A 576716-nucleotide genomic window follows, 5' to 3' on the forward strand; every position below is an offset into this window, starting at 1 on the left:
TGTATATTAAAACAAATGTGCTTTTAAAAATTGAACCCATCTGCATTAAAGGTGATTTTTTCATTATGTATAAGAAACTATGATTAATCACTTTGGCACCTGCACCATTTGAATTGTCCTGAAAATATGTAAAAATATCAATAACACTTCCATTGGCCCACAATTGTGTGCCTGGGGAAAGAAATGCAGGGTATGTAATCATGCCCAGTGATAAATCCACAAATTATAATACTTACTTTGCTTGAATTGTATTTGAGGTAAGCAAAATTAAAGATGGGTTTAACGAATCAGCATTCCTTAGCACGATTCCAATCACAGGTGCACTCAGATAGTACACGTAGGAATTATAAACTTCCAGCAAGAATAAAAAGTCGAGATTTGTACACTGGGTACAGAATGGGATTTTCAGTACATCCTGGAGGGAGAAACTACACGTGGAAAGATCTGACCTCCTCTCTTCCCCTACTATTCAGAGTATAGCTTGCCCACAGAGAGATCCAGTTGCAAGTTGTAATTGTGTGCATTTCTAATATGCCTGTGTTAAGACTGCCAGTCATTGGTATTGAGAATGGATCAGACAGTAACAGGCAAAAGGCACATGCTTTCTGTAAATACAGTAATCGGCACATCAAGGCATCACAGTTAAGAGTTCACAATCGCGAGGCAATACAATGATTAAAACAGATGAGCAGCGGATTCTTCAACATTTGTCCACACCAAGGTCAATGTCGTGTAACCCACTTGACTTCCCTGTGCTATGGAGTTTATCTCGGATGATGGTATTCAAGGTGATGAATACACCAATGACAACAAATGGTTTCAGTCCAACAACTTGACCGTTTATGTACATTTAGTACATACACATACAACCTGAAATGCCACAGTAATTAGATATATTTAAAAATCATTGGTTTACAAAACTAAGCAGTTAGTAACTGAAATTAAGCATTTTATCCACCTTTCACCATCATACTCAGAACTGCATTGCTCTCTCCCCTCCACAAGTAACCCATTCTTCAAAACGATTATGTAGTACTGGAAGTGTTCTCGACAGAGTGTTATATTCATAGTGCAGCGGACCATGAATCACATTTACCTCCCTTTATCATTCAGAGGACCAATGCAATAATGACACCCTTAATTTAGAACAAAATGCAATGAAACACGAACAATTAAAGACCCTCTCATTAATGTACAGCATTAAATAGAAGACTCGATGCCAACAAATACAATGTCATCAATGTTTGTCCCTTGACACACTACACCGGAGCTACTTGTAACGTCAAATCAAGCACTTTCCCACTATGTTCCAATCCTACACCATACACATTCTTGCAACAGACTACATTTTCTTCTTCAAAATGCACAGAAACACATCAGGGCTCTACAACTACATTGAGCAGGTAATTATTACCACTACTTAACAGCCATACTAAACAGGTGCATTACTGCAATATGCTTGTCTCTGTCATTAAGGCAAACGTTTTTCATTAGAATATAAAATTTCTTCAAGAGCGATTTAGAAATCCCACTTTAAAGGTAACTTCCAAAAAATGCTATGTAAGCAATTACGTTCAGATTATTCTAATATAATTAAAACTTCAAGGGTTGGTGTCTTAAGGTCTAATGTTCACCCATAACCAGCCCACTAAAGTCCCGTACAACCACGTCTTCATATAAATCTTCCTTCCAGTTTCTGTCATGAGCATGGGGACTGTCAGACCACAGAGGAAGAGCAGGGATGGCAGAGTCCTCAGAAGGCTCAGCTGTGACTTGCGTCCTTCTCCAGGAAATCTGTACCTCTTCTGTTCCTGATCTGCCTCGTAGAACTCTGAAAGCAACCTGTCAAAGAGGGGATGAAACAGGACAACAGTGGAAGCTTCAAGTCAAATGAGAATGATCAGCAACATCCCCCAAAAGCCCAACAGCTTCCCTACCTCACATTCCTTAATTTGAAACTTGCATGAAGTAGGAATTCAAACGTGGCTCTGATAAAGGAGTTAACAATGTACTGATCGCAAAACAGGCTCAGGAAATGTCACGTCGCAACATTTTTACACAATCAGCAAAGTAACCTCCTTGGTAAATATTAGGACTGGGACTGTCCTGGGACCTTGGTTAGTCTGAGAGCAAAATGCATTTATCGTAAGGTTGGGAGCAGGATTACCATTCAGGGGTAGGTGGTCATGATTTTTTTCTGCAGAGCATAATTTTAAAGAAAGTAAATAGAACTGATCAAAAGTTCCCTTGGCCCTCTATCTGCTTGGGCGTTTGCTCTTCTTTCAATTAACATCTTCAAGGTTAGATCACGGTTCGAGCCCTTGTAATACAACAAGGATTACTTTCTAATTTGGTGTACTGCTTGCTGTATGTTCCAGCAATTGCTTCTTTAATGGCATTCCTACATTGTGTGTTCTGTCCCACCCCAGAAATCTGACCCAGTGCGGGTGCTGCACTGTCAGAGATCCCATCACTTGATGAGATATTAAACCAAGGCCTGTGTCTGCCATTTCACATTAATGTAAAGCCATGGTGTGGCTTGTGGATGGGCAGAGCTATCCCGGTGTCCTGGGAAATGTTTGTCCATCACACAACTGATAACAATGGTGCGTTGCAATAGAGCATACAGGGAAAAAATTAAATATACATGCAAATTCTTAATAATTCAAATAGAAATAAATAAGGATGGATCAACAGCTCATGCAAAATGATCAGGAGTGCTGCCAGTGCACAAGGTTGTGATATGATCTTTACCCACTGTTCTTTAATGCTTCCTAGGGGGAGGATATTCTTCTGCACTCCAACTGAAGCATGCACATTGCAGAAAGTGACAAGGTGCCATGGTATTAAACATAAAAAGCACTTTGAACATTTCTGTGCCGAGTACACAGCGACCAGACAGGAACTGTAACATGGGTCCAGAAGGTGCACGTCCTGATGGCTTCATCACCCAGACTTTTAACAATAAACTATTGAAGCTTATTCTGAGCTTTCATTACATCAAACGAAGATGCACGTGTATGAGGGGAAGGCAATGAACAGAGGCACTTTTAGGGCAGTTTGCAAACTAAGATAAATACACAGCATCCCCCCCCACCCCCCAAAAAAAACCTCAGACTGTCCTGAAAGGAAATAAATATTCTCAGTGGTGTCAGAGGCAAACACTTTGGGTTTACAGAAACAAGCCTTTCAGTTCAAATGGTCTATGATGGTATTTACCTTTTCTAATCCTTACGTCCTTATCCAGCTTCCCCTTACATTGCCTATTAGTATTTAATAGGCTGCTCTGGGTTACAATAACGTAGGATGAAACCAATGCAGATTTCAGTTTAAATATGTACATTTCAGCAAGAATCATTGTAGGTTTGAGCTTAGATCATAAATAGTATAACAGGCTCAGAAACACTACCGCTGGTTAAATGTGGAGCACCCAATACACAGAGAGGGCATTGAGAAATTTCTTGGAGTTTGTCAGGAAGTTAAAATAATGGGGATGGTACAAATAGTGCTCACATAATATAAATGCAGTGCTTACTTTCCCAGTATTTAGGACCAGGCATTCACACAATAGGTTATTGAGGGTTTCCTTCACATCTCTTCCAATGCTAAGCTGGGAATGTGGGGTTATGGCCAGGTAAGTGTGCACACAAGACAGCCAAGGGGACAGGCAGAGCACTGTGAGGGTGACAGCAGAGTGGTGCAGCCAGCAGAGCCACTGCCTCACAACTCCAGGGGCCCCAGTTCGGTCTTGGTCTCTGGTACTGCGTGGAGTCTGCACGTTCTCCCTGTGCCAGTGTGGGTTTCCTCCAGGGACTCCGGTTTCCTCCCACAGCCCAGAGATGTGTACATTGTCCCATGTAGGGGAGGGTTGTGTAAAGGGGCGAGGGGAGAGCCCGCGTAAAGGGGCGAGGGGAAGGCCAGTGTGGACCGGCTGGGCCGTCTCTCTCCATGACTCGAGCAAAACAAAGTTAAGAGAGCTGGCATAGAAGGGTGGGGTGTGCTCATGGACAGGAGTGGGAGCCAGGGAGGGGGCTGAAGACAAGTGGTTCAGAGTGGGATCAAATAATTTCTCTCCCACCCCCCCCTACTCCCCCATCAAATATATTTAAACTTAACTATGTCAAACAGCCTTTTGATATGTTTAAGTTGTGGAAAGCATTTGCTAATACCATTCAAAGCTAATTTATTGCAAGACATCTTCAAATTATTATTCACAGATAAGGAACACAAGCAACTTTTTGGGAGTTATTCGTATTTCAGATGAATACTTCACAACTTTTGAAATGAAATCGCACTGCACCATTTTCATTGTGATATATTTAAACACAATTGCATTTTCATTTCAGCTCTTTAAAAAAATGAGGCAACACGCTGTCTTTGGAATTTCCTGAACTGCTCATTTAAGTCTAGTGCAGCACCTGCACTTGCGTATAATTATTGGAAGAGTACGGTAGGTCAAAAATGCCGTTACTGACTTGTCTTTAACTTCGAAGCGTTCATGTAACCATCTCTTCAGGAAAATCGTTTCCTCTGGAATTTCTTTCAGATCTACACGCTCGAAGAAAATATGAATCTTTGGGCACTCCCTGCACAAGAATTCTGTGAATCAAAAAAAAACCTTTCGATCAAGATGAAGAAAAGCTGTGAATTTTGCTAGTACATTTACATAGAACAATACAGCACAGTACAGGCCCTTCGGCCGACAATGTTGTGCTGACATTTTATCCTGCTCTAACATCTATCTAACAGTTCCCTCCCACATAGCCCCCCATTTCTCTACCATTCATGTGCCTATCTAAGAGTCTCTTAAATATCCCTAATGTATCTGCCCCCACAACCTCTGCAGGCAGTGCGTTCCACGCACCCACCACTCTGTGTAAAAAAAAACTTACCCCTGACATCCCCCCTTATACCTTCCTCCAATCACCTTAAAATTATGCCCCCTCATGTCAGCCATTTTCGCCCTGGGAAAAAGTCTCTGACTGTCCACTCAATCTATGCCTCTTATCATCTACACCTCTATCAATTCACCTCTCATTCTCCTCTGCTCCAAAGAGAAAAGCCCTAGCTTGCTCAACCTATTCCATAAGACATGCTCTCCAATCCAGGCGGCATCCTGGTAAATCTCCTCTGCACCCTCTCTAAAGCTTCCGCATCCTTCCTATAATGAGGCGACCAGAACTGAACACAATACTCCAAGTGTAAACCAACCAGTTTTATAGAGCTGCAACATTACCTCACAGCTCTTGAACTCAATACCCCAACTAATGAAGGCCAACACTCCATACACGTTCTTAACAACCCTATCAACCTGCGTGGCAAACTTGAGGGATCTTACGGACGTGGTCCCCAAGATCCCTCTGTTCCTCCACACTGCTGCGTCCTGCCATTAACCTTGTATTCTGCCTTCAAATTTGATCTCCTGAAGTGTATCACTCCGCACTTTTCCAGGTTGAACTCCATCTGCCACTTCTCAGCCCAGCTCTGCATCCTATCGATGTCCTGTTGTAACCTACAGCAATACTTCTACACTATCCACAACACCACAAACCTTCATGACATCTGCAAATTTACTAACCCACCCCTCCACATCCTCATCCAAGTCATTTATAAAAATCACAAAGAGCAGGGGTCCCAGAACAGATCCCTGCAGAACACCACTGGTCACCGACCTCCAGGCAGAATACGCTCTGTCTACAACCACCCTCTGTTTTCTATGGGCGAGCCAATTCTGAATTCACACAGCCAAGTTTCCCTGGATCCCATCCCTCCTGACTTTCTGAATAAGCCTTCCATGAGGAACCGTATCAAACGTCTTACTAAGATCCATGTACACCACATCCACTGCTCTACCTTCATCAATGTGCTTTGTCACATCCTCAAGGAATTCAATCAGGCTCGTGAGGCACGACCTGCCCCTCACAAAGCCACATTGACTGTCCCTAATCAGCCTATACTTCTCTAAATACCCATAAACCCTGTCTCTCAGAATCTTCTCCAGTAATTTGCCCACCACTGAACTAAGACTCACTGGTCTGTAATTCCCAGGGTTATCCTTACTCCCCTTCTTGAACAAAGGAACAACATTTGCCACCCTCCAATCATCTGGCACTACTCCTGTGGCCAGTGAGGACGCAAAGATCATCGCCAAAGGCGCAGCAATCTCTTCCCTCACTTCCCGTAATAACCTTGGATATATCCCATCCGGCCCCGGTGACTTATCTATCCTAATGTTTTTCAAAAGTTCCAGCACATCCTCTTTCCTCACGTCGACATGCCCTGGCATATCAGCCTGTTGTACACCATCCTCACAAACGGCAAGGTCTCTGTCTCTGGTGAATACTGAAGCAAAGTATTCATTAAGGACCTCTTCCAACTCCAGGCACATGTTTCCTCTTTTATCCCTGATCAGCCCTACCCTCACTCTAGTCATCCTCCTATTCTTCACATGCATATAGAACGTCTTGGGGTTTTCCTTAATCCTACTGCTCATGCCCCCTTCTAGCTCTCCTAAGTCCATCTTTAAGCTCCCTCCTGGCTACCTCGTAACTCTCCAGAGCCCTGTCTGATCCATGCTTTCTAAACCTCAGGTAAGCTTCTTTCTTCCTCTTGACAAGACATTCTACATCTCATGTCAATCATGGTTCCTTCACTCTACCATCCTTACCCTGCCTCAATGGGACAAACCTATCCAGAACCCCGTGCAAGTACTCCCTAAACAACCTCCACATTTCCCCTGTGCACTTCCCCAAGAAAATCTGTTCCCAATTTATGTTCACAAGTTCCTGCCTGATAGCATCATAATTCCCCCTCCCCCAATTAAATACTTTCCCACATCGTCTGCTCCTAGCCCTCTCCAAGGCTATGGTGAAGGTCAAGGAGTTATGGTCACTATCTCCAGAATGCTCTCCCATCGAGAGATCTGAAACCTGATCAGGCACATTGCCTAGTACCAGGTCCAGTATAGCCTCTCTAGTTGGCCTGTCCACATACTGTGTCAGGAATCCTTCCTGTACACACCAAACTCCGTCCCATCTATCCCCTTTACACTAAGGAGGTGCCAATCAATATTAGGGAAGTTGAAATCACCCAGGACAACAACCCTGTTATTTTTGCACATTTCCAAAATCTGTCTTCTGGTCTGCTCCTCAGTGTCTCTGCTGCTATTGGGGTGGTCTAGAGAATACTCCCAATAGAGTGATCGCTCCCTTCCTGTATCTGACTTCCACCCACACTGACTCAGTAAACGATCCCTCCAGGACATCCTCCCTTTCTGCAGCTGTGACACTGTCCCTGATCAGCAAAGCCACTCCCCCACCGCTTTTACCTCCGTCCCTGTCCCTTTTGAAACATCTAAACCCTGGAATATCCAACAGTCATTCCTTCCCTTGTGACAGCCAAGTCTCTGTCATGGCCATGACATCGTAGTTCCAAATACTTACCCATGCTCTAGGTTCATCAGCCTTGTTCCTGATACTTCTCTCATTAAAGTAGACACACTTCAGCCCATCCAACTGACTGCAATTTTGCCCTTTCAACTGTCTCTCCTTCCTCACAGTCTTTCTACACTCTGCATCTACTTGTACACTAAATGCACCAACCTCTGACCTATCACTCTGGTTCCGATCCCCCTGCCAAACTAGTTTAAACCCTCACCAACAGCTCCAGCAAATCTGCCTGCAAGAATATTGGTCCCCCTCCAGTTCAGGTGTAACCCGTCCCTTTTGTACAGGTCGTACCTTCCCCAGAAGAGATCCCAATGATCAACAAATCTGAAACCCTGCCCCCTGCACCAACTCCTCAGCCACGCATTCATCTGCCAAATCATCCTATTCTTACCCTCACTGGTGCGTGGCACAGGCAGCAATCCAGAGATTACTACCCTTGAGGTCCTGCTTTTCAGCTTCCTACCTAGCTCCCTATATTCCCTCTTCAGGGCCTCATCTCTTTTCCTACCTATGTCATTAGCACCAATATGTACCACGACTTCTGGCTGTTTGCCCTCCCCCTTCAGAATGCTGTGGACCCAATCCAAGACGTCCTTGACCCTGGCACCAGGGAGGCAACATGCCACCCAGGAGTCTCTTTCATGTCCAGAGAATTTCCTGTCTGAATCCCCTATTATTACCGCTCTCCTCTTCTCCCCCCTTCCCTTCTGCCCCACACAACCAGGATCAGTGCCGGAGACCTGGTCACTGCAACTTTTCCCTGGTAGGTTGTTGTCCCCAACAGTATCCAAAGCGGTATATCTGTTATTGAGGGACACTGCCACAGGGGTGCTCTGTACTACCTGCCTATTCTCCATCCTTCTCCTGACAGTCACCCAGCTACTTGCCTCCTGCAGCTTCGGAGTGACTCCCTCCCTATAGTTCTTATCTACGTACTCCTCATTCTCCCGTAGGAGCCGAAGGTCATCGAGCTGCAGCTCCAGCTCCCTAACATGGTCTGTAAGGAGCTGCAGCTGGATGCATCTTGTGCAGATGTTGTTATCAGGGAGACTGGATGTTTCACAAGCTGAACACACAACAGGCCCTGGAGCCAGTCTGGAAAAATCAGTGAAAGAAAGATGGAAAGAAACTTACCAGAGACTTACCTTAGCCTCCACTTCCTCTCGCCGAAGCTTCTTGGACCAAAGCCCCAAGTGCTCCACTCCAACACTGGTCCACTCACACAATGGCCGCTCCGCTTATACCTACCTTCTATTTATTCGCTGCTGTTAATTAGCCAATCAACTAGTAACAATTTGCAAATGTGCCTCTTTTAGACTCTTGCAAGGTGAAACTCACAAGCACACGCACAGAAACTCACTTGTTTTCAAAGCTCTCGCTCCAACTCCCGACTCTGCAAGGTGAAACTCACAAGCACACGCACAGAAACTCACCTGTTTTCAAAGCTCCCGCTCCAAATCTCGCTCCAACTCCTGACTCTGCAAGGTGAAACTCACAGGCTAACAGTAGCTAGTTTTTTCCAAGCTACCAGTTTAAATAAAGTACAGGTGGCTCAGAACTATTGTGAAAGCAATGTTTTTGTCTATTTTTAACTCCATCACACTGATATGATTCTACATACATTTCCAATAAATAATAACACGTGAGGCAATGGCTTAAAATGCATATTTGCTATTTTCATTTAGTTAATTGCACTTATTGTAAATTACAGTGAAAAAAGAACATTTAATTAAATGTCTCATGATCCAAGCATTAAAAATGTCCAACACATTGATGTAATCATGAAGAAGGCACGCCAGCGGCTCTACTTCATTAGGAGTTTGAGGAGATTTGGTCTGTCACCAAAGACTCTTACAAATGTCTACAGACGCTGGTTGCATCACCAACTGATATGGAGGCTCCAAGGCACAGGATCACAAGAGGCTGCAGAGGGTTGTAGACTCAGCCAGCTCCATCACGGGCACAACCCTCCCCACCATTGAGGACATCTTCAAGAGGCGGTGCCTCAAGAAGGTGGCATCCATCACAAAGTCCCTCACCATCTGGGACATGCCCTCTTCTTGTTACTACCATCGGGAAGGAGGTTCAGGAACCTGAAGGCCCACGCTCTATGATTCAGGAATAGTTTCTTACCCTCTGCCGTCACATTTCTGAATGGTCCATGAACCCATGAACACTACCTTTTTATTCCTTTTTCCCCTGCACTGTTTATTTTTGTAACTTAAAATAATTTTATGTCTTTGCACTGTACTGCTGCCATAAAACAACAAGTTTCATGTCATATAGGTCAGTGATAATAAACCTGATTCTGATAATGAGATTTGGGAATGGGTGAGACAGGTAACTTTCTCTCCCAGAGTTTAATGCAAATCACCTGTCAATGAGCGGAATTACAATAACAACAGCTACGAAGACCTTAGCTACTGATTTGTCTGAGAACACTCAGATCAATCCAGTCAAAATCATCATGGTCAGAAAACAACTGCATCCAACATCCAGATTACTCATTCATAAGCACTACTTATTACGTTGACATCACACAGAATAGGCATAACAACAGTTACAACAAAATGTACTGCAAACACAACTCCCATTGCTCCCACAGGTTCATTTAGTTTCAAATCAATGATGCACTACCACTTAACCAAACATCTTCAAGTCTGATTCAATTTATATGCCTTCACTACAAGTATTTGTAATGAGTTCGATTAAGCTTGCCAACAAACCAGAAAAGTCTGATAAGTTCTTCATTTAAAGCCTGCACAATAAAATGCACTGCCTGTGGGCAGCAGCATAAAGGGAAGGTCTGTGTGGTAACAGGAGGCACGGAGCTTGTGATTTTCACAGATCAAAATGGAAAGATCAAGAACTGCATGTCTGGGCTGCATTCACTGAATGTTCGACAACAACAATCATACAACAATAAAAAACATCTAATGAAACAGCACGGTTGAAAGAAATACGTATGTAAATTTTGAAACTTAGTGGTACTTGTTAGGGAATTATCAGACATGGAACATCTTTCAGGGGTTAGAGAGCAGGTCACATGGTCACAGACATGTTTGCTCCATCAATAACTGGGATATTTGTGCACTCAGAGAGTCAGCCCTTACAACATTAATCTTGGGTGCCTGGTTCTCTGTCCTCAGAAGCTTTTAGACCATTTGTGTGAATTAGTTTGTCCCAACAAAGGTGTTTGAACCTTCAGAGATGTTTTGTCAGTTACAATGTGCTTCCACTGTGTGTGTGTGTGTGTGTGTGTGTGTGTGTGTGTGCGCGCACGCGCGCGTGTGCGTGGTGTGGTGGTGTGTGATGTGTGTGCGTGCATGGTGTGTGTGTGTGTGTGTGTGGTGTGGTGGTGTGTGATGTGTGTGCGTGCATGGTGTGTGTGTGTGTGTGTGGTGTGTGTGTGTGCGCGCGTGTGTGCGTGGTGTGTGTGTGTGGTGTGGTGGTGTGTGATGTGTGTGCGTGCATGGTGTGTGTGCGCACGCGCGTGCGTGGTGTGTGTGTGATGTGTGTGCGTGCATGGTGTGTGTGTGTGCGTGGTGTGTGTGTGTGCGTGCATGGTGTGTGCGCGTGGTGTGTGTGTGCGTGCATGGTGTGTGTGTGTGATGTGTGTGCGTGCATGGTGTGTGTGTGTGTGATGTGTGTGCGTGCATGGTGTGTGTGTGTGTGTGTGTGTGTGCGCGCGTGCGTTCCTCCTTCTTCCCCCCACCTCCACCAACCATCATGCATCTTCTCTCCTTCCCTTTCCGAGCCTCTTTTCTCCTCTCTCCTTCCCTGTGCCCCGTCCCCCGGTGGATCTACTCTCCCCTCCTCCCCCGCACCTGCCCATCACCATCTCTTACCTGCATCTACCTATCACCACCCCGTCTCTCCCCCCCTCCCCTCTTCTGTCCACCTATCACTGCTCTCCTTTTCCCCCTCTATATACTGGGCTTCCCCTTTTCCTACCTTCAGTCCTGAAGAAGGGTCCTGACCCGAAACATTGACCGCCTGCTTTTCTCCACGGATGTTCAGGTCTGGTCACCTCATTATAGGAAGGATGTGGATGCTTTAGAGAGGGTGCAGAGGAGATTTACCAGGATGCTGCCTGGATTGGAGAGCATGTCTTATGAGGATAGGTTGAGCGAGCTCGGGCTTTTCTCTTTGGAGAGATGGAGGATGAGAGGTGACTTGATAGAGGTGTACAAGATGATAAGAGGCATAGATTGAGTGGACAGTCAGACTTTCTCTCAGGGCGACAATGGCTAACACAAGGGGACATCATTTTAAGCTGATTGGAGGAAGGTATAAGGGGAATGTCAGAGGTAAGTTGTTTTACACAGAGAGTGGTGGGTGTGTGGAACGCACTGCCGGCAGAGGTTGTGGGGGCAGATACATTAGGGACATTTAAGAGACTCTTAGATAGGCACGTGAATGATAGAGAAATGGAGGGCTATGTGGGAGGGAAGGGTTAGATAGATCTTAGAGCAGGATAAAATGTCAGCACAACATTGTGGGCTAAAGGGCCTGCACTGTGCTGTAGTGTTCTATGTTCTATGCTGCCTGGCCTGCTGAGTTCCTTCAGCATCATCGTGTTTTTCATTTTAATTTTTATTACAAACTGCTGCCTTCACATATTCATCTGTCTGACGTGCAGTCACCAAGACACACTGAAACTGCAGGAACCTGTAACACATTTTGTTGCAGAAATTTGAAGTGGTGGAGAGAAATGAAGTGAAAGGAAGCAGAAAGCCCAACAAAACAATAAAATACATCATAGATTAATGAATTTAGGCTTGCAAATAATTGACCCGACAGGGCTCCTCTGGTTAGTGTTCATTTGTACGACTCTTTGGAAGATGTGTTTAATTCAGAAATAGGACAGCTCTCTTATTCTACATTTGTATGTGATTATTCCCAGTTATAGACCTTAAGAACATGTAGCACGACTCGTTCAAGCAACACATGGAATATCGGTAGTGGTCTGCAGCCATTAAAATAAAATGAGCATCAAAGACCCGTCTGTCAGCCCTGGTCAGAGTGAAGGAAAACAGATAAAACAAAACAACTGCCTAGTGCTATTTTCCTATCACTCAAGATGGACAGCATGATCCTTGAAACCAGAAAATTAAACAAAGGCAGACCAGACCCCAATAGAATTCTGGCCGACTGCAAGGACCTCGGTCCTGAAAATACGGGATCATCCTACCTTCCTTCATGTTTGGATCTTCCTGAAATCCTATTAGATAGAAAGATATAGGGATATACAAGATGCAAAAAATACTACTGAGGGACTCTGAGAATTATTTGAATATTATGATTGGCTGAATTTAGTGCTCATTCTTTCGTCAACAGTGTTTTCCTGAGGAGTCCTAATGACGAATCCAAAAACTTTTAGAGGAATGAAGGGCCAAGAATTCCTCCAGAATTGTTCCTTTGGCAAGTCTGACTGAGTGTATCTAATCAATTTAGTTAACTTGGAAATTACAAATTTTATCTCTTCAAAAGCTATGGCTCTGAACAAATAGCTGATCAAGTTGACAACTTTCTGTTAGTTCCATAGAAATTTAGACAGGTTCCAGTCATTTAGCTCTCAAAAAATGATCAGTCCTGCTTGGTTCAGGTCCTTAGCACTTCACTATGGCAACTGAATGTGCACACAAGGGCACCAAGATCACATCCATCTACACTTTACAAAGCTGTACTATTTGTAGTAAGACTCTTAACCTCATAATGCACTGAAAATGCATCACTGAAAATGCCTCCATGGACTCCATCTATACCTCTCGCTGCCTTGGTGAAGCAGCCAGCGTAATCATAGACCCACCCAGGTCATTCTCTCTTCTCCCCTCTCCCATCAGGCAGAAGATACAGAAGCCTGAAGGCACATACCACCAGGCTCAAGAACAGCTTCTATCCCACTGTTAAGATATCTTTATTAGTCACACGTACATCGAAACACACAGTGAAATGCATCTTTTTGCGTAGAGTGTTCTGGGGGCAGCCCGCAAGTGTCGCCACGCTCCCGGCGCCAACATAGCACGCCCACAACTTCCTAACCCGTACGTCTTTGGAATGTGGGGGGAACCCGGAGCACCTGGAGGAAACCCACGCAGACACGGGGAGAACGTACAAACTCCTTACAGACAGCGGCCGAAATTGAACCCGGATTACTGGCGCTGTAATAGCATTACGGTGGTTCCCTTATACGATCAGATAGACTCTTGACCTCACAATCTACCTCGTTATGACCTTGTACCTTATTGTCTGCCTGCACTGCACTTCCTCTGTAGCTGTAACACTTTATTCTGTTATTGTTTTTACCCTGTACTACCTCAATGCACTGTGTAATGAATTGACTTGTATGAACAGTATGCAAGACAAATATTTCACTGTACCTCGGTACAAGTGACAATAATAAACCAACACCAATACCTGACTTTTTTCCTGCATCGAGCTGCACCTTACTGCTTTTATTCCACATTTATAGGTATTTGGGTTTTGTGATGAACCACATCAGGAAATTCTACATTAGATTCTGATCAAATTGTCTTCACCAGGCTAGTGGATGGGCTTTGATTCGCTACAGACAGCTGCTTCCAAAATCTGTGTCCCATAATTTCATCTCTGAACTTATCTAACCTATCAACCAGAGGCTGAGGGGGAGACCTGATAGAAGTTTATACAATTATGAGAGGCATGGAAAGGGTAGGCGGTCAGAATCTTTATCCCTCCATGGTAGAAATGACAAATACTGGAGGATATTCAGTTAGAGCGAGAGGGGGTAAGATAAGATCTTTATTAGTCACGTGTACATCGAAACACACAGTGAAATACATCTTTTGTGTAGTGATTTTGGGGGGCAGCCCACAAGTGTCGCCACGCTTCCAGCACCAACATAGCATGCCCATAACTTCCTAACCTGTACGGCTTTGGAATGTGGGAGGAAACCGGAGCACCCGGAGGAAACCCGCGCAGACACAGGGAGAATGTACACTCTCCTTACAGACAGTGGCTGGACTTGAACCCGGGTCGCTGGCGCTGGAAAGCGTTATGCTAACCACTATGACAAGCTTTTTTTTTTAGAAACACAGAGTGGTGGGTGCCTGGAACGGGCTGCCAGGTCAGTGGTGGAAACATATACAATAGTGGCGTTTAAGAGGCTGTTACACAGACACATGAATACGCAGGGAATGGAGGGATGTGGATCATGTACAGGAAGAAGGGATTAAGTTGAATTCAGTATCGTGTTCGATGCAGACATCGTGGGTTGAAGGGCCTGTTCCCATGCTGTACTGTTCTGTGTTACCTGCCTTGCCCTACAGTACTGGGAAAGCCTCGAACAGTCATAAATGACAGGAAATGTGCACTGTATTTGAGGTATATCATCCTATCTGCAGCCTTGGCCATGGTTGACCAGAGAAGTCTTTGCCAACATTTGTTTTCAGCTGGGTAGGACATGATAAGGCTCCAATATTACTGAGCCAATTGTAAATAAAATCTCCTGCTGATGTTTTACTGTTCCTGCCCATTACCTCTGAAGTGCAGTAAATATCTAACCTCAGCACATTCCATTTCTCATCCATGTCCTATCCCACCTGAAAATATCTTTGTTCCACACTTCATCTTACCCTCAACTCCATCTTTCTCAGTCTCAATGCTTGTGAGGCATCCAGTTCTGGCTCAACAAAAGTGCCTCCAATTAAACAATGGAAGACCAAAACACAGGGTTAGATTGTTCAACTGCAAAGTATTTTGGGTCATTTTGGGTCGGGAGGTAGCTGGATTGACAAGTTTCTGCTGGAAAAATTGGAGTCCTTTGCCAAGCTTATGGAGATTTATTTACACGCCAGTGCTTCAGCAAGTGGCCTCTGTTTCCAGCGAGCCATGTAACACCAAGATTTTCCGGTGCACTGGATGGCAGAGTAGAGCCGTGAGCTGACAAAAGGGGACCCTGGCTCGGTCTGAGGCTTATGGTGGGGGGGAAGGGGGAGGGTGGGGGTAATCCAGACAGGAGGAGGGGGTGGGGTGAGGAGGAGGCTTCCTCCCAGGTGACCTTGGCGATATTTATCAGATATGTTCTTAACTAGGGTGGGGATGATATGAGACCCCTCCCCAGCCCAGGGGGACAACAGAGAAACTTCAACAACCACTTGAGAGGACCGAGTATGGCAAGTCATCCGTCATGTGGCCAATGAGTGGCAAGGACTTCAGCAGAGGCTCAACCTGCCAAACCTGGTCAGGAACTCGGTAGACACATCAGTAAACAGCAAGCATGGCAGCTACAAACCAAACTACAGGTGGACACCCAACCAGCCAATCCTGCCCATAGTTTTTGCTCTGGTGCCTCTGATTTCCCTATTCATTATCTTTTCTGAAGACTGGATCGGGTGAACCCAAGCTTTCAAGATCTTGGATTCCAATCTGAGATTCTGGTGCCATATCAGCTCCATTATAGCACTGTTCAATTCCACTTCTGGTATCACATGCCCACCCTGTTGCTCGAGACCACCTACTGAAATCCTAATCTATGTTATCGTTTCCTCCCGATCGTTCACTCCAATATTCTCCTCACATGCTGCAACTCTACCCTTTCCCACGACATAGAGGTTATAGAGAAGTCTGCTGCACCTACCCCGCCTTCACACTCGCTGACCAACACCAGTGACTTCAATGTTCAAACCCTTATCCTTACTTTCAAATCCTGCCGTGAACTCTGCTCCTTTTACTCAACCTTTCCCCAACTAACAACGCAGAGCTAAGCATTCCTTCCATTGTTGTCACCTGTTCATCCCACACTGTACCCCAACACTGGCAATGTGCCTTAGGTGTTCAAGGCAAAGTCAAGGATTTCCAAGCATAAATCTCACACTTTACTCACCCTGTCATTTCTTAAAGCCCAATTTGTTGATAAAGCTTTTGCTCACCCATCAAAACATCTCTTCCTTTGGCTTGTTAACTTTTATCTGATTACACTCAATGCCTCAGGTAACATGGAAGGTGTGGTTCCCAAATCTGGATTGGAACGAATCTGAAGTGGCAGAAAGCACTAATTACTCAGGCTATAAACAGACATGCTTGGCTTCTCTGAGCAAAATTACACATACTGTTGTTATAACACTAAACAAAATTCACATGTAAAGTTCAAGCAATACAGGCACATGAATGAACATGGTTATTTGAGTTAAAATCAAAGCCAGTTTTCCCTGCTGTACGTCATGGTGTTGCAGCAGCTGGGTTTAATGATAGAAATCACAAGGGAGAGCTGGCAGTCCCAAGAACTTCTCATTTCACATCATTTAAAATTACCCCAGGGCTTTCTAAATAGAATTCTGCTGCAATCTATGTAAACCCACAGTGACTTGGAAGGATTGCAGTTAATGCAGACTGCTTTGTGTTTCAAATCACTCTCTGGTTCCTACAATCTTCTAAATTCCAGAGCTAATGCATTTTTTGGAGCAGATAATTAAAAGAAACATGCACATGTATATCTGTGGATCTATTTTTAAATGCTGTCAGACATCAGATTTTACAGATGGAATCACAGCGAAAATGCTGGGTGGGTGACACACTATGGGCCAAAGGAGAATTGTGGAGATTTGTATTTCACTGAATGGATGCTTAAGGGTGAAGTTGATCAAGGTGAGAAAAGTAAATAGTGACAGCCTCTTTCTACAGATAACATGATAACAAGGCAGCAAAATTTAAAGACAAAAAAAAGGAATATTAGCAGGACATTTAGACATTGTGATTAGAATATTAGAATTTCCAGAGCTGGGAGATCAGGTGCTGCAATTTAGCTGCAGCATTGTTTTAAGATCAACCACGAATGCAGAATGAGAATTAAACCACAGGACTTTTGGCTTAGTACGCTGCCAAGCGATGCCCTTGCACATTGAACCATCAAGGTAATTAAGTTTGGAGCATTTCACTATATTTATCTAGCCCAATATATTATCTTGCTATAACAAAATTATTCACCATTAATTCTGAAGTTTAGAATTTATGAGGAACTACTGGGCAGAGCAGCACTGGCAGACTCATTTACAAGTAAAATATTTCCACTTTGCACGTACGTTCCGAAATCATTGTGATAACTGAGACAGTTCTTGCCATTTTTTCTGTAATTTAAGCCTGTCTGAAACTTGACATTGAATTAAATAGGAATCAAAAACATTGAAAATACCATAATCCATATGTTCTCAGGCCAAAGTTGGCAAAGGCAGAATATTACTCAGTTGTTAAGTGTTTGGTTTCTTTATTCTGGACTAAGATATGTTTCCCCCGATATGCCACTTCATTTTTCCCAGGCTATGAAAATTAGGGAAATAAAACTGGCAATACTCAAAATGATCAGTTGTTGGAATGAAGCCAACATGAGAAAAAAAATGGCTAATAAGATTTGCCAAAAAACTTTCAGCTGTGTCAGCAAAAGGAGCTTGCAAACATCAGGCACACCAAAAATTTCTTGTTGGACTCACAATGTCTTGTGTACTTTTGATGTAAATGCATTCATGCTGTTCGTAGACCATAAAAGGTACAAATCGCAGAAGCCCACCTACCACACTCCATGAGAATTTGTCTCTTCACAGCAAGTACCCGCCTGTTAAATGAATCCAGATTTTTGCCCCTATTCCTAATGCAGTAAAGTATACCAGGTATTAAAGAGGTGCACACTGGCACAAATTTTAAAGATGCATCTTTTCACAATCTGGATCTATATCTCCTTGTTTTTTAAAGCTAAAAGTTAACCCCTTTTAAGAATTGAGAGTGATCCTTTAGCCACAGCAGGATCAGGTTCTCCACTGAATGAATCATCAATGCCTCCTGTTGTTATTCTCCAATGCATTACTGCTCTCTTTCATAGAACAGTACAGCACAGAACAGGCCCTTCGGCCCACAATGTTGTGCCGATATACCTAATCCCTCCTACCTACAGGATACCCATATCCCTCTATTTTCCTCTCATTCATGTGCTCATCCAAGCCTCTCTTAAAAGCTCCCAATGATTTTGCCTCCACCACCCTATCAGGCAACATATTCCAGGCATCCACCACTCAGTAAAAAACGTACCCCTCACGTCTGTTCTGAACCTACCCCCTCTCACCTTAAATACATGCCCTCTGGTATTGGATCTCTCAAGAATGGGAAAAAGATATTGCTTGTCCACCCTATCTATGCCCCTCATAATTTTATACACTTCCAACAGATCACCCCTCAGCCTCCACTGCTCCAGAGAAAAGAGCCCAAATTTGTCCAGCCTCTCCTGATAGCACATGCCCTCTAATCCAGGCAGCATCCTGGTAAACCTCTCTAAAGTCTCAACATCCTTCCTATAGTGAGGTGACCAGAATTGCACGTAATACTCTAAATGCGGCCTAACTAGAGTTTTATACAGATGCAACATAACTTCCTGACTCCTATACTCAATACCCCAATTAATAAATGCAAGCATTCCATAAGCCTTCTTAACCACCATGTCTACCTGTGTAGCCACTTTAATGAGTCATGGACTTGCAACCCAAGGTCTCTCTGCTCTTCAACACTGTTAAGGGTCTTGCCCTTAAGAGTGTACTGCCTCTTGACATTAGTCCTACCAAGGTGCACACCTCACATTTATCCAGTTTAAACTCCATCTGCCATTTCTCTGCCCACATCTTCAGCTGATCTATATCACACTGTATCCATCGCCAATCTTCTATACTATTCACAACTCCACCAATCTTGGTATCGTCTACAAACTTACCCATCCATCAACATACTCATCCAGGTCATTTATGTACATCACAAACAGCAGAAGTCCCAGCACAGATCCCTGCGGAACACCACTACTCACAGGCCTCCAGCCCGAATACATCCCTTCAACCACCAGCCTCTGCCTTCTACAAGCAAGCCAGTTCTGGATCCACACAGCCAATTCTCCACTGACCCATGCATCGAAACTTTCTTGATTAACTGATTATGTGGGACCTTGTCAAATGCCTTACTGAAGTCCATATAGATGACATCCACAGCTCTACCTTCATCAATCTCTCTTGCCGTCCTGTCAAAAAACTCAACCAGGTTACTAAGACGTGACTTGCCCACACAAAGCCATGCTGGCTTTCCCTAATCAAACCATTGGATTCCAGATGCTCATATATCCTATCTGTAAGAATTTTCTCCAGCAATTTCCCTACAACTGACGTGAGACTCACTGGTCTACAGATCCCCAGATTTTCCCTTGTTCCTTTCTTAAATAGAGGAACAACATTAGCCATTCGACAGTCATCCGGGACCTCACCCGTGATCAAAGAGGACACAAAGATACTGGTCAAGGCCCCAGCAATTTCCTTTCTCGCCTCCCTCAGTAACCTGGGGTATACCCCATCTGGCCCCAGGAAGTTATCCACTTTAATACTGTTTAGGAGATCTAACACTACCTCCTCCTTGACCTTTAAATGCCCGAACATATTTCTGCCCTCAGTTCCAATTTCTGCGTCCTGCATGTCCCTTTCCTGGGTAAATACTGAAGAGAAATACTCATTCAGAACCTCATCCACATCCTCTGCATCCAAACATAGATTCCCTTCTTTATCCTTAAGTGATCCTACCCTTTCCCTCGTTATCCTCATATTCCTGACGTAGGTATAGAATGCCTTTGGATTCTCCTTAATCCTACTTGCTAAGGACTTTTCATGGCCCCTCCTGGTTTTCCTAATTCCTTTCTTGAGTTCATTTCTAGCTTCTCTATAGTCCTCACGTGCTCTGTCTGATCCTAACTTCCGAAGCTCAAAATACTTGTCCTTTTTCTTCTTGACTAAGTTCATCACTTCTCTGGACATCCAAGGTTCCCTTATTTTGCCATTCACGTCCTTCCTTCTAATCTGGACATACCTGTCCTGTACCCTATGTATTTGATCCTTAAACACCTTCCACATGTTCGACGTGGGCTTGCCAGCAAAAAAGTTTTCCCAGTTTACTCTACCTGGTTCATGCCTTATGCCTTCATAATTAGCGCTGCTCCAATTTAAAACCCTCCCGCTAGCCCCATACCTATCCTTATCTATAGCTGTCCTGAAAGTTAGCTGTGGTCACTGTTCCCCACTTGCTCACCCACTGATAGGTGAGTCACCTAGCCAGGCTCATTACCCAACACCAGGTCCAGAATAGCCTCTCCCCTTGTTGGACTGTCAACATATTGATTTAAGAACCCCTCCTGGATACACCTAACAAATTCTGCCCTATCTAATCCCCTTGCACTAAAAAGGTCCCAATTTAAGATAAGATATCTTTATTAGTCACATGTACATCGAAACACATGACCACAACCCTGCAATTTTTACACATTTCTCTAATCTGTTTGCATATCCGTTCCTCAATGTCCCGCTGGCTATTGGGAAGTCTATAGTACACCCCCAGGAGAGTGATTGCACCCTTCCTATTCCTGAGTTCTACCCATATTGACTCTGTATCCGAACCCTCCATTATGTCTCCCCCGGAGTGCAGCTGATATATTATCTCTAATTAGTATTGCAGCTCCTCCTCCTCTTTTACCCCCCTCTCTATTCTTCCTAAAAACTTTGAAACCCTGGTACATCGATCACCCACTCCTGTTCCCCCCCACCCCCCTCAACCAAGTCCCTGTAATGGCCACAACATCACAGTTCCATGTACTGATCCGTGCTCGAAGTTCATCACTCTTGCCCATAATACTCCGAGCATTAAAGTACAAACACTTCAAACCATTCATCCCATCATTCCTTTAATCTCTTCTGTCCTCCTGACTATCAAAAAAATTGTTATGGTCTCCCTTCTCCTTGCACCTTGAAACTTGTTTCAGGTAATCATTTCCCAGCTGTAATGAAAAGTCACTGATGCCGACATGTAGAGTAGTCCCTGCAATCTCTCTTGTTGGACTTCAGAGACATACGATATACAAAAGAGCCTAACAAAGTTAATTATTTTTTCAATTAATCACATGTTTAGTAAGAGCATTTCTGACAAGTAATTAGCCTTTGCATTAGATTGAGCACATAATGAATCCTATTTAGTTGCTTGCTGTTGACCTAAAATTTAAAATTATTTAGGGATCTGAATACAACCTATAAACGCACCTAATTAATTTGGATGTGGTTTCCATGATAGAGAACCATTCTGAAAGTGAAAAAGTTCTCTTCATTAAATTCCACTTGAGAATACTTCCAACAAAATGGTCACTAAACCTTTGAACATTACCCAGAATGAGCAGCACAGAAACAGGCCAGTTAATATCCACTGCTGAATGGAATTAGACTGAGCAGAAAATGGATTAAACATCAAGATTTTCAATGAAATCACTAAATGTTGTCAAAAAGATTTTTGTCTTAAATTAGTTTCAGTTGCTCCAATGTGTCTTTAGGAATCACTGATGCACAACGACTTACAGTAAATATTCTGCTCACGCAGAAGTGCTATTGACTTAATGACGACGAGTATAGAACTTGGTATTAAACAAGATCTGAACATTAAAGATCACCTGGAACTCACAGACTGCAATGTTCCAAAAGTGAACTCTTGAAAGTAGACATAGGAGACTGCAGATGCTAGAATCTGAAGCAAAAACAAAACCCTGGAGGAACTCAGCAGTCCTGATGAAGGGTCTCAACACGAAGCGGCAACTGTCCATCTCCCTCCACAGATGCTGCCTGACCCAGAGTTCCTCCAGCAATTTGTCTTGAAAGTATACTGACCAAAAAAAACAAAGCCCTCAGCAGCAAGTGACTTGGCCAGTCCAACCACTCTCCAATCCATGAGGACATAAGCAACTGGAACTCAAGTCAGCCAATTGGCCCTAAAAGACTACTTTCAATTAGATCATGGTTCAAGCTTAGCTTCAACACCACTTTGCTGTTCTCTTACCATACCTCTTGGCTCCCTTGTAATCTTAGCCTCTAAGTTCTGGTCAAGAAAAAGGAGGCATATGTAAGGTAGGCCTGATGCAAGGTTTCGACCTGAAATGAAGACACTTCCTTTCTCCCAGAGACGCTGCTTAACACGTTGAGTTCCTCCAACAGAAACTCTGTTGCTCTGCTTTCTATTAGTTAGCCACCCCACTTCCACATGTTAACACAATACTGCAGTCCTGTGTGCTCTTGTGTAGTGGCACCTGATGGATGCCTTCTGAAAATCTAAATACATGAAACCTACTGGTGTTACATCCTCAAAGCACTTCAGCAAATTTGTCAAGTGTGATTTCTCTTTCATAAAACTACATTGAATCCACTTGTTTGCCTTAAGATTTTCTTCATGGTTTATCTTCCCCAAGGCTGAGCGCGCGCACAGTTTAAAAAGAGCAGGGAAGTCTTTGGTGTTTCGATCGGGAGCAAGAGGCCAGCGCACGGAAGCAGCCGAGGAGTTCCGAGGAGATAAGTGTTTTTTTTTCTCTTTCTTCTAATGGTTTTGGGGATAGCGGGGAGTAAGTGCGCAGGCACGTGACGTTAGTCATTAGCGTGCGCACAGTTTAAAAAGAAGACTGCCATATCCAGCGGGCAGCAGAGTAGGAGGGAACAGAGTGATTTGGGTTTTGGCTCAAGGGGCTTAGGCGGTAAAGGGGTGAGGCAGGTGAGTAGCTGGTAAGTAAAGGTAAGGTTTACCTGTTATCTGTTAGAAATTTTTAAGTAGGGAAAAACTAGGTGGGGGGGGGGGGAAAAAGAATTAGTTCAGATGGAGGACACGGTGGTGTGCTGCAGCTGCTTGATGTGGGAGCTCGTGGACCTTGCTGTGGTCCACGATGGCCGCATCTGCAGTAAGTGCTTGAGGCTGGAGGAACTTCAGCTCAAAATTGATGAGCTGGAGTTGCAGCTTCAAACACTGCGGAGCATCAGGGAGGGAGAGAGTTATGTAGATACTGCACATCAGGAGACAGTCACCCCCCCTTAGAGCAGGCACTTCTGGAGTCCAGGAAGTAGATAGAAGGGTGACTGTCAGGAGAGGGAAAAGGAAAAAGAAAACGAACAGGCAGATAGAACAGAGGACCCCGGAGGCTGTTCCCCTCAATAACAGGTTTTCCACTTTGGAGGCTGTTGAGGGGGATGACCTGCAGGGGCCTAGCAGCAGTAGCCAGATCTCTGGCACTGGGACCAGTCCTGCTGCTCAGAAGGGAAGGGAGGAGAAGAGGAAGGCAGTAGTGATAGGGGCCTCGACAGTCAGGGAAACAGATAGGAGGTTCTGTGGCAGTGAGCATGAATCCCGGATGGTATGTTGCCTCCTAGGTGCCAGGGTCCGGGATGTCTCTGATTGGGTCCACGGGATTCTTGAGCAGGAGGTAGAACAGCCAGACGTTGTGGTTCATGTTGGTACCAACGACATAGGTAGGAAGAGGGATAAGGTCCTGAGCATTGAGTTTAGCGAGCTAGGCAGAAGGCTGAAGAACAGGACCTCAAGAGAAGCAGTCTTGGGATTGCTGCCAGTGCCATGCGATACTGAAGGTAGGAATAGGAGGAGATGGCAAATAAATGCGTGGCTGAGAAGTTGGTGCAGGAGGGAGGGTTTTAGATTTTTGGATCATTGGGATCTCTTCTGGGGAAGGTGGGACCTGTACAGAGAGGACGGGTTACACCCGAACCTGAGGGGGGCCAATATCCTTGCAGCCAGGTTTGCTAGGGTGGTTCGGGAGGGTTTAAACTAGTTTGCCAGGGGGATGGGAACCGGAGGAGTAGGTCTGAGGATGAACGGGATGGGGAAAAGTCGGATCTAACAGGTAGAGATGCTTTGAGGAAGGAGAAGCAGAGTACAGGCTATAGAAGTAGTAAGGCGGATGGGCTAAAGTGCATTTACTTAAATGCAAGAAGCATCAGGAATAAGGGAGATGAACTGAGAGCTTGGATAAGTATATGGGACAACGATATTGTGGCTATCACAGAGACATGGCTGACATCAGGGCAGGAATGAATATTGAATATTCCTGGTTTTTAGTGTTTTAAAAGGGATGGGGGGGGGAGAAGAGGAGGAGGGGTGGCGATACTGGTCAGGGACACTATTACAGCTGCAGAAAGGGTAGATAATGTAGAAAGATCCTCTCTAGAGTCAATATGGGTGGAAGTTAGGAATAAGAAAGGAGCAGTTACTCTACTGGGAGTATTCTATAGGTCTCCCGGTAGCAGTAGGGATACTGAGGAGCAGATTGGAAGGCAGATCTTGGAAAGATGTGAAAGTAACAGGGTTATTATAGTGGGAGACTTCAACTTCCCAAATATTGATTGGCACCTGCTTAGTGCCAAAGGTTTAGACAGGGCGGAGTTTGTTAAGTGTGTCCAGGACGGATTCCTGACACAGTATGTTGACAGGCCGACTAGAGGGGATGCCATATTAGATCTAGTTTTAGGTAATGAACCAGGTCAGGTGACAGATCTATCAGTGGGTGAGCATTTGGGGGACAGTGACCATTGCTCCATAACCTTTAGAATTGTCATGGACAGGGATAGGAGCAAAGAGGACGGGAAGATATTTAATTGGGGAAAGGCAAATTATGAGGCGAAAAGGTGAGAACTTGAGAGCGTGAATTGGGATGACATTTTTGAAGGGAAATGTACTGTGGAGATGTGGTCGATGTTCAGGGATCTGTCCCGGTGAGGTAGAGAAGGAATGGCAGGGTGAAGGAACCGTGGGTGATGAGAGAGGTGGAACAACTAGTTAGGAAGAAGGCGGCAGCATACATAAGGTGTAAGCAGCAAGGATCAGACAGGGCTCGTGAGGGAGTAGCAAGGAAGGAAGGAAGGAAGAAAGGACTGAGGAGAGTGAGAAAGGGACATGAAAAGGCTTTGGCGAGTAGGGTTAAGGAGAATCCCAAGGCTTTTTTCTCGTACGTGAAGAGCAGAAGGATGGCTAGAGTAAAGGTGGGTCCGATTAAAGACAAAGGTTGGAAGATGTGCCTGGAAGCTGTGGAAGTGGGTGAGGTTCTCAGTGAATACTTCTCTTCAGTATTCACCAAGGAGAGGGGTCTTGATGATGCTGAGGACAGTGTTGGTAAGGGTAATGTTCTAGAGTATGTAGGTATCAAGAGAGAGGATGTGTTGGAGCTGTTAGAAAATATTAGGACAGATAAGTCCCCGGGGCCTGATGGAATATTCCCCAGGCTGCTTCGTGAGGCGAGGGAGGAGATTGCTGAACCGTTGGCTAGGATCTTTGAGTCCTCGTTGTCCACGGGAATGGTACCGGAGGATTGGAGGGTGGCCAATGTTGGCCCCCTATTCAAAAAAGGTAGTAGGGATAGTCCAGGGAATTACAGACCAGTGAGCCTTACGTCTGTGGTGGGCAAACTGTTAGAAAGGATTCTTAGAGATAGGATCTATGAGCATTTAGAGAATCATGGACTGATTAGGGACAGCCAGCATGGCTTTGTGAAGGGAAGATCTTGCCTCAGTAGCCTGATAGGGTTCTTTGAGGAGGTGACCAGGAAGATTGATGAGGGTAGTTCAGTGGATGTGGTCTACATGGATTTTAATAAGGCGTTTGACAAGGTTCCGCATGGTAGGCTTCTTCAGAAGGTCAGAGGCCAAGGGATCCAGGGAGGCTTGGCCGTGTGGATTCAGAATTGGCTTGCCTGTAGAAAGCAGAGGGTTGTGGTGGACAGAGTGCATTCGGATTGGAGGGCTGTGACTAGTGGTGTCCCACAGGGATCGGTTCTGGGACCTCTACTTTTTATGATATTTATTAATGACTTAGATGAGGGGGTGGAAGGCTGGGTTAGCAAGTTTGCAGATGACACAAAGATTGGTGGTGTTGTGGATAGTGTGGAGGGCTGTCGAAGCTTACAGAGGGATATTGATAAGATGCAGAGCTGGGCTGACAGGTGGCAGATGGAGTTCAATCCAGAGAAGTGTGAGGTGGTACTCTTTGGAAGGACAAACTCCAAGGCGGAGTACAAGGTAAATGGCAGGATTCTGGGCAGTGTAGAGGAGCAGAGGGATCTGGGGGTTGATATCCACAGATCACTGAAAGTTGCCACACAGGTGGATAGGGTAGTTAAGAAAGCTTATGGGATGTTAGCTTTTATAAATCGTGGGATTGAGTTTAAGAGCTGCGAAGTAATGATGCAGCTTTACAAAATTCTGGTTTGACCACACTTAGAGTACTGTGTCCAGTTCTGGTCACCTCATTAGAGGAAGGATGTGGAGGCGTTGGAAAGGGTGCAGAGGAGATTTACCAGGATGCTGCCTGGATTAGAGAGTATGGATTAAGAGGAGAGACTAAAGGAGCTAGGGCTTTACTCATTGGAGAGAAGGAGAATGAGGGGAGACATGATAGAGGTATACAAAATATTAAGAGGAAGAGGTAGAGTGGACAGCCAGCGCCTCTTCCCCAGGGCACCAATGCTCAATACAAGAGGACATGGCTTTAAGGTAATGTGTGGGAAGTTCAAGGGAGACGTCAGAGGGAGGTTTTTCACTCAGAGAGTGGTTGGTGCATAGAATGCGCTGCCTGGGGTGGTGGTGGAGGCTGACACGTTGGTCAAGTTCAAGAGATTATTAGCTAACCATATGGAGGAATTTAAGATAGAGGGATATGTGGGAGGAAGGGGTTAGATAGCCTTTGGTGTGGTTTGAAGGCGGCACAACATGGTGGGCCGAAGGGCCTGTATTGTGCTGTATTCTATTGATAGTTTCCTACTTTCCTTTAATAGTGATGCTACATTTCCTATCTTCTGGCATCTCTCCAGAATGCAGCAAATTATAAAACAGGCATCTACTATCTCTGCAGCCACTTCCTTTAAAGCTCAATGATGCAAGCCATTAGATCCAGGGCCTTGTTGGTCTTTAAGCTCCGTTAGTTCAGCTCATGCTTTTCTGCAAGGCAAACACTGGTCACTGCAGTGAGTGCAGGTTGAAGAGTTGGAGGATCTTGCCCAACCATCTTATCCATCAGAACACAAATTTGTTTGCTTGAGTTAAGTTGCTTGAGCAGAATGATGAGCAATTTCTTGACAAATTGGTTCTCATCCTCCAGGAAGCCAAAGAGTACTTTTGATCTTGCAAGGTCTGGACATGAGCACAGTGTGGCAGGGTCTGTGTGCAATGTGACCGAATGCCAATCTTTCTCAAGGAACAGGGAAACCAGCGCATGCAAGTGTCATAAGTGAACACTGCACACTTTAAACAGCAAATTCAGACAGTGTAGACAAACTAAGTGTAAACAAACCAGTGACAGGACAATGCAAAAGCAAGAGTATCATTGTCAACAGGCACAAAGACAAGAAGAGAGACGTGGGAACCTGAGATGTTTTATATGAGAAAGAGAAAAAAAAGTCTGGGGAGATTGAGATAAGGGTCCATTTCCTTGTTAACACAACCAAATTTTTGACATTGCATTAACATCTATTACTGACAAGAAATAATATTCAGCTTAAATTCTGGCAATGAAGACAGCTGGTGAGTCCACTCCTTAACATTGGTTTGAAGCTTTATTTATGATTGGTCTGCTAATCAAATTGATTGCAACAAGGACACAACACCTAGTAAGAAAATGCTCTGTTATTTAATTGTACCTTGCAACTAGCTGTATCTACAGCATACTTTTGGCATCTTAAAAAATTTGTAGTTTTTTTCATCTATAAAACATTGGACTACACGCTGCACATAATGTAACTCTGGAAAACAATTACAGCAATTTTCTTCTGAAAGCAAAATATAGTGCAGAATTCTGTCAGAGTGTGCACCCACAGAGTACACTGCTAGTTCCTCTTTCAGGGTACCACAGAGAGTAAGCAGCACTTAAGTTTACACAAGACAAATTAGGCCTGGTCAACTGAAAGCTGAGAAAATGAATGGCTGAATCCTTGCCAGAAACGTCTTAAACCTCTTTCACCTTTTGCTGTAAACAGCTGCTGATTGAAGCCCTCTTTTATTGGCACCATTTGAGTGGGGGGAAAAAAAATTAAAATTTAAAATTGAACACCAGCAAAACATTCAGAATGTTTTCATCACAAAGCTTGGAAAATGATTTCACATTCAAACAAGAGAAAACCTGATGGCACACAACCTATGCATTTGAATGACTTTTTCTACAGGTCACCAAGACCCTGCTACTTCTACCTTGATATCGGCTACCTCTGTATATACACAGCTTGTTCAAAACTGCTGAAAATATGGTTAACATGATCTTCACCTTTTGGATGAATTGGTAGCACAAAAGATATTGTGCAAGAAGTGCTGGATCAGCTCCCACTGCAAGTACCTGAGCACAAACATACAGGCTGATGCTCCAAGTGCAGTACCGAGGGAGGACTGTACTCACAGAGATGCTATCTTTCCAATGACTTGTTACTCTTTCAAGTAGGTGCCAATTTGAATAAGGGCAAGGAAATTATTCTCTGTTGCCTTGCCAAATATTTATCCCACTTTCAACATCAAAACAACACTACGAGCCACTAACATATTTGTGTTTGTAGAACCTCAACACTATCCAGAACAAAGCAGCCCACTTGATTGGCACTCAATCCACCATGGTGGCTGCAATGTACCATCTACAAAATGCACTGCAGTCACTCACCCAGGCTACTGTGGCAGTACCTCACAAAATGGCGACCTTTACCACCGAGGAGAACAAGGGCAGCAGGAACGCGGGAACACCACATCCCCTTTCAATTTGCACCCCATCCCGATTTGGAAATATCACTGGCCATTCACTACTACTGGCTCTAAATCCTGGTATTCCTGACCCAACATCACTTGTGGGCACACCTTCACCACAATGTCTTGAGGGCAATTAGTGATAGGCAATATATGCTGGCTTGCCAGTGATGCCTATGAATAATTGATAAAGGTGGGTAGACACAGGCCAGCTGCTATATTTCTTGCATCTTAACAGCGACTATACTTTAAATGTTCTTTTTAGACTGTAAACTGCTCTGGACACATGAAAGCTCTACACAATTGCTTCTCTTTCTTAAAGATCTCAATTCCACCAAGAATTCTGCCAGCTGGCAGAAGTCTACTTCTTATACTCGCCCATGCATACCTACACTCTATCCTTATCAAGTAATAGAAGACAACATACTTGTTAAGTGTTCAGCCAAGTTCTAAGGAAGCCTTTGAGATGCAAGTGCATGAAGTCCCACTTAGGCATCATTCTGTAATGAAATATAGATCAGGGCAGCTATTTAACCAATTCCATTCAACCTGCACAGCCCCGTTGCAGTCAAGCCCCTGCACAAAAGAAAAATTGTGTCCCTGGCAAAGCAAAAGCATACATCAATGTTTTGCCTCACACAAACGTAGCCTTTCTCACTTCAAGATTTGCCTACCGACAAAATATGTCATTTGTCAGCAGTGCACTGAACACTTCAAGGCATCCAGTCCGACACAAGATTAATGCTGTAGTTGACATGCTTCTTTTCTATTCATTCAAAGGCTCTGGGTGTCAGTCTCTTAAATGATGAGGCTGGGGACTTAATAAGAGGAAATAATAGAATGACAGAGGTTCTAAATAATTATTTTAAATTGGTTTTCATATCAGAGGACATTAATAACATTAGATAATCATGGGGCTATACGAGTGAGGAAATTAAAATAATTGGAAAGAATGTATTAGGAAACCTAATGAAGGCCAACAGTAGCCTGTCTTGATCACTTGCATCTGGGAGTCTTAAGTGAAGAGTCTGAACAGAAAGTAGATGCATTGTAAACCATCAAAATTCCCTGGGATTTTAGAGAGTCCTGGAGATCTGGAAAACTACACATATAATACACCACAGAAAGTGTCCTATCTGGATACATCACAGCTTGGTACAGCAACTGCTCTGCCTAAGACCACAAGAAATTGCAAAGAGTTGTGAACATAGCCCAGTCAATCACTCAAACCAGCCTCCTCTCCGTTGACTCCGTCTACACTTCCTGCTGTCTCGGGGAAGCAGCCAACATAATCAAAGACCCCTCCCATCCTGGTCATTTTCGCTTCTCCCCCCTCCCATCCGGCAGAAGATACAAAAGCTCAAGAACACATACCACCACACTCAAGGACAGCTTCTATTTTATAGTTATCAGACTCTTGAACGGACCTCTCATATGCTAAAGATGAATTCTTGATCTCCCAATCTACCTTGTTGTGGCCCTTGCACTTTTATTTGTCTACCTGCACTGCATTTTCTCTGTAACACTATATTCTACATTCTGTTTTTCTTTTAACGTATGGCATGATCTGCCTGGATGGCACACAAACAAAAGCTTATCACTGTACCTGTGTGTACGTGACAATAATACCAATACTCAAGAAGGAGACGAAGCAGGAAACTGTAGACCAGATACTCCAACATCTATCATTGGGAACATGGAATCTTTCACTGAGGATATAACAGCGCACTTAGAAAACTTGAAGACAATCAAGCAAAGCATTGCCAAGTCCTATAGGCTGCAGACAAAGTGATGGTAAAGAGGATTAGTGTAGATGGATCCTCGATGGTGGACTGGAGGCCTGTTCCTGTGCTGTATGACTCTGACAGCAGTAATTTCAGTTTTACAAAAGACAAAAAAATCACATTTGACAAATAGAACATAGAACAGTACAGCACAGGAACAGGCCCTTCAGCCCACCATGTCGGTGCTGACCATGCTAATTTAATCCCATCTGCCTCCACATGATCCAGAGCCCTCCTTTCCCTTCATGTACATAGGCCTGTCTAAATGCCTCTTAAACACCACTATCGTATCTGCTTCCACCACCGCCCTGGCAGCCCGTTCCATTCTGTGTAAAGAATCTTTCTCCCTCTCACCTTAAAGCAATATCGTTTGGTAATTGACATTTCTGCCCTGGTGGTGGTAGAAGCTGGTGATGTTCTTTGAGGATGTAACAAGCAGGGTGCATAAAGGGGAACTGGTAAGTTGTGGTGTATTTGAATTCCCGCAAGGCGTCTGTTAAGGGGTCACATAAAAGGCTACTAAACGCAAGAGCACACAGGGTTTGGGGGGGGTAATGTATATGGGCCTGGATCTGGGATTGTGTTCTTTCTTGTAAAAATTATGTTTATATTTTTCTTGTAAATGTTGTCTCCAATGCTATATGCCTGGGAAACTGCTGCAAGTAAGTTTTTCATTGCATCTATGCATAAATGTTCTTGTGCATATGACAATAAACTCTACTTTGACTTTGATTTTGAAGTAACAGAAAAGATAGTCAGATAAATGGGTCATTTGGGCAATAAGGAACCAGTGAAGTGGCAAGAGGATAAGTGCTGGGGCTTCAGTTATTTGTGCCGAGGATTAAGGGACCGAGAGTACTTACTGATGATACAAAGATGGGTGGGTTAGCAAGTAGTGAGGAGGACACAAAGAGCCTGAAAACAAATACAGGTTGGTTAAGTGAGTGGGCATGTTGGCAGATGTAAAATAACATGAGAATGTGAAGATTTCTACTGCATCTGTAAACTGGACACCAGGGGGAGTAAAGAGACAAAACAAACTGGCCTCCTGAATCTTTCAGGAAGCCACAGCTTTCTGTGTTTCACCGTGCTGCAGACAAGTCCAAGACTTGCATCTATTTCAGCAGCTCAACAGCCTACAAAGTTCATTGTATGTCAATGTTAATCCCTTTCCCTCCTTCATACTCCTGTACCTCCACCTGTGGCAGATCAATCCTGGTGTGTCCCTTTTTCTTTAAAATCTTGGGATTTTGCAGACCCAAATTCAGAAAGTGGAATTCCCGTTCCACCTTCTTAATCTGCAAGCAAAACAGTTGACGCTAAATGTCTTGCGATTCAAAATACAAGTTAATGAACAAACACAGTATAACAAATGGGCACCAGGTACAAAATCTACATATCATGCAAAACAACTTAAGTTACTAACTCCCTGATATAGGAATTATCAACTTGCATTTCAGTTCCCTTATCTGAACAGCAAACAAGTAGTGAGAAAGTCATTCAGTATAAACAGCTATGCTGTTTATTAGCACAAGCCGCAGTTTTCACTTTAATGTGTGGCCTGCTATCACCCATATCGGTGCCTCATACCTCACAATTGTAAGCCTGCATACTGTTAATGAAGCTTCCACTTCCAGAAGTTAACCATGTATTGTGTACCATGTTACTCAATGGTCATGGAGTCATACAGCACGGAAACAGGCCCTTCGGACCAACTGATCCACGCCGACCAAGATGCTCCATTTGCCAGTGTTTGGCCCATAACCTTCTTAACCTTTCCAATCCACGTCCCTGTCCAACTGCCTTTTAAAAGTTGTTGTTGTACCTGCTTCAACCACTTCCTCTGGCAGCACTTTGCATATAGATACCATCCTTCGTGTAAAAAAAAAGTTGTTCCTTAAGTTCTTATTAAATCTCTCCCCTCTCACCCTAAACCTATGCCCTCTAGTTCTTGATTCCCCAACCCTGGGAAAAAGACTGAGTGCATTCACCCTATCTATGCCCCTCATGATTTATTCTCCTCTCAGTCTCCTACACTCCAAGGAAAAAAGTATTGGTGTTGGTTTACTATTGTCACTTGTGCTGGCCAACCTCTCCCTATAACTCAGTCCCTCAATTCCTGGCAACATCCTTGTAACATTTTCTGCACTCTTTGCAGTTTAATAACATCTTTCCCATAGCAGGGCGACCAGAACTGAACACAATACTCCAAGTGCGGCCTCACCAGTGTCCTGTACAACTGCATCGTGACCTCCCAACTCCTATACTCAACGTCCTGAAGGCCAGCGTGCCAAAAGCCTTCTTCACCACAAGTGTGCTGATGGTCATTGAGCACACTTCAGAAAATGTAGGAGCAATGTGTTGGTAACACAAAGTCCTTTAGTATAATATCCCACGAAAAAACAAATGTCAAAGTAATTTTACCAACAACTCAAAGGTTGCAGTACTTGTGAGGACACTATCAGTGGCAACATTATTGCACTCTCAGACACAACGCACTTGAGTAAAACATTTGGTTTTAATTAATTCCTACCAAGTCTAAACTAGCTTTTGTACAACACATGATGATTGATTAAAATCTGTGAACCCAAGAGAAAATGTTTCTATGGAGATGAATGAAAATTAACTACATTACATTCCTAGATACTCTGGGCTTCCACATTGCTAAGTGTACATCGTGGCTCAAATTTTTGACTCAGATCTAGATTGGCAGGAAAACAAGCTGCAGAGTTTAAATCCTGTAGTCAAGAACGATAATTAATTGCATTGTAACTAAAAGAATTACAAAAGGCAAACCTTTTTGTTTGAAAAGCAACATGCAATTCAAACAATGACAACATGTTAAACATGGATTGAATCATGGGATTCTGATCAGCACGTTCACAACAAATGAATATGCAGAACATATCACTGGAAGGATTTATTCAGAGATTTCTTATGCAGTCAAAGGACAATCTCATGCTGTCCCCAAGCAAGCTGCTGTTTCCGACTCAATTTAGACTGTTCTTCCCCCCCCCCCCCCCCCCCACCCCCCTATTTTCCACACATAGAGACAAGCCCATCCTTAACCCAATTCCACTTTTATTTATTCATTCAAGGGATGTGGCCTTCACAGGCTGGGCCAGCATTTAATTGCCCATCCCTAGCTGCCCTTGAGGTGGTGTTGGTAAGTGCCTTCTTGAATCGCTGAGTCCTTGAGGTGTAGGTACGTCAACAATGCTGTTAGGGACAGAGTTCCAAGATTTTGACCCAGTGGCAGTGAAGGAACGACAATATATTTCCAAGTCAGGCTGGCGTGTGGCTTGGAAGGCAACTTCCAGGTGGTGTTGCCTTGCTTTTTATCTTCAGATCTCTATTTTCTCCCTGTCCTCTGAACCATTCCCTATTGCTAGCCATCACTTTTTACCATCTGCAGCTGTGTTATACCGAACCTTGATCCTCTTTAATCTAAGTCTTCTGCTGGCTGCCATCTTCTAAAGCAATAAATTCAAGTTTCTTGTTTGTTAAGTAAATCACAAAAATGCAAAGTTGGTAGTCTAAAATAAAAATTCTGAACATGTTCATTAGGAGGTATCTGTAGTGAGAGGTTTTAGAGTTGTTGACTTAATTCTATTGTGTTTTACTGAAGAGGATTTCCATATCTCTGCAAGGTCAAATTACTTAGAGAAATGCAAGTCCTCTTCTTCTTCCTTACATTGTCCACTCTATGTCTGTTTCAAGTGAACGAGTGCATTCAGTCATCTTAGCCTTTTTGTTGCAATACTCACTCCCCCCAATCAAGAATAGCTCTTTCATGAATTCCTAATCATCAACTGATGCTTTTTGTCTATCGCTCTTATTGTAGACTTCAATATAGTCAAAAAATTCTGTACAAATTGCAATTATTCCCAACCACAGACAAACAAGAGACAATACTCTCCTGTTCTGACATTTTTTACATTGCTAAAATAACAAATGTTCAAGTTACTTCCTGTTAAACAGGAATTCTTCTCATGCTTTGTAATCGAATCTTCTGCAACTTTGAACTAATGGCACGCGAAAATTCTCCTCCTCATGAGGAACAACAGGATGTTCAGCAATTATCTACCATGAAATTGTGTCTTTGATTCAGGAAAAATAAATAAATGCATTTATAGTTGCTTTCCATAAGCCTTTAATTAAACAGGACTCCTATACCTCTGAGGAAAAAATACTTTAATCATCAAAACATGTAATAAGGGAAACCGTAATGGACGTAATTAGTAATGATGCAAGTCACTACACTGCATTCTTCATTCCTTTTCCATAGTAAATACACCTTAAGCCAGTACTCCCTGGTCCACTGTGGCCCTTAATCATCCGTTTAAATCTGTACAAAACTGCAACGATTTTCAGTAAAAACTAATCAACCAAAACATGAAAGTTCCTGGATTTGAGTCGCAGTGCAACAAGGGAAAATAATAAAAAGTCAGGACTCACACCTACTGTTAAGCAGTGCACATGCAGGCACTGCCAAGGGAGGGCTGTGATATCCCACTCCTGCACTCTGAATGGGCTTGAGGAACTCAGTCCAGGCTCACACTGTAAAAGAGGTCATCTAGATGAGTACAACGTAAACATACCCCAACATGAACTGACGCCTTAAGAAGAAAAGCGAGGTATTGGGTACCAGTGGGTCATGTGTAGACCTTGACTATCTATTCAGGCAGCACAGTGGTGCAGCTGGCTAAGCTGCTGCCTTGCACCTCCAGCAACCCAGGTTCAATCCTGACCTCCAGGGCTGCCTGAGTGGAGTTTGCAGGTTAGTTTGGACAGAATCATCTTACCTCACTTCTAAATCCTTTGCCATGAAACGCTGACAGGTAAACCCAAATGTCCAAAGACGTGCAAGTTGATAGGTCAGTTGGTCACTAAAGTTTTCTCTTAGTGTGTAGGTGAGTGGTGGATTCGTGGGGGGGAGTTGATGGGAACGTGGGGAGAATGGGTTAGAGGGAAACACTGTGGGGAATGGGACTGCTCTGTGTGCTAGTATGGGCTCAATGGGCCAAAGTGGCTTCCTTCTGTGTTGCAAGGAAATAAGGTAAATCCAATCCAGTTACAGCTTTAAATCCACTATAGACTGAAGATGTAAACATGCTCTGGGCACGAGCTTCAGATTACTTTAGGGAATCTTTATCCATTATCCAAATGGTGGCATTATGTGGTAAAATGAGAAAAAGACAACTGCGAGATAAATTAGAACATAGAACAGTACAGCACAGAACAGGCCCTTCGGCCCACAATGTTGTGCTGACATACCTAATCCCTCCTACCTACAGAATGCCTATATTCCTCCATTTTCCTCTCATTCATGTGCCCATCCAAGCCCCTCTTAAAAGCCCCCAATGAATTTCCCTCCACCACCCTATCAGGCAACGCATTCCAGGCATCCACCACTCTTTCAGTAAAAAACTTACCCCTCACATCTGTTCTGAACCTCCCCCCCCTCACCTTAAATACATGCCCTCTGGTATTGGATCTCTCAATAATGGGAAAAAGATATTGTTTGTCCACCCTATCTACACCTCTCATAATATTATACACTTCCAACAGATCACCCCTCAGCCTCCGCTGCTCCAGAGAAAAGAGCCCAAGTTTGTCCAACCTCTCCTGATAGCACATGCCCTCTAATCCAGGCAGCATCCTAGTAAATCTCCTCTGCACCCTCTCTAAAGCCTCGACATCCTTCCTATAGTGAGGTGACCAGAATTGCACACAATACTCTTAGTGCGGGCTAACCAGAGTTCTATACAAATACATAATAACTTCTTGACTCCTATAATGCAATACCTCGATTAATGAAAGCAAGCACTCCGTAAGCCTTCTCAACCACCCCATCTACCTGTGTAGCCACTTTCAATGAGCCATGGACTTGCAACCCAAGGTCTCTCTGCTCTTCAACACTCTTAAGGGTCTTGTCCTTAAGAGTGTACTGCCTCTTGACATTAGTCCTACCAGACTGCAACAGCTCACATTTATCTGGGTTAAACTCCATCTGCCATTTCTCTGCCAACATCTGCAACTGATCCATGTCACACTGTATCCGTCGCCAGTCTTCCACACTATTCACAACTCCACCAATCTTGGTATCGTCTGCAAACTTACTCATCCAGGTCATTTATGCACATCACAAACAGCAGAGGTCCCAGCACAGATCCCTGCGGAACACCACTACTCACAGGCCTCCAGCCCGAATAAATCCCTTCAACCACCACCCTCTGTCTTCTGTGGGCAAGCCAGTTCTGGATCCACACAGCCAATTCTCCACTGACACCATGCATCTGAACTTTCTTGATTAACCTATTATGTGGGACCTTGTCAAATGCCTTCCTGACAAACTACATCTGGGGTGGCAGGCAGTACTGATCTGATATTGTTACAAGAATACCATATTTCTGGTTGTACTCTGCAATGTTTGGTTTAGAGAATGAATCATAAATAGGAGAAAACACCCAATGAAACTCTTGAATGGAGAACACAGAACAGTACGGCACAGTACAGGCCCTTCAGCCCACGATGTTGTGCCGACCTATATAAACACCTACTCCATGATCAATCTAACCCTTCCCTCCTACACTGCCCATAACTCTCCATTTTCCTTACATCCATGTGCCTATCTAATACCCTTTTAAATGTCCCTATTGTATCAGCCTCTACCACCACACCCAGCAGTGCGTTGCAGGCACCCACACTCTGTGTAAAAAACCTACCTCTGGCATCTCCCCTAAGCTTTCCTCCTCTGACCTTAAACTCATGTCCTCCAGTATTGGCCATTGCCGCCCTGTGGAAAAGGTGCTGGCTGTCCACTTTATTTCTCTCATGATCTTATACGCCTCTATCAAGTCGTCTCTCATCCTGCGTCACTCCAAAGAGAAAAGCTCTAGCTCGCTCAACCTTTCCTCATAAAATGTGTTCTCTAATCCAGGCAGTATCCTGGTAAATCTCCTCTGCATCCTTTCCAATAAGGAGGTGACCAGAACTGAACACAATACTCTTAAGTGCGATCTCTAAGAGCATGTACAACAGTGGCTACAAAGAGCCTTTGGGGAAAAAAAGAAACATTGGTTTTCAACCCTACAGAATTGGTGAGAAGCATTTTATATGAAGAGTACATTTTGTTGCCTGACCCACTGAGTTCCTCCAGCATCTTTTGTGTGGCAGTCACATATGTACAGTTGCACTGAAGAGTCGACAGCCAGAAAGTCAGCCAAGCAAACAATTGTGGTTAACAAGAGGTTAAAAGGGATGCTTTACAAAATCTTAGGTGACTATTTGTTCACAAAACAAGGCACATCAAAAAATATCTAACGTCCATTGTGGACATTGCTTCAAAACCAAGTGACTGCACATCCACGCAGACCTTTGCAAACACGAGGAATGAAGAAATGAGTTAGACAAGCTTCTTAAAAGGCAAAGAATTAGGAGATCAATATTCAATATTCTTTCCACTAATTACAATAAAAAGCTTCAAAGTGCATCCTGACGTGAAAACAATTGCTGCTGATCACATTTTAGGTCTGTATTATCACTGGCACACATATAAAACACTTGCTAAATAACTAAACCAGACTGTAACTAGTTTTTCTCTCTTTCCTCACTTTTAAATTCTTTCCCACGAAATGCTGACCCAAGGGCAATCCAGCTGCCCAAACATGGTCACTGACTTCACTAGCTGAACTAAGCAATACATTAATTTTTCATTGTCAGTGTACACAACTAAATTAAATGACAGCAACATATCCCATTTCATACAAAAAACACTGGATTAAAATAAACATACAAGCTGCACTTCAGTTATATTTAAAAGTGGTGATACCACTATACATATCAGAGAAGGAAATGGAGTTTAATATTGTCAGTGGCTACACTGAAAGAAAAAAGTTTCAACAAAGAAAATATCAGAAACACACGGTGGGCCAGGCAGCATCTGTTGGAGAAAGAAAATGAGTCAATATTTTGGGTCAATGACCCCTCAAATTAACTAGAAAAGATTGAGAGAATAAGCACAAGTAGGAAAAGCAGGATGGTCAAAAGAACAAAGGGAACGTCCGTGGTAGAGTGGTGACAAAAGCTGTGCTGGTAACATTCGTTTTGGTGCCAGCAGGTAGAGAATCAAGATGTTTATACTGTGAGATGCAGAATAGAGCAGTTGCTGGACATCTGAAAAGATAGAGAATGTTGGAAATCTTTAGTGCATCTGGCAGCAAAGAGAAAAACCAAATTAATGGCCTTCGATCAGAGCTGTCCAGCTTCGATGAAAAGCTAGTTATCGGAAGTTGGTGAATTCAGTATTGAATCCCGAGAACTGCAACATGCTGAGCTGGGAAATCAGGTGTAATTGCTGCTCATGAGTGGGAGTTGGATGGAGAGTTAAAGTGACAGATGGACACAAGCTCAGGGTCGATCATACGGACTGAACAAAGGTATTCTGCAATGGAATGCCCCAACCTGCATTTGACTTCCCCAAATTAAGCACAGAATTAATTGAACTTTTCCAGCATCTGCAGTTTTTTGCTTCAATTTCTCTGGCATTTTATGTACAAACTGCTTCTGAAGAATGTGCCCAATAAAAGTTCCAGAAAATCCTTGTCATCACCACTGGACTCAAAGTCATTGAACAATAAACTCCTTAACCTTTCTCTTTTCTTCATCGAGGTCACGTTGATCAGCATCCCAACACCACCCACTTGTCCTGACTGTGTTTCACTAAGCTTGAAACCAGTTTTTTTCTCGTGCAAGAAATCTACTGTCTGGCCTATCAATCCCTTTCAAGATCCAAAAGCTTCAATCAGCTCAGTAAATTTGCCTTCAATTGCCAGATTTAACTTCAGCTAACAGTCCCACAAACGAAAAGGTAAAAGATGCTGGAAAACTGAAATAAAACCAGGATGTTGGAAATACTCAGGTCCAGCAGAACCTATGGGGAGAAAAAAAGAATTCAAGTTTCATTTCGGTGATCCCTAATTGGACCCTTTTTGAATGTCTGAAATATATATTTGAAAAGGATGCAGAAGAGGTTCACCAGGATGCTGCCTGGATTAGATGGTATGAGCTATAAGGAGAGGTTGGACAAATTTAGGTTGTTTTTCTGGAGTGTTGGAGGGTGACGGGAGACCTGATAGAAGTTTATAAGATTATGAGAGGCATAGATAGAGTGGACAGTCAGAATCTTTCTCTCAGGGTAGAAATGGTCGCGTACTAGAGGACATGCGTTTAAGGTGAGCGGGGGTAAGTTTAAAGTAGATGTGCAGGGCAGGTTTTTTGTTTACACAGAGAGTGGCGGGTGCCTGAAACAGGCTGTCTGGGGGTGGGGGGGGTGTGGTGTGAAGTGGTGGAAGCAGATATGATAGAGGCATTTAAAGAGGCTGCTAGATAGACACATGAATATGCAGGAAATGGAGGGATATGGATCACGTGCAGACAAAAGAGATTTAGTTTAATTCAGCATCATGTTCGGCACAAAGGGCCTGTTCCTGTGCCAAACTGTTCTGTGTTCTATTACATTCCTAGGCTTTCCAATACCAACTAACCTCAGTCCTTAGCACTAAAACTTTAAGTGTTCACTTTATACATCAGCTCTGATAACTCCCCTGCATCTAAATTTGGATTACTAGCTCTGTATTTTCCATGCATTGCTCTCATTCCTTTCTTAAATAATGCTTTATTTTCAATTTTCCTACCTGCAATGGTCAAATTCTGAATTGAAATCTTTGGAAAAATCATTATGTCAATTTCTTCACCTACTTCCTTTGGAAGTGAGGAGTGGAAAACATTTGGTGCTGCAGGTATGTCAGTCTTTCGTGTCATTATTTTCTCCAATACCATTCATTTGGTCGTTTAGTGAATTGTGATCTTTAATTATTAGTTTCCCTGGAATGTCACGTTTTCTTTTCTTCCTTAGCTATACAGACCAAGTCCGCATTTGCTTATTTTCATTGACAATATTATTCATGTTGGTGATGTCGACTTAACCAAGTCTGGCTCATTGTTATGAAATACACTACAAGCTGCTTTCTCACTGGTTCTGCAACACAAATGCTCTGGGAAAACTTCAATGCACTCCAGAAAATCATCAACTCTCTGGGCTGATGTACTCTCCTCCACCTAACCTACATCAAGTTTGCCATTAAAACTCTGCTTTCACTACAATCCTCCAATCTTAATTTTGTACATTTTACTTTTGGACCGAAGGGCCTGTATCCATGCTGTATGACTCTACAGTTTGCCACATCACTGCAGCGATTAGGTTAAATTAATCACTAATTCTTTACTATAGAATCAACACCAGTCGCTTTCTCTTAACTATACGTTCACTTCTCTCCTTGCATTGGACAGATGAGATACAGTAAACCACATTCTCCACCCTATACACCTTTCAACATATTGATATGCCAATAAAGTGCATTCCAAATTGAACATGCAATTCACTCTCTTGCTCATAGTTCAAACATTCCTCAGCAGCTTGCACAACTCAAGAGGCACGCACGTACTTCCCTTAACTGTGAAGAAGCATATCTGTCAAAAATTGACCAAGGGAAGCACAGGTCAAAATGTTATACAAAATAAACAACAGGGAGGAATTTTGTGGAAGGTCAAACAAGCAAAATAGTCAATGTATTGAATTACACAGCATGTTCAACACAATCCCTAAATATACCTAGGCTAACTACTTTGTATGACAGCTGTTAAGTTCACTTCAAATAACTTAGAAGAATGTTATTTACTTTTCAACAAGTTTTCTGCTCCTGTGTTCAAAACACACCCAAGGCTGCACATGATGGATAATTTTAAGCGTAATAAAAATATTACAGTACATGAACATCAGCTACAGGAACATTTCTCACTTCATCTACCATTCTTAGGTTGGGACATGGTGGAGGAAAAAAAGTTGAACGAAGTTCTTCAAAAATAATTTTGACTCAGAGATGATGAAAAGTAAAATGAGTCTTTATATCAGAAACGCACACTAGTTGGACTAGTCTCATGAAAGTAACTGCACTGTTCATACAACGCATTAGCCAGCCCAGCTACATAGCACTCCATTAGATGTAAAAGCATTTGTTGCATGGGAACCAAATACGAAGTGGCAGATGCTAGAAATCCAAAAGAAGGACTCAAAAGGTTGACTACATTCCTTCAGAAAGAATTATTACTTGGGGTCAAAAACCTTTCGTTAGAACTGAGGAATGTGAGAAAACAAATGTTTTAAGTTGTAGATAACGTGGGCAGTGGAGAGAATAAAGGGAATTTCTGTGATAATAACGAATTCCACCAGAGTCCAGTGGACATAGATGTTGCTTGCGCTATCTGATTCAGAATGAAAGCTCGTAAATCAAAGCCGATCTGTCTGGATGTGGTGTATGTAGGGAGAGGTGAGTGATTCACTTGTACTTACAATGCGGTCTTTTCCCTCCATTCACTCTGCAATAGTGACTATGAATATAGCAACATTTACGAGGCATTTAGACAGGCATGTGATTAGGCAGGGAATGGAAGGTTATAGACTACATGCAGGGAGATGGGAATAGTTTAAACCAGTATTCTGGTTGGAGCAGACATCTTGGGCCGAAGGGCCTGTTCCTGTGCTGTACTCTTCTAGGCTCTAAGTAATCCAGATAAATGATGCATTTTAGGAGTACTAATGAAGCAAGGACATGCATCGTGTATGGTAAGGTCCTTGGGAGTACTGAGGAACAAAGGGACCTTGGTGTTCAAGTCCAAAGATCCTTGAAGGTGGCAGTGCAGATGGATAAAGGGGTCATGAAGGCATATGGGATACTGGCCTCCATTAGTCAGGACACTGAATACAAGAGCAGGGAGGTTATGCTCCAACTTTATAAAACATCAGCTGGAGAACTGTGTGCAATTCTGGTCACCACATGAGAGGAAGGAGGTAACGGCATTGGATAGGATGCAGAGAAGATTCACCGGGATATTGCATGGAAGGAGAGACTGCCTTCTCTGGGGCAGAGGAGGTTAAGAGGGAACATGACTGAGGTATATATAGATTGGGTAGTCTGCAGGGAGCTTTTCCTCTCATCAGAAATGAATAAAACTGGAGGATATAGATTCTAGATAAGAGCTAAGAGATTTAGAGGGGAATTGAGGGAGACCTTTTTCCACCCAGAGAATGGCGAGCACCTGGAAGACACTGCTGGTGAGAGTGGTGGAAGCAGAGACACTAATAGCAGTTAAAAGATGTCTAGGTAAGCACTTGAATCACCTAGGCATTGAGGGCTCTGGGCTAAGATGGAATTAATACAGATGGGTGCCCACTGGTCAGCATGGACATACTGTACAACACCATGACTCTCAATAGAATGTTCATGTACCTTACTGAATAATGTGCAGTGATCAGGGATGCGAAGGATGTGAATAGAAGACTTAAGGACAGCTTCTACCCCACTGTGATAAGACTATTGAACAGTTCCCTTAGACAATGAGATGGACTATGACCTCACGATCTACCTTGTTGTGACCTTGCACCTTACTGCACTGCACTTTCTCTGTAGCTGTGACACTTTACTCTGTACTGTTATTGTTTTTACCTGTACTACATCAATGCACTCTGTACTAACTCAATGTAACTGCACCGTGTAATGAATTGACCTGTACGATCGGTTTGTAAGACAAGTTTTTCACTGTACCTTGGTACAAGTGACAATAATAAACCAATACCAATATTCATATGCATCATTTCAGACTATTATAAGGCTGTGAACTGACTGAGTAGCCTTCACTTGCACTGATTTTTACTACAAGTTCTACTTTCAATGCCATAACACAGCTTATCAAACTTTGCTCCAGCAAAATAAAAACAAAGGTCATTAAACATGGCTGGTGAATGTAAACGGTGATAACAATGTGACCTAGTTCTATTGCTCGAGGTCACCCTGGAATAGCCAAGCAATGTTCAAAAGCCAATGACAACTGACATTTCAGAGTATGATACTGACAAAGTGGACAGACCAGACACTGAAAATGCCCTCCTTTAATTGTTATCAACATGCTTGTCAACTAAAAAGCCCCAGGTACAGCACCCGCGCAAGAAAGTTTGGAAACAATGAAGAATTCTAGTGATGAAGGACTGTTCTCGAAATCAAGAGTAAATGTGTCGTTTAATTTGTCCCAGAGCTTGATAGTTACTGGATTTGAAATAGATGCTATAATCCTCCACAAAACAGCTTGAGCAGAATGGCATTGTATTAGATATTGTTCTCTCACTTCCAAAACTCAAGCCCAGCACCTAGATAGATTGATTGAACCTGTATAGATTGAATTCAAATTTCCAATCTGTGGGGTCTCTGCATAAAATTAACCCAAACCTGGCTACAGCAAAAAAAAGCATTGTGCCTAATGTGGCATTAACTGGAATTCTCAGAAGTTGTTGGTGGCAGCTCATTCTGCCCTCCTTTTAGGACAGGACAGTATACTGAAACAGGAATTATATTCTGCATGCAGGTGCACAGCATCTAACCTGGGAGCACTTGATACTGATAGCAAGCGCCCAAAAATGGAAAAGGAACCTTTCATTTCTCAGCACCAACATTCCTCGCCTCAATCCCATTCACAAAAGCACCATGATATACAGAACCCAAAGCACCTGAGAGCAGAGCATCAACCATAGGTGAGCTCTATCATACTTAAAATAATTGTGGCTGTCAGTTCCCCCTCTATTAAAATAAAGCAGTGAACTCGGTAAATTGTTTTTTTATTGTCACATGTACAATGTGAAAAGCTTGTCTTGCATAGGTTGATAGGTTGAATGAGTTAGGGCTTTTCTCTTTGGAGAGGAGGAGGATGAGAGGTGATTTGATAGAGGTGTACAAGATGATAAGAGGCATAGATCGAGTGGACAGTCAGAGACTTTTTCCCAGGGCGACAATGGCTAACACAAGGGGACATAATTTTAAGGTGATTGGGCCGAAGGGCCTGTATTGTGCTATACTATTCTATGGTCTTCTAAGGTCTATGATTAGAGGAAGGTATAAGGGGGGATGTCAGGAGTATTTTTTTTACACAGAGTGGTGGGTGTATGGAACGCACTGCCAGCAGAGGTTGTGGGGGCAGATACATTAGGGACATTTAAGATACTCTTAAGAGACATGAACGATAGAGAAATAGGGGGCTATGTGGGAGGGAAGGGTTAGATAGATCTTAGAGCAGGATAAAATGTCAGCACAACGCTGTGGGCTGAAGGGCCTGTACTGTGCTGTAATGTTCTATGTTCATACAGATCAATTCATTACACAGTGCGTGGATGTAGTACAGATAAAACAATAACAGAATGCAGAATAAAGTGTAACGGTTCTAGAGAAAATGCAGTGCAGGTAGACAATACGGTGCAAGGTTATAATGAGATAGATTGTGAGGTCAAGAGTCCATCTTATTGTGCTAGGGACCTGTTCAATAGTCTTATAACAGTGGGATAGAAGCTATCCTTGAGCCTGGTGGTATATGCTTTCAGGCTCTTGTATGCAGAATTTCTGAAAGAAATTGGTTTTAAGACAGTTATTATGCTGTCCCCAAAGCACTCAAACTTTCCTGCAGACCATATTTTCTAGTAGCTTACTGACTACTTCCTTTACTTGAGGGCCCAGCTCAACTTCAGGATTCTGATATTCTTCCAAAATAGAGATCACGCCAATTCCAACAAATATCTCCCTTTAACAAAATACCTAACCAGATACAGTTCTCTCACTTTGGAACACGAGAAAAGATTGCCTGTATACCAAAGCCATGCACTTAAACAATGAACGGTTATGTAGAAAATAATGGTAGATAGTTGAGGCCTAAAACCACATTCACAAACTTTCACTAAACATATTTCAAACTGATGAAAACTGGACTAAGAGTCCAGATTTAATTAGGGCATTTTAATTATTTATGTTCCTATCAGGTTGAACTGAAACTATAAGATGGAATGCTACTTCAAAGCAGTATGTTTCATCCACCACCTCAACCACTGGAGAGAAATAACATCCAAATCAACTAAGTCAGAGTGACATAAAACAGAGAAAGCAGGGAATACTCGGGTCAGGCACCCTCTGCCAAGACAGCAGGAGTTAATGTTTCAATTCTGTGACATGTTTTATGGAGAGATTATGGAGGGAAGGTATAGAAAAGATGGGGAGAGAGAACAAAGAGGTGAATTTTAGTATTCCCAACTTCTTGTTTTTATTTTATACTTGTAGCATCTGCAATATTTTACTTGGGGCCAAGTTGCAGTGATAAATCAACCTTTATGATTTTAGGTTCACTGTTTGCTAACTTGTCTTGTTTATATTATCAACATTTATTTCACTGGCTGGTTTACCACAATTTTTAAAATATATGCCCATGTTTCTTTTACAGTTAAATGTGCAATAGCTATTTTTCCTTACTCACTTAACATAACACATGAAGTGACACAAACTATCAGCAAGCTGAAAGTGTAAACACAAGGAGATTTATGAAAGCTAATGAAAACCTATGAAAAATGATGTAGTGTCAAACAAACAGAAGGAAAGCTAAAGACAGCTTGTACATATTAAATGTTTCTGTGCATTCACTGCCTAGGTCAGACACTGTTAATAACAATAACTCAACAATCTATATTCAGTGATCAGAATGAATTCAGAAGTACCGATGCTTGCAATAATTTCTAAGGACTCATTGCAGATGTTACTTTGTCCCATAAAAGTCTTTTATTGGCAGCTGCAAGCATGGGTCATTGCCATTAATATAACCATTCACAGGAATTTTATTGTTGGAATGATACCTCTAGAGACAAATATAAAGGGACATTACATGCAAAATGCAAAGAATGTAACCCAAGGTTTGTCACAATAAACAAGGACAAGCATATCAGACAAAAACAAAGTCTTGAAATAGAAGTCGATTGTACAGCTTTAACATCTTGTACAGTAACATCCACAGTGTGGGCACTGGCAGCTCTGTCAGGACTACCAAACCAAACTTAAACTTTTATCCTGTCATCCATTTCCTGCTCACTGTAAAATCTAGATCAAGTGCCATAAATCCCTGGGTCTTTGATTATTGAATATGATTTTCAACAAACTGAGGAAATCTTGAGTTCTTTCTAATTTCTAAATGAAAGCACTGGGGTAAATTTGGCAAGTAAACAAGTATTCTGTCTGTACAATGTTATCCTTCTGAAGAAGTTTTGCTCCATTTTTTATGATTTACTGTTGTGGAATGCATGGCCCCAAAATGTCCACTTTGTGCATTATGTGTGTGTATTTATTACACATTTGTCATAATTATGTAGAACAGCTAATAATTCCCCATTCTACTTTTACCCCAAATAACTCTATTCACCTTCCCACCTCTGCCACAGAGTTCAACTTTTACTGAAGAGTTTCAATTTAGTGCTTTGACATATCCTTTGCCACAATTCCCTCAAACAGCTGATCTATGAACCACAGTTTCTCTCCCAAAAGAAAACCCTCTTGAAGGTCTTCAGAGGAGGCTTCGTGGGTTTCGCTTCAGAAGACTTTGGAGCAAATAAGTTTTACTTTTTATCTATTTTTTAAAAGGGTTTTAATTATAAGGGTTAGTTTTTAATAGGGTTGTGATTATTAGGGTTAGATTTTTATAAGGTTCTTTTTTAAGTGTTTTATAAGTTTTAGTCAAGAAGAGTGGGGGCTGGACTGCGCAAGCGCGGACAGTTTAAAGAGCAAACCGCCATATCCAGTGGGCAGCGTCGGAGCGGGCAGTGGACTGATAGGGAGAAGAGTGGTCGGGCTTTGGCTTAAGGGACTTCGGCGTAAAAGGGGCAAGGCAGATGAGTAGCTGGTAGGTAGAAAAAGGTAAGGTTTCACCTGTTATCTGTGATAAATATTTAAGTAGGAAAAACTAGGGGGAGAAAAAAGGGAATTAGTTCAGAGGACATGGTGGTGTGCTGCAGCTGCTTGATGTGGGAACTCGTGGACCTTGCTGCAGTCCAAGATGGCCACATCTGCAGTAAGTGCTTGAGGCTGGAGGAACTTCGGCTCAAGATCGATGAGCTGGAGTTACAGCTTCAAACGCTGCGCAGCATCAGGGAGGGGGAAAGTTTTGTAGATACTGTATACAAGGAGACGGTCACCCCCCCCTTAGAGCAGGTAATTCTGGAGTCCAGGAAGTAGATAGAATGGTGACTGTCAGGGGAGGGAAAAGGAAAAAGAAAACGAACAGGCAGATAGGGGCAGCACGGTAGCGTAGCGGTTAGCGCGACGCTATTACAGCGCCAGCGATTGGGGTTCGATTCCCGTCACTGTCTGTACGGAGTTTGTACGTTCTCCCGTGTCTGCATGGGTTTCCTCCAGGTGCTCCGGTTTCCTCCCACATTCTAAAGACATATGGGTAGGTTAATATGGGTTTAAAATGGGCAGCGCGGACTCGTTGGGCCGGAAGGGCCTGTTACCACGCTGTAAATAAAAGTAAAAAAAAAGAGCAGAGGACCCCAGAGGCTGTTCCCTTCAGTAACACGTTTTCTACTTTGGAGGCTGTTGAGGGAGATGACCTGCTGGGGCCTAGCAGCAGTAGCCAGGTCTCTGGCACTGGGACCGGTCCTGCTGCTCAGAAGGGAAGGGAGAAGAAGAGGAAGGTAGTAGTGATAGGGGACTCGATAGTCAGGGAAACAGATAGGAGGTTCTGTGGCAGTGAGCATGAATCCCGGATGGTTTGTTGCCTCCCAGGTGCCAGGGTCCGGGATGTCACTGATCGGGTCCACAGAATTCTAGAGCGGGAGGGAGAACAGCCAGAAGTCATGGTTCATGTTGGTACCAATGACATAGGTAAGAAGAGGGATGAGGTCCTGAAAAGTGAGTTTAGGGAGCTAGGCAGAAGGCTGAAGGACAGGACCTCGAGGATAGCGATCTCGGGATTGCTGCCAGTGCCACGTGATAGTGAAGGTAGGAATAGGAGGTGATGGCAGATAAATGTGTGGCTGAGAAGTTGGTGCAGGAGGGAGGGTTTTAGATTTTTGGATCATTGGGATCTCTTCAGGAGAAGGTGGGACCTGTACAGAGAGGACAGGCTACAACAGAACCTGAGGGGGGCCAATATCCTTGCAGCCAGGTTTGCTAGGGTGGTTCAGGAGGGTTTAGACTAGATTGTGAGGGGGAAGGGAACTGGAGGAATAGGTCAGAGGAAGAAGGGGATGGGGAAAAGTCAGATCTGACAGGTAGAGAGGCTTTGAGGAAGGAGAAGCAGAGTACAGGCTATAAAAGTAGTAAGGTAGATGAGCTAAAGTGCATTTACTTAACAGCAAGAAGCATCAGGAATAAGGGAGATGAACTGAGAGCTTGGATAAGTACATGGGACTATGATATTGTGGCTATTACAGAGACACGGCTGACATCAGGGCAGGAATGGATATTGAATATTCCTGGTTTTCCGTGTTTTAAAAGGGATAGGGAGGTGGGGAGAAGAGGAGGAGGGGTGGCAATGCTGGTCAGGGACACGGTTACCATAGAACCATACAGCACAAAACAGGCCCTTCGGCCCACCATGTTGTACCGTCCATCAAACCACCCTCACACTATCTAACCCTTTCCTCCTGCATATCCCTCTATCTCACATTCATCCATGTGCCTATCCAACAAACTCTTGAACCTGTCCAATGTATCAGCCTCCACCACCACCCCAGGCAGTGCATTCCATGCACCAACCACTCTCTGGGTGAAAAACCTCCCCGTGACATCTCCCCTGAACCTCCCACCCATAACCTTAAAGCCATGCCCTCTTGTCCCTGGGAAGGAGGCGCTGACTGTCTACTCTATCTATTCCTCTCAATATTTTATATACCTCTATCATGTCTCCTCTCATCCTCCTCCTTTCCAATGAATAAAGCCCTAGCACCTTAAGCCTCTCCTCATATTCCATATGCTCTAATCCAGGCAGCATCCTGTTAAATTTCCTCTGCACCCTCTCCAACGCCTCCACATCCTTCCTATAATGCGGCGACCAGAACTGGAAACAGTACTCTAAGTGTGGTCTAACCAGAGTTTTGTAAAGCTGCATCATCACTTCGCGGCTCTTAAACTCAATCCCACGATTTATGAAAGCTAACATCCCATAGGCCTTCTTAACTGCTCTATCCACCTGTGAGGCAACTTTCAGTGAACTGTGAATATGAACTCCCAGATCCCTCTGCTCCTGTACACTGCCAAGTACCTTGCCATTTGCCTTGTACTCTGCCCTGCAGTTTGTCCTTCCAAAGTGTACCACCTTACACTTCTCCGGATTGAACTCCATCTGCCACTTGTCAGCCCAGCTCTGCATCCTATCAATATCCCTCTGTAAGCTCCGACAGCCCTCCACAGTATCCACAACACCACCGATCTTTGTGTCGTCCGCAAACTTACTAACCCAGCCTTCCACCCCCTCATCTAAGTCATCTATCGCAAAAAGTAGAGGTCCCAGAACCGATCCCTGCGGGACACCACTAGTCACTGCCCTCCAATCCGAGGGCACTCCCTCCACCACAACCCTGTGTTTTCTACAGGCAAGCCAATTCCTAATCCACACTGCCAAGCTTCCCTGGATCCCTTGGCCTCTGACCTTCTGAAGAAGCCTACCATGAGGAACCTTATCAAACACCTTACTAAAATCCATATAGACCACATCCACCACACTACCCTCATCAATCTTCCTGGTCACCTCCTCAAAGAACTCTATCAGGCTTGTGAGGCAAGATCTTCCCTTCACAAAGCCATGCTGGCTGTCCCTAATCAGTCCATGATTCTCCAGGTGTTCATAGATCCTATCCCTTAGAATCCTTTCTAACAGCTTACCCACCACAGGTGTGAGACTCACCGGTCTGTAATTCCCTGGACTATCCCTACTACTTTTTTTGAACAAGGGGACAACATTCGCCACCCTCCAATCCTCCGGCACCATCCCTGTGGACAACGAGGACTCAAAGATCCTTACCAGTGGTTCAACAATCTCCTCCCTCGCCTCTCGAAGCAGCCTGGAGAAAATCCCGTCAGGTCCCAGAGATTTATCTGTCTTGATATTATTTAACAACTGCAACACATCCTCTCTCTTGATATCTACAACCTCGAGAACATTACCCTTACCAGCACTCCCTTCCGCATCATCAAGACTCCTCTCCTTGGTGAATACCGAAGAGAAGTATTCATTGAGAACTTCTCCCACTTCCGCCGCCTCCAGGCACATTCTCCCACCTTTGTCTTTAATCGGACCTACCTTTACCCTAGCCATCCTCCTACCCTTCACGTACGTGAAAAAGGCCTTGGGATTTTCCTTAACCCTACTAGCCAACACCTTTTCATGTCCACTTCTAGCTCTCCTCTGCTCTTTCTTAAGTTCCTTCCTCGCTACTCTATATTCCTCACGGGCCCTGTCTGAACCTATCTGCTTATACCTTATGTATGCTACCTTCTTCTCCGTAACTAGTCGTTCCACCTCTCTCGTCACCCACGGTTCCTTCACCCTGCCATTCCTTCTCTGCCTCACCGGGACATATTTATCCCTAACATCCTGCATAAGATACCCGAACATCGACCACATCTCCATGGTACATTTCCCTTCAAAAAGGACATCCCAATTTACACTCTCAAGTTCTCTCCTTATAGCCTCATAGTTCGCCCTTCCCCAATTAAATATCTTCTTGTCCTCTCTGCACCTGTCCCTGTCCATGACAATTTGAAAGGTTATGGAGCAATGGTCACTGTCCCCCAAATGCTCACCCACCAATAGATCCTTCACCTGTCCCGGTTCATTTCCTAAAACTAGATCTAGCATGCCATTCCCTCCAGTCGGCCTGTCGACATAGTGCGTCAGGAATCCCTCCTGGACACACTTAACAAATTCCGTCCCATCTAAACCTTTGGCACTAAGCAGGTTCCAGTCTATATTTGGGAAGTTGAAGTCTCCCATTATAACAACCCTGTTATTTTTGCTTCTCTCCAAACACTGCCTGCCAATCTGCTCCTCTATATCTTTACCGCTACCGGGGGGCCTATAGAATACTCCTAGTAGAGTAACTGCTCCTTTCTTGTTCCTTACTTCCACCCATACGGACTCTAGAGATGATCCTTCTACAACATCCATCCTTTCCGCAGCCGTAACAGTGTCCCTGACCAGTATCGCCACCCCTCCTCCTCTTCTCCCCCCCCTCCCTATCCCTTTTAAAACACTGAAAACCAGGGATATTCAATATTCATTCCTGCCCTGATGTCAGCCATGTCTCTGTAATAGCCACAATATCATAGTCCCATGTACTTATCCAAGCTCTCAGTTCATCTCCCTTATTCCTGATGCTTCTTGCATTTAAGTAAATACACTTTAGCCCATCCACCTTACTACTTTTATAGCCTGTATTCTGCTTCTCCTTCCTCAAAGCCTCTCTACCTGTTTGATCTAACTTTTCCCCATTCCCTTCTTCCTCTGACCTACTCCTCCAGTTCCCTTCCCCCTCAGCTGCAGAAAGGGTAGATGATGTAGAAGGATCCCCTCTAGAGTCAATATGGGTGCAAGTTAGGAACAAGAAAGGGGCAGTTACCCTCCTGGGAGTATTCTATAGGCCCCCCGGTAGCAGTAGGGAGGCAGATTTCGGAAAGATGCAAAAATAACAGGGTTATTATAATGGGAGATTTCAACTATCCAAATATTGATTGGCACCTACTTAGTGCCAAAGGTTTAGATGGGGCGCAGTTTGTTAAGTGTGTCCAGGACGGATTCCTGACACAGTATGTTGACAGGCCGACTAGAGGGGATGCCATCTTAGATCTAGTTTTAGGTAATGAACCGGGTCAGGTGACAGATCTATCTGTGGGTGAGCATTTGGGGGACAGTGACCATTGCTCCATAACCTTTAGAATTGTCATGGACAGGGATAGGAGCAAAGGGGAAGGGAAGATATTTAATTAGGGAAAGGCGAATTATGAGGCTATGAGGTGAGAACTTGGGAGTGTAAATTGGGATGGCATTTTTGAAGGGAAATGTACTATGGAGATGTGGTCAACGTTCAGGGATTTCTTGCAGGATGTTAGGGATAAATTTGTCCCGGTGAGGCAGAGAAGGGATGGTAGGGTGAAGGAACTGTGGGTGACGAGGGAGGTGGAGCAACTAGTTAGGAAGAAGAAGGCAGCATACATAAGGCGTAAGCAGCAAGGATCAGACAGGGCTCGTGAGGAATATGGAGTAGCAAGGAAGGAGCTTAAGAAAGGGCTGAGGAGAGCGAGAAGGGGACATGAAAAGGCTTTGGCGAGTAGGGTTAAGGAGAATCCCAAGGCGTTTTTCTTGTACGTGAAGAGCAGAAGGATGGCTAGTGTAAAGGTAGGTCCGATTAAAGACAAAGGTGGGAGGATGTGCCTGGAAGCTGTGGAAGTGGGTGAGGTTCTCAATGAATACTTCTCTTCAGTATTCACCAAGGAGAGGGGTCTTGATGATGCTGAGAACAGTGTAGGTAAGGGTAACGTTCTAGAGTATGTGGATATTAAGAGAGAGGACGTGTTGAAGTCGTTAGAAAATATTAGGACAGATAAGTCCCCGGAGCCTGACGGAATATTCCCCAGGCTGCTTCGTGAGGGGAGGGAGGAGATTGCTGAACCGTTGGTTCGGATCTTTGAGTCCTCGTTGTCCATGGGGATGGTACCGGAGGATCGGAGGGTGGCGAATGTTGTCCCCTTATTCAAAAAAGGTAGTAGGGATAGTCCAGGGAATTACAGACCAGTGGGCCTTACATCTGTGGTGGGTAAGCTGTTGGAAAGGATTCTAAGAGATAGGATCTATGAGCATTTAGAGAATCATGGACTGATTAGGGACAGCCAGCATGGCTTTGTGAAGGGAAGATCTTGCCTCACAAGCCTGATAGGGTTCTTTGAGGAGGTGACCAGGAAGATTGATGAGGGTAGTGCAGTAGATGTGGTCTACATGGATTTTAGTAAGGCATTTGACAAGGTTCCGCATGGTAGGCTTCTTCAGAAGGTCAGAAGCCAAGGGATCCAGGGAGGCTTGGCAGTGTGGATTCAAAATTGGCTTGCCTGTAGAAAGCAGAGGCTTGTGGTGGAGGGAGTGCATTCGGATTGGAGGGCTGTGACTAGTGGTGTCCCACAGGGATCGGTTCAGGGACCTCTACTCTTTGTGATATTTATTAATGGCTTAGATGAGGGCGTGGAAGGCTGGGTTAGCAAGTTTGCAGATGACACAAAGATTGGTGGTGTTGTGGGTAGTGTGGAGGGCTGTCGAAGCTTGCAGAGGGATATTGATAGGATGCAGAGCTGGGCTGACAAATGGCAGATGGAGTTCAATCCAGAGAAGTGTGAGGTGGTACACTTTGGAAGGACAAACTCCAAGGCGGAGTACAAGGTAAATGGCAGGATTCTGGGCAGCGTGGAGGAGCAGAGGGATCTGGGGGTCCATATCCACAGATCACTGAGTCGCCTCACAGGTGGATAGGGTAGTTAAGAAAGCTTATGGGATGTTAGCTTTCATAAGTCGGGGGATCGAGTTTAAGAGCCGCGAAGTGATGATGCAGCTTTACAAAACTCTGGTTAGACCACACTTTGAGTACTGCGTCCGGTTCTGGTCGCCTCATTATGGGAAGGATGTGGAGGCATTGGAAATGGTGCAGAGGAGATTTACCAGGATCCTGCCCGGATTAGAGAGTATGGATTATGAGGAGAGACTAAAGGAGCTAGGGCTGTTCTCATTGGAGAGGAGGAGGATGAGGGGAGACATGATGGAGGTACACAAGATATTGAGAGGAATAGATAGAGTGGACAGCCAGCGCCTCTTTCCTAGGGTGCCAATGCTCAAAACAAGAGGACATGGCTTTAAGGTATTGGGTGGGAAGTTCAAGGGAGATGTCAGAGGGAGGTTTTTCACCCAGAGAGTGGTTGGTGCATGGGATGCGCTGCCTGGGGTGGTGGTGGAGGCTGATACATTGGACAAGTTTAAGAGATTGTTAGATAAGCATATGGAGGAATTTAAGTTAGAGGGATATGTGGGAGGAAGGGGTTAGATAGTCTTAGGAGTGGTTTGAAGGGTGGCACAACATGGTGGGCCGAAGGGCCTGTATTGTGCTGTATTGTTCTATGGTAATTTGTTTCCCTCACTGAAATATGGCAGCATGTAAACACTCACCATGCTGAATTAAGGGCAAATTACACACTTGCATTGTTTGCACAGGATTGCATAAAAACTACGTCAGCCCCTTAAGCCAAGTTGCTCAGTGCATTGCAGGAAATTAATTTTCAGCTTTATTGGCAAGGAAAATCTATGGTGCATGCCAAATTAACTGGAGGACAATTGGCTTCTGTGCTCTCAAATTGTGCAAGGGCAAAGAAATTAAACAGGGCTGCCACTCCCAACTCCTGCATCAGATGGCAAGAGGTGCTGCCAGAATGGAAAATTAAAGACAGAATCAAGCTACCATCAGCTGAACTGTCTGCCAATTTTTAGCAAAGGTCACTTGGGCGAGAAATGTGAAACTATATCCAGTGGAAGGAACAGGAGAAGTTGGAATCAATTAAAAAAATCAAACCAGGACTCTGCGCACAAGTATCCCCTGTTGAAAACAAAATCAGCAGAAAATTCCATTCCATCTCTGTGTTATCTAATCGCCGTACACTTATTCAAAAGAAATTTCCTGCTCAACAGTTTTGACATAAACTAATGGCTTCTTATTGCCCTTACCTTCATGTCTATTACTTAAACACTGGTCTCTGAAACTTATCCCACTACTCAAAGAGGGAAAGGGGAAAAAAAAAATCATCTTTCAAATGTTTTCACAAGAAAAATGCCAGAATTTTTTGTCGATTTGTTAAAACAATATCTTGTTTTAAAAATTACTGGAAAAAACTTAATTTGTTATTCACCCAAAATAAATAAGGCTTCATTTTCACATTTCGATGGGTAATTTTACTGCAAAGTTAAATTTCTGCTGGAAAATCATCCACAATAATGAAATATGAACTGAACTTTAAACAGTCAACACAGAATGAGCATTTATGAAGTAAAGAGCTTACGTCACAAATTTGGCATTACTAAACATTCTACTACCAATTACTTCTGTAAATAGTTTAAACATAGATGAAGTATTCTATCCTCCCGAGAATACTCCATTTTACATTACTAACAACAACTCAAAACAAATAGTGGATGGGCTGCATCTTGTTCGTCCAGAACCACCCTTGGTCTACCTGCAATCACAATAATTGGGCCAAGTGCAAGTCAACTCACTGTCCCTCTGTGTGTCTGAATGGTGACGTTGTCTCATGTAGTTCAATGAGGCAGGCCCAACCCCAAACTAAATTGGGTTATGACAATAATATCTGCATATTCAAACTGTTCACTGCTGTCCATGTCTGTTATTCTCGATGTTCTCCCCCATCCTCCCAAGATTTGCAAAGGACACCACTGACTAGCATATTCCATGATGTGTCCATATAATGGAATATGCCACACATAAACAAATGTGATGCACAATGTCAGTATTTTTAAGCAGTAAAATGTATGTATATCAAACTGATATACTTGGATGGCAAGAAATAACAACTGGGTTTCAGGAGTTTTCTTCAATTGTTTATTCAAGCCCACTACACACACATGCCAACGCCTTTCTGATTTTTCCTTGTAGACTTCAACTGCAGCTGGCTGCACCATCATATGATGGCTAAATTTAGAAGCCTGAACATCCATTTCAATAAACAATGCTGTCAAATCAAAACAAGTCACAACTCTGATGTATCACATTACATGAAGAATTACATAAAAATTACATAATCACATTAATAAAGATATTAACCAAATTATTTGCAGAATGTGTAGTGTTCTGAGTAAATATTGCTTTCAAATTGTTTTTTTTGCCAAGAATGTCCAAGGAAACTAATATTATTTTCATTATGCTTTCCAGGAAAGGTGACCTAATTGGTGAATAATATCCATTAATTTTGATTATTCATTTTTAAGGACGAGGGCATTGCTTGCCAGGCCAGTGTTTCACGCCCATTCCTAATTGCACTTGAGAAGGTGGTGGTGAACCACTGCAGCACTTCTGGTGAAAGCTCTCCCACAGTGCTGTTGAGAGGGGAGTTTCAGGAGACAGACCCAATGATGAAGGATTGGAGATATTTCAGGATGGCCTTCAGATTCCATGGAAGGGCATCTGTAGGTGGCATTCTTCCCTTGTGTCTGCTGCCCTTGCCCTCCATGGTGGAGCTAGTGGATTTGGAGAGGTGCTCCAGAAGTACCTTGGGTGAGTATCTGCAGTGCTTCCTGTCCATAGTATACACTGCAGATAATGTACGTCACTAGTGGATGGAAGAAACACACAGGGCAATTGATGGGATGCAAATCAAAAGGGGTACTTTCTGTCCTGGATGATGTTGAGCTACTTGAGTGTTGTTCGAGCTGCACTCATCCAGGCAGAGAGGGAGTATTCCGTGATAGAGAGAAGATATTGACTTTTCTAGTCCAGATGAGCTTTTGGTCAATGGTTAGATATTTATGGTGGGTTACTTCAGAATCAGATTTATTGTCCCTGACTAGTATGTTGTGAAATTTGTTGTTTTGTGGCAGTGGTAATGTCATTCAAGGGTAGGTGGCTGTAAGAATCTCCTTTACTGGAGACCCCCATTGCATGTGGCATCAATGTTACTTTGTCACTTATCAGCCTATGCGCGAATGTTTTTCTTGGTCTTGCTGCATGTAAGGCATGGAGTGCTTAATTTTCTGAGGTGTTACAAATAGAATTGAACATGATGCAATCAGTGAAATCCTCACTTCTAACATTGTGACAGAAGGATGGCCATTGATGAAGATGGATGGGCCTAAATCACAGCCCTGAAGAACTCCTGCAGTGATGTCCAGGACTGGGATAACTGACCTTTCACAACCACAACCATCAATCATTGAGTGGGATGACTCCAATTGCTGCAGTGTTTTCCCCTTTATGTGCATTGATTTCAGGTTCACTAGCACCTTGATGCTACATTCTGTCAAATGCTGCCTTGATCTAGGACAGTCACTCTCCCCTTACCTCTGCAAATTCAGTTCTCTAGTCATGTTTGAATGTGTTGGGATGTGGAGCAGTGATCCTGGGCCAGACCCAAACCAAACATCCATAAGTTGGTTATTGGTGGCTAAATGTTGTTTTAAAGCAGTGTCGATGACACCTTCCCTGTTGAGCAGACTAATTGCAAGGCACTAAACATTATGCCAACTCACTGGAAGAGATTAAAGTATGATCCCAAAGTCCATGGATTAGGACTCCCATACCTGCAGTACTTGAGCAGAACTGAAACCACATGCTTGGGTCCACTGAATGTGTTTTCAAGAGTGATGCTTTTCTCCATGCTTATGTTATCTATAAATAATTCACTAGCCGAGGGATAAGTGAATATGTCCAGAAGTTAACAACGGACTGCCATGATGTGCTAACCAAGAGACTGGAGCAACCAAACTAGAAATTAGCATTCCCATTATGATGCCTGCACAATTCAGTTACTCGCTCCCAATTTCAAATATATTAATACTGACACTTGATCTATGCTGTGGAAGATGGGCATCCATACAGTAAATCACAGAAAATGGGAATTGAAAAATCTTTGTATTTATCTCAGTCATGATGAATGTTACTGCTGTACAAAGACCATCTCTACCAGTATTTTAACCATATGTGGAGGCCACAGCAAAAACATCCATTGTTTCTGCATTCATGAGACTACTGAGTTTACCAAGGTAGCATATCCCATACTACAGTCCATGGTTTCCAGTACCAGATGGAGATGGAACTGAATTCTCTTCAGGATTGCAATTGGTAAAATAAAATGTCAGAACTACTGTATCTGGACCCTTATAAATACCAGTTCTGCTGCCAGCAGAGACCTGTCCCTCACACTTTTCACCCATGCTGACTCAGTGTTGCTGGAAACATTGCTTCAAGTTGTGGGAAACAGGAACTGCCCTTTGCTTTTGGAGTCTAATTTGGACAAGTTTTGTGCCAGAGAATGGTGTTCAATAACACTGTCCACTACTCAATTCAATTCTTAAAAATGATACAGGATATATGCTGAATAATCAAATACTTCATGATTGGGGAAGTTTTAATTTCTGATTAACAGTAATTTATAATTTTAGGCAGTGAAGATTACCTTTAGTTCTCAGCAGGTCCTGGAAGTATTATCGAATTTTCGTGTAGGATGCTTAACAGCACAGATTGCAAGTGTACTACTGAAACATATACATCCAGTAGGAGCAATCCAACATGTACTCTTGCTTCTCATTCCATTGAGTCCAACATAATTGTGCATAACTGCATCAGACCAACAAATTGGTCAAGGATTTCTGTTCTGTTGTACAGCATGGAAACAGGCCCTTTGGCTTAACTCATCTATGCCAGCCAAGATGCCCATCAAAGTTAGTCCCACTTGCCCATGTCTATCCCATATGCCTCCAGACCTTTACTACCCAGGTACCTGTTCAAATGTCTTTTAAATGTTGTTAACGTACCTGCCTCAACCACTTCTTCTGGCTGCTTGTTTCATATACTCACCCTCTATGTGGAGGAGTTGCCCCTCAGGTCCCTTTTAAACCTTTCTCTTCTCTTTAAACCAATGCCCTCTAGTTTTTGATTCCCTTTCCCTGGGAAAATAACTGTGTGCATTCACCCTACCTATGCCCCTCATAATTCTATAAAGGTCATCTACACTCCAAGGAATAAAATCTTAGCCTGCCCACCCTTTCCCTATAACTCAGGCCCTTGTCCTGACAACACTCTTGTAAATCTTCCTTGCACACTTTCCAGCTTAATGGCATCTTTCCTATAATAGGGTAACTAAAACTGTACACAATCATGTTACCAAGAGAACAACATTTTAACAATCAAAATACTGACCAGGCATGGATGGAGCTGTTGCCCGTTGCCCACTACTTTTTACAGTTCCTTCGTATGCTACTGTGATATCATACACTGCATCTAGGTGGCATCTCAAGGTGTTAACGGCTATCCGTGTTGCCTTCACGCGTGGAGACATTACATGTCTCAGCTCCGGCAGTCCTGAAAGTGAACAAGGATATACTTACAGTTGGAGGATGTTAAGGTTACAAGGTACGTCTGCAACACTGGCATACAGTAGATAAAAAATTGAAATTAAAATAATCCAACCATGGAATTAAATTTATACCTGATGTTAACTAATATTCCTCCTTTGTCACTTGAAAGTAGAACCAAGTGGATAAAGACAATTCTAAGTTCACTATCAAACACAGTTACTCTGGATGGCCAGCACAGTGGACAACAGTTCTCACTCTGGCCCCTTGTCAAAGACTTTCCAATGTTCCATTTTACTGGTTCAGCATGAGCTCGTTTAGCATTTTAATTAACAACATTTAACCTAAATATGACTGCAATAATGAAATACATACTCTCACTCAAGTCGAAGTAGCTGCAATCACCTATGATCAATACCATTTATTTTTCTCTCCATTTTATTTGAAAAAAAAATGCACATGATGGAAGTTGAATTTATTAATACCATACCACCTTCAATACCATAATTCCAGACAAACTCATCTCCAAACTCCTAGAACTAGGACTTAGCACTTCCCTCTGCAATGGGATCCTGACCAACAGATCGCATTCAGTAGGCAAAATAAATAGGCAGCAACACCTCTGCCATGATTATTCCCAACACTGGTGCACTGTTAGGCTGCGTCCCCAACCCCTACTTTACTCCCTATACACTCATGACTGCCTGGACAGGTTGTGCTGTAACTCTACCTGCAAGCTCACAAATGACACCAACGTAGTGGGCCAGATCTCAAACAACAAGACAGAGTACAGGAAGGAGATAGAGAACCTCTATGGTATCAAGACAACAACCTTTCCCTTAACGTCAGCAAAACAAAAGAGCTGGTCATTGACTTCAGGAAGTGGGGCGGAGTACACGCCCCTGTCTGTATCAATGATGCCGAGCTGGTGAGCTGGAGATGGGTTGAGAGCTTAGGATTCCAGGGTGTATCATATCACCAATAACTTGCCCTGATCCAGTCACGTAGAAACCATGGCTAAGAAAGCACACCAGTGCCTCTACTTCTAAGAAGGCTAAGGAAATTCATCATTCACCAATGACGGTCACCAATTTTTACATATGCACCAAAGAAAGCATCCTGTCCTGATGCATCACAGCTTGGTATGGCAACTGCTCTGCCCAAGACCGCAAGAAATTGGCCGTGGGCAGGCACGGTAGTGTAGCGGTTAGCGTAACGCTTTACAGTGCCAGCGACCCTGGTTCAATTCCCGCCGCTGTCTGTAAGGAGTTTGTACGTTCTCCCCGTGTCTGTGTGGGTTTCCTCTGGGTGCTCCGGTTTCCTCCCACATTCCAAAGACATACAGGTTAGGAAGTTGTGGGCATGCTATGTTGGCACCGGAAGCGTGGCGACACTTGCGGGCTGCCCCCAGAACACTCCGCAAAAAATGCATTTCACTGTGTGTTTCGATGTACATGTGACTAATAAAGATCTTATCTTAAATTGTAGAAAGTTGTGAACACAGCCCAGCCCATCACAAAACCAGCCCTCCACCTCCCCCCAACCCCCGACTCTGGCCACACTTCCCACTACCTCGGGAAAGCAGCCAACATAATCAAAGTCTCCTCTCCACACTCTTTTCCTCTGTCCCATCGGGCAGAAGATATGAAAGCTTAAGAACACATACCACCAGGCTCAAGGACAGCTTCTATCCCGCTGTTGTAAGACTCCTGAATGAACCTCTTATACAATAAAGAACTCCTGATCTCTCAATCTGCCTCATCATGGCCCTTGCACCTTATTTGACTACCTGCATTGCACTTTCTCTGAAACTGTAATACTATACTCTGTACAGTGTCTTTTGTCAAACCCAATTGCAAAAGCAGTCCCCATTCTCAATAATGTGAGCACATCATTATAGCCATTAATTGCTGAATCTCTGAGAGACATAATTCAAGTTGTTTCAACATTTCTAAGTTATCAAAACTAACTTCCTTTTCGACACAAAAGTATTACTTTGAAAATCACATTGGTTCAATCTGTATTTTGTTCATTTTAGCAGCTGAACAGTAATCTGGTGTTATTCAGGTAACTCATTACCCACAAAAGTACTGAAACTACCTGGACAGATAGCTAAGCCATTGTTCCAACTTCTCTGCCTATCAAAGCTGATAAGCTTCTGGGATGTTTTTCCAATGGTCCTAACATTCAGAAGCATTCAAAAATTAAAACAGAAATAAATCATAATAATGTAGCTTTGGACTAAAATCCTTGAAAGCAAGAACTAGTTAAAAAAAACTAAAAGCACAAATAATTAAAAATGCAACAGAGCCTCTTCCTACTTTTCTTCAGTGCAAATTTAAAATCTCCACTGAAATGCCTGGGCTTACGGAACCTCTAGCCCAGGAACAGGTTTGTTCTCCAAAGTCAAAGTCGAGTTTATTGCCATCTGCACAAGTACACGTATGCACAGATGCAATGAAAAACTTACTAGCAGCAGCATCACAAGCATGTAGCACCAGATAAGTAGCATTCATAAGAAAATCAATAAATTAAAAATGATTTTTACAAGAACACAATTAGAACAAAAAAAATGTCTATTATAGTGCAAAGTGATCAAATTGGCTCAGAGGTAGGAAGCAGAGCATGGTGGTTGGAGGTTGTTTCTCAGAATGGCAGCCAGTGACTAGTGGTGTGCCGCAGAGGTTGGTGTTGGGACCCTTGTTATTTATATAAATGATTTGGATGCGAGTGCACAAAGTTTGCAGATGACACAAAACTAGGAGGTGTTGTTGATAGCGAAGGAGGCTATCGTAGAGAACAGGGATCTTGATCAGTTAGGGAAGCGGGTCGAGGAGTGGCAAATGGATTTCAATACAGTTAAATGTGAGGTGATGCATTTTGGAAAGTCAAACCAGCATAGGATTTATTCCATGAATGGTAGGGCACCAGGAACTGTGATGGAAGAGAGGGACCTAGGGAATACAAGTGCATTGATTGTTGAAAGCAGCATCACAGGTAGACAGGGTGGTGAAAAGGGCATTTAGCAAGCTGTCCTTCATCAGTCAGGGCGTTGAGTATAGGATTTGGGACATTATGTTGCAGATGTACAAGGCGTTGGTGGGGCCACACTTGGAGCACTGTATAGAGTTTTGGCCGCCCTGTTATAAGAAGGATGTGGTTAAACTGGAAAGCGTGCAGAGAAGATTTACGAGGATGTTGCCAGGATAGGTATATGGAGGGACGGGGCTTAGAGGGATATGGGCTGAATGCAGGAAATTAGGACTAGCTGGATGGGCACCAGAGTCAGCATGGACTAGTTGGGCTGAAGGGCCTGTATCCATGCTGTCTTGCTCTGTGATTCCAAGTGGTGATCCTGTTGCTAAACTGTAGTGATTGGGGTTTTGCCGGTTGGTTCAAGAACCGAATGGTTGAAGGGAAGTTCTTGAACCTGATGGTGGGGGACTTCAGGCTTCTGTACCTCCTGCCCAATGGTAGCTGTGAGAAGATGGCATGGCCCAGATGGTGGGGATCTTTGATGATAGATGTTGCCCTCTTGAGGCAGTACCTCCTGTAGATACTACCAATGGTGGGGAAGGGATGTGCCCGTGATGTATTAGGCTGAGTCCACTACTCTGCAGCTTCTTACATTCCTGTGCATTCAAATTGCCATACCAGACCATGATGCAACCAGTCAGGATACTTTCAACAGTATATCTGTAGATGTTTGTTAGTGTGTTCGGTGACAAGCTGAACCTCCTTAACCTCCTAAGTAAAGACACTGGTGCACCTTCCTTATGATTGCATCTATGTGCTGGGCCCAGGACAAGTCATCCGATACGTTAATGCCCAGGAATTTAAAGCTGCTGACTCTCTCCATCACCGATCCCCCAATGCAGACTGGCGCATGTTCACCCTCCTTCTCCTTCCTGATGTCAACAGTCAGCTCTTTAGTTTTGCTGACGTCGAGTGAGAGGTTGTTGTTGCGGCACCGCTCAGCCAGGAGTCCTATCGCTCTCCGGTACGCTGACTCATCACCACCTGTGATTCATTCAACAAACAGTGGTGTTGCCAGCAAATTTGAAGTTGGCGTTGGAGCTGTGCTTAGCCACACAGTCGAGTGTGTATAGAGAGTAGAGCAGCCTTGAGGTGCACCTACATTGATGATCAGCGAGAAGTTACCAATCTTCATTCATTGAGGTCTGCCGATGAGAAGTGGAGTATCCAGTTGCAGAGGGAGGTACAGAGGCCCAGGTCTTGAAGCTTGAGGATGAGTTTGGATGGGATGATTGTGTCGAACGCCGAGCTGTAGTCGATGAACAGCAGCCTGATGTAAGAGTTCCTGTTGTCCAGATGGTCCAGACGAGAGCGAAGAGCCAGAGAAATCACATCTGCTGTTGACCTGTTGCGGTGGTCGGCAAATTGAAGCAGATCCAGGCCACATCCGAGGCAGGAGTTGATTTGCGTCATAACCAACTTCTTGAAGCACTTCATTACAGTTGATGTAAGCGCTACGGGGCAGTAGTCATTGACCATGCTCTTCTTGGGCACTGGTACAATAGATGCCTTTTTGAAGCAGGTGGGAACCTCAGACCTCAGAAGTCGGTAAATACTCCAGCCAGTTGGTCCTCACAAATCTTTAGTACTCAGCCAGGTACGCCGTCTGGACCAGACACCTTTTGTTGATTCACCCTCTTGAAGGAAGCCCAGATGTCGGCCTCAGAGACTGAGATTACAGGGTCATCTGGAGATATGGGGGCTCGTGTGGGTGTGTCATAGTTCTCCCTATCAAAACGTGCATAAAAGGCATTAAGCTCATCTGGGAGTGACATGCCGTTGCCACTTATGCTAACTGATCTTGTCTTGTAGGAAGTAATACTGTGCAAGCCCTGCCACAGCTGTCAAGCATCTGTCTGTGATTCCAGTTTAGCCCAAATTTGCCTCTTTGTGCTCACAGTGGCCTTCGGAGGCCGTACCTGGACTTCTTATACGACTCTGGGTCATCAGACCTAAATGCCACAGGTCTAGCCCTCAGCAGATTACAAATCTCCTGGTTCATCCGGGCTTCTGGTTGGGGAAGACTCAATGTTTTTGTGGGTACACACTTGTCCACGCATATCCTTACGAAATCGGTGACGACTGTGGCATATTCATTTAGGTCCGCTGATGAGTCCTTGAATGTGGTCCAGTCCTCTGCCTCGAAGCAATCCCGAATTTGCTCCTCCACCTTTGCCATCCAGCTCTTCGTAGTCCTCTTCACCAGTGCTGCACTCCTCAGTCTCTCTCTGTACGCAGGCAGCAGCACAGCTAGCCCCTGGCAGAGTCCAGCAGGGAAGCATGTTGACAGATTTGCCTACAGGAATATGTCAGCAAGTTTAGATTTTTACAAACCAAGTCCCAAACATGCATCCATTTATGAGGAGTTGGAGCTGCTCACCATGCAATTACTGTTTTTCATCAGCAAGATTTGGTCTATTATTTTTAAACACTAGCCCAACAGCTCACTGGTGCTACAAACAATTCATACCCAACTAAGATCTTCTGAAGTATAGTCACTGTTGTAAGAAATGTGGCAGCTGATTTTTGTGTGTACATGAAATGAAAGCAGCGCTTATCTGCTTTTAATAGGTTGCTTTATGAATAAATTTTGGCCAAGGCACCACAGTGAACCCTGCTCATCAAAAGTGCCCTTGAATTCTTTCCAATTCACTCAAGAGCAGCAGACAGAATTTACGATCTAAGAAGGATGACAAGTGCAGCACTTTCTCAGTACCAGCAGTGTGTCAGCCTGGACTATTAATTGGTCACAGTAATTATTTATTATTGTCACATGTACCAAGATATAATGAAAAGCTTTTGTTTGCGCACCATCCAGACGGATCAATCCATACACAATTAAACAGAAGTACGTCAAAAAAGGAAAAAGAAACAGGATGCAGTACACAGTGTTCCAGTTACAGAGAAAGTGCAGTGCAGGTAGACAAATAAAGGGCAAAGGCCGTGATGAGGTAGGTTGAGAGATCAGGAGTTCATCTATGGTCAATAAAGGCCATAAATATATTTAAAGAGACGGTACCAAGTGAAAGGACCAAAAAAAATTAATTTGCTTCTATTCCCTGTGCAGATGTTTTTTTTCTAAAAATTGCGATCAGCATTTTATGCAGCACCAATCTTCCTAACCCCTGGAGCTCTTGCACTACACCATTGACCTGCCTCCACTTCCCACAATGAGCTAACAAAACAATTTTGTGTATACACAACTTCTCAAAATCATTACTCTGACTTTGTTTATCATAAATAATCCAAGCGAAGCTCAAGTCATAAGGATTCCTCCAACAATAGCAACACCTTGGTAAAAGAAGATCCCACGACACGTAGTCATTGCGATTATAAGAAAAAGAAGTGGGGATTATATCCAGTAGATAGCCCAGTTTTCAACACTTTATTCATGAACTGATGGGTGATGTGGACAAGGCCTTTGCAACCACCGTTATATACCTGTAACACTCAAATGCTCAGAAGAACTTGTTTCTGTGGCTGGGTTAGTGGGCACCTATGAAAACCACCATGAAATAATCAACAATGAACGTGAGCTTTATCCCTTTTTGAAGAAGGGAATGCCATGTCTATTTGAGCCCCTGTAATAACAGAGCAGCCATTCAAATGCAACTTCTAATGAGATCCTGCTGATTCTTTGTCTTTAATTCCACACCCTTCCCCAAATACACTGCTCACGACAGGCTGAACAAAGCTCTTCTCAACCCAATGTCTCCTCAACTTGAGCTTCTGATTGCTACAAAAGTAGTTTATTGATGACTTCATAACCTCACCCATCTCTTCCCCTCCCTCAGTTTATTTTTTTTTACTGAACTCTTCATCCATATGTGTCTGCCCTCAGATGAACTATTCCCAAGCTCTCCTGGATGACCTGCCGCCATCACCCTAACATACCAGACATTACTTCACAGACTCCAAGATCTAAAATTCGAGGATGTCATCCTTGTTTAAATCCCATCAGTAACAGGCAAAAGTAAGAAAGTACACTGAATTATTATTTGGATCTTGTTCTTTTTGCAATTCCAGATAGCTGTAAAGAGCTGACATCAACTGTACTTTCACTGCCTTTCAAATTAATGAGCTCCATCTTCATGAGTGAATTTCTGGTTGGAATACTGTCAGCTGAGTGATGGTGAGAGCTCCTTGACATGCAATGATATGACGCACAATATTAATGCATGGGAACTAAGCTGTTCTTGATGACTGGCACTGTTTGAAAACCATTGCACAATCACCGTGAATAATGCAAGTTTTTGGAATATCTCGAAGTAGCAGCAATCCATACATTCAAGTAAAATATAAACTGGATTAAACATTAAACTTTTATACCCATGGCACAAAACCGATTTGACCAAGTTTACAAACATCAGAATATTGTGTAGTGAATTATGAATTTAAGTTCTTTAGCCAACAAAACAATAATGTTGCCTGTATTCATTCATCGTGGGAAGTACAGTGCCAAGATAATGATGAATAGAATGATGCAAAGCACCAACACAATTCAATTTCACACAGTAAACAGGAATTAATTGTCACACAAGTTACTTTGATCAGGATTTACTTATTGTAGTTTATTTGTGGGATCAACACAAAAATACACATCTCCAGAAAACAGGATTCACAAACAGACTGCTTTTATTGGACTGTTATAATCCAAAATTAATGAAAAGTTACACAAGAAGATGTTTAGATATTGTGAACATATTTGAAAGTACAAAAGGTATGTTGGTACTTAAACTGGAGTCTTGATCCACACACTCAAGAAGATTTATCCATTTCTGATTCAACTCGGAGTAATCTGAGCATGAAAAAACAAACCTCGTTTATATGAACGTGACCTTCTCCCGTGGCTCTATGGAAAACGTAGGCTACAGCAATTAATAAAAATAAAAAAGATAAGAGGTCAAAGGTGAGGATAGGAGATAAGTGTTTAATAGGGAACCTGCAGAACAAAAAAAAATGCAGCAATGCTGTTGTGGAAAGGATATCAGAAACACAAAATGGGTGAGTGAAAACACTCTGGAATGATGCTTTGAGATACAACTTTGTACTCAAAGTATACTTGGAGGACAAAGTTACATCTCAAAGCAAACCACAAAAAAATTCAACATTTTCATTGCAACAGAGGACGTGATGCAGGGAGATGGGGTGGTTACACTCAGAGGTTTTCTAAGAAGCACTTCTGAGGTGTAAATCTGTAATCCACTAACTCTAAACTGAACCACAGGACTGCAGATGCTGGAATCTGGAGGAACTCAGCAGGTTGTGCAGCATCTGTGGGAGGGAAGGAATGGGCATCTCAAGCTCCCAGCTTCAATTTCCCTTTTGTTTCCACACTGACCCATTCATTCTCAGCCTCCTCCACTGCCAGGGTGAGACCCAACACAAACTAGAGGAACAGCCCCTCATATCCCACCTGGATAGTCTGCAACCCAATGGTATGAACACTGAATTTTCCATTTTCAGGTCACCCATACCTGTGTCTTTCCCCGCCCCCTCCCAGCCAATCCTCCTCCGGTCCTCCCACCTTTGTTCCCTTTCCCATAACCCCCTTCCAGTCCCCCATCAACCATTTTCCATCCCCTCCTGGTTCCATCCACCTTCTATGCACACATTTGACCCATCAGATCCCACCTCCCCCACCTCGTTCTGGTTCCAACTGCCCTTCATCTCTCCCCCAATGGTTCCATTATCACTTTATCAGATTCCAAACCTGGTAGCCTTTGTGTCCCCACTTAATACCATCCAGCCTCTGCTCCACCTTCATTCCCCTCTCCTGGCTCCACCTGCCCTACTTTCCCATTGAACCAAAGAACACTGCAGCACAGAAAACAGGCCATTCGGCCCTTCTAGTCTGTGCTGAAACGTTATTCCGCTAGTCCCATTTACCTGCACCCAGTCCACAACCCTCCAGGCCTCTCCCATCCATGTATCTATCCAACTTATTCTTAAAACTTAGAGTGAGCCCACATATACTACATCAGATGGCAGCCCGTTCCACACTCCCACCACTCTGAGTGAAGAAGTTCCCCCTAAACCTTTCCCCTTTCACCCTAAAGCCATGTCCTCTCGTACTTATCTCTCCTAATCTAAGTGGAAAGAGCCTACTCGCATTAACTCTGTCTATACCCCTCATCATTTTGTAAACCTCTATCAAATCTCCCCTCATTCTTCTACACTCCAAGGAATAAAGTTCTAACCTGTTCAATCTTTCCCTGTAACTCAACTCATGAAGACCCGGCAACATTCTAGTAAATCTCCTCTGCACTCTTTCAATCTTACAAATATCCTTCCTATAGTTAGGTGACCAGAACTGCACACAATACTCCAAATTTGGCCTCACCAATGTCTTATACAACCTCACCATAACATCCCAACTCCGATACTCAATACTTTGATTTATGAATGCCAGGATGCCAAAAGCCTTTTTTACAACCCTGTCTACCTGTGACGCCACTTTCAGGGAATTATGTATCTGAACTCCCAGATCCCTTTGTTCCTCCGCACTCCTCAGTGCCCTACCATTTACTGTGTATGTCCTCCCTTGATTTGTCCTTCCAAAATGCAACACCTCACACTTGTCTGCATTAAATTCCATCTGCCATTTTCTAGCCCATTTTTCCAGTTGGTTCAGATCCCTCTGCAAGCTTTGAAAGCCTTCCTCGCTGTTCACTACGCCTCCAATCTTAGTGTCATCAGCAAACTTGCTGATCCAATTTACCACATTATCATCTAGATCATTGATATAAACAACAAACAACAATGGCCCCAGCACAGATCCCTGAGGCACACCACTAGCCACAGGCCTCCAGTCTGAGAAACAATCATCCACAACCACTCTCCGTCTTCTCCCACACAGCCAATTTCGAATCCAGTTTATAACCTCTCCATGGACACCTAGTGACTGAACCTTCTGAACTAACCTCCCATGTGGGACCTTGTCAAAGGCCTTACTAAAGTCCATGTAGACAACATCCACAGCCTTTCCTTCATCTACTTTCTTGGCAAACTCCTCGAAAAACTCTACAAGATTTGTTAAACACGAGCTACCACGCACAAAGCCATGCTGACTATCCTTAATCAGCCTTTGTCTATCCAAATACTTGTATATCCGATCTCTCAGAACACCTTCCAATAATTTACCTACTACTGATGTCAGGCTCACCAGCCTGTAATTACCTGGTTTACTTTTAGATCCCTTTTTAAACAATGGAACAACATGAGCTACCCTCCAGTCCTCTGGCACCGCACCTGTGGCTAAGGACATTTTAAATATATCTGCCAGGGCCCCTGCAATTTCTACACTGGTCTCTCTCAAGGTCCAAGGATATATCTTGTCAGGCCCGGGGAATTTATCTACCTTTATTCGCTGTAAGGCATCAAGCACCTCCTCCTCTTTAATCTCTATATGTTCCATGACCCTACTGCTTGTTTCCCTTCCTTCCATATCCACGATGCCAGTTTCCTGAGTAAATACTGATGCAAAAAAACTGTTTAAGATCTCCCCCATCTCCTGAGGCTCCACACCTAGACAACCACTCTAATCTTCTAGGGGACCAATTTTGTCCCTTACTATCCTTTTACTCTTCATATACTTGTAGAAACCCTTCAAGTTTACCTTCACATTATCTGCCAAAGCAACCTCATGTCTTTTTTTTGCCTTCCTGATTTCCTTACTTTTTCTATACTCTTCAAGTACCTCATTTGTTCCTAGTTGCCTATACCTGCTATACACCTCTCTCTTTCTCTTAACCAGATCGCCAATATCCCTTGAAAACCAAGGTTCCCTATGCTTGTTAACTGTGCCTTTAATCCTGGCAGGAACATGCAAACTCTGCACACTCAAAATTTCACCTTTGAAGACCTTCCACTTACGGAACATATCCTTGCCGGGAGACAACTTATCCCAATCCACTCTTCCTAGATCCTTTCTCATTTCCACAAAATTGGCCTTTCTCCAATTTAGAACCTCAACTCGAGGACCGGACCTATCCTTATCCATAATTAACTTGAAACTAATGACATTATGGTCACTGGACCCAAAATGTTCACCTACACATACTTCTGTCACCTGACCTGTCTGGTTCCCTAATAGGCGATCAAGTATTGCATTCTCTCTTGTTGGTACCCCTATATATTGATTTAGAAAACTTTCCTGAACACATTTGACAAATTCCAAGCCATCCAGCCCTTTCACAGTGAGGGAGTCCCAGTCAATATGAGGAAAGTTAAAATCCCCTACTATTACAACTTTCTGTTTCTTACATCTGTCTGCTATCTCACTATAGATTTGTTCCTCCAATTCTTTCTGACTACTGGGCAGGCTATAATACAACCGTATTAGTGTGGCCACACCTTTCCTGTTCCTCAGCTCCACCCATATGGCCTCTGTGGACGAGCCCTCTGGGCTGTCCTGTCTACGCACAGCTATGAGATTTTCCCTGACTAGTAATGCCACTCCTCCCCCTTCCATCCCTCCCCTCTCTCACGTCTGAAACAACGGAACCCCAGAACATTAAGCTGCCAGTCCTGCCCCTCCTGCATCCAAGTCTCAATAATAGCAATAATGTCATAATCCCACGTGCCAATCCACGCCCTAAACTCATCTGCTTTACCTACAATACTCCTTGCATTGAAATAGATGCACCTGAGAACATTTCTATCACGTACAAACCTTTGATTTCTGTCGATACCTGCAGTCCTCGCATGACCTTTGTCCTCCTCCACCTCACTATCTGCTCTAACACTCTGGTTCCCCTCCCCCTGCAAATCTAGTTTAAACCCCCCGGAGCAGCACTTGTCCACTTCCACCTATCACCTACCTGCCTCTGTCTCCCGACTCCACTCCACCTGGCTCCATCTGCCCACCATCCTTCTCAACTCCTTGGTCCCCTTATCACCTACTGGCCTGTCTCAGCAATTTGTTTTTTGCTCTATACTGAACCAGTTCACTACTGTGAAATATAGAACTTTTGTTTAAATGCAAGAAACAGTAAGTTACACTCGTCAGCACCACTTGTCCTTGGAAAGTTTTACTTTTGGCATTAACCAGCAGAAATTGGTTTCACTTCAAAGAAAAACTCAACGGTATCACCACCCAAATTATCAAGTGTTACCAAAGCAGAAACCCTAGCCTTAAAGCACAAAGGCAAACCAAAAAGATCAAAAAAGTTCTGTGGGAAAAGTTAATGACACTTACAATGTTTTGCAGGTCCTTCAATCATCAATGCATTGTCACTTGGGCAATAGTATAATGTATTAAAAACCTAACAGCAATCAACTGGAGACCTGTGCCAAATTCTGGTGACTCCTTCTTGGTTATTGTTGAAGTGCCTCTACTAATCCTAAAGCATGCCCTGTATTTTTAGTAATATAGACAAGGCTTGACTTCTTTATTCAGTGAGATCAATTTAAATTTATGCTTTGCTCCTTTTTCTTCCAGGATAAACAGATCACAGTTATGTTTAGTGAATCTGAGAAAAGCAATGCAGTAACTAACAACCTGCTGGAGGAGCCCAGCAGGTCAGCCAGCATCTGTGGGGGGGTGGGGGGGGGCGGGTGGGGATGGTATGGTCAACATTTTGGGTGCAGGGTTTCACCCAAAATATCAAACATTCCTTTCCCCCTCACAGATGCTGCTTTACCCACTGAGTTCCTCCAACAAGGTTGGTTGTTGCTCCAGATTCCAGAATCTGCAGTCTCTTCTATCTCCACAAGCAATGCAATTGCTGCTATGAGACTATGATTAAAATCTTAAGCCTAAGAACAAGTTATGATGCTGTTATTACTAACCATAGCATTGATATCTAATGAAACATGCCTCAAATACTGATGGTTTGTTTTCCACTGCTGAGCAGCAGAACTGAAGAAAATTATCACCGGAGTTTACTCAAACCCAACACTTAAGCTGCAGAAACTACTGCAAACTACAATGCTGTCCAACAACAAACACTGTAATATCACATCATAATACCAATTTATTTTTTTTTACATCAAAAGCACAAAGTAACTTATCTGGCTGGGAGGCTATGATAATTAAGTAACTTTTAAAACAATTAGCACATAAGGTGACGTGCAAAGGATTCTTTTGCCTTTTTTGGTACAAAAAAAACTGATATGCACTCTTCTACCTTATCAGTTCCTGAGCCTCTCCATGTGAGAATACCAAACACTTTCCTCTTGCAGCCAACAGAGACTGCAGTTTCTTCAACAGAGCAACACTTAAATTCAAGTTCAGGGCATAAGACCCACGTGCTGCATAAACGTTATTTAAATGTCAATGCATCTCACCTTCTTTACGAGCATAAGCCTGACTTGCTGCAATCACTTGTGGATTATCTGGGTTGTAACGGGTTCCTTCTGGGAAAATTACAAGGAAAGTCTGAAGAAGAAAATGAAAACTTATTAAAATGTGCTCACTTTGAGATCAAGAGAGAAAAAATGTCAACAAGTCAGACAGGTAGGAGACAGATGGATAATGGGCAAGTCAATGGCAAAACTGGAGAGAGAAGGAAGCACTGTTTCCTTTTTACTGAAGATGCCAGTGATCTCCTAGTGAGGAGTTCAATGCCAACATGTTCAAGGCACAACATGCAAAGGGCAAGCTGCTCAGTTATTTTAATGCCTGAAATATGGTGTCCATATTTTGTTGCCTGCAAGTCTAATACTTCAAAATCTTAATGTATTCCTTGATGTCAATGTTAAAAGCAGACACACACCACTGGTATGCTCCATTGCCTCAGTACATGGTATTCTTCAGAATATTTCTCAAAGATGGAAAACTTAAACAATTCTTGGTAGTGTGAACTGACCAGAAGAGGACAGGAGCATAACAATGAATCTGATGAAGGATATACATTCAGAGCCTGAGTGTGCATTTTAATTTTACAGACACTGTCATAGGCTGGACAGTATTGTGTTTATTTCTCAGGCGATTACAAGTTCCATTCAGAACTGAGAAAATACCATGCATGCTTGGGATGCCCTTTTTTAAACCAGACTTCCACCTGCACCAAATCCCCACAGTTTAAGTAACCCACTGGCAGTTGAAAGATCTTCAGTGGAATCCCCCACCGCCGCCACATCCCAAACTTGCAATAAAACCCTCAGCACATTCTGTTCCCAGCAAGCTAAGCACCTCCCAGATAGATACTGATTGTATATTGTCGATCCAGGCTTTTAGGCGTATAATCCATAACATTCCATGGATTATGAGGAAGCACATCCCAAAGTTCAAGGTCTTGTACAAAATGATTAAAATGGGGGACTAAAATAACTAAATGACAGCTGGGAAACTTCAGAAGCACATTTCAAATATTACTTGCGGAAGACATATTTTGGCAAACACAATATATCAATTCAAAAGTTGCAATGGTTCTTTCTTTCATTAGAACCATGGGAAAATGTCATTTGGCAGGAACCATGAAGCTGAAAATAGACCATTAAAAGAGTTTCTGTTTTATTCATTTTATAATTAACAGTTATGTTAAACTTATCTTATACGATGACATGCAGGATTCTGGTACACATACAACTTTCAGCAACAGTGGGGCAATTGGAGTTGAATAGAGGAATGAGCCCATTGAGCATTAGAGCATTCAAACAATGTATACACCACTTATTTCAGATGAATCCTTCTGATTAATATTCAGTAAACTTACTTAATATGCATCACCATTTTATTCTTCAAATGTTTGATACAGTATACAACATCTTTATTAGCAATGGCCATAACACCTTTAAATTGTGAAAACACACAAACTAGCAATCATTAGGATTTATGGTTCAGGACTTCATTTGAATCCTTACTGAGATGACAGTTTAACAATGACTTCCAGATGTACGCAATATTCACAATCATGGTCCAAAAATTGCTGTCCATATAATGGCGATACTAATCGATATTATGAGCAAATGCAAATGAAACACTGAAATATTGTACTACATTCCAGCATCTCAAGAGCTCCTATACATGTGTTGTTAATACAAAGCAAGCTCACTGCAGAACTTATTTCTAGTCTATATATTTTAAGGACATAGCAGTTACTAGCACTGTAAAATAACCATTACTGATGTGGAGTCTCAGGCCTTCAGATTTTAACTGGTATTTGGGAATTCAATTTTCTTTTAAAAAAGCTCTTTACACCACTTTTCTCCATTTCTCTAAATTCAGCTTTGTTTTGCATCATTTTTTTTTAAATCGGGTGTAATTCACCATTTTGACTTGCTTGCACAGGGATCATTGTGTAATACTTTCAGATGCTTGGTTAAGGATTAACACAGTTGGTTGCTCTTTTCACTCGAATCCCAAGTGCCTGATAGAGGGCTCTACGTTACTTCCAGCTCAACTTTCTATCAACTTGCAGCAAGATACACAAAGCAGCTGAAGACAAATTTAACAGTGGACGTCATTCATTGAATAAACAGTTATACAAAATCTGGGGCCATAATAATCAAAAGTAAATTGATTCAATAACTGATAGCTGTCCGCTTGGCAAAACCAAGTTAAAAGTAAGGTTTGGAAAACATATCAATATGTCAACTTAAAATAGAGTACAAATTTAGCTAACATAGAAATATTGCTTTAGTTATACTAGGGTATTTGCATTAGAAATTCACGCATGATAAACCTTCAGTTCTGGAAAGCCCCATTCTAAGTGAATTTCTTAATTCCAACTAAAGTTAGTCATTGGCTGACCAGAATTTCAATTTCTGCTTCTGTAATTCTTTTTATATATAATTTTCTATGGAAACCCAGACGCTAGTAAATGCAGACAAATATTATACAGAAAACTTCCACATCCATCCCACGAGAGAAGGGGAGTGGAATCAAAAAGGAGGAATTAATATATTTTCATTCAGGATATGCAAAAACCTCAGCTGCTGTAATTGATTTCAACTGCAAATATGCAAAGTAAAACTTGAAACAAATTCACTATTTTAAAAAGTGTCATGAAAGCAAGACTGCAGATGCTGGAAATCTGGAGCAACACACACAAAATGCTGGAGGAACTCGGCAGGTCAGGGAGCATTGATGGAGGGAAAGAAACAGTCGATGTTTGGGGCCGAGACCCTCCATCAAGCCTGGAAAGGAAGAGGGCAGAAACCAGAATGAAAGAGTGGGGGAGGAGCACAAGCTGGCGGGTGATAGGTGAATCCAGGTGGGTGGGGAGGTAGGTCAAGGTGGGGGAAGGGGTGGAGGAGAGTGGGAACGATGTGAGAAGCTGGGAGGTGACAGGTGGAAGAGGCACAAAAGGGCAAAGGGCTGTACAAATGGAATCTGATAGGACAGTGGACCACGGAATAAAGGGAAGGAGGTGAGAACCAGAGGGAGGAAGGTGTGGGTGATGGGCAGGTCATGAGGGCCGGGGAGGGGAAAAGAGAAGGGGTAAAGAGCAAGAGGGATAAGGGAAAACAAAAGGGGAGGGGGAAAGAAAGAGAGGGGAGGGGTTACCAGAAGTTAGAGAAATCTATGTTGATACCGTCAGGTTGGAGATTACCAAAACGGAATATGAGGTGTTGCTCCTCTAATATGCATTTAGCCTCAACTAGTAAGTAAAACAGTTGCCGTTAAAAACACTTGACTCCTGTTCAGGTATGGGGAAAATGAGCATGGAAATCGTGAATCAGAGATTCAATCCTTTATTACCTTCCTATTGGATGTGATTTTGGATCAAGTAAAATGCACGAGTAAAAAGTGATAACATTGGAACAACGTGCAAAGATCAGATCCCACTGGGAACTCAGAATCTCCCAAGTGCCTGGACACATGCTCTTCTTCCTTTGCAAAGATTGGTAACTTGTTTTTAATTTCCTCATTAATTCCATAAAATTGTCCTTTATGAATATATGTAATATTACAATTAGGTTTCACATCATATTGTTAAGAATCTGCATTCTTTTTAATTACAAAGAGCTTGCAGACCTTTACTTCAGCTGAAGAAATTAAATAGTTAAATAGTTCATTCTCAATTCCTCTGGATTTGTATCAGCAAGAAATGGCTATTGAGAAGAGCTTTCTTTGGAAAGGAGTAATAATAGTGTAATAGTCACCTACATAAATCATCTGAGCAGTTCAAACATCCTTCTGAAGTGATGACTATGCAGAACTAAAGCCCTATACCTGTACATATCTTGAATTTTCCTTTACAATTCATGGATAGAGGCAATTGTAACTAAAGGATGTTCACCTCAAAAACTTAAAAATATTGTTCATTTCTTTATGCGCATTTCGCTTAAGACAGAGTGTGTCAAGACCTGGAAAATGAAATGTGAATCCATCGGTGTCATTTATTGCATCCAGTGCTCCCAGTGCAGCCTCCTCTACATCAGTGAGATCTGAAGGAACAGCACCTCATATTCCGTTTTGGTAATCTCCAACCTGACGGCATCGACATCGATTTCTCTAACTTCTGGTAACCCCTCCCCCTGTTCTCCCCCCCACCCTTTGGTTTTCCCTTATGCCTCAGCCCCATCACCCCTTCTCTTCACCCCCACCTTCTCAATCTGCCCATCACCCACACATTCCTCCCTCCAGTTCCCCTCCTCACCTCTTTCCCTTTATTCCATGATCCACTATCCTATCCTATCAGATTCCATCATCTTCAGCCCTTTGTCACTTCCACCTATCACCACCCAGCTTCTTACAACATTGCCACTTTCCGCCCTCCCCCACCTCACCTGGGTCCACTGATCACCCAGCAGCTCTCGCTCCATCACTTACCCCCACCCTCCTATACTGGCTTCTCCCCTCCTTCTTTCCAGTCTCGATGAAGGGTCTTGACCTGAAACTTTGACTGCCCATTTCCCTCCACAGATGCTGCCTGACCTGCTGACTTCCTCCAGCATTTTGTGTGCGTGTTGCTCCAGATTTCCAGCATCTGCAGTCTCTTGAGAGTTTCACCTTGCAGAGTTGAGATTTGGAGGGGGAGCTTTGAAAAGAGGCGAGTCTCTGTGCTTGTGAGTTTCACCTTGCAGGAGTCTAAAAGAGGCACATTATTGATTGGCTAATTAACAGCAGCCGATTAAAAGTAGGTAGGGTCAAGCAGAGTAGCCATTGTTGGAGTGGACCAGTGTTAGAGTGAGGCACTGAGGCATCAGTTCAAGGGGCTTTGGCGAGAGGAGGTGAAGGCCAAGTCAAGTCTCTGGTAAGTTTGTTTGTTTCTTTTCTCTTTAATTTTTCCTTTAGTGCAAGTCTAGAGTAGTTAAAATGGCTCCAGGAAATGGGGTGTGTTCATCTTGTGACACGTGGGAGTTCTGGGAGACATCCAGTCTCCCTGATAACTACATCTGCCCGAGGTGCATCCAGCTGCAGCTCCTTACAGACCGTGTTAGGGAACTGGAGCTGCAGCTGGATGACCTTCAGCTCCTATAAGGAGTTCATAGACAGGGGCTACAGGGAGGCAGTCACTCCTAAGCCATAGGAGGCAGGTAGCTGGGTAACTGTCAGGTAGTGCAGAGTACCCCTGTAGCCATTCCCCTGAAATAACAGGTGTACTGCTTTGGATACTATTGGGGGAGGAGTGGGGGGGGGGGGGGGGAATGACCTACCAGGGGAAAGTTCCAGTAACCAGGTCTCTGGCACTGAGCATGGTTGTATGGTGAAGAAGGAAAGGAGGGAGAAGAGGAGAGCTGTAGTGATAGGGAGCAGACGGGAGATTCTATCAATGTGAAAGAGACTCCTGGATGGTATCTTGTCTCCCTGGTGCCAGGGTCAGGGACGTCTTGGATTGGGTCCACAGCATTCTGAAGGGGGAGGGCGAACAGCCAGAGGTCGAGTTACATATTGGTACCAATGACATCAGTAGGAAAAGACAGGAGGTCCTGAAGAGGGAATATAGGGAGCTCGGTAGGAAGCTGAAAAGCAGGACCTCGAGGGTAGTAATCTCTGGGTTGCTGCCTGTGCCACATGCCAATGAGGGTAACAATAGGTTGATTTGGCAAATGAATGTGTGGCTGAAGAATTGGTCCAGGGGGCAGGGTTTCAGATTTGTTGATTAGTGGGATCTCTCATGGGGAAGGTATGACCTGTACAAAAGGGAAGGGTTACACCTGAACTGGAGGGGACCAATATTCTTGCGGGCAGGTTTGCTGGAACTGTTGGGGAGGGTTTAAACTAGTTTGGCAGGGGGATGGGGACCCGAGTGATAGGTCAGAGGTTGGTTCATTTACTGTACAAGTAGATGCAGAGTATAGAAAGACTGTGAGGAAGGAGAGACAGTTGAAAGGGCAAAATTGCAATCAGTTGGATGGGCTGAAGTGTGTCTACTTTAATGTGAGAAGTATCAGGAACAAGGCTGATGAACTTAGAGCATGGGTAAGTACACGGAACTATGATGTGGTGGCCAGTACAGAGACTTGGCTGTCACAAGGGCAGAAATGGCTGCTGGATATTCCAGGGTTTAGATGTTTCAAAAGGGACAGGGACGGAGGTAAAAGAGGTGGGGAGAGGCTTTGCTGATCAGGGACAGTGTCACAGCTGTAGAAAGGGAGGATGTTCTATTGGGATTGTCCACTGAGTCAGTGTGGGTGGAAGTCAGATACAGGAAGGGAGTGATCACTCTATTAGGAGTATTCTACAGAACACCCCCCCCCCCCCCCCCCATAGCAGCAGAGACACTGAAGAGCAGATCAGGAGGCAAATTTTGGAAATGTGCAAAAATAACCGGGTTGTCATGGGTAATTTCAACTTCCTTGATATTGATTGGCACCTCCTTAGTGTAAAGGGGATAGATGCGGCAGAGTTTGTAAGGAATCTCCGGGAAGGATTCCTGATACAGTATATTTAAAAAACATGGATCAGTCAGGGCTCTGGAGAGTTACAAGGTAGCCAAGAGGGAGCTTAAGAATGGACTTGGGAAAGCTAGACGGGGGCATGAGAAGTGCTTGGCAAGTAGGATCGAGGAAAAACCCAAGGTGTTCTACACCTTTGTGAAGAATCGGAGGATGACTAGAGTGAGGGTAGGCCTGATCAGGGATAAAAGTGGAAACATGTGCCTGGAGTCGGAAAAGGTAGGGGAGGTCCTTAATGAATACTCTGCTTCAGTGTTCACCAGAGAGAGAGAGAGAGAGAGACCTTGACGCTTGTGAGGATGGTGTACAACAGTCTGATATGCTAGAGCATGTCGACATGAAGAAAGAGGATGTGCTGGAACTATTGAAAAATGTCTGGATAGATAAGTTACCGGGGACAGATGGGATATATCTAAGGTTATTACGGGAAGCAAAGGAATAGAGGGCTGCGACTTTGGCAATGACCTTTGCGTCATGACCTTTGCGTCCTCACTGGCTATAGTAGTAGTGCCGGATGATTGGAGGGTGGCAAATGTTGTTCTTTCTTTCAAGAAAGGGAGTAGGGACAACCCTGGGAATTACAAACCAAGTCTTTCTTCAGTGGTGGGCAAATTACTGGAGAAGATTCTTAGAGACAGGATTTATGGGCATTTGGAGAAGCATAGGCTGATTAGGGACAGTTAGCATGGCTTTGTAAGGGGCAGGTCGTGCCTCACGAGCCTGATTGAATTCTTTGAGGATGTGACAAAGCACATTGATGAAGGTAGAGCAGTGGATGTGGTGTACGTGGATTTTAGGAAGGCATTTGATAAGGTTCCTCATGGAAGGCTCATTCAGAAAGTCAGGAGGAATGGGATCCAGGGAAACTTGGCAGTGTGGATTCAGAATTGGCTCACCCACAAAAGACAGAGGGTGGCTATAGATGGAGAGTATTCTGCCTGGAGGTCTGTGACTAGTAGTGTCCCACAGGGACCTGTTCTGAGACCCCTGCTCTTTGTGACTTTTTTTTAATATAAATGACTTGGATGAGGATGTGGAAGGGTGGGTTAGCAAGTTTGCTGCTGACACAAAGGTTGGTGGTGTTGTGGATAGCGTAGAAGGTTGCTCTCGGTTAGAACATAACATTAATAGGATGCAGACATGGGCTGAGAAGTGGCAGATGGAGTTCAATCCGAAAAAATGCAAAGTGATATACTTCGGGAGATCGAATTTGAAGGCAGACTACAAGGCAGGACTCTTGGCAGTGTGGAGAAACAGGGATCTTGGGGTCCATGTCCACAGATCCCTTAAGGTTGCCATGCAGGTTGATCGGGTTGTTAAGAAGGCATATGGTCCGTTGGCCTTCATTAGTTGGGGTGAGCTAACGTTGCAGCTCTATAGAACTCTGGTTAGACCACACTTGGGAGTATTGTTCAGTTCTGGTCACCTCATTATAGGAAGGATGTGGAAGCTTTAGAGAGGGTGCAGAGGAGATTTACCAGGATGCTGCCTGGATTCGAGAGCATGTCTTATGAGGATGGGTTGATTGAGCTAGGGCTTTTCTCTTTAGAGAGGAGGAGGATGAGAAGTCTCTTGATAGAGGTGTACAAGAGTACAAGATAAGTGGCTTAGATCGAGTGGACAGTCAGACTTTTTCCCAGGGTGAAAATGGCTAACACAAGGAGACATAATTTTAAGGTGAGTGAAAGAAGGTATAAGGGGGACGTCAGGGGCAAGTTGTTTTTCTTTTACAGAGTGGTGGGTGTGTGGAACGCACTGCCAGCAGAGGTTGTGGGGGCAGATACATTAGGGACATTTAAGAGACTCTTCGATAGGCACATAAATGATTTTTAAAAAAGAGGGCTATGTGGGAGAGAAGGGTTAGATAGATCTTGGAGTAGGATAAAATGTCAGCACAACATCGTGGGCTGAAGGATCTGTATTGCTCTATACTGGAAAATCTGAATCGGGATAATCAATCAAAGCAGTGTCAAGCCTAAAAACCCTCCTGTTTTCAAGAAGATTGCTCCTTCAACTTGCCATAGAAAATCAAATATATTAAGGCCATGGTGAATGGCACTGACTGCCAATTATTAATGCCCCAGCAAGTGAACTAAAAATAGGTGTATCACCAGGAAATTGAGGTGGCATGGTAGTGTAACTGTCAGTGTGACGCTATTACGGTGCCAGTGACCCAGGTTCAATTCTGACAGTTATCTGTAAGGAGCTTGTACGTTCTCTCCGTGTCGACGTGTGTTTCCTCCGGGTGCTCTGGGTTCCTCCCACATTCCAAAGACGTATGGATTAGGAAGTTGTGGGCATGCTATGTTGGCACCAGAAGAGTGGTGACAATTGCGGGCTGCCCACAGCACATTCTTAGTAACACAAAAAGACTTATTTCACTGTTTCGATGTACATGACAAAGAAATAAATATCTAAATATTTCCAGTGATACAGCAAGTCATTTTAATCTTTACTCCAACTCATTATGTAAACAATTAAAGAACGAGTATATTATCAGTATGTACTTCCAACAAAATACTTTGTTGGAATGAACCTTCATTGATTCTCAATTTTCCTTCATTGTGAAGAATAAACAACCATGCATGTTTTGATATGTCAAGTTGAGTTATTATGGAGCTTGGAACACAGAACAGTACAGCACAGGAACAATCCCTCTAGCCCATGATATTATGCCAAATTAAGCTAATGATGCCTAATTAAACTAATCCCTTCTGGCCACACATGGTCCCTATCCCTCCATTCTCTGCATACTCATGTGCCTGAGAGCCTCTAAAATGCCTCTATCATATCTGCCTTCACCACTGCCTCGAGCAGCATGTTCCAGGCACATCTGCTTTAAACTTACCCCCTCTCCCCTTAAATGCACAGCCTCTGGTATTGGACATTTCAACCCTGGGGAAAGGATACCAGCTGTCTATCTATGCCTCTCGATTTTTTTTTTCCCCTGTATAAACTTCTCAGGTCGCCTCTCAGACTCTGCCACTCCAAGTACCTAACTTTTTACAACAAAGAATTTCCCTTCACACACCCCCACCCCCAGTAATTGATCAACAGAGTAACGCCTTAAATGCTGCAACTTCTCATTTGGGATTAAAATTAACTTTAATTTTAACATGGTATGTACCAAAATATTGGAAGCTAGCCCAAAACCTACATCAAAGGAAGCTGCTGTCCTTAAGACCTACTTAATCATTAATTAATCCAATGCACTGGAAATGTCTTCATTTACTTTAGTAATTCATAATTAAACAATAACTACATCTGATCTTCCAGAACATTAGAGTACTGTGTCCAGTTCTGGTCACCTCATTATAGGAAGGATGTGAAGGCGTTGGAGAGGGTGCAGAGGAGATTTACCAGGATGCTGCCTGGATTAGGGAGTATGGATTGTGAGGAGAGACTAAAGGAGCTAGGGCTTCTCTCATTGGAGAGGAGGAGGATGAGGGGAGACATGATAGAGGTATACAAAACACTGAGAGGAACAGAGTGGACAGCCAGTGCCTCTTTCCCAGGGCACCAATGCTCAATACAAGAGGACATGGCTTTCAGGTAATGGGTGGGAAGTTCAAGGGAAATGTCAGAGGGAGATTCTTTACCCAGAGAGTGGTTGGTGCATGGAATGCACTGCCTGGGGTGGTGGTGGAGGCTGATACGTTGGTCAAATTCAAGAGATTGTTAGATAAAGCATATGGAGGAATTTAAGATAGAGGGATATGTGGGAGGAAGGGGTTAGATAGTCTTAGGAGTGGTTTGAAGGGCCTGTATTGTTCTATTACTACTTACAATTCTTCTGGTTTTTGGGTGGAGCTTCAAGCTTGCACCCAGTAGACATCATTAAGTTACTTTTGGCGGTGCAGTAAAATTACCAACTGTACAAAGTCATTTTTTCAATGCAACAAAAATCTTAGCAATTAGTTTGTGAAAATCTCCAGTTCCAAAATTAAAGAGCATTGGGAACCGGTCATCATCCATCAACGTATGCAGCATTCTGACTGGTTGCATCACCATCTGGTATGGAGGCTTCAATATGCAGGATCGCAAGAGGCTGCAGAGGGTTGTAGACTCAGCCAGCTCCATCACAGGCACAACCCTCCCCACCATCGAGGACATCTTCAAGGCGGCAGCATCCACCACTAAAGACCCTCACCATCCAGGACATGCCCTCTTCTCGTTACTACCATCAGGGAGGAGGTACAGGAGCCTGAAGACCCACACTCAATGATTCAGGAACAGCTTCTTCCCTTCTGCCATCAGATTTCTGAACAGTCCATGAACCCACAAACATTGTGGACTGATTAGGGACAGCCAGCATGGCTTTGTGAAGGGAAGATCTTGCCTCACAAGCCTGATAGAGTTCTTTGAGGAGGTGACTGGGAAGATTGATGAGGGCAGTGTGGTGGATGTGGTTTACATGGATTTTAGTAAGGCATTTGATAAGGTTCCTCATGGTAGGCTTCTTCAGAAGGTCAGAGGCCGAGAGATCCAAGGAAGCTTGGCTGTGTGGATTAGGAATTGGCTTGCATGTAGAAAGCAGAGGGTTGTGGTGGAAGGAGTGCCCTTGGATTGGAAGGCAGTGACTAGTGGTGTCCCGCAGGGATCGGTTCTGGGACCTCTACTTTTTGTGATATTTATAGATGACTTAGATGAGGGGGTGGAGGGCTGGGTTAGTAAGTTTGCGGACGACACTAAGATAGGCGGTGTTGTGGATAGTGTGGAGGGCTGTCGGAGCTTACAGAGGGATATTGATAGGATGCAGAGCTGGGCTGACAAGTGGCAGATGGAGTTCAATCCGGAGAAGTGTGAGGTGGTACACTTTGGAAGGACAAACTCCAGGGCAGAGCACAGGGTAAACGGCAAGGTACTTGGCAGTGTGGAGGAGCAGAGGGATCTGGGGGTTCATATTCACAGTTTGTTGAAAGTTGCCTCACATGTGGAAAGAGCAGTTAAGAAGGCCAATGGGATGTTGGCTTTCATAAGTCGCGGGATTGAGTTTAAGAGCCGCGAGGTTATGATGCAGCTTTACAAAACTCTAGTTAGGCCACATTTAGAGTACTGTGTTCAGTTCTGGTCGCCTCATTATAGGAAGGATGTGGAGGCATTGGAGAGGGTGCAGAGGAGATTTACCAGGATGCTGCCTGGATTGGAGGGTATTGAATATGAGGAGAGGCTTAAGGTGCTAGGGCTTTATTCACTGGAAAGGAGGAGGATGAGAGGAGACATGATAGAGGTATATAAAATATTGAGAGGAATAGATAGAGTAGACAGTCAGCGCCTCCTTTCCAGGGCACCAATGCTCAAGACGAGAGGTCATGGCTTTAAGGTTATGGGTGGGAGGTTCAGGGGAGATGTCAGAGGGAGGTTTTTCACCCAGAGAGTGGTTGGTGCATGGAATTCACTGCCTGGGGTGGTGGTGGAGGCAGATACATTGAACAGGTTCAAGAGCTTGTTGGATAGGCATATGGAGGAACGTGAGATAGAGGGATATGCGGGAGGAAGGGGTTAGGTAGTGTGAGGGTGGTCTGATGGACGGCACGACACGGTGGGCCGAAGGGCCTGTTTTGTGCTGTATGGTTCTATGGTATTACCTCATTATTCTTGTTTTGGAGTATTTACTTTTGTAACTTATTGTAATTTTTGTGTCTTTGTCTTGCACTGTACTGCTAACCCAAATCAAGTTTCACATCATATGTCAGTGATAATCCAATTCTGAGAGAACGAGTGCGAAGGACGGCAACAATCAATACAGCATCACTTACAAAATATGACAAAGAAAATGCAAATTCAGGCAATATTTATCCATCAAGATACAAACAATACTGAAATACTCACTGGGGTGCCTGATTTTATTTGCTGTTGTAGTTTATTGGTCATTGCCTCTTCACTAAATTTGGCACTTCGCTTGACGTATATTCCTCCATGCTAAAAATACACAAATTACATTTAGATACTCTTTATTGCAAGGTTCATTGGGTTTCATAATAGAATTTTTAAAAATGCAACATAATGGATGATAAAGTGATGGACAGCTGATGTTCATGGTATAAACTGAAAATCATACATGGCTAAACTGCATTAATTCTGTTCAGTCTAGCATAGTGCCAATTTTCTACTTTAATTCCTAGGCTAATTTCAAAAGTGTAAAAGCCAGATAGTAAAAATGGTATACAAGTCCAAATGCTGTAATGCATGTGTAAAATTATGTCCCAGCTCTCGATAATTCTTTTTACTTTTGTAAAGATCCTAAACTAAGTTTGAACACAGGTAGGCACATTAGAAAATTCTAAATCTGCACAGACCCTTTGGCTGCCAGCATTCTTCTGTTGATGTTTTTCCTGTTACAAATTGGAATATTGGTGCATTTCACTAATGCAAAGAATCAGACACTGTACCAATCTTTAAAAACATATTTTTAAAAAGCCAGCCAACCATCTGCAAATTTGCCTTGTCACTGGAGCATCACATCGGTCATTGTTTTCATAGAGCAGTACATGCCCTTTGGCCCATGATGTTGTGCCAACATTTTATCCTGCTCGTTATCTGCTATTCCCTTGTTCCAAGGGGACATTGCAGTGTGGATCCAGAACTGGCTAGACCACAGAAGGCAAAGAGCGGTTGTTGAAGGGTCGTATTCTGAGTGGAGGTCGGTGACCAGTGGTGTACCTCCGGAATCTGTACTGGGACCCTTACTCTTTGTGATTTTTATAAATGACCTGGATGAGGAAGTGGAGGGGTGGGTTAGTAAGTTTGTGGATGACATGAAGGTTGGGGGTGTTGTGGATAGTTTGGAGGGCTGTCAGAGGTTACAGAGGGACATAGATAGGATGCAAAGTTGGGCTGAGAAGTGGCAGATGCAGTTCAACCCAGATAAGTGTGAAGTGGTTCATTTTGGTAGGTCAAATATGTTGGTGGAATATAGTATTAATGGTAGGACTCTTGGCAGTGTGGAGGATCAGAGGGATCTTGGGGTCCGAGTCCATAGGACGCTCAAAGCGGCTGCGCAGGTTAACTTTGTGGTTAAGAAGGCATATGGTGTATTGTTTTTCATCAATTGGGGAATTGAATTTAGGAGCCGTGAGGTATTGTTGCAGCTATATAGGTCCCTGGTCAGACCCCACTTGGAGTACTGTGCTCAGTTCTGGTCGCCTCACTACAGGAAAGATGTGGAAACCATAGAGAGGGTGCAGAGGAGATTTACAAGGATGCTGCCTGGAATGCGGAGTATGCCTTATGAAAGCAGGTTGAGGGAACTCGGCCCTTTCTCCTTGGAGAGACAGAGGATGAGGGGGACCTGATTGAGGTGTATAAGATGATGAGAGGTATTGATAAGGTAGATAATCAGAGGCTTTTCCCCAGGGCTGAATTGGTGGCCACAAGAGGACATAGGTTTAAGGTGCTGGGGAGTAGATATAGAGGAGATGTCAAGGGTAAGTTTTTTTTTCCTCAGAGAGTGGTGAATGCATGGAATGGGCTGCCAGAAACGGTGGTGGAGGCGGATACGATAGGGTCTTTCAAGAGACTGATAGATAGGTACATGGAGCTGAGTAAAATAGAGGGCTATGGGTAAGCCTAGTAATTTCTAGGGTAGGGATATGTTCGGAACAGCTTTGTGGGCCGAAGGGCCAGAATTGTGCTGTAGTTTTTTTTAATGTTTCTAGTATCTATCTAACCCTTCCCTCCCACTTAGCTCTCCATTTCTCTATCATTCAAGTGTCTATCTAAGAGTCTCATAAATGTCCCTAATCTATCTGCCCCCACAACCTCTGCTGGCAGTGCCTTCCACACACCCACCGGTCTGTGTAAAACAAAACTTACCCCTGACATCCCCCTTATACCTTCCTCCAATCACCTTAAAATTATGCCCCCTCGTGTTAGCCATTGTCGCCCTGGGAAAAAGTCTCTGACTGTCCACTCGATCTATGCCTCTTATAAAATCGATGCTCAAAGGACAGTGATTTTTCAGGGATGACAGGCAAAAACCTATGCCCAACTTCCCAATTTTGAAGAATGGGAAATGTTTGCTCTCAGAGATTCAAGCCAGTTTTCTGGGAAAAAATAGCTTTTATTTATTTTTTTAAAATGGTCTGGAATGTTGCTTTTACAGTTTAATGGTCAGATTTCAGGAAATGGGTAACTGGCAGATCCAGTATTATGTGCTCCTCTTTCTGTTGACTACATAGAACACAGAACAGGACAGGCCCTTCAGCCCACAATGTCTGCGCCAAACAAGATGCCAAATTAAACTAAATCCCTTCTGCATGTACATGGTCCATATCCCTCCATGTCCTGCATATTTATGTGCTTATTTAAAAGCCTCAAACACCACTATTGTATCTGCCTCCACCACCACCAATGGCAGCCCATTCTAGGTACCTACCACTGTCAAAAAAAAAACTTGCCCTGCACATTTACTTTAGGCTTTCCCCCTCTCACCTTAAGCACATGTCCTCTGGTATTTGACATTTCTACCCTGGGATAAAGATTCTGAGTGTCAATGCCTCTCATAATTTTATCAATTTCTCACAGGTTTCCCCTCAGCCTCCAACGCTCCAGAGCAAATAACCTTAGTTACTACAACATCTCCTTATAACTCACTCTCTCTAATCCAGGCAGAATCCTGGTGAACCTCTTCCACATTGCCACTTGGAGTATTGAGAGCAGTTTTGGGCCCCATATCCAAGAAAGGATGTGTTGGCTTTGCAAAGGGTCCAGAGGTGGTTTACAAGAACGATCCTGGGAATGAAAAGGTTAACATATGATGGCTCTGCACCTGTACTCGCTGGAGTTAAGAAGGATGAAGGGGGATCTCAATGAAACCTACTAAATACTGAAAGGCCTGGATAGAGTGGACGTGAAGATGTTTCCAGTAGTGGCAGACTCTAGGACCAGAGGGCACAGCCTCAGAATAGGACATCCCTTTAGAACAGAGATGAGGAGGAATTTCTTTAGCCAGGGGGTGGTGAATCTGTGGAATTCATTGCCACAGACGGCTGTGGAGGCCAAGTCATCAGGTACATTTAAAGCAGAAGCTGATAGGTTCTTGATTAGTCAGGATGTCAAAGGTTATGGGGCGAAGGCAGGAGAATGGGGTTGAGAGGGAAAAATAAATCAGCCATAATCGAATGGCAGAACAGACTTAATGGGCTGAATGGCCTAATTCTGCTCCAATGTCTTATAGGTCCGGGGCAGGGCAAAGAGATATGGCGCAAATTCATGAGAATGTTATTTGAACTAAGAGTCAACGAAAATTTTATGTGGACCTTTGCTATTATTCTCTAGAGTACAATGCTGAAGAATCCACATATCACCACTGTGAGCGAGATGCTGGACCTGCTTCGCTCTTTCCACCCATTACCTGTTCTTTGGGTCATAGGCTTTCTGTTGGTCCTCAGTCTTGTGTTTGCAGTTGATTAGATCCTGGTCGTTCTTACTGAACTAGTTCTGGTGCTTCTTTGATGGGTGCTAATCACAGTGAACATTATAGCATCCTGACCCCTACAGCCATTCTGTGGCTCCAACTCATTCAGGGTTGTTAGATTGCCTGAGGTATTGGTATATTATTGTCACTTGTACCGAGGTACAGTGAAAAGCTTGTCTTACAAACCAATTGCACAGGTAAAAACAATAACAGTACAAAGTGTCACAGCTACAGAGAAAGTGCAGTGCAATAAGGTGCGAGGTCACAACAAGGTAGATTGTGAGGTCCTAGTCCATCTCATTGTATAAGGGAACTGTTCAATAGTCTTATCACAGTGGGGTAGAAGCTGTCCTTAAGTCTGGTGGTATGTGCCTTCAGATTCCTGTATCTTCTACCTGATGGAAGAGGGGAGAAGAGAGAATGTCCCAGGTGGGTGGGGTCTTTGATTATGCTGGCTGCTTCACCAAGACAGCAAGAGGTAAAGACAGAAGGGGTATCATACAAGAGATACTATCTTTACAAGTTCCTTGAACTTTCCACCGTGTTTCTTGCAGCAATGTTTTTGCTGTCACCAGTGGTTTTGCACTAGGCTGGAGGCAGCAGAGCAGATCAAGCAATGGTCAGTCCAACAATTATCAGCACCTGTCTTGGTGAGTAGTGGCCTACACCCTTGCTTCTCTCACCTGGATGGTAATATAATCTACAGGTGCCTCTGCTAGCATTGGGGTTGTTGCCCAACTGTCATGTCTCTAATGAAGAAAGATTGCACCTGTTACCCCAAGCATTTTATTGAAAGCAAGACTCCTATGGAGTTAGCTTTCCTTGCTGCTTTCCAGAAGATTGCATCCTTTCCAAACCGGGCATTGAAAAACACCCAGATGAGTCAGTTTGGGATGTGGTTCAGCACTTTTTACAAGATTGGTGTAGAAATATTCTTTGGCCTCATCCAGAGCTACCCGGCTTGAGGAGTATGCACTAATTACTGTCACAAGTTGGTTCCATGTTAGTGTGGTACAAGGTCATGAAACACCCAATTACCCAGAAGATTCACTGCAAGGTTGGACTAGCACTTTCTTGATGGCAAAAACCACCTCATGAAGATTCCTCTTTTGGTTCATTCTTCCAAAAGAAAAATGAACCCACCACTTCCTCCTTTGAGCTGGCTAGGTCCTGCCCATCATATCATACAGACAGCAGTGATACCATCGTCAATGCATCCACTGGAAGGAGCACCTCCAGAATTCCAGTACTGTGACTCTGCCCTCTGCTTCAGCCACAACAGACTAACAGGTTCCAACTTTCTGCTACCCCAGAATAACAAACTGTCAAATAACCACAACCAACAGGAAAACAGAGCCTGGCGGAGAATAACATCTCTTTATTGGTCACATGTACATCGAAACACAGTGAAATGCATCTTTGCAATAGAGTGATCTGGGGGGCAGCCCACAAGTGTCACCATGCTGTCAGCTCTAACATAGCATGCCCACAACTTTGGAATATGAGAGGAAACCGGAACATCCGGAGGAAACCCACGCAGTCACGGGGAGAACATACAAACTCCTTACAGACAGGCAGCCGGAATCGAACCTGGCTCGCTGGCGCTGTAATAGTGTTACACTAACTGCTACACCAAAGTTCAAGGAGTGGTGGGGAGGAACTTCATCTCCCTTATTTGAAATCCCCTACCATGCCAGGGCACCTGAAAAACCCTCTCCAAAATTGAGATCCAAATGCATTAACTGTAGAGAGACCTTGCTGTTTCAGACAACAGCAAGGGCGAGGATTCTCCTCAACTGTCTCCTTCTGGTGACAGAGGAGCTGCTCCCCAAATGTTATTGTGGATTCCATCCATTTAGATGTGACCTTCACCTTGTATCAATTCCAAGAAAAATAAGGGGAGACGTATTAACCAATGTACGTGGCCTTCAACATTGTTGATCAGAAGGGACTGTGGAGTGCCTTTGCCAAATTAGGCTCGCTTCAAAAATTCACCTCCATGTCTGCATCTTGAAGTCGTGCTGGCATGATCTTAACCAACCAGCCTGAAACAGACTATAAGTCAGTGCAGGCTGCTGCCACTCAAGCTGTATCATCGCTGGCTGCATAATCTTTCCACTACAATATTGCACCTCATTTCCAAAAACCTTCCTGCTGGAGAGGGGCAAATCCACAGGAAAAGTAATAAATTTTTCAAACAATGTCTCCTCCAGGACAGGATCAAGGTCATTCCAAACCCCAGGTATCAGAGAGGCAGGACCTGATCACAGGTCTTCTTGAAGATGTAAACAATGGACAGAGGCACCACCAGCCAACTACCCACACACCTGCCCTATCTGCAGGACCCATATTGGCCTCATCATCTTCGTCAAAATTCATAGAGTTGGAGTAAAAACAAATCATCAAGGAATGAAGGAAGAATATGGAGGCATGATTTAATTGCAATACGAGACAAATAAAGGATCCAAAAGACAGGACTGAGTAGCTAATGTCATATTTCCTCCAAAGGGAAGAAGAATTCAGTAGTGGGTTATAACAAGGGGGGCATAGACCTGACAATCAGAGCCAGGCTGCCCAAGGTTGATGATGATGTAAAGTAAGGGAAATGTGGACAAGTCTTCCTTAAAGGCTGTTGCAATGTGGTCAATATTGAGATTGGCAACAATTTTGTAGAAAGTTTGTATTATTTGTTCCAACACATTCTGGTATTATAGAAATATTTTAACATTTTGCTTTTACAACCATGAAGGTTATTTCTGACAAGGTTCCACAATCAAGGTTCATCCCTGGCGCCAGTGTAAAAGGATATTGCTGAATGGATATTTTTGAAGGAATAAACAGAACAGCAAAAGGAAAATAAATCATGGTCTACATTGGACCCAAATGGCATTGGTAGGAACAGTGTGGACCATTTATTCATTCTGATTCACAGCACCTCACTGTTCTCCAAGGTACAACAGTGAACTTCAAACTGGAAGATGGCATAACCTGGAAAGACCCTATGAAATTCACATTAAGGGACATACAATGTCAGGGATGAGGCACTTTTGATATGTGGATAGACTGGAAAAGAGACACAGACAATCAGACTCGTATTTAAAATCATGAAGGCTCCAGGTGACACAGAAATCTGTTCCCTCTGGCAGAGCTTTGTAATTATGTTTATGAAATTTTCTTTTAAAGGACATGTGACTAGCCACAGGTAAGTGATTATTGTGCATCTAAATTATTGAAGTGAGTGGCTTTTAAGGCCATTTCAGAGGACAGTTGAGAGCCAATGATATGGCTATGGTCTAATCATACGCAAGCTGGAGCAAGTGAGGATGACATATTCCCTTTCACATTAGTGAATCAAATGGATTTCTGACATTTGACCGATATCATTTTTACGTATACTGCTTTTTACTTCCGACTGTTTAATCAACTGCATTTAAATTCCCCACATTGAGATTTGAATCCATCATTCCATATTTTTAATCCTGCCTCTGCATCTTTTGTCAATAAGATAAGATCTTTATTAGTCACATGTACATCGAAACACACAGTGAAATACATCTTTTGCGTAGTGATTTTTGGGGGGCAGCCCGCAAGTGTCGCCACGCTTCCAATGCCAACATAGCATGCCCATAACTTCCTAACCTGTACGCCTTTGGAATGTGGGAGGAAACCGGAGCACCTGGAGGAAACCCACACAGACATGGGGAGAACATACAAACTCCTTACAAACAGTGACCGGATTTGAACCTGGGTCGCTGGCGCTGTAAAGCATTGTGCTAACCACTATGCATATTGTTGGCAACAAATCTGATTCTAATCTCCAAAACCAACAAGGTGTTGCCAATAATTTAATAATGTGACAATTGATCACCATTTTAAATATCAGAAGCAAAGGACTGCAGGTCCTGCAAATCTAAAACAAACTGAAAACGCTAGAAATATTTAGCTTGTCTGAAGCATCTGTGAAGAAACAGTCAACATTTCAGATCAACTTTTCATCAGAACTGGAAAGAAAGATTAAAGATGCAGAGAAAGAGGGTGGAGAAGATAAATAAAGAGGGTGGAGAAGATAAATAAAGAGGGTTGCAATGAGTGAGAAGGCAGATTAAATAACACACAGGACAATGGTTAAAAGTGAAAGAGACTGATCAGGCATTAGTGAACAATGAAAGGTGCAAATGGGAAAAGCAAAATAATTACTGGCTGCCTGATTTGCTAATTATTTATAGAATTTTTCTAGTTTTTGGTATCAAAGGATTTTGTATGAAGAACGTGGTTGATACTGAGGCTGATATCTAATTCACAAACATTTTTTTCTAAATATCTTAACACTACAGAAACTAGTAAGCCACAAAATGGCTAAGCACAAATAAACTAATGGCATTACCCTTTGAAACCATGTCTCTTATCCTGTTTCCACATTCACTAATTTCAGAGGTGGCACCATACCTGAGAGAAGTACCATCCATACAATGGAAGCCACTTCAGTCCATCCTTTAGGACGTAACGCACATGGCCTAGTGCACTTGTCGGATTGCTAACATGTCCGCAATGATCCAGTCAACTGAACAGGAAGAAAAATATATTATTCACATAAATGCCTGGTCAATAATGTTCAAATATTGTTCACACAGCAGGAAACTAAAAAAGATTCACAAATCAAAAAAGTAGCTGATCAAGTCAAATCTATTCTTAAACATATAACAATGCATTCTGCAGCATTTTCAATGAATTGATATAACCACATTAATGGAAAACTGCAACCTGGAATTTGGAAATAAATTTATTGCCCTTAATTTTAAGATGGAAGTGTAGTGCAGGTAGACAATAAGGTGCAATAATAATCAATAAGACAATAATCAAAGTAATTCCTTGGAAAAATTCCAGCTTTCCACACACAAAAGAAAAAAAAAAAATCACCCTGTGCCTTATGATTTAATACTTGCAATATCTAAAGTAAGTGAGAAAGCAAACACATTAAGAATATTTGGACCCACTATTTATAAGTCAGGATTGTTAAACCTAACACAATGTCAAATGTATCTATCAGTTGGCAGTACCATCAAGACCCATGACCTGGCCAAATGGCAGTGCTAGCTCATTGCTCCTAGGTTCATACTTTAAATAATTAGCTTGGTTTTGTTGCTGCCCTGACTTCACAAAAAGCCAAGCCTGGTTGCTTTGCTTGGTTTCCATTCACCATTAATAAGGTCTTCAGCATCAATTATTTGAAAGCTGATGAGATTCACTAAAAATATAGGATTGGATACAGAACTCCTTTACAACACAAAATATTAAAAAACAGCAAAGGATAAAACAGGTTAAGTCTGGGTTTTTGCTCATCCATTTCTATTGTTCCTCCACAAACTACGTATCAGAAAAAAACCATCACTCAGAAGTAGCAACATCGAGCTCTACTTCATAATTTCTTTCTTCAAAACTTGACCCTCTCAAGCCCATGAGCAGAAAAGTCCTGCAATAAGATATTGGGAAGACTGCAGCCACTATCATAAGTTGCCACCCTCTGCCTCCACCATCACCCTGCCAGCTGTCTGAGGACAAACCATCTTAACTGCCATCAGACTTGGTTACAGAAGAGGTAGGACTGGCAGCTCAATGTTCCGGGGTTCTGATGTTTTAGACATGATAGAGAGGGAGATATTAAAGAGAGAGGAGTGGCATTACTCATCAGGGAAAATATCATGACAGTGCTCGGAGAGAACATATTGGAAGGCGTCTACTGAGGCAATATGGGTGGAACTGAGGAATAAGGAAGGGATGGCCACATTAATGGTATGATATTACAGCCCTCTCAATAGACTATTGAACAGATCCCTTGTACAATGAGATGGACTCTTGACCTCAATCTACCTTTGTATGACCTTGCACCTTATTGTCTACCTGCACTACACTTCCTCTGTAGCTGTGACACTTTATTCTGCACTCTATTGTTTTTACCCCGTACTACCTCAATGCACTGTGTAATGAATTGATCTGTATGCAAGACAAGTTTTTCCACTGTACCTTGGTACAGGTGACAATAATAAACCAATACTTTAAAGGGATTGGATGAGATAGAGTTTGTCAGATTGTGTTCGGGAAAGTTTCCTTAATCAATATGTAGAGGTCCCAACTAGAGAGAGTACAATACTGGATCTCCTCTTAAGGAACAAGACAGGGCATGAAACAGAAGTGTGTGTAGGGGAGCACTTTGAATCTATTGATCATAATTCCATTAGTTTCAATATAATTATGGAGAAGGACAGGACTGGTCCTCGGGTTGAGATTCTAAATTGGAGTAAAGCCAATTTTAATGGCACCAGAAGGGATCACGGAGGCGTGGATTGGGATCGGCTGTTTCCCGGCAAAGACATGCTTGGTAAGTTGGAGGCTTTCAAAAGTTAAATATTAAGAGAACTGAATCTGTATGTTCCTGTTAGAATAAAAGGCAAGGCTAACAGGTTTAGGGAACCTTGGTTATTCAGGGATATAGAGGCCCTAGTAAAGAAAAAAGAGGCACATATCAGCATAGGCAGTCAGGATCAAATGAGGTACTTGAGTAGAAGAAATGCAAGAAAATCAGGAGGGCAAAAAGAGGACAGAGGTTGCTCTGGCAGACAGGTGAAGGAGAAACCCAAGGGTATCTAATAGCTATATTAAGAGCAAAAGGGCAACAAAGGTACAAAATTGGTCCTCTTGAAGATCAGCATGGTTTATGAATGCATGGAGCCGTAAGAGATGGGGGAGATTTTAAATTAATTTTTTGCATCTGTATTTATTCTGGAGACAGACAATTGAACGGAAGCAAAAAAGTAGCGAGGTCATGGACCGTATCCAGATTACGGAAGAGGGGATGGCTGTCGAGGCAAATGAAGGTGGGTAAAATCCACAAGGCCTGACAAGTTGTCCCCTCGAACGTTGTGGGAGGCTAGTGCAGAAATTGCAGGGGTCTGGCAGAGATATTTAAAATGTCCTTAGCCATGGGTGATGTGCCAGAGGATTGGAGGATAGCTAATGTTGTTCCATTGTTGAAGAAAGGCTCTCAGAATAAGCTGGGAAATTATAGGCAGGTGAGCCTAATGTCAGTCATAGGTAAATTATTGGAAGGTATTCTAAGGGACTGGAGATACAGTATTTGGATAGACAGGGCCTGCTTAGGGGATAGTGAACATGGCTTTGTGCATGGTAGGTCCTGTCTAACCAGAGTTTTCAGGAGGTTACCAAGAAGGTCGATGAGGGAAAGGCAGTGGACGTTGTCTACGTGGGCTTTAGCAAGGCCTTTGACAAAGTCCCATATGGGAGGCTGGTCCAGAAGGTTAAGTCGCTTGGCATTCAGGATGAAGTAGCGAACTGGATTCAACATTGGCCTTAGCGGGAGAAGCCAGAGAGTGGTAGTAGATGGTTGTCTCTCTGACTGGAGGCCTGTGACTAATGGCATGCCGGTGGGATCAGTGCTGGGTTCGTTGTTGTTTATCATATTAATGATTTAGATGATAACATGGTAAACTGGATCAGCAAATTTGCAGATGACGCCAAGATTGGGGGTGTAGTGGACAACAAGGAAGGCTATCACAGCTTGCAGTGTGATCTGCACCAGCTGGGAAAATGGCTGAAAAATGGCAAGGTGGAATTTAATGCAGACAAGTGTGAGGTGATGCACTTTGGGAAGACAAACCAGGGGTAAGACTTGCACAGTGAGTGGTAGGGCACTGAGGTGTGTGGTAGAACAAAGGGACCTGGGAATACAGATCCATAGTTCCTTTAAAGTAGTGTCACAGGTAGAGGCTCATAAAGAGAGCTTTTGGCACTTTGGCCTTCATAAATCAGGGCATTGAGTACAGGAGTTGGGATGTCATGTTAAAGCTGCACAAGACGTTAGTGGAGGCCAAATTTGGAATATTGTGTGCAGTTCTGGTCACCTACCTACAGGAAAGATATCAATAAGCTTGAAAGAGTGCAGAGAAAGTTTACAAGGATGTTGCTGGGGACTTGAGAACTTGAGTTATAGGGAAAGACTGAATAAGTGCAAAAGGTTTAAATGGGGCAGAATTCTTTTTTAGGCGTGTCCAGGAAGGATTCCTGACACAGTATATGAACAGGCTGACTAGAGGAAAGGCCATACTGGATCTGGCACTAGGCACTGAACCTGGTCAAGTGACAGGCCTCTTAGTTGACAAGCATTTCAGAGATAGTGACCACAACTCCTTGACCTTTAGCATAGCCATGGACAGGGATAGGAGCAGATGATATGGGAGAGTTTTTAATTGGGGAGGGCTAATTACAACAGTATTAAGCAGGATCTTAGGACGTAAACTGGGAACAGATGTTCTCGGGGAAATGCACAAACAAAAATGTGGAGGCTGTTTAGGGAACACTTGCATGGGGTTCTGGATAGGTTTGTCCCACTGAGACAGAGTAAAGGAACCATGGTTGACTAAATATTTCACCTCTTTTGTCAAGAGGAAGAAGGAAGCATACTTAAGCTTTAGGAAGCAAAAATCAGGCAGGGCTCTTGAAAATTGTAAAGGTAGCCAGGAAGGAGCTTAAGAAAGGACTTAGGAGAACGAGAAGGGGGCATGAGAAGGCCTTGCGAGTTGAAATTAAGCAAAACCCCAAGGCATTCTACATGTATGCAAGGAACAGAAGGATGACTACAGTGGGGGTAGGCCACTCAGGTACAAAGAGGGAAACGTGCCCAGAGGCGGAGAAGGTAGGGGGAAGTCCTTAATGAATACTTTGCTTCAGTGTTCACTAGGGAGAGGGACTTTGATGAATGAGAGGTCAGCGTAGAACAGACTAACATGCCAGAGCACGTTGAGGTTAAGGAAGAGGTAGTGTTGGAGCTTCTGAAAAACATTAGGATAGATAAGTTCCTAGAACCGGATGGGATATACCCCAGGTTACTATAGGAGGTGAGGGGAGGAGATTGCTGGGGCATTTACGATGATATTTGCATCCTCCCTACCCACAGGAGTGATACCAGAGGATTGGAGGATTGCTGATGTTGTTCCCTTTATTCAAGAAAGGTATTAGAAATAATCCTGGGAATTATAGACCAGTGAGACTTATGTCAGTGGTGGGCAAACTATTGGAGAGGATTCTTAGTGACAGGATTTATGAGCATTTGGAGAAGCATAGTCTTATTAGGGATAGCCAGCATGGCTTTGTGAGGGGCAGGTCGGGGCCTCACAAGGACTAATTGAGTTTTTCGAAGAGGTGACAAAACAAATAAATGAAGGTAGAGCAGTGGATGTGGTGTATATGAACTTTAGTAGGTTTTTGACAAGGTTCCCCATGTAGGCTCGTCCAGAAAGTCATGAGTATGGGATCTATGGAGACTTGGCTGCGTGGATTTGGAATTGGCTTGTCCACAGAAGGCAGAGGGTGGTAGTAGATGGAGCATATTCTGCCTAGAGGTCAGTGACTTGTGGTGATTCACGGGGATCTGTTCTGGGACCCCTACTCTTTGTGATTTTTATAAGTGACTTGGATGAGGAAGGGGAGGGATAGGTTAGTAAGACTGGCGTATGACACGAAGGTTGGAGGGGGTTGTGGATAGTTAGAAGGTTGTCGTAGGTTACAACAGGATATAGACAGGATGAATGTTGGGTGGAGAAGTGGCAAATGGAGTTCAATCCGTAAAAGTGTGAAGTGATACACTTTGGAAGAACAAACATGAAGGCGGAGTACAAGGTTAATGGCAGGATTCTGAGCAGTGTGGAGGAACAGAGGGATCTTGGGGTCCAAGTCCATAGATCCCTCAAAGTTGCCACAGTGGTTGAGAAGGCGTATGGTGTGCTGGCATTCATTAGTCAGGGGATTGAGGTTCAAGAGTCGCATCGTAATGTTGCGGCTCTGTAAAACATTGTTTAGACCACACTTGGAGTATTGTGTTCATTTCTGGTCACCTCATTATAAGAAGGATGTGGAAGCTTTAGAGAGGGCGCAGAGGAGATTTACCAGGATGCTGCCTGAATTACATTGAGTGAACTAGGGCTTTTCTCTTTAGAGCGACGCAGGATGAGAGGCAACTTGTTAGAGGTGTATAAGATTATGAGGGTCATAGACAGAATGAACAGCCAGCATGATTGAGTCCTGACGAAGGGTCTGAACCAGAAACGTCAACTGTTTACTACCCTCCACAGATGCTGCCTGACCTGCTGAGTTCCTCCAGCACTGTGTGTTGAAACTAATATTCTAATTTTAAAACTGTCAAATTCATTTTCTAATCTCTCCATCTTGGTCATGCTACACCTGCAATCCTCCAAAGGAATCTCCTCTTTTCTATTTTTGGCCTCTTGACATTCTTAATTTTATTCATTGCACTGATGGCTATGGCTTTCTTCACAAGGATCCAAAGAACATAAAACACTAAAGCACAGTACAGGCCCTTCGGCCCACAATGTTTTTGTCGACATTTTATCCTGCTCTATCTAACCCTTCCCTCCCACATAGCCCCCTATTCTTCTATCAATCATGTGTCTCTTGGTATTGGTTTATTATTGTCACTTGTACCGAGGTACAGTGAGAAGCGTGTCTTACAAACAGATCGTACATGTCAAATTCATTACACAGTGCAGTTACATTGAGTTAGTACAAAGTGCATTTATGTAGTACAGCTAAGAGTCTCTTAAATGTCCCTAATCTATCTGCCCCCACAACCTCTGCAGGCAGTGCATTCCATGCACCTACCACTGTGTAAAAAAATTTACCCCTGACATCCCCTATACCTTCCTCCAATCACCTTAAAATTATGCCCCCTCGTGTTAGCCATTGTCACCCTGGGAAAAAGTCTCTGACTGTCCACCCAATCTATGCCTCTTACCATCTTGTACACCTCTATCAAGTCACCTCTCATCCTCCTCCTTTCCAAAGAGAAAAGCCCGAACTCGCTCAACCTATCCTCATAGACATGCTCTCCAATCCAGGCAGCATCCTGGTAAATCTCCTCTGCACCCTCTCTAAAGCTTCCACATCCTTCCTATAATGAGGCGACCAGAACTGAACACAATACTCCAAGTGTGGTCTAACCAGAGTTCTATAGAGATGCATCATCAGCTCGCGTCTCTTGAACTCAATACCTCGACTAATGAAGGCCAACATTCCATATACCTCTTAACAACCCTTGAAGTTTGAATGAAGTTTTAATTAGAACTCCTTGCCACTGTCTTAAAAACCCATTCCTTTTGCCCAATTTCCAGGACAGGAAAGAATCTTCCCTTGAAGATTCAACACTCAGAGTTATACTACTTTAAAAATGATACCAAGATTTTTGATAAGACCAAATGCAGAAAAAACATTTCCTCTGGGGAATACAAAAAGAGTGTCCTGGTAATAACATTAGGATGCATCTCTTTACACAAAAGCTAATGGAACACTGGAACCCTCTTTAGAGGACATTAGTGAAACATGTTTTTTTTAAACCACAATCCACATGTATCACAGTCACAGTTATAATTGCTGGAATTGCAGATTTGTTTTTGCACAGAAAGAGGGCATTCCACACATTGGTTCTTGCCATCTCTTTATAGGGCAACTCAATCATTCCATTACCCCAGCTCTTTACCCACAGAATTGGAATTGTTTGCCCACCTGACTACAACGTTTTCTCTTGAGAGCCCTGATTGACTGTTTCCACCATCCTTACAAGAAGTTACAGATCATGTAATGATTATTATTTTATTCAAGATATAATCAAGAGAATTTAAACATATTGGATGCTGTAAAGGGACTTGCAATTAGGCATGGCATTATTAGGTAATGTAACCAAACTGATATTTAACTTGACCCTTCACAATCTTAAAATCTGATCCAGAGGCGAGCTTTCAACCTAATGTCCAATCCAACATCAATACCGTCCAATCCCACCTTAGTAGCAGTCACCCTGTTTAGCCCATCTCGTGTCAACACTTCATCCATACTTCTGTGCTCTGCACGACTAGTCCATTGTCCTACTGGCCAGCCTTCCGTGTTCCGCCTGACCCTGACTTGCACTCATTCAAAATATGCTGCCCAGATCTTCATTCACAATTCATCTTCACCATCTTTGCTGATCTACAATAATTCGTTATTTAACAAAAGCCTTAACCTATAAATTCTCGCTTTCAAATTCTTGTATGGCTGGGCTCTTTCCCCTCTGTTACAATGAACCCTAACTCCTCAACATTTCTTCAGGAGATATCTGCATTATCCCAATAATGGCATCATGCGTACCCCTGATTCTAAGTGCTCCGCTATCAGCTGTACTTTCAGCTACTTAAGCACTGTGCTGGAATATTGATCCATTGACCAGTGGTGCAGAACCAAAGCAAACAGATACATGTTGAACAAAGCAAAGATCAGCAACGAGTAATTACAGAATGAACCTCCATGTAATGAAGCAAAATGTCTCAGGAGTATCATAAAAATGATGCCATGTCAATTACAGATATACAAGGACACATGACCAAAGGCTTTATTGAAGGCAGTAATTTATCAAGGACTGCTTTAGAGGTGGAAAGAGTCAAAAAACAGAGCTTTAAGAGCTCACGGCCTGGCCTTGCAATGATGGACCACTTTCTTTTTTAAATAAATATTTTGGAATCTCGGTATCACTGGCAAAGCAGCATTCAGTGCCCATCTCTCATTACCCCCAAGTGATTTGCTTAGCTATTTCAGAACATATTTGAGAGTCACTTGGAACACAGGATTGGACAAGGACTCCCATTGACAGGGATTGGTGAACCAGGTGGGTTTTTGTGACAATCCCGTAGTTCCCATTGTCACCATTACTAAGATTAACTTTTTTTCCTCTCCAGAATATTAACAGAATTTAAATTCCATAGCTACCATGATGGGACTTGATCTCACGTCCCTAGACTGTCAGTCCATGTATCTGGGTACCTTGCTAAATTAACGGCTATACTATCACTGTACCCCTTCATCAAATTCAGGGAGGCTCAAATGGGTAAAGTTATTCAAGTCCAGCTACTTTGGAGATTTGAAGGGCTAGAGGAGATAATAAAGATGAGAAGAAGGTGATCAGAGTAGCATTTGACAAAATGAATAATAGTTTTAAAATTGAGTTGACGCTTAACCAGGATGCAATGCAAGATAATCAAAGGTGATGGGTGAACTGCATTTGATACAAGTTAGGGAACAATATGGTTTTGGATGACCTCCATTTTAGATGATAGAATGCGAGAAACCAGTCATGCACATGGTGGAATAGTCCAGTCTGGAAGTGTTAACTGCATTGTTTGAACAGCATGAGCTAAGCCAAGGCTGGAGCCAGAGGATACATGCAGTGAGAACCAAGTCTAGTTTGGCCTTCCCAATAGCATGAAATGGAGGAAAAACCTGCTCCTCCAGCACTGAAGCTCAGGGTCAAGGGAGCAAGCTGACATTTAGAAAATTACATCAATTTCAGATGAAGTGGCCGAGAAGGGAGGCGAATAATAGGAGGGGACCAAAGGGAAACCATTGGGGAACACCAGAAGAGGTGTTCCATGTGTGTTGGTTACCCACTTACAACCGAATAGAACAGTATCAGGTGGGTAACAATGGAAATGTCCTACTATACGATGATGTGGTTAACCATGTGAAAAGCTGCAGCAAGGAGGGACAGATCACCCACGATGTCAGTGATTTTGATCAAGACTATCTGGAACCACGGCAGAGATGGAAACCTATTTGAAGGGATCCAAGTAAGAGCGACACAATTCTGGGATATGGCAACAAAATTTAAGTACTCTACCATGAGTTCGAGTTGATTGTGTAACACAATATTTTCTCTGCTCTCAATGTTCAGAGATTTGCCAGTATTTCAGCCGCACACCAAGCAACTGCCTTGTTCCACTCAACAAAATAATTTGTATCTTCCAGGTTTCCAAAAACAAAAGAACTTTGAATAATTATTAACATGTTACAAATGAAAAGTTAGGCATGCTGCAAAATAGGAGCAAACAATAAAAGAACATTTAGCATGGTAAATTACTGCTGAAGCCTTCAAAAGGGTATTCTAAACAATACCCAAGAATGAATACCATTTAAGAATCAGAACGCACACTTTGAAGACTTAATTGGCAAGAAAATATGAAGCAAAGTTCACACACCTGTGCATTGATGATTAGACAAGTAAATCACATTCTCCTTTTTGTTTGGCAGGGTTCCATATATAATAATCTACAAAAAGATAAGATGTGGAAAGGATGAATGTTCATTGCAGGAGGAAATGCAATTGGAGATTTCACCACTTAAAAACTGAGCAAAAGGACATTAAATAAATTAATATAAATTACAAGATAAATCTACCATCTGCTTGGAATTTCTCCAGAACAAAAAAAGATGAACTCTTAGTGAGAGAGAGGTGACCTTGCATTATGAAGTAGTGACATTTGAAATATCTTCCTAACTTTAAGGCTCTGTATCCATGTTAAAGCTTTCAAGTCTACAGTCTAAAATTCATAGAAGCATAGGGCAAGCAGGGAAACATCGTTTCTCAATTACATATCATCTAAATCCACCAGCTTTTTTTTAAAAAAAAACGAATGGTCCCATTGCTATCCACTTTTGCTTTACATTTTTATACTTTTCTTGTCACCTCTCATTTCCCATCCATTCCCCTTTTGTTCTCTACATTACCCTTCCACCTCTCTCTCACTAAGAGTTCATCTTTTCTTGTTCTGGAGAAATCCCATCACGGTTTCTTCTCAGATGTTGTCTGACCTGCTGAGTACTTCCAGCATTATCCTATTTCTTACCAAAGCCTTGCAACAAAATCCCCTCCACAAGCAAGATAAATTGCAGCTTGGGAAAAGTTTCCAAAGCCATAATCTCAAAAATGTCCACCCAATATCATCAGTGGTGTCACAGGTCTTTGAATTTAATTAATTTTCAAAATCGCTGAATAAATGATCAATAAATTTATGTGCAAGGTGGCAGCATTTTTTAGTTGGATGACACATTAGAAACTTTGACCCTACAACACTTCCAGAGCATTCAGTATGGTCACATTTCTTACTGTGGTATCCCCAAAAAAAAACAGGACCAGGCTCAATGCACAGATGATAAATAAACTGGGGCAGACATAGTTCTGCTCAAACTTAAAGTAAAAAACAGACGTGGCTAAAGCAGACCTTTTGGAATTCATAGAATCAAGAACATGGCAATAACTTCCCATGCATTCATGTCATTCCAAAGCACTTGACTGCAATCAAACCAGTCTTCCAAACAGCAAGGACGGGCATCCTACTTGTGTTAACTTTAGGTACGGTCAGGATAAGGCCTAAAAATCAAAGCCAAATGCACATTCCGGTCTAAGGTACACACCTGGCTTACATAGAACAGACAGCACAGTACAGGCCCTTCAGCCCACTTTTAACCTACTCTGAGATCAATCTAACCTGTCCCCTCCCACATACCCCTCCATTCTTCTATCATCCATGTGCCTATCAAGGCTTAGCAGAAATGTCAAAGTCAAATCTATATTTTTAAATTTAAATGTTTTAGAGATTTTCAAAATGAACCTTAAACTTGGAAAGAAAAATCAGATACAAAAAATCATAAAATACTTCCAAGCAGTTCTGAACAACCTTAACAACTTGAAAATCTAAACTAACATGCCAGTAGAGATTTAAAAATCCTTAGATATTTAAGAATATTTTAAATTAACAAATCATCAATCCAAATGAATGACTTTGTAAATTACTAAGCTTAGCTGGCCAGGTGTCAAGATGTCAACAGTCTAGTACAAGAGTGCACATCATTGTTCTTTGAGAGGCAACTTCAGGTGGGAGCAGAAGATCGCAGGCTGAATGTGTCCTTGGCCCAGTCTGTATGCGAAATGAGAAAACGCAAGGAGCACACGTGCCACATGCTGTGATATCACCCAGGATACACTCACTTGAAGGAGGTCTTAACTAGAGTCTGAGGATTACTTTGGTGTTAGTGAAGAGCTCCAGCTTTCCATGATCCACAACAGTATCATTTAGAACCTGGATCAAAAAAAACAAACTGCTGGAGGAACTCAGTGGGTCAGGCAGCAACTGCGGAGGTAAGTGGACAGTTGATGCTGCTCAACCCAGAGTTCCTCCAGTTGTGTTTTTTTTTTACACCAGATTCCAGCGTCTGCAGACTCCGGTCTTCATCTAGAAGCTGCACTGACAGTCACACCCCCAAAAGTGTCCAAAACACCATTTTCCATCATTTCCTGACGACCACCCCCAACCAAATCATCGACCCAATATCCCCCCTCTCCTCACCCAACCATATTAACTGTCCAACCACCACACTCCTAGTGCTTGCCATCCACATACCCAATCCCAATCAACGGACTCTGATGTTTCTGCAAGAATCCTCTCCAGATCTGACTGTGTATTCTCTTCCCAACTCTTTCCTCATCATCTGTCCTCTGAACAGCAGAAGTATGCAGAGGATAGGCACATTCCATTGTGCACACCCTGGGGCCTTAACCAAGGTTAGGATATTACAGCCTTTCCTTCTTATAGCCATAGACCACAATGAGCCAATGAGGCATCGTTTGAGCATCCCTATGCCATGACCATGGAGCTCAATGTCAGGATAAGCATTTAGCCATTTTGGACTGATGAGGCAAAAACTCTTCACTCCAAGTCTGGAATTCTCAATCCCAAATGATTGCAGATTCTCAGCTGTCAAGAATTTTTCAAGATTGAGATCAACGTGTTTGGACAAAATAAAACAAGAAAGGATATGGGGATCAGATTAAAAAAAAGTGGATTCAAGGGAGAGACTCGGTTGTTATTTCTGTGAATAGCAGCCGTAGCTCGAGAGGCAGAATGGCCCTAACTACTTCTAGTTCTACTGCTATTCCTATTTATATTTCCAAGTCTGAACATTTGGAAGGGCACACTTAGCACAACTAAGTTACTTTCTATATTACGTAGAGTTAAGTGAACATCACAGCCTAGGTTCTTGAAACTACCAAATAACAGTGACGTCAGCAAATGTTTTCAGTTGCTCTCCATCCCCAAACTGAAAATCAGAAGGAAAAAGCACAATTCACTGTATGCATGTGGCTCAATTATTAACATTTAAATTTTAATGATGGGGAAGGAGAAAATTGCAGAGTCCAGAACTCTCATGCACCATGTTATTTTTACTAAATGCAACTTGAAATTTAATAACGTTTTGGCTTCTATGAGCATGACAGTTTTTGTTTAATGCTTTATTTTAAACATCCTCTGGAATTTGTAATTAGTAGGCACTGCACGAGAGGGGAAATTAGCTCCAATCATGTTTTTAGAATGATAAAAAACAATGTTTGTGCACAAATAAGATATCACAAGAGATTTGTAGGAAGACAAATACGACATGCAAGCTGCACTGTAGGTATGTGCCCACATTCTCCAATTATCTAATATAGTACAAGATTTGTCAAGCCATACCAGCAGGCAGGTGTACCAATCCAATAATGAATATCAAACAAAACTACTTGAAAATATTTAATTTTAAGCAATTAGTAAATACATTTCCCACCAAATTACATTTTTCTTATGTTTGAACAGAAGTTTACTTTCCTAGTTTCAACTTTCACACTTCAAAATGTCAAAATTTGCTTGATCTGTGGTAAGGTTTAGAAACAAAGTAACCTTACAAGAGGGGACATTCCTTCAACAAAAGACTCAAACACTTATGTCACTTCCGTCAGACTAAAGGCAAAGACCAGAGCTAGTGCCACAGTACACCAAAGCGATAATGGAAATTGAATGAATGTAGATTCTGTTTCTAACAAACCAAAGTCAATGGCAAATTCTTCACTGAAGGATTTCATTATCATGGTATATAACACAGAAGCCACCTGTACACGAAAAGACAGTCAGAACATTGTTTTGAAAAGCAAAGCGACAGACAAGTGGCAAGTTGAATAACTTATCAAGAAAGACAAAATATTAAGATTGTATTAAGTATACAAAATATAAAGATAATATTAACTATACAAAATATTAAGAGGAATATTGGTATTGGTTTATTGTCGCTAAGGTACAGTGAAAAGCTTGTCTTACAAACCAATCGTACAGATCATTACACAGTGCCATTACATGGAGTTAGTACAGAGTGCATTGAGGTAGTACAGGTAAAAATAACAGTAAAGTGTCACAGCTACAGAGAAAGTGCAGTGCCATAAGGTGCAAGGTCACAACAAGGTAGATTGTGAGGTCATAGTCCATCTCATTATATAAGGGAACCGTTCAATAGTCTTATCACAGTGGGGTAGAAGCTGTCCTTAAGTCTGGTGGTATGTGCCCTCAGGCACCTGTATCTTCTACCCGATGGAGAGAAGAGAGAATGTCCTGGGTGGACATGAATAGATAGAGTGGACAGCCAGCACCTTTCCCAGGGCACCAATGCTCATACAAGAGGGCATGGCTTTAAAGTAATGGGTGGGAAGTTCAAGGGAGATATCAGAGGGAGGTTTTTTTTTTACCCAGAGAGTGGTTGGGGCATGGAATGCACTGCCTGGGGTGGTGGAGGAGGCAGGTACATTGGTCAAATTCAAGAAGTTGCTAGATAGGCATATGGAGGAATTTAAAATAGGGGGCTATGTGGAGGAAGGGGTTAGATAGTCTTAGGTGAGGTTTAAAGGTCGGCACAACAGTGTGGGCTGAAGGGCCTGTATTGTGCTGTACTGTTCTATGGTTCTAAGGACCACTTAAAATGAACAGTACAGAAGTTTAGGTAACACAATGGCTTGCTGAAGAAGGAAATTGTGGACAATGCGAATATACAAGTATATCCAACTGTGGAGCCCAAGTATTCACTTTATAATAAAACTCTGAAAAAGATTTTAGTTTATTATATTTAGACCAGTATGTTGGACAACATAGGTCATTTCGTATCTCGTTCTTGAGCATATTAGACTGGGGTGGGAATCCAAATGAGTTCCCCAGGCTCAGCACTTGGCTTGAGTAATGATGAGTTTTTTGATGGGTGGACAACATGGTCGGCACGGACTGGTTGGGCGAAGGGCCTGTATCCATGCTATATTGCTCTGTGACTCTATGGTACATCTTTGTACAAAAAACACTCACAAGATCAAATCACGGGATACAAAGATCTGCTCATAGAGTGTGTGTAATTCTGCTGTGAACTCCTACATTCTGGTCTGACATACACCCACATTGCAGCAAGTTACACTGTCAGATCCAAAAGCAACTTCCCAGACATCAATTGTACCATGCTATTATCCCTAAGGGTACATTTTCCCATCACCAACCATTTGGTTATTCTTTTGTAATTTTTTATAAATAGAATTGGAGAGATATCATTCAGTAGTTTTCTATTAAGCAATTTGAAGGTCATTTTCCAGCCCTTCTGTTTCATATTTGTTGACTCATTGACTCTTTCTCACGTTTCTGTCACTTCTGTCAGACTGCTAAAGGGAAAGACCAGAGCTAGTATTGCAAAGGCAGTATCTAAGTTGCAATACACCATTAACTACAGAAGCTGCAATAATCAGGCCTCTAGAGTGACAGGTTAATCATCCAACCTTCCCATGGGGTCTCTGGACCCTCCAAGTCATTCCAAGGGCCTCTGGTTCACATCTCCACTTATCCTAGTGCTCATCTATCCACCCAATCCCAGACAGACTCGTATGTTCTGCTGAAGATCCACTAAATCAAACCAATCATGTCACTGTATCGAAGCAATGAACTGCTCTGCATTAAAGGTTTTTAAACTTAAGTGTTTACCTTGCAGATATTTTCTTCCTCCAAAAACAGGCATGTCTACCAACTTTTGCAAATTCTCAATTAATTAAAAGTAAATAATACTTGCACCCAAGTATTATGGAAGTCTAAAATAAAGGAAGCGGTAAACAATGACAACATTTAAGAGCTATTTAGACAGACACATGAACAGGCAGGGAATTGAGGGATACAGACCACATGCAGGCAGATGGGATTAGATTGGCATCATGGACTGCCGACATGGTGGGCTGAAGGACCCATTTCTATGCTATAATGTTCCAGGTTCTCAGCAATTCTGCATCTTGTCTCCAACTCAGCCACAATTTTTTTTGAAGTTCATTCTGCAATCTGGGAAGAAACTTGGGTGCTGGAGAGGTGAATGCATGCAGGAGACTCAAGACAGCTACAGTGGCATGCAAAAGTTTGGGCACCCTGGTCAAAATTTCTGTTACTCTGAATAGCTAAGCGAGTAAAAGATGACCTGATTTCCAAAAGGCATAAGTTAAAGATGACACATTTCTTTAATATTTTAAGCAAGGTTACTTTTAATTTCCATCTTTTACAGTTTCAAAACAACAAAAAAGGAAAAGGGCCCGAAGAAAAAGTTTGGGTACCCTGCATGGTCAGTACTTAGTACACCCCTTTGGCAAGTATCACAGCTTGTAAATGCTTTCTGTAGCCAGCTAAGTGTCTCTCAATTCTTGTTTGGGGGATTTTCGCCATTCTTCCTTGCAAAGGCTTCCAGTTCTGAGAGATTCTTGGGCCGTTTTGCATGCACTGCTCTTTTGAGCTCTATCCACAGATCTTTGATGATGTTTAGGTTGGGGGACTGAGGGCCATGGCAAAACCTTCAGCTTGCGCTCTTGAGGCAGTCCATTGTGGACTTTGAGGTGTGTTTAGGATCGTTATCCTGTTGTAGAAGCCATCCTCTTTTCACCTTCAGCTTTTTTTTTTACAGACGGTGTGATGTTTGCTTCCAGAATTTGCTGGTATTTAATTGAATTCATTCTTCCCTCTGCCAGTGAAATGTTCCCTGTGCCACCTGCTGCAACACAAGCCCAAAGCATGATCAATCCACCCCCATGCTTAACAGTTGGAGAGGTGTTCTTTCACGAAATTCTGCACCCTTTTTTCTCCAAACATACCTTTGCTCATTGCAGCCAAAAAGTTCTATTTTTAACTTTATCAGTCCACAGGACTTGTTTCCAAAATGCATTAGGCTGTTTAGATGTTCCTTTGCAAACTTCTCACACTGAATTTTGTGGTGAGGATGCAGGAATGTTTGGAGAAAAAAAAAGTGCAGAACTTCATCAAAATCTGTGGATAAACCTCAAAAGAGCAGTGCATGCAAAACGGCCCAAGGATCTCTCAGAACTAGAAGCCTTTTGCAAGGAAGAATGGGCAAAAAACCCCCAAACAGAATTGAAAGACTCTTAGCTGGCTACAGAAAGCATTTACAAGCTGTGATACTTGCCAAAGGGGGTGTTACTAAGTACTGACCATGCAGGGTACCAAACTTTTGCTTCGGGCCCTTTTCCTTTTTTGTTGTTTTGAAACTGTAAAAGATGGAAATTAAAAAGTAATCTTGCTTAAGATATTAAAGAAATGTGTCATCTTTAACTTATGCCTTTTGGAAATCAGGTCATCTTTTACTCGCTTAGCTATTCACAGTAACAAATTTTGACCAGGGGTGCCCAACTTTTGCATGCCACTATATGTCTTTATTTGCTGACTATATTAAATCTATCATCAATGCAAGTTGCTTTTGGATTCAAATATGAAGCATCTTAATCCAATTCAAACTAGCTGCATTGTTAGGCCTTAGTTTCAGAGCATCCTCACATCGCCCTTTGCAATCTGGTAAATTAAGGTATTCTGAAGTTACACAATTGCCATAAGTTCAACATTTCATTTAGTCATTGAGTCTGCAAAGATTACTGACATACCCGATGTATTTTGCAGAATCTAAGAGCAGCTCGCACACACACAATGTTGCTGCGCCTCCAATGACAAGCTGACCTTGCTTTTTCTCCCACACTCCTCTGGCCATTCCTCATTTCTCTGCTGTTATGAGTTCCCTGAGGCAATTTATTGAATTTCGTGACAGGACAGGAATCTGATCTGGAACTCATCAGATTTATGCCATTATGATACTGAAATAGCTATAGGGCAGTGCTGGAAGTAGCTGTTTTTCTCTGTAACTGATAATGGCAGTTGCCTCAGCCCACAGAACATTCTAACAAATTTTTTTAAAAATTAAACAAATGCATGATTTGGAAGCCTCAGCAGAGATGTGCATTAATACCGTTCACCTTGTTTATCAAGAACAACTCACTATTTAAACAAAACATTGCATATGATCTACTACCAATAAGAACTCTCTATTCTGAGCAACATTTATTTATCAAGAGGTATGGATAAATAAACTACATTCAAAATAGCCTTTTGAAATTAAAAATCGAAGACCTTGTTAGGCATTTTCCCAACAGGGCCTGAATGACTGGGAAATAAAATGTGTGCAGTGAAACAAAGTAATCCGAAATCAATACATTCTGTCCAGGACCAATAACTCTTCAATACTTTCTCTTATCATTGCCAAGGTAACTCTTTAGCTCAAGTGGTTATCGATCTTTATTGAAATGTAATTTAGGTTGCTGAAGGAAGGAGAACAAGATTTTTTTGTTTTTTCTTTGGGCAAGTTGGCAACTGGCATTGAAGGAAGATTTTTCACATACAAAAATTTTAAAATGCAATCTAAAAATGAAGGAAATCGGTCAAGTTTAATTTTCTCTCAATAGATGCTGACAGATCTACTATTTAATTTTGTTATTGTTCCTGAAAAAAAAGCATTGTATTTTGTTTTGTCCGATGCAATATGGTCACCAGTTGCTAATTTTGTACTATTAAAGACTACTCTTCAAACAAGACAGAACACTGCCTCAATCGGACACCATACCATTCCATAAGTGCAGCTACAGTATAAATCACAGCTTTTGTACAACATGGATTAACTCAATCGCACCAAAAAAAATCAACAACCCAGAACAAGAAAAACTTTTCTGCTTCTGTTATAGACAGTTTACTGTTTGTTTGGGTCTCACGAGGCTCTTTCAACATTCATTCAAATGAATATTTCAAAATCAAAGGCTTTTGGAAGCTCATTCTCAAATATAATTTTTTACATTTCCAGAAATGAATGTCAATGCATAATGATCTAATATGTTGTGTCCAAGTTAACAGCTACAATAACATTCTCAGTGTTTAGGCCATTTTAAAACCAATTATTGCCAAGCCAGCACCCACTGTTTCCTCCATTTGCTGCACATCTGTTCTCACCATACTCACCCCAGATAGAACAGAGATAGTTCTCCTGCATCCAGCAGATCATCCTTTGCCACCTCCGCTAGCTCCAATGCAATCCCACCACATCTTCATCTCTTCCCCCACTGCCCCCCTCTCCCTGGTCCACTCATCCTTTCCAGTCCCCTGGCACTTTTCCCTGCAACCCTTGTCCCTGCATCACCTCCCTCACCACCATCCAGGGAGCTGAACTGCCCTTCCAGGTAAGGCAAAAATTCACATCCACTTCCAAAAACTTCATCTACTGCATTCGGTTGCTCCCGATTGTAGAGGAGGTCACATCAGCGAGACCATGTGTAGACTTGGTGACTGTTTTGCACAGCACTTGTGCTCTGTCCACAATGGCCATCTTGAGCTTCTGGCACATGTCATTTCAACTCCAATGCCCAATCCTACAACAACCCATCTTCCCTCAGCCTTCTCCACTGCCACGACGAGGCCAAACACAAACTAGAACACCACCACCTAGGTTGGGCAGCCTACAACCCAATGGTATGAACACTGAATTTTCCATTTTCAGGTAACCCATACTCCACGTACCCTTCCCACTCCCACCAGTCAACCCAGAGCCTCTCTCCTTTTCTTCACTTTTCCATCTGTCCCCTCCCCCCGTTACCTGGACATACCACCCTCTCCCATCTAGTTCCAACAGCCAATTACTGACAAACCTGTCCAACTAGGTTTATTCTCCTTTTGTTCACCTTTCCTATCCCCTCCCAGTTCCATCTGCTCATCATCCCTCCCTTATCTGGATCCAACTATCACCTTCCAGCCTGCCTCAACACACCCCCTCCCAGCTCCATCTGCCCACCATTCCCCCTGCATCTGGTTCCACACATTACCTACCTGCCTCTGTCCCAATCCCTCCCTCTCACGTACATATACTGGCTGCCTTCCTACTCAACTCAGTCCTGATGCAGGGACTCAACCTGAAACAATCATCCTTTAACCTCGATAGATGCTGCTTGACCCACTGAGTTCTTCCAGAATATCTGGAATATTTTTTGCTCCAGATATCCAGCAACTGCAAGTCTCTAGTGACCCCATTATTGCTTCAGTTACTGCAATGTATTAAGTACAGTGAATACATATGACTGAAACTAAAAAAAACTGCTCTATCAAATCCATTTTCACTCACTGCTAGAATGACATACATCACACATTTCATTTTTGTCGAGCTGCCACCAAATTAACAAGATTTGATAAAGAACACGTTATTCATTGAACAGCGAAGGCATAACATGTCAATGAATGAAAAGAGGAGATGCACACAGCAGCCGCCTGATACATAACTTCACCAAATCCTAAAGACAAAGATTTAATCTTATGATGGTTGTTCAACATGAATTTACAGAACCAGATTTTACACAACAGTAAATCTGAAGCAACAGTCTGCTGGAGGATCTCAGCAGGTCGAGCAGCATCTGTGGGAGGAAAGGAATTGCCGACTTTTCAGGTTGAAACCCTGCATCAAGTTTCTTATCAGAATTACAAATTCACATTTCCACATTTTAAGACAGCCTACGGAATCCAATTTGTCATTTGTTTTCTTGTGGTATACGAAGAGCAATTCAAATAAACCAAACCACAGAAAAAGTGCCCTACATTAAAAGTGTTGCCCCATAATCTGTTGAAGCAAGACAACTCAAGGCATGTCCCATCAATTATGCTTTATCCCCACTCACACAAAAAAAATTACCACGACTTTCAGGAATTGCCAGCTGATGATAATGCTGTGAGGGCAATGGGGCAATTACGTGCTTGGAATAATAACAGCGCATCTTTATAATGAAATTTAAAGATTGAAGAGGAAAAGGAACAGAAAAGGGGAAAATTAGAATCAAAGGAACTGCAAAGTGAGGTTGAGATGACTAATAACTAAATTGACAAGAAGCAAAAAATATTTAATCCTTGCAATTACTGTCTGTAAAAATGAATACTTCAAACTGTCCTCTTTCTGGCAAGAGTCTGAATGACCATGGAGGATCAGAGTCAAATTATTGTCATATACACCAGGGTGCAATGAAATTCCTTGCCCATGTGAAGCTCACAGAGTGAACATTGTACATGGTGATGATAAGTACAACAATAAACACAGTGACAAGCACAGAACAACAGAATGTGCAAAAAGAAATGCTAAAGTGCCAATAACAGAAGAGGTAGAATTAAGGGTTTGAGAACACAGATCTAACACAATCACATCAGGACAGGAATTTCTGTAGCAAGTTAAATTGACAATAAACGTGAAAATGAGGCAATTTCTGAAATTCGTGGGGAAGGTTGTGGCTCACAAAGTAAATGTTAAGGACAAAAACTGCCTACAAGCATGTTAATTCTCAATTCACTGCGTCTGCCTTCCACGTCAAGTTGCTTGATAAGTTACACCTTAATAACGAAGGCCATTGAATTGATTACTTTGCCAGCAAAATCTGGATATTAATAGTTTCTCTTCCACCCCCCTCCCCCAGAGGATTCCCCAAAATTAAATTACTTTTACAGTGAATGACAGGAAGTGTGGTGGATATTTTAACTATTGGATTAAACTACAAAGATGTTTATATTATTGTTAAGATATTTAAATTATGCCATTAAATCTGTTGAGTGTTTAACTAAATTTTTCCCCAAACACATGCTTGTAGCACTGACGTCATGCTTCATGCCAGGAACCCAACTGGTTTCCCTGCCTCTTTGTGTGCCTTTTGAAATACCTCTTAAATAGCTGTCATTGGGTGTGGTCTTGATGGCCCAAGGGGCCTGCTTCCATGCTGTAAGACTATAGTTTGGGACCTGGGCAGCCCAACAGCAAGCCCTGGCTGTGTCTGGGCAGGGACAGGGGGTTGGCATTCCAGGAGCAGCTGAAATAGAGACAAGGGATCCTGGATGCAGAAGCACAGCCGGTGACCTGTGCAAAGCCCACCTTTCCCCTTGACCACTGGTATATCAGTTCCAGAAGAATACAGTTTGCATGAATTCCAAAGGCCACAACATTACAATGACACTGAATAGTTATACACCTCAAAATTCAGCCACACAATGACCCATTCATTTCAGCATACTGAAATATTACACAAGAAAATACAGATGGTGATAACTGGTTCACCATTTTACAAGTAAGCCAGCACTTGAAAACGAATATTTTGGACTCAATATTAATCATTAAGCAGCCAAATCAATACACTTCATCAGGATGGACATTAATACAGTGTTGACGAAACAGAAAATGCTGAAAATACCCATAAAGTCAGGCGGCATCTGTGGAAAGCGAAGGAGAAGTCTTGGACCTGAAACGTTAGCTCTGGTTCACTTTCCAGATAGTGCCCAACTTGCTGAGTGTTTCCAGCATTTACTGAATTCACTTCAAGCCTAAAGAAACTAAGTGCAAAAAGCAAAACAGAATACCAAAATAATGAGGTCACACACAGCACACTGCAAACAATAAATGCTGGAAGTACTCCATGAAACGTTTCGAAGGAGCATTCACCTGAATCATTTCCTCTCTGCTGCCCCAGTTCTACCATTTCCAGCTTTATGTATTTTAATACAAAACCGAAAAACTGGATTTAGGTTCTGATTTCTGCTACCTCTTTGATAATGAAAGTTTGCTGATTTTTGTTTTAAAAGCTATTCCATTTCAGGATGTGCACAATAGATATTTTGCAGTCAATTCTCAGTTATCCTCAAAAAAGGTCCCTCTATTATGCTATGAAGTAGCCAATTCCAACATTTTTTCGCTAGCAACAATGAAGGAAGACTGTCTTGGAGGGAGGTGATCATGCTCCAATGCACCTCTGTCTTTCTTTGTCCTTGTGGGTGGTGTTAATCAACTACTTCATTGCAGCTCACCAAAACAAATTCAAGAGCCAGAATGGAGACAAAGGAGGCTGCAGATGCTGGAACCTGCAGCAACAAAATCTGCTGGGGGGAACTCAGTGGGTCATCAAGTCATAGAATAATCCAGCACAGAAACAAGCCCTTCAACCCAACTCATTTGTGCCAACCTAATCTTGTCCATTTGCCTGCATTTGGCCCACATCCCTCCAAAATATCAACCAAAATATTTGTTCTCAAGTGCTAGTTTACATGTAAAATGGTGAACCAGTTATCACCATCTGTGTTTTCTTGTGCCTTTCCTATCCATGTACTTATCCAAATATTTCTTAAAGGGCATTATTGTACCTGCCTCAACTACCGTTTCTAGCAGCTCATTCCATATACATACCACACTCTGCATGAAGAAGTTGCCCCTCAGGTTCCTTTCAAATCTCTCCCCTCTCATCTTGAACTATTGTCCCTAATTTTTCCACACAAAATACAAGAGAAACTCAGCAGGTCAGGCAGCATCTATGGAGAGAAATAAACAGTTGACATTTCAGGTCAAAGGTTCTCTTCACAGATGCCGCCTGACCTACTGAGTTCCTCCAGCACTTTGTGTGTGTTGCTCCAGATTCCAGCATCTGCAGAATCTCGTGTTGCCCAGTAGTTTTTGTTTCCCTTCCCTGGGAAAGGGGACTGTACAATCACCCTATCTATGCCCCTCATGATTTTATACACCTCTATAAGTTCACCCCTCAATCTCCTATATTGCAATGAATAAAGTCCTAGTCTACCTAACCTCTCCCTGTAACTCACAGGCGTTTGAGTCTTTGCAATATTCTCATAAACCTTCTTCGCACTCTTTCTGGCTTAATGGTGTCTTTCCTATAACGGTGACCAAAACTGTACAAATACTCCAAGTGCAGCCTCACCAAGGTCTAGTACAACTATAACATAACATCTCAACTCTTATACTCAATGCTCTCACAGATGAAGGCCAGCATACCAAACACTTCCTTCAACCACCCTGTCTACCCATGATGCCACTTTCATCGAACTATGTACTGTACTCCTAGGTTCCACAACACTCCCCAGGACACTACCATTCACAGCACAAGTCCGACCCTGGTTCGTCTTCCCAAAATGCAACACTTCACACTTACCTGAACTGAACGCCACTTGCCAATCCTTGGCCCACTTACCCAGTTGATCAAGATCACCTTGTAACTTTTGATAGCTTTCTTCAATGTCTACGACATCACTTATTTTATTATTTATCTAACCCTTCCCTCCAACGTAGCCCTCCATTTTCCTATTATTCATGTTGCTAGCTAAAAGTATCTTAAATGTCCCTAATGTTTCTGCCCCCACAATCTCCGCCGGCAGTGTGTTCCACGCACCCACCACTCTACGCCTGACATCCCCCTTATACCTTCCTCCAATCACGTTAAAATTATGCCCCCTTGTGTTAGCCATTGTCACCCTGGGAAAAAGTCTCTGACTGTCCATTCAATCTATGCCTCTAATCATCTTGTACACTTCTATCAATTCATCTCTCATCCTCCTCCTCTCCAAAGAGAAAAGGCCTAGCTCGCTCAACCTATCCTCATAAGACATGCACTCCGATCCAGGCAGCATCCTGGCAAATCTCCTCTGCACCCTCTCTAAAGCTTCCACATCCTTCCTATAGGATGATTCCTATAGAATTGTGACACTTTGGGTCCTGATGCAGGGTTTTGACCAAAACCATCAACGATTCCTCCCCCACCCCCCCCCCCCCCCCCCCCCCCCCCCCCCCCCCCCCCCCCCCCACCGATGCTATTCGACCTGCTGAGTTCCTCCAGCAGATTGCTCTTATAGCAACAATCAATCATGCACAGTAGCCAAGACATCCCAACAAGGCCACAAGGAAAAAGTGAGTGCCCAAAAGAAACAAATCTACATTTTCCTCCACATCATGAGGACCAGGCAGCTGAAATGAGATGAAGAGAGTTGGGATGCATATGATGGAAGAGTCAGGTTTGAGGCTGAAAGTAGTTACAGACTATTGGTTTATTATTGTCACATGTACCCAAGATATGGTGAAAACTTTTTGTGTGCCATCCAGGCAGATCGTGCCATCCATAATTACGAGGCAGTAGAAGAAAACAGAATGAAGAATATAATGCAGCAGCTACAGAGAAAGCACAGTGTAGGTAAACAAATAGTACAAGGCAAAACCAAAGGAATGCAATCACAAACACGGAAATCAGACTGTTGTCATAGAGTACCGGCAGCCAATGCCACCCAGCACAAAGCACAATCCAAGGTTTACACGCAGTAGATGGTGGAAAACCAGCCAGAATAGCTTTGGAATAGTTGATTCTGAAATTGTCAGTGTTTAAGGGGTTTAGCTGCTGATGAACTGAGACAGGAATTCTGGAATTTAAAACAAGCAGTCTCGTGAGGGATAGAATTTGGAGTCCAAACTCATCTCAGAGTCAATCAGGATGCTAAAATAGTGCTAGAGATAGTAGATTGTTTATGGTAGATACCACAGATAACTTTGTTCCAACTTGGATGGTTAATCAACATAACAGAGATAAAACGATAAGGCATCAAGTGAAGAAAGGTGACAGAAGAAAAACAGGTCGTCATAATCGTACATACACAAGTTAATCCCACTTCCTTGGATAACGTCACCAAGGAGCAGCATGTAGAGAAGGAAGAGCATCAGGGACAGTTTCCTGATGAATGGGGAAAGATCAGCCAGCAGCAAAGGCAGCTTAATTGGTCATAATGAGCCAAGTCAAGGCACTGCTCGCATCCTGCATGCAACCATGGACATGGTAGAGAAGATGAAAAGCAGGGAATACTATATCTGCTGCCTGCTATCCAAAGATGATGTCCATGTGCTGTCAAAGAAGGCTGGCCTCTTCCATGATGTGCCTCACCTGATGAGGAACCTGATAAAATTCACTAACTTGGTAATAGGCATGGAAAGCGAATACATGGGCAAGGCTCAAGATGTCGATAGTAACCCAAGGAAACATCAGGAAGAATGTGGAAGGAAGAACAGCAAAAGATTAGAAAGTCAGACATCTCTGAGGAACATAGAACCATAGAACAATACAGGCCCTTCAGCCCACCATGTTGTGCCGCCCTTCAAACCACTCCTAAGACTATCTAACCCCTTCCTCCACATATCCCTTTATTTTAAATTCCTCCATATGCTTATCTAACAATCTCTTGAATTTAGTCAACGTATCAGCCTCCAACATCACCCCAGGCAGCTCATTAATGCACCAACAATACTCTGAGTGAAGAACCTCCCTCTGACATCTGCCTTGAATTTCACACACATTACCTTAAAGCCATGCCCTCTTGTACTGAGCATTGGTGCCCTGCTTAAGAGGCGCTGGCTGTCCACTATCTATTCCTCTTAATATCTTGTATACCTCTATCACATCTCCCCTCATCCTCCTCCTCTCCAATGAGAACAGGCCGAGCTCCTTTAGTCTCTCCTCATAATCCATACTCTCCAATCCAGGCAGCATCCTGGTAAATCTCCTCTGCACCCTCTCCAACCCCTCCACATCCTTCCTATAATGCGGCGACCAGAACTGGACACAGTACTCTAAGTGTGGCCTAACCAGAGTTTTGTAAAGCTGCATCATCACTTCGCGGCAACATGATTGCCTTAAATTATTGCTGTTCATATCACAAGCAGCTGAGCATCTAATATTTTAAGAACAACATTTTTCAAACCATAAAATCCATTTCTCACCAACACCTTACTGCTGACCACCAAATCCAATTTCCCCTTTATTAGTGATACGTCTACACCAAGTGAGATTCAACCTGAGCAAAATGAATTAAAAATAAGTATCAGGAAATACACCTTAGCAGCAATGTCTGTTATTCGACAGATCCGAACATGCAGCTTGCATTTATAATCAACTCTAACATAGTGAAAAAAACACAAGTCACTTCACAATATCGTAATCAGAAGAAACTTGTAAGAGCTGCATATTGTGAACGAAAGCTTGGTCAGAGATAGGTTTTAAGAAGTGATCTAAAAAGGAGCCAGGTGAAGTGGCAGAGGGGTTTTGAGTGGGAATTCCAGAGTTTAGGTCCCATGGGTGACAACTGAAGCATGATGGTATTTGAGGATGTACATGAGACTGTAAGTGGATAACTGAGGACAGGTAGAATTGAATGGATAAATGAGGCTGTTGCTGTCTGTGTCATGAATTGATATTTCTAAGGGGCAAGAGACCACTCAGGAAACTAACAAGTCTGGATCTCAAAAGTATGAATCAGGTTTCTAAGTAGATCAGAATGAAGACAAATATGGAAGTAGGCAGTGTTGCTGGTGGAGAAGGTACAGGATCAAAGGCTCAGCCAACAACACAAAACAGCTGGTTCTGTATCAAAGCACGTGAGAAAAATGAAGGTAGTAGCAAAGGTATAGTTAAAGCTTGTTTCTGCTTATCTAATGATGCTGGACGAGCACGCGAACCAATTCAGATACAACAGAAGGGACAAGTGAGGCAATGTTAAAGTGGAACATGATACCATTTGTGGTCTGATATTTTATGTCCACCTATACACATTGTCGTGTTAGAAGCAAAAATTGCCAAAAGTTGACATTAAGTCCTTTTTCAAAAATTAAAAACACCAATAAAAATCTTAATTCCTTCTATAAATAATATAATTACCCAATGATTTTGAAAAAATCATGCACATCTTATCACTTTCCTTTGCCACACAAACCGTTATACTATCAACCATCAACACAAGTGCGCCTCAAGGCTTATGTGCCAAGCCCCCTGCCTCTAGCCAAGACTGTGTGGCTAAGCACAGCTCCAGTACCATCTATAAATTCGCCAGTGACACCACTGTTGTTGGCTGAATCACAGGTGGTGATGAGTCAGCATACAGGAGTGAGATAGAACATCTGGTTGAGTCGTAATAACAACCTCTAGCTCAATGTCAACAAAACCAAGGAGCTAATTGTCGACTTCAGACAGGGTAAGTCAGGAGACCATGTGCCACTTCTCACTGGTGGGTCAGAGGTGGAGAGGATAAGCAGCTTCAAATTCCCGGGTGTCATTATCTCAGGTTATGTGTCCTGGGCCCAGCACGCTGAAGCAATCATGAAGGCTGCACACCAGCCCCTCTGCTTTTTTAGAAGCTTAACTAGATTTAGCATGTCACCAAATACTCTAACAAATTTCTACAGATGCACTGTTGAAAGTATCCTGACTGTTTGTATTATGGGCTGGTACAGCAATTCCAACTCACAGGCATGCAAGAGACTTCAGGGGGTTCTGGATACAACCCAGTCCATCATGGGTACATCCCTCCCCACCACTGACAGCATCTACAGGAGGCGCTGCCTCAAGAAGGCAGCATTTATCATCGAGGATCCCCACCATCTGAGTCATGCCCTCTTCTCACTGCTACTGTCAAGCAGTTGGAACAGAAGCCTGAAGTCCCACACCACCAGGTTCAGGAACAGCTACTTCCCTACAACCATCAGGTTCTTGAACCGACCTGCACAACCCTAATCACTACCTCAGCAACGGAACACTATAGGCCACCTCTTGCACTGCCGTGGACTTGTCTCTGATTGTGTCTTTGTTCTTTTTTGCATTAAGGTCTTGCTTTTACAGTCTTTCTTTTCACTATATAATTTACATTCTGTGCATTATCTATACCCACATGCCTGTGATACCGCTTCAAGCAAGTCTTTCAGTGCACCTGAACCTCACCTTAATTGTGCACATGACAAACTCAACTTGCCTTAACTATCACAACAGTGTAATGCAATTGCAGGGTATGTGAGAATGAAATATTTGAAACAATAAATACAAATGATTCAGATGACTAAGAAGTGAAACGACAACTGAGCTAAGACTAAGAACTCAATTGTTACACCCTTTGGCTCAGGACTTACTAATTCAGATTCACTGAACATGGCTGCAGAGGCAGCAACTCCACCCTCAAAATGGGACCCTTCTGTTGGATGTTTACTTCACTGGTCTGGTTCAGGATTAAGTGTAATATGCAAATGATGTAATGGTATTTATCACTGTTAGCAGCTGTTATTGAAAGAAGTATGGACAGCTAGCATCAAATGCAAGCCTTTTGTTTAAAAAATAAATCACCAGCACCAAGATGGCAAAGGTTTCAAACCAAATTCTGTTCAAAAGAAAAACTGTGTAAGTCTGTCAATTACTCAATGGGTAAACACAACACATCATCTGCCACTGGCTCGGACTACAAAAACAGGCTCGCCCCAAGTTCAGTCAACTGATTTCAGTCACCCTCTCAGTATTGTGCACTGAGGAGGGGAACACTAAGTCTTTCCTCACCATGCCCAACAGCCAGCCCCTTGCTGTGAGCATACAGGAGGCCCAGCTTCACCCCCAAGTACCAGCACACACCTCCCTTGCTCTCAGTCAATGGAAGACGTCAAAGGCCGGGGAGGAACTACAACCCAACAGGGACATGCAGTGTGACAGGGGGTGAGGGATGGGGGAAGAGGAGCAAGTCAGCCACGTGACGGGTCAGGTGCATGGGGCCTTGGGGGGGTGCTATGGAGGGATGGGGTTGGGAGGGGGGAGGGGGAGAGATAAGAGGGGAGGAGGGAGGAGGGGGGGGAGGAGGAGGGGAGGAGGGGGGGGGGAGGAGGAGGGGGGAGGAGGAGGAGGAGGGGGGAGGAGGAGGAGGGGGGGAGGAGGAGGAGGGGGGGAGGAGGAGGAGGGGGGGAGGAGGGGGGAGGGGGGAGGGGGGAGGAGGGGGGAGGGGGGAGGGGGGGAGGGGGGAGGGGGGAGAGGAGGAGGGGGGAGGGGGAGGGGAGGAGGGGGGAGGAGGAGGAGGGGGGAGGAGGAGGAGGGAGGGGGGAGGAGGGAGGGGGGAGGAGGGAGGGGGGAGGAGGGAGGGGGGAGGAGGGAGGGGGGAGGAGGGAGGGGGGAGGAGGGAGGGGGGAGGAGGGAGGGGGAGGAGGGAGGGGGGAGGGGGAGGGAGGGGGGAGGGGAGGGAGGGGGAGGGGGAGGGGGAGGGAGGGGAGGGGGGGAGGGGGAGGGGGAGAGGGGGAGGGGGAGGGAGGGGGAGACGGGGAGGGGAGAGGGGGAGGGGGAGAGGAGGAGAGGGGAGAGGGGGAGAGGAGGAGAGTGGGAGGGAGGGGGAGGGGGAGAGGGGGAGAGGGGGGGGGGGGGGGGGAGAGGAGGAGGGGGAGGGGGAGAGGAGGAGGGGGGGAGGGAGGAGGAGGGGGGAGGGGGGGAGGAGGGGAGGGGAGGAGGAGGGGGGAGGGGGAGAGGAGGAGGGGGGAGGGGGAGAGGAGGAGGGGGGAGGGGGAGAGGAGGAGGGGGGAGGGGGGGAGGGGGGGAGGAGGGGAGGAGGGGGGGAGGAGGGGAGGAGGGGGGGGAGGGGGGAGGAGGGGAGGAGGAGGGGAGGAGGGGGGGGAGGGGAGGGGGGGGAGGGGGGGGAGGGGAGGGGGGAGGGGAGGGGGGGGAGGGGGGGAGGGGAGGGGGGGGAGGGGGGAGGGTTCGAGTCACCCACGTGACAGGCGGAGGGTGTTGGGGGGTCGATGGGGGGGGGTAAAGCGGCGCCTCACCTCCACCCCCGTGTAGTTCTCGAAGAAGAAGAGCACGACGCTCTGGTAGACGGTGTAGAGCCGGTCGTCCACCGGGTGGTAGAGGCGGGCGGGCAGCAGCAGCGACAGCAGGCGCCAGGCGGCCCAGCTCAGCAGGTAGACGGGCGCCGTGCCCATCATCACGGCCGCCGGCAGCCAGTAGCGCAGCGAGTGGGTGTGCACGACCAGGGAGAGCAGCATGGTGCCGGCGGGGCCCCGCGGCCACGGACCGAGGAGCAGCTCCCCTCACCGCCGCAGCCCCGCCATCTTCAGCGCGGCGCCGGACACCCGCCCGCATCGCCGCCGCTCATTGGCCGAGCGCCGCTGCCTCCCCATGGCAACCGCGGGGAGGGGGAGGGGCGGGACCTGGCGCGGGCCCATTGTCCCCGGGATCGGGGGCGGGGCCTCGGGGCGCGCTCCCGGGAGCCGGGCCCGCGCAACATCTGGCCCGCGGTGCAGCGGCACCGACCGGTGCAACATCTGGCCCGCGGTGCACGGGCACCGACCGGTGCAACATCTGGCCCGCCGTGCAGCGGCACCGACCGGTGCAACATCTGGCCCGCGGTGCACGGGCACCGACCGGTGCAACATCTGGCCCGCCGTGCAGCGGCACCGACCGGTGCAACGTCTGGCCCGCGGTGCACGGGCACTGACTATTGCAACATCTGTCCTGCACCGGCAGCGACCGGTGCAACATCTGGCCTGCGGTACACTGACCCACGCAACATCTGTCCTGCGGTGCACCGGCACTGACTGTTGCAACATCTGTCCTGCACCTGCACTGACCAGGCATCAACGTTGACTGCCTGCTTTTCTCCACGGATGCTGGCTGGCCTGCTGAGTTCCTCCAGCATCATCGTGTTCCTCATCTAGATTCCAGTATCTGCAGTCCTTTGTTTCTCTCGCCAACATCTGTCTGTTGTCCACCAGCACTGGCCAGTGCAACAACTGCCCTGCGGTGCACAGTCACTGGCCAGACAGTGCTACATCTTTCTACCGTGCGCGGTCACTAGCCAGACACTGCAACATCTGTCAGCGGTGCATGGTCACTGGCTGGTCATTGCAACATCCGTCATGCACAGTCACTGGATAGCCAGTGCAACATCTGCCTGCCACATATGTTCACTGGCCAGCCATTGCACCATCTGCTTATTGACTGGCCAATGCTGTATCTTAAAAAGAATGATTGTTTACATATTTACAATCCTTACATCATTTTCATATAAATATTTACATCATTTTCAAATGAAAAACAATTATTGTACTCTTCCAGCATAAACTTCAGCCTGCATTACCCATCAGTCTCAGACTCCCAGAGAGTGAGCGGACACAACATGCTCCCTCTTCAGGGACACCTGGGCACAGATGTATCCATGGAAGAGAGCAGGCAGTCAGCTTGGAAGGCCCCTCGACTGCCCGTTGCCTGGACCTGCCAGTGCAACATCTGCCTGCCGTACACAGTCACCAACCTGCCAGTGCAACATCTGCCTGCCATACACAGTCACTGGCAGGACAGCACTGCCCCCAGGAGCCAGAGTCAATGTAACATCTGCCTGCTATGTTGCTAACTGGCCACACTGCCTTTGGAGTGAAACTTAAAAGAGTTTTTCAACCAAGACTATCTGCATCTTGATTGAACATTTGCACATTTGGTACTAAAGTACCTCGGAATGGTAGGATACACCATTGTAGGCCATATCTCCAACAGCGAAGAGTCAGAGTACAGGAAGGAGATAGAGAGCTTAGTGGAATGGTGTCATGACAACAACCTTGCCCTCAATGTCAACAAAACAAAAGAGCTGGTCATTGACTTCAGGAAAGGGGGCGGTGTACATGCACCTGTCTACATCAATGGTGCAGAGATCAAGAGGGTTGAGAGGCTTTAAGTTCCTGGGAGTGAACATCACCAACAGCTTGTCCTGGTCAAATCATGTAGATGCCACAGCAAGAAAGCTCACCAGTGCCTCTACTTCCTCAGGAGGCTAAAGAAATTTGGTTTGTCCCCTTTGACTCTCACCAATTTTTACCGATACACCATAGAAAGCATCCTATCTGGATGTATCATGGCTTGGTACCTCAACTGCTCTGCCCAAGACCACAAGAAGCTGCAGAGAGTTGTGGACACAGCCCAGTGCATCACAGACACCAGCCTCCCCTCCTTGGACTCTGTCTTTACTTCTCGTTGTCTTGGTGTAGCAGCCAGCATACTCAAAGACCCCACCCACCCGGGACGTTCTCTCTTCTCTCCTCTTCCATCAGGTAAAAGATACAAGAGCCTGAGGGCACGTACCACTGGACTTACGGACAGCTTCTAGCCCACTGTGATAAGACTATTGAAAGGTTGCCTTATACAATGAGATGGACTCTGACCTCACGATCTACCTTGCTGTGACCTTGCATCTTATTGCACTGCACTTTCTCTGTAGCTCTGACACTTTACTCTGTACTGTTATTGTTTTTACCTGTACTACATCAATGCACTCTGTACTAACTCAATGTAACTGCACTGTGTAATGAATTGACCTGTACGATCGGTTTGTAAGACAAGTTTTTCACTGTACCTCGGTACAAGTGACAATAATAAACCAATACCAATACCAGATACTGTGGTCAATTTACACTCTCTCTTCGCCCTTTAAAATTAACCAGTGCATTCGTCCAATGTGGAATTTTTTTGTCTACATTCCCCATTACTTCTGAAACATGTCAAGTTCATTGTCATGGGCAGACATACCCAGGGTATAAATGCTGTGAAACTTAGCTTTTTGCAGCAGCAGCAGCACAGTACATTACAAACATGACCAACAAAAGTTAAATTAACATATAATTTGAATGACAAAATAAACATAACAACATTAGACCCTTCATCTGGACTTCATCAGTTCAGAGGAAGGGTCTCAACCTGAAAAGTTGACTGTCCATTTCCCTCCACAGATGCTGCCTGACCCGCTGAGTTCCTCCAGCACTTTGTGTGTTGCTCACTGATGTTAGTGCAAGTTGAGAGAGAGAGAGAGAGAGGAATATATTCTGAGTTAGGTAGATAAACACCTCTTGAGATCACTGGAAAACATTTTGCAAACAATTTCACCAGTGTTTTGTTCCATATGTTCAATTTTATTGTGAAATTGTTTCACTGAAATTCCCTTAATTTTCTGATTTGATTATAGTTCATAAGATCTTTTATCAGTGTGAACATAATATAAATACCAGGAAGAGAAGGGAAAGGGTAAAGAGATAGATAAGCCTGAAGCTGCAGATGCTTTAAATTTGAAATAAAAACAGAAAATACTGGAAACCCTCAGCGGGTCAGGCAGCGTCTGTGCAGAGAGAAACAGAGTTAATGCTTCAGGTCAAAGACTTTTCATCAGAACTGCCCTTCTCTTAACATTACTTTGACCAGCTTGGGTGAAAGGTCATTGATGTGAAACATTGATTCTTCTTCCCCCGCAGACGCTGCCTGACCTGCTGAGTGCCTCTAGCATTTTCAGTTTTTGTTAAACGTTAAAGAGAGGTTGTTGGTCAAAAAACAGGGAGGCCTTTGAAGTCAGCGAGGTAGATATGAACAAGCAGAGGAGTTTGGGGGCAGGTTTCCAGAGGGAAGACAAGGAACGGCCATCGGCACTGTGACTCATCGAGTTCGCTGCGCCATTCAACAAGGTTTCGCATTTCCATTTCCCAGCCTGATATTAACAGCGTTCAGTTCCCCTGTACTGCAAACCTCACAGCCTTGAATAGAATTTATGATTCAGCATCCACCAGGGTGCGAATTGAGAAGCGGCAGGTGTGGAGTGAATGCCCAGGGTGCGAGGAGCTGACCGGTGCCCGAGTCTGCAGGGCCATGGATGACTGAGAGCCAGGAGTGTGGCAGGAGGGAGCGGAGTGTGTCCACTCGAAGATTTGATGGTGAAGATGCTGAGGCAAATGGAATGTGGGTCAAGAAAGAGGGCTTTGTGGCCATGGCAAGAGGGTTTAAGTAAAAAAACAAATGCTGGAGGAACTCAGCAGGTCAGACATCATCGGTGGGAGGAAACGGACTGTCGATGTTTCAGGTCAAGACCTTGCATCAGGACTGGGAGTGTAAAGAGAAGATAGCCAGTATAAGAGATGAGGGGACGGGGAGGGGCAAGAGCCGGCAGGTGATGGGTGGATCCAGGTGAGGGGGGGTGATGGGCAGATGGGGGAGGGGGAGTGGGGATGGTGACAGAGGCCGGGAGGTGGGAGGTGGGGGGTGACAGAGGGCTGCAGATGGTGGGATCTGATAGGAGGGGAAGGTGGAGCCTGGAACCAAATAAGGGAGGTGGGGAGGGCAGGTGGGAACAGTGGGGGAGGGGAGGGGAGGGGATAGTGGGGAGGGTAGAGAGGTGTGGACACAGCTCAGCACATCACAGAAACCAGCCTCCCCCCCCCCCCCCCCCCCCCCATGGACTCTGTCTACACTTCTCGCTGCCTCAGTAAAGCAGCTGACATAATCAAAGACCCTAACCCACCCCGGACATTCTCCTCCTCCCTCCCATCAAGCAGAAGATACAACAGCCTGAAAGCATGTACCACCAAGCTCAGGGACAGCTTCTACCTCGCTGTTATAAGACTATTGAACAGTTCCCTAGTACGATAAGATCGACTCTTGAACTCACAATCTACTTTGTTATGACCTTGCACCTTATTGTCTGCCTGCACTGCACTTCCCCATAGCTGTGACATTTTACTCTGTATTGTGTTATTATTTTACCCTGTACTACCTCAATGCACTGTGCAATGAATTGATCTGTACAAACGGTATGCAAGACATGACAATAATATTCCAATTCCAATAGTGGGTTGAGTGTGTGGGTGATAGGACAAGGTGATGAAGGGAAAGGTGATGACAAGAGGATGGGTGTGGTGGGGTTGGAATGAAGGGGGTGTGCCAGAGGACCTGGGTGGGTCATGACCTACTCACTGAGTCCCGGTTTGAGTTTGGCACTGGGCTCCAGACCTCACCACAGTCATGGCCCACACGTACATCTGAGGGCTGACTTCTGGAAGTGAGGCGAGGATTAACTGCCCTTGACCTCAGAGTGGCGATTGACCGAGTGTGGTGTCAAGGTACCTTGGGGAAAGTGTAGGGAATGAACAATAGATGGGAAGCACTCCAGTGGCTGGAGCCAATCCTTGCACAAAGGGACCAGAACTGCACACAATACTCCAAGTGCAGCCTAACCAGAGTGTTATGCAGCCAGTTCCAGGCTGGGTATCCTGTGTTGTGTGACTCACCTCCTGACACTTCAAGGCCTTTCAACCATGTCCCATCCAAGCCAGGAGTGTGATGGAACACTTTTCACTTGCCTGGCTGAGTGCAGTGCCAACACTCGAGAAGCCTGAAATAACAACTACTCCAGACATGAACTCCTCCAGACGTCTGCGAGCAGGGCATGATGGAGGGCGGCACATGCTCCGGACGAAATGTTACTCTGATGTTAATCCCTTCACTGACATCTCCTGTCAATTTACTGAAAGATAAACTATGGAATTCCAGACTGGACAACAGTATGAACCTTGGCACTGAATAAACATCAAGGCCAAGCCTGAGTTTCCTACGGTTTTTTGGAACTAAATATGTAAATGATAATTCTACACGGTGAAGCAGAATGGCTGCATACATCAAGTGTTCCAAAAGTAGGACATAATTTTTAAATTACAAGCTGAAGAGTAACCTGGGAATTGAGGCAAAAGTCTTTCAAACAGATGGTTGCAGACTATTTTGTTCCTGAATCAGTGTGGGCATGGCTGCTGTGTTGAAGAGTTGTTTCTCACCCTGGGTGACCGAGAGCACTGGCTGGAGGGATTCCTGCACCAACATATAGGGCTGAGATTATGACCTCCAACAACGATTGCCCTTTGCATCATTCCAAGGAGTGGAGTGTTTTCCCTTTGATACACACTTGACTTCAGTTTTACCAGGGCTCCATGATTCCAGACTCTCGAATTCTGCCTTGATGTCAAGGGCCTTCACTCTCACCTCTCCTTTGTAATGTTTACCTTTGGACCAAGTAAAATCAAGCTTATTGTCAAATGTACAAGTATGGTGAGGTACAGGTACAGTGAAAAACTTGCGCACTGTACTGCTGCCGCAAAACAACAAATTTCACCACACATGTCAGTGATAATAAAGCTGATTCACAGGCACGTAGGTACAGACAACACACAGAATATAAATTATACAAGACAGTGAAGAAAAGTACTGTGCAAAACAAGACATTAGTGCAAAGAAAGGACACAATCAGATATGAGTCCCACAGCAGTGCAAGAGGTGGTCCATGGTGTTCCGTTGCTGAGGTAGGGTTAGGGTTGTGCAGGTCGGTTCAAGACTTGATGGTTGAAGGGAAGTAGCTGTTCCTGAACCTGGTGGTGCGGGACTTCAGGCTTCTGTACCTCCTGCCCGATGGTAGCAGCGAGAAGATGGCACGTCCTGGGTAACGAACGGGTTCCGTTTTTATCAACATCCATCAGTTAATTTTGTCCATAAGTCAGAAAATATACAACAGTTGCTCGATATGACAAACACACCTCCACGGTCTTATCAGGAACAACATCAAAAGCACATCAGACTGATAAGAAAGAATTACTAAAAGTGGAGCGAGAGAGGAAACTAGTTTTGTCGTTCGTAAGAATGAACATGTGCACGTACGTTGGGCTCTTGAATTTAATAATACTATGGGAGCTCGTTTGTATGTAGGGGGTGTCTGTAAGTCAGGTGTTTGTAACCGGGATGTAATAACACAGGCATTTGGTCGGGGCTGTTGGTGGAGACGTTCCCCAGCTGTATTACATCTGATCCTCTGTGCCTTTAGCAGCATTGTTGAGCCCCAGTTTGACAGCATTGGCACAAACGTGGATTTGCATCCTGAGTTACCTCACAGTCTGTCCAACCTGCATCCTTGCTGCAGGAATTAGGTAGGGTATTGGTATTGGTACTGGTTTATTATTGTCACTTGTACCGAGGTACAGTGAAAAGCTTGTCTTACAAACTGATTGTATATGTCAATTCATTACATGGTGCAGTTACATTGAGTTAGTACAGGGTGCATTGATGTAGTACAGGTTAAAAACAATAACAGTACAGAGTAAAGTGTCACAGCTACAGAGAAAGTGCAGTGCAATAAGGTGCAAGGTCACAACGAGATAGATCGTGAGGTCATAGTCCATCTCATTGTATAAGGGAACCGTTCAATAGTCTTATCACAGTGGGGTAGAAGCTGTCCTTAAGTCCGGTGGTACGTGCCCTCAGGCTCCTGTATCTTCTACCTGATGGAAGAGGAGAGAAGAGAGGATGCCCCAGGTGGGTGGGGTCTTTGATTATGCTGGCTGCTTCACCAAGACAACGAGAGGTAAAGACAGAGTTCAAGGAGGGGAGGCTGGTTGTCCGTGATGCGCTGGGCTGTGTCCACAACTCTCTGCAGCTTCTTACGGTCCTGGGCAGAGCAGTTGAGGTACCAAGCCATGATACATCCAGATAGGATGCTTTCTATGGTGCATCGGTAAAAATTGGTGAGAGTCAAAGGGGACAAACCAAATTTCTTTCGCCTCCTGAGGAAGTTCTTGGCCATGGCATCTATGTGATTTGACCAGGACAGGCTGTTGGTGATGTTCACTCCCAGGAACTTGAAGCTCTCAACCCTCTCGACCTCAGCACCATTGATGTAGACAGGTGCATGTACACCGCCCCCTTTCCTGAAGTCAATGACCAGCTCTTTTGTTTTGTTGACATTGAGGGAAAGGTTGTTGTCATGACACCATTCCACTAAGCTCTCTATCTCCTTCCTGTACTCCAACTCATCGCTGTTTGAGATACGGCCTACAACGGTGGTATCATCTGCAAACTTGTAGATGGAGTTAGAGCAGAATCTGGCCACATAGTCGTGAGTGTATAGGGAGTAGAATAGAGGGCTGAGGACACAGCCTTGTGGGGCACCAGTGTTGAAAATAATCGTGCCAGAGGTATTGCTGCCTATCCTCACTGATTGTGGTCTGTTTGTTAGAAAGTCAAGGATCCAGTTACAGAGTGAAGTGTTGAGTCCCAGCTCTCGGAGTTTGGTGACAAGCTTGCTTGGAATTATTGTATTGAAGGCAGAGCTGTAGTCAATAAACAATAGTCCAACATAGGTGCCTTTACTGTCCAGATGCTCCAGAGCTGAGTGTAGGGCCAGGGAGATGGCATCTGCTGTAGACCTGTTTCGCTGATAGGTGAATTGCAATGGGTCCAAGTTGTCTGGGAGGCTGGAGTTGATGCGAGCCATGACCAACCTCTTAAAGCACTTCATGATGGTGGATGTCAGAGCCACTGGTCGGTAGTCATTGAGGCATGTTACCTTGGTTTTCTTTGGTACTGGGATGATAGTGGTCTTCTTAAAACAGGAGGGAACCTGAGTTTGAAGCAGGGAGAGGTTGAATATGCCTGCAAATACTTCTGCCAGCTGATCAGCACAAGATCTGAGCACGCGGCCCGGGACACCATCTGGGCCAGGTGCTTTCCTCGTGTTCACTCTCCGGAAGACCGATCTTACGTCCTCCATTGTGTTCAGCTGAGTTGGCAGCTGTCAGGGTGGATGGTGACAATCCACTTCCCTTTTGTTCAAAATGCGCATAGAATGCATTAAGTTCATCAGGAAGGCATGCGCTCTTGTTAGTTATGCAGCCCGACTTTGTCTTGTAGCCTGTTATGGCATGTAAGCCCTGCCATAACTGGCAGCTGGTCAGGGACTCTATTTTGAGTCTGTATTGCCTCTTGACATCCCTGATAGCTTTCCAAAGGTCATACCTCGCTTTCTTGTACAGATCAGGATCACCAGATTTGTGTGCAGCAGTCCTCTGGGAATCTCCCGGTTCATCCATGGTTTCCTGTTTGGGAACACCCGTATTGTCTTCTTTGGTACACAGTCCTCCACACACTTGCTGATAAAGTCTGTGATGGTGGTGGCATACTCATCAATGTCCTCTGGATGTGACTTGTGGAACAATGTGCAGGGTTCTCATCAGATGCCATACAGAAACAACTTGCAACCGATAAAGGATGCTGCATAGCCGAATGTCATGGCAGGCATTTCATCACGGCAGGGTTGGCAGTGCGCTCTGAACCACTGGTTGATTTTTCCCAGACTGTTTCGTTTCTCCGACCTTATCCATTTGACCTCCTTTTGACACCTCTCTCTTTTCCTGGCCTGCCTTCCGCTTGATCTCCCGGTCTCTCTGACATGCTGCATTCATTCACAGACAAGAGCGACAATGGCTACGATCTGTTCAGGTTTCAGAAGGCCGTTGTTAATGTCCCAAATATGGACCTCACCAGAACATGCTTCGAGCCAGTTTCATTGCAAGTCACAATATCTCTAAATGTAAGGCTAAGCTGTACCATTGAAGTTTGTATAAGTTCACTTTAAAAATAAATAATAATGCTAAATTCAGTATAGAAAATAAGATATGAAGACAGAGCTACAAGTTTTCAGGATTTGTTCACATTGCATTCAGTGACATATTTGAACAGAAGGTGACAAACAAACTCTTGTTTCACTGTGTTCTATTCACTGGTGTATACATCAAATTATACATTCGCAATACAATAACACGACTGTTTACCAGAGACACCACTGTCCACAGGGATTGTCAATTATCTGTCTTGTCTAGCTTGTTATGCATTTTTGCTTGTTACCTTCACAAACAAGCCCAACAGAGACTGGGAGCTCTCCTGCGAGAATACATCGCTATAACTTTGTTCGCTACTACTCAAAGGCCATATGTTTTGAGGGTTTATGTTAGAGCCAAAATACAGAGATTGAGATTTTGTTAATGAATAGACGACAAGTGATTGTGGAAAGTTATTGCATATTTAATATTTTTATGTTGTTCAACTCAATGTATTCCTGATGCAAATCCGGTCACTGTCTGTAAGGAGTTTGTACGTTCTCCCCGTGTCTGCGTGGGTTTCCTCCGGGTGATCCGGTTTCCTCCCACATTCCAAAGACATACGGGTTAGGAAGTTGTGGGCATGCTATGTTGGCGCCGGAAATGTGGCGACACTTGCGGGCTGCCCCCAGAACACTCTACGCAAAAGATGTATTTCACTATGTGTTTCGATGGACATGTGACTAATAAAAAAACCTTACCTTAATTCCTCTACCCCCACAGATGCTGCTCGACCCACTGAGTTCCTCTAGCAGATTGTTTATTGCAGGGTGGGTTCTTGTTCATTGTCCAAGCCCCCTGCACATTTTGTAAAATTAAACTATTCCCAGTTTGAGAGCCTGAAGCTGCCAAATGTAGACGCTCTGCTGTAATCAGAAATTCTTTTCTTCACTGAGGTGAGATACAAATAAAACTGATTTTCCGGCTTTGGTGAATGCAGAAAGCACGACCAACAGTTCCTTCATAAAGCAGGTTCAAGTTAGGGAATGAACCAAAAATTACCTCTGATCCTGGCGACAAATATAAAATTGAGAACTAAAGAAACTAGCAAAGGAATAAAGTGGAAAAAGTCTAAGGTATAAGGTAGGAAGAATTTATTTGATTTTTTGTCAATAAAGTGACAATATTCCAGCAGCACGTAAACAAAGCCCTTCACTGTTTTCTTTCTTGTCATGAGCTACTTAATTCTTCCCTTGCTTATTTTCATTCATGCTTCCTTTTCACAAACAATGATCTAATTCCATTGGAAAATAATTTCTGTGATGGGTTGAGCAAGAGTTTCAGATCATCCCACAAGCTCCTGAATTCCAATGACAGAATTTGTCGTGTCGCACTTCATAACTGTAACACTTTGTCCCAGTGACATTTTAGTGACTGTGTTTGCTCTAATGGTAATACAGTCATCTAAATGTGATACACAACTCTCATTAAGATGTTGATCATTTCAACACTATTTCCACACTTTAGATTCTGTGGTGGTCTCTCACTGTACTGCTGCCGCAAAACAACATCTCAATTCATGTACATCAGAGATAATAAATCTGATTCTGATTAGGAGAATAACTTTGCCCTTTTGGAGTTAAATATCTTTATTCTTCATTTTTTTCTTTTTTTCCCCTATCCTATTAAACTCAATTACAATGTAGACACAGTTCCCTAATACTTCCACCTCAGCAATGCTTCAGTTTTAAGACTGTCAATTTAATTTTCGAATCTGTTCGCCCTTCCATAACCCCCTCCACTGCTAGCCTCTTGCACATCCACAACCTGAATCATTATGCCATTGGCAGCCTTCGGTTTCGAGCCTTTGAAACATTTCTTGAGACCAATCTCCTCTACCAAGCCTTTCGTCATCTGCCCTCATTTTTTTTTGTAGACCTCAACTCATTTTATGACGTTAGAAGTTCAATAGAATTGCAGGCGGTTATTGTTGCTGATATTGTGCCTGTACCTCAGAATATGCAAAGCTCTGTTGGTTGTATTGCAATCAATAAAACTGTGGTGATACAATATTCAAGGAAAAGTAATGAACTGCAATACAAAGTTCTTGCATTTATATTACACAAACCAAAGTGAACCCTTCAAATCATTCAGCTAAATAAATACTGATATTTCAGGTCATGCCATGAAATTTGATCTAAGAGGCTTTCATTTCCAATGACAGCGCAGCTAATTCAGAAGACTCATTTCTTACTTCGTGGTAGTAAAACAGTGTGAAGTCCTGGCACTGCTTGTAACAATAAAAATACATGGTGGATTCATTAAGAGACTAACTTATTTTAATGGCACCCCGGGGTGTGCTTCAATGGAGTAACTCAGTCTTAATAAAACCCCACTGAGATTTCAGGCATTAGCACATCAATCCAATTTTAAGTTGTTGTGCCATGATATATTTGAGTTTTAATATTCAGATGTCAGTCACTTCATTATATCTGCTCAAATCCACTCAAACTCGTGGATATTTCATCGCATAAAGTCAAGGTCACCATGTTATCCCAGGAGGTGAGGGGAAGCCAGGATGGCGAGGTGGAGAGACCATGAAAAAGCGAGAGAACTTCCAACAAGCCCGCCAAACTGATATACAAAGGGTAAAATGGTGAACTCTCAGAACCTTGTTGAACAGCAAGCACCTGAAGTTACAGGGATATCTCAGTTTCAGGATTTTCATATTTTGTCTGTTTATTACTTATTGTCCATTTTAGTTGGATAAATGTTAGAATAAGTGTTCGAAGGTGCACCAGTAGCTCTTCTTTCTTAGAATCTTAAGGAGATTTGCCCAGTTACCAAATACTTTGACTAACTATCCTGACGGGTTGCATCACGGTCTGGTACGGCAATTCCAACACACAGGAACACAAGAGGCTGCAGAGAGCAGTGGACACAGCCAGGTCCATCACGGGCAGAGCCCTCCCCACCACTGACAGCGTCTGCAGGAGGTGTTGCCTCAAGAAGGCGGCACCTGTCATCATCAGCCATGCCCTCTTCTCGCTGCTACCATCGGGCAGGAGGTACAGAAGCCTGAAGTCCCACACCACCAGGTTCAGGAACAGCTACTTCCCTTCAACCATCAGGTTCTTGAACCGACCCGCACAACCCTCACCCAGCTCAGCAACGGAACACGGTGGACCACCTCTTGCACTGCCGTGGACTTGTGTCTGTGTCCTTTCTTTGCACTGTCTTGTTTTGCACAATCTTTTTCTTCAGTCTTGTATAATTTAAGTATAGTTTACGTTCTGTGTGTTGTCTGTACCTACGTGCCTGTGATGCTGCTGCAAGCAAGTGTTTCACTGTACCTGTACCTCACCGTACTTGTGCACGTGACAATAAACTCAACTTGACTTGACTCGAATTGTAGAAAATTTAAGAGACCATTCGGCCCATTGTGCCTGTGCCTGTTGTAAAAGCGCCACACCCAACCTTATCCCACTTCTGGCACAGGATCTGCGGCCCTGTAAGTCACAGCTCTTTAACCACACAGCCCAGTATTGTTGAATTGTGGGAGGGGTTTCTGCCTCTCACACCCTTTCAGGCAGTCGGTCTGAGACTGTCACTGCCCTCTAGGTTCAACCATTTTCCTCACGCCCTCTCTCACCCTTCGACCAATTACGAGACCACTTCCAGCACCTTGTATCACACTGGATCTCACAGTCATTACAATGTGGAACAAATTTTGTCCTCAATAAAGGAACCTAAAACTGATTAAAATAAAAAAACCCTCTGCTTTATTTTCTGAGAGGATCCTCTCACCTCCAGCAATTTTGCGTTGGAGAAACTCCAATTGCATAACAAAAATCGTGCAACTTGCAAAAAACCCAGACCAGCTTCCTGAGTGGACAAATTAAACCTCGAAGAATAAATAAACTGTGATTCAACTCACTTGGAGCCGGAGTGCTAACCATACAGAAATGATGGCAGTGGTTTCCTTTCCACTGCAGCCTTTCCCTCTAGATTAAATTACAGGTAGTTCTGCTATAATGCGATAGTTGTGTTTATAAGAAACCTCGTGTTATAGAACATCGGGTTGTAGAAACAATTGGGTCAATGGGAGAAAGGGGGTTGGGGCTGGAGAGTTTCAGACTCGCAATAACCAATGTTATTTTTCCTGCAGGATTTTCAAAAATAATGGTGTTTTTAATAGCCGTGAATTTATTTTAATAGCTATATGTCCATCACAGGCTCCTCACTTCCTTCCAGCCAGTCCGTCTTCACCGTGCGCTGCTTCAGGAAGGCTGACAGTGTCGTCAGGGACACCTGTCACCCTGGCCGTTCCCTTTTCTCTCTTCTACCTTCTGGGAGAAGATACAGGAGCTTGAAAGCCCGATGACCAGACTCAGGAACAGCTTCTTCCCCACTGCTGTCAGACACTTGACTGTGTGAGATCTGTGTTAGATCTGTGTTCCCAAACCCTTAACTCTACCTCTTCTGTTATTGTCATTTTACCATTTCTTTTTGCACTACTTCAGTTTGCACGGCTATACTTTCAACCATTGCTTTGTTTTTGCACTTGTCGCTGTGTTTATCGTTGTATTTATTATTACCATGTGTACTGTTTCATCTGTGAGCTTCACGTGTGCAGAGGATTTTCATTGTATCCTGGTGTATTTGACAATAAACGAATCTGAGTCTGAATTTTTTTACTGCAAGCTAAAATACCAAAGACTGTATGTTACATACAGTAGTTTAATAGAGTGTCCTTGCACAAATTCAATAGAAGTGATTGCTTGACAACTTCCAATGGCCTCCCACAGTGAACCTGGCAGTCTGGCAGTCAGAGACAATGGTGACTGATTACTGTGGGGAAGTTACATGGAAACAGGGTTTTGTTCTCCGTGGAAGACTGTTTTTTCCCAGGACAGTGGTTTTCTGTTTGTCAGTTTTTAGTAATTCTTAACTTCCCTATCGAAATCACATTATAACCAATTTGGCCCGTGTAATACAAATACAGTTCCCTAATTCATCAATCACATTATATCCAATTTCCATTATGGAAATGTGCGTTACAGCAGAACTGCATGTAGAACAAATGCTTAAAGTTATCCCCTTGCCTCTTGTTGTTTCACCACTGGAGCTCAGGGCAGCTCCCACCCAGCTGAGTCTCTGGTCTTCATTTGAAGACAGGAAATACACTGGGGTTCAATGAAATTCCTTGCTCACGTGAAGCTCGTAGAATAAACAGTGCACATGATAATGAGAAATACAACAATAAATACAGCGACGAGCACAGAACAACAGGACAGTGCAGAGACTGTCGTGCGGTCTGAGGCAGTGCAGACAGAAATGCTGAAGTGACAATAACGGAATAACAGAGAGAGGGAGAGTTCAGAGTCCGGGAACGTGGCAGCACTGCCGGGAAGGGGATGTGAGGGAGGTGACTGGTTCAGGAGTCTGACAGCAGTGGGGAAGAAGCTGTTCCTGAGTCTGGACGTTGGGGCTTTCAAACTCCTGTATCTTCTCCCAGAAGGTAGAAGAGAGATGTGTGGGGTTGAAGACCCTCTGGGTAAACCACAGGTGAAACATTCTGCACAGAGGCACACAGCACAGGTCAGATCTTCATCAGTCACATGTACATCGACATACACAGTGAAAGGCAGCTTTTGCGTAGGGTGTTCTGGGGGCAGCCCACAAGTGTTTCCACGCTTCTAGCGCCAACATAGCATGCCCACAACTTCCTAATCCGTACGTCTTTGGAATGTGGGAGGAAACCGGAGCACCCAGAGGAAACCCACGCAGACACGGGGAAAACGTACAAACTCCTTACAGACAGCAGCCGGAATTGAACCCAGGTCACAGGCGCTGTAAAGCGTTATGCTAACTGCTACACTACCATGCCTGCCCTTCGGCCCACCAAGCCCACACTGCCCATCCACCCATTAACACGAATGCCATTCACCGACACTTGGGCCATCACCCTCTCTGCCTTGGTGATTCAGGTGCTCGTCTGGATACTTCTTACATGTCGCGAGAGTCTCTACTTCCACCCCTACCCCCTCAGGCAGAGCGTTCCAGATTCCAACCCCCTCTGGGGGAAAATGTTCCCCCTCTGATCCCCTCTAAACCTCTCACCGTCTGGCTTTAGACACCTCTGCTATGGGGAAAAACTTCCTATTATCTACCCCTCATAACGTTACATAACTCAATCAGGCCCCACTCTCAGCATCTCCACTCCAAGGAACAATAAACCCTATTGTGTCTCTCTTCATCACTGAACCGTTCTGTCCCAGGCAACATCCTGGTGAATCTCCTCTGCACCCTCTCCATCGCTGTCACATCCCTCCTGCAGTGTGGTGACCAGAACCGCACGCACTACTCCGGTTGTACCATAACCTCCTTGTTCTTTTATTGTTTGTCTGGCTAAAGAAGGGAAATATGCCTTTTCTACCACCTTATTTCTATGCCCTGCCTAATGAAGGCAGATGTCCTCCACACCTTCATCTCCCTCTCTACCTGTGCTGTCACCTTCAGGTATCCTTGCACACCAAGGTCCCTCTGTTCCTCAGTGCTCCCTAATGCCTTGTGTATGTTCTACCCCTAATAGTCCTCCCAAGGTATGTCACTGTCAACCATATCCCAAATTTTCGTGTCATCGGCTAACTTATTATTCATCTCCCTGCATTGACATCCATACTGTTGATATTTATAACAAACAGCAACAGTCCCAGCCTCCATCCCTACAACTTATGGTGTCCCCTTATTTCAGCAACTGAAGATAGGAAAAGGGGAAGCCCAATATATCGGAGGGAATAGCAGAGCAGTGATAGGTGGACAGAAGAGGGGAGGGGGGGAGAGACGGGGTGGTGATAGGTAGATGCAGGTAAGAGACGGTGATAGGCAGGTGTGGGGGAGGAGGGGAGAGCAGATCCACCGGGGGATGGGTCAAAGGTAAGGAGAGAAAGGAGTATATATTGGCCTCCAATATACCGGGCTTCCCCATTTCCTATCTTCAGGCCTGAAGAAGGGTCCTGACCCGAAACATTGACCGCCTGCTTTTCTCCACGGATAATGCCTGGACTGCTGAGTTCCTCCAGCATCATGGTGTTTTTCATCTAGATTCTAGCATCTTCAGTCCTTTGTTTCTCTTCAAAGTGCTAGGGTGAGGAAGCCAGCATGTCATTAATTACTCTGAGTAATTAAGTAAGTAATTAATTTCGGCAGGAGCCCTAAGGCTCGGTATCTGGGGTAAGAAAGGAAGATTTGCATTTATGTAGCAACTTTTGCATTTTCTTTCATAGAACATAGAGCATTACAGCACAGTACAGGCCCTTCGGCCCACAATGTCGTGCCAACATTTTATCCTGCTCTAAGATCTATCTAACCCTTCCTTCCCACATAGCCCTCCATTTCTCTATCATTCATGTGTCTATCTAAGAGTTTCTTAAATGTCCCTAGTGTATCTGCCCCCACAACATCTGCTGGCAGTGCGTTCCACGCACCCACCACTCTCTGTGTAAAAAAAACTTACCCCTGACATCCCCCTTATACCTTCCTCCAATCACCTTAAAATTATGTCCCCTCATGTCGCCCTGGGAAAAAGTCTCTGACTGTCCACTTGATCTATGCCTCTTATCATCTTGTACAACTCTGTCAAGTCATCTCTCATCCTTCTCCTCTCCAAAGAGAAAAGCCCGAGCTCGCTCAACCTTTCAAGGTTTAAGTTACTTTATTGTCATTCACCCATATGCTATAAAAAAACATTGAAGAAACGAAATGTCGTTTCCCCCAGACTCACACAACAGAGGACATACATAGAACAGAGAACATACAATAAATGCAAACAAAAAAATGGTGCAAGTACAAACAGTGCAAAAAACAGTATATACAGAGTACAAATTTCATGCAGAGTTGGTGCAAAACCGAGCTGGACGAAGAAAATACAGAACTCAGTGTGTTGCACTAAGTGTATAAACATGTTCCACAGCAGCTAAAGTCCTTATACGCCGTTGTGCAAACCAGGGCATTTGTCTGAGACTGCCTCCAGGGTATTCAGGGGCCTGACAGCCTGGGAGAAAAGAACATTTCAAAGTGCAACACAGCCACTGAGGCACTTCTGCTGCCGAGCCACTGTTGTAATGTTCAGGTGCAGCAGCACAGAAAGCTCCCAGAAACAACTAAGTCATAGACTCTGAGTTGTAGAGCACGGAAACAGACCCTGCAGCACAACTCGACCACGTTGACCAAGTTGCCTAACTAAGCGAGTCCCACTTACCTGTGTTTGGCCCACATCGCTCTGAACCCTTCCTATCCATGGACCTGTCCAAATGACATTTATACATTGTTATTGTACCCGCCTCTACAACTTCCTCTGGCAGCTCGTTCCACACACCCACCACCCTCTGTGTGAAAAACCCGTCCCTCAGGTCCTCGTTAAATCTTTCCCCTCTCACCTTAAACCTATGTCCACTAGTTTTAGACTCCCCCACCCTGGGGAAAAGACTGGGGCCATCCACCTGAGGTACGCCCCTCATGGTCTTATAAATCTCTATGCAGTCACCAGTCACCCTTCAGCGTCCTGTGTCCCAGCCTGTCCAGCCTCTCCCTATAACCCCAGCCCTCCAGTCCTGGCAACACCCGCGTGAATCTTTCCTGCCCCTCTCCAGTTTAGTGACACCCTTCCCACAGCAGGGTGACCACTGTGCGCAGTGCTCTAAACATGGCCTCACCAACGTCTTGTACAGCAGTAAGGTGATTCCAAGTGACGCAGGGTTTCGACCTGAAATGTCGACAATTCCTTTATCCCCACAGATGCTGCTCGACCCGCTGAGTTCCTCCAGCAGATTGTTTGTTGCTCCAGACTCCAGCATCTGCAGTCTCTGTCTCCCCTCTGTGAAGTGATAATGATGCGATGAGTTATTTTTCAAAATCTGAGTGAAGATCAGTTGCGGAACATTAACTTCTGTCCCAAATCTCAGTGCCACAAGAATTCCTTCAGTTAGCTTCACTTCAAGAGCCTGCCCACTCTTGTTTTAAAGCTCCAGCTGGAATACTGGGCAGATGGGACTAGCTTGGTGGCAGCATGGATCAGTCGGGCTGAAGGGCCTCTTTCCATGCTGTAGTACTCTATGACTGGGCTGTGTTTGGCACTTTGAAAGCTCAAAGATCCTGGTAAAAACTGTCAATCTGAAATGGTATCTCAACTTCCCCTCCACGGATGTCTCTGTCTGACGGAGCCTTTCCATCATTTCAAGAGCTTTCAGTCGTTACTCTTGTGTGTTTGGAAGTTCTCTGCTGACTTGTCCTCCCAGTGGGAGAGGGGTTTGCCACGGCGGCTTCCTCACTGTGGCACTTTGAAAGTGGGTCTTCAATAAAACGGTCTCAAAGAGGAGAATCAAGATGAACGAGGAGCCCCCACCATCTAAAGAGTTTGGCCTCAGACAGTGACCCTCATTATTACTGTCATGAATACTAAATGCCAATCTGTCTGGGCTTCAATACATCAGTAACGTCTGCAGACTGTGGGCTTTCTTTAAAACCAATGCAAATTAGTTTGGATTTACAACACGTAACCTTTGAACAGCATTCAGCCCAATAAATCTTCTCCTTGAAGTTAAAAAACTTGAATCAAATGACTAAAACATGATAGAAAGATGACCAATGTGAAATAAAACACATACTGATCATCTGCCAGGCTCTGACCGCATGCTACCAGACTCAGTATTAAACTCCTCAGTTCACTAATTGATGCATATCTGGCATAAGGATCCAGACAAATGCATTCAGACTTGCAGTGAATTAATAGGATTTTAACTTTGCTAAATTGGTCGATCAATGAGATGACTTACTGTAAGTGGTCTGTCTTTTAGCATCTGCTCTTCAAGCATTGATGGAGGGCCTGATCAAAGTCCAATCTTATAAACTGTAGCAGAACACGGAATATCAAGGGAACATCTCGGCTCTCGAAATGACCAAAATCTGACCAACTGCTCCAAACTCTGGAGCAGCACACAAAACACTAGAAGAACTCAGTGGGCCAGATTGACCATTCCTCTGCCTCCACAGATGCTGCCTGAGCCACTGCATCTGCAGTCTCATGTGTCTCCAAGCCTTTTCCATCTTGTTAACAGAGGGTCCATTTCTGAGTGATCTTAGTGTCAATAGAACACTTACACCATGAGCCATTTTGGAATGGTGGCTCAACTAGTGGCGTTCTTGCCTGGGTCACCACGTTGCAGATTCAACGTCATATTCTTAGCACTTTCCAATATTGTTTCACTTGCCAGGCACCAGACCTACAAAGATAGAGTCCAGGACCAGATCTGAGGTGATCGGCTCTGGAGTGGGAACCACAACAGTCTGCGATTCTGTGGTCAGTGGGAACAGCTGGGAGGATATCTTCATGGCAAGACCTTGGGGTCCATAGCCCTCTGAAAGTGGCCACACAAGTAGATAGGGTGGTAGAGAAGGTGTACAGCGTGCTTGCCTTCATTGGTTGGGGCACTGAGTATTAGAATCAGGAAGTCACGTTGCAGCTGTTTTAAACATCGGTCAGGCCACACTTGTGGAGTTTTGTGTGCAGATCTGGTCGCCCCATTACAGGAAGGGCGTGGAGGCTTTGGAGAGGGTACAGAAGAGTTTTCCCAGCATGCTGCCTGGATTAGAGGGTATGAGCTATAAGGAGAGGTTGGGTTGTTTTCTCTGGAGTGGCAGAGGCTGAGGGGAGACTTGATTGAGGTTTATAAGATTATGAGAGGCACAGATAGGTAGATAGCCAGAGTCTTTTTCCCAGGGTTGGAATGTCGAACACTAGAGGACTTGTGAGAGGGGGAAAGTTCAAAGAAGTGTGTGGGGCAAGTTTTTGTTTTACACAGAGAGCGGTGGGTGCTTGAAATGTGCTGTCAGGGGTGGTGGTGGAGGCAGATACGATAGAGGGTGTTATCTATCTAACAGCATCTATATAAGAATGTGCAGAGAATGGACGGATATGGATCATGTGCAGGCAGAAGGGATTTAGTTTAACTTGACATCAGTGGAAGTTGAATTGTGAACAGGGTGTATTTCCTGAAGGCTGGTTCTCATTTTTAATGAATACCTCTATTCCATTTAATTCCGTAACTCCAGAATACTTGCCAATAGCAGCAAAGCCAAGCTGAGGTAAAAGAGCATCCATGAGGGACTGTATGAATTCCTCCCTCTTTCTGACTACGAAAGTAAAAGGTACTTCAGATTTACTCTATCCAAATTCCTCCCTCTTTCTGACTACGAAAGTAAAAGGTACTTCAGATTTACTCTATCCAGGTTCCTGATCTTTTCGTAAATTGCAATTTACTTTTTCCTCTCTTGCATTTTTGTCTCGAATTCAATTTCTGCTCAGCTACAATATTCTAACCTTGGCAATGCTTTTGTAAATCTGCACCCTCTCCAGTGCATTTACATCTCCCCCAGAACGTAACCAGAGCTGGACACCGTCTGTAGGTTTCACAGTTTAACACCATGAAACTTTAATCAGCAGGATGAGATTCTGCATCTCAGCGTCTCCCATGAAGTTTCCAAATGGATCAGTTGTTTTACATGTGTGACAGGTATCATCTTCCTGCCGATTTCATCTAAATTATAATTGTTACCAGGGTAGTGAATGGCTGCTGACTGTGGGATCAGCTGTTTCATTGCAAGCTGCAAACCTACGTGTTGAGTTTCATTTATATTGTCATACAGCACGGAAACTGCCCTTCAACCATATATGTGGCTTGTGCAGTGGTGCAGGAGGGAGGGTTTCACATTCCTGGGGCATTGGAGCCGGTTCTGGGGGAGGTGGGACCAGTACAAACTGGACGGTCTACACCTGGGCAGGACTGGGATCAATGTCCAAGTGCTGTTGGGGAGGGTTTGAACTAATATGGCAGGGGGATGGGAATCCATGCAGAAAGACAGAGAGAAGCAAAGCAGAGACCAGAGCAAAAGTTAGAAAAGAGAAACATAAGAGTGGAGAACAGAAAAGTCAAACGCAAAGGACACAAAGGTTACTGGATTCTAAAAGCACAGTGAGTGTGAGGGCACATTATCTGAGTGCCCATAGTACTCGAAACAAGGTCAGTGAACTTGTGGCACAAATCAGTACAAAGGGGTATGATTTAGTGGCCATTACAGAAACGTGGTTGCAGGGTGGAGATGAGTGGGAATTAAATATCCAAGGGTATCAGGTAATACGGAAGGATCGGCAGGAAGGTAAGGGAGGTGGGGTAGCGCTCTTAATTAAGAATGAGATCAGGGTGATACTGAGAGACGATATAAGATCCAAGGAGCAGAATGTTGAGTCCATCTAGGTAGAGATTAGGAACAGTAAAGGGAAAAAATCACTGGTGGGAGTTGTCTCTAGGCCACCGAATAATAACATTACAGTGGCACAGGCAATAAACCAAGAAATCTCTGATGCATGTCAGAATGGAGCAGCAGTTGTCATGGGGGACTTTAACTTCCACATAGGTTGGGTGAATCAAGTTGGTCGAGGCAGTCTTGAGGAGGACATCCATGATAGCTTTCTTGAACAGCATGTCAGGGATCCTCTTGGAAAGAGTGTTCACAGTATGATTGAATTTCTCACACAAATGGAGGGTGCAATAGTTCGATCTAAAACCAGTGTATTATGCCTAAACAAGGGAGACCACAACGGGATGAGGGAGGAGTTAGCCAGTGTAGACTGGGAACACAGGCTATATGGTGAGACAGTTGAGGAACAGTAGAAGACTTTCAAAGAAATTTTTCACGGTGCTCAACAAAAGTAAGGAAATAAAAGAAGGCATCAAGCTAAAAGCTCATGCACACAAAGCTGCCAAGAATAGTGGGAAACTGGAAGATTGGGAAAACTTTAAAAAGCAACAAAGAACCACTAAGCAAGCAATGAGGAAAGGGAAGATAGATTATGAAATGAGCATAAAATGTAAAAACAGGTAAGTAAAAGTTTTTATAGTTATATAAAGTGGAAAAGGGAGGCGAAAGTGACCATAGGTCCCTTGGAAGATGACAAGATCTCTTGGAAGATGAGGAGGGGGAATTAACGTGAAAATGGCTGAGGCCTTGAACAACTATTTTGTGTCGGTCTTCATGATGGAGGACACGTCTAACATGCCTAAGAGAGATGTTATGGATGCGATGGGAGGTGAGGACCTCGACACAATCACTGTCACTAAAGAGGTAGTGATGAGCAAAATAGTGGGCCTAAAGGTAGACAAGTCCCCTGGTCCTGATGGGATGCATCCCAGGGAATTGGCAGAAGTTTGTGATAATTTGCCAAAATTCTCTGGACTCTGGGTGGGTCCTGGCGGATTGGAAGACAGTGAAAGTCATGGCACTGTTTAAAAAAAAGTATTATGCAAAAGGCACATAACTATAGGCCAGTTAGCTTGATGTCTACAGTCAGGAAAATGCTTGAAGCTATCATTAAGGAAGAAATAGTGAGACAACTGGATAGAAGTAGTTCCATCAGGCAGACACAACACGGATTCAGGAAGGGCAGGTCCTGTTTGACAAACTTACTGGAGTTCTTTGAGGATATAATGAGCACAGTGGATAGAGGGGAACAGGTGGATGTTGAGTACTTGGATTTCCAGAAGGTGTTTGACAAGGTGCCACACAAAAGACTTATCCATAAGATAAGGATCCATGGAGTTGTAGGGAACGTATTAGCACACAGAGAGGATTGGCTAACCAATAGAAGGCAGAGAGTTGGGATAAATGGATGTTTCTCTGGTTGGCAATCAGTGATGAGCGAGGTGCCGCAGGGGTCAGTGCTGGGCCTGCAACTGTTCACGATATACGTTAACGATTTGGAAGAGGGGAATGAGTGCAGTGTATCTAAGTTTGCTGATGACACTAAATGAGTGGAAAAGCAAATGGTGCAGAGGATGCGGAGAGTCTGCAGGGAGATATAGATGGGTTCAGTGAGTGGCTGGCAGATGGAGCACAATGTTGATAAATGCGAGGTCATCCGCTTTAAGACATTTATTTATTAGTCACATGTACATCCAAACACGCAGTGAAATGCATCTTTTTGTGTTACTCAGAATGTGCTGGGGGCAGCCCACAAGTGTCGCCACGCTTCCGGCGCCAACATAGCACGCCCACAACTTCCTAACCCGTACGTCTTTGGAATGTGGGAGGAAACCAGGAGCACCTGGAGGAAACCCACGCAGACACGAGGAGAACGTACAAACTCCTTACAGACAGTGGAGGGAAATGAACACAGGTCACTGGCGCTGTAATAGAGTTATGCTAACCGCTACACTACCGTGCCACCCAATAAACCAATACCAATACCAATACCAAACAGTGTTTCTGCCTGGGGTCGAACCGGGATCCTTTGCATGTGAAGAGAACATGATAACCACTACACTACGGAAACCTACATTTGGAAGGAAAAACAGAAGATCAGATCATTTAAATGGTGAAAGATTGCAGCGTGCTGTTGTGCAGAGGGACTTGGGAGTGTTTGTGCATGAATCGCAAAAGGTTGGTTTGCAGGCGCAACAGGTTATCAAGAAGGCAAATAGAATGTTGACCTTCATTGCTGGAGGGATTGAATTTAAGAGCAGGGAGGTTATGCTGCAACTGTACAGGGTACTGGTGAGGCCGCACCTGGAGTACTGTGTGCAGTTCTGGTCTCCTTACTTGAGGAAGGAAATACTGGCTTTGGAGGCAGTGCAGAGGAGGTTCACCAGGTTGATTCTGGAGATGAGGGCGTTAGCCTATGGGAAGAGATTGAGTCACCTGGGACTATACTCGTTGGAATTCAGAAGAAGGAGGGGATCTTACAGAAACATATAAATTATGAAAGGGAGAGATAAGAAAGAGGCAGGAAGGTTGTTTCCACTGGGAGGTGAGACTAGAACCAGGGGACATAGTCTCAAAATTTGGGGAAATAGATTTAGGACGGAGATGAGAAACTGCTTTTCCCAGAGAGCAGTGAATCTGTGGAATTCTCTGCCCAGGGAAGCAGTAGAGGCTGCCTCATTAAATATATAAGACACAGTTTGATAAATTTTTGCTCAGTAGGGAATAAGGGTTCTGGGGAAAAGGCAGGCAGGTGGATCTGAGTCCACGGCCAGATCAGCCATGATCTCATTGAATGGCGGAGCAGGCTCGATGGGCCGGATGGCCTCCTCCTGCTCCTATTTCTTGTGTTCTTCTGACCTACTCAAGGAAAATGCTCCCCCAGCAGGAAGCAAGATTCTTGAGGGAGGGGAGAAGAAATTGTTCTCCACCAACCTCCCTCCTGCACCACTCCCATGCTTTTCACAATTTCAATCGAAGCACTGAGAGCTGCCAGCCGTACCTTTCCTGTAGTTGGGCAGTGATGGTTGGTAAATGAGGGCTTGGCGTCAGTGTGGAAGGGACGGGGAAGGTGCAGAGGGTGTGAGGAATAAGAGCTCAGTTCGTGCTGTCCCAGGAGTATCCAATGGTGTCTGCTTGCTGTTGCTGAGAACTAGTTCCCCGCATGCCCAATGCTGGACACTCCCAAAACACTGTGGTCACATTGCACAGATATCAAGGCCATGTTTATTGTCATGGGCAGACATACCCAGGGTACAATTGGCATGAAAATGAGCTGTTTGCAGCAGCAGCACGGTACCTTACAAATATAAATCACATGAACTTAAGTTCACATAAACAAAAAAGCATAACAACATTGGTGCAAATTGAGGGAAATATAGTCTGAGGTTTCTCAGGTCAGTTCAAGACAAATCAGGGTAAGACTTTCACAGTGAACGGTGGGGCCCTGGGGAGTGTTGTAGAACAGAGGGACCAGGGAGCACAGGTACATGGTTCACTGAAAGTGGCATCACAGGTCGACAGGGTGGTGAAGAAGGCATTTGGCACACTGGCCTTCATCAGTCAGGGCACTGAGTGTAGGAGTTGGGACGTTATGTTGCAGTTGTACAAGATATTGGTGAGGCTGCATTTGGAATATTGTGTTCAGTTTTGGTCACCCTGCTGTGGAAAAGATGCCATTACACTGGAAGGAGTGCAGAGGAGATTAACGGGCATGTTACCAGGCCTCAAGGGACTGAGCTATGGAGAGAAGTTGAGCAGGTTGGGACATTATCCACTGGAGTGTAGGAGACTGAGTGGTGACCTTATAGAGGTGTGTAAATCATGAGGGGCACTGATAAGGTGAATGCATAGGCTTTTTCCCAGGGTTGGGGAATCAAGAACTATCATAATTCCAAGCAAACTCATCACCAAACCCCGAGACCTGGGACTCAACACCTCCCTCCACAACTGGATCCTTGACTTTCTGACCAACACACCGCAATCAGTGAGGATAGGCAGCAATACCTCCGACATGATTATTCTCAACACTGGTGCCCCACAAGGCTGCGTCCTCAGCCCTCTACTCTACTCCCTGTACGCTCCTAACTGCGTGGACAGATTCTGCTCTAACTCCATCTACAAGTTTGCAGATGATACCACAGTAGTGGGCCGTATCTCAAATAACGATGAGTTGGAGTACAGGAAGGAGATAGAGAGCTTAGTGACATGGTGTCATGACAACAACCTTTCCCTCAATGTCAACAAAACAAAAGAGCTGGTCATTGACTTCAGGAAAGGGGGCGGTGTACATGCACCTGTCTACATCAATGGTGCTGAGGTCAAGAGGGTTGAGAGCTTCAAGTTCCTAGGAGTGAACATCAACAAAGGCCTGTCCTAGTCCAACCACGTAGATGCCACGGCCAAGAAAGCTCACCAGCACCTCTACTTCCTCAGGAGGTCAAAGAAATTTGTCTTGTCCCCTTTGACACTCACCAATATTTATTGATGCACCACAGAAAGCATCCTATTTGGATGCATCATGGATTGGTACAGCAACTGCTCTGCCCGGGACCACAAGAAACTGCAGAGAGTTGTGGACACAGCCCAGCACATCACGGAAACCAGCTTCGCCTCCTTGGACTCTGTCTGTACTTCTTGCTGCGTTGGTGAAGCAGCCAGCATAATCAAAGACCCCACCCACCACGGACACTCTCTCTTTTCTCCTCTCCCATCAGGGAGAAGATACAGGAGCCTGAGGGCACGTACCACAAGGCTCAAGGACAGCTTCTATTCCACTGTGATAAGACTATTGAATGGTTCCCTTATATGATGAGGTGGACTCTTGACCTCACAGTCTACCTTGTTAGGACCTTGCACCTTATTGTCTACCTGCACTGCATTTCCCTGCAGCTGTGACACTTTACTCTGTATTCTGTTATTGGTTTACCCTGTACTACCTCGATGCACTGTGTAATGAATTGATCTGTACGAACGGTATGCAAGTCAAGTTTTTCACTGTACCTCGGTACAAGTGACAATAATAAATCAATTCCAATACATGGGTTTAGGGTGAGAGGGGAAAGATTTAATCAGAACCTGAGGGGCAACTTTTTCATCCAGAGAGTGGTCAGTATATGGAACGAGCTACCAGAGGAAGTGGTTGAGGCAGGAACATTAACAACATTTAAAAGGCATTTGGACAGGTACATAGATAGGAAAAGTTTAGAGGGATATGGGACTAGCTTAGATAGGAATCATGGCTGGCATGGACCAATTGGGTCAAAGGGCCTGATTCCATGCTATATGACTGACTCTAGGAATCTGACGGCAGTGGGGAAGAAACTGTTGAAGCCTGAGGTGTGAGTCTTCGAGCTCCTGTACCTCCTGCCTCACTAAATGATGTGTGTCAGATGCAGAGTCTGAGTCAATCTTGAACGGACCTTTTGTACAATAAAGATGTACTTTTGATCTCACAATCTACCTCATCCTGACCCTTACACTTTATGTGTCTGCCTGCACTGCACTTTCTCTGTAACTGTAACACTTTATTCTGCATTCTGTTATTGCTTTTCCCTTGTACTACCTCGATGCACTTGTGTTTGGAATGATCTGTCTGGACGGCTTGCAGAACAATTTTTCACTGTACCTCAGTAGATGTGACAGTAATAAACCAATTACCTGTTTGCTATTGGCCAGAACTAACTGTTCCCCAAGTGCCCAATGTTGGACATGGCTGAGACACTGTGGTCCCATTGCACAGAAACCACACAAACTGATGCGTCAGACACAGACACAGAAACAGTCAAAATGTCTGGGGTAATGCGAAATGATCTACAAATGACTCAGTCAACACTTGCACCATGGGAAACACATTCACAAACCCAGTACCTGATCATCAGTACCTGATGTTGGTGTTCAGCGGTAGGCTGTATCAGCAGGCTCACACAATTACACCATGGGATCTTGCAGAGATTTGGCCTCTCAGTACTGCTTGAGACAGGTCCCATTCTCCCCCTCTGTCCCTGTAGCCCAGCCAGTACTGGGTTACCACTGATCGGGTCCCATCCAGCCCCTCTGTCCCCCTCCAGCCCCCTCGGTACCCCTCCAGCACCTCTGTCCCCCTCCAGCACCTCTGTCCCCCTCCAGCCCTTCTGTCCCCCTCCAGCACCTCTGTCCCCCTCCAGCCCCTTCACTCAGCAGTTCCAGATGCTCAGACCCGTGAACAGTCCCTTACTGCACCTGTGGAGCTCCTCGCCAATGGGCTGATCACACACCTCACCCAGGACGCCTGAAAAAGCTGCCAAACTCCCTCAACTTAGGCTTCAATAACGCACAAAATTACAAGAAAATAAACATAATTTTGAAAACCATCCTCGAAAAGCAGAAGACGGTGTTGATTTTACTTTTGTAAAAATAAACTAAGTTGCTCCTTTGAAAGTTTTGTGAAGTAAGAAAATCTTTTCCTGGCAACTCCGTTCACTGATACATCTCTGGTGTTTCAACAACTTCCTGCAGTGAAGGTGAATTCTCCATTGTCTACCGGTGTGGTTCACATGTCACTGTTATGTACTTGTTATCTGTTCAGTGAAATGAAAAGTCAATCAATTGAAACTTACTGATAAAGGCAATTCTTCATGAATCAGCTGTGACACATGAACATATGGTTTCTTGTAGAAATGAACACACAAGAATGATTGTTTTGATTAGGATGTTTAAATTGAGATATTTCAAAAGTTGGTTTATTTTCCAAACATTTGGGAAATGAATCAGTACTCAGAAAGCTGCCGGGATTCATTCGTGTCGATCTGCATTCCAGTGAATGGTATCTCAGAAATGATTTCAAGATGAATTTTGGCTCTTCCAGCTGAACTGAGTCAAGGGCACGTTGTGGTTGTTGGAAAATAAAACTGTTATCATAGCTCTTGTATGATAAAGATCGTAACTCTTGATCTCTCAATGTACCTCGTCATGACCTTGCACCTTATTGTCTGCCTGCACTGCACTTTCTCTGTACTGTAACACTTTATTCTGCATTCTGTTATTGTTTTCCCTTGTACTACCTCAATGCACTGACCTGGTGAAATGATCTGTATGGATGGTAGGCAAAACAAATGGGAAAAGTTAGTGATGAAAGTTAGGTTGCAGAGTCAGCTGAGTAAGTGGGCCAAGGAATGACAAATGGAGTTTAATTCAGATAAGTGCGAGGTGTTGCATTTTTGGAAAGTCATATCAATGTAGAACTTTTACAGTGAACGGTAGGGCCCTGGGGAGTGTTGTAGAACAGAGGGACCTTGGAGTTCAGGTACATGGTTCCCTGAATGTGGAGTCACAGGTAGACAGGGTGGTGAAGAAGGCGTTTGGCACGCTGGCCTTCATCAGTAAGGGCATTGAGTATAAAAGTTGGAAGGTCATGGTGCAGTTGTACAGGAAGCTGGTGAGGCCGCACTTGGAGTATTGTGTTCAGTTTTGGTCACCCTGCTGTAGGAAAGATGTTATTAAACTAGAAAGAGTGCAGAAAAGCTTTACAAGAATTTTGACAGGACTTGAGGGACTGAGTTATTTGAAGAGGTTGGACAGGCTAGGATTTTTTCCCTTGGAGTGTAGAAGACTGGGAGGTGATCTTATAGTGTATAAAGTCATGAGGGGCATGGATAGGGTGAATGCACACAGTCTTTTCCCCAGGGAATCAAGAACTAGAGGGCATGGGTTTAAAGTGAGAGGGGAAAGATATAATAGGAACTTGAGAGGCATCTTTTCTACCAAGAGGGTGGTGAGTAGATGGAATGAGCTGCCAGAGGAAGTGGGTGAACAACGTTTAAAAGGCACATGGACAGGTACATGGAGAGGAAAGGTTAGAGGGATGTGGGCCAAACGCGGGCAAATGGGACTGGCTCAGAGGGGAATCTTGGTCAGCATGGACCAGTTGGGCTGAAGAGCCTGTTTCTGTGCTGTGTGACTCTATGAGAAGGTGGAGGGGAAGAGAACAGAGGGGATTTCCGGAGACCAAGAGAGGCAGACTGACGTGCTGGGCCGGATCAACATGACACCACGAAAAATCTCCTCCGCCTTCAGCATTCTTCCACAACTCCCTGGTCCATCCCTCCCTTCCCCCAAGACCTCGTCCACAACTTGTAATGAGTAGCCCTACCCTTTTCCCTCTTCCCCTCTCACCATCCAGGGACCCAAACACTCCGTCAGGTGATGCAGCCATTTACTTGTGTTTCAATTAATGTAGTGTCTGTCTGGCAATCAGTGTTCCCCAAGGGACCCCTCTACTGGAGAAACCAGTGCAGATTGGGTGATTGATTTGCAGAACATCCCCCTGTGGTCTGCAAGGGTAGCCCTCAGCTTCCAATTACCCGTTTCTTTCATTTCCAACCTACTCCCACTCTCACTCTTACACTGAAGTTATGAAGCCCGACGTAGGTCAAGGGACAGTACCTCACCTGATACGGCCTCGAGGCTGAACAATGAACTCAACAGCTTCAGATAACCAGCCTTTCCATAAGTCCATAAGGCATAGGAGCAGAATCAGGCTATTCAGCCCATCGAGTCTGCTCTGCCATTCGATCATGGTTGATTTACTTTCCCCCTCAACCCCATGGGTATTGGTATTGGTTTATTATTGTCATTTGTACCGAGGTACAGTGAAAAACTTGTCTTGCATATCGATTGTACAGGTCAATTCATTACACAGTGAAGTTACATTGGGTTAGTACAGAGTGCATTGATGTAGTACAGGTAAAAACAATAACAGTACAGAGTAAAGTGTCACAGCTACAGAGAAAGTGCAGTGCAATAAGGTGCAAGGTCACAACAAGGTAGATTGTGAGGTCAGAGTCCATCTCATCGTATAATGGAACCGTTCAATAGTCTTATCACAGTGGGGTAGAAGTGTCCTTGAGCCTGGTGGTACGTGCCCTCAGGCTCCTGTATCTTCTACCCGATGGAAGAGAAGAGAGAATGTCCTGGGTGGGTGGGGTCTTTGATTATGCTGGCTGCTTCACCAAGACAACGAGAGGTATAGACAGAGTCCAAGGAGGGGAGGCTGGTGTCCGTGATGCACTGGGCTGTGTCCACAACTCTCTGCAGCTTCTTGAGGTCCTGAGCAGAGCAGTTGCCATACCAAGCCGCGATACATCCAGATAGGATGCTTTCTATAGTGCATCGATAAACGTTGGTGAAAGTCAAAGGGGACAAACTAAATTTCTTTAGCCTCCTGAGGAAGTAGAGGTGCTGGTGAGCTTTCTTGGCTGTGGCTTCTATATGATTTGACCAGGACAGGCTGTTGGTGATGTTCACTCCCAGGAACTTGAAGCTCTCAACCCTCTCGACCTCAGCACCATTGATGTAGACAGGTGCATGTACACCGCCCCCTTTCCTGAAGTCAATGACCAGCTCTTTTGTTTTGCTGACACTGAAAGGTTGTTGTCATGACACCATTCCACTAAGCTCTCTATCTCCTTCCTGTACTCCGACATCGTTGAGATACGGCCTACAACGGTGGTATCATCTTCAAACTTGTAGATGGAGTTAGAGCAGAATCTGGCCACGCAGTCGTGGGAGCCATTCTCCTGCCTTCTCCCTGTAACATTTGACGCCCTCACTAATCAAGAACCTATCAACCTCCGTTTTAAATACACTCAATGACTTGGCCTCCACAGCCGTCTGTGGCAATGAATTCCACAGATTCACTGCCCTCTGGCTAATGAAATTCCTCCACATCTCTGTTTTTAAGGGATGTCATTTTATTCTGAGGCTGTGCCCTCTGGCCCTGGACTCTCCCACTGATGGAAACATCCTCTCCACGTCCACTCTATCCAGGCCTTTCAATATTCGGTAGGTTTCAATGAGAGCCCACATCATCCTTCTGAACACCAGTGAGTACAGGCTCAGAGACATCAAATGCTCCTCATACATTAACCCTTTCATCCCCAGGATCATTCTCATCAACCTCCTCTGGACCCCCTCCAGTGCCAGCACATCCTTCCTTAGATATGGGGCCCAAAACTGCTCACAAAATCTGCTCATGCTGTGTCATAACTGGCCAGTTCTTGCTCATTTTCTGCAGACATATCCTCCAAACAGGTGGTCTGGAAGGAAACAAGCCTTTCCCACCCTATCTCAGCTGTAAACTGTACCAGGATGTTGCTGGGATTGGAGAGCATGTCTTATGAGGATAGGTTGAGGCTTTTCTCTTTGGAGAGGAGGAGGATGAGAGGTGACTTGATAGAGGTGTACAAGATGATAAGAGGCATAGATCGAGTGGACAGTCAGAGACTTTTTCCCAGGGTGACAATGGCTCACACAAGGGGACAGAATTTTAAGGTGATTGGAGGAAGGTATAAGGGGGATGTCAGGGGTAATTTTTTTACACAGAGAGTGGTGGGTGCGTGGAACACACTACCTTCAGAGGTTGTGGGGGCAGATACATTAGGGCCATTTAAGAGACCCTTAGATAGACACATGGTAGGCTTCTTCAGAAGGTCAGAGGGCAAGGGATCCAGGGAGGCTTGGCCGTGTGGATTCAGAATTGGCTTGCCTGTAGAAAGCAGAGGGTTGTGGTGGAGGGAGTGCCTTCAGATTGGAGGGCTGTGACTAGTGGTGTCCCACAGGGATCGGTTCTGGGACCTCTACTTTTTGTGATTTTAATTAATGACTTAGATGAGGGGGTGGAAGGGTGGGTTAGCAAGTTTGCAGACGACACAAAGGTTGGTGGTGTTGTGGATAGTGTGGACGGCTGTCGAAGATTGCAGAGGGACATTGATAGGATACAGATTTGGGCTGAGAAGTGGCGGATAGAGTTCAATCCAGAGAAGTGTGAGGTGGTACACTTTGGAAGGACAAACTCCAAGGCGGAGTACAAGGTAAATGGCAGGATTCTGGGCAGTGTGGAGGAACAGAGGGATCTGGGGGTTCATATCCACAGATCCCTGAAAGTTGCCTCACAGGTGGATAGGGTAGTTAAGAAAGCTTATGGGATGTTAGCTTTCAAAAGTCATGGGATCGAGTTTAAGAGCCGTGAAGTAATGATGTTGCTTTACAAAACTCTGGTTAGACCCCACTTAGAGTACTGTGTCCAGTTCTGGTCGCCGCATTATAGGAAGGATGTGGAGGCGTCGGAAAGGGTGCAGAGGAGATTTACCAGGATGCTGCCTGGATTGGAGAGTATGGATTATGAGGGGAGACTAAGGGAGCTAGGGCTTTACTCAATGGAGAGGAGGAGGATGAGGGGAGACATGATAGAAGTGTACAGGATATTGAGAGGAATAGATACAGTGGACAGCCAGCGCCTCTTTCCCAGGGCGCCAATACTCAATACAAGAGGGCATGGCCTTAAAGTAATGGCTAGGAAGTTCAAGGGAGATGTCAGAGGGAGGTTTTTTACCCAGAGAGTGGTTGGGGCATGGAATGCGCTGCCTGGGGTGTGGTGGTGGAGGCAGGTACATTGGTCAAATTCAAGAAATTCCTAGATAAGCATATGGAGGAATTTAAAATAGGGGGATATGTGGGAGGAAGGGGTTAGATAGTCTTAGGCGAGGTTTAAAGGTCAGCACAACATTGTGGGCCGAAGGGCCTGTATTGTGCTGTACTGTTTTATGATTCTATGATTCTATGAATGATAGAAAAATAGGGGGCTATGTGGGAGGGAAGGGTTAGATAGATCTTAGAGCAGGATAAAATGTCGGCACAACATTGTGGGCTGAAGGGCCTGTACTGTGCTGTAATGGTCTACGTAATCATCACTACTTGTGTCCTTTGCTCTGCCTTGGTCTTCACCCTATCACACACCTCCGCTTCATTCTCTGCACCAGCACCCCACTCCTCTGCAACTTCAAATGTTTGATTTCTAACGTTTCCTTGTTCCGAGGAAAGGTCATCAACTTGAAATGGTAACGTCATTTCTGCCCCCACAGACGCTGCCTGACTTGTTGTTATTTCACTTTTATTGCTTTACAAAGAAGAGCTGGAACTTCGGGAATTGATGCTCAAATCAGAACTTTGTAAAATGCAAAAGGGATGCAACATTGTTGTGGACAGACTTGGAAGTGAGTATAGTTTATATAAATGTAATTACTACAACTATTGATGAAATGCTTCATGTGCATCTTTCTGCAGTGACTCACCTCCCTGCCTGTTCCTCCTGCTGTTGGTATCGGTTCCTTGACAATAAATCCTTCCAGCAGAGATCACTGAATGACCATCCACAGTGTTCCCTCTCCTGCCGATTTCACTCTAGCCCCCTTTCCGTCCCTCACTTTGCCCTCTCCATCCGGACGTTTTGCTGAGAAAAATGGTTCTTACCAAAATAAAGAGGTTAAAACATTGGGTATACTTTGCTGACTTCTGTGAAGATAAAAGACATGTTCTTTGGTTCGAATGAAAGGTACACTACAGAAATGTCACTCACCTGCTGTTTCTCCAAGGCTGACATTGTGTTTCAGCTGCTTTTAATTCTTCACATTTCCAGATTTATTTTTATTGGCCCAGATGCGAATATTGTAACAACTTGAGACTAAAATTGTTTAACTTCCCGCAGAGCAAACACATCACAAAATTCAACACTGCACCAAAGATTATTCTGTACTTTGCACACACCCAGATTTCCAAGATTCTTATTGTCAAAGGGAACAGAGATTGCACCTTGGAGACACGAGAGATTAGAAATCATTGGTGATTAAATGGTATAAAATAAAAGAGGTGATAATGGGGACACAAGAGACCGCAGACATGAGACACTGTAGATGCTGGAATCTGGAGCAACACACACAAGATGCTGGAGGAACTCAGCAGGTCAGGCAGCATCTGTGGAGGGAAATGCACAGTCGACGTTTCAGGTCGAGACCCTTCATCAGGATGTTGGAATCCAGAGTAACAAGTGGTGGTGGAAGGCTGAGTCAGGCAGCATCTGTGGATGGAAATGGACAGTTGACATCCCTTTATCTGGACTGAAAGATAGAGGGGAGGTAACTGGTATAAAGAGGTGATCACACCTTCCTGCAGTGATTTCCTGGTCCATTTTTGGGGACTGCTGTGGGACATCTGATGTTAAATTGGGTCGTGCTATTTTGAAGTGTCCACGGTGATGGTCTAAAGCTCCCTCTGGGCCACCTACACAGGTGGATACTGCAGCTGCGTTTAAACCTGAGATGGGTCGCTGGATTCCAACCCGCAGAGTGGCAGAGTGGGTCACATTTTGAATCCTTGAAGACCATACGAAATTAAAGAAGCAGGTTAACACATTTGTGGATCATTTTGTTTTTACAGCACATCCCAGTATCTCGTATTGATGAACAGACCATGCAATCTCAGGCCAGAACACTATTTTATTGTGTGATTGCTTTTTACTGAAATTACAGTCTGTTCTCTGTCCCCACATGGCCATCAAATCAAATGTGAATGGCTGGGCTATTGTTAAAATTACAATACCCTTCTTCAAACAACTTTCAATTTAAAGAAATACCATCCTGGTACAGTACATGTGCAACTTTTCCTTGGTTTGAACATGGAGATTCTGGACCGGATCTCAAACAATGATGAGATGGAATACAGGAAGGAGATTGAGAACCTGGTGACATGGTGTCAAGACAACAATGTCAGCTAAACAAAAGAGCTGGTCCTTGGCTTCAGGAAGGAGGGTGGAACACTCACCCCTGTCTGTATCAGTGCTGCTGAGGTGGAGATGGTTGAGAGCTTCAAGGTCCTAGGTGTAAATATCACCAGTACCTTGTCCTGCTCCAACCACGTAGATGCTACAGCCAAGGAAGCTCACCAGCACCTCTACTTCCTCAGAAGGCAAAGGAAATTCAGCACGTCCCTGACGACCATCTAAGTTTTTCACAGATGCACCATAGAAAGCATCCTATCTGGATGCATTGCAGCTTGGTACGGCAACTGATTCTGTCCAAGGCCACAAGATACTGCAGAGAGTTGTGGACACAGCCCAGTCCATCATGAAGATCAGCCTCCCCTCCATGAACATGACATAATTAAGGACCCCACCCACTCCAGTCCCTTCCCCTTCCATCGAGCAGAAGACACAAAAACTTGAGAACATTTACCTCCATCTTCAAGGACAGCTTCTATCCCGCTGTTATCAGACTCATGAATGGACTTCTCATACGCTAGAGATGAACTCTTGATCTCCTAATCTACCTCATCGTGGCTCTTGCTCTTTATTTGTCTATCTGCACTGCGCTTTCTCTGTAACTGCTACACTAGCTCCTGCCTTCCACCACCTCGATGTACTTGTGTATGGAATGACAAGCAAACAGAAGCTCCACCCAAGTGGTAGCTGTCCTGATCCGTGTCACAGGAGGGCAAGGACACAGGCGAATGCAATCTCAGATACTTGCTTCCCATCACCATTAGTTAGTTTATTACTTTATTGTCACAAACACCAGGGTGCAATGAAACTCCTTGCTGGTGTGAAGCTCACAGAGTGAACAGTGTACGTGGTGATAACAAATACAACAATAAATACAGCGACGAGCACAGAACAACAGGACGGTGCAGAGACTGTCGTGCGGTCTGAGGCAGTGCAGACACAAATGCTGAAGTGACAATAACGGAATAACGGAGAAAGGGAGAGTTCAGAGTCCGGGAACGTGGCAGCACCGCCGGGAAGGGGATGTGAGGGAGGTGACTGGTTCAGGAGTCTGACAGCAGTGGGGAAGAAGCTGTTCCTGAGTCTGGACGTCGGGGCTTTCAAGCTCCTGGATCTTCTCCCAGAAGGTAGAAGAGAGAAAAGGGAACGGCCGGGGTGACAGGTGTCCCTGACGACACTGTCAGCCTTCCTGAAGCAACGCACGGTGAAGACGGACTGGCTGGAAGGAAACGACGACAGGGTTGTGTTCACTCCCAGCTTCCCTGGGTCAATAACCAACTCTTTCATCTTGATAAAGTTAAGGGCAAGGTTGTTCTGACATCATTAGACTGTGCTGCCCCCAGGAGGGTGCTGAGTGTATGAGGCCAGAAGCCGACTCATCCTCTGTCCAGCGGAACCATGTTGCTGAAATAGACCACGTCAACGGTAAATTGGTAATTGGTTTATTATTGTCACATGTACTGAGGTACAGTGAAAAACTTTGTTTTGCAGATAATTTCATTACAACAGTGCATCGAGGTAGTACAAGGGGAGACAATAACAGAATGCAGAATAAAGTGTCACAGTTGCAGACATTGTGAGGCCAAGAGTCCATCTTATCAGAATAGGGAACCGTTCAATAGTCTTATATCAGCAGGATAGAAGGTGTCTTTCAGCCTGGTGGTACAATGTAATCAATCCAGGGAAGGGGCAAGGCAATTCCTGGCTTATCACATCATAACCTGCAAAGGATGGACATGTAGTTGTTCTTCTCAATGCCTCCCACAAGTGCTATTGTGATACATCTCAAAAACCGGACAACATACAAGTTGGTCAAATATCTGAAACAGTTTTGCTTTCTTCCAAAGCAGCTTATGGTCTGCCCACTTGCTTCTTTCGCAACTTGTTCTCCACAACACTTTCCCCTGCAGCTTGTAAACAAGTTAATGCGAGTAGGCTCTTTCCACCTAGATTAGGAGTGATAAGTACGAGAGGACATGGCTTTAGGGTGAAAGGGGAAAGGTCTAGGGGGAACATTAGGGGGAACTTCTTCACTGAAGTGGTAAATGCAGGCACACTCTTAACTTTTAAGAGTAAATTGGATAGATACATGGACGAGAGAGGTCTGGAGGGGTATGGGCTGGGGGCAGGTAAATGGGACTAGCAGAATAATGTTTCGGCACAGACTAGAAGGGCCAAATGGCCTGTTTTCTGTGCTGTAGTTTTCTATGGTTCTAAGTGGGTGTGTTTTTGCACGTGCACGGGGAGAAGTTTCTCTTGTCACCCTCTGGGCAGCTTTAACTTCAACGTCTGCACAATCGCTAAATCTTATCGTTTACTTAAGGCGGATGGTTAAACATGAAGAAGAAGCCTACTTTGAAGAGGGGGTGGTCTCATTTTATTATTGTTCCAAGGTAGTCCATTAAATTCAAATACATTTTTTATGATTATTAATCTACAAATTCTTGAAACATGAAGTGTTTCTGATGGGGACCTCGATAATAATTCTTCCTCTGCGATGATGCATCAGCGGAACAGGAAGGAGAACCGATCTCGACCGAGTTTGTGCGAAAGCCTGGAGATTCAGTGGCACTGTCTGCCGAAGATGACACTTGTGTGGCGATCAGTGTGACCTGTCCCCTTCCTTCACCTCTGACGTTGAGGAGGAGAACGGATGACATTTGCACAGTTTGAGCAGAAGCGAGAGGAAATCAAAAAAAGCATTTGCATTTCTTGGGCTAGGTTGCGATCACTTGTGCAATTTGAAAAGATGGCCCAAAATAATGATTTCCCTCAAGAATGCTTTTGAATCATCTCTGCCAGCCATCGTAAGGGAAAGGAAACGTAGGCTGGGTTATTTTAAGTTCTTTTCCCACCAGCGAGAATTGTGTCAAAGTTGGAAATAGGAGGGTGGGGGTGGGGCAGGGAGGAAGTGAAAGGACGGAAACATTTAAAATTTTGTCCAATTTCTCCACATTGCACGATGAGCTCATGTTGAAAGTCTCCAGTCTCATCAGAAAACAATGGACTTGGAATCGATTACAGCCACCGCAGTGGGGCCACTCCATGTAACACTTAGAGTAAGTTTGAAGACATTTGAGAACAGTACAGAGTCACTGGAAGCCATGTGATATGTGTATTCTGTTTGACATAATTTGCTCCAGATGAACTTGTGTGCAATACTAGATACCAAACTTCTTTTTGCATCGAAGAGTTTCTGTTTTCCCAAAACCTCGTTGGTTCCAATGGGGATTGTTTGAGTGTTGATTGCTTCATGAAATGTTTCTGACGGGTATCTCACCGACAATTCTTCCTGTGCTATGATGCATCAGATTTTACATGATTTAAAAATTCTTTACTTCATGGTAAGAGTTTTTAAACATTTCTTCCTCAAGGGCTGATTGAGGCACTGCTGCTATCCCACACCAAGCTCGTCCCACACCAAGCTCGTCCCACACCAAGCTCGTCCCACCCCAAGCTCGTCCCACACCAAGCTCGTCCCACACCAAGCTCGTCCCACACCAAGCTCGTCCCACACCAAGCTCGTCCCACACCAAGCTCGTCCCACACCAAGCTCGTCCCACACCAAGCTCGTCCCACACCAAGCTCGTCCCACACCAAGCTCGTCCCACCCCAAGCTCGTCCCACACCAAGCTCGTCCCACACCAAGCTCGTCCCACCCCAAGCTCGTCCCACACCAAGCTCGTCCCACACCAAGCTCGTCCCACACCAAGCTCGTCCCACCCCAAGCTCGTCCCACCCCAAGCTCGTCCCACACCAAGCTCGTCCCACACCAAGCTCGTCCCACACCAAGCTCGTCCCACACCAAGCTCGTCCCACACCAAGCTCGTCCCACACCAAGCTCGTCCCACACCAAGCTCGTCCCACACCAAGCTCGTCCCACCCCAAGCTCGTCCCACACCAAGCTCGTCCCACACCAAGCTCGTCCCACACCAAGCTCGTCCCACACCAAGCTCGTCCCACACCAAGCTCGTCCCACACCAAGCTCTGGCCTGCACGGTGTGGGTTAGGTATGGGCACGTGGTGATCACAGTGATGACTGTTCATACTGGGCCAGGCCGGCAAAAACAGCCCATCAAATGTGCTCAGGATTGAGATAGAACACAGAACAGTACAGCACAGGAACAGGCCCTTCGGCCCACCATGTCTGTGCTGAACACGATGCCGAATTAAACTAAATCTCATCTGCCTGCACGTGATCCATATCCCTCCATATTCATATGTCTAACAGCCTCTTAAACACATCTGCCTCCACCCCCACCCCTGGCAGCACATTCCAGGCACTCAACGCTCTCTGTGTAAAAAAAACATCCCCCCCCTCACCTTAAATGCATGTCCTCTGGTGTTTGGCATTTCTATCCTGGGAAAAAGATTGTCTACCCTGTCTATGCCTCTCATAATCTTATAAACCTCTATAGGTCTCCCCTCAGCCTCCGACCCAAGTTTGTCCAACCTCTCGTTACAGCTCATGCCCTCTAATCCAGGCAGTGTCCTGGTGAACCTCTTCTGCACCCTCTCCAAAGACTCCACATCCTTCCTGTAATGGGGCGACCAGAATTGAATGCAAGACTCCAGGTGCAGCCTAACCAAAGTTTTATATTGCTGCAACATGCTTGACCAATGAAGGCAAGCATGCCGTACGCCTTCTTTACCACCCTATCTACTTGTGTTACCACTTTCAGGGAGCTATGGACTTGGATCCCAAGCTCCCTCTGTACATCAATGCTGTTAAGTGTCCTGCCTTTCACTGTGTACTTTCCCCTTACATTTGACCTCCCAAAGTGCAACACCTCACACTTGCTCGGCGTGATCAACAGATACTGAGGATACTTTAGAGACAAAGGGATGACGTAAGATGGTATAGTGATAGATCGTTTGTGAAATGACCAAGTGGACCAAGGAATCAATGTTCCCAAAGATTTCCGGGTGTACAAGCTTCCTCCTTGGAAAGAAAATATTGCATTCAGCCAGCCCAAAACATTTAACGTTGAATGCCCATTTCCCTCCACAGATGCTGCCTGACCTGCTGAATTCCTTCAGTAGATTGCTTGTGCTCCAATCTCCAGCATCTGCAGTCTCCTGTGTCTCCATTTAACATTGATGTCATGGGAATCAATAAATAATTCCTTTCCTTTGCTCTACTGTTGTACTTTGATAGAAATGTGCTTATACACCCACTGCAACGTTATTTTGTCACCCGTTATCCTACTTATGTTAATAAACAGGAGACAGCAGTGCTGTACAAGCAGGTTAAACATTCATTCACCAATATTACCAACCGCATTGTGAGAAGAACAATCTTCAAATGAGGACACTGACAACTGAGAATATTTTAACCACTTTTATTAAAACACACGTACAAGTTAATAAAGCTTGTTGAAACACTTTAAAATCACACCAGATAAAACAACCGAAAGAGATGATCGACCTAGTTTGAGCGTGGGTTGCAGAGAACATTGTGATACCTAAAATGCTGACTTAAAAAATACTTCATCATTTTTCTGAGACACAATGTCCTTTCCTTACAAACCAACTCTTATAAAATAGTGAATATGCCAACAGATAGAAGCAGGGTCATCTTCTGATGTAGTTTTCATTTAGTCTAGAGTGTAGCCGTCCATGGAGCAGACCTCATGTTTGGTAATACTGTCTAGAATGAGGGAAAGGGGACAGAGAAACAATTAGTGTTTTGTTTTCATGGAGCAGAGTTACACAGCACGGAAGCAGGACCTTCGGCCCACAAACCCCTGCCGACCATTGTACTGAGGGAGCAGAGTTACACAGCACGGAAGCAGGACCTTCGGCCCACAAACCCGTGCCGACCATTGTACTGAGGGAGCAGAGTTACACAGCACGGAAGCAGGACCTTCGGCCCACAAACCCGTGCCCACCATTGTACTGAGGGAGCAGAGTTACACAGCACGGAAGCAGGACCTTCGGCCCACAAACCCGTGCCGACCATTGTACTGAGGGAGCAGAGTTACACAGCACGGAAGCAGGACCTTCGGCCCACAAACCCGTGCCCACCATTGTACTGAGGGAGCAGAGTTACACAGCACGGAAGCAGGACGAGAGAGCGGAGATTGCCGGAAAATAACGAGGTGTTTTTTTTCTCTCTTTCTAGTGTTCGGGACAGCGGCGAGTGACTGCGCAGGCGCGTGACGTCACCCGGAAGCGCGCGGGCGATTTAAAAAGCAGACGAGCATATCTAGCGGGCAGCGTCGGAGCGGGCAGCTGAGTGTGAGGGAGCAGAGTGGGTTGGGCTTTGGCTCAACGGGCTTCGGCGAGAGCGGGAAAGAGGCGAGATTATAGAGAGGGGTGAGTTATTAGTTTAGTTTAGTGTTGAGCTCAGTGATATTCAGCAGTATGCATCTGGGATTAGTGTTGTGTTTGGAGTGTCAGATGTGGGGCCCCTGGGAGACGACCAGACTCCCTGATAACTACATCTGCGCAAAGTGCACCGAGATGCGGCTCCTCAAGGAACGGATTGAGAGTCTGGAGCAGCAGCTGGATGACCTTCGGTTGGTTAGGGAGAGCGAGCAGGAGATAGACAGGAGTTATAAAGATTATGTAGACAGCACCTCAGTGGCAGTCCCCCTCAAAAACCGATATCTCATTTTAGATTCGGTTGGAGAGGATGACTTCATAGAGGAAGACCTCAGCAGCCAGGACCTTGGCACCGTGTCTGATACTGTGGTCCAGCAGAGGAAGAGACATGCAGTGGTCCAGCAGAGGAAGAGACATGCAGTGGTTATTGGGGATTCGATAGTAAGGGGTACGGATAGCAGATTCTGCGATAGCGATAATGAGTCTCGGATGGTGTGTTGCCTCCCTGGTGCCAGGGTACGGGATATCACAGACCGTGTCGAGAATATTCTGAGGGGGGAGGGTGAGCAGCCAGAAATCTTGGTACATGTAGGTACCAATGATGTAGGTAGGAAAAGAGAAGAGGTCCTGAAGGAGGAATACAAGGCATTAGGGAGAAGGTTGAAAAGTAGGACCTCAAGGGTAGTAATCTCAGGACTACTACCCGTGTCGCGTATCAATGACAGGAAGAATAGAAAGCTCTGGCAGTTAAATGCGTGGCTGAGTGACTGGTGCAAGGGGCAGGGCTTCAGATTCTTGGATACCTGGGACCTTTTTTGGGGGAGGCAAGACCTATTTGCTAAGGATGGGTTGCATCTAAACTCCAAAGGGTCCAATATCCTGGCGGGAATGTTTAATTTAGTTGTAGGGGAGGGTTTAAACTGATCTGGCAGGGGGATGGTAACCAGGATGCTAGGTTACAAGATGCTAAGGTGAGGGAGAAAGTGTATAGAAACGAATCCATTGAGGATGGCAAGAATGACAGGCAGGTGATAAGTCAGGATAATTTACTGAATAATAGAAGTACAACAAATCCGGATGTTAGGATACAGAATGTTAGGATCGGGGATGAGGATGTTCGGATACCGAATGTTAGGATAGGGGATGAGGTCTACACGAACATGTCTAAGATAGTAGGTAGCGAAGATAGTAAGAAGGATGGACAGGTAGAAAGTCAGGATAATCTGCTGATCAATAGAGGTACAATAAAATCAATAGCAGATACCAGTCTAAACATACTATATTTAAATGCACGTAGCATCAGGAATAAAGTAGATGACCTAGTGGCACAACTACAGGTTAATAAATATGACATCGTTGCAATCACTGAGTCGTGGCTTCATGATGGATGTGATTGGGAACTGAATGTCAAGGGGTATACAGTATATAGGAAGGATAGGAGGGTAGGCAGAGGGGGAGGTGTGGCCATGATGGTTAGTAGCGATATAAAATCAATAGAAAGGAAGGACATTGGGTCAGAGGAGGTGGAATCCTTATGGGTGGAGCTGAGAAATAGCAAGGGTAAAAGAACAATAATAGCAGTCATATATAGGCCCCCGAACAGCAGTCAGGAAGTGGACCATAAGTTGCAGATTGAGATAGAAAAAGCATGTCAGAGTGACAATGTGAAGATAATTATGGGGGATTTTAACATGAAGGTGGACTGGGAAATGCAGCAAGGCGGTAGTACTCAGGAGAGTGAGTTTGTGGAATGTCTAAGGGATGTTTTTCTGGAGCAACTTATTGAGGAGCCCACCAGGGGATCGGCTGTTTTGGATTGGGTGCTGTGTAGTGAACCCGAGGTGATTAGGGAACTAAAGGTAAAGGAACCACTGGGAACAAGTGATCACAATATGATTGAGTTTAGTTTCAAGTTTGAGAAGGAGAAGCTGATAACTGGTGTATCGATATTTCAGTGGAATAAGGGAAATTACAAAGGTATGAGAGATGAGTTGGCCCAAATTGATTGGAGGAGTAAGTTAGCTGGAGGGACGGCAGAGGAAAAATGGAAGAAATTTCTACAGGAAATAAGGACAATGCAGGACAGATATATTCCAAGAAAAAAGAAGGTTTTGAATGGAAAAAAGGCACAGATGTGGATAACGAGGGAGGTGAAGGATAAAATAAAAGCAAAAGGGGCGGCGTACAAAGTAGCAAAAATTAGTGGGAAAACAGAAGATTGGAACGATTTTAAAAATCTGCAGAGAGAAACTAAGAAGGTCATTAGGAAAGCAAAGATGAGTTACGAAAGGAAGCTGGCGGACAACATTCGGAAGGATTCTAAGAGTTTTTTTAAATACATAAGGAATAAAAGAGAGACACGGGTTGACATAGGACCAATTGATAACGGTGCAGGAGGTATTATAATGGATGATAGTGAGATGGCAAGGGAATTGAATGAATATTTTGCATCGGTCTTCACCGTGGAGGACATAAGCAATGTGCCCATTAGTCAGGAGTCTCACGAATTGGAGCTGAGTTCAATTGAGATTAATAGGGAGAAGGTGCTTGGAAAACTAAAGGGGCTTAAGGCTGATAAGTCTCCCGGACCGGATGAGGTGCATCCCCGGGTTCTGAAGGAGGTGGCTGTGGAGATAGCAGAGGCGTTGGCGATTATTTTTCAGGAATCGATAGATTCTGGCATGGTTCCGGAGGACTGGAGGGTAGCGAATGTAGTTCCGTTATATAAGAAAGGTGGGAGGCAGCACAAAGGCAATTACAGACCTATTAGTCTGACGTCAGTGGTGGGAAAATTATTGGAGTCTATCCTCAAGGAGGAGGTTACCGAATACCTAGAGGCGCAAGGCAAGATAGGACCTAGTCAACATGGTTTTGTGAAGGGGAGGTCCTGTCTGACCAACCTATTGGAGTTTTTTGAAGAAATCACAGGTAGGGTGGATAAGGGAGAGGCGGTAGATGTTGTGTATTTAGACTTTCAAAAGGCCTTTGATAAGGTGCCTCACAAGAGACTGATTAATAAGATGAGAGGTCATGGAATTATGGGCAGGGTAGCAAAATGGGTGGAGAATTGGCTGGTTGGCAGGAAGCAAAGGGTGGAAATAAAAGGATCTCGTTCTGGTTGGTTACCGGTTACTAGTGGTGTGCCGCAAGGGTCGGTGTTGGGGCCTCTCCTTTTTACCTTGTACATCAATGATTTGGATGATGGAATAAATGGTTGTGTGGCTAAGTTTGCGGATGACACCAAGATAAGTGGAGGAGTAGGGAGCATAGAGGAAATAGAAAGAATGCAGAGGGACCTAGACAGTTTAGGAGAATGGGCAAGAAAATGGCAGATGAGATTCAATGTTGAGAAATGTGCAGTTGTACACTTTGGAAGTAGAAATAAGCGGGTAGATTATTATCTAGAAGGAGAGAAGATTGATAGTGCGGTAGTACAAAGGGACTTGGGGGTACTCATACAAGATACCTTAAAAGTTAACCACCAGGTTGGATCGGTGGTTAAGAAAGCGAATGCTATGTTGGCATTCATCTCGAGAGGTATAGTGTATAAAAGTAAGGAAGTGTTGATGAGGCTCTACGGGGCGCTAGTGAGGCCTCATTTGGAATACTGTGCGCAGTTTTGGGCCCCGCATCTTAGGAAGGATGTGCTGACGTTGGAGAGGGTTCAGAGGAGATTTACGAGAATGATTCCAGGAATGAAAGGGCTTAAGTACGATGAGCGTTTGTCGGCTCTTGGACTGTACTCACTGGAGTACAGAAGGATGAGAGGGGACCTCGTAGCGACATTTAAAATGTTGACAGGTAAGGATAGAGTAGATGTGGCTAGGCTGTTTCCCTTGGTGGGCGTGTCCAGGACCAGAGGGCACAATCTTAGAATTAGAGGGTACAGTTTCAAGACAGAGATGAGGAGAAGTTTCTTTACCCAGAGGGTGGTGAAATTGTGGAACTCCTTGCCACGCACAGCAGTGGAGGCCAGATCAGTGGGGGTGTTCAAGGAGGAGATAGACAGATATCTAAATAGTCAGGGTATCAAGGGATATGGGGATAAGGCTGGCAAATGGGATTAGAATAGTTTTTTTTTTCTCTCTCTTTTTTTCCCACCCCATTTCTTTTTCCCTTTTCCTTGGAGCAGACTCGATGGGCCGAATGGCCTGCTTCTGCTCCCTTATCTTGTGATCTTGTGATCTTGTGACCTTCGGCCCACAAACCCGTGCCGACCATTGTACTGAGGGAGCAGAGTTACACAGCACGGAAGCAGGACCTTCGGCCCACAAACCCGTGCCGACCATTGTACTGAGGGAGCAGAGTTACACAGCACGGAAACAGGCCCTTCGGCTGAAAGTTGCCTACTTGAGCTGGTCTCATTTCCTTGGGTTTGTTCCATGTCCCTCTAAACCTTTCCTACCCATGGACCTGTCCAAATGCCTTTTAATTGTACCTGTGTCTACCACTTCCTCTGGCAGCTCGTTCCATCTACTCACCGCCCTCTGTGTGAAAAAGTTGCCCCTCGGGCCCCCTTTAAATCTTGCCCCTCTCACCTTAAACCTACGCCCCCTATTTTTAGACTCCCCTATCCTGGGAAAAAGACTGTGATCATCCACCTTATCTAGAACATAGAACATTACAGCACAGTACAGGCCCTTCAGCCCACAATGTTGTGCCGACATTTTATCCTGCTCTAAGATCTATCTAACCCTTCCCTCCCACATAGCCCCCCATTTCTCTATCATTCATGTGTCTATCTAAGAGTCTCTTAAATGTCCCTAATGTATCTGCCCTACAACCTCTGCCGGCAGTGCGTTCCACACAACCACCACTTTCTGTGTAAAAAACTTACCCCTGACATCCCCGTTATACCTTCCTCCAATCACCTGAAAATTATGTCCCCTTGTGTTAAGATATCTTTATTAATCAAATGTACATCGAGACACACAGTGAAATGAATCTTCTGGGGGCAGCCCGCAAGTGTCACCACACTTCCGGCGCCAACATAGCACGCCCACAACTTCCGAACCCGTACGTCTTTGGAATGTGGGAGGAAACCGGAGAACCAGGAGGAAACCCACACAGACATGGGGAAAACACTCAAACTTACAGACATTGGCCAGAATTGAACCCCTTTCGCTGGCGCTGTAAAACTGCTACACTACCGTGCCTGCCCAAGAATGTGCTGGGGGCAGCCTGCAAGTTTCGCCACTCTTCCGGCGCCAACATAGCATGCTCACAGCTCCTAACCTGTACGTCTTTGGAATGTGGGAGGAAACCGGAGCACCCGGAGGAAACCCAAGCAGACACGGGGAGAACGTACAAACACCTTACAGGTAGCAGCGGGAATTGAACCCAGGTCGCTGGCACTGTAATAGCATTACATTAACTGCTGTGCTACCGTGTCGCACTGGGAAAAAGTCTCTGACTGTCCACTCGATCTATGCCTCTTATCATCTTGTACACCTCTATCAAGTCACCTCTCATCCTCCTCCTCTCCAAAGAGGAAAGCCCTAGCTCACTCAACGTATCCTCATAAGACATGCTCTCCAATCCAGGCAGCATCCTGGTAAATCACCTCTGCACCCTCTCTAAAGCTTCCACATCCTTCCTATAATGAGGTGACCAGAACTGAACACATTACTCCAAGTGTGGTCTGACCAGAGTTCTATAGAGCTGCAACATCACCTCGTGGCTCTTGAACTCAATACCCCGACTAATGAAGGCCAACACATCACACGCCTTTTTAACAACCCTATCGACCTGCGTGGCAACCTTGAGGGATCTATGGACCTGGATCCCAAGATCCCTCTGTTCCTCCATACCGCTAAGAGTCCCGCCATTAACCTTGTATTCTGCCTTCAGATTCGATCTCCCGAAGTGTATCACTTCACACTTTTCGGGGTTGAACTCCATCTGCCACTTCTCAGCCCAGCTCTGCATTCTATCAATATCCTGTTGTAATCTATAGCAACCTTCTACACTATCCACAACACCACCAACCTTTGTGTCATCAGCAAACTTACTAACCCACCCCTCCACATCCTCATCTAAGTCACTTACAAAAATCACAAGATAATTTTATAAACCTCTATCAGGTCACCCCTCAGCCCCCTTCGCTCTAGGGAAAGCAGCCCCAGCTTGTCCAGTCTCTCCTTATAACTCAAACCCTCCAGTCCCGGTAACACCCTGGTGAACCTTTTCTACACTCTTTCCATACCAGTTGGTACTTAGCTGTACCGGTCGTATTTCCCCGTATTTGGTTGGTAACATTCTATGCCTTGGCAACTGGTGTATTTGTCTCCATGCTGCTCCAGTGTTGTGAGTACCTGTCTCCACCATCTCCTTACACAGCACCTTCCAGACTCCAACCACTCTCTCAAATCCCTTCTAAACCTCCCACCTTATTCTGAAGCCCTCTTCTTTTCTATGTATTTATTCAGGGATAAGGATATCTCTGACCATGGAGGTAGTCAGTGTACATCCAAAACTGCCCCAGAACCAAGGGCGTCCTAAATAGCCAATCACAAGGGTAATGGAATCACAGGGAGGACAGGGTGGGATTTACCAACCATCCAGCAGTTACACGTACCGTTACTGAGACTGGCTCTTTCCTTTCAAATAAAATACACATTTATTTAATTCCTTGAATTTAAGTTCCCCAGCTGCCAGGGTGGGATTCTAGATCAATGGGCCAGAGCTTTGGCTGCTTGCCCAGTAACTTCACACTACACTACCGTTCCATAGAGAAGGAAGCAAAATCAACACTTGTCTCAGTCTTACAGCAAAAACTCACTGATGCTGGAAATCCAGCAATACTCAGCAGGTCAGGTAGCATCTGTGAAAAGCAGACCATGCTTGAGAAAGTCGACAGTATTTTAAGGAAATAATAGAGACCATTTTAAAGGAAATGTTGTAGATGTTACATCATCAATTTTACCTGTATTCAAAGTAACAATACTTCAAACTTCCACAAATAAGAGCTTCAAGTTCCAAGGTGTAAACATCACCAATAGCCTGTCCTGGTCCAACCACGTAGACTCCATGGCCAAGAAAGCACACCAGTGCCTCTACTTTCTCAGAAGGTTAAGGAAATTCTGCAAGTCCTTGTTGATCCTCACCAACTTTTATTGATGCACCATAGAAAGCATCCTATCCAGATGCATCATGGCTTGGTACGGCAACTGTTCTACCCGAGACCGCAAGAAATTGCAGAGAGTTGTGGACACAGCCCAGCACATCATTCAAACCAGCCTCCCCTCCGTTGACTCTGTCTACACTTCCCACTGCCTCGGGAAAGCAGCCAACATAACTAAAGACCCTACCCACCCTGATCATTCTCTCTTCTCCCCTCTCCCATTGGGCAGTATTGGAATTGGTTTATTATTGTCACTTGTACCGAGGTACAATGAAAAACTTGTCTTGCATACCACTTGTACAGATCAATTCATTACACAGTGCATTGAGGTAGTACAGGGTAAAAACAATACAGAATACAGAGTAAAGTGTCACAGCTACAGGGAAGTGCAGTGCAGGTAGACAATAAGGTGCAAGGTCAAAACAAGGTAGATTGTGAGGTCAAGAGTCCATCTCGTCATATAAGGGAACCATTCAATAGTCTTATCACCATGGGATAGAAGCCGTCCTTGACCCTTGTGGTACGTGCCCTCAGGCTTCTGTATCTTCTGCCTGATGGGAGAGGGGAGAAGAGAGAATGACCCGGGTGGGTGGGGTCTTTGATTATGCTGGCTGCTTCACCAAGGCAGCGAGAGGTAAGGAGGGGAGGCTGGTTTCCATGATGTGCTGGGCTGTGTCCACAACTCACTGCAGTTTCTTGTGGTCCCGGGCAGAGCAGTTGCCGTACCAAGCCGTGATGCATCCAGATAGGATGCTTTCTATGGTGCATCGATAAAAGTTGGTGAGTGATAAAAAAGCTTGAAAACACACACCACCAGCCTGCACTGCACTTTCTCTGTAACTGTAACACGATATTCTTCATTCTGTTATTGCTTTTCCCTTTGTACTACCTCAGTGTACTGATGTTTTGAAATGATCTGTATGGATGGCATGCAACCAGTTTTTCACTGTACCTCGGTACATATGACAACAATAAACCAATTACCAATGTGATAAAGTGCTGTGGTATGCAATGCGCAGAATCAAGTAAACTGCTGGGTGAACTCAGCGGGTCAGGCAGCGTCTGTGCAGGGAAATGGACGGTCGACGTTTCAGGTCGAGACCCTTCGTCTGACCCGTTGAGTTCTTCCAGCATTTTATTTGTTGCTCCAGATTCCAGCATCTGCAACCTCCTGTGTCTGCAATGTGCAGACTGCTTGTGGGCGATAATAATCCCCGTGAAATTAGATCACACTTATGTGAAATTAACTCAGTGCAGCACATGCAGAGGAATGCAGGTTTTAATGCCAAGGAATTTCAAAGCTGTGCTCCCAGAAAGGATTATCAATCAATCGCAGCTTTGTGGGGGATTCACGTGGGATTGACTTACGCGCAGTCAGCCACTCAGAGTGCAAGGAGGTGGAGACGATGGAGAGTCTGGTCCATAATCCGGAAGAGACGCCCGCTGCAGTGTCCCACAAGTGCCCGAAGCAGTGGTGGTCCTGGCTGATCTCAACAGAAGCAGAGCCGATAGGAGGGAGCCCCGACACACGGCTCACCTTGTAGAGCAGCAGGGGAAGACGTTCTCCTGGGAGAACAGGTTTCACAAGAGTGTGCAGGGAGCCATACCTCCACCTCGGAGGAGAGGTGTGTGTGTGTGAGCGGACTTGTTCTCAGGCAGTGGTGACGAGATCAGCATGGTGCCCTTCAGCCATACACCATGTCTGGACTGCAGTCACCCTGAACTTAGTCGTCTCCAGGTCATTCCAGTCAGTCGCCGAGCCGTTCTGACATTTCAGGTTCACGGCTCAAAGCTACATTCTGGATGCCCTTGGTCCTTCTGTACTGAAGGAAAGGGGACTTGTACCTCCTCTTGAGCGGAGAACAGCAGTAGTGATGAAGCACTTGGAACTCCCCGGGCAAAGCTATCGAGCCCTGAATGTGTGGCTGGTGTTCGGCCGGGAGCAGAATGTCCTCGGACAATGCTGTGTGTCCAGAAGCTCACATGAATCTTTGATTATCAGCTAGCCCGATGTCGGTCTGCACTTCTAAAGGCTCCAACTCTGTGCGTGGCAAGGATGGTCAACTCCAATCTGTTCACAGAACATACCACAGGACTGCACAGGAACAGGCGCTCCTGCCCACAGTATCTGTGCTGAATACGATGCTGAATTAAGTTAAATCCCTTCTGCCTGTACGTGATCCGTATCCTTCCACTCCCTGCACGTTCATGTGTCTGTCTAACGGTCTCGTAAATGCCACTATCGTATCTGCCTCCACCACCACCCCTAGCAACCCGTTCCAGGCACCCACCACTCTCTGTGTAAAAAACATGCCCTGCACATCTCCTTTAAACATTCCCCCCTCACCTTAAAGCTACGCCCTCTAGAATTTTTACATTTCTACCCTGGGGAAAGGACTCTGACCGTCTCCCCTGTCTGACCTCTCAACCCATGCCTTTGGGATGTAGGAGGAAACCAGAGCATTCAGGGGAAACGCAGGGAGAGTGTCCAAATTCCACACAGCACCCGAGGTCAGGATCGAACCCGGGTCTCTGGAGCTGAGAGACAGCAGCACTACCCGCTATGCCACCGTGCTGCTGTACGCAAATCGGGTGCTTTTTATTATTAGCCAAGACACAGAATAAAAGAGCAAGGCAGTTATATGAGAACTGTATGGTACGTCAGTTAGACCACAGCTTGAGTACAGCCCCTCGTTCTGGTTACCACATCACAGGAAGGGTGTGATTGCACTGGAGAGATTCAAAGGATGTTGGTGGGTGTGGAGAATTGTATCACTGAGCAAAGAACGGGTGACCCTGGGGTATTTGGAACAGATTTGATTCAGGTGTATGAAACAATGGAGGGCCTGGACAGAGTGAATCGGAAGGTCTGGTTTCCCTTTGGAATGCTCTGAAGAACTATGGCGACTGCCAACGTATATGTTCAGGGCTCAGGTAGTTAGATTTTTGAATTACCCGACAGCCAAGGATCAGGGAAAACTAGGCAGCAAAGTGGAACTAAAGCCAAACTCAGATAAGTTCTGACCCAATGAATGGTGTTGAAGGTTTGTGGGCTACGTGACCACCTCCTGCTCCCATTTCTATGTTCATGCCTGAATTTGACCAGCTAACATCCCAGCCTCCGTGCTGCCAAGTGAAGCTCTGCTCCTTGCATGCTGTGCTATCCCAGCCTCCAATTCCAAGGGCCCAAAATGTGACAAATCACTGTTCTGTTCAAATACCACCATGGGCTTTCCCCTCCTTGTTTCTGAACTGTTAGAATTGTCCAGTCTTGCACCTCGGATATCGTCACTTCATGACTGCACCCTTCCCATCACATGCCTTGGAGTCAGGTCTTCAGCTGCATCCTACTTCTGAAAACTCCCTCCCCAAAATCGTGGGCCAAAGGGCCTGTTCCCGTGCTGAACTGTTCTATGTTCTTTATAAAATGTCCTTCAAAAATGGTGGCAGGGCTATTTTGTTGAAACAAGTCTTTAGCAACGGAAATGCACAAATACTTGATGGACCAAGTGGTTTCTATATTGTAAAATTCCATGATTTAATGAATTTAGAGTTTGCTTTCACAATTAATCATGAGATTTCCCTACAAAAACATAAACTGCTTCACTGTTTTGGTTGCAATAACATATGTATTTTTAGATTAAACATGAACTGTAAAATTTTTCATTGAAGGCTCTCAGTGATGAGTGAGTTCCATGGCTGGGTCACTGGAGTTGACTTGTGAAGCAGATGCAAAATAGGGATTGTGTCCAAAACAACATATTTCTAAAATTGAGAACAACAAGAAAAACTTTACTTGTGGGTGGATGGGTCAAGAGGGACTTTGAATTCTCATCGCATTTTAGGCAGTCACAAAACTGTTCTCTTTAAACCACGCTGTTATCCACTTTTTAATTGCATTATCAATCTTTAAAGAATAGTTTCAGACCCAGTTTCTCATGATCGTTTTATGGTCCACATAACCAAGGCTCACATACTGTAACACGCACCACTTTTTAACAGAAAATGTTGAAAGAAAATATATGTTCTTTGTCCCCCCCGTAACTTTCTGAAATGTCAACTCAGGCCTTACATTAACAGAATAAGTTACAGAGTCATACAGCACAGAAACAGGCCCTTTGGCCCAACTGGTCCATGCCAATCAAGATTCCCATCTAAGTTGGTCCCACTTGCCCGCATTTGGCCTATATCCCTCTCAACCTTTCCTATCCATGGACCTGACCAAACGTCTTTTAATGTTGTTAATGTACCTGCCTCAACCACTTCCTCTGGCAGCTCATTCGGTATACTGACCCCCCTCTCGATGAAAAATTTGCCCCTCAGGTTCCTATTAAGTTTCTCCCCTCTCACCTTAAACCTGTGCCCTCTGGTTCTTGATTCCCCGACCCTGGGAAAAAGACTGAGTGCATTCACCCTATCTCTGCACCTCATGATTTTATACACCTCTATAAAATCACCCCTCATTCTCCTACGCTCCAAGGAATGAAGTCCCAACCTGCTCAACCTCTCTCCATAACCCAGTGGCTTGAGTCCAGGCAACAACATAGACCACACCAAAGGCGGCAGTAGTTAAGCAAATCATTGATACTATAGACATCACAGTGGAACTGCTCAGTGTCGTTGCACAAAGTTGGAAAAAAAAACGGTTGTACCTGACATTTTTTTCAAAAAGTATCTTATGAAATGTAGATGTCAGATAGCTACAAAAAAAAGTACATTGCAGTTTGAACACTGCACTGTCAGGGTACTGCGTGAATGATGTTTTGTTACCCACTGAAAATGGAATCTCACATTGTCTCATTCAGTGTAGGTGGTTCACCATGTCATTGAATATCTTGTCCGATGAGATTATTACTCGTGCTACGATAACAAAAGCCATTTATCATCTGAATAGGATATTGCAATTTCACACAAACAATCACCTCTCCTTCTCTGGTTTCCTGATTGTGTTCACACACTGTAGTAAGTTGAAGCAAACTGTAAACCAATTTCACAAAACACAGTGACAGAGCAATGATTTATATTAAATAATTTCAGTCTGTTGCACTCTTTGATCTTTAATATGTGTATTTAACACTTGGTTCATCTTGTAAGATAACACAGGGTGTGTGTGGATGTCTGTGGTGGACACAATTATCACCCTGACGATTGAATAACCCCAGTGGAAAGCCACAGATGGTACATGTGGACACGTATCGATCCCTACAGAAAGGCATCACTGAAAGGTCAGCACTTGCAGAAAATCAATTAAAAATACTCGGGAACAGCATGAAAAAGTGGGGGTGGGGTGAGGTGAGGGGGAATGTGAAACAAGTGCTGACGAATATTCCTCCCAGCACAGCCTGACGAGTTACCTTCTCATATTCCACAGCTGCCTGCTCACCTCTCCTACATTGAATTCCCACCTTCTGACTGCTACCTCTCTTTAACCCTGTGGTTTTTTAAACCTGACTCAAGTAGTTTATTCCACTGACAATTTCTGTGTGTGCTTCCCTCCTGACCTAGTTAGACTCCAACAAACCGCTCTCCGACAATTCAGCAATCCTGATGTTTCGGCATCTGGTTTCACCAAATAATCTTTGCCACACTCCTGTCTGACTCACTTGGCTCCTGGTTTTTGTGCTCCTTACTGGGGAACTTACTGGAAAATTTATTTTAATATTGTATTACAGGCCCTTCAGCTCAACTCACCCAAGCCGACCAAGGTGCCCACCGAGCTAATCCCATTTCCCCGCGTTTGGCTCATATCCCTCTAAATCCATCTTATCCAAATGTCTTTTAAATGTTGTTAATGTACCTGCCTCAACCACTTCCTCTGGCAGCTTGTTCCATATACCCACCGCCCTCTGCGTGAAGAGGTTGCTCCTCGGGTCTAGTTTTTGATTCCCTTTCCCTGGGAGAAAGACTGTGCGCGTTCACCCTGTCTATGCCCATCATAGTTTTATACACCTCTATAAGGTCACCCCTCAGTCTCCTATGTTCCAAGGAATAAAGTCCTAGCCTGCCCAACCTCTCCCTATAACTCAGGCCTTGAGTCCTGGCAACATCCTCGTAAATCTTTTCTGCGCCCTTTCCAGCTTAACCACATCTTTCCTACAACAGGGAGACCAAAACTGTACACAGTGCTCCAAGTGCGGCCTCACCGACATCCTGTACAACTGCAACATGACGTCCCAACTCCTACACTCAATGCCCTGACTGATGAAGGTCAGTGTGCCAAATGCCTTCTTCACCACCCTGCCTACCTGTGACGCCGCTCTCAGTGAACTATGCTTCTGTTGGCATATGAATAACAAATAGCATTCTATAGCTGGGCAAATATGCTCATCTGGCGCAATCAAAGTCCCGAGCATGCTGGATTATTGGAGTTTTACTGTACTGGCCGACATTAATCTACGGATGAATTACGGCCCTTTGTTGGCTTCACTTCTGTAAAAAGGCAGGAAGAGATGAACAACCAAGAATGCACGAGGAATGAAAACATATGAGAAAGTGAAGAAGCAATGGAGAAAAAGTGATAAAAACTAAAAATGCTGGAAATACGCAGCAGGTCAGCAGCGTCTGTGGAGAGAGACATTTCAGGTCGGTGACCTTTCAACAGAACTGGTCAGAGAAAAGTCATGTTAAAAGAGGAAAGTAGAGCAATGAAAGTGGTCAAAAAGGAGGCATGCATGTGTGTGTGTGTATTTATGTTTAAATATTGAGCCTCAGGAGATGGGGGAGATCTTAAACAGTTTTTTTGCATCAGTATTTACTCAGGAAACTGGCATCGTGGATATGGAAGGAAGGGAAACAGGCAATAGTGTCATGGAACATATAGAGATTAAAGAGGAGGAGGTGCTTGCTGCCTTACAGCGAATAAAGGTAGATAAATCCCCAGGGCCAGATATTTCCTCGGACATTGAGAGAGACTAGTGTAGAAATTGCAGGGGCCCTGGCAGATATATTTAAAATGTCCTTAGCCACGGGTGCGGTGCCGGAGGACTGGATGGTAGCTCATGTTGTTCCGTTGTTTAAAAAAGGATCTAAAAGTAAACCAGGTAATTACAGGCCGGTGAGCCTGACATCAGTAGTGGGTAAATTATTGGAAGGTGTTCTGAGAGATCGGATATACATGTATTTGGATAGCCAAGGGCTGATTAGGGATAGTCAGCATGGCTTTGTGCGTGGTAGATCGTGTTTAACAAATCTTGTAGAGTTTTTCGAGGAGGTTACCAAGAAAGTAGATGAAGGAAAGGCTGTGGATGTTGTCTACATGGACTTTAGTAAGGTCTTTGACAAAGTCCCACATGGGAGGTTAGTTCAGAAGGTTCAGTCACTAGGTGTCCATGGAGAGGTTGTAAACTGGATTAGAAATCAGCTGTGTGGGAGAAGACAGAGAGTGGTAGCAGATGATTGTTTCTCAGACTGGAGGCCTGTGACTAGTGGTGTGCCTCAGGGATCTGTGCTGGGGCCATTGTTGTTTGTTGTCTATATCAATGATCTAGATGATGATGTAGTAAATTGGATCAGCAAGTTTGCTGATGACACTAAGATTGGAGGTGTAGTGGGCAGTGAGGAAGGCTTTCAAAGCTTGCAGAGGGATCTGGACCAACCGGAAAAATGGGCCAGAAAATGACAGATGGAATTTAATGCAGACAAGTGTGAGGTGTTGCATTTTGGAAGGACAAATCAAGGTAGGACATACACAGTAAATGGTAGAGCACTGAGGAGTGCGGAGGAACAAAGGGATCTGGGAGTTCAGATACATAATTCCCTGAAAGTGGCATCACAGGTAGACAGGGTTGTAAAAAAGGCTTTTGGCATCCTGGCATTCATAAATCAAAGTATTGAGTATAGGAGTTGGGATGTTATGGTGAGGTTGTATAAGACATTGGTGAGGCCAAATTTGGAGTATTGTGTGCAGTTCTGGTCACCTAACTATAGGAAGGATATTTGTAAGATTGAAAGAGTGCAGAGGAGATTTACTAGAATGTTGCTGGGTCTTCAGGAGTTGAGTTACAGGGAAAGACTGAGCATGTTAGGACTTTATTCCTCAGAGAGCAGAAGAATGAGGGGAGATTTAATAGAGGTTTACAAAATTATGAGGGTATAGACAGAGTAAATGCGAGTAGGCTCTTTCCACCTAGATTAGGAGAGATAAGTACGAGAGGACATGGCTTGAGGGTGAAAAGGGAAAAGTTTAGGGGGAACATTAGGGGGAACTTCTTCACTCAAAGAGTGGTGGGAGTGTGGAACGAGCTGCCATCTGATGTAGTAAATGCGGGCTCACTCTTGAGTTTTAAGAATAAATTGGATGGATACATGGACGGGAGAGGTCTGGAGGGTTATGGACTGGGTGCAGGTAAATGGGACTAGTGGAATACCGTTTCGGTACAGACTAGAAGGGCCGAATGGCCTGTTTTCTGTGCTGTAGTGTTCTATGGTTCTATCAAGCAAACACACACACACACTAACGACCAGGATTTCTCCAGGGAAGTGGAAGTGTTGAATTTGCTCACCGTCCTCTCCTCAACCGCGCTGGGAAATGGAACTGCACAACAGCAGATTGTATCCTTGCTGCAATCCCTGGCACTTGTGCTGAGGAAACCCTGCAGGGTCACTTTATTTCAATGGAGAGGAATGGCTGTGAGGGTCAAAGGGAAGTTGAAGGGAAGGTACATTTTTCTGATTGACTTAACCATTTTAATACTTTGAAATGTTTACATTATTTAAATTGTTCACTTCTAATGTTTTCAGTTGTTTCATTATTTTTAAAAGGTTTAAATGTTTTTTAATGTCACGGACATTGAAACACATTTTTGACATGCCTTACAGACAGATGATGAATTCCAGTCAATTTGCCACCTGTCAAACCAGCTTCATTTCACCCAATTATCTTAAGACTATGATCTAATTGTGACTGGTGTATCCAACTTCTGTGGATTTAAGATAGAGTCATAGAGCACCGCAGCTCAGAAACAGGCCCTTCGGCCCATCTAGTCCATGCCGATATGATCTTCTGCTTAGTCCCATCTACCTGCACCCAGACCATATCCCTCCAAACCCCTCCCGTCCATGTACCTATCCAAACCTCTCCTAAATGTTACAATTGAACCCACATCCACCACTTCCACTGGCAGCTCGTTCCACACTCGCACCACCCTCTGAGTGAAGAAGTTCCCCCTCAGATCCCCCTTAAATATTCCACATTTCACCCTAAACCTATGACCTCTAGTTCTAGTCTCACCCAACCTTAGGGGAAAAAACCTGCATGCATTCACCCTATCTATACCCCTCATAATTATGTATACCTCTATAAGATCTCCCCTCATTCTCCTGTGCTCCGGGGAATAAAATCCTAACCAACCTTTCTCTATAACTCAGGTCCTCAAGTCCCGGCAATATCTGTGTAAATTTTCTCGGCACTCTTTCAAGCTTGTTGATATCTTTCCTGTAGGTAGGTGACCAGAACTGTGGATCTAGTATTTGTAAGTGCTCTTGCCGGTTGGAGAAGTTGTTTTGGGGTTCACAATTAAAATTGGCATCACAAGTTTCTCCCCAGTATTGAGCTTATCAGACGGCAGAAGATGTCCATGTACCTGTATGACAGGGTGAGCACATTTTTTAAACCAAATCCGGGGACATACCACAGAGGAATTGAGCAAAATAGCAAGGATGGAAAATTTAACATGTGCAGTGTAGCACAGTAACCTTTTAGCAGGCAATGTTTTAACGGCTGCACAAGTACACTGTATATGCCACAAAGGTCACATAAAACTGTATTCAATTCCTTGGATCCAAACCATGTATTGGACCTGTTCAACATGGAGTCTGGAATCATGCTCAATGTTTTCAAGCAATGCAAGGCAAGCTTGCTCATTGTGTTTCTGAGGTGCAGCCAGGAACTGAGCTCAAGGGCACATCCTGTGTCTCCAAGGTCAATGACTCACAGATGCTGGTATAACTGAGAGCTACTAGCAGCACCAATTATATGTGGGTAGTGGTTAATTTGCTGGATTGGTAATTGAGAGACTTGGACCAACAATCCGCAGATGTGAAATCTCACCACGGCATCCAGGGGATTTGAATTCAGTTAATTAAATCAATGGAATTAAATGGAAAATGAAGTTAGTCTCAGTAATAGTGATCATTAAGCTACTGTGTTGGCATCAAAACATATCAGGTTCACTGATGTCCCCAAGGGAAATAAATCTATTGATCTAAAGTCTGGCCTGTGTGAAATTCCAGCCCCACAGTAATATGATTGAGTCTGAGCTGAGATGGCTAAGCACGCGCTCAGATGTATTAAAACCACTGCAAGATAATAGGGATAATCCTGGGAATTATAGACCAGTGAGTCTTACGTCAGTGGTGGGTAAACTATTGGAGAGGATTTTTAGGGACAGGATTTACGAGCATTTGGAGAAGCATAGTCTTATTAGGGATAGTCAGCATGACTTTGTGAGGGGCAGGTCGTGCCTCATGAGCCTGATTGAGTTTTTCAAGGAGGTGACAAAACAAATTGAAGGTAGAGCAGTGGATGTGGTGTATGTGGACTTTCGTAAGGTGTTTGACAAGGTTCCCCATGGTAGGCTCATCCAGAAAGTCATGGGGCATGGGATCCATGGAGACTTGGCTGCATGGATTTGGAATTGGCTTGTCCACAGAAGGCAGAGGGTGGTAGTAGATGGAGCGTATTCTGCCTGGAGGTCGGTGACTATTGGTGTTCTGCAGGGATCTGTTCTGGAACCCCTGATCTGTGATATTTATCAATGACTCGGATGAGGAAGTGGAGGGATGGGTTAGTAAGTTTGCAAATGACACGAAGGTGGGAGGGGTTGTGGATAGTGTAGAAGGTTGTCGTAGGTTACAATGGGATATAGACAGGATGCAGAGCTGGGCGGAGAAGTGGAAGATGGAGTTCAATCCAGAAAAGTATGAAGTGATACACTTTGGAAGATTGAACTTGAAGGTGGAGTACCAGGTTAATGACAGGATTCTTAGCAGCGTGGAGGAACAGAGGGATCTTGGGACCCAAGTCCATAGATCACTCAAAGTTGCCGGGCAAGTTGACAGGGTGGTTAAGTAGGTGTATGATGTGCTGGCGTTCATTAGTCAGGGGATTGAGTTCAAGAGCCACGAGGTAATGCTGTAGCTTTATAAAGCTGGTTAGAACACACTTAGATTGTGTTCAGTTCTGGTCATCTCATTATAGGAAGGAGGTGGAAGCCTTAGAGATAGCGCAGAGGAGATTTACCAGGATGCTGCCTGGATTAGAGAACATGTTTTATGAGGAAAGGTTGAGCGAGCTAGGGCGTTTCTCTTTGGAGCAACGCAGGATGAGAGGCAACTTGACAGAGGTGTATAAGATTATGAGGGGCATAGATAGAGTGGACAGCCAGCACCTTTTCCCCAGGGCTGCAATGGCCAATACCAGAGGATATCTGTTTAAGGTGAGAGGAGGAAAGTTTAGGGGAGATGTCAGAGGTAGGTTTTTTACACAGAGAGTGGTGGGTGCCTGGAACGCACTGCCGGGGGTGGTGCTAGAGGCTGATACAACAGGGACATTTAAGAGACTCTTAGATAGGCACATGGATGTAAGAAAAATGGAGGGTTATGGGCTGTGCAGGAGGGAAGGGTTAGATTGATCGTGGAGTAGGTTTATATTGGTCGGCACAACATTGTGGGCCGAAGGTCCTGTACTGTGCTGTACTGTTCTATGTTTTACATTGAAACACAAGAGACTGGACAGAAAGATCGAGGGGAGATGGCCAGTGTAGAGGTGGAGGGTTGGCGCATGAACACTGAATTCTCCAACTTCTGGTAACTGCAACGCCCCCTCATCCTGTTTCTCTTTTCTCTCCCCTCCTGATCCACCTGGCCCCCATCACCCTCTCTCTTCCCCGTCCTCTAGCCACACACCCCTCCCACTGGGTCCCCTCCTCCACTGCTCCCACCTGCCCTCCCCACCTCCCTCCCTTGGTTCCAGGCTCCACCTTCCTCTCCTATCAGATGCCACCATCTGCAGCCCTCTGTCACCCCCACCTCTCACCTCCCAGCCTCTGTCACCATCCCCACCCTCCCTTCCCCCATCTGCCCATCACCCCTCCTCACCTGGATCCACCCATCACCTGCCGGCTCTTGGCCCTCCCCTTCCCTCCACCTTTTTATAACAGCGCCATCAATGCTACTTCCCCTACAAGGAATGCACCACCTTGACTCAGGCATTTATTGCTCCTTCTTCACTTGCAGCGAATGAACATTCAGGAATTGTGGACAACATTACATGGGGGCACTACCTACACAGCCACTTCACCGGTTTAGAGAAAATAAAATCACCATATTTGCAGGGCAACTCGAGACACTGAGAAAGTGCAACCTGGAGAATAAATACAAAAGGACGTGGTCTCCATGTACTGGACCATTACTGCCAACTTACAACAAACCTTATGGCGAAGACCCTCCATCCCATCAAGTTCTGGCCGCTCTGTCACTGATTGACAGCTTGGTGCAGGAATTCCGGAGATGGACAACACTTACCCAGTATCCAATGTTCTGACAAGTGTTTGTTCCCTGGAGGTCTCCTTCCCGTGTACTGTCCAATACAAATTCCAGCTTTGCGGAGCGTTTTGCACACCTTTCCCCCACATAACTGCACGAGTTTCTCCAGCATTAACGCAGGTGGTTTGCTTTGAGGTGAAATGAACATCAAAGGCTGATTCACAAATAAATCCTGCTGATAGGGTCCTCTTGTTGACTGTTTTTCTAATCTGCAGATCTGCTCAAAGAAGAAAACAATAATATTAAGAATCTCCATTATGCCATTAAATGGAATCAAAAATACATTTCAGTTAAGTTAATGTGAATTTACAGAATGTATAAATGCAGAACTAACTTGCAAATTGCAGCTAAATTCATGAAACATGGCTTGCTTTTGTCATCACAAATACATGATAAATGTTTCTTAGGCTTTGCTATGTCACACAATAATGTTCCATTGTTTTCCTTCACAGTGTGGGAGAGGTGGTTGGGTGTATGGGTCAGGGAGACTGTTTGGCACAGCCCCAACAAATTTTGTTTTAACCTTTGCTTCAAATGAAATTTTGCCAAAATCAGAACAAAACTGGGCATTACTTTCCACTAGAGCTCTCCTGTTAGTTGTTGGGAATTGTTTTTTGGACAGGTGGTGGCTTTAGTGACAGATGGGTGTTACATGCTCCCATTAGTTGGAGATCTGGTCTGGTTTCCAGTTGTGAAACAGGGCTGGTGATGGACAGCAGTGTGAAGCCCAGAAACACATGAAAAGATTGAGTTCATTTACAAATAATCCAAAAATCTTTCCTGATCTAACCAAATAGGTTAACAAAGTAACAGGCAGAGCTCAGCTGGTAGCTCTCTCATCGTCCTGCAGAGAGTTGGGCACTCAGTGCAGGCTGACACTCTGGCAGCGTTACAATGTTGGAGGTGAAACCATTCAGATGAGACATCAAAACCAGGCCTGATCTGTCCTCTTTGACAGACAGAAACAACTTCACAGCACCCTTTGAGGAAGAGAAAAGGAGGCTTCTTGTTAAGGTAGTCCTGCATGGGAGGCTGGTCCAGAAGGTTAAGTCACTTGGCATTCAGGATGAAGGAGTCAATTGGATTCAACATTGGCTTAGTGGGAGAAGCCAGAGAGTGGTAGCAGATGGTTGTCTCTCTGACTGGAGGCCTGTGACTAGTGGTGTGCCGCAGGGATTGGTGCTGGGTCCGTTGCTGTTTATCATCAACATTAATGATTTAGATGATAATGTGGTAAACTGGATCAGCAAATTTGCAGATGTAGTGGACAGCGAGGAAGGCTATCAAAGCTTGCAGTGTGATCTGCACCAGCTGGGAAAATGGGCTGAAAAATGGCAGCTGGAATTTAATGCAGACAAGTGTGAGGTGATGCACTTTGGGAGGATAAACCAGGGTAAGACTTACACAGTGAACGGTTGGGCTCTGAGGTGTGCGGTAGAACAAAGGGAGCTAGGAATACAGATCCATAGTTCCTTCAAAGTAGTGTCACAGGTAGAGAGGGTCATAAAGAGAGCTTTTGGCATTTTGGCCTTCATAAATCAGGGCATTGAGTACGGGAGTTGGGATGTTATGTTGAAGTTGTACAAGATGTTGGTAAAGCCGAATTTAGAGTATTGTGTGCAGTTCTGGTCACCTACCTACAGGAAAGATATCAATAAGCTTGAAAGAGTGCAGAGAAAGTTTACACAGATGTTGCTGGGACTTGAGGACCTGAATTAGAGGGATAGGTTGAATAGGTTAGCACTTGAAGAGAATGTGGGGAGACCTTATAGAGGCATAGAATATTATGAGAGGTACAGATAGGGTGAATGCATGCAGGCTTTTTCCCCTCAGGTTGGGTGAGACTAGAACTAGAGGTCATAGGTTTAGGGTGAAAGGTGAAATATTTAAGGGGAATCTGAGGTGGAGCTTGACTCAGAGGGTGGTGTGAGAGTGGAATGAGCTGCCACCAGAAGTGATGGATGCGGGTTCAATTGTAACATTTAAGAGGTTTGGATAGGTACATGGATGGGAGGGGTTTGGAGGGATATGGTCCGGGTGCAGTTAGATGGGACCAGGCAGAAGATCAGGTCAGCATGGACTGGGTGGGCCGAAGGGCCTGTTTCTGTTCTGTAGTGCTCTATGACTCTATGTGCAATATCATAAAATCAGCTACATCAGCTGAAGGCAGTTTGAAGGCATGTTCTCCCCAAATTACCACGGTGACTACATCTGGCAAATACCAAGCCCAATGCAATCAGCTGATGTAGTGACATGCACTAAATCCACATACTTTGTTTCTTAAAATGTTTCCATTCTTGGGGGTGAAGGAAATGAAGACTTGGATTTATCTGTGTATAAATCTTTGAAGGTTTCAAGGTTACAAGTCTCTTGAAACCTTCATTGGGATCTCTTCTGGGGAAGGTGGGACCTGTTCAGAGAGGACGGGTTACACCCGAACCTGAGGGGGGCCAATACCCTTGCAGCCAGGTTTGCTAGGGTGGTTCAGGAGGGTTTAAACTAGTCTGCGAGGGGGATGGGAACCAGAGGAGTAGGTCTGAGGAAGAAGGGGATGGGGAAAAGTCAGATCTGACAGGTAGAGAGGCTTTGAGGAAGGAGAAGCAGAATACAGGCTATAAAAGTAGTAAGGTGGATGGGCTAAAGTGCATTTACTTAAATGCAAGAAGCATCAGGAATAAGGGAGATGAACTGAGTGCTTGGATAAGTACATGGGACTACGATATTGTGGCTATTACAGAGACATGGCTGAAACCAGGGCAGGAATGGATATTGAATATTCCTGGTTTTCAGTGTTTTAAAAGGGATAGGGAGGTGGGGAGAAGAGGAGGAGGGGTGGCGTTACTGGTCAGGGACACTGTTACAGCTGCAGAAAGGGTAGATAATGTAGAAGGATCCTCTCTACAGTCAATATGGGTGGAAGTTAGGAACAAGAAAGGAGCAGTTACTCTACTGGGAGTATTCTATAGGCCCCCCGGTAGCAGCAGGGATACCAAGGAGCAGATTGGGAGGCAGATTTTGGAAGGATGCAAAAAATAACAGGGTTATTATTGTGAGAGACTTCAACTTCCCAAATATTGATTGGCACCTGCTTAGTGTCAAAGGTTTAGATGGAGCAGAGTTTGTTAAGTGTGTCCAGGACAGATTCCTGACACAGTATGTTGACAGGCCGACTAGAGTGAATGCCATTTTAGATCTAGTTTTAGGTAATGAACCGGGACAGGTGACAGATCTATCGGTGGGTGAGCATTTGGGGGACGGCGACCACTGCTCAAAAACCTTTAGCATTGTCACAGACAGGGATTGAAGCAAAGAGGACGGGAAGATATTTAATTGGGGAAAGGCGAATTATGAGGCTATAAGGCAACAACTTGTGAGTGTAAATTGGGATGACATTTTTGAAGGGAAATGTACTATGGAGATGTGGTCAATGTTCAGGGATCTCTTGCAGGATGTTAGGGATAAATTTGTCCCGGTGAGGCAGAGAAGGAATGGCAGGGTGAAGGAACCATGGGTGACGAGAGAGGTGGAACAACTAGTTAGGAAGAAGAAGGCAGCAAGGATCAGACAGGGCTCATGAGGAATATAGAGGAGCAAGGAAGGAACTTAAGAAGGGGCTGAGGAGAGCGAGAAGGGGACATGAAAAGGCTTTAGCAAGTAGGGTTAAGGAGAATCCCAAGGCTTTTTTCTCATACGTGAAGAGCAGAAGGATGGCTAGAGTAAAGGTGGGTCCGATTAAAGACAAAGGTGGGAGGATGTGCCTGGAAGCTGTGGAAGTGGGTGAGGTTCTCAATGAATACTTCTCTTCAGTATTCACCAAGGAGAGGGGTCTTGATGATGCTGAGAACAGTGTTGGTAAGGATAATGTTCTGGAGTACGTAGATATCAAGAGAGAGGATGTATTGGAGCTGTTAGAAAATATTAGGACAAATAAGTCCCCGGGGCCTGACGGAATATTCCCCAGGCTGCTTCGTGAGGCAAGGGAGGAGATTGCTGAACCGTTGGCTAGGATCTTTGAGTCCTCGTTGTCCACAGGAATGGTACCAGAGGATCAGAGGGTGGCAAATGTTGTCCCCTTATTCAAAAAAGGTAGTAGGGTTAGTCCAGGGAATTACAGACCAGTGAGCCTTACGTCTGTGGTGGGCAAGCTGTTAGAAAGGATTCTAAGAGATAGGATCTATGAGCATTTAGAGAATCATGGACTGATTAGGGACAGCCAGCATGGCTTTGTGAAGGGAAGATCTTGCCTCAGTAGCCTGATAGGGTTCTTTGAGGAGGTGACCAGGAAGATTGATGAGGGTAGTGCAGTGGATGTGGTCAACATGGATTTTAGTAAGGCGTTTGACAAGGTTCCCCATGGTAGGCTTCTTCAGAAGGTCAGAAGCCAAGGGATCCAGGGAAGCTTGGCAGTGTGGATTCAAAATTGGCTTGCCTGTAGAAAGCAGAGGGCTGTGGTGGAGGGAGTGCATTCGGATTGGAGGGCTGTGACTAGTGGTGTCCCACAGGGATCGGTTCTGGGACCTCTACTTTTTGTGATATTTATTAATGACTTAGATGAGGGGGTGGAAGGCTGGGTTAGCAAGTTTGCAGATGACACAAAGATTGGTGGTGTTGTGGATAGTGTGGAGGGCTGTCGAAGCTTACAGAGGGATATTGATAGGATGCAGAGCTGGGCTGAGAAGTGGCAGATGGAGTTCAATCCAGAGAAGTGTGAGGTGGTACACTTTGGAAGGACTAACTCCAAGGCAGAGTACAAGGTAAATGGCAGGATTCTGGGCAGTGTGGAGGAGCAGAGGGATCTGGGGGTTCATATCCACAGATCACTGAAAGTTGCCTCACAGGTGGATAGGGTAGTTAAGAAAGCTTATGGGATGTTAGCTTTCATAAGTCATGGGATCGAGTTTAAGAGCTGCAAAGTAATGATGCAGCTTTACAAAACTCTGGTTAGACCCCACTTAGAGTACTGTGTCCGGTTCTGGTCGCCTCATTATAGGAAGAATGTGGAGGCGTTGGAAAGGGTGTAGAGGAGATTTACCAGGATGCTGCCCGGATTAGAGAGTATGGATTATGAGGAGAGACTAAAGGAGCTAGGGCTTTACCCATTGGAGAGGAGGAGGATGAGGGGAGACATGATAGAGGTATATAAAATATTAAGAGGAATAGATAGAGTGGACAGCCAGCGCCTCTTTCCCAGGGCACCAATGCTCAATACAAGAGGGCATGGCTTTCAGGTGATGGGTGGGAAATTCACGGGAAATGTTAGAGGGAGGTTTTTCACCCAGAGAGTGGTTGGTGCATGGAATGCGCCGCCTGGGGTGGTGGTGGGGGCTGATAATGTTGGTCAAGTTCAAGAGATTGTTAGATAAGCATATGGAGGAATTTAAGATGGAGGGATATGTGGGAGGAAGGGGTCAGATAGTCTTAGGTGTGGTTTGAATGTCGGCACAACATGGTGGGCCGAAGGGCCTGTATTGTGCTGTATTATTCTATGGTTCTAAGTCAAGTCAATTGTCATATGCACAAAGATGGGTACAATGGAAAACTTGCAGCAGCATCACAGACACGTAGGTACAGGCAACACACAGAATGTAAATTATACACAGATTATACCAGACAGTGAAGAAAAAAAGACTCTTTAAAACAAGACTTTAGTGCACAAGAAGGACACAATCAGAGACAAGTCCCTGGCGGTGCAAGGGGTGGTCCGTAGTGTTCAGTGCTGAGGTAGGGTTAGGGTTTGCAGGTCGGTTCAAGAGCCTGATGTTTGTAGGAAAGTAGCTGTTCCTGAACCTGGTGGTGAACCTTCAGGCTTCAGTACGTCCTGCCCGATGGGACTTTGTAAACTTATTTGGTGAGAAAAGCAGTGAGAACAGGGCATGACCCGGAAGGTGGGGATATCTGATGATAGATGCCACATTGTTGAGGCAGCGCCTCTTCTAGGTGTTGCCTGTGGTGGGAAAGGCTGTGCCGGTGAAAACATGGCTAAGAAAGCAGACAGAGTTCTGTGTTTCAGCTATAGAGGCATGGAATACAAATGAAAAATAGCCATGCAAACTCTTTCAAAACACTGGTTAGGTCACTGCTGAGGTATTCTGGTCACCACACCTCAATCAGTTGATGAAAGCCGAAGGGAGGGTGCGCAAAATGTTCAAATGGTTGCAGGGAGGAGGGAGTTCAGTTGTAAGAATCGATAAATATCTGGGGTTGTTTGTATAGGCCGATGAGCCGTACATCAGTGGCAAGGGAATTATTGGAGAAGATTCTTAGGGACAGGATATCCTCACATTTGGAAAAGTATGGTTATTAGGGATAGGCAACGTGGCTTTGTGCAGGGGAAGTTCTGTCTTACAAATTTGATTGAGATTTTTGAGGAGGTGACAAAGGTGGATGATTAGGGTAGGACAGTGGGTGCTGTCTATGTGAACTTCAGTAAAGCATTTGACAAAGTCCCTCATGGTCGGCTAAGAAGATTAAGTCACAGGCGGTCAACTGTGAGTTGGTAAGTTGGATACAAAATTTGCTTGGCCATAGACAACAGTGGGTAGCGGTGGAGGGGTGTGTCTCTGACTGGAGGTCTGTGACTTGTGGTGTTCCACAAGGATTAGTGCTGGGACCTGGGTTGTTGGGATGAAAATTTAGGTGGTCTGATTAGCAAATTTGCAGACAACATGAAAATTGGTGCAGTTGTGGACAGTGAGGAGGATTGTTAAAGGATACAGCAGGACATAGACCAATTGCAGATATGCGCAGAGAAATGGCAGATAGAGTTTAATCCAGGCAAGTGTGAGGTGTTGCACTTTGGGAGGTCAAATTGAGGAGAAAGTGTACAGTAAATGGCAGGACCCTGAGGAGCATTGATGTACAGAGGGATCTTGGGGTCCAAGTCCATAGCTCCCTGAAAGTGGCAACACAAGTAGATCGGGTGGTAAAGGTGATGGCATGCCTGCCTTCAGTCACCATCAGTCGCAGTGTAGAGTATAAGAGTCAGGAAGTTAGGTTGCAGCTGGATAAGACTTTGATTGGGCCACATTTGGAGTGTTGAGTGCAGTTGTGGTGCCACACTATGGGAAGGGTGTGGAGGCTTTGGAGAGAGTGCAGACAAGGTTCTCCAGGATGTTGCCTGGATTGGAGAGTGAAATTATGAGAGGCATAGAGAGGGTAGACAATCAGAGTCTTTTCCAAGGGTGGAAATGTCAAACACTAGAGGGCATAAGTTTAAGTGAGAGGGGGAAAGATGAGAGGAGATGTGGGGGGCAAGTTTTTTGTTCTGCAGAGTGGTGGGTGCCAGGAATGTGGCGGAAGCAGATACAAGAGCAACATTTCAGGGGCACTGAGGCACATGAACAGGCAGGGAATGGAGGGATACAGCCCACGTGCAGGCAGGTGGGATTAGAATGATTGGCATCATGGTTGACGCAGACATGGTGGACCGAAGGGCCTGCTCCTCTGCTGTTCCATGTTCTCCTTGGAGCAGAGAAGTTGGGAGGAGATCTGATGGGGTTGCAAAGTTTTGAAAGATTTCAGTTGGAACAGTGGAGAGAAAATGTTCCCACAACTGGTGGGGTCACAGAGGATCTGATTTAAAGGGATTGGATAAAGATCCAGGGATGACCTGATTAAAAATGTTTCCCTGTAGTGAGTGTACTCTGGCAGGGGCTGCCTGTAAATATGTTGGTGGAACATTCAATTCAGGCTTTCAAAAGGGAATTAGTAAATACTTCAGGGGAAGAACTGGCAGGTCTAGGAGAAAGAGCAGAGACTGGGACTGAATGGATTTCTCTACAAAGAGCTGGCACAGTCTCAGTGGGATGAATCCCCTCCCTCTGTGTCATAATGATTCCATGAATCTGCAATGTAAACCTGAATGCTAATGAGTTCTGTCAGAGGATGGTGTTCACATCACTTTCCTCCGAGATGGAACATATGCCAAATACCAGAAGGCAGAGCTTTCAGGTGAGAGAGGTTTACGAGGCAAGTTTTTTTAACACAGAGAGTGGCGGGTGCCTGGAAGGTGCTGCCTGGGGAGGTGCTGGAGGCAGATACGATAGCAATGCTAAAGATGCATTTAGACAGGCACATGAACAGGCAGGGAATGGAGGGATAGAGAACATGTGCAGGTAGATGGGATTGGTTTAAATTGGCATCATGGTCGGCACTGATGTGGTGGGCCTGTTCCTGTGCTGTACTGTTCTATGTTCTGTGGCTATAAAGACCCACTGAGGTCTTCCATTGATTTAACGTGAAGATCAGCTATTTCAACTTTTCTCATCATCACTGAAGTACAGAGCTTCAGTGACGATCTTTGCCTGAGTTGCTGTTGATATTCAATAATCAGGAGCTCAAAAATTGCAAATAATTATCAGAATAATTAGTAACATTGCTGATGATCTAATGAACTTGCCTCATAATGTAAACATTACGTGCTAAAACAGTTCCAAGCATTACATCCGTTATGGTTTTAGTTCCCAACAAGCATTGGACACCAATATGCTGGCTTCTTGCCTCAGATTGTTATACAGTATTTGGCACAGTTTGATTGCCTTCGGTTTTCAGGGTAACATGTCAGAAAAAGATGCTTGGAATTGCACAATTTTAGGTCCAGTAAAAGCCTTGTTCTTCCACCAACTGATCACAAGGCCACAATAAAAGTTGTGAACCAACATTACCAACTATGGATACAAGTAAAAGCGAGAATTGTGGACTGCATTCCCTAAATGTGCCTCAGAACTGCCTGCTGGCATTATTGGTGGACTTATTTCATGAACTAGTGTGATAAAAAGAGTGATTGTAACAACATATTGTATGTTTAAAGATAATATTCCTCTGGGAACTTTTGATAACATACTTGGCAACTGAATCCAGATTTTGGCGGATATTCAAATGTGGTTGAAAGATTTTGAGTTAAAATGCATGCTCTTGCTCAAAGTTCTTCCTCTTTTTAAAAGTTTCTGTGAGTTAGAGCAAACTAATTATGAAACAAATATATATTTTTCTAATGTATTGCTTTTTCACAGGAATATATAAAATAAAAGAACAGGCAAATTAATAAGAAATATCACCAGCTGAGCCAGGATACTTTGAAGCAGGTGTGGACAGCCTTGATAATCATCTGGTTTGGAACAAAGAGCAGGCAGGCAAGCAACTTGCATGGTGAATTTATCCTGCTATTTTGACCAAAGTTTTGAGAGGCAAGTTGATTGTTGCACCATTACTTAAGTGACCGACGATTTCAATTTAAGTGTGCAAATGTATCGATTAAACAAAATCAAAACATCACCAGAAGGCTCACCAACCTAGCTCAGAGTAATGAGGGATCAGCAATGACAGCTGCTTAGAATGTTTTGAAGAAATGCTCTGCAATGTGCAATTTTCTGGAGTAATTAAACATGTTAGACACATCTGTAGATCAACTTGACAAATATTCAGTAGTTGGTCTATCAATATTTAAATTTTACCACCTAGGTGTGACAAGAGCAACATTTCAAAGCTCTTGCATTAAAACAGCTGATTGACGTTTCCTTTGCAAATTTTTATGCCCAACGTATTGAGTCAGTTGGACATCAATCCTACTGTGGAGCAATGCTTATGGGGATGTCAAACTCTATCCTGGAACTTTGAACCCAAATGCAATGAAAGGGCAGCAGGACAGGGAATCACAGGATAGTATTTATGATGCAGGGTAAGGAAAGGAGTGGTCATTCTGCTGCATGAGATTCAAAGCTGCAGACAAATACTGGTCTAAAAGATGTATACGTAGTTGTTGCAGAATTTTCAATGCTTATTTAATTTTATCTTTGCACCATTTTGTTTATCCCTGTGTTTTTTTTTTGTTTAATCTTCTCATTGGTATAAGGTGCTCTATCATATTGTGCACATCTACTGAATACTTGTCTTCAAATATTTTTTTTAATTGATTCACTTTCTGGGATCTGGGCATTCCTGCAAGACCAGCATTTATTGCCCATCCTTAATTACCCTGGAGAAGTTGGAGAGTGAGCTGCCTTCTTGAACTATTGCAGTCCTTCTGGTGAAGTCACTCCCATGGTGTTGTTGGGGAGGGATTTCCCGGATCTAGAACCAGTGCCAGGACTGGGGATATCCTTCCAAGTCAGTTTGGTGTGAGTTGGAGAGGAACCTGCAGGTGGTGGCGTTCCCCTGCACCTGCTGCCCTCAGTGGTGGAGATGGCAGGTCTGGTTGAAGAATTGCAGTACACTGTATAGATGATTTACAGTGCAGCCACTGTGGGCCAGTGGTGGAGAGAATGAGAGTGTTAGGGGATTGATGGAGTACCAATCAAGTGGGCTGCTTTGTCTTGGAAGATGTCCAGCTTCTTCAGAGTTTTTGGAGCTGAACTCATCCAGGCAAGTGGAAGGTAGTCTCTTGTTTGTAGCTGGTTGATGATGGAAAGACCTTCTAGTACCAAAAAGATACCCAGCCTCTGACCTGTTCTGAGACAAGGATTTATCTGGTTGGCCCAGATGACCCTTGGATCAATGGTGATCCTCAGGATGTTGATGGTGGGGGACATTGCTAAGGTAACATCACTGGTCTTATGTATGACTATTACATGCATAAAAATTACCTAAAAATAAGCAAACTTGAGAAGCACTTTCAAAGCTTCAAATCTGCTTCTCCCAATATATATAATTTTAATGTTTCCAATTATTCTTAAGGGAGGCAATTAATCTCTGGTCAACTTTTTCAATTTCCTATAAAAATAGGCAGGGTTCAGGAACTTGCTGGCTCTTGTTAGATCATTGTAGTAGGTGAACCAGATCGCCGAGATTATTTTTAATCAAGCTGGTAATTACTATGCAAGCCATCCAGAAATGATGGCAGTATACGCAGCCGATATCCTTCAGAGGAGTTTGAAGTGTTGTTGGACAGTTATTAATTCTGTCACTGGGAATGTGTGGAGAGAGGTTTTGCAAGAAGGGAGCACATATTGGGAGTTCAGGCAAGTTCCTTTAACTCATTTTAATGGGGAACTCGTCACAGAGGTGAGCTGTGATATAAACAGAGTCTTTGCAGCGGAATCATAGAAGTACTGTTGAAAGTATCCTGACTGGTTGCACCATGGTCTGGTACAGCAATTCGAATGTGCAGGAACACAAGAAGCTGCAGAGAGTAGTGGACTCAGCCCAATACATCACAGGCACATCCCTCCCCACCATCAGTAGTATCTACAGGAGGCACTGCCTCAAGAAGGCAACATCTATCGTCAAAGGTCCCCACCATCTGGGCCGTGCCATCTTCTTGCAGCTCCCATTGGGCAGGAGGTACAGAAGCCTGAAGCCCCACACCACCAGGTTCAGGAACAGCTGCTTCCCTTCAACCATTCGGTTCTTGAACCAACCGGCACAACCCAAATCACTACCTCAGTGCAGCAACACTGTGACCACTTTGCACTACAATGGACTTTGTTTTTGTTCTAATTGTGTTCTTTCTTGCAGAAGTTGTGGACAATTTATGTTTAGTTTATGTTTTTGTTGTGAATATTGTGTACCTGATGCTCTGTGCCTGCGATGTTGCTGCAAGTAAGTTTTTCACTGCACCTGTGCACACATGGACTTGTGCATCTGACAATAAACTCGACTTTGACTTTGAAATGTTGAGGTGCCAAAGGCCTTACAACACATTGAGCCTGGCAACTTCCTGTGGAACAAATCTATTCATACATGTTTAGGAACGTAAAAAGATGTATTTCACTGTGTGTTTCGATGTACACGTGACTAATAAGTAAATATCTTATATCTTTTCTTATATCTTTCCCCAAAACCCTGTAAATATTTTCTCTCGTGCCGATCCAGTTCACTATGGAAACCCTGACTGAGTGTTTCCACCACTCTCAGGAGTAGTCAACTCCAAATGATAAACACTCTCTGCACAAGAATGGTTTTTCTCACAACCCCCCTGTACAGAGTCATATCCTACAGCACAGAAACAGGCCCTTTGGCCCATCTAGTCCATGCCGACCTGATCTTCTGCCTAGTCCCATTGATCTGAACCAAGACCACATCCCTCCAAACCCCTCCTATCCATGTACCTATCCAAACTTCTCCTAAATGTTACAATTGAACCCACATCCACCACTTCCACTGGCAGCTCGTTCCACACTCGCACCACACTCTGTGGAGTAGTTCCCACTCAGATTCCCCTGAAATATTTCACTTTTCACCCTCCTATGACCTCTAGTTCTAGTCTCACCCAACCTGAGGGGAAAGAGCCTGCATGCATTCACCCTATCTACACCCCTCATAATTTTGTATACCTCTACAAGATCTCCCCTCATTCTCCTGCGCTCCAGGGAATAAAATCCTAACCTATTCAACCTTTCCCTATAACTCAGATCCTCAAGTCCCGGCAACATCCTTGAAAATTTTCTCTGCACTCTTTCAAGCTTATTGATATCTTTCCTGTAGGTAGGTGACCAGAACTGCACACAATACTCTAAATTCAGCCTCACCAATGTCTTGTACAACTTCAACATGACATCCCAACTCCTGTACTCAATGTCCTGATTTATGAAGGCCAATGGGCCAAAAGCTCTCTTTGCGACCCTATCTACCTGCGATGCCACTTTCAGGGAATTCTGGATCTGTATTCCCAGGTCCCTTTGTTCTAATGTGCACCTCAGAGCCCTACCATTCACTGTGTGAGTCTTACCCTGGTTTGTCCTCCCAAAGAGCATCACCTCCCACTTGTCTGCATTAAATTCCAGCTGCCATTTTTCAGCCCATTTTCCCAGCTGGTCCAGATCACGCTGCAAGCTATGATAGCCTTCCTCGCTGTCCACTGCAGCTCCAATCTTGGTGTCATCTGCAAATTTGCTGATCCAGTTTACCACATTATCATCTATATCATTAATATAGATGATAAACAACAATGGACCCAGCACTGATCCCTGCAGCACACCACCAGTTACAGGCCTCCAGTCAGAGACAACCACCTACTACCACTCTCTGGCTTCTCCCGCTAGGCCAATGTTGAATCCAACTGACTCCTTCATCCTGAATGCCAAGCGACTTAACCTTCTGAACCAGCCTCCCATATGGGACTTTGTATCCTTTGCCTGTTACTTAAACTCTGTGAATCCTGGTCTTTGAACCATCTGTTGATGTGAAACACTTCCCTCCATTTACTCTGTTTAAACCTGGTATGTTCTTTCACACCTCTATCAAATACCTTTGACCCAGTGAGAACAACCCTTTCCCTTGTAGCTGAATTCTCACTACCCCCAGACAATTTTAATAAATCTTTTCTGCATCCTCTCTAAAGCCGTAACAAATGACCTGAAGTTGGTTGGTCTGAAATAGACACACTTCTCCAGTAGTTGCCTAACAAGAAGTTCACTGTAACTTCATTGCCCTTGTGTTTTCTGCTTGTCTTTATGAAGCCCAGGATCCCAAATACTCTACTAAAGACCCTCTGAACATGTCTGCCACCTTCAAAGCTTCATGCAAAAAACATGCACATCTCTACTTCTGCACACCCGAATATTCCCTGTGAAAATTATCATAGCCCACTTCTTGATATTAACTTTGAGCTGTTACTAGTTGGCTACTGTTGGTAACAGCCTTTTCTATGGGACTTGGTCAAATGGCTTCTGACCAATATGGAAAACTTCTGCAGCATTCCTTTCTCAACCTGCTCCATCATCTCCCCAAACCATTCAGTAAAGCTTCCAAATACAATATGTTCACTGAATTTCCCTCTTTAGCACAAACCAGTGCCTGTTGTTTTTCTCAGATTATTCTTTTTATAAATTCATCTACCAGAGGATATTCTGTAGTTACAGGTTTCATCATCCTCTCCTTCCTGAACTAGGGTGTTACATTTTCCATTTCTAGTCCCCTGGTAGCTCCCCTGTGCCCAGGGAAGATCAGAAGATGATGGTAAACCCTCTTGAATCATCACCCCATTTCCCTCAGTGGCCCTGGATGGATCCCATTTGAACCAAGTGACTTACTTTGAAAATTAAAACAAAAACTGCAGCAAATGGACACAAGAGAATCTGGAAAAAGGAAGTATGGCAATATTAGTGAACCTACAGGGAAACTGCTCTTAGATCTGGTCCTGTGCAATGAGACAGGTAAAATTAATGATCTTGTAGTTAGGGATTCTCTTGGAAAGAGTGATCACAGTATGATTGAATTTCTCACACAAACGGAGGGTGTAATAGTTCGATCTAAAACCAGTGTATATGCCTAAACAAGGGAGACTACAGTGGGATGAGGGAGGAGTTGGCCAGTGTAGACTGGGAACACAGGCTGTGTGGTGGGACAGTTGAGGAACAGTGGAAGACTTTCAAAGAGATTTTTCACGGAGCTCAACAAGAGTATATTCCAGCTAAAAGCAAGGACAGTCAGGGTGGGGAGAACCAGCCTTGGATAACTGAGGAAATAAAAGAAGGCATCAAGCTAAAAGCTCATGCACACAAAGTCACCTAGAGTAGTGGGAAACTGGAAGATTGGGAAAACTTTAAAAAGCAACAAAGAACCACTAAGCAAGCAATAAGGAAAGGGAAGACAGATTATGAAAGTAAACTAGCACAAAATATAAAAACAGATAGTAAAAGTTTTTATAACCATATAAAGCGGAAAAGGGAGGCTAAAGTGAGCGTAGGTGCCTTGGAAGATGAGAAGGGGGAATTAATATTCGAACGACTATTTTGTGTCTGTCTTCATGGTGGTGGACACATCTAACGTGCCAAATAGAGATGTTATGGATGCGATGGGAGGTGAGGACCTCAATACAATCTCTGTCACTAAAGGGGTAGTGATGAGCAAACTAGTGGGCCTAAAGGTAGACAAATCCCCTGGTCCTGATGGGATGCATCCCAGGGTACTGAAAGAAATGGCGGAGGTTATAGTGGAGGCGTTTGTGATAATTTACCAAAATTCTCTGGACTCCGGGCAGGTCCCAGCGAATGTCTTGCCACTGTTTAAAAAAGGATGTAGGCAAAAGGCAGGTCACTATAGCCCAGTTAGCTTAATGTCTGTAGTTGGGGAAATGCTTGAAGCTATCATTAAGAAAGAAATAGTGAGACATCTGGATGGAAGTGGTTCCATCAGGCAGACACAGTGTGGATTCAGGAAGGGCAGCTCCTGTTTGACAAACTTACTGGAGTTCTTTGAGATAAAACGAGTGCAGTGGATAAGAGGGGAGCAGGTGGATGTTTATACTTGGGCTTCCAGAAGGCGTTCAATAAGGTGCCGCATAAAAGACTTATCCATAAGATGAGGATGCATAGAGTTGGGGGTAATGTATTAGCATGGATAGAGGATTGGGTAACCAATAGTAGGCAGAGAGTTGGAATAAATGGGCGTTTATCCAGTTGGCAATTAGTGGTGAGGGGAGTGCCGCAGGGGTCAGTGCTGGGCCTGCAACTGTTCACGATATACGTTAACGATTTGGAAGAGGGGACCGAGTGCAGTGTATCTAAGTTTGCTGATGATACTAAATTGAATGGAAAAGCAAATTGTGCAGAGGATGCGGAGAGTCTGCAGAGAGATATAGATAGGTTCAGTGAGTGGGCAAGGTTCTGGCAGATGGAGCCCAGTGTTGGTAAATGCGAGATCATCCACTTTGGAAGGTCAGATTATTATTTAAATGGTGAAACTTTGCAGCATGCTGTTGTGCAGAGGGACTTGGGAGTGCTTGTGCATGAATCGCAGAAGGTTGGTTTGCAGGTGCAACAGGTTATCAAGAAGGCGAAGGGAATGTTGTCCTTCATTGCTAGAGGGATTGAATTTAAGAGCAGGGAGGTTATGCTGCAACTGTACAGGGTACTGGTGAGGCCGCACCTGGAGTACTGTGTGCAGTTCTGGTCTCCTTACTTGAGGAAAGATATATTGGCTTTGGAGGCAGTGGAGAGGAGGTTCACCAGGTTGATTCCGGAGATGAGGGGGTTAGCCTATGAGGAGAGACTAAGTCGCCTAGGACTCTATTCACCGGTATTCGGAAGAATGAGAGGGGATCTTATCGAAACATATAAAATTATGAAAGGGATAGATAAGATAGAGGCAGGAAGGTTGTTTCCACAGGTAGGTGAGACTAGAACCAGGGGATATGGCCTCAATATTTGGGGGAATAGATTTAGGACGGAGATGAGGAGAAACTGCTTTTCCCAGAGAGTAGTGAATCTGAGGAATTCTCTGCCCAGGGAAGCAGTGGAGGCAGATAGCTACCTCCTACTCCTATTTCTTGTGTTTTTATGTTCCTTCGGTGGACAGCAAGTGTGGAGAGCTGACTGCTGGAAGAAACTTAGGCTCAGGGTTCTGTATCACAAAGCAAGCTGCACAAGAACTGTTCTTTTACTCTGTAATGAATAAAAAATACCAAGGGCAGAGCTTGATTGTGAAGGGTGCTTGCAAAAGCCAAGCAATCAAGATAACTACAGATTAACACTAACAGCTGGTTATTTTTTATTCTGCCTGATATGCAAGCAGATTTCTTAAAATCCAACAGAATGTGGAACATACAGCACAGTACAGGCCCTTTGGCCTATGATGTTTTGCTGACATTTTATCCTGCTCTGAAATCTATTTAACCCTTCCCTCCCACATAGCCCTCCATTTCTCTATTATTCATGTGTCTATCTAAGAGTCTCTTAAATGTCCCTAATGTATCTGCCCCAACAACCTCTGCCGGCAGTACGTTCCATGCACCCACCACTCTCTGTGTAAAAAACTTACCCCTGACATCCCCCTTATACCTTCCTCCAATCACCTTAGAATTATGGCCCCTTGTGTCAGCAATATTTGCAACTAAACAAGAATTGGTAGCAGGGATATGAGATACTGGTAATTGGTTTATTATTGCCACATGTACCAAGATACAGTGAAAAACTTTTGTTTGCGTGCCATCTAGTCAGATCACTCCATACATAATACATTGAGGTAATAAAAAGGGAAAAGTAACAGAACGCAGAAAATCGTGTTATGGTTACAAGGAAAGTGCAGCACAGGCAGACAATAAGATGCAAGGGCTGTGATGAGATAGGTTGAGAGATTAAGAGTTCATCTTTAGCATATAAGAGGTCCAATTCAAGAGTCTGATAACAGTGGGATAGAAGCTGTCCTTGAACCTGGTGGTGCGTGTTCTCAGGGTTTTGTATCTTCTGCCCGATGGGATATGAGATAATGGCTTAAAGATCTGACAGTTTGCAAAACTGAACGATAACACAACTGATGCTTTGATTATACAGGAAAACAGTGACGACAGTTATTAATTTCAACAGCTGTAAAATGCTTTGGTTTCCTCCCAAGGCCTCGAGAAGCACCATGAAAAGCAAGTTCTTCATATCGTAGAAGTCCCATGTTTAAAATGGGTTAAATAACTCCTTTCATCTTGTGTTTTCAGCACAGTTAGATCATCACAGAAGGAGCTAAGATAAAATAATAAAGGTGTTTATCAAGTTCTTACTGTACCTTTGATTTGCAAGAGAGTTAAGTCAAGTAAAAAACACCTTTGCTTTAGCCACTACAAACACTTAGTCTGCCACACCTTTTTTAACTGCAACAAAGTTTAAACTATAATTAACAAAATTATCCAGTGAGAAAATCTATATTTCAAAATATGCTTTCATAACAAAAAATATCTGCTTTGAGGATTGTTGAATGATTGTTTCAGTAACTCCCATCCTTTACAAGAAATTGAGATACCACCTCCGTAGAGCTATCAGAGATGCCAAGAGACTATACCAGCCCAAAATCGAGTCCCAGACCAGCTGTCAGTTGTGGCAGGGCTTACACGCTATAACGGGCTACAAAATGAAGTCAGACAGCACCACTGACAACAGCACATCCCTTCCTGATGAGCTTAACGCATTCTATGCACATTTTGAGCAGAAGGGGATTGGTTTGTCACCACCCACACCGCCAGCCTCCAATGCTTCTGAACCCATGGTCACTGTTGTGGACGTCAGATCAGTCTTCCGGAGAGTGAACCCATGGAAAGTATCTGGCCTGGATGCTATCCCCGTCCGTATCCTTAGATCCTGTGCAGATCAGCTGGTGGGGGTATTTGCAGACATTTTTAACATCTTCCTACTTCAATCTGAGGTTCCCACTTGCGTTAAAAAGACCAGCATACAAAGAGCTGGTCATTACCTTCAGGAAGGGAGGTGGTGTACATGCACCTGCCTACATCAATGGTGCTGAGGTCGAGAGCTTCAAGTTCCTAGGAGTGAACATCACCAATAGCCTGTCCTGGTCCTACCACGTAGACACAATGGCCAAGAAAGTTCACCAGTGCTTCTACTTCCTCAGGAGGCTAAAGAAATTTGGCACGTCCCCGTCAACCCTTATCAATTTTTATCGATGCACCATAGAAAGCATCCTATCTGGATGCACCATGGCTTGGTATGGCAACTGCTCTGCCCATGACTGCAAGTAACTACAGAGATTGTGGACACAGCTCAGCACATCATGGAAACCAGCCTCCCCTCCATGGACTCTGTCTACACTTCTCGTTGCCTCAGTAAAGCAGCCAGCATAATCAAAGCCCCCCCCCCCCCCTACCCTGGGCATTCTCTCTTCTCCCTCTCCCATCAGGCAGAAGATACAAAAGCCTGAAAGCACGTACTACCATGCTCAAGGACAGCTTCTGTCCCACTGTTATAAGACTATTGAACGGTTCCCTAGTACGATAAGGTGGACTCTTGACCTCACAATCTACCTTGTTATGACCTTGCACCTTATTGTCCACCTGCACTGCATTTTCTCTGTAGCTGTTGCACTTTATTCTGCATTCTGTTATTGTTTGACCTTGTACTGCATTGATGCACTGTGTAATGAATTACAACACTGTGTAATGCACTTGATTTGTATGAATGGTATGCAAGACAAGTTTTTCACTGTACCTTGGTACAAGTGACAATAATATACCAATTCCAATACCAATAATGACTACAGCCCGGTGGCTCTGACATTGACCATCATGAAGTGCTTTGAGAGGCTGGTCATGGCACGCATCAACTCCAGCCTCCCAGACAACCTCGACCCACTGCAATTTGCCTACTGCCGAAAAAGGTCTACGGCGGATGCCATCTCCCTGGCCCTACACTCAGCTCTGGAATATCTGGACAGTAAAGGCACTGATGTTAGACTATTTTTTTATTGACTACAGCTCTGCCTTCAAAACTATAATTCCAAGTAAACTTGGGTGACAATAATGAACCAATTTACAAATTTAAAATTGTGCTGAGAATGCAGGGGGATAGATTCCCTTGTTAGTCTGAATTTTATTTCCAGCAGTAAGTGATTAAGCACGAAGGTATTTACAAAGTATTTCACTAAAGCAGTGTGGTGTCAACTCTGGGGTGGGGTGGAGGGAGGGCAAGGTGAGGAAAAGCCTCTGAGGCGGATGTCCCAGGTGGCTTCAAATGGTAGACCTATGATGTAGAACCAAGTGCTAACAATAACCAAAAAACATGGAGAACATGAATTTGGTGATGTTGCAGCTTCGGCTGGTTCTTGTAATACATCAAAAGGTTGTAGACAATAAACTCCATTCTTGCCCAGGCGGATTGCAGTCAATTAATTTCCATTCATGGATGTCTGTGACAGATCTTTTAGCTGCTAAGCGCTGCCTCATACTGCAGTTAATTAAGAAGATAAAGTAAATGTAAAATTTATGTCTCTCACACTTAATTGACGTTGAAAAGGACAGTTGTCTGGGTTTTGATCAAATCCTACAAAGCGTGGATGAATCAGCACTTTTCTCGCAAGAACTGTTACCCACTACCATTTCAATCAGGATGTATTATCAGGAAAAAAAAGACCCTCGAGGACCTTTTGTCACTTATCATAAAAAAGTCATTTGCTTTCTCAAATATTTGCATCTTTCTCAGCCATTATGATTTCACATTGGTTTTGAGCGTGAACAGGGAATATTAAAAGAAAGCACTTAGTGGTGTCTGGTACATAAAAGTCAAGGATATACGACCTAGTACTCACTTTTCTGGAAGATAATTTAGACCATTAATAATGAAGATCCACAGGAATGGTGCTGTACAAACTTCATCTCAACTTCCATACCTGTTGCTGAACATGGATCTACATGCCTGATGTTTTGTAGTTGTCCAATATTTAAGGCTACAGCTGTGTCACTGGACCAGTTATCTACATGTGTTGACTAATAATCGCAGAGAAATAAGATTATATTTGTTAAAATTTGTGTTATTTTTAGAAAATCTGTTCATGAAGCAAAAGTATCAATATAGTGACCTTGAAACTATTTTATAAACAAACTGATTGACTTACTACTTTAAGGAAGGAAAACTGACATCTTTACCTGAAGATGAAATAAAAACAGAAAATGCTGGAAACACTCAGCTGGTCAGGCAGTGTCTGTGGAGAGAGAAACCAAGTTAACATTTCAGGTCTAAGATGAAGGGTCAGATGAAGATCTGACAAAGGGCCTCAGACCTGAAAGGTTGCTTTTCCACAGGTGCTCTCTGACCTGCTGAAGGTGTCCAGCATTTCCTATTTGACTCAAATTTCCAGATTATCTTTTGCTCATTTTCAGACCTAAATAAGACCCCAGTTGTCAAGTCACTCCAACGAAACAAAGGACTCAACATGGGCAATAACAGCTGGTCTCGTGGACTCACAACCCACAGACAAGTAAAAACAAGTCCATTCATAGACCAGCACTGTACACGGACTTGTTACGAATACTGGACACAGGTCATCTCCAGGTTAAGGATACCTGAAACCAACCAATGAAGTGTATTCATGCTACAAGGGTGCTTAGGTCAGAGTGGAGCTAACGAAGCACTCATCATTCGATGAGCCCCTCAACATCTACTTCAGGTCAGTACGCCAGTGTGGGTGGGACTGTGGACAGCAGTCAGCTTTTATCATTTTGTGGCATCATTTTTTAAAAATTTTAAATGTTTAAATTTTATTTACAGCGTGGTAACAGGCCCTTCCGGCCCAAGAGTCCACGCCGCCCATTTTAAACCCATATTAACCTATCTGTACGTCTTTGGAATGTGGGAAGAAACCGGAGCACCCGGAGGAAACCCTCACAGACACGGGGAGAACGTACAAACTCCTTACAGACAGCGACGGGAATCGAACCCTGATCGCTGGCGCTGTAATAGCATCGCGCTAACCACTACGCTATCAGTCCATAAAGTACCATGCCTAACCCGACTACAATCCACATTCAACAATAAAGGATCTTTAGTCACAACCACAATAACAAAGATGTGGGCACATTCAACAACCCTTCCAAAGAAATTCTCCACATCTCCAACATCTGAAGATAACTTGGAATTTCTCCATTGCTACAGCAGTGCAAATTAAACCTGCAGTGAGAGATAACTTTCACTGCTGAATATGTAAACGGATCAAAAAACCTTAAGTGTCTTATCTACCCAACAATCACAACAAACTGACCAGTTTACAATACTGTGAATTTTAGACACTAACCTCAGCTACTAACGTGGATATCGAGGTGAGGAATGTAAAGCTGTGAGGGAGCTGCAACACATCTGCTGGTGCAGAATTCCTTGCGACCCAGATATCCTTTATGTTCTATGACACTGCTTCATTCAGAAAGGAAACAAAACTGACATACGCCGCACAACTTATGCTCTCTGTGTTGTTGTCTGTACCTACGTGCCTGTGATGCTGCTGCAAGTGTTTCACTGTACCTGTCCCTCACCGTATTTGTGCACATGACAATAAACTCAACTTAACTTCCCTCAAGAAGTGGATCGTGAACGTTCTCCTGTTTAAATTGTCATTAGCACATTGTGTCTGCAACTTCAGAGTTGTACTGAACTATCTTCGAGGAATGAGTGGATGTTCCTGGACACCACTTGCCTCCCAGAGTCGCTGTGCTCCTAGCTGATTGTGCTGGGTCTCTGCACCCTGGAGAGGTCTCAAGGGCAACCAGGCCTCGGTGTAGTTCTGCAGGTGCACTGCCCTGAATACTCTGCTGGGCATTGAGAGTGTGTGATGCTGTGGGTGGGCCTTTGTCATCTTGCAAGGACTGTAACTGAGATTAAGAAAATTAAGAATGAGTCGATTAAACACACACCACCTGCAGTGAAATTACTTCCCTTCCCATTGGCTTCTGAACCTGCAGGATAAGAACCCCCAATGAAATGAATGGCCAGAGCAAATCTGGGGCAGCCCAGAAAGACTGGGCTCTGTCCAGAGATGGAGTGTGCGGGCAGTGAGGCATCTGTCAAATAGCATGACCCAGGACTTGAAGAAGGTCCCCAGACCTCCTGTGAGGTCACAGCTTCACAGACAGGAACATTAACCCCAAGGTATTTAAATAATTTTCAACTGTCCTGCATGGCAAGTTGGATTGAATATAATAACAAAGTGATGAATTTTGCCCATAGGCATAAATTTTCCCTAAATAGTAACCGATTTCCTGATGGGTCCTATCCAGTATAGTCCACTTTTCTTGAAGTATGCAAAATTCAATTGCTCTGACGACTCAATCTTTCAAAACATAATTTCCACTTAGATATTCTGTGCATGAGGCAGGTAGGGGGATCCAAGAGGTAGTGCTGGAGGAGCCTCAGCATGGCACCGTGGTTCAGGGAGCCATTCAAAAGGGAGTGGAGAAGGGAAATGTAGCTGTGATTGGAGATAGTATCATGAGGGGAATGGACACAATTTTCTGTTGCAAGGATTGAGAGACCTAAAGGCTGTGTTGCCTGCCTGGTGCCCGGGTTTGGGACATCTCATTGAAACTGGCTACACAGGTAGACAGGGTGGTTAAGAAGGCTTATGGAATGCTTGCATTTATTAATCGGGGTATTGACTACAGGAGTCAGGAAATTATGACACATCTGCATCGAAGTCCAGTTAGGTCTCACATAGAGTATTGCGTGCAATTCTGGTCACCTCACTATAGGAAGGATGTCGAGCCTTTAGAGAGGGTGCAGAAGAGGTTTACTTGGATGCTGCCTGGATTAGAGGGCATGTGCTGTCAGGAGAGGCTGGACAAACTTGGGCTCTTTCCTCTGGAGCAGTGGAGGCTGAGGGGTGATCTGTTGGAGGTGTATAAAATTATGAGGGGCATAGGTAGGGTGGACAAGCAAAGTCCTTGTCCCATTATTGAGCGATCCAATACCAGAGGGCATGCATTTAAGGTGAGAGAGGGGGTAGGTTCAGAACAGCTGTGAGGGGTACGATTTTTTTTACTGAGAGTGGTGGATGCCTGGAATGCATTGCCTGGACCGGATGGACTACACCCCAGAGTTCTGAGAAAGGTAGCTGAAGAGATTGTGGAGGCATTAGTAGTGATCTTCAAGAATCACTAGAGTCAGGAATGGTTCCAGAGGACTGGAAAATCATAAATGTCACTCCACTCTTTAAGAAGGGAGGGAGGCAAAAGTCAGGAAAGTATAGGCCTGACTTCAGTGGTTGATGCACTTGTTCTGTAAGTCGAACTGTAACACCATGTTTTGCATTGTTATATTGCTTTTCTCTTTGTGCTACTTTGATGTACATATGTTTTGGAATGCTCCATCTGGATGGCATGCAAAACTAAGTTTCTCACTGTATCGTGGTATATGGGACAATAATAAACCAATTACTTCCTTGGTCTGGTCGAACCTGTTCCTCTGGATATTTTAATGCTGAAATAGAAATTAAATTTAGTTCAGATCATTGGAACATCAGGCCAAAGTCAACATCTTAGTTGAAATTAATGCTGCATGTGACCTCCAGATATGGGACACCTCTCTCAGAGAAGATGTGCAGAGATTCCCATGGTGCACGATCTGCAGTTTTACTGAGAAGCAAATGTTGGAAAAGTCTATAATCATCAGGCATTCAGCAGCTTCGACCACTGTCTCCTTTTAACATGTGACCCAGTAACATTGCAGGGACAGCCTGACCACCCTGCTGGTCAGTATCAACAACCACTAATGAGCTGACATAACAGAGAAAAGGCCTCTCAAAGCAAGAGATCCTTTTCTATGGCGTTCAATAAATGAAAATAAAATTAGCCACTGTAAGTTGCCTATATCGATTTTTAAAAAGCTTTTGACTGACTGAACATGCACTGCCAATGGTTTCTGTTACAGCCTATTGGCATCCCTCCCAAAGTTATACCGTCCAGCAGTAAGATTTCCACTCTGTAAGCAGTCAGGTCCATACTGACAGATCTGTTGTGTTACTGGAGTACGTAAGGATTATGATTTCACCCCAACTTTATTCCTGCTGGGTTGTGATAATGTTGTGAAGTCAACTGCAGGCGGAGGGGGATGCAAGATCAACCACTGCAGTAACTAAGGTAGCTATCTTGTCAACAACACAATATCATTACTGAAATTACTGCTCCCTTGTTGAAGCTTGAGTCTGGAAAAGACTGCAAAAGGCCTGCAATCTAATTTCAGGTATTTCTACGTGATATGGAATTGGGAATATAATACACTTCTCCAGTGGGTGTCACATTTCACCTGCTGTGGGCTCATATTGGCATAAATAACTCCTCAGCACAAACGTGACTATCAATCACCATCTCAAACTGCAGCCCCATCACACATTTGTAGGATCTATGCTAAAAAATTGTCTTGAAAACTCAGCGAGTGTGCAAAGAAAATCAGATGTGTACCAAGGATGTGCACAGGTACAGTGATGCTAGAGCACTTTTACACAAGTTCAGGCTGCGGACAACATTGCTGACGAGGCAGCATGTAGCTGCTGTACTGCTTGACTGATCACTGCTCCTTGGCAGGTTTGGATACTTTGAACCTTCAGCACCAAAGTACCACGGACATGGAAGAACCTGCACTGCAATTCCACGACAAAGGGAGGTGACTTGCACCCACATTAAACAGAGATTTTCTCATTGAATAGAAACTTTACCCGTATCTCCAGGACCGTTCTGTCAGGCACCAAACTGAAACTGGCTAATCCACACTTTGTAAATCACTAACGCTGGAAGTGCGCAGTGGTGCTGACAGAGAACCATACAGAATATACAGCACTGTCGAGACCACTTGGCCTGACCAATCCGGGCTCCATGTGCATGCTTCAACAATGGGTTCATTAAGTTGTGAAGAATTAAACAGAGGCCCCAAGCGGGATAAGCAAAGCATGAGTTCCAAATGACTTGCTCGAATAAGATTGCAGCAATTCAAATGCTTCACAGTGTAAAACCTATGTGAACTTTTAAATGAGGGTTCAATAAATAGCATAAGTACTTTGAAAAAGGTAGGGGATGGATAGTAAAATCACTCTTACTGATTCCATTACCTTATTGTACATGTAGATGCAGCTACACCAATGAGGCTCACAGGGATGGTGTCTGAGTCATGTTTACCTTCCACAGATGGACAGTGGAAAGCATTAACTGGTTGCATCACGGCCTGGTGAGGAAACTCCAATGCACAGGATCACAAGAGGCTGCAGAGGATTATAAACTCAGCCAGCTCCATCATCGGCATGACCATCCCCACCATTGAGGACATCTTCTCAGGAAGGCGAGATCCATCAGCAGGGACCCCCACCATCCTGGCTGTGCCCTCTTCTCAATGCTGCCATCAGGCAGGAGATACAGGACCCTGAAGACCCACACCTCAAGGTTCAACAACAGCTTCTTCCCCACTGCCGTCAGGTTCTTGAACCCACTTGAACAACCCTAACACTGTCTCAGACTATGTTTTCCTCTTCTGTGTCTCAACCTTGCTCTAGTGTCGTTATGTTTACTTTGCTGTTCATTTTGCACATGTGTAAGTTATGTATAATTTATGGAATTTAAGTTTATGTTAACTTAAGATAAGAAAGCTTTATTAGTCACATGTACATCAAAACACAAAGTGAAATGCATCTTTTGTGTAGAGTGTTCTGGGGCAGCCCGCAAGTGTCGCCACGCTCCCGGCACCAACATAGCCAGTAACCCTGATCTGCATGTTTGTCCTGTGCTGCTGCTGCAAAAAGCTCACTTTCACAGCATTTATACCCTGGGTATGTCTGCCGGTGACAACAATGAACCTGAACTTGGTTTTCCCCATTGCCACAGGCAATTAATACAGATAAGTAGGAGGGACAAATGCGTTGCAGGTCAAACTGAGTCAGAAAGGGAGATTGAGCAGCAGAAAGTGAAGCCCGTTTCCACACAGTCCCTTTGAAACTACCAGATTGTGAAGGGGAAAGTGAAGCTTTGTTTTAACTGCCCCTAGGGAGTACAGCTCTCAGGGTAGTTCATGCTCTTCAGCACCGAGGCTCAAGAAGTCCCATGTTTGTGTTGCAAGAGGAACAGTTACATTTTTGATGAAGCTGATGGAATCTCCAGCTGGTTTAAATTATCACTGCCAATAAGCTCAATTGCTGTCAAGAGGAATAACAGGGCCCCAAGTGCTAGCACTGATGCTGTGGTTTGAAGCCGTTAGCCTCAACTTTTTATGACAAGCAACCTTTCTGTTATATTTGACTCTGTGACCAGCAGCTCCACCAAACTCTCAGCTACCCTCATGTGTTCTACACTCAATAAACGTAAAGACAAATTCTGCTCCCCGTGGCCTAATTTGCCATTCACCTAATACTTGAGTGCTTGTTGACCTACATTGACTTCTGGTTAATCAACAGTTTGATTGGGAAATGCTTAGTCTTGTTTACAAATCCCTCAGTTTTGCCTCCCCTTTCTCCTCTAACTCCAAACTGTATCTGTGCTCCTCTAATTCTCGCCATTTGCTGGTTCTCAGTTCTAACCGGTTCTCAACTGGTGCCCATAGCCTTTAGCAGCCAGTAAGCTGAGGTGGGCAGAGATGGGTGATGGTACCGAGGGCGATTTACTGACGGAGAAGATACGAGAGGTTGGATGTTCAGCTCAGGATTGAATAAGATGCTGGAAGCTTTGATCCACCTGGTTTAGTCTGAGACAGTGGTCAGGGACAGAGTCAGTGGTTATGTCATGGAGCTTGTGAGGGCAGCAAAAACAAAACCTTTGGTCTTCCCCATATTTAATTTGAGGAAATTACTGTTCATCCAATGATAGACGTTGGTTGTGCAGTCTGACAAGACTGAAGACTTGGAGGTGACAAAAGAGATGGCTGTGAATTGGAGAAGACGAGGAGAGTGTGATGTTGGCACAGGTTTGGAGAAGGGAAACAAACTCTTCTAGTCATTGACATGAGAGGCACAATTCACAGCGCATATGAATTTAATCATAAGCTTCTAAATTAAAACAAAGAGATGCAACGGACAAAGGTTTGAAATGTATTAAACCTTTGTTTTGCCATTTCCTTCATCTGGCTGGGAAAGGAGCCCTTTGAACAGTTTCCAAAACCAAACCAACTGAAGTAGATTGCTGAGGATTTGAGGATAAATCCCTTTTTGTATTTGAAAGCAGATAAGTTCAATGCAACACAATGGACAAGTTGTGGCATGGTGAATTTTAAGCACATGCTGCCTTGTGCTGACATTATGCCAGAAGCAGGAAGAACACACAGATTTCTGCACAAGTTGAAGATATCCAATTTTATAAATAAAACAAGTGCTCCTGAGGATGTGACTTGTTAAGAAAAACAATTCCATAAACATTTCAGTTACTACCGACTTTGTAACCCTGTATTGTTTTTCCTAATTGTAGGTCTGCCATAATGGGAACTCCACTGCCTTTAAACAATAAATTCAATCATACTGGATATTTATTGCAAAGAATATTTGCAGCAGGCATTTCTTTGCAATCACCATGGGCAACTTGTAACATAAAAGAATTTTCAATAAAATAAATTAAATTATTATTTATTTACCTAAATTGTTTTAACAGGGCACCAATGCTCAATACAAGAGGGCATGGCTTTAAAGTAATGGGTGGAAAGTTCAAGGGAGATGTCAGAGGGAGGTTTTTTTACCCAGAGAGTGGTTGGTGCATGGAATGCGCTGCCTAGGGTGGTGGTGGAGGCAGGTACATTGGTCAAATTCAAGAGATTGCTAGATAAGCATATGGAGGAATTTAAAATAGAGGGATATGTGGGAGGAAGGGGTTAGATAGTCTTAGGCGAGGTTTAAAGGTCAGCACAACATTGTGGGCCAAAGGGCCTGTATTGTGCTGTACTGTTCTATGATCTATGATATGAACTGTAGTTTTTATTCATGGAATTACAAATTATGAAATAGATAGAGAACAGGTATAAGCAACAGAATCAAAACAAATGAGGGGACATAATTTTAAGGTGATTGGAGGAAGGTATAAGGGGGATGTCAGGGGTAAGTTTTTTACACAGAGAGTGGTGGGTGCATTGAATGCACTGCCGGCAGAGGTTGTGGGGGCAGATACATTAGGGACATTTAAGAGACTCTTAGATAGACACATGAATGATAGAGAGATGGGCGGGGGGGGGGCGACGTGGGAGGGAAGGGTTAGATGGATATTAGAGCAGGATAAAATGGCGGCACAACATTGTGGGCCAAAGGGCCTGTACTGTGCTGTAGTGTTCTAAGTTCTATGTTAAGTGTACAAAACAGTTAAAAATCATTGAAAAGTTGGATGGCAACAAAAGAAACAAAAAAAAACTTATGGTCAAGTTGACAATAAAAACTTGAAGCAATGACCAAGAAAGATTAAATAAACAAACATGACATGGTCTGTAATAGGGCTCAACAACTGAACTGCTGTGAGCCTAAGGGACCCAAGTTAGGGCCATTCTTGGCAGGGACAGTGTGCTGAGAAAGTAAGTCATAGAATCCTTAGCATGATATCAAAGCTTAGAAAATTTGTTTAATGAAAGAGGATAAGCAATTTTTAATGACATTACTACTCTTTCCAGCAAATATATGTATGTAATCTTTTACTTCCCCTATTTAAAAAAAATTGAAGGAGTCGAACTAAATGATAATTATACACACAACCCTTTAGGTCATCTGTTGCTTTTAGCCTGTTCCTTTAACCCATTCACACCAACTGCTGTGAGGAACTGGGAAGTGTCTCACAACAAACTGGTAAAAAAGTTGTTGATTGGTTGTTCAAACATTTCTTGAAGCTTAAGCATGGTTATTTAAACTTGACATGCATTTGTTAAAGCTTTCACATGCTCAAAAAGCATAGAAAGAGAAAACAGCCATTTCTGTTAATATTTCTGTTAATATCTATATATATCTACGGCCACAACAGGTCTACAGCGGACGCAATCCCTCTGGCTCTCCACTCTGCTTTGGAGCACCTGGACAACAGCAAAACATGCGTCAGGCTGCTGTTTGTCAACGACAGCTCGGCATTCAACACCATCATCCCCTCAGTACTAAGCAACAAGCTTCAGAACCTGGGCCTCTGTACCTCCCTCTGCAACTGGATCCTCGACTTCCTTATCGGGAGACCACAGTCAGTGCGGATCAGTGGTAACATCTCCTCCTCGCTGACAAACAAGGATGCGTGCTTAGCCCACTGCTCTACTCTCTCTACACATGACTGTGTGGCTAGGTACAGCTCAAACACCATCTATAAATTCGCTGATGACATCACTGTTGTTGGCAGAATCTCAGATGGCGATGAGGAGTATTAGACCTACTAGAGGGCGTGTTTAAGGTGAGGGGGGAAAGTTCAAAGGAGATCATTGTAACTTTTAGTTACTTCAATGCTCCTTCCAGCAGGTGCCTTCTCCTTCTCTAATTTTCTAAATTCTGTAAATAATCTATTTCAGTGGATGCAAAGCGAAAAAAAACACACATTCTGGACATCTGAAATTAAAAATCAGATGCTGGAAATATTTGGCAGGTCAGGCAGCAGCTGGTGAGAAAGAAACGTTTCAGGTCAATGACTTTTCATCAGACTTGGGAAAGTCAGGAATCGAACATAATTAAAATTTCACAGATCAATGATGTTAATTCTTGCTAAATATTGTTTTAAACTCTAGAGGAATGCTCTATTTCTTCAGTGTGTACTGGAACTGTTCTGTCTGCCTTGGAGAGGTGCAGACTTAACATTCCACTCAGAAGCTGTTGTAAGGTTTGCAGTCAGAATGTGGGTGAGGTCGACAGCATTCACAACTATCGTGTACATTTACAGTGACTTCTGGTATCCAGACATGAGTGGTGAAAGGCGAAACATGTCCGATATGCTCTGAATCTCCAGGAGCACTGCTTTGCTGACACCTTGTTAAAATACTTGGCACCACAGTACATGAAGGCTGTGAAATTTCTAGGACTTACATGAAGGATCCCCACCAAATATAACTCAAGCATGACCACTCAGCTATGCCCTTGGGCCCACAGCACCAATAACTTGGGAGAAATAGGAAGCTGAGCACAGGTTAAAAAAACAAATATCGTGGTGGCCCCACAGCAACCCATGCTTGGACCATTTTGTGTAGCAGATGCATGGACTTTGTAACTGGAGGTATTATATTGAAATCAGCATTATTGTCAAATTGAGAGATATAAATTGAATAACTATGTTTTGTTGGTTTCATTTCGGCAGGCTTCGGGACTTCGGAACAGCTACTTTTTTAAAAATAATTCTCATCGGGAATAATGGGGCAGGACTGCGCAGGCGCGTGACGTCAGCGGGTAGCGCGCGGGCAGTTTAAAAAGCGGACTGCCATATCCAGCGGGCAGCGTCGGAGTGGGCAGCGGAGTGAGAGGGAGCAGAGTGGGTGGGCTTTGGCTCAAGGGGCTTCGGCGTAAAGGGGCGAGGAAAGGTCGGTGACTTAAGTAAAGGAAGGAATATGAGAGCAGTTTCCTGTACTCGGTGTCAGATGTGGGAGTTCCTGGAGTCTCCCTGCCTCCAGGAGGGCTACATTTGCACCCGGTGTGTCGAGCTGCAGCTCCTGAGGGACCGTGTTAGGGAACTGGAGATGCAGCTCGATGACCTTCATCTGGTCAGGGAGAATGAGGAGGTGACAGAAAGGAGTCATAGGCAGGTGGTCACACCGGGACCACGGGAGTCAGGCAAGTGGGTCACAGTCAGGAGGGGGAAGGGGAAGAGTCAGGTACTAGAGAGAACCCCTGTGGCTGTACCCCCTGACAATAAGTAGTCCTGTTTGAGTGCTGTTGGGGGAGACAGCCGACCTGGGGGAAGCAACAGTGGCGGTGCCTCTGGCACAGAGTCTGGCCCTGTGGCTCAGAAGGGTAGGGAAGGAGAGAGGAGGACACTAGTGATAGGGGACTCTATAGTTAGGGGGTCAGACAGGCGATTCTGTGGATGCAGGAAGGAAACTCAGAAGGTAGTTTGCCTCCCAGGTGCCAGGGTGCGGGATGTTTCAGATCGCATCCAAGATATCCTGAAGGGGGAGGGAGAACAGCCAGAGGTTGTGGTACATATTGGCACCAACGACATAGATAGGAAAAGGAATGAGGTCCTGAAAAAGACTGTAGTGAGTTAGGAAGCAAGTTGAGAAGCAGGACCTCAAAGGTAGTAATTTCAGGATTACTGCCTGTGCCAAGTGACAGTGAGTATAGGAATAAAATGAGCTGGAGGTTAAATGCGTGGCTGAGGGATTGGAGTAAGGAGCAGGGATTCAGATTTCTGGATCATTGAGGCCTCTTTTGGGGCAGGTATGACCTGTTCAAAGAGGACGGGTTGCACTTGAATCCCAGGGGAACCAATATCCTGGTGGGGAGGTTTGCTAAGGCTACTGGGGGGGAGTTTAAACTAGGATTGTTGGGGGGGGGGGTGGGATCCGAACTGGAGACACTGAGGAAGAGGTGTTTGGCTCTCAAATAGGGAAAGCTAGTAGTCGGTACGTGAGGGAGGACAGGCAGGTGATAGAGAAGGGACGTGCTCACACCAGTTTGAGATGTGTCTATTTTAACGCAAGGAGTATTGTGAACAAGGCGGATGAGCTCAGAGCTTGGATAAATACTTGGAGCTACGATGTGGTGGCCATTACGGAGACTTGGATGGCTCAGGGACTGGAATGGTTACTTCAAGTGCCGGGTTTTAGATGTTTCAGAAAGGACAGGGGGGGAGGCAAGAGAGGTGGGGGAGTGGCACTGTTGATCAGAGATAGTGTCACAGCCGCGGAAAAGGTGGATGTTGTGGAGGGACTGTCTACGGAGTCTCTGTGGGTGAAGGTTAGGAAGAGGAAGAGGTCAATAACTTTCCTGGGTGTTTTTTATAGGCTGCCCAATAGTGACAGGGTTATTGAGGAGAAGATAGGGAAGCAGATCCTAGAAAGAAGTGATAATAACAGTGCTATTGTGATAGGAGATTTTAATTTTCCAAATATCGACTGGCATCTGCAGACAGTGAGGGGTTTAGATGGGGTGGAGTTTGTTGAGTGTGTTCAGGAAGGGTTCTTGACACAATATGTAGATAAGCCTACAAGAGGAGAGGTTGTGCTTGATTTGGTATTGGGAAATGAACCTGGTCAGGTGTCAGATCTCTTAGTGGGAGAACATTTTGGAGATAGTGATCATAATTCTATCTCCTTTATGATAGCATTGGAGAGGGATAGGAACAGACAGACTAGAAAGGCATTTACTTGGAGTAAAGGGAATTATGAGGCTCTCAGGCAGGAAATTGGAAGATTAAATTGGGAACAGATGTTCTCAGGGAAAAGTACGGAAGGAATGTGGCAAATATTCAGTGGATATTTGTGTGGAGTTCTGCATAGGCATGTTCCAATGAGACGTGGGAGTCACGAGAGGATACAGGAACTGTGGTGTACAAAGGCTATAATAAGTCTAGACAAAAGGAAAAGAAAAGCTTACAAAAGGTACAGAGAGTTAGGTAATATTAGAGATCTGGAAGAATATAAGGCTAACAGGAAGGAGCTTAAGAAGGAGACTAGGAGAGTCAGAAGGGGGCATGAGAAGGCCTTGGCGGGCAGGATTAAGGAAAACCCCAAGGCGTCCTACAAGTATGTGAAGAGCAAGAGGATAAGCTGTGAAAGGATAGGGCCTATCAAGTGCAGCAGTGGGAAGGTGTGTATGGATCCGGAAGAAATAGCGGACGTACTTAATGAATACTTTACATCAGTATTCACTACGGAAAAAGATCTGGGTGATTGTGGTGAGGACTTGCAGCAGGCTGAAAAGCTTGAGCATGTAGATATTAAGAAAGAGGAGGTGCTGAAACTTTTGGAGGGCATCAAGTTGGATAAGTCACTGGGACCGGATGAGACGTACCCCTAGCTGCTGTAGGAGGCGAGGGAGGAGATTGCGGAGCCTCTGATGATGATCTTTGCATCATTGATGGAGACGGGAGAGGTTCCAGAAGATTGGAGGGTTGCGGATGTTGTTCCCTTATTCAAGAAAGGGAGTAGAGATAGCCCAGGAAATTATAGACCAGTGAGTCCTACCTCAGTGGTTGGTAAACTGATGGAGATGATCCTGAGAGGCAGGATTTATGATCATTTGGAGAGATATAATATGATTAGGAATAGTCAGCATGGCTTTGTCAAGGGCAGATCCTGCCTTACGAGCCTGATTGAATTTTTTGAGGATGTGACTAAACACATCGATCACAAGGTCACAAGACAAGGGAGCAGAAGCAGGCCATTCAGCCCATCAAGTCTGCTCGAAGGAAAAGGGAAAAAAGAAATGAGAAATGGGGAATGGGGGAGGAAAAAAAACCTATTCTAATCCCAATTTCCAGCCTTATCCCCATATCCCTTGTTACGGACTCAGTGAAAGTCCCTTTAAGATAGAGAGTGTGTGTGTATGTGTGTGTGGGGCGTGCTTACATCAAAAGAAGATAAAGGACGTAATGACGTTGTTGAAGAAGTCAGAAGAAGAAGGAGAGAGAGAGAGAGAGAGAAGGGAGAGAGACACCAGCCTGCTTGTTTTCTCTATCGATGGATGAGAAACAATAACTGTGTTTGCCACTGAAATCCATGTATGGAAGTTGGAAGTAATCCGGTGGAGTTCACTTTGTTGCTGACCTGTAGAAGGAAACAGGTATTTGTATGTGGACAACCACGATTCGGATGCTTTTCGGGGTGAGGAAGTCACTACCGAGTAAACACTGAAGTGTCGTTTGGGGTTCCATCGTGGAACATTTGGATTTCGTATCTACTCTCCCTATGTTCTCTACATCTATGTCTTATCTTCAGACAACGGTGGTTGTTGAAGAAGCCCTTGCTCATGTTTCACCTTATGGCTTGCGGAACTGAACTTTAAGAACCATTCCGGAACTGGGAGTTTTGGACTTTGTCACACACACACAAGAAGAGTTTAGTTTTGGGGTTAACGTTCAAGGTTTAACATTTTTGAATTCTAACATACTAACATTTTTACTTTTATTTTACGTATTATCATAAGTAGTGATTAATAAAATAGTTTTTAACACTGAATCATGCTCAGTGTGTTTCTTTTGTTGCTGGTTTGTGACAAAATTGGGGGCTCGTCCGGGATAGTTCCCAAGGTTAACGAGATTCGTCCGGGATCCAATCCAAAGATTAACGAGTGTCATCTGGGATCGTTCCCCAGATTGACGAGATTCGTTCGGGATTCAATCCAAAGATTGTTGAGGGGGGTCTGATAAATTCTTTCTAATTGGCTTGTGTGTGTGGAAACCAGCAACAATGGATACATTTTTGAAAAAACCCTCTCCTGGAGGATTGCAGGGGATGAGGAAGCCTGATTTGGCGAAAATTGCTGCAGAGTTACATCTTGAGGCAGTAACGCGATTTATGAGGAAGGCAGATATTCAGAGACTGATAGCTGGCCATTATGTGGAAAAGAAGGTGTTTGAGGAGGAAGTGTTAAAACAGTTTCCTGGCAGTGAAATAGCAATTTCTGAGGCACAGGTGCAGATAGCAAAGATGGAGTTAGAACAAACACGACTGAAGTTTGAGTTGGGACAAAAGAAATTAGAGGCTGAACGAGAGCAAACCCAGTTAAAGATAGAGGCTGAACGAGAGCTAACTCGGATGAAGATAGAGGCTGATCTAGCAATGAAGCAGATGGAATTGAAGAGGATGGAGCTGGATAGTGAGGAGAAGGAGAAACAGAGGCAGCATGATTTACAAATGATGCAAAAGAGTGTGGAATCTGATTCTGATGATGGTTTTTCAGCCAGCAGGGAGGTTCGATTAGTCCCTCCGTTTGAAGAAGATCAGGTTGATCAGTATTTCCAACATTTTGAAAAGGTTGCTGTGAGTTCAAACTGGCCAAGGAAAGGATGGGCTCTTATGGTACAGAGTGTGATTAAAGGTAAAGCTCAAAAAGCTTATTCTGCTTTGTCTGCTGAGGATGCAGCTGATTATAGCAAGGTAAAACAAGCTATATTGAAGGCCTATGAATTTGTACCTGAAGCTTATAGACAAAAATTTAGAGACTTGAGGAAATCTGCAGATCAGACTTATATGGAATTTGCCAATGGAAAGAGAATATGTTTTGAACGATGGTGCCTGGCTAAAAATGTAGATGGGGATTTTGATAAATTGAAAGAATTGATATTAGTGGAAGACTTTAAAAGATGTGTTCCAGCTGAATTAACAACATATTTAAATGAAAAGGGAGTGGAAATTTTACAAGAAACTGCTAGGTTGGCAGATGATTATGCTTTAACCCATAAATCCAAATGGGGACAACCTAAAACCTTTCAAAAGAGTTACAAGGACAATCCAGGTAAACCGGAGATTAAATTGGGAGGTAATCAAAAAGGAAAAGATGAAAAGAAGCCAGGGCTGGAGAAACCTGTTGAGTGTACTTGTTATTACTGTAAGAAACCTGGCCATGTGATAGCTAATTGTGCCCTTTTGAAGAAAAGGAAGGAAGCTGTGCCCAATGCTTGCTTTCAGGCAATTAAAAGTCAAAAAGGTTTAGGAGATGCTGTTAAAGATCAGTCCTTGCAAGAGGTAAAGGCTGAAAAGTTGGTGGAGGTGAGAAAGGAATTCCGTTCTTATGTATCAGAGGGTTTTGTTTCACTGAATGATGAGTCACCCCAGGTGCCAGTGAAAATTCTTAGAGTTACTGGGGCTAGTCAATCTCTCTTGCTGGACAGTGTTTTAAATTTTGGTGAAGAAAGTGACACTGGTGAAGTAAATCTAGTACGAGGCGTTACAGGTGAGACCATGTCTGTCCCTTTTCACAGGGTGATTTTAAAGTCAAAGTTCGTAGAAGGACCAGTCGAGATAGGGATAAGACCTAGTTTGCCAGTGGAAGGAGTTTCTTTGTTATTGGGAAATGACCTTGCAGATGGAGAAATTGTTCCTGTGGTACGGTTAACGACCAAACCAAGGATTGATGAGTCTGAGGATGATCCAGATGTTTACCCATCATGTGCGGTGACTCGAGCTAGAGCTAGAGAATTAGCCAAGACAGACAGTCCGGTGCAGTCTGATGTGGTTCCTTGTGACAGTCCTAAACAGGAAGAAAATTATGATGCCTTGTCTGAGACTTTTCTGTCTTCACTGGAGGATCAACATCCTTATAGTGAGCCTGAATTTAAAGATTTGTCTTTGTCGAGGAAGGAATTTATGGTGGAACAGACAAAGGACCCTGAGTTGACAGAATTGAAAGAAAAAGCTCTCTCATGTGAGGAGATTGAGAAAGTGCCAACTGGATACTATGTCAAAAATGGAGTGTTAATGAGGAAATGGAGACCTCCTCATGTCCAAAAAAATTTAAAACTCGGTTGGAAAGAGTCTGCCAGCTAGCGAGAGAGAATTTGAAAACAGCCAGATAAGAATGAAGACATATTTTGATAGACGTGCTCAGCCTAGGACATTCGCAGTGGGGCAAAAGGTGTTGGTATTTTTCCCTAGCCAAAATAATCCCTTGCAATCTCATTTTTCTGGACCCTATGTTATTGAATCTCGAGTGACTAATCTAACATATATAATCAAAACACCAGATAGACGCAAGAAAACACAACTCTGTCATGTAAACATGCTAAAACCTTATTATGAGAGGGATTCAGTTGTGGCCTTGGTGGATGGTGTAAAGGTTGTTTCTAGAATGCCTGATGTTGATGTTGAGGAAGGCCAATTTAGACCAAATATTGTTCCATCGAAACTAAAAAACCAAAATATCCTGGAGAACCTTGAAACGAAGTTGGACCATTTACAAGTTTCACAAAAACAACAGATGAGAGAATTAATTTTAAAATTTAAAAATCTGTTCCCAGATGTTCCAAGCAGAACATCGATAATTACCCATGATGTTGATGTTGGGGATGCAAAACCAATCAAACAACACCCATATCGAATGAATGTGGAAAAAAGTAAACTTGTTGATCAGGAAATAAAATACATGTTGGAAAATGATATTATTAGACATTCTACTTCAAATTGGAGTTCGCCCTGTGTTATTGTACCTAAACCTGATGGAACTGTTAGATTTTGCACAGATTACAGGAAAGTGAATGCTGTAACAAAGTCAGATGCTTACCCTATTCCTAGGGTGGATGATTGCATAGACAGAGTGGGAAAGGCAAAATTTCTTACAAAGATTGACCTATTAAAAGGGTACTGGTGTGTTCCATTAACAGATAGAGGAAGGGAAATTTCAGCCTTTGTAACCCCTTCTGGATTGTATGAATACAATGTTTTGCCATTTGGAATGAAAAATGCTCCGGCAACATTTCAAAGAATGATTAATTCAGTGATTCATGGGTTAAAACATACAGATGCCTACATTGACGACTTAGTGACTGGGAATGATACTTGGGAAGATCACATCTCTGCGTTAGAAAGGTTGTTTGAAAGACTTTCCAAGGCTAACCTTACAGTTAACTTGGCTAAAAGTGAATTTGGCCATGCCACTGTGACGTATCTTGGTTATGTTGTAGGTCAAGGCAAGCAAGCTCCTGTTCAGGCAAAAGTTCAAGCCATATCTGAGTTCCCTATTCCCACAGGTACGAGGACTGTTAGAAGATTTTTGGGAATGGTTGGATATTATCGAAAATTTTGTAAAAATTTTGCTGATATTGCTCTTCCCTTAACTAATCTTCTGAAGAAGGGAGTAAAGTTTGTTTGGACAGATTCTTGTCAAGAAGCATTTGAGAAGCTGAAAGCCATTTTATGCTACCATCCTGTGCTCAAAACACCTGACTTTGAAAAGCCATTTTCATTAGCAGTAGATGCCAGTGATGAAGCTGCAGGAGCTGTGTTGTTGCAGAAGGGTGACCTTGATGATATTGACCATCCTGTAGCTTACTTTTCAAAGAAATTTAATGAGCATCAAAAGAATTATTCCACCATAGAGAAAGAATTACTGTCACTTGTTTTAGCCTTGCAACATTTCAGTGTATATGTTTGCACCGCTCAGAAACCATTGACTGTGTATACAGATCATAACCCATTGGTGTTTCTGAGCCGAGTCAAAAACAAGAACAGAAGGCTGTTAAACTGGAGTTTAATTTTGCAAGAGTTTGATCTCATGATAACTCACATTAAAGGCAAAGATAATGTGATTGCTGATTGTCTTTCCCGATGTTAAATGGGAAACATGTATCTGTACTAATCTGATAGTCTGTAGTTGTGTAGCATGATAATTATTAACATTACTAACTGTATGCGCGGTTGAATTTTTCTTGGGAAAAATTTTTTTTAGGTGGGAGGTGTTACGGACTCAGTGAAAGTCCCTTTAAGATAGAGAGTGTGTGTGTATGTGTGTGTGGGGCGTGCTTACGTCAATAGAAGATAAAGGACGTAATGACGTTGTTGAAGAAGTCAGAAGAAGAAGAAGGAGAGAGAGAGAGAGAGAAGGGAGAGAGACACCAGCCTGCTTGTTTTCTCTATCGATGGATGAGAAACAATAACTGTGTTTGCCACTGAAATCCATGGATGGAAGTTGGAAGTAATCCGGTGGAGTTCACTTTGTTGCTGACCTGTAGAAGGAAACAGGTATTTGTGTGTGGACGACCACGGTTCAGATGCTTTTCGGGGTGAGGAAGTCACTACCGAGTAAACACTGAAGTGTCGTTTGGGGTTCCATCGTGGAACATTTGGATTTCGTATCTACTCTCCCTAAGTTCTCTACATCTATGTCTTATCTTCAGACAACGGTGGTTGTTGAAGAAGCCCTTGCTCATGTTTCACCTTATGGCTTGCGGAACTGAACTTTAAGAACCATTCCGGAACTGGGAGTTTTGGACTTTGTCACACACACACGAAGAGTTTAGTTTTGGGGTTAACGTTCAAGGTTTAACATTTTTGAATTCTAACATACTAACATTTTTACTTTTATTTTACGTATTATCATAAGTAGTGATTAATAAAATAGTTTTTAACACTGAATCATGCTCAGTGTGTTTCTTTTGTTGCTGGTTCGTGACACCCTTGATATCCTGACTATTTAGATATCTATCTATCTCCTCCTTGAATGCCCCGTCTGATCTGGCCTCCACTGCTGTACGTGGCAAGGAGTTCCACAAATTCACCACCCTCTGGCTAAAGAAATTTCTCCTCATCTCTGTTTTGAAACTGTACCCTCTAATTCTAAGATTGTGCCCTCTGGTCCTGGACTCGCCCACCAAGGAAAACAGCCTAGCCACATCTACTCTATCCTTTCCTATCAACATTTTAAATGTCGCTATGAGGTCCCCTCTCATTCTTCTGTACTCCAGTGAGTATGTCCAAGAGCTGACAAACGCTCATCATACGTAAGCCCTTTCATTCCTGGAATCATCCTCGTAAATCTCCTCTGAACCCTCTCCAACGTCAGCACATCCTTCCTAAGATGTGGGGCCCAAAACTGCGCACAATACTCCAAATGAGGCCTCACTAGTGCCCCGTAGAGCCTCATCAACACTTCGTTACTTTTATACACTATACCTCTCGAAATGAATGCCAACATAGCCTTCACTTTCTTTACCACCGATCCGACCTGGCGGTTAGCCTTTAAGGTATCCTGCACGAGTACCCCCAAGTCCCTTTGTACTTCTGTACTTTGAATTTTCTCTCCTTCTAGATAATAATCTGCCTGCTTATTTCTGCTTCCAAAGTGTACAACTGCACATTTCTCAACATTGAATCTCATCTGCCATTTCCTTGCCCATTCTCCTAAACTGTCTAGGTCCCTCTGCAACCTTCCTATCTTCTCAATACTCCCTACTCCTCCACCTATCTTGGTGTCATCCGCAAACTTAGCCACGAAACCATTTATTCCATTATCCAAATCGTTAACGTACAAGTTAAAAAGAGCGGTCCCAACACCAACACCTGTGGCACACCACTAGTAACTGGTAACCAACCAGATCGAGATCCTTTTATTTCCACTCTTTGCTTCCTGCCAACCAGCCAATGCTCCACCCATTCTGTTATCCTACCCGTAATTCCATGACCTCTCATCTTATTAATCAGTCTCTTGTGAGGCACCTTATCAAAGGCCTTTTGAAAGTCTAAATACACAACATCTACCACCTCTCCCTTATCCACCCTACCTGTGATTTCTTCAAAAAACTCCAATAGGTTGGTCAGGCAGGATCTTCTCTTCACAAAACCATGTTGGCTAGGACCTATCTTGCCTTGCGCCTCTAGGAATTCCGTAACCCCATCCTTGAGGATAGATTCCAACAATTTTCCCACCACTGACGTCAGACTAATAGGTCTGTAATTTCCTTTATGCTGCCTCCCACCTTTCTTATACAACGGAACTACATTTGCGAAGTAATCTTAACTGAACTCAGTTCCATTTCGTGAGACTCCTGACTAACCGGCACATTGCTGATGTCCTCCACGGTGAAGACCGATGCAAAATATTCATTCAATTCCTCTGCCATCTCTCTATCGTCCATTATAATATCTCCTGCACCGTTATCAATTGGTCCTATATCAACCCGTGTCTCTCTTTTACTCCTTATGTATTTAAAAAAACTCTTAGTATCCTTTCGAATGTTATCCACCAACTTCCTTTCATAATTCATCTTTTCTTTCCTAATGACCTTCTTAGTTTCTCTCTGCAGGTTTTTAAAAGGTTCCCAGTCTTCTGTTTCCCACTAATTTTTGCTTCTTTGTACGCCGCCCCTTTTGCTTTTATTTTAGCCTTCACCTCTCTCGTTATCCACATTTGTGCCTTTTTTCCATTCAAAACCTTCTTTTTTCTTGGAATATATCTATCCTGTATTTTCCTTATTTCCTGTAGAAATTCCTTCCATTTCTCCTCCACCGTCCCTCCAGCCAGCTTACTCTTCCAATCAATTTGGGCCAACTCTTCTCTCATACCATTGTAATTTCCTTTGTTCCACTGAAATATCGATACACCAGTTATCACCTTCGCCTTCTCAAACTTGAAACTGAACTCAGTCATATTGTGATCACTGGTTCCCAGTGGTTCCTTTACCTTTAGTTCCCTAATCACCTCCGGTTCATTACACAGCACCCAATCCAAAACAGCCGATCCCCTGGTGGGCTCTTCAACAAGTTGCTCCAAAAAAACGTCCCTTAGACATTCCACAAACTCACTCTCCTGAGTTCTACTCCTTGCTGGATTTCCCAGTCCACCTTCATGTTAAAATCCCCCATAATTATCTTCACATTGTCAGTCTGGCATGCTTTTTCTATCTCAAACTGCAACTTATGGTCCACTTCCTGACTGCTATTAGGGGGCCTATATATGACTGCTACTATTGTCCTTTTACCCTTGTATTTCTTAGCTCCACCCATAAGGATTCCACCTCCTCTGACCCAATGTCCTTCCTTTCTATTGATTTTATATCACTACTAACCATCATGGCCACACCTCCCCCTCTGCCTACCCGCCTATCCCTCCTATACACTGTGTACCCCTGGACATTCAGTTCCCAATCACATCCATCATAAAGCCATGACTCGGTGATTGCCACAATGTCGTATTTATTAACCTGTAGTTGTGCCACTAGGTCATCTACCTTATTCCTAATGCTACGTGCATTTAAATATAGTAAGTTTAGTCCGGTATCTGCTATTGATTTTGTTGTACTTCTATTGTTCAGCAGATTATCCTGACTTTCCACCTGTCTATCCTTCTTACCATCTTCACTACATACTACCTTAGACATGTTCCTATATACTTCATCCCCTATCCTAACATTCTGTATCCTAACATCCTGATTTGTTGTACTTCTATTATTCAGCAAATTATCCTGACTTCTCACATCAATGAAGGGAGAGCAGTAGATGTAGTGTGTATGGATTTCAGCAAGGCATTTGATAAGGTACCCCATGCAAGGCTTATTGAGAAAGTAAGGAGGCATGGGATCCAAGGGGACATTGCAATGTGGATCCAGCACTGGCTGGCCCACAGAAGGCAAAGAGTAGTTGTTGAAGGGTCGTATTCTGCGTGGAGGTCGGTGACCAGTGGTGTACCTCAGGGATCTGTTCTGGGACCCTTACTCTTTGTGATTTTTATAAACAACCTGGATGAGGAAGTGGAGGGATGGGTTAGTAAGTTTGCGGATGACACAAAGGTTGGAGGTGTTGTGGATAGTATAGAGGGCTGTCAGAGGTTACAGTGGGACATAGATAAGATGCAAAGTTGGGCTGAGAAGTGGCAGATGCAGTTCAACCCAGATAAGTGTGAAGATTAATAGATAGGTAACTAAGAGTCTATTTTGCTTTCTAATTTGTCACAAGGTAGTGTACTACATTGTTGGTATGTTGGGGTCCATTGAGAGGAACTTGGCCGTGGGACAGTTGAATAAAGGAAAAGAATCAACTGGAGTTGGTATGTTGAGGGAGAACTTAAGGGTGAGATTTATTGGGTCAGCAAAGAGTTGGCTTTTCAATGCTTATGCCAGGCATCCAAAGTACAATGACTACCTGTCAGAAGACACCTTAGATATTGGGAGTGACTACACAACCTTTGTGCAGACCTATTGGGGATTGATTCCAATCATTTGTCCCACAATCATTAAGACGTGAAAACAAAAGTTGGAAATTCCAGTCTGGCACAGGTCAACCAAGAAGATACTAAATTCCACACTGCTGGTTCAACAGTAACTGCCCCCCAAAAACATCCTTTATGTTGATGAGCTGAAATATTTACCACATAACTTTTCAATGAACCATATCCTGTTGTTTATTGTCTGTTTTGGTTACAAATGCAGTGATCAGTGAGCAATCAAGTGGAACTTCAGACTTTTAAATAATAAAGGAAACATTTCTTACTTTCATTGGAAATTATTTGTTCAGAAGAAAGAAATGTACAGTGCTCATTCTGAAAATTAATAGTAAAGCTGTTCCTCTGCGTTCCTTAAGTTGACTGGAATTAGTTCATGTTTACAAAAGATTTAGTGGACGGATGTGCTTGTTTTTAGTTCAAAACACTAGTTCTTACTTCAAAATTGGCCTTGCACAGTTATGATCCATAACGCCTCCATAATAATTGTTTGCTTTGAGATAAGCTACTAATAGGATGTTCTCCTCATTGAACATAGATGGTAGTCAATATGATTCAATTACCAAGGTTACTAAGCAGCTGACACTTGTAATAAAAAGTTTCTTTCTCAAACTGCTATTGTGTGTGCCTACATTTTCAAATCTATTAAAACACCTTACAAGATAGCACTACATCTTTACAGTGTCAAAAATGTTAGATATTTGGTTTCTTGAATATTCTTTCATTTACGGTAAAGTGGATCTGTTTATTCAGCCTCTATGCTCCAAAGTATATGTTCAGATTATAGACCGTCCCCAGGATACGAATGCCTGCCTTACGGACACCCCCTACATGTGAAAGAGCTTCCATATTATTAAATTCAAAAGTCAGACAAACGTACAGACATTTGTTCATACGAACGGCAGAACTAATTTCCTCTCTCCCTCCACTTTTAGTAATTGTTCTTTCAAATCAGTCTGATGTAGTTTTGATGCCATTTGTTACAATACCGTGGAGGCGTGGTTACCATATCGAGTGATTTCAGTTTTGTTTCCAACTTAACGACAAAATCGACTGAAGGACGTCTATAAAACAAACCTGTTTGTTATCCAGGCACAGCTTGCACCCCAATTTTCTTTATTAAGGATACCCAATTCTATGCAATTGAAATCCTGTTTATAAATTCAGACAGAAGTGGACCCTCCCTTTTCAAATTAAGCAACTCTTGACAAGTGTTTGCTGGGAACAATGACCCAATTAGTCGTAATAGAATAAATGGACACTTTTGCTTCATTTGAAATAATTTGCTTAATCTTTTGCAGTGCTGCAGTGAAGAATCCAAAATCTAAACATGAAGTGCTGTAAGTACTCAGCAGCCCATCAGCATCCATGGATTGGACATAGATTTAACATTTCAGGCTAGTGAATTTATGTGCTTTGTCAAAATTAGAAAACTTTTATATTTTCAACAAGTCTTAAGCATTTTCCTGAATTAGGGTTTCGACCTGAAACGTCGACAATTCCTTCCCCCCACGGATGCTGCTCGACCCGCTGAGTTCCCCCAGCAGATTGTGTGTTGCTCCAGGTTCCAGCAGCTGCCATCTCTTGTGGCTCTTTAAGCATTTTTTATCTTCAAAGAGAGTAGTAGCTATGATTGAAAATTATTGTACTCTTTTCTTAATTCCTGAAGGTTGCACAGAATCCGATGGAAGAGAAGGTGCTCCTTGAGTTTTCGCTGGAACAGTTTAGGTAGATTTCATTTGGTTGTGTTCTCAATGAATAATACTGCGGAAAAAAAATGAAAACGGCAGAGTAGACAAATATCCTGGATTGTTTGCAAATCTTGGTTAAGAGTCACTGAGACCATCTATTTCAGCCAGCTTGTCTCTTGCCTCAATTCACGTGCTGATGAAACACACATCCTTAACTTTGTCAATTCTGCCCACGTTCTCTACTTTGACATGGAGAGGCACCATGGAATTCATGTCTCTTTTGTAAACATCTTTGAATCTCAGCTGTGGTCTAAAAATTGGGTTCATTCCCAGATGAAATCTCCTCATATGGGACCTCTTTGGAGATCTGACCCATTTTATGTTCTTGACCCAGCCAACACAGGTGGCATTGGCTCAACACACTGTACGTACTGGGTAACTAGATATATTCAAGGACTCCTGTCTATTTCAACCTGTCATGCCAGTTAGCATTCAGTACATAGCAGAGGCAGCTCATGTGGGAGCAAGTGATCCATTTTCCTTTGCTTTCAATTTTGCATGGATCACTTCCATATAACAAAGTACCAAGCATCCAGGCTTTTGTTAACTCTTTGCTTAATATGCCAACATTTGTCTGATTGAACTCCATGTTCTACATGACATTAATTCTTTAAAGCACTGCTGCTTATGCCTTAACTCAAACCAAGTCCCATTCACTCACCACCTTGAGAATAAAGACGTACAATGACTTCAGGAGGGGGAAGTCGGGAGAACACACACCGGTCCTCACTGAGGGGTCAATGGGGGAAAGGGTGAGTAGCTTCAGGTTCCTGGGCGTCAACATCTTGGAGGATCTATCCTGGGCCCAACACATTTATACAATCACAAAGAAGGCACACCAGTGGCTCTACTTCATGAGGAGTTTGAGGAGATTTGGTATGTCACCAAAGACTCTTGCAAATCTCTACAGATGTACGGTGGAGAGCATTCTGACTGGTTGCATCACCACCTGGTATGGAGGCTCCAATGTGCAGGATCGAAAGAGGCAGCAGAGGGTTGTAGACTCAGCCAGCTCCATCACGGGCACAACCCTCTCCACCATCGAGGACATCTTCAAGAGGCAGTGCCTCAAGAAGGCGGCATCCATCATTACGGACCCCCACCATCCTCTTCACATTACTACCATCGGGGAGGAGGTACAGGAGCCTGAAGACTGTCATTCAATGAATCAGGCACAGCTTCTTCCCCTCCACCATCAGATTTCTGAATGGTCCATGAACCCATGAACACTATTTCATTAATCCTTTTTTTTTGCAGTATTTATTTATTTTGTAATTTATTGTAAATTTTATGTCTTTGCACTGTACTTCTGCCACAAAACAACATATTTCACGACATATCAGTGATAATAAACCTGATTCGAGGAGTGTGAAGGTGCTGGAGAGGGTGCAGAGGAGATTCACCAGGATGTTGCCTGGGACGGAGCAGTTCAGTAATGAGGAGAGACTGTTGAAGCTGGGTCTGTTCTCCCTCGAACTGAGGGGGTGAAGAGGGGACATGAATAAAGAATATAAAATTATGAGGGGTATAGATAGGGTAGACTGCAGGAAACTTTTCCCATATCAGATGCAGATATAATGAGCGGACATAGATTTAAGGTGAGGGGTAAGAGATTTAGAGGGGATCTGAGGGGGATCTTCTTCACCCAGAGTGGTGAGTACCTGGAATGCACGCCTGAGAGTGCGGTGGAAGCTGGGTCACTGGCAGTATTTAGCAAGTGTTAAGATGAGCACTTGGTTCGCAACATTTAACGCTCATTAGCTGCTTTGCACCAAGTGCTGGGAGATGGGATTAATGCAGGAGGGTGCCTACTAGTCAGCACGGAGGAGTTGAGTCGATTATCCTGTTTCGATGTTGTACAATTCTATGATTCTGATACATTAATTGAAAATTTTTTATCTTGGTTCCCCAGTTTCGAAGCTCTACGATTTGCAACTGGCCAAATTGTCCAGGGTCTCAGAACTGCAATTCCTTCCTTAAATGCTTCATACCTTTCTTTTGTCCGTTAAGATGTTCCATAAAATGTACATCTTTGACCAAGCTTCTGCTCACTGCCTGCTATTTTTTTTGCTGAACCATCTTGCCATACTTTACTATGTTAAGCAAGCAATGTAAGCGAAACTTCCGCTTTTTTTTAAACTTCAAGACTAATTTGAAAAAAATTTAAGCAATGAAAATTAGTCAAACGCTCTAGTGCGTGTGATTCTGTTCTCTCCACTTACACCTCAATCACCAATCAATTCTAGGGTGATTATGTTGCAACTTCAAAGCTTTGACCACAACCTCCTATGAAAAGCCTCATTTCCCAATTTCCTCTTAATTTTGGAAGAACAATAAACAAAAATGATTTTCCACTTAAAACCATGATGAGTCACTTAGCACCTGTACGGTTGATTCAGTTTGTCCCTCACGTGTCCACTTCCTTTCCATTTCGTGGCATTTCATTGTTAAATAAAAAGCTGATTCTCAGTTTTATTTCCCCAATAGTTAATGGATTTTGTCACATCTTTAAACCAGATTTGTATTTTGGGAATGATAAATTTATGCCAGGGCTGGATTATGCAACACATTGTACTCTCTGCATATTCATAACATCTACCCAGGGGTTAGATATAAATTGAACATATTTATTCACATGCCTGTGTGTATTGTACATTAGATCAAACATTGAACAAATAAATCTCCTGAAACACTTTTACTCTTTCCCTCTGTACATTTGACAAGAGTTTTCAGTATCTTATGTTCTCATTTCAGGTTTCCAGGATTTGCTTTTATGTGGGATGGACCCATTTGTTTGAATGGTCTTTTAGTCTCTGGCTTTCTATAAGCTTGATGCAATTTCTAACTTCTATAAACATTTTACAGGACATTTTCCACTGAGTTCATGCAAGTGTATAATTTTAACGTGATTGGAGGAAGGTATAAGGGGGATGTCACAGGTAAGTTTTTTTTACACAATGTTGTGCCAACATTGTGGGCCGAAGGGCCTGTACTGTGCTGTAGTGTTCTATGCTCTATGTTCTAGAGAGTGGTGGGTGCATGGAATGCACTGTCTGTGGAGGTTGTGGGGACAGATACATCGGGGACATTTAAGAGACTCTTAGATAGCCACATTAACGATAGAAAAATGGAGGGCTATGTGGGAGGGATGGGTTAGATAGATCTTTGAGCAGGATAACATGTTGGCACAACATCGTGGGCCGAAGGGCCTGTACTATGCTGTAATGTTCTATCTTTTATATACTTCAATGGCATCATAAAACAAATTGCTATACAATACCGCAAATTAATCAGTCATTTGTCACCTTGTTGCAGGAAAGACGCCATTGAGCTGGAAAGAGTGCAGAGGAGATTTACGAGGATGTTGCCAGGACTCGAAGGACTGAGTTATGGAGAGAGGTTGTGCAGGCTGGGACTTTATTCATTGGATCGTACGAGAATGAGGGGTGGTCTTATAGAGGTGTTTAAAATCATGAGGGGCCTAGATAAGGTGAATGGGCACAGACTTTTTCCCAGGGTTGGGAAATCAAGAACCAGAGGACACTGGATTAAGGTGAGAGGGGAGAGATTTAATAGGAACCTAAGGGGAAACTTTTTCACCCAGAGGGTGGTCAGGATATGGAACGAGCTGCCAGAAGAAGTGGTTGAGGCAGGTACTTTAACAACATTTAAAAGAACTTGGACAGGTCCATGGATAGGAAAGGTTCAGAGGGATATGGGCCAAACGCTGGCAAATGGAACTAGCTTAGATGGGAATCTTGGTTGGCATAGACCAGTTGGGCCGAAGGGCCTGTTTCAGTACTGTCTGAGTAAGACTCAATAATCTAGAGAATTAAACTGCAGAACCATGCACCATTCTCAACACATCCTGATTGTCTCTCAAGTACTTGCAGTGGACTAATCTCAACAAATAGCTCAGTGTTTCCAGAAGAAACCACCACATCGTGCAGAAATTTAAGAGGACTGATCTGCTGGGGGTGGGATTGCTACTTTTGCCAAAATGTCATCAAGGGAAATCATTCCGTAAAATAAACTCCCTTATTTGAAGCAGGGGGTATACATAGCTCCTTCGTTGGAGATTTCTGAAACTACTCTGTGTACTTTGGAGGGATGTGTATCTGGCATCTCTCCACAGGGAACCAGCATGAGCAACAAGATGGATCTCCCAGGAAATGATCCTGGGAACTCCAAGTAAAACATTGAATAAGACACAATATGGATGGATGGGTTTCTGCATTGCTTCACATAGCTTTTCAGATGGAATGTTCTAACACAGCAGTGCACATCAATCAGTCCAGTCTCAAAATGCACCTTATTTTCTGCTGTTGTAAAATCAATGTAAGAAATGACCATGGGCTGTGTTTCAGTGAACTTGTCTATTATTTGCATTAATTTGTGTAGCAGTTGAATTACAGGACATACACAACTCCCATCTGTGACAATTTTTAATATTCAAATAGTTGAAATAAAAGATATAGAATTGGATAGGAAGTACTTGGATAAATGACACAATACTTCAGCAATTTCCCTGATCTACATTGCTTCACCACATTCATGTCCCTGAATTAGCTGAAGCAGCCAGCATAATCAAAGACCCCACCCACCCGGGACATTCTCTCTTCTCTCCTCTTCCATCAGGTAGAAGATACAGGAGCCTGAGGGCACGTACCACCAGGCTTCAGGACAGCTTCTACCCCACTGTGATAAGACTATTGAATGGTTCCCTTGTACAATGAGATGGACTCTGACCTCACGATCTACCTTGTTGTGACCTTGCACCTTATTGCACTGCACTTTCTCTGTAGCTGTGACACTTTACTCTGTGCTGTTATTGTTTTTACCTGTACTACATCAATGCACTCTGTACTGACTCAATGTAACTGCACTGTGTAATGAATTGACCTGTACGATCGGTTTGCAAGACAAGTTTTTCACTGTACCTCGGTACAAGTGACAATAATAGACCAATACCAATAAATGCAAGACTCCAGACAGGAATTTCCTTGGATTTTTGTATCAATAGCACCATTTAACACCAAATGCATCAGCATCCTTCCTTCTTTTACAGTTACTTTTATTTCTTCCAATTTGAAAATGTATTTGTTCATTGTGACTTTGGGGTCTACTGATGCCATCCACCATCAATGAGTGAGAGATGAATTGCTCCAAGCTTTCCAATTCCACCTGTCCTTCCAACATCTTTCCTTCATTCAGAACTCTCAAACTGTACAACTCAGAAGCAGCATATTTGCCTCACCAGGTTTCTGCCAGATCCTAGCAAGGATAATCCAGCAGCCTTGCAGTGCTCGCCTCTCGCGGCTCTGCATGTTCCTTCACTTCATAGAGTCAGACAGCACGGAAACAGGCCCTTCAGCCCAACTGGCCCGTGTCGATCAAGATCCCCATCTAAGCTAGTACCATTTGCCTGTGTTTGGCCCATATCCCTCTAAACCGTTCCTATCCATGTAGCTGTCCAAGTGACTTCTAAATATTGTTAATGTACCTGCCTCAACCACTTCCTCTGGCAGCTTGTTCATGTACACACCATCCTCTGCGTGAAGTTGCCCCTTTTAAATCTCTCTCCTCTTGTCTTCAACCGATGCCCTCTAGATTTTGATTCCCTTTTCCATGGAAAAAGACCGAGCGCATTCACCCAATCTAAGCCCCTCACGATTTTATACACCTCTATAAGGTCACCTCTCAGTCTCCTATAAAGTCCTAGCCTGCCCAACCTCTCCCTATAACTCAGGCCCTCGAGTCCTGGCGACATTCTCCTAAAGCTGCACTCCTTCCAGCTTAATGGCATCTTTCCTATAACAGAGTAACCAAAACTGCCCACAATACTCCAGGTGCTGCCTCATCCACTGCAACATAATGTCCTAACTGCCCTACTCAGTGTCCTGACTGATGAAGACCAGCATGCCAAACACCTTCTTCACCACCCTGACTACCTGTGACACCACTATGTACTTGTACTCCTAAGCCCCTCTTTTCTATAACACACCCCAGGGTGCTACCGTTCACTGTGAAGGTTCTACCCTGGTTTAAAAGACATTTGAATAGGTCATGGATAGGAAAGGTTTTAGAGGATATGGGCCAGATGCAGATTTACTCATAGAGCGATACGACACAAAAGCAGGCCCTTCAGCCCACTGTATCTGCACCAACCATCACGCACCCATCTACACTTATCCGACAAACCCCATTTTCCCTTGAGCACCCCCATCAACTACTTCCCGATTCACGTTACCATCAGGCAGGAGGTACAGAAGCCTGAAGTCCCAAACCACCAGGTTCAGGAACAGCGAATTCTCTTCAACCATCAGGATCTTGAACTGACCTGCACACCCCTAACCCCACCTCAGCATGGAACACTACGGACCACCTCTTGCACTGCCGTGGACCTGTCTCTGATTGTGTCTTTGCACTGAGGTCTTGTTTTGCACAGTCCTTTTCTTCACTGTCTCATATAATTTATGTACAATTTACGTTCTGTGTGTTGTCTGTACCTATGTGCCTGTGATGCCGCTGCAAGTTTTTCACTCGTGCAGATGACAATAAACTCGACTTGGCTTGGCACCCACCTACACAAAGTGCTGTACACAATGGCAAATTGACCTGCCAACCTGCATGTCTTTAGGGTCTGGGAGGAAACCAGAGGACCTGGAAACACACACAGTCATGTGGAGGATGTGCAAACTGCACACACAGAGTTCACTAGAATTACGAGACACTTGTGCCAACCACTGAGCTGTTGCATATTTCTCCCTTGTCTGACTGAACAACTGCACTCAGTCACCTGCACGGAGAAGGAACTATAGGAATAAATCGCAGCTTATCTTGTTCTGGTATTTTTAATCTGTGAACAGGAGGCAGTGTCTGTTACTCAAGCCTATTCCATTATATATCAGCCTGATTTTTCATTGACCAGTGAAGGGCTCAAACTCGTCTCCCCTGAAATATGCTCTTAGGTGGAGTTGGTCCTGAGGCAGAATCCTCTTCTGTGAAGCCAGCTTCAGTTGATTGGTGAGGCCAGATGCAGCACTGGATCTTTCTGATTGTGAGGACCTGAACAACTCCCACCTATGAAGCTAAGCTCCCAGGCTTGCTGGCTGTCAAAGTTACCAACAACGTTGTTAGTTAGTTCATAAATTCATAGAGTTATACAGCACGGAAACAGGCCCTTCGGCCCAACATCCGTGCTGACAAGCTGCCTTACTGAGCCAGTCCCATCTGCCTGTGTTTGGCATGTATCCCTCTAAACCTTTCTTATCCATGGACCTGTCCAAATGTCTTTTAAATGTTGTCAATGTACCCACCTCTATCACTTCCTCTGGCAGCTTGTTCCATGTACTCACCACCCTCTGTGTGAAAAACTCACATCTCAGATCCCCTTTAAATCTTTCCCTTTAAACCTGTGCCCCCAAGCTTTAAATTCCCCCACCCTGGGGAAAAGACTCTAACTATCCATTCTATGCCCCCCATAATAAACCTCTATAAGGTCACCCCTCAGCCTCCTTTATTCCAGGGAAATCAGTCCCAGCCCATCCAATCTCTCCTCATAACTCAAGCCCTCCAGTCCTGGCAACATTCTTGCAAAACATTTCTGCACCCTTTCCAGCTTAGTCACGTCCTTCCTATAGCATGGCCAGAACTGCACACAACACTCCGAGCCGGAGACACGAGACATCCTGCGGATGCTGGAAATCTGGAGCAACACACACAAAATGCTGGAGGAACTCAGTGGGTCAGGCAGCATCTATGGAGGGAAATGAACAGTCGACGTTTCAGGTCGAGACCTTTCATCAGGACTGGAAAGGAAGAGGGCAGAAGGCAGAATAAGAAAGTCAGGGGAGCCACCTCCTGAAACGTTGACTATTTGTTTCCCTCCATAGATGCTGCCTGACCTGCTGAGTTCCTCCAGCACTTTGTGTGCATTGCACAGTACTCCAAATGCAGCCTAACCAATGATTTGTACAACTGTAACATGACATCCCAACTCATATACACAATGCCTTAGCTCAGTGGTTTTCAACCTTTTTCATGCTGTGGCCCCCCAGAACATGTCCTTGTTAGATGGCGGACCCCCAAAGCCCACAAAATCAAACAATTGATAATTCATGCACGCAACACTTAAATTACTGCACATAGGCCCTCACCGATAATTACCGGCGGTGTCTTTCAGTGTTCAGTTCAATGTGAAGGTTGTGCCAGTTTTGCACTGCAGAGTTTGTCCAAACGTGGTGGTATGTGCGACAAACATACGTGTATGTCATCCTCAATATTCAGTCTTGATCTGTATTTTGTTTTCATGGCAGTGACTGCAGAAAATGCTATTTCGCACAAATAAGTGGTTGCAAATGGTAACAGAACATTGACGGCTTTGCCGGACAGCAGTGGATACTCCTGGGAACATGCTATCCAGAATGACAACAGTGACATTCGGTTGAACTGCAAGCGCAAAGTCCTGTCAGATGACAGTTCAGCCAATTCTTCTTGTTCACGTCCAGTTAAATCAGTAAGCATGCATTCAAACAGATTTTGAATCCAATCAAACATGCTCGTGTCATCGTCACCGAAATACTCATGGAAATAATGTGACAGCTGTTGAATATGGTTCAAAACAGTGCTCGCAATGGCCTCTATCTTAGTCTCGTTCACTGTCAGAAAGTCAGCCAACAACGGAAACATATCATAGATGCCTTGCTCGCATCTTCCCTTCCAGATACTGAGATTTTTCTGGAAGGTATTGATTTTGTCATGTGTTTTCAGAACATTTGAGCCAGGTCCTTGCAATGATAGATTTAAGCTGTTCAAAATGTTGAAAATATCTGCAAGATAAGCTAATCTGGCAACCAACGTCTCATCTGTCAAGAACTGTGCCAATGATCCGTTATGCTCATTTAGAAAAATGAGCAGTTCATCTCACAATTCATATACACGCTGCACAACGCGGCCTCGTGACAGCCGTCTGACTTCTGTATGTAGCAACAAATGCTCATGCTCGGCTTCCATTTCACAAACAAACAAACGATGATTCAGTGGCCTGGCTTTGATAAAGTTAATGATTTTAATGCACATCCGCAAGATTTTCATCCATATCCTTTGCAGCCAAAGCCTCACGGTGAATCATGCAGTGGGTTGCTGCTACATGTGGAGCTACTTCTTTCACTCGTGCGACTAGACCTGACTTCCGTCCCGTCATTGCAGCAGCACCATCCGTGCATACTCCAATACACTGTGTCCACGCCAATGCCGATTGTACAAAAAAAGTGTCAAGCACATGGAAAAGTTCTTCACTGGATGTACGCCCTGGGAGCACCTTGCAAAACAAAAAGTCTTCCAAAGCTTCTCCTTCCCAGCAATATCGAAAATAAACCAACAACTGCGCAGCACTGGCAACATCAGCACTTTCATCGAGCTGAATCGCAAATCTGACTTGCTGAAGACATGCTATCAGCTGGCTCTGTATATCTTCCGCCATATTGCCAGTTCTTCTGCTTACTGTCTTATCAGACAGTGGAATGGCTTTCAGTTTTTGACTGGATCCTTTTCCCAGTGCAACTTCGCACATATCTACTGCTGCAGGCAGTATAAAGCTCTTCTCCAATTGTGTGAGGCTTTCTGGAACGTGCTATTCGTTATGCTACCAAATATGATGCGTGAAGAGCCTTCTCATTTACAGTGGCGCAGGCTGTCATTTGGCCTTTCTGCTTGAGGTACAGCTCCTTTTGCCGCTCAAAATATTCCTTCAGCTTCCTGGCAATATCTGGATGCACTGTTGTTAAATGGTGTTTCAATTTTGCTGGTTTCATTGCATCGTTGGACAGTGTTTGCAAACACACAACACGGAGAGGTTGGTCCGCATTTGTCCCTACTGCGATGAAGCCATATGAAATGTGTTGTTTTCTCTTTCGGTCACCCTTATCCCTTCGTCATCAGAATCTTCCAGTTTCTGGTCAGCTTTTCTCTTCAGAAATTTCTCCATACTCAGCAATACATGCTGGACAGTTTAATTACTGTTACTGATAAACACAATTATCAAAACTAATCTAAAATTTACATGCTTGCGCACCTTTCGTTTAACAGTGACATCACTGTGGCGTAAATGCACGGTAAGTAAGCAATATTATTAACGCACACCAACAACGTCACTCAGTCTCGCTAACACTACAGTGCACAACAGAATAGTAGTGAGTAGTGAACACTACTGACTACTCTGACAACACAAATCGAATATTAAGCGGCAGTTTACCAGAAGGGAACACTGTCTAAGTCTCTAAGATTGTCACCTATAACAGATAGAATAGGTATGGCCGATTTTCTGAATAATGGAAAACTGGAGCAAGCGAGTAAGCTACGTCTTTGTAACAGGTCACTTTTCCATTTTTTTCTTGGCTTGCTCGCGGGCCCCCTGGCAACCCGCCGCGAACACCCTGGGGTCCGCGGACCACGGGTTGAAAACCTCTGCCTTAGCTGATGAAGCAAGTGTGCCAAACGCCTTCTTCATCACCCTGTCTACCTGTGTCACCACTTTCAGGGAACCATGTACTTACACACCAAAGTCTCACTGTTCAACAACACTCCCAGGGACCTGCCATTCCTTGCACTGGTCTAACTTCAAAAGATTCATCACTTCCCACTTGTCTGAGTTAAATTCCATCAGCCAATCCCTTGCCCACTTTCCCAGTTAATCTAGATCCTGTTGTAACCTCAGACAACCTACTACACTGTCCTCTGTACCACCAATTTTGGTGTCATCTGTAATGAATGTACCCGACATTGACAAATGTTCCGAAACTCACAACTACTATTTTAAAAATTAATATTTTCAAAGAATGTAAAACCTCACTTGAATTCATGCAAACGATTGAAATCAACTGAACTAGATTACTTCAAAAACTACGTCTCACTCTGCAACACCTTCTTCCCATTGAAATGAATGAGGTGTTGGACTCGAGTGCAGCTGGAAGATGACACAGTCCAAGTGGTCAGTAACGTGTGGAAGGTTGTGCCCCTCCCACATTGAACTCAATGAAGAATCTGGTGGTGAACTGTTGTTGTACCCAGAGGAGGAGATGAGAACACTCACTCTGCTGCAGCACAGTTAAGAGCCAGCAATTTCACGCAGATGTGGGGCATCATCTTTTGGCTGATTCATACCTCAACTTCATTTACCTGCTTCCTCCAGACCTCTGAATAGCTAAATGAAATCCACCTTAGTTGCTAGTCTTTCAGCACAGAGATGTGTGATGCAGGAAGCAGCAGATTCCCGTTATCCTTAACCAGCTAGGCTATAATTCCAAGGGAAAAAAACAGAAAATACTGGCAATACTCAGCAGGCCAGGCCACTTCTCTGGGAAGGGAAACAAAGTCACCATTTCAGGTTGGGGACCCTTCATCCTGATAGCTCCAAGGCTGTGGTCCTTCAAGTTAAGTTGAGTTGAGTCAAGTCTGTCATGTGCACAAGTACAGTGAGGTACAGGTACATGTAAAACTGTTTGCAGCAACACTACAGGCACTTAGGTGTAGACAACACACAGAATATAAATTATATAATACAGTGAGGGAGAAAAACAAGACATTAGTGCAAATAAACCCACAGAGATGTTCATGGTAGTGCAAGAGGTGGTCCGTGGCGAGAAAACTACTTCCCTCTATATCCCAATGATGCTGGAGGAACTCAGCAGGCCAGGTAGCATCAAATGATGAGGTAGGATGGTGGGATGAAATGTGAGGACAAGGGGCACCCTATCCCTGTTGTGTCTGGGAGGGGTGGGCGTGAGAGCAAAGGCGTGGGAAATGGCAGAGGTGCAGGTGCGAGCGCTCTTGACTGCAGTTGGGGGATAGCATCCGTGCAAGAAACAGGGTGGGAGGAGTTTCCTGCAAGGGTGCCATCCCTTTATCTCAATTTCTCCACCTTCGCTGCATCTGCTCCCATGAGGAGGCTTTCCACTCCGGGACATCCGACATGTCCAACTTCTTTACTAACCAGGGCTTCCCCCCAATTGTGGTTGAGAGAGCTCCGACTGCCGTAACAGCCAGGTTCTCCCAGTGGCCAGCCATTTTGATTCCACTTCCCATTCCCACACTGACACATCTGTCCACGGCCTCCTCCACTGCCAAATTGAGGCTGGATGCAGATTAGAAGAACAACACCTCATATTCCGCCCTGGTAGTCTTCAACCTGACGGCCTCAACATTGATTTCTGGTGACCCCTCCTCTCTGTTTCTTCCTCCTCCCCTTTTGTTTTCCCTTATCACTCTGGCCTCTTTACCCCTTCTCTTTCCCCTCCCCGGCCCTCACGACCCTGCTCATCACCCACACCTTCCTCCCTCTGGTTCTCACCTCCTTCCCTTTATTCCATGGTCCACTGTCCTCTCCTATCAGATTCCATCTACTTCAGCCTCTTCCACCCATCACCTCCCAACTTCTCACATCATTCCCACCCCTCTCGCCCACATACCTACCTTCCCCCTCTCACCTGGACTCACCTATCACCCGCCAGCATGTGATCCTCTCCCTCCCCCACCCTTTTATTCTGGCTTCGGCCTTCTTCCTTTCCAGTCCTGATGGAGGGTCTCAGCCCAAAACGTCAACTGTCCAGTTCTCTCCACAGATGCTGCCTGACCCGCTGAGTTCCTCCAGCATTTTGTGTGTTGCTCCAGATTCCAGCATCTGCAGTCTCCCGTGTCACCAATAATTCCTTCCTGAGATACACTATTTATATCTATGTATCTTTGTACTTCCTCAGCAACCTGCAAACATTGTGATTCCCAAAATATTCAACTTGAACAGGGGACTTATAATCAACCAATTGTCAACACATTCACCACTGTGTTGTGTACTCTCTCTCCCGGTAAAGAACCATGCAAGGAAATCTTTCAAAGGCATCTAATTACCAAGTCTCACAAAAATACAAACAGGAAGGCACCCATGTGGCCAGTACTAAATGCAACACTCTAAATGCCATCTAACCAGAATTTTATACAACTTCACATTCCTTGCATTCCAATATACTCCAGCTCCTTCCAGACAAAAGCTAAACTTCTAAAAAGCTATTTAAATTATTTTTGTGTCTTCTGTGAGCTCTTGGTACAGCCAAAATCTTCTGTGTACTTTTTATTTTAAAGATATAAAAGGAGAAACAGACAAATGTGCACATCTGGCAGTAGGAATGAGGAAAGATAATAAACTCTAAAAGGTACTGTTCCAAAGAGCAACGAGGGAAAGGAGGAGTGGGTGCATATGTCCATAAGTCTTTGAAAGTGGCAGGATGTGTTGATAGTATGGTTAATGAAGCAGATGGAATCATACCCCTCATAAATCGAGACATAGTGTATAAAAGCAGGAAGCAACCTTTAGAAAATGCTGGTTAGACCACAACAGGAGTTTTATGAGATCATTTGTCAGGGACACAAGGAAGCCAATGCAAACTCAGAAGGACCTCACTACCTCCCAAGCTCCCTACCAATCTGCCCGGACAGGCTCTTCCTCATAACGAACTGCATTTTATTGGAAGCAAGTCATCCTCAAACCAGGGGTATTGCTGAAGCAGAAGATCACATTCAACATATTAGGGAGATGTGAAGGTGCAAAACTGGTGGACAGATTTACTCGAATGTAAATCTCAACAAGAAGTTGAGATTTGAGCCACAAGGTTAGAATAGCGAAGCTGGGGTTGTTCGTCTCGAAGCAAAACAGATTGTGAGAAGTTTTGATAGAGGTGTACAGATCATGGTGGGTTTCCAGTTTGTAAACAGGCAGAGGCTGCTTGCATTAGCACTTAGCTCAGGGACCGGGGCACAGGTAAACGATACAGGGAAGGAGGAGAAGTTCTATTGAAAATACTGAGGTGGTGATAATCTGGAACCTGTTAGGACTGGAAGAACAATCAGGGCTTTCAAAAGAGGATTGTATGGTCACTGGTTGTAAATAATATACAGGGCTATTTGGAAAGAGCGGGGGATTGGGATGAAATAGACTGCTCAGCAGGGTGCCATCAAGGAGATGATGAGTTAAATGTGCTCCTTGGTTTTGGTATTCGAGTCAAGTCGACTGTTATTGGTATTGGTTTATTATTGTCACGTATACCGAGATACAGTGAAAAGCAGGCAGATCATGCCATACGTAAGTACATCGAGGTAATAAAAGTAAACAGAATGCAGAATATAGTGTTGCAGCTACAGAGAAAATGCAGTGCAGGTAAACAAGTGTAAGGGCCACGGCAAGGTAGATTGGGAATCAAGAATTCAGCTTTGGAGACCATAGAACCATAGAACAATACAGCACAATACAGGCCCTTCAGCCCTCCATGTTGGGCTGATCTTTAAACCACGCTTAAGACTATCTAACCCCTTCCTCCCACATATCCCCCTATTTTAAATTCCTCCATATGCTTATCTAACAATCTCTTGAACTTGACCAATGTATCAGCCTCCACCACCACCCGAGGCAGCGCATCCCATACACCAACCACACTCTGGATGAAAAACCTCCCTCTGACGTCTCCCTTTTACTTCTCACCCATTACCTTAAAGCCATGCCCTCTTGTATTGAGCATTAGTGCCCTGGGAAAGAGGCGCTGGCTGTCCACTCTATCTATTCCTCTTAATATTTTGTACACCTCTATCGTGTCTCCCCTCATCCTCCTTCTCTCCAATGAGTAAAGCCCTAGCTCCTTTAGTCTCTCCTCATAATCCATACTCTCCAATCCAGGCAGCATCCTGGTAAATCTCCTCTGCCCCCTTTCCAACGCTTCCACATCCTTCCTGTAATGAGGCAACCAGAACTGGACACAGTACTCCAAGTGTGGTCTAACCAGAGTTTTGTAAAGCTGCATCATTACTCCGCAGCTCTTAAACTTGATCGCACGACTTATGAAAGCTAACATCCCATAAGCTTTTTTTTAAACTACCCTATCCACCTGTGAGGCAACTTTCAATGATCTGTTTACATGAACCCCCAGATCCCTCTGCTCCTCCACACTACCCAGAATCCTGCCATTAACCTTGTACTCTGCCTTGGAGTTTGTCCTTCCAAAGTGTACCACCTCACACTTCTCTGGATTGAACTCCATCTGCCACTTCTCAGCCCAGCTCTGCATTCTATCAATATCCCTCTGCAAGGTTCGACAGCCCTCCATACTATCCACACACTGATCTTTGTGTCGTCTGCAAACTTGCTAACCCACCCTTCTACTCCCTCATCCAAGTCATTAATAAATATCACGAAAAGTAGAGGTCCCAGAACCGATCCCTGTGGGACACCACTAGTCACAGCCCTCCAATCCGAATGCACTCCCTCCACCACAACCCTCTGCTTTCTACAGGCAAGCCAATTCTGAATCCACACTGCCAAGCCTCCCTGGATCCCATGCCCTCTGACCTTCTGAAGAAGCCTACCATGTGGAACCTTGTCAAACGCCTTACTAAAGTCCATGTAGACCACATCTACTGCACTACCCTCATCAATCTTCCTGGTCACCTCCTCAAAGAACCCTATCAGGCTTGTGAGACATGATCTTCCCTTCACAAAGCCATGCTGGCTGTCCCTAATCAGTCCATGATTCTCTAAATGCTCATAGATCCTATCTCTTAGAATCCTTTCTAGCAGCTTACCCACCACAGACGTAAGGCTCACTGGTCTGTAATTCCCTGGACTATCCCTACTACCTTTTTTGAATACGGGGACAACATTTGCCACCCTCCAATCCTCTGGTACCATTCCCGTGGACAACGAGGACTCAAAGATCCTAGCCAACGGTTCAGCAATCTCCTCCCTTGCCTCCCGAAGCAGCCTGGGGAAAATTCCATCAGGCCCCGGGGACTTATCTGTCCTAATATTTTCTAGCAGCTCCAACACATCCCCTCTCTTGATATCTACATACTCTAGAACATTACCCTTACCAACACTGTCCTCAGCGTCATCAAGGCCCCTCTCCTTGGTAAATACTGAAGAGAAGTATTCATTGAGAACCTCACCCACTTCCACAGCTTCCAGGCACATCTTCCCACCTTTATCTCTAATCGGACCTACCTTTACTCTCGTCATCCTTCTACTCTTCACGTACGAGAAAAACGCCTTGGGATTCTCCTTAACCCTACTTGCCAAAGCCTTTTCATGTCCCCTTCTCGCTCTCCTTAGCCCCTTCTTAAGTTCCTTCCTTGCTACTCTATATTCCTCTCGAGCCCTGTCTGATCCTTGCTGCTTACACCTTATGTATGCTGCCTTCTTCTTCCTAACTAGTCGTTCCACCTCTCTTGACACCCATGGTTCCTTCACCCTGCCATTCCTTCTCTGCCTCACCGGGACAAATTTATCCCTAACATCCTGCAAGAGATCCCTGAACATCGACCACATCTCCATAGTACATTTCCCTTCAAAAATGTCATCCGAATTTACACTCTCAAGTTCTAGCCTTGTAGCCTCATAATTTCCCCTTCCCCAATTAAATATCTTCCCGTCCTCTTTGCTCCTATCCCTGTCCATGACAATTCTAAAGGTTATGGAGCAATGGTCACTGTCCCCCAAATGCTCACCCACCGATAGATCTGTCACCTGTCCCGGTTCACTACCTAATACTAGATCTAACATGCCATTCCCTCTAGTCAGCCTGTCAACATACTGTGACAGGAATCTGTCCTGGACACACTTAACAAACTCTGCCCCGTCTAAACCTTTGGCACTAACCTTTGGACAGAAGAGACTGCAGATGCTGGAACCTGGAATAACAAACAATCTGCTGGAGGAATTCAGCGGGTCGAGCAGCATCTGCGGGAGGAAAGGAATTGTCGACGTTTCAGGACTGATGCAGGGCTTTGACCTGAATTGTCAGTTGAGTTCCCCCAGCAGATGAGAGGTTCATGCAAGAGTCTGATAACAGTGGGATCCTCCTGTTTTGTGATGGCTCCATGATCCTGTGAATTTAATTATATCTTTAAAATAGAAATGATGCCAAAAGGTGTCTGCAGCCCATGAGGAGTTAAAACCCAATGTTAACAGGGAGAATGCCCACAATCAGAGAGTGGGTGTGAATAATTAATTACTGAAAAAGAAACAAACTCTGGGAACAAAAATCTGGGAATGGGTTTAGCTGCTCATTGATGCCAAGTTCAGATGTTTATGGCTGTGTATTTGGCACCCTACTTGTTGAATCAGGCCGTTCCAGTTTTAGAATCAATTATTTGTGTGTTAATAAGAGGAGAGGATTTAAGGAAAGAACAAAATTACAGTGTGACCTGGCTACAAACCTTCCACGCTACAATGACCTCCACTTGGAGTAAAAATAAACAGCTTAAAATATAGTCACTTCAATTTAATCTGCAAGCCTAGCAAAACATACTACTCTCTCGTGGTAGGACTCTTGCATCTTCAGTTGTAAAGTTGCACAAAATAGTTGTACATTAGAAATTCTTCTAAAATAAGTTCAAAAGGAACATGTTTTACGGCACACCGAAATGCTATCAACATTGTACCCTGATCTGGAACAATTTCATCTTCATGTGATTGAAACAATCATTGTGAATTAGCCCCAAGAGTTCTTATCAATTATACATGGCATTTTGTGAGAAATATTGTAACACTGATTTTTCTAAATTCTTTAATTTAATAATTTCAAAAGATCTACCGAAAATTTGGAACCAATCTAGTTATTAATCAAACAGTTGTTAAACATTCAGCTTTAACCTGAACAGTCCATATTTAAGGCTCTTGTCCATTGCCCAGACGTGTAGAACTTTGTCCAGGTTTCAAGAATGTGCCTTAATACATATATTTTTATAAAGAATGTATTCTCTGGAAAAGGCTGAGAAACATTGGAAAGTCGTCATTATACACTATTTGTTGAATAACGTAATAAATCACACATGACAGCACTTTTTATATCTGTAATGCAAAAAACAGGCATGCGTTTCTGAGGACATTGCTCCTGGGTGTCCACGATTGTTTCCTCTGGGTCCCACTCCTACCTCAACTGCTGGGACAATTTTTGACATCTATTTAGCTCAAGCGGTAAAAAGATTTAGTCCAACGTAAGTTGACCATCAGAAACGGCGTTGGTAAAATGGAATATAACAAGAGCTGATCTTCAAACATAAAATCGTTCCACTAAAGTTTTTTTTATAAACAAGAGTTCTCTTTCACTTTGAGGCATTTACTTCAGGTTCCAGTGATCTTTAATTTAAAACTGAGACAGAAGAAAGACTGCAGATACATTCTTCACCACCCTGTCTACCTGTGACTCCACTTCCAGGGAACTATGTACCTGTACTCCTAGGTCCTTCTATTCTACATCACTCCCCAGGCACCCCACCCCCCCACCCCCCCATTCACAGTGAAAGTTCTACCCTTGTTTGACTTCCCAAAAGTGGAGCAAGTCGGAATGCAAGGTTTACAAGGGAAAAGAATGGGGAAGGTAAAACTGGGCCTTTTAGGAGATAAGGAAATATGCAGATGCTGACCACACCTTTGTGGATGTGCTCAATGGACATGGCATCAAACAAATCTGTCCTCTGGCTCAACTGACCAGGTGCTGCACATGAACAATGCAACACAGCAAAGCGTTACGGGGAGTGTGGGGGCGCAAAGAATCAGCTGCTCCAGAGAAAACAACCTAACGTTGTCCAAACTCTGATAAAATACACCAAGACCAATATCAAAGTTTTACAAAATGCCAGCCTTTTATTGATTATTAATAAATTGAAGCAGTGCAAGTTAGCTCTCCTGATGTTAAAATGTTATGGCCGTATTAGCAAGGTACAAACCTGGCACTAACTTCTAGTCTTTATCTTCATATACATTTCAGTCTGCTGACCTTTCTGGGAACAATCAAGATTAAACTCATTCTGAATTAACATGAATTTGCTTTAAACTTGCAATTGCTGTCATAGCTATCAAAAGGTCGATTAAAGTACTTTCTTGCCTAACAAATGAAGATTACAAGGCCTTCTTAACAAGCCTATTAAAAGTCATCATAACTAAAGCAAATCTATCCTACTCCAATTTCCTAAATTAGAACATAGAATACAGAACAGTACATCACAGGAACAGGCCCTTTGGCCCACAGTGTCTGTGCTGTCCATGGTACCAAATGAAACTAATCCCATCTGCCTGCACATGATTCATATACCTCCATTTCTTTCTTGTTCATGTGTCTGTCTAAATGCCTGTCAAATGCCTCTATCGTGTCTGCCTCTACCAGCACCCCTGGCAGACACCTACCACTCTCTGTGTGAAGAAAAATTTGCCCTGCACATTTTCCCTAACCATTCCTCTGTTCACCTTAAAGCTGTGCCCTCCAGTACTTGATATTTCTACTCTTGGAAAGAGACTCTGACTGTCCACTCTATCTATGCCTCTCATAATTTTATAAACTTCTATCAGGTCTCGCCTCAGCCTCTGCTGCTCCAGAGAAAACAACCTAAGTTTGTCCAAACTCTAGTTATAGCACATACCCTCTAAAAACCAGGCGGTATCTGGTAAACCTCTTCTGCACCCTCTCCAAAGCCTCCACATCCCTCCTGTAATGGGACGACCAGAACTACACACAATACTCCCAGTGCAGCCTAACCAACGCTTTATAGAGCTGCAACATGACTTCCTGATCCTTACACTCAATGCCCCAACCGATGAAGGCAAGCATGCCATGACAATTTGATTTATATTTTCACAAATAACTTGCTTCAATTATTTATTGTATTGTTCACTTGAAATTTTTTTTCTAATATTTTCAGAATATTGTATGTATTCTGAATGATTCAAATTGTTGGACAGATGGTTCTGAAATAGTTAATAAGTTTTTACATGAGCACACATAGAAGGAGCAAAGGTTAGAATAAAGTGTGTGTATATCAGATATCACAATTGGATTTCTAAAGCTGTGCACAAATCATACATGTGTGTTAAAAGGATTACTGCCACATTTCCAGCAACTATTTGGCAGAAATCAAGAGAATCTTGGAAAATGTGTTGCTTTGATTTTCATTCAACTGAAAGAAGAAATGATATGCTTTGGCGTACAGGCTGTGATGCTTACAAAAAATCAGAAATATTGCCTTACACGGGCTGAAAATATATTGAAAGGTATGCCAACAGAGAGAAATACCCAGCATTTAAAGAAATAATGTACAGTTTGCAGGAAAAAAATTCCTTCAACGCATAAAAGTCCCAGAAAATTGGCTCACAGGAGAAATCAAAGATGGTATTACAAAAAAAAAGAGAGTATAAAGTTGGTAGAAAAGTAGGCTTGAGGATTGGAAGCATTTTTTAACTCATCAAAAAAGGACCAAAAAATTGATAGAGAGCCAAGGCAGAGTAAACTGGCGTGACGTATAAAAACAGGCTGCGAGCTTTTGGAATCAGAATTAGGTTTATTATCACTGACATACATCGTGAAGTTTGTTGTTTTACACCAGCAGTACAGTGCAAGACATAAAGAGATAAAAATTACTATAAATCACAAAAATAAATAAATAAATGAATAGCACAAAAGAGGAATAACGAGGTAGTGTTCATGGGCTCATAGATCATTCAGAAATCTGATGGCAGAGGGGAAGAAGCTGTTCCTAAATCATTGAGTGTGGGTCCTCCTCCCTGATGGTAGTAATGTGAAGTGGGCATGTCCTGGGTGGTGAGGGTCCTTATATATATGTAAAAAGTTCAACTGTAGCGAGAGCAAACATTGGTCCCTAGAGTCAGAACTTTTAAGGGAAAATAGTGAAATGTAGAGAGGTTAAATAAATACTTTGTGCCTGAATATCAGAGCACTAAGGGTCAAGGAACTGAAGGGAATAGGTACGAGTTAAAAGACAATGTCGTACAGAAGCTGTTGAGTCAAGTCCCGACAACCCCATAATCCACATCCCAGAGTTTTCAAAGAGGTGGCTTTAGAGATTGTGAATTAACAATTTCCATAACTCTGTAGTCTCTGGGCTTATTGCTAATGGCTTGGTGGGTGCTAAAGTGACCTTACTATTTAAGAAGGGAGGGAAAGGGAGAATAGAGAGCTTTTTAGTTGTCAGCCTAATATCAGTAGAGGTGAAGATGCTGGTGCCTATACTGAAGGATATAATAGGATTTGAAAGGAAAAGGGAAAGCTGTTTTGACTAATCTGCTGAAGTTTAAGTCATTGAGGCACGTGGCAGGGAAACAGGCCTTCAGCCCACACTTACAGTATCCTATCTCAATACCGGCCCCATCCCCACTCACCAATCAATTCCACCATTTGCCTACACACGAGGAACAATTAACCTATCATCACACACATGCTTTTTGATGTGGGAAGAAACCCACGTGGTCGCAAGGAGAATGTGCAAACTCCACACAGACAGCACCCGAGGCTGGGTTGAGCCCCGGGTCACCGGAGCAGTGAGGCAGCAGGACTTTCCAGCCACTGCGCTCCCCTAATTCTTTGATAGTTCACGGGGTCCCAGAGTGCATGGGCCCCAGAGTGCACCGGGTCCCCAGAGTGCACGGGCCCCAGAGTGCACAGATCCCAGTGCACAGGGTCCCAGAGTGCACGGGCCCCAGAGTGCACGGGGTCCTGGAGTGCATGGGGCAGCAGGGACTCTGCTTTGAAAACTGGTGCTACAGTTTTTACATCAGTACCCTGAAGACCTTCACTTTTACACGGTATGTTGTTCAACATCTCAACAAAGTCGACAACATTTTTGGTGATAGTGAATAAGTTTTTCTCGGTCTTTTATCCTGAGTGTTAGACTGAATGAATCTTCTGCATATTGAAATGGATCTTGAAATTGAGGGGTACATCTGGACTGAATGAATAATTTGATCAATGTTTTCACAAACACTGCATTGAATCAACATACTAGAAAGCATTGAAGAAACTGTTGTAAATGGCTTCCCTGTGTCTTAAAAATCTGTGATCTTGCTTAAAGTCACAATCTGCTGTACACATTCTTCATGAGATAAAAATGCAGCCAATTTCTTCCTTGTTACTCCATGAGCTTCCAAAATATGCAGATCATGAAAATAGAGAAACTAATTTGAGAGCTATGGTATGAATCTCTCCAGTGAGATTTCTGCCACACCACAGCAGCAGTCTGCCTCCGACCAAAACAATGAACAGATCTATGCAGATGACCATGGTGCATTTTTCTTCTGCACCTCACTGAACCACGTTGCAAACTTGGACAGAGGCAAGCACGCATCCTCTTCTGACTTTGCTTGTCTGCTGCCCACTTTGGTGGATAGGGGCCTACTTGATTCCATTGTCATCTATCTAGTCGCATATGTGCTAAAAACAAATTACAGCACTTTCTAAGTTGACATCAGAAGACAATCCGTGCAGCATACCTTGACGTTTGGCTTTAACTCTGCAATACTAGTAAGTGGTATGTATGCAACCAGAAAGACACAAGGATTTGGCGACTTCTCAGTCCTATGCAGTTACCCTGATTTTATGTCTGTCACAACCCAAGGATTTCCTTTAATTTGTTTTTGCTCCCACAATTGTGTGAGGCAGGAGCAATGAAAGAACAGCAACATATTTCTGTTTCAAGAGAGCCCCCACTGAAGGAACCATGGCAAGCAGATTACACGCATTGGAGCAACAGCGGACTAACGTTAGAAGGGTAGATATGGAATCCAAGGTCGGAGGTGCATGTCACCAACATACTCTGCCCTGGATGGTGCTTAGCTTTATGAGTGTTTCTATCTGGATCAGTGGCATGTTGTCACATTCCAAATGTGCCTTGTAGACATTGGAGAAGAACTATAGACCAGGATGCAGCGAATGGACCCTCTGCTCTTGCAGCCACAATGTTGTTATGGCCATTAAGTTAAACTGCTGGATAAAGAGAGCCTTAAGTTATGGATGGCAATATTCTCGATTCTCACCATAAGATGGCAAGGTGCTATTATCGGTGCTAATTGTTGAGAATAATTTGAATCTGGAACAAGGGGCTAACACTTTAAAAATAAGCAATTGCCCCTTTAAAACAGGACAAAATTTGTCTTCTGAGGGAGCTGTGAGTCTTTTGATCTCTCTTCTCAAAGGATGGTGGAATCAGAGGTTTTGAATACTTTGAAGGAAAGGGTTTATGGATTCTTGTTGAGCAAAGGGGTGAAAGGTTAAAGCAGGTGGAGTGGAATGTGAAGTCAAGCTTACAACCAAGTCAGCCTTGATCTTATTGACAGGCTGAGCAGGCTTCCGAGGTCAACTGGCTTCCTCCTGCTCCTGTGTGTAAAATGTTGGGTGACTCATTTCAAGCATAATATGTATGTATTATGAGTTTTGTGCTTGCTGTTGGGGACATGTTGACAGTCAACATGGGATTCATGTGAGCAGGCCGAACAGAAGTTTGGGTACACAGGGTATTCTGAGGTCACCAAAGATTTTTTAAAGATTGATTTAAAAATCAGCAGATTTCCTGGAGTATTTACATAGAACATAGAACATGAATTTAGTATATTCAGGGAAGCTTTTAACTCTTTTCTACAACAAAACATTCTTTTAATCATTATAAAGGAAAGTGAAAATACTTAGTTTCATGCAACATAGGCCTGAAATTATTTAGGAACAGATGCCAAAAATAAATTAATTTTTTAAACAAGATTAAAACAAAATCTTCCCTATGACTTATCAGTGGCAAGATGCTAAGTAATGGCTAAGCTGTAATCAAGTTAATGTGCATCAAACTCCCTTATTTGGGTATTAAACAAACATCACTGAAAAACTGTTTCAAATTCAGAGATCAATTAAGTGTATTCAATAAAACTATCATTGCTCCTAACTTATGATTGCATGGACGCAGGCGAATTTTAAAGAAGAGAAATCAAGTGCAAGAACAGACGTAAATCTACATTTAGTCTAACAACTCCCCACCAACCCACTTTTACTTTTGGGATCATGGATGATAGAGGTGTGAGGAAAAATAATGTCCTTACAGGATTTAATGTGAAATTCAGGTTAATCAAAGGTAAACCAACCAAAGGTTGTACTTGACAAGATGAGATCCAACCCTCCCATTCAGATGTAAACCTAATGGTACTTTGGTATTCTGCTGTCAACAGCAGCTTCCCCACAGGTTTTGTTGCACATATTTATCTGTAGACTATCAACTTGAAACACAAATTAAGCTCCTTCATTTACATAACTGTACATGGAAATGGATTTGCAAACTTTCTATTGTTTATTCACACGCAGTTATTAACTTTCCTTATAACTGTATTTTAGCTGACTTAAGAATGTGCTGTCTCTATTCAATTACTGCACAAAATACAACTTGTAAAACAAATGCACTATATACCTTCAAACTAACTTTTCACATCCTTGTTTTTCATCCTCTTCTGTCAAACTTCCCTTGTAAGAAACATGAGCAGAAATGCACGACAGTCTCTGCACTGCTCTGTTGTTTTGTGCTTGTTCCTGTATTTATTATTACAATGTACACTGTTTACTCTGTGAGCTTCATGCCAGCAGTGAATTTCATCGCACCCTGGTGTATATGACAATAAACTAATCTGAATCTAAAATCTACCTTGACAGCTTCTCCAGCCAAACACCAGGAGGTGCTCACAAGCAGTTTCACGGATTAATTTGGTAAATTTTCCTTCCTCCTTGTGTGGAGATGGTTTAATTAGGTACCAAACAATAAGTTGGAAACTTCAAGGATCAGGTCGCTTCCTCAAAGGGAAATTGTAAGTGGCCTCAAGATGGTGAAGTGGTTATGCAGAGAGGCCGTAGGGTATGAAACAGTGGCATCAGTGAGTCCTGCAATCTTGAAGCAGGCAGACAGGTTTCAGGAACTGCACAGATTCAAGAGCAAGGCCAGATTTTACCAGCATATATTAAAAGGCCAGTCGTTACCAAAGGAACTGTTGGAAAGTCTATTACCTGAAACAACCACAAAACCTTTTACAACAGTCTGCATGTTTGAAGCGAGGGTTTCTACCTAAATTTGGACAAATGAGTGGGGAAGAACCCATTTCAATCCCAGACTTAAATGTGATTTTCAGTTCACACTTCTCATGCGCCTTTGGAAATAACTCGCAGGTACTGTGAGAAACTACATCAAAGGCCAGGCACTTCCACATCACGTGCAGGAAGAAATTGCTCCCCTTTGCACCATTTGAAAATGGCACAGATCCCCAACTCAGCAGCAAGATTTTCCTAGGTCTCTGTTCCACCAACAAATTAATAAACTAGTCCAACAATGGGGATGGTATTTATTTTGGAATTTTAATATCTCCTGTTGAAAGACAACTAAATGCAAAATTCCAGGCTGTTGCTCTGAAACTGTAAGTCCATATTTACTCTGCACTGAAGGTACCTAATAAGATCTGTGGATTTTGAGTGCTTGCTTAGAGTACTACAGTTCTCTATCAGAAGACATGGAGATCCTCATACGTGTCCTCTAGTAAAGCCACACTTTTTATATGACAATGTGTTGGTCTTCGTGATCAAAGTTCTCTTGTGCTGATCAAAACCCTGGACTACAACTCTTGAATTTTCAGCCAGCCTACAGGATTGCTAGCAACTTTGGTTTGTGGAAGTCTGGGCAGTTAACACCAACATATTTTACCAGCTTCTGTGCTGGTGATGTCCAGGGCAGTAAGGTGTAAGGCCTTTATCCCTGGAGATAATGCTTGGAGAAGGTGAATACTCCTTAGCCAACAAAATTATCCTGAATTTATTTTTGCCATACAAGTCACCCTTTGGTTCAGATGTTTTTACTTGAGTTGTTTTGAGCAGATGTTCAGATAGTAGGCATATACATAAGTACTGGGCTAAGATTACTGAAGCTCATTTCACAACGGACCGTTGGAGCCTTCAGATAAATGGGACTTCTGTGAGTGAGATTCTGGCTGAGCTAGATTTTAACTAAGTTTCAAACCTGACTCTTAGTGTTCAGTCCCAGAGGATTTTGCAGGTTTCTAAGGTTTCACTTATTGCAGCATGAACTAAAGCAGCAGTACTTTAGGCTTTCATTATTAATTTTGCCTTCTTTTAACTTCAAGTAAGACCTAAAAGTCAGGGTATGGAATTCAGCATGAAATGGCACTTTGTGCAGAGTCCAAGACTGTCTGTTGTGTAAACCTTGTGAAGGCAGCCCACAAAGAAAATGTTTCTGACAGACAAATAAAGAGGAATCCCAGGATGAAAAACATGATCAGCACTTGAGACAAAGCAATAAAAGGCAAGCAAAATTATCATATTCAGATATAAAATAGAGGACACAGACAAAAGAAGTATGAAGAGTTAAGTTGCAAATGTAGATCTTTGCAACACCAGTTCCCTTTATAGAGCACTTTCAGGAATATGGAAAATGTTCCAAGTGGTCCACAACCCATTTCGATGTTGCTCTGTAATCTGCCAGCAAGTGAATAAGAACAGTCTTTTCTTCTTGCTGTTGGTAAGAAAATACTAGCGAATCTATTCTGAAATTTCTCGCACCATAACGGCCAAAATCAGACGCACTGGCCGCAGCAGCTTTTCTAAATATATCACAAACCACCAGCCACAAGATGCCCATTTTACCATTCTAAGATGCATTCACATTCAGCCAATGTAAATATATTTTGCAGGTGAAGCAATGTTTAACAATTGACTGCTTCTTATAACCTGAGTGCTCGTGTCTTATGCTCAGGTCCAGCTTCACAGATTTTACACTTCCATTTGAACCAAAATTTATAATTAATTTGCAAAGAACAAAGTCTGTCACTTCAGCTGTATTGCTGAGGTTTTACAAAAATTATTTGTTTTAATAAAGGGTATTATATGCTGTATTGGAAAGATAAAAAATGGTTATCCAGGGCAATGTCAAGCTCATTTTTTCCCATTTATCCCCCCTGTCGCCCCTCCCTCAAAGAGGAAAAAACCTTCAGCTGAGCTGCCAAGAAAGGCTGTCTGGCAATTGTGCTTAAAGACTTGAGAAGATCAATTTTCCCATTGGAGTGCAAGACCTTCCAAACTTAGGAGTGCACAACTCATTGGATTTTCATGAAAATTAATCACTCTCAGTGTCACAGGCACTCAAAAGGGCCATATCCCTAAAGGGGGTAAAATTGAACACTTAAATAGAATAATTGCCCTCAAAAAAGTAGAGATGCCAGAGCAAAAGGTGAATTGTAAAATACATCTGAATGCAAGGTAACAGCCTGGTCCCTGTGAACCGACCTTTTTGATTCTTTTGCAGCAAAACAATCAATTCCCATATAATTTGCAGCTTGGCAGATTTTCAAAGCTTTATATGAACTGACTTTAACAATTATTCTAGTGTTTTAAACCAAGTAAAAGTTTTGATAAAGCCCATAGATTAATTAATTAGTGAAACCACAACCATTTCTAGAAAGGTCTGCTTGCCCAGTACGAATGTGCTTGAGCTGATGTGACCAAATTAATTGCTGGAAAGGATGTCAAAATGCCACAGTTGAGAGCAGCTTTTTTGCTCTCATAACTGAGCGAAACACAGATTTCTCAGAAGAAAGTTTGTTTCTCATCAATGTATAACATATATTTTCATCAGAGAAGACCTCCTTGGAACTTAAACTAAATTAGATGCTTATTTGATAGAAGTGATACTTGACTAAAAGTTCACAATCATGTTGTAACATGTTCGTTTTAATTCAAATGTCCTGACTTATGATGACTATGCCGTTCCTAATTATCTGACATGTACACACAGAGATATATAAAGTTAAGAGTTTCAATTTCAGACAGGACTTTACCAAGTTAACCATGAAACTGAATTTAACTCTAATTTACAACCAGCATTTCAGCACGTGAAATTGTGTTTTTTTAGTGCAGTACACTGTTAGTATTAGAGTTTCTAGAACATTATTAAAGGCATTGGTTATTTCATGGGAAGTCCTATGCAAGGCATTTTCACCTACTTGCACGAAAAGTGCATTCTTTAATTCCTAGCTGTATAATGTACTCCAGCACGTAGTTGCAGAGAAGCCCGAATGATTTCTTCTGTCTATTCATAGGTCCCCACAAAGGACTGAAAGGAAATTACCAGTGGCTCTGTTATTGGTCAATCATCTGTCTTTGGGTTTTTGGTGTGGGTTGGAGAGAAACACACTCCTGTATCTCTGCAGAGTGACCCCCCAGTGGAAGGTAATAGGCAGCCCTGGGAGGGCAGTGTACACATATAACACTTCTGCAATTCCTGTCAAATCATCATAAAACGCTGCATTGATTGAGTCAGATACAGCAGCTTGCAGAAACGTGCAGTAAGACTTCAGATAAAAGGGCACTTTCAAGCTGGGAAACCACGCCAGTGGGGAATTATGTTTGCTTTACAGCATTGTCTCTGCCTGCGCAACACAGACTGAAAGGCTACAGGAAGTAATACAGAACCTTATTACTCCAGTTTTGACAGAACATCAAGCAGCAATAGTTCACAGTGCTTTGTACTTGGCAATTTCACCACAGAATTCCAGAGGATAAAAGCAGCACAACTGAAAAATTCTTCTGTCAGATCTTAAAAAAAAATCTTTGGATTGCACTTAAAATACAAAGGACTTTCTACACTGGGAACAGACGCAGAAAATGTTGATTCCATCTCTGTTTTTCTTCAGCTGCAGTCTCTCCTTGGGAACTGGGTTTCACAAGCCTATGGATAACACTGGAAAAAGGCGTTATCAAATTCAGCATGGACCTTGCAGCTACACCTTCTTGCTTCCTGAGGTGGACAACTGTCGCTCAATGCCAAATCGCTTTGTGCCTAATACAGTGCAAAGAGATTCTCCTGAAACAGATAACGGTGGGTCTGTGCAAAGGCTTCAGCAACTCGAAAATATCATGGAAAACAATACACAGTGGCTGCAGAAGGTAGGATATTTGGTTTCCTCCTCGATAAAAGGAGGTAGACTCCCCTTTCAGGAGCAATGTACCTTTGTAAATCAATGGAAAGGAAAGTGTATCAAGTATACAGACTCAAGTAAAGTGTTGGTCTGATGCACAGATTGCTGATTTGTCTGGATACTCATTTAAATGTAATCCTATGAGCTACTACAGCACTATTCTTGTGGTTTTGAGCAGGCCAAAAACATCTGTAGTATTTAGCTTCGGTTAAAGTAAATAATTGTTTCACTAGTTACTCAGTTGTTGCAATTCTTAATACTTGCCATATGACGACAAAATTAGTCCAAAACAGCATATTAGCAGTTCAAAATGAAATAATTATAAAATAATTGATGTTAATTTTTCTACAAAAAATTAGGGACCAGCTTTTCTTCCGAAGTGTCTTTATTTGACAAAATTCGGTGTTCTGAAGAAACTCCAGTTGAGAGATGCTGATTCCCCCACCTTCCCGATATATGATCATTTTAAATTAGTGAAGTAATATTTACTTGACACAAGCATCCAAGTATATCAGTCCACATGTCATAGATATGACTTTATGTAAGCAGAATGTCAGCTCCCCCCTTTCCACTCACTTCTTCCTTAAAGAAATGACAGTAATTCTGAAATATTTAGCACAATTTTAATGTCTAAGATGCTATGTATTAGAAATGCACTGTGCAATGTGCAAGCTATACAAATCGAACGGTATCCATGGAAATGTTAACTGGTTGCTTAAAAGGAAAAAAAACTCTGCATTCATACTACCAAGTTGTATTTCAGTGCATTTAAAAGTAGTATTTCGCAACATTGTTGAGCATTTTATGACTTGCTTCTGCCCCCAAGCACACTCCTGTAGAACAATGTAAATACAGAAACCATATCATGTTAATGCATTTTTTCAGGCTTGCCTCACTTCTCTTCACACCTCACGTTTGAGGCAGTGAGAAGTTGCACTATGTGCTGAAAAGACCAGAGGTAATTGTATTATTTTACCTTCTGCTTTGCTGGAAAGTACCAAGCTCCACTCTAAACTTCCCGACAGTGGCAATGTGGATCCTGAGAACACAGCCTAAGGGATCACTGATGCATCTACCCAGCAGTATCCACTTCTAGTGCTGATTTAATAAGGTTACGAAACACTACATTTTCAGCAGAAGCTCCTTATGTTCCTGAGCCATGTGTTTGGAAAGAAGACTTATGAAATAATCAAGTTGGACAAACTTGGGTTGTTCTCTCTGGAGCAGTGGAGGCTGAGGGGAGACCTGATAGAGGTTTATAAGATTATGAGAGGCATAGATAGAGTCGACAGTTAGTATCTTTTCCGCAGGGTTGAAATGTGTAATACTAGAGGGCATGCATTTAAGGTGAGAGGGGATAAGTTCAAAGGAGATGTGTGGGGCAATTTTTTTTTACACAGAGAGTGGTGGGTGCCTGGAATGCGCTGCCTGGGGTGGCGGTGGAGGCAGATAGGACAGGGGTGTTCAAGAAGCTCTTAGATAGGCCCATGAATGTGAGGGAAATGGTGGGATATGGACATTGTGGAGGCAGAAGGGATTAGTTCAGCTGGCTGTTTTATCACTAATGTAATTGGTTTGGCACAACATTGTGGGCCGAAGGGCCTATTCCTGTGCTGTAGTGTTCTATGTTCTATGTATAGAGAAATTGCTTATAATCCAGTCAGATGAATGCAAAGGAGCAGTAAATTGCAAAACAAAGTACTTGAAAAGAGCGAGCACTTTTAGATAAGAGGACTAGTTTTGGTTAATAAGAATATTGGTACTGAGTGAGACATTTAAACAGCTTTGAGAAAAGTTATCAAAATCTGGTGAAAATATCAAGTGAAGGCAATAAAAGGATCTTCAACTTTAAAAATAATTTTGTATTGTTGCATTTAACCTTCGTTATTGACAGAGATAGTATGGGGACAACCAGACTCGTTACATTTTAGACTCCAAAGCAGCTCCCCTTTCACTTGACACACATCAGTTGGGAGATTTTATCTTTCTCTCACAACATTTGAAAGCAGCAGTGCATTTGTGCACCCAAGCAGCACGTCACCTGAATGAAGGATGTAATAACAGGACTCTTTAAAAAGAAGAGTAGGACTGACCGTTGTCAGCTTCAATTTATGAAAGGAAAATCTTGTTTGACTAATCTGCGTGAAGTCTTCAAGGATGTGACTGATAGAATAGATAAGGAGGAACCACTGGACCTGGTGTATTTGGAGATTCACAAGGTTTGTAAAGGTTGGTCAACATGTTTAGAGCATATGGAACGGGGATAAAGGGTAGGTAATAGGGCAGAAAGCAAAGAGTGGGCATAAACAGATCATTCTCAGGTAAGCAGGCAGTAACTAGTGAGGTTACTAGTGAGAATAACTGGAATAGCTCCAGCTATTCATAACCTTTACCAAGGATTTGGTGAGGGACCAAATATCACATTTACAATTCTGCTTCTGATACAACATGGGTTGGGATTGTGAGTAGAGAGGATGGAAGGAGGCTTCAAGGAGATCTTGACAAGCTGGATTACTGGGCAAATTATGCCAAGGTAATGCGGAAAAATACAGAGTTATCCACCTCAGTGGACAAAAGAGAAAAGCAGAGTATGTTTTAAATGATGAGAGATTGGGAATGTTGATGATCCAAGAGACACAAGTCCTTGCACACAAGGCACTGAAAACCAATGTCCAGGTGTCACAAACAATTCAGAAGGCAAATGTTATGTCGGCCTTTATTACAAGAAGATTTGAGTACAGGAGTAAAGATGTCTTCTTGCAATTACAAAGGGCTGTGCTGAGACTGCACCTGGAGTATTATGTACCCTTTTGATCTTCCTAAAATAGGATATATTTGCCAAAAAAAGAGTGCTGCAAAGATTCCCCAGACTGGTTCAGGGCTGGCAGGTTTGTTGTATGAGGAAGGATTGCGTGAACCACTTTAGACGGAGCTTAGACTAAACAGAGATCTGATTGAAACTTGCAGAGCTCGATTCTTCTGGCTGAGAGCTCTAGAGCCAGGGATCACGGTCACATGAGGTCCACAATGATTGACTGTGATAAGGAAAGTTTTCTTCACACACAGGATGGTGAAGGCTGTAAGGCTCAGTCAATGTGTATATTCAGAACAGAGGTTGATGGATCTTTCAAAATTAAAACAATCAGAAGGATAAGGAGATAATACAGGAAAATGGCACTGAAGGAGATCAGCCATGGTCAAAAGGTCAAATGGCCTGTTCCTGCTCCTATTTCTTACATTGGTGAGAGTTCTTCAAGCAGCATTGATGCTTGACCCTGCTGCCACCCAGCTCATCATATGATTGTGAACACTTTGGAGTTATTGAGTCAGGCTCACTATCCCCTTTTCTCCTGAGCTCTCATTGTTAAGATAAGATATCTTTATTAGCCACATGTACATCGAAACACACAGTGAAATGCATCTTTTGCGTAGAGTGTTCTGGGGGCAGCCCGCAAGTGTCGCCACGCTTCCGGCGCCAACATAGCATGCCCACAACTTCCTAACCCGTACGCCTTTGGAATGTGGGAGAAAACAGGAGCACCCAGAGGAAACCCACACAGTCACGGGGAGGACGTACAAACTCCTTACAGATAGCGGCCAGAATTGAACCCAGGTCGCTGGCGCTGTAAAGTGTTACGCTAACGGCTACACTACCGTGCCTGCCTCAATTGCGTTTCTCTTCAAGCACAATGTCTTTTGCAAACAGCTTTTGCATGTCCTTCCACAACAGGGTGCAATACTTGATGTGCAAATACATGTACCTGCACAAAGATCATTTCCCATGTGGAGATTTTCCCTGGAAACACACCGTTTTCAAACATTTACATACAATTTTTTTGCACAATAAGCAAAAAGGTTTTTGACTATCAAAAGTGTGCTGTCAGGAATTTTATTCAAAGGTATAGCCAGAAGAAAATAAAGACCCAGTGAGTCTGTCTCAGGCTGTGTCCAGGAGAAGAGCGCTCTGACGAGCAGACGCGAAGATCAGTTTCTGCATCACAGAGGGGAAATGGAACCTTAATCCTAATGCATCAAGTTTCATTGCATTATTGCAGAGTCTCCAAGTAGAGATTTGAAAGTAAATTAGTAAAATTCAATGTTCATTTGCAAAAGAAATTATTGGTTTGAGAGCTGTTACTGTATAATGTTTACAGTATTGGTAGTGCTTGGTTTTGCTGTCTTTGCTATTAGGTATAATACTGTTTTGTGATGTGTCACCACTGTCTGATTTAGGTAATCTTCAAATATAGCTCTAAGGGTAGCACAGTGCTGAACTATTCCAGTGTGCCGATGAGGCTTGTCCAAGAGATATCGGGGTTATCAGGTTGGAACATCTTTAGAGACCTGGAATCAGAACAGACTGACTGCCCACCTTCTCAATGGGGAGAAAACAGTGTGGGACCAAGAGATTTCTTTGATTTTTAAATTGATGAGGCTTAAGGAGTTCTGTTACCTGGGCATAGTTTTACAGCTGTGAAACCAACGTTAGCAGAAAGATCTCAGAAAAACAAGAACGGGACTTTTTCAACTTCTTCCTACATACAAATGTAATAAACTAGCATGGTAAAAGTTTGGCAGATAGCCAACGTACTTGAATGATATCTTAAAAAAAACACACGATTTTTTTTTGTGAATCATCCTGATGTGAAAGATTATTTGCCCAATAATTCTTCTGACTATTTATAACCACCACTTTGTTCTTTTTCTGCTGAATGAATCCATATCTTCTGGGGAACATTTAGATAACACGCTCATTATGAACCAGTTGATAGGGCACAGCTTTGGAGAATCGTTTTCTCAAAGCATGTTGGAGCAAAGCATGTCGACACTTTTAGTCACAAATACAGGATCTTTACCAGGCACTGCTTTGTGATAAACAGGCATTGCTTTGGATGGAGAGTTGTGGGATGAGGTTGAGTGTTTGAGATACTGCCACGGAATGACCTCATGAGGGCTACCATTTGCACTGTTAACTTCAACAGATCTAGGATTCTGCAAATTACACAGTTAAGTACTGCTTTGAATTATTCACTTTGGCATGCCAAAGAAATGCTCTGCTCAGTTGTTCTTCCTCTGCTGGCAAGATCGGCTGATGGTGGCATAGTGATCTATAAACTCTAAGCTTCCCAACTCCTTCATCTGATTCAACCAGCAAACTCACTGGAGATGCAAGGGTATTCCAATGACAGAGTCAGGCACATTCACTCCAGTTATACCAACAGTAGAGTCCACATGGTTATTTGGGTGGAACTGACAACTTCAAAATCAATATAAACCTAACCATTTAATTGCTACCTTTTGTGAATAATTACAGGAAGGAGTGTGGAGACTTTGGAGAGGGTGCAGAAGAGGTTCACCAGGAAGCTGCCTGGATGGGAGAGAATTGGCTACAAGGAGAGGTCGGACAAACTTGGGCTGTTTTCTCTGGAGCGTCAGAGGCTGTGGGGAAACCTGATAGAGGGTTATAAAACTATGAGAGGCATAGATAGACAGCCGGTATCTTTCTCCCAGGGTTGAAATGTCAAATACTAGAGGGCATGCATTTAAGGTGAGAGGGGGGAAGTTCAAAGGAGATGTGCAAGGCAAGTATTTTTTTAACACAGAGAGTGGTGGGTGTCTGAAATGTGCTGCCGGGGCGGTGGTGGAGGCAGATACGACAGTGGCATTTAAGGGGTGTTAGGCAGACACAAAATAAGCAGGGAATGGAGGGGTATGAATCACATGCAGGCAGGAGGGATGAGTTTAATTTGGCATGGTGTTCAGCACAGACATGGTGGGCTGCAGGGCCTGTTCCTGTGCTGTACTGTCTGCATTCTATATAAGTTGTGTCAGCCGGAGTTCCATTCCTGGTGTGATCTGCTTGCTGGCACGTGATCCCGATGAAATGATCAACCGATCCAGCAGCTGCAGAGTCCAGAGCTCAAGCAGAAGCTGAAGGGCAGAGCCCCTGGTGCTCGCTGCAGCACGTCTGTCCAGTTCCCCGGGATTCCACAACTTGAACCACTGCCGGATGACTGGGCAGGTTTAAGTTGAGAGATGAACTACGAGCGGACGAACTGAGAGAAAGGAGCGAGTGAGGGAAGACAAAAGTAGCGGCAGCTCGATTCCCACTGGAAGGCAGCGTGGGGACTCTGCAGGTAGTGCAGCTGCCTCACAGATCCAGAGAGCCGGGTTCAATCCTGACCTGTGGTGCTGCCTGTGTGCAGTTGACATGTTCTTCCCGTGACTGCGTGGGCTTCCCCCGATGCGCCAGTCTGCTTGCACATGCCAAAGACATGGCGTCAATTGCCCATAGGTGTAGGTGCGTGGAAGGGAGTCTCACTGTGAGAGAGAACAGGTTACAGGCCAGCTCTAGGTAATGAACAGGTTCCGTTTTACAGACATCCAAACATTGATTTTGTCCGTAAGTTGGAAAATGCATGAAAATCGCCGGATATAGTAACCATCCCCCCACCTCACCCCGCCCCCAGTATCAGCCTGATATGTGGAGAGAAAGTGGAGAGAGAGAGAGAGGAAACTAGCTCTGCCGTTCATAGGTGTGAACGTATGTATGTATGTTGGGTTTCTGAATTTAATAAAATTATGGGAGCTCATCCATATGTAGGGGGTGTCCATCCATTGGGAATTTGTATCCAGGGACAGCCTGCACAGGGAATAAAGGTGGGGGGGCTGGGGGGGGGGGGTGAAATGGGATTGCTCTGACAGCAAACACAGAATTGATGGGCTGAACTGCCTCCCTCTATGTTGCAAAAAATTCACAAATACATGAGTATGCAGCTAATTGAGTTTCTATAATGCATGTAAAAGAACGTGAAATGTGCTCAATAAAACAATTTTTGAGTGCTTATATTTTGGCACTAACATTGCAAACTTTTGGAATTGTAGAAATGGGTGAATACATAAAATAGGAGATTGCATCATGGTATTTATGGTTTTGTCAGAGGCAGCCACCACTTAAGCACAGTAACTTTGCCAGTTCCTGCTGGCTATTAAGAAAAGAATTCTTTCAAATCGCTATCTACAAGGGGATCTGTTGCCTATGTCTGACATGCAAGGAGTCTGGAATTTAAATATCACTTCCCCTGTTGTATCTGTTCGAGCAGATGGCAGGTTGTCAACTTAAATAATAACTGCAAACATTGATAAATTGGTGGATTTCACAAGGGTTAACAACACCTGATGTCACCGGACGAGAATTAAAACATTTCCACCATACGCTCCAAAGACTTCATAACCCAAATATTTATACAACAACACATAGCTATAGTGATAATCTCTCCATCTCAACAGGCAGTCCTGGTTCTGCTGAGTCAGATCCTTCCCTGGTTAATACTTACTAACTTACATTACATTACAGCTTACCACCTGCTTTACATCCATGGCACCTAGTTTGCTGAAAAATTGCACTGTGCTGACCGCAGTAGTTTGATCTAGACTGTCATTCAAAGTAATGAAAACAAACAAGAGATTAAAATTGGTAGTTATCAAATATTTGGCACTGTCACCTATAGTTACTTCAAGCAGGTCTTTTGCATATGCACATGTTTGGCAATGTTTGTATCACCATTGTGCTTAACATAAAACATTTGATCTGAGAAGAAAATATAAACTACATTACCTGCACAGAACAGGTATTGCCTTTAGATTGTTGGTGCACCTATCTTTTATGGGATCACAGTCAATTAGGGAGTGATCACTCTACTGGGAGTATCCTATAGGCCTCCAAATAGCCATCGGGACACTGAGGAGCAGATAAGTAGGTAGATTTTGGAAAGGTGCAAAAATAACAGGGTTGTTGTCATGGGTGACTTCAACTTGGGTGGCATGGTAGTGTAGCAGTTAGTGTAACGCTATTGCAGCGCAAGCGACCCGGGTTCAATTCCCGCTGCTGTCTGTAAGGAGTTTGTACGTTCTCCGTGTATCTGCGTGGGTTTCCTCCGGGTGCTCCACATTCCAAAGACGTACGGGTTAGGAAGTTGGGGGCGTGCTATGTTGGTGCCGGAAGAGTGGCGACACTTGTGGGCTGCCCCCAGCACATTCTCAGTAACACAAAAAGACGCATTTCACTGTGTGTTTCAATGTACGTGTGACTAATAAATAAATATCTTACCTTACTTCCCTAATATCCCTAATAAGGAGGTAGGGGAGGTCCTATATGAATAATTTGCTTCAGTGTTCACCAGGGAGAGGGACTTAGACGAATGTGAGGTTGGTGTGCAACAGGCAAATGTGTTGGAGCACGTTGAGGTTAAGAAAACAGTGTTGGAGCTACTAAAAAGCATTAGGATAGATAAGTCCCCAGGGTCGTACAGGATATACCCCATGGGGAACCTCGTCAAACGCCTTGCTAAAATCCATATATACCACATCCACCACACTTCCTCAAAAAACTCTACTAGGCTTGTGAGGCATGACCTGTTACTATGGGAAGTGAAGGAAGGGATTGCTGGAGCGTTAACGATGATCTTTGAGTCCTCCCTGGCCACAGGAGTGGTACCGGAAGACTGGAGGATGACAAATGTTGTTCCATTGTTCAAGAAAGGTAAAAAGGATAATCCTGGGAATTATAAACCCATGAGTCTTACGTCAGTGGTGGGCAAACTACTGGAGAGGATTCGTAGGGACAGGATTTATGAGCATTTGGAGAAGTATAGTCTTATAAGGGATAGTCAGCATGGCTTTGTGAAGGGCAGGTTGTGTCTCATGAGCCTAATAGAGTTTTTTGAGGAAGTGACAAGACAAATTGATGAAGGTAGTGCGGTGGATGTGGTGTATATGGATTTTAGCAAGGCATTTGACAAGGTTCCCCATGGTAGGCTCATTTAGAAAGTCATGAGGTATGGTATCCATGGAAAATTGGCCTGTGGATTCAAAATTGGCTTGTCCATCGAAGGCAGAGGGTGGTTGTAGAAGGGCAGAAGGGTTGTAGAATTCGACCTGGAGGTTGGTGACTAGTGGTGTTCTGCAGGGATCTGTTCTGGGTACATAGATTCCTCAAAGTTGCTGCACAAGTGGATAGGGCGGTTAAGAAGGCGTACAGTATGCTGGCCTTCATTAGCTGGGGTATTGAGTTCAAGAGCTGAGAGGTGATGTTGCAGCTCTATAAGACCCTGGTTACACAGAAGCAGAAAACCTACAGCTCAATACAGGCCCCTCAGCCCACAAAGCTGTGCTGAACACGTTCCTACCTTAGAAATTACTAGGCTTACCCATAGCCCTCTGTTTTTCTAAGCTCCATGTACCTATCCAAAAGTCTCCTAAATGACCCTATCATATCCGCCTCCACCACCGTTGCCGGCAGCCCATTCCACACACTCACCACTCTGAGTAAAAAACTTACCCCTGACATCTCCTCTGTACCTTCTCCCCAGCACCTTAAACCTGTGTCCTCTTGTGGCAAACATTTCAGCCCTGGGAAAAAGCCTCTGACTATCCACTGTTCTGGTCAACTCATTATAGGAAGGATGTGGAAGCTTGAGAGAGGGTGCAGAGGAGATTTACCAGGATGCTGCCTGGGTTATAGAAAATGTCTTATGAGGAGAGCTTGGGCAAGCTAGTGCTTTTCTCTTTGGAGCGATGGAGGATGAGAGGAGACTTGATAGAGGTGTATAAGATTATGAGAGGCATAGACAGAGTGGACAGCCAGCACCTTTTCTGCAGGGTGGCAATGGCCAATACTGTTTAAGGTGCATGGAGGAAAGTTCAGGAGAGATGCCAGAGGTAGGTTTTTTTACACAGAGAGTGGTGGGTGCCGGGAATGCACTGCCTGGGTGGTGGTTGGGCTGATACGATCGGGTCATTTAAGAGACTATTAGATAGGCACATGGACGAAAGAAAAATAGAGGGCTATGGGAGGTGAAGTAGAAAGGGGGATAGATCGAATGGGGATAAGGTTTATATAGGTCGGCACAACATCGTGGGCTGAAGGGCCTGTACTCTGCTGTACTGTTCCATGTTCGAGTGGGAGCTGGATTAAGTCCTGAATTACCAACAGGCCACAGAATAGTAGCTTTCTTGTCTTGAACCATCAAGCAGTTAGATCACATCTTGAGACTGAATCCCAGCTGCATGCACGATAACTATCCAGCTAGCGCACACTTTTCATCAGAAGTAGAGACAAGTTTCAATAAACCCCACAACTGTGGTAGAATGACGAAGTTTGGACATGGCCCATGTAACATAGGTGTTTCATGACTAATCCAGTTTGAGAAAGTAACTTTGACCATGTGGACAGCAAGGTGTGTGTTGGATTTCCAACGAGCATTTAATTTGGTTCTGCACTGGACTTTATTAGCAAAGTGTGACGCTCATAGCAGCTTATGACGTGAGTTAGTTATTGATGGGAGATGGTAAACAGAGCAAGAGTGAAGGGCTTGGTCTCTAATTGTACACGTTATTGAAAGGAAGAGGAAGTTATAAACAGGTAAAGAAAGCTCATGAGTGGGCAGAACTACAGCACAGAGTAGAAAGTACAAAATCTTCCAACTTGAATTCAGGAAACATAAATCAGAATATTATTTTAAAAGTGGGATATTAATCAAGGGATTTATGTACCTATGTGCACAGTTTAATGAAATTCAACGCAGGGCAACAAACATGAATGAATAAGGCCTGAAACGTCGACTGTCCATTTTCCTCCACAGATGTTGCCTGACCCTCTGAGTTCCTCCAGCATCTTGTGTGAAGGCCCTAAGAAAGTTTACCGTTACCCTTTCCAGTGGACAACTTGACCAGTTGCTATATGAGAATAAGTAATTGGTTTATTATTGTCACTGTACCGAGATACAGTGAAAAGCTTTGTTTGTGTGCCAGCCAGACAGATCATTCCATACATAAGTACATCAGCAGATACAAAAGGAAAAAAAAATAGAATAAAGAATATAGTGTTACAGTTACAGAGAAAGTGCAGTGCAGGGAGACAATAAGGTGCAAGGGCCATGATGAGGTAGATTGAGAGATCAAGGGTTTATCTTTGGTGTACAAGAGGTTTGTTCAATAGTCTGATAACAGCAGGATAGAAGCTATCCTTGAGCCTGGTGGTGCCTGTTCTCAAGCTTTGGTAACTTCTGCCTGACAAGATGGGGGAGAAGAGAGAATGACCAGGGTGGATGGGGTCTTTGATTATGTTGGCTGCTTTCCCAAGGCAGCGAGAAGTATAGACAGAGTCCGTTGAGGGGAGGTTGGTTTCCGTGATTGACTGAGCTGTGTTCACAACTCTCTGCAATTTCTTGTGGTCTCAGGCACAGCAGTTGCTGTACCAAGCCGTGATGTATCCGGATGGTGCACTTGTAAAAATTGGTAAGAGTCATCGCGGACATGTCAAATTTTCTTAGCCTTCTGAGGAATCAATCTTTCAGGCGAATTGGCTACAATGAGAATCTTCAGGATCTGAATGCAGTGGGAGTGTGCCAGCCAGCAGATATCCATCTACTTTGTTACTATGAGCTGTGTCTAGTATTTCAGATGGGGTCAGAAGAAATGCTGACCAGAATGAGAGTGAAGAGGCAAGCAGATTCAAGGCCATAGAATTCAATGCACAGATACATCACTACAATTTTTTAAAAAATCAGCTTTGAATACAATAAGATAAGATTTCTTTATTAGTCACGTGTACATCAAAACACACAGTGAAATGCATCTTTTGCGTAGAGTGTTCTGGGGGCAGCCCACAAGTGTCGCCACGCTTCCGGCGCCAACATACCATGCCCACAACTTCCTAAGCCGTACGTCTTTGGAATGTGGGAGGAAACTGTAGCACCCGGAGAAAACCCACGCAGACACGGGGAGAACGTACAAACTCCTTACAGACAGCGGCTGGAACTGAACCCGGGTCGCTGGCACTGCAAAGTGTTTCACTAACCACTACACTACCGTGCCTGCCCTGTAATTATGCTGAAACCCGGGATTGAACCAGGGACCTTTAGATCTTCAGTCTAACGCTCTCCCAACTGAGCTATTTCAGCACACATAAAGTCCCCGCTGAACGAAGACACTTGGCATTTCACTTACTTGCTCTGCAAACATGAGAAATAAGAAAGCCAGAGTGGCAACTTTCTGATCTCGGTGCTGATAACTGCAGAAGGATTTATAAATGGATACAAGTGCATGCGTCAAACACTTTATATAAGCACAAAACCAGCAAGTACACTCCAGTCCCAAGAGGAAAATTGAATTCCTGAGGCCAAGAGCATGAACTATTTGTGTTTTACTCAACTAAACAGACCAAGTTCAACCCAAAAGTGCATGCCGGATAAACTATTGGGAGCTAAAGGAGTGATGCAGAAATAACAAAGGAGTCCGCATTTCGGTAAGGAAGATGTTAAGTTGCTCCCAGATTGTCGGTCGCTGCACTGACACCAGTGGAAGGTGCGAGATGTTAGGTTCTGGGAGACATTGAAGATCATCAAACACAGAAGTGAACAGGGCTTGGTGTGAGTCAGGAAATGGGAACAAAGTCTACAGAGGATATAAGGGCAATGAATGCAGAGCCTACAGATAGCATAGGATGGATGAGGGGTGCCAAGGACAACGATGGAGTTAGTGGCTGAGGAAAAGATGTTATGGCAGGGATTGGAGATTGGTACTGGTATTGGTTTATTATTGTCACTTGTACCGAGGTACAGTGAAAAACTTGTCTTACAAACCGATCGTACAGGTCAATTCATTACACAGTGCAGTTACATTGGGTTAGTACAGAGTGCATTGATGTAGTACAGGTAAAAACAATAACAGTACAGAGTGAAGTGTCACAGCTACAGATAAATTGCAGTGCAATAAGGTGCAAGGTCACAACAAGGTAGACCGTGAGGTCAGAGTCCATCTCATCGTATAAGGGAACCATTGACTAGTCTTATCACAGAGATGCAGGGCTCCCAATATGTAATTGAATGGAATTTCTGTTTATCTGCACAGAACATTAAAGTCTGACGATTTACAGACAGCAGAAGGGTGTACAGAGGAGAAGAGCTGGGCATTACCAGCACACTCACTGAAAGTGATGGTGCTTTTGGCTGAAATTGTTGAGCAACAGCAGGCAGTTAGAAAATAGGAGGGGGCAAGCAGAATTACTTTGGGTAGAGAGGGAGGTAACAGTGCAGGCACAGGGTGAATCCACGGCTGCCAATTCTCTGCCCACGACTCGATAAATAAAAATGGAACTGTCAGTTGATGTGGCTCCATCCAGCAGAGGGGTGGTGTTGGAGAAGAGAGTGCAGTCGGCAATGCCAAGACCTACATCCATGCTGGGAAGGACGAGGAGAGATAGATCAGTGGTCCCAACCTTTTTCAATGAAACCCCAACTGTTCACACTTGGTAAAATTCATGAACCCCAGAAACCTCCTGATGATACCACAGGCTGCTGCGTTGAGTATATTTTTACTTTGTTTATGAACTTTCAAACCAAATTACTTGAACAATGCTAAAGCCCTGTGTGCTTTGGTGACCCCCCAGGATACCATGAGTCACAGGCAGGGAGCCAGCAGGTCAGATCACCTTTGTCCTTATTCTACAGAATGCCATCATTAGTCATTTTGATGAGGGCCCTTTTAGTAATGTTTCAGGAGCAGAGGCCTGATTAAAAGAGAGTTAAAAAAGGGGCATGAATTTAGGAAACTTCAAACATTTTGAAGGGCTTTGGAGAAGAATAAAAGAAGACAGGTGTCGGTTGCCAGGACAGAGGAATCAAAGGGCAGCTGGTAGGATTGATAAAGAGAAAAGTTTTCTCACAAACCAAACCACACTGACAAAACAAGCCACTTCCTGAACCATAGTGAGCATCCTATCTGGATGCATCACGGCTTGGTATGGCAACTGTTCTGCCCAAGTCCACAAGAAACTGCAGAGAGTTGTGGACACAGCCCAGTCCATCACACAAACCAGCCTCCCCTCCAACTACTCCATTGACACTTGCCGCTACCACCTTCCACCCTGATCATTCTCTCTCCTCCCCACTCTCATCAGCCAGAAAATACAAAAGCTTGAAAACACGTACCACCAGGCTCAAGGACAGCTTCTATCCTGCTGTTATAAGACTACTGACTGGTCCTCTTGTACGATAAAGATGAACTCTTGATCTCACAATCTACCTCATCATGGCCCTTGCACCTTATTGTCTACCTGCACTGCACTTTCTCTGTAAATGTAGCATTATATTCTGCATTCTGTTATTGCTTTTCCCTTTGTACAACCTCAATGTACTTGTTTTGAAACGATCTGTATGGATAGCACGTAAAACAAAGTTTCTCACTGTACCTTGGTACATTTGACAATAATAAAGCAGTTACCAATTACCAACCGCCAACTAATGGGCTGTTCAAATTTTCAGTCACTCTGATTACTCTGCTGTTTAATGTATTGCAGTCTGAGGCCCAGACCTGATTGTCTGCTCTCAGGGCCCAGACACCGTCATTCCACAAAATAGACTGATTGCCAGAGGAAGCAACACACTGCTGGAGGAACTCAGCGGGTCAGGCAGCGTCCGTGGGGGGGGAAACAGACAGTCGATAATTCAGGTCGAGACCCTACACCTGGACTCACAGGAAGCAAACCCTTTACAGTTACATGTCTTTAACTGAGCTTCAGAACCCTGATCCTTTGAGGCCTAACTCACATCTTTCAACGGCTCCTGTTCATAACTGGTTTAATCAACAGATCATGGGCAGGTACGGTAGTGTAGTGGTTAGTGTAATGCTTTACAGCGCAGCGACCTGGGTTCAATTCCCGCCGCGGTCTGTAAGGAGCTTGTACATTCTCCCTGTGTCCGTGTGGGTTTCCTCCGGGTGCTCCGGTTTCCTCCCACATTCCAAAGACGTACGGGTTAGGAAGTTGTGGGCATGCTATGTTGGCACCGGAAGCGTGGAGACACTTGCGGGCTGCCCCCAGAACACTCTACGCAAAAGATGCATTTCACTGTGTGTTTCGATGTACGTGACAAATAAGATAAAGAAAGAAGAATCAGAATAATAGCATAAAATACAAATTCTGTGCCAGACATCCTCACGCCTCTGCTTTCATTGCAGTCAGTCATATTTTCAGAATAAAAATCACACAAAATAACAGCACAGAACAATGCCATTTGGCCCATCATGTCCGTGCCAGCTCTCTGCTGGAGCAACTCTCTAGTTCCACCCACTGGCTCTTTCTCCGTAGCTTTAAAAATGTCGACGCCCTCTACTTATCCAATTCCCTACAACCACCAGATTCTTGAACTGACCTGAACAACCTTAGTTCTCCCTCAGCAACAGAACACTATGGACCAACTCTTGCACTACCATGGACTTGTCTTTGATTGTGTCTTTGCTTTTTTTGCACGAAGATCTTGTTTTTGAACAATTTTTTTCACTGTATGGCATAATTTTGTTTATATGTTATGTGTAACTTATATGCTGTGTGTTGTCTGTACAATGTGCCTGTGATGCTGCTGAAAGCAGGCTTTTCATTGTACATGTACCTCATCGTACTTGTGCATGTGACAATAAACTCGACTTGACGGATCCATAGAACTTGTCTCCACCACACCTGCTGGCTGTGCATTCTGGATTCCAAAGCACACTGTGTAATAAAGCTTTTCATTGAATCACTGTACATTTGCTTCTCCTTTACATACCTGTGACCTCCAGTCCTTGACTCCTCCAGGCAAAAGGAACAGCCTTCCACAATCATTTCTATCCAGACTCATCACTTTATATACAACTAACAACTCTCCCCTCAGCCTTCTTCAAAGAAAACAGTCCCAGTTTCTCTAATCTGTCCTTGTAACCGTGGCTCCTCGTCCCAGGAACCATTCTCAGTAAATCTTCTCTGGACTCTCTCACGTCTTCATGTCTTTTCCAGAAGGCAACCAGAGACTCTTCTGTCAACTTTTGGTTCCAATTTACCCAGGCCAGATCCACTCTCATCCCATTGAAGGTGGCTTTCCTCCAATTAATTATTTTAACTCTGCATTGTGTCTTCTATAGCTAACCTAAATTGTATAATATTATGATCACTGTTTCCTAAATGCTCCCCTCCACCTGCACTTGACCCACCTCAAACCCCAGAACCAGATCCATTAATGCCTCCTTCCTTGTTGGACCAGAAACGTACTGCTCAAGAAAATTATCCTGTCCACATTTAGAAGCTCTGCACTTTTTTGGCTCTTAACAATCTAGCTGTGCCAGTTTGCACTGGGATATTTCAAGTCCCCTACAATAAAAATCCTCTCTCTTCAGCACAGTAATATTCTCTTTTATCAGCACTGAATCACCTCCTCCTTTCTTTCCTTCCTTTGCCTCCCCAAACATTTTCTTTTCAGGAATATTTGATGCCCAGTCCTGCCTCTTTTTGAGCCAAGTTCCTGTGTTGCCACCACATTGTATGCCCCGGTTCAGCTTGTGCCGGTCTTCACCAGCCTCATTTACCTCACTCTGCCATTCACATGCACACAGAATGAACCTAACGTAGCTGTTATTTCATTCCCCTCTGCGCTGACCCAAGTAAAACCCTTTCACTGACATAAACTAATGTGAACTGTCTTATTTTTCTTAGGTTTTTTGCTTCTAATTTAATTTTATCATTTTTTTTACTGTGGCTCTTTTGGCAGCTGAACTTTTTAGCTTGCATTCTCTGCTCTTCCTGATGCACTCTATTTGTCTCTACCCTTGTCATCGCCCAGAGCTATTACATTTTGCTTTTGCCTATAAATACCCCATCAACAAAACCTTCATCTTCTATTTCCAGCTTAGTTTTTCTATCTTCTGGTTCTACCCTCAGGTTCTCTGCCCACCTGTCAAGCTGGCTTAAACCCTCCCTAAAAGCACAAGCAAACTCCTCCACAAGGATACTGCCCCACTTCCTGAAGAGGACCAGGTTAAAGATCGTGGTTATTGTGCATCAGGGCACTTTGTTCATAGTTTTCATTTCAGTTTTGAAAGACATATGTTGACTTGTGGTGGAGTCATAGAGTAATACAGCACAGAAACAGGCCTTTCGGCCCAACTTATCCATGCTGGTCAAGTTGCCTGCTCGAGCTAGTCCCATCTCCCTGCATTTGGTCCATATCCCTCAAAACCACAGCTCTACCACATCCTCTGGCAGCTCATTCCATATACCCACCACCCTCTGTGTGGAAAAAGTTGCCCCTCAGGTCCTTTTTAAATCTTTCTCCTCTCACCTTAGACTTTAAGGGAGTCTAAAACTAGAGGATATCTAGTTTTACACTCCCCTCCCCTCCCCATGGTTCTATATTCTACCCTGAGGAAAGACTGTGACCATCCACCTTATCTACGCCTCTTGTGATTTTATAAACCTCCACAAGGTCACCCCTCAGCCTCCTACGCTCCAGTGAAAAAAGTCCCAGCCTGTCCAGTTTTTCCTCATGGCTCAAGCCCCAGTAACATCTTTGTGAATTTTTTCTGTACCCTTTCCAGCTTAGTGACATCCTTCCTATATCCAGGCGACCAGAACTGCACACAATGTTCCAAGTGCGGCCTCACCAACATTTTATACAGCTGTAACACGACGTCCCAACTCCTGTACTCAGTGTCCTGACCAGGGAAGGCAAGGTTCTTCTTCATAACCCTGTGTCTCCACTGAGGAATCATAAGTAAAGCTGATTCCATGTTTAAGTTTTCATTCTCAGAGATGCTCGGGTAATTTCAGCGGCAGAAGTGCTGCAAAATCCAATGCCTTTTCCTTTTTCTCTGTCTATTAAATGTTTCAGGATGCAAAGTGCTTGGGAAATAAATGGAAGGAAAGAAATAAAGGGTAGCATTGTTGATTAAAGGATGCTGGAAAGAAAGGATGGTGCAGAGGGTATAAGTCTGGTCAGATGGGGGCTGCATCCATGTGTTTCCTTCACTTGAGCCATTCTTTTTTACCCCCAAATGGAGCGCTATATTTAGTCATCTTTATTAATTTTCTCAAAGGTCAGGTTCGGAGAATTCTGCAGTGCCAGAGTCCCTTGACCGTTCAGGAAACACCCTGACAGGCTTTGACATTCAGAGATATCCAGAGAGTCCCAGACCAGCCGTCAGTTGTGGCAGGGCTTACATGCTATAATGGGCTACAAAACAAAGTTGGACAGCATCAGCAACAACAGCGCATCCCTTCCCGATGAGCTTAACACATTCAATACATGTTTTGAACAGAAGGGATTGGTTTGTCACCATCCACCCCGACAGCCTCCAATGAAAATGAACCCATGGTCACTGTTGAGGACGTAAAAGTGAACCTGCAGAAAGCATCTGGCCTGGATGGTGACCCTGGCCGTGTGCTCAGATCCTGTGCAGATCAGCTGGCTGGGGCATTTGCAGACATATTTAACCTCTCCCTGCTTCAATCTGAGGATCCCACCTGTTTTAAGAAGACCACTATCATCCTGGTACCTAAAAAAAACAAGGTAACATGCCTTAATGACTACTTAATGGCTCTGACGTCCACCATCACGAAGTGCTTTGAGAGGTTGGTCATGGCACGCATCAACTCCAGCCTCCCAGACAACCTGGACCCACTGCAATTCACCTATCATTGAAACAGATGTACAGTGGATGCCATCTCCCTGGCCCTACACTCAGCTCTGGAGCATCTGGACAGTAAAGACACCTACGTTAGACTATTGTTTATTGACCACAGCTCTGCCTTTAATACTATAATTCCAAGCAAACTCATCACCAGACTCCGAGACCTGGGACTCAATAACCGGATCCTTGACTTTCTGACCAATGGAATGCAATCAGTGAGGATAGGCAGCAGCACCTCCAGCATGATTATTCTCAACACTGGTGCCCCACAAGGCTGCGTCCTCAGCCCTCTACTCTACTCCCTATACACTCATGATGGTGTGACCAGATTCTGCTCTAACTCCATCTACAAGTTTGCAGATGATACCACCGTAGTGGGCCGTATCTCAAATAACGATAAGTCGGAGTACAGGAAGGAGATAGAGAGCTTCGTGACATGGTGTCATGACAACATCCTTTCCCTCAATGTCAGCAAAACAAAAGAGCTGGTCATTGACTTCAGGAAAGGGGGTGGTGTACATCAAAGGTGCTGAGGTCAAGAGGGTTGAGAGCTTCAAGTTCCTGGGAGTGAACATTACCAACAGCCTGTCCTGGTCAAATCATGCAGAGGCCACGGCCAAGGAAGCTCACCAACCCCTCTACTTCCTCAGGAGGCTAAAGAAATTTGATATGTCCCCTTTGACACTCACCAACTTTTATTGATGCACCATAGGAAGCATCCTATCTGGATGCATCACAGCTTGGTACGGCAACTGCTCTGCCCAGGACTGCAAGAAACTGCAACTGCAGAGAATTGTGGACACAGCCCAGCGCATCATGGAAACACTTCTCACTTCCTCGGTAATGCAGCTGGCCTATCAAAGACCCCACCCATCACAGACATTCTCTCTTCTCTCCTCTCCCATCAGACAGAAGATACAGGAGCCTGAGGGCATGTCCCACCAGGCTCAAGGACAGCTTCTACCCCACTGTGATACAACTATTGAATGGTTCCTTTATACGATGAAATGGACTCTTGACTTCACAATCTACCTTGTTATGACCTTGCACCTCATTGTCTACCTGCACTGCACTTCCCTGTAGCTGTGACACTTTACTCTGTTTCTGTTACTGTTTTACCCTGTACTACCTCAATGCACTGTGCAATGAATTGATCTGTACGATCGGTATGCAAGACAAGTTCTTCACTGTACCTCAGTATGAGTGACAATAATAAACCAATACCAATCTTATAGCTTTTAACACTGAAATACTAAAATAAAATGTAATTATTCAACATCTTTCAAAAATACAAATCAAGTTTGCTAAAAACATAAAAATACACTGGGGCTGGGGCTGTTCTCATTGGAGAGGAGGAGGATGAGGGGAGACATGATAAAGGTATACAAGATATTGAGAGGAATAGATAGAGTGGACAGCCAGCGCCTCTTTCCTAGGGTGCCAATGCTCAAAACAAGAGGGCATGGCTTTAAGGTGGGAAGTTCAAGGGTGATGTCAGAGGGAGGATTTTCCACCCAGAGAGTGGTTGGTGCATGGAATGCGCTGCCTGGGGTGGGGGTGGAGGCTGATACATTGGACAAGTTCAAGAGATTGTTAGATAAGCATATGGAGGAATTTAAGTTAGAGTGATATGTGGGAGGAAGGGGTTAGATAGTCTTAGGAGTGGTTTGAAGGGCAGCACAACATAGTGGGCTGAAGGGCCTGTATTGTGCCCAATTGTTCTATCGTTCTAAGGTACACATAGAGTTATGAATATCAAATTAGAATCATAGAGTCATAGATTTATACAGCATGGAGACAGGCCCTTCAGTCTAACTGGTCCATGCCTACCAAGATGCCCATCTCAATTAGTCCCATTTGCCCGTGTTTAGCCCATATCCCTCTGAAACTTTCCTGTCCATGTACCTGCCCAAGTGTCTTTTAGCTGTTGTTATTGTGCCTGCCTCAACCACTTCCTCTGGCAGTTTGTTCCGTGTACGCAGCACCCTCTGCATGAAGAAGTTGCCCCTCAGGCCCTTTTTAAATCTCTCCCCCCTCATCTTAAACCTGTGCTCTCCAGTTTTTGAATCCCCAAACCGTAGGAAAAAGACTGTGTGCATTCACTCTATCTATGCCCCTCATGATTTTATACACCTCTGGAAGGTCACCCCAAGTTAGAGGAAAAAACAACCCATGTTCCACACTGCTCCCTGAATCTTTGTTCTGCAATCTCCACTGAAATTGGTACCAACCTTGCCCAACATTCATGGTGCAATTCCCAGCATAACACCGGACTCCAGCAGCACAACAAACTGGCAGATTCAGCCTGCCAAATCCATCAATTAGTCCTCGACAATATGTCACCGGAAGTTTGGGAACTTTTTCCCCCCAAAAATATACTTTATTCATAAAATGTGCTTGTGATGCTGCAGTAATTAAGTTTTTCATTGCACTTGTGCACACATGTACTTGTGTATATGACAATAAACTCAACTTTGACTTTGATACTGTAGACAAATGGAGACAACATAATCATTGCTTACAGTACCAAGCAATTCAATACATTCTTCTCCAATATGTTAATGTGACTAATGTTTTATCTGCCCATGTTGCATCACTGGAACATCTGAGGGGACCAGACCGGGTGTCCGGTGGCAGCAAGACCTGAGACTGTGGTCTCTTCCCCAGCGTATTGCAGTGACGACACTAAGCTTCAGTGCGTCCCTCAGTACGCACTTTTCTGCACCTTGAAAAATGAGAGTTGGCAGCATTCAAACTTCAATTTCAACAGCTGAGCTCCATGTGGTTGGATATGGCCTGCATGTGCTGTGCAGAAACCATGCAATAACATCCCCATCCTCCCATTCACAGGTAATGGGTGGAAAAATATTTTCCGAAAAGCACGCCTCGTGTCTTTATTCTGTTTGTTTATTTGATGGCTCTGAAATAATCTTTCACGCCTGCATTTGCTTTCACATGAAAAGAACTTAATGAAGCAGCGATGGATAAGCAAGCTCACACACACCCTCCATTGCCTGGAGATGCTTGAGGTGTAGAGGGGGCAGTTTGGCAGTGAGGCAGCCACTTTAATGTGAAACTGCCAAGAGAGGCCCTGTATTAGCTGTATTCACTTAGATTTAGGCTGAAGGAGAAAACTGATTCATGGTCAAGCAGCTTCAAGTCACAGCAGATGTTCTGGAGAATATTTTCTCACAGAGAAGCAGATAAAAGATATATTGCACTTGTTGACTTTTCAGAACAGCTGGGCACGGGTGACAGATTGGAGAAGTAATTTGTGAAACCGTAAGAACAGCAAATCCAGATCTCACGTCCCTGAGGTTCAGTCCTCAGCCGTGCAACCGCAGAAGTGCATTACATGTTAAACCTGTTCTGCTAAGGAGTTGGGGTGAAATTGGATGCTGAGTGTTTCCTGGGTGCACCCCTGAGCCTGCTGAAGTCTTCCAAATGTTTGCAGACATGGAGTGTTGGTTTTGTATCAGTTCCACCAGTGGTAACATTTCCATCTTTGTGTTACACCACTCACAATTATAACCCCTGAGGTAGCTGGTAAATTAGTTTAAAGTTTCCATGCTGCAGGGCAACTTCCTCAACCAATCAGATGGAGCCCATCCAACCTCTCTGCACATTAGACCTTATGTCGAGGGGCGAGGGATGAAAGGAGAGAGGGAGGGAGGGAGGGCGGGTGAACAGGCGGGGGGGGGGTGGAGAGATAGAGATAGAGAGAGAGAGAGACAGAGAGAAGGGGAAGAAGGGGAGGGGGGAGGGGGAGGGGGGAGGGGGGAGGGGGAGGGAGACAGAGAAAGACGGGGAGGGGAAGACAGAGAGGGAATGGGAGAGAGAGACTTCTTTGTATCCAGGAAGTTTTGCAAGTGTTGAGATATGGCTTATTGTTACCTCCATTCTAATTTTTCAAAGACCATCAGCATTCAAAAGGAATAAGGTGCTTATATTTCAGAAAAACGTACAATGAACAATGAATAGCATTCCGGAAGAAAAGACAAAGAGAGCATGAGAGTGAGTGAGAAATGAGAAAAAAAAATGAGAAAAGTGACTTGCAGCCAGCTGGTTCCTCCCGCAATCTCAGGATGTCCCATTGCATCTCAGTGTTAACTTGCACAGTCCAAACTCCCTCCAACAGTAATGAGTTAAATGAAATTGCAACAACGGGAGGACCAGATGCTGCTCTGAGTGAAGGGAGCAGGCTCTCAATTTAATCATATCTCTGGAATCGTATCAATCTATCAGCCCTGCACTCAAATCGAAGGCAAAATATTGCAGATGCTACACATCTGAAATTTAAACTAAACACAGCACAACTGCACAAAGGCAGACAGTATCTGCAGAGAGAGAAGTTCAGTTAAAGTTTCAGACATAACTTTTCCTCAGAACCTTCTGATAACTGGCCAGTGACCTCAACTTCTAGCTTGGTTTCTCTCTTCACAGTTGCTGTGGGACCTGTTGAGTGTTTCTCTCCTGTAAACTGTCTTACTCAATGGTCAGAGTGCTGTCATGGAATTAAGTCTGACAAGAAGGCAGGCAAGTAAATACCAGAAAGAAAGACTGTGTGCAGAAGTCCAGAAAAAATTATGATAGATTTGAAATCTGGTTCCAAAGAAGAAAAATGTAGTGGAGACCCAAGTGACTGAAGATGCTCAAATCTGGAAAAACAGTCTGCTGGAAACAAAGACCGAACTGTCGACAATTCCTCCCCCCACCACAGATGACCCACCAACTTCCTCCAGCAAAGGTATGAGGTCTCGCAGAAGACTCCTGTTCACAGTACCACACTGTCCAATTATCCTCCCGTTTCTCTAAACCAGTGAATATGATGCAAAATAAAATTATAAAAATGTGTTAAATTAGTTATTGCTACAACATTGCTCCTTTTGTAAAGCACTTCTGATTGACAGAGTAACTCGGGCAGCAGAAAGCCCCTGACTGTTGGGAAGTTCTCTCATCCTGCTACCCAGATGGACCCAGTTAGATCACCTGTAAAACTTTTAAATGCACAGACAAATTCAATTTAATGTTGTGATGCTAAAGCTCCTTCAATGTTACAAATGAACGAGTGGTGAAGTTGTACTCTGTGCATGCATTCAGGTATACGAGTTGTTCTGCAGTCACTTCAGCATAACCTCAGCCTGCAGTACAGTAAACATTTGCTCCCTTTTGCAGAAGGCAAGGCAGCACTCTTAGCTTAGTGACTGCGACTTAAAATATGCCTGTTTTCTAACCTGTTCAAGCTCTGACGAACAATCATCTCAACCCTTTCGTTGGACTCTCCAATGAAATGACATTAAGTTGCATTGCCGATAATCTATTGCTTCTGCATTGAACCCGGGTTTTCCAGTGGTGATGATCAGGTGCACTGTCAGCACCTGCTGAGTAAAGGAAGGAGATGACTTATCGGGCTCAGTCGAGCTGTATTCTGCCTGCTCACAGTTCACAGCCCTGCACTTACCTGGCTGGGTACAGGGAGCTACTCAGCTTGAGCCACTGCAGCCAGGTGTAACAAGGCCTCACTAAAGCCCATTTCAGGAAGGTCCCCACAGCCTCTGGCAGGAGATAAGGCTGGCATCAGAGCCACACCTCCCCTCAACATCATCAAGGCTTTGTAAAACAACCCAGATGAATAACAGCTTACTCCGAATCTCCAGGCCAGGAATCCCCATTTCTTGCTCTGACCCTGCCCCAGGTCTGGGTGGGCACGGGACTGAAGAAGCAAGTCCTTTAGCTTGTCCAGGACTTCTAAGTGTGAGTGTAAATGGTGTCAGTTCCCTCAGCTTCAGCCCGTTACATTTGTGAGGGTAAACAACGTGCACCCTGCAGAAATAAACTCAACTCCTCAATCTTCAAATTCACAGTCCACGGCTCCTTGTCCAAACAAAAATTCTACTCACCTGGACCTGCAACCTGCAATGTTACAAGAATGTTTACATGCAAGTGCTTTACCTGAGCCTGCTGTGCAACCAGAAACTCAGTGTCTGGCAATACATGCCTTTTTCAGCAAAGTAATGAAAAGGCAATGGTCGCTATATTTCACCGTAATCCATTACAGGTGTACACCGCTGTGACATTCCATGTGTCAGCATTTGATCACAGAGATGACATGGAACATGGAACAGTACAGCGCAGGAACAGGCCCTTCAACCCATGGTGTTGTGTCAAAGTAATTATGCTAATGACACCTCATACCTTCTGCCTGCATGTGGTCCATATCCCTCCATTCTCTGCACATTCACGTGCCTATCTAAGAGCCTCTCAAATGCCTCTATAGTATTTGCCTCCACCACCACCCCTGGCAGCATGTTCCAGGCACCCACTACTCTCTGTGGAAAAAAAAACTTGCCCCCACATCTCCTTTGAACTTTACCCTTCTCACCTTAAATGCATGCCCTCTAGTATTAGACATTTTGACCCTGGGAAAAAGCTACTATCTGTCTACTCCATCTATGCTTCTCTTAATTTTATAACCTCTGTCAGGTCTCCCCTCAGCCTCCACCACTCCAGAGAAGACAACCCTACTTTGTCCAACCTCTCATTATAGCACATGTCCTCTAATCCAGGCAGCATCCTGGTGAACCTCTTCTGCACCCTCTCCAAAGCCTCCACATCCTTCCTGTAATGGGGTGACCAGAATTGAATGCAATACTCCAGATGCGGCTTAACCAGAGTTTATAAAGCTGCAGAGAATTAAAGGCAGTTTTTTTTTAAATTTGAAGATTTAGATTTCTCAATAACTGCACCTGGGTCTTCAAACACAAATTCTGATGCATTTTCACAGCACTTTGTACTCTCCACTGAAGATTACAACACCCTGGTCAACTGAATGCAATTTGAAAAGTAAAAAATTTACATGCAAACATCTTGGCTCAACTGCAGATCTAGAACAGGACGCACGCACGCACGCACGCACGCACACACACACACACACACAACACCTTAGGCTCTCAATAAATACAATCCCAATCTGAGTTTTGTTGAGAGGAAAAAAAAATCAAGAATCTTTGAGAAGTTCTTGTCTAAACATAGAACATTACAGCTCAGTACAAACCCATTGGCCCACAACGTTGTGCCGACATTTTACCCTTGTTTAAGCATCAAGAACTGCATATCATAAAATTACCATTCACAATAAAGTTCATTTCTTTATTGTTCTCATTTATTCACACTCAACAGTTTTATTACATTGTTTTCTATTGGGTAAATGGTTTTATGGTCAATTGTAACATTCTCACTTCTGTTAAAGCAACTGCTGACATTCACCATGTGTCATAATCAAAGACTGCTCCCACCCGAGACATTCTCTCTTCTCTCCTCTTCCATCGGGTAGAAGATACAGGACCCTGACGGCACGTACCACCAGACTTAGGGACAGCTTCTACCCCACTGTGATAAGACTTTGGCATTCATAAATCAAAGTATTGAGTATAGGAGTTGGGATGTTAAGGTGAGGTTGTATAAGACATTGGTGAGGCCAAACTTGGATTATTGTGTGCAGTTCTGGTCACCTAACTATAGGAAGGATATCAGTAAGATTGAAAGAGTGCAGAGGAGATTTACTAGAATGTTGCTGGGTCTTCAGGAGTTGAGTTACAGGGAAAGATTGAACAGGTTAGGACTTTATTCCTTGGAGCACAGAAGAATGAGGGGAGACTTGATAGAGGTTTACAAAATGATGAGGGGTATAGACAGAGTTAATGCGAGTAGGCTCTTTCCAACTAGATTAGGAGAGATAAGTACGAGAGGACATGGCTTTAGGGTGAAAGGGGAAAGGTTTAGGGGGAACATTAGGGGGAACTTCTTCACTCAAAGAGTGGTGGGAGTATGGAACAGGCTGTCATCTGATGTAGTAAATGCAGGCTCACTCTTGAGTTTTAAGAATAAATTGGATAGATACATGGACAGGAGAGGTCTGGAGGGTTATGGACTGGGTGCAGGTAAATGGGACTAGTGGAATACCGTCTTGGCACAGACTAGAAGGGCTGAATGACCTGTTTTCTGTACTGTAGTGTTCTATGGTTCTATGGACTATTGAACGGTTCCCTTATACGATAAGATGGACTCTGACCTCAAGATCTCCCTTGTTGTGACCCTGCACCTTATTGCACTGCACCTTCTCTGTAGCTGTGACACTTTACTCTGTACTGTTATTGTTTTTACCTGTACTACATCAATGCACTCTGTACTATCTCAATGTAACTGCACTGTATAATGAATTGACCTGTATGATCGATATGCAAGACAAGTTTTTCACTGTACCTCGGTACAAGTGACAATAATACACCAATACCAATTTAAGGTCTTATACTGTAAGAACAGAGGAAGAAAACCTTATTTAAACAATGTTAGCTCAGTCTGTCAGGAGCCTGTCGACAATTGTTCTAGCATGGCTTCTCTCCCATACAATCCATGATCCTTTACTTTAGGGAGTTCCTACCCAGCGCTCATAGTGAAATTAAGCTTTGCACGGGCTCTCACCGTGAGAAAATTCCATTTTCTTTTTAAACACAATGATTGAACCAACACCTTCATAAATGTGCCAACTAATATCCCCAAGCTTTTAAGAAGTTGCAGCTAATGCAATAGAATCATACAGCACGGAAACAGGCCCTTCAGCCCAACAGGTCCATGCCGACCAAGATGCCCATCTAAGCTACTCCCATTTGCCTGCATATGGCCCATGTCCCTCTAAACCTTTCCTATCCATGTACCTATATAACTATCTGTTAAATGTTGTTATTGTAGCTATTGTGCTGTCGAAATATTCCCCAGGATGCTTTGTGAGGCGAGGGAGGAGATTGCTGAACCATTGGCTAGGATCTTTGAGTCCTCGTTGTCCACGGGGATGGTACCGGAGGATTGGAGGGTGGCGAATGTTGTCCCCTTATTCAAAAAAGGTGGCAGGGATAGTCCAGGGAATTACAGACCAGTGAGCCTTATGTCTGTGGTGGGTAAGCTGTTGGAAAGGATTCTAAGAGATAGGATCTATGAGCATTTAGAGAATCATGGACTGATTAGGGACAGCCAGCATGGCTTTGTGAAGAGAAGATCTTGCCTCACAAGTCTGATAGGGTTCTTTGAGGAGGTGACCAGGAAGATTGATGAGGGTAGTGCAGTAGATGTGGTCTACATGGATTTTAGTAAGGTGTTTGACAAGGTTCCGCATGGTAGGCTTCTTCAGAAGGTCAGAGGCCAAGGGATCCAGGGAGGCTTGGCCGTGTGGATTCAGAATTGGCTTGCCTGTAGAAAACAGAGGGTTGTGGTGGAGGGAGTGCATTCGGATTGGAGGGCTGTGACTAGTGGTGTCCCACAGGGATCGGTTCTGGGACCTCTACTTATTGTGATATTTATTAATGACTTGGATGAGGGCGTGGAAGGGTGGGTTAGCAAGTTTGCAGATAACGCAAAGATCGGTGGTGTTGTGGATAGTGTGGAGGGCTGTCGAAGCTTACAGAGGGATATTGATAAGATGCAGAGCTGGGCTGAGAAGTGGCAGATGGAGTTCAATCCAGAGAAGTGTGAGGTGGTACACTTTGGAAGGACAAACTCCAAGGCGGAATACAAGGTAAATGGCAGGATCCTGGGCAGTGTAGAGGAGCAGAGGGATCTGGGGGTTCATATCCACAGATCACTGAAAGTTGCCACACAGGTGGATAGGGTAGTTAAGAAAGCTTATGGGATGTTAGTTTTCATAAGTCATGGGATCGAGTTTAAGAGCTGTGAAGTAATGATGCAGCTTTACAAAACTCTGGTTAGACCACACTTGGAGTACTGTGTCCAGTTCTGGTCACCTCATTATAGGAAGGATGTGGAGGCGTTGGAGAGGGTGCAGAGGGGATTTACCAGGATGCTGCCTGGATTAGAGAGTATGGATTATGAGGAGAGACTAAAGGAGCTAGGGCTTTACTCATTGGAGTGGAGGAGGATGAGGGGAGACATGATAGAGGTATACGAGATATTAAGAGGAATAGATAGAGTGGACAGCCAGCGCCTCTTTCCCAGGGCACCAATGCTCAATACAAGAGGGCATGGCTTTAAGGTAATGGGTGGGAAGTTCAAGGGAGATGTCAGAGGGAGGTTTTTCACCCAGAGGGTGGTTGGTGCATGGAATGTGCTGCCTGGGGTGGTGGTGGAGGCTGATACGTTGGTCAAGTTCAAGAGATTGTTAGATAAGCATATGGAGCAATTTAAGATGGAGGGATATGTGAGAGGAAAGGGTTAGATAGACTTAGGTGTGGTTTGAAGGGCAGCATAACATGGTGGGCCGAAGGGCCTGTATTGTGCTGTATTGTTCTATGGTTCTACGGAAAAATGTGGCTCTGTCATTCTGAATGTTCTCGAAGCTTCAGAATATTTCGTTTATATATACACTTTAACAAAGTGCAAAATACACTCAACAAGAAATTTGCAGAATGATGCCAAATTGGCAAACTAACTTTAAATAGACAGGTATCTGAGAGTGCTTTTGTGAGTGTATTTGAGAGTGTATTTGAAAATAAGGTGGTCATATACTTATTTCTCACTGACAACTTAATAACAAAGGTCACACTTCTTACTGCTCTACAAGTGGCTTAACCATTTTGGATAAAATGAAGATTTTATCATTTGACCGGGGGATGGGTCAAAGGTAGGGAGAGAGAGAGGAAAAAAAGGGAGGAAAAAAAAGAGGCTGGGAAAGGGAAGGAGAGAAGCATGGTGGGGGGGGCTTGTGGGGAAAGGGGGTGGGATCCCCCGGTGGATCTGCTCTCCCCTCCTCCCCCGCACCTGCCTATCACTATCTCTTACCTGCATCTACCTATCACCCTGTGCCCATCCCACCTCCCCTCTTTTGTCCACCCAGCACTGCTCTGCTTTTCCCTCTGAGATATCGGGCTTCCCCTTTTCCCATCTTCAGTCCTGAAGGAGGGTCCTGACCTGAAACGTTGACCGCCTGCTTTTCTCCACGGATGCTGCCTGGCCTGCTGAGTTCCTTCAGCATCATTCTGGTTTCCATCATTTTATAGTGTCCCAATATTTAAAAAAAACATTTTTTTCCATCTTCGGCTATTAAATTGATATATTGTCTTTTAATATCCTGTAACTATCCTGTACAGAGACCACCTATAAATGGACTGAGAGCCTTCAGAAATGTAGATGTATACACTCACAGGTTACATTTCTGCAGTGGGTGTTCTTGCTTTGATCATCTTAATTTGGTTTCTTGTATACAGTGTGCCAACTTCTCACAAATCCTATAATTGCCAAGGTTAACTATCTTAGCAGCTTGTAGAATAGTCAGTTTGTAAGACAAAGTGTAAGTACTGGAATGTGGGAATGCCCAGTTCAAAACAAGTGGAGATCCATGGGAACACCTCCCACACAGGTGGCAAAGGCTGACTGACACTGGGAACCATAGGCGTCGGAAAACTGTTGAACAATTACCAGACTTTGAGTTTGCCAATTCAAGCAACAATGGAATGCAAATACCAGAACACCAAACTGGGGGAGGGTGTGGGGTGTAGTGGATGCACAGGAGGAAGGTGACAGAATACAGGAGGACCAGGATACGTGCAGATTGCCACAAATGGCTGGGGTGGCTTATAGACAATCCTGGCACATCTGAGCTGGGAAAATAGAGTGACCTTCTATTGCTTGGATAATAAGAGGATGGGATTGAGAAGCAAGGGGATCTGGATAGAGCAACAAATGCAGAAATCAGAAGAGCTGTATAACTGTGTGCTGGATAAGTCTCTGAACTCTGAGTTGAAATAAGGCAAAATAAACAGATCAAGCACTGGGGCTCACTTCCAGAGTAGGATTCAAGGAGGATTAAACTTCGTTAGATCACAGTATTGTGAACAGTTCCAATCTTCATATTATTAAAAACACTAAAAACAGAGGCATTCATGAAAGTGGAAAAAAGGATTCACAAGGATGAAACCCGCACAAAAAGGTTGCAACTGTGAGGACAGACTGGGGAAAAAGGAAGGCTAAAGCATGACCCGATGTATGGTTTATTGTGGAAAGATGTTCCCAGTTGACAGGTGACCAGAACCGTCTCAGTATACCTCTCTCTCTTTCTCTCATTAAATTAAACTATCAAAGTACTTCATAAAACTTAGAGGATCAAGATTGCACACAGGCTAACAGCTTTGGGAAGTGCTCTACTGAGCAGTATGGCAATACCACGAAGGACAGTTGGTCACATACAATTCTTAAATTGACCGATATTACGTGTGTTACACAAATGTATATTGGCTTTGTGTATATTCGCAAGAACCATGTGTACTGAGTGGAATGACTTTTGATATATTGCTGTATCAGCCACTGCATACTGCTGAGGGTTGTTCACCTTCATTAATGGATGTTTGATTTGAGGCCTTGTGTTGCTACTTGCCTCATTAAACAAAACTGCAGGGATTTCAGAAGCAACTTTCTTAACATGACAGTGGTTAAAATTTGGAAAACAGTTCCATGTGGAATGGGTGAAGCAAACAGCGCTGATGAACACAAGGCGGATCCAGATAAGTACATGAATAATAAAGGAGAAGTGGGTGTATTGACGGGGTTCAATAAACCTGGTGGGAGAGGTTTGTGTGGAGCATAAATGATCGGTTAGATCTGCAGTCTTCTAATGCTGTTGACAATATTATCATGCTGGGGAGAAGTTAAAACAGTCATAAGTAGATCACATCTAGGTATTACATTTTAGTAAACTGGATTACTTTGAGATTTTAGATATAAAATAGAATCAAAAACACTATGAAAAAAGAAACATAAAATAAGAAGCTGATATGGGGACACAATCAAATGAAACCCTCCTGTGCAGGGTTCTCACTGTGCTGATTAGTAAACGGTTCAGGCAGGGACTTGCAGAACTAGTAAGATTCACTTCCCTCCCAACTCAGTTTCCGAAACCTCAGCCTGGATGTCTCTGCCTTGCAAGTATCTCACCTAGGTGACTTGTGCAAATCTTCTGAATATCAGCAGACTATCTTAACTGCATAAAGCATTGCAGTTGAGCATAAGCTGCCCCCACCTGATACAGGGATGTACACTTTCCCATCATCCACCACCAGAAACCTCATTGACTTCCATTCCTGCTTCAAAAGGGCATCAATCATACCAGTGCCCAAGAAGACTATCGCCTGGTAGCACTCACATCTACTGTGATGAAGTGCTTTGAGAGGCTGGTCATGGCTAGAATTAACTCCTGTTTGAGCAAGGACCCACTGCAATTTGTCTACCACCACAACAAGTCTACAGTGGATGCAATCTCTCTGGCTCTCCACTCTGCTTTGGAGCACCTAGACAACAGCAAAACATACGTCAGGCTGCTGTTTATCAATTACAGCTCAGTGTTCAACACCATCATCCCCTCAGTACTAATCAACGAGCTTCAAAACCTAGGCCTCTGTACCTCCCTCTGCAACTGGATCCTTGACTTCCTTGTCGGGAGACCACAGTCAGTGCGGATCGGTAGTACCATCTCCTCCTCACTGACAGTCAACACAGGCTCACCCCAAGGATGTGTGCTCAGCCCACTGTTCCACTCTCTCTACACTCATGACTGTGTGACTAGGCACAGCTCAAACACCACCTATAAATTCGCTGATGACACCACTACTGTTGGCAGAATTTCAGATGGGGATGGGGGGGCGTACAGGAGTGAGATAGATCGGCTGGTTGAGTGGTGTCATAACAACATCGCACTCAATGTCAGCAAGACCAAGGAATCGATTGTGGTCTTCAGGAAGGGGAAGTTGGGAGAACACACACCAGTCCTCATTGAAGGGTCAGCGGTGGAGAGGGTGAGCAGCTTCAAATTCCTGGATGTCAACATCTCAGAGAATCTATCCTGGGCCCAACACATGAAGGTGGCATGCCAGTATCTTTAATTCATAAGGAGTTTGAGGAGATTTGGTATATCATCAAAGACTCTTGGTATTGGTTTATTATTGTCACTTGTACCGAGGTACAGTGAAAAGCTTGTCTTACAAACCAATCGTACATCCAGATAGGATGCTTTCTATGGTGCATCGGTAAAAGTTGATAAGAATCAAAGGGGACAAACCAAATTTCTTTAGCCTCCTGAGGAAGTAGAGGTGCTGGTGAGCTTTCTTGGCCATGGCTTCTACGTGATTTGACCAGGACAGGCTGTTGGTGATGTTCACTCCTAGGAACTTGAAGCTCTCAACCCTCTTGACCTCAGCACCATTGATGTAGACAGGTGCATGTACACCGCCCCCTTTCCTGAAGTCAATGACCAACTCTTTTGTTTTGTTGACATTGAGGGCAAGGTTGTTGTCATGACACCATTCCACTAAGCTCTCTATCTGTACTCTGACTCATCGCTGTTTGAGATACGGCCTACAACGGTGGTATCATCTGCAAACTTGTAGATGGAGCTAGAGCAGAATCTGGTCACAGAGTGATGAGTGTATAGGGAGTAGAGTAGAGGGCTGAGGATGCAGCCTTGTGGGGCACCAGTGTTGAGAATAATCGTGCCGGAGGTATTGCTGCCTATCCTCACAGATTGCGGTCTGTTTGTTAGAAAGTCAAGGATCCAGTTACAGAGGGAGGTGTTGAGTCACAGGTCTCGGAGTTTGATGACAAGCTCACTTGGGATTATTGTATTGAAGGCAGAGCTGTAGTCAGTAAACAATAGTCTAACATAGGTATCTTTACTGTCCAGGTGCTCCAGAGCTGAGTGTAGGGCCAGGGAGATGGCATCCGCTGTAGACCTGTTTCAGCAATAGGCGAATTGCAATGGGTCCAGGTTCTCTGGTAGTCTAGCAAATTGCAGGTTGTCTTGCAAATTTCTACAGATGTACAGTGGAGAGCATTCTCTCTGGTTGCTCACAGCCTGGTATGGAGGCTCCAATGTGCAAGATCAAAAGAGGCTGCAGAGGGTTGTAGACTCAGCCAGCTCCATCGTGGGCACACTCCTCCCCACCATTGAGGACATCTTCAAGAGGCGGCATCCATCACTGAGGACCCTCACCACCCGGGACATGCCCTCTTTATATTACAACCATTGAGGTGGTGGTTCAGGAGCCTGACCCACACTCAACGTTTCAGGAACAGCTTCTTCCCCTCCACCATCAGATTTCTGAACGGTTCATGAACTCGACTTCATTATTCCTCTTTTGCACTATTTATTTATTTCTGTAACTTATAGTAATTTTTATGTCTTTATGTCTTGCACTGTACTGCTGCCACAAAACAATAAATTTCACAACATATGTCAGTGATAATAAACCTGATTCTGATTCCCTTTGATTAACAATCACTGCACCTCATCTGTTCGTTCAGCTAACGTCATTTAATTCAGTTGGAATCAAATGTGGGACTTTCTAATCCCATTGACCAACAGCTCAACAAAGAGCCTTTCCCTCACGGAATACAGAGAAAACCATTTGTACAAAGCGTTGAATCTCAAAGTTAGATTTACTGGAAACAAAATGTATATATCAGATAGATAAATGGGATGAACACACAGATGCAAATCCAGATTATAATGTTGCTGGGCTTCTATTTTGCATCTATTTAAACCATGACTCAATTTCTTGATTTTGTACATTGTGCAAAGAATCGTTGACAGGTTTCAGTTGCTGTGGGTTATTATTGATATTTCTTGGTTACCTTGCATATCCACACTTAGGGCACTGCACAGTACTGTCATTCCTAGGTCAATGTGGTATATTGTCTACTGTTTAACAAAAGATACAAATCAATAAATGTTAATCATGTGCATTACTTTCAATTCAACACCTTGGAAAAGTTCTATCATCAGTGACAGATGACACTAGCATGTTACCTTAGTTTCAGTCCCACATTACCAAGTTCAGGAACAGTGACTTCCCTTCAACCATTCAGTTCTTGAACTAACCGGCAAAACTCTAATTGCTATAGTTTAGCAACACTATGACCACTTTTTACTACAAAGTGTTTTAATTGTTTTCTCTCTTGTAAAAATTGTGTATAATTTATGTTTAATGTATGTTTTTCTTGTGAATGCTGCTTATCTGATGCTCTGTGCCTGTGATGCTTGCTACAAGTCAGTTTTTCATTGCACCTGTGCACACATGGACTTGTGCAGATGACAATAAACTAGTCTTCGACAATGCAGCTTCAGGTATGGAAGTAATTGGTGTGGCATAGGGGGATCCGATGAGGACTGACTGAGCAAAGTGTTGAGAGGCTGTTTCCTCTGTCTGGCGTATTACAAACCAAGGGTCTTAGCCTCACAAGCAAAGCTCATCCATTTTAGGCAAAAGTTAGGAGAAAAGCAAAAAACTGCAGTTGCTGCAAATCTTAAATAAAAAAATTTGTAAGTCTTTGTAGATGTTCAGGCACTGAATTTACTCAGAACCGAGTGAGATGGGTTTTTGCAAAGGAAGGAAACTTGACAGCAATTGGCTGAGGTCAAAGTCAGGCACAATTTCACTGGATGGCACCAAGACCTAGTCCCGCTTTCTACTTTCTATGCCCCAACATAGATATTTGTAGATATTTATTTATTAGTCACACGTACATCGAAACACACAGTGAAGTGCGTCTTTTTGTGTTACTGAGAATGTGCTGGGGTCAGCCCGCAAGTGTTGCCACACTTCTGGCGCCAACATAACATGCCCACAACTCCTAACCAGTACGTCTTTGGAATGTGGGAGGAAACCGGAGCACCCGGAGGAAACCCACACAGACACGGGGAGAACATACAAACTCCTTACAGACAGCGGCCAGAATTGAAACCGGGTTGCAGGCGCAGTAATAGTGTTACACTAACTGCTACACTACTGTGCCTGCCCCTATAACTCAGAACCCAAGAGTTTATTAATGCACTTTGTCCTAATCTTTGCAACACACAGATCAGTAATTCAAAAAAATGGAACGTGTTGAAGTCTGGCATTCATTATAAGGAAAGCCAACGAGCTGAAATTATTTTCACAAAGGAAAGAAAGATTCAGCTGAGATTGGAAAAATGGAAGCTATCAGTCTCTGAACTTACAGTCAGAGTTACACAACATGGAGACAGGCCCAGGTCATCCATGACACAAACTTCTCAGAACAGAACTAAGAAGCAAATAAAATCTTAAATAGAACATGTATATTAGAACATAGAACAGTACAGCACAGGAACAGGCCCTTCGGCCTACTATGTTGTGACAAACTAATTAAGCTAATGACACCTAATCCCTTCTGCCTACACAATGTCCATCTCCCTCCATTCTCTGCATATCCATGTGCCTATCTAAGAGCCTCTTAAACACCTCTATCGTATCTGCCTCCACCACCGCCCCGGCAGTGCATTCCAGGCATCCACCATTCTCTGTGTAAAAACACTTGCCCCGCACATCTCCTTTGAAGTTACCCCCTCTCACCTGAAATGCATGCCCTCTAGAATTAGATATTTTGACCCCAGGTAAAAGATACCGGCTGTCTACCCTATGCCCCTCATAATCTTATAAACTTCTATCAAGTCTCCCCTCAGCCTCCACTGCTCCGGAGAAAACAACCCAAGTTTGTCCAGCCTCTCCTCATAGCTCATGCCCTCTAATCCAGGCAACATCCTGGTGAACCTGTGCCCTCTCCAAAGCCTCCACATCCTTCCTGTAGTGGGCAACCAGTGAGTAAGGCTTATGCAGGATTCAGCATCAGTCCACCTTAGATGATTGTGGGGTCACTTTCATTTCAGAACATCTCGTCAAAAAATCGAGGCTGACACTTGAAAGCAGAACCGAGGCAACCCTGCATTGTTGAAGATGTCGGCCCCAATTACCCTCTCAGCACAGACGTCATTCAGGCTGTCTTGACCAACATTGAAACTCACAAAGAAAGATCTGATAATTATCACACTGCTGTTAGCTGTGGGCAACCTGGTCGTTGAGCACCCTGCATAAAATACAGACAGCACCTCAAAAGTACCTGATTGGCTGTAAAGCACTTTGAAGTGGCCTGAGGCTGAGCAAGATACCTTTGAGACGAAAGTCTCGCTATTAGCTCTGGCTTTGGGAAAAGAGGTGGGAATCAAGCTGGAAATGGTGCAGAAAAGATTCACGAGGATGTTACCAGGACCTGAGGGCTTGAGTTATGAGGGGAGACTGGATAGGCTGGAGCTTTTTTCCCCTGGAGTGGAGGAGACTGAAGGGTGACCTTATAGAGGTTTACAAAATCATGAGAAGCACAAATAAGGTGGAGGGTCCCAGTCTTTTATAAATATCACAGTCTTTTATTTCATAGATAAGGTGGAGGGTCCCAGTCATTTTCCCAGAGTAGGGGGAGTCTAAAACTAGAGAGCATTGGTTTATGGTGAGAGGGGAAAAATTTAAATGGGACCTGAGGGGCAAGTTTTTCCACAGAGTGTGGTGAGTTTGTGGAGCAAGGTGGCAGAGGAAGTGGTAGAGGCAGCTACAATTACAACTATTAGGAGACATTCAGATAGGTGTGTGGATAGGAAAAGGTTTAGAGGGATACGTGCCAAATGCTGGGACATGCGACTAGCTCAGGATGGGAACTTGGTTGACATGGACGAGTTAGGCTGAAGGGTTTCCCTGCTGTGTGGCTCCATGACTCTAATTTGAAGTGCACATGGTAGATTAAAATGGGGATGTAAAAGTATATCTTCTCTTCTCTTAGTATGTTTTTAAATCACAAAACCTTATAAGTATATTCAGTTCCACCTATATTGATGTACAGATAGTTTTCCAACACTAGTGGCTTAACTGCTGGAGAACTCGGCTAATAATACTGATAATTAATTTTGAAGATCAGTGAGGACAGCTGTTTTGACTCATTCCAGAGTAGATTATATACCACTCTTTGGGCTGCTACACGATGTTAAGATGCAGATATACTTACAGAGACATGATTTTGTTTTGACGAGTCATGATACATTAGACGGTGAATTCCAAACATATATATGCCTTCAAACCACAAAAATTCTTTTATGTCAAATAGATGTATATTATGTTTAAAGTAAACTCTAGATTTTGTCATGTTGGCAGATATACAGAAGGAGGTCATCAGTGAAAATGCAGATGGTCCACCAACAGAGTTCGTGGATAAATATGGAGTTGCTCATTTGTGTTGTGCTTCATTGAATTTTGGAATATTACCAAATCTCCTTATGGGGATCCAAAATCAGCACAGTTGTGTAGATTATCACAAGCAGAGCACAAATGATTTGACACTGAACAACTGAAGATTTCCTCAAGAGCACATAAAAATCCAGGAACAACAGTTCTCAGAAGAAATAATTTTCCTCATTAATTCGGCACTGGTGCTTCTTTCCAGGACTAAACCCACTCTCCTGACTCTCCTCCACATCAGATGGATTATGGATAGAACAAACAAAACATTTAACTTTTGTTTTTTACTTTTCAGTTTTACAAAACTTCTTCATAGAAATTTTTGGAAATGACAGTAAAACTCCAGTAATCTGCAATCCCATTGTTCAGAAATCCTGATGTTGGGCATTGGGCTCGCCAAATGCTGGTTCCTGCCTCCCTCGAGAGGTGCTGGGACTCCGGATCCTGGGTTCTCTTGAAACTCTTTAAGGCCCCAAATCCTGGGTGCTCTCCTACAACTCTCCAGGCCCCCATTCCTGTACTCTCTCAAAAGGCACCGTGTCCAGGATCCTGTGCTGTCTTTAAACTCTCTGGGACCCCTGTTCCTGCACTCCCTTGAAACTCTCCGGGACCCCTGTTCCTGCACTCTCCTGAAATTCTCCGGGACCCTGGTTCTGTGCTTTCTTGAAATGCATCAGAAACTCTGTGTAAGATCTTAACAAAAATAGTGAATTTATAGTCTGAAAAAGCAGCCAGTTGAGCAACAACAAAGTCCCAAATGTGCTGGATTCAAGGAATTGCACTGTATTTATGAAATTAAACCAGCAGTCTTTATCTGAACCTGTGTCATAGTTTCCAGTCCCCACATGGTGTTTCTGACCATTCTGATTCATCTATAAAATCATTCAAAAACTAACATTGTCAGACCATCCGAGAAATAGCAATTCTTGATCGGTCTGCATGTTAATTTCCAAAGTAGGTGAAAATATTACAATTTGTAGAACAAATAATACGACATTTCTGAATATGCCACATATAAACTTCAATAATCCTCAGACTTATTGTCAGACTCCACTGCATCTGACGCTATGCACTATCATCTCCTTATGCACGGTAGTGTAGCGGTTAGCGTAACGCTATTACAGCGCCAGCGAACCGGGTTCAATTCCCGCCACTGCCTGTAAGGAGTTTGTACGTTCTCCCCGTGTCTGTGTGGGTTTCCTCCGGGTGCTCCGGTTTCCTCCCACATTCCAAAGACGTACGGATTAGGAAGTTGTGGGCATGCTATGTTGGTGCCGGAAGAGTGGTGGCACTTGGGGGCTAAACCCCAGCACATTCTCAGTAACACAAAAAGACACATTTCACTGAGTTTCGATGTACATTTGACTAATAAATAAATGCCTTATCTTAAATATCTTATCTTAATCAGAGGAATTATTTATTTAAAAAGTTGACAGCTTTGAGAGAAGGCCAAGCTCCTTCTGCTTGTCTCAAGTCTGTGATGGGGGCTTCTGCACTGCGCCACCTGAGACCAAGTTGGCACTGAGATCTCACTGGAGGGCCAACAAGATTGCTTCCATGGACTTGGCCCTGGTGAGTGGGACCTTCAGGCCCAATACTCCAACAGCATAATGATAAAGCAGAGGTACACCACGAATATGATGTCTGATCCTAACAGCTTGGTCGACATTATTCTCATATATGAGGCACAGTTACGTGTCTCTATTGTCCAAGTCAGGAGATTGTGAGGTGACAGAATTCAGGGTTGAAGTTGTCCCGCCAAGATTCAGGCATCACTGACTGTGAGCGGCTGATCCCCCCGCCCCCCCAGCCGTAATTTTCAGATATTTAAAATACTTGAATACCTGCACATTTTATTTTCAGAAAGAAAGTGTGACGCTAATCAAAGATAAGTTGTACAAATGACAAAAAATGGTACTTTCATTATTGACCATTGAGCTCTTTGGGGTGAAAGCCGCTCTGACAACTTCAATGTAAAGCCATAAATTCTAGCCAATGCAGGGAAAAATGACTGACTGAATGTAAAAAAAATCTGATCCTAATTTTTAATTAACTTAAATGTAATTAACACTGAATTTTCAACCAACTTGTTTCAATGACAAGCAAGTGACTATTGAAGATGTTTATGTAAGCAGTTATGAACAGCTGTAATGGAACAGATTATCATTACAGCCTCCCAGCCCCAAACTCTGAATTGCATATATCACATTGCTTGAAGTAGGACTAAGGTGTAATTTTAGGAACCAGAAGGACACAATATAATGCCACAATAGCTTAGGAGTTATTAAAATCCAAGCTTGAAAAGTCAAGCTGAGCTTGCTTAATATCTGCAAATAAGTAAAATGTTTGAGGATTCCACAATATGCTATCCTTAACTAAGTAGAAGCCATAATCCAAACTGCAATGATTCATAATTAATAGATTCTTGTGTGCAGTGACAAGCTGGAATATCTGAAGAGATAACTAAAGATATAGATGAAATGCAATTAATGGTTATTATTTACTTAGACTTTCAAGAGGTATTTGGTAAATTTCCACGACATTTTTCTTGAAATAATTAACTACAAATTAATTTGTTGCATTGAAAACTGGTTGGACATAGCAATAAATGGAGGCTGAGGACACTAGATTGTGTCAATTAACACTTATAAATTAAAATTGTTGCTGAACTGAGAAGAGTAAAGGAACAATCAAAGTACCTAATTCTGTTAAGAAACATTTTGTGGACCAAGTTTTATTTGTTTCTGCTATATGGTGTCCAATTTTCAACATGAACCTTCAAAACATATTGATACATTGAACAGGATTCACCATGGGTATTAAGATGAATTTGGGACTGAGGACTCGAGGTTAAGTGAAGGAATTCAGATAAGCATCTGTTTAAAGATAGAGTGCTGGAGAAGCAGCACTAATGAAGGAACATGCTTTAACTCTTGTTTGGAATTCCTATCAATGAGATCAGAATGAGCAAACGGGTTTAAAACTAGTAAGGCTCGTGAAGCAAAGATTAGAAGAAATCCACCCTCCTCAGAAGCAGTGGAAAGGTGCAACAGGCTGCATTTACTGCTTTGAGTTTAATGAAAGGCAGTTCTGAATGTGGTATAGGGATAGACATGGAATTGATGTAGAGAGAGTTTATCGTAGTCTTGCATATCTGCAGAGGACAGATGGATAAATGTAACGGTGGGAGAACATTGTGGAGATCTTTGGGGGTCAGGAAATATTTCATTTGAGCTCACCTTTAGACTTCAGTAAATGGACTGAGATCTGTGTTTGCCTTTTATAGCTGGAAAGCTACATTCAAGACAATATGAAGAGTGAAATGGTGCAGATCCAGCAGAATGCAGTGCAAAACCAGACAGCAACCATGTTAGAAATAGGAACAAATCTGCTCACTCAACAAACTCGCAAAATAACAGATGTGAAAGCTCAGGTAAATAATTGACTTGAGGTCTTTACATAACCTCTAGTAATGTGGCGTCAAGTGGTTTCATGGTAATGCATGTTAATATTTGGCTCAAAATGATTCCTCACCAGAGGGATCAGGTAGCTTCCTGTGCCAGGCCAGTGCTCACTTTTATCATCCATTTGAATGTACATCAAGGTTTCTCAGGAAGTTGTCCTGTGCACACACCTCCACCCATGCTTAGTCTTTTCCTCTGTCAAATGGCCTCAGCAAAGGTGCAGATAACCTACTGTTACCTGGGCCACTGCCGATATTTTTCAACTGCAAAGTGTGCAGTATAAAAACAAAAACACTAGTTTAAATTTAACACAATATTCTAGCTATAATTTATAGAGATTTTTTTTTTGAAGAAATCTGGAAGTCCTGTCCTAAACTCATACAATTTATGTTTGCAAGTGACAGAAAGTAGAAGTGAATTGATAGTCCAATGCACCCTGAACGTAGTGAGGGAACATGCAAAAATAGGACCAAGTTGTAACATCAAAGCAAACCTGCGTCTTTTCAGCCAGTAAATTACTACTGTAGCTTGGAAACTGCCACCAATTAATGGAACAAATGAAGTGGAGAAAAGTTACACATCATTTATTATAAAATCATCAATGATTCAGATAAATAATTAAATAGGCAAATGCTGATGTCACACTATGTCATCCTTGCAATTAGACCTTTTAAAAGACAAAATAATCTGTAAGAATCAAAGAAATAAGAAGTGCAATCATATTGAAAGACTGTTTTATCATGATTATTAATATCTCTATTTAAAAACGTTGATTTTAATCACCCCTTTATCAATATTAGAACATAGAACATTACAGCACAGTACAGGCCCTTCGGCCCACAATGTTGTGCCGACATTTTATCCTGCTCTCAGATCTATCTAACCCTTCCCTCCCACATAGCCCTCCATTTCTCTATCATTCACGTCTCTAAGAGTCTCTTAAATGTCCCTAATGTATCTGCCCCCACAACCTCTGCCAGCAGTGCATTCCACACACCCACTGCTCTCTGTGTAAAAAACTTACCCCTGACATCCCCCTTATATCTTCCTCCAATCACCTTAAAATTATGTCCCCTTGTGATAGCCATTGTTGCCCTGGGAAAAAGTCTCTGAATGTCCACTCGATCTATGCCTCTTATCATCTTGTACGCCTCTATCGTCACCTCTCATCCTCCTTCTCTCCAAAGAGAAAAGCCCCAGCTCACTCAACCTATCCTATCAATCAACCTATCAATATTGTTTATCAATATCCACTGTTTGCATCAGCTCCCCAGCACAACAATACACATGAAGTGGGTATAACACAACACGACAAGTCTGATTCATTGCTCACGTGAACTAAAGTTGGATGCACTAGATATTTAACCACAGCAAAGAATGTATTTATGCAAGAAAAACATTCTTTTGTTGAAGTTCTGAACATGGAACTGTTGGGGAAAGATTTATACTGATGTAAAGTTTGCAAACATTGAAGAGTAAAATTGATGATAAATTCCTAAAATTCTTAAAAACAAATTCACCAGTCGAGGGATGGGCAACTCCTTCAATTCTGCACAAAATAACTGGATTCCAATAAAATTCAGGCTTTAGAAGAATACTACTGCTTTTGGATTTCCCTACGAGATTAATAAAATTTACTTAATAATTGCATGCAGAACTCAAAAGACAAAGTAAAAGGCAATGAATGTGAAAATAAAGTTCAAAGGAAGTTCATACCATGTTGATCAAAAGAGAATAGAACATGATCTTAATTTCTGCTACTCACTGCTCCTTTCTTATGGATGCTGAAGAGTAACATTCAGTTAAAGATTTAAATGATAACACAAGGAGATTAACCAAATTACTTATCTCTAAGAACTCTTACAATTTTGCTGAGGAATCTGACTATCTGTAAATGTGATAATAAATAACACTAACCTTTTGCAAACGCACTTAACTGTTGTTAATGTGTGGTGAATCACACAATAGTACATTATATTGCTGACAAATTAAAATCTGAAAATAAAAAAGCTCGACACCTAAAATTTGGCAAGTTAGCAATCAACATGATAATCAAGGAATCATTGATAGTAAATATAAAACCTATAATTCCCAGTAAAACAAGAACAAGTGGAGTGTAACCCAAAGAACATTGAAATGAAAAATGTGATCACAGACATTGTATCGTTTTGAGCTGATGGGAAATTGGACCAAAAAATGCAGTATATAACATCAGGAGAGAAATTTAAATTGTGAAAAATTTATATTTAATATAAAACATTGCTCTGTTTGAACAGCTGTACCATTCTAAAAAATAAATGCTTCACCACAAACAGAGCCACCTCTAGGCACCAAAATGTGGAAGGTGAATGTTAGGACAGAGCTAGGTCCTAGAAGGAGGTGTTAGGGAGTACCTCAGAGGAGTGATAGGTGAAAAGGGAGGCAGGCTAAGGGTCTCAGTAGGTCAAGGCTTAGCCACAAATGGTGAAGGAGTGAAGCTTGAGGATGCTCAGATATCGGAGAAATTTCTAGGGTGAGGGGAGGTGACGGAAACAGGGAAGAGCAAGGAAACAGGGCGATTTGAAAACAAGGGTGAGAACTTTAGACGCTTAGACATTGCTTTAGTAGGGGCTGATACAGGACAATAATCCCCTGAGATTTACTTTTTCTTCAATGAATATCGCATTAACTGAAACTACCTGTGTTTGTTAAATCTTGCTGAAATATTAAGAAATAAAATGCATTCTGTTTCTCTTTTCAATCCATCTTTGCATGGGTCTGTGCAATATTTCCAACATGCACCTTTCCACTGTTTTCACATCAGCCCATTCTTGTTATGGGTTTGCCCCTGGTCCTCTGTCCTCCCCTCATTGATCCTAAACAGTCAGCCATGCCCAACCTACGCTTGCAAAAGGTAACTTGCTGGTGAACTTCAGTTTCTCAGAAAATAACTTAAGGTATTAGAGACACAGGAGACTGCAGATGCTGGAATCTGGAGCAACACACACAAAATGCTGGAGGAACTCAGTGGGTCAGGCAGCATCTGTGGAGGGAAATGGACAGTTGACGTTTCAGGTCGAGATCATTCATCTGGACTGGAAAGAAAGAGGGCAGCTACCAGGATAAAGAGGTGGAGGGAAGGGGTGGAGAAAGGGCTGGCAGGTGATAGGTGGATCCAGGTGAGGGTGGTGATAGGTAAGTGGGGGAGGATGGGAGAGTGGGAACGATGTCAGCAGCTGGGAGGTGATGGGTGGAGGTGACAAAGGGCTGAAGATGATGGAATCTGATAGGAGTGGATGGTGGGGCCTGGAATGAAGGGAGGGAGGTGGGGAGGGGAACTGGTGGGAGGGGTGTGTGGGTGATGGGCAGGTGGGGAGGGAGGGGGAGGGGGAAGAGATATGGGGATGAGGGCCAGTTGGGTCAGAAGGAGAGAGAAAAGAGAAATGGGGGGGAAAGGGACAGAGGAAGAGCAATTACTGGGAGTTTGAGAATTCAACGTCAATGCCGCCAGGTTGGAGACTACCCAGGCAGAACATGAGGCGCTGTCCCTCTAGTTTTCAGTTAGCCTTGGCCTGGCAGTTGAGGAGGCTGTGGACAGATATGTCAGTATGAGAATGGGAAGTGGAATTAAAATGGCTGGCCACTTCCTCAACTAATTGTTATTTTTCTCTAAATGTACTTCTTCTCACCTGTGAGTTGGCTGGGCATTTGAATTGACTGTTTTACCCAAGGCTTTTGTGGCAACATTATGATAGCTTTAACCTGACGGATGAAACATCTGCTTCCATTGGTTAAAACAGACATGCTTCTTGGACATGGAGTAACACACATGTTCTCCTGGATCAATCTGTTGTCAGTTCCTCAGCAATGTGACGCTACTTGTGGACAGAACTGTGAAATAACAACAGTGGCAGAACACTCTCCAGTGCCTCCCTGGATCAAGGTCTAACTCTGGGAAAGAAAGATAAAGTATCCTTGCACACTAGACAAATCAAAACTGTTCACAGCTCGAAACTCTACGGGAAATTCTGCAAGTTAAAATGTACACACTTTGTATTAATTAAGCAAACCAAGCAAGTAACAGCCATGTGAACCAGCAAAGTTTTAGGTTTAATCTGTTAGTTGTTCTGAATGGAATTGGAGGAAGTGAGCACCAGGCAGTGTGACTACTTTGGATTTACGGGGAAGCAATTCAAATCACCAGCCAGTGCTTACAGTACCTGTTGTGGGTGTCTGCTGAGGATTCAACCAGACTTTGATGTGATACCACTTAGGACAGTATTGTTGTCAAGGAAGTAGAATGCCTTCTTCAACAAAAGGGCGGCACGGTAGCGTAGCAGTTAGCATAACGCTATTACAGCGCCAGCGACCCGGGTTCAATTCCCACCGCTGTCTGTAAGGAGTTTGTATGTTCTACCCGTGTCTGCGTGGGTTTCCTCCGGGTGCTCCGGTTTCCTCCCACGTTCCAAAGACGTACGAGTTAGGAAGTTGTGGGCATGCTATGCTGGTGTCGGAAGAGTGGCGACACTTGTGGGCTGCCCCCAGCACATTCTCAGTAATGTAAAAAGATGCATTTCACTGTGTGTTTCGATGTACATGTGACTAATAAATATCTTAAACACCGGCTGGGCAGACAAGGCTGCTGAAATCCTATTCCAGCATGAGCCACTTGTTTTTCATCACAGGGAAGGGTATAAAATTGGCAAAAGCCACAAAATGTCAGTTGATCTTGTTCTGTAAAGGGAGATCCTCCATTGCTCCTCTCAGTACAGTATTTGTTATTACAACTCTTCAGTAGATTCTCCCTACTTCTCAGTCTGCAGGATAATTACCTTCCTGCATTTCTTTTTCATCTTTTGCAGAGACACTGCTCATAACTTGGAAAATAATATTCTTGCAGTGCTCCCCAGCCCATTTCATTTTCCACAACATCTCTCTATTTCCAGGATACATGGTTATTTGGCAGTTCAGCCAAACTATCTCTTTCTTATTCAAGGCAGGTATTTACCCATGCCACCACTTCTCCATTTCCTCAAGATTTCTGTTCCTTTCTAGTGAAAAATCCCTTCACAGCATTATTTCTCCATACCAAAAACAATATTCAGCATTTTCGAAGACAAAATATTTCACTGATTTGAGAGGAGAAACAATTCTCTGCAAAAGAGACCCTGAAAGAAAAAGGTTGAGATTTCTAGAGGTGGCAGGAAAAACACCCGGCATGCAGAGAAAGCTTTATCAGGTCTAATCAAAATAGGATCAGAGCATTTCAGTGTTTCTCCCAATATAAACTTTTCCATCGGATTTTTCCAGGTTCTGAATCAAACATCTCGACTCGAGCTCCAACTTTTGGAAAATTCTCTCTCAACGAATAAATTGGAAAAACAAATAATGGTCCAAACTGATGAAATAACAAAACTGCATGAAAAGAATGGGTAAGTAAATTATCGAGACCTCTAACAACCACTGTAAGCTTTTCTATTTCTTTATTGTTCATTTCTCTGAGTCTGTTTCTAAAATGTCCAAAAATTACTGCCTTGGCAACTGGCTGTGAAACAAAATACATGCATTCTACCACCTAACCACTCTGTCTGTATCCCCCGCCGTCGAACCTTTGGGAAAATATTTAGCTGTGGGAGGGGTAATTATGATGCTATTACACAGGAACTTGGGAGGGTAAATTGGGAACAGATGTTCTTGGGGAAGTTCACAGCAGAAATGTGGAGGTTCTTTAGGGAGTACTTGCATGGGCTTCTGAATAGGTTTGTCCCATTGAGGCAGGGTAGGGTTGTTAAGAAGGTGTATGGTGTGTTGGCCTTCATTAGTCGGGGTATTGAGTTCAAGAGCCACGAGGTGATGTTGCAGCTCTATAGAACTCTGGTCACACCACACTTGGAGTATTGTGTTCAGTTCTGGTCACCTCATTATAGGAAGAACGTGGAATCTTTAGAGAGGGTGCAGAGGAGAATCACCAGGATGTTGTCTGGATTGGAGAGCATGTCTTATCAGGATAGGTTGAGTGAGCTGGGGCTTTTATCTTTGGAGAGGAGGAGGATGAGGTGTGACTTGATAGAGGTGTACAAGATGATAAGAGGCATAGATCGAGTGGACCGTCAGACACTTTTTCCCAGGACGACGATGGCTAACATGAGGGGACATAATTTTAAGGTGATTGGAGGAAGTTATGAGGGGGATGTCACAGGTAAGTTTTTTTTTACACAGAGAGTGGTGGGTGTGTGGAACGCACTGCCGGCAGAGGTTGTGGGGGCAGATACATTAGGGACATTTGAGAGACTCTGAGATAGGCACATGAATGATAGAGAAATGGGGGGCTATGTGGGAGGGAAGGGTTAGATAGATCTTAGAGCAGGATAAACTGTCGGCACAACATCATGGGCCAAGGAGCCTGTACTGTGCTGTAGTGTTCTATGTTCATTCTGCCTGTATCCCTGCCATCTAACCACTCTGCCTGTGTCCCTCACACCATCAAACCATTCTGCCTGTATCCCTGCCATCTAATCACCCTGCTTGTATCCTTCCCCCCATCTAACCACTCTGTCTGAATCCCCCCCATCTAACCACTCTGTCTGAATCCCCCCCATCGAACCACTCTGCCTGAATCCCCCCCATCGAACCACTCTGCCTGAATCCCCCCCATCGAACCACTCTGCCTGTACCCCTCACCATCAAACCACTTTGCCCGTATCCCTCCCACCGTCTAACCACTGCCTGTATCCTTCTCACCACCTAACCACTCTGCCTGTATCCCCACCATTGAACCACTTTGCCTGTACCCCCCACCATCAAACCACTCTGCCTGTATCCCATTCCATATGAAATTTTCTGTTCACATAATTGAAATCAAAAAAACCAAGAGTGTCACATTGCAAATGGACTGGCTGCTTGCGGAAGCACTATGGAGCCACTACCAGCAACAAAGTGGAATTACTGTGCGATCAGGCAATACAAGTGGAGAGAAAACAGAGTTAAGGTCATGGATCAACAGCCTTCCATTTGAACCGATGTTTGCTGGCCTGAAGCATTAACAATGTTCGTCTCTCTACGGGTGCTTTGTCTGCTTTTATTTTAGAGTTTCAACATCCACCCTATTTCGCATTTACAATTATTGGGTAGCACTTGCAAGTTCCGTTACCAAACTTTCCATATCAAGCTGAGAGGAAGGGCACACACATAAACTTTTATGCATACAAGTCTCAAACATCACGTCAAACAAAGTAATAATACTTGGTAAAAATGCAGACTGAGTAGCTTGTGCCTCAGATTTGACTATCTCGTGCTCAGTGATTTCACTTCACTCGGTCTGAACTTCTCAAGTATAATGGGATGGGAGGCTGACCAATTGTAAACGGCATTGACCAGTTTAAACAGAAACAAGTCTGGGTCTCACTGACACGTTCCGAAGACCAAGTCTGTCAGCTCACTCCACTGGTAGATTCCATCAGGTTCCAGAGGCAGAGGGAGCTCAGCCTTGCTGAGGTTCCTGAGCACATCACCTCTTGGATCCTGGCGCAGGTTAGACTTGGCAGGATCCAGGACTCCATCAAGGTTGCCGCGCAGGTTGATAGGGTTGTTAAGAAGGTGTATGGAGTGTTGGCCTTCATTAGTCGGGGTATTGAGTTCAAGAGCCACGAGGTAATGTTGCAGCTCTACAGAACTCTGGTCAGACCACACTTGGAGTATTGTGTTCAGTTCTGGTTGCCTTAATTATAGGAAGGATGTGGAAGCTTTAGAGAGGGTACAGAGGAGATTTACCAGGACGTTGCCTGGATTGGAGAGCATGTCTTATGAGGATAGGTTGACTGAGCTAGGGCTTTTCTCTTTGGAGAGAAGGAGGATGAGAGGTAACTTGATAGGGGTGTACAAGATAAGAGGCATAGATCGAGTGGACAGTCGGAGACTTATTCCCAGGGCAAAAATGGCTAATACGAGGGGGCATAATTTTAAGGGGATTGGAGGAAGATATAAGGGGGATGTCAGGGGTAAGTTTTTTTACACAGAGAGGGGTGGGTGTGTGGAACGCACTGCCGGCAGAGGTTGTGGGGGCAGATACATCTGGGATATTTAAGAGACTCTTAGATAGACACATGAATGATAGAGAAATGGGGGGCTATGTGGGAGGGAAGGGTTAGGTGGATCTTAGAGCAGGATAAAATGTCGGCACAACATTGTGGGCCGAAGGGCCTGTACTGTGCTGTAGGGTTCTATGTTCTTTTGGCTTCCAATGGGATGCAAGAGACGCAGAATAGGAATTCAAGGGCAAGGGGCAAGTTCCTTTAACTAAAGCTCTATAGAACTCTGGTTAGGCTGCATTTAGAGTATTGTGTGCAATTCTGGTCACTTCATTATAGTACGGATGTTGAGGTGTTAGAGAGGGTGCATAGGAGGTTTACTCAGATGCTGCCTGGATTAGAGGGCATGTGCTATCAGCAGAGGCTGGACAAACTTGGGCTCTTCTCTCTGGAGCGGCGGAGGCTGAGGGGTGATCTGTTGGAAGTGTATAAAATTATGGGGGGCATAGATAGGGTGGACAAGCATTCTCTTTTTCCAATTATTGAGCGATCCAATACCAGAGGGCATGCATTTAAGATGAGAGGGGGGAGGTTCAGAACAGACATGAGGGGTATGTTTTTACTGAGAGAGTGGTGAATGCCTGGAATGCGTTGCCTGATAGGGTGGTGGAGGGAAATTCTTTGGGGGCTTTTAAGAGGGACTTGGATGGGCACATGAATGAGAGGAAGATGGAGGGATATGGGTATTCTGTAGGTAGGAGGGATTAGGTATGTCGGCACAACATTGTAGGCCCAAGGGCCTGTTCTGTGCTGTACTGTTCTATGTTCTACGTTTTAAAGCAAACATTTCAGCTTGTACTAATATTTTCAATTACAAGCTTTTGTTTAACTACTTATTTATTTTTAATTGTTTTATAATCTATTTCAATCACTTAATTCCATTTTAATAATTTTCAAACATATCCCTGAACGTCAGAAACATGAAGAGAACTTAAATATGCACAGCTTTCACAGCCAGTAAAACAAGGTGGATGCTTAGAGAGAGAAACAATCTGCGGGAGGAACTCAGCGGGTCGGGCAGTGTCTGTGGAGGGAAGTGGACAATTTTGGGTCAAGACCCTTCACCCAGTCCAGATGAAGGGTCTCAACCTGAAATGTCAACTGTCCATTCCTCTCCACAGATGCTGCCTGACCCGCTGAGTTCCTCCCGCAGATTGTTTGTTGCTCCAAATTCCGGCATCTGCAGTCTCTTGTGTCTCCAAGGTGGACATTTGATAGTACCGAAGCTTTCAGAGCAACTTCAGAAGCAGACTTTCCTTGGTGCAACACCAGTCACATCATGCCAACAGACTCTGCCAAGCTATGGGCAAACAAAATAGGCCTCCTAGATCTGGACCTTGGAGACAACAGGCAGTGGTCCTGAAGTTCTAAGTTGGATGCCGGCCACCAGGATTGGCACATCATTTATATAAATATTTGTTCACTCAAAAAGACAATTATTTGAAACAAAGGAAGGTGACAAATAAAGACTGGTCAGCCAGCCAGTGGGAGAACAGTGAAGACTCACCAAGCAAAAAAAAGGCAGCAATTAACACCCAGGGAAGGGGAAAACTATGCATTTAAAAAAAATATTTTGAAAATGCTTTTATCCTGCAAATCGTTTTCAAAGAACTCAGGGCTGTGAAGGAAAAAAAATAACTTCCATAATCTTTTGAAAATGAGTAATTTAGAAAATATTACACTTAATCATAGTTGCTTTATCTGTGCTTGATACTCTTGGTTTCCCTGAAGTAGTCTGACCCAGTCTCTGAGACTTAGTGCTCCATTTCAGTTACATTGAACCATTGCCTGCCTGTGCTACAGATATGCCGTGTGACTGCATCACCCTGTGCAGAGCTCCCAGGATGCTGTACACTCATTCAGTGCCTGTTACACTGGTAGGTTTCAACACATTCCATTCACATTACATTGATTGGAGACCAAGCAATGATGATCCATTCAACTAGGTTCAAATAAATAGGATAATTCAAGGGTTTCCAGCTGCCACTACTTTAAGATATGTCCTTCTGATAAGAATGCAGGTCAAAAAAAAGAATGCTTACATTTGTTGTCTTTTTAAGCAGCAGTAAAATGGGGAAGTGGACAAGGTGACGGTGTGTAGCTTTCTGGCAGGTTTGGGATTGTTATGCATTCCACCCAGAAAGGTGATACGAGGAGCTTGATACTATCTGCACTACAGATTATATGCAACTCCCCTGAATAAACAACATTACTCTGAGTGAGAGTCGTGGAGAGGTACAGCATGGGAACAGGCCCTTCAGCTCACTGAGTCCATGCCGACCATCAAACACCCAGTGACACCCATCCTGCATTCATTTCTTTTTTTATTCTAAATTGGTTTATTATTGTCACATGTACCAGGATCATTTCATCACATCAGTGCATTGAGGTAGTACAAGGGAAAACAATAACAGAATGCAGAATAAAGTGTTACAGTACAGAGAAAGTACAGTGCAGGTAGACAATAAGGTGCAAGGCCATAATGAGGTAGATTGTGAGGTCAAGAGTCCATCTCATCATACAAGGGAACCATTCAATAGTCATAATAGTGGGATAGAAGCTTTCCTTGAGCCTGGTGGTACATGCTTTCATGCTTTTGTATCTTCTGCCCAATGGGAGAGGGGAGAAGAGAGAATGTCTGGGGTGGGAGGGGTCTTTGATTATATTGGCTGCTTTACTGAGGCAGTGAGAAGTATAGAGAGTTCATGGAGGGGAGGCTGGTTTCCGTGATGTGCATGGCTGTGCCCACAAATCCCTGCAGTTTCTTGCAGGCTTGGGCAGAGCAGTTGCCATATCAAGCTGTGATCCATCCAGATAGGATGCTTTCTTTGGTGCATTGATAAAAATTGGTGAGGGTCAACAGGGCATGATGAATTTCTTTATCCTCCTGAGGAAGTAGAAGCGCTGCCCACATTCCCATCAACTGCCCCCAGATTCTACCATTTACCCACACACGAGGGGCAACCTACAACAAGCAATTAACCTACCAACCCGCATGTCTTTGGGAGGAAAGTGTCTCCATGCTGTCCAGTCCACAGTCCCCATCCAGACTAATCCTACCTACCCACATCAGCCCCATTGCCTTCTATGTCTTTGCAATTCAGGTACTTGTCTCAATGCTTCTTAAGTGGGGAAGTGGACAGGGTGGCGGTGTGTAGCTTTCTTGCAGGTTTGGGATTGTTATGCATTCCCCCCCCCCCCCCCCCCCCCCCCCCCCAGAAAGGTGATATGGGGAGCCTGATACTACCTACACTGTAGATTATATGCAACTTCACTGAATAAACAGTAACATTACTCTGAGTCGCTCTTCTAAGTTATCAGTTTCTTTTCAATGTAAGAGTTGAAGTTGCAAAATCTTGGTCTAAGTTTTTTTTTAAATTTCATATTACGTAGCTTACTCCCTCCTATAAATTGCCCCTCGTGAACGGGTGACTGGTAGAATCTGGGGGGAGTGGGTGGGAATGTGAGGAGAATAAAAGGAGGATTAATGTAGCTCTCTGCACCTATCCCACCACCTCACCCCAACCCCTTCAATTCTGTCTCCTGGCTCAGAACAGGGTCACACATCACCAACTAAACATTTGACCCAGGACCACAAGGTGCAAATCAACCAGGCGAGTGGTTTATCTTAAATAAATAAATCAAATCTTGCAGGGATGCTAAACTGGATGAGTTCAGAGTGGACAAAGATGAGTTCATGGAAAGATTTTAAAATAATATCGAGAATTTTAAAATAAAAGTAGCCAAATTTTCCTCTCATCATGTCACATTGTTGGTCTGTCAGCAATCAAGTGGACAGCTGCCTGATTCAATTATAACTCAAAATGCACAACATCAATCATTTAAATTTACTTCTGCAAGTTTTCACAGGGTAGCATGGTTAAAATATTTTCTCTCTTTTCCCCACAAGTTATCTTTAGGCACCTTTATCGTCGTGGCAGAGAAAAATGTTGTTACAATTGCAATCATTTCACTGCTAATGTTTTGACTTCTCCAGATCTTATCAAATGCACTTTAGTTGCTTTTTCAGTTTGACACCAGATTTCCTTCACAGCATCTCCTCCAGTTGTCACTTGTTGCTGTTGAGAATTAATGTGTCTGCCTTTAAGTTTTTGTGCTGTCAGTTTTGTGTTTTTCTTCCCTCATTATTACTTGTTGATTGCAGACCCAGCTTCCATGAAGAACATGGTACAAAAATAAAACTAAACTTATTTCATTGCCAGCTGTTATCCAGCTAATAACCTTTCTCAATACCGTATTTGTCAAAAGTACGAATTAGACACGTGAAAATATAAAGTCCAGAGCTGGATTTGCAGAATTGGGCTGATAAATAGCAAGTTTTCAAAAGGTTCCGTGTTGCTCTTACAAAAGTTCAGAGACAGAAGTGAAAACCCAGTCAGCATAGATTGAATATTCAACTTTTAGTACTTTGTGTATTTTATTGCAAAGTTGTTTTATTTGCCAATTGTTGATTATTACAAGGTAAGAGGAGTAGGCGACCTGGTCCTTTGAATCTGCTTTGCTGTTCAAAGTCATAAATTATCCTGGGCAACAACACTTAGTCACCTAAACCTCACATCCCTTGAATTCCACAAGTCTCCACCCCGAACATACAAAGTGACTGCCTTTGCAAGCCCTTTGGAGTACCCAAGTCTAAAGATTCACAACTCTCCAGGTAAAAAAAATCTCCCAACCTCAGACCAAAGTTTCCTGCTCCTTGTCCTAAGGTTGTGACCTGTAGACTCAGACTCTCTAATCAAGAGAAGGAACCTCTTATTTATACTTCATTGAGATATTGTGGACAGGTTCAGTGCATCTGAGTGAAGTTATATAAACTCACAACACCGCTCAACTTTTTCGGCTGCATTTGAACTGATCTAATCTGTAAAATAATGATGTTGAACCACTCATAGAGTCAAGGACTTATACAGCCCTTCAGCCCAACTCATCCATGCCAACCACGGTGCCTACCAAGCTAGTCCCATTTGTCAGTGTTTGGCCCAGGTCCCTCTAAACCCCTCTTATCCATCTTCTTAGCCAAATCTCTTATAAATGCTATAGTACCTGCCTCAACCACTTCGTCTGGCAGCTCGTTCTATATTCACACCACCTTCTGTGTGAAGAAGTTGCCCCTCAGGTCTCTTTTAAATCTTTCACCTCTCACCTTAAACCTATGTCCTCTTGGTTATAGTTCCCCTTCCCTGGGAAAAAGACTGTGTGCATTCACCCTATCTATGCCCCTCATGATTTTATACACCTCTATATGGTAACCCCTCAACCTCCCATGTTCCAAGGAATAAAGTCTTAGCCTGCCCAACCTCTCCCTATAACTCAGGCCCTTGAGTCCTGGCAACATCCTTGTAAATCTTCTCTGCGCTCTTTCCAGTTGAATGACACCTTTCCTATAACAGGGCGACCAAAACTGTACACAGTGCAGTCTTACCAATGTCTTGTATAATTGCAACATAACGTCCCAACTCCTAAATCAATGCCCTGATTGATGCAGGCTAGTGTGCCAGATGCCTTCTTCACCTCCCTGTCTACCTGTTACACTGCTTCCAGCGAACTACATGCTATACTCCTCGGTCCCTCCCAAGTGCCCTACCGTCACTGTACGTGGTGAGTTGTAAGACACAACAAGAGAAGCAGGCAGTACAGGGGTAAGTGAAACTGGGATGTTATGTGGGTAAATACTGCAACAAGTTCCATTTGTATACCCATTTGTGTGGCAACATCTCAAAGGACATCATGGGGTGCCAGGAAATGACAAAATGTAGCTCAGCCATGGAATAAAATTACCATAACATTTGGTCCATGTGGTAGGTTTTATGGTATACCTCGGAGCTGAGAAAGGTGGGGGCATTTATGGAAGGATTCGAAGCTCAGGGCCTCGGCATTTCAGTACATCACCTGTGACAGAGCATTTTAAGAATTAATTTTTTTGCAGAATTTTATGGATAAAATGATTTAAATGAATGCTTTCATTGCACACGTGCATAGGACAAACTTATAGGACAGATTAAATGCAGTCAAGTACACATACACCTCCACTACAAGCTGAAAAACCCTCTCCATACATTTGCATCATAAAACCTTTACTTCAATCGGTGAGAAGCTAAATTGGTAAGTTGGTTTATTATTGTCACATCACAAGATCACAAGACAAGGGAGCAGAAGCAGGCCATTCGGCCCATCGAGTCTGCTCCAAGGAAAGGGAAATAGAAATGAGAAATGGGGAATGGGGGAAGAAGAAGAAGAAGAAAAAACGATTCTAATCCCAATTACCGGCCTTATCCCCATATCCCTTGATATCCTGACTATTTAGATATCTATCTATCTCCTCCTTGAACGCCCCCACTGATCTGCCCTCCACTGCTGTACAGTGGTACAGTGAAAAACTTGTCTTGCATACCATCCATACAGATCAATTCATTACAACAGTGCATTGAGGTAGTACAGGGTAAAACAATAATAGAGTGCAGAATAAAGTGTTACAGTACAGAGAAAGTGCAGTTCAAGTAGACAGCAAGGTGCAAGGTCACAACAATGTAGATTGTGAAATCAAAAGTCCATCTTAACGTATTAGGGAACCATCCAATAGTCTTATAACACCCCATGATGTCCCTGGTGGTATGTACTTTCAGGCTTTTGTATCTTCTGTCCGAATGTCCAGGGTGGGTGGGGTCTTTGATTGTACTGACTGCTTAAATGAGGCAGTGAGAAGTATAGACAGAATCCAGAGTCTATGGAGGGGAGGCTTGTTTCCGTGATGTGCTGAGCTGTGTGGACAACTCTCTGTAGTTTCTTGCAATCATGGGCAGAGCAAGCCGTAATGCAATCAGAAAGGATGCTTTCTATGGTGTATCGATAAAAACTGGTGAGGGTCAAAGGGGACATGCCAAATTTCTTTAGCCTCCTGAGGAAGTAGAGGCGCTGGTGAGCTTTCTTGGCCATGGCGTCTACATGGTTGGACCAGGACAGGCTATTGGTGATGTTCACTCCTAGGAACCTGAAGCTCTCAACCCTCTTGGCCTCAGCACCATTGAAGTAGACAGGTGCATGTACACCGCCCCCTTTCCTGAAGTCATTGACCAGCTCTTTTGTTTTGCTGACATTCAGAGAAAGGTTGTTGTCATGACACCGTGTCACTAAGCTCTCTGTCGCCTTCCTGTACTCCGACTCATCGTTATTTGAGATACAGCCCACTACAGTGGTATCATCTGCAAACTTATAGATGGAGTTAGAGCAGAATCTGGCCATGCAGTCATGAGTATATAGGTAGTAGAGGGCTGCGGATGCAGCCTTGTGGGGCACCAGTGTTGAGGATAATCATGGTGGTGTTGTTGCTGCCTATCCTCACTGATTGTGGTCTGTTGGTCAGAAAATCAAGGATCCAGTTGCAAAGGGAGGTGTTGAATCCCAAGTTTAGGAGATTGGTGATGAGTTTGCTTGGAATTATAGTATTGAAGGCGGAGCTGTAGTCAATAAACATAGGTGTCTTTACTGTCCAGATGCTCCAGAGATGATTGTAGGGCCACTACACTCTAAGCTCTACACTCTACTACAAAGCTAAAGTACCTTTGTTTAATTTTTATCAGTTTACTGGAACAAAAAATCTTGGAAATAGAAGATAAACATGCAGCTGAACTTGAATCATTAAAACAAGAAAAAGAACAGCTCCAGGATTTAGTGACAAGACAGAACACCATCATAGAGCAACTGGAAAAGCGACTGAATATTGCAACAACAAATAATACAGTCCTTCAGAAACAACAGCTTGATTTGATGGAGACAGTTAACAAACTGTTCAATATGGTCTCCCCAACGAGCTGTGAGTATTTTGTAGCTTCAAGCCGTTTTCACCAGAAAGCAGAAACTGCCTTTTGAAATTCAAGTCAAACTAAATGTTGCAAAAATGGCTATTAGTTCAAAAGGTGGATAACAAAAAAAACTATTGGCAGCGTAAAAATAAGTTAATTCGTAGCATATAATAGTGCTGGTTTAAGGACATGGATTTGGTTTTTACTCCATATAGATAAATGCGGTTAGCCAGGGAGCAGATATTTGTGTACTGCTCAACAAGAATTTCACAATCAAAAATTATTCCACAACCACAAGTGGTTTGTAATGGAAGAACCTCTTGAATGGTAACAAAAAAAGCATGTTTTCCCGAAAAATATATGGCAATATAATTTGAAATCTGTCAATTCAGGCCAATCTTTGAAAGGCTTTGCCAGTTCACTACATTAAAGCTTTTGATTGATTATTCTTCGCAAAACTCACATACTGCACTTAATCGGGTTTAGTCCACATTTTATCCATTCACACAGCGTCCATTATTTTGGAGTATTCTTTTTAAATAATCAGCATTAAATCAGGGCTCAGCAAAGATGAAGTGCTGAAAGCACAAAACACAGGTTCAAGCTTGGAAATGAAGCTCATTTGTGCTGGCTAACAAAATGTGGCTGCTTTCATTGATATTTCTGCCTGTACAAATTCCCTAGAGATTGAAAACTCTCAACTTTTGAAGGGGGTTTTCAGTTGCAAGCTGTTTTGGAAGCAATAAACTGTTGGTTGCATAAATCTTAAAGCAAGGCATTTCCTGTATTACTTACTGAAAGAGAGAGTAAATATGATCGGCATTACTTGAAATTCCTTTTGCTATAATGCAAATATTACAACACCACCAGGACGCATGAATTGCATCCTGTGGTTGCTATTCATGTGTCACATATTTCTGTCATTGCTGTAATCATTGCCATAAAAGAAACCTCCCAATGAGTCTCCAACATCCATAACCAAAATTTGAACACATTCATTTACTTGACTAGTATACAATATACCTACTTCAATCATTGCAGGCTTTGAGTTCTTTAGGAATCTTACTTAACATGCAGGTTCCTTTGAAGGATCAAAGAACAGAGTAGCAGCCACAAGTCTCAAATCACGATGATTAACTAGAGCTACAGTTGGTTCAAATCCTTGTAATGACTCGATGAGAATATGCAACTCTACCATTTAAAGTGTTGCTGTTTTTAAACTGCAATGTATTTTGAATTTCAGCCAACAGTTTGATTTCAGCTCAAGAGCAACAAACCCATTTTAAAGATTGTGCTGATGCCTACAAATCTGGACATAGAAAGACTGGCATCTATACAATTTATGTACCAAACACCACTCAACCAATAAAGGTAAGAGTTGACAATTACAACACAGGTCTTTATTCCTCAGTACTTGCATTATGAACTACAGCCCTTACTACGCTTTCACTGAATTCCTTTTATCAAATATGTATTAATATAATTATCACCGATTCAAATGGAACCTTTCAACAATCACCTTTCTTTTGGTAATCAAGTAACCTGACAGAAAAGCCACAAACAGCAAATATTCATCAAATTCATTGTTTAATCTACAATGGCAAATAAAACCAGCCATTGAAATACCATAATTCACTGAACTTCAGGCCCTCTGAAATTTCATCATAATCCTCTTATGGTTCTCCATTTCGCCTCTTGATAACCTTTTTCAAAATCACCCTCTGACTGAACACTTCATCACTCCTCTCGATTTCTCCTTTCTAATCAGTGTCCATTTTGATCTAATTATGGCCAAGCTTTTTTTTAATTTTAAGGGCTCCATTTAAATGCAAGTTTTTCAGTTTATTAGCCAAAACCACAATGTAACTCCAACAAGAGGAACTGGAATTTGATTTTAAAAAATGATTGCTATATTGTTATTACTATACTAGGTTGGCTGTTGAATAGGTTGACAATTACACAGTGAATGATAACATCTCAAATTACTTCAGAGATGAAGCACTGCTGATAAGAAGACACTGTGGAGAACAAAGGATAATTTTCCTTGGAGAACAATTTAGGGGGAGGTTTCATAGATGTGCACAAATTATGAATGGTTTTGACACGGTAAATAAGAAAGCTTTTCCACTGACAGGAGGGTCAGTAAGCATGGGAAAGAGAGTTAAAGTAATTGGCCAAAGGACAGGAGAGTCTTTCAGACACAGTTTGAGGGACCCTGAATGGTGGTAGAAACAGATTCAATAGCTACTTCCTAAAGGGAGCAGGAAGGATACATGAAAAGGAAGAATATAAATGCAGAACACTAGGGAATCAGCAGGAGGACACAACTAATTGCACAGAACTTTTGAAAGTCTGACAAGGGGACAATGGAATGAATGGGTCACTCTTTGCTGAATGATTCTCACCAAGGACCATGCATGGTGTTGCCATTGATAAGGCAGGTATAATGTTAATGAGAACGGGGGTAATATTGAAGGAAACGTAATAATATTTGTATCTTTGAGGACATGGGACAATTTTAATGTCTTTGAATGGAAGGGAACACCCGTGTTCATATGTTGCACAGTGCTTTACAGCCAATGAAGTAGTTTTGTATTGTTGATATTTTGACATTGTGGCAAATGGGCTGGTCAATTGATGCACAGAGCTCACAACCACCAGTGACTCAGCAAAGTACCTCACTTCAATGAAGAGCAGCCTTCTGAAAGACCAACATAAAAGCCCTCTCTCTCAGAAATGCAGTGACGTGTTAAGACTAAATTGAGACTTGTACTAGTAGTCTTCCCACTCAGCAATGCTACCACTAAGGCAGAGCATCAATTGCCATTTGATGAACACTACCTCATTATTCCTTCTTTTGCACTATTTATTTACTTTTGTAATTTATAGTAATTTTATGTCTTTGCACCGTACGGCTGCCACAAAACAACAAATTTCAGTGAAAATAAATCTAATTCTGAATAGCTTAAGTGCTTATGAACTGGTTATATCTTTTATTAATTGAGTTATTCCACCTCCTTTCTCTTTCTGCCAAGCCTCCTGAGATCTGAAGTATCCCAGAATATCCTGCCATAAGCCTTGGTTACCTTGCATAGCTTTCAGATTCATACCTGTTTATTTCTTTGTATGCTATCACTTCATCTAATCACATTGGCAGCTCATTGCAAGTTACTCTCTGCAGATCTATTCATGACTTCTATTACAGAAGAGTTCTACTCTTTTAACTCCAAATTCTAAGCTGTAACTGTAACACTTTATTCTGCATTCTGTTATTGCTTTTCTCTTGTACTATCTCAATGTACTGATGTTGTGAAATGATCTGTATGGATGGCATGCAAAACAACATTTTTCACTGTGGCTCAGTACATGTGACAATAATATAAACTAAAAGAATCCAATGCATGAATTCAGATAAAGAAATTTTAAGTTTTACTTTTTTTCACTGAGAGTCAGAGTAGTACAGCTGCCCTTCAACCCAACTTGTCCATGCCAACCAAGATGCCTGTCTAAGCTAGTCCCATTTGCAGGTGCACTCTTGCTCTGGTCTGCCCTGTCCCTTCCTGACCCTTTCTGGTTACCATCACCCACATTGCTTCCCTGCACCTTCACCTTGCCCTTTCTCTTTATCTCATTTTCAAACCTTCCCATCATTTGAAACACCTTCCAGTTCTACTATTAACCTTAAAGCCCATCCACATCCTGATTTACTCGAATCTCCAGGACACTGGAACAAACTGATTGAAGTGAAGCCCATCTAACAGACCAGCTTTCTCTTTCCCAGCACTGTGCCAGTGCCCCACATTTTCCCAGCAACCTTCATGCCACTCGTTCAACTTTAATTATATCAACCCAATGCTGATTTGTATCCAACTTAGAGGTAATGGGATTATTATTATCACATGTGCCAGGATACAGTGAAAAGCTTTTGTTTGCATGCCATCCAAACAGATTATTCCATACACAAGTACATTGAGGTAGTAAAAAGGGAAAAGCAATAACAGAATGCAGAATATAGTGTTACAGGTTCAGAGAAAGTGCAGCACAGGTAGACAATAAGGTGCAACGGTCATGGCAAGGTAGATTGTGAGATCATGACTTCATCGTTATTGTACAAAAGGTCTGTTGAAGAGTCTTATAATAGCAGGATAGAAGTTCTACTTTATAATTAAGATGAGATTGGCTTTCACTCATTCAGAAGAACTTTCTCTGCCATACCTTTGTTGGAGGTACCTATGTAGACCACGACACTTCTCTCCATCACTAAGAAAATGTCCTTGACTATGAGTACAATTCATGGTATGAGTAGATTCATGGTATAACAGTAGAATTGAAGCTGACAGAGTATCAGGCAAAATTAATTGATTACTTATGGACAATTATTGGTGGCTGATTGCCCATCTGTGATTCTTAATTTGTAAAACGTTGTTAAAATGACTCTGCCATGAATAGAATGTCAAAGTACTGTGGATACTGTTCAATGCAAATAGGGGAACACAAGAAATACTGAACAGACCACATGTTGGCTGTGATGGGAGAAACAGAAAATGAATAGGGGACTGGCTTTCATCAGCACTGATAGAAGGTCATCAACATGAAGTATCTACATTATTTCTCCACAGTTGCTATGTGACTGTAGTACTTCTAGCATTTCTGCTTAGAGCATGTTAAATCATCACTAATGATTTCGATGTGGTAGAAATGCACTTATGCTTAAATTTGTGAGCCAACGATACTATAACTGTCCTTTCCTGCAGTGTCTATCATCAACAACTTACATCAACTTCCATCTCAAACATTTCAACGTGAAAAACAAATTAAAATAAATAATTCATCTTTGCAATCAGATTTTGACTTAGATTTTGGAGGCTCAATAGATCTAGTTTTGGTTGCTTGATGGTATTATTGATTCTGAAGTGTGATGCCCATTGCATAACAACATCAGGAGAGATGGAGGAGCTACAGTTGCAACTTATTTTATTTCTGTACCCCTTTGTTGATTCAGTACCAGGAATATAATTAACGTATGATAACTGACAACCAAAGCTGCAGATGGGTGGTCAGTTTTATTATAAGATCATTTTTGCATAATGTGTAAGGGTATTTTTATAGGAAACAAAATGCACAAATGTAAAAGTGATAGAAATTTATACTTTTAACAGTACCAAATCCAGTAGAAATAATCACAACTAAAGCTAATGCCAAAATAAAACATGGTTAGGAATTAAGAGCCTACTAAGGAGGAGGAGAAATTATCCCGGCAAGCAAATTAAACTTATTGTGACCTGCATTAAGTAGTGCAAATGATATTCAATCTTTAGTTTAAAAACCCTAAGTGACAGCAAAATTTTTCGTTGATTGCACATTAACAAATACGCAAGTTAACCACAGACCAATCTTTGGCCTCAATGGCAATAGAGAACCCCCAATGAGACACCGTAATGTCCTTTGTTAATTTGAAGAAAGCAAAACAAAACATATTTGGCCACAAATGTTTCTGGAACACAGAATTCAATATAAAGTGACCCACTCGGTGCAAAACCTGGCACATAATGAGCTGTGGAATTTGAAGATGACCCCTCAAATTTACATAACTATTTGCCAGCTGAACCGCGGGAGGCAGGAATAATTATGTTGCCCTGAATCAGCACTTATGCATGGTCACCAGCTTGGTCACGAGTACCAGATTCCTTTGAGACATGTTGACTGCATCACACAGGACTGCAATCTGGAATCTTATTGAACTGTGGAAGCTGAGTTTCAGGAGGCATCGTGCATTTAAAACCTACCAAATGCTGAAAGGCCTCGATAGAGTGGGTGTGGAGAGAATGTTTCCATTAGTATGAGAATCCAGGATCTGAGGCCCCTTTAGAACTGAGATGAAGAGGAATTTCTTCAGCCAGGGGACAGTGAATTTGTGGAATTCATTGCCACCGAGGGCTGTGGAGACCAAGTCATTAGGCAGAGATTGATAGGTTCTTGATTGGTAAGGGGGTTCATGGTTACATGGAGAAGGCAGGAAAATGAGGTTAAGAAAAAAAAATCCATGATTGAATGATGGAACAGACCTGATGAGCCAAATGGCCTAATTTGCCCCTGTATCTCATGATCTGATAATTTGGGCCATCAGCAAGCCATTTAAAAAAAACACTGCAACAAACAAAAATGGCACAAGATGAGGTAGGGTTGACCAGAGGTTCCTCGTCTGGCAGTGTGAGGAAGTAAACAGGAAACACGAGGGGCGTGTGAATGCCAATATTTCCTCCACATGAGATCGTGAAGTAACCACATTAAAGATCAGGCAGTTCCAGGCTCTGCTCTCTCAGTACTCCCCACTCAACAATTTCAACTTCAGTTTACGTGTTTGGTTGTGATAAGGTATTTCTTCTTGATGTGCTCAGAAGTATAAAATGGTATGGAGAAATAAACTGGTGTCCTCAAGCTCCATTCTAAATGTCCTTCAAGCTTCTTTGTTCCCAGTTTCTGTAACAACATACAGAATCCATGCAGTTGGCCCACACTGGTTCTTTAGTTCTTCTCTGGGTTTCAGTGATCGTCAGGAATTAGATGGAGGTTTGGGCTGAATCACAGCCAAAAAAGAGATGGGCTGGATTTGGGTCAAACGGTAAAACTGACAAAATACTGAAACCCAACTCTCTGTGTGTGCATGAATTCTGGCTTTGTGGCTTAGGGATAGGTGATGCAGGAATCCTGATCTCTGATGTGAGACGAGTAGAGTTCAGGGAAGTAATTACTTTAAAGCTTTTGAGAAGTGGGCTTTCCTGCAGAACCCCCAAAAATCAGATCCCTGTACAAAAGCCCCCAGTGTGCCCCTGTGGTTGACTTGCTTCCCCAGGGCTGCAAGATCCTGATACCTCTCTGGCTTACACTGCCTTCTGACTGGAAGCCAACCACACCAATTTGCATGGTCAGCCAACATCTGTGGAGGGAAATGGACAGTCGAGGTTTCGGGTTGAGACCCTTCATCTGAACCGAGTTCCTCCAGCATCATGTGTTGCTCCAGATTCCAGCATACGTAGTCTCTTGTGTCTCTATATCAATTCCCCTGCCTTCCAAGTGGGGCACTTCCCATGACAGAAGATGCATGCTGTAGAGTCAAAACTTGGCTACCAAAGTGATTCTGCCTGAAGCTTCATCTCTCCCCTGCCCACCATAATACAAAATCTTTCAGTATAAAAATCTGCTCTGAGGTGAAGTGTTGGCGACATCACCAGGGTAAGCAGAGTAATGGAAGAGAGCTGTTAGGGCTATGCAATTATTATCTCACAGGTGCCTGACTGGAGTGTGTGAATCAACGTTTCATTGACCATCATCATAGAGATAACATCATTCTGTAAACCTCTTAATTCACGTGCTGCACAGGCACTTCACTTACTTTTCCTATGTTATTTCACTGATACACAATCTCTGCTTCATTTGTGGCTATTACCTTGTAGTTCTTCATATGGACAATGTTCCTACCAAAAATATTTTAATTAATCAAAATATTGCACTATGTTATAAAAGCTGAATTTAAATGATCCCTAGTGGGAACCGAGTTCTATTAAATGAACTTAATATTCAGAGGATGTACCTAAGCATGTTAGGAGCAAATCCATCTGCTTTGTTTTCCTGCCAAGAAATATGCTGACATGATGCTATTGCAAATGATTGGGAATACTTTCCAGAACATCTGGAATTAAGTTTTCAATCATCATCAAGGAATAAAATAATCTAGTTGGAAGGCATACCATAGTTTAATTGAACAAACATTTGCCAAAGAATTTAACTTACACGTGCTTAATGCTTTTGATTTCATTGAAGCAGGTGATAAATGAAGGCTCTACTTTCATACCATCACTTAACCTTTATACATTTACAAGGCAGCTCATTCCATCTTGATTAATCCATTCAGGGATCCTAATGTTAGACATTTTAACTTCCAACTGTGGCCTAATGGATCAAAACAAAGTTGCCTCTACTGCATTATTTGGAAGTTTTTCCCCAAATATTGAGAAGAATTTTCTGACATTTAATCCAAGTTAAACTTTTTCTTGATGGAATTTATGTCTTCTTGCTGCACTCAAACGTATGCTCATAATCAAACCCTAAATTTGGAGGAATCATTGCTCTTCCGAGCACAACACGTCCATCACTGATTTTCAAAAGTTAGCATTAACAAACTGATTTGAACTCTAGTTCAGTAAAGTGAGTTTCATAATAATGGGCATGTCAACTGCAGCTGGCTTCCAGTTACCTTTCTTTACAGGACCACATTGGGCAAATTTTCATGTTAAAATCATACATTTATTTTTTGTTTGTAAATGCTTATAGCAACTTTCAAGACGACAGCTTTTCCCAAGAGCTGCGTGGCCAACTTTTGATGTGTGGTCACTGTTGCAATGTAGGAAACATGGCAGCCAATTTGCGCACAGCAAGGATTCACAAAAAGCAATGCTATTATGACCAATGAGAATAACTCTCCTCCTGCTCTCTTTTTTAAATAGTCTTTTATGTCAGATGGCAGGCAGGGTTTAGTTTAATGCCCATGTCAAAAGATCCCACCTCCACTATGCTTTAAGGATTGCAGTGGAGTGAATGCCAGCCTAGAATTTTGCACTCAAGTCCTTGTTTTTGTAATGAACTCACTCAATCCAGATATACAGATGGACAGGAGAAGCTGGGGCAGATCCCCGACGAGCAGATGCAAAGAGGTGTGCAGAATCATGAATCACTTCGCCAGGGAAGATTAAGAGACAGTTTTCTGTGGCACAAAGCCCAGTAACCATTACACATATATTCTATAATGAGGGAAGGGAAAGAGATTCCTCTTCAAAAAAAAAATGTCGGGCATCATGATAACGAGGCAGAGGATGTCTGAAGAGGTATTGGGAGTAGTTTATGCACCAACTCCCGAAAGGGAAATGGATAAATATCTTATGAGAAATACTCCAAAGATCAAAAGAATGTAGGGGAGTGGAATCTTTCCAATGGCCTCCCCCTTTGGTACATCATTCCATGATAACTGTTTTGAAAAGGTAGTGCTGAGTCTAAATTGCTTGCATAAAAGTCCTTATTTTCATTTGTGTTTAATGTTACACTTAATTTAAATTTGAAAGTGCACATCAGTTACAATTAGGAATTTGGTTTACAGTTAAAGTAGTTTGGTGAACTTTTTGTGCCCAGTGGTGGTATTTCATGTTTCAAGCTTCCAAATTTGGAGTGCACGTAGACGATATTAAACAAAAGGTCATTGCTGAAAAGTGCTTGAAGCAATCGAGTTCAAGAATTTAGACCATCAGATAAGAAATGTGCTATGGCACATTAAGGCACATTTGCATGTTGTTTTCCAATTGCATCAAAAATGCCAGTTTCCCAAATGTCCAATGGAAACATCAATAGATGATGAAATACATAATCGTACGAAGCCAAGAACTCAACAGTCAGCTATGATATATTTGTCATTATACAACAGGCATTTTGCGAAATGAAAATCCACGGAGGAGGATGGACAGTGATACAACGACGGCAAGACGGCAAGACCGATTTTCAGCGCACGTGGAAAGAATATAAAATGGTAAGGATTGTCTACCGAATTACTCCTTCCCCAAAAGAGGTTTAGTCCAGAATGATGAAAAGAACAAAATCTGACAATAATCTGGAAATTTAACTCAGAGAGGCTAAAATAATGAGGATCCTCTATTTTGATCTTATTGCTGAGTGAGGATTGCTTTTGTACTCTGCACACAGAATGGGAAGAGGACCCATATGTATTCAATACCATTCCTGAGGTAACATCTCTGTAAACCTACATCAATTTCCTCCTCCTATTTATAAAAGAAACAGAGTAAACTGTAGCCAGTTAAGATTTTCTTCCAGAATTTTTAAACTTGTCATGCATTATCTAGCAGGCAACACACACAAAATGCTGGAGGAACTCAGCAGGTCAGGCAGCATCTACGGAGGGAAATAAACAGTCAACATTTTGGGCCACTCGGGACACTCGGCCCAAATCGTCGACTGTTCATCTCCCTCCACAGTTGCTGCCTGACCCATTGAGTTCCTCTGGCATTCTGTGTGTGTTGCTCCAGATTTCCAGCATCTGCAGTCTCTCTTGCATCTTATCTAGCAGGTGCCATCACCATTGGCTCAAACAACCACTCACTTGTCCAAGTTGAATTGCTGCTCAATAATGTTAAATACCTAAATCAGATTCTTGACTTCTGGCAGCACAATGTGTCATCACCGCTGACCCTTTCCCCATGCAGACAGAGATGCAAGGAATGGCAGCAGGTTTTCCTGTCAGGAAAAGGATGACAAACACCATTGGATGCAGTTGGAAGGAAGTGGGGATTAGAGGAAGGGTTTGACTGATTGGAATTCTTGGCATTTGAGAAACTGGGGCTTGGACAGGAGAGAGGGATAAGGTGATGGGCAAGTAGGCTGTTAGTTAATTGCAAATACTGCTTTTAGCTGTAATCTCTGCAGCCAAAAATCTGAAAGATATAATCAAATTTAATTCAAATTCATGTCAAATGCCTCTTGCTGCAAAGAGTCCAATGGGTCTATTCAAGTGGCATGAATATTATGGGTAATAACTCCAGTAGTTAATGATTTTAAAAGATACAGGAGATATAGGAATGTTTAAAATATTTTTACGGTTGTAGTATTAGCATTTAACACCTTGTAGCTAAGAAATCGGGCAGAGGTAAGTTAATTGACCCTTTGAGCAGGCCCTACTGTTCATTCAGATCACAGGTGATCTTTGACTTCAGTGCCACTTGCCTGAATGAAGCCCCCAATCCCTTGATTCCCTTAATCTTCAAAACCTGCTCATTGTGAGCTCTGAGTCTGTTAATTCCAGAAGTTGTCTATCCACAGGGTGAAGGAATTTCTCTTCATCTCAGCCCAAAATATAGACCAGTTAATTTCTGACTATGAACCCTGCTTGTCAACACAGCAGCCAGGGAAAACATCATCCCTGCATCTACCCTTTCGAGCCCATACCACTGAATGTTCCAGTGGTATTACCTCATTCCTAAATCAAGAGACCTGGCCTGCTTCTTCCCTCCTCCAAGGACAAGTCACCAGCTGAGGAATGAATCTGACCAATCTTTATTGCTCCAATGAAGCATTTCTGTCCTCAGTTGGGGGGACCCAACCTGCACACAATACACCTAGAAACATAGAAAACCTACAGCACAATTCAGGCCCTTCGGCTCACAAAGCTGTGCTGAACATGTCCCTACCTTAGAAATTACTAGGCTTACCCATAGCCCTCTATTTTTCTCAGCTCCATGTACCTATCCAAAAGTCTCTTAAAAGACCCTATCGCATCCGCCTCCACCACCGTTGCCGGCAGCCCATTCCACGCACTCACCACTCTGAGTAAAAAACTTACCCCTGACATCTCCTCTATACCTACTCCCCAGCACCTTAAACCTATGTCTTCTTGTGGCCACCATTTCAGCCCTGGGGAAAAGCCTCTGACTATCCACACAATCAATGCCTCTCATCATCTTATATACCTCTATCAGGTCCCCCCTCATCCTCGGTTGCTCCAAGGAGAAAAGGCCGAGTTCCCTCAACCTGTTTTCATAAGGCATGCTCCCCAATCCAGGCAGCATCCTTGTAAATCTCCTCTGCACCCTCTCTATGGCTTCCACATCCTTCCTGTAGGTGCAGATTCTGCCAGCTCCACAATTTGGGGGCCCTACTTTCAAACCCCTGCTTGCCCTGACTGCCTCTCTCCTGTTATCTCACGCCCTGCCACTGCCACACTCCTTGGCAGCTGGTGTGGCCAGATCAGAGATCCCTTTGACAGTGCTGACCAACCTCCCAGTGGGCAGGATGTAACTGCGGTGACAGCACGCCAAGCCATTGTATACGATTGTGCAAGTTGGCTTCCAAAGCCGAGCGCTTACTTAGGTAGAGGGGAAATCGCAGCACCCGTTCAGCACATCAACACACATCTGGGAAAAATGTCCACTACAAATGGTCAAAAATGTACTGCAGTAAGACGAGGTCATTGCTTCACAGGGATTTGGTGACCCCGCTGGAGAACATTGGTTGGGAAATGAATTTATATATCAACTGACCAATCAAAAGAACTACGTCCTTCGGATCCAAATGAGAGATTGGGAAGTGAATGAGGCCTTTTCATTGTACAACCAATTCTACCTGGATAATGAATCACAAAAATATAGGTAGGTTTTTTTAAAGATGCAGTTTCTTTTGAACCAATATACTTTTTAATTTATGTTTAAAAGTATGTTTCTGTATTTGTAATGAGCATACTTAGGAGCTCAATTTCTTCTTTAAAATTATGAAATTATATTTTGAAGTAATCACCAGTTCTATTCCAATTAGTGGAATAACTAACTGCACAGAACTGGGCCCTTCAGCCCAACACATCCATGCCAACCTTTGGCCCATCTACACTACTTCCATTTGCCTGCATTAGGACAATATCCTTCTATGCCTTGTCCTTTTAATTATCTGTCTGAATGCCTTTTAAACATAGTAAATGTATTTGATTCCACCACTCCCTGACAGCACATTCCAGATATAAACCAATCTCTGTGTGATGAACTTACCCCTCAGCTCCCTTTGAAAACTTCCACTCACCTTAAACCTAAGCCCTCTTGGTGTGATATCCTTACCATGGAAAAGGATTTTGACCGCCTACCCCATGTCTCTCATAAAACATACTCTTACAGTATATACTTCTATTGGGTCACGCCTCAACCTCTTCTCTGGGAAAAACAAGCCCAGCCTACCCAATGTCTCCCCATAACTTAAGTCCTCCAATCCAGGCAACATCCTGGCAAATCTCCTCTGCACTATCTCCAGCACAACCACATCCTTCCCACAGTGTGGCGACCAGAACTGCACACAGTACGCTGAGTGCAGCCTGACCAGGGTTTTGCAACATTTGAACATTGTGAGTTCAGAGCCCAAAATCTGCTTCTAGATGGGAAAGCAAGTTGTGAAAAAAATGAACAAATAGTTCCATATTTTAACTGTTCTTCCCTTGAAATAAAATGTTTCAGAGATGTGTTTCTTCAGAAATTCAGCTATTTGAATCAACAGTAAAAACTGCCAGTTTTTAAAGTGTAAGTGGGGGAAAAAAATATTTTTCAAGAGGAACAGGGTGAATTTGGGGGCGTGGGGACAGACAGAAGGAAATGAAAAAAATATTGATCTATACATTATATAGATTTACTTGAACTAACCTCAGATTCCTGGTTCCATGCTTGGAAAACCAATTATCTACTTGCTCTTTGTAACTACTCAGCAGTAAACCTTTCATTCATTATTTAACCATGTTTTGAATTACATCTGCAAAAGTTCTACATCTTCTGATTAGTGCTCATATTTATCCCATTAAGTAATTGGTTTATTGTTTGTTATTCAAAAGTAATTAAAAGAAAGTGCCACTTTCAAAGTCACAAAAATTAATTTTTATCAAGGTTATGGAACAACTCAAGAGGTCAAGGCTTACTGTTGCTGTAGCTAGAAAGACAGTCAAGCTATTTGTACATTGCTTAACTTAAATGCAATCTAAATACAATGAAATTGAAGAATTTTTGAAATAAAAACAGACATGTTGAAGTTTGTAGATTTTATGCAATTAGTGATTGGATTAGGATTTTATGCACAAGCCTTAGATCTGGAGCAAATTATTAATCAAAGCCCGAAAACAGTTCAGTAGATTGAATACTGAGCAAATAAAAAAAGATGGTCTGCAAACAAAATGTACAAAAATCATAGGCAGCCAAACACTGACTGGTCTCCTCAGGCTGCGCTATATTTGCCCCACTATAGGGTTTCAAGCCGAACTGTCAACAATTCTTTTCACCCCAACAGATGCTGCACAACCTGCTGAGTTCATCCAGCAGATTGTTTGTTGCTCCAGATTGCAGCGTCTGCCGTCTCTGGTGTATCTGTGCTGTACTTGTGACGGCTAAAACATTATGGTTAGTCTTCCCCACCAGCAACCCCCCCCCCACCCCCAACTACAATCTCTCAGAGGAGAGACAAACTCCTAAGGAAAATAACAGGCTCAATAAGGGAAAAAAAATTGGCAACATTCCTCCTGCAGACAATCAAATTGAGTCGAAGGAATCCTTAATTATGGATATGGATCATGTGCAGGCAGAAGAGATTTAGGTTAATTCAGCATTGTGTTCGGTGCTGACATCATGGGGCAAAGGGCCTGTTCCTGTACTGTACTGTTCTGTGTTCTAAGTATTCGTTATCTGTTATTCTGCTGTTTATTTGAAATCCCTGCAGCCTTGATCAGTTTTGTGGCTACAGCTAGCATCCAGCATATGGCATTTTGAATTGGCATAAAAAAATGTAATTTGCTCTCAATTTTTGCTTGGAATTCATTGACGTTTTAGATAACTTGGGCTCATTTTGAATAAACAATTTTGAAAATACAGATGCAACCTCGTGTAAAAGTCAACCTCAAATAAATTAGACATGCCTTCAAAGCTTTCACAAAAATGATTATGACAAATTCATCCTTTACCTTGCTTTTAATTACTTTTATTTTTAAAAAAAACAAGAATCCTCACGCTTTTTCAGCTCTTTAAAAACAAAAGACCATGGTACTTTGATCCAGAGTACTTTGGGTTCAATATGTAAGGGTAAAGATTGAGAGGCAAGTGTTGGTATCTGCTATTAACAGTCACTTGGGTGAAAGTGGATATACTGAAGTGCACCTTGATAGCTTGGAGTGTGTCCTCAGCTGAAATGGATGAACATGGAATGCTGCACAATTTCAAGGGTGGGCATATGAAAACAATTAGGGAGGTACCCCGGAATATCTCCAGGGGTTTCTGGCTCTTTGTGCACGAGGAGGAGGGAGAAATGATTTCATGCAGTGGGGAGGCCTGAGGGGCCTCAAGAAGTTCAAGCTTTGGGACAATTGCTTGAGTATACAAGGGTGGAATCATTTAGTGATGCTGGGAAAGTCCTACAGAATCACAGTTCTAATCAGCAAAAGCAGTACAAGCACAATTGAAGCTGTAAGGTGACTTACAAAGCCCTGAGAATCTGGAAACCATGACGTGGTAACGTAACCTGGAAACTGTTACAGATCAGTGATAGACACAATCTCAGTGAGAAGAAAGGACCCCTTTCCTTCAATAGCAGGTATCGACCAACTCAATGGCATTATAGTAAGACAGCATGGAAACAGGCCCTTCAGCCCAACTCGACCAAGCTGATCAAGATGTCTATCTGAGCTAGTCCTATTTGCCTACAGTTAACCCATATCCCTCTAAACCTTTCCTATCCATGTACCTGTCTAAATGTCCTTTAAACATTGTAACTGTACCCACCTCTACAGCTTCTTCTGGCTGCTCACTCCATATACTCACCACCCTCTGTAAAAATGTTGCCCCTCAAATTCCTTTTGAATCCCTCCCCTTCCACCTTAAATCAATATCCTCCAGTTTTAGACTCCCCTACCCTGGGGAAAAGACTGTGACCATCCACCTTATCCACGCCCCTCATGATTTTATAACCCTCTATAAGGTCACCCTCAGCGTCATACACTCCAGGGAAAAAAGACCCAGCCTATCCAGCCTCTCCTTAAAACTCAATGGAGTCAAAAGATCCTCACAGATCATAACTCCAAGGATCTGACAATGAATCTAGGCTGGTAGGTCTAAGTATGTACAACATGGGTACTCTACTGTATGAGATGAACTTAAACCTAATGTGCCGGGTGGACTACCTAGATCCCACAGCAATTTTTAGAGCAGTGAAATTCTTGCAATGGCGATCACTGATGTTATTGTCACTTATTCAATTGGTGATTAACAGGCAACGCTGTGTTCAAATGGTACCATGTTTCCAAGGCTATGACAGTGATCTAATTTCAAAATCACTTTGGTGTCAACGTAGCATTCTGAAGCACCTGAAGAAATCTGAAAAACTTAATATTCCAGTAGTCAAGTCAGCATGGAATTGTCATGTGATTTTTTATTGTTCGTCTCTTGTTCTCCAGTCAGACCATGACATGTAGTCCACAGTCATAGAGTCACAGAGCATGGAAACAGGCCCTTGCCAACCAAGGTGCCCATCGAAGCCAGTCCCATTTGCCTGCATTTGACCTGAATCTCTCTAAACTTTTCCTATCCATGTACCAGGTGTCTTTTAAATGTCGTTATTGTACCTGCCTCAACCACTTCCTCTGGCAGCTCATTCCATATACTGACCACTCTCTGGGTGAAAAGGTTGTCCCTCAGGTTCCTATTAAATCTCTCCCCTCTCACATTAAACCCATGCCCTCCAGTTCTTGATTCCCCAACCCTGGGAAAAATACTGTGTGCATTCACCTTATCTATGTACCTCATGATTTTATACACCTTTATAAGGTCACCCTTCAGTCTCCTAAGCTCCAATGAGTAAAGTCCCAATTTAAATAATAAGCTGAATTTCCTCAGAGGACAGCTTGTTTGTATAACATTGGTTACATATTTTGGATATGGATATATCACATTAGTGGCAAAGAGCACAGATTCGATGTACTGCCTGTACAGAACCAGGGAAGCATTTCCATTTCCAGGTTGCTCACCAACTCTGAAAGCTGAATATTGCTTTCACGTCAAAGTATTTGATGGGAGGATTGTAAATAATACTTCTTGTACTATTGAGCAATGGGAAGAGATTGGCCCAGTGGCTGAGTGTACAGATTTGAAGGGCCTGGGAAAGATTAAGCATCCAGCTGGCACTGGGAGAAGGAATCCATGAATCACTGCCTCAGCCTGTACAGTCATACCCTTGTAAGGGGAACAACGTGCTGCATTTATGTAGCGCAACTAACAAAGGACAATTTTCCAACGTTGTTTCTGGCATGTAATTCGATAAAAAATTAGACCGAGCTGGCAAGAAATATTCAAAGGTGGTTCATTAAAATCTTGGTCGCAGATATTTAGGAGATTCTCCAAGGAAGGTACATTGCTCCAGGAAAAAAACACAACATAGGACTCAGATGCCCAGAGAACACAAAGGGACACACAGTGGTGGAGAAAGAGGAGGCTTTTATTTGTGAAAGTGCTGTATTAAACTAAAAACCATGAACAATTTTTCATGCAAGTCTATGTCAGCACTAATATTTCAATATGGTTTGACAACTGACAGAAGCAGCTTCCTTCCTTTGTGTGGAAGCAGTGAAGTGTCACTACATATTGGCCTTGTCCCTACCGTCAGAACCTGCTGAGGAGTCTTCAAGGTATATTGTAAAATGCATCAATAACAATTACATTTTTAACCCAAGTTGAAGCACCGTTGGAAAGTCGGGCTCTGTTGTCTCACATCCAAGCTAAATATTTTTGCATCTGGAAACAATTATGCATCTTCAGCACTACAGACTTTGGAAAAATTATGTAATGTACCACAATATCTGTAAAATTAAACTGCAATTTCTATAAGTAGGTCATAATGCTTACATGCTAGTGTAAACTCAAGTAATAACAAGTAAAAGGATACTTCCTCTTGAACATGCTCTTTACATCCATGGCAAAATTAATGATTTTACCATGAGAGCCAGTTTATTCTGCTAAAGCTGATCACATGCCGATCACCGAGAACTGAAAGGCTTGACCTAGTCATGCTGCAGAAACAGTAACCGTACAAAATGACGAATTTGTCAATATCGAGGCCCAACTTTGAGGTTTTTCACTGAAGCATTTCATTAAATCAATGGAAAACAGCTGGCTGCATTTCTAAGTGAGCATTAAAGACCACAAGACCTAGGAGCAGAATTAGGCCATTCAGCCCATCGAGTCTGCTCCGTCATTTGATCATGGCTGATTTATTTTTCCTTCTCAACCCCATTCTCCTGCCTTCTCACCATAACCTTTGATGCCCTCACTGATCAAGAACTTATCAACCTCTGCTTTAAATATACCCAATGACTTGGCCGCCACAGCCGTCTATGGCAATGAATTCCACAGATTCAGCACCCTCTAGCTAAAGAAATTCCTCCTTGTTGTTGTTCTAAAGGGACATCCTTCTATTCTGAGGCTGTGCCCTCTGGTCCTAGACTCTCCCACTACTGAAAACATATTCCCGTCCACTCTATCCAGGCCTTTCAACAATCAGTGGGTTTCAATGAGATCCCCCCTCATCCTTCTGAACTCCAGCGAGTACAGGCCCAGAGCCATCAAACGCTACTCATAGATTAACCCTTTCATTCCCAGGATCATTATTGCAAATCTCCTCTGGAACGTCTCCAATGTCAGCACATCCTTCCTTAGATATGGGGCCCAAAACTGCTCACAATACTCCAGGTGTTGTCTGACCAACACCTTATAAAGCCTCAGCATTACATCCTTGCTTTTATATTCCAGTCCTCTCGAAATGAATGCTGACATTGCATTTGCCTTCCTTACTGCTGAGTCAGCCTGCAAGTTAATCCTGCACTAGGACTCCCAACATTGCTGCACCAGGAGTGAGGATTTCAGCAGCTTTAATGCAAGTCAATTAGGCACGTCATAATGGAAATTCTTAATAAGTATGTGAGAGAACACAAAAAATAAACAGCACAAACAGCAATCAAGTTCCTCTTAATTCATCTTAAGATTGATCCAAACAATCATAAACATCCTGGTTTACAATTAACGCCAAATTAAAACTTAAAATATTTTCTGAAATCAATTTCTGCTCACTCCTGCCTTGGCTGAAAACAGAACTGTTGCTAACTTAAAATGTAATCTGCACACAAAGGAAAATTAATGGTGCACATAGCTTACTTCTCTCTTGAAGATGAACATAATTTTTGGACTACGGTTTCATTGACAAATGCAGCATTTATTGCCCATCCAAATTGCCCATTGAAGTTCGTCGGCTTGCTTAGTCAACTCAGAGGGCAGTTAAGAATCAGTGACATTACTCACTCTGAAGCCACACGTAGACAAGACAGGCAAGGATGGCCGGTTTCCTTCTGTGAAGGACGAGTGAACCAGATGGGATTTTTTAGGATCTATGAGATTACTGGATGAAGGCCTGGCAGTGGTGACATTCTGGGTAGGGAGCTGACCGTGGGGTGTGTGTTTGGTGAGGTGGTGGCAGGCCGCGGATGGAGAAAAGTGGAGTATATGTATGTGCATGCATTCCACGAGGTGGTGGATGGGGGAAGTCGGGGTGGTGGAAGTGTGGGGAACATCAGGATCAGGCCCGGGGCCAGCAAAATGGATGTTGTGGGGACAGAAATGGAACAGGCATCAACAGAAAGTCAACGGCCAGGGTTGGACATTTGGAACTGGGGCTTTGTCATCTGTGGGCCCAGAGTTTGGTGAAAATTAACTTAATTTGCAAGAAATCCAGTCCAAAGCTGTGGTAGTAAAACCAAGCTGTCCCAGGAGTGTCCAGGACAAAAGAGCACCTCATGGGGTATGACATCATCCCACCCATTCCTGCTGGGAAAAGAAAAATCACCTCAGGGTCTGTAGGGCACTTGTGCCCAGAGGTCATCCCAGACCTGGAATGACTTGAAATGATACAGCAATGGCTGTTATCGAATTTTACTGTGAAAAAAGAAATCAATTTTAATTGCAAAACTAATAAAAAGTGTTATCTCTAGACTAAAAATAGCCTCAGCGCACTTGAGTTAGGGGAAGGAAACTGACAAAAAAGACAACTTACAGCAACAACTTGCAATTATAGATGCAGCAAAGTGTCCCGAAGTATTCACACAAAAGTTAACAAATAAAATTTTGGACTGACCAATACAATAATTCATACAACAGGTGAGAAAGACTTTGGGAAAAAGGTTGGTTTGAAGGAATGTATTGAGAGAGGAAAGGGGTGGACAAACAGAGGTATCTGAGGATAAAGGGGATGAAATATCACCACCAGACAAGACTGAGGAAAACCCATCAGCATTTTCCAAGTATATTCAGGGAAAGAGAGTAACAAGGAAAGAGCTGGTGCATTAGGAAGCTAAGTGGACATTGGTGAGAACTTTGAACATAGAACATGACAGCACAGTACAGACCCTTTGGCCCATGATGTTGCGCCGATATTTTATCCTACTCTAATCTATCCAACCCTTCCCTCCCACATAGCCTTCCATTTCTCCATCATTCATGTGCCCATCTGAGAGTCTCTTAGATGTCCCTAATGTATCTGCCCCCACAACCACATGCCCACCATTCTGTATAAAAAAAAACTTGCCTCTGACATCCCCCCTACATCTTCCTCCAATCACCTTAAAATTATGTCCCCTCGTGTTAGCCATTGTCGCCCTGGAAAAAGTCTCTGACTGTCCACTCGATCTGTGCCTCTTATCATCTTGTACACCTCTATCAAGTCACCTCTCATCCTCCTTCTCTCCAAAGAGAAAAGCCCGAGCTCAGTCAACCTATCCTCATAAGACATGCTCTCCAATCCAGGCAGCATCCTGGTAAATCTCCTCTGCACCGTCTCTAAAGCTTCCACATCCTTCCTATAATGAGGCGACCAGAACTGAACACAATACTCCAAGTGTGGTCTGACCAGAGTTTTATAGAGCTGCAACATTACCTCGTGGCTCTTGAACTAAATACCCCAACTAATGAAGGTCAACACACCATACGCCTTTCTTAACAACCCTATCGACCTGTGCGGCAACCTTGAGGGATCTATGGATGTGGTCCCCAAGATCCCTCTGTTCCTCCACACTGCTAATAGTCCTGCCATTAACCTTACATTCTGCCTTTAGATTCGATCTTCCGAAGTGTATCACTTCACACTTATCCGGGTTGAACTCCATCTGCCACTTCTCAGCCCAGCTCTGCATCCTATCAACGTCGTGTTGTAACCTACAGCAACCTTCTACACTATCCACCGCACCACCAACTTTTGTGTCATCTGTAAACTTACTAACCCACCCTTCCACATCCTCATCCAAGCCATTTATAAAAATCAAAAAGAGCAGGGGTCCCAGAACAGATCCCTGCTGAACACCACTGGTCACCAAATGCCAGGCAGAAAACGCTCCATCTACAACCACCGTCTGTCTTCTATGGGCGAGCCAATTCTGAATCCCACAGCCAAGCTTCCCTGGATCCCATCCCTCCTGACTTTCTGAATGACTCTTCCATGAGGAACCTTATCAAGTGCCTTACTAAAATCCATGTACACCACATCCACTGCTCTACCTTCATCAATGTGCTTTGTCGCATCCTCAAAGAATTCAATCAGGCTCACGAGGCACGACCTGCCCCTCACAAAGCCATGCTGACTGTCCCTAATCTGCTTATGCTTCTCCAAATGCTCATAAATCTTGTCTCTCAGAATCTTTCCCAGTGATTTGCCCACCACTGAATTAAGACTCACTGGTCTGTAGTTCCCAGGGTTATCCCTACTCCCTTTCTTGAACAAAGGAACAACATTTGCCAGCCACCAATCATCTAGCATTACTCCTGTGGTCAGTGAGGATGCAAAGATCGTCGCCAAAGGCGCAGCAATCTCTTCCCTCACTTCCCATAATAACCTTGGATCTATCCCATCTGGCCTTGGTGACTTATCTATCCTAATGTTTTCCAGAAGTTCCAGCACATCCTCTTTCTTCATGTCGACATGCTCTGGTGTATCAGCCTGTTGTACGCCATCCTCACAAATGTCAAGGTCTCTCTCTCTGGTGAATACTGAAGCAGAGTATTCATTAAGGACCTCCCCTATCTCTTCTGACTTCAGGCACATGTTTCCTCTTTTATCCCTGATCAGTCCTACCCTCACTCTAGTCATCCTCCGATTCTTCACATATATATAGAGTGCCTTGAAGTTTTCCATAGTCTTACTCACCAAGGCATTCTCATGCCCTCTTCTAGCTCTCCTAAGTCCATTCTTAAGCTCCATCCTGGCTACCTCATAACTCTCCAAAGTCTTGACTGATCCTTGCTTTCTAAAACCTTACGTAAGCTTCTTTTTACCTCTTAACAAGATATTCTACATCTCTTGACAAGATATTCTACATCTTGTCAACCAGGGTTCCTTCACTCTACCATCCTTACCCTGCCTCAATGGGACAAACCCATCAAGAACCCTATGCAAGTACTCCCGAAACAACCTCCACACACTCACTGTGCACTTCCCCAGGAACATCTGTTCCCAATTTATGATCCCAAGTTCCTGCCTAATAGCATCATAATTCCCCCACCCCCAGTTAAATACTTTCCCATATCGTCTGCTCCTACCCCTCTCCAAGGCTATGGTAAATGTCAAGGAGTTATGGTCACTGTCTCCAAAATGCTCTCCCACCGAGAGATCTGAAACCTGATCAGGCTCATTGCCCAGTACCAGGTCCTGTATGGCCTCTCCTCTAGTCGGCCTGTCCACATACTGTGTCAGGAATCCTTCCTGTACGCACCGAACAAACACTGCCCCATTTATCCCCTTTACACTAAGAAGGTGCCAATCAACATTAGGAAAGTTGAAATCACACACGACAACAACCCTGTTATTTTTGCACCTCTCCAAAATCTGCCTCCCGATCTGCTCCTCAGTGTCTCTGCTGCTATTGGGGGGTCTGTAGAAAATTCCCAACAGAATGATCGCTCCCTTCCTGTTTCTGACTTCCACCCACACTGACTCAGTGGACGATCCTCCCTTTCTACAGCTGTATCTGATCAGCAAAACCATTCCACCTCTTTTACCTCCGTCCCTGTCCCTTTAAGAAACATCTAAACCGCAGAATATCCAGCAGCCATTCCTGCCCTTGCGACAGCCAAACCTCTGCAATGGCCACAACATCATAGTTCCATGTATTTACCCATGCTCTAAGTTCATCAGTCTTGTTCCTGATACTTCTTGCATTAAAGTAGACACACTTCAGCCCATCCAACTGATTGCAATTTTGCACTTTTAACTGCCTATCCTTCCTCACAGTCTTTCTACACTCTGCATCTACTTGCACACTAAATGCAACATCTAACCTATCAGTTGGGTTCCCATCCACCTACCAAACTAGTTTAAACCCTTCCCAACAGCTCTAGCAAACCTGCCTGCAAGAATATTGGTCCCCCTCCATTTCAGGTGTAACCCATCCCTTTTATACAGATCATACCCAGAAGAAGAATGATCCACAAATCTGAAAGCCTACCTCAACTCCTCAGCCACGCATTCATCTGCCATATCAACCTATTCTTACCCTCACTGGCACATGGCACAGGCAGCAATCCAAAGATTACTACCCTTGAGGTCCTGCTTTTCAGCTTCCTACTCAGCTAGACAAATGAGTAATTGCTGTATTCACTGTGGACAAGGACATTGTTGTTGGAGAATTCTAGGAAGGAATTCTGGAAACACGTCACCATTAAAAAAGCAGGCTGTATTGTATGCCATAATAGGCTTTAGCTTGGATAAATCCCAAGGTCCTGATGAAATGTATCCCAGACTGCTGTGGGAGGTAAAGGATCCTGAGGTCCTGAGGATTGGGGTCCTGAGGGAGATTTTCACATTTTCTGCAGCCATAGAAGAGGTGCTGGATGACAGGAGGACAACAAATGGGGTATCGTTAATCAAGATCAGCAGACTAATTCCAGGTCAGTGAGTGTAACATGAGTGGTCGTGAGATTATTGGAAACAATTGAGGGATAGGATTAAAATGCACTTGGAGAGGTAGGATTGATCAAGGATTATCAGTATGGTTTAGTTAAGGGGAGATCCTGTTTGACTAATTGAAAAGAATTTTTCAAGGAAGTGACCAAGTATGTCAATGAGACCAAGTGGTGTTGTTGAGGTGGACTTCGGTTAGGCCTTTGACATGTCTCACATGGGAGACTGGTCTCATGGGATCCAGGGCAATTTGGTAAATTGGACCCAAAATTAGTTTGGTGATAGGAAGCAGTGATGTGGAGGGTTGTCTTTGTGATTGGAAGCACGTGTCCAACAGTGGTGTACTGCAAGGACTGGTGCTGGGAATCTGCTTGTAATATACATTAATGCTTTGGATATGAAAATGGGAGGTATGATTACTAAATTCACAGATGACATGGTGCTGTTCATGAGTAGTCATTGGCTGCTGAATGATATTGAGATTGTAACATGGGCAGACCAATGGCAGATGGAATATATTCCTGGAAAAAACGCAAGGTGATGCATTTTGGATGGATTTAATAGGCTAGATGCAATGAATAGTAGGACCCTGGGAAGTACTGAGGAACAGGGGGGCCTTGGTGTACATGTCCAAGGATCCCTGAAGGCAGCAGTAAAAGGTAGTAAAGATGGTAAAGGCGGCTGGTAGGATGCTTGACTTCATTAACCAGGGCATAGAATTCAAGTGCAGGGAAGTTATGGTACAACTGTAGAAAACATTGGAGGCCACAGCTGGTTGCACTGGAGAGGTGCACAGATTCACCAGGATGTTGCCTGAGGACAGACTGGATAGGCTGGGTTGTTTTTCTTGGATCAAAGGTGGCCAGCCAGATGTGTATTGGAACAGGCAGGTTTAGAAATAACAATGGCATAGATGGGAGTATCAACAGTAGCTAAGCTGAGGCAGAAACAAAGGTGAAGACAGATGTTGAAGGCATGAACATGTGGCCCTAAAATCATACCAAAGCTGTGAACAGTCTAGTTCAGCATCAGAAAACTGGCAGCAAAATGGACCAAATCAACATCGATGGAACCATTTATAGGAGAGGACCGCCTTGGTTCTCCTGATTTTTGGTTGGAGGAAATTTCTGTTCACCTGATACATAGTGCTGGCAATTGGAGGCAATGGAGGAGCCATGAGAGAAGATGGTGAGGTAGAAGCCAGGGTTTTCCACCATCAGCCAGCAAACCTGTCCAGAAATTCACATGGATGCATGAATGTTGGCTCAAGCACACCAGAAGACAGCATTGGCTTGACCGAGAGGCCCCAACATCTCAATAATTGGTTGACTCTATTTGTCAAAAATCACACGGGGGAGAATATCAAAAAGAGGCAACCAACATCTGTAAAACTGTACTTCAGAAAGATGAGAGGAGGAAGGAGACAATTCATAGTCAATAGGGAAAAAATCCAAGGCACTTGATTATTGATCATTCTGTCAGAGCCTTTTAAAGCACACAACAACTGTTTGGACTCCTCATTAGGTTGTGTCACATCCAGAAGAGTAATCGACAGATTAACGTAACCTGATAACAATAAACCTACTTGGTTATTTAAAATTAAAAAAGTGAGATCTGTTCATTAAGCTGCAGCCCATCAAATGTAATTGACAAAATCTATGTTTGTCTTTCTATGATTGAAAAACACTAGGAAAGCAAATGAATAGAAGTCGTGTTATTTGGTTCTCATAAGAACTAATTGCCAGAATATTTTCAGTGACCTTTGCACAAACTGGTAATAAAATGCTGCCAACTATGTCTTTTTTTTTTACCTTTTAATACATTTTCTATAAACATATAATGGAACATGCATAACAGTGGTCAAATATACCATCAGCTTTTCTCTTGGCAATGCCAATTGTACTAAATAAAAAGTTTCCCACAACATTTTCTTCAGTTCAATTATCCAACTTACACACAGATCCAAAAGCAACACATCAAATTAAAAACAGACATATAGTATGAACTGAACTGCTCACAATCCTGCAATATTACTTATCATTAAATCAGTACATTAAAGTGGAAATCCAGTTAAGTGTAAACCTTGAGATTCACTCACTTGCATTAATTCTGGAATGGGCAGTAACCAAGGGCAACACGAGTGTAGAACCGTTAATGAATCCCTCAATTATTATAAACCTCATAACAACTGCAATGAAGCTCAAAGATTACAACCAAAAAAAACTCACCTTTGAAAACTCAGTGCAACTTACAGTGAGAATGAGTTCTACATCATAAGACAGCACAGCACTGGAAAAGGCCCTTCAGCCCATGACGTTGTGCCGAACTAATTAAACTAGTAAATAAATGCCTAACTAAACTAATCTCAATGTCCATATCCCTCCATTCTCTGCATATTCATCTGCTTATCTAAGAACCTCTTGAATATTGTATCTGCCTCCACCACCACCCCTGGCAGCACATTCCAGGTACTCACCACTCTCTGCATTCATATCCTTTGAACTTACCCCCTCACACCTTAAACATGTGTCCCTGCCCCTCCAGTATTAGACAGTTTGACTCTGGGGATAAAGATACCAGCTGACTACTCCATCTATACCTCATAATCTTATGAACCTCCAACAGGTCTCCCCTCAGCCTCCGCTGCTCCAGAGAAAACAACCCAAGTTTGCCCAACCTCTCTTTATAGCTCATGTCCTTTAATCCAGGCAGCATCCTCGTGAACCTCTCTGCACTCTCTCCAAAGCATTCACATCCTTCCTATAATGGGGTGACTAGAATTGAATGCAATACTCCAGATGGGGCCAAACTGGAGTTTTATAAAACTGCAACATAACTTCGACTTCTGAACTTAATTCTTCAACTAATAAAGGCAAGCATGCCCTGCACCTTCTTTACCAGCCTATCAACCTGTGCAGCCACTTGCAGGAAGCTATGGACTTGGATCCCAAGATCCCGCTGTGTATCAACACTGTTAAGGGTCTTGCCATTAACAGTGTACTGTCCCTTTACATTTGATCTCCCAAAGTGCAAGACCTCACAGTTGCCCAGATTAAACTCCATTGCCATTTCTCCACCCATACCTGCAACTGACTGATATCCTGCTGTATCCTTTGGCAATCTTCTACACTATCCACAACACCACCAATCTTTGTACCGTCTGCAAACTTAATACATCAGTATGGATACCTGTGGAACACTACTAGTCACAGACCTCCAGACAGAATAAGCCCCATTGACCACTACCCTCTGTCTTCAATGGGCAAGCCATTTCTGAATCCAAACAGCCAAGTCACTATGGATCCCCTGCACCTTAATCATCTCCACTTTATTCCCTTAAAATCAGTATTATAGCCATGTGAAATTAGTGCATACATTTTTAAAAGGTAATAAACATTCTGAGCTTTAAAAAAAATATTTGCTTTATTTGGAGACCAGGTTGGAAACCTTTTGGCTATGGTTAAAAGTCAACTGATGGCATATGAAAAAGATAATGCCTCCATTCACTTCACTGAACAACATGCTGCCATAAGTTGTTCAGTTCTCAAAAAACTTTTCTTTTTGTCAAACTTGCCTTTCTCAGTGGCTTTCCAAGTTATGCCCAGTGTGATTTTAATCATTCCATTCCCTCACTGTACACAATATGAGCAAAGAAGCAAAGTCTCCAGGACAAACATCCGGACACCCTGTTGATGCATCAAGGATGGTTTGGAAGAATCAACTTGTGGGCTGTAACCCCTATGTTGTGCTCCATGAGAAAGTGGGTACTTGCCTTTGTTGGCTGAGGCAAAGAACATGAGAGCAGGAAGATTACATTATAAGTGTTAAATGCTAGTTAGAAATTTTTGGACAATATTGGTCACACTACAAGAAGAATGTGAAATGACTGAAGTGAGGGCAGTGGAGATTTACCATGGACGCTGTTAAGGCTAGAGAATTTTACTGAAGAGAAAAGGTCTGCACTGATGTTGTCTTCTTTAGAACAAAGGACATGCATGAAATTATAACAAAACCAGACAAAATCTCACGGTCAACAGAGGGATGAATAAGCAAAAAGGAAATGGATTAGAAACACAGAACTACTGCTGCATAGAAGCAAGTCACTTGAGCCATCAAATCCATGCCAGCTCCTTGTGGAGCAATCTATTCAGTCCCATTTCCCTGATCTTTGCCTACAGCAATGCAAAATAATTTCTCTCCAGTGACAAGCCAAGAGCCTCATGAAAAATGACAGAGGTGAACAGAAACCTCACTCACTGATGGCAGTGGTGGAGGCAGAACCCTCTTCACACTTGCAGAGTATCTGGCTGAGTAGTCAAAGACCTCAAGGCTGCTGACTGTGAGCTAGGAAGCAGGATTAGTGAAACAACCCCTTTTCTGGAAAGTACAACCGTGCTAAACTGAACAATCTGGTCTCTGGGTTGCAAGTCTCAGTGATTCTATGAAATACGATGGGAACAGTTGCAACCATCTCCTGCCAGACACCAAATGAACAATTCATTGCGGCCTCCAAATGGTATTGTTGAAAATTTGTGCTCAATAAGCTAGACTGTTCCAAAATCACTGCAACAGTGGTGTCTACCTGAAAACTATCAAGGTATATTCTGTTCATAAAAAGCAGTGCAGTTCAACAGCAGTCCTGTTGATAAAATCCAATTCAGCTCCATACAGGATTAGACACAAAAACCTGCACATTCAGCCCAACCAGCCCACCCCAGCATTGACGTTCCACATGAGTGCCCTCCCTCTAATCTATCTGTGACAGCTTCTATTCCCTGCTCCCTCATGTCCTTCTCTAGGCTTTCCTTAAATGCATCTACATGGTTCTCTTCAACCACTCCCTGTCATGGCAAGTTCCACATTCTCACCATACTTTGGGTTTCTTCCATCTGTCCCATTGTATTTATTGGTGGCCGCTCTGTCCCACCGTGAAAACATACTGTATCCACGATCAAAGAGCCTTCACAGTTTTAAAGACTTCTATAAGGTCACCCCACAGTCATTTCTCAACAGGAAAGAGAACATATTTGTTCATAGGAGCATAGAAAATAACAACAGTCGGCCATTCAGCCCGCTAAACCTGCTTCATTATTCGCCACTACCATTGCTGATCATCCACTTCAGTTCCTGCTTTTGCTCATAGCCCTCGATTCCTTTAGCATTTAGAAATCCCCTCACTGCCTTTAGAGGTGGAGAATTCCAGCGGTTCAATGCCTTTTGAGTGAAGAACTTTCTCCTGATCTTGGTTCCAAATGGCATAACCTAAGGAAGTAGCTGCTGGCCCTTGATACACATAGCTTTGTATTTCTACCGTCATCTTGGTAAACCTATGCAACCTTCTCATTGCCTCTATATCCTTATAGCGACCAAGACTGCATGTCATACTCCAAGTGTAGCTTTGTATAGGTTTAGCATAACTTTCTTCCTTAGTTCAACAGAAGATTGGCTGACTGGCAGAAGGCAAAGAGTGGGAATAAAGGGGGCCTTTTCTGGTTGGCTGCTGGTGACTAGTGGTGTTCCGCAGGGGTCAGTGATGGGTCTGCTACTTTTCACGTTATATGTTAATGATCTGGATGATGGAATTGAGGGCTTTGTGGCCAAGTTTGCAGATGATACAAAGATTGGTGGAGGGGCAGGTGGTGTTGAGGAAGCAGGGAGTCTGCAGAAGGACTTGGACAGGTTGGGAGAATGGGCAAAGAAGTGGCAGATGGAACACAGCGTAGGGAAGTGTACGGTCACGCACTTTGGTAGAAGGAATAAAGGTGTAGATTATTTTTTTTTAAATGGGGAGAGAATTCAGAAATTGGAGGTGCAGAGGGACTTGGGAGTCCCAGTGCAGGATTCCCTAACGATTAACTTGCAGGTTGAGTCAGTAGTAAGGAATGTTAGCATTCATTTTGAGAGGACTAGAATATAAAAGGATGTAATGCTGAGGCTTTATAAGGTGTTTGTGAGACCACATTTGGAGTACTGTGAGCAGTTTTGAGCCCCATATCTAAGGTAGGATGTGCTGGCATTGGAGAGGGTCCAGAGGAGGTTTACTAGAATGATTCTGGGGATGAAAGGGTTAATGTATGAGGAGCATTTGATGTCTCTAGGCCTGTACTCGCTGGAGTTCGGAAGGATGAGGGGGGGATCTCATTGAAACCTACCGAATATTGAAAGGCCTGGATAGGGTGGATGTGGAGAGGATGTTTCCATCAATGGGAGAGTCTAGGACCAGAGGGCACAGCCTTTTAGAACAGAGATGAGGAGGAATTTCTTCAGCCAAAGGGTGGTGAATCTGTGGAATTCATTGCCACAGACGGCTGTGGAGAACAAGTCATTGGGTATATTTAAAGTGGAGGTTAATAGGTTCTTGATTAGTGAGGGTGTCAAAGGTTACGGGGAGAAGGCAGGAGAATGGGGCTGAGAGGGAAAAATAAATCAGCCATAATTGAATGGCGGAGCAGACTCAATGGGCTGAATGGCCTAATTCTGCTCCTATACCTTATGGTCAATTCCTCAAATTTTCATTTTTGGTCTGCTTTCTTTATAGCCATACCAAATTCTGGGACAACTTTCCATCGTTGCTGAATTTGTAGATAAGATCTCTTTATTAGTCACATGTACATTAAAACACACAGTGAAATACACCTTTTGTGTAGAATGTTCTGGGGGCAGCCCGCAAGTGTCACCATGCTTCTGGTGCCAACATAGCACGCCCACAACTTCCTAACCCACACGTCTTTGAAAGTGGGAGGAAACCGGAGCACCTGGAGGAAACTCACGCAGACACTGGGAGAACGTACAAATTCCTTACAGACAGTGGCCTGAATTGAACCCGGGTCACTGGTGCTGTAATAGTGTAACGCTAACCGCTGCATTACCATGCCTGCCCCTTCCAAGGTCCCATTGTTTCTCCATCTCACCTTGACTCACAACTTTCAAGTAATGAGTGACTTTCTTCCATTTTCTTCCCACGGAAATGTGCTTCTTCTCCTTTGCCCATCTTAAATCTCATCTGCTAATTTTTGCCCATTCCACAAGTTTATTGACATCAACCTACACTCCATTGCAATCTTCCTTGCTACTGACTACCCTCCTCTCCAACAGCTGACTATCATTTGCAGATCTAGAAATTGTGCTCTCAATTGCAAAGCCTAAGTTGGTAAAGTAATTAGTGAAAAGCAGTGCTTCCAGCTCTGGTGCTTGTGGAACACCAACACCCACCTTATTCCACTGGGAACATGTGCATTTGACTTGCACCCTCCGTTTTTTGCTTTGAAGCCCATTAGCAATCAATTCTTCTGCTTGTCCCAGCTCTTCAGTTGCCGACCTTATTCATTGGTCTATTAGCAGGTGCTTTTGGTTCCAGAATCTGCAGTCTCGTGTCTCTGTTTACTGTGAGCTGGCTGGTGAAGTGAGCACGACAACCGGGAACTCTCATTTCATCAGCTGGTCCACAGATACCAGATGATGAGAAGTGCAGGAATTATCCTTCTCCAACCTGACGACCTTTAAAACTGTTTTATTGTTTCACCAGTGCAGTTACATATCATTGTTAGCGCAAACCCAAAAAACTACATTTTCATAATATAGTATCATTAGCATTGAAGGAAACTCAAATATCAAGTTGTCTCAACAATTATCCGTCAAACTGTAATATAAAACTGATGTTGACCTGGATGCTGCCTGCGCCTTTTACAATTCACACTACTGATGAGATTTTTTTTTCAAATCTTCAGCTAAATGCATAAAAAAATAACACATTTTGCACTAATCTATTCCTTCTGCAGAATCCATCTTAAAGATTACAGTGGAACAGCAGGCAAGATAAGCAGCCTCAGCCAAATGGGAAATTATTTTAGCACAAAGGATTCAGACAATGACAAATGCATTTGCAAATGCTCACAAATGGCGTCAGGAGGTAAGGACGAAAGCTGGTCTCTTTCACATGTTCCTTTTCTGGAAGACATGGTGCTACACAGTTAGAAAGTGTACAATGGTGTCTAGATCAGTGGGCAAAAGCATTAGTCCACCGGTAGATTTACAATACACAAATTCCTTTCTCATTTCATGGAATTCTGGGAATCTTACCTATGTTTTGGGATAATTTATCAGAATTCCATCTGAACATAGAACAATTACAGCACAATTCAGGGCCTTCGGCCCACAAAGCTGTGCCGAACATGGCCCTACCCTAGAAATTACTAGGCTTACCCATAGCCCTCTATTTTACTCAGCTCCATGTACCTATCTATCAGTCTCTTGAAAGACCCTATCATATCAGCCTCCACCACCGTTTCCGGCAGCCCATTCCATGCACTCACCACTCTCTGAGTAAAAAACTTACCCCTGACATCTCCTCTATACCTACTCCCCAGCACCTTAAACCTATGTCCTCTTGTCGCCACCAATTCAGCCCTGGGGAAAAGCCTCTGACTATCTACCCTATCAATACCTCTCATCATCTTATATACCTCAATCAGGTCCCCCCTCATCCTCCCTCTCTCCAAGGAGAAAAGGCCAAGTTTCCTCAACCTGCTTTCATAAGGCATGCTCCGCATTCCAGGCAGCATCCTTGTAAATCTCCTCTGCACCCTTTCTATGGCTTCCACATCCTTCCTGTAGTGAGGCGACCAGAACTGAGCACAATACTCCAAGTGGGGTCTGACCAGGGACCTATATAGCTGCAACAATACCTCTCGGCTCCTAAATTCAATTCCACAATTGATGAAGGACAATACACCATATGCCTTCTTAACCACAGAGTCAACCTGCGCAGCCGCTTTGAGCGTCCTATGGACTCGGACCCCAAGATCCCTCTGATCCTCCACACTGCCAAGAGTCCTACCATTAAGACCATATTCCACCAACATATTTGACCTACCAAAATGAAGCACTTCACACTTATCTGGGTTGAACTGCATCTGCCACTTCTCAGCCCAACTCTGCATCCTATCTATGTCCCTCTGTAACCTCTGACAGCCCTCCAAACTATCCACAACACCCCCAACCTTCATGTCATCCACAAACTTACTAACCCACCCCTCCACTTCCTCATCCAGGTCCTCTATAAAAATCACAAATAGTAAGGGTCCCAGTTTGGATCCGAGGTACACCACTGGTCACCGACCTCCACTCAGAATACAACCCTTCAACAACCATTCTTTGCCTTCTGTGGGCCAGCCAGTTCTGGATCCACACTGCAATGTCCCCTTGGATCCCATGTCTCCTCACCTTCTCCATAAGCCTCACATGGGATACCTTATCAAACGCCTTGCTGAAATCTATATACACTACATCTACTGCTCTCCCTTCATCGATGTGTTTAGTCACATCCTCAAAAAATTCAATCAGGCTCGTAAGGCAGGACCTGCCCTTGACAAAGCCATGCTGACTATTCCTAATCATATTATACCTCTCCAAATGTTCATAAATCCTGCCTCTCAGGATCTTCTCCATCAGCTTACCAACCACTGAGGTAAGACTCACCGGTCTATAATTTCCTGGGCTATCCCTACTCCCCTTCTTGAATAAGGAACAACATCCGCAACCCTCCAATCTCCCGGAACCTCTCTCCTCTCCATGGATGACACAAAGATCATCGTCAGAGGCTCCGCAGTCTCCTCCCTCGCCTCCCAGAGCAACCTGGGGTACATCTCATCCGGTCCTGGCAACTTATCTAACTTGATGCTTTCCAAAAGTTTCAGCAACACCTCTTTTCTAATATCTACATGCTCAAGCTTTTCAGGCCGCTGCAAGTCCCCACTACAATCCCCCAGATCTTTCTCCGTAGTGAATACTGACGTAAAGTATTCATTAAGTACCTCCGCTATTTCTTCCAGATCCATACACACTTTCCCACTGCTGCACTTGATAGGCCCTATCCTTTCACATCTCATCCTCTTACTCTTCACATACTTGTAGAACGCCTTGGGGTTTTCCTTAATCCTGCCCGCCAAGGCCTTCTCATGTCCCCTTCTGGCTCTCCTAATCTCTTTCTTAAGTTCCTTCCTTTTAGCCTTGTACTCCTCCAGATCTCTAACATTACCTAGCTTTCTGTACCTTTTGTATGCTTTTCTTTTCCTTTTGACTAGATTTATTATAGCCTTCGTACACCATGGTTCCTGTATCCTGTCATGACTCCCCCGTCTCATCGGAACATGTCTGTGCAGAGCTCCACACAAATACCCCCTGAATATTTGCCACATATCTTCTGTAGAGAGAAGAGAACATCTGTTCCCAATTTAATCTTCCAATTTCCTGCCTGAGAGCCTCATAATTCCCTTTACTCCAAGTAAACACCTTTCTAGTCTATCTGTTCCTATCCCTCTCCAGTGCCAACGTAAAGGAGATAGAATTATAATCACTATCTCCAAAATGTTCACCCACTGAGAGATCTGACACCTGACCAGGTTCATTTCCCAATATCAAATCAAGCACAGCCTCTCCTCTTGTAGGTCTATCTACATACTGTGTCAAGAACCCTTTCTGAACACACCTAACAAGCTTCACCCCATCTAAACCCCTCACTGTCTGGAGATGCCAATCGATGTTTGGGAAATTAAGATCCCCCATCACAACAACTCTGTTATTCTCACACCTTTCTAGGATCTGCTTCCCTCTCTGTTCCTCAATAACCCTGTCACTATTGGGCAGCCTATAAAAAACACCCAGCACAGTTATCGACCCCTTCCTATTCCTAACCTCCACCCACAGAGAGTCCATAGACAATCCCTCCACAACGTCCACCTTTTCCGCAGCCGTGACACTATCTCTGATCAACAGTGCCACTCCCCCACCTCTCTTGCCTCCCCCCGCGTCCTTTCTGAAACATCTAAAACCCGGCACTTGAATCAACCATTTCAGCACCGGAGCCATCCATGTCTCCATAATGGCCACCACATCATAGCTCCGAGTATCGATCCAAGCTCTAAGCTCATCCGCCTTGTTCACAACACTCCTTGCGTTAAAATAGACACATCTCAAACCTGTCTGAATATGTCCCTCCTCTATCACCTGCCTATGGTACTTACTCCTAGCCTCCTCTATTTGAGAGCCAAACACCTCTTCCCCAGTCTCTCCAGTACGGATCCCACCCCCCAACAATTCTAGTTTAAACTTTCCCCAGTAGCCTTGGCAAACCTCCCCGCCAGTATGTTGGTCCCCCTGGGATTCAAGTGGAACCTGTCCTCTTTGAACAGGTCATACCTGCCCCAAAAGAGGCCCCAATGATCCAGAAGACTGAATCCCTGCTCCTTACTCCAATCCCTCAGCCACGCATTTAACCTCCTCCTCATTCTGTTCCTATACCCACTGTCGCTTAGCACAGGCAGTAATCTGGAAATTACTACCTTTGAGGTCCTGCTTCTCAACTTCCTCCCTAATTCTCTATAGTCTCTTTTCAGGACCTCATTCCTTTCCCTACCTATGTCACTGGTACCAATATGTACCACGACCTCTGGCTGTTCTCCCTCCCCCTTCAGGATATCTTGGACGTGATCAGAAACATCCCGGACCCTGGCATCTGGGAGGCAAACTACCTTCCGAGTTTCTTTCCTGCGTCCACAGAGTCGCTTGTCTGCCCACCTAACTATAGATTCCACTATCACTAGTGTCCTCCTCTCTCCTTCCCTACCCATCTGAGCCACAGGGCCGGGCTCTGTGCCAGAGACACTGCCACTGTTGCTTCCCCCAGGTAGGCTGTCTCCCCCAACAGCACTCAAACAGGAGTACTTATTGTCAAGGGGTACAGCCACAGGGGTACTCTCTAGTACCTGACTCTTCCCCTTCCCCCTCCTGACTGTGACCCAATTGCCTGACTCCGACGTTCCCGGCGTGACCACCTGCCTATAACTCCTTTCTATCACTTCCTCACTCTCCCTGACCAGACGTAGGTCATCGAGATGCATCTCCAGTTCCCTAACACAGTCCCTCAGGAGCTGCAGCTCGACGCACCGGGTGCAGATGTAGCCCTCCTGGAGGCAGGGAAACTCTGGGAACTCCCACATCTGACACTGAGTACAGGAAACTGCACTCATACTCCTTCCTTAACTCAAGTCACCGACCTTTCCTCGCTCCTTTACGCCGAAGCCCCTTGAGCCAAAGCCCAGAACATTCTGCTCCCTCTCACTCCACTGCCCGCTCCGACGCTGTCAGCTGGATATGGCGGTTGGGTTTTTAAACTGCCCGCACCGTGCCTGCGCAGTCCAGACCCCACTCTACCACTTAAAACTTTTACACCCTTATTAAAGTACCTTATAAAAACACTAACCCTATTAAATTACAACCCTATTAAAAACTAAGCCTTATACTTAAAACCCTAATAAAAAGATAAAGAAAAACTTATCCGCTCCGTAGTCCTCCGAAACGAAGCACACGAAGCCTCCTCTATATCTGCTTATAATTAAACAGATTTATGGTGACTTAACTCAAATTATGTTTTTATTACATCAGATTCTGAAATTTTCTAGTGTTCTTAGCTGCATTTCGGGAAACCAAATTCCACAACTGCAATCGTTTCCCCAGGAAAATTCGTTCTTCTTGCCCAAGTACACGATTGGCCAAGCACTTCTAAAATATTTACCTTGCCAAGCTGAAAGACAAGTTTTGTTAAGGTTCTGTAATTGGAAGTGGTAAAGTTAATTAGCATAAACAATTGTAGCTTGGCACACATGGATTTCGGCCTGAAAACATGGCAGAAATATTTGTACATTGTCCCTCACCAAAATACAAACTGTTCTGCAAATTGTAACACCAACATTTACAAGACCAAAAATGTGGTACAGATATTGCAAATTAATACCACAGCACACTGATAACACAAGAGCTGTGTTTGCCCATGGAGAAGTTTGGCCTCACCAAGTTTTCCTTGGGATGTTCCTTCCTTCTCTGTGTTGTAGGAGCGACTCTAACTGTTCCATGGACAACACATGATTGGAGGTTAACCACCGTGCCCATCTGTGTTATCTAAGAGCATCCTGTTACCATAGCTGGTCTTCCAAATGGAACACTTCTCTGGTATTCGATTTAGGAGAAGATCAAGCTGACCTCATGAGGTATCAAAGAAAACAATGGTCTCTCCATGAACAATTTGTGCATTGTAAATAAAAATAAATATTTATTTTTTCTCTGGGTAGTAGGTGAATTAATTTTGCATGGATCTGTGGAAAGAGAATCAGTGCTGGGGAGGGTGGCCTCAGTGCAGCTTGTTCAGTAGTGTTTTGCTACAAATAATGACAAGCTGGAAAGTGACGGCCGCTATCAGAATTCTAACCTGCACATAACCTCGCTCAAAGTGCAATACTCTTTCCCCATCTTCCTTCTGTGCAGCCTTCCATTCTCCTGCATGCTCTGCCCCTTCTAATCTTGTGGTCTGCGGTTAGAAAGAATTCAGCGCAGAGGCAGTACAGGGTTTTGATAAATGCCAGTTCCACACTATATCATGTATGAAGCCAGATGACCATTCATCATTATTACTATACTTTAATTAAAGCCATGAGAATAAGGGAATACATCAAAATGAAATCCCACTCAGAAATTTCTGACAGGGCGTTTGACATGGTTCAGATGGATCCAGTAGCTTCTCTGCACTTATTCCCTTGCTGATACTCTCAATGTACTCTGTGGTATTTTCATTGTAACACTCCTAGAATGCCTCAACATACACATCTGGTGTTACCTTTGATCAAGTTTTCAATATCAAAAAGAAAATTGAGAAAGAAAAACAACATATTCAACACATCAAGCTGATTACCCTCTTAATAGAATTTATGTTATGTTTTCTAAGGAAGATTCAGTGGAAGTAACTGAAAGAGATTGTCAAACTATATATTCATACCTACAAAATTCATTTTTGACATTCCTTTCATTAGCTTGTCAGCTAATCCATGAGCCAGGGTTCAGAAAATCTTTCAATCTAATGGCCTAAGAGTTACGACTGAATCTGCCCCAACCACCATTTCAGGCAGCTCATTAAAATCTAACTGTGCAAAAAAAATAAATCTTATTTTACCTCTGATTCCTTGACCAATTACCTTCAATCTGCTCTCTGGTTATTGAACTACCTGCTGCTACAGGAAACAGATTGTTAACATTCACCCTTACCAAAACCTTTAATAATTGTGGTCGCCTCTATTAAATTCCCTGCTCCACTGAGTAACTTCTTTCATTTTTACAATAATAAAAAAGCATTAAATAACGTATTCAATATACCAAAAAGATCTGTAGTGCTTCATGGGAGCGTTATCAAATAGAATCTGACAATAACTCACCTTGGGAGATATTAGAACTGAGTATCAAAAGCGTAGCCAATAAGAAGCAATCCATCACATTCTTCTGAACTTCTTGTGAAGCTCAAACATGGTCTGCTATAATTGGATTACATTGATCAAAGAATGAGCTAACATTATTTATTTAAGATTTAGTTAACAGCTTTGCGCCCATTGATCACCACCATTTCTGTGACCTCACTGAGCAACGTTCTCAGGTTGAATGGGACTGATTTTGCAACCTTGGTGACTTATTTGACTTATTTGCACCCTGACACAGCAACTGCCCCAAATAACACCTTCTTGAACCATTTTAACATTGCTCAGACAGTGTCCATCCAAAGCCTCCTGACTCAGTTGCCACAATGCTGATCCACATCATAGTGGCCATTCACTTGCTCAATGACCTATCATAGCTCCTTGTCTGCCCGTAATATTCCAATCTACACACACTATTCTGTTGTTTAAATTCGTTCATGGCTTTGCCCCTCCATACCGTTATAACCTCCTGCAGCCTTGTGACTCAATGAGAACTCTCCAACTCCGTTACTCCATCATTGGCAGCTGGACCTTCAGTGATCTCAGCCTCACGCTTATAAATTCCATCCTTGAACAACTTTGCCTTTCCCCCACACCCTTTTCCTCCTTAAAATAAATTTTACTAAACTTGAGCCGATAGTTTTGCGGTGCCCAAGTCCAATGCTTTCAGACTTTTTCCTGGAATTTTATCACAAGTAAACTTTAACATAACCTGTAGCTTGGTTTACATTCTGATGTTTTCTTGAGCTCAGGTAAACATTTTTGATGAATCTTGTGGCTCCTTAGGTTATCCTCCCAAGTTAAAGGTGGTAAATGAGTAGAAATTCCCACTGGGCAATGATGGTTGTCGTTTAACAACTTCTCACACGTACTTTTCCTTTCTTCAGTCTCTCATTGCAATGATTGTCAGAATCTTGGAGAATGTCATACAATTCACAACAAATGAAATGTTAAAAAAAGATAAAATTAGATTCAGACCTACACATCTATCAGTAGGATTACATGCAATGCGTTTTGCACTGGTAACTGATATGTCGATGCATTAAGGCAATGGATTCACATTATTGGCAGCGTACGTGGGAGGCGAGGGAAGAGATTGCGGAGCCTCTGACGGTGATCTTTGCATCGTCGATGGAGATGGGAGAGGTTCCAGAAGATTGGAGGGTTGCGGATGTTGTTCCTTATTCAAGAAGGGGAGTAGGGATAGCCCAGAAAATTATAGACTGGTGAGTCTTACCTCAGTGGTTGGTAAGCTGATGGAGAAGATCCTGAGAGGCAGGATTTATGAACATTTGGAGAGGTATAATATGATTAGGAATAGTCAGCATGGCTTTGTCAAGGGCAGGTTCTGTCTTATGAGCCTGATTGAATTTTTTGAGGATGTGACTAAACACATCAATGAAGGGAGAGCAGTAGTGTATATGGATTTCAGCAAGGCATTTGATAAGGTACCCCATGCGAGACTCATTGAGAAAGTAAGGAGGCATGGGATCCGAGGGGACATTGCAATGTGGATCCAGAACTGGCTGGCCCACAGAAGGCAAAGAGTGGTTGTCGAAGGGTCGTATTCTGAGTGGAGGTCGGTGACCAGTGGTGTACCTCAGGGATCTGTTCTGGGACCCTTACTCTTTGTGATTTTTATAAACGACCTGGATGAGGAAGTGGAGGGATGGGTTAGTAAGTTTGCGGATAACACAAAGATTGGAGGTGTTGTGGATAGTATAGAGGGCTGTCAGGGGTTACAGTGTGACAAAGATAGGATGCAAAGTAGGGCTGAGAAATGGCAGATGCAGTTCAACCCAGATAAGTGTGAAGTGCTTCATTTTGGTAGGTCAAATATGTTGGTGGAATATAGTATTAATGGTAGGACTCTTGGCAGTGTGGAGCATCAGAGGGATCTTGGGGTCCGAGTCCACAGGACGCTGAAAGCGGCTGCGCAGGTTGACTCTGTGGTTAAGAAGGCGTATGGTGTATTGTCCTTCATCAATTGTGGAATTGAATTTAGGAGCCGAGAGGTATTGTTGCAGCTATATAGGACCCTGGTCAGACCCCACTTGGAGTACTGTGCTCAGTTCTGGTCGCCTCACTACAGGAAGGATGTGGAAGCCATAGGAAGGGTGCAGAGGAGATTTACAAGGATGCTGCCTGGAATGCGGAGCATGCTTTATGAAAGCAGGTTGAGGGAACTGGGCCTTTTCTCCTTGGAGCAACGAAGGATGAGGGGGGACCTGATAGAGGTATATAAGATGATGAGAGGCATTGATCATGTGGATGGTCAGAGGCTTTTCCCCAGGGCTGCAATGGTGGCCACAAGAGGACATAGGTTTAAGGTGCTGGGGAGTAGGTACAGAGGAGATGTCAGGGGTAAGTTTTTTACTCAGAGAGTGGGGAGTGCGTGTGTGGAATGGGCTGCCGGCAACAGTGGTGCAGGTGGTTATGATAGGGTCTTTTAAGAGACTTTTGGATAGGTACATGGAGCTGAGAAAAATAGAGGGCTATGGGTAAGCCTAGTAATTTCTAGGGTAGGGACATGTTCGACACAGCTTTGTGAGCCGAAGGGCCTGAATTGTGCTGTAGGTTTTTCTATGTTTCTATGTTTCGTTTTCTACGGTGGCTCAAGAAATGGGGAAAAAATTAATTTCAATCTTATTATAGGTTATGTTAAAGTTTGATTGTGATAAAATCCTAGGAACAAAAATCTGAAAGTATTAGACAAAATACTTCAGTGGGAAACACAGAAATTATTGGCTCAAATCTTAATGATATATTAAAAGCATTGCACATTGATGCAGCATCCCATAAGTGAAACTAATGTGGTGTTAACTCATAACTGTGTATGCAACACTTCCTAAATCACCTGACAGATTTTGTCAAGTACTAGCTGAGAAAAATCCAAAAATAAAGACCCAATACAAAATGAAAAAGCATTCATGAAACTACCAAGTTACAGGAAACACAGCACAACTACTTAGAGAAGAGGTGATGGTCGTACAAAGTGTGATACTGGGCCACATAAATATAATTAACAAGGTGACCAGAATGTGATACTGGGCCACATGAATATTAAGATAACAACCAAAAGTTTAGGTCTGAAGGAGGAACAAGGTTGAAAGTTCAGAAGGAAAATCCAAGACCCAAAGATCTAATTAATTGAATGCATGGCTCGACAGCTATTAGAAAATGAGGATACAGTAAGCAAGAGGCTAGAATGGAGAGCTGGGATTTGACTGTTGCAGGTCTGGAATTACTTACAAACCAAAGGAGTAGAGAAGATGTGGATTTTTTGAACAAATACTTAATTTTAAAATTGAAGAATTGTTGGAAGAGGAGTCAACATCAGTGACTGAATTCAGTGGTGGCAGTGAAGAGGATATTTTGTGTCACTGCATGAGCTGGGTATGATATTGATTTGTATCTTTGGCTCTTACCCGTCAATAAAAAAAAATTCAATTGACAACCCTATCAAATGTTATAAAACTAGGACCTGGCCACCTTCTACTGATGGTCCTGAGCATCTGAAAGCTGTGCTTATTTAACTAAGACTATACAAACCATAAGACTGATGTGTCTCCGAATCACAGTATTAACTCGGTTACTTGATGAGTGACTTAATACAACTGGAGATAGATTCGCGTGGTTGCAGATTGCATTCTATCCAAGATCAGCTGGGGAGATAATCTCTGCTGATCATCATTCTGCAAGCAGCCAATAACTTTTACTTGGGTTTTAGTAGTCTACTACAAATGTGACTTGTGTTCTGAAAGGGAATAAAATACGTTTGTATCTTCAAAAAGCGTGGGTTGAAGGAAACCTATCCAGCTCATTTGTAAAATGTGATGCCTTTAAAATTCAGTGTTCATTAGTAATCAGCAGGGCAGATTTAACTTGAGTCCCACACAATAAAATACCAACTGCAGCTTTGGTCATCTATCTCACTTGATGTTTGTCTCTCTTCGCCTTGCAGGATGGTGGTTTGATGCGTGTGGTCCATCCAACCTGAATGGATTATACTACTCAGCAGGGCAGAACACAAATCGATTCAATGGAATCAAATGGTACTACTGGAAAGGGTCAGGATATTCTCTGAAGGCTACTACTATGATGATCAGACCTGCTAACTTCTAATTATGGATTTCTATGGATAGATTGTTTTTGTCAGACCAAATGATGTACAAAGACATTTTTGTAGCAAATCTGTAAAGGCACAATTACAAGCATGTTTAAAATGTTGATTAATATGTACACCACACATTAATGTTTTAACTTGCTATTTGGAAATGAAGAAGTCAGGAGCTAATGAACAGATACAGACAAAACTGCTTGTAAATCGCATTCCATCTAGTTTTGTAGTTAATTCTATTTTAAGAGGCAGCTTCTTGAATAAAACTCAACACTGGGAATAATAAGAAGTCCAATGTAGCTGACTCTCTTGAAGAGAAAGTTGTTTTCCAACCTCCCCCCCAGCCCCCAGCACCCCTCACAAACTTCCCTGAATAGAATCTCTAAGACAAATGTTGTACATCTCAGCTGGTATGTTAATAAGTAATAAATACTAAGCAGTTCCCCTTGACACCGATTTCAAGAGAATTTGTTCTTCTGTGAACTAATATACAAGTCAAAATAACTGGAACTATGAAAATCATAAATATTATTTTTAAAAAAATCATGCTCGAGTTTAAAACTTCAGTTATTTCAAAATATTATTAGCCATCAATAAACCTTTTCTGACCTTGAAACAAATTTTCCTTACAGGTCATATAATATCAAAGGATACTGCATCTTGAGTTTTTTTTTGTAAATATACTAAAACCTCATCAAAATGCCATTGTAAAATTAAACTGGTCTAATTGGCTGTAATATTATGTACAACTTCTGCCATTATGAATACTGGGCTGAATGTCAGACTACCCGTTATGGGGGATACTTTTTTTGTTCACAAGATTTCAATTCACTGTTACAATTTAGCCTCATTGCCTCGAAGGAAAAAGTCTCATGTCTTTGGATTAACCAGTTAAGATGACAGTGCAATGTTTCTAACACATTATACCAAATACTTAATTCCTCAATTGGAGGAGGCATCGGAGATGAACGTATTTTAAGAAATAGTCACACATCTAAGCAGCATGAGGTTAGAGATAGATCTCAGGTCAGGCAGCATCTGTGGAAAGACAAACTATCACCATTTCATGTCGAAGGCCCTTCATCAGAATGGGGAAAAGGGATAAAAAATTGGTATTCAGTTGCAGAGAAGATGGAAGTAGATGGACTGGACGAGGGAACTCTCTCTGATAGGGTGAGGCAAGGATTGCTGGGGGCAAAAATTGTAGAGGGCATGTGGTTAATGGAGGAAGTTAACAGGAAAAAAATTGTAACAAGAATTGTAAGATGTGTAAATTGGTTTATTGTCACCTGTACTGAGGTACATTGAAAACATTTGTTTTGCATGCTGTCCATACAAGTCATTTCATTACAACAGTGCACTGAGGTAGTACAACGGAAAGACAATAACAGAATGCAGAATGAAGTGTTACAGTTGCAGAGAAAGTGCAGTGCAGGTAGACAATAAGGTGCAAGGCCATGATGAGGTAGATTGTGAGGTCAAATGTTTATCTTATCGTACTAGGGAACCGTTCAATAGTCTTATAACAGTGGGATAGAAGCTGTCCTTGAGCCTGGTGGTACGTGCTTTCAGGCTTTTATGTCTTCTGCTCGATAGGAGACGGGAGAAGAGAGAATGTCCGGGGTGGGTGGGGTCTTTGGTGTTGTTGGCTGCTTTACCGAGGCAATGAGAAATGTAGACAGGGTCCATAGAGGGGAGGCTGGTTTCCGTGATGTGCTGGACTGTGTCCACAATTCAGTGAGAGGAAAAGCCAAGTAATGTGAAAAGGTGTGATAGGTTGAATTTTAGGACATGCCTAAGAGCTCAGGCTGTGCTAACGGAGAGAGGAAAATTGAACCAATACCACAAATGAATGACTTGCAGCAGAAATGGCCAGTTCTGATACAGAGAAAGCAAGTTACTGGAAGTTGTGGAATTTGAGAGTCCAGAAGGCTGTAACTTGTCCAGAGGAGATGTTGTTCCTTAAGCTGACATTGGGCATCACTAGAATAGTGCAGGAGGCCACAGATAAAAGGTCAGAGTGGATGGAGTAGCGGGCAGCCAGGACTTGAATTGCCTGAGCAGATGGAACATAGATCAGAGACCATGCCATGAACACCAAATACAGTACACCAGATGCAAGAAATGCAAGTGAATCAGTACTGCATTTGGAACAACTGGTCAGCTCCCTGGGTAATGGGAAGCGGAAGGTAAAAAGGACTGGTGTGGCATTTCCAGGAGTAGCATGGAAAAGGGCCATAGGGAAGAGGTTGGTGGCAACAGAAGAGTGGATCAAGCAGTCATGAAGGGAATGATGCTGAAAGGAGAAGATATCTTGGTGGTGGAATATTGAAACTGGCAGAATAAGGATGATTCGTTGAACGTAGAGGTGGTAAGGTGGAAGGTGAGGGCCAGGGTATCTCTGTCCAGGAAAGAGGTGAGAGCAGAAGTGCAGAAATTGATGAGATGTGGTCAAAGGCTCTGTCCACTATGGGAAAGGGAATCCACGTTCAGGGAGGAGGAAGGGGACATCTCAGAGGCACCTCTGAAAACCCTTATTATCGGAGCAAATATGACAGATGTATGGGGACACTGCACCTTCTGGACTCGATATCAAAGTCTACAACTTCTGTATCAGAACTGGCCATTTCTGCTGCAAGTCATCCATCTGGGATAGTAGCTCAGTTTTTTCTCTCCTTTAGCATGGCAAGACCTGCTGGGCACTTTGCACCTTTTCACACTCCTTTGTCTGTGTTCTCTCTCTCCACCCTTGTCTCAGCTCATTCTGGTTCTTTCTCCCCTAACCGCCCTCACAAACCCACTGACCACATGATTTCCACATCGCCCTGCAGCAGCCCCAGCCCCAGCCCAGAGATATTCCTTTGGTCCCTCCCTACCTCTGCAACTCATTTGTTTTCACCCTTTACCCAGATCTCATGGAGGGTCTTTCAACTAAAATATTTCTTTCTCCTTCCACAGCTGCTGCTTAACATGCTGAGTGTTTCCAACATTCTGTATTTATTTCAGATTTTCAGTTCATCTGCATTTTTATTTTAATTTTGGTAGTTATGAGGACCAGCTTTGTACTTGAAACTGAATTTCAATCGTGAAACTTTATTCCTTATTCATTCAACTTTCATACTCAATTTAGGTTCTCAAAAAGAACATATAGAGATTAAAGGTAGATACAGCGAATAAAGGTAGATAATAAGTACGAGAGGACATGGCTCATAAGTACGAGAGGACATGGCTCATAAGTACGAGAGGACATGGCTTTAGGGTGAAAGGGGAAAGGTTTAGAGGGAACATTAGAGGGAACTTCTTCACTCAAAGAGTGGTGGGAATGTGGAATGGGCTGCCATCTGATGTGGTAAATGTGGGCTCGCTCTTAACTTTTAAGAGTAAATTGGATAGATACATGGACGAGAGAGGTCTGGAGGGGTATGGGCTGGGGGCAGGTAAATGGGACTAGCAGAATAATGTTTTGGCCCAGACTAGAAGGGCCAAATGGCCTGTTTTTCTGTGCTGTAGTTTTCTATGGTTGTTGTAAAATTTAATATCAGCTTGCAAGAGGGCAAGTTCATCATTTTCAATTGCCAGGTCTAAATAATGATCCTAGACAAAAACAAGTTACACCAGCTACCTCCTCTTCATTTGGCCTTGAAGAAATCTCCAAACTAAACACTCTTCTTGGTTTGATAATCAACCCAGGAGATGCACTTAATACTGGTTTTGGTCTGAGAGAAGCAAAGTTGACAGAGAGTAATGGTGGAGGGTTGTTTTTGTGATTGAAATAGTGTGACCAGTGGTGATGAGATTAGTTTATTGTCATATACACCAGGGTGCAATGAAATTTCTTGTCTGCTTAAAGAGTAAACAGTGTATTTTGTATTTTGTGCTCTATTGTAATGTCAAAGCAAGAACTGCAAAGCTAAGTTTGAATTAAATTTATCCCTAGTTAGTTGATGTGCCAACATCAGGAGATTTCTTCAAGGCCAAATGAAGAGGAAGTAGCTGGTGTAACTTGTTTTTGTCTAGGATCATTATTTAGATCTGGCAATTGAAAATGATGAATGTGATAATAATAAATACAACAGTAAATACCAGAACGGTGCAGAGGTTGTAGTGCGGTCTGAGGTAGTGCAAAAAGAAATGCGAGAGTGACAATAACTGAATAACAGAAAGGGGGAGAGTTCAGAGTCCGGGAATATGGTAGCACCGCCGGGAAGGGGATGTGAGGGAGGTGACTGGTTCAGGAGTCTGACAGCAGTGGGGAAGAAGCTGTTCCTGAGTCTGGATGTCGGGGCTTTCAAACTCCTGTATCTTCCTCAGAGATTGATGCTGGGGGCTTTACAGTTTGTTATGTATATTAACAATTTGGATGTGGATACAAGAAGCATGATTAATGTTATTGTAAGCGAGGAGGGTGGCCTTTGGCTACAGAATGATATTGATGAGTTAGCAAAATTAACAAAGAAATACCAGATGTAATTTAATTCTGATCAGTGTGGGGTGATGCACTTTGGGAGGTCTAATAAGGCTAGGATGTAGACAATAAATGGTGGAGTCCCAAGGAACATTGGAGAGAGGTACCTTGGTGTGCAAGTCCAAAAGCATCCCTGAAGGTGGAAGGATAGTTGCTTTTATTAGCCAGGATGTTACATGTAAAAGTGTACAGAGGAGGTTCACCAAGATGTTGCCTGAGCTGGAGCATTTCAGTTCTGAGGACTGAGTGGGCTTGTTTTCCCTGGAGGAGAGGAGGCTGAGAGGGGATCTGACTGGGGTGTACAGAGTTATGAGGGGCATAGATAAGGTAGACAGTAAGAAACTTTCTGCCATTGCAGAAATGTCTACAACCAGATGGCATCAGTTTAAGGTAAGAGGTTAAGTTTAGAGGGGATCTGAGGAAGAGTGTGGATAGAACATATAACACCTTACTTGAGGAGGTGGCAGCGGCAGAGATTCCCACAAAATTTCTAGGTATGCATCAGTTGAATTGCCAAGGCATTAAGGCTCTGGGCCAAGTGCTGGTGAATGGGATGAGTATAGAAGGATACTCAGGGGTCAGCATGAAGACAGTGGGCTGCAGGACCTGTTTCTGTGCTGGATGACTCCAAACACTCCTGGTTCTACCTGAATAATTAAGGGTTGTGTTAACACTTTTTCCATACAAAGAAAAATTATTTTTTAAAGATGACTTACAAGAGCGTTCATCTGCTTTATTAGACATGATTTTTAGTTTAATAGCAATCAAGCAAGCAACCACCAAAATCTCATGTCCTTCAGTGACATTACTTTTTTTTAAAATGTCAAAACTCTCATAAAGTACTTAATGCAACTATTCAAATTAGAGTACTTCACCAAAGGTCATGATGCACTGCTGACAGAATCACACAGCATATTACAGGCCCTTTAGCTCAACCCTTCCACGACAAGCACTCATCCATACTAATTCCATTTACCAGCACTTGATGCATAACCTTCTATGCCTCAGTGTTGACCTATAAACTTCTCAAATGTTGTTGGAGTCTCTGCCTCACCACCCTCTCAGGCACAGCACTCCAAAACCCAACCATCCTCTGGGTGAAAAAATATTCTTTATATCCCCTCTAACCTTCTTATTCCTTAAGCTTATGATCTCTGGATACAGACACCTCTGCTGTGCGGAAATGTTTCCCACCGTCTACCCTCTCTGTGGCCGCCAGAATTTTGTATACTTCTATGAGGTACCCCTTAGCCTTGTCCACTGAGGAAAACAAACCCCACTTATCCAGTCTCCTCATTACAGAGATATTCAACCCCAGGCAACATCCTGATGAATCTCCTCTGCATCCTCTCCAGTTCAACAACATCCTTCCTATAGTGTGGTGACCAGAACTGCATACAACATTCCAGCACTGTGCCATCAAGTCTAGCATCCTGTACGCCTTCTTTACCACTCTATCTACCTGTGCTGTCTGAGGTTAGCAATACATCTCCTGGAAAAGAAATGGGAAGCCTATGAGTGAAGATTTACAAGTTCTTGACAATGGGATAATGAACTGACGTTTCATTTTATTTTCATCAAAACTACTCACCAGCGACTGCAGGGTGCATTTAATTGTGAAGTACGTTATCCACTTACGTCAACACTGTCTACACCTCGACTATGAGGTGAATCAAACAGCATAACCAAGCCAAGGAAAAGTCCTCGAAGACTCATTTTGGCATCACTTGCATCTCTAAATCAAAATTTCTTGGCTCAAACGCAAATCTACAATGAGCGTGGAAACTATGATGACAACTAAATGTAGAACGGAGGATCTGCAGCATTGTTAGAGGAGGTGCCTTTGAGGTGGTGAAGTAATTTCTTGGTGTCCTAGCCAACACTCATCCTCAAATACTATGAAACAAACACATCAACTGGATTTCCAGTTTATTAGCTTTTTCTGTGCAGTATTTAGCTGCGTGCATGTAAACTTCCTGAAAAATCAACTAACTGCACATTAAGCAATTGATGCCTGCAAACTTAAGGCATAACACAAACATGCATTTTTGTTTAAAGCAAAGACTGGCTTTTTTTCTTTCAACTCTTTTCATAAATCTTAAGACACCCAAAACACTTAACGACAGTTTTTTTGAATAGTTACTAATAGAACACCGGAGAGATAGTCACAAACTCCCATAAAAAGCAAAACAATATTGACCAGATGGCATTCCTTATTTTTGGAGCGGGTCCCTCAGCACAAACTTCCTTCAGGAAACAGACTCCAATTGTAAACAATCAGAATAAGACTTGCCCGCAGAATTGGGGTTTGGCAGCCAGCTATGGTCATCAGCTGCCAAGTCTGTTTATCCATGTCTCTGACATATAAAAAACAATTAAAAATTACACATGATTAAAAACATTAAATGCATTTAAATTAACTGGTCTAAAAACAACTCACTATATTTATCTTCCTCCCTGCCAATTGTTCCTCAAACAAATGATTGCCAGATATGACTTGGCATGGCAACAGCAGACAGATTTGCCAGTGCAGGTGGAATTGCCACAGTATTTATGTGGTTCATCCAGTTAAGACCTCAGTCAATGGTGATCTCCAGGATGGCGAAGGTAGGGACTTATCAATGGCAGTACCGCAGAACATCAAGAGATTCAAACTGCCAAGACACACTCATGGAGCCACTGTAGTACAATGAAAGTGCTTGCACAAGAACTAGTAATGAGGACAGACTTTCTTTATCATTCCAAAGACAATGAGAAGATTTGCTACCGACAGGAGAAACAGAATTAATGCTAGAGTGTCCTACTATGGTGAAATATAAACAGAAGAATTAAGGGATAATTGTCTTTAAAGGGAATCTCTCATGTAATCTTCCCCAGTGCCATTTCCTCACTGCATGTATATTTTGAACAAATTAAGAATTATCCTTAGCCCACCAAATATAATATGGAAATATTGGAACTGATGGTAAACTTCTCCACCAGAAAGAACATCAGTACTGCTCCGCGAATCTTTCACATGATACCATGTGTTTCTTTCCCGAACGTTTAAAGAATTCACCTCCAAGTCCAGAGAAGTACAAAGTGTACAAGGTCCATGCTAACAAATTACTGTATTCTCATTATCCCAACTAGACTGCTGAATTGATGGTAGATTTCAATGTTGTGATTAATTGCAGACTATAATCACCAACAAAAGATTTAAGCATACAAACAATTCCAATAAGAAGAAAAGCTGCCTTTGACAAAAGCACAGAGTAAAGGCCATTTTAAGCATCTGCAAACAATTGCTTGAGAGATTGCTCATTTCATCACACCCATTAAACTCTGCTAATCTCCCACAATTATAGTGCAGAAACTGCAGAAAAAGTATGAACAAAAGGCTGTCAACAATAATAACTGACTTACAGTAGCTGCAGGAAACTGGGCCGATAATTCAAATGGTTCTTCAGGAGCCCAACATCCCTTCTCCAATGACCAAAGAATCTAGTAAATACCAGAAAAAAAAATTGTCAAAAATGTTACTACGAATAGAACTAATTGAAGTTATGATAGAGTGCTACCATAAGAACATCAGCTTCATCGAAAAGCTAACAAAAAACTGATGTTGCTGGAAGGAGGAAAGATCATTAACCTGAAACATGAACTCTTTCTCCTTCCACAAATGCAGCCTGACCAGAGTATATCCAGCTGGTTTTTATTTATGAACTTCAGTTTCTAACAGTCAGTGATAAATGTAGCAGTTAGTGTAACGCTATTACAGCACCAGTGGCCCAGGTTTAATTCCCGTCGCTGTCTGTAAGGAGTTTGTACGTTCTCCCCATGTCTGTGTGGGTTTCCTCTGGGTGCTCCAGTTTCCTCCCACATTCTAAAGATGTATGGATTAGGAAGTTGTGGGTGTGCTACGTTGGCGCCGGAAGCGTGGCGACACTTGCGGGCTGCCCCCAGAACACTCTACGCAAAAGATGTATTTCACTGTGTGTTTCGATGTACATGTGCCTAATAAAGATATCTCTCTAACACATGAAAGGATGCATATTTTGCCCCATCATAATTCAGCTGTAAAGTTATTTGAGTGCCCCCCCTAGCCCCCCGTTATCTGCCCATCATCCAGACCCCCATCCACCTGGGTTTCTCTTCCCTTGGTGTACCTTTCCAATCCAGTCCCCCATAAAGTTCCACCTGCCCATCACTCCCCTCCACTTCACCTGGTTCCACCCATCATCTTCCAGCCCATCTCATCCCTCTCCTCCTTATACTGACCGTCTCCCTTCTACGCTCTCTGTCCCGATGGAGGGCCTCGGCCTGAAATGTTGACCGTCCCTTTGTCTCCACAAATGCTGTCTGACCCACTGAGTTCCTCCAGCAGATTAATTTTTTTCAAGAGATTATGAATAACAGGTCTCAGCTGATGTATTCCCTGCAGAGCTTCATTAAGAGCTCCTCTTCCAGAAGCTTGCCATAGAGAATTAAAAACTTAAATATGACAACCCTGCCAAACTGCAGACACCTTCAGGTGCCCTGCTGCAACCAATTCTAACCTTAACTTAATTTTGAAACTGTTGCCCTCTAATGGCACTGATTTATTTCAAACAACTGCAACGTTAACATCTTAAGTGAAGACTTACATTACATTGTAAGTCAAGTTAATTCTGTAAACTGATTATTTATTCAACTTTGAGACCCAATTCAACTTAAAATACACCCAAGCTACACCCTGTCATTTTTTTTTTAAAAAACACTGCATAAAAGGGTTATCCATCCAAGGAGTAGACAACAGTAGCCGTCCACAGGGTGTTTGTCAGTGGACCGGACAACGTGAAGGGGTGCAGGGGGACGAGCTCATGCACCAAGTAGAGTGAAGCATGAACAGGCTGAGAAGACAGAGCGAAGGGAGAAGGAATCACAACTCCTTAAGATAGCTATAGATGAGGATAAGTGTGGACCTTGCAGGAGAGTATTACATTGGAGCAGGGCAAATTACGAGAGGATTAGGCAGGAACTAGGGGGAGTTAATTGGAAACAGCTGTTTCTGGGCAAGTCCACATCTGACATGTGGAGGGTGTTTAAAGACCACAGAGTACAGGACAGGGACGTTCCAGTGAGAAGGACAGACAAGAGTGGCAGTGTAAGGGAACCTTGGATGACGAGAGACGTGGTGAGTTTAGTCAAGGAGAAAAAGGAAAAGTACGTAAAGCTCAGGAAGCTGGGATCAAACGGAGCACTTGAAGATTATAAAGAAGCCAGAAAGGAACTTGAGAGGGAATTGGGAAAACCAGGAGGGGCTATGAAAAGTCCTTGGCAAGTGATTAAAGAGAATCCCAAGGCATTCTATACATATGTCAAGAGCAAGAGGATAACTAGGGAGAAGGTAGGAACATGTGCTTGAAAGCAGAGGATGCAGGCGAGGTCATTAATGAGTACTTTGCATCAGTATTTCCCAAGGAGAAGGATGTGGAGGACAGGGAGATCAGTGTGGAGCATGCAATATGCTGGGGCATTTCGAGATAAGGGAGGAGGTAGTGTTGGGTCTCTTAAAGAGCATTAAGGTGGATAAGTCCCCAGCACTTAATGGGATATACCCCAGGTTATTGAGGGAGGCAAGAGACGAGATTGCTGGGGCGTTGACCAAGATCTTTGTGTCCTGTCTCGCCATAGGCAAGGTCCCGGAGGACTGGTCAGTAGCTAATGTTGTTCCATTATTCAAGAAGGGAAACAGGGATAATCCTGGTAGGGACCGGTGAGTCTCACGTCAGTGGTAGGGAAGTTTTTGGAGAGGATGCTTAGGGATAGGATTTATGAGCATTTGGAAAACCATAGCCTAATTAGGGACACTCAGCATGGCTTTGTGCAGGACAAGTTGTGCCTCACTAACTTGATTGAGTTTTTTTGACAAGGTGACGAGGGTGATTGATGAAGGTAGAGCTGTGGATGTCGTCTACATGGATTTAGTAAGGTGTTTGATAGGGTCCCTCATGGGAGGATCACCCAGAAGATTAAGATGCATGGGATCCACGGTGAATTGGCCATTTGGATTCAGAAATGGCTTGCCCATAGAAGACAGAGGGTAGTGGTCGATGGGACTAGTGGTATTTCTCAGGGATCCGTACTGGGACCTCTGCTGTTTGTGATGTAACATTGCGGGTAAATAGGATTAATATAGTTAGGTTTGAAGGCAGCATGGACGCGGCAGGCCAGAGGGCCTGCTTCTGTGCTGTGTGATGCTACGACTGTGATTCTAAACATTTACCCTCAAGTAATACCTTCCACGATCTCAGAGCTTCCCAAACAGCCAATAATTACCTTTGAATTCCAGTCAATGTTGCAATAGACAAAAATTATCTTTCATTTCCTTTCAATTGTGAAAATGAAAAAACGTTTAATATTTAAACTTCTATGCTTCAGCAGGTGTTCTAGAGGTAACATGAATTTAAAAAATGGCTTAATAAGGAAAATGCAATTATTCAAACCAAGAAATCATCAGGTTGGGAAGTGGAAGTGGGACATCTCAGGAACACAATAAATCATTAACAGGTAATGGAACAATTAGGGAAATCTAATAAAGTATATGGATCCAACAGCAATCACGGCATTGTTAATTAATAGAATAATTAGGAATCCATGCCATGTGGCAGAGGGGAAGGGAGCCTCCAATGTCTGAATTGTAAGAAAATAAAAATATAATTTAAACAAACTTTGCAACTTAACAACAAAAATGTTAGAAAATCTCAGGTCAGAAAGCATTTTGAAGAATATTTAATGTTTTAGGTTATTGATTTTTCTTCAGAATTATGAAAAGATAAAGATGAAGGAGGCAAGACTTTGAACAGTTCTCTTGAAAGACTAATAACCCGAAACACGACTGTCCTGCTCCACACGAGTTCTGCCTAACTTTAGTATTTCCAGCAGTTTCTCTTTCTTCAGACTGCAGTGTTTTTTTTATTTTAGTATTCAGTAGTTCAGAGGAGGTAAAAGGACACAGAACATCAAGTAGCTACATAAAAAAAGTGGGAGGGAATTGATACTTTGGGGAAAACAACTAATTGAAGATAAATATCTTTAGGGTGAATATCAAGGCCATTGAGAGTGATGAACACTGGAAATGTGCATTAGCACATTAAGATTATAATATTTACATAGTGAACTAATAGTCTGTGTTGAGAAAGTACACACTACAAGTATGAACTTCCAAGAAGAAACTAGATCATCATCAAGATGACCTTAGTATTTGTTGGCAAAAAGTAAAGGGACAGAGATACCAATTTCGAATAGTTTTTCCTTAGTCACTTATTTTGTCCTTTCTGTGTGGATGGACTCAAGAGAACTTTACAAATGATTATTCTGTAACATTGACCTACCCAGTCAAAGGACAAGATCCAGCAGCCTCGGGCAATTCCAAACAAAACATTCAATGTGCGTCGGTGGCGTCCTGCTATGACGTGAGTTGTTGTTTCACATACACTGTCTGAGAACAGAAAGCCACCTAGCTGCTTCACTATTTGAATTACAATGGTCTGATTCCTGTTAAGGTAACACACAAAACAAGTTCAATAATACTTTCTCAAAGTTATGCCATAAAATGTTAAGAACAGTTTTCACAGCCCAATAGGAGTTCAAGAACATAGTTATGCAAACAATCTCAATTTTTACAAAATGTAGATTAAGCAAAAAGGCCAAAATTAAACTGTACAAATAGTTCTAATTGACCTTGTCTTGAATAATTGCATTTCATGTTTTAGAGACAGCAATATAATAGAGAAACGTACCATAAATTCTCACAAGTGCACACGGGTTCTGCGTGATTTGTTCTCTTAAAATCATAGATTTAATTGCCGTTAACAGGCAAGTTGTGTAATTGCTACCAGTGAATGAAGTTTGGTTACTGACTGTAATTTCATACCCGCACAACAAGAGAAACAAATGTGAAATTGCTGCTTTTTTTTAGTGCCTTTGACTTTGAAATGTTACGTCTGAAGTGTGCAGCACACTCATGAAATTATAAATATTCCCACAGAGGTGAATCAAAAATAATGCACTTGGCATGCAGATTTCGATTGTTCTTCTTCACAAATAATTAGGCACTGAAGCCAGATATGAGCCGCACGTTTTGTTTTATTTAGACTCTAGTTGCTTCCTTTGGACTTAACTGTTGTCATTGAAGAAGAGCATGGAAGGGAATAGTTGTGTAGAACAACATGGAAACAGACGTGTCCTGAGCACTTGGTTTTAATTGCTCATGGTGCATGAAGAATGGAAGAGTGGAACGGCTGGAGAAAGCAGACCTGAATGTTTTACTGATAATATGGCAGTGGTAACAAATGTGAAAAGCAATGGTGAAGTGGTAAAAGCAACCCGTCTCTGTGATGAATACAATATGCTCAGCAAAAGGGTTAAGCAAAACAAGTCAGCCTGAGTGCTTGGCTGGGAGTGGATACAATCAGCAGAGAGAGAATGAAGATTGTAACAGAGACTTAAAACAATGACACTGGCCTTTTCAATGAAATGTAGGAAATAATGACAGACACACCTGGGAGTTAAGCTTGCAGTCACCTTGATGACAAAATGCATGGATTCATGGCTATTTTAGCAGACACAAAATCAACAAAGACATTTTTGGAAGTCTGATGTATACTTCCAGAAAAAGCATTTAATGAAGTATTTACAAAATAAAGGTAACATGTCTGGGGATGGGAAGAAGGAATACAAGAAGTATTTTATCTTCATGTCTGATAGCACCATTACAGGATAATCAGTTGATGTGCCCAGACGGTGAGTTACAAGAGGAAAGTTAGATATCTGGTTGACTCATTAAGGAAGATGAGAGACAGAAGGAGACATTGGGCACTTTCTGTGCACAGAGTGCTGTTGTCAAAATGCTTAAATATGAAGTAGTAGGAGGACACCTAAAATGATCGAGTTATCATAGTAGTCTACAGCAGAGAACACAGGTTTGGAACATCTGTAGCACAAAACAGAATGCATTTAATGGATCAACATGCCCAGAAGGTTTCTGCTCCCAAGTTGCTGAAAAGGACCGAGGAGTTCCTGAAAGAAGGCAGGTAGATGTGCATTTCTGTGGCAATTTTAATATCTTCATGTCATCCTAGGCACTACAGTTAATAAACTGTTTTTGAAGTGTTCTAGCTGCTGTTATATGTGTAACATGACAGACAAGATGCGCATGGGTTCCACAAACAGCAGTGAGACAATGATCAGAGGGTGTACATTCATCATCTTAACCAAAGATAAATATCGGCTAACATGGTGGAGCAGCTCCCACAGCTTGTTTTGATATTATTGTGCCACAAGATCTTTTGGACTCACTTCAAAGGCCAGAGAGCTTGGGTGGAAGGCTCAGGGAAAACTAACATTGGTCTGGAAGATTTAAATACTGACCAGATATCTACAGTAATAAATTACGGAACATCACTTGAATGATTAAAAGGACAACATTTCTGGATTATTTTGTTTGCTGAAGAAAACATCTGATACACTGCAGGGAGAAGGATTTTGGAATTTTTGGTTTGCATTGGGTTTGAAAGGCATGGAGATGATTCGAGCCAAGACATTTGCATCTAGTGTCACATCATGCTCAATATTTGATGGACCAAATCAGGAATGTGGCTGAGAGGAAAGGACGTTGAATACTGTTTCCATAAAGAAATTAAATGCAACTTGCACTTCATTTGCATTGCACCTTTTACAGTCTCACTCATGTCTTGGAGTCAGAGTCATACAGCAGCTGACAAAAGATTCTGCAGATACTGGAATCTGGAGCAATACACAAAAAGTGCTGGAGGAACTCAGGAGGTCAGGCAGCATCCATGGAGGGAAATAAACAGTCATTGTTTCAGGCCAAGACCCTTCATCAGGACGTCAGGAAACAGGTCCTTGGGCTCACCAAACCTGCACTGACCATTGTGCACCCATTTAACTTAATCCCATTGTATTCTCCCTACATTCTCATCAACTCCCCCCAGATTCCACTGTTCACCTATACAATTGGGGCAATTTACAATAAATAGCCAATTAACCTACCAAGCTGCACATTTTTGGCGTGTGGCAGGAAACCGGAGCACCCAGAGGAAACCCATGGGGTCAGAGAGAAACTGCTAACTCCACATGGCCAACCCACACTGCTTTTCTGTACTGGAGCATCACATTATGTTTCCGTGCTACTTTTCTGGAGTGGGATTTGAACCTGTCATCTACTACTACTGACCAACTCAGCCACAGCATGAACATGCATTGCAAATCAAAACTTAATCAGTGGGAACAGGCAGATGATGACCTTGCACCTCTTGTTGTGACCTCGCACCTTATTGCACTGCACTTTCTCTGTAGTTGTGACACTTTACTCTGTACTGTTATTGTTTTTACCTGTACTACATCAATGCACTCTGTACTGACTCAATGTAACTGCACTGTGTAATGAATTGACCTGTACAATCGGTATGCAAGACAAGTTTTTCACTGTATCTCGGTACAAGTGACAATAATAAACCAATACCAATGTACACATTAAAACTGCAAAGCCATCTTTCACTTGTGCTGCAAATGAGACACCAGTTGTCATTCCCCGTCTCACCTGGATTCACTCATCACCTGCCCCCTTGTGCTCCTCCCCCTCCACCCACACTTTTATTCAGACTACTGCCCTCTTTCTCTCTGGTCCTGGTGATTCAGCCCGAATCATCGCCTGTCCGCTTCCCTCCATAGGTGCTGCCTGAGCTGCTGAGTTCCTCCAGCACTTTGTGTGTGTTGCATCAGTTGTTGTTATCGTCTGTGCTTGCCCAGGTCTTGGAGGTGATAGAAATAACAGAATCTCAATTCCTTTAAGGCAACCATGGTATCACCCTGATCACAACATCATGATTTACTCTTTATAATCTTGACGACTTCCAGGAATCCTTGCTATCACAAAAAAACCTTTAATTTAAATTCATTAACATAAAAACCATGAAAATAAACTGAATGGGGAATCTAAAGAAATTGGGATTTTACAAGTTATATTCACTGAAGCCTGGATATACAGCACATAGCATGAGGCTTTCAGAAATTTAAGATTTCTTTTGGATATAAAAATCAAAAAACAAAACTTAGTACTTACTCGGAAGGCATGCTTGTCATGACAAGAGTTCTCCTTGGCTAGGAAAAAGTAAAGAAAACAGGTATCATGCCATAATCACACTGAACCACAAAAGATTTGCAAGAAATGGAAGTGCAGAATGTGGTGAGAATCTGATAATAACTTTCACACAATAACAATTGTTACTAATAGAGCGAACACTGCTGCATATTTCAAGCCTTTTTCTTAACAATACCCTCTCATATCTGACGTTATTCTACCCAAATTATCTTTGCAGCTCCCGCAAAGATTGATGAGATTGAGATGAGATATACTGTATTTATTAGTCACATGTACATCAAAACATACAGTGAAATGAATCTTTTGTGTAGATTGTTCTGGGGACAGCCCACAAGTGTCGCCACACTTCCAGCGCCAACATAGCATGCCCACAACTTCCTAACCCATACATCTTTGGAATGTGGGAGGAAACCAGAGCACCCGGAGGAAACTCACGCAGACACGGGGAGAACGTACAAACTCCCTACAGACAGTGGCAGGAATTGAACCCAGGTCGCTGGCGCTGTAATAGTGTTACGCTAATCGCTACACCGTGCTTACCATGATTTGGACGAAAGCATAGATGGCAAGTTTGCAGATGACACAAAAATTGGCAGAATTGTGCATAATGAGTAAGGTTATCAAAGGATACAGCAGGATTTAGATTAGCTGGGCATGTGGGCAGTGAAATGACAACTGGAGTTTAATCCGGCCAAGTGTGAGGTGTTGCACTTTGGGAGGTCAAATGTTAGAGGAAAGTATACAGGAAATGGCAGGACCTTAAGGAGCAACAATTACAGTGGGAACTTGGGGTCCAAGTCCATAGCTCCCTGAAAGTGGCAACACAAGTAGGTGGAGGGTAAAGGCGGAGTACAGCATGCTTATCTTCATCGATTGAGGCACTGAGTATAAAAATTCTCAAGTCACCATGTAGTTGTATTAAACTTTGGTTAGGGCACATTTAGAGTATGGTGTGCAGTTCTGGTTGCCGCATTACAGGGTGTAGAGGTTTTGAAGAGGGTGCACAAGAGGTTTACCAGGATGGTGCCTGGATTGGAGAGTTTTAGCAAAAAGGACAGGTTGGGCAAACTTGGATTGTTTTCTCTGGAGCATCGGAGGATGAGGGGTGACTCAATCGCAATATATAAGATTATGAGAGGCATAGATAGGGAGATAGAGTAGTTTTCCCATGGTGGAAATATCAAATACCATTGACTTAAGGTGAGAGGAGGAAAGTTTAAAGAAGATTTACAAGGCAAGTTTTTAAAAACACAAAAATACACTGAGTGGTGGTGTCTGAATGCACTGCCATGGGAGATGATGGAAGCAGGTACAATAGTGACAGTTGGGAGGCATTGAGATAGACACGTGAACAGGCAGGGAATGGAGGGATATGAACCACATGCAGGCAGATAAGATTAGTTTAATTTGGCATCAAGGTCGGCACAGACATTCTGGGCCAAAGGGCCTGCTTATGTACTATACTGCTCTATGTTCTAAGATATTGTCAAACCTATTCTATAAAGAGGATCTCCACAATAGTTCTCATGGCTTAATCACTACCTTATAAAGTTCAGAATACTGCTTTCATTTTAATACTGAATACTTAAACACAGATGTTTGGCCCTGACTGTTTAGAATTCAATTCTTCCTAACATTTTGTCCCATTCCTTCCGTTCAGTCTTTCACATTTTCTGGTCATTTTTATCTAGGTGCCATTTTAAACAAACATAACAAGCTAGTTTTGCATAAAGGGGTTGAAATTGGTCTCAAGCAGGCTAGGGAAACATAACCGTGAATTCAAAGCTCAAAGATGAAGCAGGGCATCAACGGCTGTGCAAACATGCATGACTGAGCCATGTCAGAGAGTTTGGGTGAGGGGAGCACCAGCCCATTTCTCCCCTGACATCTTCTACAGAAGATTCTGGTGAGGGAGGATGGAAGTGAAGCATCCGGTATTGGGTATGGTATATTGTTTGCTGGCAGGACGGCTTGCACTCCAGGGTCCACTGGACTTTTGCTGTCATATTCTCAAGCCAGACTTTCCATTCTAGTATTCTGCTATAATTTTATCAACACTTCTGGAACCACCTTTTGTCTCGGTTTCTTGGTCCCTATGCCTTGCATTATTTTTTCTTTTTTAAATTATTCCTGCATTCCACCCGATCAACAACTTGCACTCTGTTCTTTAAATATACAAATAGCCACATGGAGAAATCAATTGCTCTGCTGTTCTGTTTCCTTCAACATTCGACTGAATACAAGACAACAAAAATGTTCCATAAAATGAACAGCGTGCATCAAGGTTTGTCAGAAGTTTGTCTATTCCTTTGGTGTTAAAGCACTTCTAAATAGTTACTGGACATAAGATATTGTTTAACTCTAGGGTCATGTTGTGTAACAAATGATCCATGTGTTTTCAACTTGTGGCTTATGATGAGAATTTCTTATTGAAACAAAGAACCCACTTTCATCTCCACTTCGAATAACTGCAGATATTGCCAGAATACTTAAAATTTCCTAACTATTATTTTAAACAAAACTTCTTCAAACATTTGCAGAAAACCCTTACCATCACAGCAATGCATGACACACTTGCTTATACAAGCCAAAAATTGATAACCATTATCCATTTGTGTTGTGATTTTCAAAGCTGCCAGTTAGTGCCTTAAAGTGCTCCTTTTATTCCAGGCAGAGATGGTTGCGGGTGACATCCATCTAATGACATCAATGTACTCTGAGTAATAACATCTCATTAGAAGTGGTGCACTTCTGCCACAAAGTCTGTCAAAATGTTAATTATGATAACTTGCTCGCTTTATATAAACAATACTGTGGTAATCACTTTGCATCCTTGTGAAGTCAAGTTAAAGATTGTGCTTTGCAACACTAAAGGAAAGATAAGATGCTTAAATTGGCTGGATTTGCAAAGATGCCGACCTCGAATAGCTGGTTACAGATCAGGATACAGACATACATCCAGTGCACGGCGTGAAATTTCCAAGGTCCCAAGTTGACCCTCACCTGGGGCAAGCCCTAAGACTGCAGGAATTAGAGTAAACAGTGATCCAATCAGTGGGAGCTACATTTTTATTTTATTCATTTCTGAAGCTTGAAGTGTATATTTGTCTCAGTTCAGGGATTTGATTCACTATGTGCCTCATTCTCAATTTGTTTTTGATCAAATGCCATGATCATAAATCACCCAAGCAATGGAGAGTTTGGGCCTGACTTTTTCCAATGGTGAAGTAAAAGTGTCTAGGAATTAACTCATAGAAAGAGTCTGCCATACGCTTAATTGTAAAAAGGAGCGAGGTTGGTTAATCCCACTTCCCAGCTCATGGTCATCCACCCTGCCAATTGAACATGGCAAGTGTTCACCCAGGAATATTTTAAACACAGGAGTTTCCTGAAGAAGGGATTAACTATTTCTATGTTCCTTAATTCAGCACTGCCTCCAAGGTTAAACAAACTACAGTGGCAAAAATATACCTTGTACAAGTTCCAGAGAATGCTTATGACATCCAGAAGTTTTCTCTTCATTTATATTTTTTATTTTTAACTCAAAATATTTAAATTGTTGAGCATGATCCACTCTTTCCAAAGCTTCTTTTTAAAACCTTGAGTCATGGTATTCATTCTTCAGTGCACTATTTTAACTCACTTCATTAAAAAAAGTTTGAATTCCAATCCAGCTCATGTGAAGAAGTTTGGTTCTACTTTAAATAAAAATATATCCTTTCAGTAAACAATGCTTTGTTTGAAGACACATTTATTAATGTGTTTCATGTGTTATAATTTTTTTAAGTATAATCTAAAGTTCAATTTTAGATGATATTTAAAAACAATTGTAGCTAGGAGCTGTCTGAAGATGGATCCTCCAATCAAGGTGTACTGCCCAGTCCTGGACCCATGAGGGTGTGGAGCAAACATCATGGGTCATCCAATGGAAGGCAACCCAGCAAACTGCAGAAAGCAGCTTGCGAAGGAAACCAGAAGGTTGATAAACAAGGTATGATCAAGTCAGTGGACTGACAGATAGTTGGAGAAACAATGATCAGATCAGTGGACGGACAGATAGTTGGAGAAACGATGATCAGATCAGTGGACGGACAGATAGTTGTAGAAACAATGATCAGATCAGTGGACGGACAGAAGATGACAGTTGGTGCTGATAAGTTAGAAACGGATACTGAACCAGTACTGAAACTGAACTCATCCACGGCATCCAGGTTGACACTGATCAAGGGCCAAACTCACCAAGTGAATAAACACCTCTCTGAGGATGATAACAAGGAGCCAACAGAAAGTCCGCACTGGAATGACATCTCTGTGGAGACCAATCTTCATAAAGGGAAAGCCCTCTGCACCTGGGCTGAAAGATATCAACCGTCAGGAGTCAGGAGGAATCCCCCCATGTCTGGAGCAAGGAGATCGGACCTGGAAAGTTCAACATCACGTATCTAGCCAGTCCCTTGTGTGGGTAATGTCCTAACTAACTTGCTTAAGTCGTTTTTTTTGCAGCCTTAAACATGATTAGTGAGACTAATGAAGAGACAAGTAAAGGAAGTCTGAGTGTAAAACACACACTCTGCCTCAGAATTTCTATCTGCCCCGAGTGTTGCCACAACACATGGGCAACACAATATCAGGTAAAAAAAAAGTTCTTTTATTTGCTTGAGAAAATATTCACCAGTTATTGTGCTGCAGTTTTGTATTTGGTTAACAATATTGGAAATTAGAAGTAGAATCTTTGGACCATTAAGCACAAGGGAAATCCAGAAAATTAAATGACCTTGTGTGAATAGACTTAAAGCCCAGATGGGCACAAATGAAATATTCAATGCACTGCTTCAGTGAGCTGAGCTATGGTCCTTGAGCTACATCATGTGTAACATACAGACAGAAATCTTTCAGACCATATTGGCTGTGCCAATACTTAGCATTCTGTTCTTTCCCGATAACCCCGCAAACATTTCCTCAGATAATGAGTATGTTTTGGACAGTAAGCAGCAGGAAGTGGAAAGTAAGCTAATGAGGCATGTTGCTTAAATGAATCAAACTATTCCTTTACGATTACGTTGGAATAAATGTTGTTCTTACACATACAAATAGAACAGGAAGACCTGATCCATAAAAGGACGATATTGGATCTCCTGGGGAAATGGAATATCGTCACCCAAAGACCATGTGTAAAGGTGCTGCAAAGGGGTGTGGAAAGAACATGCAAACATTACCAACTCTTCTTGAATCTTGTTTAGAATACTTGAACTTTCTATCGGGCAGTCATCAATTTCTTTATCAAGTCACTGAAAATGCTTGTAACAGTGCACAAAAATCTAGGCAGACACCAACGTAATCAGTTTGTGCACTCACAAAACAGATGAGCCCTCTAGTCAAACAACTTAACAAATGGGTGAAAAACCAACACCTCTGCCACTCCACTCGGAACCTTCTCTCAGCCACCTTCAACCACATGGGGCATCTTCCCACCTGTCACCAAGTAGTTATTCTGCAGATCTGTTGAAAGATCTTATCTTTAAAAATAATCACCAATCTGCAGTGGTTATTGATCATTCTGAATGCAGCACATGATCGTTTCAGATATTTTGGAAAGCAAATATTATAGAGGAGACATTTCATTTATTGTTTGGATTGGGGGGGGTGGAGGCGGCTGAGTGGCACAGCTGCTGCCACGCAGCTCCAACAAACCTGCATTTGATCCTGACTTTAGTTGCTGTCCATGTGGAGTTTGCACATTCTCCCTGTCATCTCATGGGTTTCCTCCGGGTGCTCCAGTCTCCTCCCACACCCCAAAGGCCCGCGGGTTGGGAGGTTAATTGGCCACTGTAAATTGCCTCTGGTGTGTAGTACAGGGAAAATAAAATTGGCTAGTGTAGAATTAACATAACTGCTTACTTGATGGTTGGCATGGACTTGATGGGCTGAAGGCCCCATTTCCATGGTGTATCTCCCCGTGACCGTGACTCTGGTCCAAATTCAAAACAGTTTGTTTTTAAGATAAAGGAAATATATATTAACTCAAATATCACAGACTGTTGCAATGAGATCACTTCAATCTTACTTGTTTTCATCATTTTCCCCCCTTTTCCCTGATCGAGATTGGCTTCTTCATGAGCTGAAGCTCTAGCCTTGGAACATTTGGCCACTTGGTCTTCTGCTCTTTTGTTATGCTGCATTCAGAATGATCAATAAACACAGCAGATTTGTGAGTATTTTTAAAGATAAGATCTTTCAACAGATCTGCAGAATAACTACCTTGTGACAGGTGAGAAGATGCCCTGTGTGGTTGAAGGTGGCTGTTAAGTTAAAGGAACAAAGTTTCTAAGTGGAATAGCAGATACAGAAGGAGCTGAGTAGGTTGGGGAATGCAGAGGAAAATATACCCAAATGCAAATAACATAGCTGGAATGAGACCTGAACTACGAGGAAACATTAAAGAAACCAGAACCCTCTTTAGTTGAGCAGAAGAATGTCAACAGAAGATAGATAAGTACATACAGAATCATGGAAAGGTTTGATCGGGTAAATTCCCAAAAAAAAGGCCTCCGTAGCTGAAGTACAGAAGCTCATCACTGAAGGAAAACCAAGGACTAGTTAGGCAAGTTAATTCTGAAGAGAGAGGCTTGTTACTGGATGCTATACTCTATCTGAACAGTAATAGAGGAATACGCCTTTTAAAGAGGAAATGTATAAATAATATATTTCAGGTCAACTTTGGAGGAATGTGGGATCCTCCAAATGAAAAGAAGAAACCAAGATTGTGTCTGGCCTCTCAGGTGGACAGAAGAATATCCCAATGGAATATTTTTTCCTCACCTTCCATCCTACAATTGCCCCGATTCAACATCACCAAACAGCTGGTGGTTACCCTATTGCTGTTGGAGGGACTTTGGTGAAAGATCGAATCGACTGGGACTCTGTTCCCCCAGGTTTAGAATAATGAGGGGTGTTCTCATTGAAACGTAAATTCGTAAAGTGCTTGACAGGATTGATCCAGGGCAGATGGTCCCTCAACTGAGGCTTAGCTTCAGAATACAAGGTAGGTTACATAAGAACTTAAGAAATAGGAGCAGGAGTAGGTCATCTGGCCTGTCAAGCCTGCTCCACCATTCAATAAGATCATAGGTTATTGATGACAAAGACAAGGAGAAATTTCTTCACTCAGAACGTGGTGAAAGCGTGGAATTCCCCAATCCATGGGGCTGTGGTGGTTCAGTCATGGCGTCTGTTTGAAACAGAAAATGATAGATCTCCAGACATTTAGGGAATCAAGATAATATGGAGATAGTGCTGGAAGAAGGGACTGAGGTAAATCAGGTAGGATCCTGATGAAGTTCCAGATGGTCTACTCTTGCTCCTGTTTCTTACACTCCTACGTCTTTGAATGCATATTGGTCACTACATTTCATGTATTAGTGTCTACATTGCAAAAAGTACTTCAGTGAGTGTAAGGCAACAGGGGTGTTCTAATGCGGTAAGCAGTGTGACATCCTGCAGAAATTTTATTTCAAGTGCTTGATAGTATTTTGAACCATTAATTGTATAGCCAACTGTTTTAGCATCAGTAACTGTTATCAATCTATTAACTGCATCACACAGAGATTAAAGGGTGAGTAACTGCAAGCAAAGAACATTGGACGAAGGCCATAAACAGGAATGGGGAAGCGCTGCTTTTCAGACTGGAGGGAGCATAGAGTTGTACCCACCAGGGTCAATATTAGGGCCACTTTATTTTAAACTTGTGTCAATGCTTCAGGTTAACAAAGGAAATATTTCCATATTTGTAGCTGATACAAACTCAAGTGTAGTGGAGCAGTGGGAAGGCGCATAGCTATCTTTAGGAGGATCGAGTCAGACTGATGAAATGAGTAGACACATGGGAGATGAAACTCAACTGAGATTACAGTGGATAATGGAACTTGGGATGAAAGATCCCCACCATCCAGGCCATGCCCTCTTCTCACTGCTACTCTCAGGCAGGAGGTACAGAAGCCTGAAGTCCCACACCACCAGGTTCAGGAACAGCTACTTCCCTGCAACCATCAGGTTCTGGAACCGACCTGCACAACCCTAACCCTACCTCAGCAACGGAACACTGTGGACCACCTCTTGCACTGCCATGGACTTGTCATATTTTTTTTGCACTAATGCCTTGTTTTTGCAGTCTTTATTCTTTACAGTTTTGTATAATTTATATTGTGTGTGTTGTCTGTACCTACGAGCCTGTGATGCCGCTGCAAGCAAGTTTTTTAATGTACCTGTACCTCACCGTACTTGTGCACATGACAATAAACTCAAGAATGAGAACTAATAGAAACTAAATGGAATAATAATGAGGTGCAAAACGTGAAGAATTGGACATCCATTTACAAAAACTGAGGGCCCTCTCCTCCCTTCCCTGCATTGGCACCTCTCTCTCTGCACTTATTCTTCCCCCTCCAAGTTTTGCCAGGCTCTCCAGCCCCAAGGAGAGCCTGTTGTCCAACCACTAACAGGCTGGGCTGGGGTGCAGAACAGCTGATGGGGGTGCCCACAGGTCACTGTGCAGGCAGTGGTGGGTTCCAGTGGTGCTGCAGAGTGAGGCACTGAGCCCACAGACAGGCAGCCGGTCAGACAGGGCCTCCCCCACCCTCGGCTCTCCCTCCTCACACTCAGCCCCTTCCGTTTTGCCTCTGATTCAGCTGCCAACCACACCTCTCATTACGTTTCCTTGGCAGTGCAGGACAAAGACCTGTCACGTGCCCATCCTCTCTGCAGCTTACACCAACTTGTTTTTCTCTTGCCCAGTGTGGAGGAAGGGTCTCCAACCTGAAACATTAATTCTGGCTCTCTTTCCCAGATGCTGCCTGACCTGTTGAGTGTTCCCAGAATTTTCTCATTGTTTCAGTTGAAACTCCAGCAGAGGTAAATTAACGTTTGGCAGTTCGCCACTGAATTGGGCACGAGTCTTCCTTCTTATGGAATATTCCATCACTTGCATCCGATAACAATTCTTAGTCTTTTTGTATTTTCACATTTTCTTATGACAGATAAAGTAGCCATGTGGCCCAGCAAGTCTTTGCCAGCTCTCAGCACAATCTCATCGATCCCATTCTCCCATCTATTCTCAACGATGGTTAAGAAAGAATTAGAGTGATATGGCCAAACTCAGGCAAATAGGACTAACTCAGGGAGGCAACTTAGTCGGCACAGGTGAGTTGGGCCAAAGGGTCCATTTCCTTGCTGTATAGTTCTATGACCCACATATCCATCAACTACAACCTGATTTTCCTGCCATCCAGCTACACAAGAGCAATTGACAGGAGTGAATAAACTTACTTGCACGTCTTTGAGATGTGGGAGAAAACTGGAGAACCCGGGGGAAACTTGCACGGTCACAGAGAGAATGTGCAAACTCCGCATAGACAGCACCAGGAGCTCAGGATCAAACTCGGGTCTCTGGAGCTGCACAGCTGTGCTTCCCTCTGGTGATAACATCCCAGCTGTCGCTTGGCTGTACAGAATCACCGGCTATTTCACAAGGTTGTGGGTTTAAAATCACACACCAGGGACAAACACAAATCAAACCAACTCTTCAAAAAGTCAGTCTTAAAAATGGGATAGAACGCAAAGCTGAGACCTCACCTGCCCACAGAGACGATTGCAAATTTTTTGAAGATTCTATTTGAAAATCAGGAACCTCTTCATAACGTCTGGGCAAAAACCTATTCTGTAACCAACTGCAAGCCGGATGCTTCAATGATTAGCTCTTGCTTTGTCTTTGCAAATTGGTTGTCATGCTTCTCGTATTGAAATGGTGACCCCAAAACTTGTATCATTAACAGAAAAATATTTTGACACATCTGAAAGGACACTGGAAAAAATTCAAGCCTTTTGGACTTCCTTGAATTAATTTGTTATCTGCCTGTACATTGCTGAGGAAGTGTAACACTATCAGAGATGCCATCTTGTGGAAGAGATGTTAAACCCAGGCCCCCTTTGTCTTATAACAAGAATTAGGCTAAAATACACTTTCTATCATTTGCATTGACTATGCTAAATAAAATAATTGACCAATAATTTGCAAATCTTTAGTCTGAGGTTCCTGAAGCTAGCTAACTTTTACTTAACCCAGGGCATGGAACATGAATGGCCAAAATTCCATGCCTAATCAGTCTTTGTATACCTAGAGCTGCACCTGATAAGTTTGTGGAAGAACGTCCATGGCTTACATTTGAGTCAATTCTATGGAAAACCAACAGTATTTATGCAGGAAATAAAAGGATGAGTTGCCAAAGCTAGAGCCCAAGCTAAGAGGAGGCGGGTTTGTATACATGGCCCCCTATAATATGGCAACAAAGGGTGGATATCATAAATGTAAAGATTGCTTACAGATTTACCAACCCCTCGCGCTGCACCCCAAACATCAACTGACACACGTATACCAGAGGTCCAAGATCTACGAGTGCCTGTCTGAGCTTTCTGCCAACTAACAGTTTTTATATATATACACTAATCTGTTAATATATGGGCTATAACCACTGGGCCACAACTATTTTGCCCTTCATTTGAAATTCATCATTAACTGGAGTGGTCTTATCAGCCCAATCCTGAAGTGGTAATGGCACACTCTGCAAGAGACTGTAAAAGATGTTAAAATAGTATGTGAAGACAGGGATGAGTTATTCTCCATGCCCAAGCCAATGTTCATTTCTTAATCAACATGAAAATACAACTATGACCAGATGATCAAACTATGACAGCTTTGTGTGTGTAAATTGGCTGCTGTATTTTCTACATGGCAACAGTAACTAAGTGCAAAATAAAATCACTTCATTGGCTGTAGACTTGGGACCAAAATGGTACTATACAAATGTAAGTCTCATATTTTTCTCCCTAAAGATGAGCATTTGCGCCACTAGTTTATGGATTACCAGAGACTGGATACAGTTCAAAACTCGAACAGAAACAACACCAGCATAAAAAGCACTGCCCATAACTTGAGGTGGTAGATCAGTACAATGGGCATTCAATGAAAACACAGCATATGACACTTCTGATTTAAAAGATATGACTTTGAGATTATGGCATGAGATTACAAAGAGCAGAAGAAAACATGAAAAATAGAAAAGTCACTCGATCTGCTTTCAAGACGGGTGTTGCAGCCAAACAAAGACATCAACAGAGTCATTACCTCCTCTGATGGATACAAGCTTTGACACCTACTGTAACTTGTCCAAGTGCAAAATGTGCTGTACATTACTTCAACGGTCTTTGAGCCAAGATCAAAAAATTTATCTTCTGGGGTTCATTATATCATTCTATCATCAAACCAGAGAATGGTTTCCAATCAATGAACTGGATCAATCTGATGCTAGCCCCACTTCAATAAATGTTACTTCAGATTAGTTCAGGCACAAAAATGAAACTATTTTAAAAAAAAAGGTACTTGTTGCAGAGCTAAGATTTAAAGTAGACTTCACAGGATGTTGACATTGCTGGGCCAGCCTGTATTCTTTGTCCATTTCTGATTGCCTTTGAAGGAAGGTAGTGAGTGAACTACAATGTCGGGCCTGGATTCACCTGTTACTGCACCTAAATAACCCTTACTGGCATACTTAAAGGGAACACATGCATTGAAGGATACGGTAATTGACATTAAAATTAACTAAGATCTTGCATGCCAAACTTCACAATCACTTCATCGCTTGCAAATTAACAAGTCCTGACCACTACTGAAAATACCACATCCTTGCAAGAAATATCTTGGCCTAACTGCCATCAGTCCCAGGGTTCCATATGACTTAATGGATATTGCTGTGATTCTGCTCTTGGTGATTTGAAAAGTTTCACTATTAATGTAGTTTATGAAGAACGGAGATAACGAGAGACGGGGAGCAATTAAAGGGAGAAATTAAAGCAGAAGGAATGACCATGTGCAATGATTTATCACACAATGAGCCTTCATAAAAACTAGTCATTTTAACTGATTAATCGATTGAGAGATTTTCTGCTTCTTACCACACTATGAATTTTAAATCTGAATTTTATCATCATCGTCATGTAAATGTAATGTTTCCTGTGCCATTTAAATCTCAGAATACATCTACCTCAAACTTGGGAATTTTAGAAAATAATATTTTCTTAGTGAAGTTGTAGTCATTTTACATACTGATAGTGGCCACAACAAAATACTCCTAAAATTTCTTAAGTTTTCCATGCACTGTACAAGAAAAGGATTTCAGCCTAACATGGTTCACTTCAGTCAGTTTTCACTCAAAGGAAAATCATTTAGTTATTAAAACCTTGAGATAGTTCTCTCCTTTACCTATTGGAGGGATCTAATATTCAGCAACACCAAACTAAACAAAAGTTGTTTATTACTATTAACAAGATTAGTTTAAAATTATATGCATAGTATAACTAGACTGGTATGGGAAATTCTTCTGGCTTGGCACAATACACATTGTTCTTTTCAGGATGAGGTAAACTAAAATAAACTACATCTAATAATCATCTGTAACTTATTAACCCCTACAACACTTTATCCTTCCATCTGCCACCACAAGGTTCCGTGTTCATACTAAAATGCCTCTCCTTCCTCAGTCGCAGATTTATCCCTTCTACTGACAAATTGGTAGACTTGAGGCAAATACAGATTGGAGTTACGGGCCTGTCAAAATGGAATCAAGTTGTATGAAGTAAGCCGTACAGAGGTTTCCTCATTTCTCTTCCATTATTACCATGCCTCAAGCTTTCACTGTATCGCCCTTTTATCCACATCTGACAAAACATCACCACCCTAATGCACTGAGATTGGCATACAAAAATTTTTCAGCAACATGACACCATCTTGCATAACCAGAGAAAAATGAAAAAAAACATCACTCGCTGGTTCCAAAGTAGAAGTGCTAGAATTCCTTTCAATTACTTCTTAATATGACCCTAAAAAAAAGCCCCAACTCAGACTTCTTTATGAGTCTACATTCTAATTTCCTTAAGGACAGATTTAAGGACACACAAGAGGAGGAGTAGGCCACTAAATTGGGGGATTTAAGGGCTGTGGGGAATTGGCAGATCTACTCAACTCTTCTTCTCTGCCAATTCCCCACAGCATATAAATTTCCTGGTCTGTATCTACCTCCACCTTAAATACTTCTATACTTCTAATGGCCTTACTACTGTAACAACTGATTATGTTTCTTGTCTTCACCAGGAGACAGACTTCCTTATTTTCCTTTCTTACACATTCCAGTAAAAGACGACAGCCAGTGGCTTCTACATCCATGATGCCAGGAAGCAGCTCAGCTCGCCATCATGATCATAACCATGCTTTGAGTACAAAAGCCTCCCTATTCCATTTGAGCATATATTGTTGATTTCTTTTTTTGCAGTAGTAACTTGTGAAGCTATGTAGACTGATGAAAGCTAGTGACAAACTCTAGCTTAAACAGTCACATCCCAATCAAAAGATAAACTCTTCTGTTAGAACATGTTAGGCACATGAAAAGTATCTATGGACTTTAAGATGAGGTTTGTCTTTTCAGATGAAATAGAACATTTAGAGTATACCACGGTCAAAAGGAAAAACCCATTGCACTTGATTAATTGGGTATTTTACATTTATAAACCTGCTTGGATCAAAGAAACAGTCAATCAAGTTACTGACAATGGAACATGTGCAAAATTTTATTGACGTGCACCCTACCCATCTCAGTTTCACACAGCTAAAGCGTAGATCGGTAAAGATACGAGTGATTATGAACACTCAAGCGTGCTTCAAAAAATCTACTGGAACTTAACCAGCCTAGAGACATGAGATTTCACACAGGCATTGGTTTACAAGGTTGAGGAGGAGGAATGTGGGTATCCAGGGAGATATGTTGCACATTTAATTACCAAGTCATACTATTGGTCAACCATTAAACGTGTCCAAGATTGAGTCTTGTGGTTTTATCAAGTTAGGGACAAGCAATGAATACAACTACCTTCCAAGTTCCAATGCATGAGGCATCTCCTTAAAACTACCTGGATCACAATTAGTTCCCACTTTCCACCCCACCATATGAATAAATAGGCATAGTGTTGATCTTTTGACAAGAAAAAGAGATAGAATCCTTGTTTGCATTTAGTTAACTATTGCACGTTTCAAGTCATGAGGATATTTTGAGGTAGACCTGAAAAATGATTCAGTGATTCATCTAGTGATTCAATATAGTTTAGAACAAAACATTGAAGGAATTCTCGACCAACAGAAAATATTGTATGCTGTAGAAAAGCATGGTTCCTTCACTGAAAACCAAACACCAAAAGAACAACCAAAAATACAACCGAGAACTTTTTCCTGACATAACAATTTATGCTCGAAGAACCTTGTTATGTGTAATAGTCATCAACAAGTTCCACTAACCTTCATATTCTTCCTTTTGCATTCAATGGTTCTGTTTGTTACTTCAATTAAATTGTGTTTTTCTTTAAGGAAACAAGTCATCTTCAATCCTAAGGGACTGCCTTAGAAGAAGAAAAAGTTTCTTATTACAATCTAATAAAAAAAAACATGTTTAATTGACGTTAACCAATACCTGGGCTCAATGAACAATCATAAAAAGAAATCTCAATTTTGCTTTTGAAATTTTTTTTTCAATTCAATCAAATTATGCTTCCTTAAAAATAACATTAATCCCAATGTATAGGAATGGGAATGAAACAATAAAAGTTTGGAGATGCTGAGCAGATCAGTCTCCATAGGAGGAGAGAATGTGGATTAGGATTTGACTGTAATAGCTCCAGAGGTGTATGGGGGAGGTGAGCCCATGCAGAATTGGGCTGAGAAGTGGCAGATGGAGTTCAAACCGGAGAAGTGTGAGGTGATACATTTTGGAAGGACAAACTCCAAGGCGGAGTACAAAGTTAATGGCAGGATTCTGGGCAGTGTGGAGGAGCAGAGGGATCTGAGGGTTCATATCCACAGATCCCTTAAAGTTGCCTCACAGGTGGATAGGGTAGTTAAGAAAGCTTATGGGCTGTTAGCTTTCATAAGTCATGGGATCGAATTTCAGAGCCGCAAGGTAATGATGCAGCTCTACAAAACTCTGGTTACACCACACTTGGAGTACTGTGTCCAGTTCTGGTCACCTCATTATAGGAAGGATGTGGAGGTGTTGGAGAGGGTGCAGAGGAGATTTACCAGGATGCTGCCTGGTTTAGAGAGTATGCATTATGAGTAGAGACTAAGGGAGCTAGAGCTTTACTCTTTGGAGAGAGGGAGGATGAGAGGAGACATGATAGAGGTGTACAAAATATTAAGAGGAATGGATAGAGTGGACAGCCAGCGCCTCTTTCCCAGGGCACCAATGGTCAATACAAGAGGGCATGGCTTTAAAGTAATGGGTGGGAAGTTCAAGGGAGATATCAGAGGAAGGTTATTTACCCAGAAAGTGGTTGGGGCATGGAATGCGCTGCCTGGGGTGGTGGTGGAGGCAGGAACATTGGTCAAATTCAAGAGATTACTGGATAAGCACATGGAGGAATTTAAAATAGAGAGATATGGGGGAGGAAGGGGTTAGATAGTCTTAGGTGAGGTTTAAAGGTCGGCACAACATCGTGGGCCGAAGGGCCTGTATTGTGCGGTACTGTTCTATGTTGTATGTACACGTCATTAATAGAAGGGGCCAACAACGCCTTGAATACTGTACAACTTAGAAAAACATAAAATGATTATATATAATGGTAGTATAATGTATCATGTATAACAAGCAAATTAATATTTTATACAACGTAACATATGTGGTGACTTTACAAATTTATCAGACAGTCAACATAAATTAAAATTATTAAAATCTATGCCAAGCAATTCAATGCAAAAACAATTTCTACTTGGCCTAAAAATTTTTTAATTTAAGGAATCGGCAGGTCTGCTAATTGGGGCTCCAAATTTGGTTGTCCAAGTGCATTGAGATCAATGAAACATGCAGATGCAAAATACTGATCGCCTGTTTCACAGTTCTCATGGCACAGAACAAGGCCTTTCAGCTCATCTAGTTTATGCCAGCATTCCCATCAGTCCCACTCCCCCTGATAATTTTCCTGCAACCTATTCTCTCTGCCTCCTGCCCAATCAACTCCTCCCCAGTTGTCCTGTCACCTGCCTACACAAGCAGCAATTTGCATCAGCCGATTAACCCTCCTACATGTTTTTGAGGTTGGGGGGTGGAACCTAAGGGGAACATGCAAACTGAACAGAGACATCACTGGAGGTCAGCATCAAAGCCCTGTTGCTGGAGCTGAGAGACAGCAGCGCTACCTGCTATGCCATTTACAGAAATACTCTGCCAAGGTGATTCCCCCTTGGCAGTTGAGGCCAATTTGAATGTCTCGGGGTCAATGTTGGTTGAAGGACATACATGGAGAAACAAAGGACTGCAGATGCTGGAATCTAGATGGAAAACACTGATGCTGGAGGAACAGTTTGACTGCCTGCTTCGCTCCACGGATGCTGCCTGGCCTGCTGAGTTCCTCCAGCATCATCATTTTTCATGAAGGACAGACATAATGCAACCCTGGAGCAAAGGAGGCTGAGAGGTGACCTGACAGAGGTTCATAAAATTATGAGAAGCGCAGAGGTGAATGGCCACAGTCTTTTTCCCAGGGTGGGGGAATCTAAAACCAGCGGGCATTGATTTAAGGCGAGAGGGGACAGATTTAAAGGAGACCTGAGGGGCAACTTTTTCCACACAGAGGGTGGTGGGTATATGGAACAAGCTGCCAGAGGAGGAGGTGGAGGCAGGTACAATTACAACATTTAAAATACATGGCAAGGAAAGGTTTAGAGGAATATGGGCCAAATGCAGGTAAACAGGACTGGCTCAGGTAAGCAACTTGGTCGGCATGGACAAGTTGGGCTGAAGGGCCTGTTTCCAAACTGTGTAACTCCATGACTCAAGATTGAGGGGGAAGAGGAGAGGCAAAAATAAGGAACAGAGAGAGGAATGAAGATGGCAAACTCAGAAAAGATTGAGAAGCAAAACAAATTCACTGGTGAAAGGCAGGTGGGTGGGAGCAAAGAGTGAGAACGAGACCAAGCTGGGAAATCAAAATTTAGATACTGGGAGTCCGCCTGCATGAGAAATATTACCTCCAGTACAAAGGAGTGGAACAGGAAACCCAATCGTGAGATGGAAGATTGGGGGCGACGTTCCAGGTGAGACAGAAATATATTAGATGTATGTTATACATCTGCTCAGATAAATTTCCTCTGTGTGCTCTGAAACTCGATGGGCCGAATGGCCTGCTTCTGCTCCCTTGTCTTGTGATCTTGTGATTATAGATTCTCAGTACTATTATTTTTATGTCAAAACATGATGCACATGATTATGCATTGAGTGTTTGTCCATCTTGAACACAAGCCATCTTCAGATATATTATCTTTAAAACTCAAGACTGATTTCAGGTTTTTAAAATAGAAATCTGTAACTGCTGATAGAAATAAATTTTATTAGATATTTCCAACTATTTCACTCCCTTTTTAAAATGATTACTCCAACCGGTACAGTTTGCAGCACCTTTGTGATGTTGTTGTGAAAAAATATTTTGCAGGTCACAAAAATAAAACTTACTCCATGAAAAAATTCTTCCAAGAACTATTAAAGTCAAAAGGTTTTATTTCTGCTAATGTTTACATTCACTTTGATGATCATACAATAATCAAATTCAAAATTCACATTTAGAGGAATATTCCAGGAAATCGTTTTGTTGCAAATATTATTTCTTCCCAAGTCAAAAATTACCAGTCTGATTCTAATTTAAATTGGAAATAACATTCCTACTGTTACACTTCCCACCCACCAATCCTCATTATGTGCCCATGTTTGACACCATATAGCAACAGATGATTGCAGTAGGATTTCATTTTCCACAAGGACAATAAGTGGGCTTTGAGGTACAATTCCACACTCTTTTCCATCCAGTCAGCGTACTACACCCTCTGAAAGCCCAATCTTGATTTTCTGTGCAAGTTGAAATGGAAGAGCACAGAATGAAGTTGGTGGAATCAAGAGTTCAGAATGGAAGATTTAGGGGCAAGTGATGTTTGTTTAATTTAAACTGCAGTTTACATTTATTGTTGTTCCACATTGACGAGACACAACAATAAAACCAAAACCCTTCTTTAAATAAAATTAGCTAAAAAGTTTTAATAGAGACATCACATGGTTGTTCCACATGTAGCCACACATCAGATTTTAAAGCGCTATTGCTTCTCAGGACCTCGTGATAGAGATGGAAAGTGCGCTAAGCATCCAAATGCTTTACAGTGACCTCTGCTGGGAAGTGCTCCTTTAAGCATCCAACCAGGGAGTTTGCACTTCACCGGGCTGGCTGTTGAGAAACGTGAATCTATGACCTTATCATTCCATTTCCTTTCATTTCATGGGACAGGAACAGTATGGGCAAGGCTTTCATTAATTGTCCCTGAACTGATTAGCTTACTTGGTCATTTCAGAGAACAGATAAATATCGAACACATTGGTAGGCCTGGAGCTACAAACAAGCCAGGTGGAGAAAGGAAGGCAAATTTCATTCTCTGAAGGACATTAGTAAACGAGATGGGTTTTTACACAAGAGTAAATTCACGTTGTTATTTAGCTTTTTATTTTAGCTTATTCAATTACATGGAAATTAACTTCCCAGCTTCTGGAATGGAATTTAAACTCATCTCCAGATCAATGATCCAGGCCTCTGGATACCAGTCCAGTAATTTAATCAGTTTGTTAGCAATAGCATTGTGGAATCCCTGGACAGTATTAACCAATGTCAACTAAAGGGCACAGAGAAAGTCAAGACCTCTAAGCACAAAAACAGGTGAACACATTTATTGTTGAAATACTAACAGAGGAAACTGTAACACTGCTATCCTGAGCATGTCTGACTAAACAAGGCATTAGGGTTGTTTTGTGCTTAGGTTCCCTGAATTACTCTATTGGAGCACCTTAATCTAATTTTCAGTTCTTTATTTCATCTGAAGGAAACTTTCCATTTTGTTTTCCTGCTCAGTACTCTGGAATATCCTTTGAAATCAAGGTCTTAAACATCATTTCACATGTTCACAACTAAAGACATCTCTAAATATAAAAGAAACCCTTAAAATGCTGAACAGCAACCCTTTTGATTTTGATTCTGGAATTCAAAGGTTGCATGTCGAAACTTTTCTCACCCAAGACATTGTAATAACAATATCCCTAAAGTAGGCTTATGACCAGACTGACATAGTCCAGTTGAAACAATCTCCCCTATTTGGTTAACAGGCTTAACCTGTATCTTCTTAATATGATAAAGAATCATCTTTATTGCTTTGAGAGAAGTATAATCAAACCAATCACATACTTTGGCTGGGTCCACTCTGATGGTCGTCGTCCGATTCATTGTCAACGCTTTGCAATTTTAAGAAGTCTTTAGACAATGTGTCCTCCTGATGGCACTGTACTTTTTCTTCCTCATACCCTTTCTTATTCATTTGATCGGAGAGTTGCATGGAAATTATGGAGTAGGTTTGTGGCTCATGGTGCAAATTCGATGGTTTTATCCCTTTATTGCGTTTAGAAAGACAAGTCATAGTAGAGTGATTTGGAAGCAAGTCTAACCTTTTCTCTTCATGACGCTGACACAGTTCTTTTTTCTTAGACACTTCATTCATAAGTTCTCTCGATTCATCAAGAAAATATTTAAATAGTTCTTTTAAATGAGATTTCCTTCTCTGACGAGATTTAGCAGCATCTGACTGAAGTGTAGCATTGCTTCTGTCGGGGCTATTTTTGCCAGCCAGTGCAGCTGCATTCAAAGGTTCATTATCTTTATCAGTACAAACACTGGGCTGTGCTTCAACACTGACACTTCCTGCACTCCTTGCCCTTTTATTTCTAGCCGCAGAAATTTGTGGATCGATTTCTTGCAATTTTCTCTTTTGCTTAACGTTTCCAAAAATAATGCCAGGAGGACTTGGTGATTTGGGCGGAAGCACACCTAATGAAAGTCTTGGATTGTTTTGGCCATTCAGGTTAACTGTCGAGAAGAAGTCCTCATACATCAATCTGTCCTTATTAGTAGGGCAAACTTCCTCTTTATTAGGGAAGTTGCCTGCTTCAGATATATCATTTCTAGTTGATTTAAAATGGTCCTTACATAATTTTCCATTTTTCTTTGAGCTACATTGATTTTTCTTCATTACAGTTGAAAAATTTGATTGCAGAGGAGAAGCATAATTTTTATAATGTTCATTAGATACAAAATCAGTCTCTGTAAGGTAGTGATCTTCTACAGTGGCCGTTGACTTTACTGGAGGAGGTGATTGTACAATTTTGTTGCTTAGTGCATCACAAAGGTTTAGATCTGCTCCTGCATTGTTCAAAACTTCAACACTTCCTTCAGAATAATTTTCACTCACTTTCTTATTACATGAGCCTGCTGACACTTTGTCGCGATGCAGAGAAGCTAGGGCACTCTTCGGAAAATGTAATTTCATTTTAGAAATAGATTTCTTTCCCCTTCGCAATGATGTTTTGTTTTCATCTTGTGATGATTTGATCAAATGCATTCCCTGTACAAAAGGCTCTGTCCTGTGATGTTGACTCATTTGTCCTTCATAAGCATCTGCTGAAAGTGGAGTCTTGCTTTTGCCAGCGTATTTTCCACAAGTATTATTAATTGATGCCCCTCCAGAATCAACTTCATACTCTTCTGTAACAAGATAAAGAACTTCATTCTTATCTGCACTAAAGTAAACCACAAAAATATTACAGGATTAGGAAAATAGAAAACAATTGTACTCACAAAATAATAGTTAACACCAAAGAAAAGCAGGCAAAACAGAACTGCTGTATAAAGGTGCAGAGCGGCTTGTCCTTTGTCCAGTGAACAACCCTTGTCAATCGTTTAGCCACATTCCTCATCTCCATGTTCTGCTAATTGCTACACCTTCCCATGCTTAGAGTCCTTCCTCTCTTAAAGTACCCACAAGATGTTTAGCTGAATTTAAACCAGTCACCCAGTTGGCGACTATACATTTAAGTCAACTTTAATCTCCTTAATCTTGTTTAATGTATACCTGGACCAATAAGTGGCCCATAATTACTGCAAATGCTGCACAGTTAAAACCAAAAGAATGTTATACACTTGAACAGGAGGAACAGATCATTATTTGAAGTGTTATAAGACTAATGACTGCTGGTTATTAGAGAGATGCAACACAGAAAACAGACTTGGGGCAATTGACAGCAGCCAATGAACCTACCAACCTGAGCATTTTGGGATGTGGGAGGAAACTAGGACACCTACAGTGCCACTGCAGCTGAGAGGCAGCCTCTCTACTAGCCACGGCCGCCCTTGTCCTGGTACTTAGAAACGTACATTCTTATATGATATTTCCTTCGGTTATGAGCTGTCACAGCACCAGACTGAAGCATAACGTTGGTTCTATCATGGCTATTTTTGACAACCAGTATAACTGCAAAGCTTCATTATCTTCACAAGCACAAGCACTGGGCTGTTGGGCCCCACTATATTGTCACTGCCATTTGCCCTCCTTATTCTCCATAGAGTTCTATTAATTTCTTGCAGTTTTCAGAATAAATGCATGTCCACTTAAGACTGAGATGAGAAGGAATTTCTTCTGAGGGTTGCGAATCTTTGGAATTCTCTGTCCCAGAAAGAATGGGAATGTTGAGTCATCAAGTATATTCAAGGCTGAAGTAGATCTTTAGACAACAAGGGGGTGCAAGAGCTAAACAAATCTTACAGGAGTTTGGACCATCAGATGAGTCACGATCTTAATCAATGGTGGAGCATACCTGGGATGTGGCCAACTTCTGCTTTTTCTTTAAAAAAAGTTTTTTTTGCACAACATTACAGGATCGGCCCAGGAGACATTGGAGCAGCGGGTCCCAAACAGGTACAGACAGAGTATTTAAAAAGCTTGTGCGTTTCGTTTGTTTTTGCGGGCTTTTTTTATTCTTACAGAATTTAGAGGGGCCAATAAAAAGGAGGTCGAGTCTAGCGGAGCGGCCATTGTCGGAGTGGACAGTGTCAGTGAGTGGCTTTGGCATAACAGGCTTCAGCATCAAGAGGCGGAGGCCATCTGCAACAACACTGGTGAGTAGCTGGTAAGTAAAGGTAAAGTTTACTGTTATTGTTATAATCTTTAAGTAGACTACAGCTAGGTAAGAAAAAAAAATAGTTCAGATGGAGGGCAAGGCAATGTGCTGCAGCTGCATGATGTGGAGCTCGTGGACGCTGTGGTGGTGCACGGTGACCACATCTGCAGTAAGTGCTTGAGGCTGGAAGAACTTCAGCTCAGAATCGATGAGCTGGAGTCACAGCTTCAAACACTGCGAAGCATCAGGGAGGGAGAGAGTTATGTAGATGCTGTGCATCAGGAGGCAGTCACCCCCCCTCCCCTTAGAGCAAGTACTTCTAGGTTCCAGGAGGTAGATAGATGGGTGACCGTCAGGGGAGGGAAAGAGAAAGGGAACAGGCAGACAGTGCAGAGGACCCCAGAGGCTGTTCCCCTCAAAAACAGGTATTCCGCTTTGGATGCTGTTGAGGGGGATGACCCACAGGGATCAAGCGGCAGTAGCCAGGTCTCTGGAACTGGGACTGGTCCTGCTGCTCAGAAGGGAAGGAACGGGAAGAGGAGGGCAGTAGTGATACAGGACTCAATAGTCAGGGGAACAGACAGGAGGTTCTGTGGGCATGAGTGGGAATCCCGGATGGTATGTTGTCTCCCAGGTGCCAGGATGTCTCTGATCGGGTCCACAGCATCCTTGAGCTGGAGGGAAAGCAGCCAGAAGTCATGGTACATGTTGGTACCAATGACATAGGCAGAAAGAGGGATGAGATCCTGAAAAACAAGTTTAGAGAGCTAGGCAGAAGGCTGAAGAACAGGGCTGTAAAGGTAGTAATCTCGGGATTACTGCCTATGTCACACGATGGTGAATATAGAAATAGAATGAGGTGGAGGATAAATGCATGGCTGAGGGATTGGAGCGGGGGGGGAGGGATTCAGATTTCTGGATCATTGGGACCTCTTTTGGAACAGGTGTGACCTGTACAAAAAGGACGTGTTGCACTTGAATCCCGGGGTACCAATATCCTGGCGGGGAGGTTTGCTAAGGCTACTGGGGAGAATTTAAACTAGAATAGTTGGGGTATGGGAATCGAACTGAAGCAACTGGGGAAGAGGTGGTTGGCTCTCAAATAGAGAAAGCTTGCAGACAGTGCGAGGGGGAGGATAGGCCAGTGATAGAGAAGGGACACGTTCAGACCGATGGTCCGAGATGTGTCTATTTTAACGAAGGAGTATTGTGAACAAAGCGATGAGCTTAGAGCTTGGATCAGTACTTGGAGCTATGATGTGGTGGCCATTACGGAGACTTGAATGGCTCAGGGACAGGAATGGTTACTTCAAGTGCAGGGTTTTAGATGTTTCAGAAAGGACAGGAAGGGAGGCAAAAGAGGTGGGGGCATGGTACTGTCAATCAGAGATAGTATCATGGCTGCAGGAAAGGTGGACGTCATGGAGGGATTGTTTACGGAGTCTCTGTGGTGGAGGTTAGGAACAGGAAGGGGTCAATAACTTCACTGGGTGTTTTTTCATAGGCCGCCCAATAGTAACAGGGATATTGAGGAGCAGATAAGGAAACAGATCCTGGAAAGGTGTGATAATAACAGAGTTGCCGTGATGGGAGATTTTAATTTTCCAAATATCATTTGACATCTCCCTAGGGCAAGGGGTTTAGATGGGGTGGAGTTTGTTAGGTGTGTTCAGGATGGTTTCTTGACACAATATGTAGATAAGCCTGCAAGAGGAGAGACTGTACTTGATTTGGTATTGGGAAATGAACCTGGTCAGGTGTCAGATCTCTCAGTGGGAGAGCATTTTGGAGATAGTGATCATAATTCTATCTCCTTTACAATAGCATTAGAGAGAAGGAGGAACAAACAAGTTAGAAAAGCATTTAATTGGAATTATGAGGCTCTCAGGCAGGAAATTGGAAGCTTAAATTGGGAACAAATGTTCTCAGGGAAAAGTACAGATGAAATGTGGCAAATGTTCAGGGGATATTTGTGTGGAGTTTTGCATAGGTACGTTCCAATGAGACAGGGAAGTTACGATAGGGTACAGGAACCATGGTGTACAAAGGCTGTAATAAATCTAGTCAAGAAGAAAAGCTTACAAAAGGTCCGGAGAGCTAGGTAATGTTAGAGATCTGGAAGAGTATAAGGCCAACAGGAAGGAGCTTAAGAAGGAAATTAGGAGAGCCAGAAGGGGACATGAGAAGGCCTTGGTGGGCAGGATTAAGGAAAACCCCAAGGCATTCTACAAGTATGTGAAGAGTGAGAGGATAAGACCTGAAAGAATAGGTCCTATCAAGTGCAGCAGTGGGAACGTGTGTATGGATTCGAAGGAAATAGCAGAGGTACTTAATGAATACTTTACTTCAGTATTCACTATGGAAAAGGATCTTGGTGATTGTAGTGGTGACTTGCAGCAGACTGAAAAGTTTGAGCATGTAGATATTAAGAAAGAGGATGTGCTGGAGCTTTTGGAAGGCATCAAGTTGGATAAGTTGCCGGGACTGAATGAGATGTACCCCAGGCTGCTGTGGGAGGCGAGGGAGGAGATTGCTGAGCCTCTGGCGATAATCTTTGCATCTTCAATGGGGACAGGAGAGGTACCGGAGGATTGGAGGGTTGCGGATGTTGTTCCTTTATTCAAGAAAGGTAGTAGAGATAGTCCAGGAAATTATAGACCAGTGAGTCTTACTTCAGTGGTTGGTAAGTTGATGGAAAAGATCCTGAGAGGCAGGATTTATGAACACTTGGAGACGTATAATATGATTAGAAATAGCATGGCTTTGTCAAGGGCAGGTCCTGCCTTACGAGCCTGATTAAATTTTGGGGATGTGACTAAACACATCGATGAAGGGAGAGCAGTAGATGTAGTGTATTTGGATTTCAGCAAGGCATTTGATGAGGTCCCCATGCAAGGCTTATTGAGAAAGTAAGGAGGCATGGGATCCAAGGGGACATTGCAATGTGGATCCAGAACTGGCTGGCCCACAGAAGGCAAAGAGTGGTTGCTGACGGGTCATATTCTGCATGGAGGTCAGTGGCCAGTGGTGTACCTCAGGAATCTGTACTGGGACCCTTACCCTTTGTGATTTTTATAATTGACCTGGATGAGGAAGTGGAGGGATGGGTTAGTAAGTTTGCTGATGACAAAGGTTGGAGGTGTTGTGGATAGTATGGAGGGCTGTCAGAGGTTATAGCAGGACATAAATAGGATGCAAAACCAGGCTGAGAGGTGGCAGATGCAGTTCAATCCGGATAAGTGTGAAGTGGTTCATTTTGGTAGGTCAAATATGATGGCAGAATATAGTATGAATGGTAGGACTCTTGGCAGTGTGGAGGATCAGAGGGATCTTGGGGTCTGAGTCCATAGGACGCTCAAAGCAGCTGCACAGGTTGACTCTGTGGTTAAGAAGGCATACGGTGTATTGTCCTTCATCAATTGTGGAATTGAATTTAGGAGCCGAGAGGTATTGTTGCAGCTATAGAGGACCATGGTCAGATCCCACTTGGAATACTATGCTCAGTTCTGGTCGCCTCACTACAGGAAGGATGTGGAAGCCATAGAAAGGGTGCAGAGGAGATTTACAAGGATGCTGCCTGGATTGGGGAGCATGCCTTATGAAAGCAGGTTGAGGGAACTCGGCCTTTTCTCCTTGGAGAGACAGAGGATGAGGGGGGGACCTGATAGAGGTGTATAAGATGATGAGAGGCATTGATCGTGTGGTTAGTCAGAGGCTTTTCCCCAGGGCTGAAATGGTTGCCACAAGAGGACATAGGTTTAAGGTGCTGGGGAGTAGGTATGGAGGAGATGTCAGGGGTAAGTTTTTTTACTCAGAGAGTAAAAGTTGCGTGGAATGGGCTGCCGGCAACGGTGGTGGAGGCGGATACGATCGGGTCTTTTAAGAGACTGTTGGATAGGTACATGGAGCTGAGAAAAATAGGTTATGGGTAAACCTAGTAATTTCTAAGGTAGGGACATGTTCGGCACAACTTTGTGGGCCGAAGGGCCTGTATCATGCTGTAGGTTTTCTATGTCTCTAACATTGCCTAGGGAAACGCTGTTTACAGTCTCTGAGGAAGCAGCTGTTTCTTAATGACTTAGAGTAACAAAAAACTTGCTCATTGTTTTTGCACCAGTCAAATTCTCTTTGCTTTATAAAGGTGGGTTGAAAACCATTACCTTGGTAAGATAAGATTCACCTAAGATTTCTTTATTAGTCACATGTATATCAAAACACACAGTGAAATGCATGTTTTGCATGGAGTGTTCTGGGGGCAGCCCACAAGTGTCGCCATGCTTCCAGCGCCAACATAGCATGCCCACAGCTCCTAACCTGTACGTCTTTTGGAATGTGGGAGGAAACCAGAGCACCCGGAGGAAACCCACACAGACACGGGGAGAACGTACAAACTCCTTACAGACAACGGCCAGAATTGAACCCAGGTCGCTGGCTCTGTAACAGCGTTACACTAACCACTACACTACCGTGCCTGCCAGTACATTCAAATCATGTGCAGTTATAAGGTTGCACTGTACTTATGAGTTAACACCTAATAATTAATTTCCCTTCACTCCTCAATTATGCAACTTGACAAATCTTCAAATATTAGTTCATTTCTAGCTCTGAAGCTAGCTGGAACAAAATTCAAGCCCAAGTCTATGGGCTCTGCACACCTTTGCAAGAGATGTTGTTGCAGGACAGGAGAAAGGGAGAATCCTCCTCAGATTGTGAAGATTGCCTAGAAAAAGGGAGGATTGCAAATATTGCAACCATCTTCAAAAAGAGAGCTGGTTAAACCCACAACAACAGGATAGACAGCTGAACATAGATCAGGAGAATTTTTACCTGGCACAGAACGATTCTGGAAACAATGAGCTAATGAGTGAAAGTAAACAGTCATTTACTAAGATCAAATCTTGTTTGAGAAATTTGATCAAGACCTCTGATGAAAGAACTGAGAGGTTTGGTGAGTGTAGTATTTTTAAATAATGTGTATGTGCATTTACAAAAGGCATTTAGCAAAGCATCAAGTAACAAAATTAAAGAGTATAGAGCATGGATACCAAATTGGCCGAGGAACAGAGAGCTGAAAATAGCAGTGAGTGACTGTACTTTTCTCTAGTCTGAAAAGCTGGGAAAACAAGGGCTTTAAAAGCTGCAGCACTGAATGATAAAAGATGTAGATTAGAAAATGGGAGAGAAAAGGATGCTTATGAAAATGGTAATGTTGACACCAAGCCGAACAGTGATGAATAGTAATAGAAAAAAGCCTGAGAAATAGAAATGAGGGGCAATGGTAGATACAGGTGGAAATCATGGATCCCCTGACCATAGTCTTCCTATCCTTATTATCATATGGCTTCAGAGAACATGATGAATACAATTATTACTCCTGTATAAACCCAAGGCTTGCAGCAAATGAATAGCAAATTAAACTTTGGAGACAATAATCCAGAAAAATAAATTGACACTGAAGGATTATAGACTAATATATAAAAGAGATTGTCAAAGGCTACAAGTTAAATATTTGAAGGGGAATAAAAATGGAGATACAGGAAAAGGGCAGGGAGGTGGTCCTCCTGCAGAGGAGCATCAAAAGGCAAGAATGGATCAAATGGTCTCCAGCCGTGCTGCATCATTCCATTTGCTACAAAATCTGATTTGCAGATCTCAGAATGTCAACTTTTTTAAAATCACATCAGTTCCACTAAAAAAAATACATTTCTCATCACAGGTACACAAAATGATTACACTTTGACATTTTTAAATGAAAGATTATTAAAGTTCAAGCAGCTCAAGTGATATGCATTTTAGTCCACTTGCCTTCAAACAATGCTTTTGGTATTGCTGAGGGAGATTCCCCAAGAGTTGGACGGCAAGGAGAGACAGCAGAAGCCGATACTGTCAACTGAGTCATTTGAGAAGCTGAGGGAAGATAAAGAACAGTTTTATTAGACCCAATGGTTATGGCAATGTACAACAGTCTAAACCATTGCAGTTTGTGAGAAACCAACACACAAACAGGTACATAAATAATGAGCACAATGACCAATCCAGTAAAAAAAAATCACAGGCAATTAAGGAAGCTGGAGTTCTTTCAAAATATTTTGACTGGGAAAATACCGAGCTGAAGATAGAAACGCTTACACCATTCAGCCCCTTGAGCCAGTCTTGCTGAGCATAGCTGATGTTTATCTACCTATCCAACTGCTTTGAATCAATAACCCCTCAATAGCTTGCTCAACTGAAATCAAACTTTTAAACAAAATTTCAATCCACTTAACCTTAACTTTCTGGAAAAGTTTCACAATCCGACAGCCTATTGCAAACTAAAGGGGATGCAAAAACACCCAGTTATAATACATTTGAAGGTGAAGGGAAGAAGGATTAGTTGCGTATCCCATTTTCAGCTTGGAAAATACAATAGAGGAAGTGTTGCACAGAGCATAGAAGAGGCACCGATAAAAGCCAGAGACAATGAAGAGGGGGAAATGGGAAACCAGCTGTGTAACAAGAATTACATTACATTTTACTTTGCACTCGAAGGATATTAAAATAATTTCCCACATACTGAAGAAATGCTCAAATCTTTTATTGAGAGATAATAATTGCACCTCACAGAACAAAGGACTATGATGGTGAAGAATAAGTATTTGCCATGAAAAAGTATCTGAAACTTCATAGAAGCTGCATTCTCAGAGTCAGGGTCCCACTTAGGCCAGGAAGAGGTAGTCTTCCTTGACTAACAATATTATTCTGGCTAGGGTTAAAGCAAGCACAAGTCAACTGTTGCAACTGCTCTTTAGATTTTTAACTCAACAAGAAATACTTGGAAGATAAAACACTTCACTCAAAGGCATGAAGAATCAGATTCAATCCTTGCACTGAGGAACAAAGGCCATTGAATGCTTAAGAAATGTTTGACAGCATTTGGAATAATCAGAATAATAGATAGGATTGTTGAAAGAGTGGTTGATGCCATCACTGCAGACAGATGAGGTGGTGGAGACGGGGGAGGGCGGAAGAGGGCCATTAACAACATGGACTCGGTGGTTTTTGATTCAGCCTATTTGGTGAGAAATCACATGATTGAAACTTCTTCAGTGGTGCACAGTACTAGACCTGAAAAGTGAAGTTCAGAAGAATAAGTTAATGAAGACCAGAAGATCCAGATGTCCACTTAACCTACAAGCCTATCAAATAGCTATGCTATAAACTAGAGAAACAAAGGACTGCAAATGCTGGAATCTAGATGAAAAACACAATGAGGCTGGAGGAACTCAGCAGGCCAGGCAGCATCTATGGAGAAAGGCAGGCGGACAACATTTCAGGTCAGGATCCTTCTTCAGGACTGAATGCTGCCTGGCCTGAGTTCCTCCAGCATCATGGTGTTTTATGCTATAAACTAAATTTGAATAAGAAAAAGCAGGCTACTGCTCCAGATGATGAGCTAACAGCCAACACTAAAGTTAATAAGTAACTTTACCACAGCACCCGAAACCTCATTTAGCATCATATGGCAATTTTCAAAAGAATCAAGGTCAAATGAAATTTCTAAAGAAGGACGTACCTTCAGTAACTAAGGGAGAAAGGATTATGATGACAGTGAAGAAACACTGCATGACAGGGATAAATTCAGAGGCAGATAGTCTGAAGACAAGCAAGCTCCACGAGGATTGTTCTTCTTGATGAAGGCCATTGATTTGAGACAGAAACAAGCTGTATGCTTTCATGCAAATACACATTTAGTATACAAACAATCTGCCATTATGTGAAATAATGAACTGCTTTCACTGGATTTACAGGAATTTCACTGAAAAAAGTATAAATCAAATTGAAAGTTAACCTGATGGCAAAGGGATACCAGGCTATGCAATGTACGCTTCTCCATTCAATCATTCAGTTAACCATATAGGTTTAGCAACAACCGTCCACACCCCATCTCCATTGTCAATACAGCGTTTTCCTTAAGCAAAAAACTGTACATTTGTTTTCAAGACAGCTACATGAAATGATTTTGTCTGACCAGCTTCTCATTTGGCACCTGACTGTAAGCCAGCTATTGATACTTCCCCAAGCTGCTCTTTGATTGGTGAATTCACAATGATAGGAAGAGCTGACATCGAAGGAACAAAAAGCAGCATGGCTACGAATACTTGGCCGCCACAAGCCAGCTATCCGTGGTAACTTTTCTGACACCTCCTGCTTAAAACCCAAAAGGCCAGAAGGATTGCGAGGCCGTGCTTTCACGGTCAGTATTCGTACTGAAAATCAAGATCATGTGAGCTTTTGCCCTTCTGCTCTACGGGAGGTTTCTGTCCTTCCTGAGCTCGCCTTAGGGCACCTGCATTACGGTGTGACAGGTGTACAGCCCCAGTCAAACTCCCCACCTGCCACTGTCCCCAGAGCAGGTCACACCCGGCCGCTTCCAACCAGAGGTGAGAGCCCCTCGGGGATTGCCTCCCCGCCTCACTGGGTAAGTGAAAAATAATCAGAGTAGTGGTATTTCATCGGCAGCCCCGGAGGGACTTCCACTTATTCTACACCTTCACAGTAATTGGCTTATTATTGTCACATGCAGAGAAATATGGTGAAAAACTTCGTTTGTCATGCCATCCATACAGCTCATTCCAAACACAAGTACATCAAGGTAATACAAAGGGTAAAGCAATAACAGAATGCAGAATATAGTGTTACAGTTCATCTTTATCATACAGGAGGTCCATTCAATAGTCTTATAACAGCAGGATAGAAGCTGTCCTTAAGCCTGGTGGTACGTGTTTTCAAGCTATTTTATCTTCTGCCTCGGGTGGGGGGGGGGGGGGGGGGGGGGTGGGGGTTGTTGGTGGGAGAAGAGGAAAGAATGAGCAGGGTGGGAGGTGTCATTAATTATCCTTGCTGTTTTCCCGAGACAGCAGGAAGTGTAAAAAGATCAATGGAGGGGAGGCTGGTTTTCGCAATAGACTGAAGTGTGCCTACAACTCTAATTTCTTGCTGACTTGGGCAGAGCAGTTGCCATACCAAGCTGTGATGCATCTAGATAGGATGCTTTTTGTGGTGCATCTATACTTTGTGAGATCATGCATTCCTTCTGTCATTTGTGCTGGTCAAAGACAAAGCTTAGTTTATTGTCATACGTCCATGTATTGGGATTGGTTTATTGTCACATGTACCAAGGTACAGTGGAAAACTTGTCTTGCATACCGTTCATACAGATCAATTCATTACACTGTGCATCGAGGTGGGACAAGGTAAAACAATAACAGAACACAGAATAAAGTGTAACAGCGACAGAGAAAGTCTTTATATTATTTAGAAACTAATTGGAATATACCACCGAAGAAATACAAAGCACAAAGCCAAAAAATGTTGGTAACAGTGAGGAATCTGTGCTTGCTGCTGACCTGAGAAGCAAGAATTTTGTCTCGGCCCTCTGGTGTCAACCTGCTGCTGAAACAGCAATGCTCCGCGCAGTTGTAGGTCCTTGCACAATATAATGTGGAGGGCTGGAACAAGTCCACACTTCATAAAACAGCCAAACAAATTCCAAACTTGCACACTTCGGAAAGCCAAGGCTTTATTGGCTTTCAAACCTGTCAAGGTCTTAAATTATTTCAGGCATTCAGAAACAATCCAAAACTACTAAATGACCAATGAACCCTTATAAAAATATCAAAAATGGAAAAAAAACAAAAATAACTTAAAACATTAAACCAAACTCAATTCAAGGGAATGTAAATGAACTTGTGCCTTTCTCCATCACAGCCTTTCCTCTCCATTGAAAGTAACAGGCTCACTCTTCCTGTGCCAGATCTAGCCAGGCACAGATCCAGCAGGCTTGTCAGAATGTGGGTTGTGGAATTGCATCAAGTTCACATTCAGCTGCAGAACTCCATGAAAATCCCAAGCAGAGTCAGGAAGTCCCAGTTTGGAGCAGTCAGCAAATTAGCAATGTTGATATTTGCATGGAAATCCTGAACTCAGCGCCACTTCAATGGAGTAATGTCAGCAGTTTGGCACAGTACCACCAGCACGCCCCCCAAAATTCTGGCCAATCAATTGACTCGGGTTATATGGATCAGAAAAAAGATAAGTCTGAACCATCTGTTAAGGGGTACAAAAGATGTACTCACAGCCACCGAGGGTAATATAGGCCCTGTTTGCAATTTGCTATTGCATGCAAATCAAGAGATCCTCGCATCAACACTGAATAATTCGACATTTGGCACATTCATTTGTCAGAGTCTGTTGTTTGAATTGCGCTCGTCTTTCAGACTGCTTCAGAAGTTCCTTGTATATAAACATAGGCCTGACTTGTATCCACACAACACTTGGAGGATTGCTTAAGCCCCATCTCTGGGATTCAGGAGGATCATTCAGAATACAATACGTTTCAGATTTGTTTTCTGCATCAAAACAGTTCCTAAATTAATCAAACAATTATTTCTTAGACCAGGAGGGAGAAAATGTATTTCAATTACAGCCTACCAAAAAAGGTTGCAATGTAATCTGACCATGGTTACCAATGTGATGAGCAATGACAGCAGATGTGTGTGAATCTGCCAGTATTACCCACAAGTGCCAGCAAGTTCCTGCATCTGGTTACCCCTGCATAGGGTCTACAAGCTTATTCATGTGAATGGTCAGGGTGCAAGGAAGAATGCTAATATTAGTTAAAACATTGCTTTATTGCTCCCAGCTTTAGTGAGTGGGGTCACTTTGTCAGCAAGCAAGACTGAGGGGTCGATTTTGCGAGCAATCAAACTTTTAGCTGCTGTTTTTTTTAAAACATAACTTGTTTGAGTCTATATAATTGTTTAGTCATGGTCATGGAGCACTACAGCACAGAAACAGGCCCTTCAGCCCATCTAGTCCACGCTGACCTGATCTTCTGCCTAGTCCCATTTACCTGCACCCAGACCATATCCCTCCAAACCCCTCCCATCCATGTACCTATCCAAACTTCTCTTAAATGTTACAATTGAACCTGCATCTACTACTTCCGCTGACGGCTCGTTCCACACTCGCACCACCCTCTGAGTGAAGAAGTTTCCCCTCAGGTTCCCCTTAAATATTTCACCTTTCACCCTAAACCTATGTCCTCAAGTTCTAGTCTCACCCAACCTGAGGGGAAAAAGCCTGCATGCATTCACCCTATCTATACCCCTCATAATTTTGAATACCTCTGTAAGATCTCTCCTCATTCTCCTGCGCTCCAGGGAATAAAGTCCTAAGCTATTCAACCTTTCCCCATAACTCAGGTCCTCAAGACCCAGCAACATCCATGTAAATTTTCTCTGCATTCTTTCAAGCTTATTGATATCTTTCCTGTAGGTAGGTGACCAGAACTGCACACTATATTCTAAATTCAGCCTCACAAATGTCATGTACAACTTCAACGTAACATCCCAACTCCTGTACTCAATGCCCTGATTTATAAAGGTCAATGTGCCAAAAGCTCTCTGTACGACCCTATCTACCTGTGACACCACTTTCAAGGACCATGGACTTGTGTTCCCAGGTCCCTCTGTTCAACCACACACCTCAGAGTGCTACCAGCCATTGTTTAAGTTCTACCCTGATTTGTCCTCCCAAAGTACAACACCTCACATTTGCCTGCATTAAATTCCATCAGCCATTTTTTAGCCTGTTTTCTTAGTTGGTCAAGATCACGCTGCAAGCTTTGATAGCCTTCCTCGCTGTCCACTACGCCCCAACCCTGGCGTCATCCGCAAATTTGCTGATCTAGTTTACCATGTTGTCATCTAAATCATTAATAGAGATGATAAACAACAGACCCAGCACCGATCCCTGTGGCACACCACTAGTCACAGGCCTCCAGTCAGAGAGACAACCACCTACTACCACTCTCTGGGTTCTCCACTAAGCCAATGTTGAATCCAATTGACTATATCATCTTGAACGCCAAGCGACTTAACCTTCTGGAGCAGCCTCCTATGTGGGACTTTGTCAAAGGCCTTGCTAAAGTCCATGTAGACAACGTCCACTGCCTTTCCCTCATCAACCATCTTGGTAACCTCCTTGAAAAATTCTATAAGATTGGTTAGACATGACCTACCACACACAAAGCCATGTTGACTATTCCTAATCAGGCTCTGTCAATCCAAATAGTTAGATATCCTGTCCCTTAGAATGCCTTCCAATAATTTACCCACGACTGAAGGCAGGTTCACAGGCCTATAATTTCCTGGCTTATTTTTAGAGCCTTTCTTGAACAACAGAACACCATTAGCTATCCTCCAGCACCACACCCGTGGCTGAGGACATTTTAAGTATCTCTGCCAGGGCCCCTGCAATTTCTGCACTAGTCTCCCACAGGTCCAAGGAGACAACTGTCAGGCCCTGGGGACTTGTCCACCTTCATTCGCCTCAAGACAACCAGCAGCTCCTCTTTCATATTCTGGATACAGTCCATGACCTCACTACTCTTTTGCCTCAGTTCGAGAGTCTGTGTCTGTCTCCAGAGCAAATATGGATGCAAAAAATTCATCTACAATCTCCCCTATCTCTCTCGGCTCCATCCAGAGGTGACCATGCCGATCTTCAAGAGGACCAATTTTGTCCTTCGCTACCCTTTTGCTCTTAATATAGCTATAGAAACCCTTGGGATTCTCCTTCACCCTGTCTGCCAGAGCAACCTTGTATCCTCTTTTTATCCTCCTAATTTCTCTCAAGTGTTCTCTTGCATTTCTTATACTCCTCAATCACCTCATTTGATCCTAATTGCCTATACCTCATATGTACCACCTTTTTCTTTACCAGGGCCTCAATATCCCTCGATAACCAAGGTTCCCTAAACCTGTTAAGCTTGCCTTTCATTCCAACAGGAACATACAGTTTCTGTACTCTCAGTATTTCACTTTTGAAAGCCTCCCACTTACCAAACATCACTTTGCCGGAAAACAATCCCAACCCACACCTGCCAGATCCTTTCTGATGCCATCAAAATTGGCTTTACTCCAATTCAGAATCTCAACCTGAGGACCAGTCCCATCCTTCTCCATAATTATCTTGAAACTAATGGAATTACGATCACTAGATCCAAAGTGTTCCCCTGCACACACTTCTGTCCCCTGTCCTGTCTCCTTCCCAAAGAGCTGCAGTATCTCGCTCCCTCTAGTTGGGACCTCTACATATTGATCAAGGAAACTTTCCTGAACACATTTGACAAACTCTATCTCATCCAGTCCCTTGACAGTGTGGGAGTCCCAGTCAATATGTGGAAAGTTAAAATCACCTACTATCACAATACACAAAAAGTAGAGGAACTCAGCAGGTCAGGCAGCATCTATGAAGGGAAATAAACAGTCGATGTTTCAGGTCGAGACCCTTCCTCAGGACTGGAAAGGAAGAGGGCAGAAGCCAGAATAAGATGATTCTACAATCACCCTGGCTGCCATGCAGAGATGTCTGCAGGCCCTATCTCTGTCTTCCCTTATTCCTGTGGCTCCCTTCCCCCACCCTGATGACCTGCCCATCTCCTCTCCTCCCCTCCATCCTTTCCATGGTCCACTGCCCTCTCCTACCGGATTCCTCCTCCTTCAGCCCTTTGCCTCTTCTACCTATCACCTTATTACATCTTCCCCCCTTCCCCACCCACCTACCTCCCCCTCTCACCTGGACTCACCTATCAACTGAACTCACACATCACCTGCCTGTGTGTGCTCCTCCCCATCACCTTATTCTGGCTTCTGCCCTCTTCCCTTCCAGTCCTGCTGAAGGGTCTCGGCCCAAAACGTCGACTGTTTATTTCCCTCCATAGATGCTGCCTGACCTGCTGAGTTCTTCCAGCACTTGTTGTGTGTTGCTCCAGTTCCAGCATCTGCAGAATTTCTTGTGTCTCCAGCTACTATCACAACCTTGTTTTTCTTGTAACTGTCTACTATCTCTCTACAAATTTGTTCCTCCAAATCCCACTGACTTCTGGGAGGTCTATAATATATTCCCATTAACGTGGTCATCCCTTTCTTGTTCCTCAGTTCCATCTATATTGTCTCAGTAGATGATCCCTCCAGTACATCCTCTGAGCACTGCCGTGACACTTTCCCTGATGAGTAATGCCACCCCTCCCCCTTTAATACCTCCCTCTCCATCATGTCTAAGATATCGGAACCTCGGAACATTGAGCTGCCAGTCCTGCCCCTCCTGCGACCAAGTCTCACTAATGACTACAACATCATAATTCCACGTGTTGATCCGTGCTCTAAGTTCATCTGCCTTACCGACAATACTCCTTGCATTGAAATAGATGCATCTCAGAACATTAGTCCCATCGTGCTCATCAACCAGTCAATTTAGGTCTTTGCTTGTGGGCTTAAGATCTACTTTCCCCACAGCCCCTCCACTTGCTGCCCTGCCGCTCTGGTTCCCACCCGCCCACCCCTCACCCAACGAGCAGCAGTAGCGAACCTTCCCGCAAGGATTGACTACAGCTTCACCTTCAACACTTTAATTCCAAGCAAACTCATCTCCAACACCTTCTTTTGGAACTGGATCCTTGATTTTCTGGCCAACAGACCGCAATCAGTAAAAATAGGCAGCAACACCTCCAGCATGATTATCCTGAACACTGGTGCCCCACAAGGCTGTGTCCTCAGCCCTCTACTCTACTCCTATACAATCAAGACTGTGTGGCCAGATTCTGTTCTAACTCCACCTACAACTTTGCAGATGATACCACCATAGTGGGCCGTATCTCAAATAACAATGAGTCAGAGTACAGGAAAGAGAGAGGGAGACTAGTTACATGGTGTCATGACAACAACATTTCCCTCAATATCAGCAAAACAAAAGCTGGTCATTGACTTCAGGAATTGTGTGTGGTGGGGGGTGGTGATGGTGCACATGCTTCTGTTTACATTAACGGTGCTGAGGTCAAGAGGGTTGAGTGCTCCTAGGAGTGAACATCACCAATAGCCTGTCCTGGTCCAACCACATTGATGCCACAGCCAAGAAGCTCACCAGCACCTCGACTTCCTCAGGAGGCAAAAGAAATTTGACATGTCCCCTTTGACTCTCACCAATTTTTAATCGATACACCATAGAAAGCATCCTATCCAGATGCATCACAGCTTGGTACGGCAACTGCTCTGCCCGTGATGGCAAGAAACTGCAGAAAGTTGTGGACACAGCTCAGCACATCACAGAAACCAGCCTCCCCTCCATGGACTCTGTCTACGCTTCTTGCTGCCTCAGTAAAGCAGCCAACATAATCAAAGACCCCACCCACCCGGGTCATTCTCTCTCTTCTCCCGCCTCCCATCAGGCAGAAGATACAAAAGCCTGAAACCATGTACCACCAGGCTCAAGGACAACTTCTATTCCACTGTTATGAGACTATTGAACAGTCCCCAAGTACAATATGGACTCCTGACCTCACAAGCTACCTTGTTATGACCTTGCAACTTATTGTTTATCTGCACTGCATTCTTTCTGTAGTTGTTGCACTTTATTCTGCATTGTTGTTTTACCTTGTACTACCTCAATGCACTGATGTAATGAATTGATCTACATGAATGGTATGCAAGACAAGTATTTCACTGTACCTCAATACATGTGACAATAATAAACCAATTTACCAGTATGCCAGCAGCGATATGCAGAAGGTCCTGCCACAACACATGACCTCATCATTCTGGATTCAATTCAGTAAGGTCAATCTACAAATCAGGTTAAGTGCACAACTAACAGGTCACTTTAGCAGCAAGTTTGGATCCATAGTTTCAGGAAACATTACATTTGACATTTTATTTTCAGATAATTACATGCAACACAGTTTCATACTATTAAATAAGTATGTGTCCAATAACCATTCTATCAAAAAACAGTATTAGTTGAATCAATGTTAAATTAAGTTGGAACAATTTAATATCTTGAGTCCCGAAATTGCATTCAAGGAGAACTCACCAGTAGGTGAAAGGTTTTCTCTTTTTTCTTTCATTTCCTTCAATCTTTCTTCCATTCCACAGAAACGATTGAGGGGAACCGATTTAGGTTTAGCATTATTAAGACCTGTAACTTCCTCTTCAAATGAAAGTGAAGGCAGATCAGCTCCTTTGAAAATAAAAAATGCAATTTAAATTGGGACAGAGAGGAAATAATAGATGAAATTCTGCACTCGGAACAAAGGTAGTCTCCTTTTCTTGTTTAAATTTTTGATGACACACAAAGATTCAAAAGTCAGCTAGTATATTTTGTTATATATGGAATATTTGGAAACATTTGTTTACAGCACAATGAGAAGATGTTTAACAGATCTTGATTCAAGTTCGTCAGAAGAGAAATTAAAATCAAACCCAACGTTGTACATGATCTTATAGCCCTACATCTTCCTCTGCTTCAATTAGTAATTCAATTTCCATTTAAAGGATTCAAATCAATTATTTCCTGTGGTTAAATTTTCAATGTTACGTCAATATCCTGGAAACCAGGGAGAAATTTCCTCACCTCTCAACACTTGCAAATCAATGGCACAGTCACCGACTCCCCAACCAATTTCACCCCCTTCACCTTGTTAAAATCTGTCATAATTTTCAAAGTAACTTGAGATAATATCAATATCTCAAATCTGGCTTTGCATTCTTGTGAGTACTCAAGTGAAAGATGTACAGCGACATTCAGTAACAAGGCATTTTAAACTATTCATTTACTGATGTATTCACTTGATTTTAAGAATTTCTTGTCTTAAAGTAAAAAAAAGACTACCGTATCTTTGGATTTTTCTCATTTTCAACACTTGATACTACTGACCAAAATTTTTATCCTTTTATATTGGTTAATTACTTTGATAAGGCTCTTGTCAACATTTAACTGGACTACTTTTACTGGTAAATATTGTAGCTACAAGGCACTTTCATGCTAGATGTCATGTAAAATTAAGTTGCTAAAGAGGAGACAAGAATAAACACCACAAAACTGATTTTGGTCTTCCTGCTGTTGCAGGCTCCAGCCATTCAGTGTCACTATGGTACAGCATGTTGATACAAATTTCAGTGCTTAATTGCAAGTGAAACTACAACTTAAGAATTTACATGGCTGACAGTAGCTTCTCTTAACTTCCTTCTACCTCATCCTTCCCTTTCCCATCCTTCTCCCTTCAAGCCTCATAATGACTACCACTCACAGAGCTATTTCGACAGAGCCAATGACCAGCTGACCAACATAGAAGTATTTCATAAAATTCACCCTTGCAATGACTTCCAACATTCCTTCAGTGATTTTCTTCAAGCTTGTCAACTGCTCCCCATTGCAAATAGATATATTCCTGCTCACTTATCAAAGAACCGCCATGATTCTTGTAATGCTACAGACTCATTAATCGAAAATGAGCAGGCTTGCCACCAAGCACTGCCGATCAAGCAAATGTTACGGACTCAGTGAAAGTCCCTTTAAGATAGAGAGTGTGTGTGTATGTGTGTGTGGGGCGTGCTTACGTCAATAGAAGATAAAGGACGTAATGACGTTGGTGAAGAAGTAAGAAGAAGAAGAAGGAGAGAGAGAGAGAAGGGAGAGAGACACCAGCCTGCTTGTTTTCTCTATCGATGGATGAGAAACAATAACTGTGTTTGCCACTGAAATCCATGTATGGAAGTTGGAAGTAATCCGGTGGAGTTCACTTTGTTGCTGACCTGTAGAAGGAAACAGGTATTTGTGTGTGGACGACCACGGTTCAGATGCTTTTCGGGGTGAGGAAGTCACTACCGAGTAAACACTAAAGTGTCGTTTGGGTTCCATCGTGGAACATTTGGATTTCGTATGTACTCTCTCTCTATGTTTTTCTACATCTACATCTTATCTTCAGACAACGGTGGTTGTTGAAGAAGCCCTTGCTCATGTTTCACCTTATGGCTTGTGGAACTGAACTTTAAGAACCATTCCGGAACTGGGAGTTTTGGACTTTGTCACACACACACACGACGAGTTTAGTTTTGGGGTTAACGTTCGAGGTTTAACATTTTTGAATTCTAACATACTAGCATTTTTACTTTTATTTTACGTATTATCATAAGTAGTGATTAATAAAATAGTTTTTAACACTAAATCATGCTCAGTGTGTTTCTTTTGTTGCTGGTTCGTGACAAAATTGGGGGCTCGTCCGGGATAGTTCCCAAGGTTAACGAGTGTCGTCTGGGATCGTTCCCCAGATTGACGAGATTTGACGGGATTCAATCCAAAGATTGTTGAGGGAGGTCAGATAAATTCTTTCTAATTGGCTTGTGTGTGTGGAAACCAGCAACAATGGATACATTTTTGAAAAAACCCTCTCCTGGAGGATTGCAGGGGATGAGGAAGCCTGATTTGGTGAAAATTGCTGCAGAGTTACATCTTGAGGCAGTAACGCGATTTATGAGAAAGGCAGATATTCAGAGACTGATAGCTGGCCATTATGTGGAAAAGAAGGTGTTTGAGGAGAAAGTGTTAAAACAGTTTCCTGGCAGTGAAATAGCAATTTCTGAGGCACAGGTGCAGATAGCAAAGATGGAGTTAGAACAAACACGACTGAAGTTCGAGTTGAGAACAAAAGAGATTAGAGGCCGAACGAGAACAGACCCAGTTAAAGATAGAGGCCGAACAAAAGCTAACTCGGATGAAGATAGAGGCTGATCTAGCAATGAAGCAGATGGAATTGAAGAGGATGGAGCTGGATAGTGAGGAGAAGGAGAAACAAGAGGCAGCATGAGTTACAAATGAAGCGTAGGAGTTCGGAATCTGATTCTGAAGATGGTTTTTCAGCCAGCAGGGAGGTTCGATTAGTCCCTCCTTTTGAAGAAGATCAGGTTGATCAGTATTTCCAACATTTTGAAAAGGTTGCTGTGAGTTCAAACTGGCCAAGGAAAGGATGGGCTCTTATGGTACAGAGTGTGATTAAAGGTAAAGCTCAAAAAGCTTATTCTGCTTTGTCTGCTGAGGATGCAGCTGATTATACCAAGGTAAAACAAGCTATTTTGAAGGCCTATGAATTGGTCCCTGAGGCTTATAGACAAAAATTTAGAGACTTGAGGAAATCTGCAGATCAGACTTATATGGAATTTGCCAATGGAAAGAGAATATGTTTTGAACGATGGTGCCTGGCTAAAAATGTAGATGGGGATTATGATAAATTGACAGAATTGATACTGGTGGAAGACTTTAAAAGATGTGTTCCAGCTGAATTAACAACATATTTAAATGAAAAGGCAGTGGAAACTTTACAAGAAACTGCTAGGTTGGCAGATGATTATGCTTTAACCCATAAATCCAAATGGGGACAACCTAAAACCTTTCAAAAGAGTTACAAAGACAATCCAGGTAAACCGGAGATTAAATTGGGAGGTAATCAAAAAGGAAAGGATAAAAAGAAGCCAGTGCTGGAGAAACCTGTTGATCGTACTTGTTATTACTGTAAGAAACCTGGCCATGTGATAGCTAATTGTGCCCTTTTGAAGAAAAGGAAGGAAGCTGTGCCCAATGCTTGCTTTCAGGCAATTAAAAATCAAAAAGGTTTAGGAGATGCTGTTAAAGATCAGTCCTTGCAAGAGGGAAAAGCGGAAAAGTTGGTGGAGGTGAGGAAGGAATTCCGTTCTTATGTATCAGAGGGTTTTGTTTCACTGAATGATGAGTCACCCCAGGTGCCAGTGAAAATTCTTAGAGATACTGGGGCTAGTCAATCTCTCTTGCTGGACAGTGTTTTAAATTTTGGTGAAGAAAGTGACACTGGTGAAGTAAATCTAGTACGAGGCGTTACAGGTGAGACCATGTCTGTCCCTTTACACAGGGTGATTTTAAAGTCAAAGTTCGTAGAAGGACCAGTCGAGATAGGGATAAGACCTAGGTTGCCAGTGGAAGGAGTTTCTTTGTTATTGGGAAATGACCTTGCAAATGGAGAAAGTGATCCTGTGGTACGGTTAACGACCAAACCAAGGATTGATGAGTCTGAGAATGATCCAGATGTTTACCCATCATGTGCGGTGACTCGAGCTAGAGCTAAAGAATTAGGCAAGACAGACAGTCCGGTGCAGTCTGATGTGGTTCCTTGTGACAGTCCTAAACAGGAAGAAAATTATGATGCCTTATCTGAGACTTTTCTGTCTTCACTGGAGGATCAACATCCTTATAGTGAGCCTGAATTTAAAGATTTGTCTTTGTCAAGGAAGGATTTTATGGTGGAACAGACAAAGGACCCTGAGTTGACAGAATTGAAAGAAAAAGCACTCTCATGTGAGGAGATTGAAAAAGTGCCAACTGGATATTATGTCAAAAATGGAGTGTTAATGAGGAAATGGAGACCTCCCCATGTCCAAAAAATTTAAAACTCGGTTGGAGAGAGTCTGCCAGCTAGCGAGAGAGAATCTGAAAACTAGCCAGATAAGAATGAAGACATATTTTGATAGACATGCTCGGCCTAGGACATTTGCAGTGGGGCAAAAGGTGTTGGTATTTTTCCCTAGCCAAAATAATCCCTTGCAATCTCGTTTTTCTGGACCCTATGTTATTGAATCTCGAGTGACTGATTTAACATATATAATCAAAACACCAGATAGACGCAAGAAAACACAACTCTGTCATGTAAACATGCTAAAACCTTATTATGAAAGGGATTCAGTGGTGGCCTTGGTGGATGATGTAAAGGTTGTTTCTAGAATGCCTGATGTTGATGTTGAGGAAGGCCAATTTAGACCAAATATTGTTCCATCGAAACTAAAAAACCAAAATATCATGGAGAACCTTGAAACGAAGTTGGACCATTTACAAGTTTCACAAAAACAACAGATGAGAGAATTAATTTTAAAATTTAAAAATCTGTTCCCAGATGTTCCAAACAGAACATCGATAATTACCCATGATGTTGATGTTGGGGATGCAAAATCAATCAAACAACACCCATATCGAATGAATGTGGACAAAAGTAAACTTGTTGATCAGGAAATAAAGTACATGTTGGAAAATGATATTATTAGACATTCAACTTCAAATTGGAGTTCGCCCTGTGTTATTGTACCTAAACCTGATGGAACTGTTAGATTTTGCACAGATTACAGGAAAGTGAATGCTGTAACAAAGTCAGATGCTTACCCTATTCCTAGGGTGGATGATTGCATAGACAGAGTGGGAAAGGCAAAATTTCTTACAAAGATTGACCTATTAAAAGGGTACTGGTGTGTTCCATTAACAGATAGAGGAAGGGAGATTTCTGCCTTTGTAACCCCTTCTGGATTGTATGAATACAATGTTTTGCCATTTGGAATGAAAAATGCTCCGGCAACATTTCAAAGAATGATTAATTCAGTGATTCATGGGTTAAAACATACAGATGCCTACATTGACGACTTAGTGACTGGGAATGATACTTGGGAAGATCACATCTCTGCGTTAGAAAGGTTGTTTGAAAGACTTTCCAAGGTTAACCTTACAGTTAACTTGGCTAAAAGTGAATTTGGTCGTGCCACTGTGACGTATCTTGGTTATGTTGTAGGTCAAGGCAAGCAAGCTCCTGTTCAGGCAAAAGTTCAAGCAATATCTGAGTTCCCTATTCCCACAGGTACGAGGACTGTTAGAAGATTTTTGGGAATGGTTGGATATTATCGAAAATTTTGTAAAAATTTTGCTGATATTGCTCTTCCCCTAACTAATCTTCTGAAGAAGGGAGTAAAGTTTGTTTGGACAGATTCTTGTCAAGAAGCATTTGAGAAGCTGAAAGCCATTTTATGCTACCATCCGGTGCTCAAAACACCTGACTTTGAAAAGCCATTTTCATTAGCAGTAGATGCCAGTGATGAAGCTGCAGGAGCTGTGTTGTTGCAGAAGGGTGACCTTGATGATATTGACCATCCTGTAGCTTACTTTTCAAAGAAATTTAATGAGCATCAAAAGAATTATTCCACCATAGAGAAAGAATTACTGTCGCTTGTTTTAGCCTTGCAACATTTCAGTGTATATGTTTGCACTGCTCAGAAACCATTGACTGTATATACAGATCATAACCCATTGGTGTTTCTGAGCCGAGTCAAAAACAAGAACAGAAGGCTGTTAAACTGGAGTTTAATTTTGCAAGAGTTTGATCTCATGATAACTCACATTAAAGGCAAAGATAATGTGATTGCTGATTGTCTTTCCCGATGTTAAATGGGAAACATGTATCTGTACTAATCTGATAGTCTGTAGTTGTGTAGCATAATAATTATTAACATTACTAACTGTATGCGCGGTTAAAATTTTCTTGGGAAAATTTTTTTTTAGGTGGGAGGTGTTACGGACTCAGTGAAAGTCCCTTTAAGATAGAGAGTGTGTGTGTATGTGTGTGTGGGGCGTGCTTACGTCAATAGAAGATAAAGGACGTAATGACGTTGGTGAAGAAGTAAGAAGAAGAAGAAGGAGAGAGAGAGAGAAGGGAGAGAGACACCAGCCTGCTTGTTTTCTCTATCGATGGATGAGAAACAATAACTGTGTTTGCCACTGAAATCCATGTATGGAAGTTGGAAGTAATCCGGTGGAGTTCACTTTGTTGCTGACCTGTAGAAGGAAACAGGTATTTGTGTGTGGACGACCACGGTTCAGATGCTTTTCGGGGTGAGGAAGTCACTACCGAGTAAACACTAAAGTGTCGTTTGGGTTCCATCGTGGAACATTTGGATTTCGTATGTACTCTCTCTCTATGTTTTTCTACATCTACATCTTATCTTCAGACAACGGTGGTTGTTGAAGAAGCCCTTGCTCATGTTTCACCTTATGGCTTGTGGAACTGAACTTTAAGAACCATTCCGGAACTGGGAGTTTTGGACTTTGTCACACACACACACGACGAGTTTAGTTTTGGGGTTAACGTTCGAGGTTTAACATTTTTGAATTCTAACATACTAGCATTTTTACTTTTATTTTACGTATTATCATAAGTAGTGATTAATAAAATAGTTTTTAACACTAAATCATGCTCAGTGTGTTTCTTTTGTTGCTGGTTCGTGACACAAAGAACCGGAAATTTACACCCAACCCTGCTCAAAGCAACTCCACTGAACTCAGAACAAACCATCCTTTCCATTCTTATACAAGTTTCCACCTAATTATAAAACTACTGTCCCAAATTTCAACAGCACATTGTCATCTTTTGAGTGTTTGCCATCCTTCTTCATCAATCACCAATTCTTCATTCGCCCCAAACCAAAGCATAACTTGAACTAACTCACCGCCAGCCTGAGCTCTGTACTGTTCTGGTCATTCCACAATCCTTACTTGTGACTGCTAAATACTACCTAACAAACAAAAATTACAAACTTCCTCCATACTGAACAGCTTTTTCTGCCTTTTGCACCACTTCCAAACCAAGTTTAATTCTTTCTCCTCTTCCACTGTATTTGCCAGTATTTCTTCCCTTGTCACATTTTCTTGAAGGAGCAAATGATTGTGGCTCCAAACCTGCCTACTCCATAAAGCTTCAAAACAGACAAGAGAGACACAAAATATTAGAATAGTACAGCACAATACAGGCCCTTTGGCCCACAATGTTGTGCTGACCTTTAAACCACGTCTCAGACTAACTAACCCCTTCCTCCCACATATCCCTCTACTTTAAATTCCTCCAGTAATTAAATTCCTCTAGTCATCTCTTGAACTTGATCAACGTACCAGCCTCCACCACTATCCCAGGCAGTGGATTCCATGCACCAACCACTCTCTGGGCAAAAAACCTCCCTCTGACATCTCCCTTGAACTTACCACCCATTACCTTAAAGCCATGCCCTCTTGTATTGAGCATTGGTGCCCTGGGAGAGAGGCACTGACTGTCCACTCTATCCATCCCTCTTAATATTTTGTACACCTCTATCATATCTCCCCTCATCCTCCTCCTCTCCATTGAGTAAAGCCCTAGCTCCCTTAGTCTCTCCTCATAATGCATACTCTCCAATCCAGGCAGCATCCTGGTAAATCTCCTCTGCACCCTTTCCAACGCCTCCACATCCTTCCTATAATGAGGTGACCAGAACTGAACACAGTACTCTAAGTGTGGTCTAACCAGAGTTTTGTAGAGCTGCATCATTACCTCACGGCTCTTAAACTCGATCCCACGGCTTATGAAAGCTAATATCCCATAAGTTTTCTTAACTACCCTATCCACCTGTGAGGCAACTTTCAGTGATCTGTGAATATGAAACCCCAGGTCCCTCTGCTCCTCCACATTCCGCAGGATCCTGCCATTAACCTTGTACTCCGCCTTGGAGTTTGTCCTTCCAAAGTGTACCACTTCACACTTCTCCGGATTGAACTCCATCTGCCACTTGTCAGCCCAGCCCTGCATCCTATCAATATCCCTCTGCACGCTTCGACAGCCTATCCACGACACCACCGACCTTTGTGTCGTCTGCAAACTTGCTAACCCAACCTTCCACCCCCCCATCCAAGTCATTAATAAATATCACGAAAAGTAGAGGTCCCAGAACCGATCCTTGTGGGACACCACTAGTCACAGCCCTCCAATCTAAAGGCACTCCCTCCACCACAACCCTCTGCTTTCTACAGGCAAGCCAATTCTGAATCCACATGGCCAAGCCTCCCTGGATCCCTTGCCCTCTGACCTTCTGAAGAAGCCTACCATGCGGAACCTTGTCAAATGCCTTACTAAAATCCACGTAGACCACATCTACTGCACTACCCTCATCAATCTTCCTGGTCACCTCCTAAAAAAAACCCTATCAGGCTTGTGAGACATGATCTTCCCTTCACAAAGCCATGCTGGCTGTCCATAATCAGTTCATGATTCTCTAAATGATCACAGATCCTATCTCTTAGAATCCTTTCCAACAGCTTGCCCATCACAGACATAAGGTTCACTGGTCTGTAATTCTCTGGACTATCCCTACTACCTTTTTTGAATAAGGGGACAACATTTGCCACCCTCCAATCTTCCAGTACCATCCCCATGGACAACAAGGACTCAAAGATCCTAGCCAACGGTTCGGCAATCTCCTGCCTCACCTCTCGAAGCAGCCTGGGGAACATTCTGTCAGGCCTTGGGGACTTATCTGTCCTAATATTTTCTAACAGCTCCAACACATCCTCTCTCTTGATATCTACATACTCTAGAACATTACCCTTACCAACACTGTCCTCAGCGTCATCAAGACCCCTCTCCTTGGTGAATACTGAAGAGAAGTATTCATTGAGAACCTCACCCACTTCCACAGCTTCCAGGCACAGCTTCCTACCTTTGTCTCTAATCAGACCTACCTTTACTCTCGTCATCTTTCTGCTCTTCACGTACAAGAAAAAAGCCTTAGGATTCTCCTTAACCCTACTCGCCAAAGCCTTTTCATGCCCCCTTCTTGCTCTCCTCAGCCGCTTCTTAAGTTCCTACCTTGCTACTCTATATTCCTCTCGGGCCCTATCTGATCCTTGCTGCTTACACCTTATGTATGCTGCCTTCTTCTTCCTAACTAGTCGTTCCACCTCTCTTGTCACCCATGGTTCCTTCACCCTGCCATTCCTTCTCTGCCTCACTGGGACAAATTTATCCCTAACATCCTGCAAGAGATCCCTGAACATCAACCACATCTCCATAGTACATTTCCCTTCAAAAATGTCATCCCAATTTACATTCTCAAGTTCCAGCCTTATAGCCTCATAATTTGCCTTTCCCCAATTAAATATCTTCCCGTCCTCTTTGCTCCTATCCTTGTCCATGACAATTCTAAAGGTTATGGAGCAATGGTCACTGTCCCCCAAATGCTCACCCACCGATAGATCTGTCACCTGACCCGGTTCATTATCTATTAATGGATCTAACATGCCATTCCCTCTCGTCGGCCTGTCAACATACTGTGACAGGAATCCATCCTGGACACACTTAACAAACTCTGCCCTGTCTAAACCTTTGGCACTAAGCAGGTGCCAATCAATATTTGGGAAGTTGAAGTCTCCCATGATAACAACCCTGTTGTTCTTGCACCTTTCCAAAATCTGCCTCCCAATCTGCTCCTCAGTATCCCTGCTGCTACCGGGAGGCCTATAGAATACTCCCAGTAGAGTAACTGCTCCTCTCTTGTTCTTAACTTCCACCCATACTGACTCTGGAGAGGATCCTTCTACATTATCCACCCTTTCTGCAGCTGTAATATTGTCCCTGACCAGTAACGCCACCCTTCCTCCTCTTCTCCCCACCTCCCTATCCCTTTTAAAACACTGAAAACCAGAAATATTCAATATCCATTCCTGCCCTGGTGACAGCCAAGTCTCTGCAAGGGCCACAATATCATAGTCCCATGTACTTATCCAAGCTCTCAGTTCATCACTCTTATTCCTGATACTTCTTGCATTTAAGTAAATGCACTTTAGCCCATCCACCTTTCTACTTCTATACCCTGTACTCTGCTTCTCCTTCCTCAAAGCCTCTCTACATGTTTGATCTGACTTTTCCCCATCCCCTTCTTCCTCTGTCCTACCCCTCTGGTTCCCATCCCCCTCGCAAACTAGTTTAAACCCTCCCAAACCACCCTAGCAAACCTGGCTGCAAGGATATTGGCCCCCCCTTGGGTTCAGGTGTAACCCGTCCTCTCTGTACAGGTCCCACCTTCCCCAGAAGAGATCCCAATGATGCAAAAATCTAAAACCTTCCCTCCTGCACCAACTCCTCAGCCATGGATTCATCTACCATCTCCTCCTATTCCTACCTTTACTATCACGTGTCACTGGCAGCAATCCTGAGATTTCTCCCCTTGAGATCCTGTTCTTCAGCCTTCTGCTTAGCTCCCTAAACTCACTTTTCAGGACCTTATCCCTCTTCCTACCTATGTCGTTGGTACCAATATGTACCACGAATTCTGGCTGTTCTCCCTCCCGCTCAATCTTTCCCTTGTATTCATTTTCACTCCTCGTCTGTGCAACTTCACACCTCCTCCAGAGCACTGCCACTCCTACCCTCAACCAGTCCATCCTTCAAATTTCCTCAAAATGTCTCAGTTTCAAAGTTTCTCTGTCCTCTTCTACCTCGATTGACCCCTCCTACTTTCTCCTTTCCCGTCCTTCCTTCTCCACTGTTTCTCATGCTGCCTTCTTTGCCCTGTACCTCATTCTACCTGATTGTTTTACCCAGTTTAACCCAAAAACTGTACTCCATCTCTACACCTCTCCAAATACGTAGGTGGACTTATTCAGCTAGGCTTAGAGGCAGCAAAACACAATAGTTTTGAGCACAAAGAAATGCATACAGTTCAGTTTTTTTAAACTGAACACTCACCAAGAGATCTTTTCAAATCTAGCTCCTGAATCATTTGATCTAATTTCTTCTGCAGCCTCTTGTTGTTTTCTGGTGTCTTTTCTATGAAGTCCTTGGGTTTCATACATCGATGCTGGAAAGTTTACATTATGTAACAATTTAGCTATGCAACCATGAAAAAAACATTAATGTCCCCTTTAAAAAAGCTTTTTATGCACATATTATTTTAAAATATTCAAAATTAAAGAATATTCTTCACTGGAATCACTAAACATAAAAATGAGAGAAACACAGTAAGTGGGCTACTTAACGGACAACTAATGGTTGACAAATTAATATACTTGTGACAAAACTCAGGGATCTTGGCAATAAAAATAAAAGATGAATGGCTAGAGAGGTGGTGATGAACTATTGGAATGAATGGTTGATCCTGGAATTGATAAACACATCTTGTGGTGCAAAGCAGGGATACATATGGGGGTAAACTTCAATATGTGACTTAATACATAGCTTCAGAAGCAATATTCAAAATTTCCAGATGATGACAAATTTGGAGACGTGCCAAGCTAACAAGAAAATTTCACAATGTGAGGAGAGTGGGGATGTCAGGGACAAATGCAATTCAATGTACTAGATTCTGATGTAGATTTTGGCAAATATTGAGCAGGTATTGTGAGAGTAGCCAATAATATCATACCAAATCAAGTATGAAAAAAATTCAAACAGAGCATTACTACATGACCAGAGTTTTAATCGAAACATGCATGGGATACTTCATTTAGTTGTGCCACTTGGGAATCAGTGGATAGGCAAGCATTGTCCATCCCTAATTCACTCTGTGCAAAGTGGCCAGGCCACCGATGGGCATCTGAGTCACAAGCAGGCCAGACCAAAGAACAGAAGCAGTAGGGACATTTTTGCAACATTCCTTCAGGTTCACAGCCACCATTTTCCATAGCACTTTTTAAATCCCAGATTTATTATCTGAATTTAAATTCACTGACTACCATGATAGTGTGAAGTACTTTCAAAGGATCTCTTCAAATAGGGTACAACCATAAACCAAAACATAATTTAATATCAAGTTCAAATATTTGGATTGACACCATAATTATCACTCTTCATCAATGTGTCTTTCCTGTCAAGTTTTTCCATATGTTGACATTTTGAAAAGAAAACTGACAAAAGCAAACATTGCCAAAATGAAGATGCAGATGGGAAATGCAGTAAGGCAGGCTCGCATCAGCACCTTCAGCTATAATTTTTGACAAAGGAATCTAGAACAGATTCCAAAACTGAATAAATATATAATATTAAAATAGAGATTAAAGCATATATGCATGCCATAGCCCAATATTTTCCTGCCAAGCTTGCTTTGCCTACTGCTAATTCATTCACAGAACACAAGTTGTTAGGAAGGTAGTTTTAAAAATAACACAGAAATATAGCCAGCTATTTATCATTTAATTTTACTATTTCACTTTCCACCCCTAAACTGAAGTCAAATTAAATATAACACAAGTTACACTGTTAAAAATAATATGCCCAATGCAGTGCAGCTGACTGCACTGGGTGAGTGGAGATGGAGAGACCTGGGAAATGCGGGAACTTGTCACTGCTCTTTCCGCAGTGGCGCCTTGTGCTAAGGAAGTACATTATGATATGGTTAGCAGAAAACTAGTCAAAACATCTGTTCTCCAAGCTGACCTACTTGAGTGAAGAAGAAAATAAGCACCACAGTTTCCCTTTCAAACCTCCAAATGTTCTGCATCCTGACTAAATGCTGTAAAATTAAAGCCATGGCTGTTTAAAAAACAGCCCACATTTCATGGTCTTTTTTCACACAGTCAAGAATGCCAATTCTTGAAGACAAAAAGAAAACATGTGAACGTGCACCTGCATGCAACATTTTGTCTGACAGAAAGATTTGGCTTTCATGGCATCTGCACAATTGATAAATACACCCACGTTCAGAGTTACATACTACTTTTCTTTTTCCATTCTCAAAAGAAAAGTGCATGTAGTTAAGGTGCCTTGCATACAAATGGAAAAACATTGGTACATCATACTTAGCATATTTGTTGAACAGAAAACTGCATTTTGTAAAAATGTTATGAATCTTTCCATTCATTATACTTACCGTCCTTTTATTTTCAGGTAAATGTTTACTTTCATTTATAGCAGGAAATAAGGATTCATCAACATGGGTATGCGTTGCCAAACACCTTTAAAATAAGTTAAATAACATTAACACTTGACAAAAAGATTACCCGGGCAGCATCCTGTTCTCATGCATTTGTCAAATATTAACCCAAATATTTGATTGTTTCCTTATAATACATTTATAAGTGGCCTACATAAAGCAATGCAAGTTTAATTAATAATTCCACCTTTCATCAACTACACTTTATACTTTGTTATATCTGGATACTTAAAAGCAAGACAGTTATGTCATTTCTGCTCACAACAGCTTCGAGCTTCAACATATTGAGACTGCTTTGAAATGCAGAAGCAGATAATAATTTACATTGCAACTTTCACCTATTGCAAACATGTTTTTCCTCTTCGTTACAATAGCCAACTGCAACCAAGCACTTAAACATCTAGCACAAGCAGGCAGCTTTGTGACAGAGATAAATGTCACAAAAATGACCACTGGATTTCTCACCTTTCATTTGGTAGACGTTGCTAAATAAAACAGTACACTTGCCCACGTGCATTATTACAAGATTAGTCATAACTGCAAGTTCTAAATCAAAACCTCCAATCACAAAATTAAAATGAGAAGTTATGACAATTTTGTACCATCTAACCATGAGGTTAGCTTTACAGTGACAAGTACTAAAAACAAAATTTGTACACTATTATAAAGTAAAATTGTTTAAGGATAATAACCTGCCTTCTTTGATTGAGCTTCACCATCTGATCTTAACTGTCACATTATTTCACCCCATCAGAGAAATTCCTTTTGTTCCATCCCTCACCACCCCCCACCCTTTTCACCTTCTCTGCCACTGAGATAAAGTTGTTTCTCTCAATCTAAGTTCTGAACATGGACCAGAACCTGAAATGTGAACTGTTTCTTTTCCCACAAATGCTGCCCGACCTTGTTCTTATTTCAGATTTCCAGCTTGTGCAGGACTTCCTGATTTTAAGTGGCTTGGTATGTTGCAGTGAGTGACATACCTCCCGACACCACAAAGCTTTTATCTCATTGACACGGCACAAGGTAGGCGTGTAATGGAATACTCTCAACTCGCCTGGACTAATGGAGTGCCGACAAATGTACATTTGAGAAGTGAGAGTCATTTAAAAGTGAAATGTTGACAGTGCAAGGCAAACCTGTTCCTGCAAAAGGTGAAGGCAAAGGACAGGAAATCCAAGGAACCGTGGATGTTAAGGATTTGATTAAACAAAAAAAAGTAAGTGTATGGAAGGTACAGGGCACTGAAAATAGGGAGAAGCCCCTCAGGGCTCCGGGGAGCACAAGTATATTAAGAATGCAAGGATAACCAGGGAAACAGGGAACCAAAGGGGCAACCTGTGTGTGGAGCCAGAGGACTTGTCTGAATATTTTCATCTGCATTTACCTTATAGATGGAGATTTCAGTTGGGATAGTGAAAATCTAGAAAATGTTAAGTTTAAAAATTATTAGATGTCGTAGCAGGCATAATGTTGGATAAATCACAGGGCCTGATGAGATGCATTCCTGGCTGCTTGGGAGGCAATTGCTGGGGCCATGACAGATATTTAAATCTTCACTGGCCACAGGCAAGGTGCCAGATGACTGGAAGACAGCAGATGTGGTATCTTTATTTTAAAAAGGGCAGTAGGCATAAGCTAGGCAATTATAGACCAGTTAATCTAACATCAATGATAGGGAAAATATGGGAAAAAGAATTGAAGGAGCAGGATTAATCTACACTTGGAGAGGCAGGGATTGATCAGGTATAGTCAGCACAGATCTGCAGGAGGAAAATCCTGTCGAACTGATCTTATCTTTTTTTTTGGAAAGATAACAAAACGGCAGGCACGGTGGTGTAGCGGTTAGCGTAACGCTATTACAGCGCCAGTGACATGGGTTCAATTCCGGCCGCTGTCTGTAAGGAGTTTGTACGTTCTCCTTGTGTCTGCACTGGTTTCCTCCGGGTGCTCCGGTTTCCTCCCACATTCCAAAGACGTACGGGTTAGGAAGTTGTGGGCGTGCTATGTTGGTGCCAGAAGCGTGGAGACACTTATGGGCTGCCCCCAGAACACTCTACACAAAGATGCATTTCACTGTGTGTTTCGATGTACATGAGACTAATAAAGAAATATCTATCTTACATCATGATAGGGGCAATGTGGTTTACATGGATTACAGCAAAGCCTTTGACAAGGTCCCAGATGGAAGGCTGGTCCAAAAGGTTAGAGTCTGTGGGATCTAAGACAAATTGGCCAATAGGATTCAAACTTGGCTGGGTGCTTTTGTGATTGGAAGCACAGGATTGCTGCTGGCACCCTTCCTGTTTGTTATATACAGCGATGACTTGGATGTGAATACAGGATGTATGAACAGTAAGTTAGCAGATGAGACAAAAATTGGTTGAGTTAGTGAGGAGGTAGTCTCAGGCTACTGAATGATATTGATCAGCTGAGAAGTTGAGTGGAGCAATGCAGGTGGAATTTGATCCTGATAAGTGTGAGGTATTTTGGGCGACAGGGGCAATGTCAAATAAGGGTAGGACGTACACTCTGAATAGTGGGATTATACAGCCGAGGAAATATTCAGGAGCAAAAGGACCCTACAAGTCCAAAGATCCCCGAAGGTGGAAGCATAGTTACTGAAGAAGGCATACTGAATGCAATTCCAGAGGCTATCTGTAAGGAGCTTGAATGTTCTCTCCGTGAATGCATGGGTTTCCCCCGGGTGCTCCGGTTTCCTCCCACATTCCAAAGATATATGGGCTAGGAAGTTGGGGGCATGCCATGTTGATGCCAGAAGCATGGCGACACTTGCAGGCTGCCCCCAGAACACTCTACGCAAAAGATGCATTTCACTGTGTGTTTCGATGTACATGTGACTAATAAAGATATCTATCTATCTATTCCATGTACTGGCTGATGAAGACAAGTGCAGGAAAGTCTTGGTACAACTTTATAAAACCTTGGTTCGGCCACAGCTGGAATATTATTTGCATTTCTGGTCGCCACACTGTGATTGGACTGGAGAGGGTGCGGAGAAGATTCAATGGGATGCTGCCTGGGATGTAATGCTTCAATTATGAGGAGAGGCTGAATAGGCTGGGTTTGTTTTCCTTGGAGCACAGAAGGCTGAGCAAGAATTAGCATTGTGAGAGGTATACCAAATTATGAGAGGTTTTGATTGGGTACATGGTAAGAAACTTTTTCTCAAGCAGAGGTGGCCAAGACCAGGGGGTGGTAGTGTAAGGTAAGGAGTAAGAGATTTAGAGAGGGTCTGAAAGAGAATTTTTCCACCCAATGGGATGTTAGAACATAGAACACTACAGCACAGTACAGGCCCTTCAGCCCACAATGTTGTGCCGACATTTTATCCTGCTCTAATATCCATCTAACCCTTCCCTCCCACATAGACACATGAATGATAGAAAAATAGGGAGCTATCAAAGAGTCTCTTAAACGTCCCTAATGTATCTGCCCCCACAACCTCTGCCAGCAGTGCGTTCCACACACCCACCAGTCTCTGTGTAAAAAACTTACCCCTGACATCCCCCTTATACCTTCCTCCAGTCACCTTAAAATTATGTCCCCTCATGTTAGCCATTGTTGCCCTGGGAAAAAGTCTCTGACTGTCCACTCGATCTGTGCCTCTTATCATCTTGTACACCTCTATCAAGTCACCTCTCATCCTCCTTCTCTCCAAAGAGAAAAGCCCCAGCTTTTTTTCTTACGTAAGGTTTTGATTATAAGGGTTTGTTTATAAGGTTCTTTTTTTAAGTTTTTTAAAATAAGTTCTCATTGGGAATAGTGCAGGCGCGTGATGTCAGCAGGTAAAGCGCAGGCAGTTTAAAAAGCAAACTGCCATATCCAGCGGGCAGCGTCAGAGCGGGCAGCTGAGTGAGAGGGAGCAGAGTGATTTGGGCTTTGACTCAAGGGGCTTTGGCTTAAAGGGGTGAGGCAGGTGAGTAGCTGGTAGGTAAAGGTAAGCCTTCCCTGTTATCTGTTAGAAATTTTTAAGTAGGAAAAAGCTAGGTAGGTGTTGCCAGTTGCCAGGGTCCGGGACGTCACTGAATCGGGTCCACAGGGTTCTTCAGCAAGAGGGAGAACAGCTAGAAGTTGTGGTTCATGTTGGTACCAACGATATAGGTAGGAAGAGGGATGAGGTCCTGAAAAGTGAGTTTAGCGAGCTTGGCAGAAGGCTGAAGAACAGGAACTCAAGGGCAGCAATCTCGGGATTGCTGCCAGTGCCACGCAATAGTGAAGGTAGGAATAGGAGGAGATGGCAAATAAATGCTTGGCTGAGAAGTTGGTGCAGGAGGGAAGGTTTTAGATTTTTGGATCATTGGGATCTCTTCAGGAGAAGGTGGGACCTGTACAGAGAGGATGGGGGGGCCTGAGGGGGGCCAATATCCTTGCAGCCAAATTTGCTAGGGTGGTTCAGGAGGGTTTAAACTAGTTTGGGAGGGGGGTGGGAACCGGAGGAGTAGGTCAGAGGAAGAAGGGGATGGGGAAAGGTCAGGTCTAACAGGTAGAGAGGCTTTGAGGAAGGAGAAGCAGAGTACAGACTATAAAAGTAGTAAGGCGGATGGGCTAAAGTGCACTTACTTAAATGCAAGAAGCATCAGAAATAAGGGAGATGTTATAAAAGGGATAGGGAGGGGGGGGAGAAGACGAGGAGGAGTGGCGATAGTGGTCAGGGACAATATTACAGCTGCAGAAAGGGTGGATAATGTAGAAGGATCCTCTCTAGAGTCAATATGGGTGGAAGTTAGGAACAAGAGAGGAGCAGTTACTCTACTGGGAGTACTCTATAGGCCCTCCGGTAGCAGTAGCGATACTGAGGAGCAGATTGGGAGGCAGATTTTGGAAAGGTGCAAAAATAACAGGGTTATGACCACCGCTCCATAACCTTTATCTTATTTTATATCAATGATATAACAATGACATAACAATATATGTTTTGAACAATAAACCTGCCTCAATGACGACTGACCAGTGGCTCTGACATCCACCATCATGAAGTGCTTTGAGAGGTTGGTCATGGCTCACATCAACTCCAGCCTCCCAGACAACCTGGACCCACTGCAATTCACCTAAACAGGTCTACAGCAGATGCAAGGTAAATGGCAGGATTCTGGGCAGTGTGGAGGAGCAGAGGGATCTGGGGGTTCATATCCACAGATCACTGAAAGTTGCCACACAGGTGGATAGGGTAGTTAAGAAAGCTTATGGGTTGTTAGCTTTCATAAGTCATGGGATCGAGTTTAAGAGCCGCGAAGTAATGATGTTGCTTTACAAAACTCTGGTTAGACCACACTTGGAGTACTGTGTCCAGTTCTGGTCACCTCATTATAGGAAAGATGTGGAGGCGTTGGAAAGGGTGTAGAGGAGATTTACCAGGATGCTGCCTGGATTAGAGAGTATGGATTATGAGGAGAGACTAAAGGAGCTAGGGCTTTACTCATTGGACAGAAGGAGGATGAGGGGAGACATGATAGAGGTATACAAGATATTAAGAGGAATAGATAGAGTGGACAGCCAGTGCCTCTTTCCCAGGGCATCGATGCTCAATGCTAGAGGGCATGGCTTTAAGGTAATGGGTGGGAAGTTCAAGGGAGATATCAGAGGGAGGTTTTTCACCCAGAGAGTGGTGGGTGCATGGAATGCGCCACCTGGGGTGGGGGTGGAGGCCGATACATTGGTCAAGTTCAAGAGATTGCTAGATAAGCATATGGAGGAACTTAAGATAGAGGGGTATGTGGGAGGAAGGGGTTAGATAGTCTTAAGAGTGGTCTGAAGGTCGGCACAACATGGTGGGCTGAAGGGCCTGTATTGTTCTATGGTCTTGCTCAACCTATCCTCATAAGACATGGTCTCCAATCCAGGCAACATCCTGGTAAATCTCCTCTGCACCCTCTCTAAAGCTTCCACATTCTAACTATAATGAGGCGACCAGAACTGAACACAATACTCCAAGTGTGGTCTGACCAGAGTTCTATAGAGCTGCAACATCACCTCGCGGCTCTTGAACTCAATACCCCGACTAATGAAGGCCAACACTCCATACGCTTTCTTAACAACCCTATCGACCTGCGTGGTAACCTTGAGGGATCTATGGATGTGGACCCCAAGATCCCTCTGTTCCTCCACACAGCTAAGAGTCCTTCCATTAACCTTGTATTCTGCCTTCAAATTCGATCTCCCGAAGTATATCACTTCACACTTACCTGGGTTGAACGCCATCTGCCACTTCTCAGCCCAGCTCTGCATTTTATCAATATCCTGTTGTAATCTACAGCAATACTTCTACACTATCCACAACACCACCAACCTTTGTATCATCAGCAAACTTACCAACCCACCCTTCCACATCCTCATCCAAGTCATTTATAAAAATCACAAAGAGCAGGGGTCCCAGAACAGATCCCTGCAGAACACCACTGGTCACCGACCTCCAGGCAGAATACGCTCCATCTACCACCACCCTCTGTCTTCTATAGGTGAGCCAATTCTGAATCCACACAGCCATGTTTCCCTGGATCCCATGCCTCCTGTCTTTCTGAATAAGTCTTCCATGAGGAACCTTATCAAACATCTTACTAAAATCCATGTACACCACATCCACTGCTCTTCCTTCATCAATGTCACATCCTCAAAGAATTTAATCAGGCTCGTGAGGCACGACCTGCCCCTCACAAAACCATGCTGACTGTCCCTAATCAGTCTATGCTTCTCTAAATGCCCATAAATCCTGTCTCTAAGAATCTTCTCCAGTAATTTGCCCACCACTGAAGTAAGACTCACTGGTTGTCCCTACTCCCTTTCTGAAACAAAGGAACATTTGCCACCCTCCAATCATCTGGCACTACTCCTGTGGCCAGTGAGGACGCAAAGATCATCGCCAAAGGCGCAGCAACCTCTTCCCTCGCTTCCCGTAATAACCTTGGACATATCCCTTCCGGCCCCGGTGACTTATCTATCCTAATTTTTTTCAATGGTTCCAGCACATCCTCTTTCCTCACGTCGACATGCCCTGGCGTATCAGCCTGTCGCACGCCATCCTCACAAACGTCAAAGTCTCTCTCTCTCTCTCTCTCTCTCTGGTGAATACCAAAGCAAAGTATTCATTGAGGATCTCCCCTACCTCTTCCGACTCCAGGCACGTTTTCTCTTTTATCCCTGATTGGTTCTACCCTCACTCTAGTCATCCTCTTATTCTTCACATACGTGTAGAATGCCTTGGGGTTTTCCTTGATCCTACTTGCCAAGGACTTCTTATGCCCCCTTCCAGCTCTCCTAAGTCCATTCTTAAACTCCTTCCTGGCTACCTTGTAACTCTCCAGAGCCCTGTCTGATCCAGAATGCTATCTAGAATGAGCTGCCTGAGGTGGTAATGGAGGCAGGTGCTCTCACAACATTTTAGCAGCATCTCAACAATTTCTTGAATCACCATGGCATAGTAGTCCGCAGACTAAGTTCTGGTAAAGATGGGTACTTGATAGTTGACAATGACATGGTGGGCTGAAGGGCCTGTTTCCGTGCTGTATGACTCTATGACAAAGGCACCAATTCTAACTCAAGAGCATCCACAACATTCAGACATAGCAGCCTGCTTTATTGGCAACACATCAACATTGATTCCCTCCACCACAATGTGGTACCGTCTATAAAATACTTTGCAGTTACTTAGCCAGATCACTCTGACAACCCCTGTCAAACCTGCAAACCCTTCCTCTGAAGGACAAGGGAATCAGGTGCATGGCAACAGGACAATCTGTAAATATCCCTCCCAAGATGCCCACCATCCTGACTTGGACATCTCTCACTGGTCCTTGATTGTGACTGGATCTTAACCCTGGAACCCCTGATCCAACAGGACTGTGAAAACACCTTCACCAGAAGGACTACAGCTGTTCAAGTCAACAGCTCATCACTACCGTCTCAAAGGCAGTTCAGGATAATCAGCAACATTGAATGAAAAATATTTTTATGACAATAATTGTCTGGTCCTACAATAAATCTTGTAGGCCAAAACATTCAGGAAATATTTGACCCTTCAAAGATTTCTTTATATATGCATCTTGGAAGATCAGAAGCACATCTATCACAAGATGCCTTGGAAATAAAATTTAATTGTTCCCCCCACCCGAGAACTTCTGCTTGTTCTGATCAATTACCAAATAGTAATACACCAAACATCAAAAATCAAAATGACAATAATTGTCTGGTCCTACAATAAATCTTGTAGGCCAAAACATTCAGGAAATATTTGACCCTTCAAAGATTTCTTTATATATGCATCTTGGAAGATCAGAAGCACATCTATCACAAGATGCCTTGGAAATAAAATCTAATTGTTCCCCCCACCCGAGAACTTCTGCTTGTTCTGATCAATTACCAAATAGTAAAACACCAAACAGCAAAATTAGAAATACAAAAAATTGTGGGTTAAGAATGGGTCCCAAACACCCATTAGTTTAAACAAAAACACATCACTCAGATCTCAACCATTTTTTTTGATTCATGCTGCAGGTCCAACATGCAGAATATTTAATATAGTACATTGTCAAATGATTTTCCTCCAAGTAAAATATTGATTTCAAGGGAAATACACATTCCAAGTAATCTCAAAAAACCACTTACCATCTTGCTTTCAAATAAGCTTAAATTGCAAAGCAATAGCTTTTCAGAAATAAGTTCATTGAATTATCAATACCTTTCCACCCAAAGTACAGACACCAATTTCACACCAGTTTTCTGGGCCTTCTTCCACACACTTTCATGTCCATCCTTGAATATCACATGTGTCACTTGCTTATTGAAGTATTTTAAAACCTGCAAACAAATTTGATAGTTTTAAAACTGCTTACTTAATTCACATTTTGAAAAAAGTTAATCCACTCACAAAACTCAACAACTAACCAGCAAAGTATTTCAAACCACCCAAGGTCAATAGCAAGACTATTTTCATCTTTGAGGTGACAAACTTCACTTTAAAAGAAAATCATTCAAAATATTGTGTTCAGTTTTGTTCACTCTGCTATAGGAAATGTGCCATTAAGCTGGAAAGAGTGCAGAGGAGATTTACGAGGATGTTGCCAGGATCGAGGGACTGAGTTATGGAGAGAGGTTCAGCAGGTTGGGACTTTATTCATTGGACCTTAGAGAAGTGTATAAAATCAGGAGGGGCATAGATGGAGTGAACGAACAGTCTTTTTCCCAGGGTTGGAAATCAAGAACTAGAGGGCATAGGTTTAGGGTGAGAGGAGGGAGACTGATTAGGAACACTTGTTCACCCAGAGGTTGATCAGTAGATGGAACGAGCGGCCAGAGGAAGTGGTTGAGGCAGTTACAATTACAACATTTTAATGACACTTGGACAGGTACATGGATAGGAAACACTGGCAAATGGGACTAGCTTGGAATGGAATCTTGGACCAGTTGGGCCGAAGGGCCTGTTTCTATGCTGTTTATGTCTCTCTGACTATATGTGAATATAGCTGACAATGCTGGGGTGTGGAGACACAAAGGCCACACCCTGAAAGATATCAGTGAAGTAGATGGAATATGAAGAGAATCTGGTCACTCCAAGGTGACCATTATTCAGACAAAGCCAGTTTTAAATAAAAACTCCACATTCAATTAATCAGACTTAAATTCCCCAGCTCGCATGGTAGAATTCACATTGTCATCCCTAGAACAAACTGTACAGAGTTCTGGCTGCTAGTTCAGAAACTTAAGCACTACACTACCTCACCAAGGTTCCTACCACATTTCCCTCCACAGACAGAAGTAATAAATATCTAAAAGCAATACCTTGAAAGATAAATTCTCACAGCATTTGGCCAGCACTTAGCCCTCTTCATCATTAGTGTGATGGATCAGTGATCATTTAATTGTATTAAGAACATAAGAAATAGGAGCAGGAGTACGCCATCTGGCCTGTTGCGCCTGCTCCACCATTCAATAAGATCATGGCTGATTGCAATATCTTGGTTGTGTAAATTAGCTGCTGTTCACCAAACTTATTGAAATAATTTATTAGATATTAATTACTTCGGGAAGAATTTAAATTAGGAAAGGTCTATCCTTCCACTGTATCTTTGCACTTCAGGATTTGATTTTGTTCCCCCAACAGCCACATCCTCATTTCCACACTACACTGACTATAATGCATCCAGACTTCCCATTCACAATTTATCTCACACACTATCCACTCAACCATCACTCTTTAAAATCAGTGAAGCACACCTTGTTTTGGTTCGAGGACCAGATTAACAATACCTGCAATGAAACTTCATCAAATTACTATTTTCCCCATCATACCTCTTGAACTTTTAATGCAGAATATCAATTTCAGCTCTTTTCCTCTAACAATTCTCTCCAGAGCATGTTTCATTCTCTCGCTCTTTTCAGTCTCCTGCATTCATTTTCTCCTTTTGAGCACTGCTCTTTTGATATCACTGATGCACCCTCGTCCTTAATCGTCTCTAGTCTACGGCCAGCAGTCCTCCCTTCCAACTTTGCCAATGATTTCAAAGTTTTCTCTGTTTGAAAGCACTCGTCTCTCCATCTGACTGATCAGGAGAAATTGTTTCTATGTGAATGAGCCAATCAATAAATGGGACTAATCACCTTGTGGACCTACAGAGGCTGGAAAGTAATATCTTGGGCTGCTGATATTCCAGGGGGCAGATGTTGTGCACAGCTGGCTTTAGTCAATGTAGGCCTTTCAAATAAAAACACACAAAGGGAAGATGTTATTAAACTGGAAAGAGTGCAGAAAGGATTTAGGAGGATGTTGCCAGGTCTCAGGGTACTTGGTTATAGGGAGAGATGGGACAGGCTAGGACTTTTTTCCTTGGAGTGCAGGAGACCAAGAGGTGATCTTATAGAGATGTATAAAATCGTGAAGGGCAGAGATAGGGTAAATGCACAGTCTTCTTCCCAGGGATGGGGAAATCAAGAACTAGAGGGCATAGGTTTAAGGTAAGAGGGGAGAGATTTGATAGGAACTTGAGGGGCAACTTTTTTCTTCATATAGACGGAGGGTGGTATGTATGTGGAATGAGCTGCCAGATAAAGTGGTCGAGGCAAGTAAAATACCAACTCTTAAAAGACAGTTGGACAGGTACATGGATAGGAAAGGTTTAGAAGGTTATAGGCCAAACACCAACATGGTAGTGTAGCGGTTAGCATAACGCTATTACAGCGCCAGGGACCAAGGTTCAATTCCGTCTGCTGTCTGTAAGGAGTTTATATATTCTCCCCGTCTGCGTGGGTTTCCTCCGGGTGCTCTGGTTTCCTCCCACATTGCAAAGATGTACAGGTTCGGAAGTTGTGGGCATGCTATGATGGCGCCAGAAGCGCGGCGACACTTGCAGGCTGTCCCCAGAACACTTTACACTAGAAATTCATTTCACTGTGCATTTCAATGTACACGTGACAGATAGTAATCTCTGGATTGCTGCCTGTGCCACGTGCCAGTGAGGGTAAGAATAGGATGATTTGGCAGATGAATGTGTGGCTGAGAAATTGGTGCAGGGGGCAGGGTTTCAGATTTGTTAATCATTGGGATCTCTTCTGGGGAAGGTACGACCTGTACAAAAGGGACAGGTTACACCTGAACTGGAGGGGGACCAATATTCTTGCGGGCAGGTTTGCTAGAACTATTGGGAAGGGTTTAAACTAGTTTGACAGGGGGATGGGGACCAGAGTGATAGGTCAGAGGTTGGTTCATTTAGTGTACTAGTAGATGCAGAATGTAGAAAGACTGTGAGGAAGGATAGGCAGTTGAAAGGGCAAAATTACAGTCAGTTGGATGGGCTGAAGTGTGTCTACTTTAATGCGAGAGGTATCAGGAACAAGACTGATGAATTTAGGGCATGGATAAGTACGTGAAACTATGACGTGGTGGCCATTACACAGACTTGGCTGTCGCAAGGGCAGGAATGGCTGCTGGATATTCCAGGGTTTAGATGTTTCGAAAGGGACAGGGACGGAGGTAAAAGAGGTGGGGGAGTGGCTTTGCTGATCAGGGACAGTGTCACAGCTGTAGAAAGGGAGGATGTCCTGGAGGAATCATCTACTGAGTCAGTGTGGGTGGAAGTCAGAAACAGGAAGGGAGCGATCACTCTTTTGGGAGTATTCTACAGACCCTCCAATAGCAGCAGAGACACTGAGGAGCAGATTGCGAGGCAGATTTTGGAGAGGTGCAAAAATAACCAGGTTGTCGTCCTGGGTAATTTCAACTTCCCTAATATTGATTGGCACCTCCTTAGTGTAAAGGGGATAGATGGAACTGAGTTTGTTAGGTGTATACAGGAAGGATTCCTGACACAGTATGTGTACAGGCCGACTAGAGGAGAGGCCACACTGGACCTGATACTAGGCAATGAGCCTGATCAGGTGTCAGATCTCTCGGAGGGAGAGCATTTTGGAGATCGTGACCATAACTCCTTGACTTTTACCGTAGCCTTGGAGATGGATAGGAACAGATGACGTGGGAAAGTATTTAACTGGGGGAGGGGGAATTATGATGCTATTAGGCAGGAACTTGGGAACATAAATTGGGAACTTGGGGAAGTGCACAGTGGAAATGTGGAGGTTGTTTAAGAAATACTTGCATGGGGCTTTGAATAGGTTTGTCCCTTTGAGGCAGGATAAGGATGATAGAGTGAAGGAACAGTGGTTGACAAGAGATGTAGAATATCTTGTCAAGAGGAAGAAAGAAGCTTACCTGAGGTTTAGAAAGCATGGATCAGACAGGGCTTTGGAGTGTTACAAGGTAGGCAGGAGGGAGCTTAAGAATGGACTTAGGAGAGCTAGAAGGGGGCATGAGAAGTCCTTAGTGAGTAGGATCAAGGAAAACCCCAAGGTGTTCTACACATATGTTAAGAATAAGATGACTTGAGTGAGGGTAGGACCAATCAGGGATAAAAGAGGAAACATGCCTGGAGTCAGAAAAAATGAATTCTTTGCTTTAGTATTCACCAGAGACAGAGACCTTGACGTTTGTGAGGATGGTGTACAACAGGCTGATACGTTGGGACATGTCGACGTGAAGAAATTGGATGTGCTGGAACTTTTGAAAAACATTAGGATAGATAAGTCATCGGGGCCAGACGGGATATATCCAAGGGTTTTTTTTTAAAAAACGGGAGGTGAGGGAAGAGATTGCCGTGCCGTTGCTGATGATCTTTGCATCCTCACTGGCCATAGAGATATTGCCAGATGATTGGAGGGTGGCAGATGTTGCTCCTTTGTTTAAGAAAAGGAGTAGGGATAACCCTGGGAATTACAGACCAGTGAGTCTTACTTCAGTGGTGGGCAAATCACTGGAGAAGATTCTTAGAGACAAGATTTATGAGCATTTGGAGAAGCATAGGCTGATTAGGGACAGTTAGCATGGCTTTGTGAGGGGTAGGTCGTGCCTCACGAGGCTGATTGAATTCTTTGAGGATGTGACAAAGCACATTGGCGAAGGTAGAGCAGTGGATGTGGTGTACATGGACTCAGACAAGGCGTTTGATAAGGTTCCTCATGGAAGGTTTATTCAGAAAGTCAGGAGGCATGGGATCCAGGGAAACTTGGCTGCGTGAACTCCAAGTTTGACCACACTTGAAGTATTGTGTTCAGTTCTGGTCGCCTCATTATAGGAAGGATGTGGAAGCTTTAGAGACGGTGCAGAGGAGATTTACCAGGATGCTGTCTGGATTGGAGAGCATGTCTTATGAGGATAGGTCGAGTGAGCTAGGGCTATTCTCTTTGGAGAGGAGGAGGAGGATGAGAAGTGACTTGATAGAGGTGTACAAGATGATAAGAGGCATAGATCAAGCTGACAGTCAGAGACCTTTTCCCAGGGCGATAATGACTAACACGAGACAACATAATTTTAAGGTGATTGAAGGAAGGTATAAGGGGATATTAGGGGCAAGTATTTTTTTTTACACAAAGAGTAGTGGGTGCACTGCCGGCAAATGTCGTGGGGGCAGATACATTAGGGACATTTAAGAGACGCTTAGATAAACACATGAACGATAGAGAAATGGAGGGCTATGTGGGAGGGAAGGGTTAGATAGATATTACAGCAGGATAAAATGTCAGCACAACATTGTGGGCTGAAGGGTCTGTACTGTACTGTTCTATGTTCTATATTCTAATAAAGACATCTCATCTTGTATGGGACTAGCTTGGATGGACATCTTGTTCAGCATGGATAGGTTGGGCTGAAGGGCCTGTTTCCATGCTGTATGACTCGATGACGCTCCTGCGTCTGGCCTTGGACTTTCAAATGCCATTTTCATACACACATTGGGTAAACTATCCTTGGCTCCCTCTTCAAAGGGCAGTGCATGAGTGCTGCAGGTATCTCACAGCTCTGGCAGCCTGGGGTTGATAATGACTCATTGTCTCTGAGTGAAGTTTGCATGTTCTCCCTCTGATTGTGTGGTCTTCCCCCACCCCAACTGCCCCGAGTGTGCTGGTTTTTCCCCCCCACCATCATATTGAAAAACTTGGTTAATTGGTAACTAAAACTTCCATCAACAATCAACGTTGCAGTAAGAATTGATGGGATTACTCTGAAAGCCAGCACTGACTTCAGTCCATGTCATAGGTTAATAGGAAACTATGACAAACCCTGCATGATATATGGTATGCCCCCTTGAGAGACACTTGTCACCATTCATGGCCTTGAAGATGCTCTGTAAATGGAATTAGTACTTTAGGTTTCAAAGATAAAAGTGATTGCCATTCCAAAAAAATACACCTGGACTGAAAGTGGTAAAAAAAAATGGCTTTTTAATAATACATGGCAAAATTTAAAAAAACAAAAAGATGCTAATAGATCACAATGGGTCCAGACATCAAAAATGAAATGAATTACATTCATAAACCTCAGAGCACCAGAAAACTGGTCTGCATTTGCGTGTTCAAACTGGTTTAAAATATATTTACAGGAATAAAGCCAAAACAGTAATGCTGCTCAAATCCAAGCAAAGTCAGCACTCTGCAAGAGGAACACGATTTTTGATCTAACCTGCTAGCTGCAGAGACTAGTAATTGAAAAGCACTTCATAAATTGTATAAGCAATTTTAGATGTCTTAAGGCCATGAAAGGAATTGTGTAAATTCAAGTTTCATTGTTTCAGAATAAAAAAATCTTGTGTACTTTCCTCTTATCAGCAAAAAAGTGAACATACATGGTCATTAAAAAATTCAATTAAAATTTTTAACTTTTATAATGTTACTTTAAACATTAATCTTCTCACCATACAAATCATTTAAAAGATCCTTCAATGTAACTTTAAAGTTATTCAGCAAATATTGACACAGAACATCTGTGATCCCAAAGGATGTTTCCTGACACTTAATCCTATTCCAAACACCACTGCTGAAAGAAGTGTTCCCAGCCTTGAAACTGTCCACCATGTTTCATGTTCACATCACATGTACATTTAAAAAAAATGCCTGTATTCTTTTTTCCAAGCAAAACCACCCAGTCACCAATATTCTGTCACTTAACTGTTGGTCAATTACCTCTACTTCTACTCTCTGAATTCACCCGTTAATTAGCACTTATTTTAACATTATTTGGATTCCACATCTACTTGCACTAACTTAAACAAGCCCCTCCATTGCCTTTAAACTAAATGACTTGCCACTACCCCATCCAGAATCTTTCAACTTTCAAAGCTGAAGTTCCATCAATTTCTACCTACTCTTCCACATAATTTTATCCTTCTTTCCATAAAGAATGCAATACATTCAATGCAATAAACATCATTGCCGCAGTCAATAATTCTGGTTGTGCATTTTACAACCTTGCAACTGTCTGAATCTATTTTACACCTCCTCACTTAGTCACAGAGCAATACAGCATGGATATAGGCCTTACGGCCCAACCAGTCCATGCCAACCACGATGTCCACCCAGCTAGTCCCAATTTCCAGCGTTCCACCCATATCCCTTTGAGCCCTTCCCCTGAATGTTCCTATCCAAGTGCTTCTTAAAAGATACTATCGTACCTGCCTCAACCACTTCCTCTGGCAGCTCGTTCCATATACTCACCACCCTCTGTGTGAAAAAGCTGCCCCTCAGGTCCCTTTTAAATCTTTCTCCTCTCACCCTAAATCTACACCTCCTAGTTTTGGATTCCCCTACCCTGGGGAAAGACTGTTACGGTCCACCTTGTCTATACCCTTCATGATTTTATAAACTTCTATAAGATCACCCCTCATTTTCCTACGCTTCAAGGAATGATGACCCAAGCCTGGCCAACCTCTCCCTGTATCTCAGACCCTCTAATCCTGGCAACATCCTCAAATCTTTTCTGCACTCTTTTCAGTTTAGCCACATCTTTCCTATAACAGGGTGACCAAAAGTATACACAGTACTCCAAGTGCTGCCTCACCAACGCCTTGTACAACTGCAACATAATGTCCCAACTCCTACTCTCAGTGCCCTGACTGAAGGCCAGCGTGCTAAATGCCTTTTTCACCACCCTGTCCACCTGCTTGAAACCTCTTACTTTGAACATTACAAGCAAAATAATAATGTAAATGATACATAGATGGTGACAGTGAGAGTTGCAAGTGGGACATGGGCAAAGTGAATGGAAGATAGTGTAGAAAAAAAGAAATCACATCAAAAACTGTGGAAGAAAGCAAAGCATATTTTATTGTTAGATGGCGAGAGACTCAAGAGAGTTGGTATGCAAAGGGACTTGCATGTACTGGCATTAACACTACAGAAAGTTACCATCCAGGTGCTGCAAGCAATTAGGAAGACAAGCAATATGTTTATCTTTATTACAGAGGTATTTTAGTAAAGGCATCTCTCTGCAATCATACTGTGCCCCTTTCAGAGTCCATCTTGAACATCGGGTTCTGCCTTCTGACCCAAGGATATATTTTCAACATCAGGTTCACCAGATGATTCCTGAGACTGGGGTGGGAGTGGTGGGAGGTGTGGAGTAGAATTGCCCTGCGAGGAGACAGGAATTATATTGGGCCTAATGCTGTCCAGATTAAGAATGGGAGGCTACCTCAGTGAAAATTCTTACATGGATGATGCTTCCCTTTGCTGGGATGTTTAGAACCTGAGTCGGTTTCAAAATACGTAAATGGTTAGTCATTCAAGATAGGCAAGTAGTAATTTCTTCACTCAGAGGACAGTGAAACTTTGGAATTTTTTTATCCAAAAGTGCAACATGGTTTTCCACAGCTGAGAACATTCAAGTGACAAATTCTTGATATCAAGTATGAGGTTAGTGCAACAATGTGGTAAAAAAATCAGCCGTGATCTTACTGAATTGCACAGTGTGCTCCAAGGGCTAAACGGACAATCTAGTTTTTTTTTCTTATGTTCTAAGTAAAACTATATCAAGACAATAGCCAGCAGGAAATAGTGGAACAGATATGTTACAGATAATGGAGAGGTGTAAAGGTAGTTGTAAAACACAATGATGCTGGAAGAACTCAGCAGGCCAGGCAGCATCTGTGGAGAAAAGCAGGCAGTCAACATTTTGGGTCAGGACCCTTCTTCAGGACTGAAGGTAGGAAAAGGGGAAGCCCAATATATCAGAGGGAAAAGCAGAGCAGTGATAGGTGGACAAAAGAGGGGAGGTGGGGTGGGCACAGGGTGGTGATGGGTAGATGTAGGTAAGAGATAGTGATAGGCAGGTGTGGGGGAGGAGGGGAGAGCAGATCCTGAAAGGTTAGACAAACATCTACTACATTCGGTGCTGAGTGTGGTCTCCTCTACATTGGTGAGACCAAACGCAGACTAGGTAACCATTTCACAGAACATCTGCACTCCGTCCATAACCGTGACTTGCATCCCCCAGTCACTTCAACTCCCCCTCCCACACCATCACTGATATGTCAGTCCTCGGCCTCCTCCTCTGCCAGGAGAATTCCAAGCGCAAAATGGAGGAACAGCACCTCAATTTCCATCTTGGAACCTTGCAGCCTAACAGCCTGAACATACAATTTTCCCACTTTAAGTAATCCCCACCCCCACAACTAATCCCCTCCCCCCCCCGCCACCATGCTTCTTTTCTTTCCTAGCCATCGAGTCTGCTCCGCTACTCACCGTGAGCTAAACTATTCTCCCATCTAGCCCCAATTCCCGGCCTTTTCCCCATATCCCTTGATACGTTGACTAATTAGATACCTATCAATCTCCTCTTTAAACACCCCCAATGATCGGGCCTCCACAGCTGTATGGGGCAACAAATTCCATAAATCCACGACCCTCTGACTAAAGAAATTTCTCCTCGTTTCTGTTCTTAGTGGGTACCCTCTAAATTTTAAGACTGTGCCCTCTAGTCCTGGACTCACCCACCAAGGGAAACAACTTAGCCACATCTACTCTGTCCAGTCCTTTCAACATTCCAAATGTTTCTATGAGGTCCCCTCTCATTCTTCTGTACTCCAGTGAGTACAGTCCAAGAGCCAACAATCGCGCATCATATGTAAGCCCTTTCATTCCGGGAGTCATTCTCGTAAATCTTCTCTGAACCCTCTCCAACATCAGTACATCCTTCCTAAGATAAGGGGCCCGAAACTGCACACAGTATTCCAAATGAGGTCTCACCAGTGCCCCATAGAGCCTCATCAACACATCCTTACTTTTATACGTTATACCTCAGAACGTTGCCTAGATTGGAAGGTATTAGCTAATCGGTTTTCCAGGGTAGAAATGTTAAATACCAGAAGGCAAAGCTTTGAGGTGAGAAGGGGAAAGTTTGAATGAGATGTGTGGGGTTTATTTTTAAAAACAGAGTGGTAGGTGCCTGGAACACGCAGGCAGGGGAGGTGATGGAAGCAGGTAGACAGCAACATTTAGGAAGCATTTAGACATGCACATAAACAGGCAGGGAATGGAGGAATATAGACCATATGCAGGCAGATGGGATTAGTTCAAATTGGCATCATGGTTGGCACAGACATGGTGGGCTGAAGGGCCTGTTGCTGTACTGTTCTATGTTCCTTATTCAGACAAGATAACCATTTGGTTGTACGATCAGAACAAAGCCCAAAAAAACATATTAGCTTTGGCTTGACTCATTTCTCCAATGACCAGCAGTGAAACTCAGCCAATGGTTCTATCAACCAGCTGACAGAATTGCAGAGATTACCTGCCACTTACCCATTCATTGCCAAGGATTGCAACATATGTGGATGAAGTAATAAGTGGTCATAAATGGTAGATGTAATTGTTTGAGTGCAGTGTTTTTCTGTAATAAACACTTCAATTTCTTTCATATAGTTTTTAGTAGTTGGAGCTATTTTTTGTCAGAAACATTCACCTTTTGACTGTTACGCTAAGTCATGCTGCACGACTTTGCTAACTGTAAAAAGCACTTACTCCAACAGTTTTTGAATATGGGGCTTGTTTTGGCTCTGAGTAATCTAATCACAAAACAGCATGCCAGTTTTCATCCTTGTGTTCCACTACTCAGATTGTCTCTTGTATATTCTGAAGTAATTCAGAAGTCAATGGCAAGCTCACCATGAAATCTAGCCCAACTGATTATTACCAAGTAACAAGTAATTTCCAAATTTCACATGCGGCACTGATCAACTGAAAACACGTCTGTGGAAAGCAATACATACCGTGGCACCCATATCGACCAAGTGTTCGATAAATGATTTTGAGTAGTTTTCAGTCTTATTTGAAGACCACACATCCACAAATGCCACAACACCTGGAAAGGAGAATCAATTAGTAATAACATCATATGTAATGATATCACATGCAATGATCAAATCCCCATTTAAAAATCAAAATGTTTAATGAAAACCTACTGAAGGGATAACTTAAAACAACTGAATGCAAAAAAAATTAAATTTGTACAGAAAGAGTCTATACCTCAACATGCATCTGTTCAAAATGTTGAGTACATTTTCACTTCAAACAATCTTGAAAAATAAATCACTTCTGTCTTCCTATTACCCTTTCAATTCTACCCATTATCATGAGCTTACATGAAATGAACAAGCCTGTCACTGTGAAAATGACAGTTCTTTGAAGACACAATTGAAGAACTCCTCAAAGCGATGTTCTTGACTCTATCACTCTACCCAATCCAACAGAAAGTTGAAAAGGGAATACGTCAACTGGAAAACAGCAAAGTCCTTGAAGCTCTGAAGCCATTAAGTAATTGGACAAGTGATCCAAATGCCTGGACTAACAATCCGAAGACAGCAGCAATGTCTCACTAATGACAACTTTAAAAACCAAAGGATGGTCATTAAAAACCAATTTGGCTCATTAATAAGCTACAGGGGAGAAAATCAGCTCAGTCTGGCAAATATGTGACTCCAGACACATGCCATGTGGTTGACTCTCAATGACCTATCAAGCTTCTCAGCTGTAGGTGCTGGCCCCCACATTCTCAAGGGGAAGTTAGAGTTGGGCAATAAATACTATCATGACTGGAGATGTCCAGATTGCAAATAACAAATAAATTTAAGGGAACATGGTATCCCTGCTCAAGTTTTAAAACTTGGAAGAGAAGAACTTGAAGTACACAGCTTCATCTTCCACATAGCGCAAGGGCAAAGGTTTACCAGGGCACCTTAGAAACAAATCGTGAACATCTTCAAGAGAGAGAACTTTAGTTATGGTTACAAGAAGCTATCTGCCATGAGGAAGGCTGTCACGAGAGTTCTCCTCTACTGCATTTCCAGTAACTGAAGAGCTGACCTACCACCAAAACAGTGTGAATTATGTCCAGTCTTGAGGTATTATGAACATTGCATTCACCTCACAACAATGTCAAAAAAAACTGCAGAAAACAGCATTAACCACAACACATTACCTCTCACTTTATCAATCACGACAGACTATGGAGAATCCTTCACAAATCTGACTTCCCTCAGTTGGAAGAGCTGCTCTGATCGTACTGAATGACAGAGGAAGCTTGAGGGGTCAAATGACTTGCTCCTTCTTCTATTCCTTATATATTCTTATGTTTTCATTCAACATCAGCCACATGATGTGGAAACCATGATCCTAACCGATGAGTCCATCGGAGGGCCTGTCCCAGTGCAGACTAGGATCATGCAAGGAAATGTTGCTGCTGTGATATTGCACCTCCTCTCCAACAAGCTTCCTAACAGACTGAAGCTAATCGACAGGACAATTGGGAAACTGTTCAATTCCCGCTGCCTCCAGTCCAGAACCCAGATCACACCGACTTCAGGCATCAAGCTGCAATAACTAAACCATGCCTGTGTATGTTCAGGAGCCAGGCTCCAAGTCATTGTCCCTTTCAAAGTACAGGCCTTACACTAAGTTTCCACAAAAGTAAACCAATGCCCCTGCTGCATTATACTAACTCTGCCAATTAAGATCCACTTCCCTTCATTCCACATTCACCTCTCAACAAAAGTTGACATCGATGATGACATTTAACAATTTTGCCTGCTTTGCCTTTAGTCATCTGGAAGCAAAATGTGTGTGAAGATCAAGACCTCAAACTGAGCACAAAGCTCTTGGGCTACAAGAATTCAGTGATGTCCACTCTCCTGTATGCTTCAGAATCAGGGACCAGCCATCCCTCTGTAAAATCTCCAAATCCACTGGCAGGATAAACAAACGTCCATATCCTCACCAAGGTCAAATCCCCGGCATTCTGGCTCCAATTACACTTAGCTGGTTCAGATGGCAGGCCATGAGGTTCACATGACAGACACCAAATGCCTCAAACAGGCACTATACTCTGGGGTCCACCATGGGAAAAGGTTAACAGGAGGACAGAAGAAAAGATTGAAAGATGTCTTCAAAGTCTCCAGGAAAAGGAAAAGTCAGATCCTCACCGATTCACCAAAATTCCTTGCCCATAACCATTCAAAATTGAGAATGAGCATCTAGGACACCACTTTAATATCTCTCCTCTACTTCCTCAGAAGGCTAAAGAAATTTGGCATGTCCCCTTTGACACTCACCAATTTTTAGTCAATGCACCAAAGAAAGCATCCTATCTGGATGCATTGCAGCTTAGTGTGGCAACTGCTCTGCTCATGACCGCAAGAAAGTGCAGAGTTGTGGGCACAGCTCAGCACATCACAGAAACCAGCCTCCCATCCATGGACTCTGTCTACACTTCTCACTGCCTCAATAAAGCAGCCAGCATAATCAAAGACCCCACTCACCCCAGACATCCTCTCTTCTCCCCTCTCCCATTGGACAGAAGATACAAAAGACTGAAAGCACATAGCACCAGGCTCAAGGACATACTAGGGAATCATTCAATAGTCTTATAACAGTGTTTATCTAGTACAATAAAATGGACTCTTGACCTCACAATCTACCTCGTTATGACCTTGCACCTTATTGTCTACCTGCACTACCTCAATGGACCATGTAATAAATTGATCGGTATGAACAGTGGGGAAGACAAGTTTTTCACTGTACCTCAGTACAAGTGACATTAATAAACCAATACCTACATCACAAACATTCTAAGGCCCAGCGAAACAAGCATCACCTCACAAACTCCTGCTTCATCTGTGAATGCCACATCACCCCATCGACCACCTCAGAACTGGAGGAGAAGCAAGCCAGCCTTGGCACATAGAACTAAGTTGCAAACCAAGCAACTTAATGCTGGTTTGGTCATTAAAAACCACTGAAGCAAAGATGAGACACATATCAAACAAATCCTTGGCATAAATATACAACTCTAAAAATTAAATCTATGTTGGGAATCCAATGCAAGGCTGGAGAAACATTTTGTAGATGTGGGGGAGGGGAGGAGAGGGAGTTGGGAAGTAGTCTGCAGTTTTGGATTAGTTTTTAAGGAATCTGAAATGTCAACATGCACACAAGAGTAAGCAACTCTACGTTATGATCAGCCCACATTATTTGTATTGCAGGAATGAATGAGCAGGGGAAAGAAGGTCACAATCGAGGCATCCACAAAACCTTATTTAAATGTGTCAGGAAATGACTAAAACAAGGTTTTTCAGACAGAAATCAGGGAAGAACAATCAGAACCAATTTTGCTTGGTTCTCCACCTTTGTGCAACTACAGCTCACATTTATAAAGTACCTTTAACATAGCAAAACATTTCTTGGCACTTAACAAGACAGCATCCAAACATAATTTGATACCGAGCCACAAATGGACTGGTTTGGCCAGAGTTAGGTTTTAAGTTTTGTACTTCAATTAATCTATTGCTGCCAGTCTTTGTTAAACAATATACAACTTTTACTTAATACCACAACTAAATTGGTCACATTGCGACACAACATTCTTACTTTGAAAAAATGAGCATAGTTTTTGTTGTCACCATTAATTTCACAATTTATGTGCTGTTTCTTACCTTGAAGAATGGATCTTTTATTACAGTCACCGGTCATTCTGCAAGAGTCTGTAGAAAGCTACTCTGTCCCAATCTGAAAAATAATCAACAATAACTATACAACATACATTAAACATGATTTTATTGCAGCCTTCACTGTAATTTCTTCACATGCAAAACCGCAGCAGATTAAATCAGCACTTAGGAAACTAAGTTTCTGAACCAAAATATTATCCTTTACCAGAATCAGTAGAACAACAACACTATATATTAAAGCTGAACGATCAGCAGGTGATGCAAATGTAGTAAATACTTGAACAAAGGTGTTGACAGGAATTGGCTGATTATGCCCTCCTCTAAGGTAAAACCTTGCCGCACATTCATGAGGCAAAACTACAACAGGCAGCAATGCACGATGAAACATCTAACCTGGTATTAATGGCAAACTCTATGATCTTATCCTAACATCACAAAGGGACCTCCTTTGTACTTGAAACTTACTAATGTAGCACTAAATAAAAACATAAAATAGAAGAGAAAACAAATAGAAGAGATATAAAAATAGAAAACAAAATCTACTGGAGCAACAGAGTGGGACAGGCAGCCACTAAGGGGGGAAGGAACTGTCAGTGTTTTGGATTGAAATCCTGCATCAAGACTGATGCTCTTTGACCCACTGAGTTCCTCCAGCAGGAGGTTTATTGCTCCAGATTCCAGCATCTGCAGTCTCTTGTCTCTTAAATAGAAAAGCAGTTTTGACAAAACTACAAGAATTCAAAAAAAGAGCAGCACAATGATACAGTGGATAGAGCCGCTGCCTCACAGCTCCAGAGACACAGGTTCAATCCTGACCTCAGGTCAGTGTGCGTGAGGTTGCACGTTCTCTTTGAGGGGGATAGGAGAGGGGGGGGGGGAGGGGGATAGGAGAGGGGGGGGGGGAGGGGGATAGGAGAGGGGGGGGGGGAGGGGGATAGGAGAGGGGGGGGGGGGAGGGGGATAGGAGAGGGGGGGGGGAGGGGGGATAGGAGAGGGGGGGGGAGGGGGGATAGGAGAGGGGGGGAGGGGGGATAGGAGGGGGGGGGGATAGGAGGGGGCGGGGAGGGGGGATAGGAGAGGGGGGGAGGGGGGATAGGAGGGAGGGGGGATAGGAGGGGGGGGATAGGAGGGGGCGGGGAGGGGGGATAGGAGGGGGGGAGGGGGGATAGGAGGGGGGAGGGGGGATAGGAGGGGGGAGGGAGGGGGGGAATAGGAGGGGGGGGAATAGGAGGGGGGGAATAGGAGGGGGGGAATAGGAGGGGGGAGGGAGGGGGGGGAATAGGAGGGGGGGAGGGGGGAATAGGAGGGGGGGAGGGGGGAATAGGAGGGGGGGAGGGGGGAATAGGGGGGGGGAGGGGGGAATAGGGGGGGGGAGGGGGGAATAGGGGGGGAGGGGGGAATAGGGGGGGGGAGGGGGGAATAGGGGGGGGAGGGGGGAATAGGAGGGGGGAGGGGGGAATAGGAGGGGGGAGGGGGGGAATAGGAGGGGGAGGGGGGAATAGGAGGGGGGGAGGGGGGAATAGGAGGGGGGGAGGGGGGAATAGGAGGGGGGGAGGGGGGAATAGGAGGGGGGGGAGGGGGGGAATAGGAGGGGGGAGAGGGGGGGAGGGGGGAGGGGAAGGAGGGGGGAAGCGGGGGGAGGGGGGAAGGGGGGGAAGGGGAAGGAGGGAGGGGAGGGGGGAAGGGGGTGGGAAGGGGGAGGGGGTGGGAAGGGGGAGGGGCTGGGAGGGGGGAGGGAAGGGGAGGGGGTAGAGACACTGATTACCCCCACCGGAGGGGCTCCTTCACCCCGGCTGTTATACCCGCCAGGTGCTGCCCCACGTTACCTCCCTGGTTCCCCGGCGGGACCGCGGGTAGGGGGTGGGGGAGGGAGGGTGTGTGGGGGTGGGGGAGGGAGGGTGTGTGGGGGTGGGGTGGGGGAGGGAGGGTGTGTGGGGGTGGGGTGGGGGTGTGGGATGTGGTGTGTGGGGGGTGGGGTGGGGGTGTGGGATGTGGTGTGTGGGGGGTGGGGTGGGGGGGTGTGTGGGATGTGGTGTGTGGGGGGTGGGGTGGGGGGGTGTGTGGGGGGTGGTGTGTGGGGGGTGGGGTGGGGGTGTGGGATGTGGTGTGTGGGGGGTGGGGTGGGGGTGTGGGATGTGGTGTGTGGGGTGGGGGGGTGTGTGGGGGGTGGTGTGTGGGGGTGGGGTGGGGGGGTGTGGGGGTGGGGTGGGGAGGGGAGGGGGACGCTGACAGACCGGACGGGCGGCCGACGCTCCCTCACCCGCGCTCCGCTCCCTCTCTCCCGCCGCGATGGTTCAAACGTGGCGCGCAGCGCGCGCGGACCGCCGGGAGAACAACCGCCCGCCGTCACCGACCAATCAGAGGGAGGGGGCGGGGCCTCACCGCCGCTTATGAATAAAGAATCAGTGGGCGGGGCGTTCATTCAGGCGGCGGGACCTGCTCAGGGGGCGGGGCGTTCCCTCCCGGGGGTGGGACGTTCTTCCAGGGGGCGGGGCGTTCTCTCAGAGCTCGGCTGGGCATTGGCTGGGGCCGGACCGTGGAGTTTTATTGCCATTTTCCGAAGCCAATCAGTGCACGGCAGAGGGAGCACCAATGCATCCGTGCAGCAGGAACGCTCCCACTGCTTCTGCACCGGAGCTGATCACTGCAGTTGCTGCAGCTTTTGCAGAATGACAGCAAAGCAGCACCATTCTGTATTCTTTTACCTTGCACTACCTTCGTATGCACCGTGTAATGAACAATATGCAAGACAAGACGCTAATAAACCAATTCCAAGATAAATCCCCATCCCTGTATCAACACCACACTTGTTGCTTGTCCATGCTTGCAGCTCTCCGGTGGCTGTAGGTGCTGAGGGGTAATGTGTTGGGTGAAAGTGTGACCACTGCAGCACTGCCTGACTTTTAATCTACACCTCATTCACTGGAGATAAGGGGAGCAGACAAATAACAAAAATAAGCAGATACCAATATTGCCACGGGCAATGACAAGGTTGCAAATAACAACCCCTGCGTGAATACACGGTCTACATAAGTTGCAGCCTGTAGGTTTCAGCTTGTCAACTTACAAGCGCCCCAGACCCTGGCTCAAGCCACAAACCTCAGAATCACAATCAGGTTTATTATCACTGACTTAGATGAAATGAAATGTGTTGTTTTGTGGCAGCAGTACAGTGCATAGACATAAAATTACTATGTTACAAAATGAGTAAATAGTGCAACAAAAAGGAATAACAAGGCATGGGTTCATGAACTGCTCCTAACTCTGATGGTAGAGGGGAAGAAGTTGTTCCTGAACCATTGGGTGGGGGTCTTCATGCTCCTGTACTTCCTCCCCAGTGGTAGTAATGAGAAGAGGGCATGCCCTGGATGGTGAGGGTCCTTTGTGATGGATGTCGCCTTCTTGAGGCTTGGCCTCTTGATTCCCGACCCAGCTACGGCAGCTCAGTGACCATTGCTTGCCAGTACAAGTCATTAACTGCTTCGCAAGCTGGATTCACCGGGCTCATGCCGGAGAGGGCTCTGGAGAATTCCCAACACCTTTGTGTGAGAATTATTTCCCCCATCTCCATCTGATTTGACCAATTACCTTAAATCTATGCTCCTGGTTTTGGACTTGTTTTTAAAGGAAAGTACATCCCCCTCAATTATCTAGGCCCCTCTTAATTTTAAACACAATTAAATCTCCCCTCAGTCTCTCCATTTGTCACTTTTCTGTGTTCTGTATTTTCCCATTATTTACAGATTCCCTCCTCACTGGCAGCCACGTGAATAATTTTTGTTACATCTACAAATTTCTTCATCAATCCCCACCATTTAAGTCCAAATTATGAACATGTACTAAAAACAAAGCAAGGGACCGAGTACAGAGTCCTGCAGATTCCCTTTGGAAACACTTACCCCAACACAAGCAGTTGTCAACCAATCGCCTTTTGCCTCCTACCACTGAACCAATTTTGGACTCTCCCTTGAATCCCATGGATGTCTATGTTTTTGACCTACTTGCCATTTAGGACTTGCCAAAAGCCTTGCTAAGGTACACGTTCACTATATTATTTGCAATGCCTTCATCAACTCTGCTCATAAACTCCACAATCAATTCAGTCAGACAGGACCTTCCCTTAACAAATTCACATTGACTGCACCTGATTAATCTGGACTTTTTGAAAACCAAGGTTTTTATTTGAAGTTAGAATTCATTCTAATAGTTTCCCCACCACTGAAGTTAAAGTAAATGGCATGTAAGGAGTTGTTTTACCACTTCCACCCTTCTGTAAACTAAAGTTCAACATTAGCAGTCCTCCAGTCCTCTGGCACTACTCATTCAGCCAGAAAAGGCCAAAAAAAATGGAGTCAGAGTCTTAACAGTGTCCTCCCTTCCTTTAACTGCCTGGGATAATGTTTCATCAGTTATCCATCGTTACGGGTTCAGACCTTCTTGAATGCTTTCCATAAAGAAACGTATAAAAAATATGAAAGGGATAGATAAGATAGAGGCAGGAAGGTAGTTTCCACTGGTAGGTGAGACTAGAACAAGGTGACATGGCCTCAAGATTCAGAGGAATAGATTCAGGATGGAGATGAGGAGAAACTACTTTTCCCAAAATCTGTGGAATTCTCTGCCCAGGGAAGCAGTAGTTGCAACCTCATTAAATATATTTAAGACACAGTTAGATAGATTTTTGCACAGTAGGGGAATTAAGGGTTATGGGGAAAAGCAGGTAGGTGGACCTGAGTCCAGAGCAGGATTAGCCATGATCTCATTGAATGGCAGAACAGGCTCGATGAGCCAGATGGCCGACTCCTGCTCCTGTTTCTTATGTTCTTATTTTTTATGTCACCAAAGACTCTTGCAAATTTCTCCAGATATAGAGCGGAGATCATTCTGACTGGTTGCATCACCACCTGGTACGGAAGCTCCAATGCACAGGATTGCAAGAGGCTGCAGAGGGTTGTAGACTCAGCCAGCTCCATCACGGGCACAACCTTCCCCACCATTGAGGGCATCTTGAAGAGGCAGTACCTCAAGAAGATGGCATCCATCATTAAGGACCTTCACCAACCCTGCGTACCCTCTTCACGTCACTACCATCAGGGAGGAAGTACAGGAGCTTGAAGACCCACACTCAACGATTCAGGAACAGCTTCTTCCCCTCCACCATCAGATTTCTGAATGGTCCATGAACACTACCTCGTTATTCCTCTTTTGCACTATTTATTTGTTTTTGTAACTTGCAGTAATTTTTGTCTTGCACTGTACTGCTGCCACAAAACAACACATTTCACGACATACGTCAGCAATAATAAACCTGATTCTGAATTTACACCTCTACGTATGGGTTCCCTTTTGGTCCCAGCTCTTTCTTTAGTGATCTTCCTCATTTGTTCAAAAAACAACTGTTTTTTTCTTTAATTCTACTTCATGGACCAACTTTGCCTTCTGAAAATACCTTTCAACCTCTCTTCCACCTTCTGGGCTTTCTGCAGTGTTAAGCTCACAGTGTCTCACATAAGCTTCCCTTTTTTGCCTTATCTTTCTCTCCATGTATTTTGTCATCCAAGGCTCCGAGTTTGGCAGCCCAATCATTTTTCTTTGCTGCAACCTGTTTAACCTGAAGCCCTTGGGTCTCTTTCTTGAATGCCTCCTTCTGCTCTGAGGCTGATTTATCTTCAAGTAGCTGCTTCAAGTCCACTTTCACTAAATCATTTGAGTCCAGTAAAGCTGGCCTCACTCCAAGTTAAAACTTTTACCCTGGTTTTATCTTTGTCGTTCTCCATTATTCTGGAAGATCTAACTGTATTATCATCACAACCACAAAAATTCTCCCCCAACTCATACTCATTGACCAACCTTCTCCTTTGCCTAAAACTGTATCCAGAATTCCCCACTGCAGGACAAGACCACTGTGACCCATCCCTTTCCCATCATCTCCTGCCCATCTCCACTCTTGATAGACTTGCAACAACTTGGCTCCTGAATGGGCTTGAGGAATTCCGTGCCTGCTATACTTTCTGCAGTGACCATGTCCCAGTTAAAGTCAAAGTCAAGTTTATTGTCAGATGCACAAGTAAACACAGGTGCAATGAAAAACTTACTTGCAGCAGCATCACAAGCACACAGTATAAGAGACAACATTCACAAGAAAAACATAACTTATACAAAAGTTATACAAGAAAGAACACAATTAGAACAAAAAAAACCAAAGTCCATTGTAGTGCAACGTGGTCACTGTGTTGCTGTACTGAGGTGGTGATTAGGGTTGTGCTGGTTGGTTTAAGAACCAAATGGTTGAAGGGAAGTCACTGTTCCTGAACGTGGTGGTGTGGGACTTCAGGCTTCTGTACCTCCTGCTCGATGGGAGCTGTGAGAAGATGGCATGGTGGGGATCTTTGATGATGGATGTTGCCTTCTTGAGGCAGCACCTCCTGTAGATACTACCGATGGTGGGGAGGGATGTGCCCCTGATGTATTGGGCAGAGTTAACATTAGGGTACCAGATATCCCCCACAATTACTGTTCCTAATGCTTTTGCAGTTGTCACAAATTTGTTCTTCAGTCTCCCTCAGACTGTTTGGATGTTCACAGTCCACTTGGAACAAGGTGATTGCTCATTTTTTCTTTAGTGCAATTGGCTTCATTCTTCTGATGTCATGCTCTCACAGATGCAATTGTTTCTCCTTTCTCATCCTCCTCTCTATCTTGTCTGAAAACCTAGCAACATTTAGCAGTCTTCTCTGTCCTGCTTTAGTAACTGCTAAAATATCAGACTAAAGCAGCCAACATAATCAATGACCCCTCCCACCCATCATTCTCTCTTCTCCCCCTACCCCATCAGGCAGAAGATACAAAAGTCTGAGAACACATACCACCAGGCTCAAGGACAGCTTCTATCCCGCTGTTATCAGACTCTTGAATGGACCTCTTTATGCTAAATGATGAACTCTTGATCTCCCAATCTACCTCATCATGGCCCTTGCACTGTCTTCCTGCACTGCACTCTCTGTAAATGTAAAACCATACCCTGCCTCCTGTTTTTCTTTTTACCACCTCGATGTACTTACATATGGCATGATCTGACTGGATGGCAGGCAAATGAAAGCTTTTCCCTGTATCTTGGTACATGTGACAATAATAAACCAATTACAAAATACCAAAATTTCTCACAGCCCTCAGTTCATCTGCCTTATTCACTAAATTCCTTCCATTTCAGTGGAACCAAACTTATTTTCTGTCCTTTTTCTAATCTTTGCTCAGCCTTCCAGACTCTTTCACCAATTGTCTAACCATCTATTTCCATCTGAAACTGTGCGCTACTTCCTGTACCCCTGCCAGATTATCTGAAACCTTTCCCAATAGCACCAGCAAACCTGCCTATGAGGACAGTGGAGCTAGACCTGTGGAAGTGCAACCAGCCTGGCCTGTAGGGTCCCATCTTCCCCAGAACACTCCCACTTATCCAGGAATCTAGAGCCCACTCCATCCTCTTGCACTCTGTCCCCACTGACACGGTGTAATCCAAAGACTCCTACATTCATGGTCCTGCTTCCCAAACTTTATTTATTGGTCAAACATGCATAGAAACATTACTGAGAATGTGCTGGGGGCTGCCTGCAAGTGTTGCCATGCTTCTGGCGTGAACGTAGCATGCCCACAACTTATTAACCCGTATGTCTTTGGAATGTGGGAGGAAATCGGAGCACCCGGAGGAAACCCACGCAGACACGGGGAGAACATACAAACTCCTTACAGACAGTGGCTGGAATTGAACCCAGGTCGCTGGCGCAGTAGTAGCAATACACTAACCACTACACCACCGTGCCTGCCCTTTTGCCTTACTCATAAAACCTGCCTGCTGCACTTCATTCTTTTTCTACCTGTATTGTTGAACCACTTCCTTTGACATTTCATGGATTATCCTTCCAGGATCAGTTGTGGTGCTGCTTACAGAAGTCTAGGTGACAGAGGAAATGTAGAAATCACCATGGTTATGGTGCCAGGAGATCATCTCGAGAACTCAGCCAATCACGTGGGCAATAGTTGCTTTGAAATTTGGATGGTCTAATCTCTTGAACAGCAAGAACCTACACAGGAGTTGGTTTCAATTTGTACAGAAGTCTTTGGGTTGCTTTCATACAACACATGGCAGGTACAGTTATCACCTTCACAGATGAGAAATGGAAGATTCAACCTACTGCAGATGTAATGAAGTACAATCAGTTTGCCATGTTAATAACCCACTGAACACTCATGTAGAAGGTGTTGATGCTTAATGTCAAAAGACTTCTACTGGATCATCAATGGATTGACAAAGTCAACGTTTAGTTATAACATTTTGTCAGTTACATTTCAAATATCAAATGAGTAAATGCATATATTTGCAAGAGTATAGTTATTTGGCCAGTTTAAAACATTAAATTTTTGGGAATCAGGAACCAGTGAGGTCAGGTGCTGAAGGAACACTATGGGAAATAGTACTTAAGCTGTGCTACAAGGTGTATTTTAATAGCACTGTTCTATTTGACTGCCCCGGTGCATTCCATGTTGCAAGTGAAGCGAATGAAGAGTGAACATGAAATGGCAAAGCTCATGGGTGGAACGAAGATAGCCATGGATTGTAACAAGGTCCATGTTCAACTGTGTAATGGTCAAAATAGAACATAGAACAGTACAGCACAGGAACAGGCCCTTCGGCCCATGATGTTGTGCTGAACTAATTAAACTAGTAATTAAACACCTAACTAAACTAATCCCTCTGCCTGCACATGGTCCACATCCCTCCATTCTCTGCACATTCATGTGCCTATCTGAGAGCCTCTTAAATGCCTCTATCATATCTGCCTCCACCACCGCCCCTGGCGGCACATTCCAGGCACCCACTGCTCTTTAAAAAAAAACCTACCCCACACATCTCCTTTGAGCTTACCCCCTCTCACCTTAAATGCATTCCCTCTAGTGTTAGGTGGTGTAGAGAATGTGGAAAGAAAGCCTAAGTGGAAAGCTCATGAAAGGGAAATGGATTGGATTGCTCTGTTTAGCGTCTACAGAGTTCACCACAGATACTGGCCAAAGCTATTTCAAAAGCACTCCTTACGCCCCATGGATTTTCCCATCTGGAAGGACAAGAACAACAAGGGCATGAGAGTTGCCCCCCCAGTGTGCCACCATTTCTTCATCTTCACAAGGTCCAGTTACTAGAGCACCCCATCCACCAGTAGACCACCATAAAATTTCACTCTACTGTTAGATGGGGGTACTCTAGTAATTAGACCCTGTGAAGATGAAAAGATGGTGGCATACTGGGAGGGCATAAAATGGGCATCAGGATTTCAAGAAACCAACTCAACATTACCTTCTCAATGGCAATCATGTGGAGAATAAAAACTGGCCTTGCTAGCAATCTCCACGTCCCCGAAGTGAATTAAAAATATGGATCCGTAATGAAGCAACTTAGCTTTGTTCTTGCCATCCATCAGTGAGAGAGTTCAACTCATCAGTCATTACATTTACCCAGCAGCAATCAACTGCAAGGAAACGTTTTGACAGAAAGTGATTATCCGTCAAAATGATTATTTTAACCTTCCATTACTGATCAGTAATGTCACATTTAAAATATTGAGGAACATTTATTAAATTATCATCTTAAACCGTACTGAAAAAGTTCAGAAGTAAATTCAATAGTCCTTGAAAATGGGAGTTTGGATTTTCATGTATGATTCATCCACACCCATGAGGTTCTGTACTGGTTGTACCCAGACTATGTACTACCAGCCACTGAACAATTTCACCTGACAACCCGCGTGAACTGCACTGTTGATTGGGCAGTTGCATCAGCAGTGATATGATTATATTGGTATTGGTTTATTATTGTCACTTGTACCAAGGTACAGTGAAAAACTTGTCTTACAAGCTGATCATACAGGTCAATTCATTACACAGTGCAGTTACATTGAGTCAGTACAGAGTGCATTGAGGTAGTACAGGTAAAAACAATAACAGTACAGAGTAAAGTGTCACAGCTACAGAGAAAGTGCAGTGCAATAGTGTGCAAGGTCACAACAAGATAGATTGTGAAGTCAGAGTCCATCTCATTGTATAAGGGAACTGTTCAATAGTCTTATCACAGTGGGGTAGGAGCTGTCCTTAAGTCCGGTGGTACGTGCCCTTAGGCTCCTGTATCTTCTACCCGACGGAAGAGGAGAGAAGAGAGAATGTCCAGGATGGGTGGGGTCTTTGATTATGCTGGCTGCTTCACCAAGACGAGAGGTAAAGACAGATTGGCCAGCTCTGGTGAAAACTAGCAAGTGTTCCTTCAGGATAGTCTGTACTTAAAGAACCAGTGCTGGGGAAGAGAGAGCTGGTCTGTTAGATGGGCTTCACTTGAATCAGGTGGTGTCCAGTGCTTTGAAGAATTGAGCAAGTCAGGATGTGGATGGGCTTTAAGCTGAACAGTGGGCCTGGAAGGGGTTTCAAACGACGGAAAGTGTAGAAAATGAGTTAAAGAGACAGGACAAGGTGACGGTGTAGGGAAGCAGTGTGGGTGATGGTAACCAGAAGGGGTCAGGAAGGGACAGGACAGACCAGAGCAAGAGTGCACCTGCAAATGGAGTCAGAGTAAGGAAGTGGGACTGGCTTAGATGGACACCTTGATTGGCATGGATGAGTTGGGCTGAAGGGCCCATTTCTGTGCAGCATTACTCTGACTAAGTGAAAACAGAAGCTGCTGGGAATACTCAGCAAGGCAGTTAGCGTCATGAGTGAGAGACTGAGTTAATTTTTCTGAGCAGCGACCCTCCACCAGGGCCAAGGAAGGTCAGATGGAAAATCTGTGTTGTTGCAGGGAATGGGGAAAGACAATGGAATCAAGGTGGGTCTCAGTCATGGATGGACATTCAATCTCCCCTGCTGAATGACATGGGTGATGATGGTGCTGGCTGAGGGAGGTAGACACGGTGAACAGATGCAATTAATCCAGCATCCCTACCACCTGTGTCATTGAGTCTCCCTTGGTCTCCACCTATTACAGGGATTATCCTCAGTTCCGTTCCCTCTCTCCATTCTGCACAACCTGAAAGTGTTTCACTTCTAACTTTGTTCAGCTTGGAACCCAAAACATGAACCCTGTTTCTCACCCTGGAGCTGCTGCTAACCTGCTGTGTATTGCGAGCTCTATTGGTTTTTATTTCCAATTTCCAACATCTGCAGCTTCTTTTTTCATGTTCCTCTTAAAGATGAGGGAGGAGTCATATGAACCAAAATTGGAGGGGTCTGTGCTGTGTAAGAGGGAAGGGTTAGATTGCTCATGGAGGTGTTCATATTGTTTGTCACAACATCGTGGGCTGAAGGGCCTGTACTGTTCTATGTAACTCCCACCAACAGAGCAGATTAATGTGCAAGTGAAGTACCATGTCAATTTTGTTAACACATTGCATCAGGTACAGTTACTACCAGAGTTGTAAAATAATGTTTTAAACTGACTTCCTGCAGCAAAGTAATACAAATACTGCCAGAACTCAAGGGACTGAGTTATAGGGAGAGGTTGGGAATGAAGGAGACTGAGGGATGACCTTATAGAGGTGTACAAGAACATGAGGGGTATAGATAGGGTGAATGCACACAGTCAGTCAGAATCTGTTCCCCAGGGTAGAAGTGTCAAACACTAGAAGACGTGCTTTTAAGATTAGAGGGGAAGGTTTAAAGGTGACATGGGAATGTTATTTTTTTAAATACACACATGCAGAGTGGTAGATGGCTGGAATAGGTTACCGGGGGTAGTAGTGGAAGCAGGCAGTTTGGTGGAGTTTGAGGCTTTTAGATCGACACATGAATATGAAGGGAATGGAGGGATGTGGATGGTACACAGGAGGAGGACATTTAGTATAAATTGGTATTGGTTCATTATTGTCACTTGTACTGAGGTACAGTGAAAAACTTGTCTTGCATACTGACCGTACAGATCAATTCATTACACGGTGCATTGAGGAAGTACAAATTGGCATCAAGATCAGCACAATATCGTGGGCTGAATGGTCAATCCGGTGCTGGGCTGTTCTATGTTTGTTCTTTTCTCCCCCCAGGGAAGGGGAGCTAAAAACTAGAGGGCAGAGGTTTAAGGTGAAAGGTGAAAGGTTTAAAATAGACCCAAGGGGTAGTTTCTTCACACAGAAGGTGGTGCGTACATGAAACGAGCTGCCAGAGGAAGTGGGTGAGGTAGGTACAACAACATCTAAAACATTTGGATAAGTACGTGGATAGGAAGGGCTTAGAGGGGTTTAGTGGGATATGGGCCAAAAACAGATGAGTGGGGCTGAAGGGCCCATCGTCTACAACTCTGAAATCTGAGCCAAAAAACACAAAACATTGAAAGTATTCAGCAGACCAGGCAGCAGCTGTGGGTTTCTCTTCTGCTGATGCTGCCTGACCTGCTGAGGATTTCCAGTTCCTTGTGTCACACTGGCAGTGCTGCTCTAACATTTGACCACAGTCCCCAGGCCCCCACAAATGGAGGGGTTCAGAGGCCCCCCACCTACTGCTGCACTGCAGAGCTCCCAGATCTGAGTTAAGGTACTGATTCCAGTTCCTACCAGATCCAAAGAATAAAAGGGAGACGGTGAGGGTCCCTGGGTGGTGAGGAGAGGGGGGGAACAGGGGAAGAGAGACGAGATGTGGGAGGGATGGGAAGGAGAGCTAATAAGCAAATCCCAGCATCTCCATTCTCTCTACTTCTATCACCCTGTTTCTTTCCCCTCTTCCACCCCCTCCATCTGCCCACCGCCCACACACCCCTCCCACTGGGTCCCCCCCCCCCCACTGTTCCCATCTGCCCTCCCTACCTCCCTTATTTGGTTCCAGGCTCCACCTTCCTCTCCTATCAGATCCCACCATCTGCAGCCCTCTGTCACCCCCACCTCCCAGCCTCTGTCACCATCCCCACCCTCCCCCATCTGCCCATCACCCCTCCTCACCTGGATCCACCCATCACCTGCCGGCTCTTGCCCCTCCCCATCCCCTCACCTCTCTATACCGACTATCTCCCCTCTCAGCCCAGATGAAGGGTCTCCACCCGAAATGTCGACTGTCCATTTCCCTCCACAGATGCTGCCTGACCCGCTGAGTTCCTCCAGTAGATTGTTTGTTGCTCCAGAAAAAAAGTTTGTGTAAACTTAGCAGCTAGTGGAATGAACTGATTTAATAATGGAGCACAATCAGATTTATTATCACTGACATATGTGAAATTTGTTGATTTGCAGCAGCAGTACAGTACAAAGACAAATCTACGAATTACAGAAATAAATATTGCAATAAAAGGAATAATGAGGTAGTGTTCATGGACCGTTCAGAAATCTGATGGTGGAGGGGAAGAAACTGTTCCCGAATCACTGAATGTGGATCTTCAGGCTCCTGTACCTCCTCCCCGATGGTAGTAATGAGAAGAAGGCACGTCCTGGATGGTGAAGACCCTTAGTGATGGATGCCACCTTTTTAAGACACCACTGCACCTTGACAGGTTTGCCGGAATGCAGACGTTTGATGGCTGGGAGATTGGGAGGAGCTTACAGGAAAGGAGCAAGCTGACAGGGGTATTTGAACAATGAGAATCTTAAAGTTTTCAGAGGCTGTTAAGGCAAAGCAGTCATTCAAAATTAAAGACAAAAGCTGGTATTCTATTATTGTTTAGAAGTGTGATTAAAACTATGATTAAGTCAAGGATAAATTTCTGAGAGGATCAAAGCAGCTGTTGGCAGTCATTCCACAGGTGAATCTGATCCAGAAAACTGAAGAATGGCACGATGTGGGAGCGTCCGTGCTACAAAGTTCCTGGATGCGGAACTGGAGGTTCAGGGGATGAGTGCAGGGTAGGAGAGATGTTCAGTGCCTGCACAGGTCATGCGACAAGGACCTACCTTGTACATTCACTGATGGTCCCTGATGTCCTCATTGCATCACAAGCGCAGCATACAATTGGGCAAAGATAATAAAACTTAGGAAGCATGCAAGACAATCTAAATAATGGGACAAACACCAACAAAAAGGCAATTCTGTATCTGGTGTTGTGCAATGAACCAGATTTGATTAGGAAGCTAAAGGAACCCTCAGGAGGCAGTGATCATAATATGATGCAATTCACCCTGCAGTTTTAGAGGGAGAAGCTAAAATTGGATGTATCAGTTACCTTTACTCAACTGTAACACTACAGAGGCATGAGAGAGGAGCTGGCCAAAGTTGATCGGAAGGGGACCCTGGCAGGGATGGCAGTAGAGCAACAATGGCAGGAGTTTCTGGGAATAATTCAGAAGATGCAGGATCAGTTTGTCCCAGAGAAGCATTCTAAAGGGAGGATGAGGCAACCGTGGCTGACAAGGGAAGTCAAAGGCAGCGTAAAAGTGAAAAAAAAAGGGCATACAATATTGCAAAAATTAGTGGGAAGCTAAAGGATTGGGAAGCTTTTAAAACCAACAGAAGGCAACTAAAAAAGCAATAAGGGAGAAAAGATGAAATATGAAGGTAAGCTAGCCAATAGAGTCGGAGCCCTACAACACAGAAACAGGACCTTCAGTCCATCTTGTCCATACCAACCTGATCTTCTGCCTTGTCCCATTTACCTGCACCCAGACCATATCCCTCCAAACCCCTCCCATCCATGTACCTATCCAAACCTCTCAAATGTTACAATTGAACCCATATCCACCACTTCCACTGGCAGCTCGTTCCACACTCGCACCACCCTCTGAGTGAAGAAGTTCCCCCTCAGATTCCCCTTAAATATTTCACCTTTCACCCTAAACCTTGACCTCTAGTTCTAGTCTCACCCAACCAGAGGGGAAAAAGCCGGCATGCATTCACCCTATCTCTACCCCTCAATTTTGTATACCTCTACAAGATCTCCCCTCATTCTCCTGCACTCCAGGGAATAAAGCCCTAACCTAGTCAACCTTTCCCTGTAACTCAGGTCGTCAAGTCCCAGCAACAGCCGTGTAAATTTTCTCTGCACTCTTTCAAGCTTATTGATATCTTTCCTGTAGGTAGGTGACCAGAACTGCACACAGTTCTCTAAATTCTGCCTCACCAACTTCAACATAACATCCCAACTCCTGTACCAAAGTGCCCTGATTTATGAAGGCCAATGTGCCAAAAGATCTCTTTACAACCCTATCTACCTATGACTCCACTTTCAAGGAATTATGGATCTGTATTCCCAGGTCCCTTTGTTCTACCGCACACCTCAGAGCCCTACCACTCACTGTGCAAGTCTTACCCTGGTTTGTCCTCCCAAAGTGCATCACCTCGCACTTGTCTGCATTAAATTCCATCTGCCATTTTTCAGCCCATTTTCCCCACCTAGTCCAGATCACACTGCAAGCTATGATAGCCTTCCTCACTGTCCACTATGCCCCCAATCTTGGTGTCATCTGCAAATTTGCTGATCCAGTTTACCACATCATCTATATCATTAATATAGGTGATAAACAACAATGGACCCAGCACCGATCCCTGTGGCACACCACTAGTCACAGGCCTCCAGTCAGAGAGAGGACCATCTACTACCACTCTCTGGTTTCTCCCACAAAGCCAATGTTGAATTCAATTGACGATTTCACCCTGAAGGCCAAGTGACTTAACCTTCTGGAGCAGCCTCCCATGCAGGACTTTGTCAAAGGCCTTGCTAAAGTCCATGTAGACAACATCCACCACCTTTCCCTCATCGACCTTCTTGGTAACCTCCTCAAAGCTCTACAAGATTGTTTAGACATGATGTACCACACAAAGCCATGTTGACTATCCCTAATCAGGCCCTATCTATCCAAATACTTGGATCTCCTGTCCTTTAGAATACCTTGCAATAATTTACCCAGAACTGAGTCAGGCTCACCAGCCTATAATTTCCCAGCCTTACAGCCTTTCTTGAACAACATTAGCTATCCCCCAGTCTTCTGGGGCCTCACCTGTGGCTGATGATATTTTAAATACTTCTGCACTAACCTCCCACAATATCTGAGGGGACACCTTGTCAGGCCTTGGGGATTTATCCACCTTCATTCACATCAAGACCTCTTTTGTAATCCAGATACAGTCCATGACTTCACTACTCTTGCCTCAGTTCTATAGTCTGTGTCTGTCTCCAGAGTAAATACAGATGCAAAAAATTCATTTAAGATCTACCCCCCCTCTTTCGGCTCCATGCATAGATGGCCACACTGATCTTCAAGAGGACCAATTTTGTCCCTTGCTACCCTTTTGCTCCTAATATACTGTAGCTATAGAAACCCTTGGGATTCTCTTTCATCCTGTCTGCCAGAGCAACCTTGTGTCCTCTGTCCTCCTGATTTCTCTTAAATGTTCTCTTGCATTTCTTCTACTCTTCAAGCACCTCATTTGATCCTAACTGCCTATACCTGATATGTGCCTCCTTTTTCTTTACCAGGGCTTCAATATCCCTTGATAACCAGGGTTTCCTAAACCTGTTAGCCTTGCCTTTTCTTCTAGCAGGAACATACAGATTCTGTACTCTCAATATTTCAATTTAAGCCCTCCCACTTACCAAACACCTCTTTGCCAGAACAGCCTATCCCAATCCACACCTGCCAGATCCCTTCGAATGCCATCAGAATTGGCCTTCCTCCAACTTAGAATTTCAACCCAAGGACCAATCCTGTCCTTCCCCATAATTATCTTGAAACTAATGGAATTATGATCACTAGATCCAAAGTGTTCTCCGACACACATTTCTGTTACCTGCCCTGTCTCATTCCCCAAGTGGAGATCCAGTATCCTGCTCTCTACATATTAAGGAAACTTTCCTGAACAAATTTGATCCCATCCAATCCCTTTACAGTACAGTAGTCCCAGCCAATGTGGAAAGTTAAAATCACCTACTATCAAATCATACATTTTGCAACTCTCTGCTCTCTACCACAGTAGATGAGCCCTCTAGCATATCCTGAGCACTGCCGTGACATTTTCCCTGATGAGTAATGCCACCCCTCCCCCTTTAATACCTCCCTCTCCATTATGTCTAAAACATCAGAACCCCAGAACAATGAGCTGCCTGTCCTGCCCCTCCTGTAACCAAGTCTCACTAATGGCTGCAACATCACAATTCCACGTGTTGATCCGTGCTCTAAGTTCATCTGTCTTACCGACAATACTCCTTGCATTGAAATAGATGCATCTCAGAACATTAGTCCCATCGTGCTCATCAACCAGTCAATTTAGGTCTTTGCTTGTGGGCTTAAGATCTACTTTCCCCACAGCCCCTCCACTTGCTGCCCTGCCGCTCTGGTTCCCACCCCCCTGCAACTCTAGTTTAAACCCCCCCAAGCAGCACTTGCAAACCTTCCCACAAGGATATTGGTCCCCCTCCAGTTTGGGTGCAAACCATCCCATTTGTACAGGTCCTGCCTACCCTGGAAGGGACCCCAATGACCCAATAATCTGAAGCCCTTCCCCCTGCACCATCCCATTAGCCAATGAGAAACTGCATTATCTTCCTATTTCTTGCCTCATGCACACACGGCACTGGTAGCAGTCCTGAGATCACCACCTTGGAGGTTCTGTCTTTTAACTTAGCACTTAACTCCCTGAACTCACTTTGTAGGACCTTGTCACTCTTCCTGCTTATGTCATCAGTACCGATGTGCACCACAATTTCTGACTGTTCCCCCTCCCCCTTAAGAATGCTGTGGACTCTATCTGAGACATCTGACCCTGGCACCTGGGAGGCAACATACCATTCAGGAGCCATGTTCTCATCCACATAATCTCCTATCTGTTCCCCAACCAATGAATTCCCTATCACTACTGCACTTCTCTCCCCACACCCCACCTTCCCTTCTGAGCCACAGAGTCAGACTCAGTGCCAGAGACCTGACCACTGTGACCTTCCCCTGGTAGGTTGTCCTCTCCCAACGGTATCTAAAACAATATACTTGTTACTGTGGGGAACAGCCACAGGTATACCCTGCACTGACGGCCTATCCCCTTTCTCTCTCCTGACGGTCACCCAGCTACCTGCATCTTACAACTTAGGTGTGACTGCCTCCTAGTAACTCCTGTCTATCATCTGCTAAGTTCCCAGAATGATCCAGAGTCCATCCAGCTCTACTTCCCTAACACGGTCAGTAAGGAGCTGCAGCCAGAATCACTTCGCACAGATGTGATCATCAGGGACACTGGAGATCCCAGACTTCCCACATCCTCCAAGAGGAGCATACCCCTGCCCTAAAACAAAGACCTCCACCCACTGTAGCCTCCTGAACCAAAGCAGAGTCAAATCAATGATAACAACAAAATTAAATAAAAACTTTACCTATCTTTACCTATGCCTTTTCTCCAAAACCTTTTTCTCTGGAGAGCTGATCTCACTCTCCAAAGTTGGGCCACTTACACCAAAGCCTTTTGAGCCAATGCCTCCATTTCCTCCCACTATCCACTCACACAACAGTCACTCCAAAATGACTGCTCAGCTGAACCCTAGCTTCTTTTTATTGGCTGCTGCTAATTAACCAACCAATTATTAACTGGCAATATGCAAACGTGCCTCTTTAAGGGTCCTGCTCACTAAAACTGAACACCAAGCCCGAGACTCACCTCCTTTGAAATCTCCCACCTCTCACTCCAAGTCCCGACTCCTGCTCACTGAAACTTAAATATAAAAGACGAACACTGTAATATAAAAGAGGACACCCAAAGTTTTCTCAGATATATGAAGAGTGAAAGAGAGGCAAGAGTGGACATCAAACGGCTGGAAAATGATGCTGGAGAGGTAGTAATGGGGAACAAAGAAATGGCGGATGAACTGAATAAGTATTTTGCGTCAGTCTTTACTGTGGAAGACACCAGCAACATGCCAGAAATTCGAGAGAACCAGGGGGCAGAAGTGAGTGTAGTCGCTATTACTAAGGAGAAGGTGCTTCGGAAGCTGAAAGGTCTGAAGGTGGATAAGTCACCTGGACTGGACGGACTACACCCCAGGGTTCTGAAGGAGGTAGTTGAAATTGTGGAGGTGTTAGTAGTGATCACTAGATCACTTAAAGAATCACTGGAGTCAGGAACGTTTCCGAAGATTGGAAGATCACAAATGTCACTCCACTCTTTAAGAAGGGAGGGGAGAAAAAGACAGGAAATTATAGGCCTGTTAGCCTGATTTCAGCGATTGGTAAGATGTCAGAGTCCATTATTAAGGATGAGGTTTTGGGGGACTTGGAAGCACACAATAAAATAGGCTAAAGTCAGCCTGGTTTCCTTAAGGGGAGATCTTGCCTGACAAATCTGTTAGAATTCTTTGAGGAAGTAACAGGCAGGATAGACAAAGGAGAGTCAGTGAATGTTGTTTACTTGGATTTTCAGAAGGCCTTTGATAAGGTGCTGCTTATGAGGCTGCTAAACAAGATAGGAGCCCATGGTATTACAGGAAAGGTACCAGCATGGATAGAAGATTGGCTGACTGGCAGAAGGCAGAGTGGGAATAAAGGGGGCCTTTTCTGGTTGGCTGCCGGTGACTAGTGGTGTTCCGCAGGGGTCAGTGATGGGTCCGCCACTTTTCATGTTATATGTTAATGATCTGGATGACAGAATTGAGGGCTTTGTGGCCAAGTTTGCAGATGATGCAAAGATAGGTGGAGGGGCAGGTGGTGTTGAGGAAGCAGGGAGTCTGCAGAAGGACTTGGACAGGTTGGGAGAATGGGCAAAGAAGTGGCAGATGGAACACAGCGTAGGGAAGTGTACGGTCATGCACTTTGGTAGAAGGAATAAAGGCGGAGACTATTTCTAAATGGGGAGCGAATTCAGAAATTAGAGATGCAAAGGGACTTAGGAGTCCTCATGTAGGATTCCCTAGAGGTTGACTTGCAGGTTGACTCAGTGGTAAGGAAGGCAAATGCAATGTTAGCATTCATTACAGGAGGACTAGAGTATAAAAGCAAGGATGTAATGCTGAGGCTTTATAAGGCAATGGTCAGACCACATTTGGAGTATTGTGAACAGTTTTGGGCCCCGTATCCATGGAAGGATGTGCTGGCATTGGAGAGGGTCCAGAGGACGTTTATGAGAATGATCCTGAGGATGAAAGGGTTAATACACGAGGAGCATTTGATGGCTCTGGGCCTGTACTCATTGGAGTTTAGAAGGATGAGGGGGGGATCTCATTGAAACCTACCGAATATTGAAAGGTCTGGATAGGGTGGATGTGGAGAGGATGTTTCCATTAGTGGGAGATTCCAGGACCAGAATAGAAGGACATCCCTTTAGAACTGAGATGAGGAGGAATTTCTTCAGCCGGAGGGTGGTGAATCTGTGGAATTCGTTGCCACAGATGGCTGTGGAGGCCAAGTCATTGAGTATATTTAAAGCAAAGGTGATCGTTTCTTGATTAGTAAGGGCGTCAAAGGTTACGGGAAGAAGGCAGGAGAATTGTGTTGAGAGGGAAAAACAAATCAGCCATGATCGAATGGTGGAGCAGACTTGATGGGCCGAATGGTCTGATTCTGCTCCCATGTCTTCTGGTAACAACTGGTTAACTACTTATCAGGAAATAAGTGCATAAAACGTTGAAACATTCCTGATGCGTTGAGTTTGATAACATGCCACCTAGAAAGTGCTACAGTTTGAGACTCGTGCAGGTTATTTTATTCTTGTGTTTTATTTCATTACTTTTGGATGAAGGGAAGGTATTTTACAGACATTTATATTGGATATTTTGTTTGATGTTAAACTCAAACAAACATTTGCAATTCTTTTCACTGAAGTGAAGATGGTTAATGTAGTCTATATAAATAGGATTCAGCAGATCAGGCAACATCTATGGAATCTGAAATATTTCAGGCCAATGTTTCTTTAGGTAGCTCAGGTATGACCTGCTATTGGCCTACAAGACTGTGAAGAATTATGATAAAGCATATTTACAGATAGTACTGTGTTACTTGATGTCTGGAATGTTAATAAGAGGGGTAAAATTGATGACAATCAGAAATAAGTTGAAAACAAAGGCTAAATATAGTTTCTCTGGATGATTAGAATGTTGTTTTTCAATGGAAGCAGTTGAATTAAGGTCTGGATATACTTGGAAAAGAATAACTTATTTTATTGAGTGGAAAAGAGGAATATTAAATGTTAAGAGAAAAGGTGAAAGCAGGAAAAGAAATGAGGTAAGTCTTCAGTGTGGGAACAATCCAAGTTAAGTCGAGTTTATTGTCACATGCACAAGTACATGTACGCACAGGTACAACGAGAAACTTACTTGCAGCAGCATCACAGGCACAGAGCATTAGTGACACAATATTCGCAAGTAAAACATCAATTAAACATTAATTATACAAAATTATGCAAGAAAACACAGAACGAAAAAGCAAAGTCTATTTAGTGCAAAGTGGTCATAGTGACGCGATACTGAGGTAGTGATTAGGGTTGTACAGGTCAGTTCGAGAACTGAATGGATGAAGGGAAGTAGCTGTTCTTGAACATGATTTTATCCACATGATAACAGTGTCGTCTGGGCAGAGTCTATAAGTAGAAGACAACACAGCACTGTCGGTCCAAAAGATTTTTTGCCCCTTAGTTCTGTGATTTATATAATTCAGATTATGTCATTTTCCCTCCTGTTTTATCTTGTTCATTTGCCTTCTCAGATATTTTTAGATCTTCTTATATTTATTTGTATCTGGCTCAAAGGAGTAGCTATTTTTTTGAATGGATCTCTTATACAATAAAGATGAACTCTTGACCTCACAATCTACCTCCTCATGGCCTTGGACGTTACTGTCTACTTGCACTATATTCTGTATTCTGTTATTGTTTTTCTGTTGGACTATATTGATGCACTGATATGATAAAATGATCTGTATGGATGGCATGCAAAACAAAGTTTTCACTGTACCTCAGTACATGTGACAATAATAAACCAATTACCAAATCCATAGGTCTATTGATACTGTCAGATAATTTTTGCATTCTCATCATGACATTGGTACTGTGACATATTTTGAATTTCTTCTCCATTCGTTGATATTTTTGATCCACTTGTGTCTCCATGTTTCTCACTGTTCCTTGTCAAGGGGGGTATATGGGAAAACAGATGTCGCAGGTGTCAATATTCCACTGAAATGTCAATTGGCATGGAGTTAAGCTGCCTTTTCCTGAAGTTACCATAGACTCTGTGGGAACAAATTCACTGCACAGACTTCAGGTGTTCAAGAGGATGGCTTGCGATCTCCAGCTCAAGGTCAGCTGGATATGGTCATTAAATGCTAGCCTTGCCAACAATTCCACACGTCCTGTAAAAGAATAATAAAAGGGAGAACTGTTATCAGTAAATTAGTTCAGTTATTCCTTCCTGCTGTGCAGAATTCCTTGGGGACAATCTCTCTTTCCGTGACTCTGCGTGTGATCTAGTTTAAGTGGTGTAATGGAGCAGAGAAGTTGGAGAAGAAAATGTTCTGCTAGATTTCCTCTGACTGTGCTGTGCATGCATTTCTGCACTTGAAACCTAGCTTGACTGACACCCAATCTCCCGATGTTCTGGTCCGTGGAATCCATGAAGCTGTTAATCCTTATTTAAAGCAGTTTTCCAAACTTACAATGTATGAGGCTGCATCAGAATACAAGAATAATATAGACAGAAGATTCAATGGACAGTGTTCCCATCACTTCCTTGCCAATTGACTCCTTTTATTTTTGTTTCTGGTGCAGTGGCTCTTGAAACCTTCAGGGCAGTTGATGTGCAAGCTCTACTTTTCACCTAGGCTACAGTAATGGAATCCCATTGGTAGTCTTCCCATGCATGAGGAGTGAGGACCAAGGGGGCACAAAGGGAATGCAGGACATAGAGCAACACATCATGGAAACAGGCCCTTTGGCCCAACTTGTTCATGCTGACCATGGTGCCCACTGAGCTAGTCCCACTTACCTGCGTTTGGTCCATATCCATCTGAACCTCTCCTATCCATGTACTTATCGAAATGTCTTTTAAATGTTGGTATCAAACTTTTAAATGTTGTTATTTTCCATGAAATAAAGCACAAGAACAAAATTATTTGCTGGACTTCACTTCTGAAGGACATCGCAAATCACTTCACAGACAGTAAAGTCACTGCTCTTAAACTGATAAATGTGGTAGGAAGTTAGAGCTCAACAAGGCCCTAAAAAGAATGAGCTAAATCCATTAGCCTTTATTGTTGGGTGTTGGGAGACAGGTCAATCCTGTTGGTGGGGATTCACTGCACCACCGTTCCTTGACTGGTGACTGGAGATGTTTCCTATCCATCTTATTATGTCAACCAGGTTTTGGTTTGATATTTCATCTGAAGGCTAAAACCTCTTGCATTGTAGCAGCCCTCCTAAGTGTCAGCTGAGACCATCTATTCCAGCTCAATGTGAGGGTTAGTGCCCATGCATTAGAGGCAAGAGCACTCCCACTGAGCCAGTGCTGACATTTCATGCTGCCTCTGTCAGATGTGAGTTTCAAGTCATCAGGGAAGTTCTGGCAGAATTGCCCACTATGTTCTGACCAGTATCAAATCTCTGGCACTGACACCGCACTTCTGACGACTAAAAATTTCTTCAGCCCTTATGTTTTATGTCAAAGGCTCACTGCAGGTCTGCCATGCCGGAAATGTATCCCTAATGTATCAGGGCCCAATTCTCCTCAAGTCCTTCTCAGACATTGAAACATCCGTTTTACAGCCTGCTCTCTGACTTTGTCAGGCAGCTCAGCGTTGTCATTTCTCCACCTCTTTTGCATTGATTGCAGCTACCTGTCACAGCTATCATCAGGCAGGAGGTAATCCCACACACCTGGTTCAAGAACTTCCCTTCAGTCATTCGCTTCCTGAACCAATTTGCACAATCCTAATGACTACAGTTTAGCAATACTATGACTACTTTGCACTAAAGTGGACTTTGTTTTTTTATGTAATTGTGTTCTTTCTCGTGATAAGACTATTGAACGGTTCCCTTATACAATGAGATGGACTCTGACCTCATGATCTACCTTGTTGTGACCTTGCACCTTATTGCACTGCACTTTCTCTGTAGCTGTGACACTTTACTCTGTACTGTTATTGTTTTTACCTGTACTACCTCAATGCACCCTGTACTAACCCAATGTAACTGCACTGTGTAATGAATTGACCTGTACAATCAGTATGCAAGACAAGTTTTTCATTGTACCTCAGTACAAGTGACAATAATAAACAAATTCCAATACCAGATGGACTCTTGACCTCACAGTCTACCTTGTTATGACCTTGCACCTTATTGTCTACCTGCACTGCACTTCCCTGTAGCTGTGACACTTTACTCTGTATTGTTATTGTTTTACCCTGTACTACCTCAATGCACTGCGTAATGAATCGATCCGTACCATCAGAACGCAAGACAAGTTTTTCACTGTACCTCGGTACAAGTGACAACAATAAACCAATACATTCTATCCCCTCCTAGCAGAGAGTACGATGCTTTCTGTGTAACACTAAAACAGCAACACATCTTCATGCAAATGCATTTAGCTGGAAAAGTAGACTTGATAAATTTTACCAAGTGCCATCATGAAGAAAGATATTCTGAGGCAGCAGCCACCGACTGTGAGTGCAGGTCAGTGGTCAAACATCTGACTCTGGATTTGAACCTGGCACTTGATAATCCAAGTCTCAAAGTCAGAGTCAAACTTATTGTCCATATGCACAAGTACATGTGTGCACAGGTGCAGTGATAAACTTACTTCCAGCTGCATCACAGGTACATAGCATCAAAACCACAACATTCACAAGATACACATAAATTAAACATAAATTATGCACAATTTTTTCAAGAAAGAACACAATTAGAACAAAAAAAGGGAAAAAACAAAGAAAAACAAAGTCCATTGTAGTGCCTACTATGAAATATAAATGTAGTTAAAGTAGTCCCCACCAGCCTTTATCAAGGCTCTCTGTTGGGAGTTTGGCATGTGGAAAAAGTAGTTTTGTATGAGGTCTGTCTGCAGCCCATTGTGAAGCAAACGCCATGCGTTACACTGCTGCAGCTCCAGATGCAACTGATGTTTTGTTACAAGAGGAGATTTAATCAAGGTGATTCAAATTCTGAGAGCTTTGATGGAGTAAAGAAAGTGGAAGGTGTCAAATCAATGAGCAGAAAGCAGTACTAATTTCTGGAGGTAGATGTCACAACCTGCAATAATGTACAAACTTCATTAATAGTTTCTTTGAGTAAATTGGGCAAAAAATACCCCTCTGACCAGCAATGCAACAGAATGACTTCATGACACCAGGAGCAGTCAGTGCTGGTGGTAGCGTTTGTACCTGTGAACAACAGGCTGAGCTATATAAAAAAAAACTTGCTCATAACTTTCTTTACTTCCAGAGGGGTTCCCTGCAGCTAATCTCAGGGCACCAACACAGTATTTCAGAAGAAAAATTATTGGCTGTCTCAACTGAACATTTACTTTTGATTTGTGGAACACAGTGCAGCACAGGAACAGGCCCTTCGGCCCATTTAGGTATTTAGTTTACTCTGGCATTGTCTGTGCTGAAGACAATGCCAGAGTAAACTAAATACCTTCTGCCTGCACACAATCCAGATCCCTCCATTCTTTGCATATTCAGTCTAACAGCCTCCTAAACATCTTTATCGTATCTGCCTCCACCACCACCCCGGCAGCACATTCCAGGCACCCACCACTCAGTAAAATAAAACCTGCCCTGCACATCTCCTTTAAACTTTTCCCCTCTCACCTAAATAAGATCAGATCAGATATCTTTATTAGTCACATGTACATCGAAACACACAGTGAAGTGCATCTTTTGCGTAGAGTGTTCTGGGGGGCAGCCCGCAAGTGTCGCCATGCTTCCGGCGCCAACATAGCATGCCCACAACTTCCTAACCCGTACGTCTTTTGAATGTGGGAGGAAACCGGAGCACCCGGAGGAAACCCACGCAGACACGGGGAGAACGTACAAACTCCTTACAGACAGTGGCCGGAATTGAACCTAGGGTGCTGGCGTTGATTTGACAATTCTACCCTGGGAAAAAGATTCAAACTGAATACCTTCACTATGTTTCTCATTATTGTATAAACTCCTATCAGGTCTCCCCTCAGCCTCCAATTTTCCAGGGAAAACTACTCAAGTTTGTTTAACCTCTCCTTATAGCTCATACCCTCTAATCCAGCCAGCACCCTGGTGAACCTCTTCTGCACCCTCCCCAAAGTCTCCACATCCTTCCTGTAAAGGGGTGACCACAACTGCACACAAAACTCCAAGTATGCATGCAATGAACATAGAACACTACAGCACAGTACAGGCCCTTCAGCCCACAATGTTGTGCTGACATTTTATCCTGCTCTAAGATCTATCTAACCCTTCTGTCCCACATAGCCCTCCATTTCTCTATCATTCACGTGTCTATCTAAGAGTCTCTTAAATTTCCCTAATGTATCTGCCCCCACAACCTCTGCCGGCAGTGTGTTCCACGCACCCACCACTCTCTGTGCGGAAAACTTACCCCTGACGTCCCCCTTATATCTTCCTCCAATCACCTTAAAGTTATGTCCCCTCACGTTTGCCATTGTCGCCCTGGGAAAAAGTCTCTGGCTGTCCACTCGATCTATGCCTCTTATCATCTTGTACACCTCTATCAAGTCACCTCTCATCCTCCTTCTCTCCAAAGAGAAAAGCCCGAGCTCACTCAACCTATCCTGATAAGACATGCTCTCCAATCCAGGCAACATCCTGGTAAATCTCCTCTGCACCCTCTCTAAAGCTTCCACATCCTTCCTGTAATGAGGTGACCAGAACAAAACACAATATACTACTCCATGAGAAATTTGAAGCAATTGTAATATATTGAAAATAATTTAAAAAATAATTAAGCAGTTCATCTGTCAGTAGATTAAAGACTTATTCGATTCCACAATAAGAATGGAGGAGCTGAAAACATTGGCGTTAACTTTTTCCCTTTCCTCATATGGAGTGCTGCCAACATTTTCTTTTTATTTCAGATTTCCAGCATCCACAATTTTTTTTATATTCATTTACTCAACACCTTATTTAAGTAATACAAATTAATTAAAGGCTTTAATATTAAGTACAATAATATAAGCATGCCTGCATTAATCTTTCCAATCCAGACTTGTAAAGCCAAGGGGCCAGATATGAAGTGCGTCTGACCCCCTCAGCTAAGTTTGCATTTATCACTGGAGTCAGTGCAGAGGCAGAGCAGCAGGTCAGCTGACCTGCTGTCCTAAGACGGAAGGCGGGAAGGTATTGACTAGTGCGATGTGTAAGCCAATGGTGAGCTGCAGTTCAGTATGAAACAGGTCATCATCAGAAGGAGAGGTTGATTGGATTGCGTTGGGATTTGTACCAAAGAATACAAAAGTAAAGGGTGTGGGGCAGGGGTCAGGGAAGAAAGGAAAGGGGTCAAAGATCACATGTCCAGTGGGAATGAGTACTGCTTCTGAAACTCTTAATGGCATTTAGAACTGTGGCCCACTTGTGGAGAAAGATAGGACTGGTCCATAAGTTAAGGTCTGGGGCAGGGCCAATTTTGGATGCATTAGCAGCCTGCAGAGGTTGATTGGGTGAGACTGTTTGCAGGGAAAGGGATGTCTGGCAGGTGGGAAGTTAAAAGGTAATACAATAACATTTCAAAGGCATTTGGACAGGTCCATGGATCAGAAAGGTTTAGAGGGACATGGGCCAAATGCAGGCAAATGGGACTGGCTCAGGTGGGCACCTTGGTTGGCATGGATGAGTTGGGCCCAAGGGCCTGTTTCTGTGCTGTATAACTATGACTAAAACCCAGAACCAAAGTTAAACACAATACCATGTCAAAAATAAAGAAGTTAGAGTATTCTGTCTGTTTTGGCTGAGTGAAATTTGTATACTGTTTTCACACTTAATTTTCATTGAGCTTTTCCCCCCACATACTTTTTAGTTAAATAAAGTATATGACAAGAGAGTTTAAATTTATGAGCTTACAGTCCTATCCTTCCCCATAATTATCTTGAAACTCATGGAATTATGATCACTAGATCCAAAGCGTTCCCCAACACTCGCTTCTGTTCCCTGCCCTGTCTCCTTCCCTAAGAGGAGATCCAGTATCGCACTCTCTCTAGTTGAGACCTCAACATATTGATTGAGGAAACTTTCCTGAGCACACTTGACAAACTCGATCCCATCCAATCCCTTTACAGTATGGGAGTCCCAGTCAATATGTGGAAAGTAAGATCACCTACTATTGCAACTTTATATTTCCTGCAACTGTCTGCTATCTCTCTACACATTTGTTTCTCTAAATCCCATTGACTATTGACAGGTCTATAATATAGTCCCATTAATGTGGTCATCGCTTTAAGTTCCTCAGTTCCACCCATATTCCCTCAGTAGTCGAGCCCTCCAGTATGTCCTCTCTGAGCCCTGCCATGACGTTTTCCTTGATGAGTAATGCCACCTCTCCCCGTTTAATCCCTCCCCCTCTATCGTGTCTAAAACATTGGAACCTCGGAACATTGAGCTGCCAGTCCTGCCCCTCCTGCGACCAAGTCTCACTAATGACCACAACATCATAATTCCATGTGCTGATCCGTGCTCTAAGTTCATCTGCCTCACCGACAATACTCCTTGCATTGAAATAGATGCATCTCAGAACATTAGTCCCACCACACTTGTCAACCAGTTGATTTCTTCCTTTGCTTGTAGTCTTAACATCTACTTTCCCCACAGCCCCTGCACTTGCTGCCCTGCCACTCTGCTTCTGCCCCCCCCCCCCCCCCCACTGAGTAGCTCTAACAAACCTTTCCACAAGGATACTGGTCCCCCTCCAGTTCAGTTCCTGTTTGCACAGGTCCCAACTAGCCTGGAAGAGAGCCCAATGATCCAAAAATCTGAAGCCCTCCCTCCTGCACCCTCTCATAAGCCACATGTTAAACTGCACTATCTTCCTATTTCTTGCCTCACTAGCACTTGGCACAGGTAGCAATCCTGAGATCACCACCCTGGAGGTCCTGTCTTTTAACTTAGCACCTAACTCCCTGAACTCACTTTGTAGGACCTTGTCACCCTTCCTGCCTATGTCATTGGTACTGACTTCTGGCTGCTCATCCTCCCCGCTTAACAATACTGTGGGCTCAATCTGAAATGTCTCTGGTCCTGGCAGCTGGGAGTCTCCGTACCATCCGGGAGTCTCGTTCTCGTCTACAGAATCTCCTGTCTGTTGTCCTAACGAATGAATCCCCTATCACTACTGCACTCCTCTTTCCTGTCCCCCTGCCTCCCCACCACCCCCTTCCCTTCAGAGCCACAGAGCCAGACTTAGTGCCAGAGATCTGGCCACTGTGGCTTTCCCCTGGTAGGTCCCCTGCCCCCCCAAACAGTATCCAAAGTGGGATACTTGTTATTGAGCAGAATGGCCACAGGGAAACCCTGCACTGACGGCCTATTCCCTTTCCCTGCCCTGACAGTCACCCAGCTACCTGCATCCTGCAACTTAGGTGTGACTGCCTCCCGGTAACTCCTGTGCATCAATCCCTCAGCCTCCTGAATGATCTGGAGTTCATCCAGCTCCAGTTTTCTAATGTGGTCAGTCAGGAGCTGCAGCGGGATGCACTTCTTGCTGGTGTAGTCATCAGGGACACTGGAGGTCTCCCTGAATTCCTTCATCCTGCAAGAGGAGCACACTACAGCTCTGACTGCCATTCCCACTGCTTTACCTGTGCAATAACAGAGAGAGAAAGAGACCTTACCAGAACCTCACTTAGCCTCCACTCACTTGATCCACCTCTTCATACCAATGTCGATGCCTCAGCTCCCCACTCCAACACTGGCCCACTCCACTTGACCCTAACTTCTTTTTATTGGCTGCTGCCAATTAGCTAATTAACCAATCAATTTTCAACTAAAAATTTGCAAATGTACCTCTTTGGGTTCACGCTAGGTGAAACTGAACAGTAGGTCCCGAGACTCACCTCTTTTTAAAACTCCCGCCTCTCGCTCCTAGTCCTGGCTCCTGTTAGATCTTGTTTCCTCAAAGGACTGGACTTGTGTTTGCAGGGGAACAAGTGTAGTGAACATGTGGCATTGAAACAGAAAGGACATACCTGGCCTTTCCAAAGCACTTTCCTAGTCTAGCCTTTGCACCTGGAGTCATTGCAGCTTGTAAGAAGATTGGGAGCCAGCCACCATTGTGAAGAAGGGAACCATTCACTCATTTTGCCAAGTCTCACTAATTCCTTGGACAAAGGAATGTCCTGGCTGCTCTTCCCCCATAGCAAGCTGATGAGTTGGCAATGACAAGCCAGAACTACAGCTCCACACCACTTGGAACATCATTGATTCCTACGTTCATTTTCTGGAAATGTAAACCATGGATTTGGAATTAGACTTGGTTTATTCTTGTCACTTGTACTGAGGTACACTGGAAAACTTGTCTCGCATACCGTTCATACAGATCAATTCATTACACAGTGCATTGAGGTAGTACTGGGTAAAACAATACAGAATGCAGAGTAAAGTGTCACAGCTTTATAACTGTAACATACTGAGTCTTCCCAAACCAGAAGCCCTGAACCAGGAGATTTACAGTCTGCTGAGGGCTAGATCTGTGGCGTTCAAGACCGGCAATCTAGAACCCTACAAGAAGTCTAGGTACGACTGACGGAAGGCCATTGTGAGATCGAAAAGGCAATTCCGTGTGAAGTTAGAGACACAATCTGACACACGACAGCTGTGGCAGGGTTTGCATGCCATTACTTCCTGTAAAGTAAATCCTAACAGCATAAATGGCAGTGATGCTTCACTCCCTGATAAGCTCAAGGCCTTTTATGCACACTTTGAAAAGGAGAATAACACTACACCTGTGTGAATCCCCACAGCACCTGGCGATCCTGTGATCTCTGTCTCGGAGGCCAACGTCAGAACATTCTTCAAGTGGGTGAACCCTCGCAAGGTGTCAGGCCCTGATAGTGTACCTGGCAGGGCTTTGGAGCACCTCTACTCGGCTCTGGAGCACCTGGAAAACAGCAATGCATACGTCAGGCTGCTGTTTATCGATTACAGCTCGGCGTTCAACACCATCATCCACTCAGTACTAATCAACAAGCTTCAAAACCTGGGCCTCTGTACCTCCGTCTGCAACTGGATCCTTGACTTCCTTATTGGGAGACCACAGTCAGTGCGGATCGGTAGTAACATCTTCTCCTCACTGACAATCAACACAGGCGCACCTCAAGGATGCGTGCTTAGCCCACTGCTCTACTCTCTCTGCACTCATAACTGTGTGGCTAAACACAGCTCAAACACCATCTATAAATTCGCCGATGACACCGGTGTTGTTGACTGGTTGAGTGGTGTCACAACAACAACCTCGCACTCAACGTCAGCAAGACCAAGGAATTGATTGTGGACTTTAGGAAGGGGAAGTTGTGAGAACACACACCAGTCCTTATTGAGGAGTCAGCAGTGGAAAGGGTGAGCAGCTTCAAGTTCCTGGGCGTCAACATCTCCGAGGATCTATCTCAGAGGGCCCAACACATTGATGCAATCACAAAGAAGGCACACCAGTGGCTCTACTTCGTTAGGAGTTTGAGGAGATTTAGTATGTCTCCAAAGACACTTGCAAATTTCTACGGCATTCTGACTGGTTGCATCACCGCCTGGTACGGAGGCTCCAATGTGCAGGATCAAAAGAGGCTGCAGAGAGTTGTAGACTCAGCCAGCTCCATCACTGGTAGAATTCTCCCCAAGGCAGCATCCATCACTAAGGACCCTCACCATCTGTGACATGCCCTCTTCTTGTCACTACCATCGGGGAGGAGGTACAGGAGCCTGAAGACCCACACTCAGCGTTTCAGGAACAGCTTCTTCCCCTCTGACATCAGATTTCTGAATGGTCCATGAACCCATGAACACTACCTCATTATTCCTCTTTTGCACTATTTATTTACTTTTGTAAATTATAGTAATTTTTATGACTTCATGTCTTGCACTGTACTGCTGCTGCAAAACTACAAATTTCACGACTTATGTCAGCAATAATAAATCTGATTCTGATTCTGATTCTGAGCTACAGAGAAAGTGCAGTGCAGGTAGACAATATGGTGCAAAGTCATAACGAGGTAGATCATGAGGTCAAGAATCCATCTTATCGTACTAGGGGACTGTTCAATAGTCATAACAGCAGGATAGAAGCTGTCCTTGAGCCTGGTGGTACGTGCTTTCAGGCTTTTCTATCTTCTGCTTGATGGGAGAGGGGAGAAGAGAGAATGTTTGGGATGGGTTGGGTCTTCGATTATGCTGGGTGCTTTACCGAGGCAGTGAGAGGTATAGACAGAGTCCATCGAGGGGAGGCTGGTTTCCGTGGTGTGATGAACTATGTGCACATCTCTCTGCAGTTTCTTGCGGTCCTGGGCAGAGCAGTTGTCGTACCAAATCATGATGCATCTGGATTGGTGCATCGATTAAAGTTGGTGAGCATCAAGGGGGACATGCCAAATTTCTTTAGCCTTCTGAGGAAGTAGAGGTGCTGGTGAGCTTTCTTGGTCGTGGTGTCTACATGGTTGGACCAGGACAGGCTCTTGGTGATGGTCACTCCGAGGAAGTTGAAGCTCTCAACCCTCTTGAGTTCCCAGGAGGAAATGACCTGGTCCAACAGTGTCAGCCACACTGAGAGCAAGAGTGACGGCACAGACTGCCACTGAAACTCGTCTTGTCCAGTGATCAGACAAATAGTGGCAAGCACTATCAGTTCCCAGAATCGTTACAGCGTGCTGAGTGACCTTGGAGGAGATAGTTTATTTAAACTCTATATTTTTTAAATGTTATTTTTCCAGCCTAGACTTTTGTTGATGTGGAGAGGTTAGGAAAACGCACCCTACGTAAAGTGCTCTGACTCTGACGTCTTGTCAGAGAAGCTGCAGAGAGCTGTGGACACAGCCCAGCACGTCATGGACACCAGCCTCCCCTCCATGGACTCTGTCTACACTTCCCACTGCCTGGGTAAAGCAGCCAGCATAATCAAAGACCCCGCTCACCCTGGTCATTCTCTCTTCTCCCCCCTCCCATTGGGCAGAAGATGCAAAAACCTGACTGCACGTATCAAGGATCAAGGACAGCTTCTATCCTGCTGTTAAGAGACTATTGAATGGAGCTCTGGTATGATAAGATGGACCTTTAATCGCTCAGTCTACCTTGTCATGGCCTTGCACCTTATTGTCTGCCTGCACTGCACTTTCTCTGTAGCTGTGTCACTACATTCTGCATTCTGTGATTGCTCTCCCTTGTGATGAAATGATCTGTATGGATGGAATGCAAAACAAAGTTTTTCACTATATCTTGGTAAATAGGTGACAATAATAAACCAATTACAATTACAGTTACAATTGTACATCTTTGCTTCTGTTACCCAGGACTGGTATAGTGCTTGCAGCTGCCAGGACACGTGACTCTGCAATAGGCTCCCCACATCACTCTACCTCCCGACCTTCCTCTGAAAACCTGCACTTTGACCAAGTCTCTATTTGCCATCGGTACGTCTCATTGGCTTGGTGTCACTTCTGTAAAGAACAATGATGTAATGTTCTTTATTAACGATACAATACAGTCATGTTATTATTCTACATTATTTACTTTTGCGGTGTTGCTGCACTCTGTGTAATGTACATTCTTTTGTATTTACAGTGTTTTGCTATTCTCCTTGGCACCTTCTGACTCTTGCAGAATATTTCACATGTATGTCTTCTTTCCTAACCCTCTTTCTGTTTCTGCACGATCTTGGAAACTCTCCAGGGCCAGTGTGTGTATGACGACTTCATTTCGAATTATTCCATGTGAAGACTACAGATAGGACATTGCAAATTCATGTCTTGAAGGACCTGACTTCTCTGGGTTTGAAATACTTTCTTTGTCATGTACTATCAAATGAAATCTGACAATGAGCTAAAAACGGAGAGGTGGCTGAAAGCTTTGTCAAAGAATTCGGCTTTGAGGAGCACTTTGGGGGCACGAGGAAGCGATGAACAGCATGAGGAGGTAAATTCCAGAGCTTGTGATGAAGGCAGTTGGATTCACACCCAGCAATGGACGAACAAAGAAAAATACTGGGTTTGGTTGGGGGGAGAACAGTTGGCAGTGAAGGCACAGGGGACTGCAGATGCTGGAGTCTGGAGCAACACTCAACCTGCTGGAGGATCTCAGCGGGTCGAGCAGCATCTGTGGGAGGAAAGGAATTGTCAATGTTGCGGGTCGAGACACTGCATCAGGAATATAATGAATAAACATAGCAGTGAAGGTTGCATTGTCAATGGATAGTCAAGTGTGAGGATGGAGTGAGCTCATGGGAGCCTTTATTGTTTTTATTTTAAATGTCCAATATGGTATATGTTGCTTTTACATGTGAAAAACATGGCTTGATTAAAACTGTGGTAGTGTGTGAAGCTTGCCCCTGATTCTCACCATGTACCCTGTGTGTATACAGCAATAAAAACTACAAACAACATCTCATCCCTGCTGTCATTATACCTGATGAATTTAACATCCTATAATTCCATGTGTTAGGTTCTGTTCATATCCCTTCCCTCAATGTCTAATATTTCATTTATTTGCATTTACTTCAGATGGTTTTGCTGCCATCACAGGTGCATTTTAATCATGAAATTGGTGTATCAATACATCAGGATAACTGTGCGATTGTCAGAATGCTCAGAAATGATAGCCGCTGGCTAGATAAGTGCCACAGTCAATTTATTGCAGCAACTGTTATAGGCGGGAGGGCAGGGGGGGTGTTGCAATCCAAAGAATGTTTACTTCTGTGCACTTTCACAAATGACATCAGTGGTGCTAATCCAAAATCTGTCTCTGATCCTGTTGTTTTCTGTTTTATCCTTGCTGCTTAATAAAAACTATCCTGAGACTTTCTGTTTTTCTCTGTTATTAGGAGCCTGGTAAGTTTTATACAACTTTACAGCCAATGCCCATCACATTTTATGGGGCTTTTAAAAACAACATTTACCAGAGCCCAAGGGTTAAGTCAGCCTCATTGCCCTCAGTGACAAACCCAGCTTACAGAGATGCTTAAAGCCAGAGTTGCTATTGATCTATCTGAGAAGCCAGAAAAGAACAGCTGATCCTAGTCAGACATGACAATAGATGATTGTGGTTAGATCAGACTTTATTATCCTCTGTAGAGATTTATTGACTGACTGATCACTTGCTGGTGCAATACCTCAGAAGGCATCAACTCCCATTCACTGATTGTCATCGGCAACATCCCAATTTTAACAATTCTCATCCTCATCTTAAAATTTCTCCTTCCCCTTTTCCTTGTTGCCTCTTAAAGCGTTATAACCTCTGAGACAAGTCTGCATCTTCAATTCAGGCCAGCTGGACAGCCACAATTTTATTATTCCAAAAAGTGACAAATGTGCTTTCAACTGCCTTGACCTTGAGCTCTGGAATTCCCTCTTTATAAATGGCCTCTTTGTTAAACCTCTCCTTAACATCTTGTTCTTGGACCATGCATTTGGTCACCTGGCCTTTGTGGCTCGGTATCAAGATCCATTTGATTGTCCTGCTTTGAATTCCCTTGGGATGTTTCACTGTGATTTGAATGCTACAAACTGTGTTGCATGTTTTTCTATTCTTGTGGCTCAAGCTGAAGAGTGAACACGAGGAAAGCACCTGGCCCAGATGGTTTCCTGGGCCACGTGCTCAAATCTTGTGCTGATTAGCTGGCAGAAGTATTTGCGGACATATTCAACCTCGCCCTGCTTCAATCTCAGGTTCCCTCCTGTTTTAAGAAAACCACTATCATCCTGGTGCCAAAGAAAAGCAAGGTAACATGTCTCAATGACGACCGACCAGTGGCTCTGACATCCACCATTATGAAGTGCTTTGAGAGGTTGGTCATGTCACGCATCAACTCCAGCCTACCAGACAACCTGGACCCATTGCAATTCACCTATCGCTGAAACAGGTCTACAGCAGATGCCATCTCCCTGGCCCTACACTCAGCTCTGGAGCACCTGGACAGTAAGGATACTTACGTTAGACTATTGTTTATTGACTATAGCTCTGCCTTCAATACAATAATTCCAAGCAAGCTTGTCACCAAACTCCGAGACCTGGGACTCAACACCCGCCTGTGTAACTGGATCCTTGACTTTCTAACAAGCAGACCGCAATCTGTGAGGATAGGCAGCAATACCTCCGGCACGATTATTCTCAACACTGGTGCCCCACAAGGCTGCATCCTCAGCCCTCTACTCTACTCCCTATACACTCACGACTGTGTGGCCAGATTCTGCTCTAACTCCATCTACAAGTTTGCAGATGATACCACCGTTGTAGGCCGTATCTCGAACAGTGACGAATCGGAGTACAGGAAGGAGATAGAGAGCTTAGTGGGATGGTGTCATGACAACCACCTTTCCCTCAATGTCAACAAAACAAAAGAGCTGGTCATTGACTTCAGGAAAGGGGGCGGTGTACATACACCTGTCTACATCAATGGTGCTGAGGTCGAGGAGGTTGAGAGCTTCAAGTTCCTAGGAGTGAACATCACCAACAACCTGTCCTGGACAAACCACGTGGATGCCATGGCCAAGAAAGCTCACCAGTGCCTCTACTTCCTCAGGAGGCTAAAGAAGTTTGGTTTGTCCCCTTTGACTGTCACCAACTTTTACTGATGCACCATAGAAAGCATCCTATCTGGATGTACCACGGGTTGGTATGGCAACTGCTCTGCCCAAGACCACTAGAAGCTGCAGAGAGTTGAGGACACAGCCCAGCGCATCACGGACACCAGCCTCCCCTCCTTGGACTCTGTCTTTACCTCTCGTTGTCTTGGTGTAGCAGCCAGTATAATCAAAGACTCCACTCACCCAGGACATTCTCTCTTCTCTCCTCTTCCATCGAGCAGAAGATACAGGAGCCTGAGGGCACGTCCCACCAGACTTAAGGACAGTTTCTACCCCACTGTGATAAGACTACTGAATGGTTCCCTTATACAATGAGATGGACTATGACCTATGACCTCATGACCTCATGATCTACCTTGTTGTGACCTTGCACCTTATTGCACTGTACTTTCTCTGTAGCTGTGACACTTTACTCTGTACTGTTATTGTTTTTACCTGTACTACCTCAATGCACTCTGTACTAACTCAATGTAACTGCACTGTGTAATGAATTGACCTGTAAGATCGGTTTGTAAGATAAGTTTTTCACTGTACCTCGGTACAAGTGACAATAATAAACCAATACCAATACCAATACCAATTCCAGGAGCTGACACACTGTTTGCCGTTGAAAGTCACACCTGACACATTCCTAACATGGACCGAGCTCTCAGCCAAAAGTGGGTAACCAGTAATTGGTAGCAACACACACAAAATGCTGGAGGAACTCAGCGGGTCAGGCAGCATCTATGGAGGGAAATAAACAGTTGACGTTTTGGGCCGAGACCCTTCATCAGGACTGGAAAGAAAGAGGAGAATCCAGAGGAGGATGAGCTGGTGGGTGATTGGTGACAGGTGAGGGGGGAAGGTAGGTTCAGGGGGGAGTGGAAATGATGCAAGAAGCTGGGAGGTGATAGGTGGAAGAGGCAATTGGGAGTTGGTTTACTATTGTCACATGTACTGAGATACAGTGAAGAACTTCTGTTTGCGTGCCATCCAGATAGATCATCCATATGTAAGTACACTGACGTAGCACCAAAGGAAAAAACACAGAATGCAGAAAATAATGTTACAGTTATAGAGAAAGTCCACTGCAGGCAGTCAAATAAAGTGCAGGGGATGTGATGAGGTAGTTTGGGAGATCAAATTTCGTTCCAGGGAATTGAATGCAAAACCCTGGCAGACAATTCAAAGCTTATACACAATCAGAGGCATTAATGTTCAGATGAATGGTGAAGCCAAGGCCCATTGTGAGTATAAATAAAGCAGGTGAAGAATTGGTAGGCTCTCCCCACTGCCTCACCTTGCTGTGAGTAAGCTCAGTGGCACATTTCACTGTACCTCGGTACGTGTGATAACAACCAGCACCAACAGTTCGAGGTTAGCGCAGTGCTTTAGAGGATAAGTCACCCTCTCCTCCTGGATGCTGGCTGTTATTCTGCCCCGTCCTTTCTATCCAGTGAAACCTCTCACTTGTTTCTCTCGGTTCTGTCATTAGTCAGAGGTGAGTGCAGTGCTTCCTAGGATGCCCCTCCCTTCCCTGTCTGTGCTGCCTCAGCACGATTCTCCACTCCGAGTTTTGAACTGCAGTAAATTGGCTTTTGAGCTCCTAATTCAATCAGCTGCTTAGCTGATCAGCCCCTTTGTCCTCTGCTCATTTAATCAATTGTTGAAGTGATCATGGCCTTTGTCTCGATTGCGACTCGAATCAAGTGTATATTATCATATGTCCCGACTGTCCTGTCTGATCATCTTCAATTAATTCCTTCCTTCTCATGACTCAACATTCCTTACTAACATTTGCTTCCAATATCATCTTACAATATTTGCTGCTCATCAAACATCAATACAATGGACGAGAACATAAAACAGAGAACAGTGCAGCACAGGAACAGGCCCTTTGGCCCACCATGTTTGTGCCGACCATGATGCCAAATTAATCTAATCCCTTCTGCCTGCACATGGTTTTGGTATTGGTATTGGTTTATTATTGTCACTTGTACCGAGGTACAGTGAAAAACTTGTCTTACAAACCGATCGTACAGGTCAATTCATTACACAGTGCAGTTTGTCATGAACCAGCAACAAAAGAAACACACTGAGCATGATTCAGTGTTAAAAACTATTTTATTAATCACTACTTATGATAATACGTAAAATAAAAGTAAAAATGTTAGTATGTTAGAATTCAAAAATGTTAAACCTTGAACGTTAACCCCAAAACTAAACTCGTCGTGTGTGTGTGTGACAGAGTCCAAAACTCCCAGTTCAGGAATGGTTCTTAAAGTTCAGTTCCGCAAGCCATAAGGTGAAACGTGAGCAAGGGCTTCTTCAACAACCACCGTTGTCTGAAGATAAGATGTAGATGTAGAGAAACATAGAGAGAGTAAATACGAAATCCAAATGTTCCACGATGGAACCCAAGCGACACTTCAGTGTTTACTCGGTAGTGACTTCCTCACCCCGAAAAGCATCCGAACCGTGGTCGTCCACACACAAATACCTGTTTCCTTCTACAGGTCAGCAACAAAGTGAACTCCACCGGATTACTTCCAACTTCCATACATGGATTTCAGTGGCAAACACAGTTATTGTTTCTCATCCATCGATAGAGAAAACAAGCAGGCTGGTGTCTCTCTCCCTTCTCTCTCTCTCTCTCCTTCTTCTTCTGCCTTCTTCAACAACGTCATTACGTCCTTTATCTTCTATTGACGTAAGCACGCCTCACACACACACACACACACACACACACACACACACACACACACACACACACACACACACACACACACACACACACACACACACACACACACACACACACACACACACACTCTATCTTAAAGGGACTTTCACTGAGTCCGTAACAAGTTACATTGAGTCAGTACAGAGTGCATTGATGTAGTACAGGTAAAAACAATAACAGTACAGAGTAAAGTGTCACAGCTACAGAGAAAGTGCAGTGCAATAAGGTGCAAGGTCACAACAAGGTAGATCGTGAGGTCAGAGTCCATCTCATTGTATAAGGGAACCGTTCAATAGTCTTATCACCGTGGGGTAGAAGCTGTCCTTGAGCCTGGTGGGACGTGCCCTCAGGCTCCTGTATCTTCTACCCGATGGAAGACGAGAGAAGGGAGAATGTCCCGGGTGGGTGGGGTCTTTGATTATGCCGGCTGCTTCACCAAGGCAACGAGAGGTAAAGACAGAGTCCAAGGAGGGGAGGCTGGTGTCTATATCCCTCCATATTCATGTACCTACCGAAACGCCTCCAGAACGCCATTATCGTATCTGCTTCCACCACCACCCCTGGCAGCTTTTCCCAGGCACCCACCGGTCCCTGTGTAAGAAATTTGCCCCATACATCTCCTTTAAACTTTCCCCCTCTCACCTTAAAGCTGTGTGCTCTGGAATAGTCAAGTCTCAAAGTATCAGAGGTGCAGATAAGGGGTTCAATCTCAGATGAGGCTTGTCATTTAAGAAAAGTTCTTCCGGACCAATCCCTTGGACCATAAGTCCATCAGGAAGTGGTCAGCACAGAACATCCTGCAGGACACTGCAGGAGAAGGACTCGATGGACACTGTGTGGTGGTTCCCTGACCAGACTGTCCAGACCATCTGGCAGAATGCCTCATCGCCAGAACTCACCAACAAGCACCATGACCTCATTTGGCTGGCGGTGAGAGGGGCCCTCCCAGTCAGATCTGTCCTACATGGTTGGGGCATCACCCCCAACGCGCGCTGCCCCCGGGAGGATTGCGCTGGGGATGAGATGGTCACCCACCTCTTTGTGGGCTGTGGGTTTGCGAGGAGGGTGTGGCGAAAGATGCAGGGGTCCTTGTCACGGTTCATCCCCAGCAGCTGCGTAACAGAGGATTGTCTGATCTACGGGCTGTTCCCGGGGACACACACACGGACATCAACTGCTGCTGGAAGGTCATCAACTCGGTGAAAGACGCCCTTTGGTCTGCCCGAAAATTGTTGGTCTCCCAGCACTGTGAGATGTCCGTAGGGGAATGCTGCCGGCTGGCACATTCCAGGCTGCAGGAGTACGTGCTGAGGGACGCACTGAAGCTGGGTGCAGACAGCGCAAGGGCTCGGTGGGGAAGGACGACAGTTTAGGGTTCTTCTGCCACAGGAGAGGGAGGGGCGGTGTCAGGCGAGGAAGCCCCTCAAATGTTGTAAATATGGGATTGGGGTATCACCCCAGGGAGCCACACGTGTGGAATCGGTGCTGTGTTTTTTTTATATATAAAAGGGTAACAGTAAGAATGGAACTGTACACGAATGTAAATGTTTGGACTGTTTTGTTATTGTATATAGTTTCTTTTATTATGAATAAAGTTTATTTTGTTTAAAAAAATACATTTCCATTGTAAATATATAATCTAAGGAACCATTTGTCCAAGGCCAAAATATTGAAGTGAACTATGCATTCTAGCTCTTGAAATTGTCTTTGATCACCTGTTATTGTCTTAGTATCTAAAGAGTACAAAAACTTCCCATTCCCAGCCCGCCCTGTCTGTCCTCGGCCTCCTCCACTGCCGGGGTGAGGCTAAACACAAACCAGAGGAACAGCCCCTCACATTCCCCCTGGGCAGCCTACACCCCGACGGCATCAACACTGAATTCTCCAACTCCCGGTAACCTGCCCCCCCTCTGTCCCCTTCCTCTCTCCTCCTGATCCACCCAGTTCCTCCTACACCCCCCACCCCCATCACCCTGTCTCTCCCCCCTCCCCCACCCCTCCATCTGCCCACCGCCCACACACCCCTCCCACTGGGTCTCCTCCCCCACTGTTCCCACCTGCCCTCCCCACCTCCCTCCCTTGGTTCCAGGCTCCACCTTCCTCCCCTATCAGATCCCACCATCTGCAGCCCTCTGTCACCCCCACCTCCCACCTCCCAGCCTCTGTCACCATCCCCACTCCCCCCTCCCCCATCTGCCCATCACCCCTCCTCACCTGGATCCACCCATCACCTGCCGGCTCTTGGCCCTCCCCTTCCCCTCACCTCTTTCTACTGACTCTCTCCCCTCTTTCTTTCAGTCCCGATAAAGGATCTCGACCTAAAACTTTGACTGTCCATTTTTATAGGATAAGATCAGATTTCTTTATTAGTCACATGTACATCGAAACACACAGTGAAATGCATCTTTTGCGTAGAGTGTTCTGGGGGCAGCCCGCAAGTGTCGCCACGCTTCCGGCGCCAACATAGCACGCCCACAACTTCCTAACCTGTACGTCTTTGGAATGTGGGACGAAACCGGAGCACCCGGAGGAAACCCCCGCGGATGCGGGGAGAACGTACGAACTCCTTACAGACAGTGGCCGGAATTGAACCCGGGTCGCTGGCGCTGTAATAGTGTTACACGGACCACTGCACCACCATGCCTGCCTCCACAGATTTCCCTCCACAGATGCTGCCTGACCCGCTGAGTTCCTCCAACAGTTTGCTTCTTGCTCCAGATTCTGGCATCTGTAGTCTCCTCTCTTTTCACGTTCAAAAACTTGAAGTATTTTGAGTTTGGGGGGTCTTCCACCAGGTCCCCGCTGGTTGTGTGTTCGTGCTGAATAAATACCTGCTACATCTCAAGCTCCAGACTCAGTGTGGCCATCTCAGCCACAACACCACCCATCCTCTCCTCATCCCTGGCTATAACCCTGTTCACTCACTGAGGGTGAGAAAGGACAACAGCTGGCTCTTGGCAAGAGCTTCAAGACAACAAGCTATGAGATGCTTCTAAAAAGTATGAACATAGTGTGACCGAGAGCTCCCACCAGAACAAGTGTGCCTACTAACTTTTACAAATAATTGTTAGCAATAAAAATAGTCAACATTACTTTTCTGCATTTTTTTCTGTCTTGGCTGCAACTCAACTGGTAGTGTACTGGTTAGCGTAACATTATTACAGCGCCAGCCACTCGGGTTCAATTCCCGCTGCTGTCTGTAAGGAGTTTGTATGTTCTCCCCGTGTCTGTGTGGGTTTCCTCCAGTTGCTCCGGTTTCCTCCCACATTCCAAACACGTACAGGTTAGGAAGTTGTGGGCGTGCTATGTTGGCGCCGGAAGCGTGGCGACACTTGCAGGCTGCCCCCAGAACACTCTATGCAAAAGATGCATTTCCCTGTGTGTTTCGATGTACATGTGACTAATAAAGAAATCTTATCTTATTATTTTGGCATTTATCCTGCAACATAGGCTGTCAGTTTCATTCCAGCGATAGCACCGCCAAATTGGATCACCATCACCTTGCCTTCTGTGGGACCAAGCTGTGCCTGCATTGGAAGTTGCTTCAGTGTCACAGAATTAGTGATCACCCTCCAAACAGACATCACTGGCTATGGAACACTTGGAAATGCAGTCTACCGATGTAAGTGAAACAAATAGCAAGGAACTGCAGATGCTTAAAATTTAGAATAAAACAGAACAATGTGAATAAGTCGGTCTTCACTGGGACAACCCTGGTCTCCACTCGGACACACACATCCCCTCTCTTCTGCCCTGCTCTTTCCCTGTCTGCAACTTTAATTTTTTTTCACTTTTTCAAATCTCTTGAAAAATCATTGACCTGAAACATTAACTCTCCAAGGATGCTGCCTGACCTGCGAGCATCTCCAACATTTTCTGGTTTTATTTCAATGCAAGTTCTCTTTGTGAGCAGAACACGACAACTGTTCAGATAAACGGTTGTGACGTATTGCTCTTCCATTGATACATTGGGCAGGAGGGAATCACGGTAGTTAAGAGACGTCTGTAGATTTATGTACAGAAGACAAAACTAACATTGATTTGTATCTCCCCTCAATGAAAAGCACATGTCTGAGAATGGAGAGAAAGTGACTTGGCTGCATCATCAGATGTTTCACCACGAGAACAGTATTTCTCTTGAAAGTTACAGGGGCTCCCAGGTTAAAAATGAGCTGACTTACGAAAATCTGACTTTACACAAATTCTCCCATTCATTATTGATGCAATTTTCAAGCTAGTAATAATAATAAGACTATAAGATATAGGAGCAGAATTAGGCCATTCAGCCCATCAAGTCTGTTCCGCCATTCAATGATAGCTGCTTTTTTCAACCCCATTCTCCCACCTCCTCCCCGTAACCCTTAACCCCCTCACCAATCAAGCACCTAGCAATCTCTGCCTTCAATACACCCAATGACTTGGCCTCCACAGCCCTCTGTGGCAACAAATTCCAGATTCAGCACCCTCTGGCTGAAGAAATTCCTCTTCATAAATAATAAATAAGTAATAATAAAAAGCTTCATGATGTTCATTAGTGAATGGATACAGTATAGATTCCATTACTCAGAATCAGAATCAGGTTTATCATCACTGACTTATATGTCATGAAATTTGCTGTTTTGTGGCAGCAGTACAGTGCAAAGGCATAAAATTACTATAAATTACAAAATAAATAAATAGTGCAAAAGAAGGAATAATGAGGTGGTGTTCATGGGTTCATGGACCGTTCAGATATCTGATGGCGGAGGGGAAGAAGCTGTTCCTACTTTAAATATGCATCGTATTAGGGTGATTATTCAATGAAGTGAGAGAATTATAGCAAGTGTACATTAAAGCGATACAATGCCGTTTACTTTAGAAAACAGACATTTCTGACTTACAGGAAATCAGACCATGGACAGCTCTCAGGAACGGAACCGCTACGTAACCCAGGGACTGCCTGTACTGCAGTTGTTTCGACAGATACCACTTCTTCCAATCAATCAGGTTTGATCTTCCATGTTGGCAAAGCCATCCAAGTTATATTTGTTCACACAGCCTCAGGTAGATCTTAAATAGATGTTGAACATCCAAAAAACTGTGCTGCTGGAGGCTTTGTCCTAGACTTAATGCCAAGTGGCTTGTTTGTTTGCCAGGACTGTGAGTTATTGAACAGTGGACAGCCCAGCTGTCATCTGTTATTTGTAGCAGGCACTGACTTGAGGAATCCATTAACATTTCAGCACAAGTCATCATTCTTTCAGGACGTAGCTTGGCCTTGACTCGAAACAGAAATTGTTTGAGAAGTTAGGTGACATCATCACATTTTTGATGAACGTTCATAGATCTGAAACGTCGACTGTCTCTCTTTCCACAGCTGCTGCCTGATCCTCCTAACAGTTTCTAGCATTCTCCTTGATCACGTGGAAGCTTTAGAGAGGGGTGCAGAGGAGATTTACCAGGATGCTGCCTGGATTGGAGAGCATGTCTTATGAGGATAGGTTGAGTGAGCTCAGGCTTTTCTCTTTGGAGAGAAGGAGGATGAGAGGTGACTTGATAGAGGTGTACAAGATGATAAGAGGCATAGATCGGGAGTGAGAGGCGAGCAGCCAAGGAGTTCCAAAGAGACAAGTGTTTTTTTTTTCTCTAACGGTTTTGGGAATAGCGGGGAGTAACTGTGCAGGCACGTGGCATCAGTTGGAAGCGCACGTACAATTTAAAAAGATGACTGCCATATCCAGCGGGCAGCGTCAGAGCGGGCAGTGGAGTGAGTGGGAGCAGAGTGTTTTGGGCTTTGGCTCAAGAGGCTTCAGCATAAAGGGGCAAGGCGGGAGGGTAGCTGATAAGTAAAGGTAAGGTTTTACAGGTTATAAATTTTTAAGTAGGGAAAAAAACTAGGTAGGGGAAAAAAAAAGAATGAGTTTGGATGGAGGACATAGTGGTGTGCTGCAGCTGCTTGATGTGGACCTCATGGACCTTGCTGCGGTCCACGACGGCCACATCTGCAGTAAGTGCTTGAGGCTGGAGGAACTTCAGCTCAAAATTGATGAGCTGGAGTTACAGCTTCAAACACTGTGCAGCATCAGGGAGGGGGAGAGTTATGTAGATACTGTACATCAGGAGACGGTCACCCCCCCTTAGAGCAGGCACTTCTGGAGTCCAGGAAGTAGATAGAAGGGTGACTGTCAGGAGAGGGAAAAGGAAAAAGAAAACGAACAGGCAGATAGAACAGAGGACCCCGGAGGCTGTTCCCCTCAATAACAGGTTTTCTGCTTTGGAGGCTGTTGAGGGAGAGGACCTGCAGGGATCAAGCAGCAGTAGCCAGGTCTCTGGCACAGGGACCGGTCCTGCTGCTCAGAAGGGAAGGGAGGAGAAGAGGAGGGCAGTAGTGATAGGGGATTCGACAGTCAGGGAAACAGATAGGAGGTTCTGTGGCAGTGAGCATGAATCCCGGATGGTATGTTGCCTCCCAGGTGCCAGGGTCCGGGACGTTACTGATCGGGTCCACAGGGTTCTTCAGCGGCAGGGAGAACAGCCAGAAGTCGTGGTTCATGTTGGTAGCAAGAGGGATGAGGTTCCTGAAAAGTGAGTTTAGGGAGCTAGGCAGAAGGCTGAAGGACAGGACCTCAAGGGGTAGCGATCTCAGGATTGCTGCCAGTGCCACGTGATAGTGAAGGTAGGAATAGGAGGAGATGGCAGATAAATGTGTGGCTGAGGAGTTTGGTGCAGGAGGGAAGGTTTAGATTTTTGGATCATTGGGATCTCTTCAGGGGAAGGTGGGACCTGTACAGAGAGGACTGGTTACACCTGAACCTGAGGGGGCCAATATCCTTGCAGCCAGGTTTGCTAGGGTGGTTCAGGAGGGTTTAAACTAATTTGGGAGGGGGAAGGGAACCGGAGGAGTAGGTCAGAGGAAGAAGGGGATGGGGAAAGGTCAGATCTGACAGGTAGAGAGGCTTTGAGGAAGGAGAAGCAGAGTACAGGCTATAAAAGTAGTAAGGTGGATGGGCTAAAGTGCATTTACTTAAATGCAAGAAGCATCAGGAATAAGGGAGATGAACTGAGAGCTTGGATAAGTATGGGGGACTATGATATTGTGGCTATTACAGAGACATGGCTGACATCAGGGCAGGAATGGATATTGAATATTCCTGGTTTTCAGTGTTTGAAAAGGGATGGGGGGGGGGAGAAGAGGAGGAGGGGTGGCGATACTGGTCAGGGACACTATTACAGCTGCAGAAAGGGTAGATAATGTAGAAGGATCCTCTCTAGAGTCAATATGGGTGGAAGTTAGGAACAAGAAAGGGGGAGTTACGCTCCTGGGAGTATTCTATAGGCCCCCCGGTAGCAGTAGGGATACTGAGGAGCAGATTGGGAGGCAGATTTTGGAAAGATACAAAAATAACAGGGTTATTATAATGGGAGATTTCACCTTCCCAAATATTGATTGGCACCTGCTTAGTGCCAAAGGTTTAGACGAGGCGGAGCTTGTTAAGTGTGTCCAGGATGGATTCCTGTCACAGTATGTTGACAGGCCGACTAGAGGGAATGCCATATTAGATCTAGTTTTAGGTAATGAACTGGGTCAGGTGACAGATCTATCGGTGGGTGAGCATTTGGGGGAACAGCGACCACTGCTCAAAAACCTTTAGAATTGTCATGGACAGGGATAGGAGCAAAGAGGATGGGAAGATATTTAATTGGGGAAAGGCGAATTATGAGACTATAAGGTGAGAACATGGGAGTGTGAACTGGGATGACATTTTTGAAGGGAAATGTACTATGGAGATGTGGTCAATGTTCAGGGATCTTTTGCAGGATGTTAGGGATAAATTTGTCCCAGTGAGGCAGAGAAGGAATGGCAGGGCGAAGGAACTGTGGGTGACAAGAGAGGTGGAACAATTAGTTAGGAAGAAGAAGGCAGCAGACATAAGGTGTAAGCAGCAAGGATCAGATAGAGCTCGTGAGGAATATAGAGTAGCAAGGAAGGAACTTAAGAAAGGGCTGAGGAGAGCAAGAAGGGGACATGAAAAGGCTTTGGCGAGTAGGGTTAAGGAGAATCCCAAGGCTTTTTTCTCGTACGTGAAGAGCAGAAGGATGACGAGAGTAAAGGTGGGTCCGATTAAAGACAAAGGTGGGAAGCTGTGCCTGGAAGCTGTGGAAGTGGGTGAGGTTCTCAATGAATACTTCTCTTCAGTATTCACCAAGGAGAGGGGTCTTGATAATGCTGAGGACAGTGTTGGTAAGGGTAATGCCTAGAGTATGTAGATAACAGGAGAGAGGATGTGTTGGAGCTGTTAGAAAATATTAGGACAGATAAGTCCCCAGGGCCTAATGGAATATTCCCCAGGCTGCTTCATGAGGTGAGGGAGGAAATTGTTGAACCGTTGGCTAGGATCTTTGAGTCCTCGTTTTCAATGGGGATGGTACCGGAGGATTGGAGAGTGGTGAATGTTGTCCCCTTATTCAAAAAAGGTAGTAGGGATAGTCCAGGGAATTACAGAGCGGTGAGCCTTACGTCTGTGGTGCGTAAGCTGTTGTAAAGGATTCTAAGAGATAGGATCTATGGGCATTTAGAGAATCATGGACTGATTAGGGACAGCCAGCATGGCTTTGTGAAGGGAAGATCTTGCCTCACAAGCCTGATAGGGTTCTTTGAGGAGGTGACCAGGAAGATTGATGAGGGTAGTGCAGTAGATGTGGCTACATGGATTTTAGTAAGGCGTTTGACAAGGTTCCGCATGGTAGGCTTCTTTAGAATATCAGAGGGCAAGGGATCCAGGGAGGCTTGGCCATGTGGATTCAGAATTGGCTTGCCTGTAGAAAGCAGAGGGTTGTGGTGGAGGGAGTGCATTCGGATTGGAGGGCTGTGACTAGTGGTGTCCCACAGGGATCGGTTCAGGGACCTCTACTCTTTGTGATATTTATTAATGGCTTAGATGAGGGGGTGGAAGGGTGGGTTAACAAGTTTGCAGATGACACAAAGATCGGTGGTGTTGTGGATAGTGTGGAGGGTTGTCAAAGCTTACAAAGGGATATTGATAGGATGCAGAGCTGGGCTGAGAAGTGGCAGATGGAGTTCAATCCGGAGAAGTGTGAGGTGGTACACTTTGGAAGACAAACTCCAAGGTGGAGTACAAGGTAAATGGTAGGATTCTGGGCAGTGTAGAGGAGCAGAGGGATCTGGGGTTCATATCCACAGATCACTGAAAGTTGCCTCACAGGTGGATAGGGTAGTTAAGAAAGCTTATGCGATGTTAGCTTTCATAAGTCGGGTCATCGAGTTTAAGAGCCGTGAAGAAATGATGCAGCTTTACAAAACTCTGGTTAGACCACACTTGGAGTACTGTGTCCAGTTCTGGTCGCCTCATTATAGGAAGGATGTGGAGGTGTTGGAAAGGGTGCGAGGGGATTTACCAGGATGCTGCCTGGATTGGAGAGTATGCATTATGAGGAGAGACTAAAGGAGCTAGGGCTTTACTCATTGGAGAGGAGGAGATGAGGGGAGACATGATAGAGGTATACAAAATATTAAGAGGAATGGATAGAGTGGACAGCCAGCGCCTCTTTCCCAGGGCACCAATGCTCAATACAAGAGGGCATAGCTTTCAGGTAATAAGTGGGAAGTTCAAGGGAGATGTCAGAGGGAGGTTTTTCACCCAGAGAGTGGTTGGTGCATGGAATGCGCTGCCTGGGGTGGTGGTGGAGGCTGATACGTTGGTTCAAATTCAAGAGATTGTTAGATAAGCATATGGAGGAATTTAGATATGTGAGAGGAAGGGGTTAGATAGTCTTAGGTGTGTTTTGAAAGTCGGTACATCATGGTGGGCCGAAGGGCCTGTATTGTGCTGTATTCTTCTATGGTTTTCTGGTTCTATGAGTGGACAGTCAGAGACTTTTTCCCAGGGCGACAATGGCTAACACGAGGGGACATAATTTTAAGGTGATTGGAGGAAGGTATAAGGGGGATGTCAGGGGTAAGTTTTTTACACAGAGAGTGGTGGGTGTGTGGAACGCACTGCCTGCAGAGGTTGTGGGGGCAGATACATTAGGGACATTTAAGACACTCTTAGATAGACACATGAATGATAGATAAATGGGGGGCTATGTGGGAGGGAAGGGTTAGATAGATATTAGAGCAGGATAAAATGTCAGCACAACATTGTGGGCCGAAGGGCCTGTACTGTGCTGTAGTGTTCTATGTTCTAAGTTACTGGTTACAGCTTTTAAAATAATTAAGTCATATCAAGATCTTTCTATGCCTTTCAGTCATTTTGCATTCTTACCTATAACTACACCTGGATTTAGCTGATCCTGAGACCTTTTAGACTGCTGGTTGCAACAGTGATCACAAGAAATACTAACTCTCTACAAGTCCAGCAAATCTAAAGTTTGCAGATACACCCACTGTGAGCAACCTCTTAGCTGGTGGACCCAGTGGAACGTGTACACACTGGAAATCAGGTTCTGAGGAAGGGTTCCGGACCCAACCCATTAACTGTTTCTCTTTCTACAGATGTTCTCTGATCTGGATACATCACGGCTTGGTATGGCAACTGCTCTGCCCAGGACCACAAGAGACTGCAGAGAGTTGTGGACACAGCCCAGCACATTACGGACACCAGCCTCCCCTCCTTGGACTCTGTCTTAACCTCTCGCTGCCTTGGTGAAGCAGCCAGTATAATCAAAGACCCCACCCACCCGGGTCATTCTGTCTTCTCTCCTCTTCCATCGGGTAGAAGATACAGGAGCCTGAGGGCACGTACCACCAGACTTAAGGACAGCTTCTACCCCACTGTGATAAAACTATTGAACAGTTCCCTTATACAATGAGATGGACTATGACCTCACCATCTACCTTGTTGTGACCTTGCACCTTATTACACTGCACTTTCTCTGTAGCTGTGACACTTTACTCTGTACCGTTATTGTTTTTACCTGTACTACATCAATGCACTCTGTACTAACTCAATGTAACTGCACTGTTTAATGATTGACCTGTACGATCAGTATGTAAGACAAGTTTTTCACTGTACCTCGGTACAAGTGACAATAATAAACCAATACCAATACCTGCTGAGTGTCACAGATTACAGAAATGGGTCCTTCAGCCCAACAAGTGTGTGCTAACCAGCAAGCACTCATTTGCACTAATCCTTCACAAATACTAGCTATGCTATTCTTCTCCCCACATTTCTATCAACACCCCCGCACTGCCCTGCTCCAGATTCTCACCAACACTATGGGGGCAATTTACAGCGGTCAATTAACCTGTGCATCTTTGGGACGTTGGAGGAAAGCAGATCACCCGGGGGAAACCCACCCCGCCTCAGGGTGAGTCCACGAACTGCACAGACAGAACACACATTTTCATGATTGGAAACATTTTTTCTACCCCAGATATTGTTATTTCACCCCTCCCACAAAATGTTACTGATTTCTGCCCCCACCCCTACACTCCCCCCACCCCCCCGATAAATCCTGCTTCGCTTTGGAAACTCTGCAGCCAAGAAGTCAGAGGGACAAGAGTTTCCGTGAGCCGCCAGTCAGCGCAGGCATGGTCTATGTGAAGTCAACACCTATCTTAATTTTAAATATTCATAAATATTTAAAACCTGATTGCATTTGCTGAACTAATGGACTGGACTAATAGACTGGCTGCTCAAGTTCAAATCCCACTATGGGAACTGGGAGATTTAAGTTCGTTAAGTAATGACTGGAATAAAAATCTGCTGCTGTATTGGTGACTGCCAAACCACCAGATCTTTGTTCAAACCCACTGGTAAACCTTAGGGAAGGAGATTTGCCATCCTGAACAGCTGGCCTCTACCTGACTCCAGTTTCAGTTGGATTTTGACTAACGGTTTGCAATGACCCAGTTTTGTAATGGCTGAGCAAGTCTTCTGTTCGAGGATGATTAGTGTTAGACACTAAATCTTGACCTTGCTACAATGCCCACAACCTCTGCATACAAAAAATTAGCACAAGATTTAATATAATTACAACTAATATATTTAAGTATTGGTGCTTAAATATCAGTTTTACAACTGAGACTAAAGACAGGGCATTAACTGTGAAACAAAAATACTGAGACATGATTTTTTTACACTTGCTAATATTTGGGAGCAACTCTCCAGAGATCTCCTCCCCTCTGGCTTCCTGTGGGTTAAGGGTCCTTCTGTGAACAGTGGGAAGGCTGGTAGACAACATTCCAGCCTGCAGGCATTGCCTCAGGGATCTTTCTACCTCTGGAAGGGATGAGAGGGAGAGTTTACCTGGAATTTACTGGTTTGGATCCTTGGTAAATGTTGTAAATTGGTGGAGGATTATGGGTCAAAGGTGAAGAGCTTCCCAGAAGTCCTGGAGTTATAGAAGGTAAGGACATGAGAAAACAGGAGCAGGAGTAGTCCACTCAGCCCCTCAGCCCTAGCCCACCATTCAGTGTGACCATGGCTGATCTATGCCGGCCTCAACTCCTCTTCTGTGCCAGTTCTCCATCGCCCTCAATTCCCTGAACTTTCAAACATTTATTTTAAATCCCCTCCCCCCCACCCCCCATGGTCCAGCCTCCACAAACCCCTGGGGTAGACAATTCCAGGGATCACCACCCTCGGTGGAAAGAAGTTCCTACACACCTCAGGGCTAAATGATTGCCCCCACCCTCACCACTCCCCTTGCCCAGCCTTGGACAGTCCAAAATGCCAACTAGTCAAACAATGTCTGTGTCAAAAATTCTTCATCAAGTAATTTTGAATGTGTTTCTGGAATTGAGTGCATTTTTCCCTGTGGTGCCAGAGAAATGAAGGCACATGGTATGCTTGCCTTCTGAGGTCAGGACACAGAATATAAAATTTGGCCATTATATTGCAACCTTACAAAACACTGCTTGGACCGTACTTGGAGAATTGTGTGCAGTTCTGGTTGCCACACTGTTGGAAGGATGTGATTGTGCTGGAGTGAGTGCAGAGGAGAACAAGAGCCAGAACAAACAGATACTTGGTGCTGTCATAGAGTTTGCTGGATGAACGTGTGGAACCTCCAATGCACAGGAAGGCAAGAGGCCACAGAGAGGGGCGGACTTGGCCAGTTCCATCACGGGTACAGTTCTCCCCACCATTGAGGACATCTACAAGAGGTGATGTCTCAGGAAGGCGACATCCATCGTCAGGGACCCCCACCATCGGGGCCGTACCCTCTTCTCGATGCTGCCATCAGGCAGCAGGTACAGGAGCCTGAAGACCCCACACCTCAAGGTTCAAAGACAGCTTCTTCCCCACTGCCGTCAGGGTCTTGAACCCACCTGAAAAACCCTAAAACTACCTTGAACAACATTTATTTTTCTCTCTCTCAACCTTGTACTGGTGCCGTTAGGTTTACTTTGTTGTTTATCTTGCACATGTGTAAGTTATGTATAATTAATGTTAATTATGTCTATGTTAACTTATGTTTGTCCTTGTCCTGTCATGTTCTGTGCTGCTGCTGCTGTTAAAAGCTCATTTTCATAGCATTTAGACCCTGGCTATGTATGCCTGTGACAATAATAAACTTGAACTTACAGATTAAGACACTGATGGTTTCAGCATCCAGTGTTCCAGTCCGGTCTGTGGTTTCATGAAGTCCACACTGAGCGCAGGGTGCTGATGCTCTGTGCTTGGATGGTGCTCAGCTAGTCACCATCAGCACTCTTGTTAATCTGCATTGTGACCCATCCAGCAGGAACCTTCACGCTGCCCTTGGCTGCTTTGATTCGTAGATATCTCCGTTTATCTGCAGGTCTTGCCTGGAAGGTTCCGGAGTCAGCACTCAGACGATGAGGTGGTGCCTGAGCAAAGTAACAACCTATCGAGGTTCCTTCAGGTGCTGGGGCCAGACAAAGTTCAGCAGCCAATCAGAATGAAAGCTAAATTACTTTACGATGTTGGTCATACAGGCAGCACAGTGGCACAGCGGGTAGAGCCACTGCCTCACAGCGCCAGTGACCCAGGTTCAATCCTGGCCTCGGGTGTTGTCTGTGTGGAGTTTGCACGTTCATCCCTGTGACCGGGTAGGTTTCCTCCAGGTGCTCCGGTCTCCTCCCACACCCCAAGGATGTGCAGGTTGGTCGGTTAATTGGCCACCTTAACTTGTCCCTAGTAAGTGAGGAGTAGGATCTCAGAAGTGGTTGGTGGGACTATGGGGAGAATAAAGTGGGTTAGGGTAAGATTAGTGTAAAAATGGGTGGTTGGTGGTCAGTGTAGAGTTGGTGGGCTGAAGGGTCTGCTTCCATGTGTGACTCCAGTGCAGACGGTGGGATATTGTGATTGGTTCAAAATGCATTTTCAAAATTATCTCTTCCTTCATTTCTGCCCCTTCAAAGTGCCGGTAAAGGTAATGGCATTGCTGTGTGGAGGGGTTTAACACAGAGTACATCCTTTTTCAGTGTCTCCTTTCCCCATTCTCCAGTAATTTCTCAGTCTAAGTTCAATAATGTACTCACCTTTCGATATCACATCACTGCAGCTGTCTGTGAAATACTGAGTGTGCAAGTCATTCATCCTATGGGTCCTGTGGTTTTTGTTCGATTTGTGTAGAGTGCAGCTTCTCTCTGCCTTTTACAGTTTTCACCATGTGGCTTTTGCACTTTCACCCACATCAAAGTCAAGGTCAAAGACAAAGTCGAGTTTATTGTCACACAGACAAGTCCATGTGTGCACAGGTGCAATGAAAAACTTACTTGCAGCAGCATCACAGGCACAGAGCATCAGATAAGCAGCATTCACAAGAAAAACATACATTAAACATAAATTGTAAACAATTTTTACAAGAAAGAACACAACAAAGTCCATTTTTTGTGCAAAGTGGTCACAGTGTTGCTAAACTGTAGTGATTAGGGTTGTGCCGGTTGGTTCAAGAACTGAATGGTTGAAGGGAAGTCGCTGTTCCTGAACCTGGTGTTGTGGGACTTCAGGCTTCTGTACCTCCTTCCCGATGGGAGCTGCGAGAAGATGGCACGGCCCAGATGGTGGGGATCTTTGATGATGGGTGTTGCCTTCTTGAGGCAGCGCCTCCTGTAGATACTCCCGATGGTGGGGAGGGATGTGCCCATGATGTATTGGGTATTGTCCTACTTGTGAACTCAAAATAACATGCTTGGACAAACGCTTCACACCTTTGTGTTTGCAATTTCATTGAACTGTGTGTGTCACTACTACCTAGCTGACAATGGTATGCTGAATTATTTCAATAGGTGGCATTAAAACACAGTTTTGATTTATGGTGCTCAAGTTTATGCTAAGCCATTTTTGATGAGCTTGCTGGGGGCCCTTCAAAGACCACTGCCATGGCAAACACAACACCTCATACAATTAGGTGGAAAATTGGTCCCTCAAAATTGCATCAGATTCCTCAACAACCAACTCAAGACATTATTTTTAGAAGTAGACTCTGATCTGAACCTGCCTTGACCTCAGCTATACAACCATTGGTCAGAAATGACACAGCTCATTTCAGGAATACCGACAAGACAGCAGTGAAGATATGCTTTGACCCATCAGTGCCCATTCTCACTTTGCAGAAGGGTTTTGTTCACTCTGCAGATTCAAATTAATATCTGGTCTGAACAGAACTACGGGCAAATGGGACTGGCTTAGATGGGAATCTTAGTTGGCATGGACCAGTTGGGCTGAAGGGCCTGTTTGACCCTATGACACTAAATGTAGTAGCTGTGGAGTATTATTTGCAACAAATCAAAAATGGAAGAACTGTTACAATTATTTGGATGTACTTTTGACAATTAGATGACTTGTAAGTCCAAGGTGGTGTTTCTGACTTGCACTCAAAGCTGCCCAGATATGACTTAGCACCTACTCACTGACAAAACTGAAATTACCCCTGATGTGTGAGTCAGCGATTGCTCAATGGTTAATGCAAGAAATTCCATTCCTTGCAAATCTGATTGTCCTTTGGGTTATCTGAGACCGTTTTCCGTGCTGAATCTTCTGACAGTAGTGAATTTACAGGGCAGTGCTAATGTCAGAGCTGAGCATAGGTCCAATTTGCTCCTCACTGCAGATTTATGGGAGTGTATGCTGTCAGTGGTTGAGAACAATGCCAGCTCATCTGAAGCCAGGCTGAGTCTCAACATCCATTCACCTCACACTTAGGAAATTATCTGAAACAAAGATTAAGTTGCAGGTGATTTTTTGTCTGGGTGCAGAAATCAAAAGTAAAATTGATTTCAGAGGAAGAGAGTGGAGACATAATGATGGACGGGAGTTTAATTTGGCAGGGCTTAGCACCTTCGCAAAAGGCAAGAAATACACGGTTTAGTTCAGCTTACACAAGGAAATCTGACAATAACGAGAAGGGATGTCTTGCCTCAGGAGAGAAGGCTGATTTATGCAAATGGAAACCTATAATGCCAGTGGAAATAATTAAGAATTAGAAATTATAATAGACCACTAGAGATCAAAATTGCCCATAATTAGCATACTTCTGTTCTCTGATATCCCCCTAACATGCTCCAATAAATCTATAATAATTTCTTCCTTGAAAGCTGGAGGTCTTTAAAACTATTAATTAGTAATTTCTTCATTTAGTAGCCAAAATGTCAATCTGGATGGTATCACAGAGTGCTGATTCCAGACATCTAAAATATAACTTCCCCTTCATTAGACCTTGGTCAGTCTAATTCTAATTTCTGGCTTATTTCAGGAGTTGTACGCATTAAAAATTTTCTCTTACATATGGGCAAGATGTACCCTTGAACGTCGAGGATGTGAGCTTCAGGAAAAATGAGGTTGCTAGGAGACAGAACCAACAAATAGGAAAACGTTCAGGGTGGGAGATGATGTATAAATGGAGTCTTTCATTGGTACTCGTCATTAGTGATGTCAGTGCTTGAGCAGAAGTGGTACCTATTGCTGTCCTGGGTTCCGGTCATCAGTGAGGGAACTGATTGTAAAAGGAGCAAAGTTGCCGAGAGATGAACTTGGCCACTTTAACTCCTGCTGATGGGTTCACTTCCCTGGTCCACTTGGGCACTGGCACCTTTCATGTTTGTTACTTCCTGCTTTGACTTTGCTAAGTCATGCGCCAAACGCTATCGAGGAGAGGGAAAAAGTCGTGTCCTCTGCTATGTTCCACTTGGTCTTGCAAGTTAATGCCAGCTTTATGGTCTTCACAAGGACTATACTGTTACAGGGAAGAACAGTAGATAGGAACAGGAACAGGACTGAAGAATAACTTTGTCAGCTGTTTCAAAAATTCAGAAGATATCTGTGTGGTTGAATTTGGCTTTGAGATGAGTGGTTCCTAAGTCTATTCCAGAATATTTTAACTTCTACATAAGCAGCTTACTAGGAATTATAGGACATTTTTCATATTCATGTTTCCTTAGGGCATGGAAAGAGGCCACTCTGTCTATCGAATCTATGCCAGCTCTCAGTGATTCCCACCAATCCTATTCCCCACCGTATTTCCTTGTAACTTATTCCCTCTCACATGCCATGAACATCCATTATCTTTGAATAATCTACACCAGGGTAAATTACGGTAACTAATGTACCAGACCATCATTGGGACATGGGAGGAAACCGGAGCACCCAGGGGAAATCCACGCGGATGCAGCGAGAACGTGCAAACTCCACACAGACAGCACTGGAAACTGGGATCAACCAGGTCGCTGCACCCAATCTGGGTGATGGGTATGTCATTGTCACAACGGGCAACAAATTTGTAACTTTTGCTCGTCATCGAGTCACAGAGTCATACAGCACGGAGAACAGGCCCTTCAGCCCAACTGGTCCATGCTGACCAGATTCCCATCTAAGCTAGTCCCATTTGCCTGCGTTTGGTCCATATACTTTCTGCAGGAATGTAAGAAGCTGCAGCGAGTAGTGGACTCAGCCCAAAACATCATGGGCACATCCCTCCCCACCATCGGGAGTATCTACAGCAGGCACTGCCTCAAGAAGGCAACATTAGTTGGCTCAACGTTGTGGGCCAAAGGGCCTGTACTGTGTTGTAATGTTCTATGTTCCATCTATCATTAAAGATCCCCACCATCCAGGCCATGCCATCTTCTTGCAGCTACCATCAGTCAGGAGGTACAGAAGCCTGAAGCCCCACACCACCAGGTCAGGAACAGAGACTTCCCTTCAACCATTCGGTTCTTGAACCAACCTGCACAACCCTAATCATTACCGCAGTATAGCAACACTGCACTTCACACTAAAATGGACTTTTTTGTTCTAATTGCATTCTTTCTTGTAAACATCGTGTATAATTTATGTTTTCTTGTGAATGTTGCTTATCTGATGCTCTGTGCCTGTGATGCTGCTGCAAGTAAGTTTTTCATTGCACCTGTTCATACATGTATTTGTGCATAAGACAATAAACTCGAGTTTGACTTTGACGTTGAACCTTTCCTCTCCATGTACCTGTCCATGTGCCTTTTATTGTCATTCAGAGATGTCCCTGGTCTCCCGTCTCTCTGGAGCTTACCTTTGAGACCATTATGATAATGTAACATTTCTGTGTTCCTGAATCACCGCAGCCAGAAATAAACTCGGCTTCATCTGTTCCGAAGCAGTTCTCCAGATATATCTTGTGAAGGAAAAGTTCTCTCATACTTCCCTCTTCGTTTCCAAATATTTTCCCTTTTCCTTGTGGCCTTGATACGACATGGCACTGAGGTAGTCTTGTGCTTTCTGTTTCTGTGACGTATACAGAAAGATAAGTGCAGCCACTTATCCTTCTGGACAGGACGGATTTGTCTGATGCACAATTTCACAGACACGGGGATTAAAGCTTCAGAAGATCAAATCCAAAAGAAACACAAGCACACAATATGGATGTAAATTCATCCTGCAGGTACCACAGGATGGTTGGATTGACACAAGAGGGCGATTTAAGTGGGTTGTGTGATTTGAGGACAGCCAGGATGAGGCAACCATGGTGTTTTGTGAATGAGTGAAATTATGAGTTGCTTTTCCACAGGGGCTCAGTCTTAAGGCAATGATGCTGGGGATGGGATGGGAGAACCAAGAAGTACTGAGATAAGGACAAAGCACTGGGGCAGTTCACCCACACCTGATAATTGCTAATTGGTTTATTATTGTCACATGTACTGAGGTACAGTGAAAAACATTGTTTTGAATGCCATCCATGCAGATCATTCTAAAACATAAGTACATTGAGGTAGTACAAAAGGAAAAGCAATAACAGAATGCAGAATATAGTGTTACAGTTACAGAGAAAGTGCAGTGCAGGCAGACAACAAGGTGCAAGGGCTACGATGAGGTAGATTGAGAGATCAAGAGTTCACCTTTAGTGTACAACAGGTCAGTTCACAAGTCTTATAACAGCGGGATAGAAGCTGTCCTTGAGCCTGGTGGTGTGTGCTTTCAAGTTTTTGTATCTTCTGCCCAATTGGAGGGGGGTGAAGAGAGAAGGACCAGGTCGGGAGGGGTCTTTGATTCTGTTGGCTGCTTTCCTGAGGTAGTGGTTTTAGATGAAGTGGCTTCAAAGATAGTGGATGCCCCCCACTGTTCCCATCTGCCCTCCCCACCTCCCTTATTTGGTTTCAGGCTCCACCTTCCTCTCCTATCAGATCCCACCATCTGCAGACCTCTGTCACCCCCACCGCCCACCTCCCAGCCTCTGTCACCATCCCCACCCCTTCTCCCCCATCTGCCCATCACCCCTCCTCACCTGGATCCACCCATCACCTGCCAGCCCCTGCCCCTCCCCTTCCCCTCACCTCTCTATACCGACTATCTCTCCTCTACTCTTTCACTCCAGATGAAGGTCTTGACCTGAAACGTTGACTGTCCATTTTCCCCCACAGATGCTGCCTGACCCACTGTTCCTCCAGCAGTTGGTTTTTTGCTCCAGATTCCAGCATCTGCAGATGGTTGATGCACCAGTTGTGATCTTCCAAAGTACAGCAATGGTAGTTATTCAATAAATAGGGAACAAGGAAATAGGGAAGGGCAGACCAGGGGTCATAGGAAAATGCTGGATACGTTACCTTGGGGTTGAAGTCCATCGCTCCCTCAAAATGGCCAGACAAGTAGATTGGGTGGTAAAGAAGGCATCTGGCATATTTGTCTTCATTGGTCGGGACATTGAGTATAAATGTCAGGAAGTCTTGCAGCTGTATAAAACTTTAGTTCGGCTGCACTTGAACTATTTTGTGTAATTCTGGTCGCTCCTTTACAGGAAGGATGTGGGTGCTTTGGAGAGGGTGCAGAAGAGGTTCTCTAGGATGCTGCCTGGATAACAGGGCGTGAGCTATAAGGAGAGGTTGGACAAACTTGGATTTTTTCTCTAGAGAGACAGAGGCTGATAGAAGTTTTTAAGATTATGAGAGGCACAGATAGGGGAGACGGTCAGAGTCTGTTTCCCAGGCAAGAAATGTCAAATACTAGAGGGCATGCATTTAAGGTGAGAGGGGGAAAGTTCAAAGGAGATGTGCGGGTTAAGTTTCTTTTATATACAGAGTGTGGGTGCCTGGAACAGGCTGTCAGGGGCAGTAGTGAAAGCAGGTATGACAGTGGTGTATAAGAGGCTTTTAGACAGGCACATGAACATGCAGGGAATGGAGGGATATGGATCAGAAGAGATTTAGTTTAATTCGGTATCAGGGTCGGCACAGACAGGTAGGCCAAAGGGCCTCTTCCTGTGCTGTGTTCTATGCTCTGTATTATTAAGGACTGAGTAACAGAGCACTTGGAAAATCAGTGCACGATAAATGCAGCATCAACATGGCTGTTAAAGTGTAATTCCTTTATCAAAATCAGAGTGTTTATGCAAGAGCCAGTGAATGAGATACAACCTCACTGAAACATAGAAGGACTTGAACATGGCAAATGTAGACGACATCATCAGAGACTTGTTGGACTGATGTCCTGCCAGAGGACTGTGAATTTTGGAACTCTGTCACAGAGGGCCGTGGATGTTCGGTTGTTGATCTCCTATGAGTTAAGATGCAGTTTGAATGACTGGAGAGACCCTCTGTCCAACTGTACTCCATTGCTTAGGCCAGACACTTCAGGAGAGGAATGGCTGTGGGGAGAGAGTTAAGTTACAGGTAATTACATTTCTAATTGAGTTATGTGCATTTAATTTAGTGTCTTCTAGATTTTTGGGTTTTAATATGATAAAGAGAAACCTTCTTTCAATTTGTTTGATCGAGTTTCAGTATTTTGAATGGTTTTGTCAATGACTTTCACAAACATTCAAATTCTGACAATTTTGAAAGCCTCGTCAGCTTGTAGTCCGGGTTCTGAACCAGACAGAGCTGGAGGTCACGCATCAAACCTACTGCGACACAGCAGTCAAGTCAAGTTGAGTTTGTTATCATGTGCACAGGTACGGTGAAGTACAGGTGCATTACAAGACTTACTTGCAGCAGCATCACGGGCACGTACGTTCAGACAACACACAGAATATAAATTATATGTAAATTATACATAAATTATACAAGACAGTGAAGAGAGAAGGAAAAAGACTGTGCCAAAAACAAAACAGTAGTGCAAAAAACAAAGATGCAAATCAGAGACAAAGTCCATGGCAGTGCAAGAGGTGGTCCACAGTGTTCCGTGCTGAGGTAGGGTTAGGGTTGTGCAGGTCGGTTCCAGAACCTGATGGTTGCAGGGAAGTAGCTGTTCCTGAACCTGGTGGTGTAGGACTTCAGGCTTCTGTACCTTCTGCCTGATGGTAGCAGTGAGAAGATGGCATGGCCCAGAGGGGTGGGGATCTTTGATGATAGATTGCCACCTTCTTGAGGCAAGCGTCTCCTGTAGATGCTGTCAGTGGTGGGGAGGGCTGTGCCCGTGATGGACCGGGCTGTGTCCACTACTCTTCGCAGCCTCTTGTGTTCCTGTGCGTTGGAATTGCCGTACCAGGCTGTGATGCAACCAGTCAGGATACTTTCAACAGTGCATCTGTGGAAGTTTGACAGAGTACTTGGTGACATGCCAAATCTCCTTATGCTTCTAAGAAGTCGATGCACAAGTGTGCCTTCTTCATGATTGCGTCAGTGTGCTGGGCCAGGACAGCTCATCCCAGATGTTAATGGTCCCTATATATCTTAGTCAGAATGACACCTCTTCCCAATTATTACAGGACAAGCATTATTGCAGCACCCTTCTGCCTTCCTTCCTTACCTCTGGCCTCACCCCACAGCTACACACGAGGGTCATGTACGGGAATGCCTTCTCAATTAGGCTCATTAAGAGTCCGGCTACACTTGCGACATTCAGGAGACGTAGAGAAAATCTTTGCCAGAGATGGGAACTGACTTTCCTTTTGTGCCAACAGTTGTTCGGAGCTAAGGGCAAATACACTTGTAATTGGTATGGCTCTGCTCAGTACTATCATAAATGCATAATTCAAATTTGAATAAAATTGCTCCATTTAGAACCCTCAGCAGAAGAAAATACTTTCAGTCAGATCGTTAACAATCAAGTTTCATCGACAGTTGGAACATATCCAGGTCCTACATCTCAAAGTGCATCTGCTGGTGTTATCCATCATCGCCATTCGCTCCACAAGATTTCCTTGTCAATGTTTGTGCTCAGCACAGAACATCGACTGGCCCACCATATAACTGGAAGTTGTAGTGTTCTTCATTTCCATAAAACAATGCTGCACTTGGAAGGTGAAACGTTTTAATAATCTGGCCTGCATTGTGTAGAATTTCACAAACCTGGCACATAATAATTTTCCTTGTCCCATCCAGATGATCAACAGCAACATCTCACTGTCAATGTTTTTCCATGGTTGGTTCATTTTAAACAAGAAAAATGGGCATAAAAGATTAATATGTTACTTTTTCTGAAAGCTTAAGCTCACAGTTCCGTTTTTCTAATACATAAAACATGATCACTGGACACTTATATGTTTAAATCATAAAATATGTTAATTTTGCCAAATAAATTTTTGTTATGAAGACATTTGAAAAAGCTAATAAAGCCTTTGAGAAAAAATAGAGGCCACAGGTTTACATTGTGTGGACCACTAACCTATCTAATAATAACCCTGTGATCTGTGCATGCTGTACAAATAACAGCAGCCTAGAAACAGCTCATCAGGAGGTATACAGAATACTGTTGCTTAGATTCTTCCATGGTGATGGGTCCCAGAGTTACGCGCTAAAGTTTGAAATAAACACGCTTAGAGAAAAGTCCTCATCTCTAGACACCTACAGTCAGCTAAGTTTGCAAAGTGCTCATCTGTGTTCCAAGTGTGAACACTTGGTCAATAAATTTTGAGACTGCACAGGATTTATACTTCATGAGTTGTCAAACAAAATCAGGAAAGTATCATAAAACAGGCATTTCTTATATTCAAGCAATCAAGTGGATAGTTTAATTTGTCTGGAAACACTTTGCATATGTAAAACGAATGTTCAATATAAAGATGCTGCACTGCATTCTCCACCATATGCCCACCTTGCAGCACTCCACCACAGGGTGGCACAGTGGTGTAACGGTCAGCATTGCTGCCTCACAGCTCCAGTGATCTCGATTTGATCCTGACTTGTGGTACTACTTGTGTGAAGTTTGCATGTCCTCCTTGTGGTCTGGTACGGCAATTCCAATGGACAGGAACCCAAGAGGCTGCAGAAAGTAGTGGACACAGCCTGGTCCATCACAGACACAGCCCTTCCACCACTGACAGCATCTACAGGAGGTGCTGTCTTAAGAAGGTGGCATCTATCATCAAGGATCCCCACCATCAAGGTCATGCTGTACGACTCTATGACCATTTATCTTTGTGCGGAGGGTTGGGTGGGGGGAGGGAGGTGGAAATCTCCTGCTTTGTGCCTGAGGGGCCCCTTTAACTCCAGGGTCCTTGCCGATGCTGACAGGTGTCCCAGTCTCTGGAACACCTGCAGAATCAGGCAGCCCTCCCCCAAAGTGTACATTGACATTCAGTGAACCTGCGAAAACTGGGTCTCACACTTAACTCTGCTGTTTACCCTTGGCCTGGTGCGGCACACAGGAACGCAAGAGGCTGCAGAGAGCAGTGGACACAGCCCGGTCCATCACAGGCACATCCCTCCACCACTGACAGCATCTACAGGAGGCGCGGCCTCAATAAGGAGGCATCTATCATCAAGGATCCCCACCATCTGGCCCATACCCTCTTCTCACTGCTAGCATCGGGCAGGAGGTACAGAAGCCTGAAGTCCCACACCACCAGGTTCAGGAACAGCTACTTTCTACAACCATCAGGTTCTCGAACCGACCTGCACAACCCTAACCCTACCTCAGCAACGGAACACTACAGACCACTTGCACTGCTGTGGAGTTGTCTTCAATTAAGTCTTTGTTTTTTATGCATTAACATCTTGCTTTTGCACAGACTTTTTTTCACTGTATATTAGAAGTTTATGTATAATTCATGTTCTGTGTGTTGCCTGTACCTACGTGCCTGTGATGCTGCTGCAGGTGACCTTTTCACTGAACCTGTACTCACCGTACTTGTGCACATGACAATGAACTGGACTTGATTCTCTGGTTCCCTCCCAACATGCCAAATATGTTTTGATCGGAACATTAATTGGCTACCGTGACAGAAAGAAGAGATTTTGAAATGAAGAGGAAAGGAAGTAAAGATAAAATAGAAAACTCCAATTTCTAATAATAATTACATTCTGAAGAGTTACGTTTTACATGTATTAAACTTACACTAATGGAGATATTTTTGAGATAATTAAGATTTATCAGAGAGTTGAAAATTTATTTCAGCAGTGACTTAACTTTTTCTGGTGAGTTTCCTGAATATCCAGTGGGGAAGTATTACAGCAAGTCTTTTTAATGAGAAGTTTTTTGTTGAGATAATAGTGTGGTGCTGGTTCTGGAGGAGCAGGCACTGCAGGCAAAGAGTGGTTTTTGAAGGGTCATATTCTGAGTGGAGGTCGGTGACCAGTGGTGTACCTCAGGGATCTGTACTGGGACCCTTAGTGATTTTTATAAACGACCTGGATGAGGAAGTGGAGGGGTGGTTAGTAAGTATGCGGATGACACGAAGGTTGGGGTGTTGTGGATAGTTTGGAGGGCTGTCAGAGGTTACAGAGGGACATAGATAGGATGCAGAGTTGGGCTGAGAAGTGGCAGATGCAGTTCAACCCAGATAAGTGTGAAGTGCTTCATTTTGGTAGGTCAAATATGTTGGTGGAATATAGTATTAATGGTAGGACTCTTGGCACTGTATAGGATCAGAGGGATCTTGGGGTCCGAGAGTCCATAGGACGCTCAAAGCGGCTGCGCAGGTTGACTCTGTGGTTAAGAAGGCATATGGTGTATTGTCCTTCATCAATCGTGGAATTGAATTTAGGAGCCGTGAGGTATTGTTGCAGCTATATAGGTCCCTGGTCAGACCCCACTTGGAGTACTGTTCTCAGTTCTGGTCGCCTCACTACAGGAAGGATGTGGAAGCCATAGAGAGGGTGCAGAGGAGATTTACAAGGATGCTGCCTGGGATGCGGAGCGTGCCTTATGAAAGCAGGTTGAGGGAACTCAGCCTTTTCTCCTTGGAGAGACGGAGGATGAGGGGGGACCTGATTGAGGTGTATAAGACGATGAGAGGTATTGATAGGGTAGATAGTCAGAGGCTTTTCCCCCGGGCTGAATTGGTGGCGACAAGAGGACATAGGTTTAAGGTGCTGGGGAGTAGACATAGAGGAGGTGTCAGGGGTAAGTTTTTTACTCAGAGAGTGGTGAGTGTGTGGAATGGGCTGCTGGTAACAGTGGTGGAGGCGGATATGACAGGGTCTTTCAAGAGACTGTTAGATAGGTACATGGAGCTGAGTAAAATAGAGGGCTATGGGTAAGCCTAGTAATTTCTAGTGTAGGGACATGTTCGGCACAGCTTTGTGGGCCGAAGGGCCTGAATTGTGCTGTAGTTTTTCTATGTTCTATGTTCTATGTCCTAATCCTGGTTTGCAATCACAGAATCATTACATTAGAGAAGGATTCAATCCATTGAATCTATGCCAGGCTCTGTAGAGCATTCCAATCAATCTCTCTCTCCTGCTCTTTCCCCACAGCACTGCAAATATTTTATCTTCAAATATTTATCCAATTTGCTTTCGGAAGCGACAAATGAATCCAGATCCAGTACACTCTGACACAGTCCATTCATAACAATTTTCTACATAAGAAAGTTTCTCCTAATGTAACCTTATATCTTTTACCAATCACTTTAAATGTCCTCTGGTTCTTAATGGGAGCTGTTTCTCTCTGTTTAGAACATAGAACACAGAACATAGAACAGTACAGCACAGGTACAGGCCCTTTGGCCCACGATGTTGTGTCAAACTAACTAAATTAGTAATCAAGTGCCTAACTAAACTAATCCCTTCTGCCGACACAATGTCCATACGCCTCCATTCTCTGCACATTCATGTGTCTATCTAAGAGCTTCTTAAATGTCTCTATCATATTTGCCCCCACTTCCACCCCTGGCAGCACATTCCAGGCACCCACCACTCTCTGTGTAAAAAAAACCTGTCCCACACATCTCCTTTGAATTTTCCCCCTATCACCTTAAATGCATGCCCTCTGGTATTAGACATTTCAACCCTGGCTGTCTACTCTATCTATGCCCCTCATAATCTTATACACCTCTTATTTAACTCTGCAAACTAAACAATAAAGATTCTGTACACTTCCTTCAAATACCCTCTCAACCTCTCTGTTCCATGGAGAACATTCTCAGATTCTCTTGTCTATCCTCATTACAAACATTCCTCATCCCTGGTCCCATTCCCCTCAACCTTTTCTGCACCTTCTCCAAGGCCATCCCTCCATCCAAAACTGAAGTGACTGTAAATACACATGTCCATAAATAGTTGAATTGATTGCACTGGTTCAAATTATGTGGTGTGAATCTAATATTATAACTAGACAGTGTTTGTCAATTGAGAGTTACTGCTTTGAAGAAGGAAATTCTGATTTAAGTTTCACCTCTTATTGCACTGCAAAGGCTTGCACCAACATGAAGAAACCTTGGGCGCACTACACCTAGCAAATTAGCTCTGCCAGTCTTCTGCTACTTAGTCTTTTGAGAATCATCTTAAAACCTACCTCTATGACCAATCCTTCAGTTCTGTCTTCCACTATTTCTTTATTTGGTTCAGTGTCAGATGTTTTTTCATTTGATAATGTTCTTCTGAAGCACCTTGGGATGGTTTTGTGATGATAAATGCAGCAGACAATTGGAAGTCATTGTTGCAGATCAAAAGCTGGGTCAAAGTAGGATACTTTGACGAGGCTTTTGAGATGGAGATGTTTTATGTTATTTCAGATGTCCAAGTCAAGATGTCTGAATGCTTCACCATTTATGGAGGAGCAGATGGAGGGATGGATGGAGGGATGGATTGAGGATCAGATGGAGGGATGGATGGAGGGATGGATCAGATGGAGGGATGGATGGAGGGATGGATCAGATGGAGGGATGGATGGAAGATCGGATGGAGGGAGGATCGGATGGAGGGATGGAGGGAGGATCGGATGGAGGGAGGATCGGATGGAGGGATGGAGGGAGGATTGGATGGAGGGAGGATCGGATGGAGGGATGGATCGATAGGAAGCCAGAGCTGGAGAATAAAAGCACAAAAGCTGGGAGGTGGGAATGGAACAGCATGAAGATGGACAGTGGGACCAACTCCCTTTAAAAGACCTGAACAATTTAACAATTGATATGAGCAGGAAGGTGTGGATAGAACTTGATGTATCGGATGCAGCTACCAAGTTGGAGTGTGTGAATATGCGGCTGAAGGGAACTGTGGAGATGTCAAATCTGGAAGTCAGGAAAATCTAAATGATTAAATAATATTCTTATTTACCACACTGTGACAGTAAGATTGGATTCTGTTTCTTCAGTAATGCTATCTCACATGGAATGAAGACTGCATTGCTGATATTACCAGATGCGTTTTATAGTTTCAGGAAAACAGAGTTAGTTTGATCTGTTTCAGTAAAAAAAGTACTTTGCATGTTTAACTGCCACCGTTAACTTATTTTCCAACTAAACCACTTGGAATAATGAACTGCAAACATGCAAAGTGAAGAGACTTGTTATAGGGAATTATGCTTACTTGTCGACAGTAATAAATTCAGCTTCACATAAGTTTGGGAGCACTTTTGGAAAAGGCCATCTTAAAATTCAGAATCTGCAGGATAACATGTTGATTGGACCTTTTACAGTTCTCCAATAACTGGCTCTTCAACTTGCTGGCAAAACATTGCGCAATGGAACCCAGTGATGGACACACGGACAATGTTCATATATTCACGTTTACTGTATCTCCGGTTTAGTTGAGTTTATACCTGGATTGCTGTCCATTGCATTGTATTGTTAGTGTAAACATTATCTGCAGTTAGATACGACTGTGTTCTCTGGTTAAAAACACCCATTCAATGAAAACTCAAGCAGATGAGTAATGAATCATAAGTCACAGAAGCGAGGTACTTCCTTGCAAAGAGGCAGGAAGCATCATGGAATTGGAACTCACCGCAGGCTTGTGAGGAAGGAAGAGATCACAAATTTTCATCAGAGTATCACGTTGCCTTGGACGAAAGAGGAATTACCAGCACAGAAATGGGACAAAATACTTTGTTTTATACTTAGCTCAGTTTGGCAATTTTTTTTGATTTATTTGCTTTTGACAGAATCAATCTATTTCAGTTAATGTAAGAAACTTCAAGCAAAAGCATCAATTTATAATCTCTATTATAGATTGCAATACTCCATCCAGAGTCCAATGTGGTATCTGTGGTTTTCTTTTATATTACCGCAAACAGGCAGGGAGTGAAGTGGAGCTGTAGCACAATGTCCTTTATTGAAGACAACAGCTCTCAAATGAAAGGCATTGTCTGGGTAAATAATGTGTCAGAGTCAAACCTTGGGATACAAACCAGTCCTTACAGGGAGACAACACATATGGGCATATATAACTCAGTTAGAGCATAGAACATTACAGCACAGTATAGGCCCTTCGGCCCACAATGTTGTGCTGACATTTTATCCTGCTCTAAGATCTATCTAACTCTTCCCTCCCACTTAGCCCTCCATTTCTCTGTCGTTCATGTGTCTATCTAAGAGTCTCTTAAATGTCCCTAATGTATCTGCCCCCACAACCTCTGTGTTCCACACACCCACCACTCTCTGTGTAAAAAACGTACCCCTGACATCCCCCTTATACCTTCCTCCAATCACCTTAAAATTATGTCCCCTCATGTTAGCCATTGTCGCCCTGGGAAAAAGTCTCTGACTGTCCACTCGATCTATGCCTCTTATCATCTTGTACACTTCTATCAAGTCAGCTCTCATCCTTCTACTCTCCAAAGAGAAAAACCCTAGCTCGCTCAACCTAAGACATGTCCTCTAATCCAGACAACATCCTAGTAAATCTCCTCTGCACCCTCTCTAAAGCTTCCACATCCTTCCTATAATGAGGCAACCAGAACTGAACACAATACTCCAAGTGTTGTCTGACCAGAGTTCTATAGAGATGCAACATTACCTCATGGCTCTTGAACTCTGTACACTTGAGTACTGTGTCCAATTCTGGTCGCCTCATTATAGGAAGGATGTGGAGGCATTGGAAAGGGTGCAGAGGAGATTTACCAGGATGCTGCCTGGATTGGAGAGTATGGATTATGAGGAGAGACTAAAGGAGCTAGGGCTGTTCTCATTGGAGAGAAGGAGGATGAGGGGAGATATGATAGAGGTGTACAAGATATTGAGAGGAATAGACAGAGTGGACAGCCAGTGCCTCTTTCCCAGGGCACCAATGCTCAAAACAAGAGGACATGGCTTTAAGGTATTGGGTGGGAAGTTCAAGGGTGATGTCAGAGGGAGGTTTTTCACCCAGAGAGTGGTTGGTGCATGGAATGCGCTGCCTGGGGTGGTGGTGGAGGCTGATACATTGGACAAGTTTAAGAGATTGTTAGATAAGCATATGGAGGAATTTAAGTTAGAGGGATATGTGGGAGGAAGGAGTTAGATAGCCATAGGTGTGGTTTGAAGGTCGGCACAACATGGTGGACTGAAGGGCCTGTATTGTGCTGTATTGTTCTATGGTTCTGTGGTTATGGTTCTCAATCCCCTGACTAATGAAGGCCAATGCACCAGCTACATGAATATTTGCCTCTAAATAACAAGGGACAAAGAATTGTGCCTATTGAATAATATTTGGACATGAAAGTGACCAAAGGAATTTCACACAAGTACTTCTGCAGTGTTGTGCCCAGCCTTTCACCTCGGTGTTAGTTTCAGAATGATTAGTGATTAACAAGTAGTAAGGATCGCTGAATGTTTTAATCCAAAAGAAACTGTCCAAATGAAATGTTATACATTTGTTTTTTTCTGTTCAACTATTTTTGAAGTTTGCAAAATTCATTTTAAAATATTTGAGACAAAACTATTTTCTGTGTTTACAGGACTGAGGCAGGTGGCGGAAATTCTGACATTAATTTTGGTCATTTCCATTATTTTAGAGTTACAGTGTCATACGGCACAGAAACAGGCCCTTCGGCCCAACTCGTCCATACTGACTGTGTTGCCCAGCGAGCTAGTCCCATCTGCCCGCATTTGGCCCATAGACCTCTAAACCCCTCCTATCCATGGACTTATCTAGATGGCTTTTAAACATTGCTGATGAGTCCACCTCAACCACTGTTTCTGGCAGCTCATTCCAAATTTTGACCAACTCATCTTCTTCTAAAGAAATCTACATGCAGATAGGAAAGGCAGTGGCTGCCAGAAACACTGGACACAAACTAAGATATAACCTGCCAGTGCTGGGATTCTAAATAAAAACAGAAATGTTTAGGATATAATCACAAGCATCTGAAAGGAGGAAAGAAGAGTTAGAGGTCAGCGAGATGTCTGATACAGAATTAAAGAAACCCCCCCCCCCGTACAGACTCACTCAGAATTAGAGAGACCCCTCAGTACAGATTCACTCAGAATTAGTGAGACCCTCCCACAGAATTAGAGAGACCCCCCCAGTGCAGACTCACTCAGAATTAGAGAGACCCCCCCACAGACTCACTCAGAATTAGAGAGACCCCCTCAGTGCAGACTCACTCAGAATTAGAGAGAACCACCACAGACTTACTCAGAATTAGAGAGACCCCCCAAGTACAGACTCACGCAGAATTAGAGATCCCCCCAGTGCAAACTCAGAATTAAAGAGCCCCACCCCCCCCCCAACCCCCCCATACAGACTCACACAGCCGAATTGTGCTTCTCTGCATCAATTCCATGTCCAGAGACTGGTGACTTTCTGCACATGTACGTTGTAACCTAAAAGTCCAGATATTCAGACTGGGTTTGATGATCCAGTGGTAAAATATAAGTGTTGGTAAGCTTGTGATTCATTTCAAGAATTTTAATCATTTTTCTACACTATGTCTTTTTATTTTTAATAATTTCAAAATAATCTCTGTCCGAGACAATTCAACATTGTTCAGCTGGCAAGCCATCAATCTACCAAGGGACTTCACTGGCTGGGCCCCAGCAGCAAGCTCCACACTACTCAGAGACTACTTTGCTTCACAGTTCATCTCTTGGGTGCGGGTAGTCCATTCAAGACAGTAAGTGTTGGCGTGTGAGACCAGAGGCGATGGGTTTGGAAGCTGGTTGGGTACTGCACTAAACCAACCATCAAAACACTGATGGTGCAGGGATTGACAGGTGATGTAAACATTCGGGAATAAGCAAAAATACACCCAGGGAGGGAATTCATTGTCACTGGAAACAGAAGAAGGAAAAATGTAGGACAATTTGCAAAAGCCATTTTCATTCTGACATAAAAAGACCTTAAGTAGGAAAAAAGAACATCATTCCCCGGGGAGAAAGGTGCAAAGTCAAGTTTGAATTGATTTGTGAAAGCACAGTTCAGGAGAAAAGGACTCAAGGGATTGAGTTACAGGGAGAGGTTGGGTAGGCTAGGACTTTATTCCTTGGAGTGTGGGAGACTGAGGGCTGACCGTATAGAGGTGTATAAGATCATGAGAGGCAGAAATAGGGTCTTTTTCCCAGGGAAAGGATATCAATAACTAGAGGGCATTGGTTTAAGGTGAGAGGGACAGATTTACAATGGACCCGATGGGGCAACTTCTTCACCCAGAAGGTGGTGGGTTTTGTAAATTGGTAAATTGGTTTATTATCGTCACATGTACTGAGGTACAGTGAAAAACTTGTGTTGCATACCGTTCGTACAGGTCAATTCATTACACAGTGCATCGAGGTAGTACAAGGTAAAACAATAACAGAAACAATTACAGAGAAAGTGCAGTGCAGGCAGACAATAAGCTGTAAGGTCATAACGAGGTAGATTGTGAGGTCAAGTATCCATTTTATCATACTAGGGAACCGTTCAATAGTCTTATAACAGTGGGATAGAAGCTGTCCTTGAGCCTGGTGGTACGTGCTTTCAGGCTTTTGTATCTTCTGCCCGATGGAAAAGGGGAGAAGAGAGAATGTCTGGGGTGGGAGGGGTCTTTGATTATGCTGGCTGCTTTACCGAGGTCGGAAGTAGTGTAGACAGAGTCCATGGAGGGGAGGCTGGTTTCCGTGATGCACTGGGCTGTGTCCACAACTCTCTGCAGTTTCTTGCGGTCCCGGATAGAGCAGTTGCCATACCAAGCCATAATGTATCCAGATAGGATACTTTCTATGGTGCATTGATAGGAGCTGGTGAGTGTCAAAGGGGACATATCAAATTTCTTTAGCCTCCTGAGGAAGTAGAGGCGCTAGTGAACTTTCTTGGCCGTGGCGTCCACATGGTTGGACCAGGACAGGCTGTTGATGTTCACTCCTGGGAACTTGAAGCTCTGAACCCTCTCGACCTCAGCACCGTTAATGTACTGTTTTTATAGAATGAGCTGCTAAAGAAAGTGGTTGAAGTTGGTATTTTGGACAGGAACACGGATAGGAAAGGTTGAGAGAGATATGGGCCAAACATGGGCAAATGGGACTGGCTGGGAATGGAACCTTGTTCGGCATGGACCAGTTGGGGTGAAGGGCCAGTCTCTGTGCTGTATAACTGTATGTCTCGAAGTTGCTCCAGTCAGTATTCCAATCAGAGTACTGCAAAGTGTTGAGGAGGGATTTGAGATATCTTACTCATCTATTCCTAGTGGGTGGAAATTGAGTTTACTCTTGATGGGGTTGGTGGAGCTTTACCTGCAGAGTGCAGAGGAAGACAGACAGAAAATGAATGTGAAGAATGGGAGGGGACGCTAAAGTGATGGGAGCGTTCAGGAAAACAGTGATCCCGTCTGTGTCAGCCTCGATGTTCAGAGTGAAGGTGCCTCCTCAGAGGGATTCTTTCCCTCTGTAACATCTTTGTGGGTGGCTTCTGGTTGCTGAGGAGAAGCTCGAGGCAGAGAAAGGGGGATGGGTCAGCATGGTATTGAACAGCAGAACGGCAGAATTGGAGAGTAGGCGGAGGGAGAGAGAGAGGGTTAATGAATGCAACGCACAATCTGCTGGAGGAACTCAGTGGGTCGAGCAGCGTCTGTGGGCAGGAAAGAATTGACGACGTTTTGGGTCAAGACCCTGCATCAGGACTGAGAGTGGAGAGGGGAGATGGCCAGTGTAGAGAGGAGGGGGGCAGTGGTGAGATAGCGGCCCGAGGTGATTGGGGGACTGAGGAGGGGTGTAAGGTGATGGACAGGTGGGGGAGGGGAGCGGGGGTGGAGTTGGGAGACCTTGGCAGGTGGGTGATGGATGGAGGCAGAGAAAACATAAAAGCAGATGGAGTGAGGTGGGAGGAGGGGAGGGTGGAGGTGGAGATGGCTGCTGGAGGGAGAGAAGCAGGAACACAGAGGGCTCCCAGTGCTTGACTCTGACCAGTGAAGGAGGTGATGGTGGGGACCACTAGGGGAGAGGTGTATGGCAGATGGAACCGGAACCAGACAGGGGAGGTGGGAGGGGGGGCCTGTGGGATCTGTGTGCGTTGTGGGTGGATGGAAGGGGGAACGGGGATCAAGATGGGTGATTGAGGGATGAGGTGGGGTGGGAAAGGGGACAAATGTGGGAGCACCGGTGGAAGATCAGGAGGGGGGAGGGAGGGATAAAAACCCACTGGTGGGGAGGGTTACCTCAATCCTTTAGCAGATTGTGAGTTGTACGAGATTCCAGCATCTGCAGTCTCTGGTGTCTCCGAGTTAATGAATGCCTCAGTCATATCAATCTATAGAACTCTGGTCAGACCACACTTGGAGTATTGTGTTCAGTTCTGGTCGCCTCATTATAGGAAGGATGTGGAAGCTTTAGAGAGGGTGCAGAGGAGATTTACCAGGATGCTGCCTGGATTGGAGAGCATGTCTTATGAGGATAGGTTGAGCGAGCTCGGGCTTTTCTCTTTGGAGAGAAGGAGGATGAGAGGTGATTTGATAGAGGTGTACAAGATGATAAGAGGCATAGATCGAGTGGACAGTCAGAGACTTTTTCCCAGGGCGACAATGGCTAACATGAGGGGACAGAATTTTAAGGTGATTGGAGGAAGGTATAAGGGGGATGTCAGGGGTACGTTTTTTACACAGAGAGTGGTGGGTGTGTGGCACGCACTACCGGCAGCGGTTGTGGGGGCAGATATATTAGGGGTGTTTAAGAGACTCTTAGATAGACACATGAATGATAGAGAAATTGAGGGGTATGTGGGAGGGAAGGGTTAGATAGATTAAGATCTATCTGCTCCAAGGATAAAATGTCAGCACAACATCGTGGGCTGAAGGTCCTGCACTGTGCTGTAATGTTCTATGTTCTACGTTCAAAGAGGATGCATGAGACATTTCCAACTGCTGAACAGAAAGACGAGTGTTTAACGTAACTGTAACACGATATTTTGCATTCTCTTTCTCTGTTAATTTTGTACCACCTCGATGTATTTATGTATTGAATGGTCTGCCTGGATGGCATGCAAAGAAAGTTTTTCACTCTATCTACATGTGACAAGAATAAACCAATCACCATCTCGTTTGAAGGGCAGTCCCTTTGACACCAATGTATGCATCAGGCACGACATTGAAGAGCCAATGAAATCGCACGTTCAAGTCGTGAAGGGGGATGGCACCACAAATTCTGAACCAGAAATAACCAAGGAGACACAGGAGGACTGCAGATGCTGGAATCTAGAGCAATGCACAAAAGTGTTGGAGGAACTCAGCGGGTCAGGCAGCATCCCTGGAGGGAAATGGATGGTTGATGTTTCATCTGGACTGAAAGATAGAGGGGAGATGGCCGATATAAGAGCTGAGGGCAAGGGGTGACGTAAGAGCTGGGTGATGGGTGGACCCAGGTGAGGAGGGGTGATGGGCAGATGGGGAAGGGGGGAGTGGGGATGGTGACAGAGGCTGGGAGGTGAGAGGTGGGGTGACAGAGGGCTGCAGATGGTGGGATCTGATAGGGAGGAAGCTGGAGCCTGGAACCAAGGGAGGGAGGTGGGGAGGGCAGATGAGAACAGTGGGGGGGGGGGGACCCAGTGGGAGGGGTGTGTGGGTGATGGGCAGATGGAGGGGGTGGGGGGGAAGAGACAGGGTGATGGGGTGGGTTAATCAGGAGCAGAGAGAAAAGGGACAGAGGGGGAGCAGGTTACCGGAAGTTGGAGAATTCAATGTCCATGCCGTCAGGTTGTAGACTACCCGGGGGAAATACAAGGTTCTGTTCCTAATCCACACCCTTCACCCACCCTACTCTACCTGTAAGATCCATTTTAACCAGTGGTTAGCATAACGCTTTACAGCGCTAGTGATCCAGGTTCAATTCCGGCCACAGTCTGTAAGGAGTTTGTATGTTCTCCCCATGTCTGCGTGGGTTTCCTCCGGGCACTCCAGCTTCCTCCCACATTCCAAAGATATACGGGTTAGGAAGTTGTGGGCGTGCTATGTTGGCACCGGAAGCGTGGCGACACTTGCGGGCTGCCCCCAGAACACTCTACGCAAAAGATGCATTTCACTGTGTATTTCAATGTACATGTGACTGATAGAGATATCTTATCTTATATCGCCTCACTCTGGCGGTGGAGGAGGCGGAGGACAGACAGGTTGGTGTGGGAATGGGGAGAGGAACTAAAGTGGCTGAAAACTGGGAGAAGTAACCAAGCTGAGGTGATACAATGAGAATGTTCCACACGTCCCACAAAAAGATGACAAGATATAGAGGACGGAGGGCAACACAAGAATTGTGAGTGTACAGTGGAGATAACTGGCTGCCCATTAACCATGACAGCCAGTCCTTGTGCTGTTCTGGGTTGACTAATTTGTACTGAGATAATAACCTTCAAAGGTGTCTGTACTCCCACACTGTTCTCTCTCTAGCTTCTGCCACTCTAAGGCATGGCTGACATGATGCTGTGACTAATATTGCTCCATTCACCATGACCGGCTTGGTGGTGACGCATTGAAGCACCTTCCATTCATCTGGTCTAATCCTTGCTCCTCCTTCAGAAGGTTAGGGATGCATTTTCATTCCAGGGCTGGAGCAGATAAGTTAGTCTGACACTTCAGTAAGCACTCTGTACTAACTCAAAGTAACTGCACTGTGTAATTGAATTGACCTGTACGATCGGTTTGTAAGACAAGCTTTTCACTGTACCTCGGGTACAAGTGACAATAATAAACCAGTTCCAATATCTATACCAATACTCGAGAAGTGCTGTGATTCCAAAGGTCTCGTCTTTCAAATAAGATGTTAAACCATTTCCTGCCTTTGTGTTCAGGTGTGTGTGAAAGCCTGATGTATCTCCACACTCCTTTGTAGAAATGTTCATTAAATTACATCCTACAAGACAAGACAGCTCATGACGTAAGCTCCAAAAATGCACTGCTGATATTTCACAGCTTGATAATCCTGCTGGAATTTGCCTTCCACCATATTTTAACAAAGCCTTAATATTTCATGGGAGCAAGAATGAGAATATGCTCTCTGCCAAGTCCACTCCTCAATTTATGGACATCTCCGAATCTCAGCAAAATTAACATGGGAAATCTATAACCCTCTGTGGGACTGCTATTAAAAGGTAATGGAGATAATAATGCATAACAATCATATAAAAATGACATTTGTTTCTGTATCTGCCTGGAAGCACACAGCTGATGCACAAATCTCCCCAAATAAGTCTGTTTTGCAAACAGATTATTCTGAATAATACATTCAACTCTTCAAAAAAGATATGCAAATAGTTTTGTTTTGGTGGCAAGACAGTGAATAAGGAATTTGTTTTATTAATGCTGTGCTAATGTTAGCGGTAAGGAATAGATTGAAAGAACAGTCCTCTGTAAAAGAAATGGAAATTAAAACTAACTGCACTGTTTAGTCTGTAGTCCATGTATCTTTAGTCTATGTTGGGTGACTTGGTCTCCACCAAGTTGTCCCAAGGTTGGAGAGTGACGAATCACTCCGGATCTTGCACCCTCATTTGGCTGAACTGTTGGATTGTTTGTCATCACTGGTCAGGTCATACTTACCATTGTCAGAGGGCACTGGTCAAATTCATTCACAACACATAATAACTGCTTGTGCAATTGAGTGGCTTCTGAAGGCAATACAAGTTACCAGCACAGGGCTCTGGCAGATCAGACAGGTAGGAGTGACAAGTCCTGTTTCCTATTATTCACAATTGTGCATTTACAAAAGAGCAAATGTTTATATGGTCCTTTTTTCTAGAACTGGATTTATTGCGTTCCGATTCACCACACAGTATGCTGGGATTTCAATCCACAACCTCAGTGTCACAAGCGTGATGAAGCTGTTGGCTTTGGGTAGAACCAAATCTACAGGGCTGAGCCTTCCCAGTGAATGAGCACAGTTGTTTGAACTCTGCTGCCTGTTACAGCTTCAAACAGCAGCTACCCTGGAGCAAGAGGAAAAAAAAAATGGGACTGGGAGCCTGTCAGACAAAACTCTGGCTAAGTCCATTAGGAAAACCAGCCTCCCCTACATGGACTCTGTCTACACTTCTCGCTGCCTCGGGAAAGCAGCCAATATAATCAAAGACCCCTCCTATCCTGGACATTCTCTCCTCTCCCCTCTCCTTTGGGAAAAAGATACAAAAAGCTTGAAAGCACTTATCACCAGGCTCAAGGACAGTTTCTATCCCACTGTTAGCAGGACTCTTGCATGATAAAGATGGACTCTCGATCTCACAATCTACCTCGTCATGGCCCTTGCACCTTATGGTCTATTTGCACTGCACTTTCTCTGTAACTGTAACAGTACATTCTGCATTCTGTTATTGCTTCTCCCTTGTACCACCTCGATGTACTTTGGAATGATCTGTATGGGTGGCACGCAAAACAAAGTTTTTCACTATCTTGGTAATGTGACAATAATAAACCAATTACCATCTCGGCATGGATATTCAGATTTTAAACCTTTCCACTAGTCCGAGAGAAATTGGCTTCTCTTGAAGTTGTGAGCCCATTTGGTCTAACATGCTGGCACTGAATCTTTGGAAGAATTATCTGACTTGTCCTGCTCTCTTGTCTCTTCACTGCAGCCCTGAAAATATGCACCTTTGAAGTGTGAACTCCAATCCCCGTTAAAGTTACTGTTGAATCTTCTTCCAACAACCTTTCAGACAGTGTATTTCAGATGATAACTTACTGCATCAAGTAAATTCTCTTCATCTCTCCCCAATTCTTATGACAATTATCTTAATTCGATTTTCTTTGTTTGCCGACAATCCTGTCAGCCAAACACATTATCCTTATCTGCCCTGATAAAGCCTCTTATAATTTTGAAAAGCTTCAGTTAAGTCCCCCCTTAACCTTATCTATTGTAAGAGGACATACACAGCAACCAGAGCAAACAAGATGGAACGTTAAGTATACAAGGGCCCTCAGTCTTCGCGTGGGTCCCAAGCCCAGTGGAATTAATCCAAACACTCAGTCTTCACTCATTTGATTGAGGATGGAAACTTCCAAAGAGTTTTCTCGGTGTAGAACATAGAACGTAGAACAGTACAACATAGTACATGCCCTTCGGCCCACGATGTTGTGCCGACCGATATAAACCTACTCCATGATCAATCTAACCCTTCCCTCCGAAACATCCCATAAACCTCCATTTTTCTTACATCCATGTGCCTATCTAAGAGTGTCTTAAATGTCCTTATTGTATCAACCTCTACCACCACCCCTGCCAGGCCCTTCAACCCAACTCATCTGTGCTGACCAAGGTACCTACCTGAGCTAATCCCATTTACCTGCGTTTGGCCCATATCCCTCTCAACCTTTCCATAAACCTGTCCAAGTGCCTTTTAAAGGACGTCTCTCAATCCTTTGCACAGCATCTGAGTGTGGGGTCCTGTTGGGATGGAGAGGGTGCAGAGGAATGATTTCCTAGTCCCTGCCTGGGAACAGATAAAACTGAAATGGAAAATATTAATCAAAAGATTCTGGAAGAGGGAATACAACACAACCTAAGGAAAGACATTCCCCAGAGTTGGGGAGGATGAATTTGGGCATACATAAAGAATGAATTGTTAGCATAGCAGATAGAACACAGAACAGTACAGCACAGTAAAAGGCCCTTCAGCCTATGATGTTGAGCCCAACATGATGCTGAATTAACTAAATCTCTTCTGCCTGCACGTGAACCCAATTTTTTGCACTATTTTACTTATTTGTATAATTTATAGATTTTTATGTCTTGCACTGTGCAGCTGCCATACAACAACAAATTTCACATCAAATATCAGTGATAATAAATCTGATTGATTCCATTCCCTGCACATTCATGTGTCTATCTAAGAGCCTCTTAAACACCACTATCGTATCTGCCTTCCACCACCACCCCCGGCAGCACATTCCAGGCACCCACCACTCTCTGTGTAAAAAAAATTGCCTCACACATCTCCTTAAACTTTCCCCTCTCACATTAAATGCATGTCATCGAGTACTTGACATTTCTACCCTGGGAAAAAAGGCTCTGACTGTCCACCCTATCCCTGTCTCTCATCATCAGGTCTCCCCTCAGCCTTCAATGTTCTAGAGAAAACAACCCAAGCTTGTCCAACCCTCTCCTCATAGCTCATACTCTCTAAGCCAGGCAACATCCTGTTAAATTGCTTCTGCACACAATACTCCAAGTGCAGCCTAACCAAAGTTTTATACAGCTGCAACATAACTTCCTGACTCTTATACTCAATGCCCTGACTAATGAAGGCAAGCATGCTGTATGCCTTCTTTACCACCCTATCTACTTGCATGGCCACTTTCAGGGAACTATGGACCTGGACCCCAAGATCCCTCTGTACATCAATGCTGTTAAGGGTTCTGCCATTAACTGTATACTTTTCCTTTACATTTGATCTCCCAAAGTGCAACACATCACACTTGCCTGGATTAAACTCCACCTGCCATTTATCCGCCCATATCTGTAACTAATCCATATCCCACTGTATGCTTTGACAGCCCTCTACACTGTTCACAATTCCACCAATCTTTGAGCCGTCTGCAAAGGATGTTAAATAAAAGTGCTTAAGATCAGAGACTTCAAAGGGAGCTGGTAAAAGAACCAATAGGAAAGAAACTGTGCAATATGGCATCTGACCCACACTTCCATCTGATGGATGAATCACTCCTTGTGCACACCACGCTCTTGCATCTAACTGTACTGAGGGATATCAAATGAAAAATGTCTGCTGCTTCTATGTGCAACTTAGGTTCTGAGGCACGATGTACTTGTGGTGATATTATGAGTGTCGTACTTCTATGAAATTGTTACACACTGATCAGTATCTCCCTCAAGAATGACAATGCAAACAGTCATTGAGTCTCCGAGAAATATTATTGTTGCACTGCTTGGTTTCTCATTGTGATTAGGTTCACGGAGATTAATCAGTTTAAGTGCCGCACTATATAAGAAGATAATAAGTGCTTCTCCCAGGAGGTATTGGTGAGTTGTCAGAATCAGATTTATTATCACTGACTTATATTACGTGGAATCTGTTGTTTTGAGGCAGCAGTACAATGCAAAGATATAAAATTACTAAAAATTACAAAATACATAAATAGTGCAGAGAAAAAAGGAATAATGAGGTAGTGTTCATGTGTTCATGGACTGTTTAGAAAGTTGATGGCGGAGGGGAAGAAGTTGTCCCCTGTATCACTGAGTGTGGGTCATCAGGCTCCTGTACCTCCTCCCCGATGGTAGTAACGAGAAGAGGGCATGTCCCGGATGGTGAGGGTCCTTAATAATCGACACCGCCTTCTTGAGGCACCGCCTCTTGAAGATGTCCTCGATGGTGGGGAGGGTTGTGCCTGTGATGGAGCTGGCTGAGTCTACAACCCTCTGCAGCTTCTTGCGATCCTGTGCATTGAAGCCTCCATACCAGGTGTTGATGCAACCAGTCAGAATGCTCTCCACTGTACATCTGTAGAAATTTGCAGGAGTCTTTGGTGACATACCAAATCTCCTCAAACTCCTAATGATGCACAGCCGCTGGTGTACCTTCTTCGTGATTGCATCAGTGTGTTGGGTCCAGGATAGATCCTCTGAGATGTTGACACCCAGGAACTTGAAGCTGCTCACCCTTTCCACCACTGACCCCTCAATGAAGACTGGTGTGTGCTCTCCTGACTTCCCCTTCCTGAAGTCCACAATCTGTTCCTTGGTCTTGCTGACATTGAGTGCGATGTTGCGACACCACTCAACCAGCCGATCTATCTCACTCCAGTACACCTCCTCATCGCCACCTGAGATTCTGCCAACAACAGTGGTGTCATTGGTGAATTTATAAGTGGCGCTTGAGCTGTGCCCAGCCACACAGTCATGAGTGTAGAGAGCAGATCAGTGGGCCAAGCACGCATCCTTGAGGTGCGCCTGTGTTGTTTGTCAGCCAGAAAGACTGAAACAAAATGGCTTAGACATCCTGGGAAAGGAATCAAATCACAGGCACTCATTTTGCAGTTGTAAAATGGATAGTCTTCAACTGGCGGTGGACTCGGTTGGGAGAGGGACAATTCAGATGCTCTCTTGTTGATTTTACATTAAGATTACATTCAAGCCTTCTTGCTATCACAAGATCATGAACTACAGGCATTCAGGACAACTTATCTGTTTTTAGTGGATGTCTTGGATAAAGAATAATCTGCGTGGTTAAAATAAGAAAGGCAGCAGGAGTGGGAGAGTAGATTTGGTAACAAATCCGGCGTAATCCTGTTGTGTAGGAACAGGTATAAATCCCACTGTCACATTTTACATCCAGCCCTGAAGGTGATGGGGACTGCCACAGTCAAACCATCATCCTGTCATTCTCACATCAGGATTCATGTGGACAGCTTTTATTTTTCTGCTGTAAATTCAACTATACTGTAATTTTCTGTTGTAGAATTGGTCATTCACTGCATAACCAATTCTACAATACCAGCAATACTACACTTCCTCATGTTTGTGTGTGTGTTTCAGAAATGTGCTTCAGATATGTGTGTGATTGGATGTGTGTGTGTGTGAGAGGGGCCAACGTGTAACAAAGCTGTCTGTGTGACGGCTGTGTCCCTGGGAGAGGTGTGTGGGTGAGAGAGGTGTGTGGGTGAGAAAGGGTTTATCCCTGGGAGAGGGTGAAAATGTCAAACACTGGAGGACATAGCTTTAAGGTGAGAGGGGGAAAGTTTCAGGGAGATGTTCAAGGTAAGTTTTTTTTAAACTACATAGAGAGTGGTGGGTGCCTGGAATGTGCTGCCAGGGGTGGTGGGGGAGGCAGATACGATAGTGGTGTTTAAGAGGCGTTTAGACAGACACGTAAACATGCAGGAAATGGAGGGACGTGAATCATGTGCAGGCAGAAGGGATTAGTTTAATTTGGCATCATGGTCGGCACAGACAGGATGGGCCAAAGGGCCTGTTCCTAGGCTGTACTGTTCTGTGTTCTGTGTTCTAAAATCAGATTGGATATAGTACTGGTAATTGGTTTATTATTGTCAAAGGTACCGAGATACAGTGAAAACTTTGTTTTGCATGTCATCCATACAGATCATTCCACACATAAGTACATCAAGGCAGTGAAAAGAAAACAGAATGCAGAACATAGTGTTACAGTTGCAGAGAAAGTGCAGTGCAGGCAGACAATAAGGTGCAGGGGCCACGACGAGATAGATTGGGAGATCAAGAATTCATCTTTTAGAGAGTGAAATGTCCATTCAAGAGACTTACAACAGTGGGATAGAAGTTGCCTTGAGCCTGGTGGTACATGTTCTTAGGGTTTTGTATCTTCTGCCTGACAGAAAAGGGAAGAAGGAATGTCCTGGGTGGATATATTGAACGGTCCCCTTGTACGATGAGATGGACTCTTGACCTCACAATCTACCTTGTTATGTCTGTGCGCCTTATTGTCATCCTATTGCAATGCACTTCCCTGTAGCTGTGACACTTTACTCTGCATTCTGTTACTGTTTTTACCCTGTATTACCTCGATTCACTGTGTAATGAATTGATCTGTACGATCGGTATGCAAGACAAGATTTTCACTGTACCTTGGTATAAGTGACAATAATAAACTAATACCAATACCAATACCAATATGCTTGAATCTCTCGGTGAATCACTGCTATAAATTCATCACTTCTCTCTGAGAAAGAGCCTCCCTTTGAGCCTCAAGAAAAAAAGAATGGTTTTCATTGAGTTTGGTATGTGGTCACTTACTTCTCTGACTATTACTCAGGAAATTATAAACATTCATGAGGAGGCAGAGGGCTCATTCAGTTGAATGGTTTTCCACAATACATATGAAAGATTCTACACTGAGCTTAGCAAAGTGTCCGTAACTAAAGGGACAAATCAATCACCTGCCTGTGACTCCATTATCACCATTGTCTAATGCAGTGTAGCTGACTGCAAACAGCCTCATAATTACCTACGTTCCTTCTTCTCTCTCTGTGCTTCATTTTGAAAAAAAACACATACTGTCCACAGTATTTTGTTATGTTGCTGTACAACTTGTCACCTGCTCCTGACAGAAGAACATAGGGAGGCATTCAGATTGCCTCCTGTTGGAAACATTCGTTTGGGATCAAGCCAAACATGCCTTTTGAGATTCAGAGCTTTGGCCATAAAGAGAGAACTTTCCTAACCAGGCATCTGAGGAAGACAGGATCAAGAATCGATCCATGAACCTCAAAACACTGCTCCATTTGTCAGGATGGTGTCATAGAACCATGCAGCACAGAAACGGGCAATTTTGGCCCACCTCATCCATGCTGACCACGATGCCCATCTACGCTAATCCCATTGTCTGCATTAGGCCTGTATCCCTCGAAACCTTTCCTAAGTACCTGCCCAAAGCTGTATCTGCCTTCACCACCAGCTCATGGGAAAAATGGTACTGACTATCTCTCCCATCTCTGCCCCTCATAATTTTATAAACCTCTGTTAGGTCATTCCTCAGACTTCTATGAACCAGTGAGAACAACCCCAGCCTGTCCAATGTCTCCTTATAACCACAGCCCTCTGCTCCAGGCAACACCCTGGGGAGTCTCTTCTGCACTCTCTCTGTGCTACCATATCCTTTGTGTTGTAGTGACCAGAATTCTATACCATGTGGTCTAACCAACGTTTTGTACAGGTGAAACCTAACCACAGTCTATATCTCAACCCTATTTGCCTGCCTTTGATGCCTAGTTCTTGTGGTAGTGTAGTGACTAGCATAACACTATTACGGCACCAGTGACCCGGGTTCAATTCCGGCCGCTGTCTGTAAGGAGCTTGTACGTTCTCCCTATGACTGCATGGGTTTCCTCCGGGTGCTCCGGTTTCCTCCCACATTCCAAAGACGTACGGGTTAGGAAGCTGTGGGCATGCTATGTTGGCGCCGGAAGCGTGGTGACACTTGCGGGCTGTCCCCAGAACACCCTATGCAAAAGATGCATTTCACCGTGTGTTTCAATGTACATGTGACTAATAAAGAAATCTTATAAAAATAGTCTTGGAAAATGGCAATTGATGCAGCATCTTGGTCAAGTTCTGGGTTTCCAATTTCCCCTCTGAATAGCTGACCCCTGCTGATAGGAACGTGTCTGCTTGCTTTGGATTTCCCCACCAAAGGAGGGGTTCTCTATCTGTTATCTATTATTTGTTCTTATCGTTCTACCTCAAGATCAGACCCAATGGAATACAAGCCACATTAATGTAATTGGCACTTGTACTCTTTAAGCACAGTGTTGTAACATCCTGGAGATTTGTGGCCCAGAGTTCGTCTGATGGTGTTTGGAAGTACAGCAAGATCTAACTCCCACCTTCCTCCCCATGCCCCAACCCCTGGGCACTCTGAACCCCAGCTATGTGCCAGGACCTTTCGAACAGTTTGACTGAATTATGTGTCACCTGACTTCCAGGAATAGCTGTCATTGTAAAGAAAGTGAAACGATCCTCTGAGTGGGTCACGTGATAGCTCAGAGTAACCACTTCTGCAAGGGAATTAAGTTCACAGGTTGGAAGGCAGATATGAGGTGACAGAGGTGCTGGAGTCAGAGGAATAACCTGGTCACTGAGTCATGGAAAGAGGCCCTTCAGCCTATCATGTTGATGCCAACCATCCATTACCCATTTACACTTATCCCATTGCCCAACACTTGGTCTGTAGCCTTCTCTGCCCTGTGTTCAAGTTCTCGTCTAGGTACTACTTCAATGTAGCGACAGTCTCTGCCTCCACCACCCCCTCAGGCAGTGTGTTCCAGAGTCCGGCCACCTTACGGGTGAAAAAGTTCGATCACAGATTCCATCCAAACCTTAAACTTCTGCACTCTGGTTTCAGATGCTTTTGTCGTGGGGAAAATGTTTCATACAATTGAACATATCAATGTGACTCTAAATTTTAGATACCCCCATCAGGTCCCTCCTCAGCCTCCTTCACTTCCTGGAAAACAAACTCAGCATTCCAGCCTCTCCTCAGAACTGAAACGGCCCGTCCTGGGCAACATCCAGGTGAATCTGCTCTGCACCTCTCCAGTGCAATCATTGGTAATTGGTTTATAATTGTCACAAGTACTGAGATACAGTGAAACGTTTTGTTTACGTGCCATCCAGGCAGATCATGCCACATATAAATACATCAAGATGGTATAAAAGTGTAAACATTAACAGAATGTAGAATATAGTGTTACAGTTACAGAGAAAATGCAGCACAGGCAGGCAATAATGTGCAAGGTCATAACGAGGTAGATTGTGAGGTCAAGAGTCCATCTTCATCGTATGAAAGGTCTGTTCAACAGTCTGATAACAGTGGGATACAAGCTGTCCTTGAGCCTGGTGGTATGTGCTTTCAGGCTTTTGTATCTTCTGCCCGATGGAAGGGGGGGAAGAAGAGGAAATGTTTGGGGTGGGAGGGGTCCTTGATTATCTTGGCTTTTTTCCTGAGGCAGCGGGAAGTGTAGACAGAGTCCATGGCAAGGAGGCTGGTTTGCGTGATGGACTGGGCTGTGTCCACAACTCTCTGCAATTTCTTGCAGTTGTTTGAAATCTGGCCCACTACAGTGGTGTCATCTGTGAACCTACAGATGGAGTTAGAGCAGAATCTGGCCGTGCAGTCTTGAGTGTTTAGGTTGAGGACGCAGCCTTGTGGGGCACCAGTGTTGAGGATAATCATGGCAAAGGTGTTGCTGCCCTCAGGTACGTGCCCTCAGGCTCCTGTATCTTCTGCCTGATGGAAGAGGAGAGAAGAGAGAATGTCCCGGGTGGGTGGGGTCTTTGATTATGCTGGCTGCTTCACCAAGACAGTGAGAGGTAAAGACAGAGTCCACGGAGGGGAGGCTGGTGTCCGTGACTCACTGGGTTGTGTCCACAACTCTCTGCAGTTTCTGCAGTGTCCAGTTAGTGAAGGCATGCATCCCACATGCCTTCTTCACCACCTTACTCACTTGTGCTGCCACCTTCCGGGACCCATGGACTTGCTTCCAAGGTCCCTTTGTCTCTCTAGACTCCCTGGTGCCCTATCATTCATTGTGTATGTGCTACCCTTATTGGTCCTCCCAAAATATATCACCTCACACTTATCAGGATGAAGTCCTATCTCCATTGTTCAGTCCATTTTACCAACTCATCAGTATCATCCTGGAATATCAGACTGCCCTCCTCATTATCAATAACACCACCAAGTTGTGTCATTGAACTTCTTAGTCATATCAAAATAGAGTCATGTCCAGTCACTGTCAAACACAGCTCCCATTGGAGACACGAGAGTCTGCAGATGCCGGAATCTGGAACACCAAACAAAGCACTGGAGGAACTCAGTGGGTCAGGCAGCATCTGTGGAGGGAAATGGACAGTTGACGTCTTGGGTTGAGAAAGGGTCTTGACTAGAAGTGTCGACTGTCCACTTCCTTCCATAGATGCTGCTGACCTGCTGAGCTTTCACTGATTCTAGTACACGTGAGTCGTAAGGCTGTTGTAATTGGAAGCAAACGAGTCAGTTGCCCATTAAGGACTGATGTCTGGTCACTGCTAAACTAACAAGTCACCAGCGTTAGTATATGAGAGGTATGTTTGCTGCATCGACGCCGGAAGCGTGGTGACACTTGCGGGCTGCCCCCAGAACACTCTACGCAAAAGATGTATTTCACCGTGTGTTTCGATGTACATGTGACTAATAAAGAAATCTTATCTTATAAATATACTACACTTATTAGTAATTAGGGATTGCTGTATGTATAACTGTACCACTCATTCACATTAGGAATCAGGCATTGCTAGATTTGTAAATGTGCAATGCATGTCTCTTAGTGACTGGGGAATATCGTATACATAAGAGTGCTAGTGGTAGATTGCAGCAGTTTATTCACAATCTCTTGCTGGTTTCAAGTAAAACTATTCCAGAAATTGTTGTCTTCCGCTGTTTGTTCCAAGGATCCAACCTGTTCGATGAGGTGTAATTCCACACATCATACACAGCCTGACCAATGTTACCTTTTGTCAAAGTCTTCCTTTCTCATTTCTGTATTCCAGATCTGGTGTACAGAGGGATCCCGGGGTCCAAATACATAGCTCCCTGGAAGTACAGTAGCCATGCAAGGAGATATGGTGGTCAAGGACGTGTACGGCACGCTTTCCTTCATTGGTCGGGGCACAGAGTATAAGAGTCAGGAAGTCATGTTGCACCATCTCCTTAGCCACGTGTCAAACTGCACTATTTTCCTATTTCTTGCCTCACGAGCATGTGGCACCGGTAGCAATCCTGAGATCACCACCCTGGAGGTCCTGTCTTTCAACTTAGCACCTAACTCCCTGAACTCACTATGCAGGACCTCGTCACCCTTCCTGCCTATGTCATTGGTACTGATGTGGACCACGACTTCTGGCTGCTCACCCTCCCTCTTAAGAATGTTGTGGACTCGATCCGGGACATTTCTGACCCTGGCACGTGGGAGGCAACATACCATCTGGGAGCCATGTTCTCGTCCACAGAACCTCTCTGACCAATGACTTCCCTATCACTACTTTACTCCTCTTTCCACACCTTCCCTTCTGAGCCACAGAGTCAGACTCAGTGACAGAGACCCGGCCACCTTGGCTTTCCCTTGGTAGGTTACCTCCACGCGCCCCCCCCCCCACCCCCAACAGTATCTAAAACAAAATATTTGTTATTGAGGGGAATGGCCACAGAGGTACCCTGCACTGACTGCCTATCCCCTTTCCCTCCCCTGACAGTCACCCAGCTACCTGCATCTTACAACTTAGGCGTGACTGCCTCCCGGTAACTCCTGTCTATCATCTGCTCAGTTTTCCAAATGATCCAGAGTTCATCCAGCTCCAGCTCCAGCTCCAGCTCCCTAACGCGGTCTGTAAGGAACTGCAGCCGGAATCACTTCTTGCTGGTGTGGTCATCAGGGACATTGGAGCTCTCCCTGACTTCCCACATCCTACAAGAGGACCATACCCCTGCCCTGACTGCCATTTCACTGCTCTACTGTGGAATAAGGGAAAAACAAAGACCTTAGCTGAAGCCCACCTTAACCTCCGCCCACTGTAGCCTCCTGAACCAAAGCTGAGACAATGATAACAACAAAATCAAGTAAAAACCTTACCTGTTCTTATCTATGCCTTCTCTCTGAAGCCTTTTTCTCTAGAGGGCTGCTCTCACTCTCCAAACCTGGGACACTTACTCTGCCTCTTCACATCGAGGCGCCTTGAGCAAAAGCCTCAGTCTGCTACTCTAACACAATGGAATGCATTTAAGGTGAGAGGGGGGAAAGTTTAAAGGAGATGTGTGGGGCAAGGTTTTTTTTACATAGAGAGTGGTGGGTGCCTGGAACAGGCTGCCAGGGGTGGTGGTGGAGGCAGATACAATAATGGTGTTTAAGAGGCTGTTAAGACATGTGAATGTGCAGGGAGTGGAGGATGTGGATCATGTGCAGGCAGAAGGGAGTTAGCTTAGTTCAGCATTGTGTTCGGCACAGACATGGTGGGCCGAAGGGCCTGTTCCTGTGCTGTACTGTTCTGTGTTCTATATTCCAGCCCTTGGTGCAGGGCTTTGTTGATTACCTCTGTACCTGAGCACAAGCTTTTAATCACAGAAGTATATGGACACCCAGTTTCATTACGCCTCATAGCTCCTTATCTCTCGTCATTGAAGAAACATTCTACCTTGTCTTTCCTGGACCCAGACTTGGTGACCTCACAACCTCTCACTAATCTCCATCTGGCCTTCCTGCTCAGTCACTCAGTCTGTTTATGTCTCTTGTAACTGCCTGCTCCCATTGTACAACTTCATCTGTCCCCCACCCAAACGTGGCTGTGAGACTTGTTCCGACCACAAATTACAAGTCAGGAGTCCACAGGCCTGGGTGAGGGCAGCTCCAACAGCTCTCATGATGTTCACCATCATCCCACTTGATTGGCAACACACCCAGCCCATAAATATTCACTCCCTCCACCAGTGGAAGGTAATGGGCTGGAAGGATTATTAACTGTAAACTGCAGTGGGACCTCCACCACTAACGGGGACGAGGATAGGGGCCACAGGGGAACCCCCTCACAAGTTCCTCCAAGTCAGGCACTATCCTGGCTTGGAAATAGTCCATCATTCCCACATCCCTGCCAAATCCCAACCCTGGAAGCTTCTGTAGTACCTGCAGTGGGTTGTTGTGGCCTCAATCGCAAAATCTGCTTTCCACAAACTGACTAGTTGGGTTCCCGGGAGGTGGAGTTGGTGGGGGTGGTGGGACGTCACACAGTGGTGGAGCTGGAAGAGCCACTGTCTCACAGCACCAGCAACCCGGCGACAACCCTGACCCCCTGCGCTATCTGTGTGGAGTTTGCATGTTCTCCCTGTGTCCACATGGTTTCCCCCAGGAGTTCCAGTTTCCTCTCACCTCCTAAAGACGTGCCGGTCAGGAGGTTAATTGACCACTGTAAATTGCCCCTAGTGTGTAGGTGAGGGGTAGAATATAGAACATAGAACATTACAGCACAGTACAGGCCCTTCAGCCCACAATGTTGTGCTGACATTTTATCCTGCTCTAAGATCTACCTAACCCTTCCCTCCCACATAGCCCCCTATTTTTCTATCATTCATGTGTCTCTCTAAGACTCTCTTAAATGTCCCTAATGTATCTGCCCCCACAACCTCTGCCGGCAGTGCGTTCCACACACCCACCAGTCTCTGTGTAAAAAACTTACTCCTGACATCCCCCTTATACCTTCCTCCAATCACCTTAAAGTTATTGCTCCCGTGTTAGCCATTGTCACCCCGGGAAAAAGTCTCTGACTGTCCACTCGATCTATGCCTCTTATCATCTTGTACACCTCTGTCAAGTCACCTCTCATCCTCTTCCTCTCCAAAGGGAAAAGCCCGAGCTCACTCAACCTATCCTCATAAAGACTCATAATATGGGGGGAGTTCATTGGAATGTGGGGGGTGGAACAAAATAGGATGAGTTTAAATAGTTTGATGATTAGTGTAGACTCACTGAGCTGAAGACCCCGTTTCTGTGCTGACTCTTTGACTCTTTTCTGGTGGTCTCCTACTCCAAACCATCTCCCAACTCGTGCACAAACTTACCTGTGCCTTTATTTCAATTACCCCAACATGAAACATTCTCCAATGTCGTTTGGGGGTCCACGAAGGAAATACCGAATCAATATTCCCTAAATGCAATTTTGTGAGAATATTTAAATACTTTAGTCACTCAGGATGAACTGATCACAAATCCACACTGCTTTCCTTGGGTTGGTTTCTAATGTCCAGTTGCTCTGTCTCCAGTGACTGCATTAGGTTAAAAGTCACCTGGTTTCTCCCTCCCTCCCCACTGAATATTGGAGTGGTAGATCAATCCAACAAACAAAAAATCTGTCCTGATGCAGGGTTTCGACCCAAAGCATTGACTGCCCCTTTCCCTCCTCAGATGCTGCTTGACTCGCTGAATTCCTCCAGGAGATTTTCTGTTGAAACAAAAAATCTAACAGTCAGGTTATAATTCTGTTATTCATCTTAAAACAACCATGAAATAATATTCCAGGTGAAAGGTCTCGACTGTCCATTTCTCCCCACAGATGCTGCCTGACCCCTGAGTTCCTCCAGCAGTTGGTTTTTTGCTCCAGATTCCGGCATCTGAAGTCTCTTCTGTCTCCAGAAAATAATATTAGAAGTTTAAGAGGATAAACAAGTTCTAAAAGAAGTAACACACACTAGCCAACTAAAGGTGAAAAATATGCACCATCAGTTAAGCTATTTTGATGTTGAGTGTGTGTTGGTGCTTTAGGTCGATAAAGTGAGTGGGATATGGGGCACACACTGCAATGAGTTACTCACAGATACAGTGAGAAAATTCATTTGTACTTCCTCTACAATCTCAGTAAACATCCACAGAAATTAATAAGGCAATTGTCACTTGGCACTTGTCACAGACCATCTGAGACCTGCCACATTACCCCTTGAAATTTGTCAGAGAAATAGAAGGAGCACTGGTGTTCAGAAGACATCCTGCTTTGAAATCATTTCCTCATTGGTAGGTTAAGGAACTGTTTAATAGGACAAAAACATCTTTGCAGTCACTGATGGCTTGTCAGGTCAAGAGCACGTAACTTGGACTAATTTCCCTCTGAACATAAAATCTCCTCCTGCCTTCCTTCTCTCTGGCTCATCAAATTAACATCAATCTTTCCTGTTCTTTTTCCAGCAATTACTGCATTAAAGACACGATTCAAATATTCAGAACCAACAGCAGTAAGGTTAGACAAATGTGAAAATCTGAAAGTTTTCTGATGAAGTTTGAAAGCTCCCACCTTGTAAGCTTCTTTTGTTCTCTCACTTTTATCATGAACTTTGTAAAAGCATACGGCTGGTCACTTTGGAGAGAGGAAGGTAAGTGGCTTGTTGTTTAGCAAACCTTTATGTCAGAGTGGTCTCATGTTGAAATGCATCACTCCCTGTGATCAAAGAGAGGACATCAATCTTCATGAAACTGGTTTGGTATTGGCATTGGTAATTAGTATTGACTTATTCTTGTCACATGTACCGAGACACAGTGAAAAGCTTTTGTTTGCGTGCCACCCAGACTCATCATGCCAACATAAGTACAGTGAGGTAGTTAAAGAGAAAACAGAATGCAGAATATAGTGTTGCAGCTGCAGAGAAAGTGCAGTGCAGGCAGACAATAAGGTGCAAGGGTAGATTGGGAGATGAAGAGTTCATCTTTTAGTGTACAAGAGGTCCCTTCAAGAGCCTGATCACAGTGGGATAGAAGCTGTCCTCGAATCTGGTGGTACATGTCAGTCAATTGGCTCAGTAAGTGCAGACGTGCACAGTTCTGAATGTTCTGAGTTTGCACTGATCCATAGGGTATCTGAGCATCCTGCACCCTCTCCTCATTCACAGTACATCTTAGTGCAGTCCATATTCACTTCATTAATATTGGGCATCACACCACATAATGCAGTCACACCCATGAAGGTTCCCCTTTCAAGTCAAACACCTGTTGATGGACAGAACATGTTAAGAGTTATAGCGTCATAGACTCGTACAGCACGGAAACAGGCCTCTCAGCCCAACTGGACCATACCGACCACCCTTTGTGTAAAAAAAGTTGCCCCTCAGGTTCCTATTAATCTCTCCCCTCTCACCTTAAACCTGTGCCCTCTAGTTTTTGATTCCCCGACCCTGGGAAAAAGACCGAGTCCATTCACCTTATGCCCCTCATGATTTTATAAGATCCCCTCTCAGTCTCCTACACTCCAAGCGGTAAAGTCCTAGTCTGTCTAACCTATAACTCAGTCCCTCAAGTCCTGGCATCATCCTTGTAAATCTTCTCTACGCGCTTTCCAGTTTAATACATTGTTCCTATAACAGGGCGACCAAAACTGAACACAATATTCCAAGTGCGGCCTCACCAGTGTCCCGTACAACTGCACCATGACCAAGAAGGGCTTGTCTGAACACAGAACTCAGACTTATGGAGGCTATCTATGACTTCAGTTCACTGACTTTGCAACCTACTGGGGCAGGCACGGTAGCGTAGCGGTTAGCGTAACGCTATTACAGCGCCAGTGACCTGGGCTCAATTCTGGCCGCTGCCTGTAAGGAGTTTGTACGTTCTCCCCGTGTCTGCGTGGGTTTCCTCCGGGTGCTCCGGTTTCCTCTCAAATTCCAAAGACGTACGGGTTAGGAAGTTGTGGGCGTGTTATGTTGGCGCCGGAAGCGTGGCGACACTTGCGGGCTGCCCCCTGAACACTCTACGCAAAAGATGCATTACACTGTGTGTTTCGATGTACATGTGACTAATAAAGATCTTATCTTACCTTATTTTATCTGTTTCCATTGTTAGGTCTAAATCAAGGTATCTCTCCTCAGCAGCATGTCAGAGGACCTTCAACTGAAGGACTGCAGGTTTCCAGAAGGTCACCCAGCACCAGCTTCTCAAGGGCAGTCAGGAATTGGCAGTAGTTCTGGCCTTGGCCGTGACACCCAGGCTCCACCAAATAACAAAGAGAAAGAAAGCCGTCAGCCCATGTAACGAGCACAGACGCATCATGCATTGGACTCCAGCGATCGTTACAAGTTCAGAGGTAATGACACAAACAAATCTCACAGCAAGACAATTTTTCCAATCACCCAACTATTCCAAGTCAGGAGAGAGTATAGCTCAAATTAGGATTGAATTTGGTTTCGTACAAATGAGCGATTCACACAGAAGAAGCCTGAGGCCAGGATGCAACTATGAAGAAAGTGCCCCAGTGTCTCTGCTTTCTCAGAAGTTTAAGGAGATCTGGCACATCATTGAAGACTCTGACACACTTCTGCAGATGTACAGTGGAGAGCATTCTGACTGGTTACATCACGGTCTGGTATGGAGACTCCAACACACAGGAACTGCAAAGGGCTACAGAGAGTGGTGGGACGGCCAGTTCCATCACGGGTACAGCTCTCCCCACCATCGAGGACACCTACCATAGAAGCATAGAACCATAGAAGCATAGAACCATAGAACCATACAGCACAAAACAGGCCCTTCGGCCCACCATGTTGTGCCGTCCATCAGACCACCCTCACACTATCTAACCCCTTCCTCCCGCATATCCCTCTATCTCACGTTCCTCCATGTGCCTATCCAACAAACTCTTGAACCTGTCCAATATATCTGCCTCCACCACCACCTCAGGCAGTGCATTCCATGCACCAACCACTCTCTGGGTGAAAAACCTCCCCCGACATCTCCCCTGAACCTCCTACCCATAACCTTAAAGCCATGACCTCTCGTCCTGAGCATTGGTGCCCTGGGAAGGAGGCGTTGACTGTCTACTCTATCTATTCCTCTCAATATTTTATATACCTCTATCATGTCTCCTCTCATCCTCCTCCTTTCCAGTGAATAAAGCCCTAGCACCTTAAGCCTCTCCTCATATTCAATACTCTCCAATCCAGGCAGCATCCTGGTAAATCTCCTCTGCACCCTCTCCAATGCCTCCACATCCTTCCTATAATGAGGCGACCAGAACTGAACACAGTACTCTAAGTGTGGCCTAACTAGAGTTTTGTAAAGCTGCATCATCACCTCGCGGCTCTTAAACTCAATCCCGCGACTTATGAAAGCCAACATCCCATTGGCCTTCTTAACTGCTCTTTCCACCTGTGAGGCAACTTTCAATGAACTGTGAATATGAACCCCCAGGTCCCTCTGCTCCTCCACACTGCCAAGTACCTTGCCATTCACCCAGTACTCTGCCATGGAGTTTGTCCTTCCAAAGTGTACCACCTCACACTTCTCCGGATTGAACTCCATCTGCCACTTGTCAGCCCAGCTCTGCATCCTATCAATATCCCTCTGTAAGCTCCGACAGCCCTCCACACTATCCACAACACCGCCTATCTTAGTGTCGTCTGCAAACTTACTAACCCAGCCCTCCACCCCCTCATCTAAGTCATCTATAAATATCACAAAAAGTAGAGGTCCCAGAACCGATCCCTGTGGGACATTACTAGTCACTGCCTTCCAATCCGAGGGCACTCCTTCCACCATAACCCTCTGTTTTCTACATGCAAGCCAATTCCTAATCCACACAGCCAAGCTTCCCTGGGTCCCTTGGCCTCTGACCTTCTGAAGAAGCCTACCATGAGGAACCTTATCAAATGCCTTACTAAAATCCATGTAAACCACATCCACCGCACTGCCCTCATCAATCTTCCTGGTCACCTCCTCAAAGAACTCTATCAGGCTTGTGAGGCAAGATCTTCCCTTCACAAAGCCATGCTGGCTGTCCCTAATCAGTCCATGATTCTCCAGGTGTTCATAGATCCTATCCCTTAGAATCCTTTCTAACAGCTTACTCACCACAGACGTGAGACTCACTGGTCTATACTTCCCTGGCCTATCCCTATTACCTTTTTTGAACAAGGGGACAACATTCGCAACCCTCCAATCCTCCGGCACCACCCCCGTAGACAACGAGGACTCAAAGATCCTTACCAGCGGTTCAGCAATCTCCTCCCTCGCCTCTCGAATCAGCCTGGGGAAAATCCCATCAGGCCACGGAGATTTATCTGTCTTAATATTATTTAACAACTTCAACACATCCTCTCTCTTGATATCAACAACCTCGAGAACATTACCCCTACCAGCACTCCCTTCCGCATCATCAAGACCCCTCTCCCTGGTGAATACCGAAGAGAAGTACTCATTGAGAACTTCTCCCACTTCCGCCGCCTCCAGGCACATTCTCCCACCTTTGCCCTTAATCGGACCTACCTTTACCTTAGCCATCCTCCTACCCTTCACGTACTTGGAAAAGGGCCTTGGGATTTTCCTTAACCCTACTAACCAAAGCCTTTTCATGTCCCCTTCTAGCTCTCCTCAGCTCTTTCTTAAGTTCCTTCCTTGCTACGCTATATTCCTCACGAGCCCTGTCCGAACCTTGCTGCTTATACCTCACGTATGTTACCTTCTTCTCCGTAACAAGTCGTTCCACCTCTCTCGGTTCCTTCACCCTGCCATTCCTTCTCTGCCTCACCGGGACATATTTATCCCTAACATCCTGCATAAGATACCCGAACATCGACCACATCTCCATGGTACATTTTCCTTCAAAAAGGACATCCCAATTTACACTCCCAAGTTCTCTCCTTATAGCCTCATAGTTAGCCCTTCCCCAATTGAAAAACCTCTTGTCCTCTCAGCACCTGTCCCCGTCCATGACAATTTGAAAGGTTATGGAGCAATGGTCACTGTCCCCCAAATGCTCACCCACCAATAGATCCTTCACCTGTCCTGGTTCATTTCCTAAAACTAGATCTAACATGGCATTCCCTCTAGTCGGTCTGTCAACATACTGCGTCAGGAATCCCTCCTGGACACACTTAACAAATTCCGTCCCATCTAAACCTTTGGCACTAAGCAGGTTCCAGTCTATATTTGGGAAGTTGAAGTCTCCCATTATAACAACCCTGTTATTTCTGCTTCTCTCCAAACACTGCCTGCCAATCTGCTCCTCTATATCTCTACTGCTACCGGGGGGCCTATAGAATACTCCTAGTAGAGTAACTGCTCCTTTCTTGTGCCTTAATTCCACCCATACGGACTCTAGAGATGATCCTTCTACAACATCCATCTTTTCCACAGCCGTAACAGTGTCCCTGACCAGTATCGCCACCCCTCCTCCTCTTCTCCCCCCTTCCCTATCCCTCTTAAAACACCGAAAACCAGGAATATTCAATATCCACTCCTCTCCTGACGTCAGCCATGTCTCAGTAATAGCCACGATATCATAGTCCCCCATACTTATCCAAGCCCTCAGTTCATCCCCCTTATTCCTGACACTTCTTGCATTTAAGTAAACACACTTCAGTCCATCTACCTTACTACTTTTACAGCCTGTATTCTGCTTCTCCTTCCCCAAAGCCTCTCTACCTGTTTGATCTGACTTTTCCCCATCCCCTTCTTCCTCTGACCTACTCCTCCGGTTCCCTTCCCCCTCACAAACTAGTTTAAACCCTCCTGAACCACCCAGGCAAATCTCGCCGCAAGGATATTGGCCCCCTTCTGGTTCGGGTGTAACCCACCCTCTCTGTACAGGTCCCACCTTCCCGAGAAGAGATCCCAATGATCCAAAAATCTAAAACCCTCCCTCCTGCACCAGCTTCTCAGCCACACATTTATCTGCCACCTCCTCCTATTCCTACCTTCACTATCACGTGGCACTGGCAGCAATCCCGAGATTGCTATCCTTGAGGTCCTGTTCCTCAATTTTCTGCCTAGCTCCCTGAACTCGCTCTTCAGGACCTCATCCCCCTTCCTACCTATGTCGTTGGTGCCAATATGGACCACAACTGCTGGCTGCTCTCCCTCCCACTCAAGAATTCTGTGGACCCGATCAGTGACATCCTGGACCCTGGCACCTGGGAGGCAACATACCATCCGGGATTCATGCTCACTGCCACAGAACCTCCTGTCTGTTTCCCTGACTATCGAGTCCCCTATCACTACCGCATGTCTCTTTCCCACCCTTCCCTTCTGAGCAGCAGTACCAGTCCCAGTGCCAGAGACCTGGTAACTGCAGCTAGGGCCCTGCAGGTCATCCCCCTCAACAGCTTCCAAGGCAGAAAACTTGTTACTGAGGGGAACAGCCTCCGGGGCTCTCTGTCCTGTCTGCCTGCCTGACTTCTTCTTCCTCTTCCCTCCCCTGACCGTCACCATTCTATCTGCCTCCTGAACCTCAGATGTACCTACCCTAAGGGGGGTGACTGTCACCTGATGCACCGTGTCTACCAAACTCTCTCCCTCCCTTTTGCTGCGCAGTGTTTGCAGCTGCGACTCCAGCTCATCAACTCTGAGCCGAAGTTCGTCCAGCCTCAAGCACTTACTGCAGATGTGGCCAACTTGGACCGCAGCAAGGTCCACGAGTTCCCACATCAAACAGCTGCGGCACACCACCATGTCCTCCATCTGACTACCTTTCTTTTTTCCCTAGTTAGTCCCACCTACAAATCTATAAAGAACAACAGGTAAACCTTGCCTTTACCTACTTACCAGCTACTTACCCTCCTTGCCGAAGCCCCTTGAGCCAAAGCCCGACCACTCTGCTGCCACTCACGCCGCTGCCCGCTCCGACGCTGCCCGCTCTCTAGACTGTTTCCTTTTTAAGCTGCTCGCGCCGCACCTGCGCAGTCCAGCCCCCACTCGACTACTTAAAAAACTTATTAAAAAATCTGAACCTTACACTAAAAACCCTAACAAAAACTAACCCTTACACCAAAAACCCTAATAAAAGTGACAAACAGAGAAAACACTTAGCTGCTCCGAAGTCCTCCGAACCGAAGCCCGAGTCCTTCGAAGTTTTTTTTCTCTCCTTTTTAAGCGGCCCGCGCCGCGCCTGCGCAGTCCAGCCACAAGAGGTGATGTGTCAGGAAAGCCATATAGATTATTGAGGACGCCCACCATCATTGCTGCTGTCAGGCAGGAGGTACAGGAGCCTGAAGACCCACACCTCAAGCTTGCAATGCAACTATTTGCTTCTTCCCCACTGCCGTCAGGTTCTTGAACCCACCTGAAAAAACCTAATTCTACCTTGGACTGTAATTTCATCAATTTGCACGAATGTTCTGATGGTTATTTTTGTTTATTTTGTCATGTTAGTTATGTATAATTTATGTTAATTTAAGTACGTAATTTATGTTTGACATGTCTGTAACGTACTGTACTACTGCTGCAGAAAGCTAATTTTCATGGCATTTATACCCTGGGTGTGCATGTGTGACAATAAACTTGAACATGAGAGGTTTCTGTTGTGCTTAACACAAAGGTCGGGCTTGGACAACGGAAGACAAAGTATTCTAAACGACTGCAGATTAACCAACATCAAAATAATGAGAACAACAGAGGAATTATCGTCCTGGAAAAGAGTGTGTTCTTCAGAAACAGGGGTGGCTCTAAATGTATCACTAAATTACTTTGGGCTGTAGTGATACTGGTACGAGTTAAGACAATAGTCAGAGATCTGGGAACATTGTGTACTGTTGTACTGCAGCAGCTTCCTTGGTGAGAAAGCGTGAAGACACAACTAAGTAATTGCTGAATTTGCTCTGAATAATGACACATTTGCGAGGCAAATAGTTGCATTGCAAGCTTATTTCACGGTGTTAAAGGTGTGTTTATTTGGAAGGAGTTGAAATGTTGAAGCACTGATCTTAAGGTATGCTCCGCTCTTGGCAGGTGAGTTTTGCTGACAAAGCCACTCTTTCAAAGCAAGAAGTCATGAGGCAATGGGGCAAAATCTACATCTCCCAGAAGGTCATCCTCCAAGAACAAGTCTCTGGCCATTAATTAAGTGTCTGCAGAGTCAGATGCATTGAGAAGGAGACCAGCAAAGCAAAGTAACAAATAATCTGCTGGAGGAACTCAGCAGGTCGAGCAGCGTCTGTGGGAGGGAAAGGAATTGTCGACGTTTCGGGTCAAAACCTGCATCAGGACAGAGAGTGGAGAGGGGAGAAGGCAGGGTTGATCAGTCCTGGTGGAGGATTTGACCTGAAATGTCGACAGTTCCTTTCCCCTCACAGAGGCTGCTCGACCCACTGAGCTCCTCCAGCAGATTGTGAGTTGTTCCAGTCTCTGGTGTCAGCGAAACAAATTTATAAGCTGGCCAGAAATATTGATCAGGGAGAGGTGTCCCAGAGGGACTGGTATTTTCAGTATGGGGTGAGTGAAGGACATTTTGAGTCACCTGGGTCTAAGGCAGCATTTGGAACAGCACTCAATGCAAGTGGTTCAGTGGAAGACTCCCAAGGAGGTTGAGCAGTATAAGAGATCTGAGAGGCAAACTTCTCATACAGAGGGTGGTGAGTTCATGTAACAAGCTGTCAGTGGAGGTGGTTGAGGCAGGTACAATCACAGAGCTTAAAAAGCTTTTGGACAGGTATGTATTTAGGAAAGGAATTGGAATTGGAATTGGTTTATTATTGTCAAATGTACTGAGGTACAGTGAACAACTTGTCTTGCACATCGTACATACAGATCATTTCATTACACAGTGCATTGAGGTAGTACAGGGTAAAACAATACAATGAAGAATATAGTGTTACAGTTACAGAGAAAGTGCAGTGCAGGCAGACAATAAGGTACAAGGTCATAACGAAGTGGATTGTGTGGTCAAGAGTCCATCTCATCAGAGAAGGGAACTGTTCAATAGTCTTATAACAGCGGGATAGAAGCTGTCCTTGAGCCTGGTGGTCTGTGCTTTCAGGATTTTGTATCTTCTGCCTGATGGGAGGAGGGAGAAGAGAGAATGTGCAAGGTGGGAGGGGTCTTTGATTATGTTGGCTGCTTTAGCGAGGCAGCAGGAGGTGTAGACAGAGTCCAGGGAGGGGAGGTTGAAATGTGTCGGGTCAAAGAGAAAACTGCAATTGCAGTTGTTTGTGGCTTGTGGGGTCTTACCTTGAAAATAAGACTACAAGGTCACTGGAATCAGGGAAGGTGTCAAAGTGGATATTTGAGGCAGGGGCTACAGTAGGGGAAGGGTAACATTGCCATTAACCAGAGGTCATGCCTTATTGGATCAGTGGCAGATTGATCCTTGAGATGATCGTGGGTATTTCAGGCAGAGAGCAGAGAGTAGTATAGAGGGATACAAAGAAATTGTCGTGTAGACTATCACGTTAGAGTTACTGTCATCTCCAACCTGAAGTGAAAGCTCTTTACCACGGAATTAGGAATTCTGGATTTTTGTTGTTGATTAAATCCCCAGTTAGGACTTCTGCAAACCCAGCCATAATTCAATTACCGGTCCATTATGAACATTGGTCAGCAGGGGAGGACATCGATTTGACAGGGTGCTGCAGTGAGGAAATACCAATTGAACCAGGCAAAGGCAACACTGATGGAGAAGCTGAGAGTGTGGGACTCTGGGGAAGAGCTGAGCTCAGTTGTTGACAGAATTGCTGGGTGTGCAGAATCAAGTGCAGGAGAGGAATGCAAGAAGAGAGAATTTCTTTGCAATGTGAAGATTATATGAGAGATTTTACAGCAGGTTTGGACTGACGAATAGCCAAAATTTTCACAGTGCTGCGAAACAGACTAAAAATGATGGAAGAATTGAAAGCCAAAGAGATGACCAACAAGGAGAAAGTTGGAGATGATGAGTGGAGGACTTCTAAAGGGGAAGCAGGAATGAGGTCTACAGGGGAAGGGAGTGTGTAGATGGAGAGCCTTAAAAGATAAAGATTATTACCACCAAGTTACTTGGTATCCACGGTGTACCAAAGACAACGTACAACTTTATTTACTCACAGTAATTGGTAGGTATAGTCTGTCCTGTGTTAAGTTCCTTCTCGGTATCATGCTGAGAGGCTGGGGCCCAAGAATAGATTGACAGTAGTCACAGCTTTGAGGACAATTATACTGAAGCAACAACTGTAGGACAGGGTGTGATGGACCATTAGTGTAGGAGGTCTGTCTGGAGAAGAGACCCATCGGAGTCACTGGTGCCTGGAGTGGAAGCTGGTCACAGTGAAGAGTTCATTGGGCAAAGAGACTGAGTGATTTGTGGTTTGTTGAATTTATAACCGTACATGTAAGTTGCTCACTAATTATAAAACTACACTGGAAATAGCTGATAAGTTGCATGGATTTATTACTTTAGAACAATACGGCACAGGAACAGATCCTTCAGCCCACAATGTCTGTGCCAAATATGATGCTGAATTAAACTAAATCTCTTCTGCCTGCACATGAACCATATCCCTCCGTTCCCTGCATAAACATGTGTCTGTCTAAATACCCCTAAAACACCACAATTGTATCTGCTTCCATCACCACTGCTGGCAGCCCATTCTCAGCACCCACCACTAAACTTTCCCCCTCTCACCTTAAATGCATGTCTTTTAAGAGGAAAACAGTGTGGTGTGTCTTTAAAAACTGAGTGTCCGTGTGATATGACTTGTGATACACTGATTTAGATGAGTTTATTGTCATATAAACCAGGGGATGCAATAAAACTCTTTGCTGGTGTGAAGCTCACAGAGTGAACAGTGTACGTGGTGATAACAAATACAACAATAAATACAGTGATGAGCACAGAACAACAGGACGGTGCAGAGACTGTCATGCGGTCTGAGGCAGTGCAGACACAAATGCTGAAGTGACAATAACGGAATAACGGAGAGAGGGAGAGTTTAGAGTCCAGGAACGTGGCAGCACCACCGGGAAGGGGATGCGAGGGAGGTGACTGGTTCAGGAGTCCGACAGCAGTGGGGAAGAAGCTGTTCCTGAGTCTGGACGTCGGGGCTTTCAAGCTCCTGGATCTTCTCCCAGAAGGTAGAAGAGAGAAAAGGGAACGGCCGGGGTGACAGGTGTCCCTGATGACACTGTCACCTTCCTGAAGCAACGCACGGTGAAGACGGACTGGCTGGAAGGAATGGAGGAGTCTGTGACGGACGGGCAGTGTTTACCACTCTCTGCAGGCTGTAGCAGACACTGCCTTGAATTGAGATAGAGGATAAAAGGTGTCCTGTTGATAGGTCTATTTGTTCTTTAGCTTTGCAAGAAACCGTCTAATACCCAAAACCTGCAACGTGCTTGTGACCTGTGTTGTAAGTCTGGCCAGCCACACTTCCCCCAATTCTCAGGCTGGCAGTGCATGTGGTGGAAGGAGGATCCTTCAGGTCAGTAGGTTTGAAAGTCAAGATTTTCACATTGCAATAAAAAATAACATAAGCAAGAAAAAATATCATTTACGGACAACATTGTTCTCCCTCTCATCCACCGCTGCCTGAAACACACCGTTCCGACACTGCTTTCTCCTATTCAGTTCTTTGGGTTTCAGGAACATCGGTTTTTTTCCAGCTGGATCAATCGTCTTCAACAATAGGGCCTTGTACCACAATTCATGGATCACTGACATTTTCAACACCAACACCAACATTGTACACTTGCACTTAACCCAACACCAACTTCAACAGTGTGCACTTACCCTTAAACCAACACCGAGATTGCACACTTACCCTTAAACCGACACCGAGATTGCACACTTACTCTTAAACCGACACCGAGATTGCACACTTACCCTTAAACCGACACCGAGATTGCACACTTACCCTTAAACCGACACCGAGATTGCACACTTACTCTTAAACCGACACTGAGATTGCACACTTACCCTTAAACCGACACCGAGATTGCACACTTACTCTTAAACCGACACCGAGATTGCACAATTACCCTTAAACCGACACCGAGATTGCACACTTACCCTTAAAATTAACACCTGAACCTCAGGAGTCTAAAATGTTAAGACCACCAATTAAAATATCACAATTATCCTTTTGATAGCAGTCCAAGGTTAAAATGTTAAAATCAGTATTAAAAATTATCCATGCTCTCCCTTGGTTATTTCATCATTCAAACCCTTCCCCACCCTTTCTACCCTCCTACACATCGATGGCATTACCAGAGGAAACCCAGTAGCTGTAATTTTTTTTAACTAAAGAAATATCCTCAGAAGTTTGAGTCCCTGAGGGCAGGCACTGTAGCGTAGCAGTTAGCATAAGGCTATTACAGCGCCAGCGACCTGGGTTCAATTCCCGCCGCTGTCTGTAAGGAGTTTGTACGTTCTCCCCGTGTCTGCGTGGGTTTCCTCCGGGTGCTCCGGTTTCTTCCACATTCCAAAGACGTACAGGTTAGGAAGTTGTAAGGTGTGGAGTTAGGAAGTTAGGAAGTGTGGCGACCCTTGTGGGCTGCCCCCACAACACTCTATGCAAAGGATGCATTTCACTGTGTGTTTCGATGTACATGTGACCAATAAAGATCTTAATCTAATCAATGAGAAGGCCTGTGAACAGGGGGTGCAGTTACTGCATGAGGTCCCTGCGGTGATCTCAGCAAGGGTATTGTTTTCCTTGTCCTACCACATCCGGAACGGAGAACCTCACTCTGGGATAAAGACTGCGGCCATTCAGGCCGGAGCTTTTCTCCCTGGAGAGAAGGGGACTGAGGGGTGACCTTACAGAGGTTTATTAAATCATGAGGTCTGTAGATAAAGACACAGTCTTTTTCTAGGAGTCTAATACAAGAGGGCGTAGGTTTATGCTGTGAGGGGAAAGATTTAAAAGGGACCTGAGGGGCAACTTCTTCACACAGAGGGTGGTGGGTGTGTGGAACGAGCTGCCAGAGGAAGTGGTTGAGGCGGCTACAATCACAATGTTTAAAAGACTCTTGGACAGGTTCGTGGATAGGAAAGGTTTAGAGGGATATGGGCCAAACACAGGCAAATGGGACTAGTTTAGATGGGGACCTTGGTCAGCATGGATGAGTTGGGCTGAAGGGCCTGTTTCCGTGATGTATGACTCTGAGTATTTATCTTTGTGCGGAGGGTTGGGTGGGGGGAGGGAGGTGGAAATCTCCTGCTTTGTGCCTGAGGGGCCCCTTTAACTCCAGGGTCCTTGCCGATGCTGACAGGTGTCCCAGTCTCTGGAACACCTGCAGAATCAGGCAGCCCTCCCCACAAAGTGTGCATCGACATTCAGTGAACCTGCGAAAACTGGGTCTCACACTTAACTCTGCTGTTTACCCTTGGCCTGGTGCGGCACACAGGAACGCAAGAGGCTGCAGAGAGCAGTGGACACAGCCTGGTCCATCACAGGCACAGCCCTCCCCACCACTGACAGTATCTACAGGAGGCGCAGCCTCAAGGAGGTGGCATCTATTGTCAAGGATCCCCACCATCCGGGCCATGCTCTCTTCTCACTGCTACCATCAGCCAGGAGATACAGGAGCCTGAAGTCCCACACCACCAGGTTCAGGAACAGCTACTTTCCTACAACCATCCTGTTCTTGAACCGACCTGCACAACCCTAACCCTACCTCAGCAACGGAACACGGTGGACCACCTCTTGCACTGCCAGGGACTGTCCCTGATTGCAGTTTTTGCAGAGTCTTTTTCTTGACTGTCTTGTATAATTTATGTTCTGTGTGTTGTCTGTATCCACGTGCCTGTGATGCTGCTGCAAGTGTTTCACTGTACCTGTACCTCACCGTACCTGTGCACATGACAATAAACTTGACTGGACTTTTCTGCTTCTCCGCATTGTTCCTCCCCGAGTGCTGGAGATCCCTCTCATCCCCCACCTCACTGCTGATTCCAGCACCTGATAGCATCTGTCCTCCCACATCCTCCAAGTCTGCCCATCACTGCTGTCACTTGGTCTTCCTAATCCAGAGCTTTCCCTCCCTCCCTGCATTTTTCACTCCTCCAAGGATGCTCCCAGGATTTGATTTTTAAAAGTGCTTTTTGCATTGTTCGCAAAAGTGCACCGAGTGATTCAAAAGCTTGGCTCCCACTCCATACTCACAGAAAATATACCCTGATTAACGTTTTCTTGAAAGTTGCATCAGTTAGTCATATTGTCTTAGCAAGGTGTTTAAAAGATGGACCAACCCATTCAATTCCAAAATAATCACTATGTTGCAGGCAGCGGATCATCAGGTTTAGCTGAACATCTGGCATTTTCTCTGCCAGAGAAAATTCTTCCAAGAAAATGAAGGCGGAGACCTGAAATAGCAGGTTAAGGCGGCGATAGTTGCCCGCTTACCCCTGTTACTACCCACCTTCTCTCTAGATCCCCAGGTGTAATAACAAGAGCTGGACCTCTGTACCTCCCTCTGCAAATGGATCCTCGACTTTCTCACTGGGAGACCACAATCATTACAGATTAGAAACCTCATCTCCTCCTCACTGACCATCAACACAGGTGCACCTCAGGGCTGTGAGTTTAGTGCCCTGCTCTACTCTCTCTATACCTGTGACTGTGTGGCTAAGCATAGTTCCAAAGCCATCTACACATTTGCTGATGACACCGCCGTTGTTGGCAGAATCACAGATGGTGACGAGGAGGTGTACAGGAGGGAGGTATCTCAGCTGGTTGAGTGGGCTGCCAATGCATTCAGAGATCAAATACATCCCACAGAACTAAGGATGCAACTATACAAAGACAGGGATGGGCCTCACTCTGAACTCTGGCTTCTTGTAACTCTTCTTCCTTGGCTGCCAATTACTGCAGCCTGGCTAATGGTCAGACAATGAACCCTGCCTTGAGACACCAGTTATGGGATATCCAAAAAAGGAAAAGGATTGAGATGAAGAACAAGAAAATCGATCCAAAGCGTTAAAGGTTGAAATGCAGCAAAAGTAGCCGAGGGAAAACGACAGCTGAGTTAACTTCAGTTCCGAAAGTTCTGCACTGAGACCAAGAACGGTTCAGAAATGAAACCGAAAACAAAGCCCATGTCCTTCTCCGCCAGGGCAATCTACTGTTCGAGACAGAGTGGCACCTGTTTGTAAGGAAAGTAAATTTCCCTTGTTACTAATAAAATCAGATAGTGAATGAGAATAACAAAAAAAAATTCACTTTTCGATAAATAACGTGAGGAGCAGACAGACTGGAGCCTGGACACACATAATCACTGGGGCTTGAACAGCGCAGCACACGTTCCCAATAGTGAGCTCAATACTAATCAATACAATTAATAAGCTAACAAAAAATTAAAGCCAGCCTGTTCCAGCCTCAGTGGAGACAAAACTGGACAAAGATTATACAGTGTCAACGGACATTCCAGACACCAAGCACTGTGCCCATGAATCACTGACCAATACAAATTAATGGGGAGGAGACTAAACTACTTATGGGCAATGTTCAAGTTCAAGTTTATTGTCATAGGCATTTATACCCAGGGATAAATACCATGAAAATTAGGTTTTGCAGCACAGTACATTACAAATATGACAAACATAAACTTAAATTAAAATGAATTATACATAATTTACACAATAAAATAAACAAAATTAAAGATAACATCAGTGCAAGCTGAGGGGAACACAGTCTGAGGCAGTGTCGGGGTTTTTCAGGTGGGTTCAAGGACCTGATTGCAGTCAGGAAGAAGCTGTCGTTGAACCTTGAGGTGTGGGGTCTTCAGGGTCCTGTACCTCCTGCCAGATGGCAGCATCGAGAAGAGGGCACAGCCCGGATGGTGGGGGTCCCTGATGATGGATGTCATCTTCCTGAGAAATCGCTGCTTGTAGATGTCCTCAATGGTGGGGGGAGAAGTAGCCATGATGGAACTGGCCGAGCCCCACCACTCTCTGTGGCCTTTTGCATTCCTGTGCATTGGAGTGCCCACACCAGGCCGGATGCAGCCAGTCAGAATGCTGTTCTGATTGTCATGATGATGCATTCAGCTGGAATTATGCAACCCTAACCTATCTCCTCCATTATTTCACACTCACGTTTCCTGCACCTTTAGCCAAGTTTACTGTTGACCTGAGAAATGTTCAGCTTCAGGAAGTACCACCAAAGTATTTCCCCACAGGCACAGTTGCTTCCTTGGGATAAATTAAAGTGGGCAATGATAGAAAGGTTCAACAGTCGGAAGGGACCACTTCCACCTTGCAGTGTACTCAAGGGGACAGTGTGGACATTGGGTCACTCCTGCCTGGGAAATTGATGACAGATCTGCAAAATTCTGGCCTGGAATCCTGCTCATAAGGCAGACGAAGAGCTGCCAGTGTGAAACATACCCATAGATTTGGAGGGAGGGAAACATGCTCACTGATTAGTTTAATTTAGTGTGTAGCACAGACATGGTGGGCTGAAGGGCCTGTTCCTGAGCTGTACTGTTCCGTGTTCTATGATTCAGACGGGAGGCTGGTTTTTGGGGATTTAGCACAGCAAAGTGGATGGGAAGAACAGAAGGAATGTGAGTGAATATTAGTACCACTTCTCTTAGCATTCTCTCTCCTCCTCCCCTCCCATTGGGCAGAAGATACAAAAGCCTGAAAGCACGTACTACCAGGCTCAAGGACAGCTTCTATCCAGCTGTTATAAGACTATTGAACAGTTCCCTTGTATGATAAGATGGACTCTTGACCTCACAATCAATCTCATTATGGCCTTGCACCTTATTGTCTGCCTGCACTGAACTTTCTCTGTAACTGTAACACTTTATTCAGCATTCTGTTATTGTTTTCCCTTGAAGCAATGTTGTAATGAAAGTGATCACTGTACCTGGGTACATGTGACAATAATAAACCAATTTACTTGAAGGAAAACTTTCTTGGAGAAACAAGGATATTGAACGTGGTAGTACCTCAAGTGATTACAATAAAGATCTGCACAAACCATGTTCTCAGCTGTAGCAGAGGAAGATTCACTTCTGGACACAGAGTTCCAGCCTCCTGACTTGAAATGTCCGTGTTTAATACACAAAACTCGTAAGTGAAGGTATTTGAGGAAGCCAAGTTAAAAATACAGTCATCGCAAAGTAAGTTAACAAGGCCTCAATTACTTGCTGGCAGAATGACGGATGGTGACAAGGAGGTGTACAGAAGTGAGGTGGCTGGTTGAGTGGTGTCGTAATAACAACCATGTCAGCAAAACCAAGGGACTGATTGAAGACTTTAGGAAGGGGAGGTCAGGGGAACATGCACCAGCCCTCATTGAAGGGTCTGTGGTGGAAAGGGTGAGCAGTTTCAAGTTCCTGGGTGTCAACATCTCAGAGGATCTACCCTGTGCCCAACATATAGAAGGCTATATATATCTTTATCTTTATTAGTCACATGTACATCGAAACACACAGTGAAATGCATCTTTTGCCTAGAGTGTTCTGGGGGCAGCCCGCAAGCGTCGCCAGGCTTCCAGCGCCATCATAGCACGCCCACAACTTCCTAACCCATACGTCTGTGGGATGTGGGAGGAAACAGTATAGCAACCATGAAGGCGCACCAGTGTCTCTACATTCTTAGAAGCTTAAGGAGATCCTGCATGTCATCAAAGACTCTGAAAAACTTCTACTGTTGTCCAGTAGAAAGTATTCTGGAAAGCTAAGGAAATTTTGCATGCCCCCATTGACCCTCACCAATTTTTATAGATGTACCATAGAGACCATCTTATCGGGATGTAGTGGACACAGTTCAGTCCATCATGAGAATCAGCCTCCCCTCCACTGACTCTGTCTACACTTCCCGTTGCCTCGGGAAAGCATCACAATCAAACATAATCAAGGACCCCTCCCACCCTGGTCATTCTCACTCCCCACCAGCACCCCCACCCCACCCCCCCCCAATCAGGCACAAGATATAAAAACCTGAAAACACGCACCACCAGGCTCAAGGACGGCTTCTATCCCACTGTTATAAAACTCTTGAACAGACCTCTTGTATGATAAAGATGAATTCTTGATCCCTCAGTCCTACCTCATTGTGGCCCTTGCATTTTATTTGTCTGCCTGCACTTCGCTTTCTCTAACTGTAACACTATATTCTGCATTGTTATTGCTTTTGCCTTTGTACTACCTCAACGTACTTATGTTTTGGAATGATCTGTCTGGATGGCATGCAGAACAAAGTTTTTCACTGTATCTCAGTATCTATATGGATGGCATTTTGCACTGTATCACAGTACATGTGACAATAATAAACCAATTACCAGCTTGCAATGCCAAAGGAATCATTGCTCTTTGGTCGAGCTTGACTTGGCCACCAGGTTACCAGTGAACTGCAACAACAATCACTCACAGGGTGCACATCCTCCTTTAGGTCTGGTCTGAACAACATGTGCCAATAGCTGCAAGAACCGGGCACCCTGCTTCATTCAAGTAAAACGGAAGAATGTCAATCGCCCATGAGCAAGTGGTTCAGGGTGTCTCAGAGGAGAAAATACTGCATATTGATACCATCCCAACCACAGGGATCACCAACCATTGCACGTCAAATAAATGTAAAGGTCTTACGGTCACGTGTTCACCTTCCCTAATGTTTCTTCATGGTCCCTGTGATAACTGCTGCAACAGTAACCATCCCGACTTTAACATCTTGGCCCACAATGCAGCAGAATTTGCAGCTTCAGTGGTGTGATGTTCAGGATGATGGTTCTGCTCAGACTTCCACCGGTGGGAATGCTTTCATGATAGAATTGTCACTGGGAATCAAAGTGTGAGAGAGGTAAAATGAGACAGTAGTTCAGTACCTCCAGTTTTATAAAATCACACAAAACAGGACTCCAGTGAGTTCATAAGACTGGTCCTAAAATCCTGCTTTCTATTGGGAGCACAATTCCATGGCCACAACCCCAGCAAGAAACATAGGAAATGACAAATGTTTTGCTGTATCTTATTGGAATTTATTTTAATGTTGTAATTAATCCTTTGCCTGTTGTAGGTGACAGGTCTGACAGCCACTATGTTCCTTCTGAACCTGACCTTTGGAGAGCTCATGCTGGTGATTTGCAGATGTCTTCAGATTGGATTTGCACTCAATTTCCAAATTTGCTGCAGTCTGTTCTGCACCATCACAGCAGATGAACTGAAAATAAAATGCAGCCAGTCCATGCAACAGTAATAACAACTGATGTAAATGTAATCGCTAAAAGATTGTGGTAGTTGTGTCCTTGGAACTTGGATGCTACTCCACTCCTCAGACTTGCAACCGTGCATCATGAAGATGGATTAATCAGTCAAGAGTCATCAATGATGATTCATTGCTCTTCCCATAAGCCATCTAACAGCATGACTATACAGTTATTTTATTACACATTTTACACCTGGTATTTATGTTCTGATGTTCTATTAATCATATAAATGATCTCAATAGTAATTGGTTTGTTATTGTCAGTGAAAGACTGTTCTGCATGCTATCCAGACAGGTCATTACAAGCATAAGTACATTGAGGTAGTACAAGGCAAAAGCAATAACAGAACACAGACTATAGTATTACAGTTACAGAGAAAGTAAAGTGCAGGCAGACAATAAGGTGCAAGCAACATGGTGAGATAGACAGAGATCAAGAGTTTATTTTTATTGCTCAAGAGGTCCATTTAAGAGTCTTATAACTGGGATAGAGTTATCTTTGAGCCTAGCGGTACATGATTTCAAGCTTTACCTTCTGCCTGATGGGAGAGGGGAGAAGAGAGAATGACCCAGGTAGGTGGGGTCTATGATTATGCTGGCTGCTTCACCAAGAGGTATAGACAGAGTCCATGGAGGGGAGGCTGGTTTCTGTGATGCACTGGGCTGTGTTCACAACTCTCTGCAAATTCTTGCAGTCTATGGCAGAACAGTTGCTTTTACCAAGCTGTATTGGATGCTCTCCATCAATAAAAATTGGTGAGGGTCAACATGTCACAATGTCACACGAAGAGCGAGATCGCAGAGCACCCAAATGCGGAACACTGGTCCAAGACTGGAGTCGGGATGCTTCCTCAGAACCGAATGCAGAATGGCAAACAGAAGGAATCTTGCCTCAGGGCTCCGAGCTCCGAGACAGAATCCTGACACAGAAACAGGGTTTTCTAGGAGAAACAGCAAAACCAGGACTGCTCTAGAGTCACCAGCTCTAAGCAGCCAGGAGACAAAGTATACCCAGAGTTAGGCCAATAATCTGGCAACTAGTGTTTGTGAAACCAAGATTCTTATACTAGTCTCCTGATGGAACTCAGGTGTGTGTCATTAGGCAAATAGTAGTGCATGGAAACCATGTGCTGCACCACAAGGCCCCATCAATGGGGATAAGGGGCAGAATCGAGAACCAGCAGTCGGAACCATGACACAATGGGGACATGCTGAATTTTCTTAGCCTTCTGAGGAAGTAGAGGTACTGATGTGCTTTCTTGACCATAGCGTCCACATGGTTGGACCAGGAGTTTGCTGGTTATAATTAACCTACTTTTCCCCAAAATGCTTAAGAAGAGGACAAAGTTCCCATGATTCCCAAATGGTTGCATTTATTCACGAAGAAAGAATCTCAGTGGTAATCTTAACCTGTTTGAATCATTTATATTTAATATGGCTCATCGCTTGAGAATGCACCACAGATACTTGTAGGTGAATCAGTTAATTAGATCCTGAATTATTTCATACACAAGTGAAGATTAAACCTCAGAATAACGTTGTAATTGAGCTGGCTGTACTGAGCTTCTTGTTGCTAACTTCTCTGGCACTGAATCCCCACACCAAGCCTGGCCCTTCCAAAACTTTCACCACCAAACTACTCCTAATACAAAGGAGGCCATGAAGTAGATGAGGGCAAGACGAGAAGACAAAATGAAGTGGAGCTGAGCAACGCAGCCCAAATGGGAACGCTGGAAATGCACGGTGTTGAAAGAAGCCAACAACAAGATGCCCATCGTCTGGGCCTTAGTACCTTCAGAGTGAGGTGGAAAATGGGGGCAAGAAGACCAAATGCATCAACCCCATCTGTACTTGCATCAAGCTTCTAGTCTTTAACTTCTCATGTTCATTCACCAATTGCATCAACGTCAGGGCAGGACACGAGCTGTATCCCTGGTCTTAGTATGGACAGATCCTGACTCCCAACATTGGGTAGGGTTGGACTGGTGATTGCCTGTCTGTACGTGCCAGGAGAAAATGACTTGGACTCTGGTGGTGGCTTTGATATCCCCTCCTTTATCACAGTGGCTGCAGGGTGCATCAGGGACATAATCCACTGCCAGAACACTCCAAGGCTACTCTGTCAGTACCTTCACCACCCTTTGCATGCAGCTCAGGTTCCCCTCCAAGTCATGCACCTTACTTGGAGGTATGCTATTCCTTCTTTATCCCTGGATCTAAATCCTGGAACTCCCCACTCAACAGCATTATGGAACATCTTCGGCAGAAGAATGGCAGTAGTTCAGGAAGGTGACTCACCACCCACCTTCACAGGGGCAAAAGGGGAATGGGCCATAAATGCTGATCTTGCCAAGGATCTTCTCATCAGGAAAATGAATTGAAAAAAATTCCATTGTAATGACCAGTGGTTGTCGAGGTGAATACATGAATTAATCTTTTATAGCAACACTGGGTTTTTAAGAGTAATGGAAAAATCGGTGCTATTGACTGCTCATAATTATACAGATTTCCTTTCTTCTGTTTCACAGATAGGTAGTGAGACCATTAATATTCAAGTGTGGTCCGATGGGAAGAGAGAATTAATGCAAGGCCCCGTTGATGGAAATAAATGGTCCACGGCAGTGAGGGGAATGATGGTCTGTTTTATCTCCGATATTTACAAGGTACAACATTTATTACTTGAATGAAAGTCAATATTAGTGTGCTGCGTTGGAAATGTTTGCGGTCACCTTTGTAACCCTGAATAAGAATCTATTACATATAATAAAAAATAAATATTTCAAATTTAAATCTAAAACACAGCACCAAACAACCAATTATCCCTGTTGCAATTCTTCACCCACCCACCAGCTTTATCATAAATGAAAATGATTTGATTTATTGTGAGGGATTTCAATTAAAGTCTGAAGGAAGTATAAAGACCATGAGCATTTTATCGAGATGTCATTATTAACTGTGTTATAGGTGAGACTGTCTTTTGTTGTGTGTTAATCAGGAGTTTTGTGTACTGCATGCACCCTTTGGAGAGCAGAGTGCAATGTAGGTGTCAAAAATGCTGTGATGACACAGCTTCCATGGTCAGCTCTGAGCTGGTGAAGGAGGTTCTCCACAACCAACTACCAAGGATGATCTTCCACCATTATGTGCAGTTGTTACTGACTAATTTCCATCAGATTGGGGCCAATCTAATGATGGCTTGGCTGTCACTCATACTAACCCTTAAAGCTTCATGCAAGCCTATCATTCCAGTCTATATCATGAACCCAGTGACTACCATGCCAGTCCACATCAAATATTGATGGAATTCTGGAGGCTCTTCTTCTAACGACCACCTCAGCGACAGAAGTAAATGTGTTGCAGTAACTAATTTGCATATACTAACAGAAGTAGACTTTCAACACATCAAATGTATGGAAAACAGATAGAGAGCAGAATTTTTTAGACACTGCTCACTCAGTCTCTGGAAACTGGAAATACGGCTCCAGCTGCTGGGATTCACTCCCAGACCCTCATGTGGACTCCGGTTGGGAAACGTACACAATGAGGGCGGTTCCCAAACAGAGTAGGTCTGGTTCTTGTTATTCAGTAATCACCTCAGCTGCAGAGGTAACAGCCTGTGATAAGAGCATTTTGTGACTGTTACAAACTTGCAAATAATTAATGAAAGATGCGGTATTATTGCAGGATGGCAGCAGTGTGCTTTGAATTATTTATCGCTGGGACTATTTCACTAAGGAAATGTATGATATGGGTTTGACATTTCTCAAGATGTACGTGTAATTACTAGGCTAATGGAAATAGCATTTAGAAGCATTTGTATTTTAAGTGCAAGCTTGAACTATTTGGAACCCTTGAAATGTCCCAACTCAAATAACAGGACTTCCTCCTAAGTCTGCAGTTCAACCACAATGTGCCACCTTGTTTTGATCTACTGCATGTTGAACTTCTGTGTGATAGGAAACACAGACCCCGTAGAACCCTGGTCATCCTTGATACCAGAAAACTCTCGGACACGCGATAATCTATCAGGTCATGCCAAGGTCTGCATGGAGCAGCTGAAACTATCTAGAGTTGTTTTACACCATTTGACTTCAGCTGGAAGAATATTCTGATTCATTTTATTTGTTTATCCACAAAAGACCTGCAAGACAAGTACATTGTTCACTGAAATTGGTGTCACAGGTAGACAGGGTGGTGAAGAAGGTTTTTGCGATGCCTTCATCAGTCGGGGCATTGGGTACAGGAGAAACAAAGGACTGCAGATGCTGGATGAAAAACACGATGATGCTGGAGGAACTCAGCAGGCCAGGCAGCATCCGTGGGGAAAAGTAGGCAGTCAATGTTTCGGGTCAGGACCCTTCTTCAGCATCATCATGTTTTTCATTGGGTACAAGAGTTGGGATGTTATGTTGCAGTTGTATAAGATGTTGGTGAGGCTGTGTTTGGAATATTGTGTTCAGTTTTGGTCACTCTACCGTAGGAAAGACATGGTTAAACTGGAAAGAGCGCAGAGAAGATTTACGAGGATGCTGCCGGGACTCGAGGACCTGAGTTATAGGGAGAGGTTGGCCAGGCTAAAACTTTATTACTTGGGATGTAGGAGACTGAGGGGTGACCTTACAGAGGTGTATAAATCATGAGGTGCATAGATAAGGTGAATGCACACAGCCTTTTTCCCAGAGAAAGAGAACTAAAAACTAGAAGGCATAGGTTTAGGGTGAGAGGGACAAGATTTAAAAGGGACCTGAGGGGCAACCTCTTCACACAGAAGGTGGTCAGTATATGGAACGAGCTGCCAGAGGAAGTGGGTGAGGCAGGTACAATAGTATCATTTAAAAGACACTTAGATTGTCTTTTAAGTTGAAGATAATTTAACACAGAACAGTACATTGGATAGGAGGGGTTCAGAGGGATATGGGGCTAGACACAGACAAATGGGACGAGCTTGGTGGGCACTGTAGTCAGCGTGGACCAGTTAGTGCTGTATTACTCTATGACTATGACTCTAAGACTGAAGCTTTCCCTGGCTGAAGCCAAATGCAAGGTGTCCCTGAGGCTCTGAGACGAGCAGTGGAGGAAGTACGCTTCAGTTAGAATCAGATACAGATGTACTGATAGTAAGACACCTTGTATAGTCAGATTCCTGGTGGTGTGGAGGATCATCACTTGATGTATTTTCTCATTGGAACTCCACCACACAGCAATGAAAGGACATTGTTTAAGTATAGACATAGAACGTGGAGCAGTACAGTGCAGGAACAGGCCCTTCGGCCCACCATGTCTGTGCCGAACATGATACCAATTTAAACTGCATATCTGCCTGAACATGGTCCATATCCCTCCATTATCTGCTTGTTCATGTGTCTGTCTAAATGCCTCTTAATGCAGGGATGTCCATTACTTCAGAAAAACAAAGGACTGCAGATGCTGGAATTGAGATGAAAAACACGATATTACATAGAACATAGAATTTGGAACATTACAGCACACTACAGGCCCTTCAGCCCACAATGTTGTACCGACATTTTATCCTGATCTAAGATCTATCTAACCCTTCCCTCCCACATAGCCCCCCATTTTTCTATCATTCATGTGTCTAGTTAAGAGTGTCTTAAGTATCCATAATGTATCTGCCCCCACAACCTCTGCCGGCAGTGCGTTCCACACACCCACCACTCTCTGTGTAAAAAACTTACCCCTGAGATCCCCCTTATATCTTCCTTCAATCACCTTAAAATTTGCCCCCTTGTGTTAGGCATTTTCTCCCTGGGAAAAAGTCTCTGACTGTCCATTTGATCTATGCCTCTTATCATCTTGTACACCTCTATAAAGTCACCTCTCATCCTCCTTCTCTCCAAAGAGAAAAGCCCTAGCTCACTCAACCTATACTCATAAGACATGCTGTCCAATCCAGGCAGCATCCTGGTAAATCTCCTCTGCACCCTCTCTAAAGCTTCCACATCTTTCCTATAATGAGATGACCAGAACGGAACACAATACTCCAAGTGTGGTCTGACCAGAGTTCTATAGAGCTGCAACATCACCTCGCGTCTCTTGAACTCAATACCCCAACTAATGAAGGCCAACACACCATATGCCTTCTTAACAACCCTATTGACCTTCGCAGCAACTTTGAGGGATCTATGGACGTGGACCCCAAGATCCCTCTGTTCCTCCACACTGCTAAGAGTCCTGCCATTAACCTTGTATTCTGCTTTCAAATTCCATCTCCCGAAGTGTATCACTTCACACTTTTCTGGGTTGAACTCCATCTGCCACTTTTCAGCCCAGCTCTGCATTCTATCAATATCCTGTTGTAATCTGCAGCAACCTTCTACACAACACCACCAACCTTTGTATCGTCAGCAAACTTACTAACCCACCCTTCCATATCCTCATCCAAGTCATTTATAAAAATCACAAAGAGCAGGGGTCCCAGAACAGATCCCTGCAGAACACCACTGGTCACCGACCTCCAGGCAGAATACACTCCATCTACCACCACCCTCTGTCTTCTATGAGTGAGCCAATTCTGAATCCACACAGCCAAGATTCCCTGGATCCCATGCCTCCTGACTTTCTGAATGAGCCTTCCATGAGGAACCTAATCAAACGCCTTACTAAAATCCATGTACACCACATCCACTGCTCTGCCTTCATCAATGTGCTTTGTCACATCCTCAAAGAATTCAATCAGGCTCGTGAGGCATGACCTGCCCCTCACAAAGCCATGCTGACTGTCCCTAATCAGCCTATGCTTCTCTAAATGCCCATAAATCATGTCTCTAAGCATGTCCTCCAGGATTGGAGCAACTATGTTGCTGGAGGAACTCAGCAGGCCAGGCAGCATCTGTGGAGAAAAGCAGGCGGTCAACGTTTCGGGTCAGGACCCTTCTTCAGGACTGAAGATAGGAAAAGGGGAAGCCCAATATATAGGAGGGAAAAGCAGAGCAGTGATAGGTGGATAAAAGAGGGGAGGTGGGGTGGGCACAGGGTGGTGATAGGTAGATGCAGGTAAGAGACAGTGATGGGCAGGTGTGGGGGAGGAGGGGAGAGCAGATCCACCGGGGGACGGGGCAAAGCGAAGGAGGAAAAAAGGGGGTCGATAAAAGAGAGAGGCTGGGAAAGGGAAGAAAAGAAGAGGCCTGGTGGGTGGGGGTGGGGGTGGGGGGGGTGGGGGGGTTGGGGTGGGTGGAGTGGGGGGGTGGGGGTGGGGGTGGGGTGGGTGGAGTGGGGGGGTGGGGGTCGGGGTGGTGGTGGGGTGGGTGGGGTGGGTGGGTGGAGTGGGGGGGTGGGGGTGGTGGTGGGGTGGGTGGGGTGGGTGGGTGGAGTGGGGGGGTGGGGTGGGGGTGTGGGGTGGGGGTGGGGGTGGGGTGGGGGTGGGGTGGGGATTACTTAAAGTGGGAGATTCAATGTTCATGCCGTCAGGCTGCAAGGTTCCAAGACGGAAAATGAGGAGCTGTTCTTCCAGTTTGCGCTTGGAATTCCCCCGGCAGTGGGGGAGGCCGAGGACTGACATCTCTGATAGTGTGGGAGGGGGAGTTGAAGTGACTGGCAACGGGGAGATGCAGGTCGCGGTTACGGACGGAGCGCAGGTGTTCTGCGAAATGGTCACCTAGTCTGCGTTTGGTCTCACCAATGTAGAGGAGGCCACACTTGGTGCACCGAATGCAGTCGATGACATTAAAGGATATGCAGGTGAATGTCTGTCTCACCTGAAAGGACTGTTTGGGTCCCTGGATGGAGGTGGTGTAGGGGCAGGTGTTGCACCTATGGCGGGGGCAGTGGAAAGTTCCCAGGGTGGGAGTGGGATGGGTGGGAGGGGGGAGGAGTGAACTAGGGATTCACGGAGAGACCGGTCCCTGCGAAAGGCAGAAAGGGGTGGGGGGGGGGGAAGATATGCTCGGTGGTGGGGTCCCGTTGGAGATGGCGGAAGTGGCGGAGAATGATGTGTTGTGTACGTAGGCTGGCGGGATGAAATGTGAGGACAAGAGGGACCCTACCCCTGTGGGGTCTGGGCGGGGTGGGGGTGAGAGCAGAGGTGTGGGAAATGACAGAGATACAGGGAAGCCATGGTTAGAAGAGAAGTTGGACATCTTGGATGTCCAGGAGTGGAAAGCCTCATTATGGGGGCAGATATGGCAGAGGCGGAGAAATTGAGAGAAAGGGAAAGTCTTTACTTTTCCATTACTTTATACCAGGTATCCATGAAAAAACTATGGACATTTTACCATTCAGGATGTTTCAGAGAGATGGTGAGCTGCATGAATGGATGCTGAGGTTAGTTTTAGGTATGGTCTTATTCAATGTCACTAATTGCATGAAAATAGTGTAGACATTGGACATAAGGACATAGGAATTTAGCAATCTGGTCATTGGGTCCTCTTTTGCTATTCCCTACTGATCATGACCCTACTCTGCATACCTGTCTTTCTCTCTTAGTGTCATTGTTTTACAAACACCTATCACTCAGATTTAAGGTGAGCAACCAACCTACCATTTTGTGAGAGAGTTCTAAATTTCTATCAACTTTTCTGTATAGGTATGTTTCTTAACTTCCAGACAACTGAACCTTAGTTCATGGAATCACTCATCCTTTAACCCATGGTAATCCAGGTGCATTTTGTCAAACCATCATTGGATTCCCTCCAAGGAATAAGTAACTTCCCTCAGATGAGGTATTCACTGTATTCTGGGAGTAGTGAAGGTGTGGATGCTGAGATTCTAGGCCTCTTGAGTGTCAAAGCCAGTATTCCATTAGAAGTGTTGATTTTTTTTTCCCTGTTCATGATGGATGGTCTCAGTGAATGAACTTCTAAATCTCTGTGGGCTTCAAATGTCTGTATGGACTTCAAATACCCTATTTCATCCTTTTCAGGATCAATGTGATTGATCTCACATTTGTCTCACTGAGATCCATTTGGAAGAGTTTGCCCTTCCACTATTAATATATCTCTGAAATCCAGTGATTCCACCCACAACCTTAGAAAGATCTGTGTCATACACAAGCCCGACTTGAATATATAAACATCTAAACTGTTTATAAAAAACTATGAATACTTGCAACCCCAACACAGCTTCTTGTGGGAACAATTTGAGTACCTGTCTATTATGCTTTCTCTCTCTCCCACTGCTCGATCAGTTCCCTAAGTAAATCAATAAACTGCCTTCATTGCCAAGAGATTTCCTTGTAGATAACCGTCTCTTATGAAGGATTTAATCAACTGCCTTCTGAAAAGGCAATTATAAAACTCTGGTTAGACCGCATCTGGAGTTGCATTCAATTCTGGTCGCCCCACTATAGGAAGGATGTGGAGGCTTTGGAGAGGGTGCAGAAGAGTTTCACCAGGATGCTGCCTGGAGTAGAGGGAATGTGCTATGAGGAGAGGTTGGACAAACTTGGGTGGTTTGCTCTGGAACACTGAAGGCTTATGGGAGATCGGATAGAGATTGATAAGAGGCATAGGTAAAGTATGCAGCTGGTATCTTTATCCCAGGGTTGAAATGTCTAATACTAGGCATGCATTAAGGTGAGGGGGGGGTAAGTTCAAAGGAGATGTGTGGGGCAAGTGTTTTTTAACACAGAGAGTGGTGGGTGCCTGGAATGCGCTGCCAGGGGTGGTGGTGGAGGCAGATACGATAGAGGTGTTTAAGAGGCTCTTAGATAGGCACATGAATGTGCAGAGAATGGAGGGATATGGGCCATGTGCAGGCAGAAGGGATTAGGTGTCATAGCTCTGGCACAACTTAGTTGAACATAACTCACTGTGCTCTGTTCAATGAATGTCCACACAAACGAACATCCATGGACATTCCCCAACCTATGACTTGGTGGGTATCACGGTCAGCATGGACAAGCTGGGCCGAAGGGCCTGCTTCCATGCTGTATTACTCTATGACTCTGTAACTCAGCAGGTCGAGCAGCATCTGAGGGAGGAAAGGAACTGTTGGTGTTTTGGGTCAAAACCCTACATCTGGATTTGTATTTGTATGCTTTCTTTCACTATAGCTGGAGACAAAATCCATGCATTCAGAACTTCGGCATTGTGGCAAGCAAATCGCCTTCCTGATAGCTGTTCCTGTGACTCTTCTGTTGAACACATAACTCTGCTTTGGTTCCTTGCTCCCATACTAATTACTGTCCATCAATGCTGAACAGCATTTAGCATTCACTGGCGTAGCTAAATGATCTGAATTCAACCCTATCCGGTTGAATTACATTCCCTTTCTCTGCCTCCTGGCAGTGGCATCATCTGACAACTTAGCAATCAATAGTGACATAGAACACACAATGGTACAGCACAAGAACAGGCCCTTCGGCCCACCATGTCTGTGCCGACCATGATGCCAACTTAAACTAATCCTATCTCCCTGCACATGGCCCATATCCCTCCATTCCCTGCATGTTCATGTGTCTATCTAAAAGCCTTTTAAACACCACCATCGTATCTGCTTCTATCACTGCCTCTGGCAGTCTGTTCCATGAACCCACCACCTTCTGTGTAGGGCAGGCATGGTAGTGTAGAGGTTAGCGTAATGCTATTACAGCACCAATGACCCGGATTCAATTCTGGCTGCTGCCTTTAAGGAATTTGTACGTTCTCCCAGTGTCTGCGTGGGTTTCCTCCGGGTGCTCTGGTTTCCTCCCACATTCCAAAGATGTACGGGTTAGGAAGTTGTGGGCATGCTATGTTGGCGCCAGAAGCATGGTGATACTTGTGGGCTGCCCCCAGAACACTCTACGCAAAAGATGCATTTCACTCTGTGTTTCGATGTACATGTGGCTAATAAAGATACCTTATTTCATCTTAAAATTTGCCCCACACATTTCACTTCAAACTTTCCTCCTCTCACTTTAAACCTCTGCCCTCCAGTACTTGATGTTTCCATGCTGGGAAAGAGATTCTGGTTGTCTACCCTATCTACGCCTTTCATAACTTTATAAACTTCTATCAGGTCTCCCCTCAGCCTCCACCGCTCCAGAGAAAACAACCCAAGTTTGTCCAACCTCTCCTTAAAGCTCATAAAGATCTTATCTTATCTTAAGATAGGTGGAGGGACAGGTAGTGTTGAGGAAATGGAGAGTCTGCAGAGAGACTTGGATAGACTAGGAGAATGGGCAAAGAAGTGGCAAATGAAATACAATGTTGGAAAGTGTCTGGTCATGCACTTTGGTAGAAGAAATAAACGGGCAGACTATTATTTAAATGGGGAGAAAATTCAAAATTCAGAGATGCAAAGGGACTTGGGAGTCCTCGTGCAGGATACCCTAAAAGTTAACCTCCAGGTTGAGTCGGTGGTGAGGAAGGCGATTGCAATGTTGGCCTTCATTTCTAGAGGAATAGAATATAAGAGCAGGGATGTGATGTTGAGGATCTATAAGGCATTGGTAAGACCTCACTTGGAGTATTGTGTGCAGTTTTGGGTTTCTTATTTAAGAAAGGATGTGCTGACGTTGGAGATGGTTCAGAGAAGATTCAGTAGAATTATCCCAGGAATGAGAGGGTTAACATATGAGGAACATTTGACGGCTCTTGGGCTGTACTCCTTGGAGTTCAGAAGAATGAGGGGGGACCTCATAGAAACATTTTGAATGTTAAAAGGCCTGGACAGAGTAGATGTGGCAAAGTTGTTTCCCACGGTAGGGGAGTCTAGTACAAGAGGGCATGACTTCAGGATTGAAGGGCGCCCATTCAGAACAGAGATGCGGAGAAATTTCTTTAGCCAGAGAGTGGTGAATCTGTGGAATTTGTTGCCACAGGCGGCTGTGGAGGCAAAGTCATTGGGTGTATTGAAGGCAGAGATTGATAGGTATCTGAGTAGCCAGGGCATCAAAGGTTGTGGTGAGAAGGCGGGGGAGTGGGGCTAAATGGGAGAATGGATCAGCTCGTGATAGAATGGCAGAGCAGACTCGATGGGCCCAATGGCCAATTTCTGCTCCTTTGTTTTATGGTCTTATGGATACTCCAAATCAGGCCAAGCCAAAGCTTTATACAGCTGCAACATGACTTCCCGACTTTTATAATCAACACCCCAACTGATAAAGGCATGTTTACTAAATGCCTTCTTTACTACCCTATCGACTTGTATTGATATTGGTATTGATTTATTATTGTCTTGCATACCATTCGTACAGATCAATTCATTACACAGTGCATTGAGGTAGTACAGGGTAAAAACAATAACAGAATGCAGAGCTACAGCTACAGAGATACAGTGTCACAGCTACAGGGAAGTGCATTGCAGGTAGACAATAAGGTTCAAGGTCATAAAAAGGTAGATTGTGAGGTCAAGAATCCATCTCATCATATAAAGAAGCCATTCAATAGTCTTATCACCGTGGGGTAGAAGCTGTCCTTGAGCCTGGTGGTACGTGCCCTCAGGCTCCTGTATCTTCTGCCTGATGGGAGAGGAGAGAAGAGAGAATGACCCAGGTGGGTGGGGTCTTTGATTATGTCAGCTGCTTCACCAAGGCAGTGAGAGGTATAGACAGGGTCTCTGGAGGGGAGTCTGGTTTCCGTGATGTGCTGGGCTGTGTCCACAACTCTCTGCAGTTTCTTGTGGTCCTGGGCAGAGCAGTTGCTGTACCAAGCCGTGATGCATCCAGATAGGATGCTTTGTGTGGTGCATCGATAAAAGTTGGTGAGTGTCAAAGGGGACATGTCAAATTTCTTTGGCCTCAAGAAGAAGTAGAGGCGCTGGTGAGCTTTCTTGGCCATGGCGTCTATGTGATTGGACCAGGACAGGCTATTGGTGATGTTCACTTCTAGGAACTTGAAGCTCTCAACCCTCTCGACTTCAGCACCATTGATGTAGACAGGTGCATGTACACCGCCCCCTTTCCTGAAGTCAATGACCAGCTCTTTTGTTTTGCTGACATTGAGGGAAAGGTTGTTTTCATGACACCATGTCACTAAGCTTTATATCTCTTTCCTGTACTCCGACTCATTGTTATTTGAGATACGGCCTACAACGGTGGTATCATCTGCAAACTTGTAGATGGAGTTAGAACAGAATCTGGCCACACAGTCATGAATATATAGAATAGAGGGCTGAGGACGCAGCCTTGGGGGCACCAGTGTTGAGAATAATCGTGCTGGAGGTGTTTTGCCTGTCCTCACTGATTGCGGTCTGTTGGTTAGAAAGGCAAGGATCCAATCGCAGAAGGAAGTGTTGTGTCCCAGGTCTTGGAGTTTGGTGATGAGTTTGCTTGGGATTATAGTATTGAAGGCGGAGCTGTAGTCAATAAACAATAGTCTAACGTATGAGTCTTTACTGTCCAGATGCTCCAGAGCTGAGTGTAGGGCCAGGGAGATGGCATCCACTGTAGACTTGTTTCAGCGGCAGGTGAAATGCAGTGGGTCAAGGTTGTCTGGGAGGCTGGAGTTGGGAGCTATGGACTTGTACCCCAAGATCCCTTCGTACATCAATGTTCTTAAGGTTCCTGCCATTTACTGTATACCCTCCTCTTACATTTGACCTCCCAAAGTGCAACATCTCACACTTGTGCAGATTAAAATCCATCTGCCATTTCTCTGCCCACATTTCCAACTGTTCTATATCCTGCTGTATCCTTTGACGATCTTCCTCACTGTCCACAACTCTGCTACTTTTGCCATTGCAAACTTACTGATCGGTTCACTTACCTTTTCATCCAAGTTATTTAAACGTATCACAAACAATGGATGTCCCAGCACTGATCCTTGTGGAACATCACTGGTCACAGAACTCCAGTCAAAATAACACCCCTCCACCACTACCCTCTGCCTTCTATGGCCAGGCCAAGTTTGAATCCAAATCTACCAAGTGTTCCATGTGCCTTAATCTTCTGGATCAGTTTACCATGAGGGACCTTGTCAAAAGCTAGAGTCCATGCATACACATCCACTGCCCTAGCCTCCTCAACCATCTTTTTCACCTCCTCAGAAAACTCAATCATTTTGTAAGACAGGACCTCCCCTGCACAAAGCCATGCTGACTATCCGGAATAAGCCTATGCTTTTCCAGATGCAAATAGAATCTTCTCCAATAATTTCCCTCCCACTGATGTAAGGCTCACTGGCCTATTATCTCTTGGTTTGTCTCTATTGCCCTCCTTAAACAGAGGAACAACATTGACTATTCTCCAGACCTGTGGGACCTGTGGCTTGATCCCCTGAGGCTTTCACACAAACTACAGCAGGGTAACGATGAAGAGCCAGGGTATCCTGCTCATAATCATAGAACATAGAACACAACAGTGCAGCACAGAACAGACCCTTCAGCCCACAAGGTTGTGCCGACGTAGCTATTCCCTCCCACCTACAGAATGGCCATATCCCTCCATTTTCCTCTCATTCATGTGCCCATCCAAGCCTCTCTTAAAACCCTCCAATGAATTTCCCTCCACCACCCTATCAGGCAACACATTCCAGGCATCCACCACTCTCTCAGTAAAAAATGTACCCCTCATGTCTATTCTGAACCTACCATCTCTCACCTTAAGTGCATGCCCTCTGGTATTGGATCGCTCAATAATGGGAAAAAGATATTGCTTGTCCACCCTATCTATGCCTCTCATAATCTTATACACTTCCAACAGATCACCCCTCAGCCTCCACCGCTCCAGAGAAAAGAGCCCAAGTTTGTCCAGCCTCTCCTGATAGCACATGCCCTCAAAACCAGGCAGTTTCCTCGTAAACCTCCTCTGCACCCTCTCTAAAGCTTCGACATCCTTCCTATAGTGAGGTGACCAGAATTGCATGCAATACTCTTAGGGCGGGCTAACCAGAGTTCTATAGAGATGCATCATAACTTCTTGACTCCTATACTCAATACCCCGATTAATAAATGCAAGCATTCTGTCACGAACCAGCAACAAAAGAAACACACTGAGCATGATTTAGTGTTAAAAACTATTTTATTAATCACTACTTATGATAATACGTAAAATAAAAGTAAAAATGTTAGTATGTTAGAATTCAAAAATGTTAAACCTCGAACGTTAACCCCAAAACTAAACTCGTCGTGTGTGTGTGTGGCAAAGTCCAAAACTCCCAGTTCCGGAATGGTTCTTAAAGTTCAGTTCCGCAAGCCATAAGGTGAAACATGAGCAAGGGCTTCTTCAACAACCACCGTTGTCTGAAGATAAGACGTAGATGTAGAAAAACATAGAGAGAGTAAATACGAAATCCAAATGTTCCACGATGGAACCCAAACGACACTCCAGTGTTTACTCGGTAGTGACTTCCTCACCCCGAAAAGCATCCGAATCGTGGTCGTCCACACAAATATACCTGTTTCCTTCTACAGGTCAGCAACAAAGTGAACTCCACCGGATTACTTCCAACTTCCATACATGGATTTCAGTAGCAAACACAGTTATTGTTTCTCATCCATCGATAGAGAAAACAAGCAGGCTGGTGTCTCTCTCCCTTCTCTCTCTCTCTCTCCTTCTTCTTCTGCCTTCTTCAACAACGTCATTACGTCCTTTATCTTCTATTGACGTAAGCACGCCCCACACACACATACACACACACTCTCTATCTTAAAGGGACTTTCACTGAGTCCGTAACAATTCTATAAGCCTTCTTAACCACCCTGTCTCCCTGTGTACCCACTTTCAATGAGTCATGGACTTGCACCCCAACGTCTCTCTGCTCTTCAACACTGTTAAGGGTCTTGCCCTTAAGAGTGTTCTGCCTCTTGAGTCCTTTCAATTTAAAACATTCTCAATTCCCTATTGATCAATTTGGGTTAAATGACCCATTTCTGTGCTGCAAATGCTCAATGATACTTTAAACTAAACTTTACTGTATACTTATGAACTTAACATGGACTTTCACAAGGCCTTTAACAAGGTCCCACATGGTAAGCTGGTCTGGAAGGTTAGATCACATGGGATCCAGGGTGAGCTCGCCAGTTGGATATGACGTTGGCTTGGTGGAAGGAGGCAGAGGGTGGTAGTGGAGGGTGTTTTTCAGATTGGAGTCCGGTGACCAGTGGTGTGCCGCAGGGATCGGTGCTGGGTCCTTTGTTTTTATAGATAATTTGGATGACAATGTTTACATGTTTAGCAAGTTTCTGGATGACACCAAAGTTGGTGGTGTAGTGGACAGTGAAGAAGGTTGTCGAAGGTTACAACAGGATCTGGATCAACTGGCAAAGTGGGCAGGAGAATGCCAGATGAAACCTAACCTGGACAAGTATGAGGTATTGAATTTTGGTCAGTTAAACCAGGGCAGGACTTACGGTGAATGGTAGGGCCCTGGAGAGTGTTGTAGTGAGTGACTCCGGAAATCCACTCCCTACTGAAGTCTTGGACTGTGGCATTCAAATCAGGTGACCCTGACCTTTACAAGAAATCAAAATATGACCTCCGTAAAGTTATCAGAGATGACAAGAGACTATACCAGTCCAAAATCGAGTCCCAGACCAGCCGTCAGTTGTGGCGGGGCTTACATGCTATAATGGGCTACAAAATGAAGCTGGGTAGAATCGCCGACAACAGCGCATCACTTCCTGATGAACTTAACACATTCTATGCGCATTTTGAACAGAGGTGGATTGGAACGTCACCACCCACCCCGGCAGCCTCCAATGCACCTGAACCCATGGTCACCTTTGAGGACGTAAGATCAGTCTTCCAGGGAGTGAACCCGCAGAAAGCATCTGGCCCGGACGGTGTCCCTGGCCGTGTGCTCAGATCTTGTGCTGATCAGCTGGCGGGGGTATTTGCAGACATTTTTAACCTCTCCCTTTTTCAATCTTTTTATTAAATTTCAAATTAAATTTCAAGTTAATATACATAGCAATAGTGATTATACACATGGTGGAAAGGGATCAGGATTACAATAATAGCAGTTGACATACACTCACAGGGAGTAAAATATATAATCTGAACCTCCCAATCTCTTACTAAGTGAACATGATACAAAAGAATTTGAAAAGAAATTTAATTATATGAAAAGCGAACCCCAAAATTAAAAAAAAATAAACAAAAAACAAACCTAAAACTTCAAAAAAAAAAGCTGGATTTAACCTCTCCCTGCTTCAACCTAAGGTTTCCACTTGTTTTAAGAAGACCACTATCATCCCGATACCTAAGAAAAACAAGGTAACATGCCTTAATGACTACCGACCAGAGGCCCTGACCATCATGAAGTGCTTCGAGAGGTTGGTCATGGCTCGCATCAACTCCAGCCTCCCAGACAACCTCAAACCATTGCAATTCGCCTACCCCTGAAACAGGTTTACAGTGGATGCCATCTCCCTGGCCCTACACTCAGCTCTGGAGCATCTGGACAGTAAAGACACCTACGTTAGACTATTGTTTATTGACTACAGCTCCGCCTTCAATACTATAATCCCAAGCAAACTCATCATCAAACTCCGAGACCTGGGACTCAACACCTCCCTCTGCAACTGGATCCTCGACTTCCTGACCAACAGACCGCAATCAGTGAGGACAGGCAGCAATACATCCAGCACAATTATTCTCAACACTGGTGCCCCACAAGGCTGTGTCCTCATCCCTCTACTCTACTCCCTATACACTCACGACTGTGTGGCCAGATTCTGCTCCAACTCCATCTACAAGTTTGCAGATACCACCGTAGTGGGCCATATCTCAAATAACGATGAGTCGGGGTACAGGAAGGAGATAGAGAGCTTAGTAACATGGTGTCATGACAACAACCTTTCCCTCAATGTCAGCAAAACAAAAGAACTGGTCATTGCCTTCTGGAAAGGGGGTGGTGCACCTGCTGCTGTCTACAACAGTGTTAATGTGGAGCTTCCAGTTCCTTGGAGTGAACAGCACCAACAGCCTGTCCTAGTCCAACCACATAGATGCCACGACCAAGAAAGCTCACCAGCACATCTACTTCCTCTTGAGGCTAAAGACATTTGGCATGTCCCCTCTGACCATCACCAATTTTTATTGATGCTCCATAGAAAGCATCCATCATGGCTTGGTATAGCAACTGTTCTGCCCAGGACCGCAAGAAACTGCAGAGAGTTGTGGACACAGCCCAGCACATCACAGACACCAGCCTCCCCTCCATGGTCTGTGTCTATACCTCTTGGTGAAGCAGCCAGCATAATCCCACCCACCCCAGGCATTCTCTCTTCTCCCCCCTCCCATTGTGCAGGAGTTACAAAAGCCTGAAAGCACGTACCACCAGGCTCAAGGACAGCTTCTATCCTGCCGTTATAAGACTATTGAATGGTTCCCTAGTACGATAAACTGGACTCTTGACCTCACAATCTACCTCGTTATGACCTTGCACCTTATTGTCTGCCTGCACTGCACTTTCTCTGTAACTGTAACACTTTATTCTGCATTCTGTATTGTTTTCCCTTGTACTACCTCAGTGCACTGTTGTAATGGCAGGCACGGTAGTGTAGCGGTTAGCGTAATGCTTTACAGTGCCAGTGACCCGGATTCAATTCTGGCTGCTGTCTGTAAGGAGTTTGTACGTTCTCCCTGTGTCTGCGCGGGTTTCCTCCGGGTGCTCCGGTTTCCTCCCACATTCCAAAGACGTACGGGTTAGGAGCTGTGGGCATGCTATGTTGGCGCTGGAAACGTGGCGACACTTGTGGGCTGCCCCCATAACACTCTACGCAAAAGATGTATTTCACTGTGTGTTTCGATGTACATGTGACTAATAAAGAAACCTTATCTGATCTTATCTTAATGAATTGTTCTGTATGAACAGTACACAAAACAGGTTTTTCACTGTATCTCAGTACATATGACAATAAGAAACCAATTTGCCAATTTACCAAAAAGGTTGAGAGGAGTACGGGCCAAAGGCAGGCAAATGGGATTAGCTCAAGTGGACACCTTGGCCAGCATGGACAAGTTGGGCCAAAGGGCTCACTATCATGCTCATTAACTCTATGGCTCAATGACTCTGGCTTGTTAACCTGTTAAGTGCAGAGAGAACTAAGCAAGCATAAAAGAATTGCCTTTAATTTCCCTTGAATTCCTCTGATGAATAAAGCAGGTTAATGCACATTGAAGATTACACTGCCCATTAAGAGTATAATGGGAAGGCACTTGAAAG

At 43.9% G+C, this 576716-nt stretch overlaps 3 protein-coding genes and 1 non-coding gene across 6 annotated transcripts; 1 reads left to right on the top strand and 3 right to left on the bottom strand.

Moving 5' to 3' along the window:
* Positions 1–215: 215 nt before the first annotated feature.
* agpat5 (1-acylglycerol-3-phosphate O-acyltransferase 5 (lysophosphatidic acid acyltransferase, epsilon)) lies at positions 216–123887 on the bottom strand. The gene is given in 9 exon segments (XM_052025080.1): positions 216–1842; positions 4476–4599; positions 59678–59839; positions 73159–73249; positions 85492–85581; positions 93524–93600; positions 93603–93638; positions 103168–103237; positions 123557–123887. Coding segments are annotated over 9 exon segments (1095 nt in total). The 5' UTR covers positions 123776–123887; the 3' UTR covers positions 216–1616.
* A 40297-nt stretch (positions 123888–164184) lies between these two features.
* On the bottom strand, positions 164185–449785 carry mcph1 (microcephalin 1). Of its 3 annotated transcripts, none has more exons than XM_052025076.1 (15): positions 449727–449785; positions 447452–447524; positions 443735–443826; positions 432829–432947; positions 424071–424155; positions 421952–422063; positions 410656–410802; positions 400552–400653; positions 391985–393334; positions 387015–387115; positions 372584–372621; positions 368832–368994; positions 364882–364959; positions 184831–185068; positions 164185–164508 (listed from the first exon to the last, which is right to left on the bottom strand). In XM_052025076.1, the coding sequence occupies exons 2-15, from the start codon at positions 447486–447488 to the stop codon at positions 164456–164458; spliced, it is 2715 nt and encodes a 904-aa protein (XP_051881036.1). In that variant the 5' UTR covers positions 447489–447524; positions 449727–449785; the 3' UTR covers positions 164185–164455. The 3 variants fall into 3 exon arrangements, with proteins under 3 accessions (XP_051881036.1, XP_051881037.1, XP_051881038.1); XM_052025077.1 differs by having other exon boundaries at positions 449701–449728; XM_052025078.1 differs by lacking the exon at positions 391985–393334 and having other exon boundaries at positions 387015–387111; positions 400548–400653.
* angpt2a (angiopoietin 2a) lies at positions 257302–357460 on the top strand. The gene is made up of 9 exons (XM_052025079.1): positions 257302–258091; positions 298981–299127; positions 304448–304569; positions 314823–315055; positions 316288–316415; positions 324517–324618; positions 327081–327247; positions 346376–346506; positions 356856–357460. Exons 1-9 carry the CDS (start codon positions 257810–257812, stop codon positions 357014–357016), a joined length of 1473 nt encoding a protein of 490 aa, XP_051881039.1. The 5' UTR covers positions 257302–257809; the 3' UTR covers positions 357017–357460.
* On the bottom strand, positions 270014–270086 carry trnaf-gaa (transfer RNA phenylalanine (anticodon GAA)). The gene has a single exon. It is a non-coding gene; the product is annotated as a tRNA-Phe (tRNA).
* Positions 449786–576716: the final 126931 nt, after the last annotated feature.

This window comes from Pristis pectinata, chromosome 10 (genome assembly GCF_009764475.1).
Source record: "Pristis pectinata isolate sPriPec2 chromosome 10, sPriPec2.1.pri, whole genome shotgun sequence".
NCBI classification, from domain to species: Eukaryota; Metazoa; Chordata; class Chondrichthyes; order Rhinopristiformes; family Pristidae; genus Pristis; species Pristis pectinata.

What these genes read in the sequence shown, in the direction of transcription:
- mcph1 (XM_052025076.1), bottom strand. Translation starts at nt 447,488, where the DNA reads ATGACCGGTGACTGTAATAAAAGATCCATTCTTCAAG. An exon ending in TCAGAGTGGACCCAGCCAAA is followed by an intron (nt 387,116 to 391,984) that starts GTATGTGATTGG and finishes TCTTCTTCTAAG; the next exon opens with GCAGTCCCTTAGGATTGAAG. An exon ending in GCAAAAGGAAGAATATGAAG is followed by an intron (nt 372,622 to 387,014) that starts GTTAGTGGAACT and finishes ACTTTTTCCTAG; the next exon opens with CCAAGGAGAACTCTTGTCAT.
- angpt2a (XM_052025079.1), top strand. Translation starts at nt 257,810, where the DNA reads ATGTTGATTCCATCTCTGTTTTTCTTCAGCTGCAGTCTCTCCTTGGGA. An exon ending in TAACAGATGTGAAAGCTCAG is followed by an intron (nt 299,128 to 304,447) that starts GTAAATAATTGA and finishes GGATTTTTCCAG; the next exon opens with GTTCTGAATCAAACATCTCG. An exon ending in AAACTGCATGAAAAGAATGG is followed by an intron (nt 304,570 to 314,822) that starts GTAAGTAAATTA and finishes AATTTTTATCAG; the next exon opens with TTTACTGGAACAAAAAATCT.